The sequence below is a fragment of the Canis aureus genome, chromosome 1 (genome assembly GCF_053574225.1).
Source record: "Canis aureus isolate CA01 chromosome 1, VMU_Caureus_v.1.0, whole genome shotgun sequence".
NCBI classification, from domain to species: Eukaryota; Metazoa; Chordata; class Mammalia; order Carnivora; family Canidae; genus Canis; species Canis aureus.
Window position 1 is genome coordinate 19,148,311 of NC_135611.1, and position 550,720 is coordinate 19,699,030.

General features: G+C 39.5%; 3 protein-coding genes, 3 long non-coding RNA genes and 1 other non-coding gene across 16 annotated transcripts; 5 read left to right on the plus strand and 2 right to left on the minus strand.

Annotated features, from left to right (window-relative positions):
• Nucleotides 1-65,965: 65,965 nt before the first annotated feature.
• Nucleotides 65,966-420,090, minus strand: WDR7 (WD repeat domain 7). Of its 6 annotated transcripts, XM_077891949.1 has the most exons (30): nt 419,882-420,085; nt 406,161-406,240; nt 402,767-402,879; nt 398,837-399,008; nt 392,827-392,933; nt 391,217-391,295; nt 386,481-386,655; nt 384,137-384,213; nt 382,875-382,994; nt 379,205-379,350; nt 378,770-378,872; nt 372,454-372,586; nt 371,907-372,155; nt 370,906-371,126; nt 351,930-352,125; nt 342,733-342,947; nt 319,124-319,893; nt 317,341-317,429; nt 302,502-302,600; nt 299,992-300,110; nt 298,001-298,124; nt 263,218-263,331; nt 214,347-214,568; nt 174,341-174,527; nt 162,901-163,018; nt 160,335-160,484; nt 159,673-159,755; nt 136,403-136,502; nt 74,326-74,430; nt 65,966-68,705 (listed from the first exon to the last, which is right to left on the minus strand). In XM_077891949.1, the coding sequence occupies exons 3-30, from the start codon at nt 402,778-402,780 to the stop codon at nt 68,502-68,504; spliced, it is 4,491 nt and encodes a 1,496-aa protein (XP_077748075.1). In that variant the 5' UTR covers nt 402,781-402,879; nt 406,161-406,240; nt 419,882-420,085; the 3' UTR covers nt 65,966-68,501. The 6 variants fall into 6 exon arrangements, with proteins under 6 accessions (XP_077748075.1, XP_077748086.1, XP_077748096.1 ...); XM_077891960.1 differs by lacking the exon at nt 402,767-402,879; XM_077891970.1 differs by lacking the exon at nt 302,502-302,600.
• On the plus strand, nt 328,430-330,515 carry LOC144310690 (uncharacterized). The gene is made up of 3 exons (XR_013376353.1): nt 328,430-328,870; nt 329,717-329,887; nt 330,123-330,515. It is a non-coding gene; the product is annotated as an uncharacterized LOC144310690 (long non-coding RNA).
• Nucleotides 389,768-390,606, plus strand: LOC144280866 (histone H3.3A-like). The gene has a single exon (XM_077843350.1). It carries the CDS (start codon nt 389,864-389,866, stop codon nt 390,272-390,274), a length of 411 nt encoding a protein of 136 aa, XP_077699476.1. The 5' UTR covers nt 389,768-389,863; the 3' UTR covers nt 390,275-390,606.
• Nucleotides 420,091-433,251: 13,161 nt separating the features above from the next.
• Nucleotides 433,252-465,976, plus strand: TXNL1 (thioredoxin like 1). 3 transcript variants are annotated; one of them, XM_077892016.1, is made up of 10 exons: nt 433,259-433,507; nt 435,283-435,437; nt 445,113-445,209; nt 447,552-447,725; nt 453,346-453,468; nt 455,525-455,594; nt 457,044-457,216; nt 459,229-459,333; nt 464,325-464,367; nt 465,741-465,976. In XM_077892016.1, exons 2-9 carry the CDS (start codon nt 435,424-435,426, stop codon nt 464,361-464,363), a joined length of 795 nt encoding a protein of 264 aa, XP_077748142.1. In that variant the 5' UTR covers nt 433,259-433,507; nt 435,283-435,423; the 3' UTR covers nt 464,364-464,367; nt 465,741-465,976. The 3 variants fall into 3 exon arrangements, with proteins under 3 accessions (XP_077748131.1, XP_077748141.1, XP_077748142.1); XM_077892005.1 differs by lacking the exon at nt 435,283-435,437 and having other exon boundaries at nt 433,252-433,507; XM_077892015.1 differs by lacking the exons at nt 435,283-435,437; nt 464,325-464,367 and having other exon boundaries at nt 433,256-433,507.
• Nucleotides 436,012-436,115, minus strand: LOC144289226 (U6 spliceosomal RNA). Its single transcript, XR_013357222.1, has one exon. It is a non-coding gene; the product is annotated as a U6 spliceosomal RNA (small nuclear RNA).
• Nucleotides 465,977-524,311: 58,335 nt separating the features above from the next.
• Nucleotides 524,312-534,435, plus strand: LOC144310704 (uncharacterized). Of its 2 annotated transcripts, none has more exons than XR_013376378.1 (3): nt 524,312-524,757; nt 525,175-525,285; nt 534,390-534,435. It is a non-coding gene; the product is annotated as an uncharacterized LOC144310704 (long non-coding RNA). The 2 variants fall into 2 exon arrangements; XR_013376380.1 differs by having other exon boundaries at nt 524,315-524,650.
• A 503-nt stretch (nt 534,436-534,938) lies between these two features.
• LOC144310709 (uncharacterized) lies at nt 534,939-546,572 on the plus strand. 2 transcript variants are annotated; one of them, XR_013376381.1, is made up of 5 exons: nt 534,939-536,378; nt 542,211-542,255; nt 543,693-543,882; nt 544,164-544,232; nt 545,917-546,572. It is a non-coding gene; the product is annotated as an uncharacterized LOC144310709 (long non-coding RNA). The 2 variants fall into 2 exon arrangements; XR_013376382.1 differs by having other exon boundaries at nt 545,920-546,572.
• The last annotated feature ends 4,148 nt before the right edge of the window (nt 546,573-550,720 follow it).

Consider the following 550,720-nt stretch of genomic DNA (forward strand, 5'->3'; position numbering starts at 1 on the left):
ATAGTGTGGGACGCGTGTTGCACTAGATGAGCCAATGGTAATGTATTAACCGAGGCCCATAGTTTACATTAGGATTCACTCTCTGTTCATACAGAACACAGAGCACATAAGTTTTGACAAATGTATAAAAGATGGTATCACTTTTATAATATCATGCAGAACAGGTTTGCTGCCCTAAAAATCTCCTGTGTTCCACCCATTTATCCCTTCTTCCCTCTCCCCCACTCCAACCCACTCATCTTTTCAATGTTCCCATAGATTGGCCCTTTCCAGAATGTTCTATAATTTGTATCATACAGTATATAGCTTTTTCAGACTGGCTTATTTCACTTAGTATATGCATTTTAAGTTTTCTCCATGTCTTTTCATGGCTTGAGAGCTTGTTCCTTTTTAGCATCTACTGTCTGGATGGACCACAGCGTTTTCTATCCACTCATCTACTCATCATCATCTTGGTTGTGAAATTAACTTTAATAATATATTTTTATTGAACTGAATATCTCTAACTTGCCATTTCAACAAGTAATCAGAATTTTTTAAATGCTTAATGGATATTTTACATTTGTTTTCATACCAAGTCTTCAAAATCCAGTGTGTATTTTATATTTAGAGTAGATCTCAATCTGGTTAGCCACCTTTCAAGTGTTTGGTGGCCATGGGTGGCTACTTACCACTGTATTAGACAACAGAGATCTAAAGAAAGAAAAATATAGCCCCAACCATTGGAAGTTTATAATTTCATCAGAAGAGACAGACTATCCCTTCTTCTCACCGCTCCCCACCCACCCAATGACTGAAGAATTGCATGCATCCCTTTCACACAGATACAAATACGTTCAAAACTTTGCTAATTTATTGCTTAGATTTTGACCTTTTTCTATGAAAAAGAGTTTTTATGTGTTTTTTTATAGTTTTTTTATGATAGGTCCACCTCATCCCCCCACATTTGAACCATAATATGACATCTTACGTAGCCGCTTAAGTGCTATAAGAACAACCAAGCAAGTGCAAACAATATCTCCTGCAATTCACTAGAAGTTTCCACATTTGTCTTATAGATTTTCCACATTAAAACTTGTTTTATTCAACAAGTACTAACTGAATATCCAGTGCAGTGGTTTTCAAAGTATGGTCCTGGACCTGTGAATCCACAGGGGCAAAATTATTTACATAATATAACTAGACTTTATCTGCCTTTCCTATTCTCTTTCTCCCTTGAGTGCACAGTAGAGTTTTTCAGAGATGTCATGTTGGGGGTTAATGCAAGATTGAACACAATCTTAAGGCAATCTGGCTCTTCTCTATTATGCAACATACCACAGAGATTTACAAAAATGTAACTCACTACCAGTCTTCTCACTAAACTTAAACCAAATCACTCTTTTTCTATACCTCTCTGTATCAGTAAATATAGCTATTTTTTATTAAACATGTAATTTATGTTAACATTTAACACATTTATTATTGTTCTAAATAAATATATAGTTTAATTTTTCTTAGTTTTAAAGATTCTATTCATTCATTCATTCATTATTCATGAGAGACACAGAGATATCACAGCTTCTGCTTCCCTTTCGGAAAGTAAAACCACCTTGAATTAAGAAAGTATGTAACATCCTTTTTTAAAAAAAAGATTTTATTTATTTATTCCTGAGAGACACAGAGAGAGGCAGAGACCCAGGCAGAGGGAGAAGCAGGCTCCCTGCAAGGAGCCCAATGCAGGACTCAATCCCAGGACCCCAGGATCACATCCTGAGCCAAAGGCAGTCGCTCAATCACTGAGCCACCCAGGCATCCCAGATTTTTCATAGTTTTAGTTTCTAATGTATTAAATACTGTAACATAATCAACTTTACATTATTGGAGTCCTCAAAAAATTTTAAGACTAATAGTTTTTTGAGACCAACAAGTTTGAGAAGTACTGTTCTAGTGTGTGCTAAGCTTGAGGAAGCCAAGATAAATGAACTTGTAACTCAGTGAGGCAAGCCATCCAAGAGGCCTGTTTGACGGTGGTCTTCCCTCGTTCACGTGGTAGGCTATGACTTCATATGGGGGCCACTCACATACAGGTAACATGAATGAAAGTGTCTTGCCTCAAGAGACCTATTACTGGGACACCAGGTAATTTATTGTCCAAACCAGGATATTTGACTGGAGTCAAAAGGAACATGCAATTCATGATTATGCTGCCATAGTCATACTGTGACAGTCACAGGCAAACCAGTGCAAATGGTAAACCCACAGAAAAGTCTGTGCTTATGAAAATAACTGGAGATATGGGTTGGGAACATCTCCATGGGTAGGAGGAGGACATTTGTGGGTGAGGATCCTGAGGACGTAGGGGAAGGACAGCTGGGAGGAGGTTCTGAGAGGGGAGTTCAGGCCAAAGAGCTTGAGTGGAAGCAAGAAAGAAGTAGGACGTCCCCTTAGCTGGGCCTGGCATCCTTGGCCTCAGGCTCTTCCCAGCTAATTGTCCTTTACTAAAAATTGAAAAAAGAACAAACAAAAAATGCTTCTGGGTTATACAGTGAAGGATAATGTATAAAAAGGACTAATTTTAAGTTTTGGCAGGTACCAGGTGAAGAAAAAAGGACCCTGTTCGTGTAGACTCAACTGCCTCATCACCCTCCGAGGGGAAGAGCGTAAGTCTACCCCACCGAGTAGGGCTGTCATTTTATTTCATTTTTTTTTGCAAGTTTCTAAGTTAACCTCAAAGATGCCCTGGCAAGTGGAGTTTTAGAAATGTCACATATTTTTATTGTCCTGAAGTGAGCAGGAACAAGTGGTTGTCAAAAGGAGAAACAAGAAGCACCACTTTCAGATTTGTCCTAGGAAGTTGACAGCTTTTGACAAGGTATACAGATGATGCAACATCCCATCAGCTGAGTATCATATGCCCCAGCATCATCTGAACCAGGCTTCGAAATGAGCTCAAAGCCCAGCTGTTTGCAGCTGACCAACTGCATTTACTCTGTGCCCAGAGGTGGAATGCCTCGGAGGGGAGGGGGATGCCTAGGGACAGTTAGACATCGCATCCTAGGTCCTGGCCAGCTACGAACTGCTGCTCAGGACACCTGGGATCCAGGTCCGGCTCAGTCACAGCTTAGCTGTTGGTCTTGCTTTTTCATTCCTATTTTCTGAGTCAGACAATTGTAGGTACTAGTCTTCCTAGGATGTGGTGATGATTACAGGTGAGTTTGTCAAAGCGCTGGGAAGCTATCAATAATGTAAGGCAGCGCTGTGTGTATTGCATGCAAAAAAAAAGCCTGCAGCAGGGAGTTCCTAAAAGCCGGTGAGATGTAAAATAATGATTTGGTCACTGTTTAGGAAATGATTACCATTCTTTTAATGGCCACAGGAGATTAAAAAAGAAGGAGGAGAGGGAGGAAGGGAAGGCGGAGGAAGAGTGTGAAGATAAAAATAGGCAGACAAGATTGGTTCCCTCAACTCGGAATTCAATCCTGTCATCTCCTTGACAACTGGCCCTGCCGAGGGACAGGGGGCAGAGGTCAAGTCCCGGGGGTCCACCTGCCTCAGCAGAAATCCAGGCCTGGGGCCTGCCTCGGTCGGGCAAACTGGAAAACCTGAAGTGGGAAGCTCCTGACCAGCCTGCATGAGGCTGGCCGCCCCCCCTTCATCTGACCATGGGAGAAGGAGTCAAAGGCACAGAGCTGCTGCCGGGTGGGGGCCCCCCAGGCTGATGAGGGAGCATGCACACGATGGCCAGCACAGGCCCTGGCTAAGATTATCAGGAAATTCTGTCCTGGACTTGGAGTCCAGAAAACCTTCCTGAGCCCCAGAGACAATGGCATGTGTACCTCCTCCCCTTCCCCAACAGTGGGACAAATGAGGCCGTGCAGCCTCAGTAGTAATGACAACCAGTGGCGCCTTTGTGACCTCCCCACGCTAAGCCCAGTCTCAGGCAGGCAGGGCTGGATGTCGCAGTCACTGTCTAGCTCTGGTCTGGGCAGCTGTATGTAAGGTCCCTCAGTCTGGGGAGCAGAGTTTGGAACTACAGTGAGACCAGAGGGGAATCATTGTTCCCTTCCCTGCAGCACCTAATTTTTCTTTTTTTCTAATTAAATCATCTGGAGGATGCTTATGTTACAGAGTAGACTTCAGTTTGCTTGAACGTGCTCGCTCCCTGCTGCCATCGGTGTGCTTTGTGGGAAAATCTGACAATGGCAGGTCTGATGTGTTACCTTCCCATGAATACTCACTTTTTAAGAGGACCTCAGGGAGAAGGGCACGTAAACCTCTCTGGAATGAAATTCGACATAAATAAGTAAAATGATGATTGAACTGTAGGTATGCAGATCAGGCAATGCTGGGGAGCAGCAGGAATTTGGGGACCTTCCACTAAGGCCAGATAGACAAATAATAATGGAACAGCAGCTACCACTTATTGGGCACCTGCAGGCTGGGTACAGCATCTGGGGGACAGGTACCATCATCCCACCTGCTGCCATAAAGCCACTGACCACCCACCTGGCAGGTAAGATTTGCATTCAGGGAGCCAGGACCCTGTTCTTTCTCTACCACCAAGAGACCCTTCCAGGGTCCCCGAGAACCCCCAGGTGAGAAATGGCCCCGTGAGCCCAGAATCCAGAGCTCAATCAGGAAGGTCGGGCGTCCGAAGCCCACAGGAAGCTACTCTCCAGCAAGGGTAGGATCTGCACTGGCATCCTTGGGTGAATTCTCTTGCTTCTGTGGCTTTCCACTAACCAGCTTACTGTCATCGGAGTGGCCGCTTCTATTTGGTGAGGTCCAGAAATGGACCATGATTAGGTTTCTGGCCAGTCATCTCATTGTACCTGGATCATATTTGGGTCAATCGCCTAAAGCTTGGTAAATGTGCTTCCCGTGACAGGCCCTGCACCCCCTGAAAGCTGAATCCCTCTTTCTGGTGCATTTGGCCCATGTGAGTTGTGAGAGGCAGTGGGGCTTTTGTCAGATGCCTGGTTCATGGCACCAGAGGGAGCAAGGCAGTAATTGGTAGAGCAGCCCAGCAATTGCACCTTCCTAAAACAACTGCCTGGACAACTAGCCTTTTGGAAAAATAAATGGCCGGGAAAATAAAGAGGGTGATGTCGTGGCACCTGGTTCCCCTGAGTGGAAGCCCCCCGAGCCCCACTGGCCTGATTCTACCAAGGCCTGATGCACTGTCCCACCCTGTAACTCTGCCACGAGCCAGTTACAAACCTTCCAAACCTCTCTTGAGTCTCATTACTATGCAGACCAATTTTTCATTCATCTGGAATCCACTGTAGCATTTTAATGTGGAAAGCCTGCTACTCCATTTCTCTCCCCTGAAGAAAAATGGCTTAATTTCTCCAGCTGATAGATTTTTTTTTCTGATCACTCAGACAGTAGAAAAAGACCCTGGAAAATCAGCTGTTGGGCTATCCACAGACATTTTATGATGGCCATAAACAGGGCTGTGGCGGAGTGACACACCAGCCAGCATCTTGATCGGTGGCCTCAATACTGCTATTATCAACCTCCTGCAAAAATGATGGGTAGATAGATAAATAGGTGGATGGATGATAGATAGAGAAATAGATGATAGGTAGGTAGATGATAGATAGATGATAGAGATGATAGATGGACAAATGGATGGATGGATGGATGGATGGATGGATGGATGGATAAACCATAATGGAAGCTATGGCTTCTCCACCATATTTGAAAAATGTAATCCCTCCCTATATTGTTCCCTGCAGACATGTGAGATCTTCTGATACAAAATTGGTCCAGACTCCCCTACCTACCCACCCAACCCCAAATTGAGACAGATGTCATCAGCAGGGGAAAAATCTATTTAGGAAGGAAATTAGAGGCAAAATTGGGGTTAATCATTTTAGCTGTTTTCTACTGTTCAGCCCACGAGGCTCAGATGGATGAAATCAGTCCATCCTGTCTAGGGTTCTTCCTCTGAGGTTGAAGATGGCCTGGTCTGGCCTGGGGCAGAAGGGGGCCAACGGGAGAGGAAGGCCAGGCCCACTTCTGGATGAAAGGACTGGAATTTCATTAGAAGAACGTGGTTGTCTCAGGGTAGACCCTGGAGCCCAACCATTTGGGTTCAAATCTCAGATCTGCCACACACTGACTTTGTAACTTTGAGCAAGTTACTTAACCTCTTTGTGCATCAGTTTCCCCATTGATGAAATGGGGGATGACAATAGTACATACCTCATACGAATTAGTGAGTTAATATGCACAAAGTGCTTAAAGCAGAGCCTGGCACATGCAGGGGTTAAGTCAAACCTCCTGTCTAGACACCCTTGATAAAAAGCCAGTTCACTCCCCAAAAGATGAGACTTGAACCCCAAAGAAGATAATCAAATTTAATTAACTCAGCCTTAGGTTCAAGGCTGAAGGTTGTACTTAACTATTACCTCTTCCCTTATACTGTTTATTGATCTTCCCTAAAATCCAAAGCAACACTCATTCAAAGCAATAGCCCAATATGAGCCTGGACTCTGAACACAGAGGAAGTGAATGTTAGTGAACTCAGGACCCTAGGCCAAGCCCTCATTCCAAGGGCTTGCACCTCTAGGGCTGAATTCTCTATCTTCAGCTGCTGTGGCCTTGGAGGAGCCACTGGGCAGCTCAGTGACCCTCAGGAACCCCAGAGGAGTTGAACAGTCTGTATGCTACTACTGTGTAATTAAAATGCTTATATTCTTAGGCACGACTTAGAAGTCAGCCAATGCCTCCATGCATGTTAGCTGCCTCTTTGTTAAATATGCTTACTGATGTGTGGCTTCTTTTGGTGCCTGGCCTTAGAGGAGCTGATATTACAAGAGCAGGAGGCAGACAACTGTTAACCATACAAAACTTTGCATCATTGTCTCAGTGTCGCCCTCCCACCACCAACTCTGCACATGTCAAGTGACTGGTTAGAGATTCGGTGCTAAAACTGAAAGCACCGGGGTCCCTGGATAGCTCAGTCCTTTGAGTGTCCGACTCTTGATTTCAGCTCAAGGTATGATTTCAGGGTCGTGAGATCGAGCCCCACGTCAGGTTCTGTGCTTAGCAGGGAGTCTGCTTGGGATTCTCTCTCTCCTTCTGCCTCTCCCCCACCTCAGATAAATAAATCTTAAAAAAACAAAAAACTGAAAGCATCTATTACTGATAAACCTTGATTCCCTGCCCAAAGCTCACAGCTCCTCCTGCAGTGGGAGCCCACCAGAGCTCTCCCTACCGGGTGGCAGTCACAACAGTTTGAACGAAGCTGGGACATTTTGCCTCTGGAGAACAGGATATAAAACTAGCGTGGGTCAGCATGATGGAGTACTATGTTGCCATTAAAAATGATAAGCGTGTGCATTGTGTCAATATATGGAAATGAGTATATGAAATAATGTTAATGGAAACAAGCAGAAGAACACCCAGGAGTTGGCCTACACTGATTACAACTCCATCAATAATTACATCTGCACACTCAAGAGCAAGGACTAGAAGCACATTTAGAGTTGTGTAAATAGAGGCTTATTTACTGGATTTTTTCTCCCATTGAATCTTATATATTTTTAATCTTTTTAATGAGAAGAACAGGAAGTTTGGACTCAGACCAACAAGGGAAGCATTTAGCTGCTGACACAATTGCTTGGACGGAAAGGGACATTTGCAGTGGTTGAAAATATGCATTGAAGGAAGCTATAAGCTTGAAAATAGTTTTATGAGCAATGCAGACCCTGCCTCTGCCAGACTGGCTGCAGCCCCAAGCTGAGTGGGGACTCCAGCCCCATTCTCCCAGGTGGACAGAGAACCAAGCCCAGAGATGGAGAGTCCGGAGGAAGCTTCAAATGGACATGGGGCTTACTTTTTACTAAGTTCACACTTTGCTTTAAAAAAGAATAATCAGGGATCCCTGGGTTGCTCAGTGATTAGCACCTGCCTTTGGCCCAGGGCGTGATGCTGGAGACCCAGGATGGAGTCCCACATCGGGCTCCCTGCATGGAGCTTGCTTCTCTCACTGCCTGTGTCTCTGCCTCTCTCTCTCTCTCTTTGTGTGTGTCTCTCATGAATAAATAAATAAAATCTTAAAAAAAAAAACAAGAATAATCAGGGACACCTGGGGGGCTCAGTGGTTGAGTGTCTGCCTTGAGCTCAGGTCGTGATCCTAGGGTCCTGAGGTTAAGTCCTGCATCGAGTCCCCTGCAGGGAGCTTGCTTCTCCCTCTGGCTATGTCTCTGCCTCTCTCTCTCTCATGAATAAATAAATAAAATCTTTTATTAAAAAAATTAATAAAATAAAATAAATCACATTGTCCTCATTTTCCAGGCACAGCCCTAGTTGTGGCACTGTTGTCCTAGTATAATTTTTTTTAAAGATTTATTGATTTGAAAGAAATAGAAAAAGAGAAACTGGGGAGTTTGGGGAGAGGCAGAGGGAAGAATCTCCAGCAGACTCCCGGCTGAGCACCGAGCCCCACGCAGGGCTCTCATCCCACGACCCCAAGATCACGACCTGAGCCAAAATCAAGAGTCGGACACTTTACCAACTGAAACACCCAGGCGCCCCTTGTCCTAGTATAGTTATTAACAACATTTCTTTTTATCTCAAAAGTATCCTATTAAGATAATAAAATATAAGGTCACCCTACTTAATGAGGCCATACAGGCGTCAGCTTGCTACCTAGTGGATGAAGAATTTGTCTCTACAGATGCTTGAAATACTCGTTCACAGTAGCTCTCCTCACCTTGTATTGAGCAGGTAATCAGGACGGTGCTTCTGTCGCCTTTTTACAAGGACATCTAGCTGTGGGTACATGTTTGCATGGGTGGCAGTGCTCAGCTGGAGCCAGTTAGTAGCAGCCCAGGAGAGCCAACTCTGCATATTTTCCCATCACATTCAATGACGTCATGTTAGTAGCTTGAGATCAGTACCAGAGAAATCAGGAAATGCTATAAACCTGGGCTTTTCTTCCTTTCTACCCACACCCTTACCCCCCGGGGAGCTGGTTGTAAAATATTTAGTAGCACACCATAGATTGCTGAAGTCAATAAAGCCAGAATGTAAACCATCTTATTGGGCTATCTGATCAGACAGGTCCGCATTTAGCCCCCAGCCAAAGCTCACAGCCACATTTTACAAAGCCCCCCCAAAGTAACCAGAATATTATGGAATATGGTGGTCCCTTGCAGAAGGGAGAAATGGGAAAGCTTTTCTTTTTATTTTACACACACATTAGAAACAAAACAAGAATGCAAACACAAATCAATTCAGTTGTCTTGGAATATGACAGCTTGACTCACAGCCAGCTCATCCACCTGACAAGGTTGTCTGCATACTATTAAAGCGGATGACTTGTGTGCTATTGATACAGTATTGAGTTTTCTCATGATGACAGCTTTGGAATCATGACTCTTTCTCATCATACAAGTCCCTGAAAACCCCTGCCCCAATGGACACCATAATGTGAGTGTCACTATACAAAATGGCTGATTCTTTGGTACCAACAATGTCTTGTAGATTTTCCCCTCCTCACACCTCCTTCTCCTGTGGCTCCTTATTAGAAGCCCTTATGAAAGTCACATTTTATGGTCACAGACAATTCATTACTTCCTGCTATTTATTGTCAGAGCCCTTTTGTAACCATAACAAACATATGATGAGCTTCTACAAAATTTTAAGAAGTTTTTTTTTAAAGAAGTTTTTTAAGTAACTTACTGGCACCTGCACTTTGACACTTGGTCAGCTAAATCCAAAGGGCAGTGGAAGAATTGAAGGAGAAGATCCCTGGGTGGCTCAGCGGTTTAGCACCTGCCTTTGGCTCAAGGTGTGATCTTGGAGTCCCAGGATCAAGTCCCATGTGGGGCTCCCTGCATGGACCTTGCTTCTCCCTCTGCCTGTGTCTCTGTCTCTCTCTCTCTGTGTTTCTCATGAATAAATAAATAAAATCTTAAAAAAAAAAAGAATTGAAGGTAAAGGAAATTCTAGTCTCATCATGGAACCCAGGACACTAAAGAAAAGAGTGCACCGGGGAAGGGGGCCAGTGGTGATCTCCAGCACCAATTCCATAATAACCGTATCTGTTCAGCTGTGTGAGCTTTGGGAATGAAAGAAGCATTATGCTTGCATTGATCAAGCATCTCCTAGGTGCAAAGCACTCTGCACAGAATAATTAGAAAAATTAGGATATGTGTTCTTTGCTTTTATAAACTAGTGTAAGAGATAGGATGGAGGGAGAGGAAATAAAGAGGTGCCAGAGAAAGTGAGAGAGAACAAAAATCGCAACGCTTGATTTTCCATAGTGACGGTGGGAAGCTAAATTAATTCAGTGCTTATGGCTGGACTGGATTCATTAGGGCTATCTTCTGGAAGGGGGCTTTTGAGCAGGGCCCTTGACTGTAATCCACTAGCAGTCATGGGGGGGGGGGTTGTGCCTTCACAAGCTGAAGAAGAATCAAAAATTATGAAATCCTAGAAATTAGAAAAGGCTATAGCAAATTTTTCTTAACTCTCTGGTCATTCCAGAATGCTCCCTGACAAACTTGAAAAAATTTTTTGGATGACACTTTCACCATTCCAAAGTTTCCTCAGAGTTTAAGTGTGTCTAGGACCTGTGAGAAAGAACAAGAAGAGGTGGTAATATAACCTCTGAAGCAACAGCAAGGCTCCCATTGTTCTTTAGTTAGTTATTTACTTGTCAGTCCCTCCCACCACCCTGTGAGCTATCTAAGCGTGGGTACTGTGCCAGGCTCTGTGACCACTGCATGCGCAGTGCCAACTACGGTGATGGCAAAGAGCAGCCTCAGCCTTGTTGGAAGGCCTTGACGATGGTCATACTTAACATGGTGATCACCAGGATTGGCCATTTGTTAGTTACACCAACCATGGACAAATCCTTGCACCTACCTCAGGTAAACTCAGTTCTCCCAAGAGACATTTATCTAATCATGTCACCATCTAAGCAACAGCCAGAGCACATGCTTTTTCTAGGTTCATTCAAGTTCTAAGAATATAAAGTTTTATGGTCATTTAAAGATCAAATTATGGATGCCTGGATGGCTCAGTCAGTAAGCATCTGCTTTCAGCTCAGGTCATGATCTTGGGGTCCTGGGATTGAGCCTTGCATTGGGCTCCCTGCTCCATGGGGAGTCTGCTTCTCCCTTTGGCTCTGCCTGTGCTCTCTATCTCTCAAATAAATAAATAAAATATTTTTAAAAAATAAATAAAGGTCAGATTGTTAGGGCAAAAAAAAGTCTTTGAAACAAGAACATTTCTTATTAGTGGTTATATAATAAGAGTTGGATCTAATATCTCATCAAGCCGACCTGATACAACCTTTAAAAGAGGGGAAAGGAGAATAGAGAACAAAGTTTCCAGTTTTGAGCAATGACATGGATTTCCATGTCATCCCTAGATTTCTTCATGCGCATGCCAGTCCATTTTAAAGTAGATAAGCATTTGAGGAAAATCCTGTACACTTTGAATAAGATTGTGTTTCTATAAGCCTGTAGTCCACAACAAAAGACCTGGGATTATATTCTCCAGACATGTGTCCCTCTCCTTTGGCATAGTTGGAGTCTTATTTATCTGGGGCTGAAATAATTCTTTCTTTGTGTCTCTGTACTATAAATGGTGTCCTCAATGCCTCCACAGAAGCTCCTTAAATGTCTGCTTGTGTTTCAGAACAGCAGTTAGATCATATATCAATGCATGATCTTCTCATAACAGATCACCTGCCCTTGTATCCCAAACTTGACAAAATGTGGTATTTGATTCTAACACATCACTCACAGGTAGTGTGACAACTCTCCAAAGAAAGAGTTGAACTCTATATAGTTCCTTCTTACCTAAATGTTTTTTGTGGACATCAATAATATAAATGCAGGTGAAGTTTTCTGAAATTCAGCTTCATTTTTTCATTAATTCTGATAAATAATTGACCAATTTTCTTGGCTCGTGGTTCATTCATCTCTATAGTCAGCTCTGAGGATATTTCTCTTTACACATATTTTCTGAAATTTTCACTAGGGTGTGTGTTGTGGGGAAGGTTGTACTTAAGAATTCTCTTTTTTCCTCTATATCTAGATTAGCCTTAGATTTTAAAATTGGCACTTAAGTGATGCTCAATTCCAAATAATTGCAATGTAGAGCTGATTTCTGGATTATGACAATGCATTAAGGACCAGACAGTAAAATCACAGTGTGTCTCCACTTTAATTCATTTGATAAATAGTCGCTTGGGGACAGCCATGGGTTAGGAGGGTGAGTCTCCTTGGGATGTTAGTGGGGTTTTTTTTTTTTTCTATTTCTCTCCAAAAGCCTATCCCAATTTATTGTCTCAATGAAATGTGAAAGCCAAAATCTCAGTGGACTTCATTTTATTTTTTAAAGGTTTTATTTATTTATTCATGAGAGACACACACAGAGAGAGACAGAGAGAGAGGCAGAGACACAGGCAGAGGGAGAAGCAGGCTCCATGCAGGGAGCCTGACGCGGGACTCAATCCTGGGTCTCCAGGATCACACCCTGGGCTGGAGGCGGCACTAAACCGTTGAGCCACCGGGGCTGCCCTGGACTTCATTTTAATTCCTACTTCAGTCAAAGGATTCCACTTATTGGATTCCACTCCAATCCCTAAGAGGGCATATGAGACATTTCCTGATTTGGGCAAAATTCTCCACAAAGTCATAGAGCTAGTAGGAATCTCAGAGATCATATAGTTCAAAATCCTCATTTCACAGATGAGAAAAGCAGAGTTTAAAGAGGTCAAGTGATCTGACCAAGGTCACACAGCACATTAGTGGCAGAGCTAAGGCAAGTCTCATCCTCTGTTCTGTTCATCACACCACACTCTCTGCCTAGTATATCAACCACCTTGCTGCTACCATCTCCTACGTTTTACACTTACCCTCCCAGTTCCCATGATTTGGTTATTTCCTGACCACCTATTTTATATTTGGACAATCCATTTTACCATGAAACTTATCTTTTCACCTATTTCTTACTAACTGCCTTCACCAATTGCTTTATAAGGTTGATGCTTTCATTTTTGCTTACATCCGTGGTTTCTGGTTTCTGCTTTTACCCTGACACTTGAATCCAGGGCACGTTGCCTAGCAAATGCCCTGGATATTAGTAGATACTCTCCTTTCATCCTAGATTCCTTACTGTCTTCTAATTTTCAAACCACTGCCAATTCCAGACCCTTAACTTTGAGATATTTTTGGTTCTTCTAATCTCAGTCACTTTATGGATTTGCTGTCGCTGTCCGTGGTGCTGATATTAGCAACAGTAGCGACTGTGCAGCCTGATTAGGGAATGCAGTTAAGTGTTCTCTATAACACATCTGATTATTTTGGTGGACTATTTAGTCAACATAATTAAGTAAAATAATAATTAAAATCACAAATCTTCATGTATACTTAACCAGACATATCAAAATTGGTTCCCCTTTTTAATGACTTCAAGTCAAGTGGGTGGTAGCTTATGATATGTTGGTATATATTTAAATTTTTTAAGCATTTTTCAGGGAAAACAAAAATGACTTGTGTTTTCTACTTTCCATGATGTAAGTAGTTCTCCCATAATGGCTGACTTCAAGCTACTTAAGACATGGCACTGAATATGAAAGTAGGAAGACATATACACAATCAAATGTCATGAGCTACTGTAAGCTGGCTCTATCACACCATTGGCCATAGCCCAATATTGCATCTCAGGTTACCCAAACTGGATCATACCCAAGGTGTGGCATACCTAAGGTGGTTTGGGGCAAAACTATCTGGAAGGAAATGTCCCTAAGGTAAAGCTCTTTAATAAGATCTGAATGGAAAGCCAAAGGAAAATATACATCTAGAGCACAACAAGAAATGCACAGTTCCTCAAAAAGGACAAATATAGACATTATGAAGTATTTTAAGAAGAAAGAATGGATTAGAATAAACATGAGCTCAGTTCTGTAAAAAAAAAAATGTTGGAGGTCTGTCCTCATAGTCTGTGGATGAGTGGGGTGTGGGCACATCACATTGACTTAAAGGTACATGGGCAAGGAAATCACTCACAGTGTGTCCGGTGGCAAGATTCTCTCAGCTCTGGATCTGAAGAGTGATATGCAAGTTCCAGGAGGTCTGTTGAAGATCCTTTTGCAATCACAAATAAAATTCCATTTTTGTAAATTCTATTTTAATTTCCAGTTCATTTTTTTTCTTATTTTTAAAGATTTTATTTATTCATTTATTTTAGAAAGTGAGAACAAGCACTAGCAGGGGGAGGGGCAGAGGAGGAGGGAAAGAATCTCAAGCTGAGTAAGGTGCCGGTTGAGGGGGTCATCTCATGACCCTGAGATCATGACCTGAGCTGAAATCAAGAGTCAGTTGCTTAACAAACTCAGTTTCTTAACCAACTGAGCTATCAGGTGCCCCTTTAGAATTATTTTAATTTTTTTAATATTTTTTATTTTATTTATTTATTTATTTATTTATTTATTTATTTATTTATTTAGAAAAGAGAGAGGAAGGAGGGGCACACTAGCAGGAGGAAGGGGCAGAGGGAGAGAGAGAGTAATCTCATGTAGACTCTGCACTGAACAGGGAGCCTGACTTGGGGCTCAGTCTCATGGCCCTGAGGTCATGACTTGAGCCAATTCCAGGAGTCCAACACTTAACCAACTGAGCTACCTGGGTGCTCCCAGTTCACTTCTAAATTAAAAAGCTATTTTAACATTGTGGCAATGATAATTAGTTGGGACTATATTTTGGTTATAAATGACTGAGACCAACTCCACCTAGAAAAATGAGACATTAATTAGGAAGGAATTTGGCATACTTCACAGAGACACTAAAAGGACAAGAATTCACTTGAGGTTCAAGTACAGTTGGTACTAAGAATATGAAAATATCAAGACTGCCATTTGTCTCTTATCTCTTCTTCACTTGGGTATCAACTACCTTATTCCCTCCCTCTACAGACTCCATTTCTCCACATAGCAGAGAATAAGGTGTCTTTCAAACTTTGGACCTTGTAGTCACAGGGGGAAAAATGATTGAACCCTTTTAGTTCCAAATCCAAGAATCTCAAAGAAGAGATTCATTGTCTTAGAAAAAGTAACATCTTTCTCCTGGGACTAATCAACTGCTGTCAAGGTGGTAGGATAACATGAGAACCATGTAGGGTGAAGGTAAGTTCCAGGCAAGGGGTATTGTTGGGCTGGAAATCCAATAAGTGACTACTTCACTATTTCTACATGTCAGATGATTGGACCACAGTACTAGAGCTCTCCTAATGTGACTCTTAACAGATTATAATCAATAATGAGTAAAAGCTCTCATAAGACCAAATACTTGTAGCAAACCACTGATTTTTTTTTAAGTACTGCTCCTGAGTACCGGACCAGTTTTTCCAAACCAGTTTGGACAACAGATTCCTATGAGGGTCTTTAAAGATGTTCAAATTCTCAAGCCCATATCATTCTTACTTAATTAAAATCTCTGAATATAGGCCTAGAAATGTGTTTTTTTAAGTCCCCAGATGGTTCTGGTGCACCCAGACAATGAATACTTGGTGTTGACTGACATTTGGAAGTGCACACTCTGGGATCTAAATATATTTGTGCATCAGGATCTCAGAGGAAATGGAGATATAGGAGGAGGATGTGGCAAAGTTTAGATCAGGGAAAGCAGTTATTCCTTCACATGACAGATAGAATTCATTATAGGCATACCTTTCCTTAGTCAAAATCCTTAAGGCCAGATGTGTTTCAGAATTCAGAATTTTTTGATTTCCAAATGTCAGTTTCCATGTACATCTACTTCAAATTTTCAAAGGCATAATGGAAAATATTTACCGAGCACTTGCTTTGTACCTGTCATTCTCTCATTCCCACAATAACTGCACAAGGTGAGTACTATTCTTATAACTGTTTGTCAGATGAAGAACCTGACACATAAAGAGATTAAGAAATGTGCATCACATTGTACCACGAGGACATGGCCAAGCTGGAACTCCTGTACCATGCCAACTCCAGTCACGAGCAGCAAAACAATTTCTCCCATGGACTTTGTACTCAGTGGGTCTGTGCTTGGGGAGGCGGTGGCGGGGGGATTTGTTCTATGTTGTCAAGGTTTAGGGCTTTGGAGAAGGTCCATTGGCCAGATATTTTCCAACTAATATCAAAAATGTTGCTCTCAGTGATTTAATCCCTTGGAGGACAGACATAGTAAGTTCCTAAGACTTCACAGTATGAATGGCTTTACCAGATATATTCTCATTATGAAAGGAAGATAGTCACAGGAGGACTTTTGGGAGAGAGAGAGAGAAATGAAAGTAAAGATAGAAGAGGTATCACTGAAAATATGGGAGATGGGGGAGACAGTCTTAAAATAAGAGAGCTGGAAAGCAAAGACCAGCTTCGCTGATGTCACAATTTGGCTTCCAGACCACATAGATTTTGTCAGTTCCTGCAGGGAATTTCTCTGGTCACTACACATATTATATATAAAACTAGAAGCCCTTGCTAAGAATAAAACAATATGGGAGGGACGCCCGGGTGGCTCAGCGGTTGAGTGCCTGCCTTTGGCCCAGGGCATGATCCTGGGGTCCCGGGATTGAGTCCCGCATCGGGCTCCTGCAGGGCCTGCTTCTCTCTCTGCCTGTGTTTCTGCCTCTCTTTCTCTCTCTCTGTGTGTGTCTCTCATGAATAAATAAATAATAAATAAATATAATCAATAAGTAAATCTTAAAAACAAAACAAAACAAAACAAAAACAATATGGGAAAAGGACCGACTCCTGCCGAACCTGCTCTAACTGTTTTTATTATGTCCTAAGCAGTTCATTCACATTGTGGACTTTCTCCATTAGGAGCAAGGGCCTTCTTTCAGAACAAACCAGGCCCCAAATCCACCTAGAAGGGCTTGTCCAAAAGGTTGAAGCAGGTACCCACTCTTGACTCACACTGTCTTACAAAGTCATTTTTCTTTGACTTTACAAGCCTGTGTGTTTGCTTTTGTTCCTTCTCTTATCATGGCTCCAAGGCTGCCTCCCACCCCCACCCCCACCCCCAATGAATCACTCTCTCTTATTTTGCACTGTCTGACTTCTTAGCCTCAATATTTCTGCCTTCTCCCTTTGCTCTCTGCAGGAAACCAAAGTCTCAGATTTCACCTCTACCTGAAGCCTGACATCTTTTCAGCACATATCAGAACATCCAAGAATTCCTCAGACTCTAGTTTCCTCCAGCACATGTGCTTGTCAGCAGCCGTCGCAAAGGGCACCCAGCTCAGGGCAACACTCAGACACTGTTCCGAGAGGGCCAGAGCAGAACATGGAGGGGGAGGGGGTAACACGGGGGTCCCTCATAATAGGCTGCATTGCACCAAGTGCACATTTGCCTGTGTATAGGGCAGGTTTTATATCCATCCATAAGCTTTGTTTTGTCCAGTTGAGTGGGGGTCGCCACCCAGCGTTGCAGCTTCAACCCAACGTGCCTTATTTGTGAAGAAAATACCATTTTGCACTTTTAAAAAAAGATGCTCACAGTTGAATGTTGCAACATTTAACACTCTCCAGTGCCAAAATTAAAGAGGGGAAAAGAAATATAGAGAAGGGCTAATTGGTTTCCCCCAGGAAATGCAGCAGGTCAGCAAGTATCAAAATTGGACATTACTAAGCAAGCTTGCAGGGCTCTGCTGCTCTGCTGGATCCTAGATGTTGGAGCTGGCAGGAGCCTGGAGCTCCGGTTCCCCTCGTGTCCCAAAAAGGCTGCCCAAAGCTGCCCAGCCAGTTAGTGGCAGAGACCACGTTCAAGCCCTAGTCTGACTCCCAGACTGATCCCCTTTCAACCACAATACCAATTTTCTCATTTTGAAAATCAGAACAATAGGAGCCCTTTGTGGAATCATTCACCAGGGGCTTCGAGTGGAAAGAGCTAGAACCCTCTGGAAGGACTTTCTCCTCCGGACCCCAAAACCGTGCTGGCACGTGAAGGGATGGGAAGGGAGCACCTCCTCAAGGAGACTACACATGGGGTGGCCCCACTGACTACAATTCTGCAGCAGGGGTGAGGTGAGAGGCACGGCTCAGAGGGCCGGAGGGAGAGCTGGGGGCAGCTGGGGAGGATTGTGAAGTGTGGGTGGCGCTCAGGGGGCACGTGGGGACCGAGGGAGGTGGCTGGAGCAGTCAGGGGGAGATGGATGGCCTCTGAGGTGAGAGGGCCACTGAGGCAGGGCGCGGGGCAGGGGTACCGGACCGAGTGCAGAAATCCCTGATGCGCTTACAGTGGCCCCGGGCCCCGGAGCCTCTAGCCGAGGACAGGGCGCACGGGGGACCCAGCCTGGGCACTGCGGTCCAGTCCTCCTTGGACTGGGTGGAGCTGCTGGGACCACATTCCTGCTGGAGTTAAGGGGAGCAAAGCCAAGGGCTCCCCAGGGGCCGGAGTCTGAGAAGAGCCTGAGGCTTCGCAAAGGCCAGAGCGATCAATAGAGCATAATACGGGGTGGAGAAGAAAGGAGGCGAAGTGGGAGAGAAGGCAGGCTCAGTGCCACAAGAGCTGAAAACAGATGGCTAGACTTCCCTCTCTTCCCCCAGCCCCTTCCCTCAGGGCATCTGAGAGCAAGACAGCTGAACATCTGCATGCCCTCTTTCTTTCTCCCTCTCTCCCTCCCTCCCTGGCCTCTCCTCTCGCTCCCCCTCCGCCCTTCCCTCCTCCTCCCCCACTGATTACACCCTGGAGCAGCTGTGTTTTATTTTGCCGTCTCCAATTTTCTCATTATCAGCATTTAGTTGCATCTCCTCCCCATGCGAGGGGTTGTCCTCACTGACACAGGTACACAGGGACCCAGGCAGCCCCTCTTTCCCGAGGACATGCCTGGGACAATTTTGCAGAGTGTGGGTTTGGGGGCGGTCAGGGCAGGGGGGTGGCCTGGATATTGTTGATGTGCCCCAGAGAAGGCTTGGTTTTCCTGCCCCTTCTACCCGCCGGTCCTGCTCTAGATAGCCATATGCCCTTCCTCGGACATCTTCACCCTCCACTGCCCTGCCCTGCCCGGTCCTGAGCGCTTTGGGATTGTAACGCATGAAGGGAAGCGTCCAGGTTGGAGAATAAGGGCTCTTGCTCGGTTGCATCCTGGGATCTCTACAGACATCGTGGAGTCAACCGCTCTGCTTTCCTTGAGCTGTCTTTGCAAAATGCAAACTCATGAGCCAGGAGTGTCATTAAAACCTTTCAGCACTTACCTTTATGAAATTGTTAGCTTCAGCCCTCTAACCGGGTCCTAAGAGAATGTGACTTAGACTTCAAAAGAGAGAAACAGGGATCCCTGGGTGGCGCAGTGGTTTAGCGCCTGCCTTTGGCCCAGGGCGCGATCCTGGGGACCCGGGATCGAATCCCACATCGGGCTCCCGGTGCATGGAGCCTGCTTCTCCCTCTGCCTATGTCTCTGCCTCTCTCTCTCTGTGTGACTATCATAAATAAATAAAAATTAAAAAATAAAAAAAATAAAAAAGAGAGAAACACATGTAGGAACACAGGCTGGAGGAGCTCCCTGGCAGCACCTGGTTCACACCGCAGGCGAAGCTGGGGAAAAAGTATTAAGGAAACATTTTGTGCACTTTCTCACCTTGTCTGGGACCATCAGCCCAGCCCTGGCATCTGTCCCAAGACTTGGACAGTTTTGCCTGTGGCCACGTCCCTTCAAAAGGAATCACTGCTTCTTTTGCCAGTAATACCTCTTAGCACTGTCCCCCTTCTGCTGTGTGTCAGGGGCAAATGTTGGTGGCTCTGTCCCCCCCGTAAACTGAGCGGGAAGCAATATGGCTTTGTTGTAGGATGAGCTTGGATTCTAGAATGAAGCAGACTTGGCATCTAACTTTAGCTTTGCCCACTTAAGTAACCAAACCACCATTTGCTCATCTGTAAAATGAGAAGGAGATGCCTATCCCCAAGCGAGTGTGAGGAGGATAGGCACTTGCGCCATACCTGGCCCCCATTTGTGTCCTGAGATAGGGCTAGCATAGTATAGAGGCACTAAAGTACTGAGTCAACTGGCAAGACCATGGTAGGGCTTCAGAAAATGAAAATGGAATATTTAGCATAGGAAGTCTAATCAACACAGTGCCATCCACCCGTTCAAGGCTGTATGCGAACGATGTCGGGAAGCGGCCACAGGAGGAAGACCCCACTAGGCCCTTCTCCCCCACTAGGTATTGTGCTCACCTCCCTCCCCAGTGTCCAGGCCCAGCACCATCTCCTTGTAGCAATCTTGGCGTCCAGCAGGGACTAGCCTCACGCAGCATCTTTCCCCTTGTCACCGTGACCAGTTTAGTTAATGCAGCTTTATCTATCCAATGGCTGACATTACCCTGGCCAGGGGGGTTGATTTAGGGTAGTCCAGTTGGCCTGAACCCCAGACCTCTTGTTGACAGTTGTAGACAGCCAGTGGCTGGACCCCAACAAAGACAGCCCCAGTTGCTGCTAGCTACTGTGTGAGAAGCCAGCAGGGACAGTGAAAGAGGAGAAAAGAACCCAGGTCCCTGATAACAGGGTCCTGGATCTAACTGAACTGCTGGATCAAACATTCCTGAAGTCCACCCACCTCTGGCATTTTCAACTATGGAACCCTATATGTTCACTATTTTATAGTTAACTATGTTACTATTTATACCAAAGTCAATTAGAGTTTCTGTTATTTGCAACCAAAAACATCCTCCTGCATCTGAATCTGAACACTGATGCTCCCCCTACATTTTTGGCTCCGATTTTTGAGTGTCTCCACCGGGATAGACAGCTTGTCTCACTTCTGGTTCTTGGCCTTCCCACTTACTCGCCAAGCTTGCTTCTCACAGATCTAGGCCTCGCGTTATGAATTTCAACTTGGTGACATCAACCACACACACACACACACACACACACACACACACACACCTTCCTCATTCACTCAAAAACATTGTTATGAAATCTTTGTTATGTGCCAGGCACTGTGGTGGGCAATAGGGACAGGAAAGAAAGCCGGTCAAGAGCTTTCCCTAAACGGCCTGTGGAGACCTCGTGCAAGGTATCCACGGCAGGTGCGTACAGTCCATGAGCTCCTCCGGGGAGATGTTGCTTTGTGGTTCCATAGGACACGGCTATGGGACTTTTGCCTGAAGTTCTCAAAGACCCCTGCGAGTCACGAACTTCAGAGGGAGGGAATGTGGGTGAGACCCATCGTCCCTTCTCGGGAAGCTCACGTGCCATTGGGAAGGCCACGGGGAGCCCCGAACAGCAAGGACGGAGGCCAGCGAAGCTCTACCTGCCTACCCAGGCTGTAAATTAGGCCCAACTAAGCATCATCCTGTGTGATGGGCCCTGAGGTCCGGAGAGCCAGTCAAGAAGCCTCCGGTGCTCGGGTGGGTTTGTAAGGGAATCTCCCTTTGCATAAAAGGGAGCAATCTCCGAAGCCCGAGGAGGACTATAAAACTCCCACTCGGGAGTCACGGCTATTAGGAGCAGGCTTGAAAAACTGGAGGCCGAGGCAAAGCCCCAGAAGCCTAATACACATGGGGCTGCAGTTTTACAATTTAGTCAATATTCCATTTTTCTGGCTTGCTCTGCTCTGCTGTCACAGCGGTCTGCATCCGTGTCCCGGCCCCCGGCCCGTGCGGGGACCCTGTCACCATGTACCGCTCCTCCACTGGCCCTGCCAGCCCTGGTGACGGGAAGCCGCAGACCTTCTCGAGGCACCCAGGTGGGCACTGCCCGGCTGTGACCCTCGCAGCGCTAGGAAGGGGCAGAGGTGGGGTGGCAGGCGGGCGACCGGGCCCGGCGCATGGGCCCCCCATGGAAGCGGGGACTTCAGCTTAACGGGACAGGCCTTTCCAGCAGCTTGGACAGGGGATGCTCAGGCTCCTCTGGTGTCCGCCGGCCTCTCACTGCCCTGCAGATGCCGAACACCCGGAGTAGGGGCCGGTCAGGAGAGGACATTAGAAGTCAGTTGCCTAAAAGAGAACAGGTGGCCTTCTCATTGAACGTTTCTCTCAGACCTTTTCTTTTCTCTTTTTTTTTTTAAGATTTTATTTATTTATTCATCAGAGACACAGAGAGAGAGAGACACAGGCAGAGGGAGAAGCAGGCTCCATGCAGGAGCCCGACGTAGGACTCGATCCCAGGACCCAGGGTCACGCCCTGGACTGAAGGCAGGTGCTCAGCCGCTGAGCCACCCGGGCTGCCCTCTCAGGCCTCTTCGCTGCCTGTCACGGAAAGCCATGGTCCTCGAGGTGCCTTCGCTCTGATGTTCTTACACTCACTGCAAAACTTTGACCTTGGGCAGGTGACCTGACCTCTTCGGGCATCTTTTTCTGTAACGTGTTGTGATGGCTTTAAATCATGGTCACCACGTCTTTGACAGGCCTCCATGAAGTGGGGGCATCTGTGTCCCCTCGCACTGAACCTGCGTCTGGGGAGGAGGCTGTGCTACTTTGGCCAAAGCCCCAGGACAGAAGGACACGATGTGACTTCTGAAGCTAGATTAGAAGGTCATAGGGTTTCCCCGGTGGTTGCCAGGAGCACTCATCCTTGGAGGCTTCGACCTCCAGGCAAGAAGTCTGACTAGGCCCAGCCCACCGTGCTGGGAGGCCATGCGTCAGCACGCTGCTCCCTAGCCCCAGTCAAGCCCGTCCTCGACGCACACCAGCTCGGCCTTGCAGACGCGCCTGCCAGCCCTGGCTCCTGTAGCCACCAAAGTCACCCCAGCTGAGAGCCCAAAATCATGGTGCCAGCAGCCTCCTGGCTTCCAGAACCTGTGAACGTCATACAAGGTGGTTGCCTCGTGCCTCCAAGGTGTTTGGTTAGGCAACAGTAGGCAACTGGGACTTATGGGAACGTACCTATGAGATAATATGGGAACGCGCTTCACTTGGAGACTGACTAGCATGTAATTTTTAAAAAATGCTGTGTTTACCTAGTTCTGAAGCCCGGATGAGAGAGTAGCCTTATGAGTAGGGGATTAAATCCACAGCCCCACCCACCTCCCTCATTGGGGCTCTTATTCAAGGCCACTCTGCACCTGCTCTAATCATCCCCTCCACCCTCCCTAACCCCAGGCCAGGTGCCAAACAACCGGGACAGCCCCCATGCCTGGGGCCCCCTGAAGTCACTCAGGCTAGCCAATCCTGAGCCTGCTTACCCTGCTTCACCAATAACTTCTCTCAGAAACCACCATAAAGGCTCCTGCCAACACCCCCCAAATCTGTCTTGTGATCTCTTGGTGCTTCCCCTGCGTGACCCTATATGGCCTATATGGCAGCTCCCTGGGGAGCTGAGAATAACACACTGTAGAACTTTCCAGTTTCTCTAGCTTGCCCTGCATCTGGCTTCACCATATCTGACCCAAGGTAGGATGGTTAAAATGGTGCCATACGATGCATCATCGGTCTGGACTACCTTCTTTTCCTTGGCTCCTTCCCTTCCATTTCCTTATTCTAATAGGATTATGAAACAGCTGCATTTCTGGGAAGGCAAATGCAATCAACACGATTGGAAGACAAGGAGAAAAGTAGTGGTGCAGCAGAAGCCTAAGGAGCACGCATGGAAAGGAGTCTGGGCGGCGGGCTGGGTTGGGACTTTGGGAACCAGAGTGGCTTGGTCGGGGCAGGAAAGGTCACAAGCAGAGGACCCGTGGGTCCCCAGTGGATTAGGGACACTGAAGTGCATGCTGTGAGGGGTACACTCTCTGTAAAACTCCATGTCCTTCACGTTGGGAACGTCATCTAATCCTTGGGGCGTTTACCATAAGGAATGGAGTCCTTTCCCAGGGCACCTGCACACCCAGGGGCAGACAAACGCCCATGGTGAAAATCCAGAGGGCTTTTTATTGCTCTAAGAAAGTTAAGGTTTCTTCAGTTGCATTTTGCAAAGGCACCTGCAGGATTGTGTGCACATAGGTCACCTGTGTGTCTCACTGAAATGGAGACTCTGGGTCAGCGGATCTGTGGTGGGGTCCAGTGAGATGCTGTGTTGCCATCAAGCTCCCAAGGGATGCCGATGCTGCAGGTTCCAGAGCACCAGTGGCGCAGCGAGGGGCTCCAAATCTTCAGGACCCAGTGCACCAGAGCCAAAGGGCCTTGGAAGACCCGCTGTGGTTGTTCTCTCTGAAGCAGGACGGTTCCAGCTCCGAGGGACACTTCCCATCACCCTTGGAGAGCCCCACAGCTACTCCGACCACCTCTCCCTCTCCTCTTCCCCTGCCCCAGCCAGAAAGGACGAATGCGACCTCAGGTATTTGGCCCTGCTTCTCTAGGACCCTGGGTAGGGACACGGCTTCCTCCCCTCCGCCCGGCTAAGGCTTCCCTTCCAGGCCCTCATGCCCCTCCCTCCCCAGAGCTAGACTTTCCCACCCGAGTCACCCCTGCTCACCCTGTGTAAGGGGAAGGGATGCTGCCCGCGGTTCCCACTGCAGCCCTCGCCCACACCCAGTCCAGGGCCTCTAGCATACCTGGTCTGATATCATCTCCTGAGAAGTTCTTCCCTTGGAGGTTGCTTCTACCTCCACCACGGAGGCCTTTCTGGTGAAGAGAAGGCATCCTTGCTCTTTAAAATCCAAGGGGGAAAAATATTGGAGATAAACGAAGAATGAGGCAAAGGACTCCAGGTCCTCCCCCACAGGACTGGACCTAATCGCCTGATGCTTAGAAACCACGTGCCATTTCTTACAGGACGTAGAGTTGGGTCTTATTATGCAAATGCGAGGTGTCCAGCGCCGCCTCGGGCCTGCTGCCCCTGCTGCTGGGCAGATTCCGAGAAGATGAAGAATGTCCCAACCCGAGGGAAGGGGATTTGTCGGGGGATGACGAGGGCTCACTGGCGGGGCCTCCCACCATCCCCATAGAATCAAAGGCCAGTTCCAACCAAGATGAATCTCTACTGGTTCAGGGTGTCTACAGAGGTTTGGAGAAACCACTCAGAGAAGAGTCTTCGGAGAAGTCTATGGAATGTACTCTGGCCTCTGCCAAGGAGCTCTTCCTACAGGCTTTCTGCTTGCCCCGCTAGGGGACCGTCAGCGCCCTGGGCGGCTGCTGGATTGGTCTTGTGTCTCTTCACAGTCCCTGCCGCAGTGGCTTCCGAACGGGCTCATGACCCAGAGCTCCCGATGATGCAATAAAGGCCTGAGGAAGAAAAAAATTTTTATCGTAAATAAAAGTAAATTTTATTAAATCTGTATTGAACTAATTCAGATACCCGGCCCACGTAATCTCATGTGGCCACCCTATCACAGTGTCATGGCCCCCTCTTGTCTGTGGCCTCATGCGTCTTCTCTCCTTGTCTTTGCTGCCCCTGGTCTCCTCCCCCGGCTCTCTGAGCCTCCCCCGCGGCCGAGCGACAGGCACCACCCGCTGCTTTGCCTCTGACTCCCCTGATCACCCTTGACTTCATTTGCTTCGTTCTTAGAAGGCTGGAACCCCACTGCCCAGGCGATCGGGTGGCACGGGTGGCACGTGGGCAGCTTAGCCTTTGCTCAGAACGCAACTCTACCTGCCAAACTCTGTCCTCGGTTCCCACTGGCCCTTTAGCTGGAGCAAGGGGCGTCTGCTCACAGCAACAGCACGGTCCTTGGCCGCAGCTCAAGGCAGAGGAAGGACAGGCAAGTACCCTTCAAACCGAGAAGGTATTTTGAGGCTGAAAAATGAAGGAGGCCGCTTCATAGCAGTCACAGTTTGATTAAAGGTCACTTGCTGCCGGGGCTCCAGGCAGACACATGGTGGGGAACACTAGGCTGCGATTCTCCTCCCAATTCGGCCTTTAATCCCCAGCGACTAGAAAGCAAGGGCGTGGTGGCAAGGTCACAGGGTGGTTAGATAGAGGGGCCCACCTGTGCACCAGAGGATCTCTACCAGTTACCTAAAGGGGGGCCTACTGTGCACTAGTCACCTGTACTAGTTATCTAAAGTGGGGTCTACTGTGCGCTAGTCATCTGTACTAGTTATCTAAAGCGGGGCCTTCCGTGTGCTAGTAACCTGTACTAGTCGTCTAAAGTGGGGCCTACTGTGGGCCACTTCGAGGGAGATCAGAATAAGCCTTCCCTCATTCCAATCAGGGCATAAGTTAACTTCCACGGAACCTGGAACACGTAGCCCTGCGGGGGGCACGGAACAGGCATGAGCAAGATGAGGGCCAAAGAGGGAGGCAGTGTTGTCAGCACCCCTACACCTAACTCATTTTATTTTTACTAACTTGCCATGATATTTCCTTCTTCCAAGACAACCAAGTCCACTTCTGAGCAACACTGTCCACTGGACGGCAGGAGAAGTCAACCAGTGGCTGGTACAGTGTCGCCACCGGACACACAGGGTAGGTAGCAAAGCAGAAAAGGACAAAACAGGCCCAAGGAGTATTAGAGAAATTGCGAGAATTAGCACTGGGGAGAGAGGGATCTCCATGAATTAGAGCTGGAGATGAACGAAAAAGAGCCTAGGGAGAGAGTGAAAGAGAGAACCGGGCTGTGGATGGTTTCCCTAGTCCCATTTCAGCTCTTTGAGGTGTGACAGGAAACTCAAATGCTTGAGCACCGGCAAGTGGTAGTTATAAGAATACACGGTGTCTCTTGGACCCCAGGGGTGGAAACGGCCCTTCCTTGAGGGGCTAGAACAGAAAACAAGAACCCACGTAGGAGCCTCCCAGCCCTCATGCTCCCCACACTTCTCACCTCACATCCCCTCATCCCTACCCCCCCCATCCCCGGCCGTCTCTGCTCCCCTGCCTGAATGGGGCAGACAAGCAACCCCAAAGCTTCTAGCACCCCATGTATGCACAGCACCGGGGCTAACAGAGACTTCGGAGCCCTGATTCTAAGTTTCCAATTGTCCTGATTCACATCGGCCATGACTGGGTGAGATATCTCAGGGAGAGAGAGTGAGGCTGATGTGGTCACCTCTTCTTCAGAATTAGAGACCCTGATGGCAGTTTGCAGTTCTCCTTTCTCACACCTCCATCACAGCCACTTCCTTGCCTATCTTTAATTTTCTGTTTGTTGCATTCAGCCTCTTGTTTCTGTCTTCCTTTTCTTAACACAGGGCAAGGTTCCCTAGAAACAGGTGACCTCATTTGAGACAGCCATCATGGCTTAGTGACATTTGGTATTTGAGTGCAGATCCCCCGTATTTGCTGCTTCTTTTGCAAAAAAAACAAAAACAAAAACAAAAACAGTGGGGTGCACCCCAGCTGGCTGTGGCAGGAAGCTGCACTTCCTCCCTTCCTCTCCTTCTCTATTCCTCTATGCCCCACTCCAGCTTGTGCAGCTCATATTAATGCCCTTTAATGAAAGCAATCACTGAAAAGTTCTCCAAGTATAGTTAAGACAGGTTAATAATGGTCCTGCCACAATGTGAGGGCATTCTATGATGAACGTGGAGTGGATGAAAATGTAAAGCAATCAATGTTTTCCATTTTCTAGTTCATTCATTCATTCTATATCTCAATCTTCCAGTTGAAAAGTCAATTCACCAAAGTTCTGTCGTCTTCATTTCTTTTTTTTTTCTCTCTCTCTCTTGTTCACACTGTATAATGAAGGAATGAGAGACCATTACTATAATGAACCACTGGTGTATAACACAGGAGGTAGGAGCAGGAAACCCATACGTGGAAGGCATGCGTGAGGAACTAGAATATTGGGTGAGGTCTGAGAAAATCTGAAACCCAGGGATGAGATGCATGAGGCAAGAAGAATGTGGAAGTTATATTTACTACTAATAAAATAGGAGTTAGTGATTTTAAGAATGATTTTGTGAAGGGCTCGTATCAGTTACCCATCACTACCCTATGCCAGTAGCAAACCACCACAAAGCCTCAGCAACAAGCAACAGTAACACTTGCTCACACCCAAATGTCTGGAGTCAGCGTAGGGCCAGTTATGGAGCTCTGCCAAACTGGGAACGGCTCACATGTTCAGGGTTGGCTGTGTGTCGGCTGATCATGGCTGGGCTCCTTCAGACACTGCGATTCAGCTAGCTAGCTCGGGTGTCTGCTGATGTCCCATCAGCCAAAGTGGATCATGGCCGAGTTGAGTGTTAAAGAGTGGGGCAGGTCGCCCTGCTTGCCACACAGTGCTCAAATGCACATGGCAAAGGGTACAGCTACCGGGAAGGATGTAGGATTGATTCCATTGTTGCACAAGTACCATACTTAACAGAAGGTCAAGGGCAACTGCATCATCCGGAGCTGTCACTGCCCTGAGTCTAATCTCCTGGCCCAAGAACGTGGTTATTATATGCAGCCTTGATGGGCACAGACCTACTATGTGGTTGGAGGGTCTAGATGTCAGCAAGCAATATGCTAGTAGTGTGTGGAGAGTGGGAGCAGTACCATTTGTGCAGAGATTGTCGATGTGCCCTCACTTTGTAGCTTCAGGCATATGGTCTCACAAGCCCTGAAGACCTTTCCCTTCTGACCTTTTCTTCTACATGGGGGTATGTGTCTCATCTCCTGGGGGCTGGTGGGGTTACACTGTGTTCAACCAAGTGGTCCTAGGAAAATTTTCTACTAGCATATGTAGTAGAATGTATTTTCTACTTTTCAATACAAACAAATGTATTTTTCCTACTTTCCTTTCCAAATAGATAAACAACATTAAACATAATTTTAAAATACAGTATTCAAAAAATCTGTGCTTCCTTCTTACATGATCTTATCCCTGATCTTACCAATAAGACTGAACTAGATGCTTTTTAAAAATTAACATAATTCCCTTCTTGAGGCTATAATCCTTTCAGGCCAGTGTACCACTGGAGAACTTCAAGTTAGTATTAAAATATCTATAGGTTTCAGGGAACCTGGCTGGCTCAGTTATAGAGATGTGACTCTTGACCCTGGGGTCATGAATTCAAGCCCCATGTTGAGCATGGAGCTTACTTTTAAAAAAAATCTGTAGGTTTCATCTGCAGTTACCTCAAAATAAAAAGTTTAATTAAATTTTAAAAATACCTGTAGGTTTCTCTTCTTCACCTGTTGTGATAACCTTTACTCCTAAGTCATGTATGTAGGATTTTGAATGAATCTGAAAATGGCCTATCTCCATACAATGGAATATTATGTCTCAATAGAAACAATTGAGGCAGCTGATCCATGTTACAACATGGATGAGACTTGAAAACATCACACTACATAAAAGACATCAGTCACACAAAAACCACAGACTGTCCCAATTCTGCTTATATAAAATACCACAAAATAGAGAAATCTATTACAGAAAGATTAGTCACTTCCTGTAGCTGGAGGAAATGGGAAGATTGGGGAGTGGTGGCCAGAAAGTATGGGGTTTCTTTTGGGATAATGAAAATATCCTAAAATTGGTTGTGGCAATGGGGGCACAACTCTATGAAAATACTGAAAACCAGTTATTTGCATGAATTCTTCAGTATGTGGATTATATCTCAATACAGCTAGTTTTTTAAAGTTTGCTTTCTAACATCCCAGACCAACCAAGGCATCCATACTTCTCTGTGTGCCTTCCCAGTGCCTTTCCTGCCACATAGTTGAAGAAAAAAGGGAGCCACACAGAATGCATAGAATGGTTTTACAGTAAAAAACAAAACAAAACAAAACAAAATTCCCTATGAATGTTTTCATGGTGGGCAGGAGTAATGTTCCATTGTTAATTTTTATACCATGTATTGCCTACCAATGCATTGACACCCACACAAGTGTCCAGAAATCTGACATCATATGTGGAACTTCCTTCTGGCTGCATTTTGAAATGCTAAGTGGTTCAAGGCCATCAGAAGTCCATGAGGCCATAGATTCTGCAGCGGTTTTGTCCCACTAACAACTTAGAAAATGTGTTTGTCAAAAAAGACACATTTGTCTTGAATACGGTGCACATTTTTCATTTGTCTTCTCTAATGTCACTTCATCCATTAAAAGGTTCACCTGAAAGAAACTCGACCCAAAGCCTGTGGAGGCACACTTTTTTTTCTCTCTCTCTCTCATTTTATTTTTTTAATCTTTTCTGTTCCTTTCTCTCCCTCATCTTCTTTTCTCCTATTCAAAAGAGCATTGACAATTGTATTGGGTTCTAATACCTACAACTTACTGGTAATGGGCCATGAGCTATAGAGTAAATAATTTTTTATGCAGAATTACCTGAGACTTGAACATCACTTCCTCCAGGATAACAAGACTGAGAAACACTGTCGGGGTGAAGGGGAAGGCAAAGACAGAAGACTTTGAAAGTTTGGATGGAATCACCAAGTTCTAAATGACTGTTTTTGGAGAGTAAAGAGTGAGTTATGGCTGGAAAAACACTGCAGGCTTGCTAGAGTGGTGGGGAGTTGAAGCCTTATCTGAGATCGGAGTGTGTAAATTTATGGTGGTACCAATCTGCTCTATTGTGAGACTTCCCCACAGTCCTCAGCTACATGAATGGCAGCAGATAATTGGATTCATCCAAGGTTGGCATGCATTAAAAAGATAGAAGAGCCAAGGCATGAAAACAGCGTAAGTGTTTACAGATGGCTGAATGGATAAAGAATACATGGGGGGGGGGTATATAGTGAAATATTATTCATCCATGAGAAAGAAGGAAATCCTACCATTTGCAAGGATATGGTTGGATTTTGAGGGGCACCTGGATGGCTCAGTTGGTAAAGCATCTGACTCTTGGTTTTGGTTCAGGTTGTGACTTCAGGGTCATGGGACTAAGCTCTGCATCAGGCTTTGCCCAATGAGGGGTCTGCTTGAGATTCTCTCTCTCTCCCTCTGCTCTTCCTGTGCTTGTACATGTGCTATTTTTTTTTCTCTCTCTCTCTCTCTCAAATAAATAAATAAATAAATAAATAAATAAGTCTTTTTTTTTTCCAAAAAAAAAATGCGTAGAAACAAGAGATTGGTGATTACCAGAGGCAGGGGCAGGAGGTGAAAGGGGTTAAAAGGTACAAATTTGTAGTTATAAGATAAATAAATCCTGTAGATGTACTATATAGCATCATGACTTTGGTTAACAATACTATATTGTATATTTGAAAGTTGCTAAGAGAATAGATCTTCAAAGTTGTCATCATAAGAAAAGATTCTGTACATTAGGTAATATATGTTAATTAAATGTATTGTGGTAATCATTTTGCAATATATACATTTGTCAGATCACTAAGGTGTGTACCTTAAACTAATACAATGTGACGTGTGAATTATATCTCAATAAAACTGGGGGGAAAAACCCAATAGAAGAATCAGAGAGTTTGATCTATTGATAAGGGTATTACTGAAATCCTGTAGCAAGCCAGACATTTCTTTTTTAACAAAGAGAAAAAGAAGCCCCAAAGCCAAGTCTGATACTTAGAAGCACCCCATTTCTTCTTTGTGGTCTGAGCTCTGGAAGGCGGCTCTTGGACAGTAGGATCAGCATCAGGTCTCTGTGGCCCTAGGAGTCAGAGGAAGCGGGCACGAGGTCGGCAACCTTGGCCTCCTGTCTCTCCTTTGCTCTATAAGTACAGCAGCACCCTACGGCTGGGCTCTGGGCTGAAGATGGATGGGACAGAGTCTGGAGGGCAGGGTGGGAGGCTCTGCTGAACACACACACCCAGCGTGAACGATCCGGGTGCAGTCCCATGGCCCCGTGGCTGCCTCCTGGAGCTGCCAAGGCAGCTGTTGAGGGCAAAGATCCAGGGCTGCCTTCAGAGCAGGTCGGTGTGCAGGAGCCCAACCAGAACATCAGAAGATTAACTGGGTCTCCCAATAGGTTTGGCCTAATGACAGGGACAGAGACTCCCAGGGTCTTCACCCACAAGTGTTGACAGAGGTCAGACATACCTGCTCTTTCAGAAGACCTCTCATCTATGGGAGCCATTGTGCTATCTACCAAGTGCTCCTCATTTCTCTCTCTATCTCTGTCTCTCTCTCTCTCTCTCTCACACACACACACACACACACACACACAGCAGGATTGCTCTTCTTGTTCCATTGAAGTTAAGTGTGGCCATGTGATTGACTTGCTTGGCCCAGTGAAAAGTGATTGGGAGTATAGGTGTCACTTCCAGGTAGGAGATTTAAGAGATGTCGATCCACGATATGTTCTTTTGGTCTTCAACAGGCAATGTTAAAGGCGGCAACTCTTCCATCAGCCTGCATCATAAAGAAAAGTACAAAGCTCCCCTCAGCCATGGGCCACACATAGCATGAAGGAAAAATAAGCCTTAAGGCAGTATAATCTAGAAACAACCCTTATTTGTTACTGCAGCACGGCCTAGCTCATCCTGACTGCTCCATCATTGGAGTCACAGGTGCCCCAGCTTTATCGGGGGTGGGGATGAAAGGGAAGAGGAAGAAAATTAATGTTTATTTCTCTTTCCTTCTATTTCTCACAGCTATTTATTTCTGCTCTCGTCGCTCGATCATGGGTAGGCCTCATGGCCTAATCATGAAAGTTTGACCTGATCCCCTTGTTCCCATGTTCTTGGGGGATGAGGAGTGGCTCGTACCGTCACCAGAGGGAAGGCCCTACTGACTTTCAGGGAACACCAGCTCAGCAGCCGTCCTGCGCAGACGTTCCGTGTCGGGGTGCTCGCTGAAGGAGACGATCATGTGCGGGACAGGTGTCGAGTTTCTTGATTTAATGAGCAGCCCTGGGCCTGAAGAGAAGAGAGAAGACGAAGACGGGAGCATAGGTGGGGGAATGAGGCAGGGCTGAGCTGGAGAAGCACGCGGCGGCAGGCAGGTAAGGTCCTGGCGGGCTCGGTCCCCCAGTACAGAGCAGCAGGAAGAGGGACCCTGCCCTTCCTGGAGGTGGGGACACAAGTAGAAGAACCTCACACCTTGGGGATCTCCGTTCATTCATTCAAACAGGTGTTTATTATTCACCTACTACGTTCCAAGCACTTCACCAGGTGCTGGGGGGAGGGGAGGGAATACCCCCGCTCTCTTAGGGCTTACATCCTAGTAGGGAGACAGGTGTTAAAGCAGCAAACAAGTAAAATACAAAGTCTGAGTGTGACTGCGCACAGGGAGAAGCAAGTGGGCAGAGGGTGAGGAATGGGGGGTTGGGGCAGGATCAGCAGGAAATGGAATGATCAGAGGAGGTGCATGATCACGGGGAACGGCAGAGGCCAAGCTCACGCTCGAGCAGAACCTAGGGCCGTCAGGACTGCAGGGCTGGGCTCCCCTCGCCCTAGCACGGCTGCTCAATCAAGTGCAAGGGTCTGGCTGCGGCGAGGTGGTCTCTCTGTATCAGGAGGCATTTGCAGGCTTGGGTCTGGGCCTGGCGGGGCCGGGGTTGGGGATGTGGCTGTGGCTCGTGGCCATGGCTGCTTGTTGGTCAAAGTCCTGGCTGAATCCTTCCTGCACACCTACTGCCCCTTCCTCTGTGCAGCCTCCGCAGGGCCCCTTCTCATGCCTGCATGGAACCCCTGGCTCTGGGAGGTGGGGGAGGGAAGGCTGGGGTGCAGGGGTGTGCATCCTCAGGAGCGGCTGCCGGAGGGTGGATGGGCCGATCCAACCAACTGTCCATTCGGGCTCCAGATCCATTTTCCAGGTTTACATTCTCAATTCATAAAGGTTTAAAAACTATGGATTTTCATTTTGCTTGTTGCACCTGTAACCTCCCCGAGCGTCCTCTGGGCGCGGCGTGTCAGCCGGCAGCGGCCCGCGAGGTAATGTAGCGCGTCTGCGGCCGAGATGGGCGCCTGGGGACAGGGGACATTGAACAGACCAGCAGCTGCGGATCAATCAGGCCTCGCCTGGGGACCCGGCTGCCCTGTGCGCGGGAGCCAGAGGAAGGGATGGAAGATGCTGGAAGGCGCCAGGGCTCCCAGCCCCCGGGAAGGCAGGGGAACCCGGAGCCAGGCCCGCCGCGCCCCAGCCTCCCCGGCCTCGGGCGCAGCCCCCCGCGCTGCAGCTTGCAGGAGACCAAGGACTCGGAAGGCTGTGGGGAGGCCAGAGCGGGGGTTTATAGAATTTTAGAAAACTTGATTCCTTAAGTGTCCTTCACAGCAGGACCATCGCCAAGGCGAGCTCCGGGATCGATTCTCCAGGAAGGAGAAGGGACGCTAAGAGCCCTCCACGCTCCAGAGGCTCCACTTGCGGCGAGGGCACCCCGGCCCCCACCGGCCTGCGCCCCGGTCCCCCCCCCGCCCCCCGCCTGCGCCCCGGCCCCCTCAGCTCTGCCCCCGGCGGCGGGGGGGCCTGGCCTCTGACCCTCTGGCCCCTCAGGGCTTTCCGGGCAGCCTGCTGCTGCGGGAGGGGGCCCAGCTCAAGCCCAGCCGGACGCCTGCGGGGACCGGGGGGCTCGTCGGGGCCCTGGCCTTTGTCCTCGCCGCACCACCAGGCTGCAGCGTCCTGTTCTCCTGGGGCCTCTCCCGCCCCACACAGAGAGCTGTGCGGGACAGGTGTCGAGTTTGGGGTGTCCCAGGAGCCTCTGTCATCTGAAATGGCATCAGAATCAAGGGCGAGTGCCTGTCTGCGCCAGGGTCCTGGAAGATGCTCTCGCCCCTCCTGCTCACCCCAGGCGGGGTGGGGAACCCGAGAGAGTTTTAAAGCCTCCAGGGTACGAACCCCATTTCCCACGGCCACACCCCACCCGCGCTCTGCGACCCACAGACTCCGGAGGCGGGCTCTGGCTCTGCAGGAGGAGCAGGGCCTGTTGGCCAGTGTGTGCAGGAAGCCATCCCGTGCCCCCCCCCAGGCTCCAGAGGGCCCGAGCCCCCAGGCCGGCACGGGTGGTGGGTCCCCACGGTCCCCACGGTCCCCACGGTGGGCAGCCCTGGCCCTCAGCCCCCAGCCGTCCCTGCGGAGCACAGCCTTTCACGCGGGAGGGGTGTGGAAAAGACTCGGAGGACGTGAGCGGGGAAGGAGGGGGAAGGCCACCCTCGGGCCCCCCTCGGGCCACCGGACCTGAGCCGTCAGGCAGGGCCTGGGCGCTGCCAGGGAGGATCTGCGGGGGAAGGAGGGCCGGGGCCCAAAGGCACCGCCCCAACAACCATCCAAGGGGCTCACGGTCGGAGACCAATTAATTATCCAAACCTCCGGATTTGAAAGGGAGGATGTTTAATCTCCGTCTTCCCCAGGGTCTCAGCCCTTTGACCCTGCTTCTTGACCTTTGCCCTTCCACGCAGCAGCTCCCCGAGGCCCTGCCTCTCCGCTGCAGTTTTGTTTAGTAAACAAGACTCCCGAGGGGGGGTTGACGCAGGAGCCTGCGGTGACAGCCTGGGAGGAAGCCACCCCTGCTCCTTCTCGAAGGGCTCCCGGGAGGCCCAGAAGAGAGGAGCCGGGCCTGGCAGGGATTGACACCGAGCGGTGCTCCCACGACTCTGTCCTGCGACCGGGAGACGGTCTGGGTACCCCTGCTGGACAGAGGGCACACTTCCTGTCGCCGTGCCACTACGCAGGGTCATCCTTTGGGGTCTTCGAGCATGGAGCATCGTTATGCAAAGGGGTTGGGCAGCAGCTCGCCCCCCTGGGCACAGCTCTGGCCTGCTCAGTGCAAGGACCCCCAGGGAGCAAGCGGGGCCTCCGGTGGGAGCAGACTTCTCCAAGCTCTTAAACGATCCAGCGTCGAGAGAGAAGATGCCCGGGGGGCTCAGTGGTTAAGCGTCTGCCTTTGGCCCAGGGCCTGATCCTGGAGACCCGGGATCGAGTCCCACATTGGGCTCCCGGCAGGGAGCCCGCCTCTCCCTCTGCCTGTGGCTCTGCCTCTCTCTGTGTCTCTCATGAATAAATAAAATCTTAAAAAAAGAAGCAGAAGAGGAAGAAGGTGCCAAGTTGTCCTCAGTTCAAATCCCAGGTTTGCATCCAGGTAGCAGTCTGGCCCTGGGCAAAGTGCTTTTCTCGGCCTCAGCATCCTCATCTGCAAAAAGAAGAGGAAAAGAGGACGGCTCTTGAGGGTTTGTCGTGAGAAGTCGATTAGGTGGGTCACCGTGCAGTTGAGAAAAGGATCGACTGCTGTATTGTTTTGAACTGAAGTGTAGTCGTTTATTTTTTCTGGTGAGACTTTTCTCCCCAGCAGGTGACTCTGCGTCACCTCCATCCTCTGCCCCAGCCCCCACCCACCTTAGCGTCCCTGGGACCCCTACGTTCCAGGGATGACACCAGGGCTTGTAGCCAGTCTGGGTCTGCTGGAGTCTCTGGTTACCCTGAGCCAGTGGTTTTCCACGAGGGTGGATTTTGCCCTCTGGGGACAGTTAGGCAATGTCTGGAGACATTTTCGGGTATTGAAACTGGGCAAAGGGTTGCTACTGGCATCTAGTGGGTAAAGACCAGGCATGCTGCTAAGCACCCTCCAAGGCCCAGGAGAACCCACAAACAAAGAAGTATCCAGTCCACAGTGTCAATACTGCAGGGGTGGAGAAAGCCCGCCCTGAGCGTGGGCTCTCGGTGGGAGCGAGGACACCCCGGAAAATATGCAAGGTGCCTGCCTCCTGCCTGTCCGTGACCCACAGGCCTCTGGATGTTTCCCCACCCGCAACCCGTGGGACTCGCGGCAGGAAGGGAGCGCGCCCTCCCTGTGATAGTTCCATTCTCCCACATTCCCTAAAGAGTTCCATAAAACGAAAGCAACCCTGCGACACGAGTTATGTGTCCTGAGAAGCCAGGTACAATATGCATTCATGTAAATCAATGAACAAAAACCAATTGCTGTGGCTTCAATTGCTAGACAAAGCCTTGGAACTAATGCCTGTAATTTGATGTATTCACAAAAGTGATAAAATCTATCCACGGTGCTGGGTCCTCCTCAGTCTCCCAGTGGCACTTCCAGCCTTTCAGCTGTCACTCAGCCAGGGCAGCTCCGAGAAAGGAGCTACTGCTTCCTTGGCTGGCGGGGTCCCCTCCGAGTTTAATCCTGGCCCCCACGCCCATCCCTTCCCTGGAGATAAGAACCAAGAAGGTGTTCTTTTTGCTAGGCCCTGGTTACCTTGGTTACAGTCAGGGACAAACCAATCAACCTAATTAAAGGGGGGCAGGGGTGGGGTAGATCAGACGAGGGTGTGTGACAGGTCGCCCTGGAAATTTCTAGCACCTCCATAATTATTTCCTCAAAATGGAATCTGAATAAAACTCCCCAGCTTGTTAGAAGACCAGCTAACCTCTCCCTTTTGCTCTGTTTCCTGTAGCCAAATGCCATCAGTCCCAAAGACCTGGCCACAAACAGCCTGCCCGACGTCAAACCAGATCTGGATGTGAGGCTTCTTCAAATGCTACCATTGTGGGGGATGCTAAGTATACAAGAGTGCAATGCACGCATGTTCGTGTCTTGACCACTCCTGACCCAGAACAGATTCCATCACCAGAGAAGAAAGGAATCTGGTCATCCCCTTGAAACTGTACGCAAGGCGTAGGGCAGACAATTAGAATCTTAATTCATTTTTTATTTTTTAAAATGAAAAAAAAAATCAGTGCCAAAGTTGTTTTTCTTTCTCGGGGTTGAGGAAGGAATATTCCTCCAAACGCCAAGGTTCCAATAATTTTGCGTCCTGTGTTAATGTGTTACTGCCCAGGCTTAATTACAGCTCCTCTTGGCGCACGAGGCTTAAGATGCTGCCAACGCTTAATGAGACAGTGTTAGTCTCTAGAAATGTATGAGTCCAACCACCCAACCTTGGCTTTATAAAGGGGTGCGGGGACGTACTCTGTCTACATTAGCATCAGAATAGCCAATGCCTTTCAGCAGTGAATAAATGCCACGGAGTCAGCAGGAACCATAGAAGCGAACACACCTCAGGCTGAATTTTTTTACACTTGCCCCGCTCGAGTAGGTGTTCACACGCAGCTCCTGGCACCACTCACTCTGTGTGCTCTTGGGCGAGTCCTGCCACTCCTCTGAGCTGGAGCGTCCTGGCACGGACACCTTAATTAAGGGTAGTACTCCTGTCCCGATGCTACTCTGAGAACAAAGACAGGTGGTGGTATAGAACCCACACGAAGCAGCTGGATTTTGGTTATTGCTAAAGAGAATTAACTGTTGTAGAATCACTGTAATAAGGTAAGTGATACGTGAGTCTTCCCCAGCCCCCCAGGATGGGTTGAAGGGGTTTTGCTGGGGATCCCTGGGTGGGTCAGCAGTCTGGCGCCTGCCTTCGGCCCAGGGCGTGATCCTGGGCTCTCTGCATGGAGCCTGCTTCTCCTCTGTCTGTGTCTCTGTCTCTGTCTCTCTGTGTCTCTCATGAGTAAATAAATAAAAAATAAAAATAAATTAAAAAAAAAAAAGAGTTTTGCTGAGCTTCCTGGCTCTTGGAGATGATCACCCTGCCCGTTGGATAGAGCAAAAATCCTGATGGTGGCAAGGTCAAACTTCCACTGGGCCCACCAGCAACCTGAGAGTGGAGCCCGTGTGGTCCGGGGGGAGAGCCAGGGCTCTCCATCTGGTCTACAGCCACCAAGTGGAATTCAGGACCCCAGGACCCCAGCACGAGTCCGTCCAACTCCCAGAGGCTCTGTGTTCTCCATAAGGTAAGAGGGTGGGGGTTGGGGGGGAGAGCCTGTCCTAGTCTGAGGTTGTGTGATGTGGCGACGTCCAACCCCAGGAACCAGTGGAAACTGGCAACTGAGGCACACACTCTATAACTGGGGGGCAGGGAGGATTCTGTGAATCCTCCTTAGTGGCCAGCGCATGCTGTCCCGTGCTCGATAGATATCTGCTGGTCGATCCATCGGTCAGATCCTGGTCTCGTGGCTCCCAGCTCCTTGCTCTTTTAATTTCAAAAAGGTCAATCAATCAATCAATATATTTTCTACGATGCTGCATTGCCACTGTGCAGCTCAGAAGTAAGTCAGCATCGGACCAAGGGCTCCCCCCACCTGGACCTGACAGGCAGAGAAAGACCTCCGCACACGCATACACAAGCAGGCCCACACGGGCACACCTGTGAACACACACGTGTGCATAAGCTCGTAGGTGCACGTGCCACCGTGAGCCCGTACGCACGCACGCAGGAGGACATGGTGATGCCACAAGCAGGGCCTGGCGTCTCGGGGGCCACCTTGAGCACACACCCTTCCATGGACTCCTGGGGAGTTTGTCCCAAGAGGCTCTGCTAGGTGTAAAGATCTGGAGGAACGCAAGGCGACAAGAGCACGGCCACGGCAAAGTAGTGCCGAGAAGCACCCCAGGCCGGGCGAGCTGCAAGTGTGCAAGTGTAGATCCCTCTGCAGACGTGACTGTGTCCTCAGTGCATCAGGAAGGGGGAACCGGTGGGGTTGGAAGGACGAGCTCGGGGAAGGTCGGGCTCGGGGAAGATGTGCAACAAAGAAACCAAGATCCAAATAAGTCATGGGGTGGGGGGCGGTGTCTGGTCTCCTCCTGCAGCTTCCTCCCCTGGGAGCACATCCATCTGACCCCAAACTTTTCCCATTTTCCATGTCAGCGCATTTGATGGGGCCCATCGGGCTCCTGATTCTATTCCTTGTCACCGCTCAGCCAGGGACCTGGCGTCAATTTACAGCGGCTCGGCTGCATTTCTTTATATCCGCGGCCGATCTTATCGAAGGGGCCGCCGAGGGTGGAGGAGCTGGAGGTTTTCTCCCTCCAGCTCCCCTCCTCCCTCCCCTGGGAGCCTCCCCCCCAGCCCCCCACCCGGGCTGAGCCCAGATCCCCTCCTCTCTGAAGTTAATGACTGTAAGAAGATTTCATTTTATTATAGCTCCAACGGCTCCGATATTTTACATTTGCCTTTGACAAACTCGGAGCCCTGGACTCATCATTTAGGAAACAAAGCTTAACCCGGGAGCTTTAAGGAGGGCTTTTTTCCCTTCCCATTTTAGCAGGCTAGTAAAAATCAATAACGCCACGTTCCCATCTGTAGCCCACCTGACATCTCATGAATGGTCAATGGAGCCTGCTCCTGGCTGCCGAAGCTGCGAGAAGGGCCGTGGCCAGCCTGGCTGGGATCACGCCTCTGCTCTGCCGATTTAAAGTCCCCTCTCCCCGCAGAAGAGGCTCCTGGGTGACTGCCACAGGGACAAGGCCCGGTCTTTCCGCGGAGAGTCTAGGGTGACCACACTGAGGGCAGAAAACTCGTGGGGTGGGAAGGGGACAAGGGGAGGCATTATCTGAGCACAGAGATTATCCACCTCTTGGTCCCTCAAAGGATTCGTTAAATAGGACAAGCCGGGGATGGGGATTTGGAGGGTATTATTCCGGAGCAATTAGCCATGAGCTCCAGGATTCAAGAAGCTGCAAATTGGCCCTGGCTGCTGCCGAAAGGTTTGGGACCCGGAGCCCCGCCTGGGCGCTGGGCGAGCCCCGGGCGCCGGGTTGACGGAGGGCCGCGGCCAGGCCGGCCCGGGGCTGCAGGTGCCCTGCCCCTGCTGGGGGCGCCCCGCACGGCCGCGTGTCCCCAAGGGGAGGTTGGCCCAGGACGGGCAGCCGGGCCTCTGGGCAGCACGAGCCCCCGCCAAGGGCAGCTCCTGACCTCGACCTCGGAGCCGGCGCTGGGGAGCCCGCGGCCGCAGACACGCGGGGAGCAGGGTTCCGGAGCCAGCGCCCGCGCAGCCCGGGGAGCATGACCCCCCCGCCCCCCCGCCCCGAGGCCTTTTCAAAGCCACAGACTGAACCATATTGTCACTCCCAAGCCAAGTTTAACTTCTAAAGAAATCTTTTCAAGATGTTCAAAGCGCCCGCGTGCAGCTTAGCTCTAAGCGCTACCATCTGCTGCGGCCGGCGGCCCCGTAATCCCCGCGCCGCCCGCCCGCTGTGCCCGCTGCAGAGGGCCCGGCGGGCCGCGGGGACAAAGGCCGTGGGGCGGCGGGAGCAGGGCCTGGAAGGGGCAAGCCAGTGGGGACCTCTCTGCCCCCAATTGAAAACCCTCCTTGGCTGCTGTTGCTTCTCTTCTCCTTTTGGTTATTTTTCTCCCCTGCTCTAGACCATCAGGCGTCACAAGTCAGTGTGGGATTAAAGAGCCCCTCATTTTAACAAGGGGGCGATGCTGGTTTTTAGCTACGGGCGTCGAGCATCTCATCTCCACCTTGGTCATCCGGCCCCGGGACGATGCGGGCCGGGAGGTCTGCTATTGCAGGGCCGGGGCCGTCGTGGAGGCTCAGAGCCCGGAGGCCGGAGAGGAGGGTGCGGACCCACCGGCAGAGAGAGGTAGAGGGGCCCCGGGGTGGGCGCAGCCGTGGGGAGGTCAGGAGGCCCGAGGGCCCCGGGTGGAGCGGAAGGAGGACTCAGCCTGGGGAGGGATGGGCCGGGCGCTGGCCTCCTCTGACACCGCCCGACAGCTGGGACCGGTCTGGCTTAACAGGAGCCAGAGACCGGGGGGTCCAGTGGCAACGTGGGGCCCCGGCAGGCTGTGGGGAGACGCAGCACGAAGGCCACATCCCCAACAGGGGGCTCACCTCAAAGAGGGCTGTGGCCCTTGACCCAGGGCCGCCGCTGCCCGAAGGGGTGTCCCCTGCCCTGTGTGGCGGGGGAGCTGGGAGCCGGGCAGGAACAGAGCCCTGGGGCTGGGTCCTGTTCTGCGCTGCAGCAGAGGGGCAGGGGGGTGCAGTGGTTAGGAACCCATGTCGAGAGGCCTCTTACTGGATGCCACAACTGTGGGGAAATTACTTAAGCTCATTGTGCCTTAGTTTTGCCATCTGTGAAACGGGGGTAGTGGATGATGACAGCGTGGACGCACTGGGCTGATGCCACGGCCGATACACCTGCAGCGCTTAGCGCAACATGCAGGACACGGCAGGGGCCAGATGAGGCCTTGCCATAGCCGTTGTGACAGTTTATTTATCGGGGGGGGGGTGTGAGGGACAGGGTGACAGTCTCAGACGTCATCTCAACTGATAGGGGAAAGCAGGGATTTTTGGCCCCAGGATGCAGCCGGGCCCCTTTCCACCCGAGGGGGCCTCTCCCATCAGCTGTGGGGATCCCAGGGCCCGTTCACACCCTCCCCTCCAGCCCTCGCCCCCCTGTCCTGGGCGCCCCTTGCCTGGTGGCTTGGCAGATCTGAGACCACCCGCCGGGAGGCCGGGACTAGGCTTCCCGTGCAGATGCCTGTCAGGAGCTCTGCGGGGAGAAACCACCCCTTGGGGGCTGCGTGGCCATAATCACCAGACGTTTCTGGCAGCGGCTGTGTTTCAAAGCCGCTCTCAGAACTGAGGTTCAGATGGGATCCAACTGGCCCACCAGGGTCTCCACGGGGCTGGTGACCCCCCAGCTGGCTTTGGCCACAAAGAGCAATGCCTGAGTTGTAAGAAGACAAAAACAGAAGGTTGGATTGCTTTTGGGGTTTGGGTCTCTCTCTTTTTAATTTTTTCTCGTGCCCCACTGGAATCTGGGAGGCAGTAGCCCAAACTGAAAATCTTCAGCCACCACTTTGGGCAGAGGGCCAGCCCCGCTTACTATCTAGAAGTATAAAGAACTGGATTTCACGGGATGTGCCAGACTCTTCTCCCTTCTCCCATCCCTTTGCTCCAGGGCCACTGCATCCTTGGTCCCACCTGAGGCTGGGACACCAGGAGCTCGGAGCGGTGACCGGAGCAGGCCGGGTGTCGTGGACGGATGGTCAGGTGTGCGGGGAGCCTACTGCTCCCACGGGCCCGGGGTGGACGTGTCAGGCCTGCTTTGACTGTCACAGGGTAGGTGGGAGACGGCGCTGGTGTTTAGCTGACGAAGGCTGGGGCCTCTGGAGCTAAGGGCACCACCTCCAGAAGCTGACCGTTGGCTTCAAATCCCAGCCGGACCATTCCCTGGGTGTGGGAACTTCTCTGGCCTCCGTCTCTTCATCAGTAAAACACGGACAGTAGTTGCACCTTCCTCCTCGGGTCGTTGTGCGCATTCAGGGCTCACGTTTGGCACAAAACCCTGAGAACGACACCTGGAACGTACAGGTGTCAGCTGTCATTGTCCTCCGACTAAGGAACAGCCCCAGCCACAAGTAATCGTCCTCGGGTCTATGGGACGTTCAAAGTCTCCGCTGAACGTTTAAATAGGTTTTGTTAAAATGTCTTCATAGTGATCTGAGTTTAAAATGTATTTTTTTTTTAAAAAAATATTATTTATGTATTAATTTGAGAGAGAGAGAGAGCAAGCATGAGCAGGGGGAGAGGCAGAGAGAGAAGCAGACTCCCCGCTGAGCAGGGAGCCGAGGCAGGGCTCCGTCCCAGGTCCTGAGCCCAGGGCAGATGCTCAATCAACTAAGCCCCCCAGGGACCCCCCCCCGAAACGTAATTTTTTTTAAAAAAATACAAACACAAAATGATTTTTTAAAGGTTTAGACGTACGGTGAGTCTCCCAAGAATGCAAAGGGGATGTTGTACCCCACGGGGCCTAACGCACCTCCGCTCGTTTTCTGCCCGTTCCTGCCTCCCAGACCTTTGGCAGCCCGTCCCCCGACCCTCTTCAGGGCGTCATGGGGCCACCACCTGAGGCCAGCCCTGAGTCTCATCATTCTGACCACTTCTGGCATCAGACCGAAGACCACGCTGCAGAGGGTGCAGTGGCCTTGGGGACCAGAGGACATGACCCCGAGGGGCAGCAGGGCGAACTTCCCCGGGAACCAACTTCAGCCAAGTGTAGGAGGATTCCCAGGGGACTCTTAGACGCGTGATGTCCCCATCTGGTCTCTCCAGAGGTTTCCTACGGAGCTGAGCATGCTCACCCCCCCACCCCACCCCCAACCCTAAGCAATGTGTCCGGGAAGCGCGTCCCTGAGGAACGCCTCACCTGTAGGGCTTTCCATCCTCTGCTGCTGCCGTTCTGACTTTTCCTCTCACTCTCGCTGCCCTGGGATTGCACCTTCTAGAGAATTCTTCATCACGTCATCCCTGCCTCGTGCTGTTTTCCAGGGAACCTGGGCTTCCATGTCCTTAAAGAGTGGAGATCGGACCTTGTCTTGGGCATAACTTCTCTAAGAGTTGTTTACCATTTCAGAAAATCACATAATCAATAGCAACAATACTTAAGGTATTGAAGGCACCAATGCAACAAATCTCCATCAGCCGACATCGGGAGCGCGGGCGTCCGCGGTGATGGTCTTGAGCGGAGCTGTGCCTGCGTATTTACTTATTGAACTACTTCATTATGAATTACTTCCCTTTTATTTCTCCCTTATATTGCATGTAGGGCATTATATTGATTTTTTATTATGTATATGGGGAAGTTGTGTTATCTATAAGCTTAATACTGAGATAGTTAAAAGGTCATTATAAGAGGTTTGTCACGTAAAGTGGGCACCGGGGTTGACAGCGCCCAGCCGCCAGGGCCCCTAGGCCACTAGCCGGCGGTGTCATGCTGGACGAGACACCCGCGTCCACGGGCCTTGGTTTTCACGGCTGACGGGGAGGATCCCCAGAATCCTTTATAGTCCTAGTACTCTGAGGCTTAATTTGGGGGATGACATCTGCTTTTCTTCTGGGCTTTCACTAAGGTGCTTTCTCTGGTGGCTGAACCTATAGTCAGCCCGGCTCTCACGGGCAGGAGCGGGGTGCCATTCATTCCCCTCTCAGCCTGGCAGGAAGCGCCCGGGTGCCCACCTGAGCTGGATTTCACTCCACAGTCACATTCACACCATTGGGTCCAGATGGCTGCCATCCGGGCCCACCTGACCCATCTGCCCCCACCGGGGGTGTCCGGCCGGGCTTTGTAAGTTGACACACCTGTAACACCCAGCGTCAGTCCCGGCCTGGGTCTCCACGTGCTTCCCGAAGCTTGTCCTGCTTGCTGTGTCCTACCTCAGGGCTGGCCTGGGAACCTCACCCCGTCTCTGTCTCCGTCCCCCCAGGTGGCACCTCCTGATCCCACTCCCAGGCCCACCTGTCAGAGCCAAGGCCGCGTCCGTGGCATGGCGCTGCAAGTCCTTACCTGGAGGGCAGGAGGTTGGAGAGCTGGGCTGGGGTCCTTTGCACTTTTCTATGTGGACACAGCAGGGGAACTGAGTGTGGTTCAGAAGCGGGAAGCACTTTCTCAGAGGGACCCCCCCTCCCCCAGCTAGGCCACCCTGCTGCCCGAGTGTCAGCACCAAACCCAGCTGTTAAGCCCTCCAGCCCACACGGTGAGCCCGAAGCTTGGACGTCTGCACCTCCGTCCACATAAGGGGCACAAGTTGTTCGGCATCGAGTGGCTTCTGGGCCGCTGCAGCTCCGAGTCCCGCCGTCAGCTCACCTGGCACCAGCCCAGTGGTGCTTGAGCCCTAGGCGAGGCCTGGGACAGTCACTAACGGAGCTCCTGAGGAACACTGGTCAGCTTAACTGCGGCTTTTGAATAGGAAAAAAAAAAATCGTGGGGTTCTTCATTGATGTCACCCGCTGCGTTTCACGGAGCTCGCAGGCTCCTGTTAAGACCCCAGGAGGCCCTGCAGAGGCCTTGGGCCCTCTCCGAGTGTGGGGCTGCTTTCGAAGCTGCCAGAGTTGGCTCCTGGCAGGTGTACAGCTGCAGCGAGGGTGCCGGGAAGGAGGGAGGGGCTCGGGGGGAGCTTGGAGGGTGCTACAGACCTCCCGGCCTGCTTCACGGAGATGGTGGCGGCAGTGACAGCAGAGCCTGTGGGGCCAGCGGGACCCGGCTGGTGTCGGAGGCCTCTCTGCGGCATCCAAAGGCAGAGCCCCGGCTCCTGACCCCCTCGGACCCCGTCAGCTGTTTTTTCAAAAAAGCAAGACAACAAATGGAGCCAATCAGAAAGCGAATCCCAGGCCGGAAAGCCTCTAGGGTGGCCCTGGACGGGCCTGGGCTGGGCGCGTGGTGTCGGGGCGCCCTGCGGACCTGGGAGCGGCTGGGGGGCCTCGACGCGGACCCCTGCCCTGGAGAAGCCGGAGGGGGGGGGCCACGCCTGCTGGGAGGTCTGCTCATCCTACAGGGTGCCCCAGAGGCATCGGGGCGGCGCCCCCAACCGCAGCCGGAGGGCAGGGCGGGGACGCTGCCAGCTGCTCGCCAGGAGCTCCAGGGCCTCTGCCCACGGGCCAGCAAGGCCGCTGCTCCCCCGGGAGGGGCGATGGCCGGGGGCGGCGCAGGAGCCAGCTCACAAGGGGGACCCCCGTCGAAATGCGGGTTCCTGGTCCCCGGGGCCTCGGCAGCAGCACGGCCGGGCCGCTGGCTTCCGACAAGCCGTCAGTGGCTTTGTGCACACTCCGGTTTGAGAGCAACCTCCCGAGACGGCCCGCTGCGGGGTCAAAGGTCACGGATGAATCAATCCTATCGACTTTCATTGCCCAAGGAGTCGGAGGGCCCGGCCGCCTCCCGGGACCCCGGCAGCACCAGGAGCATTCGGTCTCATTCGGGGCCCATCCCGCGGGGCTCCCGGTGCCCGCTGTCTCGGGACCGAGCAGTAGAGAAGGAGGCAGACAAAGGTCTGTCCCCCGCGGCCTCCGCCCCAGGGTGACGCTGGCTGCCGTTCAGGTAACACGTGAATTACAAATACTGTCACCCTGTGACCACCTGTGATGGGAACACTATCAACCTGTTTTTACAGACAAGGGAACAGGCCCAGAGAAGGCGAAGGCCCGTCCCGGGTGTCGCAGCTTGCAGGGGAGCCTCCCGTCCCGTCCGGGGACACCCGGCCTCACCCGCAGGCGCAGGGCAGGGCGGACGCGGCCGGAGCATCGCAGGCCTCGCGGGACAGCCCGGCGACAGGGGGGAGGGCAGGGACCGCCGCGGTGGCTCCCGTAGTACTTCCCACAAGCACCACGGGAAATGGATGCCATACCGTGCATTTTAGGGGGCGGGGGGGGGGGAACCTAGGGTAACAGAGGGATCTGACGTCCAAGGTCACAATAAGCAGAAACAGGCGACGCTGGGGTTTGAACCAGTGTACAAATTGGAGCCAGCCTGACTCCGAGGGTCTGTGGTTTGGCTCCCGGGTCACCTGGTCCCCCGGGTCAGCAGAATAGGGCGTCATCCTGGAGTCACGGGAGGCGAGCTGTGCCAGGCAGCGGCTCGGGAGAGGCCGCACCCGCGTCCCCCAGCGACTCTGAGGCCCTTTGCTGCCATCTGCGGGGTCCCTGTGCAGTGCCAGGTGGCCCGGGCCCCCGGCTGCCAATCTGCCTACTCCCCACTAACAAAATTCCCTTGCAACTCGTTTTTTATCTTTCTCTTTCTCTTTCTCTTTTTTCTTTCTTTCCTCTTTTTTTTTTTTTTTCTTTTTGGTTTGTTTGTTTTCTGTTTTATTTTGTTTGTAGGAGCAGATCCCCTGGCGTCTGTCTTCAACCTGCCATCAGGTCAAAGGCTTACACAGAGGTGCTTCCCCCCAGTCTGGGGCTGGGCTCCAGGGTCCTGTGACCCCGGTGGGGCTCACCCTGCGGCCTCCCAGCCCCCCCCCAACCCAACTGGTCCAGATCAGGGCCCTGAGGGCTCCCCACCCCCACACAGGGACCCCACAGCAGTGGGGGGGGATCCTTCCAGAACCGTCTTGAGGCCTGCTTCCCCGCACTCACCCCACACAAATTTCCCCCCAAACAGGCAGGGAAGGGAATTATGGGAAACTGTGTTCAGCTTCCCCAGGTTGACACGTTGCAAAATCACCAGATGTGTTTTTTATTCCAGATATGTTTTGCTTTTTATTTTTCAAGCTCCGGGTTGTGTGTTTTCACAGGTTGGGGGGGGGGTTGTGCGGAGCCCCTGGGGGAACGTGCCTCTGCTTCTCTCCGCTGGATTCCTGAGGATCCCTTCACCTCTGACAGGAGGGGGCCCCAGGCCGGGAAACACGCGGGGCCTCCGTGGGCCGCCGTCCCGGGCACACTCCCCGGGAGCTGAGCCCGGCCGCTGCGCTGAGCCACGTCCTGTCCCCACGAGCCACATGGAGGTTTCAATCAATCCGGTCGATGGGCGATGTTTGCCGGCGTGAACACAGCCCGAGGCTGCTCGCGGGCCCCCAAGAAGGATGAGCGGCGGCCCCGGGGCCCCAAGGGTCACAGGTGACTGCCACCCTCAAACGTAAGCTGGGCCGGCAGGTGGCCCGGGCCGTGGGCTGTGCCCCCCTCGGTGCCTCGTCCCCAGCCGGGCCTGGCAACACAGCAGGCCCGTGGGGCAGCCCCGGGGGCTCAGCAGTTGAGCACCTGCCTTCGGCCCAGGGTGTGACCCCGGCGTCCTGGGATCGAGTCCCACGTCGGGCTCCCTGCATGGAGCCTGCTTCTCCCTCTGCCTGTGTCTCTGCCTCTCTCTCTCTGGGTCTCTCATGAATAAAAAAAAAAAAAAAAAAAAAAAAAAAAGGAGCAGGCCGCCAGGGCCGCACCCCACTGTCCCTTCCCCACTGTCCCTTCCCACGGCACAAGCTGTCACCTCCTCAGCTCAGAGCGCCCGCTCCTCTGGCTTCTCGGGTGCAAGGAGTAAAAGGTCACTGTGTCTCCGTCGTCGTCCTGAGAGACAAGGACGGTGGCAGCCCCCGCTCCCCAGCAGGTGGGGGGCCCTGGCCATCTCCCCCCCAAGGGGTCCCTGGCCTCGGGCCGTCCCCGCTCTGCACCCGGGCCTTCCCGCGCCTTCCGGGCCGGGTTGTCGCAGAGCCCCAGCAGCTCCCCTTCACATAGCTCTCTCCCCACCCCCCCCCCGCCCCGATGCCTGAGGAATGCCCTCTGCCCTCCCCGTCTTTGGTGCCTGGTCTCCTCTACTTCCACCATCGGCCCGTGGCACCCGGGGCGCGTGGGAGGCTGAGACCCCGCCGCGCGTTGTGCGGGACGCGGCCTCCTGGGGCGCTGCTTCCAGCCTCCCGCTGCCGCCCTGGTGGGTGCCGGGCGCCCCGGAGCAGGGCGTGTGCAGCACACAGCAGCCCCCTCTCACAAATCATCGGGGTTCGGCTACCCAAAGGTCGCTGTGTCACCCGAAGATGCAGTATTTCCCAAAAGTCAGGAAGCAAATAAGTTATTACAGTTTAAAAATGAATCCATTTATTGATCTCCTTCTTTTGCACTATTAATGCTAATTGTTTTTCATGGTGCATGCATTTGGGATTCATCAAAATGGATTCTTAACGAATTTCCAAACACAAAAATTACAGCAGGATAACAGATAGAACCAAATCACCCTATCATTTCTCAAAAGGCCTTGTGCTCTGCAGGGTGGAGGTGGAGGGAGGCGGAGTCACGTGTCTGTTAGCCTGGCCACACGGCTGGCTACGCGCTTTGAGCACGTCCTGTGAGCCAGGCCCTGGGCCAGGTCGTTTCCAAGCTCCGTGTCATCCACGACAGCCTCAAGGCGAGTTTTATTATTCCCACTTGATTTATTAAGAAACCGAGACCCAAAGGGGTTCGTGCATCTAAACCGTGGAAGAGCCCAAATCCTAGCCCGGTTCTATTTGACTGTAAGGTGCACACGCTTGGGGCGCCTGCGCGGCTCAGTTGGTTAGGGATCCGACCCTTGATTTCAGTTCAGGTCATGACCTCGGAGTCATGGTCTTGAGCTCTGCACCCGGTGCCACACACTGAGCCTGGAGCCTGCTTGGGATTCTCTCTCTCCCTCTCCCTTTGCCCCTCCCCCTGCTCATGCACTCTAAATAATTAATTAAATAAGAAAGATCTTAAGAAAAAAATTAAGCGCACCTGCTTTCCACGTTGCCACTGTCCATGCTGAGCTGCTGTCCACACCGGCTGCAGCAGGTCCGTTTCAGGGCACTTCATCACTGTTTCTACCCATCCCTCTGACTCGGAGTTAGCCTTGAGCCATCCACCCAAAGGAGCCCAAGCCACAAGCACACATCTCACACCCTGTATGGGTTGTCCCCACAATGGCCCATCATCACCACTGTGCCCTCTTGTCTCCCCTTATTCCTCAGTAATAACATTTTAGCCAGTTACAGCTCCTCTAAAGACTATATCTCCCAGAGTTCCTTGCAGCTAGGCATAGTCATGTGGCCAACAGGATGCAAACAGACTAAATGTGTGCCAAATATGGGCTCGGCCTTAAGGGAAGGAAAAGTGCGCCTTCCCATTTTCCAAGATAATTCCATCTTCCTGCTGTCTGGAACTCAGGCGTGAGGGCGGGAGCTGAAGCAGCCATTTCAGCCCACGAGACAGAAGCTGTGTGGGGAGGACAAGAGAGAAACGAGGTTGAAGGAACTGGTGTTCCTGATGCTACTGAGGGGCCCTCCCAGCCCTGGACTTGTCCGTGAGACAGAATCAAATGCCTCTCTGTGCATAAGCCACTACTGTTTTCATCTTGTTGCAATAGCAGACATTTGTCCTAACCAATGTAGGATAGATTGAACAATGAACTCCCAAAGATGTCCATGTGCTAATCTCTGAAACCTGTTTTCTGGGAGGCTGCAGGCAAGCAGCTTGACCTCCATCCCTATACTAGACCTTAAAAGACCAATAATGAAAGCAACTAGGTGGCTCAGGTCATGACCTCGAGGTCCTGAGATCGAGTCCCACATCGGGCTCCCTGCATTGAGCCTGCTTCTCCCTCTGCCTGTGTCTCTCCCGCTGTGTGTGTGTGTGTGTCTCATGAATAAATAAAGAAAATCTTAAAACAAAAAAGAAAGAAAACAACTTTACAAGTAAAAAAAATCAATGTGTGTCAAACAACCACCACTGTGATCATTATAGGCAGGAATCATCAACGGATGGTAAAGTTAGTAGGTAAAAATACAGGAACAGCAAATTTGCATAATCCCAAAGCATCTCCCCACAAAATACTTACTACTTACAAAATAATAGTTCCATAGATCACAGTGGAGAAGCCTGGCAGACATGCCTTATTCTGGTGACCCAAGTGGACAGACATCACCAGGGATGGCGCGGTGACTTCATGCATGTGCTGACACCAGGCGCTGAGAAGGACGCAACATCCTATTGGGATATTCTTGCAGAAAGGTACAGTATGAATCTAATTATGGGGAAACATCAGGCAAACCCAAATTTGGGACAGTCTAGGAGATACCTAGCCTGTACTTTTCAAAAGTATCAAGGTCATGGGGGCGTCTGGGTGACTCAGTCCGTTAAGCACCCAGCTCTCGGTTTTGGCTCAGGTCAGGATCTCAGGGTGGTGAGACCAAGCCCCTCATGGGCCTCCATGCCAGGTGTGCAGTCTGCCTGAGACCCTCCCTCTCCCCCTACCCTTCCCCCCTACTCACATGCTCTCTCTCTCAAATAAAAAAATAAATCTGAAAAAAAAAAGTGTCAAGGTCATGAAAGACAATGGAAAACCGAGGACCTATTACAGATTAGAAAAACAGAAAGAGGCAGGACGACCAAAGAAAACTGGACCAGATCCTGGACAAAAACAAAACAAAACAAAACAAAAAAACCCCACAAAACACCAGTTAGGACGTTTTGTGAAATTCAAGGTCTGTGGCTTAGTTTGATAGTGTTGCTCAGTGTTGACCTACTGATCCCAGTCGCCAGGCTGTGATTAGGTCAGATGTCAACATCTGGAGATGCTAAGGGCACATGGGAATTCTATTTTTGTAACTTGTTTGTAAGCCTGAAATTATTTCAAAGTAAAGAGGTAAAAAAAAAAAAAAAAAAAAAAAAAAAACCTTCATAGTTTGCTAAATACTTTCATACTATGGACTTGATTTGATCCTAATCATAGCCTCCAAGGATGGTAGTATCTAAATTTCCTGAGGAGGAAACTGGGGATTGAGAGGTAAGTGACTTGTCCAAGGTCACCAGCTGGTGAGTGGTGTGTGACCAGGAGATGATCCTCAATTTCCTATTCCTATTTCCAAATCCTGCTTGCTTTTCCCATTAAGATAAATTGCATTTTACTTAATATCAGACACTATCACTCCTTAATAACCAGCAGGCAGCTGTGGGGAGCCCTGGTCCTAACCAGGATGTAGTGGACAGTCATGCTCCAGGGGCTCTCTCGTTTCATCTCCCTCCCCCCCAGTCCTCCGCCCCCCTGCACACAGGGCATCATCAATGACCAGAGACAGACAGGCCTGCATTCGCCAGTGACCCCGGCCTTCCAAGGGCTGAAACGGCCTCCTCTGCCACCTGCAAATAGTGTCACACAAGCAGTGAGGGAAAACAAGAATGCACTGGGAGCACAATGAATGCCTGCAATGTTCTTAGTGAGCTGGGAGTTGAATTCCCTGGGTGCCTTGGATCCATGCCATCCTGGTTACAAATCAGTTGACTGTAGGTCCCAGGCCATATGGGAACTGTAGAGAGCTGGGCCACTGGACTGGGGGTGGGTCTGGAGCAGAGACTTCCAGGGATTTTAGTCCTGGTTGCCAAGACTGACTTGGTTTACTCCTGTTGTCCGGGTGGAATTCCTGGTTGTTCCTCCTTTCACTCTCAAGAGTGTCCTGGTTAGGACAATCACCTAGATGGTTCTCCCGTTTAGAGAATATCTGGTTGAAACTCTTCATCTTCAAGAAAAAAATGGAGGCCCAGAGAGGTGAGTGAAGTAGCTCGGGCCCACACAGCATTTAGTGGCAGTGTCTCATGAGGCTGCGGTATTACTCCCACGGGTGACCCAATTTCAGCCATTTGGGTTGAGGCTTTGGTGGTGGCACCTTCCGTAGAGTCAGTTCTCAGTCCACCTGTTCTCAGTCCACTTCCTCTGGGGCTCGGCCTCTTTTTTCCCACGGGGAAGGAGTGGCCTGATCTTGGTCGTCTGTCTCAGGATGCTGCGGTGGCCGTCGAGGTGGTCTTGCTATGCCCCTTCTCATCCTCCCCCATGTCACGTGCCAGCCAGTGGGCTCTTCAAGGTTGAAATCTGACCATGTCCTCAGCCTGCTAAGCACGGCCCCCCTGGCCACCCCAGCTAGCGCGAGGCCCTTGCTGAGCCGACCCCTCTCGCAGACCGCCCCCCAGCCTCCCCTCCACTCCCCACCCGCCACCTGGACCCTCAGCCATCCGGGCTTCTGGTTCTACATGTTCCTCAAAATAGCCGCGCTCCCTCCTGGCACAGGGGCTTCGCACATGCTTTTCTCCCAGCCTGGAACATTCTTCTGTCATTTCCCCTTTTGCCTAAAGGCCCGACTTTAGGGCCTGTATGTCTTGCTCAGTGGAGTGCAAGCTCCAGGAGGGCAGGGCTGGGCCTGTCGCGCTCCACACCACAGCTCCGGTGCCTCGGGACGCCAGCCACAGGAGGGTGCTCCAGAAGGTGACCTGCGCCAGTGCAGCCGGTGCACCTGACCAGCTCTCGCGGCGGAGTCGGTCAGGAGCCATCGGGGCCCGGGGCTGATCCCCTAGCATTTTCTTGTTCTGAGGAGAACTAGAAGAATGACCTCACGGAAAATGAAACACGAATCCAGCGGCTTAACCCACCGCTCTCGTCTGGAAGCTGCACGATCCTTTGTCCTTTTTCATTCTGACCAACCGTATTCGCAGAACCGATGACCTTGTCACCCACCCCCCCCAACAAAAAACAAGAAGAAATAAACAGAAAGAGACACAGAACAAGGCCATCTGGCAGAGCCGCCCCGGCCTTCTGCTGTCAGCTCTTCAAGTCCCTTCCCTATACAGATGGGAAGCTAGAGTCTCGGACAAGCTAGAGGCGGCCCTTGAGGACTGGGGCGTGGAGCCCCCGCCTCCTGCGTGCCAGGCCTTTGACCCTTTGACGCCCGGCCCTGGGACGTTTCCTGGGAGAGCAGCACCCCCAGCGTGGGACACTGGGCCTCGGCCGGGACACACACCGGGTGCAAGTGCCCATCCCCGCGCTGGGACCCACCGAAGCTATTAACACTGGTGACAGTCCCACGACGGCTAGGAATGCTTCTCAAACGGAACATGCACGCGTGCCAGGCGGGGGCTTGTCAAAACGCAGACTCCGGGGCGGGGGCTGGGGGGCCCGAGGCTCTGCATTCCCAGCTCGCTGCCGGGGACACCATTGCTGCTGCTGCCGAGCACCCCGAGGGGTACGGCTCCCGCTCCGCCGTCAGCCACCTTCCCCTGCAAAGGGCCAGACAGGAAATCTTTTAGGTTTTGTGGGCCAAGAAGCAAAATAGAGACTATCACCTGGGTACTTCTATAACAAAAGAGAAAACAAAATTCCACAGATTTTTCTTATTGATAGCATTCAAAATATAATTATGAAACGGAATACAATTTTGTTTCTGTTCTGGTTTTGGTTTTGGTTGGGTGGGTGGGTGGGAATACAGGTCTGCTAATGAAAAGACAGATTCTTTTTTGGGAAAGATAACACTTCATTTGAATGGGGCTCAGAGCCAGATGATGCTCCCTATCATCCTGTCCACTGCAGATGTTGATCTGTTAAAACCACTTTTAGCTCAAGGGCCACACACAAAAAAAACGGGTGGCAGGCTGGATTTGGCCCACAGGCCTTAGTTCACCAACCGTGGCTCCGGCCCAGTGGTCAAAACCATCCAGGGAGATTTTTTCATCTCTGTCCCCATCTTGGACAAAGAACAGAGATTCGGGGGCCTGGCTGCATGGGGAGTTGTATCAGCCTGTCAACAGTTCCGATGCCTTCTCATACCTCAGTTTACCTAAGGAAGCTCTGGGCAAGGTCACACACCTGAAACAAATATACTGCCTTTGCCTCTGAATTAACTTTTCTTTTTTTTTAAAGATTTTATTTATTTATTCATGAGAGACACACAGAGAGGCAGAGACACAGGCAAAGGGAGAAGCAGGCTCCATGCAGGGAGCCCGACGTGGAACTCGATCCCGGGTCTCCGGGATCACGCCCAGGGCCGAAGGCAGTGCTCAACCGCTGGGCCACCCATGCTGCCCTGAATTAACTTTTGCTTTGAAGTTTGCAGCCAGTCCATGAGAGCCCAGTTCCCTAGAGCTGGTCGTCCTCAAGGCCACCCGCATGTTCCCTGGGGTGATGCATGCTCACAGAAGGGGCGATGACGCTGCCATCTGACTTGTTCATCTTTCTGCCCCATCAACTGTGAGCTCTCAGACTGGAGTGATCCCGGGTCAGCCCGGAGGCCCGGTGCTCACAGGCCACGACAGGGCAGTAGAGGCGGTGGTGGTCGAGGCTCAGGTTTACACAGGTGTCTCTACCGTCTCATGCTCTGCCAGTGGTGCTTTTTCTGGTCGTTTCCAGCAGTGTCCCCTTAGTCTCTGTCCTCTTCCTTATGTGGGTCGGGGATGGGTAGAGGTCACCTCCTCTGGTCCAGCTTTGGCCCCAAGCGATGAGTTAGGGGAGATCCCGGCCCTCCCGGCCCACAGCTGACAAGTCAGACGGCCACCAGCTGGCTGTCCACTCCCTCCATCACTTACGCTTCTCATCATTCAGCACCAGCTCCCGGGGACGCGCGACTTGACCAGCCGGAGCCCCTCGCCCACCATCAAGCAAGACTCTTCAGCTGAATTCAAAATGCTGCCACGAGTGAGAGAACAGTCATGAGAGCTGCTGCCGAGCGGGAAAGCCACCGTAAGCAGGTTTCAGGGTGAGGCCCCTGCGCTCCACTCTCCCACGCCAGCCCCCTCCTCGCTATCTGATACTGTATTTTACGGAAAACAAGGACTATGAGCCTTGGGAGGTGAAACACAAGTGTTGTTCCAGGTGCACCTCGGAACTGGCGCTGAAGGTCAGGCGGCCTTTGTCTTCGAGAAATAGACCCAGCGGGAGCCGGTAGCTTTATATTCTTTGGCCAAGTGGATTCCCCCAGTGGGTTGAGGACGGGATGGCGGTGTTCGGAGCGTCTTCTGAATACGGTTTGTGTGGGTGGTTCTCCCTCCTGGGGCTTCTGCTCCGGATCCACGTCCTGCAAGCCCAGTGCTGTCAGTGCCATCGGATTCCCCTACAGCAGCAACGCTGTGGTGTGGGATCGTGCGAGTGGAAGGCCCCACGGGGGAGACAACAGTAGGAATAAAGGCATCGAGGTGTGAACATGGTGGTATTTTCCAGGAACGGTGAGTCGTCTGGGTGGGTGGAGCTGTTGGCCACTGTCTCTCCCTCATTCCTGACATTTAAGCTCATTAAATCCTCCAGCTTCTGCCTGGAAACATCCCTCAGACCTTCCTCTCCGTATCCCCTGAGCCGCTGGCTGTCGTTCCAGGTCTGAGTCTCCTGATCAGGCTCGCAGTCATCACCCCCCTGGGCTTCTGGTCTCAGTTCCCTCCTGTCTCTGATCTACTCACCACCGGCCACCAGGACCAGCCAAGAAACAGGACTGTGCCCTCCCTTAAGGTTAGAGATCTCGCCAGACCTCACGGCTAAGAGCTGAACCCCTTGGCACTGGCGTGAGGGTCTTCACGCTGGCCTCGGCCCGCAGGCCTGCTGTCATTCCCTGCCATGTCATGGGACATTGTGCGGTCTGTTTTCAAGCTTCAGGGGCAGATGGTGTGACCTGTGGGGGGAGGTCAGTTATATCAGACAGTGAGCGTCAGAGATGGACAACTACAGGATTGGCCACTTCTAGAAGCCCAGGGGTGTCTCCCAAGGCTCCGGTGTTCTCCAGCTTTCTGCTCTGCCGTCCCCAGTGGGTTGGCTTGGGCCTTCGTTGGGTTCCAGTGTAGACACAAGATGGTTCGTGTGGCCTCAAGTATCACAAACTCACCCATATATGCTCACACATGGGAACTTCTACTTGGATGTTTCCTTTCTGTCCAGGAGGAAAACCTTTCTCAAGAGCACCACCTCCCGAACATCCCCCTCACGTCTCGCTGTCCAGAACGGCATTAAGGGCTTTACCCAACCACCACTAGGAACTGAATTAGCATTATTGGCTTAAAATAATCAAGCATCAATCCCCAGGGCTGATGAGAGATTCCACCCTGAGCGCACGGTCACGTGGCTTGATGAACAGGATCAGATCCAGTCGTATTACCAGGGAAGAAGGGGGAGACTGGCTTTCGGGCGAGCTGTCGGCCGCACCTGCTGTTCTGGAAAACACCAGCTCTTCACACCTCCATGCCTTCACTCACCATCTCCCTTTGCCCACATGTTCCTCCACCACGGGCGACTCCGATTAATCTCTCAAGGTCTAGCCACGAAGCCCCCATCGGAGCAGGTGGCTGTTGGGAGATACCCCACCCCTCATGGCAGAGAACTAGACGAAGCCTGCCAGGGCCTCCAGCGACAGTGAGCAAGGAGACGGGGCCTCAGTCCTACAACCAGAAGGAATGGATTTCTGTCAACTGCATGAGCTTGGAAGTGATTCTTCCCTAGAAGGGCTCAGATGAGAGCACTGTCCCAGCCAACACCTGTGAGAGGCCCACGGCAGAGGTTCTGGGGAGGCCATGCCGGACGCGGGGCCCACAGGAACTAGGTAAGCTCCATGAACCTGCACGGCCTTGTACCGCTGAGACTACTGATATTGTTGAACAACTTAGATAATCCGCCATCTTGCTCCCTGACCTGCCCCAACCTATTCTCCACGTGGCAGCTGAATGTTCTCTAGCTAAATCACGTCAAACCTCCCCACTGAAACCCTTTAAATGGCTGCTGAGTCCCCGACAACACCTCTGACCATTGCCTGTGTGTTCTGGAACAATCCGGACTCCCTGCTCTTGCCACCACTGCCTGCAGAACCACTCCACGTGTGCTACTTCCTTACCTAGAACGTCTCCCCGTTCCCGAATGCCCCACAGTCCCCAGATCCTGCTCTTCCCTTAGAGCCCTCCTGTGGACCCTGCCACCACCACCACCCCCTCCCCGGGCTATTAGGTGTTAGGCCCTTCCTTCCCTAGCTCCTTCTGGAGTCTGTGCTTGGTTTACCCTCTTGCCCCATGGCCCCCATCCAGCCCCTGGACGGGCAGATACCAGGATTGCTCCACTTGCCACTATAATCCCAATACCCCATCCACTGCCTGACACACAGTAGATCTCCAAGATTCACCAACTGCATGAATGATTTTCAAACAAATATGCCAGAACGTATATATTCAAGTAGATGTTTATCTCAAGGGTTCACTATCACTAGTGTCATTCTATAGTCAAAGGACACACTAGCAGGGCCAGATGTGTTTCTCTTTTCCTTCTTCCTTTGAGCTCCCATCGGGTCACTGTATCCTGGGGATGAGGCTCTGGAGACATGGGCTGGAAGAGGAAAGGAAAAGAGATGAAGTCAGGGACCAGAGGGGCTTGGGTAGCTGGGATCCAGGGGAGCACAGTCTGAAGCATGTCAGAAAGCAGACGGAGTCCCGGTGGGAGAGGGGAGGCCACCCAGGACCCGGGGCCTGGGAATGTACACCCTGGGGACCCTGGCTGAGCAGTCAGGGAGGGCTGCTCTAAGTTAAATCACCCAAAGGAAGGGGCTGTGTGTGTGTGTGTGTGTGTGTGTGTGCGCGCACAGGCATGCAGGTGTGCAGGCATGCAGGTGTGTAGGCGCGCAGGCACACAGCATGTTGGGCTTCACAAATACACCACGTTAGCTACATAGCTTTTCAGATGCATAAGCGACATGAGTGCCTGGGCCGTATTCATTTAGCCTTCTCTAGAAATGCCTGGAAAATAATAGGCATTCGATGAGTCATTGTGGAATAAATGAAGATCAAATTTTGAGGTCCTTGGTTCTTTACTGAGGTCAGTATGAGAATGAAGCATGTCCCTTTAGCTACTGTAAGACTCGCCTTGAAGATACCATCCGTCCGTGGGGGGAAGAGCACTTGGATCTGAACCCTGGCTCCTCCTCTAACCGGCTGCGTGGGGCAGCCAGCTACTGCACCTGCCCGTAGGTGTTTCTAACCTATAGCCTAGAGACTAACTCTTCGGAGTTTTGAGAGCCTTAAATGAAATCATATATGTCAAATGCCTAACGTGGTCTCCATAAACATTACTTCTCCCTTCAAGTTCTTTTATCGAAAGATCCGGGCAATACATTTCACTCTGAGTCTGAGGGTAAGAAGCTGGTCTTTCCTTAGGCCCCGTAGGGGTCCTCCTTCTATCAGTTCGGATGATCTAATTCACCTCCCCTTTAGCTAAGAAATCTAGCCCTGGGCTGAATGGTGAGTTGTAGTTCATCATTTGTCGATGCTTTCTGGAAGCCTCACCTATCCCGGCCCCTGAAACGTTTGGAAGCAACAAGCAGAAAGAGAAACATGGGGAGAAAGCGGATGATACAGGAGCAGATGTTCCACCAGTAACGGGACAGGCGAAGCACATCTGGACCCTATTAGGAAAGACACCGAAGATTTGTGTGTCATGGAGTCAGGGTCTGGCATGTGCTCTAGGGCCAAGCTTGAGGCTCATGGATGTGTGAGCATGATGGTGGGTTCTGGTTTGCTCTAGAAAATTCTGATACATTCTAATATTTCCCGGAACAAGATCACCAGAGACAGGAGAGCCTAGGCTATGAACACCCAGTCTGTGGCAACAGAGGCCGGAATGGCCCCTTGTCCTGTCAGGGAGTCCTCTTTGGTGAGTGCTGGCCATGCGGTGTATTTAAGCTTTGTACTTCTGGTGTCTAGAAGGGAGTTCAAGTCACCCAGGAGGCGTGTCCTAAAAACTTGAGTTTTTGTTCCATTCTTATAACCTGAAGTTTGTGTAGCATGTTGTATATATGTCCGTGACTCTCAGCTTGTTAGAAAATGCTTGACGGGAGAAGAGGATCCTAAGGAAGAAAAAATGCCAGCAAATCAACGGGGAGCCGAGGTCAGAGAGACGTGGCCCCGAGGAGGCAAGGAGAGAGAGCAGATCACCGAGCATTCACCGTGGCACCAGGTGCTACGAAGTCATCAGTGGGAATGAGGACCCTTTTCCGTAAGTCCGAGTCTACTCTCCAAATATACCCACGTCACGGGAGAACACACTTGTACCCGGTTGTAACACAATCACTCCGTGGAACGAAGCACCTTATAAAGCTCACGCATCGCAGCCCAGCCTTTCCACGGTGGGAGTTGTCCCATTGTTCCCAGCCAAGAGTCGACGTGATTCCTGTCCTTTGCGAATTTGGCACAGTGGCCATAACTCCAAAGGGGAAAGGTAATGGCTTTAGTGGCTTCAATGAGCGAAAGCCGTTTTGCGATCTACTACGTTGCCTTTCAGGAGTGGCCGGTGGCCACCGACGGCTGCCTGCTCGTCTCGCCCCTCGAGGGACTGGAAGCGCAGAGACGCCTGGGCTTTGGTGACAGAGTCTGGGACTCAACTGCTAAATACGCCTTTTATTAGCTGTGTGATCTCGGTCATTTATCTCATGTGACCGGCAATTTTTTCATCTGGGAAAGGAAGGTAATAATCCGTGGCTTTTAGGATTAAGAATTAAGCAGAATAATGAACGGGGCTAGTAGAGTGCATGGCACAAACGAAGTAGTCAGAAATGCCCTCCCCCTTCCCCTTCCCTCCTTACTTTCTAAAAGCAAGCACTTTGATCTGGGTTGAGGGAAGGAATGAAACCCAGGAGAACAAGGACAAGTGGATCCTCCTGCAAGACGTGTGCAGGACATGAGGTAGGAGACCTGGACATCCCATACCTACCCCTGACGATGAGAACAGAGGCATCGTTACCATTTACTGAATAGTTACCTCGTGCCCGACCCCGTTCTAAGTGCTCTACGTGTGTTGGCTCTTCTTTTAACAAGCCCGTGAGGTCGGTCTGATCATTATTCCCATTTTGCATATGAGGAAATGGGGGCCCATAGAGAAGTATGGGGTTAATAAAGTGGCCGAGTCAGAGTTGGCCATAGGCAGGTTCATTTCTTGGGAAGGAGACCCTGAGATGGACGTCCGAGAAGGTTCTGGAGATACACCTAGGGGCAGGAGGCTCGAGGGGGCGGAAGGAGAAGCTGGGCCGCAATGCAGTGGCAACAGAGGTCTCGGCCAATTCCCGGGACCAGGAAGCTGGCCTGGCCCTTTGGAGATGTCCCAGTGGAGGCAGGAGGGTGGCGTCTTTGTACCCCTTGAGCGTTACTGGGTGCAGCTGCCTGCTGGGAGGAGAGCGGGGCCACGAGAAAAGCGGCTGGCTCAGGCCCGGGCGCTTCCTGGACATGGATGCCATTGACAGATGTCAACTGCCCGCGCCCCGGAGCCGGGCCCCTGGCATCCACGACGGTCCCCTGTGCCCCCCGAAGATGAACTTGCTTTGATTCAGCGCTGGGAGCAGCTCTCGCAGGATGTTGGAGGGAACTTATAAAGCAAGGAGCAGTGGGACAACCACGGCCGTGACGGCGCCGCTGGCCTCAAGGGCACCGCTGACACACGCTGGCCCCCTCCTCCCCCAGTGCCCCCGCCCCCCGCAAGAGCCCGTGCGAGTCTTGCCCGACTGGCTGCCTCGCTCCCCGGCCCGGGGGCACGAACCCCTCCTACCCGCACCCTCCAGGTGCCAACCAGGCCGGTGCCTCCAGCCTCCTGCTACGCCTCCCGAGTCCTGCGGCGTCGGTCGAGCCCTTGCTGGCTGCCTGGGGGATGACAGGCTCCATCGATCCCGACCGAAGACCCCCCAGGTCAGGCCCTCCGGCTCCCGGCCCCCCTGGGTCCCCAGCACCCTGCCCGGTTACCGGGCGCAGCTGTTACGGCCTCTCCCCTCGGCCCTGGACACAAGGTGCCCTGTGGCCTCTCTTGGTCTGGGGGCTTCTGACCTCACGCATCCGCTCCCCCACTGGGCTCTGTGGTTGTCTCCTCCGCCACCTGCCACGGCCGTCTGGCTTCCCTTCCTGGCTCAGGTCAGCCCCCAGTTCCCCCCGGCCGGGCCGCACCTGAATGCCTCGTCCCCGACTCCCGGCCGGGCCACAGCGGAGCAGCGGAGTGCCTCGTCCCCAATGCCCTGGCTGGGTCGCACCTGAGTGCCTCGTCCCCGATCCCCGGCCAGGCCGCAGCCGCGTGCCTCGTCCCCGATCCCCCGGCCACCCGTTCCAGCCTGGCCAATAGGCTCTTCTGGTCTCGCTTTCTCTTCCCTCTCCCTTGGCCCAGCCCCGGAATCTGCCCCAGTTCCTGCAGCCCCTTTGGGATTCGCTTCTTTTCCAGTCTTAGCGGAGCCAGAGTCCCGCGTGGTGGCGTCAAGGGAGAGGCCTGCATCATCCGCAGCGAAGGGGAAGCACTTGCTCCAAGCAGCGAGGGGCGGGACGCTTAGGCGGGTCTGGGGACAGTTGCCCAGAGTCTGAGGACTCAAGGCTGTTCAAGTGCCTCGACCCAGGTAGCCCCAACCATCCCGATTAGGGGTCTGCCCTTGGGGTAGCAGACCTTGGGAGGCCAGGCTCCCTTTGGATCCTGCCAAGGGGTTTCTCTGGCTTTCAGGCTTAGCCTTTAGTTGGTGATTAATCCCACTCGGCTTTTCATTGTGCCTCTCCCGCGTGTCCGGCACAGCCCCCCAAGTCCTCTGCCTTTATAGTTCTCTTTTCCCTTGTGGACTGGCGCCCACACTCCCGTCGGCAAGTGGTCCGGCCACCCCCGGGCCAAGTTGAACGGCTGCATTCCATGATCACCTGCTGCCCGGGACTTTCCTCCTTGGCAAGGCTCAGTGAGTGACCCGGCTCCCAAACTACGCCTCGGATTTCCAAGATCCTGTTTCTGGGGACCACCCCTGGGGGTGGGAAGCTGACCCGGGCTCCAGCCCATCATCCCAAGGGGAGGGCTGGAGCCCGATGGCCCTTCAAAGTTGTTCTCAAGTGGAGCCAGGGGGCTGGGCCTTTGCAGCTCCTCCTGGACCCATCTGGAGACGTGGTCGCCCCCAGGAAGGAGAGCAGGACCTTGGAAGAAAGGACTCCCTGACTGCAGGCAGTCCCCAGGGCTCCCTGGAGGCTGGAGGATAAAGGCTCCAGGACCGGTGTGGGGCGCCTGCGACAGGCCTCCCCTCCCCGTGCTCCCAGCAGAGCAGCACACACCATAAGGAGCATGGGTAGTAGATTTTTAAAACAAAAAAAATATATATTTTTTTTAACAGAAAATGAGATTTGGAGAACTAGTAAAAGAGAAATCTTTTATTAGGGTTTTGCAGACACTTTTTTTTTTTTTAAAGAATTTTTGCCTTCCAGCTCTCAAATGTCCTTTGGCTGAGAAATCTCGTTTCCTGTAGGTGCAGTAACAGTTGCAGGTGAAGGGCACTGCCCACCTGTGCCTGTCGGGTTGTACGTTTGAAGTACTTTATATCCATCAGATCACATAACAGCTTGGACTTCTGTAAATTCCTACCTTAAAACATCCCTTCATCATCCTAATTAATTTGTATTTATTCCTCAGGGCTCAGCCCAAGGCCTTCCTCTCTAACTAGGAGAATGAATCACTTCCAATGTTCTCATCGCTCTCTGCCACCTGTTTTTGGCACTTACTCCATCGGTGTTGTGGCCCTTGGCTCACCAGCCAGGATGCTAGAATACGGGACGTATGCTGGGCATATACTAAGGTTCAATAGATACTTGCAAACTGAATAAAAATGTTTCTTCGTATTATCTATTTGAATTAAAATTCAAAAATTTTCACTGAAACCTTACGTGCCACTGGGTGGGTCAAATGTTAGGCCAGACATTTCACATTTGGGTAAAGTGAGGCGCTACGTCATTTTGATACCAGTCAAGACAAGAAGAAGTTGGCAATAGAACCTCCAACATTCAATTTCCCGTGCTTTTGGGATTCCACGAAACCTCCTCTATGATACTTTGTATAGTTTGAAGACAGTCACTCATATTAGTAAGCCAAAACCAACCCTGATGCTACTGTGAGTCCTAAATTTAGTATGAACTACTCTCTTTCGGAAGAATCAGTTATAACTTCAATAGCTGTAAATCAAGCGGGCCCATCCGCCGGCATGTATTTTGGCATTTCTCAGGGTCCACAAGTTTTGACAAGAAGACAGTCGCACACAGCAATGTGGTGAATCCAGGGAGAACCACAGACTCCCCTTTGGTAAATGTCCAGACCTCTTACTGGAGTCTATTTTTTTTTTTTAAGATTTTATTTATTTATTCATGAGAGAGAGAGAGAGAGAGAGAGAGAGACAGAGACACAGGCAGAGGGAGAAGCAGGCTCCATGCTGGGAGCCCGACGCGGGACCCGATCCCACGACTCCAGGATCACGCCCTGGGCCCAAGGCAGGTGCTAAACCGCTGAGCCACCCCGGGATCCTCTTACTGGAGTCTAGATAGAGATAAAAACACAAAATGAAAATCCAACGTTTTCCAAAGAGCACAAATACACGACCTTGTTGACGCACGTTCAGTGAGGCCTTCTAAACATCTACTAAACACTCTCAGCTCACACGCACTGGATGCGTACTTTGTGCCACTCTTAACAAGCATTCTATAGGCGTCGTCTCACGGATTTAACAAATGCAGTACATATTTACTTGATACCTACTACAAACCGGCCATGTGTTAGGTTCTTGTCCTTCTCCGAGAGACTGAAGAATACAAAGGGGCTCTTGGTTTTTTGTGTCCTCCTTTTGAAACAAATACGATTTGAAATCCCCAGCCAGATCTATCTTCTCAGAGTAGAGTGTAATTTTTTAATGAGAAGGAAGGCATCCACATTAAGGTTCTATTTTTTTTTCCCACTGTTATCTTAATACTCACATAATTAGCCTATGTTGACAGCACGCCTGACGGGGCACGTCCGGGAGAAAACAGGGTCAGATACTTAGAGTTACTCCAGATTCCTTTGTCCTGAGCTTGGCTGCAAGGGATGGGCACCATCTGACTTCGTTTTCTTATCTGTGGAAAGAAAAGAATCTATATCCGTTTGACGGAGGAATCTGTCCCCAGAATGAATGGATCTAATCTTGCTGGTAAGAGTGGAGCGAATTGCTTACCTTCTTCCTAGAGATGCATCAGCCTCTCACTCAGCGGGGCACTAATTACAATACTTTTATGAGTAATTTGCTTAAAGGGACTCGGGAAACTAGAGACAATTCAAGTTCGGTAGGTACTGAACTCTCTTCTCCTGCAAATGAATGAACCAAATATGAAGGGGGCCTTAAGGCTTATGGAGCCTCCTGGCAGGACCAGCGTGAATCGAAAAACAAGATGCTGGGATGGGAGCACAAAACGATGTAACTGCTCAGAAAACAGTTCACGTCCTTAAAAAAGAAATGTACAGAACCACAAAGTCTAAACACCCTTTTAGGCATTCACTATTTATCGTGCTGCCTCCAGAAATGTAAGGTTTGATTAAAGGGGGATGATAACCTCCAAACACGCATTGTGGGCTTGGTTCATTTAAACAATTACAGGCACACACCTCTCTGAAGTCTTTTTTTTTTTTTTTTTTTTTTTTTTTTAGTTTGTAAACAGCAAAAAGAACCGAACATCTAATTTTTGAATTTCTTCTGGCTTTTCTTTTTGACCTTTGGTATTTGTATGTATTGACGATCTCTAAACCATCGTACAAAAACACCTTGAAGTGTCAAGCTTTAAAAATGAGTCTTCTTTTCTCTTTCTCCTGTGCAGCTTGGATTATCTTGGCCTTGTCAAAATACATTCTCTAGTTAGAGGTTGGAAATATTTCCCTCCTGGCTCCAAAGTATTGATTTTCTCCAACACTCAGCTCTGTCAGTCAGCTGAAGGGGTGAAAGGTGAAAGTTCACCCAGCACTGCTTGGCTTTACCTTCCTATTAATGTCATGCCCTTTCCACATTTGATCAGTTTATGTGATCACCAATCATACAGGACCGGAACGGCCCCTACTCTCCCTATAAGGACACACTGCAGTCACCAGGAGACGCTAAAGCAATTCCCCGGATGGACACTGGGCCTCTGAATAGGGCCGAAGATGTGGCCGGCAGTTCCTTTAATGTTTACCCTTTTTTGAAAGAAAATCACAGTTACATGACGGCTGGCTCGGTGTAGGCCGTTCTACATTCTTATGTGAAAATTAAAGACGCACATTCACCACTTAATGAGCCCTCAGCGATGACCTATTTTGTTCGTCTTGCTTCTCCTGGAAACCAATGGCACCCATTACCTCAGGGATTCACATTCAGCTCCAAACTGAGTCCTAAATGAAATGAATCTAATGATCTCCGCCCGGCACCCCCGCCCCCCGACTCCGGGGCAGCCAACCCACCTCAAGAAGTCTGACAGGATGGAATCCGGTACAACGAAGCCTATTTAGGAGCAAGTTTGGGCGGAGATGGAGCGACACGCGTGCAGTTCCCTTGCCCAAACCACAGAGGGTGCTGTTGAGTTGCTGGCAGGAGTCGGGTCACACTTGGGCTGCGTCTTCCGGGTCTTCTGTCCCGCTGTCCTTTGTGACAAGTTTGCCTTTCCTGAAGCTAGCTCTCCTCGGGGGAAATGAGGAATTGTGCACAGACAGAAGGCTTACTTTGGTACCGAAGGGAGGCGGGGGAGAAAGCATATGGATTTCAACTGAGAATGTTTACGAAGAGTGAACAATGTTTTTAATGAGAAAAACAATCTTCAGAACAATTCCGTTTTATTTAACACACGTATGTACACAGGGACATTCAGCACATATAGAATCTATTAAGTGGAAATGTCTTGAGAGGCAGACATTTTAATTCAGTCGCTGCACACAGCGAGCTCAATCATTACATTTTCATACAGGTGTCACGTCATGTCATCTTCTGCTTGTAAATCACCACGGAAGCCACATATGTCTCTACGTTTACAAGGATAGGTCCAAATACGGTGCCGACGAAATCAATAAGACACTAAAAGCATACACTGGGATGACAATACAAAGTTTACCTCAGTGCTGAGAAGTCTAAGCTGTGATCAAGTCTGGGACAGTAGTTGTCAAAAGAGCCAAGGGGAGATTTGTGGTAACAAGAAGGCAAATGCTCATTTAGCGGTTAGAGACGTCTAACCCTCAGGTATCATCCGCCCCAGGTGTATGGTAGGGCTATCCTACTGGCCAATGACAGCATGTGGGATGGGCTGGCCTGTGGCCACTGCCCCGATGTCTGGCCCCTGGGCCCCGCGCTTGTTCGAGGCCTCCGTGGTGCGGGCCACGGTGTGTCTGTGGTGGCCTGCCACTGTCTCACACCTTTTTCCTGATGCATCTTGTTTTAAAAAACTCTCTAAGGTATACTTTTGCATCATCATTCCGAAACAACTTTGTAGTCTAGAATAAATTAATCCCTATTTAAGTTCATAAAGTAAACATGTGCTGGGTATCGAGAAGACTCGGGAGCCCACTGGAAAAAACCAAGCGCGTCTTTTGTTAACCGCAAGTTTCTTTACCTATATTGAACACAACGGGCATGTTCACCAAATGAATACATCTACACTGTATAGTTCTTTGTTTCTTCCTTGGAAACTACATATATAATCTTTATAAATACAATGTACATGCATGTGGCATAAATTCACTTTTAAAAGAACACTCAAAGTCTTAAAACCAAGAAACAGTACAGGTTCGCCATCAATGCAAATAACATACTTCATATCAACAGGAAAGAGACGCTCCAGTGCTCTTAATTTCTTAACATGTTCTTTAAAAATCTGTTTCAATAAAATGACACATGTATTTGTTCCTGGACTGTGATCCTTTTTTTTTTTTTTTTTGTATATTACATGAACTCTGACAGTCTATGCTTTTCCAATTAAATGTTCCCGTTATCATTTTGGTTCCTCTGTAAACTTCATATTTGCTCTGAATTTAAGAAGTCATTTTGTTTTGGTATTTAATAAACCATTGTGCCTAGCCAACCAATCGACTAACCAAACCACCAAATCCCCAACTATGTACAGATCAAGATTTGTTAGGAGGAGCAATTCATACAAAATGTTATTTTATGGATTTTTTTTTCCATCACCATGAGCAAGAACCAGCATAATTTGACAGAAGGAGAAGAAAGCGACCTAGTTAAAGCTTCCTTTGAAGTATGATGAACACCCTCCTTGCAGTGTTGGCTCAAATAACTTGAGAGCCCTCACGTTTTATACGTACTCCTGAAGGCTTGTGCCGTAGTTACTAATTTTCTAGGATACTTGTGTAAAAGGGATGCTTTGTTTTTAATTGATCAGTTCGAAGGCTGAACTGTAGCTATTACATAACTGACGTAGGTCGTACATGTGGGGACTACAGGTCTGTGAGGTTTCTGGAGGGATGGGATAAGGTCTTTTTTAAAAGGACCTGTAGCAACAGACATAGAATCTTATTTAGTATATATGCTATGCTTCCAAACTCAGTTCTCTATTATAAAAGCCCATTTAAGAGATTATACTGACTGGATAATTACATTAACTAGATCATAAATAGTGATGATTTTTATTTCAAACTACTAAATATACTATTGAGCAGGATATGAGCATTTTAGAAGGCTAGGTGTCTGGGAAACTGTATTCTCTTGTGAGGAGGAACTTTTTTTTTTTTTTTTGGTCTATTTTCTCATTAATCTCAAATCTGTTAGGTGTTAATAAAGCAGTAGTGGCTAAACCCTAGGAAATTGTAGTGAGTAGTTTCCTAGCAATCATAGGGCGGGGGTGGGGGGGTGGGGACCAACCATGTAAACACCGAATCTTTTTGGTAAACAATAATGTATTTCAGGAAATCCAAAGGAAAATAACTTTGCTAATTAGGACTGCCACATGACCTCCAAACCCAATGTCAACACCACCAGGTTCAAGCAGCAGTTCAGGGGGGCGGGGGGGGGGGTAGCTCTATGAAAATGCTGATCCGGGCTGGGAATGCAATCACAGTGTTTACTGAATTTGAGGCTTCTGGTGCACCAAGCAACAGGGGTGCTCCTAGGGACCGGACACCCCCCCACCCCGGCCGGGGGAACAAAATGACCTAGTGTCACGGACAGGCCCCATCCTGCAGCGCGGCGTGTGCAGGCCTCGGCGTCAGACAGGGGACACGAGCGGGAGTGTGCCCCGAGAGCCATGCAGGGGTGACAGGGCCTCGGCCGCACCCCGGGTGACGCGGGCGGGCACTGAGGAACGATCCGCGTGGGGAAGGACAGAGCAACCCGGCAGGCGGCCGCGTCAGACCATGAAGCGATGCTCCCGCCCGTCGTGGGCCATGAGGATGACGTTGCGGTTGGAGGTCCAGATGAGCCGGGCCAGCCGGAGCGCGCCGTGGGAGCCGGGCGAGGCGGGCTGCACGGGCGGCACCTGGTACGTCTTGATGCAGCGCAGCTGCGGCGCCGAGTTGAGCATGCCGATGCTCCCCAGCAGCGAGGTGTTCATCTGCGGGGACAGGGGACGGGGGCACACGTGTCACTGGAAGGACGCTGCTGCGGCCGCGAGCTCTGCCCGGGCTTCCCCTGGGCAGCAGTCCGAGCCCGGCCCGGAGGGGCGCCCAGCGGGGCGGGAGGCCGCTCGGGGCTGTTACAAGGACGCAGCACCCATCCGGAGAATCCTACCCTGGGCAGGCCCTGCCACGCGGGAGGCACCCGTCTGTGGGAAGGGGGCTGAGATGCCAACGCCCCTTCGGCCGGACGGTGTCTGGCCGTGCCGGCTCCCGCGATCGGGGCGCCGTCGGGACACCCCTGGGCCCTTCCCGACCACCCAGGGAAGCAAAGCCACGCGGGGTCCGCCCCGGGTCGGGGCTCAAACCTCCCCCCTTCCCGCCTCACCTGCTTTTTACAGAATTCAGTCTCGGGAAAGCTCTGGTTCATTCTGAAGGGGAAAGCCAGAGCCAACCACATCTCAGCACGGTTATCTGTGGCTGTTTTGCTGCCTCGCTGAACAGAGAGCACCTGAGTGCTTTCCTGGCAGTGTATTTTTATCAGCTGATTTCTGCTTTTTTGGTGGCTTTTCGGGATTTGATTTGAATTTTAAGTTCTCTTAATCCATTCACGGTAGTGAAAAATAACGTGGAAACTATGGCTGGTGAACGACCATGCATTCGGCCCAAGGGCTACACACCAAGTGCAGGGCAGTTATCTCAGTGAACTGTTACCTGAGCAACGGGGTCGGAAGAATCCTGCAGATTCTAAATGTTACTCAACAATGTGTTTCAATAGATACCTTTTGTGCTATTGCAAATCACATGGAAAACATACTGAAAATCAGAAAAGAGGTCTCAGAAATACTATTTTTCTTTACGCTAATTTTCATTTCCAATTCTCTTCTTCAGTATAGCCCCCATCTAAATTCATATGACTCTAGGGTTTTGCGTAAAGCATGCAGATTATGATTCAATGTATACAAATGGTTGACACATAAAACCTTGGCAAATCCGAGGACCTGTAAGATGTGTTATTGCTGGTATCATGCTCTGCATTTGGATCAGTGCAAAATATAAGCCATTCTTTTTTCTGGCCCTTCTCAGCAGCACGATGGTGTCAGAGGGCGTAAATCATGGCATCTCTAGCAGGATGCGTGCAGGCTCCACTGACATTTTCACAATTTAAATCATCTTGAGTAATAACCCTTTTAAGATGACTAATGTTACTGATTTTCCTGCATTAATAATAGTGCCGAACACAACACAGAGGTGAAAAAAAATCACTAGTGTACGAGGTCACATTTTAAAACCAAATGTATGGTTATCATTAACTCTTTCTGTTAAAGTTAACATTTAAAACTAGACAGTACTTTACTGTCATCCTCCAAAAACTTCTTTCCCTGCTTCTTTCTCCCCTTTTTCCAAAAACGCCATAAAAGACAAAAATCAATGTCTTGTTGCTTTCTGAAGGTTCCCAAATAGCTTAAATATAAATAGTGGTGGTGAGCTTGATTTGATAGTTCTCACTTGAACAAAAAGTAACAGTACATAATAATTTAGTTCTCTAACAGAACAGATCCAAATGATCCAGAAAATTGGTGGTTAAAATTAACTGGCACCAACAGGCATACTGTGCTTTAAAACAACAACAACAACAACAACTCATTTCTCAGTTGATAAATAACTACAAAGTGTTTTTCATTCTTTATGGATTTTCTATGAAAATATGTATGAAGCCTGAGTTCTGCTGGTGGCTCCAAGTGCTAAGGGTATCCAACATGCTCAGCCACTTCCTTATTTTTAATTATTTCCTGCAAAATTTAGCCACATAAAAGACATGGGGTGAGGGCCAAGGGGAGACAGGGAGAGAGAGTACGTTACTGGAATGCTACAGATGGAAAAACGATACCAAGAAGCCCATCATTCCGTTTGGGTTCTCCATATAAGCTGAGCCAGCTCATGAATGATTGATACAACATTTGATGATCTGATAAATACCCCTGGAAGGGTTGCACAGCCTCTCCGCCTCAGAACAGGGCTAGTGAGGTTCTAGGCGGGACTGCACTGCTACACTTGCGTACAGCTGAAACGATGAAGACCCTCAGGTGACAATAACGTGATTCTCCTCAGACCATGCTTTCCCCGTGACCTCTTCAGTTTAGAGATAATCTGACATAGTAAGGGTGAGTATTCCTTTTCCCAAAAAGCTCAGCCAAAGAACACTCACCGAAACTACAAACCGCGCTGTTACTCGATATTCATGTTTTCTTGACCAGTGACCGACTTACAAACAACGTGAAAGGGCAGTCTGAGCTTTGAATGAGTACGAGCTACCTGGAGTTTGAGTATTTGGTAACCTTACATTTTTTTCTTGATAACAAAGATAATACTCATTATGGAACATTTAAATAATAAAGAGAAGTATAAAAGGAAGAGCAAAAGTCCCCTGAAATCTTACTTCCCAAGGACAATCACTAACATTTTGGTGAACTTCTTCCCAGACCTCCAAGTATAGGTCCGTATAAGGAGAAGCGAGTTTAAGGGTTTTTACATAAAACAGGCTCATATTAGAAGGCGGTTTTACAATCTGCCTTTTTCATTCGACAAAATGTTGAGAACCATCTTTTCATGTTAATGGCCACAGATTTACAGTATCCTTTCTAAAGGGCTGAATAGGATTCTATTTCGTGATGGAATACACAGCCATAAGCGATACCAGTGTCCATCTAATTTACTTTCAGCATTTCTGAGGAAGGATACTCACTAGTCGGACGGTAGTGGGTGAAATTTAGATGAAAGAATCATGGCTGTATTTGATTTCGTTGCTCAACTCCCCTCGTTCAAATACCAATGGCATGATACTCTGATGTGAAATATTCAACTAATAGGAATATGTTGTCAGAGGATCAAAGGGCTTGGAAGATTGCTGGGTGATGTCATTCCATAGCTGAATTTGTAAATAACTAAAAGGCAACTTTGGTTTTTCCCTTCCCTTTAAAAATAATGCTTCACAAAATCAGTTCTGTGAAGATTATTTTCTGAACACACAGAAACACATACAGATGTAATTCATCAAAACAGGAAGTGTTTTAATGCAATTCTCAGTGTAAGTAATGCTGCACACAAGCCTTTTACTAAGTCTCACTTGAGTAATTATCCAACCAATATTTCTCATTAACACTCATTTCTCAGCAAAGATTTTAATAGCTCATAGCTTTTGTAAGGTCCTGTATTAATAAGACTTCATTAAGTTTTCAAAATATATTACAGTACATTTACTGGAATAATATAAAAGTATTATCATACATCATTAGAACAAAACAATATGTATCTAAATAAATCAGCAAAGCCCATTTTGAGAGAGCAGCAGGAGATCCAGCATTGCTTTCTAGACTCTCTTTAATTCAAATCAACCTCCCACCCCCAACCTCTGGAAGAGGTTGTATTGTATTTTCTTGATGAAGCTGAAATGCTACTGTGCCTTCCACTTAAATTTCAACACCTAACAGGGTACAATTTAAGAAATGGGCTGTGTTTTACATCCTGACATTGGGTTTGGGGGCAAAAAGACTTGGTGTTGTCTGGGCTGCCCCTGTGCTCTGTGCACTGCCCACCCACAAGTGCGGATGGCACGAGGTGCCCTGGGAGCGGAGAGTGTGTGCGCCAAGGAAGCCTGCTGTGGCTCCAGTGTGCACGGACACACGTACAGGTGCACAGGTTCAAGTGTGCTTGGCAAAGCCCAGATGCAGCAGCAGGAGCCTGAAGAGGGGAACTGGAAGATGAGAAGTATCTCGAAAAGCTACCATCTATCTAATGAACGATCTTGAGCTCTGAGGTAAGAAAGGATGCTAACCGTAATTCCCTCAATGTGCTGTGCAGGAACTCTGATAAAGATAGAAAAAAAAATTCAAGGAAGGGATGAATATATCGAAACAGTACCCTGAACACCGAGGTAAGGGGAAAAAGCTTTATCACAGAAAACATCAGGAAACTACTGGAAACAGTTTCATATTAGGAGGCATTCCTTTATAAAACAAATTTTCTGAGAAAGTCAAATTGGACAAAAAACCAAAAAGATTTGTTTTTGCTTATTCCACAGAAGGAAGCATGGACCAAGCCAAGCTCTTGAAGCAGGGACTGTGGTTGCTGACTTGGGATCCTGAAGGCAGAGGCCAGCATCTGGCTCTTCAACGCCCAATGAGTACCAAATGAACGTGGAGCTTTATATAAACACTTCTCTGGGATTCCAAGAGCACAGGAAACAGCAAAAATCTGTATCAGAGTACATTTCGTGCAGAGAGGCCACTGTGTAGAAACACTAGTTGGCGGGAAAACCCTTTAGAGCAGCGCTGTTGCGAGGGTCTGCTTTGTGGACCCCTAACGGGCTGGTGGTGGGACTGTTGGGGGTGAGTGCAAACCTCAGGCCCCCGGTGGCCTGCTGTGGAAACGGGGACTGGTGAGACTTCCAAAGAAGAGAGTTTAATATAAGCCAATTAAGATGCTCAGAGATATATTCTGGGAGAAAAGATAATGAGAAAATAAACTGGAAAACTAAATTAGAGAAAGGGCAGGAAAAGTCTGTGACAGATTTGGAAGTTGTCATGCTTTAATAGCATGTTGTTAATTAAGCAATTTATTGTATCTGTTTTACATTTTATTAGCTATTGATTTTTTTTTAAAACCATCATCAAGTTGTGCTGAAGTCTTATTTAAATTTTCATTCTTTTTTTTTTAAGCTTTCAAGGCAATAAACTGAATCTCATAAAACATACTTGCATTCTAGGAAAGTAAAGGTAACAACCTAATTTTAAATTGGCTTTTCATGAGGGAGGGAGTTGATCATGTTTAATATTTTTTAATAATTATCAGGAGGAAGAGAATGAAAAAGATGGGATGGAGATTAATCACTGAGGATACAACAAGTTCTATTGTAAAAATTAGGCGCTCAAAGATAATATGCATTTTAATTAGAATTAAATACAGGCATTGTCATGAACTGCCATTCAATGATACTCGGGTTTTTGAAAAGGTTTTGATAGTTTGGGAAGGAAAAGCATTATATGGGGAATTCAGAATGCAAACAGAAGTGAGATAATATAAAAGGGGATCTGAGGGTGATATGTGGCTGCCTTTTCCCTGTGCCCTCTGCCGTGCTGGGGTCGCCTGCAGCCTTCGGCAGTGCCTCCCTGGCCAGGCCCTGAGGCATGCTGTGCCCTTGCTTACCACTGAAAGGCTGCTCCCTTTCCCTACACACCCGCTCGGCCCTACCCTTACCATCTGGCCCTTCCTCAGCATTACCCTGTCTCGGTTCAGACGTCACTTCCTCTTGTGAATCAGCCCCACCACCTTATTCTCAGGCTCCCCTTCTGTATCATGATTGCTTGCTTATTTACACGTGTCTCCCTCAGACTGCAAGCGCGGGGAGAGCAGACCCCACTCTCTCCAGATGGCTAAATACTCTCAGTGCACCCTGCATGCTAGCATGTGGCACACAATCAATCATAATAAATACCTGATATTTGTTGAAAGGAGAGAGGAGGGCAGGAGGAAGGGCTGGTGGGCAGGCATAACAGGAAGTCTTTCCAGCAACAGCAAATCATGCAGCATACTTCAAGACCCTGTAGCATCAACGCTTACCTGCCAGAAAGAAATGTGGCTGTCCGTATTTGAGTAGGTGGCAAGGTATCGTCCATCAGGAGCAAAGGCCACTGCAGTGATTGGTCCCTTGTGTCCATGGATTGTCTAAAATAAAATTCAGTCATTAATGGTCTGCATGCCACAGAACTATTACACACACACATGCTAATGCATTCAGTGCTGAACAAGTTATGCCATGGAGATTAGCAACCCTTATGTTCTTTACTTATAAAATCAGATTAGAAAGAGGGGAAAAGCAACCGAAGTTCTCTCAATGATATAGCCAAGGGCTTTATTTAATCTTGTTCTGAAGAATCTACCTGTATCTGAGTTGGGAGAACAGCATGAGTCCAAAGGGAAAAGCATAGATTACTGGGTAAACCAATGTGTTAATTCATTTATTTCCATTAGAAGGAAGAACTTTACAATTAATAAGGAAGGTAAGCAAGTGATCACCAAGTCTATGTAGGAGCCTCACTCACCTGAAATGAAAAACAAAGCTGTATCATAACATCCCTGTTCTGGAAAGAGTTAAAAACTATAATTTCAGCCCTTAATAATTATACATTTTTCATGTTTTATGCTTCATTTCCAACCAATAACACTGTGTTTAAATGCATATGGCTGCAATTAGTAAACACATAAGGGTACCTGCTGGAGGCTTGAGCACATATAAATCAAATACTATTAAAAACAAGTTAACGGGGATAATTTTGGACTTTTGCCAAATAGCTATCATTGATTTAACCATGAATTGAAAAAAGGGAGTTGTATTTTAGACTAGGTCTATGATAAAAGGTCTTTACTAATAAAAAATTATACTCCAGTTTAATCATATTAAGTTCTCAAAAATACTGGCACACTAAGCAAATTAGAATACTGTATTAATATCCTTTTACTCAACTATTTAAGATCATACCTCTATCACATTAGCCAACATGCAGGGTGCTTATAAGTTATGGGTTGGTCTCCTTCCTTTGTCTGAAAGGAGTGGAGAAATACGTTCTCTTAGACTAGGACACTAGGAAGGTTCATTTCCATCTGCTATTTTTTGATGAACAGTTGTGAACCTTGAGTCTTGGTGGGAACATCAGGCTCATTATGTGACTCAGCCCCATACACACCGTAAATTTCAGGAAGAATATTCTCATGATTCAGAGCTGAGTGATTAAAATGAGGTAGAGACGGAGGAGAGAGGGATGGGTATACAGCCTGTTTTCTCAGTGCTCTTTGGATTTTGTTCTTTTCTGTCATTAGACTCTCAGGGCACTGTGAGATCCAAAACAATGCCTACTTTTCCACACTCAGAGAAAACATGTTATACTGGTAAAAACACGAGGCCTTGGGCTGGCAGAGAACACTGCTCTGAGTCAGGCTGCCTGGCTTGCATTTGGGCTCTACTATTTGCTGAAGGACCGAGGGCAAATGATGGGAGTTATTTAACCTCAGAGCACCCATGTCTAGAAAGCAGGAATGATGAGGAGGGGGATATTGATAATACCTGCCTCAAAGAGCTTTGTGAAGATTAAATGAGCTACTATATACATATATGTAGCACTCTGCATGATGGCACATAAGAACCCAATAAGTAATATTAATGCTTGTATTTCTCCTCCTTTCTTAAAGATGGCCAGATATATATATATTTGAAAGGTGCTAAGAGAGTAGATCTTAAATGTTCTCAGCAACAAAAAAGAAATGTAATTATGTGACAAGATAGAAGTGATAGCTAATGCTATGGTGGTAATCATTTTTTAATATATAAGTTTATCAAACCATCACATGTATACCTTAAACATATATAATATGTCAACTGTATCTCAATAAAACTGGGAAAAAATGATCAAATGTAAACAATCACAAAATTCGATTACTTGAGTATACAATTTAAGGGGAAAAAATGCCCTAATCACATATCCCAGAATCAGTGTCAGCAAGCATACTAGGTAGTCTAAAAACAGATTTCATTAAACCCGTCATTAAACAGATATGGTAACTATCCATGGTGCTAGGCACTAATGTGCTAAATCAAGCAACAGGGTGAGTGTGGAGAATAATTATTCGGCCAACCACACTAAAGGGAAAATATTGTGGATGAGGGTAAAGAGCTTAACCAATTAAAAGGGGAAAACTGACAATTCCCACTTATTAGGTCAATTTAATGAGCTCATTGGAAAGTATCTTTAATTGTTTTTTAAAATCAAGATTCATTTCTGCTAAAAGTCTGAAAGCTTATGGGGCCAATTTAAAGCTATGTAATGGTTAAGACAGTTGATTGGTAAGGCCTTGCTTTAAAACAGAGGTTGCAAACTGAAGACCCATAAGCTGAAACCAGATTGTAGATGTGTTTGGTTTGGCCTGAAAAATGTTTTAAAAAATGTTTTCTGGGTCCATATTCTAATTCGTCAGATATCACGTAAAATTAAGATTTCTTGCCTCTCCTGAAAGACTGGAAGCTCTGGGCAATCCTGGACCTTTGTTTGTACATGGCCACAACAGCCAGGGATGAGCAGAGGCGGCCCCTTTGGGCTGGACACTTGCCCTCCAATTTCCCACACACGAGGGGGCCTGCACAACTAACACCCGCTGCCTGGCTCCCTTATTTTCTGCTGGTCTCTCCTGGCATTTAATGCAACCCTTCCATTAATAATACTTGATTCAAAATATTTTCTTCTGCAGGAAATAAAAAGTGTTAGTGAGGATGTGGAGAAAAAGGAACCCTCACTACAGTGTTGGTAGGAATACAAATTGGTGTAGCCATTGTGGAAAACAGAATGGTGGCTCCTCAAAAAATTAAAAACAGAAATACCATATGACCCAGTAATTCTACTACTGAGCATTTACCCAAAGAAAATGAAAATACTAATTTGAAAAGATATATGCACCCCTATGTTTACTGTAGCATTATTTACAATAGCCAAGATATGGAAGCAACCTAAGTCCTTCAGTAAATGAATGGATAAGATGTGGTGTACATGCACGTGCGCGCGTGCAAATGCACAAATATTACACAGCCATAAAAAAAAAGATGAGAACATGTCACCTGTGACAACATGGACAGACCTAGAGGGCATATGCTAAATGAATTAAGTTAGACTGAAAAAGACAAATATCATATGATTTCACTTATATGCGGAATCTAAAAAATATATGAACAATGAAAAAGCAGAATCAGACCTATAAACACGGAGAACAAACTGATGCCAGAAGACAGAGGGGCGGGGAGGCCTGAAGGGAGGAGGGAATGGGTAAAATGGGTAAAAGGGAATGGGACATCTAAGCTTCCAGTTACTGAATATGTCATGGGAATAAAAGGCATAGCATAAGAAATACAGTCAATGATGTTAAAATAGTGTTGTATGGTGACAGGTACTCACTTGTGGGGCGTACAGCATATGCATAAATTTGTGGAATCACTGTGGTACACCCAAAACTAATGTAACATTGTATGTCAACTGTACTCAGAAAATCCAAAAAAAAAAAAACCCCAAAATAGTTTCTTCCATGCTCTGGGGTCCTGGTGTGCATCTAAAAGTGTCAGTAGACTAAAAGCTCCCCTAAGAAAAGCTGGCCCTTCTTGCAAGCCCCCCGAAGCCCAACTCTGTGTAGAAGTGGATGATTCTGGTGTTTGGGCTCCTTAAATCTCAAAACAGAATGCTAAACCTGCCCTCTTTCACATTAGTATCCCTCCTTAATCAGCAGCCAGGATGTGCTTCCGACAATAAGAATGCAACAGTGAGTTGGCCGTAAACCAGCAGGTCCAGAAAAGTCTTCAAGAAATATTTTCATATTACGCCTTCATCTTTTACAGAGGGTGGGTATTTAAAACATCCACTTGACGATTACTTCTGGGTCGGCTGAGGACATCATCATTATGCTATCCAGTGCCTCTAACAATAGACCCTGTGAATTAGATGTCATCTTGGACTTTTCTGGCAATACTATGTTTACCTTTCCAGATAAATGTCGTTGCTTTATCATGTAACAATAATTTCATAATCTTAACATGTGCTTGCTTTACTGCTAGGAGACCCAGAACTAAATGCATGCTCCTTCTAGGTGTGCAGTGGTCAGTACTTTCTCACTTCACAATCATTGTTCTGCTTCCACTTGTTGTGACGTCCCTTTAGATACTGAACTTCATTTGTGAGTTTCTTTCAAGTCTGTTTTGGGCAAAGGGGGACTACTCTTAAGATCAGAACACACATGTGCACGTGCACACATGCTTAGATACTGCTAGGCACCCCACAGGGCATCTTAAAGCGGCCTAGAGAAAACCCTGGAACACTGACTGCAGTGTCCGCTCAGAGACCTGTTGTCTTGTAAGAAAGCAAGTACCACTCATGGTAGCTCAGGGAAGCTCACTGTTTTCAATGGTTTGCTACATCTGGTGAGTTCATTAAAATCTCAGCCTAAGAGGTGCTTCAGAACACAGTGTAATGGAAATGTGGCCATTGTCTTTTGTTCAGAATCTCTGAACTTCTCAGATCTGTGCAGGCACCACCTGAACAGACTTTAACCTCGCTTCGGCATTAGAGATGCAGCTGTGCACGGATCACAGCGAACCTGTAAGTGCTCTGGATGGGCGAACCCCATGGCTGGCATCTGCAATGCTGAACTGTAAAGAACAGTTCCCAGGACAACAGGTTTCAAAATAAAAGAAGGTGTGGTCTGATATTTATATGCGAGTAAGCATCATGTCTTGTTACAGTTGTCGTCAAAGTAATTGCTATCTTGGAAAGACAGAAATGGAATATAAAGAAATTATTCTAATTCAAGAAGTGCTATGAACAATAAAAAGAATCAAGCAATTACCCTTCGCAGAAGACAGAGTGTTGAACTGTTAAACATCCCTTCCTGTTTTTCTTACCAAAGAAAAGGAACTGAAAGGCAGGATTAATAATGAGCAATACTTGCACTTGCCAAGCAGTTTTTAACAGGCACTTTCCACGTGCTTGGCAAAGAAATAAAATTAACCTTCCTGTACAGAGAAGGAATTTCTGTACACGGATTTTCAACAATGATATGGCCGGTGCCGTTGGAAACTAGGACTGTTGAGGATATCGTCTTTATTTATTTATTTTTTTAAATTTATTTATTTATGATAGTCACAGAGAGAGAGAGAGAGAGAGAGAGAGACAGGCAGAGACACAGGCAGAGGGAGAAGCAGGCTCCATGCACCGGGAGCCTGATGTGGGACTCGATCCCAGGTCTCCAGGATCGCGCCCTGGGCCAAAGGCAGGCGCCAAACTGCTGCGCCACCCAGAGATCCCGGATATCGTCTTTAAAACAGCTCTTTACGTGGCCTCTCCCTTGATACTCGCCTTCCAAATGACAAGTCTGAGAACTGAAACCAAATCGTTGGACTCTATTACACCTACTTTATAAGACTGAATGAGATCAAAGAGAACATTTTATATTTACTTGTAGGTCTCACTACTTCTTGAAAGGGGAGGAAAAAAACCCCAACCAAACAAAATACTTTACCACTTTTGACAGAAATTATGAAGAAAAGGTTTCCTCAAGTAGGTAAGGTTTTACCATCCTGCGCACCATCCCAAGGGGAAGGTTTATAAACCATGGGCCTTGTATTTTATAGGACACGTGCTAAAACAACCTGGGAAATAAAAAGAGCTTGGACTGCACTGCCCTGGCCTCACCCGAGGTGTACAGGGGCTGAGAGAGAAGAAGGCCATGTCGACCGTAGGCCTTCTCAGGAAGCAGCATGGCTAGCTTAGGATTCAGACAGGCAGCTGTGATTTGGGGGTGCTTAAAAGGTCTGCTGAGCTGCAGATATGTCCCCACTCGGCTGCACATGGTCTCTGACATTTCTAGAAATACAATGAAGCTATTGGCTGAGCTCTGTTCTCTAGAATGTGTTCTGATGGAGACCACAAAGGGGATAAACATGCCTTCATGAAGCACAAGCATGGCCGGTGTCCTCAGTTCAAGGAGAGCCTGAATGAAGGGCGCCTACAGAGACAGCACACAGGTTGGAGGTGGGCCAGATAATCCGGGAAGCGAGTGCCTAGGTAGTTGGATGAGCCCGGAGGAGAAAAGGAGACTAATACCAAACGCCTACCAAGACCGACCTTTCCTAGTGCTGGTTCCTCTCAAAGATAACAGGCAACGCCATGGGAGGTTGAGGACATGCTCACCTCTGCCCCTTGGGCACCAACCATACATTCGACATCTCTCACAGATCGTGCCAAAGTCAGAGAAGGGCCGATGAGGACAGGGAGCCAGGCTGACGGGCATGCCTTCCTCACATCCCAGGAGCGAGGCCACTGATTTCATGGCTGGCTGGCAGGGAGGCAACCGCTCAGGGCAGAGACACGACAAAGACATCGCTCTGACAGCTCTGTTTGTCAGGCGATGCAGAGACTCATCAAAAAAGAGCCGTTTCAAAAGAGTTGAAAAGTTAAGAATTAATTACATTCCAGGAAAAAAAACCACCTCCTTTCTTTTCTTTGAAGCAACCGATTTGTGAAACTTTTATTATATATTCAAGGTTCAACTGCTCAAAAAACAATAATTTAGGCAGATAATGGTATTAAAAAAAAAAAAAAGTTTCACTTATGGGCGATTAGAAGACCCAAGTAAAATGTAATTACTGCTACGAACTAAGTCTTTTCCAGCCTTTTAGCATGTGGGCCCTTAAGGCCATATGACGTTGCTGAGAATGCTGAAAGGTCACCTATTCTCTTCTGTACGTGAACAGGGCTCCTTAAAGCAGGCCAGATGGATGAAAATCTATTCTGTTTTCAATATCTCTAGAGAGGATTCTAAAACCTCTCCTGAGAACCCTTTTCTGTGTTAAACAGTGTATGTTGTCGGGAAATATTTCCTTGTATCAAATCTAAATCCAAAATGCTACGGTGTAAGCCTGCTTCCTCTTGCTCTAGCCTCAGCAGAGATGGGGAGCACCCAGTCACCTATCAGCACCATAACCTTTTATAGACTGGAGGACTGTTAGCGCAACTTGCGCCCCCCCTCCCACTTTTTTTTAAACTTATTTTGTATTTTCAGGATTAAAAAAAAAAAATCTCAGTGACTAGAATATTTCAAGTCTTATTTTCCAACTTTTTAATCACATCTGTGGCTTTTCCTTAAACTCTCTCCAAGCTTTCCCGATCATGCCATCTTAGAGTTGGATGGTACCTGAAAGCCACCTTATTTAACCACGTCTGAAAATGTGGAAGTTCAAACTGACTGAGCTGGCACTAGCAACTGGGTGTCTTCGTAGTTTCTCAGGACACCATGCAGGAAGACCCACACTGGGCTTATTTTACCAGAGCACTGCAACTGTGGCTGGTGAAAGCTTTGGTAAAGTTGCTGGCGTGCAGATGGCTGCCATGCAGAGTACCCCCAGTCATCCCTAGGAAAGCGAGGTGGGGACACCTGCACCCAGTGGGTGGCCCTGGCTTGGGCCATATGCCTTGAGGGGGTTCCTCTGACAAGACCACATATTGCCAGTCCCTGTTTTCAATCCTTTTCCTCTCCCCTCTCCAAAAGTCATTTGTCCTAATTTTTGCATTCTGGCTCTTTATTTTCTTTCTTTCTTCTTTTTTCTTTTTCTGGCTCTTTATTTTCATTTAAAAATGTATTCCCACTCAATTATTGTCCAATTAGCCTATGCTGTTATTTGCTCTCTACAAATGTCTTGACACTTAAAACTATCTCTTTGGTGCTTAGAGAACACAGCTTCTAGCTTATGACTGTGATCACTGATAAAAATGATTTCTACAACTTGATACCTTAATTTAAAACAAAAAAAAGTTGGATTTATCAAAGGCCAACTGCAAAGCAGCTTTTGTCATCCTTCAAACAGATTCTAAAATTGTGCACCAAAAGGTACATACGTGTGCACTGCTGTGCTAGGCACTGCAGGGGATCCAAAAAGCATAAGGAGAAACGTTCACAGCACATGTCCCATACTTTTATATAAACTTCTTTGTCCTTACAGATTAACCCTATAAGAACACTACATTATCTCCCACCTTAAGAATGAAGAAACTGAGGTACAGAGAAGTGGAGTAACCAATTTTGCTTAGAATCCATGCAGTCTGGCTCAGCAGTCTGTTGCCTCACAGAATACCAGGTAAAAGAGAACTAACTATAAGCTGCCACGCTTCAATATCTATACACCTGATTTTCTTTTTTTTTTTTTTTTAAAGATTTTTTATTTTATTTATTCATAGAGACACAGAAAGAGAGAGGCAGAGACACAGGCAGAGGGAGAAGCAGGCTCCATGCAGGGAGCCTGACGTGGGACTCAATCCCAGGTCTCCAGGATCACGCCCCGGGCTGCAGGCGGCACTAAACCACTGCACCACCGGGGCTGCCCACCTGATTTTCATATAACTGGTATTAGGTACATTACATTATACACCAATATTTCTTTTTTTTTTTTTTTAAGACTATTTAGTTTGGGGGGGGAGGGAAGGAGGGAGAGAGAGAGAGAGACAGAGAGAGAGACAGAGAGAGAGACAGAGAGAGAACGCACAAACGAGGGCAAGGGGCAGAGGGAGAAGGGCAGAGGGAGAAGCAGGCTCCCCGCTGAGCAGGGACCCCCCCCCAGCCCGATGTGGGGCTTGATTCCAGGGCCCTGGGATCATGACCTGAGCCACCCAGGCGCCCGTATACACCAATATTTTGACATGACTTTCCTGGGCCTGGCAACACAGATTTGGGGGGCTGTGTGGTGGTAACAGCAGGCTGCCTGAGAGCAGGGGCCACAGTGGAGCTAGGCCTTGCCTGGAAAGTGCCCACCGTCCCCAACACCAGGGGACAGGTGGCTTCCATATCCAGGGGTCCGGAGGAACATCCCTGGACTGCTGCAATCTCCCCTGCCCTCCGAGGACTGTGGACTGACAGCACTGCCTGGCAGCAAAAGGCCAGGTCTCCCAAGGGACATCATTCACCCGGGTGGTCCTACACAAGTGGGAAGAAGCACGTTCCTTGGCCCCCATACCAGTGGTAGGTGAAGAGAAACTCGTTCCTTGACCCAGTTCCCAGCAGTTTAAACATCTGAAGCAGAGGCTGAAAGACTAGAAGCTGCCATCTTTCTTCACTGGCTGGGAAGGAAGAGGATGGCCCGTGCTGGCTCCCCCGGGACACGCAGGCCACAGAATTTGATGGTCTCATCTCTCTCATCAGCAGCCTCCCTCCCTGGCCCTGGGTCCCATTCGCTCGACTGTGCCCCAAGGAATCATTATAAAATTAGGGGCCTCTTTCTCACTTGGGACACAAACCACAGAAACTGAAAGTACTGACCAGTAGGAAAGTAGGTGGTAAATATATCCCTTAAACTCTCTAGTATAAGAGAAACCAGTGTTTCTTATTGGCCGTACTATCTCCTACAGTGTAAGCACATAAGCCTAGATGCTGCCCTTTGGCAATTTTATAATGATTTTGAACAGAGATTCGAGGGTTGAAAATGGGTTGTTTATCTCTATAATTTCTTTCCTTGATGGAGGGCTGAGGCAATACTTGTTATTCACATTATGCCAACTCTATGATACAGACTCAACCCGTAGTGGCGGCTTCCCAGCCAAAGGGTATTGAAGCTATTCGACGAATTGAGTTTTCTATCACTATCTAATTGAAAAGAATATACATTCAGGGTGAAAGACAAGTAGATTTGGTATCATTTTAACATCTAAATGGAAAATAGATTTAAGGATAAATGTAATAAAGCGAGCTACCTTAAGTCTGATTATAAGATATAGTGTCTTTATTCCTAAACAGAGCTGCAGCATATACTGTCCATCTTCACGGACTCAAAGCTCCTTAACAGCCATTTGGGGATAAGCTAACTGACATAGATGAATTAAAGGAGCTTTTCAATATCTACATATTGGTAATCCTTATGACACAAGCAATAGTTTTTGAAATTTCTTTTGTGGAGGATTATACACCAACAAGCACACGCGCACGCACACACACAAACACCTTATCCAAGAACAGTAAAAATCAACATAAATGCTCAAGATGGTTTTACTATTGTAATCTAGGCATTAGTAATAATTTCAGATTTTTATGATATGGAAGCTTCGATTTTCACCAATATCAATTATAAATGACCAAATTTGGGGATCCCTGGGTGGCTCAACAATTTAAGCACCTGCCTTCAGCCCAGGGCATGATCCTGGAGTTCTGGGATTGAGTTCCCACATCGGGCTCCCTGCATGGAGCCTGCTTCTCCCTCTGCCTATGTCTCTCTCTCTCTCTCTGTGTCTCATGAATAAATAACTAAAATCTTTAAAAATAAATAAATAAATGACCAAACTTGACTTCTATTTTTTAAGATTTTTTATTTATGAGACAGCGAGAGAGAGAAAGAGAGAGAGAGAGAGAGAGAGAGAGAATGCGTGAGCATAAGCAGGGATGAGGGGCAGAGGGAGACAGAGGGAGAAGCAGCCCCCCCTGGAGCAGGGAGCCTGATGTGAGGCTCCATCCCAGGACCCCAGGATCATGACCTGAGCTGAAGGCAGACGCTTAACCAACTAAACCACGCAGGCACCCCCAAAATTCACTTTAAAAAGGAATAAGCAGGGGGGCACTTGACGGGATGAGCACTGGGTGTTATTCTGTATGTTGGTAAATTGAACACCAATAAAAAATTAATTAAGAAATAAAAAAATAAAAAATGCTAAAAAAATAAAAAATAAAAAGGAATAAGCAAATAGAGAATAAACATTTAAGCTTTAGTTGCTTTCCAATCTTAAAATGTTATGGTCATCAAAACAACAGTCTTATAGTTAAATATATGTACTGGTTTTAGGGGTTTCACCCCCCCTTCTATTCAATTGAGGAACTTTTTCAGACTCAAAGAATAAATTTTCCATAATTCTCACTTATTAATATTTAGGCGCTTCTTCCATCTCACACATGTTCATATGCACGCATGCACACACCCACCCCTCTTCTGCTTTAGTAGACCAAATAGTTTCAGGATGAAGTAACTATAAAATTTCCAATTAAGCTATACATAACTGATATGTTCTTTCTCTGCATGCTGAAATGATCAATTTTATATAGTCATACTTTGAAATGACATTTGCCAAAAACCCCAGACATCACAAATTTCCAATTATTTTAAAACATAATTATCACTAATTTTGGCTGATGAAATGACAGTAGTGCATCAGTATTGTGAGACGCTCAAGCTCAATAATGATATATCACACTAAAAAGTCTAAAGATGTAACTCAAACCATAACATTTTCATCAACATTTAAAAATAATTAGTCATATTTAAAGATGATTCATGGATACTGAAATATGGAATGCTGATGTGATTTAGATTAATGTGGTTCAGTTTTAAATAAAAAGAGTGAATAAACTGTCAAATATTCACATTATTGGTATGAAATAATTATAAAATGATTAAAGTGTATGACTCACATATGCTTCAAAAGTTACAGAAAATGTTTTCTTCAGATTTGGACAGACCCAGAGCTAAATGTTTTTTAAATCAGTATTTCTAATATAAACCTATTCAAACACAAGCTAGAAATCTTCAAATGAACAAAGTTTTGTTTTTATATTCCCAGACTGAAAACTGTGTTGTTAAATATTCAAAGGATTCTTAAGAATTGAACATAAAATGGTTAGATGATTTTTCAAAGAAGCTTGGAGAAAGTATATTTTTTTAATAGATATTAATTTTTTAAAAGATTTTATTTATTTATCCATGAGAGACACAGAGAGAGGCAGAGACACAGGTGGAAGGAGAAGCAGACTCTGAGGGGAGCCCAATGTGGGACTCGATTCTGGGACCCTGAGATCATGACCTGAGCCAAAGGCATATGCTCAACCACAGAGCCACCCAGGTGCCCCTAGGAGAATGTATCGTTAAAGGTAATACTGGGCCACAAAAGGAAAACCCAGTTGCTTTCGCTTGGAGCTCCCTAGAACAGGCAACTGTGCTGTTCATCTCTATCTCCTCTCAAATCCCTGTTGGCCCTCACACAGCAGGCCTGAAGCAGACACGTGCCCACCGTTAACTGGCGAACTCAGCACTTTTTGTGGGTTCTGATCTGGGACAAGGTAAACAGAAGATGGCTTTTGGCCTGAGTAGCAGGACACGGCCTTCACACATGTGCTCTCTTACCTCTCTTGCCAGGTATATACTGCCTGGTGATGCAAAACTGTCTTACATAGATTGTACTAAAGCTACGGAATTTATATTATTCAAAAACACATTTCGTATAGATTGACTTTCTTACCATTCCAAAAAAAGAAATCACCTAAGAAGTGTTCTAGGTGGGTACCTGGTTGTCTCAGTCAGTTGAACGTTTGACTCTTTTTTTTTTTTTTTAATTTTTATTTATTTATGATAGTCACAGAGAGAGAGAGAGAGAGAGGCAGAGACACAGGCAGAGGGAGAAGCAGGTTCCATGCACCCGGAGCCCGATGTGGGATTCAATCCCGGGTCTCCAGGATCGCACCTTGGGCCAAAGGCAGGCGCCAAACCGCTGCGCCACCCAGGGATCCCGAACGTTTGACTCTTGATTTGGGCTCAGGTCATGATCTCGGGGGTCCCATGTCAGGTTCCACACTTACCATGAGGTCCGCCTGAAATTCTCTCTCCCCCTCTGTTCTATCCTCACAATTGAATAACATGAATATACTTAAAAATGTTTACTAGGAGTTTATGACATCCTAGGGCTGTGTCGGAGTATAAAGATGAGGAACAACACCTGCCAGTGAATCTGGGAGAGGAGAGAGACTGACAATAAGCAGCTAATGTATAGTGTAATTAATGGCATAACAGACATGTGCGTAGGGTGTCAGGGAGAGAGAGAGAGAAGCAGGCCCCCCCGGGGCAGGGAGCCTTATGTGAGGCTCCATCCCAGGATCCCAGGATCATGACACCCCAGTAGGGTGTCAGGCACTATTTGCTGTTCAGGGTAGGATTTGTCAGAACAAGGTACAGAGTTAAGGTGGTGCTTGAGTTGAGCTCTAGAGGAGAACAGAAATTGGCCAGAAACAGAAGGCCATCCTATGTGGAGAGATGAGTCTAGCAAACACGAAAGAGGTGTCCAGGAGAGCAGCGGGTGTTCCTGTGTCTCTCTGCCAACACAAGTGCAGGGGTCAGGGACACTAGGGAGAGACAGGGTTTGCAGATAAGACAAAAAGGCAGCTATGGCCAGGCTACATACCACCTTTTTGTTGTGCCAAGAAGTCTGGACTTAAGTTCACAGTCAACAGGGAGTTTCCTGAAGTTTTTAAAGAGAATGGTCAGATCAAATCTGTTCTAAGACAATGCTGGCAGAGGGAAAAGGGGAAAGGAACTAGGAGAGAAAACGACAAGGTAACAGTAGATGTAGTGGGTCAGTTAGGAATCGAATGAGGAACTGGATGCGGACACACACTGGGTACACAGGGATACCAGGACCTGGAAGGGAGGGTGTAAGAGAAAGAACATGTTTCTAGGTTGGGAGGACAAGAGAGAGCAGGTGGGAAACTGTAATGAGCTAGGTTTGGGATAGGCAGACAGTAGCTTGAGCAAGTAGTTGGAAATATGTCAGCAAGTTAGAAAGATGAATGTGGAACTCAGGAACAGGCTTAGGGAAGGAAAGACAGACTTGGGACTTACTAGCACACAGGGAGACGCTGTGGCACTGACCTGGCACTTGCCACTGGGCCTGGTGCCCAGCAGCCTCTCCGTGAGTATCTGTGAAATCACATATAAGTGACTAAGGGAACCCATGAGGAGCAGATGGCGAAAAGACAAAGATGAAAAGGACAAAGATGAAAAGGTAGAGGTCCCTACCACTGGAAGGGCCGGGCAGAGAAGAAAGAGCTAAATGAAACTGTTTTGAACTATGATAACATTTTATCTTTTAAATAACAATCCTTTATCAAGTAGTAATTATCCAAGTTGGAGATCAGGAAATAAATTAATAAACGGTCAAATTTCTAGAATCAAACACAGGTATGTGAATTAGAATTAAATTTGTAATTAACTACCAATACTAGTTAGTTGCCCAAACTGATAGTCTAATTTCTCTAATTTTAACTTTGCTTATTAATTTCATCAGTTCTCCACAGCTTTCAATATTTTAGAAAGATCATTAAATGAAAGATGTCTCCAATATAATTACAAAGAGACAAAAAAGATACATTATTAAAAAGCTAGGAAAGACACAGGAACTTGTCTGAAAAATGGAACTTGTACATATTGGTGTGTATGTGCCCATGTTTATGCACACATGTACTTTGGTTGCTCCTTTTGGTTTACAGATCTTTTTCAAAAGGAGAAATAGCTTAACCAAATTAGTGATTTTATAAAGACTAGTATTAATGATCACAATCACTAAGTTTGTTCTGATAGAAATTTCAATGATTCACTAGATTCATAAATCAATCTATGCAAGATATCAATGCAAGACATACTGTATACTTTATTACTAAGTATAGTCATACAATGCATACTAAACAAGCTTTCCCTACCTATAGTTTGGCTAAGAGCAGTTAACTTAAATGCAAAGGAAAATGAATTAAATATCTCACCGCCGAGATTAAATTCTATGGGAATACCTGTTTGACGTTCTTAGAGTAGATGATACGTTGGCTTAAACCTCTGCATCTTTTAATGCAGTCATACTGCCTAATGATAAGCAAAACTAAAAGTCCAATTCACTACAGGATTCAATATTGGGACCATCGAACTCTTTAGCACTTAAATAAGCAATTAATATTTGTCAATGAAAAATGTTTTAGTAACAGGTGAAAATCCATTAACACTGGCCCACTTGTTGCACTCCAGCACTGACAAGGTATCCAACAATCCTTAAGGGAAACTAACTGCTTTGATGTTTTAATTTACGTTCTTCCCAAGCAAACATGAATCCTTCTTGGAAAATATTTTTGTTTCTAACTCAGAATGCACATTGCTAGCATAATGTCTATAACTGCTATCATGTATGTAACACGCAGCGTGCCTTAAAATAACATTCTATGCCTTACTACAGGTACAGTTTTTATAAAAACATACTTAATACTATACATACTAATTTTATTCACTTTTAAGCAAAAGCCTTCTATTTAATATTTCCCTTTAGGAGTATGTATGTGTATTTAAAAAGACAGTTTGGACACATTTCTGAAGGCTTAAGAGATTTTGTTTTTAAAAGATTTTATTTATTAATTCATGAGACACACAGAGAAAGAGAGACAGAGACACAGACAGAACTTGATCCCAGAACCCTGGGATCACGACCTGAGCCAAAGGCATATGCTCAACCACTGAGCCACCCAGGTATCCCAGGCTTAATAGATTTTATAAGTGAACTTCATATTAGCAAAAATGATTTTTAACAGAAGCATGATTTTTATTTTGGAGGGTATTTTTTTAAAGTTTATTTATTTTTAAATTATTTTTTAGTAACTTCTACACCCAAGATGGGGCTTAAACTCACAATCCAGCAATCAAGAGTCACATGCTCTTCTGACTGAGCCAGCCAGGCACCCCTTTGTTTAATGTTACTATTATTTTAATATAGAGAACAACTCCAAAAAGGAAACTGAAAATTACCTAAAATCCCACAACTTTTTTTGAAGTACCTATAATAAAATTGGGATACCCAACTATTCTTACTCATCAAATCCCAAGCCTTATAGGAACCACCATAAATCTTTTGCCATTTACCTGTCCGGACTTTCTATTGATTTGTCTTTGAAATCATTACAGTTGATCAGTTTTTCCTAGTGTGAACAATCTGGTATGCCTCTGCATTATTTTCTTTTTTCATAAATATATTTTATTTGCTCAGAGAGGAGATTCACCATTATCAGATCATTTTATTTTATTACTTTATTTTTTTATCAGATTATTTTAAATGTTAAAATAAAAATTGTGCATTCCATAGTAAGTGCATATACCCCCCAAATTTGCTTCTACTTAAGAAAAAGAACCATTACTTAACAAAGAAAGATTTTTGCCACATATTTAGTTGCTGGTACAAACTGGAAATGATAGAGACTCACTAACCATTTCTGTAAAACAAAAGGCAGGTGTGCTCTTTTAAAGGGGAAGGTTCTTTCAAAAAGAATAATACAGCTGAGGAAATTTATCTTTTTAATAATATGATAAAAGCTTCATTGTAAACATTCTGCACGTTAGGATGGTCTTGCTAAGGCACTATGAACTACTTGCACTTACAGGCTTTAAATCTATAATTATCCAGGTGTCAGAGTTTATAAGTGCTTTAACAAGGGACCTAAACTAAAAAGCAAACAATTGGTAAACCTAAGAGTACTCCTTAAAACCCCTGCAAATCTTCACACTCAAGGTTTGAGTACAATTTAATATAGAACAGAAAATACCATTTCTGGATCTTTGGAAAGTTTAAAATTTAATGAGAACTCTGATTCATACTTCCTGTTATACCTATGACAAAGTCAGAGTCCAAAGTCAGAGCTCACAGAAAGGCAAGTGATGCATGTGAAGTTCAAACAAGATCAATGGTATAAGAACTTTTTTTGTTTTTTAAATTCTTTTTTTTTTAAAAAGGATTTATTTATTTATTCATGAGAGACACAGAGAGGGAGAGAGGAGAGACACAGGCAAAGGGAGGAGAAGCAGGGTCCCTGCCGGGAGCCTGCTGAGGGACTCGATCCCAGACCCTGGGATCAGGACCTGAGCCAAAGGCAGACGCTCAACCACTAAGCCACCCAGGCGTCCCTGTTTTTTAAATTCTTAATCATTTTTATTACATATAAAAAATATGAAATCATTCTATTTGTGGTTCTGTGTATTCACAACAGACAGTGTTCCGCAGGCACCCAGTAATGTCACAGGCACACACCAGTGACACTTTCCCGGTGGGATGATGAGGTGCTTCCACAGAGGCAGTCGTCAAATAAGAGGTCTGTCTGGAGTTCAGTTGCTTGGACCTCTGAACACATCTATTCAGTGAAACAATCCCACAAATAGCAGTTAGATTTTCAGGCCAGCTCTCAAAAGCCTCTAGAACTCTTAATGTTTCAGAATTTATAGTGCCAGTTCAATCTCCCAAGCACTATTTATAACAGTTTCTATGGGGAAAAGCATTTTGAGGTCCAAGTCAGGCCCTAGGAACCTAATTATCTGCTGTAGATGCCAGAAACTTCTCTGAGCCCTAGCATCTTTAGGTGTATGGGGGGCATATACATGTGTTACCACATCAGTGGGAATGTGTGTGGGATGTCGGAGGGAAGCATGCAATTACTGGTCTTGGACCCTTACACTATGGATTCACTAAAGTTCTAAGCTAAAGCGGGGGAAGACACTAATTTTCCTGCCTTTACATGTACACCTTCGGGTAGAAATTAAATTGTGGGAATACTGTAGGAATGCACAGCGATCTTTTGGGTAACAGTCACCAGTGGCCACATACGGCGCTGCGTGTGTGTGCACTGCAGTCAAGTGGGGAACCGCAAGACCTAAGGCGTGTCCCGTGTAGAGGCTGCATTATGATCAAAGGCCCAGAGAAAGAGAAAGTACCCCCTGAGCAGAAAAACTAACTTTCAAAATGACTGGATTTATGGTGAAGGGATGAAGTGGAGAAAAGTAAAGGTGGATGGAGAATTAGATGCAGGTAGATCACAAGAGCCTTGTGATTTTTCAGGGCATATATACTAACTGGAAACACATTTTGTGACGAGGACTTTAGGACCCAATAATATTTTTAAAAATATTTACTGAAAGACATTGTGCAACCCAAACCATCGCATTTTCCATATAATTTAACTTTTAAAATAACTTTTAAGATCAGATTCCTATCTAAATCTTTCACTCTATATGGCAATTTTAAAAGTTGGGTAACAGGGACGGCTCAGTGGATTAAGTGTCTGCCTTCAGCTCAGGTCATGATCCTGGGGTCCTGGGATTGAGCTCTGCAATGGGCTCCCCGCTCAGTGGGGAGTCTGCTTCTCTGTCTGCCTGTCACTCCCCCTGCCTGTGTTCACTCTCTGTGTCAAATGAATAAAAATTTAAAAAAGAAAGTTGGATAATAATAGTTTTGGTCATTTAATATTTAGATAAGTATGGTTCAGTTTTGAATAAAACCGGGTGAATAACCTGATCACTTTTTCTCCAAATAATTAGAGTCCATGTTCAAAAAGTTAGTAATTACATTTTCTTTGGATTGGGGTAGGTCTAAAAGCAAAATATTTATAGTATTTTTAATATGAAATCTACTTCAAACATACAGTACAAGTCTTAAAATGAAGGTAGTTTTGTTTTGGAATTCTAAAATTATAAGTTCTTTAAATTTTTAAAAACTGAAGAACCACAAAACAAAGAAGAACTGATTACTGGGGCTTCTCCACATTCAAGTTTGGCTTCTGTGAACACTATAATAAATCTATAGATATATACCTCACAACTACTCACAAATTTATGTATTCTTTGGTTTCTGGTCAACTTTCAACAAAAGCAAGATAAAACCACAGTGAAAATATAAAGATGTTTAATTTATCTAAGTGCTGTATAAAATTAATGGCTGATTTTTTTTTTTAAGTAAGGCATCTTGGCTCTGATGATCAGAACTGTTTAGAATGTGAATTGCATGATTTTTGGTGGCTGCACACTCAAGGATAACAGTGAATGACCTTGAACAGCAGTGTATAAAAATACATTTATCACTGAAATGGCATGCTGGCTGCCAGTCAATATATGCCTCTCATTTGTTAGGAGGTTCTCCTGCTGTGATTCCCTCATTACAATTTGCTTTTACTTCCTGGGCAAATGACAACTAGAAAATGAGGCAGCTTCTTTCTTGACCAAACTTAATCCAGAAGAAATGAGATGACAGCTGCAGCCACTGAAGTGTTACAGGACATTTTACACAGGTTTGTAAAAGGCGTGATGATATATTCTAAATATTACATCACCTATTGCCACAGCCAACAAGTCATCCCGCTTGCTTAGTCTATTTCATTTGTGGGAAGAGAGGTTTCATTTCTGCCTATAAAATAACTTCTTGCATCCTATCCAATCTATTTTTCTAAATAAATAATTTGAGGTGCAGGACGCAGATAAACGCTCAATTTAGAGGCACGCTATAGAAAACATTCTCAGATAACTTAAAAAAAAAAAAAGATCCAGTTGAAAAGTCTGACTGTGGGAATAACTAACTTCTGGGAAGCCATAAAGGGTACATTTGCTTAGATAATTCACTTGTACTAGAAAAATATTCCTAGCTGTAAAGAAAATTATAGTACAGTCACATATACGTTTAAGTTGTATTTAATTTAGTTTTTCATATAAGAATTTTCTGACCCACTGATTTCTAGTCATGAGTTGAGATACCTCAGGGCACACAGTACATTACTACAAGAGCTGTGAAATTATCACAAAATGCTGAAAACAAAAACAATTTTTCCTTTTAATTTAAAAATACAGATACCAGAAAGCACCCAAGGAGTCAGAAGACAGCGGCAATAAAAATCCCAATGACAAGTCAGAGGGACTAGAAAATCAACTTCAAAAATAAAGACTGCTCCAGGAATTGTTTTTGTTTTTTTTTCCTCTATTTAATGTGGCTGAACAATTTCTGTTCCCATACAGACGGACCCCTGGTCTTGTAGCTGGGGTTCATACTTGGCCTCTGTATCGAGAAGTTTAGCATTAGTGCTTAGTAAAGAAAAACAGACTAGAAGCACGGTGAGGTCAATGAAAATAAAAATGATGCTAAGTGAACTAGGCCAGACACAAAAACCACATACCGTATGAGATTCACCTTATGAAATTCTCAGTAAGGCAAAGCGACAGTGACAGAAAGAGCAGTGATGACGAGAAGGAAACTTCTTGGGGTGGTAGATATGTTCTCATCCTGATAACAGCGGTGGTGAGAAGACTGGACGCATTTGCTGTCACTCGTCGAACTGTGCATTTACCATGGGTACAGTCCCTACATGTAAACTGTACCTCATTAAATCAGCTACAGGTATGTGTATATAGGAAAATAGATCTATTACGAAAAGGTGTGTAGTGTAGTGACTGATGCTTTTGTCGCTGTTGTCTGGAAACCCCCAGGCCCGGACATGCAAAAAGCTAATTACTTACAGCACGAAGCTACAGCCGTTCCCTGGAATGCATTTCCTAGCTGTTCATCAGATCTCAGTGGAGGGTGCGCCCACACTCTCCCTTGGGGAACCTTAACCACAACCTATCATTTCTCAGTAAGGACACTTTTCCTGTAAATCCACAAGACGCGATCTTTAACTTGAATTCTTGTGCATCACTCTAGTACATCTTTGTATGCCAAAGGCAACATTTCTTCCTTTTGAATACCAGCTCTACCTTCTTTTTTTTTGGTTCACGATACTGGCGATTGATTCAGGATTTCTGGTCCAAACAATTCTTAAATTCTTTTTTTTAGAAAGTCCTAAACCCACATTTACATCTGTTATTGTTCATAAATATTTATATTACTTTCAAAAGATGAAGGATTTAGTAAAGTATTTTAGAAATTTTAGAATCTGCAAATACAGACTTTTATGCTAAATATTCTGTCAGAAATCTATTTATATTTAATAAATGGCATAATACTGAAACAGCCTAGCTTTTACATGAGGAAAACTTTTGAATGTTGTCTAGAAGTACCACCAATCTATAAAAAAAGAAAAAAAAAGCTGCACACATCACATGTGTGTCACGATGCAGTTCTAGAAGGGCTTTCCACTTTTCCATGGCTGTGTGAGAGTGACAGACCAAAGGACCTGCTGCTGGAGTTTATCAATTTTCAACACACAATCCTTTCCCAAAAAAGTTAGATTAAAAACACTAAAAAACAAAAATGCTTATGGTTTATTTGGTCAATTTGAAAAAAATCAATCTGTCTACAGAATACGGGGCATACAATTAAGATAACACTCAAGAAAGGGGTGTGGAAAACACAATATTCAATGAAAGAAGGAAAACAAATCAGTGTTTTTGAATCATTCTTCATTCACACTTTCTTAATTAAGAAACACAGGAAATGAAACAATACAGGATCTGTGAAATCAAATACGAAAAAGCTGGAATAATATTTTTAAGACTTTTCTTCTTGGCCACTGAAGAAATTCTGGTTTATGATAGGCTTTTAAAAATATAAATGTGATTCTGGCTAATTAAATAAAAACACAAATAAATCTCTTTAAAACTACTTTATAAACTACAGGATCATACTGTCAGGATTTTAGCTTACTGACATTTTTCTGTGTCCATACTATATTTGTTAATGTAGGGCTCTCTAAATAGTTTGGTACTCTCAGTTCTTCACGTCGAGATGGTTGCCAAACACAGGAAATGGTGGTCTGCCAACCAGCTGTAGCACTATTCCACGTCCTGATTACAGAAATCTGCTGCAGGGAATTCGGCCCCAAATGTAAAGCAGTACAAGGAATGCTGCCAAAGGACAAGAGAGAAGCTCATGGTGGCCAGAGGGAGACAGAGATCCCTTCTTTTTAGGAAATTGTTGTGGCAAAGCCAGGGAACGGTTCATGCTCTAGGAAGGGTTTCTGGAGTCCTACTTCTGCCCTAGTTAGGTAGTTGATTTGCGGTTTTCTATTTTTCTTTCCATCTTCTCTTCTATCTGTCTGTATTGTTAAATTTATTGGATAAGATCATAGCGCAAAAGCATTAAATTCTTCTCATTAGTCTTGGTCATTTTTTCTTGATTGTTTTCTCTGCCATAATGTATCTCTATCTCTTCTTGGCTGTCAACACAAAGAAAACCTTTGCTATTTTTTTTCCTGGCCTACATTTTTTCTGAACACTTTTTCTTCTTCTGAGCCCTTTGCCAGATATTTTTCAAGGACTCTGATGCCCCAAACTAATATAGGGGCTGATCTCATGGAAAAGGTTTAAAAGAATTCTTACTTTCCTTTCTCATTATTTTAGTCATCTCAGAACAACTGGTTTAAAAGAATTCTGTGGGTTACTCTTCCTGCCCAACTGAGGCCATATATATATTTAATATAAACATATTAAAAATATATAAATATAAAATTCATCACCATTTCATATGACTATTTCCTAATATTTATTATTGAAATATTTATCTCTATTATCTCCACTTATCTAATGGACTTAGCTTTTTTTTATATTTCTGGAATCACAAACATTCTCCCCACCCTAAATCCTTAATTGGGTTTCTTCCTACACAAAGACGGGTATTGTAGAATATGGGGAGATTTAGAACTCTGCTGTTATTTGTCATGAAGTCTTACATTAAACTAAAGGATTTCACTGTCAGGATTTTATTTCACTGACATTCTCTGTAAACTTTTTCATACTGTGTTTTCTAACAGAAGACTCTATAAGTATTCCCATAACTCTGATTGCTTCATGAACAGGCTATCCCCAGATATTTGAAAGTACAGAATAAATTATTATGCCTCCTATATGACACATTATCCACACTAGTATTGGGTGGGATATTGTTGCTAAAAGCTTATTTTTCTGGGCTGCTAAGTACTATCAAGAACTCAGAACAATTAAGAATAAGGCCTACAATTTCTCAACTACTCAATATTTATAAATTTTTTAAAGATATTTTCTTATTCTGTAACTAGAATATGCTAATTTATTGCTTCTGGGTAAACAGCCACTTAAACCACATTCATATCTACAAAATTTGCTCTTCTTTGGGTAAAAAAAATGATGATTTTCTATGTGCACAACTTACTGTATTTTTGTGTGTGTGTGTGTGAGACTTGCTTTTAATAATGACATTTTACAGCTGTATCATTTGATGATTAGCTCCCTGAAATGGACCTCCCAGCTTCAAATCATCCTTCCTTAATAGAATTCTATATGGGAGGAGTTACAAAGGCAAGCAGCATAATAAAGGAGTGTAGAAGTGATTAATTCAAAGCTGCTGAAGGCCATGCTGACTTCAAGTATGCTGACAACACAACCCTTTCCCTGTAGACCATTTTGTCCCATGAAATACGCCTGCCTCCATGTTCTAAGGGAGTCTACGCCAACCTGATTTTAGTAAGTAGGACCCATTAGAAGCCTGCATTATGCCTACAATGTAGCGTCAAACATACATGTTGAGAGATGGCACACTTGACCTCTGCCTCTCTGAGGCCCAGTGAAAGAGTTCCAGGAACATGCACAGCTCCTGAGAGGCGGGAGGTTTAAACCCAGTCTCTCGTAGGTCTGGGGTGGGGCAGGGAGGCCCACGAAATGCCAGAATAAGGGGGTTTTCACTACATAAACACTGGGGCTTTGGATATCAGACTGTTCTTTTCAGGAACACCCTGGGACCTTGGCACCCTCCTGCCCACCTCTTTGGACAGGTCCTTTGGTGCAGGATGCCCAAAGGTACACCTCATTTGCCTTCATTCCTTTGTTTTTGTTTTCCACAGAACATAAGAAAGCAACACCATAATGAGGAGGAGGACTTTCTCCCCTGCTCTTCGCTCTTCCTGTAAAGATCATCAGGAAAAGCAGCTTCTCTAAAACTAGAGTTAGAGGAAAGTGAGTTCTAAAACGCACATCATGCACACATTCATTATTTAATTAGTATTTATTCAGTGCAACTAAGAGAACACACTGAAAACCAGGCTGGTCTCCTTCCCCACTCACTTGGCTCCTGCTAGCAACACCGCACATCCCACTGGCACCAGCAGCTGTTTGGTCCTGTGCTTATAACCTACGTAATTTACTCATCTTCCTTCTGAAAAGGCTGGGCTCTAGGGACCAGCCCGAGAGCCAAAAAATATCCTAAGATGAATTAGGAAATATTTTTTTTACAAGGAGTGGAATGGGTTTTAAAGGCTTGATTGTATTTGTTTGTTTTTAAGAAGCCACAAAAGGCAACTTTCCCCTAGCTCCCTCTGGTTGCCAAGATCTGTGTTATCTGTCCATATGGAAATGAAACACCCTTTGGACAATTCAGCAAAGTTCCTTATTTCACTTTGCCAGGAAACACACAGATATTTATGATAAAAATGAATTGTTAGTTTAATTTCCGGTTTTAGTCATTAATACTCAGCCTTACAGATCTAACAGTAAATGCCCCCCAACCCCCGCCCAGATCTGACCCATGGGGAAATTCAAGAATGGATGTTGTCTTTTCAGTAAATACTTCAGCTTTGCCTCAGATGTTTACAAGTGTGATAAACATTTATTCTTTTCTATATCTGCCACTACTGTGAGGTTATTGATCAAATCATACTTGAAAACACTCTGCCAGAGACCATGGAGAAGGATGTATGTTGTTTCTGAAAAGTAATTGCTTCTTTTCCTCTGAACAATTCATTGTTTAATCCAGGTTTGTTTTAAATCTGATTTTTTTTAAAGGCCTCATGCAAGTCACAGTTTCTTATAAAATGCTCAAGCAATTAAGTATTTACATACATAACTTTCATTCATATTAATCTCATATGACAGCGCTTATGGTTTAGAAATGTGATTCTTTCTGTATTAGGTCTAGAAAAGATCCAGTTTTTTTTTAAGGCTATTTGCAGGCAATTTAAAAAAAAATATTATATGCTCTTTACCTCTCAGGTGAAATATTAAAGAAGCTTTTAAAAATAAGCTTAAATGCTTACATGGCCATTGTAGGGTGCAAAGAATAAAGAATATTATATAACAGTCTGCTGCTTCCTGAAGCCTCAGATTTTGAGCACCATTTTGTACTGGTTGACAAAGCAGAAGGAATAAATGAGGCTGTTTCCCCTGCCCTCTTCTAAATAGTTCTGGTCATTTCTAATTCCCTTGGGGTTCTCCCCTCTACTGGACCAACTGCCTCAAAAATGAAAGGAACACAAAATTTTTATCAGGGACCAACTAATTCTACAGAACTTTCTAACCTACCAAGTAGCCTAATTTTATTTATATACCAGCTTATACATTTTTGGTTGCATCTATCGGTCAAACTGCTATAATTTTCCATTTTCAGCTTAAGGTAAATTTGGTTATAAGAGCATTTTAACTTTTTTTCCTGAAAATTTAATTTTTAAATATTTTCAGTAATTTGTGAACTATTAAACTATCTCTTTCAAAGCCCCAGAATTTAAGAGAAGTAGCCATATATCTTCTCTAAAGTACATGTGCAAAGAAAATCCAAGCTTTCCTTTTAATTTAGATGCACCTGAAAAAGAGCAGTGACCAGCCCTTGTGCAGTGTGCAGAAGCTGGGGACCAGCTCCTTAAGAGAAGAAACAGATTCTCAATTGATTTGTATTAGAAAATAATATTTAATACATGGATGAATAAATGAGAATGGGAAGGGATTACAGTCAGCCTCTTATGAACTACTTGTGGACTCACTTTAAACAGCAGACATGCGGATGCTCCCACCCCTCTGGCAGTCCTCTCAATTTATTGCTCTATTCTTTGATTTGAAATTAGTAGGCCTCAAAGCAGTAAGTGGCCCAGTTACCGAATGTGTGTTAATTCCAACTGCCTCTATGTCTGTATGAGACAAAATATCTCGTTGGACAGAATATCCTTTCACTAGCAGACCAGGTTGTATCCCCATGACGATGTGCTGCGGAGGGAATCCCCAGATGTGTGCACATCACACCTGCTAAGGCAGCTGACACTGTGAACCCAGGGATCGGGAAGAAAGAGGACGTAGGGGGAGGAGGGGGTCAGAAATTCAAAGTATCCAGGTGGATTCTAGAAGTTCTCATGAACCCAAGTGAAGGAACTTTGTTATATTTTCTGGCAAAGAAGAATACATTTTAGGATTTTGAGGTGAATGCCTAGAGGCAGCAGGAGAGGAAAGAAGGACAAATCTGTGAATGCTGGAAGAACTGGGCATGGTGTACAAACAGACAACTTGGGCGTGATTTAGAAGAAAGCTGTAATTCATATAATCCCAGTGGCGTTTATTGTAGACAGAATGAGTTATGCTGGAATATACTTTTAGTATATGACAGAGCTAGTTCCAGGAGGATGCAGTCCTTATCCGTCAGGTTTTTTTCCCTTAAGAAATAAATGCTATAATTCAGTAATTACTTATACTATGCTTTAAAAAAAAATCACAAATTTTATACCTTTAAACTTGTTTTTGCCAGGAAATACCCATTTTGAAAAGGAACCCATCCTCTGAACTAAAATGTGGGTTTCTGAGGAAACTGGCAGGATTTTTGCAAAGGCAGTTTTCTCAAGGTCCTTTTCTATTCCCATTTATCCTACAACTACAGGCAGATGGTAGGCACACCAGCCATCACCTTCAGATTTTTATATCCTTAGCATTATACCAACTTTGAGAATTTAATTCATCTGAGTTATGTACCATTGTTTCTCAAAATAACTGTTTAATGAATTAATAAATGACTAGCTACCTCCTAGAGATTTAACACTGTCTAGCAGGTGATCAGTTTGGTAAAATTCCCTGCTTATGATCCTGAAGTCTAGAACTTTTTGGATGCTAGAATGAGGGGAGGCTACGCTATTATGAGACTTGAAAGTTTAAATATGTTCTAGAGTGGCATGCAATTGGATTTTTTTCTTTAATATAATGGGCACTATGGGGGTATGGCTGATAAATAGTCTATCAACAAAGGATACTGAAAATCTTGCTACTCTTTATTTTAAAATCACAGAGTCCATTAAACAATGCTCTTGCAAATGTAAACATACTTATCCAGTATCATGAGAGTTTATAATTATTCTGGGAAAACTTTAGAAAAACAACAACACAAAAGAGGTAAAAAAAAAAAAAAAATTCCCAGTATGGAACAAATTCTTATTCCCAGTAAGATGAGAAACTACATTTAGTCGTCAAAAATTAACAGAATAGTTGAGAAAGAAGGAACTCAGAAATGCCATAAGCATAACAAAAGTCATGGGTTTCCCAGGATTTCCATCCACTTACTTCAACAGAGGATAAAGACAGATGTAGAATGCAGTGAGATGCCCCTTAAATAGTAACGAATGAACAGTCTTACAGGTTCCATTGTAATCAACAAAAAATGTAAAGTAGGTGACATACTAGCAACAAGGTCTGTTTCCCTCGGCAATTGCCATATAATTGATTGACAGCAATTTACCTCCCCAATCACGGCCAAATATGTATCCAGTAATCAGAAGATTATCCTGGGAAATGACTGATCCCTTTACAGGAAAATGCCATTCCTGTGAAAGGGTTTCCTATAAATTATGGTGAACAGGAAAAACATACCCCACCCCCCCCATCCCACCAACATCCCTAGACAGAAGCTCCGTTTGACAGCCTCAACAAAAGTGCTTTGCTAACACTTTTAAAATGGAGCGTTTACAGAGTTAAGAGCTGAAAAGGCCTATCCAGGGAGACAGAGGTAAATTACATACATTTCTGCATTTCTTTTGATACAAATTCAATTTTTTAAGAGCCTTTACTCAGACACGACGTCACACTTTTTACAATAAAAATTTAAAATCATGGCATGGGGCTTCACAGAGTGGTCAGCAGGTTTACTATTTTTCCAGGCAGCCCCATCTCATTATAGCAAATGGCATTATTCCAAAAGAAATAAAAGAAAAAAATTAAATTGATTACTAGTCAAACTTGGCATCCATATGCCAAACTTGATAAGAGTTAAGCATTAGAAACTTGAGAAAAACTGTTTCCTTTACTGAATTCCAAATTCTTGTTATCAGATACAACTTCCGAAGCTCATGAATGTCTATTTAAACAATTTGAGTATTTCCAAAATAACTCCAGAGGTTTTTCTACTTTGCTTCTTAGGAAGTCAATTTATTAGCCTGCTAAGTATGTCTCCTTCCCTCTCCCCCCCAAATTACTCTATATCATTCAAACTATTTGACAAATATGTAAACATAGATATACTATGTAGTCAACTACCAGCAACATTACTATGATATAGATTTGAGTTTTGGAGGTACATAAAATTCCACAAAATACGAGGCAATTATTATAGTAGTGAGGGAGCTTGCAGTTTGGACCGGCATGAAGGAGAGGTGAGTCATAGCTGTAACACCAGCTGTGGTTTAGCTTTCTCTCATTCAAGCTCCAAATAAAGGACAAACAACTGTCCAGAGCTGGGACATGTCCCTTTAATGACAACTTTACCCAAGGGATGCTGCAGGTTCCCTTGACATACTATCCTTGAACTCCTGGTCCAGGGGAATATTTGGGGATAGGTTGGACTGGCTTTGAGAACTCACAGCAGGATTGGGGAATACAATGCAACCAGGAAAAGTCACTTGATTATGTTTACACATTAATTACATTGTTTTTCTTTTTTTAAAATATTTATTTTTTTAAATAAATTTATTTTTTATTGGTGTTCAATTTGCCAACATAGAGAATAACACCCAGTGCTCATCCCATCAAGTGCCCCCCTCAGTGCCCATCACCCAGTCACCCCCACCCAATTACACTGTTTTTCAAAAAAAATTACCACCTATTACTTGGAATAGTTCTCTGTTACCATCCTCTGCTCCATATGGCCCTAACCACAAAACTTTTCATTTCTACTCTTCAGACCTTTTCAGAGCTACTTATTACTTAATATGCTCAATATTGTTAGAAATATATTATTTTCTACTTTTAGATAAAACTCAATTTTAATTTTAAAATTTGCATAAGAAAATTCACTCCTTTGGGAATAATCTCTGTGTGTAAAGGCCCACTCAATCTCATATTTGTCTTGATCCTAGGTCTATCATTTTTGAGATACCTTAGTTTATTAAGAAACATTCCACACAGACTTCTCTTTATAAAGATATTCTATAATCTCTTCCAACAGATAGACTTTTTAAATTGAAGTATCATTGACACACAATATCCTATTAGTTTCAGATATACATCACAGTGATCTGATATTTTTATGCATTATGAATTGAACCCCATGATGAGTCTAGTTACCATCTATCACCCAAGTTATCACAATATTATTGACTATATTTCCTATGTGTACCTTATATCCCCATGACTTATTTATTTTGTAACAGGAAGTTTATACCTCTTAATGCCCTTCACCTACTTTGCCAATCCCCACCCCCACAAACTCTAATTTACAAGATGCTGAGCTGCTATGTAGTGTTGCTTGTTCCACAAAGAAGGCAAGCATCCCCATCTTCCTGGCTCTAAAGCAGTCATGTTAATGCACTTTTGCTACTGACGCATGTCTAGCTTGGAATGGATTCTCAGGCTGCAGGAATGATTCCAGAAGACCAGCTGCCTTAATCAAGATAGGTAAGGAGAAAGGAAGTTGTTATTTGATTAGCTGAATTATTCTTTTTCATTATGGGTGCTTTATAAAATTAAACAACATGGGCTTGAGGTTACTTTACACTGAGCAGGCCTCATGGCTTCAGTTTTAATTGATTAATATGATTAATTAGAAGAAGAAATGGAGAATGTTAAAAATCTGGCAAGATATATTTATAACATAAATAATAATATGTTTTGAAAGGCATGAATAGTCTGAACATTGCATTAAATTATACCTGAACTCATAAAGAGCAAGTGAACTAAAACGTGGGGGTCTTTTCTCTCATTAACATTTTATTCCTCTGAAAGTTTTGTGGAATCACATTTTAAAGCAGGGTACTGGTATTCATAGTTTAAATAATATTTTGGACTGCTATTAATAAACCATATTTTATTTTATTTTTTTAAGATTTTATTTATTTATTCATGGGAGAGAGAGGCAGAGACACAGGCAGAGGGAGAAGCAGGCTCCATGCAGGGAGCCCGATGCAGGACTTGATCCCGGGACTCCAGGATCATGCCCTGGGCCAAAGGCAGGTGCTAAACCGCTGAGCCACCCAGGGATCCCAATAAACCATATTTTAGATAGAGGTATAAGATACTGAGAGTTCTACAGAAACAGATTTTTCTTTTTTACCCCATAATTACTCATGCTTTTATCCACATCTGTAGATTGCCTGCAGGCCCAGGGTGGCCTGCAAACTTGCTATGTTTGGTCCATGTGATACCTAAAATTTTTAGAGTTCTTCACCCTTGCTCTTCCGGGAAGCTGGTATTTTTCCACTTTACCATGGTCTTTCGTCTCTCTCAAGATTAAGCCAAATCTCATTTGACCAGTTTCCCCCCGTTATTTATAAAACAGAGGAGGACGACTAGGGTAACAAGTGAGGAGAGGTACAATCTTCATATGTTGTATCCAAAGCTGAGAAAGGCATCTGTCCTGATTTTAATCACAAGATAACAGAAGGTGAGCAACTGGGCTTCTGGATGGGTACCGGGCTGAATGAGAATCCGTCTAGTCCCCAATAGTACAGTTGTTGTATCAGTGACCACTGGGTTTAGAAACAAGTGAGGACTTGTTTCTAAACCCATTGCTCATTTAGAGCCGTTAATTTAAGTGAGGGAGGGTGATGGGATATGTCAGCCAGAGAAGAGAGGAAAAATTATGTGCAAAGGTTCTGGGTGTGAGAGAGGAGGAGACACTGGAGTACTCCCTTTCCCCTCCCCACAAAAACAGTTTGGTCTAAGCAAAGAAATTGAAGGGTAGCCTTCAAGAAGGATGAGGGTGAGTAACAGCAAGAGTTTAAAGGAGAATGACTATGAAATGAGTATATATTACCTCACAAGTATTATTATCAGGGATATTAATATTTACACTAACCCAATATATAGTTGTTTATATTTAAAATTGTTATGGAAAATTTCAACATGCACAAAAGCAGACAGAAGAGTATAATGTACTCTATATACCCTTCACCAACCTTAACAATGATCAATTCATGGTTATTTTTGCTTCAATCAGACCTATCTTCTCTTCCCCTTCCCATGTAGTTTTCAAGAAAATCTTAGAAATCATAATATTTCATCAGTAGCATATTTTATTTTAAGATAACTTCCTACTGGGATGCCTGGATGACTAAGCATATGACTCTTGGTTTCAGCTCAGGTCATGATCTCAGGGTTCTGAGATCAAATCCCATTTACGGTTCTACTCATCGAGGAGTCCGCTTGAGATTCTTTCCCCTTCCTCTGCTCTCTCCTTAGCTCCACACCCCTGCTTGAGCTCTCTAAAAATAAATCTTTAAAAGAACTTCCTACCGCTATCTTAAAAACAAACACCCCCCCCCCCCAAAAAAAAAACAAAAACCTTGCTTAAAATTAGACATAAAGGTGGAGTATGGTGGTTCTTATTAGGAATCCAGAAATGCAAAAGGATTCCCAAATGTGCTTTTTGCGCACAGATCAGCCCCTCCAATCCTCTGACTGCCACATGTAAAAGGAGGAAACGCTTCCTTCCCTCTGGACTGTAATGGCAGCAGCTTCTACTGCTACTCACTGCTATTCACCCAAAGAACTATCTAGAACTTTGTTTCAAATATAGTTTTATTTGCCATGAATGGCAATGCAATTCATATAATGAAAGAGGGCTCCCTCCCTCACACACCCTTTGATTTCATGGATTTATACTAAATGCATTGGCAATTTTGTTTACAGTTGTCTCCCTGGCATGCTCTAATCATATTTTTAAAGACTAATGAATAAAAATACAAAATACCAACAAAAATAGTAATTATATCAGCCTATGCTTTAAGAAATGTTTATTTTCCACTTAAAGAAAGACACTAGTTTTACATGTTCCTGTTTGCTCATTTAGAGGACATTCACCTACAGACTGGGGCTTGGTAAATATTTTAGCTTAAAAGTCAAAGGTGGTTTTAGGAATGAACAAACTAAGCTATGGAAATGAGAAAGCCTGGACTCACCAACAGAGTTTTTGAGGTTTAAATAATATTCTTGACCTTTTCAAAATAGGAAACTGTACCTATAAGAAAAAAGGCAGGCTTGGACATTCGAATTCTAATTAAGAAAAAAAAAACATTTTCTTTCTACGTGATAAATAAATAAAACTACATGGTATGATCAAAGATTAGGTCTTTTAATAAAGAGGCACAAAAAGTCCCAGCATTTTGGTTGGCAGAAATTCTTCCTAAAGTGTTTCACTTTGCCAGGGAAGCTATTACTTTAATTTTGCAACTAGTTTAATTGTTTGAACATGCATCAAAAACTTAACTACTGGTCAGGAACTTCTTTCGTGTTTTTTTTTTTTGGAGGGTTTTTTTTTGTTTTGTTTTGAAGATTTTATTTATTCAGGAGAGAGAGAGAGAAAGAGAAAGAGGCAGAGAGAGAAGCAGGCTCCATGCAGGGAGCCTGATGTGGGACTCGATCCCAGGACCTAGGATCATGCCCTGGGCTGAAGGCAGGCGCTCAACTGCTGAGCCACCCAGGTGTCCCTGGACAGGAACTTCTGAAAAACTGAATATGAATTAGAATAGAAGTTCTGCTGAGGAGAATTTTAGGCCTTGTAAAACTTAGACATTTTCAGTTTTTACTTAAACATTATAATTTTAAAAATTATAAAACAGACTAATTCCTTGGAAAATACTCTTTTAGGCCACAAAGTCATTCATTTCTCAGTAATTTTCTAAGAGGAGCTCAAGAAAGACAAACTTTCAGGGATTTTCTTTTTTACTTGAGAACTAAGCTATTCAATATATTAGTCATCAGCCAAATGCACCTTTAAATTTAATTAAATATAATAAGAAATTCAGGTCTTCAGTATCATTAGCTATAGGTGCTTAATGTCTACTGTATTGGAAAACATTGATATAGATCATTTTCTTCATCACAAAAGAGTTCTAGCGAGTAGTTTTGTTTTAGAATGCATGATTAACTTAAATTCATACTGAAAATATTCCAAAGTTAGCCATGATATTTTCAATATTTCCCCTTTTTCAAACAAAAGTATGTATACACACACATTCCTGAGAAGGTAGATCATTTAAAAGGTGGTCTCTTTTTCCCTTTCACATGTCAATGCTACTGTCGATAATCCCATTTTTCCTTTTAGATACCAAATTAGGGCCTATGCAAGAAAATAAAAATTATTTTTCCCTGAAATATTACCAATTCACCAGACATCTGAACTAAAATAAAATTCTGAAACTGCTATTTTCTCTTCTCCCTGCACTGGTCTATTTTTAACTGTGACAGTTACAAGTGATAAGGTGAAAGAGATTTTCTAAACCAAAATTCCAATTAATATTTCCTAGAGAACTTTCAACTATTTAGTATCTTCATTTACATGAAAGCACATGCATGTCTAATCCTTAAGCGCTTCTTGGTATGGTGTCCACTAACTGCTCAAAATTACAACATCAAAAAATATCTTTGCTTTTCATGCAGCCTTTCTTCTGAAGAAACTTTACCTTTAAAAAAAAATCAATTTATATTTTATTCAAAGATGTACTTGCAAGTCAACTGAAACTACTTAAATAATAAAAGCTTATGGGCTCACATTTTTGGTTTATAAGTCTGAGATCTGAACCAATCATTTTATAAAATCAACAATTTGAATGGGTAAGAAGGTGGGCAAGAAAGTGTCAATTTTATCCCAACTCCAGCCATGCGTATATGCAACGATGGTATCAATGAGCAGCAACGTGGCATGTTTATCATGAGATAATCACACCCCTAGAGGTTTAGAAGCACTCAGCTGAACCTTGTGCCTCACAACACACTTGGGGTGTCATTATCTCATGATAACCATACTCGCTGTCAAGCCTTATTGCTTAATTAAGGGTTACGGAGGTGATAAGACTAAAAGAAATCGGATGAACAGTACCTAAGATGAATGATACCTTAATCAACTTAAACCTGGTGACGGAAGGGAGCACGATGAACATACTATGAGTTAGATTTTATTTTTAGAGAAATTTGTTAATAATAAATGAGAAGCCCAACCTGCATTCACAGATTTGAATTGTGTTTGCCATGAGACATGATGTTTACGATCAATAATTTAAATTGTGTTTTCATACAGCATGTAAAATGTTCACGAAATTAATGATAACATGAAATTTAACTTTGACCTATGATACCAGGTTTATGCATGACAGTGATTCATCATAATCCAAACACAGAATTTAGGTATTAAGTCTGCAAGGGAGCTGATCAATAACACCCATGCCATGTCAGATTTTTAACAATCTAACCTGAAACCCAAGAGGAAAAATAACATGATATGCCCCTTCCAGTACCCCTACCCAGTAAAACTTAAAATAATCAAACATGAAAAACAAAAGAATGAAAAAAAACCAGCACAAAATGCTCTACAAATGCCATGTCCAAATATTTAATTTTAGTTCTTTTGTTCTATTTTTATAAACAACTGCCATATTTGTGGATAGAATGTAGCTCCAAATATGGTGCACTTGAAGCTGCTTTCCAATTCACTGTGAAACATCAATTATCTTTATCAAATAACAGTATCTCATCTCAGTCCATTATCAAGATGGAGTCTTATTTTAGCTGGACTGCAGCCCTATCTGTATATCAGGGCTGGCCGCAGTGGCAGAGCGTGAGTGAAAGGCTGTGAAATAATCAATAATAATCATCAAATTGTGGTCGAAAGGTTGTGAGGATGGAAGTTTTTGATGAAACCTCACCTTTTTTTTTTTTGGTGCAGATGATAAGGCTTAACCTTTGCAGTACCTGATAACTATGACTTGGTTAGAGGAAGCCTTCAGTATACCTTAAAGTGCTCTGAATGCCCAAAGACACCCTGAAATACTTATGCTTAAGTGGAACACAAACCTCAAGCTATCAGAAATCATCAGGTGGGAGGGCTCAAAACCACTGTGACCAAGGTTTACTGTAAACTTGGTACTTGACTTCAACACAGGGAATTCAAACTTGACATACTGTGGGTGTAAAATCCACATAGGTTGGCTCTGGAAGAAAGCTGCTTGCATAACAAGGGGTCCCATGTACCTGGTTACTTCCTCCAGAGGTGAATGAAATGTTGCCCAAGCCTGGGTACCCAGATTTGAAAAAGGCCTCAAAGAGTTGAGAGATTTTGTCAGGTTCATCCTTATCACATGTCCCAAGCTTTCTGAGGTATGGCATGAAGAATCATGGGGAATTAATTTTAATTTTAAAGTACACCACTAATTTGGAGGGATGAGAAATGGGACACCCTTCCTCTGACTCTCTGTCATTGGCTCCTATTTACATCAATGGACGTAAACCCAAAATGAATTAATTGAGAAACAAACCAACTTGAATTAGAGACAACTTAGCTGCTTGGGGTTTTGTGTGAATCTGTTGGAGGCAGTCTACTAAGTCTATGCTATATCCCTCCACCAGCCCCAAACAATACTTGCTAAAAACTTTAGTTAAAAAGCTCTTAAAAAAAAAAAAGCTCTTATTTTATGACAATTTTATATTTTAAAAAAGCATATGTTTAGATTAGATAAAACAAGAAAATACACACTAAGTCCTCCAATGCAAATGAATTACGCTTTCAAAAATGTTCAAAAATTCATTGGCAAAGTTCACTGATAAAAATCGTCAAACAATTAACATGTTTCCAGTGGTGAGGTACTATTAATTTAAACATACTGCTAAGCAGTTTTATAGCAAACAGTTTTGAACCAGACCTTAGTTAGGGAATTTGTGAAATTTGACATGTACTAATAGAAATGAGCCTAATTATAATTCCCCAAATCTGAATTTATTAAAAATAGGCTATTAAAGAAATTTTAGTTTGCTCTTTCTAATGAAAACTCTCTTAAAACAACTTAAATAAAAAGTAACCAACAATATTAACCTAACCTATAACTCTTGCTTTTTGACTTATCTTTTCTATAAAAATATCCAGATACTTCTAGAAAGAATAATTACTTTCTTTTAAACTATTTTACCATTTATACTCATACCAGTACTTATAGTGGGTTAAAATATTTAAAGTATTTTTATGAAACACATTCATTTTTATCCTCTCCATACCAGCAGAATCAAAACCTATTTCTCAGGATCCCTGAGATTTTTTCTTTTTTTGGAAACCTACACTATGAATCAACACTAAGGATACAAAGGAATTACAAATGCTGATTGCAGATTAGGAAAAAAAATGGGAAATAAAAATTAAAATAATCTGATATTTCAAAAAATAAGAAGCCTCCAAAAGAACACACACAAAAAATATGCTCAAAGAAATCCACTGTCTACTAATTACAGCTTAAATTTTAAAAAGTCTTCCAACATAACTAAGAAAGGGTGTCAAGGTATAAGAAATGACATAATACCTATTAGAAGTCAAAATGTATTTTGGAGAACACATTGGAAATAGCAAACTAGAAGCATTTTATTCAAATACAATCAGAAATCTGAAAAAGCTATCATTTACTATACAGTACAAGTCATAGCATAATCCTCATATTTCAAAATTTAGCTTTGAAAATGAATATTCTAGCAACATGTCAAGCCTAATGTTAAAACATAATATTCCTTTTATTATCTCAATGCTCTAAAATTAATTTTGTACTAATAATATAAAACGTCACGTTAACAATATATGCAAAGCCGGTATTGGCTTTTTTAAAACAACAAAAATGTAATAGTGTGTGTGAAAATCTTGCTATAGAGGTAGCTATTAAAACTATACAACACGGAATCCTAAAATTGCTACAACACTTTATCCCATATACAATAAATGTTCTCCAGAAACACTGTGATCTTCTAAGGCTGAATCAGTAGGCTTCCGAGCTGAGTTGCAATAAGATAGTATGTTTTATTATGAGTGTCATGGAGACGGTGTGAAAAATCAAGAGCCACAGGCAGTCAGCGGCAATGGGTCAATAATGCTCCCAGAGACACTGTGTAGATAATCAACAACAAGGCCCGAGGTTCTCTCTGCATTGCACACAGCTGAAGGGCAAATCAATACAGCCAGGGGAAGGACACTGCCCTGCTCCACTTCCCACAATACACCATGGCTACTCTAGGAAAAACACCCCCAAAATGGAAATAAAGCAAACTTGCTGTGCAACTAACAATCAACTAACCTTTAATGTATTCACAAATTCGCCCTTCAAATAAGCTTCCAGAAAATCCAAACAGAATTCACTGTAAAGATTGCCTAAAAATGAAATCAGAGGAAGGGAAAAAAACACTACCCAAACAGGGGCTAGGGGGAACCACTTGGGTATAAAATGGGCAAACCTGATCTTAGGACTATCTCAGTTTATAATCCTAAAATTAAAGTTTAACCAAAATTTTTATGAGCAAACTATATATCAGGAGCTTTCATTTGCTTAACTCTAGACTCTAATATTGATGGTGTTTGAGCAGATCATGTCCATGGTTATGATGGAATAAAAACAAGGAATAAAAATACTCATTTCAGAAAATTGTAAATTATATTTGAATCACTTTAATTGTTATATAAAAAGAATGTAACATTTTAATGCAGTCTACTGGTTATAAGGGCAACATTCTGTCGACAGCTTTTGTATCTGACATCTCGTTAAATATATGCTGCTAATATTTCACATTTTTCAGTAAAAATTTATGGGTAGGAATATGTTGATTTATTATTTCTCAAGAAAAAGGTGATTCATCACATCCATCATTCTGTTAATCATTAGGTGTTATTTCTAAGTTACTATGTAAAGCCATCTTTCTTGAAACATGGAGAAAATATGCTGGAAGAAAAAAAGAACAGTGGAAAGCATTTTGAGGTTTATTTCTTATTTTATTATTACTTGGCAATTAATGCTTCTTTTTCCCCCCAACAGTTAAAATAACATCTTTAAGCATTAAAATGTGCACTAGATCAAGCGTGAAATACTGTAAGCATTCCTCCAACATATTGTCATAGGAAGGACCGCAATATGTTTCTACTGTTATAACATCAAAAGAATATTAAAAAAGAAAAACAACAATTGTGTAAAATGCCTTGTGAGTGAATTTAGGAAACAAAGCACTGATCTCTTACAGGATTTTCATCACACTTTAAAAGAATGTTATTTTTGCAGCCTATTGACATGAGACTTTCCTGTTGTCTTTTTCTTTATTCATGGGCAATTATTTATAGGTATTGAAGAAAACAGTACTATATTGTTCAGTAAGGCGATGCCATAATACTCCAAAATTATGATGATTCTGGGGACACATGATTTTTAACTAGAGAGAATATGAATTCAAAAACAACAATTCCTTTGTTGGTGCTTACTATGTTTTCCTATTAGGGGACTGACAGAGAGTTTACTCTGTGTGTGTGTGTGTGTGTGTGTGTGTGTAATTATTGAAATCCGATGTCTATCAATTAAATTTAGAGTTTAGGTAGGAGAATAAGCATAAATTGTCTACTCTAAACTCTACATTTATGACTACTTTGTTGGAAGACTATGGTTAAAAGCAGGTTTTCATTTTGGAAAAGTTATATTATATAGTCACCATGACAACAAAATTGAGGTACTACAGCAAGCCTTAGAAGAATACCTGCCTTAAGAAAAGTTGGATTCTTAAAGTAGTTGGAATCTTTATAAATATTTACTTTGTTAAAGCCCTAATCTTATAATCTAAAGAGTAATTAACAAAAAATAGGAAGTGTTTCATCCTCAAATAAGCAGGTTCAGACACAGATGCCACTGATGATGGGAAATCTGAAATGAAAAGCAGTAATATCAGCAGTCTTTAAAAAGCAGTTTTCCTATGGGATCCCTCTTTGTCCTTTCACATCTACCTATTATTAAAGAATTTGTGTTGACCTATTTAATTTTAGACCTTCCACCTCTTTGTCAAATCTGGTTGAGATCAGCTTGCCTAAGTCCTGCTGTTGTCCTGTGAACGAGGAGTGTGTGACATGACAGCTGGCTGGTTTGCATAGTGTCCTCTCATTGGCTGAGGAAACTGCCTAGGCAGTGAAACACTCCAAGAAGGCCGAGATCTTAGCTGCTTCCTCATTTTGAAAACTAGGAACATTTCTACGTGCTTAAGAGCATTTACAAAACCCCAGACACTATGCATTAGGACAGTGCTTTTTCCCACCTGACATGAGCAGAAGGTTCAAGATAATCTAAAATGTACTCCTATAGACATTATGCTGGCAGATTAAAAACCCCTCAATTCTAATTGTGTTCAGAGGCTTTGGTGTTTGGTGGGATTTTTTAAAGTCCCATAACCACATGATCAATCCAGGTGATTTAAAATCAATGCCAAAGCCAGACAAAGGCTGTTGTAAACAGCTCTCTATTTGCTTTATGGAAAAGGTGAAAAATCTGAGTTGCACTGAAGCTTTCTTCAGTAAGATGGCTAAACCATAAGAGAATAGCTCAAGCCTGTGAGGCCACTTGCATTCCCTTGGTGGAAATTCAGAAATGCAAACTGAACCCTGAGACTACCTCTCTCTTGTCCAGAGAAAATTAAGAGAAAACCTTTATAAATTGTGCTTATCAGAAGCTGTTTCTCTTCCTTGCTAATTTGAAAAGAATGCTTTGGCCATGCGTATTTATATTTATATATTTGAGAAGTCAAATACATAGCCAAATAGAGCTCTATCTGTGGAAAAAAAGATAAGCCCTTTAATCTTAGAAGCAGAGGATTATTTGTAATTTCACTTAAGAATACTCAGAAGTGGAGCGCTTTTGAAATCCACCAAATTTTAAAGTAACACATCTTTGAAATCCCTGGACACATGTCCCTCATTAAAGTTAGATATGAAGGTATTGCTCTTTATCTTGGTCTGTGATTTCAAAGGTCTCTTAGTGGTCTTTCATTACTTACTCTCCTTAGCATAGATATCATGCCATTTGTATTCTCTAGATTGGCATTAAATTGATATTAAAATGACTCAGAATAATAGTTTTAACATATATCAGGATATAGACAATGTACAGGAATGTTTTTTTCATAGCCCATCCAAAACAGTATCTTTCAAATCTGTTTAAAAATCTTTCCAACTGCAAAATGTTTTAGTTCTGTGAACCATGGGACAGGCGAATATTCCCCTTAAGCAGTCAAATATTCTATGGCATGGTAAGAGTGTGTGTGTGTGTGTGTGTATTCATTCACATATATCTTAAAAAGTGAAACTCTCATGATGCCACATTTACTCTTAGCTGTGTAAAGAGCTTATTTTATTTTTTATTTCTCTTATTTTTCCAACCAAGCTTCTTGAAGGAGTGGTCTACACAAGTCTGCCTGCCCATGGCTTCACTGCTGCGAGGCTTCCATCCCCACTACACCAAGACTGCTTTTTTTTTTTTTTTTTTTTTAGTCATCCACTGATGACTCCTTCTGTTGACAAATCCGATGGACTTCTTTTAATTTTTATCTTACTTGACCTTTCAGCAGCATTTCTCCATGAGACCCTCTCCTCTTTTGGAATCTAAGGCACCTGAGTCTTCTGATTTTCTTCATGCCCTCCAGCCATCCATTCTCACGCTTTTGCCAGATGCATCTCTTCCATCTCACCCTAAATGGTAAATTTTTTGTAGGGCTTTGTCCCAGCCCTTCTCACTCTATCTGACCTTCTCTTCTCGCTATATACTCATCCACAGCTATGGCTCTCAACACACCAACATGTCAATGACAATGACGTCTGTTTATCTCTAAAGCTATTCGATAGCACCACATGAACATTTACCACCAGGCTTATCAAAGTTAACACCAACAGCTAAGTGAGTAACTTTCTACCACTCCTTATTCCACGAATCTGCTTCTCTTCCAATGTTCCTCACTTACTGACTTGCTAAAACCAAAAACCTAGAAATCATCCTCAGTACCTCAGTCTCTCAATGACCATACCACCACATTCATCATGAGTTCACCTTCCAACTTATCTCAAATTGGTCCATTTCTTTCTATCTTCACTATTCTTGTTCCAGTTTAGACTGCAGTCATCTCTAGCCCGAAATACTTCTAGAATAGCCTTGTAAGTGGTCTTCCCATTTCCACTTTTGTCTTCTTTCAATCCATTCCCTGTACAGTAGTTAAGTCAGATCAAGTCACTTGCTTAGAATGCTTACTAGTTTCCCACTGCACGTAGGATAATATAAAATTTTTCATCAATGACTTTCATCAATGGCTTCTGTGACCTAGCTCCGGCCCATCTCTCCAGCCTTGTTGCTCTGCCATCAAATCTCCTTGGTGTATATTTTTTTGTATATTATTAAGGATGTATTGATACAGTACAGTGCTTAGTGTTTTTCCCAAATATGGAAGTGATTCATATCCTGGGGATTTCACCGGATTCACCATTTAGAAAAGCAAGGTAGCTAAGAATGCTCCTGCAGTTATGTTTCTGGAGGAGGCATTAGTTTCCTCATAACCATTAAATAGAAATATATTATTTTAGTAGTTTGTAGCACTAGCATAGTAGCTAGTACATAGTAAATACTTAATACTTGTTAAATTAATAAATTATTTGAATGGATGCTGCAGCAAGAGAAAAGATCCTACCATATTGTGAGAGATATTCAGAGATAGAAAAGTCTTGAATTGTGTGTTGTATCGGAGTAGCTGCAGAAATCTCCCAATTAGAGACAAAGCTCTAAGGAGTTAACAAGATATTGGTGACTTCTGTAAGCACATTTTCACTTAGTGATTTTATCTGGTAAGGCTCCCTCTTGTAATTTGAAGAACAGAAAATCATCAGAAAGGGGACTCTGGAGAGAAAAGGAGACTGACTATACATGCACCCAACAATAGCTGCTTAATGCTCTGTCAGGGTGGGCTGGCCTAACCCAATGGGAGAATTCTCAAATGCAATATGAAAATTGAGAATTCTGGTCTCAGCTCAGGACAGTAAGAGAAATTTCTGCACAGAAAGAAGTAACTAAAATCTCATAAACTGTTATGATTTTATGTAATATTTCAAAGCAAATGTAGGGATATGTAGGCCATGACTACAAAAACCTACAAGTAGCTATACCCATGAAATAGCAGCATATAAACATAAAATCTGTGTGGCGTGTGTGTAAGTGTGTGCGCGTGTGTGTGTGCGCATGCACACGGGGTGCAGGTGGAGGGACTGTGACGGATTTTTCTCCTCTAAACCTTTCTTCAATATTGCTACATTGCCTTCTCAATGGTGATACCTCCCCACCTAAATCAAATTCCACTAAGGCCATCCTAAAGTTCCATTTTAGTCTATAGGATTCTAGATCTAATGCAAGCTATTCTTCTTTATTTTTAAATGACTTGATTTTACAGAGCATGGGAACTTCAATATAAATTCACAGATTATTTGTGCTTCTTATTATCTGCCATTTTATTCAGTAAACCCAGAGTTTCTCAACTCCCGGCCGCCTTAGAATTACCTGGCAGCGCCCTATAAAAATGTAGATATCTGGGTCTCGGACTCAGAGATTCTTGTTCAGAGGTCTGAGGTACTAAAATTCCATTCTGAAATTTCCCACATGATTCTGACAGGTCACCTGGCTTAGAAAGAACAATGCTAAGTGGCAGCACCCGGTGAAGTTATACGAGAGGAAGGAACTCCTCCTAGTCCTAGGCAGGTGGAAGCACCAGGACTAAGCACATACACCATCATATAAAGGAAATGTTGGCTTTGTATTACAATCAAAATTATTTCCCCTTGTATGCACTTCACAATTTTCAAAAATCCTTTCACACACTCTGTAAAGTACCTCATCTTTCTGGCCTCACTTTGCTTTCTAGCAAAAATATGGATGTTATTAGCCTCAATTATTTCTTTCAGCCTGAAAAAATAATGTGTGCCTGACATACAGTAGGCACTCAATAAATATTTGTTCAACAAATGAATGAATGCATGGCTACCTCACAAAAACCACGCAGTGTGTGCCGAGGGTGGCATTAACAGGTTTTGGAAAATCCAGTCTGCAACCTAGTAAACTTATGCTTGGAAAAGTTCAGTGACAGAGTTAGTAACTGGAGGTAAGACTAAGTTTCAGCATTCTTGCTGAAATTTGCCGATTAGACTGTGTTGGGTGAAGGACGGTCCACCTGCTGTATTTCGTATTCCGCCCACTACTGATGAATGACAAACTGCTGTATATGTATAATAGCATGTAAGTTGTTACCTTCTTCTTTAACCTCTGTCTACCATAGAGGCAGTAATTCCAGAGGCTTGATATATGTATCTACAAGTGATAAATCTGTGTGAGTTACAGCTGTGTCCTTGTAGATTTACAACTGTACGTTTTAATTCATCTCTGACAACGCATTTACATAAATTACAGCAACACAGTAACAATGCCATATGCTGGGATGTTCGCCCAGAGAAATGCAGGAGGCTTATGGGAGCTGGCTTTCTTCTCTTACAAAGGGCCACTTTCGGTATATATGAGAAAGCAGCTTCTAGTTGGTGTGGTGGGCATTATATGGATGTCTTCTTGCTCCTGACATTCCTTTGAAAGTAAACTATGTTTCAACACTTTTCAACAGATTAAGGAATTTTCCACATTAAGTTGTTATTTTAGGGAATGGAAAATTACCTAAGTAGTTAAACATTCAAAGGAATGAATGTGAATCATTTCTGAGCATCTACTCTGTCTTCCAGTGTGGCTGCTCAGCAGTAGTCTGAAGCAGGTGCCCCTGTCAGCTGAGGTGGGACTGAAGAGGGACAGAGTGAGGTAATCTAGGGTGAACCTCTCCTTCTGGTGCAATGAAGGGAAAGGCTCTTGGATTCAGACAGGACAGAACAGAACCAGACCTCTGGAGGCTTATCCTGTACTATTCCATCCCAGCTCACTATTCCTACAGGTATAAAAGGACAAGTTGATTCTTTGAGTAACTTTATATTAGTCTACTTAGTTTTAAAATGTTTCCTTTAAGAGTTTTACTCCTTAATTTTTTTCCCAAAATTTTATTTATTTATTTATTTTTTTAATTTTATTTTTTTTTATTGGTGTTCAATTTACTAACATACAGAATAACCCCCAGTGCCCGTCACCCATTCACTCCCACCCCCCGCCCTCCTCCCCTTCCAACATCCCTAGTTCGTTTCCCAGAGTTAGCAGTCTTTACGTTCTGTCTCCCTTTCTGATATTTCCCACACATTTCTTCCCCCTTCCCTTATATTCCCTTTCACTATTATTTATATTCCCCAAATGAATGAGAACATATAATGTTTGTCCTTCTCCGACTGGCTTACTTCACTCAGCATAATACCCTCCAGTTCCATCCACGTTGAAGCAAATGGTGGGTATTTGTCATTTCTAATAGCTGAGTAATATTCCATTGTATACATAAACCACATCTTCTTTATCCATTCATCTTTCGTTGGACACCGAGGCTCCTTCCACAGTTTGGCTATCGTGGCCATTGCTGCTATAAACATCGGGGTGCAGGTGTCCCGGCGTTTCACTGCATCTGTATCTTTGGGGTAAATCCCCAGCAGTGCAATTGCTGGGTCGTAGGGCAGGTCTATTTTTAACTCTTTGAGGAACCTCCACACAGTTTTCCAGAGTGGCTGCACCAGTTCACATTCCCACCAACAGTGTATGAGGGTTCCCTTTTCTCCACATCCTCTCCAACATTTGTTGTTTCCTGCCTTGTTAATTTTCCCCATTCTCACTGGTGTGAGGTGGTATCTCATTGTGGTTTTGATTTGTATTTCCCTGATGGCAAGTGATGCAGAGCATTTTCTCATGTGCATGTTGGCCATGTCTATGTCTTCCTCTGTGAGATTTCTGTTCATGTCTTTTGCCCATTTCATGATTGGATTGTTTGTTTCTTTGGTGTTGAGTTTAATAAGTTCTTTATAGATCTTGGAAACTAGCCCTTTATCTGATATGTCATTTGCAAATATCTTCTCCCATTCTGTAAGTCTCCACCCCAAGATTGCTAGAACTCATACAGCAATTCGGTAGCGTGGCAGGATACAAAATCAATGTCCAGAAGTCAGTGGCATTTCTATACACTAACAATGAGACTGAAGAAAGAGAAATTAAGGAGTCAATCCCATTTACAATTGCACCCAAAAGCATAAGATACCTAGGAATAAACCTAACCAAAGAGGTAAAGGATCTATACCCTCAAAACTATAGAACACTTCTGAAAGAAATTGAGGAAGACACAAAGAGATGGAAAAATATTCCATGCTCATGGATTGGCAGAATTAATATTGTGAAAATGTCAATGTTACCCAGGGCAATATACACGTTTAATGCAATCCCTATCAAAATACCATGGACTTTCTTCAGAGAGTTAGAACAAATTATTTTAAGATTTGTGTGGAATCAGAAAAGACCCCGAATAGCCAGGGGAATTTTAAAAAAGAAAACCATATCTGGGGGCATCACAATGCCAGATTTCAGATTGTACTACAAAGCTGTGGTCATCAAGACAGTGTGGTACTGGCACAAAAACAGACACATAGATCAGTGGAACAGAATAGAGAATCCAGAAGTGGACCCTGAACTTTATGGGCAACTAATATTCGATAAAGGAGGAAAGACTATCCATTGGAAGAAAGACAGTCTCTTCAATAAATGGTGCTGGGAAAATTGGACATCCACATGCAGAAGAATGAAACTAGACCACTCTCTTTCACCATACACAAAGATAAACTCAAAATGGATGAAAGATCTAAATGTGAGACAAGATTCCATCAAAATCCTAGAGAAGAACACAGGCAACACCCTTTTTGAACTCGGCCATAGTAACTTCTTGCAAGATACATCCACGAAGGCAAAAGAAACAAAAGCAAAAATGAACTATTGGGACTTCATCAAGATAAGAAGCTTTTGCACAGCAAAGGATACAGTCAACAAAACTCAAAGACAACCTATTTATTTATTTTTTAAGTAAACTCTACGTCCAACATAGGGCTCAAACTCATGACTCCAAGATCAAGAAGAGTCACATGCCCTACTGACTGAGCCAGCCAGGTGACTCAAGAGTTCTATTCTTAAACCAAGACTAAAGTCTCTTTCAAGTTCAGAAACTCAAAACTTTAAAGATGACTATCAATCAACCTAACTACCATTTACTGAACACTTAAAATGTAATAGTCATGACAGTAAATATCTTATATATGTTAGCTCAACTAATCTTCAAGAAGACCTAAAATTACTCCCATTTTACAGGTGCTCAGGGAAGAGGACAGCTTTTGCTATTCTCAGGGATGAATTTCAATTAGTCACTCGTGATTATTCCATTCTTTTTGCCAACAATAGGTTGCAAAATGTGATGTAATTCTGGTCAACTGAGACACAGAGAACAAAGCTTTCTCAAATGGTGTATTTGCTTTAAAAACTTCTCCTTCCTGTCTCTGGATGGATCCTGTGCATCAGAGGCTATACATTATCATGGTGGTCCAGCCTGAGACCAACTACTAAAGGCAGCAAAACAGAGAGATGGACAGATGGCTCCTCAACCATACCACTGAGTCACTCACTTTACCATCTACCTCTGGATGTCTTGTTATACAAAATAATAAATTTCAACTTAAGACTCTTTTGTAGCCTCTATTACTTTGTAGATGAAATATCCTATTAAATCTTTCCATAGATTTCACAATTCTTTTCAAAATTCCTCTCTATGCCTAACCTAAATCGTTTGTTCTTTAAGATTTTAAAGTAATCTCCACACCCAACGTGAGACGTGAACCCATAACTCCAAGAGCAAGAGCTGCACACTCCACCAACTAAGCCAGCTAGATGCCCCCTAAATCTTTCTTTTTATGTGACTAACTTCTCTACTGGTTTATACATAGCCCGTCCCCGCTCCTCAATTTTTTTTCATAAAATATTGTTTTTACTTTTTCATTAAGGCATCACTTTACATTTTAATTTAGTATATACATCTGAGATACTAAGTTTTGAGGCTTATCAGAGTCTACTTGTTCTCTATTATGCTTTCTACCTCTTTTCTTCACTCAGCCACCACAGATTCCTTCTGAGCCACATCAACTGTTGCCTGGACCACCATCACCAAAGCCTCACAGAGCAACTTTCCTCAATTCATCCTCTGTAGCCCTGACCTTCTAAAATGGAAGATCTGATCCTGTTGCTTCCCTGCTTAAGACTCCTCAAATGGTCTCTGAATGTACCACTACACATTCAGCATAGTACTGATTTATGCACTTTAAAAAATTTTAAATCCATCACTAGCACTGAAAGACTAGGAAGCTTAAAAACAAAAACCCAGATTTTCAGCAATCTTGTAAAGTCAGATTAGGCAACACCAGGTCTGTAATTCCACGTGGCATCGGCTGGCAGGATCTGAGCTGTGATGACCCCACTACAAGGAGTGCATGCTGTCCAGTCGGCCACAGCTCCTTGGGCTCCCCAGTTCCATCCCTGCCGCTCCAGTCGGCCACAGCCCCCTGGGCTCCCCAGTTCCATCCCTGCCGCTCCAGTCGGCCACAACCCCCTGGACTCCCCAGGTCCATCCCTGCCTCTCCAGTTGGATACAAACCCCGCAGGCTTCCTAGTTCCATCCCTGACACTCAAGGACAGTAGCATGCTGCGTTTTACTAAAGGCTTAAGCTGCTGGTTTTTAGAGAGCAGTGTTAAAAAGATAAACATTTCTTGGAAGGTGTTACCAAAAATGGAAAAATGACAGATAAACCAAGAGGGTATACCTTGTTCTATTAATTAATTCATGCCACCTGCTTCATCCATGTAGGTGTCTGAGTTTGTCTCTGCTGACCTATGAGACAGACTATGAAACAATCCATCTAGGAAAGGCCTACCATGATCTTGCTCCTCCTAACCACTGGCTTTCTCTCTCTTCTTTTCTCACTTCCACACTCCTTTGCAACCTCTGCTCCCAGCAGAGCCAAACCCTAACAGTTTCTGGAATGCACTATAAGCTAAGTGATGCCTTTATGCCTTTGTGGATGCTTCATCCTCTCTCTGATGAGACTCAGCTCAAATGTAACCCTCTTTATGAACCTTTTCCTGTTCTTGTCTCTTACCTCCACAGGATTCACCCTTTCCTACCTTGTGGCTGTCACGCTCCGTTGTGGCACCGAAACACTTTATGGCACTCACTTGTTTCATCTTTGTTACCCCTGCTGGATTGCAAATACCTAGCCCACATAAGTGGTCATTCTCTTCTGTATTTCATAGTGTCATGTAAATACTTCTGGGCACCATGCAACACAATCTCTCTTAGCAGACTTTGATTTTACTGACACTGGGTGTTAACCAATGCTCTCTATTCCCTCTGTAAGGCATCCTGGCTGATGCCCACCACCTGAGGAATGCCAGTGGCTAACAGGCCCACTCACTACTGCCCCCACCAGGTAAGCACTCTGACCTAGACAGAGTTAACCAAAGCCATGCTGGCTGTGTTTGTCAATGTGAATATGTACTTGAATTAAATATCAAATGAAATTATTAAATAAGAGCAGGAAGATGGCTTTAGAAAGACATATATATATATACACACACACTCGTGGAATTAGGTGTGAAACTGGGCAAAATGTAAATATCTAGGATTATACTCTGAGCCTGCTTTGTATGTATCTTTAATTTCCCAATGCACTTAAACAGAAGATGGTGCAGTTTAGGAAGAAAAATGTTCTACAACTATAATCAATGGACCAATTATAGAAAGAAAGGCCCTGGTCTCACATCAAGAGATGAAAAATAAAATTATTTTGATAGGATTTAAATTAAAATGAAATGTTTAAGATACCTATCATCTTACATGATGCCACACTTGAGCAACATTTTTGAGTAACTGAGCAATTTCTGGGGCTGACTGTATCAGATCCAGGTGCTTTTATGATGCCTCCTTCCACCTCTTCCTCCACCAGATGTGAACTCCATGAGGAGTTCTATTTAGGATAGGAGTTACCAAATTTTAACAGCAAACTCATTTAAATCATCAACATCTCTTTAAAACCTATCATGAGCTATAGACTCACGTCCTCATTATATGTGTTTTAGAGTACTTATGAATCACATTTATTGAATGACTACTACATGCCAGCCCTGATTCGAAGTACCTTTTATATCAAGAGTGGATATAAAGACTACAAGGCAGTGAATCCAGAACAAATTCAATATACCGTGACTCTCCTAACATTTTCTAATTTTATAGACTAATATACATGGGATTTCTAAATATATGAACACACTCATACATATACACGTGTACTTTCATTTATTTTTAATGTGTAGAGAGGAAAAAGAGAATGGCTAGGAAGGAAACTGAATGGCATTTAGAAATGTATATAAAATGTGAATTTTGAAAATCAAAATAAATTTTAGTCTACCTAATGCTTTTGGCAAGGATGCTGAAATGCTTGTAGTAACTGATGGGTCTGTAAACAGTAGAGTCCTCTGACTCATGTATTTCCAATTACAGATATTGCCAAATATTTTAATTTTCTTTATTGGTGAAAAAATCTTGACTACCACCATTGCAAAGTAAAACACAAATGCAAGAAATATGCAATGAGTGATAGAGTAGATAAACAACAGAAAAATACGCAGTCAGTTCAAAATATTCTTTAAAAATGTTTAAACTTTCAGAATAAATGATGGTCTGATTTCAAGGACTGTTCTAGATATCTGTTTCTCTTCCTAGAAATTCCTTTCTAAAAAGCATTTCACTTTCAAAGCAGGAAGCTTGTTAGGTAATTCTTCAACACAGTGTCAGGAAGCCATTGTCTTCCCCAACCATTCATCTTATTATCACCCCCGATGCCATATTTCTGGTTGGTGCTCCAGAATGTCATAGGAAGCACCTGCCATAAAACCAGCTGCTGAAAAGAGCAGGAGGAAAATACCTAAAATGTCACAGTCTGACTAAGTACTGTAGTCAATTCTCACTGCAATTTTTGCAATCACCACATAAGTGCCCTTGATGTATAAGCGTTATAGACTTCTGCTCAGTGAAAACTGTGCCTGAAGCTTCAAAACTCTGCCTTAAAGAAACATCAATCTTACTGTCCACCAGATCCCTAAGGTCCATTGCTCCTTCTAACTACAAGTAAAACCTTTGTTATTTTTAGAGAGAAGAACACATTGTTTTCCAAACTTCTATTAATATAGGTGTGTTTGCTGACATTTCTGTTGAATCTTGAATATTAGCTTTCTTTTGATATATAGTAGCCTCAGAGTGCTTGCCAGAATTAAATGTATTATAGAAAATTAAATTGGTTTATGTTTATTAGAGTGCTTTAAATCTCATGCTGAAAACATTTTCATATCTTACCAAGCCAGTAGTATTTTTCCTAAAAATATTATTTATGGAAAATGCCAGCATTCAGTTGTTTAACACTCTAACACCCTGCAACTTTATTTACAAAATTAGTTACTTAGAATTTAATAAGTCACAGATAAGAGGTGTCTCTATGTCTCTATTGGAATAACTGTTTTTCATCTAAGATTTGTGCAATTCCAGGTGTTATGCTAATTTGAAAACTGCTATAAATGAACCATTCACGTATGCCCAGGAAAACAGCTGTTAGTTTTGGGTAAAGATTCTTCCCCTATGCTTTCTGGCTCCTCTGCCCTTTGCAGATGTTAAACCTTCTGCTTGGCATAACGTCCCTTGCCCTTCTCCTTCTTTGCCTAACTCTTAATTACTGATGGCTCAGTTCAGATGTCTTCCCTTAGAGAACCCTTCCAGACCATAGTCCCTGGACTCCTAGGCAAGTCTGGGCTAGTGCGTCTCCTGTGTTCTCTCACAGCGTTGTAGAACGCGCTGCTGGCAAAGGATGATCACAGTATTTCAGCCACCAGTTTATGTCTTGTCTTTCATACCCGATTATAAATTCCTTGAGTGTAGGAACAGTTCATATTTATTTTTTAATGTCCTGTATATAATATGATGTCTGAAACAGAGAAGACCCTTCATAAAATTTTTTAATTTTTATTTTTCTGTGTTTAAAAAAAGAAAATGATTACTCCTGAATAAATAAATAAACAGTCTGTTGCATAAGATGACAAATACAGGAGGCAAAATAGAGCAACTGTGGGGTTTTACTTTTTATGAGAATAATTGCAGTTCAAGAGTCATTCTGTTATTCACAGGAATGCTGGGGAGGGTTTGAAGAAACATAAACTGTGGGGAAATGGTCTCAGAGCATTCTGGCAATCAAATGCACAAATCTTCTGACCTACCACTGTACAACCAGGAATTTACCCCCCAAATCAGATAGGCATAACAAGTTACATAAAATCAGGCTATTCAACGTGACACTGTTTATTATGGTGAGAGGTGGCGGGGGGGGGGGGGGTCTTCAGTGTTGATTGATAGAAGACTGGTTAATGAATTGTCCTACTTCTGTGTTTCAGAATACTATGTAGTCTTCCAAACAGTTTAAAATAGCCCTTCGCATTTAATATGTACAAGGTGGTGGAGTCCTGAACTTTATCCCTACTCCTTGCCTGCTTTTCTCCCTGTTGTTAGGGCATCAAAATCCATCTGAATCACCCCTGAAATCTCTCTCTCACTACCGCCTCCCCCTTAACTGTCCCACACACTGCATCTACATCTGAACAATCATTAAGACCTGTTGGCTCTCCGTCATCTGTCTGCTTTTCTCTGTCTCTACTGCAACAATCCTAGTCGCAGTTCAGCAGCAAGCAGTTTTTAAAAAATAAAAACGGGTCAAACCAATTCTGATTTTTAGACTCTATCCTACAGAGAAAAAAAAGCACTGGTATATAAAGACATATATTCCAAGATGTTTACTGCAGCCTTGTTTGTAAGAAGGTAAAGCTGGATTCAACTTGAATATTTCATCAAGAGGAAAATAGTTTTATAAAGTAGCTTATGTGTTATAAGGAACATGCTAGATTAATGGTTTTCAACTGGGAGGTGGAGCTATGATACGCAATTAAGATTTTAACTCTTATGGTGGTGTGTTTGTTAGGATTCCAACATTGTGAAATAAAGAACAAAAGCCTTCCAAGACCGACAAATAAAAAATATGTTGAAAAACCAGACCATATAATTTCCCTACTGAAAATTCGTTAATGGCATCCCATCACACTCGAATAAAATCTGAGATCCCCACCCTGGCCTTCTGGATCAGACCCTTGCCTTCCTATCCAGCTCCACCTCAAACCTATCTTCTGCTTGCTCACAAAATCAGTGCCCTCTGCATTTACCTTTTTTTCTGTTTCCCAAACTTTTCTTTTCTTTTAAAGATTTTATTTATTTATTCATAGGCACAGAGAGAGAGAGGCAGAGACACAGGCAGAGGGAGAAGCAGGCTCCATGCAGGGAACCCGATGTGGGACTCGATCCCGGGTCTCCAGGATCACACCCCAGGCTGCAGGTGGCGCCAAACCGCTGTGCCACCAGGGCTGCCCTGTTTCCCAAACTTTTCAGGGACATTCCAATCTTACTCTTTGTACCACCAGCTCCCTATAGCATCCTTCTTCTAGATGGTGGCGCAGTCTGAGGTTAAGTGCCATGCCCTCAGTGTGTTCACCCCTGAGTGCTCAAAGCAGCTATCCAGTCATTCCCCTGTATTTTCCTACCACCACCTGACATTTCCTTGTTTAGTTTGTCTCCTCTCACTAGGACAGAAGCTCTTTGAGGACAAGATCCATGCCTGTTTTATTTGCAGCTCCTAGTAGGCATTCATCACATACCTGCCATTATTGAATGAGATAGATGGACTCACAGGAAGAGATAATACATTGCTAGTAAAAATACAAACATGTTGTAGAAGACAATTCTACTGAGGAAGAGGGAGGGGATAGTATTATTTGTATATTACAGAAACATGACTCAAAGGATTTGCAACAAACAGCTAAATAGGCATTAACTCTAAGGGACAGGTAACGGTGGACTTTAACTTTCCACTTTAAATATTTTGTTACCATTTGAGGTTATGTTTAAAATGAGCACGAATTACATTTATAATCAAAGGAAGCAATCAATATAATTCATTTTGGGAAAAAATGGAATGCCAAAGAAAGAAGCAGGTAGGCTTCCTCCTTCACCAGCTGCTCCATATTTTCCTCTTCTCTTATTCTCATGTAAATGCTAATCATTCAAACATTATATCTAGACTTCTCATGGGGAGGATGGAAATCACACAAATTACTCAATTCTGACTGGCTAGGCATCAGTAGATCATTACTGTCAAAGATGACAAAACACTTCTGTCAGAAAACAGTAACAACACAACTGTTACAGGAAGCTTCCTGTTGACAAGAAGAAGAAAATGAACTGGGCACTGGCCATAGCTGCCAGATGCAGAGATGAAACAGAATAAAAAATTTTAGACCAAATCCACACCTAATAAAAATCAAGTAACAACAAACCTTAAGATGCTAACTACAGTTTTCTTTGGATAATAAAAGTAGCCACCTACCTATGCAACATAAAAAGGGCTTCTAATTTACATAAAAAGTTCATAAATAGGGATCCCTGGGTAGCGCAGCAGTTTAGCGCCTGCCTTTGGCCCAGGGCGCGATCCTGGAGACGCTGGATCGAATCCCACGTCGGGCTCCCGGTGCATGGAGCCTGCTTCTCCCTCTGCCTATGTCTCTGCCTCTCTCTCTCTCACTGTGACTATCATAAATAAATAAAAATTAAAAAAAAAAAGTTCATAAATAAAGTAGACTGAATTTCAATAGATAAGTAATGAAGGGATAAGTAATACATGATATGCAAATGAGGGAGAATGAGAACACTCACAACTATTCCAGTTGAAATCAAGAGAAACTACAAAAAATTATGCTAATACATGCGAAACTGAAAATAAGAATAATAATAAAAGGGTTGAATTATTGATTTAATCTTTTATATTTTAAAAAGAAGAAAACAGATGTAGAAAATTACATAGTAATAAAGTGGTTTTTTTTTGTTTTGTTTTTTTTGTTTTTTTTTTTTACAATTTTATTTACTTATTCATGAGAGACACAGAGAGAGGCAGAGACACAGGCAGAGGGAGAAGCAGGCTCCCTGAGGGGAGCCCAATGCGAGACTCATCCTGGGACCCCACGACCACGACCTGAGCCGAAGGCAGACGCTCAACCACTGAGCCACCCAGGTGTTCCAGTAATAAAGTTCTTTAAAAAAAATCCAGTGGTAGTTAATATAAGACTAAATATATGCAAACAGGTGGGCCAAAAATCAGACATACTGGCAGCTTAGAATATGATATTACTTTACACAGAAAGATTCCAATATAGTAGCAACACTAAATGTAACATTTGTGATGATTTCAAAAAAAATCATTGAAGGGAAACCTATCAGGACAACAGATTAAAGGTATGAAAAATTAGGATAAAAAAATATAACTAGATGAGGACAGATCAGTATGTATAATCTTGAAATCTGCTAATTACTTGGTTTGATATTCTATTCATTCTACTTATAAGATTAATCAAGTAGTCTGGAAATAAGAGCAGCAAAGAAAATCGTAAGAAAGAAATTGTGATAGATCTACCTGGTATGAAGGTTAACATATAACAGCAAGAGTGAACAGAATAAGGTTGACTGATTTTGTCTAATTTAACCAGTGCCTAAATAATCACCATGATGTCTAAGAGTTTTCAACCCTTACTATAGGCTGACATTTGCTTTATATTTATTCTTTTAATCTTTACAACATAATGTTATGAGAGTTATTGAGCCTGTTTTATAGATGAATAAACTAAAGCATCAAGAATTTAAGGTCCTTGCTCAGGCCACAAGGCTAATAAGGGCTGAGCAAGGATTCAAAACCAAGTCATTTGGGTTCTGGAATCTGGTCTAATACTGCCTTTTCTAATAAGTAAGAGAAAATATATAACTTGGTAATTAATTTTAATATCAAATATGGTATGTTGCAAATACTATCAAAGAAATAAGCGTAATTTATCTGAGCCAGATACATGGGTCCAAGTGAAGAATTTGAGAGGGCCATAGAACTGACAGTGGATGTAAGGTAACCAAACGAAGGTCAAAGGAGAATTAATTCAAAGGAAAATAAGTTTCAATAGAACTGTTAATGAAAATAGGGCCAATTTTCATTATTTTAATGTGGATTATCCGCAGCATTTTTGTTAATCAGGAGTGCTTCCCCTACGAGTATAGCAACTGTATATATTCAGTGAAGTCAGACATTTCAATATAATCTAAAGACGAATGTAATTGGAAAGGGGCCTTTCTTGAAATCTTCACTGTGTTTGCAACAAATCATCCAACAGATATTTCTGAATGCTTCCTATGTGTACACTGGGAGAGGACCATGATAGGGACAAGAGAGGATAGTATTATTGAATAAAATGGAGCTCAGAGGAGGAGAGGATTATGTATGATGATCAAAGCCAGAATCTCAAAGTCCCTGAAGCACAGGTCCAGGGCCGAATTTAGGTTGTTAGTAGAGGACAAGGCAGATTTAGGTACATTGTTAAAGAAAGTTGACTGAACTGTGACTGGGTATAGATGGGTAAAGGACAAGGAGTAAGAATTGTGATATAAATAAATAAATAAATAAATAAATGAAAGAAAGAAAGAAAGAAAGAAAGAAAGAAAGAAAGAAAGAAAGAAAGAAAGAAAGAAAAGGAAGAAAGAATTGTGATGTCATTTTTGCACCATTAACTGAAAAAGGTAGGTTAGGAAAAAGACACTGGTAGAATGTAAGCTTAGATTTTCTAAATCATTGAATTTGAAATAATGACAGGATAGTGAAATGTAAATGTCTAGGAGATAAAAGCCTTAAGGCTGGAGTTTAGGCTGAGCCCAGGGCTATAGGCCTGATTTGTCTCACTGGCTAAGAGGAATAAACAGGATCAATTATAATGTATGGATTCTTAGTCAAAGTCAGGAAAAAGAACAGATGAGTGAAGGAACTTGTGCTCTGGACAGCACAGTAGTAAGAATTAACATTAGGATACCCCAAGAAATTAAGAAAACCATCAAAGGTTTCAGTAAAATGAGAAATCAAGACAAGTGATAGAACTATGGAAGTTAAGAGAAGACAAAATTTGAGAAGACCCCTTGCTAGTAGTGTGGCCAGAGAATTCTAGTGATGTCCGTATGTGGGATTTCAGTTGCTCTGTGAAAGTGGAAGCTAGAAGGTGTGGGGCAGAGGGGGGGCTACAGACCACTTGTTCAATACGTACAACAGTAAGAGAAAGAGGACAGGAGCAAAATGGTAGCAACAGAAAGGATTATGAAATGCATTTTTTAAAAGGAGCCAGTAAAGATGGATTTACCATGAAGGTGTGTGCATGTGCACGTGTGTGTCTCTCTACACACACAAACACACACACACACACAATCCCCCAGGCCTCTGATTTTTTTTCTTCAATAGAAGTTCCCCAAATTATATATGCTCCAAGCCCCAAGACCTGGAGGCCTAATGAATGAAGCAGAGATATATGCTCCCCACAAGCTAGTAAGTCTAGTTTTCAAAATTACTTTGCTCTTGAGGACAAATGGGAACAAGAAAGGAAGGGAGCTGGATAGGAAAACAATGAAGCAATTTTCCTTATATTCCATATTCGTTTTATTGCACTTATTCAGGCTTTCTCGTTAGTTTATTAGAGGCCTAGCAGATGTCAGTACCTAACACCACAGCGGAAGAATGAAGGGAAGCCAGGCTGGACCATGATAAAACAAATCAAGGTATAAAGACTGGTAAAAGTGGAACAAAGTTCACGGTTGTTTTCACTTCAATACCACTGAATTAGCAAAAGAGCAGAGTGTTTAGGAGATAAGGATAAAATAAGTGGATGAAGCACCCTGTGGCCTCCTTCCCTGAGTTTAGACGGGGCCCAGGCTGTAGACCTGATTTGTACCCCCTGCTCAGAGGGAATAGTTGGGGTATAATTATAAGGTGACATCTGAAGTTCAATGCATCTATCCCACATAGAGTAAGGACCAGAGTAAGGCCAGAGGAACTCAACATGCAGGCTCATTACTTCTTATAGCATTAAGCTAGATGATGGGTCACACATCGGCATTCCAGAATTTACCTTCTGCTCTAGAATGGATTACAGCTAGACTTCAGTTGTCACAGTACTATGAATACAATCAATCTTTGCTTCTATTTTTTCTTTCATTATCTGGCCTATGGCAGGCTTGGTCATGGTCCACTACAGAAATATAGGTACCTTTCATGACTCATAAGAAAGAGGTTCTCTATGCTATTTCTAAAAAGATATAAGATATCCCTTAGAAACAACAACTTGACAAGGTGTTTCTGGCAAATCAAAGTATAGCTATGCCCAAAATTACACATATATTTTTGATATAATTAAGGTAATACTTTGTTTTCATTTACCATGTTATATAATGTTCATTATATGTTTTACTCCAAAGACCTACAAAGAGGTGTTTTATTTGATCAACATGTATTGTATTATGCGTCCAACCATGTTCTAGGCACTAAAACAAAAATTTTTAAAGGAACTTACTTAAAATTTTCAATAATAAAGTCCTTTTAAATAATTTAAGACCTAGGCAAGACTTCTGCTACACTTTTTTGTCATACATCACTGTGTTTTTTGGAGCACTATGAAAAAGGAAGTAAGTATCCAGATTTACCAAAGTGGATCAGATACCTCCAAGGGACACAGTACAAACTTCAAGAAGAAAACTAGCGGGATCCCTGGGTGGCGCAGTGGTTTAGCACCTGCCTTTGGCCCAGGGCGCGATCCTGGAGACCCGGGATCGAATCCCACATCAGGCTCCCGGTGCATGGAGCCTGCTTCTCCCTCTGCCTGTGTCTCTGCCTCTCTCTCTCTCTCTGTGATCATAAAAAAATAAAAATTAAAAAAAAAAAGAAGAAGAAAACTAGCTAACATGAGCCCAAGAGAATCATGCACAGAGCTAGCAGTTAATCTATTACAAAGAATGTGTTTCAAAAAGATTGGAAAATCAGTGAGACATAATATCAAGTCTGCCAAACCAAAGGCAAATATTGCTAGAGGGAGGATTTTCATTGCTGATTGAACCACACACAAACCTGTAGCTATAAGGATTCATGGAACTTAATTAGCCTGCTTATCAAGAACACTGCCTACCAACAAAATTTAAGTACTTCACAGGGAGTTACTTTTCTTTTTTCTTTTTTTTTTTTTAATTAAGCAAAATGTGAGTTAGGTATATTCTTAAATTGTTGGCAGTTGCTGGGTAAAAGAGAAGTCAGAGGCACAGCTGGATTTTTAACTACTGAGCTGCATCAAAGTTCTGATTTCCATAATTAGAGTCAGCCCAATACCACGGGCAAGAGCTGCCTTTAGGAAGGAAATCTACATGGCCCAAGGCAGCCCTGCTTAACTTGTCCCCCAAAGTGCTCCCCACTAAGGACCCTGAACTAGCCCCAGAGGCTACAAACACCCTGGTGTCTCAAGTGTGACCTTTCACGTTCTCTAAAATTAATGTAACTCAATTGCAATGTGATGTTTTTCCAAGTTTGTTTGAACGAAACAACAACCAGGGCTTACTGAAGACTGTTCAGCAGGCACTGTGCTAAGAATTTCACATCAATTATCTTATTTACTTCACAAGCAAGAACTGGCATTAATTCTATCTCCATTTACAGTAGGGAAACCAGCTCAGACAGGTTGAGAAACTTCTCCAAGGTTATGAAATCCACAATCGGTGGAGAAGGGATGCAGGCACAGTTTCTAATTTGTCTTCTCAGATACATTACGCTGCAATGTTTTTTGTTTAAAGATTTTATTTGAGACAGAAAGAGAGCGCGTCATAGAGATGGCACAAGCAGGGTGGAGGGGCAGAGGGAGAGGGAGAAGCAGACTCCTCATTGAGCAGGGAGCCCAATGTGGGGCTCAATCCCAGGACCCTGAGATCATGACCTGAGCCGAAGGCAGATCAACTAACTCAGCCACTCAGGCGCCCTCACTGCAGTGTTTTAAGGGACTTTGCAGTTAAATTTGCTGACTCTTCCTCCTCGGTGAGGTAAGGCATGGGTCAGCAAACTTTTTCTGTAAAGGGACATAGTAAATATTTTTGCCTTTGCAGACCATGTACTGTCTGTGATAGCTACAACGACTCAATCCTGCTATATCAGTGTGACAGCACCACACGCAATTCCGCTATTGTAGTGTGACAGTACCACGCACAGCCCTCAAAGCAACGAGCATGGCTGTGTTCCAGTAGAACTTCATTTGCTGAAATGGGCAGCAGGCAGACCTGGGTAAGAGTTTGCAAATGCTCAAGTAAAATTCATGTTCTGGGCAGATACGCGTATTTTTCCTGTGGCTTTGTATAATCCCCCACTATGATTGGGAATAACAAGTAGAAAGAAAATGGATTTTAAAAAATTTTAAAAGCAGCAGCCAATGCCAAAAAGTAAGGGAAAGGGAATTAGTATTTATACTCTATCCTTTATCAACCAATCAGGTTAACAACAGCAGGGAATCTACATGCCCTCCCTCTACTCCTTCAGTCAAGGCAGTCTGCTTCCCCTGGGACCATGGATATTCTAAGCCTCTGGCATCCTGGAAAGGCCACAGCATATTTTCCCATCAGCTGTGGCTCTCTCTTATGGTGGTTATGCCTTATCTTTCCACCTAATTCGAACTCTAGCCCCTAGAGTCCAGTGAATTTACTAATTATCCTCTCTACATGTTTTATGTCCTGTCTCTGTGTCTTTGCTCATGCTAGGAAAACACTCTCTCTGTTAACTGATTCCAATAGCTGATTCAGGAAATGTATGACTGCATTCCCAGTTCAAAATTCCTAGTCCTTGGATTCACCTGTAACACATCATTTCTGTGCTCACTTCGGCAGCACATATAATAAGACATCATTCCTGAACATGCCAATTATACTTATGTATTCTGTTTCAGCTGTTGACTTACTTATTTCAAATACTACAACACTGACCCCCCCAAAAAGAGTTAAGAGAATCCCCGGAGTGTCATTGTCACTAAATATGACTGGAAACTGGCAAAAGTAGTTAAGACTGAGTTTAGAGATTTAGCTTCATTTTCTTGTTCTGAATGATTAGAATAAAAGGTAACCTTTACTTTCATATAGAGCTGGAAGGTCAAAGTTATTCAATCACATAACAATAACGGTAATTTGGGATATCAAAATCAAGAAGCTGAAGTAGAAAAAAAACATGGGGCACTAAAATGTCTAAATGTACTAAAATGATGTACAGAAAGTAAAACGGAATATGAATGACATTACAAATTCCTGTTAAGAAGGAATGCCTTTGATTAATAAGTGTCTCAATAATTTAATTAAAAAGAATAAAATATTCAAATTATTATGTTTTTTGCATGTTCCCAAGACCTTCATTGAGAACACTTAGGAGGAAGAAAACCGTCAAGAACATATAGTTCAGGACAGGTCCTTAATCCTTAACTGCTTTTCTTCCTTCACTCGGACTGCTTCACTGTACCCACAGGACATCACGTTTCTGTTTCTCTCTGCTGGTGGCAACTGTGTCTTGTCCAATAGCAGAGTCTTCTGATTCCTGTATTTCAGTTTTAAAGAAGCTTGAAAAAGTCCCTGTGTTTTTTTTTTTTTTAATGTGTTTACCTTGTAGATGTTTGTGATTTATTTCTCTTAAGTCTGCTAGTAATAATATACTCCAATTTTTTTGTATATATTTTTATTGGAGTTCGATATGCCAACATATAGCATAACACCCAGTGCTCATCCCGTCAAGTGCCCCCCTCAGTATAACTCCAATTTTTAAAAACAGCCTTACTAAAATAGATTCTGGAAATGCTATCTGAAGAATCTGTCTCTCTTAGGAGAGAATCTTATAAATAACATGGATCTTAGTTTTTAAACAAGTATTTAGAGTGATTTCACTGTTCCAAGTCAGAGTTCAGAGTAAAAAAACAAAAAATACAGCCACTGAGGAGTTATGTCTTAAAAAAATTCACAGAAACAAAATTCAACACTTACACAAGTAAGGCAAATGGTGATCCTCTACGCACACACAAGAAATGTGCATTTACACATTAGAGACAGAGTAGGTCTGCGTAAAGAAACGTGTTTAATATTACAACAGTACTTCCTAAGCTTGTCTGACCCCTGAGATTTTTACCCCCAACATCTGTTACTAGCTCTGAGAACTACTGTTTTCACAGAAAGCAGCCAGGGAAGCTTTTGGAGAATTAACAGCTTATTATATTTAAGGGGCTGTTTAAAATTTTAGCTATGTCCTTATGATTTCTTCATATTCTTTCTGATACAACTGAATATATACTTATCTAATACAGTCAAAACATAATTCCTAATGTGGTTGAATAGATCAGCATTGATAAATGCTGTAATGAAACCTAAGAAGTTATGGCTTGGAACTATTTATCAATGAACACCATAAATTCACCATGATCACAGGGGAGCTTAGCCCTGGTTTTGCCATTTGTTAACAGTATGACCTCTGGGATAAAGAGATTTCAGGTCTCGGAGTTTTGATTCACATATATCTAAAGTGGGGCCAGACTTGCCCTAACCAACCAACATTTTGAGAATCAAGTGGTCAATTTGAAAATCAAAATCAAGAACAATTCTTCATAAATAATAAAGTGTTAAAAAACATAAAAAGAGTTATAACAGTGGGATGCCTAGGTGGCTCAGTGAATTGAGCAGCTGCCTTCAGCTCAGGTCATGATCCCAGGGTGCCCAGATCGAGCCCCATGTTGGGCTCCCTGCTCAGCAGAGAGCCTGCTTCTCCCTCTGCCTCTCACCCTGCTCGTGGCTTTCTCTCTCAAATAAATTTTAAAAGAATCTTTAAAAAAAAAAAGTTATAAAAGTATAAAAATAATACATGATTTCATTAGCTTCTTTTTTATACAGCCATGCTAAATGCTCTTATTTTCTCCTCTTGAACTCTGGCTAGAATGCTTAGAATTGCCAAATCCCTCATTTTACTTAGAAAATTAATTTTTGATTAGTCATCAATCATAATAATGTATCATCAAACTTTTTTTCAGAAAATGTATGGCAGGGGTGCCTGAGTGGCTCAGTCAGTTAAGCATCTGCCTTGGGCTCAAGCCATGATCCCAGGGTCATGGGACTGAGCCCCATGTCGGGCTCCCTGCTCAGCGAGAAGCCTGCTTCTCTCTCTCCCTCTGCCCTCCCCCTGCTTGTGCGCTCTGTCTCAAATAAATAAAATCTCAAAAAAAAAAAAAAAAAAAAGAAAGAAAATACACAGCAAAAATAGGAGAATCAGAAAAAACTGTTTAAAAGAAGAAGAGATTTATTGCAAAGTAGTTGGTGAGCAGAACCACCTTTCTCTGGGCTCTATTATGAACCCATCTGTGGCTGCCCTTCGATGCCAGTGAATAAAGACAGTAGGGCTCTATATTCTTTGAGTCCTTCATTAAACTATTGATCCCTTTAGCATTATCCATAATGTTCCAGCAGCTCAGCATGTCAACTGGTGAAGTGCTAGTCTCTCACTCCTTTCAATAACTTCCACACTTTATGGAGAGGAAGTCACAATGATTTATTTACCTGACATTTTCCAGTCCGGATGTCGTACAGGGCCACTGAACCATGGCGAGCTCCAACTGCTATTCTGTGATTCCGCTCATAATAGCTGACCATGTAGAACCTGAATTGAACATTTTAACAACAACAAAAACAAAACAAAACAAAACAAAAAACCCAGGTGAGATGACCTGCACATGGAAGTGGATACAATATATTTCAAAGATGGAAGTCAGCTCTATATTTTTAAATAAATATTTCTAGAATTAATACATTGAGATTTTTCAAAACTGTTTCATTTTAGTAACTCTTAAAATCAACTGAAAGAAAAATGATGCAGAATACCACTTTGGCCTGTTAATAATTATTTTCAGTAGAAAACAACTTCATCATTACAAACACTTTTGAATTTTCAAGCAAGAAATACAGTCAAATACAAAAAAGATTTAATATGAAAACTCAGTTTTACTTAGTATTATGCAAATGCTTCTATTTGAACAGAATGGAAAAGATGAAAAGGCTTACGTATTTAACCTACTTATATTCTCACATTTTATTATAGTATTAAGGAGTGAAACATACTTTCTAGCAGAACAATCATAAAAAAGCTACATTAATGTTATGCTTAAGTTCATATCAATAATTTATCTAAAAGAAAAAAGTTATCTGGCAAATTCCATAGATTTTTCACATTCACCAGTTTAAACAATAGCTGTGACTATCAGTATAAGTAAGAACATTTGGTTTTTATTTGGCAATACATGTAAAGAAAACTTAGGATGATTCGAAGGTTTTAAGAGGTTGATTTCTTTTTTTCCTAAGGTAATTTACATGAATAGATTGTGTATCTGAATTCCTGATGTATATTTTGCCATAATGATTTCATGGTCACATGATTAAAGCCTGGGAAGATATGAATAAACATTATTAGAAGTGTAAATAAGGTATGATTTTATATCCCCAAAGAATTTTGAATATATCTTCCCATTATCTAGTGCTATTGTCTCTGTGTGAGTTGCCCAGATGCACAAGTGGCCTACCCTAAATATTTACAAGGATATTACATCAACTCTACCGCATGTTCCTTGCCTTTTTACTCTGAGGTGTGTTGTACTACCAACCTAACTTTTCTGTTGTTATCTTTATTTTTTTATTTTATCTTTTTACAGATGGAAAGGGGAGATGACAGCAAGAAAATATTTCTCTAATGCCGTCTTGAGTTGGCGTAAAAAAAACTACTAGGTCATATGACAACATTTCTGAAATTCTGGTAAGAGAGGCTGAGAGAGAAAGAGAGAGAGACAAGAGGTTTGAATGTGTGCATCTGGAACCCAGAGACACTGTGATAAAGCCATCTGGGCATGAGATGACATTATGACATTCATACACATTTCATAAATCTGGAAAATGAAATAATTCAGTTTCAAGACTTTTTGTTACTTATTAGCAAGTGGTGGATTCAATAATACTTCTATCCTGTCCCTAAGCCTTACCCATCAGTGCAATGCCTTTCCCTTCAGTGAAAGATTAATGCTTCATTGTTTAGTCACATGAGACACACTAACGTAGGATGTACTGCTAGTTTTGCTGTGCTCAGGCATGGGATATCCTCTTTGTATGCTGGTTTGAGGGCAGGAAAAGGTACTAAAGGCTCCTGACATGTATGAAACTTCTCCACTATTAAGTGGTTAGTAAAAGTTTGATTTCTTAAAGCTTTTCCTGTCTGAATCATCATATTACTCTATCTCAATAGAGAAGGTAGGGATTAGCATTCAAAATCCAATGTTCCTATAATTGAAAATAAAAAATGATCTAGAAGAGTTTAGAAACTTTTACTATTTTGTTATTCAATAATTATAGTGGTTTAACTATTGAGCATCACTATATATCTACACCTACATCTATATACACATATACACACACAATTTATTCCTAATTGTAGTTGCATGGAACATAATACTGAACAAATGCTTTAACAAATATTCTGTTCATATTAACAGGCACAGGAAAATAAAACTTCCAGAAGTATGTATTTTTAAAATCTGTTATTGAACTTTGCACAGGTGTAGCAGTGATGTTGCCTTAATCTTTCTGCAAAACCTATTATTATCTGTCAAAATAATCCTCTTCAAAACACATCTGTGGTAAAATATATTTAATGTGGACAAAATTTACTTAAACTAGAATCTTAAAATTTTTTTGTTATACTGGCCATATTCTATGCTCTAGATATCAACCTCATCCTTCTATATCATCTATAAACACTGTAATTTATGAAAGAAAAAAGATCGAATCTATTCTTGGTATCAAATCTTTAGTTTTCCTGAAAGGACCATAGGCCTGCATTTATCATTCTTTGCAATTTACTGCTAGAGTAATACTTCTAAACAAGATCTTAAACAATTCTGGGCAGTGAAGGTCTTATGGCGTATTTTTATCTTTGGATTTCTTGTTAGACTTTTTATTCCTTTAGCAGTGTCTCTTTCAACAGAAGAAATCCGTGGTATGAAAAAAAAAAATTAAAAAAAAAAAAAAAAAGAAAGAAAGAAATCCGTGGTATGTATGCAGTCACAAGTATCCACTCTGGGGAGACTGGCTGCAGTGAGCCTACCTCTGCCAAGGGTTTCCAGAACCCACCGTACCCCTAAACTACTCTTCTCCTAGAACTAGTTCTCCATTGAGGGATTGTCAAGACCAAAGATAGTGAGATATGCATTATTTGCCAATACCCCCAAAGGTATCAATGGATTGAAGAGGAAGATTCACTACAGTTTTAAAGATTTGGGGGGGGGGTTGTTCTCAGAGTAAAGACTGAGGTGCGCGGAGTCTTCCGAAATGCTATTTCAGTCCCCACCCAGTTCACTACGTTGATAACATGTCACTTGGGCAGCTTTCTTGGGTAACAACCTGACAAGAATCCTTTCATTATATTCAAATCAAAACAAGGATCTCCTCTACTTGGCATATCACAAGGAGACTCTGCTAAGTTAGAGAGAACACTACCACCCAAGTGTGTGGAAGAATAAACTGGAACTGAGTCATGTTACAAAATATATTTCTTACTGGGGTTGGGGTGGTCATCATCCAAGAAATTTAGTCAGATCCCACACTTTCATTACTACCCACATGCAGCCAGGATGATACTCTTCAACCATAAATCAAATCACCTTTCTCTTAGGTTCACAACCATCCTTCAAGACCCTACATGATGATGTAGCTCCATTTCTCACACTTCATATTCTTTCCTCCTGCTCACTCTGCTTTAGTCATATCGATCTCCTTGTACTTTCTCGAATATGCCAAGAATGTTTCTACTTTGGAGCTTCAACACTTGCTGTTTCCTCTGCCTAAAAACCTCATCTGCCAGCTATCTCCATGGCTCATACTCTCACTTCATTTAGGTCTCTGTTCCAAGGTGATTTTGACAAAGGAGATCTTTGTGGGCCATCTTATCCAATACAGCAGCCCTTCCTCATTATTCTGTAGCCTCTTATCCTTTTTTCCTTATTGTACTCAATCATCTCTGATATTAAACAATATTTTGTTTATAGCTTATTTCTCTCTACCAGAGACTCTTTTGTTGAATGTATGAGAACATAAATGTGGTCCAAGTGAGCAGTAAAAAGTAATGCAGTAAGAAGTTCAAACACTATGCCTATCCTTCAGTGGCTAGTGTATAAACCATGCTAAACATATTGATTTTTAAGACATATGAATATTTTATAGGATCTAAAATAATAATTGAGATGAGGAAAGGAAACAAAAACTGTCCAAAACAGGCAGAAGTCAAGAAACAAAGAACTGCTCATGATCTCTCTAAAAATTTATTTTTAATTGAGACAAACAACTGGAGATTTATATGAAATTCTCTGTAAAGGTCCTTGTGACCTGAGTATGTTAGTATGCGGGTGACAGTGGCTTAATGGAAACTACTGAATTATTCCCAAGATTACTTGAGCTGAAATTAAAAAAGGCAAATATAGTCTAAATAATGAAGTATACAAGAAATTATGTATTTTTGATAGATATTATTATGGAAATAAAAATGCTAAGAATTTGATAGATGTATCACCACACATAAACGTCCATGAATATAATACTATTACACAACACATAATTAAAAGAAATAACTATCAATCATCAGTAAACTGGAATAGGTTATTTCTCCAAAGCCCAATGTGTAACTTCATCTCTTTAGGACTAAGTCACAATGGGGTGTCATCCACCCCACAATGGGTGTGAAACATGAAACGTAAATGTGAATTGACTGGAGGATCCTGGAGCAAATCACTTTGCTTATGAGTCTGTCAAGCACCCAGTGCCCAAGTCTCTAAATAACTTTGGTACTCTCTATTTATAGTCTCCTTTGAATTGATGACCTTTTTATCTTTATTAAAAACGGCCTTCAAAAACAAACAAACAAAAAAACAGCCTTCAAATAAGAAAAAACTGATGTGAAATTTAAAAGTCAATTTGGAAACACACAGGAAAAGGAAACATCCAACTCTAGGCAAAAATATGATTTGGGAGGAAAACAGAAACCTGCAAAATCACTTTCTTAACTACGACTTCAGTAATCTCCAGTGACCTCAGGATGTTAAGTTACTACTGTCTATCATATCCTTGAGCATTAAAAACAACAGGAAACATTCTTCAATAATCTAAAATGAATCTCCAGCTTAACATGAAGCCCTCTAAAATCTAAGAATGTAGGACAGAATGTATGGAATAGAACCACTTACAATGTAGAACTATCTACAGTTCACTAACTACACGACCTCAGCTAACATTTACTGAGGACTGGCTGTGTATCAGGCATTGTCCCAAGTACTTGGCACATGTATTCTCACAAGCAGTTGAAGTATTAGGATTATTGAGTGGCTTTTAGACATTCTTGATATTGATTTACAATGGTTCACAAACTTTTGACTCTGTTTGTTAAAAAGGTATTAAGGCAATGTGTACTTGGAATAAACTCAAACACTGCCAATGTGTATATAGTAAAAAGTAAATCCTCCCCCTCACACCCTTCCCCCACCTCTCACCAAGGATTAACTACCGTTAACAACTTGGTAGACCTTCTGAGAGGTTTTTCAATTTTGATTACACAAATGTTATCATATTATACGTGTTATTCTGCAACTTTCTTTTCTTCTTTCAACCCTTCATGGAATATCCCTCCATGTCAGTAGACATGATCCCATGTCATTCTTTCTCATCCCTACATCGTACTCCTGTGTATGTATATTCCATTATTTATTCCCATTCTGACAGTTAAGTTATATTGCATATGGATCTTATATATATAGATGACCGTTTTTGTAGGATAGAATCCCCAAAGCAAGATTCTGGATTAAAGTATACACACATTTTTCATTTGATAGGCAATGTCAATTTACTTTCAATTCCCACTGTGCCCCCAGTTAGTACTACCAAACTTTCTACCTTTTTCACCAACACAAGGGAAAAAATTGTTATCACATTTTTACTTTAATTTGCATGAAATAACTTTTTAGATTGATTCATTCAGTTGCATTCTGCTGGATATGCATGAAGGTTTCTTTATTAATGTAAACAAAAATTATTTAAAAACTAATCAACACTGTGCTTCCCTGTACTCATCGTGCATTCTAAATGAGGGCTGAGACTCCTCAACATCCACAACATGTTCCCAACAACCAACAAAAAAGATTGGAGCCCAAAAAAGATTGGAGCAGGCAGACCTGCTCTGTGGGAAAGAGTAGGTGGGCCGCCTGCAGTGGAGCAAAGTACAGTCCCACTGACCACAGGAGGTCCCACTGCCAACACCTGTCCCAATCCCTTCTGTCCAGTATGAGATGCCAAAGAGCTCTTCTGAGGGGCACCATATGAGGGCTAAGGAAATAATACGGAGGAGGTTTTCAAAGCACAGGCTGAGGGCTCTGACAGATGCACAACTGCAATCAAAGGCAGGGGCCACTCTGTAAATCAGGAGGTATTTTATTTTTTTTTATTTTATTTATTTATTTTTTTTTTAGGAGGTATTTTAGAGAACATGTTCCTACACAGACCCCAGAACTCCAGGCTGCTAATGTGTTTGAAAAATCTACGGACGTGAAAAGTGACTGGCGAAGGCACCAGTTCAGGGGGACCTGTGTTAGTTTTGGCGGGGGGTGGGTGGGGGATGTCTTCTAGAAGTGGTTCTTTCCAGCACAAGGCACCAGTTCAAAAGACAAAAAGGAAAAATCCCTCATTCTGGGATGGTGATGGATACTGGTGAATTCCATCTAAAAGTCCCCAGAAGGGAGCCTGATGCAGACTCAATGCCAGGATCCTGGGATCACGCCCTGAGCCAAAGGCAGATGCTCAACCACTGAGCCACCCAGGCATCCCACATCAGCTGCCTGCATGGAGCCTGCTTCTCCCTCTCCCTGTGTCTCTCTGCCTCTTTCTGTGCACCTCTCATGAAAAAATGAAATCTTAAAAAAAAAAAAACTTCCTTATATCGTTTCAAACAGTCTGAAAAGTAAATATTCTTTCTTTTATACAGTGAAATGGAATACTCCTGGAAGCTTTAGAGTTTTGTTTTGTTTTATGAAGAAATTTAATATTGAAAGACTGTTGTAGAGTTTTCAGGAGTAGAGAAATGGACTAAAATGGTTTTAGAGTGACTTCTACTCACCTGAGTACAGGAGTAACATCTGTAATTATTTATTACCGAAAGTAGACTATAATATGGTAACCAATTTAAGAATCTTCCTGGAAGTTAGGATAGAAGCTGTTTTATATCCTATTACTGTTATCACCATATGGGATAAGAACAAACCACAGGTTTGAGGAGTTTTTTAAAAAATGAGCTCATGCACTGTTCTAAAGTAGACGGTGTTCATTTCCTTACTGGATTTTAAGTGCCCATTTAGGACGAACAGAGCTGATTCAGCTATTCACTTGAAAAGCAGAATCAATCAGTCTGTCTACATAATAACAAAGTTTAAGAAAAGGTAAACTGGCTCTGAAAATACAGACTTTTTAACTCTTCTTTCTAGATTTTTTTTATCCTATTCAGTTCAAAAGTTTACTTATTTTACCTTGAGTTTTTGTATCTTATCTATGTTATAGTGTTAATGTTTTCCCAGTGATCACTTTATTATTTATTTGACTTTTTAAATACATATCCAATTTAAAATAAATACATGCTTGTAAAAAAGCAACACAGAAAATATAGAAAAATAAAGTTAAGGAAGGAAAGTTACCCTTTACTACCAATCCCCTCCAACACCCCAGGTAATCATGAGAAATACTTTGTGGTATGTCCTCTCTAGATGTTTTTCCTCTTCATATATATGCACATACATGCATGAATATTGATTCTGACATATAGTTTTCTCCTTCAAAAATGATTTTATTTTACATGCTCTTCTGAAACTCTGCTAATTTCTCCTTAAGTTTCTTTTCTACTGCCATCTTCCCTTATCATTAGTAACAGAGTAACCTTAATCTTTTTAATGGCTGTATGGTGTACCGCAGTTCTAGTATCATTTAATGGAAATAACTGTTGGGAAACAGTAATTACCTTTAGAGGACATGAGTAAATCAAAGTGTTTTAATATAAAGTAAATTTTCTATATAAAATCATACTAAGAGATTCCCAACAAAGGTCAGCTGAGAGATAATCAGTTAAATCCAGCAAAACCATAAAATGTTTTAAATTTCTATGTCAATACTACTAAAATGCAGGTGACTTATCCATTTACAGTAAATTAGAGAAATTTATATCCTGAGCCCTTTAGTTTCCTCCATGCCACTACTACTATCTTTTTAGTATCTACCAAGAAGTCCAAGTATTGAGCCATTAAATATGTTTAGGCCTCTGCATAGACTGAGAACTTCATTCTTGGTAATGAAATATACAATGTAAAAGAATACAATTTACAATTTTTGCAAAGTGATTGTTGACTTATTAGTCAGAGATTCACAATTGCATTTGACATATTTCATTCAATGACAGCTAATTCTACATTTGGAAGTAGCTCAGATTTTGGGATCCCTGGGTGGCGCAGCGGTTTGGCGCCTGCCTTTGGCCCAGGGCGCGATCCTGGAGACCCAGGATCAAATCCCACATCGGGCTCCCGGCGCATGGAGCCTGCTTCTCCCTCTGCCTGTGTCTCTGCCTCTCTCTCTCTCTCTCTCTCTCTCTGTAACTATCATAAATAAATAAAAATTAAAAAAAAAAAAAAAAAGGAAGTAGCTCAGATTTTGGAGTCAGAAGGATCTGTCTGCCTGATAAACATTTATTCATCTTCTTAAATTCGGCTAAAACATCACCAATTCTCCTTTTTCCTCCTGTACAGTATTACCTGGTCCCTCCTTTGTGTCCTGGAGACCCCTTTATTGTTGCATTATGACATTTTTCTGATTTACCATTCTGTCTCTGCCAAACCAACTTTAATATTTTGGAGAATAGTGTGGTGCCTGATTGACCAGATGTAGCTGAGCAGCCCACACTGGCCAAGCACTGCACCATACACAGAGCAGACACACATTAAATGTCTGCTGAATAAGTGAATAAATTCTAAAACCACTTTCAGAAAATTTTAATCAAGAAAAACCACACAATTGCTTAAAAATTATTTTACTTTGTTAAATCACCTAAAATCCATTTATTGATTCTTATTTCTTCAATGACTTTTTTTCTTCTAATTTTGGAATTAGGTACTGTGATTTATCGTTATTTGGCAAAATCCAGTCAATTAAAATATTTTCTTTTCATATCAATTTTTAATTCTAACAATAAACACCATCTAGCATTATTTAAAATAATCGGATGATATAAACCATAATAGAGTGACTAATTAATTAAAATTTCTCATCACTGAGTGATTGAAAATGATATGCTGTCATCAAAAATAATTACTGAATGTTCACCATTACACATGACTTAAGTTCATATTGATTTCTTGACTTTTTATAATAGATTATATATTTTTTTAAAAATGGACTTTACGGGCAGCCCCGGTGGCTCAGCGGTTTAGCGCCGCCTTCAGCCCAGGCATGATCCTGGAGACCCGGGACGAGTCCCACGTTGGGCTCCCTGCATGGAGCCTGCTTCTCCCTCCGCCTGTGTCTCTGCCTCTCTCTCTTTCTCTCTCTCTCTCTCTGTCTCTCATGAATAAATAAATAAAATCTTAAATAAAATAAAAAAATAAAATTAGGTTCATAGTCTAAATTTATTAAAAAAAAAAAAAAAAGGACTTTGCAGAGTCCCCACTGAGCAGGGATCCTGATGCCCCACCCAACACAGGGCTTGATCATCCCAGGACACTGAGATCATGATCTGAGCCAAAATTGAGTCCAACAGTTAACTAAGCCATCCAGGCACCTCCAAAATGGACTTTACTTTTTAAAGCAGTTTAAGATTCACAGCAAAACTGAGCAAAAAGTACAGAGTTTTCCCAAATACTCGTGGGCCCCCAACATGCACAAACTCCTCAATTATCAACACCCTCCTCCCAAGAGTGGTGCATTTGTTACAGCTGATGAATTTACATTGACACACTACTATCACCCAGTGTCTGTAGATTACATTAGGATTTACTCTTAGTGTTGTACATTCTATGGATTTGGACAAACACACAAGGACACATTCACTGTTCTAGCATCATACAGAATAGTTTCTCTGCCCTAGAAATCCTCTGTACGCCACCTATTCATCCTCTCTTCCCCACTAATTCTGGTAACCACTGATCCTTTTATTGACTCCACAGCTTTGCCTTTTCCAGAATGTCATATGGCTGGAATCAAACAGTATGTTAGCCTTTTCAGATTGGCTTCTTTTACTTGGTAATAAGTATGTAAGGTTCCATCCTTCTCATGGCTTGATAGCTTATTTTTTTTTAGTGCTGAATAACACTTTATTATCTGGGTATAACACAAATAATATGCTTTTAAAAGCACAGTGGTGATACTATGTTAAAATTATGCTCTGATTTCTACCTAATTGACAGGTTAAAAAAACAGCATAATAAAATAGGTACTTCTTGTTTTTTCTTTTTACAACATTTAACTTACATTTCATATTGAGCATTTTGTTCATTAAATAATCTAGTGTCAGTTCAGCTTTACTAGTTAATTACTTCAAAGAATATTAGGGAAAGCACTAAAGAAGCTGTGGCATTCCTATATTGTGAGCCTATGTTATAACATGTTTCAGAACTTATGATGAGATAGAATGATTAGTAATCATATATCAATAAATTAGCAATGGGGAGAGGTTTTAACATCTTTGAGCTGTATCTTGCCCCAGGTTATCAGGGACTGGAAGCCCCTCATTTCGCAGAGGAGGAGACAGAAGCCTCCTCAATCTAGAATTCATCTGCCACTGCAGGTAGTCCCACAGTCATGCTTAGAGCAGGAGTTCATAAAGCATGCTCTGCATCAGATCCACTTTCATAGGAACACTAAAATGCTATGTTCTCTTTTCACTCTCATTTTCTCATGAGTGTGTAGCTGACGTCCAGATTCTACATGATGTGAGCTACCACAAGCAGAAACAGATAGGAGATTCTGGGGGACTTCTACTGCAGACATGGTAGATTGAAAAAAAACATAAAACAAAACAAAGGCATTCTTCTAATTTTCTCTGTTTTGGAAAATATAATTTTTCATTAAAATATTATTTATGTGAACAATTAATAGGCTACTTTTAAATTTCTTAATTCTAATTTCTAATATGGGGAGGGAGGAAGGAAAAAATAATTTCTAGTATGGCAAATATTGACAGTTATAATCCATATAAATATTCTTTGGGGTCCTTGGATGGCACAGTCCATTAAGTGTCCGACTCTGATTTGGCTCAGGTCATGATCTCAGGGTCATGGGATCAAGCCAAAACAGAGTCATGCTCAAAAGAGTCTGTTTTAGATTCTCTCTCCCTCTGCCCCCTCTCGCTCATGCTCTCTCTCAAATAAATAAATTAATTTAAAAAAATTCTTGTGGCCTTCAATAACTTTTAAGTATAAAGGGGTCCTGAGACCAAGAGGGTTGAGAATTGTTGACTCCTATTTCAAAAACAGGAGCTCAGTCTCTCATTCTCTCTCTCTATATATGGTACATATGTGTATGTGTGTGTTGGGGGGGTATATAAAATACGTATCTTAAAGATTTCATATACATTCTATACCTTTTGAGAATCTGGTTTCAATGAAATAAAAGCAAGCTAAACACTTAATAGTGCTCAGGCTTCCAAGAAGATGCTACATGATAACTCTGGAATCAATAGGATGAGATGAGATTTAGGATTAGGAAGAGGTAGCTGATGGGACGCCTGAGCAGTTTAGCATCTTCCTTCAGCCCAGGGTGTGATCCTGGAGTCCAGGGATCAAGTCCCACATCTGGCTCCCTGCATGGAGCCTGCTTCTCCCTTTGCCTGTGTCTCTGCACGCCCGCCCCCCACCCCCCGCCATCTCTCATGAATACATAAATAAAATCTTAAAAAAAAAAAAAAAGGGAAGAGGCAGCTGAGAAAGAGAGAAGGGGAGGCTCTGGCGGCAGAGGTGAGAGAGGGTGAAGGGCAGGCCTGAATGTGCCTGCCCTGTCAGATCCTCTGAAGCCTTGCTGCAGGCAGAGGGTCTCTGAGTGCATTTTTTCAACAGCTTGGGTTGCTGGAAACCTAACAGGAAAGCAACCAGACAGGGTCCCTGTTCTTAAGCACCTCATGAGGAAGTGCAAATATGAACAAGGTGACTTCAGATGACATACACGCTATGAAGATAAAATGGCAATGGGGTAGTGGTGGTGAGGGGGCTGTGTGAGACAGGGAAGTAGAGGGAGTGGACCTGAATGAGGAGACCAGATGGGCCATGTCAAGATCTAAAGGGAGTGTTCCTGGCAGAAGGAAGAGAGGGAACAAAAGTCCTAAGGAGAAATAAGTGTGGCTCTATTCAAGGAACAGAAAAAAGACCAGTGTCTTCAGCACAGTGAATGTTGAGATTGGGATTTGAAGAATGCAGGTCTAACCCATTTCATATAATACCATCTGTAACGTGAGTCCTAAACGATGGGCAGTTTTGCTGCCAGGTATGATATATTGCAGTGCATTGTATAACACGCAAAGTCCAAGGTTAAGTAGGCCCCCTTCCCGGAGCAGCAGCACCGGACTGTAGGGAGAGCCAGGAATCCCTAGAAAAGCAAAGGGTCCTTTAAAGTAAGTAGAATCGATTTCAGGATTTGTACTGAGCCTCAGAAAAACTAATCCCTGGTATTCCTGAAGTCTAGCCTACCTCCTCCCTGGGCACTGGATCCCAGGAATGGTTATGATGTAACCTATCTATCAATCTTTGGGATTTAAAGGGTGCAGAAAGCAGAAGAGCTTTAATTAAGAAGAAAAATGTTTCACATTTCATTGCAACCAAAAGCTCTGCTAAATGAGTGGTTCTCAAAGGGTGATCTGCAGACACCCTGGGGGCCTCAGGCTCCTGTTCGGAAGTTTGTGAGATCAAAACTACTTTTGTGAGATACTGAGACAGACATTGCTTGATCTGTTCTTTGTGTTGACCTTGCACTGATGGTGTAAAAGCAACGACAGGTAAAGCTGCCAGGGTGTCGGCCTGGAGCACAGCCGGGGCACCGCACTCTACCAGCAGTCATTATGTCTTCATGGCCATGCCCTGTGAGTAAACAGAACTAAATAAACCACAAGGCATTTTCACTTAAGAATCTCCCTGATGTGGCAATAAAAATTATTAACTTTACTTACATTTTGACCCTTGAGTACATGTCATTTTAACAATCAGTATGACAAAATGGGAAGTGCACATAAATAAAGCATTTCTACTGTACACTGAAATCTGATGGTTGTCTCAGGGAAAAAGAGTTGTGGGATCCAGGTGCAAGCTAAACCAGCTGGGTTTTTTGATTTTTGTTTTTTGTTTTTTCATATGATACCATTTGTACTTGAAAGTATAACCCAGAGACAAACTGCAGTTATGTGGACTTGGGTATCTGGCAGACGTTTTCTTGAAAATCAACTATTTTATTCCTCAGAACGTAACTGACAGAACTTGTTGACAATAATAAAATTCAAGCTTTCAGGTACAAATCAGAATTCTGGCCTCCCAATACTCACTGACTTTTTGATATCATCAGTAATATTAGCAAAAAGTGATTTTTTATATCATATGTTACAAAGTGACAATATATGGACAACCCACATAACTCAGTGACCAATATTTTCCAAAGATAAATGCATAATGTTACAAAGTTACACATGGGAAAAAGATCTACTCAAAGTGCAAACTATACCAAGGGATTAAATACGATAGTATGAAAATCAGTTCGTTATGATTACATACTCTACGTTGTGGCTAACCTTTAAAAAGGGCCACATGTTAATGTTTTGGTGAACTATTAAAGAAGATGCAACAGGATTTTAAAAGGCTATTGAAACACTCCTCCTATTTGCAACTCTAAGTGAGGCCAGATTTTTCACCACATACCCAATTAAAACAACATTCCAGGGCTGCCTGGGTGGCTCAGTCGGTTAAGTGTCTGCCTTTGGCTCAGGTCATGATCTCCTGGTCCTAGGGTTGAGCCTCACATCAGGCTTCCTGCACAGCAGGGAGTCTGCTTCTCTTTCTCTCCCTCTGCTTCTCCCCACTGCTCATTTTCTCTTTATCTCAAATAAATAAAATCTTAAAAAAAAAAAATACGGCAAAGATTAAAGACGGGCACAGATATGAAAAACCACCTGTCTCCTATTAAGTCAGACATTAAAGAAAAATCTGCAAAAAATGTTAAAGAATGCTACTTTCTCAGTATTTTTTTTTTTGTTTTGGCAAAGTAGTTATTTTTCATAAAAATATGTTTTTATATCAGGACACCTGGGTGGCTCAGCGGTTGGGTGTCTGCCTTTGGTTCAGGGTGTGATCCCAGATTCCCAGGATTGAGTCCTGCATCAGGGTCCTTGCGTGGAGCCTGCTTCTCCTCTCTCTGCCTGTGTCTCTGCCTCTCTTTGTCTTTCATGAGTAAATAAACAAAATCTTTAAAAAATATGTTTTAATATCAACATGAACTGTATTTAGTATTTCATTTTTTTAAAAGATTTTATTTATTTATTCATGAGAGACTCAGAGAGAGAGAGAGAGGCAGAGACACAGGCAGAGGGAGAAGCAGGCTCAATGCAGGGAGCCCAACATGGGTCTTGATCCTGGGACTCCAGGAACATGCTTTGGGCTGAAGACGGGCGCTAAACTGCTGAGCCACCCAGGGATCCCCTGTAGTTAGTATTTCAAATAACTCTTTGGGTCTTTAAGTTTTAAGGAGTTCTGAGACCAAAAAGTTTGAGAATCACTAAAGACTGAAAAACACTGGACAATCAAAAAAAATTGTAACCAGAGGGGGAGGGAGGGAAAGAGAGAGAAGGGGAGAGAGAGAGAGAGATGAGCAAAATAGTGGGAGAAAAGATCAAAGTAGGTCGAGAGGACACAAGAGGTGACAAAATGGACAGAGTGCTGACTCCTTCTCCTGTAGGAGAAGAGATGAGAGACCAGGAAATAGAGGAGATGTAGAGGTAAGGGAGGTTTGTCCAGTGAGACACAACAGAGCCCACTTTCAGGCTGAGGATGAGGTGCCAGAGAGAAGAGAGGATAATGGGATAGCAGGTCCTCTGGAGAGCAGAGTGCAACAGGAGGGGAGAGAGGATGGAAGGAAGAATGCAGCAGCAAGAGCCTGGGGCCTGGAACATAACAGGAGCCATCCTGTGCACTGACGGGATGACACAGCTGTGTGTGTTGCCTCGCACGTCCACGCCTGTGGACTCTTCCCGGGCAGCACACAGAGCAGGTGTGAGATCTGTTCAGCAGAGCTGGGCTTCATGGTCATCTATCAACATAAAAATGTTCTTAAGTTTGTCCATTTGGTAAATGAAGGACAGGAATACGTGATGCTTACACTGCTTAAGTGAAATAATTGGTGCCATTTATTTATTTTACAAAATAAGGCCTGAACATATGAAGTGGCATAGCTGGTATTATTATTAAACCTCAGTTCTGGGATCCCTGGGTGGCGCAGCGGTTTAGCGCCTGCCTTTGGCCCGGGGCGCGATCCTGGAGACCCGGGATCGAATCCCACATCGGGCTCCCGGTGCATGGAGCCTGCTTCTCCCTCTGCCTGTGTCTCTGCCTCTCTCTCTGTGTGTGACTATCATAAATAAATAAAAATTAAAAAAAAAAAGTTAAAAAAAAAAAAAAAAACCTCAGTTCTTGAGTGTCTATACCAAATGTTCATACCTTCTTAACTAAAAATTGGGACAGAGCCCACCAAAGGATTTCTTTTGAATCTGTGAGTTTAGTTGACAAGTCTTTAGAAGGCATAAAAATTAAATCACTCTTAGTGATATGTCAAATCAATTGCCTCAACTTAAAAGAATAAAAATGCATGAAATAAGGACCTATCTGGGAATTCTGGGGCATATGGTTTTTGGCCAGAGAAGCCCTCTCCTACTTGCTAAAGGGCACCATACAGGAAGTGGATATAAAAGCCCCTTCAAGCTACTGATAATCTGCATAACTGAGGAGTCATAAGTAACTAAAAATTGCATTTAGAGGCATATGTATCTAACTCTTGCTATAAAAAAATCCTGAAACCTTTATATCTCTAAATATAATCATATTTTCCTATCAACCTACAACTTCATTACTCAATCCCTAATCTTTCATTTGCTGTGCATTATGTCACTCCTAGTCCACAAGAACATAATAAAATAGCCTCAAATTTAAAAATTACATTATAATTTCATTCTACTTCTGGAGGTATTTAATCTTCCTTTCTAACTGAGTTTTGATAGGCGGTAGCTTACAAGAACTTAAATTTTTTATTCTGAGACTAGCAAAAGAATATTTTTACAAACTCATAAGAAACCTATATTCATTTTAGAACAAGTATATGACACATATATGTGTTCTATACTGCTTTTCCTTTAGTTCAGTAACATCTGTGTATTTCTACACTTTGATTTTTTTATGCTGCTGTAACAAATATAGTCATGTAAAGTGAGTCAGTGTTTACAAGGTGACCAAAAGAGGAAAATTATTCAAACCAAGTCAGGTACGGCATGTTCAGTGTTGACTGGTCTGTTGTTGGCGGGGGGGGGGGGGGGTTCACAAGGATATCCAAGTTCAGCAACACGGCACTTGGTAACCACGTATTAACAAGGAATTCTGAGAAAACTCCATTGAAGTTTATCTTCCACTCCTTGAAAAAAGTTAGTTCTACTCTCTTAATGTCTAGGGTACGTTTAACTAAGGACACTGTATTATTTATAAACTGGCAATTAAATGTGGAGTCTTCTGTACTTTGCCTCCAACAATTATCTATAGAGTGCCAGATGAGGCCTCTTTGAAGATCATTCCTCTGTGGAGGAATTCATTTCTTCAACAAGTTACCTGATTGTACCTCTGTAATTCAATGTTTCAAGAATCCTACTGCTAATGTATCTGTGCTTACTTCCTCTAACATAACAATATAGCCTTATTTGTTATAGTGATGAAAAAATCTGGCAGCAGAACTATTTTGTCAATTAGTTTTTTGAAGGATATATGTTCTACAGTCTCTTGAGGGCACTGAAATTTAAGGAATTTTCTTTTATTATTAATAGATGCTTCTATATTATTAATAATATCCCTGGACCTAAAATGTAAAGTATTAGGAAATATTTAAATCTATGACTATAGAGTTTATACAGCAGTTAAAATGACGTGATTTTTGTATCTTTCAGTAAATATATAAAGAAAAATATCTAGATATATAAACTACTCCGGGAACATCTAGGATACTTAAAAGAAGGACTTTTAAAAATAGTTTTTAGAAAATAATTATAGTTGGTATTCTGTGTACAATTATTTTTGTTTCCATAGCTTTTGAAATAAGTTTTAAAATATGTATCCATTTCACATACACACATACATAGATATATATTCACATATTACATAAAGGACTTAGAGAAACTTCTAGAACACAATACAGTAAAAAGATGGAAAAGAAAGAGTGGTCTGAGGTGTGATGGGGTAGGGGAAGGACAATGGGGGTCTAAGACATGACTTTCTGAGAGTCAGGCAGAGATCTGGCTTTGAGCTGCCTAAGATTTGGCTTTGAGCCACACCAAAATTTTTAGATTAACCCCCCGGTTATGTGGAAGAAAAAACAAACAAAAACCAAAACACATACTAGCTCCTTAAGACAAAATAAACAAAAAAATTCTTGTTATCTGTGTTCAAGAGAAATGTCTTGAGTCTTCACAGAAGGGACACTAAGCTAAGTGCTACATGGCATCAGCAACATGAGCCCTACAATAAATGCACTGGCAATATTCCCACGACACTCTCTCAGAAGATGCCTTAATGCAAATTGCAGGCGCAATCCTGACAAGGAGCTTCAGGGACAGAACTGCAAAGGAGACCAGGCACTGTGGTCCGAGCAAGGCAGCTCCCCTGATGTAATTCACTCTCGGGATAGAAACTCAAACATGTAGAGGAATAAATGGACCATGTGTTTTGGGTTGTTGGTTTTTTTTTTTTTTAAATCATGAATATTATATTCTCCCCCCCCCCTTTTTTTTTTATTGGTGTTGAATTTACCAACATACAGAATAACCCCCAGTGCCCATCACCCAATCACTCCCACCCCCCGCCCTCCTCCCCTTCTACCACCCCTAGTTCGTTTCCCAGAGTTAGGAGTCTCTCACGTTCTGTCTCCCTTTCTGATATTTCCTACCCATTTCTTCTCCCTTCCCTTATATTCCCTTTCACTATTATTTATATTCCCCACATGAATGAGAACATATAATGTTTGTCCTTCTCCGACTGACTTACTTCACTCAGCTGGGTTGTTGGTTTTATTTTTTGATGGACTATGTGTTTTTTATTTTTACTTATATATTTTTAAAGGCTTTGGACTTATTTATTTATTTTTAAAGACTCATTCATTCATTCATTCATTCATTCGAGAGGGAGCGAGAGAAGGCACAAGAACCAAGAAAGGGCAGAGGGAGAGGGAGAGACAGACTCCCTGCTGAGTGGGGAACCCGATTGGGGCTGGATCCCAGGATCCCAGGACCATGATGTGAGCTTTAGGACAGACCACATGTTTTTCAAACAAGCTCTTTAGTATTCTGTTTCTCCCAAATGAGTTTTAGACAAAAGCCAATCGATGACCAGTTTGAAGTTAAAATTAATGGTGCATCACTGGAACGGAGGCAGTGAAGCAATGTCTTCAGGTGTTTCCTTGGCCTTCCTCTGAGTTTAGTCCATATAGAAACATGTATTCAAGGATCCAAGGTTTTATATAACAGGACATGGTCACCAAGAACAATGACTCAGGTTTTGTGTTTCTCAGTTTTGGATTATTAGAGTATTCATTTTCATACTTCAGTGTACTTAAAAATCACCAGGGAAGGCTGCTAAATGCAGCTTCCCAGGCTTCGTAATCGTCTGAGGTAGAATCTCTGCAGGGGAGCCTATAAATCAGGTAATTCTCTTAAAGATGGTCTAGGAACTGCACTTAGAGATCATTATTCCTCATAGGGCCTACCTGGGAGAGAACGAACCCTCAATACCAGTTTTTAAACTTCACCTTCTTATCTGTGTCCTTAGTTCTCTCAACTGTCTGTGCTTTAATATTCAGTTGTGTGAGCATCCTTCTAACATGCCCTTGAGAGCCACAAAATCTCTAAAATTCTAGCGTCTACAAACTACGTACACATTTTATTATGTCTTTTATATGAGGACCCTCAATTACATGTTGATCTCAGGCTATGAACAGGAATGTTCTTCTGAACTACTGTTCTACCCTATGAACACTGTGACTTAGGTACTGATGGTCTGTGCCTCTTTGCATGCTAGCTGCTACATTTAGATTTGAACGGCCTACTTCTGGCAAATTATGCATTTATGCTTTGCTGTAACCTCATGTTTTACTATCAGTAAGTGAGCTTTGGTCAGTGATAAGAAAGAATGTCTATCAAATTTTACTGGCATGTGTTCTAATGCATCCCTACTTTCAAGCAGAAGATATTAAAAGAAGTTTTAACAGTTGAAAGAAAAGCTATTATATAAACCAAATTAGATAAATCAAACTTTTTGTATTATTCTTCGTTTCTTTCAATGAATTTACAATTTATAGCTTAAACTTTAAATATGTTTTGAATAAAGATGTCAGAGGACAAAAATTCAGTTAACAACATAGTAGATGAATCCACCACTCATTAAATTATTTATGGAGTCATATAATCATGAAATAAACCTGAATAGATAAATGAATAAATAAGCAAACCTGAATAAAATGGACTCTTGGTATATAACAACACACAGAGGTCAGACTAAGTTAAAACCCTTGACTTTCATTACAACAGTAAAATGGAAATTTTATTGTAATATGCAATCTGAGAAATAGCTGCCAAATTACCAACAATAAAGAAAATCTTAGAGAAACTACCAAATGAATATTTGTTAAAGCTTTAAAATCCTGAACTGAAAATTCAAAATGTAGATGCATATCAGAATCATTAAGCCCAGTGGTCAAGGTTAAAAAACTAAGCAAAACAAAACACCAAGAAAACCAATCTCAGGATTATTCAGCATTCAAGGATGCTACTTTGTCTTGGTACTCACAGAAAACTGAATTTTATGTATAACCCAACTCAAGAGTACTTTTGATTTTTAAATACTTGATGACTTCTGGATACCATATTAGCTCCTAATTGAATTAATACAACTTTAGATGTGAAGATCACCTTTATAACATTGACTAAAAATTAGTTAATATTTTGAGAAGTAAACCAACTTTTTCACATCTATGAAAATAATGCCATTTTGTAGTCTGTATGTATATAAAATACTTTCAAATTTTCATTAATTTCTTATATACATTTCCGTTTTCCACATTATTATTAAGATAGACCCACAGGAAACTAACATTCTCTGAACATCTAAATCATGAGCATTCTGCTGGGTGCTTTGACAAATATTTCCTTTAAAATCAATACTTAAAAAAAAAATAAAACGAATACTTAATGAAGTTTTTTTAAATATATTTTTATGATCTGATCTACCAACCGTAACAATTGAGTATTGGTATACAGCAACATTACACAGTTTCGCCTAAGTTAAAACCCACAGCATCTTTAAAATAGTATAAGGGAATAAATAAAAATAAAAGAAATAAAAAAATAGGGTAAAAAAAAAAAAAGAAAAATTAACAACAAGACTACAATATTATATAAAGATTGTAAAAACAAATGCCACATGACCAGACTGCAGATACGTACGTCCTGACTTTGACTAGAGTTTGATATCTAGTGAAAGGCATTTATAAGTAGAGAGCTCACAAGTGCTGTAAGGCACCCAGGACAATGGCACAGACATGGCAGATATTCAATAAAATAATTTTAGCTTCTGTTGATATGTTGGTATCCTTGTTGTTGTTCATTTATCAGCCTAGTACAAATCAGCTAATAGGTAGCATGGCATCGACCAGTAAAACTTCTGAGGCCCCATCTAAGTTTAATGTTCTCTGACATTCTCCATAACTTACTGCCTGTTCCAACTAACATTTAGCATAAGCAACAACCTTATAGTGCTAATCACCCTTCTATGCTTATGGACTAATTCTTACATAAATGGGCCTCTGTGACTTATATTCTCACAGTTGTATAACATCTAACCTAATCTCATAGTGAACTGTTATAAATCTGAAGTTTCATTAGATTAGGTCTTACCAACTATGTCCTGGCCAAAGAATTACATGCTTTTGCTTAAACACTGCTGATTCTCCATTGTTTACAGAATAATGGCCAAAATCCTTTGTATGGAATTCAAAGCCCTATCCCTCTGACACTGTATCAGATTCCCATCCTCAGCCTACATTCTAGCCACTACCACAGGAATTTGCCAAGCTCACCATATACTTTTGTGTCTCTAGACATTTGTTGATCTGGTTCTTTCTGTAATTTCAGATGTTACACACCGGTTCATTCTGCAAATCTCGCTCCATCAACTCTTCTGTGAGGCTCTTCTAGAATCCACCACCACCAACCCAAAATCTTGTGGGGGACAGATCCTTCACTCTGATTAGCGGTCACTTTTATTAAAACATGTTCCTCTTTGGGATCCCTGGGTGGCACAGCGGTTTGGCGCCTGCCTTTGGCCCAGGGCGCGATCCTGGAGACCCGGGATCGAATCCCACGTCGGGCTCCCCGTGCATGGAGCCTGCTTCTCCCTCTGCCTATGTTTCTGCCTCCCTCTCTCTCTCTGTGTGTGACTATCATAAATAAATAAAAATTAAAAAAAAAATGTTCTTCTTTTAATAAAAGGAGATTATTATTAGTCTGCCTTCTCTTCTGTGAAACTTTCTAAGAATCTATTATTACTATTATTATTATTATTATTATTATTACTTCTCCTTTATGAAGCTTTCTAAGCCTCCTCCACCCAGAGTTAAGCACCGCCATTTATTGCCCAACCTTGTCTCTGGTATGTTATTCTCCTCCAGCATAGAACATAGCACCCTGGAATTATTTATCTTAATAATCACCTACCCTATCAGACCCTGTGTGCTCCTCAAGGAAATCATCTTATCCCCATCATTGTTCCCTAAGGCCTAGCTAGTACTTGATGCACACAGTAGGTGTACAATAGGTGTTATTAAATTAATAAACAAAATACAATCGCTTTCGGTCAAATCAGAAAAATCTGGTAGTGAGCATGCCTCTTAGCATCCGAGCAGAATCCTTAGCCTCTGGCGAAGAAACAACAGCAAACAAAAGTGTACACCAGCAGACTAGGGTAACTTAAGGAACTGAGGGTGCCACTGGGTGGCAGGCAGGCTTCCAGCAAGGGCAAAGACAGGCCCTTGAAACACTCGACCATTTCCTCACATTAACTTCCAGGAAGCTTAGTTTATATTGCCAAGACTGGTGCTGTAAGGAATCCTTTGCTAACACTCAGCTCTGTGATAATCATCGCCTCTATAAAGTCACAACCCAATGTCCATTTTCACATAGGCATTTCCTTAGAGAAGGACTGACTAGGAATACAGCAGCTACATGTACTCTCATCAGTTAACTGCATAAAAAGATGTTATATGTACAAGTTTTAACAAAAAAGAACACAAACCAGACAATGTGGCATGATGTTAAAAAAAAAAAATGACTGGATTCTAACACACCTAATCTGTACCACAAGAAAATACATCTGTGCACATGTATATTTTAGCATAATCTTTTCCTTTTGGGTATTCAGGGTGGCATGACTCAGCAGCAGCAAAAACGAAGAGGTTACAATATGAAGCCTACTGTAAATATGGAAAAAGATACTGGAAGACTCATGGAGTACAAGTAATTCAGCAAACACCTGCTGAAATGCCAGGAGATACAGAAGACAACGATGCGTCATATACCATCACTGCTCTCGGGAAGCTTATAGTCTAAAATAAAGCTTTTTTCTACTGTATGTGCGTAGAACTGAGAAAACATAAGTAAGGAGGTCACGGAATTTGTCTTAAAAAGAAAACTGTTATGTAGCTATGACTAACTGGTTGTTCTGTTTTCTTAAAAACAATGATTTTCAATAGATTTAAGCACTATTTCCACTGACCGCTTGGAGGTAAAACATTTCCTAACAAAATGTTCCCCAAGCTATACACATTTTAAGAACCATAAACTACTTTAAAGGGAAAATAAACACTACTACATTTGACATTTAAAAAAAACCCTTCATTTCATAACAATTACATGCTATACATGTTTAAAATTATTGGTTATGCTTAACATATGCAACATTATTTATGTCAATTCTAACTGCTCTTGGCCAGCCTTCTCATAGGGAAAACACCTACACTTAGTAAGACAATATGAAAAATGCTTTTAAATTAAAAATAAAACTTAAAATGTGAAAATGTGGTAGGAAAGGTTCCTTTGACTGAATAGTATACTTTCTAAGTCAGAAGCTTCCTAAACTCTTCCTTTTATAATGTAAATGCTAATTTCAGTGATGAATATATGAACACACACATACTAAACAGATGCTATCTCTTACTCATTTTTTTAAGTTTTGAAAAAAATTTCATCAGTACCCAGTTTCAAATACTAGTTCTATTATACCTGTGCTTTTTACTATGATCTGCCTAAATTGTTTTCAGAAAGTAAGCAGATATTAATTTATAACCGGTTTTCTAACTAACAAAACTACTAACTCATCCTGCTAAAAATTTTTTCAAAATTGTTAGTAAAAATTATTTATTTTGCATGCTATTGAAGGCTTCTTTACCTGCAGATGGCTGGGAAACATTCTTGAAGACCTTTCTTTTTAACTAAAGATCCTTCAAGGCAGTACATAATGATGTCCATTACCTTTATAGAAAAGATGTAAATCCAAAATTAATTTCAAATACTTAATTTTCCAAAATACAAATTATTTAAGGCCTCAGCTGCATGAAAATTCTAGATGGTTTGATCACAATATTTACAACTATAGCATATTCATTGAAGTTACAATATAGTTACTCTGTAAGATATTCTCTCTCTTATCTGTGAAAATTATAAAAAAAGAGCAGTAACATACAGAAACAAAACTTGTTGACTTCAAAGCCAATGCATATTTATGTACAATATAGGTACCTTTTATTCACGCACACTACAAGTTTTTGTTTAGTTATAATGCAAGAACATACCCTTTAAAAAGTACTCCAATACAGACTACTTCCCTATGAATGATAAGTACACAGTTATCATTTTGACTTTTAATGAAATTTAAGTAAGGTCCCTAGAAATGGTACAAAAGTTAATTCATTTAATTATCTCCCTCTCTTTCTTTAGATAATTCTATTAAGGCTCTCTTTTTATTTCCTTGGAAATAAAAATGCTGATTTATATTACTACATGGACATTAAATATAGGCTGTGCTGTCACATTTAAAGCAGGATATCTTACCTCCACAAGAAGATCCACAACATCTGTGGGCATCTTTTCAATAAGAATCTCAATGACTCTCAGAATTTCCCCTTTAGCTCGTGCAAGAGTTGTCGTGTGCATGTTCTGTTGTGACTGGGTATTTGCTGCAAGAGCCGTATGTCTGTGTACCTGTGAAGACATAACCATGCTATAGACATGGCTGATACTTGATTCAGTTATGCATTTCTAGCCAGTGGTTTATTTTTCACTTGTTAATACAACTGGGGAAGAAAAAGAGAATCAACAAAAACAAATCTCTTGGGGTGGGTCAGGAAACACTTGATTGCAAAAAACAAAAAACAAAAACAAAAAAAACCTAAAATATAGTTTTTAGTAAAATAAAAACTAAGTATTCTCTAATAAAATCCTGTAAGTTCTTGGGTATAATAGGAGACTTTAATATAATACTATCATGACATTTTTCAAAAGACACACTGAAGGTTTGTGGATTTGGCATATCTGATGCTGAAGTCAAGACAGCAGTTAGAAGACACCAGCAAGTAAGAGACATGAGACTTGCTCTCAAGTAATAACAGTAAATGATGCTTACATAAGACTTCTGTGTCCCAGGTACCATTCTTGGTGCCATATAATTAAGTTGAGAAATTCAAATGAACATGCCTCCAAAAATAATAAGCATTGTAAATATAAGTTCACTGTGATTTTTCTTCCCTGTACAAATTGTAAGTCTTAATCATTCAGAGGAGAAAGAACACTGGTAGGTGCTGGGCTAGCCATGGAGGAATGGGCATGACAGGGGAGGGGTGGGGGGAGAAGAGGACAGAAACAGTGAGAAATAGAAATACTTTAGGATCTAAATCTAAAACTCTAAGTGGAAAATTTATTTTTACAAGATAATAAATGTGAACTATCACATTGAAATATTAGAACACTAAGAATGTGGAAATCAACTGGCAATTAGTAAAACATTAACATTAAAAAATATTTTTTAAAGATTTTATTTATTTATTCGTGAGAGACACAGAGAGAGAGAGGCAGACACATAGACAGAAGGAGAGGCAGGTTCCTCACTGGGAGCCGTATGTGAGACTCGATCCCGGGACTCCAGGATCATGCCCTGAGCCAAAGGCAGACGCTCAACCACTAAGCCACCCAGGCGTCCCTAAAATATTTTTAAAATACCTTACTAGCCAAATGTTGGAGTAGAATAAATCAAAAGCATGGCTATTCTAACAGTTCATTTAAAAATACTCATATTAGAGCCTGCTTCTCTCTCTACCTATGTCTCTGCCTCTTTCTCTCTGTGTCTCTCATGAATAAATTTAAAAAAAACTGATGTAGAAGGTGAAAATTAAGTTCAAAAACATAATCGACACAGATACTTGCTTACTCTTTAAAGAGGCAGTTTTATGCCTGGTACTTTTAGGACCTTGTATATGAGACCAGACTTATTCAATATATTCAATATTACTGTCTATGCATACTCAACTGATAAGAAAAACTGGTAAGAAATTCCAGGCTAATAAATCTGCTCATTTATAAATATATACTTCATATAAATATTAATATCTACAAATCATAGATCTATAACATACACATGCATATTTTAAACACAATGCAACCTTTCTGTAACACTATGCACTAACAGCAGAACACACCCCCTTTACTCTACAAATTTATTTTAGGTATGAATTCAAAGTCCCACCACCTCATATAAACCCATACAATCTGCTATTAACAAGACCTTCCTTCCTCCCTTCTAAAGCTACTTTCACGTCACAAATACTTGCTGCATGCCTATTAAGAATGGCTCTAGGTAGACACGGGCCCAGCAGGCTTCAGGTCATCAGGGTAGACTCAGAGGTATTTATTTAGTATTTTAAAAATTCATCATAGCTACAGGAAAAACAACTCGGACAGAGTTCATACCCCATGGACACCAAGTGTGCACATTATTTATGCTGAAATGGAACAAACCTTTAAGAAAAAATGTAGGGGCTTATCATCCTTTGCTTTCTCTCCCACTACTAAGACCTACAGGAAAGATTCTATAATTGGTTCATTGTTCTTTACTAGTTTTTCAGTTAGATGTGGGCAATTAGTTAGAACACTAAGAATGTGGGAATCAATTGGCATTCAAGTCTTTATCTGTGACATGTAATAGGAAAAACAATTAGCAAGTTTATGACTTACATTTTTGTTTACAGTTGAAGAGCCAATGTTAAATAAGTTCAGTGTTGATTACGGGAAGATATTTACACTTATAAAATGTGAATATCTTTAGTATATTTTAATTTGAATAAGCCTGTTATATTTCAGATTGAAAAATTGATTTCAAATATTTGCAAGAGAGTTAACTTTGAGAACAGAAATGAATACAAAAAGCACAAGTAAGGAATGCGTTGCTGTGGAATTCAGGGTACATGCATACAGGTACGCATGTATTCATTTTAGCACTAAATTATTAACTTGCACTGTTGTAGAACAAATTGGAAGGATTATTTGTGGATACGGACCCTCAGCTCACAGTACGTAATAATTCCTTTAAATGAGAAGATGGAGCACACAGAGAGGCTCTGCTCACCTCTTTGGCTATAGTTGTGATGAAGGCGGGTGGTCTGGCAGTGGCGATGAGCGAGAGGGCATGCCTTGCGGAGCGGGCGGAGTCAGCTGCAGGGCTAAGAGGCAGCCCCATTGTGATGCTAAACAGGGATCAGGAAAAAAAGGAAAAAAGAAAAGAAGCATTTGAAATATAGACTGAAAAGATTAGACACAGCTTATAATGTCAGTTCAAGGTCAATGGGAGCACTCAAACAGTTAGAATATAATGGACTTGCAACAATGAGCAGTGATTAGGAGTCAGGGTGTTCTGGCATCAAATACAAAATCGAATAATTAACCGTGAAGATTGAAAACAGTATGTGCATCTGTCCAAAGTGTTAAAAACGCCTTGTTAACAAATTATCAAGAACTAGTACTGAATGCATATCACAAAGCTCAGAATCAGGCAAGAAAGAAGACTGTGCTGGGTATTTTCAAATTTTTTGCCAAAAAAGAAAAAAAAATTAGAGGTAATAATTTGTTTATAAGGCCACAGAAAAAGGCTTCATTTAAGGACGTGTACCTGAAAGGAAGCAAAATTCACTTCCATCCATATAATTATCAAAAGAACTCAAAACTGCAAAATTATTTTTAGTTTTTAATATTATTTTTAGTTTAAAATATCCTCAGTACTGTTAATTTACCCCATGCTCAATACTTTTAGAACCAATCTACAATGTTCTGCCAATAGTTATTTTGTGTTGATGCAAAAATTATTAATGGACACTTATTTTCTCTCTATAAAGATCATGGGCAGGGCATTGTCCAGGTTATTTTTAAGAGTATGTACATGACAAAATAAATCTTTCCGAACTGTGAGAACATCCTGATCAGGATAGTGATGTTATATTCTTTTGCTACCTACCCCTAAAACATAAAAATGATATTCTGTTTGTAAGTTTCCTGTATATTTTATATAATAGACTCCTGTGAAAACTAGTAAGACTCTTCATTAAAATGTGGAATGTGATCTACTCGTCAACTATACACAAGGAGCGTTTTGCTACTCAGTACGTGATCCATTATAGTTTCTCCCTCTAGTCACATAATCTTCATTCTTAAATATCCATATGAAATTATATGAAGATCTGTACTGCTCTAATTATGTAAGTCTGTATACCTCATGTGTAAACTGGATTGTTTACTAAAAATTCTCAAAATGTTTACAAATGTTTTTACAGATTCGTCTAAGAATCATTATTTTAACTTTTAGATGAAAGTAAGTACGCATTACATGGACATTCTTATCACTGTTTAAAGAAGGTGAGTTGATTCTAGGAAATTCTGCCTATAATTTCTTAGTGACTGCTACATTGACTGATAATAACTGAGAGTAGATACAAAGCAGGAACTCAGGAGGATGGAGGGGGGTCCTCTGATATTCACCACTAAAAAGGAAGATGTTAGGTGACAAAACACACACATTCTGAACAAGAAACAGAAAGGATGCCGTCGGTGCCCACATCACCTCCACAGAAGATCTTGATGCTCGAGATCCAGTAGGGGACTGGAAGAGGGGCCTTCAGCAGTATAGCAGGGCGGAGTAGGTAGCCAGGTTCTTTTCAGGATTAAACATTACTACTGAGATCCCACAAAGGCATGAGCATGCTGACCTAGATTGCTTAATTATTATAGAGTTTAGATCATAGTTTAAGTTTTAAAAAATTCAAAAGCTAATTACATTTTTAAGATATTCTATGTTTCTTTCGTCAGCATGAAAAGGTGTTGGTAATACTGAAAGGCTGAAACTCAAATGGTATGTTAACTAAATTCTGAGCAAACCTAAATCAAATTTCCTAAGATCAATAAAATCACAGAATGCTGGGAGTTGGAAAAGATCCCCAGGCAACCTCCCTGCCCAACAGCCAGCCATCCAGCAGGAATGTCTACCTCCTGGGCAGCCTGACCTACGCGTGCAAGGTGTGACAGAGAAGAGAAAGAACTGGAGGTGGAACTGAGGGTCTAGGTTTGAAATTGAGCTTTCCTGTGCTGTTTCATGTCTTCCTGCACCTGCCCAGAACATCCCTAAAGAGGGCAATGGTACCAGCATTTTTATGAAGGAGAAAACTGGGTCCAGAGTTCATCGAGGTGCCAAGGTATGATGTCTTCTCGGACAGCTGAATGGTGGTATAAATAAAGGGGAGGGGGCTCGCCCACATTATGGTTAACTGGATTAATGAAATGGTAACATGACTAAACTCAGCGACTTTGGGTGAGTAGCTAGATGGCATCCCTGGGTGAGGTTTCCAGTGGTCCATTGTGACACGCGGACTTCATCTCTGTTCTTTCCAATGTCAATTGTGAATAACTGAAGATACAGTTGCACGGTTATCAATTGGTGTGGAAATAAAATTGTAATGGAAAGTAACTATACTAAGTGGCAGAACTGGGATTCAAAAGTCAGAAAGATCAAATTCAAATTGGGCTCAAGAAAGAAGTCTTTAAAGTATTTTTTTTAAAGATTTTATTTATTTATTCATGAGAGACACGCAGAGAGAGGCAGAGACACAGGCAGAGGGAGAAGCAGGGTCCTCACAGGGAGCCCGACGTGGGACTTGATCCCCAGGCTGGGACGATCCCCAGACTGCCTTTGGCTCACGCCCTAACCGTGGAGCCACCCAGGCGTCCCAAGAAAGAAGTCTTATTGTGTGGGTTCAAATGACCAATTTTAAGGGAATGGGGCAGGCAATATACTGCTTGACCAAGTTTAGGGAATGGCACTGAGGGCTGTAGCTGAACCACACCTATGTGTTAATAATGTGGCTTCCCTAAAGGGCTAGGTTGTAACAAGGGAAATAGGGTGAAAGACAACATGTTGACCCTGCTGAGCTTCATGGTTCTGGCTGCCTGTCCACACTCCCTATGGGTGGCTATACTATCTCCCGAGTTTCTAAGAGATGGGATCTCCCTTTTGCAGACCAAGTGTTAGAGCATCTCCTGGAGTCCAGAAAAGTCCCGTCCATTCCCTGCTGTGTGCTGTTGTGATGGCTTGCAGTTGGAAACCAGAGTTCTACTCACACAAACAGAATCCTACCAACTGCACCACCCACCTCTCTTCCAGACCTTCTTTGTTCCTTCAGGAGTAAAAAGTTTAATGGGAAGCCAAGAAGGGAGTGGAGGGAGAGAAAGAGAAGGAAAGAATGAGAATGAATGACTCTGCATGTATGTGTTCACCTAAGGATGACAAATGGATATTGTCCCCCGATCCTTATGCTGTGCCCTGTGGCCAACCTGGCCTGAGTAAAGCACAACATCTGTAAAATGGGTCTATTAAAATAACAACTTGAAATTGACGAGATGATTAAAAGGCTGACGAGATGATTAAATGAGCAGGCAAATGTAAAAACCTCAGTCCTATGTCTCACCTATATATATTATACAGACAATAGATGTTTGTTGTGCCCAAGATGACTCTCATAAATAGAAACAAAGTGAAAAGAAAATGAGATCAACTTGCAGCAGGTCACTGGTTTCAAGTTAAAGGCATCATACAATACCCTTAATCCATCTCAGCAAACAATCTTGTGAATTTGGGAAATAGGCACACTTCTTGTGGTAGGAAAAATGGCAAAAGTTTGGCGTCTGGAAGAGAAGCTGCAGCAAGTAACCAAAGACAGTAAAAGTATTGCTCATGAATTCAGTGGAAGTTGGAACATCCAACAATTTGTAAGAGGCATCAAGAGGGTACATTTGAGTGATTCTCTTGATCAGCGTCTGATGGCTGCAGTGCAGGACTTCAGGATGCAGACACATCTATTGCTCTGAGGTCAGTCGTCTGCACAGGTTCATTCAGCACATCCATGGTACACAGGCAGGGGGGCTGGGAGTGTGGGAACAGAGAGGATTTGCCAAGGCACAGGGGAAGACTCCCCTCTGTAGCCTATTTAATGCATCACATCAGAGTAATCTTCCAAAAGCACTAACTTTACTTCATGGTTAAAGTGCTTAAAAACCTCAGTGGGGACCAGTGCTTCTAAGAAAAATCTTAAAACCTTGGCTTGAGGTTCTAGGCCGTCCATAATCTAGTTTCACTAATTTATGACTCCGTCTTTGCAACACACCTCTGTTCCTGAGGCCAGGCTAAGTTCAAAGCTGGTCCCTAGAATTCCATTCCTCTTCTGACTAGAGTACACGGCTTACGCTCCTCCACTACCACTGCCCCCATTAGCATGCTCTCCTCACCCCTCTGTTCAGTTCTTGTGGAAGCCAAGAGTTGTTCTGCAATTGCTAGAGCATTCAATTACAATCTATTGAAACAAAACCAACCAACAACAAAACCCGTTTATCCTAGGCTCTTAGCACTAGATCTGCTTCTGCCAAGCATTATGAATTAGTTTTGTATCATGAACTCTATGCAGACTGGTACTATGCCTTCTAATCCTGTGATCCCCCCAAAGTGCCCAGCGCAGCCCCTTGGACGTAGTGGTAGCTTGAGAGTTATGCGCTAAATGAAGTTACCTGGAAAATCCAGCAGGAAAAAAAAAAATCGCTTAAGCCAGTTATTTGACTGAACTGACCAGGCAATGAAGTCAAAGTAATTGATCTAGTCGTCCCAACAGGCAAAGTCTAATTCTACACGTAGTTATCTTCAAAGTCAAAGGTGCGCTGTGTATGTGATATATTTTAATGTGGGATTCTAACTGAATGAAGGAGGATTCTACTATCAGAGGTGTGAAATTAAAGGGGTGTCTGTCTTATTCTGGGATCTTCATCGCATCCTGCTTATTTGGCTGTTATGCAATTCATTGGTTATATAGGGTTTTAAGATGGGTCTTTAGTTAAAAAAATAGGATAGGACATACTCTCTATTTTACTCAGCATTTCAGTATACCCGTCCCACATGAAACGCGAGTGATGACAGATACTGTAAATAAAAATCATGAATAGAGAAACAGTCCACTCAGGCTGAGCTCATTCCTCACGTGACTGCTCATTAATCTGCTCTAACCCTTACTCCATCGTGGTAAAAGCATTTTAGAAGTCACACGTCAGACCACTATAGTTAAATGTCACCATCTACAATTGTCAGACTTCCCCATCTGTCAAATTCAGGAATACTGTAAGAGAATATTCAGGGGGAAGAACCACTTAATCTTTCATAGAATAACCCACAAATCATGGCCAAACAGTATTACGAACTAAATGTTTGTGTCCCCTGAAAATTTGCTGTGACAGTATTTGGAGACGGAACCTCAGGGAGGTACTTAGGGTCAGAGGAGCCAGGTGGGTGAGGCCCTCATGATGGGATCCCTGCCGTATAACAGACCAGAAAACGTGCTCTGGCTCACTCCCAAAGGAGTTGCGTGAGCAGGCAGCGGCACAGCGGCCATCTACAGGCCCAGAGAAGAGGCCTCAGAATGAAACTCACCTTGTGAGCACCTCCTTCCCGGAATTCCCAGCTTCTAGAATTCTAACAAGTAAGATTCTGTTGTGGAAGTCCCTAGTCTGTGCTATTTTGTTACAGTCACCCAAACCAACGAAGATACACAGTAACAGGGCACGGAAAACATTCCTCATGGAAAACAGGGACCAGAATTATTTTGGAAATGCATACTTTGTTTCATAACTGAGAATTCCATCTTACCCCTTCCAGACACTTACTAGCAAGTGTCTTTAATGTATCAAGGAATCATCAATTCTTGTCTGTTATATTAAACCTTAATTTGATAACTCAAATGTAGCATTAGTCTCCTAAACACAAATGTGATTCCCCCAACAAGTGCCCAGCTTTTATATCTATTTCCTATATGTTGTATACATTTACAACTATGAGTTGTAAAAACTATGCTAACATAATTTAGTTAAGTGGTTTCCTCAGATTATACATTTTCTATTAAAAATAAATGTCTGGGGCACCTGGGTGGTTCAGGCAGTTAAGCGTCTGACTCTTAGTTTTGGCTCAGGTCATGATCTCAGGGTCCTGAGACTGAGCCCTGCATTGGGCTCTGCACTGGACATGGAGACTGCTTCAGATTCTCTTTCTCCTTCTTCCTCTCCCTCTGCTCCTCCCTCCCCCTCCACACACTCTGTTAAAAAAAAAAAAAATTAATAAAAAATTTAAATAAATAAAGGTGAATAGGAAACATAGTTTAAATATAAAATCCTAAAAATACCTTAGTGTTTATATGATATATTCTCTACCCCCTGTCTTATAGTTAAAAAGTATGGTTAAAATTTGAGTTAAAATGTCAATTCTTTTTCTCCAAGTATATGGTTCAAAAATAACATTTCTTTCTAACATATGGGGTTTATCTGTATGTTAATCAAAGCACGGGGTTTCTAGTTGACTATGTTTCTCTTTTAAAGTTTGGTAAAGGGATGCTTGGGTGGCTCAGTGGTTGAGCGTCTGCCTTCAGCCCAGTACGTGACCCCACAGTCCCGGGATCAAGTCCCCCATTGGGCTCAATGCAGGGAGCCTGCTTCTCCCTCTGCCTGTGTCTCTGCCTCTCTCTCTCTCTGTCTCTCAAGAATAAATAACATCTTAAAAAAAAAAAAAAAGTTTGGTAAACTGAATATTGCAGAAAAGCAGTGGGCTTTTGGTAATTCATTAATATTCTTCCATCATAGCCATAGGAGATGAGAGTTTGCCCCCCTCAGCAATGGTAGCCAGCACAGCTCTGCTGTTCTCTTTGAGAGCAAAGGCCCTGCAATATGAACTAGGAAAACAGAATCAGAATTAGACCACAACATGTACAGAAGGGAGTTAGTCTTTAAAAAGCACAAGGATTTTTCTGTTCTTTTACAGGGTAGGATTTTCTATTGTTTCTAACATTTTATCCATATGTACATAACCATGGTGACCAAAAAAAGGAAGGATTTATAAAATTCATAATACTGCATGTTTCTTTTTTTCTCACAATTAGCTAGGAATGGTTCTATCTAGGATTTCAATGAGAGCAGTCTGCATTCTCTATTAAACAGTCCATCAAAAAACAAAAACAAAAACAGTCCATCACAAATGAGCAGCCCATAATCATTAATTTAAAAAATTCCTCCGAGAGTCTCCCTGTGGATCACTTGTCACATAAAGGGTGGCATGACAATACAGGTATGGGAGAAGCAAAATGGGAGTCGGGAGACCTGGGTGATCGTTTTAGCTTTTCTAGTACTGGTGAGATCTCAGGTAAGTTGCATCATCTCTCTAAACCTTGTTTTTATTGGATAGCATACTGAAAGCACTGGATTGAATACTGTTGAAGATGCTCATCTCTAAAATTCTTTGACATTATTAAATGTTTATTAAATGCAAATCATGTGACAGGTGTTATGAATAAATATGAATAAATGCATAATACATGAACCAGGCACTCAAGGAGCTTAATGATATTTAAATAGGCTATTAATTTCTAGAAGGTACAAAATTTGTCATGGAAATGATTTCATTCAGTATACTTTTAAAATCTGAAAGTACACTGACAATTGAGTTGGCAGCTTTTATATCCTTTGAATAGGCTGTTTTATGCTTAATATTGTCTTGATCTGTAGCTGTGTGGGTGCAAGATGGCACAGGGGTAGGAGCAGAGCTCTTGGGGTCAGTGAGACCTAGGTCTGAAGCTCACCTTTTCCAATGACCAGTATTTCTGTGGACAAGAGACAGAACCTCTTTCAGATTCATTTTATAAACTTCTATTATCATTTTATAATCATTTTATAAGATAAAAGAGAAAATCCTCTCTTTAACCCTGATTCTATTCCCCTGAGATAACTGGGAAAGAACTTATGTTCAACTTTTAGATGGGCACTCCCCACAGTTTAAGTTCTGCAAGGAATGAATAAAATAAAATTGGTTAAAAACCATGTTTACAGTCATTTGCCATATGTTTTAAAGAGCTCTTCGGCATCTGTGGGGCATGCTCATACATTTCCACCTCTGTCCTTTTGCCTTTCCTCAAAATTATTCAAATGGGAGATGCAAATAAAACTCTTCCTGGCATCCTTTCTGAGCACCCAGCTGTGACTCACCTCCCCATCTTCTGAGTGTCCCTACCTTTTACTCTCCTTCTCTTTTTGCATCATCAGATCTTATCCTTCCTTCAGATTGCAAGTACCTTGGAGACAGAATCTTTGTCTGATGCAACTTTGTAACTAAATATAATACCCAATATTGTACCTTCCATATATTAACTACTGAATAAAAGCTTGCTTAGTTAATAAACATAGTTTAAAATCTGGTAAAATAGCTAAACACATTAGAAAACTGGCATTATTTTGATTTCAAAGATGTAAAATTCTCAGTCCTATTTCTAAAATAAAGGCATTTTAATTCTGGAAAAATGCCCTATCAATTAAGCCATCTATAGTTTCTCAGGAGACCTCTCAGGAATAATCTCTGACAGAGGTTGTCAATACATGGGAGAGAGAGGAAGAAAGAAACTCTCCTATCATATGTGTCTTACAGAACTAGGTAGCAGTCTGAGTTAGCTCCCCCTTCAATCCCCTTTTTCATAAACTCACAAGAACAGTATTAAAGAGGGAAGGACTCTGTACGTTTTTTCTTTTCCTTCCCTTTTTTTATTTTTTTAAGACTGGATTTATTTATTTGAGAGAGAGAACACAAAAGAGTGAGTGAGTGAGCGAGTGCATGGGGAGAGGAGGGGCAGAGAGAGAGCAAGAAGCAGACTCCCCACCCAGCAGGGAGCCTGACTCAGAACTCGATCCCAGGACCTTGGGATCATGACTTGAGCTGAGGGCAGATGCTTACTCAACTGAGCCACTCAGGTGCTCCTGTTTTTTCTTTTCCAGTTAACATGAACTGAAATTTTAAAAAGCACAAGCCTAACATAAAAGCTTCTTCATAAAGCGAGCCTAACGCAGCAGTTAGAGGCAAGGTGGCTGAGCACTGTCATCACATACAGAGTAAATCAGGCACAAAGGGGAGGCACAGTAGGCACCATCATGTGGGTAGGAGGCACACATCCCTGCTCTGTTTCACCCTGTCTCAGTCCTTCTACAGCCTGTACCAATGGTGTCACGGATGTAACAGGCCATTTTCAATCTACATCTTGTTATAGATTAATAAGCAAACATTTTCTTGCTTATTATGCAATTTATCATGATGAAAATTACATTGGACTCCTCAAGGCTACATGCTGATACATTCATTTATTTAGAGCTGTGTATAGAGTTATACTAATCTTCATGACAGAAAAGGATGTAATAGCAGGATTTAAATTATCTACTGAAGAACTAAAGTGTCTATGGACATACTACATGTAGATAAAGCACAGTATATCTTTATGTTTGCTGATATAAGCTTCATGTAAACTGATTTAAAAACAAAATAAAACAAAATATTAAATACTATGTCTAAAATAAAGCCTATCACTTCTCCTAGGCAACAAAACAAGACTGCATACTATTGAAATGGTGTTTAGATCAGCTTTGAAAATAGACTATAAAATTGGTCAAAACAAAATTGGAAGGTATACAGGCAGTTGCAGAAGAAGGCAGAGGGCTGAAAATATGTTCTGGGCTTTGCACAAAGGCCAGTTGCCTCTTACTATTGCTTCAAACTCGCAGGCTCAGTTTCCTCCGAATTCTTAAAGTCAATCAAGAACCTTCAGGCCTTCTGCATCCAAAAACTATCCTGGCTGCCATTATGTCAAACTATTCATTCTAGAACCAGGCAGCTCTTGATCTGCTGACTCTGAAACAATGACAATGGCATCACCACTTTTACTACCACCATACAGGGAATTCCCATTTAATCTTTTAGTATGTGCTAAGTATTCTTCCAAGTGCTTTGCAAACAGAAACACATTTAATATCAACTTTATGAGGTAGGTATTTAATTAGCCCCAACTTGTAGATGGAACTGAGGTAAGAGGTGAAATGACTTGCTGAAAAGCAAACAGCTAGGAAGACAGAGAGTAAATGTTTAGGAAATGTGGCAGTATGATAGGAGGTAGGGGGCGGGCAGCTGCCTAAATTGGAAATAAATACCACCTTCTACCAATCCATCTTGGGACTTTGGGCTGAGAATGTCCAATCTGTAGACAAAGCCACAGCATCCCAGTCTAGCCTTTTAATAACTTCTTTGATCTCTACTCCCTGAGCCTAGAGCCATGATGGATCATAAGAGAACTATGGGATATAAGAAAGACAACCATGAAGAAAAGGACAAAAAAAAAAAAAAAAAAAAAAAAAAAAAAGAAAAGAAAAGGGCAGAGAATTCTAGTTTTTTCCAAGGTCAACAAAGATAAGATGAAATGCCATTCAATGAGAAAATCAGAGGTGATAACATTTACATTTAGAGAGGCACCATGGGCCAGTTCAAAGATTCCTAACACTAGGATGGCGATACTGAAAAAACAAAAACAGGGGCACCTGAGTCATGAAAAAACAAAAACAGGGGCGCCTGAGTGACTCAGTTGGCTAGGTGTCTGACTCTTGATTTTGGTTCAGGTCATGATCTCACAGTAGGGGGACTGAGCACTGCATTGAGCCCCAGCCTCCGGCTCTATGCTCACCACAGAGTCTGCTTGTCTCTCTTTCTCTGTTTCTCCCCCTATTCTCTCTTTCTCTAAAATAAATAAAATCTTTTAAAAAATAAAATCGCTGGGATCCCTGGGTGGCGCAGTGGTTTAGCGCCTGCCTTTGGCCCAGGGCACGATCCTGGAGACCCGGGATCGAATCCCATGTCGGGCTCCCAGTGCATGGAGCCTGCTTCTCCCTCTGCCTATGTCTCTGCCTCTCTCTCTTTCTCTATCATAAATAAATAAAAATTAAAAAAAAATTTTAAAAATAAAATCGCAAAATTAAAATAAACAAAAACCTTCCTCCAAGAATTAGGAAGCTGAGTTCTCAAGTCAGCTAGAACCTCTATCATCACACCCCCAATTGCCTTCCCATCATTCTTGGCCACTTGGCTACCAAGGGCTTCCCACTTACTTCATTTCAGCAGCTCCCTCAGCTCATCTGCCTTTCCCTCTACTCTCATCACTGCTTCTCTGGATCTCTGCAACCTCCTACAGCTGGTCCTTGGCTGTGTGCAAGTGAAACCTCAATAAATTTAATTTAAAAATTACTATGAGTGTGAAGGAATAATTCCCCAAACTATCTGTCATGTATTCTATGAGTAAATGTTTGAGCAGGTATATACACAATTTTCCTTGTAAGTGATATGTTTACACTATTATTAGATAATAATATGTCAAGGCACAATAAGCACAATTTAGAAACTATGTCACAGATCAGCCATTCACTGGCTCAATGCTAAATCTTAAGTGTGCCCAAATTACATAAATAGATTTCCCTTTCCTTATCTATAACCAAAATTTCATATATTGAGATATTTGGGGTTTCATTATCTACTAAAAACACATAATCTATCAAGGGCAATCAATGACCTCAAACAAAAATAAAATACCAACTGACAGAACACAAACAAAATCTCCACAAATTAACTGGAATTGAGCACGTACTTGGCGAGCTGTTTCTCGGCATCAGCACAAAGTTCAAGAAGCCCCATGAGGACAGCAGACACATCCATGTAAGGCTCCCAGACCGTGAAACCACGTCCAATTAGATCAATGGCTGTTCTTCGGATCGTACTGTGTGGAGGAAGTTTGGGGCTGGGGGGCTGCAGCAGAAGAAATGTCAGTGCCTTACCTAAAATTACAAAATAAGAAGCAAAGCAATAAAGTAATTTTACTTTTGTGATTTTTTTCGAAGACATTTTCAAAGTATAAATCACTTTTGATTTTTTTTCTTTAACTAAAAGGGGTTTTTGAGCAGTAAGACTATAAAAGATCTCAAGTTTACAGTTCGCTCAGCCACATACTTTATTTTTTTTTTATTTTTTTTTTTAATTTTTATTTATTATTTATGATAGGCACACAGTGAGAGAGAGAGAGAGGCAGAGACACAGGCAGAGGGAGAAGCAGGCTCCATGCACCGGGAGCCTGACGTGGGATTCGATCCCGGGTCTCCAGGATCGCGCCCCGGGCCAAAGGCAGGCGCTAAACCGCTGCGCCACCCAGGGATCCCGCCACATACTTTAAAGAAGATAAGTTAGGTTACAATATTTTATACCATATTCTAAAATGCTTTAATTTCATAAGAATTATGTATAAATAAGTATATATAATTTCAAAATATATCAGTGATCCTAAATTCCAAACAAGGTCTCTTCCTACTCAGCATTCTGTAAAATGGAGATGGTTTCAAATAATGTTATATTTGTTATATCCCAACAGGGATCAGGGATGAAGGCACAGATATAGTTTTAAAAAGTTTCCCCCACAAGCATCTATGTTTCTCCATATTCTGCTATGCTGATCCAGTACAATGATGTGAAGTATGTGGTAAATTCTTCACACAAGTTTGGTAAAGAAATGAAAAGACAGTTTGATATTACTTTTAAATCTGATGAAATCATCTAGATTCTAATTAACATGTATTTCTTTATGTCGAAGATAATGCTAACAATTTGTATACATAAGCCTAATGGCCGTCAAGCTGTAAAAGCTCACCTATTTCAAAAGGCATTTTGACATTTAGAAAACAGGGACTGTGAAGAGCAAATATCAATTTAGAAGAGGCTGTTTGTTTCTTGAGGGGAAGAAACAAAACTGTTTACACATCATAGAACAGTATAGCGGACTGCTTAAGGGATACACAGGCTTCAGATTTAAGACAGGGAAGTAACCAGTTTCATAACTTAGTGGGGCAGGCCGAAGAAGGTATCATGAGCTTCAGTTTCCTTGTCTGTAAAATGAGAAAACAGCTCACTCTCACAGAGCAAGAGTGTTGGGCTGATCAGACAAAGTGCACTGCCATGTGCCTAGCACCCGGGAGGGCTCCTCAAACGGCAGTCACGAAAAGCATGTTGAACTTGCCTGTTTTCAAAATTGAGAACGTGGCATATAAACTTTAATGCAGTTAACAAATAAAGGCATTTACTCATTTTTATGTTCTAGCCAATTGTTAAACGAGAATGGATTGAACTGGAGGTGAAGAGACATGAAGGATGCTGTAAAGCCCAGACTCTTGTCTGCCAATGCACTGTTTGTTCGTGGTTCAGAATACCTGCTGCTGTAGAACCCTTGAAAAATCTGTTGAAAACCATTGGTCTTTTCCCCAGGAAACTACATATAATACATGTACATATCCATCAAATGACACACACACAAAAATTTCCAGGAGGCCACGGTTCTTGGGTTAACAAGTCTTGCAGGAAGCTGAAAAGGTACGTATACGTGGAAAGCCTCCTGGAGGAGACATGTTGATATTCATGACTTCATTCATACACGTATTTGAAAATTTTACTCTCCCACTTAGCCATGTCCTACATTAGCTTCAAGTTTTGTGGATCATAAAAATATAAACCCCTTTTAAAAATCGTGACCCACTGTTTTATATTTTCTGCCAGCACTTACTCATCCCTTACCACACGATATTTTTAAATATAAGCCTTTCTGTGAATTTCCCTTTTCCTCATCAAGTTTGTTGCTCCTGGAGGGTAGGAACTATGGTGCATGTAACTTTACATCTCCCAGATCACCAAGCACAGCACTCTGCACACATTACAGACCTAAGATGGAAATACATCTGCCTTTACTGCATGTACATCTCTAATGCAGTTCCCTGCTCCAGTTTGTCAGAATGGTATTTCAAAATGTCAAGAGATCCACCACTTTTCTGTCATTCTTTACTTCTAGGAAGTTTTAAGAGCTGCAGAGAAAACCCCAGTGCTGCTCTCTGCAGACATCCTGAAGCACAAGCAGCAATGGCTCCAGTCTAAGGGACAGGGCTTCCTGAAGCTGTGTCCTTGGGAAGCAGTTTTGTGAAGGGGCAAAGGTTTCCTAAGTACAATGTTTTATAGCATTTCAATCATCATTTCCCTTAACTGCACTCCACTATTCCTGTATTCATTACAGGCAGGAGCATTCTGGCAATCCCAGGGAGGGCTGATTTCTTGCAGCCTCTGTGTGGGAACTCTGGAGGCAGCTTCCTCACCACTCTGACAATTTTATCTTGAAAGCAAAAGTAAACCATTAAGTGGCCAGTTTCTTGATGTTTTCCATCATTTTTCTAACAAAGTAGGAAGGACAGCATAGGGGCTGTGATCACTCACCTTGCAACGAAATGACAGAAAAGGAAGACTCAGTAGGCAGACTTCAAAAGACCCCTGGCCTTGCAATGGTCCTCGGGGTATCTTCTGCTCCCCTGCAAAGTATGGTCTACCCTCACAGTGAGGATGCCACCCAGCTCAGCAGGAAATGCAGGTTCCCTCTGGCATGCCATCGCCTCTCTTAAATCACTATTTCATTCAGTGATCTTATAAGTAAAATTCTCCTATAGCACCTCTCCTTCTTTAGTTCAGATCACAGTCTCTGGGTAACATACAGTAAAAACCCCCACAGTTCTGGCAGGCGATGTAGGGGGCACCAAGAAAAGCCAAGAGAAGAATGGTCTGTTTAACACACACATTTTAAATCCACTAACTAGAGTCTGATTATTTTTCACTGGTCTGTTTTGGAATTATAAAGACAGAAGAATGCTATATAATTCCACACCTGACAACTTATTCCAAGCAAAATGTGTAAATAAGAGAAGATGAAGAGGCTTTTCAAGTAAACATTTTGATTTCTAGCCTTGTTGATTAATAAGATGCTTATGACTTTAATGCTACCAGGAATAATGACACTGATGTTCTGGAGGAGCACTCTCGGATGCCTAAGGGTTCAAACTTCCTAATCACAGATTCCTTCTGATGATATAAAGGAATGAGCCTTTAAGAAATAGTTGTTACAATAATAAAAAGGGATAGGTAAATTTAAGATTCCTTTTTTTGACTTATACTGTATTCTCTACTTCAGGGTTTATCTGACTTATGATTCCATAACAGATAGCAGCTCTGCAACATGGACCAAGGTGATAAAAAAAAAAAAAAAGCTAAAATTAAGATACCTACGTACTTCTCTTTTGCCAGAAAAAGTCTCATGACAATTTTATGAATTTTCTCTCTCAGAATTTTCCTTAAACCTTTGGTACCCAATAATAGTTATATTTTAATCTGTGCAAGAGGAAATCTAATTTTGTACCAAAATAAATAGTAAGCAAGGCACAGAATGATGCTCTCATCTGACACCATGACTGATTGTATCATAAAAGGCTCCCTAGTAGCAGTATGAAAAAGTTCAACAAACTGGACTGACATTCTTCAAAGTCTTCCACAATTTGGTTCCAACCTAGCCATCCAAAGATTCCTGTGATAACTATATATAAAATAAATATAATAAAAAGTTCAAGGACACGGATTCTAGTTCAGGAGATGGTTGAGCAAACAGGTCATTTCAATATATTCCGAGTATTGTTAGAGCATTTAAAAGCATAAGGTATCCAGAGAGAACTTAATAGGGGCACTTAACTCCACCAGAGAGTATGAGAAGGCTTCCAGGGAAAGGTGACTTCTATACCCAAACCTAAAGAGTACGTAGGAGTCAACTACTCAAAGGAGAGGACTATGGAAAGAAAGCATTCCAGACAGAGAAAAGAGTATGTCTCATGATGAGGAAATGAGAAAGAACAGGGTCAGATCAAGGGATTACACATAGCTCAACATGGCTGGCGATCTTGTTGGGGAAAAAAAGAAGAGGTTGAGGTGATGGGCAAGGGAGAAAAGAGGACAAGTTGGATGAACCAGAACAGTGAGAAATGAGGCAGGACAGGTTACTAGAGCCCAATCACAAAGGGCCTCATATGTCATGCCAGAAGTTTGTTTATTCTGGTGACAATGGGAAACTACTGAAAGTTTTAAGCAAAGGAGGTTTGATTAGATTTTCATTTAGAAAGATCAACACTTGGGTTGTCTTATGCTAGAAAGGGTAAGACCTATTACCTGTTTAATTCTGATCTGTTCATCCCCAGCCAAATGGATTAATTAGAATCCTAGAATTTTCAGACTGAAAGGACTTTAGAACAATAGCATCCCTTCCTGTGCTTCACATGAGATAACTGAGAACTGTAGAAGGCAAGGGGTGAGCTGCAGGCCTGGGAAAGGAGTCCAGGCCTCTGTGGCCCAGGCCATGTGTCATAGGGCCAGTACAGGTCTGAACACAACTTGCTTCTTTATTCATGACACTCTACCCAACTAGGGATTCAAAACTATAACCTTCCTCCTTCTGAATTAAGGCATGATTTCAACTGCAGTTACTAGTGTCTCCCGCAAACAGAAGATTAAATGAATTAAATGCTTCATCTTTTCTTGTATAATGAGAAAGTTGCTGTCACTGGATCGACATCTAAATATAACCATAGTAAGATCCTTGCAATCATCTTGGCTCTAACTTAGTTGCACCGTGGTCACAAAACAGTCTACTGCACATCTAGCACTGCACTCACCTTGCAGGCAGGAAGTGGTAGAAAGCTGACGGTATAGAATTCAGCATTATTCAAATAATTCTGGGGCCATATTCAAAGTCCATTTATCAAATTACTAGTGTTTCTCACCCATGAGATAAGTAATACATACTGTGGCAGCTTTATAGTGGGAATCTAGCATATAGCACACCACCATCACCATACGGATGTCTAGCCAAAAGTATAAATGAACTACCAAAAATGCACACATGCTCAGAACAGTCGAAAACAAATCAAAATACAACAAAATGCTTTGAAAAGCAGAAAGCACTAAAATCTAGCATTGGATAAATCACAATTAACTTAGGCCCTCTGGCTGTTTGAATTCTGTTGTCGGGCAGTCAAGAGTAATAACAAAAGCTCATATATTAGTGCCATCTTATCTCAAGCTTTTTAACTCAAGCAATTTTTTGAAAACGGTTCCAACTTTATTCTTACTGTTTTTTTAAAAGTGCTACATAAAAGCAAAGCGGCAAGAAAATATTTATGCTTTGCTGTAACAGCAAAACACTAAAAATGAGAAAGGATTGAGACAGAGCAAAATAAAGCCTACGAGAGCAATGATTAAAGAGCTGACGGTTTTCTACCATGACTAAGTTGTTGCTTTTGCAAAATAAATATTGTCCCATCATGAAATGACCAGTGAGGACCCCAATTCAAAACATTTTTGTTTTATCTGCCTGGTAATGATGACTAGCTCTTTCAAAAGATTAGCAAACAAGCCATCTCTTTCTCCCCCCCCCCCCCCCCCCCCCGCCACACACACACAATTACTTAGGTAATAACGAATTTGTCTTCTGGGGCATTTATTCATCCTTACCACAAAGTGTAGACTTACTTTATTAATGTACCCTAAGCATTATGGAATACTTATTCTACGAAAATATTAACCATAAAAAACTATAGTTATATATTTCTATAAGCACTGGGTATTATTTTAAGCACCATTTGATAACAGATAACTTTTATATTGTTATCTCACTTTTTTCCCCTTCTTGCCTTTCTAACGAAGGTAGGGACTGAGCCTGATAGGAGTACCTTGAGTTCTCTACAGCCTATTAGACTGTCTTTATTTACACACACACACACACACACACACACACACGATCAACGGCCAGTTACATACACCAATATTAACACTTGCAATACTAACTCAAACCTTTATTTTTATACAACCACAGATCCTACTAACATGACATGCTCATGACATGAACTTGAATCATGCAGTAGTAATTTTTACTCAGTTCCTAATTGTCCTGCAATAGCACTAAATAGGAAAGGATCACCTAAAAAGTTGTAAAATTGGTACTTTTTCCCAGCTTTCCATTTGTAATTTTTATTTCCTTTAGGGGAAGGCTGTTTCCTCTCATGCTTCCCTTGAAGCTTGAAGACCTCATAGGCAGATTCCAGAACGAGCTATTACAAGCCCTCTAGCAACCAGTACGCCCTGTACAAGGAAATAGCACTGGATAAATGAAAGCACTGGAACGACTGAGTGTGAGGGCAGAAATGGGGACCTACTTTATGGAGTGTCTCCTTGCTGCAGGCAGGGGAACTTGGATTTTATGGCAGCCAATGCTTTCAGAAAACTAGTGGCCATAGGAAGGAGTTTTAAGAACTGGAAACTAAAACAGAAGCTAGAGTCATACCATATTTATCAAAGGAGAATGAAATTTTCTTACTGGAATTACTACAAAACCATAGCATTTCAGAGAATTTTTCAGAGTCCTCGGAGGTCCTTCATAATTATTATGGCTATCCCATTGGTAGGTTATATATAAACTATTTTCTTGAGCTCTGTCTGGTCCTTCCTAGGCCAGTCATCGGGCCTAGTTAGACCTTTGTTCCTTTTACTTAAAAAATATCATAAATGAAGAAATGGCCACTAATCACCCTTAGCTCTGAATAGCACAGGAGGGGGAAAAAAGGTCATATTAAAAAAAATGCATTAATTAATAGTTCAATTACAAGGAAATTCCTATGGGAGAACACATTATATGCACTTTAAACCAAATGAATTTATGATGATTTATGCCATTACAATGAGTGCAAAATGAATTAATAATGATTGGCCACTTATTTCAAAGTGTAACCAAGTGAAGGAAGCCTTTTCCCACTTGTTAATGTCCATCAAAGAACAAGGATGGCAGAGTGCCATCTGGAATTCCACTCCTTTGCTTTATACAGAAACCTGACTTAATTAAAAATAATTCCAATGTTGTGTGCGTTATTCATGGATATGGACTAATTAACAAACACTTCTATAACTAAATGCCTTGTATTAATGCAGTTGTTAAAACTGCTTGTTAAACAGTTTACATCCTTCATTGCACAGAAGCTTAATTTTTTAAATAAAAAGTGTAAAGTAACTCTGAAATTAGGAAGCCAATTTAACAAAGATATTTAAAAACTCATTCATCTATCAGTTTTATCAAAACAGTCCTATTTCAGTGTAATTCACTGTTTCTTGTTCTAGAATCAGAAGACTCTAAAATGCAAACATTCTTTGATTCAAAGTATGTTTTTTGTCGGTTTTAGTGAACTTCAAATTATGTCATACAATGATATTTAAAGTCATTTTGGCTTTTTTAGTATTTTATATATTTTGGATGGCAAACTAAAATTAGGGAATCTTACCTTCCTATAAAGAAAGAGATATTACTTACTGCATATAGTCTTTTTCTGCCTCGTGAATGTAAAAAGTCCTGACTTTTGGACAGTTTGAGGGTCAGTAATAAAGAAGTAAAATAATAGAAGTCGGTGTTTATGATATCAAAGAAGTAAAATTTTAAAATCCATTAATCTAGGGAATCTTTAATTAAATCTTTAAATCTTTAATTAATAGAGGTCCAAATACCTCTATGTCCTGATCCTAAAAGGTGTAGGATGGTTAAACAGCATGAATCAGTGGGTTGGTGGCCATATGGGTGGGTGGCAAAAGTACTCTAGGGTTGAAGTTCTAGCTCTAGTGCCTACTAGCTAAGTGATTACCTATTCATTCAAAATTTACTAGTACTTGCTATGTTCCAGGCATTGTTTTTAAGCACAGGTCAGCAAAATCTGTGCTCTCACAGAACTTACATTCCAGTTGAGCCAGACAGACTAGAAGAACAAATAGATATGTCAAGCAGAACTAAGTCCTGTAAAGAAAAAGCAAGAGTAAAAGCCTAAAAACTGACAAGAGGAAAGGACTCTGCAGAAGGTAACATTTGAACAAAGGCCTGAGTGAAATGAAAGAGAGGCATGGGGGCACCAGTGGGAGAAGCATTCTAGGCTAAGAGAACAGCACCAAAGGCCCTGTGGTTGGACGGGATATCTTCGGGCCAGCAAAAGTCCAGAGTGGTTAGATGGCAGTGGACAAGGACAAAAGTGGAAGGATATACAATAAGAGAGGCAGCTGTGGGATGGATCACATGAGCATTTCTCCTGTGGGGTTTTAAGTATTATGAGAAATTCATGGAAGTTACACGGAGGAGAGTGACATGACCCGCTGTCAACCAGGAAGTATCAGGATGCTGTATACAGAATAGACGGTCACATCAGGAAGGCCAACTGGGAGGTTCTTAAAATGGTTCAAGCAAGAGATAATAAAGGCCTGGACTAAAACGGTAGTGACACAGTTCTCACACCCTGTAAATTCTGGATTTTTGAAGTAACTTCAGTAGAGCAGACAAGATTCATTTAGGGATTGGATGTGAATATATGATATAGAGAGAAGTAAAACGGATTCCAGGCATTTGGGCAGGAATGGCTATGTTAATGACGGTGGCACTCACTAAAATGAGTAGCAACAGGAGACAAGGAAGTTTTTTATTTGTTTTTGAAGTGGAAGCAATAATCTAAATTTTAGTTTTAGGCATTTCCAATTTGAGATACATCTGAAGGTAGAGTTCAAATAAGCAACTGGACATATGCGTCTGGAGATTGGCATGGAAACCAGGGTTGGAATCAGAAAGTTAAAAATCATCTGTATATGCTGCACTGAAGCCACGGGACTGGCAGTAATTGGTAAAGAATGAGGGTAGGTACAGAAGAAAGAGGGGGAACACCAAGTCTGGGTACAAGTGGCTAATGAGGTGGGAGAAACAGGAAAGAACAACGTCACAGAAACTAAGCAGAGTCGCAGGTTTCAACATAGCTGGAATTACTGGCTACCAAGAGAGAGAGACAAGAGCTGAGAATTACTTCCTGACTTGGGCAACACATGAAGTCCCTGGTTACCTTACTGAAAAGGTTTCAGGAGAGTGAAAGTCAGAAAAGCCTGACCGAAGCAGATTCAGGGAAAAAAAAAAAGGCTAAGAAAGCAAAGAATGTAAACATAATCAGAGTATTTAGTGCAGAATGTGTACAATTATGTAGACTAGAGTATTTATAATTTCCGGACTTCTGAATACCTACTGATAATAATGCAGCGTTCATGTAACCTTCTGTAGATACAGACAATGGAGGAAACAGATAGGAGTATCTGGTTTATGGGACATACTTCTCAACGTGTTCCATGCATAGCTTCTACAGCCTTCTCTGGATCTGATCACTTCCAGGAACCAACCAATGGTCTTTCCAGAGACGAACCCCCTCCCCCCATGACGGCAGCTTCATTCATGTCTGAACAGGAATGCATCGTAACCTTTCCCGGTCATCTGTACACCATTAAACATCCTGTGAGAGGGGCTCACCAGATGGATTACAGGGTTCTGAAGGTGCTGATGTACCTCTCCAAAGTAACTGACTTACTGCTCGATCAAAGACTCATGCTCAGTTATTTTACCCATTTGTCTAGGGCTTTTAGAATTTAATTATTAAAAAAAATACATGAAATCAAAAACAATGACATTTTCCCAAAAATACCATTAAAGTTAATCAAAACTATGGCAAAAACTGAAATGCTTCATGGTAATTTCATAATTGCATACTCTTTTTAAATAATTCACACAATTAACTTAATTAAGTTAGCATAATCTCAAAGTAATTTTATAAGTAGTCTAGTGGAGATGAAAATCACAGGCAGGATTAGTTAATTTCTTTTCTAATAACGACAGTAAAGCGTTCACCTGAACATGGAACTGCTGAATGTTTAACCCTTCACAGATAGATCATCAAAGATGAGAATCAGTTGTCCTTAGTGGACACTAAATATTAAGTAAACTGTGAGATGAAGACTAGAGTAACCCTAGGAGAAATTAATTCAGAATTGCTTTACATGCGAGCAAATAAACAAATGCCAACATTCTCACTGCGAGCACGCTAAATGCTTCCTTTCTACACATTTATTTTATTGAAGTTGAGTAAGGGAGGAAAAAAAAGATGAGCAAACAAAAGTCACTCTGCTGCCCGTTTCTCAGTCTGGACATCTTTGTTTAAGCTTTGACTTGGCTTAAATGAACGAATTAATATTGACAAAAACATCAACTAAGCTAATGAGTTGTTAGTTAAGGCAATAAACATGTCACATTAGAGTCAGCGCAGTAAAGAGGTAATTAGCCCTGGAAAAGCCCTGCTGATTGGAGCTGTTGAGATCCTCTGCTCTTAACCTTTGAGTCCATTATCCAGCCCAGGAGTGGTGGCTATGTTAATGGGAACTCGCTAGTAAACAGCAGCCAGGCTACAGCAGCTAGACCTGCGTCAGAGTTCTGGGATTCAAGGGGCGCCAGGAGGAGGGAGGCTTACAAAAGCCAACAACAGAGCCCTGGGAAAAGCGGAAACCGAGCTCTTTGAGGAATAGAAATTAATGTCCAACGGAGGAGGCAAATATATTTCCAAAGAAATATCTATTTCCAAATAAAATATTTTTTTAGCAACAACAAAAAACTTTGCAATATACTAAGTAACATACGATGAGACAAAGGAAAACTCACTCTAATCACAAAATATGCTCCCATCTGCAAAATAAGGATGCCCCGACCCTTTCAAGATAAAGCGCAAGACACTGTAATATGATGAGTTCCTAAGCTGTAGAGGCAATCGTGGTCACAATTAAAAATCATAGCAAATAATTTACATTAAGACAAAAAAAGAAGCACACATGCTATTACACTTCTAAAATATACATGTTTAGGGGCGCCTGGGTGGCTCAGTGGGTGAAGCATCTGCCTTTGGCTCTGGTCATGATCTCAGGGTCCCAGGATCAAGCTCCGCATCGGGCTCCATGCTGAGCAGGGAGTCTCCTTCTCCCTCTCCCTTTGCCCTTCCCCCTCGCTCGTGCTCTCTCGCGGATAAATAAAGTAAAATCTTAAATAAAATACATACATTTACATGAGTAATTATAAATTGTCCTTCAGAGGGCAGCCCGGGTGGCTCGGTGGTTTAGCGCCTGTATTTGGCCCAGGGCGTGATCCTGGAGACCCGGGATGGGGTCCCACGTCGGGCTCCCTGCATGGAGCCTGCTTCTCCCTCTGCCAGTGTCTCTGCCCATGCCGCCCCGCCCCCACCCCGTCTCTCATTAATAAGGAAAATCTTTAAAAAAAAAAAAAAGAAGGCCGTTTGCTCTGTAAGTTCTTCTGTGTGTGTTCTTTTTTAAACTTCTCACTAAAAAAAATAAAAAGAAAAAAAAAAAAGAAAAAAATAAACTTCTCACTAATTTACTGATTTGGCTTTGGGACAATCAACACTATCATTTCAAAGTCTATTCTGAAAAAGAAATCAGATTCTTATAGAAAAATCACAAATAGCAGGACAGAACCTACACAGGAGTTAAAACACAACATATATAAATAAAATGCCCATTCTCTCAATTAGTAGATCATTTCTGAAATAAAGCAAAAGACCATGTTGGAGAGTATAATGTGAATTTGTATAATCTTCATAATAACTTCCCAAAAAATTGTCAAATGGGCTAAGTTTTAACACTGCTTCTAAAACTCTACATGCCTATAAATGTATTAATTGGTACTAGTATTTGCACAGAAGTAGGTTAGACTGAGACCATATTACCAGAAAATACATTTTCCTTTGGAAACTTGCTTTCTTTTAAGCTTAAAAGCAAACACATTCAAGATAAATACTACACTGCCATTCATTTTACGTGCTTTAATAATTTTATGCTATTGTGTTTTACAAAGGAAGAAAATGTTCTATCCCAATTCTTCATTACGTAAGTTTGATGGTAGAGGTGGTTAGATATGCAGTTCCTTGCCACTCCTGTCGTGTGCATATGTGCAGTATGTGTCTGGGTGTTAGAGGAGGAGAGACATGGGGCATTTACTATACAGTAAATCAATATGTGCTCTCTTTTCTCAGGCTGAGTAATTTCGAAAGGGACAGGAAGCAATTAGCTTCCTCATACCTTATTGGGCAGTGTATGGTTTAATATTTTCCCCCCATACAGCTTTCTACTAAATTTGCAAAACAGCTGTATACGGCTTAATTTTCCTTAGTTAATTCTTCTACATAATTAGGTTTAGATCGAAAAGCACTATAAACCAGTTTTCATTTTCAATGAAAGATGAACCAAGAAGTAATGCTGCAAACTAAAATAAGAAATACATGTTTTTGTTATTTTATTGTCACTGACAGGTAAGTGTAACCTGAAAAAAATATACAGTATTTACTACTTCTTTTATACAGAGAACATATAAAGACGTCCAAATATTTCTAAATTGTCTAGAAGCAGTAAAGAAAAATAAGGTGGTCAGAATATTTTTAGGACTACATCCATACATTAAATCCATACTTGTAATTATGTATATAATTTCATATCTAGGCAGTGTATCACAAGACAATAGTGTTCAATCTTTTTTCTTTCATTTATCATTCATTCATTCATTCATTCATTCATGAGAGACACAGAGAGAGAGAGAAGCAGGCTCCATGCAGGGAGCCTGATATGGGACTCGATCCCGGGTCTCTAGGATCACGCCCTGGGCTGAAGGCAGGCACTAAACCGCTGAGCTATCTGGGCTGCCCCTCAATCTTTTTTCTACCCCAACATACTTGCAGAATGTGACATATTACCAAACCATTTCTTACTGTGATGGAATGGGGGTAGCAAAATTAGAGGGAAGCAGAGTGCCATAAGCATAATTTGAAGATGCCCTCCAGGTGATTCAGATGTGTTACCCCACTTCATACCTTGCCCTTGCCACTTCCAGGCAGGAGGCCAAAGTCAACCCTATCCCACCCCTCACACCGTCCCATGACTGAAAATCCATGGAAAGTAATACAGAGCTATGAAGTATGATCTGGATTCTAATCCTACACCTACAATCTCAAGTAACATGAACTGGGTATTAGTTTCCTCATCTGAGATCAAATGAGATGGAGAAAAGACCTATTTTTGAGTTGACAGGAATACTAAATGACAGAACATGCATCATGCCTGGAATGAGGGAAGTTCATGATAAATTCTTCCTCCATCTTCCTGAATATAATTACACAGAAATTAATTATTTTCCTTAATCACAGATATTTATTTCTATATTATCCTAAGACTACAAAAAATGGACTTTTTTAAAAGAGGAAAACTAGTGGGACTCTAGTCCTTTTAAAAATATGTAATATCAAGGGGCACCTAGGTGGCTCAGTCAGTAAAATGTCTGACTTTGGCTCAGGTCATGATCTCAGGGTCATAAGATCGAGCATGGCATTGGGCTCTAAGCTCAGCGTGGAGTATGCTTCAGAATCTCTCTCCTCCCTCTGTCCTTCTCCCCCATTTAAACTGTCTCTCAAATATGTAAAATCTTAAAAAAATTTTTAAATATATGTAATATCAAGCATTTTACCGAACAGAAAAACCAATAAAATGAATGAATGAATGAATGAATGAAAGCAAGGAAAGGGGTAAGAAGGGAAATTATATTCATGGTCTGGTGGGTGGCATGTACTGTTTTGAATGCTTTACCTACAGGACTTCATTTAATTCTGAAAATAACCCTGAGAGGAATATATTAGTTTCAGTTTTGAAGATGAGGCAAACCGTTTCTCAGAAACCTTAAATAACTTATTCTAGATCGTACTATGAATAATGCCAAAATAGGGTTTACCTGACATAAAATCCTCTATTCTGTCCATTATATTCCATACAATTATTACAAAAATAATAGGCTATACCATATTTCAGACTTAAGATGATATCTGCAAATGATTTTGTTTAATATTGCAAATGAAATACACCATATTATATCTTGCCTGGTAATCCCAGAAACCATAAATTGGCTTCATGATGATGCAGCAACCACTGAATCCTTTTAACATGTATGGAAAGTGAAAAGCCTAACTGGCAGAGCCACTTAAGGAATGCTGAAATTGTTTATCTGAGTAATCTGCATATATTAACACATAACAAGACGAGAAAGGCAAACAAGTATTATAACACTAGTTTTCTAACCTTTTCCCTGTTAACTCTGGGCTAGTTAAACTGGGCCAGCAATGCTATTTTTCTTCCTCTCAAAATCTATAGAGGGTGAATCAAATGTGAAAGCAAGATCAATTCTGTCCTAAGACAGTAAATGAGTTTAAGATCAGACCTGTTTCAGTTTATGGAGAGAATCTAATTATGCTAGCTTAACTATATGTTCACAGAACTATATTACAGAGTCAGGAAAAAGAGAAAATACCCTCACTCACCCCACTAACAAGCAAATTTCATGGGCACTAATAGGGTTAAAAAAAGAAAAAAGAGTCTCACAGACCTCACCATCTACACATAAAGTGAAAGCTACAGAGCAAAATACCTTCACCCATCACATTTTCATAAAAGTCACGAGCTGGAATGGTCCAACCTCATTATGATAGATCAGAAAAGAGAAGCTCAGAGAGGTTGTGTGGCTTCCTTTACATTACAGAGCAAGTGCTATGGCCTGTCCAGAAGCTAAAGTTCCAGCTTCAAAAACCAGTATTCCCTCTAGGGTAACAGAAGATCTCTACAACAAATGAGGTTCAAAATGATCATCATCATAACTGCATCAATCACAACCATATCTCAGCGCCTGGCATACTACATTGTCTGGCACTGAAGGAGCATTAAAAATATTTGTGGAATGAATGGACCTAATTCACACTCCACTATCCACATTTCAACTATTTTTCAAAGTCTCCTTTATTTACCAAGCTTTGCTGGTCACTCCTAACTACTGTGTCCCTGAGTTTCTTGAGTACATCTTATTGATACCATTCCAAGAAATACTAGACTTAGAAAGCTCAGAATTAGATGAGACTTCAAAGATAGTCTGGCCCTGAAGTGTCCAATCCTGATATTTAGGATCACTTGATGAACTTAAGGAAAACCCAAATTTGTGGCCTCATGGAGACCTACAAATTTAGAACGCAGAGTCAGATGGCATGGAATTCACTACTCTGTGGGGCAGTCAATTCCACTGTGACACATCTTGTTTATTACGTAAAATTTCAAACATATACAAGAAGAATATAGTAAACCTTGTTGTAACCATCATTCAGCTTCCAGAATTGTTAAGTCCTGGCCAATCTTGTTTGCATCTATACCCTCACTCACTCTCCCCAGCACCCTGAATGACTTTGTAGTAAATCTCATCTACAAATACTTCATATATATGTCTAAAAGATTGGCACTTATAATAAACATAATCACAATACTATTATCACAGATAAACAAAATTATCAATAATTCCATTATCATCAAATAGTCTATCAGCTTTCACATTTTATTGATTTTCTGATTTTCTCTTCCCTATTTCTCATCTTTTCCCCTTCCTTCACTTATCTACATTTCTCTCTCCAATCATAATCCAAATATGTCTCTTAAATCTCAATCTAGGGGCACCTCAGTGGCTGAGCTGGTTAAGTGTATGACTCTGGATTTAGACTCAGGTCTAAATCGGGGTCATGAGATGGAGCCCTGCATGCCCCTACCCACCCCTTTGCGTGCAGGCACACACCTTCTTTCTCCTCCTTTAAAAAAAAAAAATCTATAGGTTACCGCCCAACTCCTGCTTTTCTAGAAGAAATCAGTTCTTTTGTCCCACAGAGTTTTCTAAAATCTGGATCCTACACATTATTCCTTTAATTTCCATATTTGTCTAACCTCTGTATGTCCTATAAACTGGCTAAACAGATTCAGGTTTGAATTTTTATTTTTACTATTTCTTAGATGTTATGCACTTCCATCCAGAAGTATACAACATGTGACTGTCTCTTTTTGAGGGTCATTAGGAGTGATTGTTCAGGCCCATTAACTGATCAGGGTGGCAAAGTGGTGATATTCTATAACCCCTTTTTCATGTATTGGCTAGAACACTGTTCTCTCGTCAACCATTTAGATTATGCTGAGTTATATCTGCACAGAAAACATAGGATAAATATTTCTCTTTATTTACCAAAATTTTCAAAATTACAAGCTAATTCTCTAGCATCATTCAAAAGTGACACGGAAGTTTGCGTGATTCCTCCCCCTCAGGATCATTTTGAACTCTTGAATCAAAATAAATCTATGTGTTTCTCTGTTTCAATCCAATGCTGCTATTTTTGTTGCTTCTTAACTTTGTTTATGGTATCTTATACAAATACATAAATACAGAATATGTTTTTGGATTCTGAATCATTGTGTACAGAGGTATTTCCACATCAGATTAGTTTTCTGTGAGCACTTGTATGATTTCACAACAAATATAAATAAAATCTCAAGTAGTTAGCATTAACACTAAATAGAAAATAGCTTGCATGTCTTAAATTCTAAGTTCTTAGGGACTAACATCTGTATTTTTATATCCATCAGAATAAAAGTTGTTAGAAACAAAACAGAAATCCTAATACCACCTCCTAAAAATTATCTATAGTCAAAAAGGGAATTAATACATCATAAAAGTTTCTCAATTGTTTTAGATATTTCTTAGATTTTAGGCTTAATTTTAACTTTCAGTCTTTTTTCTGCACTCAGAATATTTGCCCTCTTCAACCTGTTTCATCCCTTCCAATCTTCTCAATGTTCTACAAAACAAGTTAAAAAAATTTTTAATGACCATACCACAAAGATTCTTGCATTTTGAGGGAAAAAGCCAAAGAAAAGGATACTTGAAAATGAAGTTTCCTCAGTATGATAATGCATTTAAACATGAATTTCCACAGTCATTTAAAAATTACAATTGAGAGAAAAAGATTCTGCATACTAGATTCCTTTCTCCTAGTAATGAACTTAACTTGATTTCCACATGGGGAAGCCAAGAATAACTGCCAATCTCTAATTTCCACATGGGCATGTTTTGTGAAAATTATGATAATGCTCCGTGTTAAATCATTTGAGTATCTTGGAATCAAAAGGCCATGAAACATACATAATTGCCAAAAAAGTTAGGCAAATGTCGTTACCAAGTCTGAAAGCGATTAAGGGCAAAACACTTCTAATTAATAGCTTCATTAACAGCTGAGGTTTTGAAATATAATACTGCATTAAAAGTTAGTCTTTGCATTTTCATACTCAAGATAAAAGTTCTACAAATTTATCAACCCATTAACTTACAAACATTGCATTAACTGCACATTAAATGGAAAACTGTGAATCATTACAAAGGAGTTCTCTGGATAGCTCACTGTAATTTAAATATATTGTGAACTATTGTAAGATTGAATCAGACTAGGTCCCAATAAAAATTTTTAAATAAATTACTTTCTGGACACTAAGAAAAAGTGACTGCTCATTGCCAGTGAGAGGGCAGTTGGGTCTAACGCTGTCTGTAGCACTTTTCTTGAAGTTGACAGAACCCCAAAGCCACCTTCTATAAAAAATGGCCAAAAAAAAAAAAGGCAAACCGCCCCCCCCCCACACACACACACAAAAAAAAACAAAAAAAGGCAAAACAAAGGGCATCTGGGTGGCTTAGTCTTCTGTCTTGGGCTCAAGTCATGATCCCAGGGTCATAGGATCTGCCTAGACCACATGGTCTGTGCTCGGGGCGGGGGTTGGGGGGTGCAGTGTCAGTCTTCTCCCTCTCCCCCTGCCCTTCCCCCTACTCTTGCATGCGCTCTCGTTCTCAAATAAAATTTTTTTTTTTAATGGAAAAACAAATATGTCAACTGGTCACTGTTTTACTACTGGCCATACCAGTATGGCCATTTACTATCCACAGTTCAATTCTCCAAATTCTACATCTCACCACAAGAATGAAGATTATTGAAAATTTCAAACTAATTTCGGTTTCATTCACATAACTAAAAGACCCCACTGACTCTCATCATTAGAAAATATCAGGAGATAAAATCAGACCATCAGAAAATCCACAGCCTCAAAAGTGGATGAGGTACTTTCCACTGGCATCTTTTCAGGTAAGACTGTCATTAACTACACAAGTACCACCTGAGGCACTAATATACAATACCACCAAAGGGCAATCACCTTGGTATATAAGTCAGAAAGACAACAAAGAGTACAGAAATAAATATCTGCTGGTAGGTATGTCAAGATGGCAGCCACGTAAGCAAATGTGAAATAACTTATGTGCAAGGATTTGCATAATCCTAGACATAAGACACATTGTTCAGAGACTGAAAAATCTGTTGACCAAAATATTTTCTGCCAATATAGTGATGAGGATCACACTTCAGTTCTGCACCGTGGTACAGGACTGTCATAAACTACTTGTTAGCTGTATTTTCCTTTATATCATTTCTGTCTCTTGTCCAGTTGTTAATTTGGGTTCCAGCTTATATAATTTGCTTTAATAACTTGGTGCTCTTCTATATCATAGCAGAGTTGATACTTTATTAGGATGAACCAGGTGAAATTGCCAATATCTTACCTCTTTGACTTCAGAGTCAATTTTAAGGAATGGCAACTTCATGTGATACAAGCTAACACTTGGTACTGTACAGTCCTCACTATCACTACACCAGCCAACACATACATTTAAAGAGAATAATCAAATGAAACTTCCTTTTGTTTGCATTTCAGTGACTATAAGATTTAAGGGTGCAGTAAGTCTGAAAGGCAGTAACTTTTAAAGCTTTTACATCCATGAAGAAAGCATATTATATAAACATACATACATATATATATATATATATATCCTATGTATAAATGTCCACAAAGGCAAATTCTACCTTGCAGTTCCCAAAATTAACTTGATTGACAACCTATAGGTTCAGCATAACGATTTCTGGGCAATGAAAACAGCTTGAATGACATACTGTATATAACCCATATAACACTGCTATACTTGCGGAGTGGTCACATCAATATTTTAGGACTCGCGCGGAACTCTTCCTTCCCAGAAGCAGAGTGGCCTGCTCTACTCAAGCTAGCTGCTGCAGGAAGCTCTGGGAGGTCACAGAAGCAACACTGGATATGTTCTGAACAGACTGTTCTGTAATGTGATGGCTGGTCAGACAAAGCAGAATTTTAAATGAGCTTGGGCTTAATACACTACTTTCTGTTGGCCCCAAATTATTTTCTAGTGTGAAAAAGTCCAAAGAATTCTCTCTTCATCTGTCCATAGAATTCCCCCTTTAGGCCACTTGACACGAAAACACTAGTAAATCCCCTGCTTGCCATTTTTATTTATTTATTTTTTGCAAGTCACAGAATGCTGTCCCAGTGAATAGACAACTGCTGCTAAAATGGATGGCACTGCAACATTTCACCACATATAATGGGACTGGGCTGCCTTTTCTGTTTTGGAGAAAATACACTGTAATGTCCACTGGGTCTGAGGATGAGAGATTATAGGAACCATGTCTTCAGTCTGATAAAGTAGCTAGCAGGAAGCCTGGAAATCCATAGCAATTAAAAGGCAAATAAAAGTTAAATATAGAATTTGTACATCTATTGTACATAATTATCAAAGATCTGATCTTGTTAGTAAATCATTAGTTATTCCTTATCACTAACATCCTGTGCCTTGGTTGGTAAGTGATGGGACATTACTGGGCCATTGAAATGCAAATCTGGGACAATAGTCACCAACCATCATTTATTTATCTGTAAATGCAAAATGGGGTTAGTCCAGTTACCCACCCACAGGCGGGGCTCAGGGTTCAGAGGCCTGGTCTAGTTCTCCGTTTTAAACCTGCTCCTTCCAGCTCTATGATATTGCCTAGAGATCTATACAGCAATGATAAGGGTCCCTCTCTGAAAGAAGAAAGGAGAACAATTCCTTTGTTGCTCTAACAGAACTTAAAATACTACAGTATTGAGGGGGGCTGCATTTTGCTATCTTAAAGTTTACATTTCTACAACTTAGAAGCTATGTGCTTTTCTGAACATAAAAATATATGAATAATGTTTGAGTGTAGGAAAGTATTAAATATATTTACAGAGGACATAATAACCTCGTTATAAAGAACCGAGCAGAGAATGGCATTTTAGAAATTTGACTGTCCTGACTTAGGAGACTATATCTTAGAATTATGATAAATGATTCCTTCTGGGTCAGTTTTCAATTTGTAGTAACAGCTAAAAACCCATTGTTTTCATCCACTGCTTCGTAATACTAGAGCTGGCCTCTGAAAACACCTCCTTTGTCAGTTAGTGCAAAATGTTAAGCTTTGGCAGTGGAGGTCAACAGTGATCCTGCAAGGGCACAGACACTTCCCTGTCTGTGAAAATGGCAGACTGCTCCTACAGGCTAACTTAGATCAGCTCCTGCCCTCCAGCTAGGCTGCCTCCGGGCCCCCATGCCTCCAGCAAGGTCAGGACCAGCTCTAAGCTGCTCCCTCCACTGCCCCTGAGGCAACAGTAGGCCATTCTCGACCAGGACCATTGGCAAGTTTCTCCACCTCCCGTAGGCCAGGTGCTTCCCTCTTTGAAGAAGTCTAATCTTGGAGAAGAGGCCTTAGTTCCTTTGTTATCTATTTTCACCTCTCCATAGACTAAGATAGTAGCTGCTGTTTCACATGTGCTACTCCCACCAGTTTACCACTTTCTACCAGGAAGCAATTCTTTATGATTTTCTTGTTCAGATAAATGACTGATGTATTTCTTCTTTGTCTTCAAGAGTTGTCAGGAAAGAACACCATACTATCCCAAAGTGTCTGCTTTTACTGCTGCATATGGAGACAATTATACAACTTCCCTGGTCTTCAAGATGGTTCTACTTCTTCCTTTCTTCACACAATCTAGAAGTAGCACATTTTAGACACTATGAAAATTCTCCAAAATGTCTAGCTCAATTTAACTTACAGATGACAAAACGAAATTTCTGGTAACAATGAAAATTTACTAAAATTTACTAGATGCCTAAATCACAGTCCCATTCACAAAACTGAATGATGTTCTTTTATACATACATATACACACACACACACATATATATACACACACACACATACATACATACAGGGATGAGTTTCACTATGTACATATATATGTATAAAAGAACATATAAAACATAATCTGTATATATAAATATATAAAACATCATATATATATGAGTCTGAATTCTCACCATTATTTCCCAATATATTTGTTTCTTAACATGTTAACACTTTGACAATGGAAATGAAACACTCCTTGTTTTTGGATATTATATGATGATTTAGAAACTTAACATAAAATCCATCTAGTTATTACACGTTAGGTATGGTTCAAGATCAGTTTCTCACCTGTATAATTTAGAATGGTCTTTTTTCCATTTTTAATAAGTTTTTAATTTTAATTCCAGTGTAGTTAACATAGAGTTTTACAGTAGTTTCATATGTACTAGAATAATTTTTTTAATAGTAAAATAAAAAGTGACAATAAAAGAGAAGCATACTGTACTGGGACCTATTTTCACAGGCAATCCTTCATGAAGGATTCAAGAAGCACAACAATTAATCGAACAGGCTCAAGTGGAAGAAAAACTTGTAAATATAAAACAAAAGGTGCCTTAAAATGTTCAGAAATTGGGATGCCTGGGTGGTTCAGCGGTTGAGTGTGTGCCTTTGGCTCAGGGCGTGATCCCTGGAGCCCAGGGATGAGTCCCACATCGGGCTCCTTTCAGAGAGCCTGCTTTTCTCTCTGCCTCTCTCTCTCTGCCCGCCCCCCTCCTCTGTCTCTCATGAATAAATAATCTTTTTAAAATTTTTTCAGAAATTTAGGGTCATATCTTAGAAGCACACCATTATAACTCTAATAAAAGACCCTAAAAACTTTATTGAGAATAGCATGAAAGATTTTTTGTTTTCCTTATGACTAGCTATAAACAAAATTCAGCTATGGAAATATTTATTCTGATACTTTCTTTCAAGTTAATTGCATATAATACTCCAGGGACAAACACATCTAGCTAAACAATGAGTTATAGGTAAGAAGCACTGAGATTTAATGAACATAGAATAAAACTGAATGTGAAAAAAAATCTGTTTTGCCTTCCAAAGCTTATCTATTAATATAATGATATATGCTAATAAGAATCTCTAATCCTTATGCTTTTATTTTTAAATCTATAAATAAAACCGTACTAAACTTTCTGCCCAAGAGCTGTATAACACTCGGAACCTGGGGAAGGAGGGATATTGAAAATGAAAGCCAGAAAAAATAAAATTGCGATTTCCAATTCTGAACATCCTCAGCTAATTTAAAATACTGTATTACTTATACCACTATAAAACATAAATCTATCTTTATACTACCTCCTAAGAACAGCTTCTTAAAAACTTCCTAGTTTGAAATAATATTTTTAGACCTATAGAAAAGATGCATACATAGGACAGAGAATTCATATAAATCCTTCACCCAGCTATTCTCTAAGGTCAACAATTTACATAAGCATCCAATGGAGGACAGTCTGAGGAAAGCAAGCAGGGACAATCCCTGCTTGGGGATTGTCCAAAGAGGAATCTACCCTTAAAAGGAAAAGGAACCTGTCCTGTTATTCTTCACCACCTCTAAAGGAAGGAGCCCTCTACCCTTTCCTATGTCAGCAACTACCTGGTAGGTAGATGAACACACAGACAAAAACTTGGAGGACAGGTGCAGGGAGGGTTAATCAAATTAAAACAGCCCGGCAACAATCTCATAAAAACCCTAGACTGAGAAACTCTGACACCAACCCTCTTGGGTCCCCTCCCTCTTCAGGAGCTTTGCACTATTGCCCAATAAACTTTGCTTTGCTGTCACCCCTCTTTGTCTGATCTACCTCTTCTTTCTTCGAAGCGGCTAAACAAAAACCACGAGCACGAAAGGAAAAGGAATCCTGAAACAATCATATGGTTATCAAAACTGGGAAATTCACACTGGTAGACTGACTACAGACCTTATCTGAATTTTGATCATGTCCTTTTTCTGTTCCAGGACCCACTTCAGGATCTTGCATGTATTTATTTAGCTGTCATGTCTGTAGCCTCCTCCAATCTGTGACTGGTCCTTCCACTTGTCTTTCATGACTTTGACACTTTTGATGAATGCTGGTCAGTTATTTTGTAGACTTGTCGCTTAACTGAGGTTCATCTGATCTTTTCTGATAATTACACCAAGGCTATGCATTTTTGGCCAGAAGACCACACAAGTGATGTTGAGTCCTTCTCAGTGTGTTATATCAGGATGAGCATCTTATTACTGATGTTAACTTTCATCACTTAGTGAAGGTAACCAATTACAGTGGAGTTCCAATTTCCCTTTCTAATTGATAAATATCTTGAGAGGAGATAGTTTAAGGCTGTGTTAATATAGTGATTTTAGCACCTACTAGTGGATCTGGTCTGCGACAATGATTACTATGGTCTTTGCCTAATGGAGATTTAGTATTTTCCTCATTACTTCTGTATTTCTTAATTAAAATTCTTCTGCAAGAGCTGTCTCTTCTTTCTTGATCAAGTTACATTAGTATGGATGCATTTATTTTGTTCTATGGGTTATAATCCCATAAAATATATCATTTATTTTATTGCCTAAATTATTCTAGTTTTGGCTACTGAAAGCACCTTCCAGTTGGCTCCCATGTCCTTATGACATGCCTCCATCTATTTTAAGCCCTTTCTTAATTTTTTTTTAAGATTATTTATTTATTTATTCACTCATGAGAGACACAGAGAGAAAGAGAGGCAGAGACACAGGCAGAGGGAGAAGCAGGCTCCACCACAGGGAGCCCGATGTGGGACTCGATGCCGGGACTCCAGAATCACGCCCTGAGCCAAAGGCAGATGCTCAACCGTTGAGCCACCCAGGCGTCCCCCTTTCTTAATTTTTGACATCATAGATGTTTCAGGGTCAATTTGTACCTTCCCTGTGCCAGCCCTGGAACCACCACTTCCCCAAGGAGTCCTGGGTCTTTTTATTCGAGAGTGGTATTTAAAAATCAATATCTGAGCTCTGGGTATACATACACTGTTACTGCTCCCAGGCCCTTTCAGTGACCAGAGCTAGGAAATCTATGTATACATAGTAACCAACATATACACACATATCTATATTTCTGTATTTATCTTCATGCATACCAAAATCCATGAGTTCAACTGCTATCGCAAGGTTTATTCTAGTATTTTCCCTTACTTGTAACTGGGAAAACCACTTTTATTACCTTGGTCGCTATTATCCCACACTTATATATAAGTAATATATATTACTTACTACCAAATTGAACAAAAATGTATATACTTATGTCCCTTATTTTTTTTGGTTCAATATAAAAGTAAAAATCCGGGTACATAAAAATTATAAATGTCTATACAAAGAATCAGAAAATGTAAATAACTGAAAAAATATTTGCAATATAGATAATACAAAAGTAAAGAATGATAAAAAACATGAGGGATGAAGGATGGGCAAATGGGTGAAGGGGGTCAAAATATTCAAAATTCAGCTATAAAATAAGTCATGGGGATGTGATGTATAGCATGGTGACTATTGTTAATAATACTGTATTGCAAATTTGGAAGTCGCTAAGAGAATAGATCTTAAAAGTTCACATCACAAGGAAAAATATAATTTAATAACTGTGTGTGATGGGATCCCTGGGTGGCGCAGCGGTTTGGCGCCTGCCTTTGGCCCAGGGCGCGATCCTGGAGACCCGGGATCGAATCCCACGTCAGGCTCCCGGTGCATGGAGCCTGCTTCTCCCTCTGCCTGTCTCTCTCTCTCTCTCTCTCTCTGTATGACTATCATAAAAAAAAATAAAAAAAATAACTGTGTGTGATGTGTTAATTAGGCTTACTGTGATGATCATTTAGCAATATATAAATATAAAATCATGTTATACACCTGAATCTAATATAATGTTGTATACCCATTATATCTCAGTTAAAAAAACAACAACAGAATAAGCAATTCACAACTAAAAAATGGTAAACACGAAACAAGAAAATCAACCTAAAAGGTCTAAAATGCAAATTAAAGTAAAAATAGATATCATTTCTTATCAATCATATTGGCAGACAAGGAAAATAATACCCTCAGAGTTAAAAAGGTATAGAGACACAGCAGAAGAGTAAACTGATACAACTCAATTGGAGGACAACCTGGCATAAGTATCCAGATTAGGGCAGGGTTAAACTTTCACATGGGGATTTACATCTAGGAAGTTATCACACCCACAAGCACAAACACAGAAGTGGCAATTGTAACAGGGCATCTCTAATTGTAAAAACTGGAAACAAGTTGCACATTATAACGTTTCCCAGTACGACTGTCTTAAAGTTTGCTTAACTTATTAAATCTCTAAATTTACATATTTCAGCAAATTTGGGAAAGTTTCAGCCATTACTTCTTCAAATGTATTTGGTGTACTAGCCATTTTTTTTTGACCATTCTGTTTTCTCTTCTACTGAGATTCCTAAAGGTCTCACAGAGAATTAACCACAGAATACTACTGAGAGGAATAAAAAAAGGTATAAATGGTGCAATACACCACATTCACACATTGGAAGATAATATTGTTAACATGTCAATTCTCCCCAGATTCATCTAAAGATTTAAGGCAATTCCAATCAAAATTCCCTATAGGCTTTTTGCTTTCTTAAACAAAAGTAACAAGTAGATTCCAAAATTGTTATCAAACCACAAATGACCTAGGCTGGCCAAACTAATTTAACAATAGAAGAACTCAATTGGAGAACCTATGCTACCTAATTTCAGTACTTAACTCTAAAGCTAAAGCCATCAAGACAGTGTAATAGTAATGAATAAACAAGGATTAATGAAAGCGGATAGAGGATCTAGAAATAGACCCAAACACCCAGGATTAAGTGATTCTCAAAAAAAAACTAATTTAATGGGAGCAAAAAAAAGAACAATGCTTTCAATAAATGTTCCTGGAACAACCGAATTTCCGTACATATGTTTAAAAAATATTTTAAAATATTAACTTCACATCACACTCAAAAATGAATTCAAACAGCATACACTTAAATGCCAAAGCTAAAACTGCCAGAAGAAAACACGGGGGAGTGGGAGGGAATCCTTGAGACTTTGGAGTACGCAAATACTTCTTAGAATACAAAAAGCACGAACTACAAAATAACTGATAAACTATACTTCATTGAAATCAGAGAACTGTGTTATTTGAAACACACTGGTAAGGTAACCAAAAGGCAATCCACAGGAGATTTCTTATTTCACAGGTGGAGAGGTTTCACACACTCTTTTCACAGGTAGAAAGGTTTCTCTACAAGAAGTAAAGAGCAGACCCACAGGGATAGTACACCAAATTGTTTTCCAAAGCTTAAGCCAATTTGCACTCCACGGTAGGTGTAAAAAAAAAAAAAAAAAAAACAAAACAAAAAACAAAAAAACCCTTCTATTTGCTTCAAATCCTCACCAAAATTTGGTAACATCAGACTAAGCTTTCAGTTTGGTAGATAAGAAATGATAGTTCATTTTGCTTTTAATTTGCATTTCCCTGATTACAAGGCTTGGCATCTTCTCATAGGTTTATTAGCCATTCTAATTTTGACTGTAAAGTGCTTTTCCAATCTTTATGCATTTTTCTTCTCTATATTTTTTTCCTAATATAAATGTATTTAAGAAGCTCTTGTCAGTTACCTGTGCTAAAAAAAGACCTTTCGACCTTTCCCTTTATGTGGCTTTACTTTTCACTTTTGTAAAGGTATTTTTGGTTATAGAAATTTGTAATTTTAATGTACTTCAATTAGTCACCTTTTCTGTTTGGTTACACTATCACCTGTTTACAGAATGATGCCCCATTCCGAGGTCATGTTTTCCTGTGCAATCATTTTAAAGTAGTATGGTTCTAGCACTCATATTTAACTCTTTTAATCCACATAGTTTTGTGGGGTTTTGCTGTTGTTTGTTTTTGGGAGGCTGGCTATAATGGGCATTAGGGATCCAATTTTATTATTCTTCCTAGGGTACCTCTACCATTTATCAAAAATTCTATTCTTTATTTCACTGATCTACAATGCTAGGTCTGTATGAAATCAAATTCCTATGTCGACTTAGAACCATTTCTGTGCTATTCTGTTTTATAGATTAAGTTTTTGGTCTGTTCTGCACCAAGATAATACCATATTAAGTACTATAAATTTATAATAACTTTTGATATAAAGTAAAGGAAATCTCTCCACCTTGCTCTTCTTTAGAAGTGTTCTGGTTTGGGGAGCCTAGGTGGTGTAGTCAGTTAGCTGTCTAACTCTTGGTTTCAGCTCAGGTTGTGATCTCCCAGTTCTGGGACTGAGTGCCGAGACAGGCTCCACACACTCAGCATGGAATCTATTTGGGATTCTCTCTCTCTCTGCCTCTGTCCCTCCTCTTTGCTGGCTCTCTCAAATAAATCTTAAAAAAAAAAAAAAAAAAGTGTCCTGGTTTTTATTAGCTCACTGCTCTATCCCATAAACTGGAGAGTCAGCTTGTCAAGTTCAATAATGAAAACAACAAAGATCCTGTTGGTGTTTTGTTTGGAATGGTACTGAATACATAAAAATTCCCATTCTGATTATACTCCAATCCATAAAACTGTCTATCTCCCTATTTATTTAGGTCTTTAAAAATGCTTTTAAATGTGCAGCCCCCATGGCTCAGCTGTTTACCACTGCCTTCAGCCTGAGGTGTGATCCTGGAGACCCGGGATCAGGTCCCACGTCAGCCTCCCTGCATGGACCCTGCTTCTCCCTTTGCCTGTGTCTCTGCCTCTCTCTCTCTTTCTCTGTCTCTCATGAATAAATAAAAATCTTTAAAAAAAAATGCTTTTAAACAAAATCAATTTTTTTCTATAACAGTCTTACATATTAAGTTAATGCCTAGTATTTTATATTTTTACAGTACTTCACTTTTTAAATATAATTTTAAACTTCAAAGGATTATAAATGAGATTTAAGAGTTAATTTATTTGTAAAGTCTAAAATAGTGACTGGTATACATGTGTTTATTGAATAAAACAAAATAAATCAAATAATTGCAATTATTTCTGGTATGTTAATTTTAGGATAATTTTGATTACTAAAAAAATGATGTTGAGATTTTTTACTGTGTTTGTGTAAGATTTACACATTAATTTGGGAATAGCTGAGATATTCACCACATGGATTCACCCATCAAAGAACTACATGCTTTCCTATTTACTCAAATTTTATTTCCCTCAGTAAATTATTATAATTTCTTCTATATTTCTTAAATTTATTCTTAGTTATGGGGCTTCTTTTAAAGGACATAATTATTGAGATTTTAATTTGAAATATAAGCATTTATCATCTTCATTATATCAATATCCACTTACTGTTAAAATTCTTTTAAACAAACAAGTGAAAAAAAATAAAAAAATAAACAAGTGTTTCTAGCAAATTCTTTCTATCCCCCAATTCCTTTAATTATTGGGTAAGTTGGCTATTTTTTTGGCATCTACATTCTTTCCATGCTAAATGCCTAACAGTAGTCTTACTCCAGTTTGTTTGTTTCTCTTGGTTTTAGGGTCTTATTAGTTCGACGTGTCTTTAAAAAAATCATTGTTTTCTACATTTTCTATTTTGTTCACTAGTAGATTAAAAACCTACTGATATTTGAGTATTTGTCTTGCTGATTAGTCATCTGGATACCCGTGAGTGAGAAGACCTACTTTTGGTTTTAAAAGCATTACTACTGGGTCACCACAGTGGCTCTGTCAGTTAAACGTCTGACTTTAGCTCAGGTCATGATCTCAGGGTCCTAGGATTGAGTCCTGTCCTGCCTGAGTCATGCTCAGCAGGGAGTATGCTTGTCCCTCTGCCCCTCCCTTCACTCCTGTTCTCCCCCTCTCTCTCTCAGATAAACAAATAAAATCTTTTTTAAAAAGTAAAGCATTACTACCATGTTTACTATGTTAAAAAGCTAGTACTATAAGGGAGATAAGGGTAGTTGCTGGAAGGCTTGGCAGTAATGGTGAAAAATGAAGTTAGCCAACCAGGGTGACAGCAGTGAAGGTAGTAAGCTGAATGTTTGCTGTATTTTGAAGATAGAGCCACTAACACTTACTGATGGATTTGATGTTTCTCTGTTTGGTAGAGTCTAACCCTGCCTTTGACAGTTTCTCTTTGCAGGTACAAACTTCAACTTCTAAATCACTGTACTTTAAGTAGTGTTAAAAGCCCAGACAGCCACCAAGCCTCCTCTGTGGAGCCCTAGGGCTCTGCAGAACATAATTTGAAAACCCAAAGTATCAGGAAAGAACTTTACATGTATCGATTTCATACAAGCATTCAGGTCTCCTCTAGTGGCCTGGGTGGCAGCAAGATGTTCACCAGCTCCTGTCATATGATCACAGAGGCCAGAGTGGAAAGCAGTAACATACATCTGTGCATCTTACCATTTACTAGAGTCCTAGAAATGGTGTCTTCTAAGGATATGGCAAATAAGTTCATAAAATGTTCCTGTTCACTTCTTACTGAAAGGCTTTTGTTTAAGGGGAGAGGGCAGAGGGGAGAGAAAGAATCTTAAGCAGGCTCTAACCCAGGCACAAGGCTCTATCTCGAGACCCTGAGATCATGACCTGAGGTGAAATCAAGAATCTGACACTTAACTGACAAACCTATCTGCCCCTTATAGAAAGGCTTTATACCAGAAAAAAAAAAAAAAAAAGAAAGGCTTTATAAGAGAACTATCAAAACTTCTACAGCTTGTGTGTATGTGCATGCATTCACTATTTTTTTTTTAAGTAATCTTTATGTCCAGTGTGGGGCTCAAACTCATGAACCTGAGATTAAGAGTCACATGCTCTGTTGACTGAGCTAGCCAGGCACCCCAAGTTCTACAACTTTTGAAGAGATTAGACTAGATGTTCTCCATTGTCCCTTTCTGATTTAAAATTGTTTGAACCTATAGAATTAAATATATTAATTACAGTGACACTGGAACACACATAGTAAGACACACAGATGTGAAAAAACCATTCTGCAGAGCTATCAGAAAACTTCAGATCAGGATTATTTAAAAACTACAATGTCCCGTGCAAAACTAAAAAAAAAGACAGGGGCTTGCCACTGGCAATAATGCTAAGACTTGTCACTGAATCTACAATTCAGCCAGTGCAGTGATAAGAAATCAAGAAAATTAAAAATTGAAATAAAATTGAAAACTCAATTCAGGTAACTAGTATATACATTAGATGGTTGGCAGAGTCTTATGCCAATGTCACATCACATTCTACCAAAAAATTATTGTAATGTCTTTGTACTATATTTCTATAAGGTTATAGATCTCAAACTACAACAGATGTTACATTTATCTACTGAAATAAATTCAACACAACACATGTCCAAAAAGCTGGATATGTGTAGAGAATGAATTTTACAGAAACACCTGTGGCCTGTAAGTTGATACGAGGCACCCATAAAGAAGGATGGTAGAAAAATACTCTAAAGATACTCAGCTTCAATGGTGTGGCTGTTGACTACTGGAGCCTAGATAAAAAACTGGTACAAAGCAATCAAAATAAGATAGTCAAATTCACATGTCAGCAATAAAAACAAGCACTCTATATAATAATAATGCAGTAATAATTTCATGGAACCCTATAATTTTGGTAGAAATAGGGGATACCCGGGTGGCTCAGTGGCTTAGCGCCTGCCTTTGGCCCAGGGCATGATCCTGGAGTCCCAGGATCGAGTCCGCGTCGGGCTCCCTGCATGGGGCCTGCTTCCCCCTCCTCCTGTGTCTCTGCCTCTCTCTCTCACTCTCTATCATGAATAAATAAATAAAATATTTTTAAAAATTAAAAAAAAAAAGAAATAACCTTGTCCAACTTCCTTGTTCTATGGTAGAGGAATCTAAAATAGTTAATTAACAACAACAAAAACAACTGCAAATTAAAGTTATTTTTGGGGGATCCCTGGGTGGCGCAGCGGTTTGGCGCCTGCCTTTGGCCCAGGGGCGTGATCCTGGAGACCGGGGATCGAATCCCACGTCGGGCTCCCGGTGCATGGAGCCTGCTTCTCTCTCTGCCTGTATCTCTGCCTCTCTCTCTCTCTCTGTGTGATTATCATAAATAAATAAATAATTTAAAAAAAATAAATAAAGTTATTTTTGGACAACAAGGATAGGATTACATCACTGACCAGAGTCTATAATTCAAGTGTCAGATCTCAATTAAAAAAATGATAAAGCTGTTATGCAACATAAATTATTTACAAGAAAAACAATGGAGAAATGAAAATTTCCATTTGATCTTAGTTCACTGATGTGGTTAAAATAGGAAACAAAGTGATAAGCATTAGGAAACTTATCCCATTACACATAAATAATTACAAAAATACTCAGTGTTTTATTTAAACATGTATATAATAATATGACCCCAAAAAATGTATTTTTACATAAATCCTCTAGGAACTAATAGGCTTTTACACCAACAGAATCAGCATGTGTTGTATAAAAGGATTTCCTGGACCCTTTGTGGGAAAAAAAAATGCATCTGGATTCAAATCCCTTACAAGACAGATAATTTAGAGGAATTTGCTAATTTTTTTTAACAGTTCATTCATATAGAAAATGTTGATAGTAATACCTTTACCAAAAGGTCCTTAGGAAGATTTTTTTAAAGTAGTATGAACACTATAAATGTCCTAGCAAAGAGCTGTTAAACAGAGTTATTTCCCTTCTTTATTCTTCGATAGGCATTTCTTTTAACATTAACATGTACTAATTTTTGGCTAAAGCTTAAATGCCAGGCACTTTAGGTGCTTTACATGCACTAATTTACCTGATCCTCACAATAAGTCTGTGAGGTAGGTGCTATTGTTATCACCATGTTTAGTTAAAGAAACTCAGCCATGAAGCAATTAAGGCAACACAGCTACTGAGTGGTGTTGAGATTCAACCCCAAGCAATCCAGAATAATAAAATTCCAATAAAAAAGCCGAACTACCTGAAGAATTAGCTTTGAGAGTGATATAAATGTCATTTATTCACTCAGATTAGTTCCCATTATCTCTTCCATTTTAAATATAAAGAAAATTACAATATATATTGTGCATTAAGGTAGTTTAATGACCAGAACTACCAGAGAACACTCAATTTAAAAGAACTAAAGGATTCCATATTCTCTGGGTGTCTCTACTCTGGCTATACATGAAAATTACATGTGAAATTTTAAAATCAAATAGATACCCAAACCTCATTTCTGACTTTTTGAATAAGAACTTCAGGGTAAGGCTCATTTTTAAAACACTGTACATAAGATTTTAGTGCACAGGCAAAGCGATGACTTACTTTTCCTAACAGAGAAGGTGTACTAGCAATGCAAGACAAGTGGCATCTGATGATTTCAAAGGTAAAATTCCAAATGAGAAGTGGTGGTGAGGAACAAGACACTAAGTTCATGCAATGAGAGGAATGAATGAATCAGGTGGATAGTGCAGTAAGAACACAGAAGGCAGGATTACTCCCCAGTGCTAGGAAGCCCAGTTTAACAACAGAACGGAAAGCAAACACAAAGACAGTCTCTGTGGCGCAGCAGCAGTTTAGGAACACAATCTGATGACTTGTTGGTGAACAGTGAAAATACCCATTTTTGTCACTGTTTTTCCTTGTAAATGGCATGATGCGTTCTTCATCTTTGTCGCTACTTTTATTCATTATGTGAAAATACCACTAGTTTTGCTCTTAATTGCATTCAGTGATTTTGTCCTAATCTTGACAAAACATCTGAGATTTGGCCTAACTTTCTTACCTTAAAATTTAGGAAATAAGTTCATTATAAAATCAACCTCAACCAGTATTAATATAGTCATTAAATAAAACATGCATGGTTAGAAAACATATGAAATACTGGAGACACATTTTCATGATGTAGATTATAACAAAGCAAAATCAAACATAGTAATAGTACTAGAGTATAAAAGTCTAAATATAAGTTTCATAGAATTAAAATATTCCTATGGTAGTGTCTGAGGCGTCCTTCCATTTGGTGGTATTATAAACTAATCAAGATGAATATAATTCTGTTGTTTAAAAGATTCATTTTCTCTAATTGAAATATTTCACACTATAGATGTAAGCCATTGCATTAAGTATAGAGATGAAAATTTTGTGCATTTTTATCTCCAGGATATCAGCACATCCCCAACGAATGAGTCAACAGATGTCCCTATTTACAAGTGACCTGGTACTTGCTGACTTCCCTCTCTTTTTAGCAGCACTGCTTCTGAGTCTTATTTGCTTATAACATAAGACAACTATGTGAAATGATGATAATGCTTTGATTTAAAGTTGCAAAATATGTGTTTAACTCCAGGTTCAGCAGGATTTTTTTTAAAGATTTTATTTATTTATTTATTCATGAGAGGGGGAGGGGCAGAGACATAGGCAGAGGGAGAAGCAGGCTCCATGCAGGGAGCCTGATACAGGACTCAATCCAGGAATTCCAGGATCATGCGCTGAGCTAAAAGCACATGCTTAACCAGGCTTCCCTCAGCAGTAGGATCTTAACATATTTAACCTACGCCCTCATTTAGTGTCTACATGAAGACAGTTTAATCCAATCTCACAAAGCTTTGGTGAGTACTGGGCAAAGGTTCAGGTTCCTCCTCTGCTAAATGTTAACAGTAACAGTATCCATTTGATAGGATTAGAAGATTAAATAAGATACTATATGTAAAGTGCATAACAAAATGCCTGGCACAGAGTAAATGTTCAATAATCAGCTATTATTAATGGGCCTCCTATTGTGCTAGGAGTTTAACAGCTGTCTTGCAGGGTTATAAGAGATACATTAAGAGTTAAAGTAAAAAGCATGTTCAAAGGTAGTCCCTCTTTCCATTTCTGATGATAGAAGAGAGAACTGGGATGCACATAAGTCAGTAACATGCTGAGTGGAAGTCTGGAGAGGCTGTTCATCTCCTCTCCTCCACAACTGAAGTACTCACTCTGTCCCCAAGTTCTTGGCAGTGTCAGTGGCTGGTAAGCTTCAGCTGAGTTCCCCCTGTAGGATTTGTGCTAAGATGAAGAAAGCTACCTCATCCAAGGTCACACTCCCTTCCCAGGACACCCCAGATCCACAGATTGAATATGGGGATATGAAGGCCAAGCCCTTTGCTCCAATTCAAGGACAACTTTGAAGGGCCATCTCAGTTCCAGAGTTCCCTGGGATGAGCTGAAGCTTTCTAAGTAACTGAAATACTATTCAATGTTTTCCTCTACCCAGTCCTTCTTCTACTTCCTAAAACTACTGATCCCGAGAGTATTCCTGCACACAAATCTGTCTCAGAATCCACTGCCTGGGGAAATGACTTATGCTACTTGTCCAAGGTCAAAAAGGTAATGAGGATTCAAAATGGGATTTACTACACATGTGCCAGCATAATTCCACAATTATAGAATAAAGAAGAAGAGGCCAAATGAAAGAATGAACCAGGGGTACTGGGTGGTGCAGTCGGTCAAGCAACCAACTCTTGGTTTCTGCTCAGGTCATGATCTCAGGATCATGAGATTGAGCCTCAAGTCGGATTCTGCACTCAGCACAGAGCCTGCTTAAGATTCTCTCTCCCTCTCCCCCTCTTGCTCTCTTTCCTCCAAAATAAGTAATTTCTTTTTTAAAGAATGAACTAAAAGACCTATAGGCAACATTTTAAGTGCTACCCTAAAATATCCCAACAGTGACTCATTTTTTGATCAAAATAAAAATGAAAAGTGATCTCTACTGAAGTTGAGTTGAAATAAGTGTGTCTATCCCTACAAGAAGGGGAAAATGAGAAGGTCATGAAGGTAAATTTCCTGAGATCCTCTCTATTTCACTTCAGAAGCAGAGACTAACTGGACCAAAAGGGGCTTTGAAGACAGAACAGTTCTGTCCTTTATTTTATACAAGAGGAAACTGCAACTCCCACCAAGGAAAGAGTGGCCTAGTTTAGGCTTTTCTTTTTCTTTTTTTAAGATTTTATTTATTTATTCATGAGAGACAGTGAGAGAGAGAGAGGCAGAGACACAGGCAGAGGGAGAAGCAAGCTCCATGCAGGGAGCCTGACGTGGGACTCGATCCTGGGTTTCCAGGATTACAACCCAGGCTGAAGGCAGTGCTAAAACGCTGAGCCACCCGGGCTGCCCTCTAATCTAGGCTGAAATTCCAGAGTCCTTCAGCTTGGGCTTCAATATGTGATTTTGATATTTTATACAAAGTGTAATTTTGCAGTGTGAAACTTCTGCAAAATATTTATATATATTCAGGGCAGCCCGGGTGGCTCATCGGTATAGCGCCACCTTCAGCCCAGGGCCTGATCCTGGAGACCTGGGATCAAGTCCCATGTTGGGGCTCCCTGCATGGAGCCTGCTTCTCCCTCTGCCTGTGTCTCTGCCTCTCTCTCTCTCTCTCTCTCTGTCTCTCATGAATAAATAAATAAAATCTTTTTTTTAAAAAAGACAAGATTTATATATATTCAAATATAAGTATGAGATGCATTATAAAACAAAGTATGACTTTTGAATTAGGCATCAGTGTAGTATCATCTTCCCTCCTATTAAGGTGGGTAATTGGGAATTGACTACATTAAAAGTATTCACAGAACAGAATAGTTTTACAAGGAAGGTTAGAATTCACTATCTATACACCTCTAGCTACATTAGCAATTAAAATTCATCAAATATTGTGTCTTAATGGCCTTATCTCAAAATGAGGATAATAATTATTATCTCATTCAATAGGATGCCATGAAGACTAAATATTTAATGGTTGCAATGCATTCTAAATGTCACATAAATAACATAGCAATACATATAGTGACTTCTATCAGGTGAACATTGTAACAAGTTAATATTATACATAACTGATCAAAAAGAGCCAAGAAGGCACAAGAATATTTAAGACCTCTGATTGCTTCCAATCATGAGAGCAAGATTTAAACTGATAAATATTTTATAATTATTAAAATAAAATAGAGCAGTCAGGCTCACTAATCAGTGGGGAATCTGCTTCTCCTTCTCCCTCTGCTCCTCCCCCACTGTTCATGTATTCTCTCTTTCAAAATAAATAAAATCTTTATAAATAAATAAATGAAAAAATAAATTAAATTAAAATTAGGGCAACTATAATAAGGACATTTTACACATTTTAAACTGGTTCTTTATAGGTATTCATTTGTTTTTAAATTAAAAAAAATTTTTTTTTCAAGCAGGCTCCATGACATGGGGCTCAAACTCATGATCCTGAGATCCATACCTGAGCGGAGATCAAGAGTCAGACATTTAACTGACTGAGCCACCTTGGTGCCCCATATCATTCACTTTTATTCTTATAATCTTTTTTAAAGATTTATTTATTTGAGAGAGAGAGAGAGAGCACATGTTGGGGGTGGTGGAGAGAGGGAGAGAAAGAATCCTCAAGCCAACTCCCTACAAAGCACAGAGCCTGATGATCCCAGGACCCCAAGATCACAACCCACACTGAAATTAAGAATCAGACACCCAACCGACTAAGCCATCCAGGCGCCCCTCATTCATTTTTATATACTGTTTCTCACTGGCTGGAAATCTCTCAGAATCTTTTATTTCAATAAAATAATTGTAAATAATATTTGCTAAAGAAGCATTACCATCTGCCCTTCCCACATCTAGTTCTTTGAATAAAGAGTTTTATTTTGAATAAAATACTCAAGAAACAAACGTGGCTTTAAAATACTTAAATATTTTCAATGTTTGGGTAAATTCTATTTATTTTGCTTGGGAAAGTTAAGATGTCATTATGCAAAATGACATAGACATTTTGTAGAAAATCCCAGGGTTTCCCTTCTGTCAGAAATAGCCTTTGGGATCTCCTTATATGTAGTTCAGCTCCCCGTCCCCTAACAAACCCAAAGAGTAGAACACTGACACCCTATCATTTTTTTAAAATCAATTTCCAAGGCTTCTTTGAAAAATCTCTATTTCTATGTTGCCACACCTTTTTAAATTCCTGCTTTTCTACTAACCTGTTTCCTCTTTTTGTAGTTACAGTAGACACAATTTGCAAGTGAAATTATTACAGTTAAAAGAAAACTCTGGGATGCCTGCGTTACTCAGCGGTTTAAAACCTGCCTTTGGCCCAGGGTGTGATCCTGGAATCCTGGGATCGAGTCCCACATGGGGCTCCCTGCTTCTCTCTCTGCCTGTGTCTCTGCCTCTCTCTCTCTCTGTGTCTCTCATGAATAAATAAAATCTTTAAAAATAAATAAATAAAAAGAAAATTCATGAATATCAGAATTTTGCATAAAGATGAATTGTAGTTAGAAAAGGATGGTAACAGTACTGGCCTAGATAACTAAGAGAAAGTGATGTAGACCAATCTGCCTAGCAACTAGCCAATGACTTAGGTGGAGTCAGTCAGCAATTTATTAATTTATGATGTTTCTATATTTATGTATAAGTACTTCTATTGAGTTATGTGAAAATTCCTGAGAAACAGCATTTATGCCCATTTTCCTTTTCCATTTATGTCCAGGAAAATACAAAACACACAAAAAAACCTCTTAAGATATTATACCACAAAGGTTGGACTAATTTGTAGTCTTCAAAATAAGGAATGTAAACCCTGAAATGAGGGCATTGTAAGATTTTTCAAGAATACATGGTTTTAAAAGCACAAATAGTTTTAAGATCTGTTAGTTTGAAGGAACTGATTTTTGGATGCTAAATATGCAAATAAATACCTTTCCTAAAACTGCGAGTGCGAGGGCAGAACTTTTCTAAGGAAAATAATCAAGGATGTAGGATTTGACTTTTTTGAGAGAGAGAGAGGGAGCAAGTGTGTGCACAGGTACATGCAAGAGCAGGGAATAGCAGAAAGAGAGGGAAAGAGAATCACAAATAGGCTTCACTCTCAGTGTGGAGCCAGATGTGGCACTTGATCTCATGCCCCTAAGATCATGGCCTGAGCCAAAATCAAGAGTCAGATGCTGACTGACTGAGCCACCCAGGCACTGGGATTTCTGACTTTTAAAGGTAAGTCTGTCACATTTTTTTTTTTAAACATGAATGATGATGGTTATCAAATAGTTATGGTAAATATTCTATTGAATATAAAAATAGTATTTTATTTTTAAATGTCAATATTCACACTACCCTCAAAATAACATCTTTTGCAAACGCTTAACTTTATTGTTGGAAAGTTTCAGCTGTCAACATAAAAACACGCATGGAATCAGACATTTCTTGATCCTCATTAGAGAGATGGTGAGTGGGGGGAAAAAAGTTTGAAAGCCACCAGACTAACTCGGGCCAAAGTTTCATTAACCTCTAATATTCTAGTGTCAATACTCCCAAGTAAGAAGCTATACACATAAATTCTATATACATAAATCCTGGAATGACATAGAGAGGTGAACCTTTTGTAGAGTGGGTGAGATTTGAGCAGGGTTTTATGAATTAAAAGCAGAGAACCTGCAGAACTTGAGAAAAGATAAAGATGCTAGAGCTGAGAGGGAGGGGCCCACAGCTGGCAGGACCACAGGAGAGAGGCAGAGCAGATGTGTGCAGGTGGAAAATGCAAAGGGCCTGGGTTTTTAAGTCCCAAGAAGCTTGAGTTAAATTGAGATTGTACCACCTTTTGGCTGAGCTACTTTGAAGAAGATTAAACGAGGGGATGGAAAACTCTTCTTGTATTTTGGAGTAACAGCACAGGTTGGTCATTAAGCCCTTCTCAACGAGGAGCCATTGAACAGCAGCAGTGTGCATAACAGTCAAAGCACCAGCTCTGGGCCCAACAGATTGTGCTGAAACAAAAAGTGCCATTTCCTAGAAGTATGTTCTCAGCCTGGGTGACTAACTCTCTCTGTGCCCAGTTAGCCTTATGTGTCAAGTAGAGGTAATTGAGGTGCCCACTTAACAGGGATATTATGAAGATTAAGTGAGTTAATGTATGTAAACGAGCTTAAAATCATGTTCAAAGCATTAGTTGCTTTATTGGTGGTGGTGGTGGTATTGTCATGATTACTCTCTGATTCTGAATATCAAACAGGGATCAGGAGAATACCAACCACTAATAAGTCTTTGTTGTATTAAGAATCTTAAAAAAAAAAAAAAAAAAGGAGGTGGGCAAGGACAGGCAGCTAAATCTATAGGAGGGTTTTAATAATAAAAGCTTAGTATGGCTCCATGATTTTGTGGCATAAGTACAGGACAACAATCCAGGGAAGTTTTCTGCTGTTGTAACTAACAAAGTAACAAATATCTTTTTCCTTTCCTTAAAGGGCCCAAACCCCAAAGCACACTGCAATTTGTTCTATAAAGAATACCTGCAATATATTCAGTAGGACTATATTTGGTTCTTACAATGACACAATTTGTTAGAAATAATTCTGCAATATGGTAGGAATATTTTGACTTTACCTAAAGGAGTTCCAACACTGAAGTACCAAAAGACATTTTAAAATATCTTTAACGTATTAAACACCCCAACCACAGAATACAAGGTAGCAGTACCATACAAGCTATTTGAGCTCTAACTGTAACTAATCCATCCCTACTCCTGACTTTTCAAACCTCATTAAGGACATATTGCATAGTTTTATAGAAATTATTTTAGAAATGAGAAGTTTAGTTTAAAATCTTAACCAAAATATGCAAACACAAAGATCAGAAATGTGTTTTTTAAGAAAAGCATTTTCAAGACCATGTTTTAAATTTTAAAAGGAAGCTTGGATAACTACAACCAAAGGGTAATGTGCCAAACAGATTGTACTGCTTTCTGATTTTGTCGGCATCCTATTGAAGTTAAAACTCAGAATATGCATTCTGAGGTTTTGTTAACAAAACATATATATTGAAACTAATAGATCAGCATTAGGAATTTTATAACTTACAAGTATGTCTGGCCAGTGAGTAGTTGGATCCACCACTAGTCAAGCCAAATCCCTCAGGAATTTGACTAGAGCTTCGAGGTCTGGTCAACAATTTAGGAGGTTCAATTTCAGCACCAAATTCAGCTCCTATTACTCCTAGTAAAACAATAGCAGTAGCCTGCTTCCGTCTTTCTTCATAAGATGTGGAAATCTTCTTCATTTGTGGAATACTTGACAAGCAACCTGAAAACAAAGTATAAGTTAAAAATATCAATACACAAAAGACATGTAATAATAAAAAAATTCAAGATTACTCTTTCAGGAAAGAATACCATTCGACAAAGGGTACTGAGATGACTTGTTATCCATCCGCAAAAGAATTAATTTGGGCTTCCACCTTTCACTACACAAAAAATCAACTCAAAATAGATGCACAGTACTAAATATAAGAGCCCAAACAAAATAAGTTGCAAAAGAAAACAGCTGTACCTTCATGATCTTCAATAATTTCTTTAAAAAAAAAAAAAAAAAGATTTTATTTATTTATTCCTGAGAGACACAGAGAGAGGGAGAGGGAGAGGGGGAGAGAGAGAGAGAGGCAGAGACACAGGCAGAGGGAGAAGCAGGACCCATGCAGGGAGCCTGACATGGGACTCAATCTCAGGATTCCAGGATCACACCTTGGGCCAAAGGCAGGTTTTAAACCGCTGAGTAACCCAGGGATTCCCGATCTCCAATAATTTCTTAGATATAATACAAAAAGCACAAGTAATTTTTAAAATTTCTTTAACTAGATTTCATCAATATGACAAATTTTTACACTTGAATGACAGAATCAAGAAAGTAAAAAGACAACACACAGACTGAGAGAAAGTACTGTCAATTAAGTATCTATAAGGGATTGTATCCAGAATATACAACAAACTCCTACAACTTTTAAAATGGGTAAACAATTTGAATAGATATTTGAAATACAATGATATATGAGTGGCCAATGTGCATATCAAAGATGCTTAACATCACTGGTCATTAGGAAAATGCAAATCAAAACCACGATGAGATACCATTTCACATCTACTAGAATAGCTGCAATAAAAAGGATTCTAAGAGGTGCTGTCAAGTATGAACAAAATGAATGGACTGCAGGTGAAAATGTAAAAAGGTACTTTAGAAAAGTTTGGCAGTTATTTATTCAGTTTGGCTTTCTATTTCTTCTTGAGTCATTTTTGATAGCTTGCACTTTTAAAGGAATTACTTATTTGATGTGAGATTATCTGTAGTATTCTCTATAATGAAAATATTTCAAATGTATCATTCCTATGGATCCCTTTAACTATTTTTTTTTAATTTTTATTTATTTATGGTAGTCACACAGAGAGAGAGAGAGAGGCAGAGACACAGGCAGAGGGAGAAGCAGGCTCCATGCACCGGGAACCCGACGTGGGATTCGATCCTGGGTCTCCAGGATCGCGCCCTGGGCCAAAGGCAGGCGCCAAACTGCTGCGCCACCCAGGGATCCCTCCCTTTAACTATTTATGCCTTCTCTAATACTTGTTATGCTTTCCTTGATCAGTTTTGCTAGAAATATATATTTTACTAGATTTTCAAAAAATACTTTGGTGGGGTGTCTGGTGGCTCAGACTGTTGATCATCCAGCTCTTAGATGATGCCTTCAGTTCAGATCATGATCTCAGGGTCATGAGATCAAGCCCCTGTGTTGGGCTCCTCGCTTAACAGGGAGTCTGCATGAGCTTCTCTCTCTCTCTCTCTCTCTCTCTCTCTTTCTGCCTATGCCCACCCACTCATATGCTCTTTCTTTCTCAAAAAATTTTACAAATATTCCAGTTTTGATCTTAATATTTCATTTCTTTTATTTCACCAATTTCTGTTGTTATTTTTATTATTCCTCCTTCATGTTTTCTCTGTCGGTTCTTTTTTTTAAGATTTATTTGACACACAGAGAGAAAGAGAGAGAGCACACACACAAGTGTGGGGTGGGAAGCAGAGGGAGAAGCAGACTCTCTGCTGAGCAGGGAGCCCAATGTAGGGTTTGACCCAGGATTCTGGGATCATGACCTGAGCTGAAGGCAGAGGCTTAACCAACTGAGCCATTCAGGAATCCCTCTAGGTTCTTTTTAAAAATCTACTTTTAAGTAAATTCTACACCCAACATGGGGCTTGAATTTACAACCCCGAGATCAAGAGTCACAAGCTCCACCCACTTAGCCAGCCAAGCACCCGTTTTGTTTCCGGGTTCTTAGGATAAACACAATTCACTTATTTTCATAACCTATTATGGTTAATGTTCCCAATCACAGTATCAACATTCATTTTCCTCTCCTTTAATAATACAACTTCAATTTTTACTGAGTAGTGATATGTTTACATCTTCTCAGGGTCCTTCCAAGAACTGGCAAATCTACAGCCTAGATCCTGGCTTTAAGCTTTACTCATGATATATCTTAAGTCTTTTTTAGCTCACAGGAGCCAAAAGCCTGCTTCTGGAAAGCAGCTAAGGGTTTCAGCCCAGATCATTTCTATTTTATTACTTGTCCACAGAGATATCTATCTTTCTGGAGACTAGTTATGTCTTTTTGATTTTCTGTTTGTATATCTTATCCATCATCGCTATATATTTGGTACAGAAAAATTTTAAAAAGTGAACTTCTGGAGACACCTTCACTGGAGGTCAGCTTTCTACTCTTTTCAGCCATCCATCCAGCTTTTCTGACCCCTTTCAAGTAGCCTGTCTCTATATTAATAAAATCAATATAACAAAGGGCCCTCAGAGCTCAGAATGCCAAATAGGAAATTAACAGCAGGAACCTCTGAATGCTTTTAGATGTTATTTTATTTTGTCTCTTCATTTACTTTTTCAATGTAAACTAACTGGAGGTAAGGCAAAGGAATGACAATATGAGAGGCTATAGGTAGACCAACCCAATCAAGAGAGACTTTTGCAGGGCAAGCTGAAGACTTTTAACTTTTGGTTAGTGGAAAGGTGTTGAATAATTTCATATAAGGTGGTGATATCAGATTTATTCATTGTTAGAAAGATCATGATAGTGGCAGGCGGGAGGCAGATTATGAGGTAAAATAAGACATGTCCAGTAGAACCAAAAGAAGACTCCTGCAACGATCAGGTTAAAAATAGTAAGTACCAGTAGTAGTAGGAATTCATTAATTCCATCAGTTACTCAGTCTCAATATAAGAACTGAAGATCTGGTGTATTCGTGGCATCATGCTTGCTGTGAAAAGACATGTGAAAAGCAAGTTCACTGTCGTCTTTGAACTTAAAGGCTACTAAATAAGAATCAGAAATAGGTTACAGAATCAATGAGAACATTATGAACTGAGAGAATAGTATGTTTAAGAACCTAAAAAAGGAAGCAATTTGTTGACTTCTATTTCAAGAAGCAGTAGTTGGGTTGCAAGCCTATGAGACAAGAGAAAGACAGAAAATGGGCAAGGGAGGCAGGCAAGGGCCAGACCACAGATGGCATCATAGATATTCACATTTTAATTCTTATTCTATAAACAACAGGAAGGAAGATACCCAAGGTAGGATTTAAGCCACAGAGTGATGTAATTAGATCTAGGGGTTCAGAGGATATTGTGGAAATCAAAGTGAGAGATTAAGAATAGTTTGGTCTTGGGATGTCAAATAATGCTAAGTAAATAGGAGATGCAGAGAAGTGGGTATCTTTAAGATCCACGGTGAGTCCTGAGTAAGTTGGTGAAAACACTGCAGATTTTAGATGTCATGCCTTAAGTTCTTTTAAAAATCTAAATTAAGACAATTAACAAAATTAATTAAAACAAAATTAGAACAAAAAGTAAAATATTTAGTAAGAATTTTGGCAAAAGTTAATTAAAACAAGAGTAAAAGCAAAGCAAAAGAAATCCTTTCAAGATAAGTAGGTATGGCCTTTCCAGAAGCTTAATAAAAAAACCACCTAGAGCACAAAGTTCTTTAATATAAACTTTAAATTGCATTTATTTAGCCGTGCTGAAAGGCAGAATGGGTGTGAGCGAGCAGACCTAGTTGAGCCTTAGAAAAGGAAGTGGCAGATATTACAAAGAATTTAATAGTTGGAAAAGAGTAATTGTGTAAGAAAGTGGCATTAAAGTACTTATAAAAAAACTAAGAAAATTAAGATGGTAACATCAAAGAGTGGTTACTGTTTATCTGGAAAATAAGAAGAGTTTGGTTCATCGGAGTACAAAGAAAGATTTGTTGTTCCTGTTGTAGTTTCTTAGCTTCTGCATGTCACTTTTGCTTAAAAAAAAGTTCTGAAAATTTGCCATTAGTTTTCACGCACTGTATTAGAAAGACAAAAGCCAAAATGAGTCCAGAGAATACACTGATCTTTAAAAATATTGTAATTCTTTCATGTAAAACCTTAGTTATTATTCATTACTCTAATTTGTTAAATTTTTTTGTAGTCTATTTCAAACCACTTGTAGGCTACAAGAATATTCCTTCCAGCCTTATAAAATTACTTTATCACTTCCAAGGTCATGATCACTCTTATTTCATGAATTCACATTTCTCATAAAAAAGGCTCAATTAACATTTCAAAAATATTTAAGTAATATTCAGAAATATCTTCTAAACAGATACCACTGATTCTCTCTCTTGATGGTTTTCTTCTAGTTTTTTAAAGGTAAAAAAGTGTTAGTAAGAGTGTTAGTTCGTATGGGCAATGACAGATTCCAAGTGTGCCACTGATCTGTCACAGTTCCAATAATGAAAGTAGGGGAGAAAGCTAAAAGCTTACCCATACTAAGAAGAAACAAAATCAATAACCACTGCCCCTGTGTTTAGGAGGGTGAAAACGAACCCAAATTCTAGAGAAAGGAATATCTAACAGATTGAGAATTTGTATCTCAGTACATGCATTTAAAACCAACTTTGTTTGAGTACAAGCACACACACACACACACACACACACACACACGAGTGAGAGCTCGGCGCAACTGCATCTAGCTTCATGTAGTAGATATTTCACTCTTTCCATAGTAGTCTTGAAACAGGAAGCAAATCGAGTTCCCCTCCCCCCATGTCTCAGCAAGAGCATGCTCCATAACAATAGTTCAAAGGAAAGCTCTATTCTGCAGTTGCACTGATTGTTCTGTCAGCTGACCTCTGCAGAAGGGAATTGCTAACCGCTGCCTTGCTCCTTAGCTGACAAATGAATGATCGCAGCTCCATCTATTTTCACTATGGCTGCCTCTAGCCCAGGTGCTCAGACAGAGAGCCCGGTGTGACATCTTAGATCAAGATGAATTGGCACAAACTCCTGATCCAAGATTGTTTTATACCATTTAATTTAGTTTCTTCCCCTGCTTGGATGAGCACAGCTCTGGTTATGGATTTCTATTCTAATGTACTGAAGCAGGCCCTGAAAGAAGCCAATGAAGCAGCTGCTGGAGCAAGGGACTGCAGGGATACTGATCAATAGGCAAGGCATTGACCCCAGCCGTTCAGCCTGTGCAACGGCCACTGCTTGAAGGGGGAGGGGGCCCCAGAAGCACACATGGGCTGCTTCCAGTAGGAAATTAAACAACAGGGGCATTTGGACAGCTCCGCCTCCACTCTGGTCTCCTACCTTCCCTATGTTCCTTTTGTTTAATTACCTCAATCTTGTCTTAACTCCCACTTCTCGGGAAGGAATTAAGACTTTAGGGAAGTTTAAACAATGTGCTTTAAAACAGCCATTTCTAAATTTTATCCTGAAGCTAATAGAAAGTACCATAACAGGTGCTCTCTGCTAAGTGGCCAAAATATGAAATCTTAATTAGCTGTCAAGCACATCACTTGGTGTAATTTAAAGTTTGGCATGCGCACAGGCTCAGAAGAACACTGTCCAACTGGCTATTAATACTACTGATGGTGAAATTCTCTGGTATGTAATTTTTATCAGTACTCAGATCTGAAAATATGATAGTTCTTTGTTAACAAGGAAAAAAGAGCAAGAAAAGGATCACCTAAAAAGAGACACTGACTGATTAGTGATTATATAAGGTACAGATGCCCATCCTACTACTATTCCAACAGCAACATATAGCAATTTCTGATTCTTTGATTTTTCAGATTTGGAAACATTTAAAATTATTGGCTTTGCCTGGGTTTGCTCTTAAATAATACAAGACACAGGCAATTAGCTGCAATGTTTTCCTATAAATAAATTGACACAACCAAATGGGAGATTTTGAGATATTAAAAATAAAATAATTCTGTAAAAGTAGACCTTTCTACAATTTCATTTGTCTCATGAAAATTTGGTATTTTTTCACAGAGACATGCCTCCATTTAATCATGCTAAAGGGTGACATGGAGATCCATTTTCTTGACAGGACGGTTGATCACCCTATCACAGTAAGAAAATTAATACCTTCGACTAGCCCTGTGTGGAAAACAGAAGCTGGATGCAGTGGTAAAGGACAAAAATGTTCTTCATTTTAAGTTGCAAATAGGATACCTGTTCCGTGTAAAAATAGCAGCTTTCTTCATTATTGGGTTTCTTTAAACAAAATATGAGCCTTTGATTTTTATTAAAACAACCATTTAATTCAGTGTTCCTCAAAAGTACTTAATTGTCTTTAGATTTAGCATAATTGACTCTAGATTTACACGAATAGGAGTAAACACTTTACTTACAGCTTAACTAGAACACAGGTAAAATATTTGAGAAGTTTAAGCTATTTAAAGGGCTGTGAGATATTGATTGCCTCATTTAAAAAGCAGTCAGAGAGTGCAACCAAGAGGTCAAGATAAATTTAACAGTTTGAAGCACTTTACTAAATAACTCTAAAGATCATGTTAATTGGCTTTGTGCAGTTCCAGGGTAAAATTAATTTTATCCTAGCTTACAATAAAAGGATTAAAAGACATATTAAGTTCTTCAGTTTTAACTGGAATAGGAATCAATGGATTTGAATTAAGGCTAACGGCGGTTTTATGAGAGATGGACTACCAGCAGATACTTTATATCTGCGATTAGCCATATATTGATGGAGCTCTGTTATTGTATTAGGTATTAAGCCTTAGATAAGAAGATACTACCAATTTACTACTCTGAGAATATAGTGTAAGAACGGTGAGGTTTGACCTGGAAAAACCATTATCAAAAATTTGATTCTTTGTTTAGATAGAGTATCAGAATGCTTTCCATAGACGACTTACATATGTTTGATATTTAAAACTCTAATAAACATTAATGAAATAATGTGTTTGAATTCAGGCATAATTCACTTCATGATCATGACTATACTTAAAACCGTATCACAAACACATCACTAGGGTTTTTAAAATCAAAACATTACATTCAGATTGGCTTAGCATACTAATTTTATGCCAGAAATTTCTGCTATATGATACAGTCCAAGTGACATTCACAATGATATCAACGTTTTCTAAATTTGGTATAAATTTTAATATACTCCAAAACACCCCTTTGGAATTTCAGTAATATCTATTTATTCATGATAAATGAGAATAAAAATTTAAATACTTTTCTTTACTCTTTCAGTATTTAATCTATTTTAGAATTTTATGTATAGAAAAACTGCTGTTACTATGTACTGCCTCAGAAAGCAAAAAAATTGTATTCAATAAGGTATATATCTTATATATTAATAACTGTGACTTTGTAGGATTCTATATGAATGATCAGAGAATATGTTGCAATATCTTACAGCAGAGAACTAAAGGGCAGCACGTAAAGACTATTTAAAATAGTAAGTTGGATTAAGCTAGATAATAGTCTCTATTATGATTCTTTATAACTTTGTTTTATTTGCCATAAAGCATATTTCCTAATATTAGGTTTTGATTATTAAAAAATAAATTTAATAAAGTGAACTTTGTTAATATTGGCAATCTTGAGTACAGAGAAACTCTTTTTTTTTTTTTTTTAAGATTTTATTTATTTATTCATGAGAGACACACAGAGAGAGAGGCAGAGACACAGGCAGAGGGAAAAGCAGACTCCGTGCAGAGAGCCCCACGTGGGACTCGATCCAGGGACTCCAGGATCACACCCTGGGCCGAAGGCAAGGCTAAACCGCTGAGCCACCCAGGGATCCCTGGAAACTTTCATAATTAGGACATGATTTACTATTTACAAAGATTGCATACAGCTAGAATAGTCAGCATATATATATTCAAAGCTCTTATAAATGTCAATAAAACTATAAAAATTTTTAAGACTGGTGAAATATTCTTCCAAATTTTTATTTTTATCTATTTCTCTTTTCCTAGCCCTAAGGATACTTTATGTGGCATTATAAAAATTTTTTTTTTTTTTTTTTTTTTTTTTTTTTTTTTATTTATTTATGATAGGCACACAGTGAGAGAGAGAGAGGCAGAGACACAGGCAGAGGGAGAAGCAGGCTCCATGCACCGGGAGCCCGATGTGGGATTCGATCCCGGGTCTCCAGGATCGCGCCCTGGGCCAAAGGCAGGCGCCAAACCGCTGCGCCACCCAGGGATCCCTATGTGGCATTATAAACTGATACTATGAAAAACATTAAGATGACTTTACAATAGTATGATGGTGAAATATGTCCAAAATATATTTTAATACATTACTGAACATAAACAGAAGTATCTAAAAGAAATTAGATCTTCAAAAGCAAACTGAGTTCAAATTGTTTTCTAGATGTACTTTAAACAAAATAACTTCAACTGTCTCCTGTTATTGAAATTGATAAATGTGGTTGCCTAATGGAATAGTATTTTTAAGATATGCCTTTTTAATAATCATTATATGGTGCTAACCAAATATGCTTTTACATATACAAGACATTAGAATTTAAATCTGAGTGAGCTACAACTGTATTTCTGAGATATTAAAATGTGTTATCCAAGTTTTAGAATCATAATGAGAAAAATGACCCTCAGTGGAGTTTCCACAGTGTAAACTGTTTCCACATATATTTGGCCTGAACATTTTCTATACCTACTTGATATTTTTTTAAGATTATTTATTTATTTATTCATAGAGACACAGAGAGAGAGAGAGGCAGAGACACAGGCAGAGGGAAAAGCAGGCTCCATGCACGGACCCTGACGTGGGACTCGATCCAGGGTCTCCAGGATCATGCCCTAGACTGCAGGTGGCGCTAAACCGCTGCGCCACCGGGGCTGCCCCCTACTTGATATTCTTAAGTATAAGACTGATAAAGTACAATGCCATAAAGATGTCAACTCTTAACCAAATAGGTAACAGTAATCTTCCAAGAAAGTATTAACAATAGGGTGTGAGGAGGAAGTCTTTAAGCAAAAATCTTTTCATATTAATATATTTTAGAAATAATTTTTAAAAGAATTTAAAATGCTACAGTATTCTAACCAAATTTCAGTTATCCATTATATCCCAATTCTTAGTCAAATACTTTAAAGAAGAATCTGTTAAATGGAAACATAAAAAGACATTGATTGGTACAATCTAATGGGTGAAAAAGGACTCAAAGACTTCAGTCTCTTGGTGGTGAATCTGGGTTTCATAAGCTCATAAGGAGAATCTATGGGTCAACACCATTGTAAACGTAATTAAGTTCCTTTTTTCTCCAGCCAAGTGCTTTTATATGAATATTGCATAGTATTTTCATTTGTTGACACAACTTAGAGCACTGCAAATCCTGCAATTTTTATACATAATAAGGTGTATAAATTCCAATGATATGTGGAAAAAAAACTGCAGATTGGTTATATGGCCAACATGTAAATTTCTGCTGCACCATTGAGTAAATAAAACGTGAAAGTTTTCTGAATCTTCCAACCTACCTCTTTGGGAAGAAAGATAAATTGATTAAAAATGACAATCACGAGGCACCTGAACATTTACTTCCAAACTTTCACATTACCACCAATGCAGGTGCATGTACATAGACTACTTTCAGAATTCACCTCTCTTACCAACATAGGTTTCCTCTGGTAGTTTAAAAACATTTTAGTTTACTTTTTGACCCATCTGTCAGTGTTTTCCTCATACCTACTGGGGTTAGGGATATGGAAGCTGCTCCCCCAAATCTATGAGGCTTTCCCTGTTTTTGCTGCTGCTGCTGCACTATGTCCTGCCCCCCTCCCTTGAAAGCTGAAGTAAACAAACAAGCTCTTCATTTGTATGTATGCACGATAGCCCCCTGCTGGAACACAACAGGTTCTGCAAACGCGTATCTCCTGTTGCTGCCGAATAAGCCATTTTAAAATAATGTCTCTTGCAAATATATATGTGCATGAGCACTTGACAAAATATATCAAATCCATTATTCACAAAATCAGATAAATAAACACTCCAAAATGATTTTCCTTTAAAAGGCAACTTAATCACGATACTGCTTGCAGGTTATGTTGATAATTTTGATAAGCAGAAACTTTAAACTTTGAAGGCAACTTGTATTTTCAAGTAATTCTTGTAACAGTTTCTTATTCTTCACACTGACAAGTTCTTTATCCTTTCCCCCCATGATCTGCATTATTTTGTCCCCCCCCCCATTCTCTACTTAAACATCTGCAAGTCAATTTGTTTTTACTTTTAGTGCAAATACTCTGAGAGAAAATTGCGATTCAAAAAATTCCAAAGATCTATCATATCCATGCACTCAGAAATCCTGTAATTAATAATTACCAAAAATAATGTTCAAGTTCACTTTACCTTTCAAAGCTGAATCTGAGATAACACGTCAAGTCTTAAAAACTATGAATTGTAACATTAAGACCATTTTAGCTTTTTCATGAAGAAAGAAATATTTCAAAAACAGTGGTTAGTGGCATATAAAGTCATAGAAATTTGAAAATATGACAAATAATTCTCATAAATTCTCATACAGGTAATGTGCAGAATAAAACACCTGCGGTGAGATTCACCTATAAAAATACCGGAGTAGATATGATGTGTTTCTTTAAGAGATCAAATGGGACACATGAGACTTAACATTTGGGGCACTGTTAGGGTGGATCCATGACAATTTCACACCCGGGCATTATGGACAGTGAGAAATAGACTGTTACATCTGAGGTCACTGTTATTCATAAAATGACAAACCATTTATTAGATTCTTAAACTTAAAAACTATTTTCACCTAAGTTATTATCTTTATCAACTTGTTAATACAAAACCAGATCAAAGGGGATCCTTGTTCTACTGAGAAGTAGAACATCAGCTCATTTATAAGAAGTATTTGTAGTATTCGTTTTTCTGAATTATTATACATTTGGTCACAATAATGAAACAATGCCATGTAACCCAAAGTTACCATTTTTAACAGGTTTGTTTGCAGTAAGTTAGAACCTGTATGGTATTTCTTGCTTTTATTTTCTTAGTAGATTATAATATTATCTCTGATTTTGAAAAATGATCACCTTATTTCACAGGTTATTTTTTCTTCTGCTTTCTTTCTATAGGGTAAGTTAAGTAAAAATAATGGAGCATGAGGGGCAACAGAATTCCAATATTGTGGAAATTAATGGCCAGGCCTTTGAAGTAGTAATAGATCTGGAAAAAAGTTGTGGTGGTTAATCCCAAAACGTTTTATAGCAAAGATTTTAATAAAACAGTTGACAACTAGCAGAAAAACATCAGATTTATCTCTTTTATGCATCCTGTGAGTTATTAAAACTTGATGTAGATTAACATATGGTACAGTTCTTAAAAACTAAAAAAAAATAATAAAAATTAAGGAAAATTGTTTAAATTTAAAGAAGAAAAAATGAGAAAAGAAATAAGGAGAAATAAATTTACAGGAGAAATAAAAAGGTCATTGACAACTCTGACTTAATTTACTAATCATATTAACAGATGAGCAAGAAAGTAAAACTTTGAAAAAGAAAAAGACAAATAAGCAAAGACAAACTGAGCACTTGCGCTAAAAGTCTAAAAGCCAATGACAAAATAAACCACAGCCTCAAACCATTAAAAGTACACTTGTTATTAGCCTAGAACCTATAGAAAAAGTAGTCCATTTATACAGCCTAAAATACACATGTGTAAAAGACATTTTAATTTTAGCTCATTTTCAAAGAGATTTCTAAATAGCTCCAGAGAGCTTAAAAACATAGAAAGCTTGAATTTATCAGATAGTTAAACAGGATTGCCATTTCTGATCTTGTTACACATTCAGGCTTTTATCATATTTTTTTTTTTTTTTTTTTTTTTTTTTTTGATAGAGAGAGAGAGAGAGAGGGGGGCAGAGACACAGGCAGAGGGAGAAGCAAGCTCCATGTATCGGGAGCCCGACGTGGGATTTGATCCCGGGTCTCCAGGATCACACCCTTGGGCCAAAGGCAGGCGCTAAACCGCTGCACCACCCAGGGATCCTCGGCTTTTATCATTTTTAAGCTCCATGTAGAGAGAACTATGTGCCTTTGAAATTATTATAGATTAGTTTATTATAGATGATTTTAAAATTTTTACATTTCCTCATTTTATGAAGAGGATAACTAGTCTATCAAATTGACTGCAGTTATTTAGCAAATTTATTTTTCTCAGACCTTTTTTTCTGGTTATATGACATCTTCTCAGGTATCAAATATATTGATATTAAAATTCCATGTAGTTATTTCATATGATTTCCTATTAACTAGTAAATTCCATTTATAACTTGGATCTGAGTTGCCTAACCTGTATGTATCAAATCGAAACAGTCCTTGAGCCTTGAATTTTTACATAATCCTTCCAGTGTTTAACCCAAGAAAGCTAAGTACATATGCCTACAGATCCTGAAAATCGGTCATTGATTTGTTACTACTGTGGATTTGGAAAAGCCACTACTCTTGAAATGAACACTAAGAGAAAAATTTCATATTTTAACCTCTTTATGCATGTAGTCAGATACTCTGGTTTGTAAGATGTCATACTATATGAAAAGACTGGTTTTCAAAAAATCTGTTTCTGCTCTAACACATAATCATCTCCTCAAAATTTTTCCCAATTAGCTAGTCATTAGGTTACTCAGGAGTTACAAAGAGATAGTTTTATAGTCTTATCTTATTCATCTTTATTAAGACTAGGGAGATACTGGGGTGCCTGGGTGGCTCAGTCGGTTAGGTGTCTGCCTTTGAGTCAGGTCATGATCTCAGGGTCCTGGGATCAAGCTTTATGTCATGCTTCCTACTCAGCAGGGAGTGCTTCTCTCTCTCCCTCTGCTCACTGCACCACTCATTGTCTCTCGCTCTTTCTCTCTCAAGTAAAATCTTAAAAAAAAAAAAAAAAAAAGACTAGAGAGATACTTTCACATGTAAAAACCTGGAAATACATGCAAATAAATAAAAGAGGGACACATATATCCAGGATGGCTCTTATTGTACTTAATTGCTCTGAGACTTTTTGGCAGAAGAAAAAAAGGAGAATAAAATCAAAAGACAGTAACATTTACTGAGAACTCCTCCCACCACCACTCCCACACCATGAGTACCGATATCAAGGTCATAACATAGCACAGAAGAGTTGAACACAGGCAGATGAAAACAATCCTAAGCAAGAATTATTATTATTATTATTATTTTAGATTTTATTTATTCATGAGAGACACAGAGAGAGAGACAGAGACACAGGCAGAGGGAGAAGCAGGCTCCCTGCAGGGATCCTGATGTGGGACTCGATCCAGGGACTCCAGGATCACACTCTGAGCCAAAGGCAGGCACTCAACCGCTGAGCCACCCAGGTGACCCCCTATGCAAGAATTTAACATGCTTATCATTTTTCTCAAGACAGTTTCTCTTACTAGCAAAAGAAAAAAACTGAATAATATCTCTAACACTTTATCCTCTGTTTTTGATTTTTACAAAATACTCAATAAGAAACAGCATTTACTCATGTATGAAAAAAAAATGTCCAAGGTAAAAGATTCCCCATTTAGAAAACATAAAGCAACAGAAAACCTGAAGCCTATCCTTAAATAATCAAAAGAATGTTAGATCCATACAAATTCCACCTGCTTACTTAGGGTGTTTCACATATCCACTGATACTCTTATTTGTTATAATGACATAGTTATGTGTCTACAACACTTTCTAAATTCTTTCACAAAAAAAGATATACCATTAAAAAGGAAAAGAAAACAAATCAGAAATGTGTAAAACATTTCCTAGGTCCAAGACTAGATAACTGTTAGGACATTTTGGAATTTTAGAGAAAAAGGGTATTACAGAACTCTTTTAACCAAACCAATATTTTTATTTTATAGATAAGGAAGGTCAGGTAGGCTACGTGTTCAAGTGACAAGGTGAAGGGCACGATGAGAGTGGGCACTCATAGCAACACCATCCCAGATCGATCTCTAGAATCTTCATTGGTCTCTAAGTCAGCATATGTTGCATAGAAACTAGCTACTATTTGACACCAACTCCAAGATGAATCTTTATTAGGTATCTCCAAATCTTGTATAATTAAAAATGTTTCTCAAAGAAGATAACAAACAAACAAAATTTATAATTAAAAAAAGTTTAAGTTTTGGTCTGTACTATCTAATAATATTACATATATTTCCTACTTGGGCAATCTAGAACAAATGTAAAAAACTAGGGGGAGATATTCTATCAAGCATATGAAGTTAACTAGTTTCAAGTGGGTTTTATGTGGGAAAAAATACATGAAATAAGCAAATAGACAAAAAAATACAAAGTACTAAGCATAAACATTATTACCATTCAGAGACCAAAAACTTAAATAATGTATTATCTAACAGGATAATAAAATTGGCATAATATCCACAGAAACATCAACGATTTCCAAAGAAAAACTCTTCAAATACTACAAAGGAAAACATTAATTGAAAATATAACTTTAGGTTTAGTTACCTCTCCATAAGTCTCAGTAAAAGTTAATACCTGCTATAAGCTCCCATGAACAAAGGTTTTCCAAACTCAGATACCAAACTCCAAATATTGCAAATAAATTCATGATCATTTCCGAAGTTCATGTTGTAATATCAGAGAATAGCTTAGAGTCACCATAAGGGTTAAGACAATCATTTTCTACTGCATACTAGTGCTATTCTAAGCCGATAGTGTGTTTAAATCCACACCAATGAAATCAATACAGCACTGTTCTATTCAAGGTGAGACCAAATAAACCTGTCTGAAGCTTTGAGAAATAGGCTTTGCAGTATACTTTGAGTGCTAAATGCCTTTCAGTCCAGAGATCTGTCATTAAATAATCATTAGCCATCATTCACTCTTCCTAAAAAGCTTAACATCTAAACTTGTTCAGCATCCACTAAAGCATTAGTATAGACTACCAAGTAAGTACTCATTAGCACTTAGGGATGTTTCAACCACTCTGTTTAACTGGGCACTGTCTTATCAAAAAAAAATACCCCCAAATATTAACCTATAATTTGCCACTAGATTAGAGGGCAGTTTATATAAATGATTAGTAAAAAGGACATTAACATAATGATCGGTCTCTTTTGGATAACATGGCATAATTCATAAAGTTACAATAAACTCTTTCCTGTTTGATCTACCCAAATAAAACCTGATGTCTTTCCTACCATTCAGCATCATATATAATTCAGCATCACATATAAGCCAAATAAAATCAAGTTAATCACAATAGAGAATTCATCAGGAAGTCATCTTGGCTTTGATCCTGAATGTATTTTAAAATAATGCTTCTTCTATCAATGCTATTCATGTTTCACTTTCAATATATGATCATCTCAGCTGCTGAATATCTACTATAATGCACCATGTATTATTTTAGATATCACTAAGTAGAGAGAGAAAATTCAGATACATTTATCTTCTATTACCTGGAAGATTAAGTAAATAATATAGAATGATCCATATTTAGTAATGTTATTGGGTCATATGCATAAATTTGATGGTCAAAGTAATTTTCTCTAAATTTATCAGAAGTTAATCCTTGTAGGCATTACAGTAATCCTCTCAATTTCAAGCTAATACTAATGAAGATGTCATTTCTGAAGACATTAATTCATTCTTCATTTTTAAAAGCTCAAATAAAAATATACGGCCAGATACTTAGGATCTCATCTCCAGTTTTACAACTTATCACTTTCAATTTTAATATAGATTTCAACCTAAATGAGAGTCATGATATTATATGGACATTTTATTTAACTGGATGACCTCTGATATTTTCCCAGAAGTATTTGGATAACTACATACAAAACAAAAATATTCTTTCAGCTATTAGGTACTTTAAAATACACTGAATACAACCTGTTATATTTAGAAACTTTATAGTATTCTAATTATCATTTTATTTGATCTATAATGTTATTTTTTATTTAATCAATACCCCAACATAAAATTTCAATCGCTAAGATCAAACAAGTACAATATTACTTGGATAGTTAGGTAAATGTAGTATCATACTATATCATACTATATTCTAATTATAAAACATTTCAAGACTCAGAAATTAAAGAAGGTAATATAAAACCAAATCTCAAAAAAAAAAAAAAAAATAAAATAAAACCAAATCTCACCACAGATGGTCAAATTTTCACTTACATGCTGCACTGAATTGAGACACATTTTCAATATACTCTCGAATATAAAATGGGACATTCCTTTTCACTGGTTAAAGTACAACAATAATTATACCAAACAATCAAATAGTTAACTAAAAACAAAGTAAGAGTTTACTAATTTTATAAAGGAGACAGTTTTTTTGGGAAAATGTAAGAAAAATAGTAAAACTAAAACTCACTTATATAAAAATATAATTGCAAATAACAAGAAAAACGGGGAATATCCAAAGTTAGCATGAATATCATGAATGCAAGTTAGTCACACGTTCCTAAGAAAGCCTTGAATTTCAAAAAATTGAAAATAGTGTTTTGGAATAAATAAAAATCCAAAGTTTTGCAATTATCATCATTTGCCAGAAAATGCAGTATTTTTTTTAAAAAAATGCATCATACACAAAATTCGCACCACTGTACTTGACACTGATCTAGTCCTCCTCAAAACTGGTAAACTCTTTCAGAACCTCAGGTAAATTCTCCCTTTTTCAGCTATAAAACAATGCTGGCAAAGTCAGTAAGGCCTGACAAAATGCTTTCATTCCCTGCAGAATCTGTACCAAGAATTTCTTACTGCTAATCTCTTACTGACTAAGGAATCAATATTTCAACATACCATACTATCTTTCTGAAATTTTAAGTAATAAGTTTTGCTTTATAATCATTACAATTACTTAAAACAAAGTAGACTTACTATCTTTATGATTAAATTTAGCCTCTTTTTTTTAAAGGTAAAAATAAGAAAAGGAATTTATTTGCTCTTCATAACAATTGTTTTGTATATACTAAACTGCATTATGAAAAAGAAACAAAATGTTTTCAAATAATTCATGCCTTTAAAGATATGTTAGATTAACTGTTAATACAAAAACATGATCAATAAAAGCGATTCATTCTTAACTGTCAAATCTCACTGGGTATAGGTAAAACTTCAATAAAACCAGTACTCTTCTGGATTTTATATTTTGAAGCATGATTACTATTTTATTGTAAAGTATACAGGAGTAACACACTATTTTAAATTATAGTCATTTTGAAACTAAGTTGCAACTTATCCTGATTGTTTATGAATAGACTAGATTCTTATTGGAAATCAATTGGAAGGCAGGTAAAATTAGATAGTCATGGTTACCAGAATATCAATAAGAGATACAGCAATATTCAATTCTAACTCTGATGCTAAAATAAAAAGATATTAAAATAAAAAAGACAATATTTCTGCAGGACAATATTTAAGACGCAGAATATATTTTAATGCCATTATATTGAACCTGAAACACAATGAAAAAAATTATTTTCATTATTTCCAACAATATTATTGAAATTGGATTTTATTTTATATTTGTCATTTGAATGTCCTAAAAACAAACAAAAACCTATACTAAATTGTAAGGATATAAAATAGGCAATTTAAGCTTTATCACATTTCAAATATTTATTAACATAGACATTTGGTAAATGAGAATATTTTGAAAAAAAAAATGTACCAAATTTGCTATGCTGAATTTAAGAGTTGACTGTAGAAAATTAAGAAAAAGTAGGGGAAAAAAGGAAGCAAAAAATAGAGTGCATCACAAACATAAATACATTGCACACAGATCCAGAAAAGTCAAACTTAAGCATAAGCATTACTTGTGAAATATCTTCAAACCACATTACATGGCAAACTTACATCTTTAAGTTATTAAATAAGTATCAGATCAAATGCCTCACATTAAAAAAAAAAAGCCTACAGAGTTCCAAGATATATAAACATAATAATAGATGACAATAGTAAAGTGCTTCTGAAAACTGTTTAAGCTCTGCTTCTAAATTTTTCATTATTGGTTAATGCATATTTACATGCAAACTGTCTTGTACTTTCTATACAACTGCATCTACAAACGCTTTTACAAAGGCATAACTATGGAAATTATAAAATATACTAATATATTAATAATCCATCTCATTTATTCCTTAAATATCAATTTTTTAAAAAGAAATGCAGCTACCTAAAAGATACAATAATCACTGAAATATTTTTGGTATGGAAGTATTGAAAGCATCTGACAGTGTAATTGTTGCTGTAATGTAATAGTTTACATTACACACTTGAGGCTATTAAGCATGCATTCCTTATCCTAATTAAATGCTCAAAATGGCTAGATTTAATTTTCATAAGAGAGACAAATCAATATCATACTTGTCTTTCTTAAAATATTTTTCAAAATGCCTAAACCTACATACCCTGCTCTTTCCTAAAATGACAAATACAGAAAATCAGTAGCTTCTAGAAATATGCTACAAACAGTCCTGTTCAGAAATGAAAGGCCAATACTATATTAAAGGGAAAAAAATGAAACCACAAATAAGTAACAGAATTACAGCAAGCCCCACTGTATTGTAGAAGCTCAATACTGGACTGCTCTGCTGCTGGAGGAACTCCAGAGAGAGTTAACCTGGTGTGATAAAAGACTTGACAAAGCAATTCTGACTGTGTAGCAATGCTAAGTTGTGGACTAATACAAGAACAGGGGGCCCAATCGCTGTCTTTCACCACGCGCAATTTACACATGGCTTTATCAATAGCCCTAGTGCTGAATACAGAACACACTCTATTTGGCTTTCAGTCAATTAAGCTTTAAGCTGTCAGCAAACAAGACTTTTAAGTTAATTTTGAATCACCACGAATCAAGTTGAAGGTTGTGAAAGGGCGGCACACATGCCGGCATGAAAAAAGGCAGTTTAATTGCCTCTGAATAGCTATTATATGCTGCAATTGGCCTATTGAATCTTAGATGATCTATTTATTTATCCAAGTGCAACCATCAAAGATTAGTGAAAGAGTGAATAATAAAAAAGTGTATATTCCCTATTTTGCATAAGCAATTGATGTGTTTGCAAAGGTATAAAGAATTCAAATTTGAAACATTTTTTTTTATTTTTTTTTTTTTATTCCCTACCTCCCGCCACCTATATTTTATTTTCTAATGTAAAAAGTTCATGAAATAGAAAATTACTAACTCTAAGTAGGCAGCAGCAAAATAGAGCAAGTATATTTCTAGGAAAATAAAGATAAACTTTTCTAAAAAAAAATATGCTGTCACCATAAAATATTTTCATTTATTATTTGAAATGAAAGTGATAATTTAGAATGCAAATATTCCTTTATAAATTCATCAAATACAGAAAGCCAGAAAAACAATTATAAAACTGAATTGCATCAGAAATTTTAAAACATCTTAATTTAGAATTCTTTAGATTAACTGCATTATCAATTGTATGAAGGGAAAGAACACCATACATCATTTTAATAAAGATTTTAATTAGGATTAGGAGTTTCTCAAAATGGTATAATCAAATTAAGAGGATTATTATAGGGATCCCTGGGTGGCGCAGCGGTTTGGCGCCTGCCTTTGGCCCAGGGCGCGATCCTGGAGACCCGGGATCGAATTCCACATCAGGCTCCCAGTGCATGGAGCCTGCTTCTCCCTCTGCCTGTGTCTCTGCCTCTCTCTCTCTCTCTCTCTCTGTGACTATCATAAATAAATAAAAAAAATTAAAAAAAAAGAGGATTATTATATTCCTAACACTGCATAACCTCTATTTTTAAGAAGACTGTGGTTGAACACAATCCTAATCAGTTTTTTCCTGAAATTACTTTTTTTCAATTGCATGTACTCTGTTTATTATTATAGGGTTACTCATGAGTGCTGGATGCATATATTGATTTTTTTATTAGAAGAGAGCACTGAAGCATTAGGTCGAGGGGGGAAATGCTCAGATTTTATAAACAGATGTAAACATAGATCAAATTTAGGGATAGTAAAACTGAACCATTTTGTTTTGGCCAGAATGACCTATGACTCTTTTTACATGTTAGTCTTTCAATAGTAAATGTACTGAACTATGCATCCATGGTTGATTTACATAGAGGAATCATATGGAGATTAGTGGTTATAAAGTATTAATGGTTTATAAGAATTTGGATAGAATACAAGCTAATTTTAGTATTCCCTCAAGGACAGTCACATATTCTTGGAAGCCTGGACCCATCACTCTGTATTTCCAGTCAGCAAGGGCAATGGGCTTGGGGAGGAGTCCTGACTAACCATCATTCCAGGAATTACCACATAGTCAAGGGGCTGAAATTCAATGCAAGTATGGAAACTCTTTCTCTTTCTCTCTTCTCCATTCCATTATTATAAATTACATTTTTGCCTTTATAATCACAAAATACCTTATAATCATTTACTAGTTACTTCTAACAAAAATCAATGTAACTAACACCATGAAGACATTAATGTAGAGAATGCCTCTATGACTTTTATGAGCAATAGGAGAAGGAAAAAGATTAAGTGGAAGAACCAAGACTTCCCAACATAAAACAAAGTAGAAGTTATGTGAAGAAGGGATATTATTTTTCTTCATTACTGAGTATTGTAAAAGACTTCTTTGTGTTCAATGGTCCCGAATGCTCACTGCACATCTCCTACCATATCTGTGGGTTTTATATATTGATGTAAAATACACAGTGTTCCAACACTTTCATATTACTCCTGCAAACATGCACGGCTTCCCAGTGAGACGGCAACATAACAGAGAACAAGACAGCCAGCGTTCTCTCCGTTTTGCCGCAGCTTACATTCAGGGAACGGAGGCAAACACATGGACAGGTGACTACAAATTGCAAAGTGTGATAATGTAAGAGACAAACAAGAGACCGAGCTAGGAAATCAGGCAGACAACAATCAACCTGAGACAGAGGGCTCAGAGATAAGGAAGCCGAGGCAACGAGCTGGAATAAGCTGCCCGGGTCTCACTAGTAAGCGATGGAGCCAGGATGCAAACTGGTGTTTTTAACCCTACCTTAAAGAAACAATAAAAGCTAGGTATCAGATCCCCTTTCTTCAGAGACTTCCGCACTTAATAGGGAAACAAAGATAAACTAACAAAAAACGCAAGCAGAAGGAAGAAAACAATACTTGTCATTAAGCAAGGGCAATCGCAATATGAAGTTATGGACCTTCAGAGGAAGTTGACCTCTGCTGGAAGGACAGTATGCCTCCCAGAGGAGGTGCCATTAAAACAGGTACCCAAATCCATTTGGATTTGCTAAGAAGAAACGGGCGGCACAGTAAAAGAATAAGAAACTATACAGAAGTAGGCCTGGCCCAACCACTGCTCCATCTCACCCCCTCTTGCTAATGGCCTCCCACTTATTCCCCTTTATTTATTCTGCTCTATTTTCTCCATAGTACCTACTATCTTCTAGCATACTATAAAACATACTCATTTCTTATGTTTATTGCATCCTGCCCTCTGCAACCCCCACTCCCTGTTAAAATGTAAGCTGCCTGCAGACAGGAATTGAGATTTCTGTCATTTTATTTATGGATGTTACTCAAGGGCCTAGCACAATGCCCAGCATATAGATGCTTAAAAAATATTTGTTGAATTAACAAAGAGCACAAGCAGAACAGTTCTAGTCACACATGGGAAACAGGAACCAGTTTGCTTTTGGCCCAAGATCATAAAAGTAGTAAGTGGGACCTAAGCCTAGAATGTTAAATAGTTTTAGAATAGAGGCTATGAATCTAGGCTAAGACAATTAAATTATATCCTAAAAGCAATGAAAAGCCAGTGAAAATTTTCACATTGTGATTATTAGGAAGATCCACTGACAAATGCACATTTAAGAGATCTGAGGTATGTGAGACAATAGATAGTAAAGGCTACAAAGTAGGATAGTGGCAGTGAAAATGTAAAAGAAAAGATACTAATTAATGCAGTAATAGATAAAAACTTTATATTGTATCTCTGTGTTTAATAGAATTAAGAGGCACAAGTGGGTAGAGAGTCAAACAATTTTAAGGTTTCAACTCTGATTGAATGGTGTCATTAATAAAAATATGCTCATTTTAAACACAATGAAGTTTAAAATATCTTATGGGTATTTAGGGAAGCACCCAAAAATAACAGCCTAGATGGAACTCAGCAAAGATGAGTTGTGGAGAGAGAACACTGCACACCACTCCTGGGCAGGTAGTAAGTAATGTGGTGAGGCGAGTGGAGCTTACTGGAAATAAGGACAGAGATGTGGACTGAGCAGAGAGAACTCTGGGAAAAACCTAATTACTATTACACTTTAGAAGACAGAAAAGGAACATAGAGAATGTGGGAGAGGAAGATCCCTTTCCTACTCTCTTATTCTGACAAATCTTTACATAGCCTTTCTTTTTTTATTTTTTTATTTTTTTATTTTTATTTTTTTTTTTACTTTTTTTTTACTTTTTTTTTTTTTTTACATAGCCTTTCAAGCTGCACCTGAAAAGTCAGGTCTGGTAGCTGGCCCGACCTCTGCGCTCCCACACTGCTTAGTGCAAAGCCCCATGGTAATATTAAAAGGCCTTTCTGTGATTTGCCAGAGCCTACTGCAGAAGCCCCCAAGGTGTGTGCATGTGCACACACATCTGTGTGTGTGTGTGTGTGTGTGTAAATGAGTATAGAAATGTCTGAGTGTGTGTAAAAGATCTGGTGTTGCCAATATGTATTTATTTTTGTATGTGTGTCTGAATATGTGCACAAGAGTTTTCTGCTGCCAATATGTCTCTAGTTTCCATGGAGGACCATGTTCCAAGGGAAATACATATCAGAAAGCACTATTTAATACTTCCTTTTCTCTCTAGTATAAAAGAACCAAGAGGGCAGCCCGGGTGGCTCAGCAGTTTAGCGCCTGCCTTCAGCACAGGGCCTGATCCTGGAGTTCCGGGATTGAGTCCCACATCAGGCTCCCTGAATGGAGCCTGCTTCTCCCTCTGCCTGTGTGTGTGTGTGTGTGTGTGTGTGTGTGTGTGTGTGTGTGTCTCATAAATAAACAAATAAAATCTTTAAAAAAAAAAAAAAAAAAAAAGGAACCAAGAAGCTCTACATATTGCCTGAAAGGAAGATAATTATTCTTGAATGTTGGTAATGAACCAGTAGAGGATTTTACAATTATAAAGCCAACACTACCCACAGATTTTGTCTCCTTCCCGGGAGATTCTAGACACATTTTCATAGGGTCCTCAGTGCTAACTTAAGCTGACAAAGAAGTACTTACAAGGTATAAAGGCAGACATCTCCTTCATATGACATAACTTTCTCCTTCTAGGTTACAAAAAGAATTACATGATGGGGAAAGACAGCCATAAGCAAAATTCTAGAATAGCTCTGGTCTCAGCTAATAATCTCTACTTCTCAAAAATGTACCAGGGAAGCGTGAGGAAGAACAGTAAAATGCCATTAACCTCTGGCTTTAAAGTAGTGTTTGTTTGTTTTTTTTCTTAAATTTTAGGAAGTACAGAACGCTATTCAGTACTTTGTTATATGTCATAGGTATCAATATGGAAAGCCTTAGTAATTATAGGTTAACAGTCTAGAAATATAAACTAACAATAAATCTTCTACTTAAGTAAAATGTGGATATTCCTATTTAAATCAAGGAAGATGTTATAGAAGTTACAAGATCCTCACCAAAATGGAAGTTCATTTCTTCAGTATAACAAATACACATAACGGGCCAATAGCTATAAGCCAGAGAGGTCAGAATATGTCAGGGCACAGTGATTATTTCCACAGAGTCAGTCTTAGAAATGTTAGGAAATTATTAGAAATTAGGGGGAAGTCTTACCCACCACTTCTCTAGTTTCATTCAAGAGATTTTCCCTAAGCTCCTCACAGCTTGCTGGCCCATCCTTAACTCAGTGCTCCCAGGTACTAAGATGACTTTTCTGGGATGCCTGGGTGGCTCAACAGTTGAGTGTCTGCCTCTGGCTCAGGGTGTGATCCTGGAGTCCTGAGATGGAATCCCACATTGGGCTCCCCGCATGAAACCTGCTGCTCCCTCTGCCTGTGTCTCTGCCTCTCTCTCTCTCTCATGAATAAATAAAATCTTTAAAAAAATAAAAAATAAAAATAAAATTATTTTTCTGATGGATGAGTCTAGGACATGGAATTTGTCTTAAGGAGTTTAGCTCCTTCCACTCTCTTTGGGATATCTTGTAAAGAGAGGGCATTCGGCTCTGTTCTCCAACTTATGAGTTTTACAGAAGCAGGTGCACAAAGGCAAAAGGCAGAGGTTTTTCAGCATAGGCTGTGATGAATAATTAATTTCACTGTAAAATGTACTATGAAAGAACAAAGGGCCAAGAATAACGAAGACACTTCTGAAGAAGAAATTGAAGGAAGATATGTCCTATTGGATATAAAGACTAGTTATAAAATTAGAGTAACTAAAACAGCATGGTATTAGTGCAAGGATAAATTTACAAACAGAATAAAATAAGGAGCCAAAAAGCAGAATCCGAAAAAAAAAAGCAGAATCTGGATAACATACACAAATATCACGTGAAAGAAAGGGTTATTTATATGAGTAAAAATAAAAGTGGAACTCTACCTAAACCAGACACAAAAATCAACTACAGGTGGATTAAAAATTTACATGTCAGTAGCAAAAGTTTAAAACTTTTGGACAAAAACACAGATGATGATATAGGGAAGAATTTATTAAGTTTCTAAAAACACTAGTCAAAAAAGGAAAGAAGGATGAATTTTATTACATAAAATTAAGAATTTTTCATCAAAGCACCTTATAGAAGTGAAAATATAATACACAAGCCAAAGGAAGATACATGCCATGAATAAAGTTACAAAAGATTAGTATTCTAACCATATAAAGACCTCTATTAATTGAAAGACAATGACCAATTAAAAGAAATGGGCAAAAGACTTGAACAGGCATTTCATGGAAAAGGAAACATATGCTTAAACTCATTAGTAAGCAAGGACACCAAGGCCATGGTAAGATACCATTTCATAAAGTTGATCATTTACATAACTTAAGACATAGCAATTATAGCCCTAGGAATACACTCAAGAGAAAATCGTATGAATGTGTATAAAATACATGGATAAGGATGTTCATAACAGCACTGTTTATAATACTAAAACCAAACATAAAACCCTAATACCTCAAATGCCCACTCACAGAAAACTATTATTTTTTTCCAATTTACTATTAGTAAGTAGCAAAGATGACTGAACTGCAGCTGCATACAACATAAATGACTCTTTGTAACACAATGTTAAGTGAAAAAAAGCAAGTACCAAAGATTATATATACTGAAACAGCTTTCTATAACATTTAAAACAAGTGAAACTAAATATATTGAGGCAACTCTGCATGAGACAAACAGAAAGCAAGGAAACAATAGATATGAAATTCTAAAGAATGGTTACCTCTAAAAGCAGGCAGGAGGATGGGACAGGGCAAGAACACACATGTAGGTATAATTGATTGGTAATATTTTGAGTGGTGTGGTGGGTTCAGGTGTGACAGAGTGATTAAAATTAGCTAATTGATAAATAGAAAACTATATTTTAAGTTAGATCAATGAAACAGGCCCTTTAATTTAATGGACCAATGATGATGGTTTCTGTTGCATTTGGGTGTCTGAGTTAAATAGGGAAAACATCCTGAAAGAAAACAGGAAATGAAAGGCAAATTATTTACATACACCATATACAACCTTTTAAAAACATTAAAATCAAAGTTAAGAATAATGCTTATGATACAAAGTTAAGTAGGGGATAAAACATTAGGACACAGAATTATAAATTCCCTATAATAACTTTAAAAATACATAGGAAAGAAGACGGGGAAATTTATCACTATGTTAACAGTTATTGTGTTGAGACAATAGTATTCCATATTTCTTTATCTTTTCTGTTTTCTAAAATTTCTGCAAGGTAATTTACATTCCTTTTGTAATTTTAAGAAGTATTTAAAACTTCATACACACAAAGGGAAAACTTTTTAAGGAAATTTCATATTTTGCCCAAGTCCTTCATTTTCCCATAAACCAGTAACTAACATCTACAACTTCACTAATAATTCAATGAATTTAAATCTACTTGCATATTTAAGGAGCAAACAAACTGCGTGACCATGATAACTTAATGTTAGAACCTGCCAACACGTATAATCCAAAGTGCAGAATGTTAACTGGAACTAAAATTTTAAAAAACCCACACACAATAAAGTATAGAAAACTTTTTGAAAAATACAATCATACTAAGGTACTTATTAGTTGAAGCCTTAAGATCATCCGCAAACGTGTTTACACTTTTATTTCAAATGAATGTAAATATCCACAGATATTCAGTAAGCTAAATACTCTAGTACAAATGTACATATATGAATATGTACATATGTATTTTTCATAAACTACATGAACTACATTTATACTTGCAATATACTTGTTTAAGCCACTACATCAATGTGCCCCCAGAATGGCCTAAAAATTTAAGGATTATTCTGGTAATAGTAAAAGCAATGCTAACTTCTTGATATTTAGGTGAATATTAAAATGTAGTAAATATCTAAGATGGCACTAAAACAGACAGTAATTGTTATTTACTATAAAGGAGGTACCCTGGACGCCTTCTTACAGGATACAATGAATGAACCAACAGGATAAGAAACTTCTAATCTGGGCAGCCCGGGGTGGGGGCTCAATGGTTTAGCGCCACCTTCAGCCCAGGGTATGATCCTGGAGACTCCCTCTGCCTGTGTCTCTGCCCCCACTCTGTGTCTCTCATGAATAAATAAATAAAATCTTAAAAAGAAAAGAAAAGAAAAACTTCTAATCCAAGCTCTCTTGCCAGCTGAGGCCCCAACTGTCTAGAAAGAGGCTACAAGTATTTCTGTGCCATTCCAGGGTTACTTAAGTGAACATGAGTCTGTTTGTATGAGAACTTAGATCAGTTTCTCCACCATTGGTGGAGAAAGAAAAGTCTTTTTTGACTAGCTACCATGTCCTAGGCTCTATATCAGGTATTTTACACATATTAGCTGCTATGGCATAGAGTCCAAGCCCTGGCATTGCCAGCCCGAATCTGAATTACAGCCTTGCTGCATACAAGCTCAGTGAACTTGAGTAACATACTTAAACCCTCTGACCTTGAGATTCCTCATCACTCAAATGTGGACAACATATATCTGATTAGTTTGTTAGGATTAAAGAGACAAGCAACTAGTTCATCATACTGAAGATATAATAAATGGTAACCATTATTATTTTATCAGCAAATCAAAAAGACTGCCCCCTATATTCAGAGTTTTTAGAACATTAACAAAATCAAACAAACAAAAAGATTACTGGCAGAATTAAGTTCTATTTAAATCTTTAAAAGTGGGCAGCCCGGGTGTCTCAGTGGTTTAGCGCTGCCTTCAGCCCAGGGTGTGATCCTGGAGACCCGGGATTGAGTCCCATGTCGGGCTCCCTGCATGGAGCCTGCTTCTCCCTCTGCCTGTATCTCTGTCTCTGTGTGTGTGTGTGTGTGTGTGTGTGTGTGTGTGTGTGTGTGTGTGTGTCTCATGAATAAATAAATAAAATCTTAAAAAAAAATTAAATCGTTAAAAGTGATAAGCTTCATTTAGTTTAAGTATAGGTAAAGATTTGTTTTTCCCCAAATGAGAAGAGCAACACTGCTTATAATCCTAAAAGGTTTAAGCTGGTGTTTTGTCAGCATAGAGTTTCCTAATGCACACATTACAGTTATGCTGTCATGCAGTCAGACACAACAATTGTTTTCCAGCAAACTCAAATATCAAAATGAAGACAAAAATTCCTTTTCTGCCCTGTTTAGGAATGACATAGTTTTGTTTTTTTTTTTTCTAATACCATCATATGGCAGGACTTCACAGTCATAATTCTGATGAAAGCAGAAACTAATGCCAAATTTTGAAGTAATGACCAAGTTTCCTTTGGCTTGGACCTTCCTCAACTTTTGAGCCCCAGTGAACTTAGAGACATTGAGTAGTTAAGTCATGAAGTTCGATTGTTGAGGTACCCATCTGGTGATTACCTGGAGGTAGAACTCCTGTTTGTAGTCTTACAAAAAATGTTTTCCTGTGGTGCCTGGGTGGTTCAGTCAGTTAAGCGTCCAACTCCTGGTTTCAGCTCAGGTCATGATCTCAGGGTCCTGAGCATCCTCACATTGGGCTCTGCAGTCACCAGGGAGTCGGCCTGAGATTCTCCCACCACCCCTTGACCTTCCTCCACTTACTTTCACACACTCTCTCTCAAATAAATAATTTAGAAAGATGTTTTCTCTGTGAAGATGACTGGCAATAACAGGAACTAAAGTCATAGCCTGGAGCCCTTCAGTAGGTCCACTTTTAGAGCATTGGTTTAAAAGATTTTTTTTCTCCTTTCCACCTTTCTCTCTCTTGATCATTGTGGTTCACTCATTATTTTCTATACTTCTCCACTGCACTTCCATTTTAGAATTATTCATTTCTCCAGAGAAACCCACTAATCCAGTGTCACAGACACTTCTCTTTTCACAATCCCTCATTGTCCTCTTTGTCTCTGTCTTGGGCTAACCCCCTTCTCCTCTTGGCTCCTGACCTGGTAGCAATGGTACACAGCTTCCTTTCTTGCCATCACAAATTCTTTTGTTGTTGTTCTTTTTTTTTTTTTTCTTTTAGTCTTCTATTTCCATATGTTCACCTCATCATTTAAAAATACTTCATATGGAGAAAACCGTATCATACCAGGGGCATCCAATCATATGTCATAAACAGTTTGTCAACCTCAAAAGTAAGTGGCTAATTATCATAGCTTTAGCTTTTTGCTTTTTATTGTTATTTTCTTCTCTAATGAGGTTTTTCAGGTACAGAAGAATCTAGATTACTACAGTTTGACTTATTCTGCAAAATTTGGCCAACTCTATGACTAGGTTTTAGATAATATTAAAGAAAGAATAATTCTAAATAACCCCATTGTGAGTGAGGGTTATTATGAGCAGGAGGTACATACAGAAGTATTAATGATAAAACAGTATGACGTCTGAAGTTTGTATTAAAATAGTCCAGTGGTAGAAAGAATAAATAAAACTGGCTACAGGTTGACAATCATCGAAGTAGGTAATCAGTAAAAGGACATTCATTACACTATTCCAATTTTATATGCTTAAAGATTTATATAATAAAAATACTTTATGCTGAATTAAACTGGGTTTCTGTGTGTTTAGCTTCATTAAATAAGCATAAACAAGATAGGGAATAAATATATGCCAATTACAGAGAAACCTTATAACCTTTAAAAATAAGTGTATACAGTCTTTGCATGAAAATAATAAAAGTCTGACTTTAATATATTCCAAATTTTAGATATTGCTAGATTTTTTACTTAATCTGGGTATCTCACTATAAAATAAAAATTTAAAGCTGATGAAATAAAATTTCAAACCATTAAAGTGATGTTTATGGTTAACATGTGGTTCTACATATCGAATATGCAAAATAATGAGAATTTGTGCATCTGACCTTAAAACAAAGCCTATATCTCATCTTTTTCCAATTTTGAGTACATGCACCAAAACGGAAATTAGCACCAAATAATTTAATCAGTGAAAACTTTTAAAAGATTTCTGCGATGGGGACAATTTTGTTGTTCAAAATGATGAGTATGCACTGGAATCAAAATAAATAAATAAATATAAATTATAAACTCAGAAGCAGATACATATTTAGTCATTAAAATTCTTGTATTCATACCCCACCAGTAGATATCCAAAACTGTCAAAAGAAAATCTACACTTACCTTCCTCATGTCATTTAATTATTCAAAGGTGGTAGGTCCAGTATGGTACAACCACCATATACTATTCAATAAACATCAGAGAATCTTAACTCTGAGCAGTACACTCATGCTTAAGAATAAAGTGCCTAACGATCAAAGAACATGCTTTTGGGTATAAAAAAGTAAAAGGCAGGCAAAATAAAGCTGTGTTGATACAGAAATTTTAACATATACTCCCCACACTGTTTGCTGAGTTCCTTAAAATTCATGCAAACCTAGATTTTCTTTTGTACATCATCATCATTGCACAGTGTTTTGAAATAACCTTATTTTTGTTTGTAACATTGGTAATTAGGATGCAAATGCTTAAATATCTTTCTCTAAATTTTGCCTGAATAGAAATGTTCTAGTTTTTTCATTTTACAGATATACATCCATATCAGTATGCCAGCTTGTCTTTCTATTCTTAAAAATGAATCATATTTTTCACTTTAAAATGGTTAATTTGTGTTACATGAATTTCACCTATTTAAAAAATTAAAATCTTCCAATATCTAAACTTATTCCCAAGTTATTTTTTTTCACTTATTTTTCCCATATGTTTTTCTTAAGTCTATTAGTAATGATCTGATAAAGGTAGAATTTTTAATATACTAATCAAAATTAGAGGTTATAAAACTTGTTTAAAATTTTACAATAGTAAATTGTTAAACAGATTCAGTTTGTGACATTTTTACTTAAATTTGTTGGTGATTACAGCTGATGAGAAACATTAATAAATCCAATAACATTTTTCTACACGGCCATTTTGAAATGTCAGCCATTGCTAATCGATAGACTTCTTTTCTCACTGGTCACAATGGCTCACAAAATGGTCACAATGACTAACTCTGAGATCCCTTTATAGGCCATACCCACAAAAGGCTTGACCCAGATAGTTACTAGTGTTGTGTGTTTATGCTTCTTTACTAAGGAATCAATTACATTAACGGCAATAGCTGCATGTTTTTAAGATGCAAATGACTAAAATGTGAGCCTCTTTTAGATTAATGCCTCCAAATTAAACTGCATCTTAACTGCTCTGACATCTGTCATTCAAGCAGATGTCAACTCATAAACCTGACAAAGTACAAGCTGCTTATATAAGTTTGTGATGTGACAGATGTTTATCAGTCACAGCTCTGAGCAGTCACCTCTGATTAGAAGATACTTTGTAATTTTTATTAAGCTGTAAAAATTCACAAAAGAATACACAAAGAAAAATTATAACCCTATTAAAATTCCAATGAATAGTCTCATGAAAATGTTATTAATTTTTTCTAATTTGAAATTATATGTTGGTATAAAAATTCCCTTTGACAAACAGGTGAGGCTAAACTATCTTCTTAGAGGTTTTATTTGAAAGATCTTTTTCAAAGAAATGAAAATTATTACAAAGCATTAATCACCTAAAATTAATCCTTTCTCTTCATATTATCTTACTATTTTCTTTTATTTATAATTTTATTAAGATTAAGAAAGATGCAAGGAAGAATATATTCATATTTCATATTTTTAGAGGTTAAGTCTATTTCAGATATCAATAAAAGTACATATTTGTGTGGTTTTTTATACCATAGCTATTGCTGGATATGATGGATAGTTTCTCAAGGAGTAGACGCAAATTAAAAGCTTCTTTGAGGTCTAACTGGCTGGTGAGGGAATCACGTCCCGAAATGTGTGCTGACAGGATCTGCCCTAACCCCCTGAAATAAGGCCCAGCAGGAGCCTGTCCATGGGCTGACTCATGTGGCACCAGCATTGTCCCCAACAGTGGGCTAGGGTCTAGTTGGCTGGGAGAGGCAGATGGTTTCATTTGTTCTATATTTTCACTCTTCACTAAAGTTTAGGTGAATACTGGCCAGTGAGAAGAGGAAAATACTGTTACTGCACCTGTCACTTTTATTTCAAAAACAACCAACGCCAGTTGGAAGAGAATAAGGAAAAATCTGCTAAGTTCGGCTTTACTGTGTCAATAAAATGTAAGTTATCTGACGACTTTATAAATGACTATATAAAGCTTTCTATTAGTCTTCATGCTTTTCTTTCCAGTTAAACTCATAAAGCTTTAAAAATATAGCTCATATTTAAAGAAAATATTCTCAACCAGTATATGGTATATTTACAAATATATAAGCTCCTTTACATATTTCATGAATCATATGCCGTCAACTGCAAATATTTAAATATTAAAAAGAAACAACATATTAACACCAAAGGGTCTGGATTCTTTTTTTTTTTTTTTTAAGATTTTATTTATTTATTCATGAGAGACACAGAGAGAGAGACACACACAGGCAGAGAGAGAAGCAGGATCCATGCAGGGAGCCTGACGTGGGACTTGATCCTGGAGCTCCAGGATCACACCCAGGGCTGAAGGCGGCGCTAAACCTCTGAGCCACCCGGGCTGCCCAGGCTTGGATTCTTTTCTTCCTTTCCCAAACCAAGTTTTCTTAAAGTGGTATTTTAATACAGTACATGAATAACCTTACAACTATTTGAATTACTGGGGATCCCTGGGTGGCTCAGTGGTTTAGCACCAGCCTTTGGCCCAGGGCACGATCCTGGAGTCCCGGGATCGAGTCCTGCATCGGGCTCCCGGCATGGAGCTTGCTTCTCCCTCCTCCTGTGTCTCTGCCTCTCTCTCTGTGTCTCTATCTCTATCATGAATAAATAAATAAATCTTAAAAAAAAAAAAAAAACAACTATCTGAATTACTAAGCCTTTTTGCTAACTTTAAAAACAGTAAGATCTAAGCTTTAAATCGAGCAAATCAAGCATTTGCACATTCTTATACATACCCCATCAATAAATATTTGTCATGACAATCACAACATATGCAAAGTCAGAAATACTTTTTACATATTGTTGAGATATATATAAAATTTCTTGATATCTATGAAAGATCGCTATCTCTGCTCTGTCCATGACAATCATCCAGTCAATAATGCTTGAGATGACTCTTAAAGATCTAGAGGATGGTCATGCTGTTGGTTGCTAATTAAATAATTATATAACTCCAATGTCATTGCAACTCAGTGCATTTCAAGAATGATTTAAAATCACTTTAAATGCTTCTAAGTTGACTCACTACCACATTACTTAAAACCGATTCTGTCCATAAAAGCAAGTACTCTGACATCAGCAGGGCATATGAAGAAACTCTTGGAGTATTCTCTTTTTTTAAGGATTTTATTTATTTATTCATGAGAGACACAGAGAGAGGCAGAGAAATAGGCAGAGAGACATAGCATAGATGCCCTCTTGGAGTATTCTCAAGAACAAGATGGAGAGGAGCACTTGGGTGGCTCAGTCAGTTAAGTGCTTGCCTTTGGCTCTCATCATGATCTCAGGGTCCTGGGATCAAGCCCCATGTCAGGTTTCCTGCTTAGCAGAGAATGTGCTTCTCCCTCTGTACCCCATCCCCTGCTCATACCTTCTGTCTCTCAAATAAATAAAATTAAAAAATAAAAATCTTTTTTAAAAAAGGAGCAAGAGGGAGAAATCTGAGTTAGGTGATACCACAAAAGGCATGTATTGAGTTAAAAAAACTGAAGCTATATAGTAATGTTAGGGTTGGTAATTAGGTAGACTAGCTCCTAGCCATGTGCAGCAGCAGTCTCACTAGGGTGTGGTGCACAATGAATTACTTGGCATTATGACAACACAGAAGTTTGTTCAGCACAGTTATGGAGGATATAAAGCTGGAGTAATAATTAATCCACTGGACAGCAAAGAATCTTTGTTGGGACGATGGCTGAAGCCAACAAGAAACAAATCAAAAAGGATAAACATCAATTCCTGTTTTTACATTGTAAAGACTTGAATTAACATCACTTTATGTAAGAAGAGTTTAGGTGATTTCCTACTTAGTAGAAGCCAAAAATGTGGACATTTTCTGAAGAAAACCAACTTACTTTCAGAATTACAGGACCCAGATAAAGGAAAGCAACAGTCCCATAATACTTATACTAGTCTGCTAGTACCAAGATCTAAGGAGTATCACTGATAAACCAGAGAAGGTACAGACAACTAGAAGAGGGAAGGGTCTAGAAATTGTATCATCTGAGAAGTTGCTGAAGGAAAAAGACGACACAGGAGGAGAAATGCTTTCCCACATACATGTACACACACAAACAAAACAAGTGAAAGATGGGAGGAATGAAAGTGTAAGCAGTAAGTCCCACAACTGCAAAAGTGTGTGTGGTGGGAGCAACCAAAGGTGACTCACACCCTTGTATCATTCCCACCCTCTGAGTGTGGGTGGGATCTGGGACGTGCTTCTAACCAATAGAATACAGCAAAGTGATGGGATGTTAATCTCATTAATTTGGTTATGTTGTATGAGCACTCTCATAATTAGGTTACGATAAGCATGCACAAACTCACCTGGTGACTTTGAGGAAGTAAGCTGCTATGATAGGAAATGCCCATGGAGGGCCATGTGGCAGGGAACCATGACAGCCTCTAGAAACTGAACGCCTCAGCCCTACACCTGCAAGTAACTGAATTCTCCCAATAGACTGAGAGACTGGAAGAGGACCCCAAGCCTCATATTAGACCCAGCCGCAGCCAACACCTTGACCGCAGCCTTGTGAGACCCAGAGCAGCAGATATAGCTAAACTGTGCCTGGACCCCCTGACCTTTGGAAACAGTGAGATTATTTTAAACCATTGTATTGGTGGTAATTTATCATGTAGCAATTGAAAAGCAATACAGGGTATAAGCAGAGGTTGGATACCCTTTGTGACCAGTGATGTAGTACGAGGAATTCCTTGCACTAGGCAAAAGACTGGTCTAGAATCTAGCTACTAGATTATAAATTAGGTCTTTCCAATCCTGTGAAAATGTAGCAAAAATGAGGCAGGGGGAGATTTTTATATGGCACATGGAGGACACTAATATCTCTATACTAAATTCATAATAAGCACTTACACAACAACAGGAATCCCTTTACTTCAGCTGACATTTGTAAATATTAGCATTCTTTTTATTGGACTGTGTTAATATTAAGGAACAATTAACTTATTTTAATTATAAACCTAGAGGAATTTAAATAACCAGAATGTCTTAAATAAATTTAAATACCATTGCAAGAAAAGCAGCTTAGAGTGTTCAGTTTAGATCTTCATATTCTATATACGCATCTATTGAGCTGCTGCTGCACTGCCTTAGCTCAGGCCCACATCAGCTGGCTGGAGGACGACTGCAACATTCTCCTCCTAACTGGTCTCCCTGTTCTCATTAAGAGTATACCCCCCCTCGCTGCAGCACTGATCTTCAATATATTCAGCACTACAGCCATAGTGCTTTGACTAATGGAAAATCAAATTACACCTTTACCTGGCTTAAAACTCCTCAATGGTTTCTAATTGTCCCCTGAACAAAGAGAAAGCAGCTCAGCATGATGCACAAAGCCTTTCATCATCTAGCCTCCCATTCAGTCCTTCATGAAGTCCCTTTAGTCTTTGGTCAGTCCTGGCCCTGCCCCACTCTACAGGCATTCAGACTGAACCACTGACACTTCCACCAAAATGCTACACCACCTCTGGCTCTCTCCCTCCCAAGTCCTGGCTCCAGCTTGGAAAATCTCCCTGCCCATGCTTTCTGCCTGTTTCAAACTGAAGGTCAAAGATGCTCAACTAGTGTGTCATGAAGCCCTCGTGGGGACTGACTCCGCCAGACCTATGGGGCCACCCTGAAGACCACCTGCTTCTTCAGGTGCAGACATTGGCCAGACACGCCACAATGCTGCAAAGAATAAATGCCACTTTCTGCACCTTTTAGAGTAAAAACTCTGCTTTGACATCAAACTAGCTCCTTTTAAATAACATGTGTTTACTGGAATGTGCCAAGATTTCCACATGAATACAAGTCAGACATACATCTTGGTATCACAAGTATCAAAGATGCCAAGTCCAGAGGTGACGATCTGGATGTGACACTGGCAGTGATTCCTACTACTGATATGGATGTCTACTGTGCTGCTGTTTCTTGGGCTGTAATCCTAGGACCTCCTTTATAGATTATTTTTTATTTTGCAGAAGTTCTCTTCCCTATCCCTAAGTCAGTCAATAATTTCTCATTTCATGAGAAAATAATGAGTAAAGCATTAATAGCAGAAATACTTGTGCAAATAGTAACAAATAATATCAAACCAAATTCTAAAAATCCCAAATTTATCATGAGAAATAGCTTCCCATGAACAGGAAAATGACTCATTTCATTGTGGTGTATGCAGTGAAAACCCACAGAAGAGTATAAATGTCATTGTACGATGAATTGTTTACATCTTACTCCAAAACATCAAAATTGTTTTAGGTGATAGATGGTAACAAAACTACTACAACAGAAACACGGGGATAAAATTCAAGGGTGTGGGGAAGCTCGGGGCATCTGTACAGATTCTCACTTTTTCTTCTAAGTGTCCCCAAATTGTATTTAAAATCCATCACATTCAAAATAAATAAAATAAAATAAAATAAAATAATAAAATAAAATAAAATAAATAAAATAAAACAAAACAAAACAAAACAAAATAAAATAAAATAAAATAAAATAAAATAAAATAAAATAAAATAAAATAAAATAAAATCCATCGCAGATTTTTGGTATATCTGAACAGTACACTAACCTGCTCAGAGTTTCTTAGATGTTTATTTATCTTCATTTTTAATTTTTATTTATTTAAAGATTATTTAAATAAAGATTATTTAAAAATTCTATTTATTTATTTTATTTATTTATTCGTGAGAGACCCAAAGAGAGAGAGGCAGAGACCCAGGCAGAGGGAGAAGCAGGCTCCATGCAGGGAGCCTGACGTCGGACTAGATCTCCGGGACCCTGGGGTCATGACCTGAGTCACCTAGTTGCTTTCATTATCTGATGTCCTCCTAGCAATGGACCGATTAACTATAGGAGCAGGGCCAATACCGAAGTCCTACACTGTGCCCCCCACCCCCACCCTGGGCGGACAGGAAGATCCAGTCTTTCATCCCTGTATCCCACAGTCCTAACACTCAAGCTGCCACCCCTTCTCAGCCCTTTTGCTGCCTTCCCAGATAGGACATCTAACAATCCCTGGATGTTTTGGGGGGCATCCCTGAACTCACACACTGGACTGAAATGCTCAAAATACCTGCCCAAGTCACCTCACCCCTTCTATCACCTTTTGTTATATGCTTCCTTGTTCTATTTTTTAGAAATTTAGTGCTTTTAAATTTAGTTTTATGAAACTACACACTGTTTAAAGAGTCAAACAGTTCGGGATCCCTGGGTGGCACAGCGGTTTGGCGCCTGCCTTTGGCCCAGGGCGTGATCCTGGAGATCCGGGATCGAATCCCACATCGGGCTCCCGGTGCATGGAGCCTGCTTCTCCCTCTGCCTATGTCTCTGCCTCTCTCTCTCTCTCTCTCTGTGACTATCATAAATAAATAAATTAATTTAAAAAAAAATAGTTAAGAGTCAAACAGTTCTATAAGTTAGTACAAAAGCAGTAGTTCCCTCAACCTCATCCCCATTTTCCACTCTGCAAAAACAACCACTTTTGGCTCACTGAGAAAATCCTACATTGCCACTTTCTTTCTTTTCTTTTCTTTTTTTTTTTTTTTTTTACATTGCTACTTTCTAATTTTTTTTTCCTTTTTAGGCTTATCTTTAAGCTTAAAATTCCTTATTACAGTCAATGAAAATTGAGTTCTCCCTCACATATATGCAACTTACTTGCACACATCACACACACACCCATATCCACTCACACACATTCATGTACATAGTCTGCCTTCTTTCTCTGCTTATTCACCACAGTTATTATATAATAAACATTTAGTATATTTTCACCATAATGTGCATGCTACTCAGAGCTCAACCATGTGACTTATCATGGTTAAGTTTTTCAATACTACTTTCCCCCCCGCCCTATATATAGATAATAATTATCTCTTGTTGGTGATGGTTTTCTGTATTTTTCAATAATTTACCTAATTGTATAAATCTGGAACACAGGGAAGGAAGTAAGCTACAGAGCAGAAGAGAGCCCAGAGCCCAGCCTGGGAAGTGAAACAGTCAGATGTTGCAAAACATCTGGAACATGGTTTGATACATTCAAAGAAACCTTAGTGAATTTAATCCAGTCACTGATTAAGATGCTTCTCATAAAGGAAGGGCTACCACACCTTGAAACACAAAAGCCAGTCTCCCAGAATTCTCTTCTCCATGCAATCCACAGGGTGGCTAGGTCCCTGAGGTTACATTCCTAAGAGGTACCAGCTCATGAAAAAGTGGGACAGGGTTTGTAAGCATCGATCAGGGACCAAACCTTATAAGGCATGTTATCTGGATCCCTGGATCCCAGTCTGCCTTCTTCTTAGTTTACCCCCTTATTTTAGGGGAACACATCTAGAGGAAGCTCTGGTTCCTGATAAAAGAGAATGGAAGGTACATTTTTTGGAGATCTTGAATCTCTGAAAATGTCTTTATTATACTCTCATAGTGAATTTATATTTTTGTGTGGTATACCTTATTCTATTTTTGAACACGGTCTTTTAAAAACTGAACTAATGAGTAAGCATCCCTTGCAAGTCTGAGGGCTGTGAATTTTTCTCCTCCTTGGGGCACCTCGATGGCTCAGTCAGGCATCTGCCTTCAGCTCAGGTCATGATCTCAGAGTCCTGGGATCAAGACCCACATCACGCTCCCTGTTCAACAGGGCCTACTTCTCCCTCTCCCGCTGCCCCTCCCCCCAAACTTGTGTAATGTCACTCAAGTAAATTAAAAAAAAAATTCTCCTCTTCTTCCTTGGCAAGACTTTTAATGACACTGCAATGGAAGTTTTCTTTTATTCTTTAGATTCATTTTTAAAATATGCTTTTCTAAGTCTAGTAGTGACTCTCAACTGAATGGCTATATCAGAGTCTTCAGACAGCTTTTTTTTTTTTTTTCAGACAGCTTTTTTATATCATTATATCCTTCCCATGATACACTGATCACCATTGGCCAAACATAGGTATAATGTGCAAATTAACTCTCCTTCAGCTACTATAAGCATAAATTAGTATTTTCTTTTAAGGCTGTCCTTTCCTATTCATTAAATGATTCACTCTTCTTGGTAAGATTCAATTCAGACAATAAATGTGGTAAAAAAAAAATAAGTCAAATATAAAAGCGCTTAAGAAATTAGAATAATTTGAGATGCCTAGGTGGTTGTGGTTGAGCATGCCTTCAGCCCAGGGCATGATCCCGGGATCGAGTCCCACATCGGGCTTCCTGCATGGAGCCTGCTTCTCCCTCTGCCTGTGTCTCTGCCTCTCTCTCTCTGTGTTTCTCATGAATAAATAAAATCTTAAAAGAAAAAAAAAAAGAAATTAGAATAATTCATCAATATTTCCTGAGGCAGCTTTTAGAAACTTCTGAAAACTTGCATGGAAGTTTGGATGTATCTTTTATCTATACATAGAGTATAAATTTGTCTAGTAAATTTATATCTCTTGGAGTGTTCAACTACACAGAATAATTATTAAGTCATCTAAAAGAACTGATTTATAAATGATTTCTAAGTTAGTTTCAGATCGTTTATTCTACTTACTAAAGCAAATCACTTAGTGGTGGCAATGAGGGGTCAGGAAGCAAGGAAGGGGGACATACAATACTTCTCAAGCACTTAATATGGGCCAGTTCCTCTGCTAAGATGGTTGGAAGCATTATCCCATTTAAACTTCACAACAATCTTACTATCCTCATATTTCAGGCGAAAAAACAGGCTTCTCACCATAAAGTATCTCTCACAGACACACAGTTGAATAAGCAGGGAAGCTGAGATTTGAACACAGACAATGAGACATGAAAGCCTGTGCCACAACCGTATTTCTTCTAAAATATTCTAAATATATACTTATTATTGCAGACCAACTTGTCAATTCAATTGACTCGACTGTGTTCCATTTTATTTTTCTGATTGCATGAAATCAATAGATTCGCTCGTAGACAAACATGAAGTGTTAAGTTCTACATCATGGTAACATGGATTTATGAAACCTTCAATGATTAAGAGTGTTCTTCAGGGAAAATTTTCCCAACAAAGATAACATAGCCTGTCATCAGTCTTGCCCTCTGGAGCATGAACTTCACTCTACCCCCCGTGTCTGCTAAGTGCTCAATGCCTAGTAGGTGCTCAAAAATACCAGCCGAACTGTTCTCAGCCTCACTCTCAAGAGTCTTCATTTTGAAGTCTCTACACTGCCTATCCACCCCTGGCACGACTGCCATGATCTACCTCATACGTAAATCCTAACCCTAACTCATCCCTGGTGCCTGGAATTCTCCTACCTAAAGTCTATCTCATGTACATGTATGGAGTGTGTGTGTGTGTGTGTGTGTGTGTGTGTGTGTGTGTGTACCATGCATATATATACAGCCTCTCTTTCAACTAAAGTCATCAGCTTCTCAACTAGCTGCTTACTTTATCAAATCTTCCCTAGAATGTGACAGAAAAATACAAGGTGCATATTAATGTTTTTGTGGAGTAAAACTGAGTATTCCTTATACTTCTTTTAGGTTGTATCAGCGACACTGAAAAAAAAATGTATATAAAGGGCAAACAGAGTAGCTGGTTTAGTTTCCCAGAATCCTTTTAAATTACGTTTACTCCATTTTGTAAACAAAAATACATAGTTGTTGCTACTGTTTTTTTTAAGATGAAATATTCTCATTCGATTTTTATCCTATCTATCTATGAGTGAGGACTCCTCTTTCTATATATCTACATGAGGACAAATATATACAGGTTCATGACTGTCTTCACCTCAAATACTTACATTTGTGATTAAAAATTTCAAAGTAAGAGTAAAAAGCCTTTATGCTTCACAATTTTAATCTCAGAAATCATGGGGAAACTCAAGAATGCTAGTCAATTTAATTATCCTTTTGTGTAGTAAAAATGATTATAAAGTATCATGAAGAACTCTTCCAAACTCCACATCCATTTTAAAACCTGTTTTCCCCCTTTAACGTGGTTTGCACAGTAAAAGTAATCATTCACAGGTATGACATAAAGTCTGTGAATTATGAGACATTGTTGTCATTACTTTTGTGAATTACAACTTTTGGTCATATGGGTTTGATATCAATTATAAGGGCAATTTATGTAATATACAGATATATAATAATGTGCCACAATCTAATGCAATTCATTATCTGAGAGGTATTATTACATAGCTCACAAAAAAGGCCAAACTGGAAGTTCATCCTGAAGGTTATTCACTCATACGGAAGGCTTAAAACAACAACAAACAACAGTTCCTACATTCTTATCCAACTAAGTATGTCTCCTTTTTCCTATTCAGTATAAATTTATCAAAAAGAATATATAATATTAAATTGAAATGTGTATATGTACTGGTGTATTAATGTGTGTGGATTTATATGACTGTAAAATAATTTTTACTTTATCTAGAAAATATGTAAAATTGCCTTCCTATACTAATTGTCTATGGGTGGGTTTTTTTTTAAGATTTTATTTATTTATTTATTTACTTATTTATTTATTTGAGAGAGACAGATAGGGCACAGGGAGGAGGGCAGAGGGAGAAGCAGACTTCCTGCTGAGCACAGAGCCAGCCAGCCATGGGGCCAACTCCAGGACCCTGATATGATGACCTGAGTAGAAGTCAGATGCTTAATTGACTGAGCTACCCAAGCACCTCTTATGTTTATTTTTTTAAGAAAACAGGAAGTCTTTTCTTCACATATTAAATATTTATTTGCACTATATAAAATAAACTATATCACAAATTAAAATAGAAGTATCTATATTTCAAAGAGAAAATGATGTTTCACAATAAATATATGTTTCCTTTTTTTCTTATGAGATTTTTTTTTTCAGTGACTTGGTTTTACATAAATTACTTCTATTTAAGAGCACAAGATATAGAGGCAAACCGCCTGGATTCAAATCCTAACTCTGCCATTTCCTATGAGCTTTATGTGGAAGGTTACTTACTTTCCTCTCTCATAAAATGGAATTGATAATGAGGATTTATTACAATTAGTTGTGAGGATTAAAAAGAGCCTAGAGCACAGCCTGACATATCAGGTACTCAATAAATACTAGTGAGGTGTGATACTTACTACTTTAAGTCCCTGATTTTTCTTTTTTTTAAGATTTTAAGTACTCTCTACACCTAACATGGGGCTCAAACTCACAATCTCGAGATTGAGAGTCACAGGCCCTACTGACTGAGCCAGCCAAGCACCCTAGTCTGATTTTTTACATGTATTCTTTTAGATGAGTTTGTTAAAATGATGTCATGGAACAGCAGGGTACTCTGGGGAAACAAAGTTCAGTGTTACCATAGCAGCCAGGCAAGCTCGAGATAGGAGTGTCTTTGTGCCCTTTGTAGGGCCTTAGACACCTCGTTAAGGTGTTTGGATTTTGTGCTATAATAAATGGGAGGCTATTAAACAGCACTTAATGAGGGTGAAGGTTGATGGCTTCCAACACTGAGCAATGGAAGGCATAAACTAAAAAGGAAAGCAAGGGAATGAAGATAGGGAGATGGTTGCAGGAGAAAATAATAATCAGACATAGAAAAAATGAAAGTCTGGATCTATGCATTCTTTATGGAAATGGAGAACAAGGAAATCACCAGAAGATATTTAAGAGATGCATTTTACAAGAACTGGCACTAACTACATGTGGACATTGTTGGAAAATGGGAAAGCCAGGATTATCTCTTAATTTGTAGTTTAGGATGGTGGGTGGTTGATGGTACCCATAGTGACACCTTTAAATGAGATATTAATATAAAATGAGATAAAAATGTAAAAGGAGATGAGTTTTAGTAAAAAGTAGGGCTCATCTGAGACCATACCTAGTATGTATACCTTCTAAGCTCAGCAGGTATGTCAAGTATAACAAAATAGGAGTTTAGTATAATAAAGACTTTGGATAATTGTAAATTAATATACAATAGGTATCTATAGGACAGTCCAGCAGGTGATATGTTAATATGATATGTAGAAGAAAAGCCTCGGTTGGAGACACAGATTTGATAGTTATTAACATAAGTGGTAGTTAAAAAACAAAGAAAAGGGAAATCCAATCATCCAGAAGGGAAGTATGAGAAAAGAAAACAAATGACTAAAGGCTATAATTTGGCTGTATTTTAATATTCTTATCAGAAACTCTCAAATACTATATTTAGGAATGTTCTATTTAACACCCTAACAACATACAACTAAAGCCAAGTGTTAAATACCATACAAAATTTTAATTCACATTTTCTTCCCCCTGATTAAAGGTACAGAAATGTAAATTATTTGGAGTGGTGTATTTCACTCAGAAATCTACACTTTTGTTTTTCTTGATATCTGTTTTCATGAGAACAGCATGGTAAATAAACCTGAGTGTTACTAATTTACACTCATTCAAAGACCTTAATATAGTAAACTGATTTTGTAGCAGGTAACATTCTGAAGTCAAAAGCAAGGGCAGTGGTAACAATTTAGAATAAATGACTTAAAATTCACATAGATCTAGTACTGTTTTTCAGACCATAAATTATAAATTAAAGAATGAGAAAGGAAAAGGGTGCAATGCAGAAGGTTATTCTAGTTTAATAATCATAAGGCCTCTGGCTCTGTGTTGGAAAGTACTTCGGATTTCTAAATTCATAATGCCCCAAATTTTGTTCTTTGGAACTTTTGTGTATTTTAACAGGATGAATTTCCCATCTTTCAGTCAAAATAAATGTAGAGATATTTTATGAATAAGACCCTTAGTAAAATGCACAAACCAATATTTAGTCTCAGACTAGATGTCCTTTTCAGCTCTATTTCAATATACTAGAGATGTTGACTTTAGTGTATGAAGACGTGTTAATGTGTCAGCTTTATATTGATGACTTCAAAAAGCTAGACAGAACAATAAATATCGCATTTTACATGTATGCAATGTTTAGTTATAAACACTACTTATATTTAAGTAGTAAGTAGTTAATATATAAATATAAGTATTACTTATATTTACTTATAAATACTTAATTATACTTATTATACTTATAAATAATTATTATAAGTAATACTTAAGCACTTATATTTAAGTAGCCTTATGTTGCAGTAGTCCTACATAATTTAAAGAACAAATTTAAAAAGAACATTTAAAGAATATGTGATGATTTTTCCTAAAGGAGATAATCTTTTGGTCTAAAATTAGAATAACACATTTATATTTTAAATAATAAGGGCAGCCCCAGTGGCACAGCGGTTTAGTGCCGCCTGCAGCCCGGGGTGTGATCCTGGAGACCCGGGATCGAGTCCCACATCGGGCTTCCTGCAAGGAGCCTGCTTCTCCCTCTGCCTGTGTCTCTGCCTCTCAGACTCTGGCTCTGTGTCTCTCATGAATAAATAAAAAATAAAATCTATAAAAAATAAATATAAATATAAATATAAATAGACATCCAGCAATTATCAGGCTTATGTCTGATATCAAAAGCTTTATAAAAGGTAGACTGTGACATCATCTCACATTTGAAAAGAAAGAGATGCTGAAGTTCAATGAGTTTAAGAACAGGGCAGCCCGGGTGGCTCAGCGGTTTAGCACTGCCTTTGGCCCAGGGTGTGATCCTGGAGACCGGGGATCGAGCCCCACGACGGGCTCCCTGCATGGAGCCCTCTGCCTATGTCTCTGCCTCACTCTCTGTTTCTCATGAATAAAAAATAAATAAAAATTTAAAAACCTTTAAAAGAACAGTAAGCAGTGTGGATTGGAGTTTTGAAGTCAGGCAGGACTCATTTTACATCCCAGATCTACCATTTCTTAAAAATGTGATGCTGCACAAGTGACCTCTCTGACTTTGTTTCCTCATCTATATATCTGGAAAAGTATCAGTATCCACTTCAAAGACGGTTGTTAGGGTCAAGTGTAAAATGCTTGGTACGTAGTAAATTTCCAATGAATGTTATTTTCCATTTCCTTTACCTTCTCTATTTTGTCTTTTTTCCATGGCATTTCTCATTCCTTTTTTTTTTTTTTTTACAAATGTCATTTATTTTTTATGAGAAATATAACAAATACAGTCAACGCACCCATTCAAATCCACATATCATTGCTGTTTTTGTTGTAAGCGGCTGAATGTGTCAACTGTCCTGCTGATCTACTATCAAGCAATCTCTTTTTGACAATGTCAGTGACTTCTGACCCTTTATCACTGGTATATGGACAGTGTGTCCTGCTGTATTGAACAAGGCATGGGATACTGCAGTTTGACCCTCAGAAGAATTTAGCGACTTTCTTAAAGGGATTCATGCAGGTTTGTGAATACAATCTTTCCAAAATTCTTTTCAACTACAATGAGGGGTAGGTTTTAAACCGCAATATTTAAGGGACACACAGCTTCACTGTCACTCAGAATGCCACCTTTTAAAACCGTTTTTAAAACGCAATATTTAAGGGACACACAGCTTCACTGTCACTCAGAATGCCACCTTTTACCATGATAAAAACTACATAAAGATAATTAAGTCCACTAAAAGGTCTATCTTAAAAAAAGATTATAACTTATGTAAAATTTTTTCTATATGTCATTTTTTAGTGAGATTTACTCTATTAATATAATTATGACCTATTTAAATATTGTAAGGAAAACAAGAACATATCATTTACAAATGACCATATATCTAAATAAACATTTAAGCTATACTACTAAAAATAAAATTATACTGTACAAACAAAACAATCACACATATACAGCATATTTGTGTGATGCTGAAATTATAAGCTAAAAAAAATCAATGCCATTCTTTTTTGCTGTAAAAAAATACCATTATTGTTGTTAAAACAGATTTTTATAGAGTATTGCAAAACCTGAAGCAATTCCAATGAAAAAGAATGAAAAAGTACATTTCCCATGCATACTATAATATATAAAAAATTACACGAAATAGGTTTTAATATTTTTTCTTCATAAAAATAATATTAATCTATGAAAATGGCTCATATAGGCTTTGATCTGTAATTGAAAATATTTGGTTAAAGGAAAGAATCTGATGAACCTTAAGATAGAATGCTGAGTAAAACTGAGTGTGTGTGTTGACCAAGGCACACTGCCTTACTTTGTAGAGCCGATCAATAGATATTAGCTTTAAAAAGAAAGATATAGAAAGAAGCTGCCGCATATTTTTTAAATGACAAGGTGAAGGTTTAAATTGTCTCAATCAAGATTCAATTTTTTCTTCCCAGTTTTTCCAGCTGTTCTCTTCCAGTTAAGACACTTCATTTCAAATAAATTTAATTAGTTCCAATTGATCATAGCTAACACTTACATAGCTTTATCCATGCTTCTCTACTTTTATAAAGCAAACACTAACAAAGCCTGCTAGGCTCAGATCCCTGTCATAAGACAACGTTCATACCTCATTCTTTCTTACTCAAACAGAAAAATTTCAAAAATAATTATTCTGTCTAAAGCACTAAATTATATTTCATATTTAATTGGTATCTTGGTCAGTTGTTTAATTAAGGTAATTGAAGAACTAAGCCCCAGACTGCTACAAATATAAAATTAATATAACTATGTATATTAGCCTACCTAGAGATTCCAAATAAGAATGCATTCAAAATATAGGCAAATATGTTGCCATGATATGATTTCTATTTATTTAAGAGAAGATATTAGTGGAGCAATTTCTTTTAAGTAACCAAAGAAACCCCAAATTTTTCAAAGTGAATGGCTAACTAACCTGCCCAGATCTCCCTTCTGTAGTACACTTGTGCTCTACAATGGTGGAGATCCCAAAATAGGATTATTGTGCCTGAAACAGGCTTCTCTCAAAGCACCTACCATATTTTTCATAATGTAATTTATATAGAATTCTAGTCAATAAAAAGAAATATGGTTTTCTTCTAAACCCTCACAAAAATCTATACCACATCTTAATCAAGTCACACAATTCAAAGGTAACCTAAACGATCTACAGACTGCATGCTAGTTGCTTTGACAACATGTTAAGGAAGGCTTTTTTAGTTATCTAAATTCTTTGAACATTCTTGCCTCTAGTAGCCATGGCATGAAATGAATAAATCAACTGATCAAAGCCATTCACCACATATGTTTAACTTAAGTTCGTACAAATTAAAATACAGTTTATGTAGCATTGATTCTCCAAACTAGATTTTCATTTTTAAGCTTCTTGATTTTTTTAACAATAAAATAAAAGCACAGTCCTGTGCTATTTGCAGTCTTATGACTTTGGTAGTGCATAATTCAAAATTCCAATGTACTGACTTAAAAGTGCTTGAGGACTCAAAAATTTAGCTTTTATTCCAGAATGCAAATTGAGTTATTCTACTGTTTCAAAGGCAACTTTGTTTCCCCTGTGAATAAACCAGTCTTTATTAGAGGGCCTTAAAATTAACAGGGAATTAAAAGATATCTACAACATTTAAAAAAGCAATGAAAAAAAAAAAAAGACAAAAGCAATGAAAACAGAATAAAGAACTAGTTTTAAAAGATCCACAAGTGAAATAATTTCCTCTAATAGCTACTGATGCAATTCCATAATTGCGAAGTGATAAATGACTTTCAGAAAAGTTGGAAATTTCTGGAATCATTTCTATTTATACTGAAGTTAAATTTTTTTAAATCAATGAACTGACACATTAAAAGGATTAAAAAGTAGCAAGTAATAAGCACCACCATTTTTACTGAAAACCAGATGCTCCCCACTTTAGTCAACAAGTTATTTGCAGCAGTAGCACAAGGCTCCAGGTTTTTTATTACATGCTTTGTAAATTTTCAAGGGAGATCATTAGGCTCCCTCAACTTCCTTCCAGTGAAAAAAACAGTAAAGAACCTGCCACACAGAGCTTTAGAAGAAAAAAAATCAACAAATTGTACTGATGTTTTCTAGGCATGCTTCTTTTCAAATTATTGATTAAGTTACTATTTGTTGCTTCACAATAATTATAGATTTATATGGCCAGATTTTATATAATAACCATCCATACAAAAAAGTGTATCTTTCTTAATACCAATAAAAATATTTATAGTGGGTTGTTTTTAATCCTCTGTACATTAAAAGAAATTGAGCTGAATACATTTGGAGATCTGGTAACTGAAACTGATGTAGGTCTACAAAAAGATAGGCCGAGCATATATGAACATAAAACATATGGAATATGGAACATATTTGGTATATGGCTAAATTTCATTTTATGTCTTTATTTACGTAATAAATAATACAGGTAAGAATGGTCAATATCTACACAACATAAATAACTTTAAAAAGCAGCAGTCACCTGTATACCTAAGCTATAGGTAAAGAGAGTATCTGTAAGTTTCCCTACACAGCCTATATTGCATATATTGCCATTAGGACTGCAGTATTCTGCAGCTTACCCTATAATTGCAAAACCTTTCATAACATAATAGGTGTATTCCTCTACACGTTTCAAGGCTTTAGTAATGATCCTAGCCTCTGAATTAGAAGGTCTTCAGGAAATCAAATGCACAGCTAGCAGGTTCATTGTTATAGCAACAATGAGCAAACCTAGACCAAATAAACAGTTCTGCTTTTTTCCACTTCAAGATCAAAAAGGACATTAAGGAGTCTCATAAAACTAAACACTCCATCAATACAAGTTTCCATCTTTCCCATCAACATATTAAATTCCCTTATAAATGATCTAAAAGCATTTTCCAACATTGGACAAAGCTTGTCTATGTTAAAGATGTCCCTACTTACCAGTTGTGATGTCATCATCTGCAAGGTCATGCTCTTCCTCCTGGACTTTGGCTTCTGGCCCCAGGGCATCAGGAGCAGTGCTGATAGTCTGCATGGCTTCTGCTGAGACTCCAGCTAGAACAAATGGAATCACAAGGTTTAGTCTGAAAAAACTAAAAGGAAGGTGGACCAAAACTCTTAAAGCTTTTTAATTACTTAATGGGTACAAATGCAATACATTAAAAAAAAAAAAAAAAAAAACCTATGTTCACTGCAATCAGGTGGAGATCTAAATTAACAAAATATTCATGTGTACTCTATTTCTTTATATGTATATATGTATATGGGTACAAACTTTACCAACTTACCCGCGATCTAGGAAAAACAGAAGAAGGATGCTTCAGTAAATTACATTTTACTTAATTCCTTTCAACATCTTTGCTTCAGTTACTTTAGGTGATCTAGACATGATTATGCTGCACAGAGAAAAGAAAACCTAAAAAGTGCAAGACCATTTTAAAAGTTTACTTCTTTGGGGGTGCCTGGGTGGCTCAGCTGGTTAGGCACCTGCCTTCAGCTCAAGTCATGATCCCAGGGTCCTGGGATCTGGCCCCAGCATCAGGCTTCCTGCTGAGCGTGGAGCCTGCTTCTCCCTCTGCCTGCCACTCTCCCTGCTTGTACTCTCTCTTTCTCTCTGTCAAATAAATAAATAAAATCTTCTAAAAAATAAAAAATTTTTAAAAATAAAGGTTTACTTCTTTTTAAAATGTTTGTTTATAATTGGGGGGCCAGAAGGAGGGATGATGACAAGTGCTCTGGGTCTCTGTAAGAGTCCTAAAATGCACTGTCCAACTATATCTCTGTCTATGGAGGAATTAAATACAAGATTTGATAATTATCACACTGAAAGAATCTTATTGAAGCAGATGGCTGCACCAGATCAGGGGCCAGAAGCTTCCATTCTGTAAATCACCTGAGAACTTGCCAACTGATACAAGTATCTGTTCATATACTATTTTCTGCCCTTGAAGGTGTACTTTGTTGTCTACTACATTATTTCTAATTTGGTAATGGATAGTAGAATGTTTTTATATTTTTCATACAGTTATCAACAGGTATTACTAAAACACAAAATACAGAAATTTCACCATTGGAAGTTACTTTAGAAATTAAGCCTTCTAATCAATCTTTTAAATAAGTACTTCAATAACTGCATACACAGTACCTGTCAAAATATTTTAAAAATCAAAAGCTATAAATATTCAAGGACTTCTTTTTTCCCCAAGGTGTATTAACTTAAACATTTCTATGTGAAATTCAGTCTTGCTGCCTCAGGTTTACCAAAGACATCAAGAGAGGAAAATCTTCATCTTGAACCATTTGAAAAACCCAGAACTAGATCTACCAGTAGATAGTTCCAAGGCCTATTGACCTCAATTTGGGGAGGAGGACACACTATGCTAGTATCACCACTTTCTTCAGATTTCCTCTGACAAAAAAATGAACAGTGCTAAATCAATAGTCGCTGATGAATGCTAAATGGCAAAGCCATCCCTCTGCAGTATCATCTTGTTGGGTTTTCAGGATAAAACTTCTAAAAAAGGAGGGAGATTACTAAAACTATATTATAAAGTTAATTACTTAATTAAAGATGGCTTTCAGTAAAATAACCGCAAGGGGCAGAAAATTAGGTAAATGCCACATTTCTAAAGATTTATTGTTTAAACACAAAATCAAAGATTATGTCATATTAAAATACAAATCTCTGAAACCTCTCAGTCTTGTTTCTTAATACTTGATAATTTTGAAAATGATCAGAGAAATGGGGAAAAGCTGTTAAGGAACAGTTTAGATAGTACCAATCTTTTATTAGTATTTTCCTTTCCTAAAAAATTAAAGGATTCAATAAAAAGAAAGCTAGTATGTATGTAGCAACAAGTTTATGAATCCATTTTTTAAAAATTTTTATATTTTTTTAAGAAATTTTTTTTAAAAGATTTATTTACTTGACAGAGAGAGAGACACCATAACCAGGGGGAGCAGCAGGTAGAGGGAGAAGGAGAAGAAGGCTCCCTCCTCATCCTGGGCCATGACCTGAGCCCAAAGCAGACGCTTAACTGACTGAGCCACCTAGGTGCCCCTGTAAATCCATTTATATTAATCTCATTTAATCAGAGAGGTTAAGTATTCGACATAACACAGCTACTGAATTTGGGAACCGGTACTGACACATAGGTCTTTCGATTTCAAACCCCCAAATCCTTTCACCATGAAGTTCTTCCAAGGACTGAGTTGCCCAGGGCAGGGTAGGAGGCATGACACAATATCACAGCATAGCATGAAAATTCACGGACTCACACAATACTGAGTACCAACGTTGTCAAAGCCCTGGACGAAGTTCTTGTGCTGCACCTGGTGACTAGTCAGCTGTGGGTAGTCAACACTTGGGACAGAGCTTTTTTTTTTTTTTTTTTTTTTTTTTTTTTTTTTTTTTTTTGGGACAGAGCTTTAAGAACAAACATGTACTTCTCAAAGTAACCAAGGTTTAAGGAAAATGCAAAAAAAAAAAAAAGAAAACTACAGATCAATATTGCTTAGTCCCAAAAGTCCCAGCAAAAAGTTAAGGAAATCATATTCAACAACATAGACAAGGAATTATACACTGTGACCAACTGAGATTTATTCCAGGGATGCAAGTGTGGTTCTATGTTCAAAGATCAATCACCCTAACCCAAAATATTAACATGCTAAAGAAGAAAAAGACCATATGATCATGTCCATTATTTGACAAAATTCAACACCAGCCCATAATTAAAAAAAGAAAACTCTCAGAAAAGTAGAAATAGAAGGGAACTTCCTCACTTAATAAAGAGCACCTGTTAAAAATCTATAACATTGTACTTAATGGTGATAGATTGCCTTCCTCCTATTATTAGAAATGAAGCAAAGATGTCCATATTCACCACTCTTATTTAACACAGTACTGGAACTTCTAGCCAGTGTAATAAAGTATGAAAAGAAAATGGATACTGTTTGGAATGGGTAAGATAAACTGACCCTATTTAAGGATAAAACATCTACACAGAAAATCCAAAGGAATATACAAACCCCCTCAAAAAACAAAACAAAACAACCCAAACCTGAATAGGTGAGTTCAGTAAGTTTGCAGAATACAAGAAAATATGTTTTATCAATTATATTTTATATGCTGGCAATGACACTACATTAAAAAATACTAATAATAAAGGTTCAAAAAGCTGAAATAAATGTAAATCTAAAAGGAACACATATAGGAGTGCCTGAGTGGCTGGCATTAAGCCTCCAATTTTGACTGTGGATCCGGTCTTGATCTCAGGTTGTGAGATCAAGCCCCACATTGGGCTTTGTGTTCAGCGAGAAGTCTACTTGAAATTCTCTCTCTTCCTCTCCCCCTACCCCTTTCTCCCTGCATACTTGTTCTCTCTCTTTCAAATAAATAAATCTGAAACAAAATAACAAAACAGGAATTGTATGCTGAGACTTACAAAATACTGATGAAAAAAAAATCAAAGACGACCTGAATAAATGAAATGGAAAGACATAACACGTTTATATACTGGAAGATTCAATAAACAGTAAAGATGTCAATTCTCCACAAGCTGATATATAGGTTTAATGCAACCTGTATCAAAATCCTTGCACAATTTTTTTGTGGATACAGGCAAAATTATTCTAAAATTATATGGAAAGACAAACTAGAATAGCTAGGAGAACTTAGCGGGAGGGGGAGGGTAGTAGGAAAAAAACCCATCTACTCTATTTCCAGACTGATTATATAAGTTTATTAAAACTATGTGTTTTCAGGTAAATGGAACAAAAGAGAGAACCAAGAAAAAGATACATGCAAATATGTGCAATTGATTTTTGACAGAGGTGCAAAAACAATTCAATGGAGGAAGGACAATCTCTTCAACAAGTGGCCTATTATAACTGGACATCCATAGACAAAAATATGAACCTCGACCTAAGACTCACACCTTACATAAAAATTAAAATGGATCATGGACTTAAATGTAGAACATAAAATTATAAACTTTTAGGAAAAAAAAAGAAAAGTCTTTGAGATCTAAAGCTGGACATGACATCAAAAGTACAATCTATAAAAGAAAAAAATAGCAAAGTGGACTTCATTGAAATTAAAAATTCTTGCCCAACAAAAGACCCCATATTAAGAGGATTAAAAAGCAAGCTACAGACTAGTACAAAAGATACATAAATCACATATCCAACAAGGTAGTAGTAAACTATATAAAAGGAACTTTTTATTTTTTTTTAATTGTTAAAGATTTTTAAGTAATCTCCACACCCAATGTGGGGCTTGAACTCACAAGCCCAAGATCAAGATTCACATGCTCTATGGACTAAGCCAGCAAGGCATCCCTCTATAAGGAATTCTGAAAACTCTACAGTAAACAGGCTGGCAGTTCTTCAAAAGGTTAAACAGTGTTATCATATAACCTAGCAATTGTACTCCCAGGGAATGAAAACTATGTTCAGAGACTTGTACATGATTGTTCACAGCAGCACTATTCATAAAAGCCAAAGAGTTTAACAATCTGAATTGTTCATCAAATGGTAAATGTATGAATGTGATATATTCATACAATAGAATATTTAATAGCAATACAAGGAAATGAAGTATTAATACAAGAAGCCAGTCACAAAACAACACATGTTGTATGATTTCGTTTACATGAAATGTCCCAAATAGGCAAATCTACGGAAATAAAGTACCTCTGTGGTTGTTTAGGGCTGAGAGGACTGGGGTAAATGAGGAATGATATAGTATGGGGTATAGAATTTCTTTTGGGGGTAATGAAAATGTTTAAAAATGAATTGTGGTGAGGGTTACACAATGTGAATATACTAAAAAACCCCGAATTACAAACTTTCAAGGGTAAATTTAATGACATGTGAATTATGCTCAAGAAAGTTATTTTTAAAAAGTCTGCCTTCTAACATTCTAGATGAACCACAGAAACCAAGCTACTTCTGTGTACTCTCTTGGTACATTTTCCACCACACAGCTGAAGAAAAAAGGAGGGAAAAAGAGTCACAGAGAACATTTATGCAGTAAGAAAACAAAATTTGCCATGAATATTTTGTGTGAGGAAGCAGTAATGTTCCATTCTTAATTTTTAAAAGATTTTATTTATTTATTTGACACAGAAAGTACACAACAGGGAGAGCGGCAGGCAGTGGGAGAGGGAGAAGCAGTCTCCCTGCTGAACAGGGAATCCAAGCAGGGGCTTAATCCCAGGACTCTGAGCCAAAGGCAGACACTTAACCAACTGAGCCACTCAGGCACCTCCCATTTTTAATTTTTTAAAAAATTAGATCATATTCTTAATTTTGACCATTTGTATACCTCAGTCTATTAGTCTTCACAGTCAAAATACTGAGCTATTTTGGTACCAATCAATAAGAGATATTGATTTGGTTATTTCAAAATTATACAGATTTCACTTTTTAAAGATCAGATAACTATCCTAACTTCAAACTGGGCACTGGGTTGGTAACAAAATACCTAAGATCCCTAACTTGTTAGGAGATCACAAGGGAAGAGATGATGGGAATGGGGGGAGGGGAACCACAATACTACCATCAACTCTCAAATCCAAATGTTACAGATCACTAAAAACTAAGTTTAACAGTTCACTTTGAGGGAATGATAGAAGTGCCTTCTGAACTTTCAGACCACACAGCTACGGCAAAAGACAAGCAAAACTATTATTTAATTCCTCTAAGCATGGTAATCATCATCTGCAAAAAAAGGAATAACATTAAAAAAAAAAGTCCCAGTCATATCTTCTCTATTTCTAATCTCCACAGTGTTTAATTACATACTATATTACCATCTTATGTTAGCAGACTGGCATTAGAGCAGACATTCTGTAAAAGGCAAAACTGCAGGACTGAAATCAACCCAATGACTGCTGGAGGCTAGGGGTATGGGTAAGAGACTGACTACAAAGTGGTATTAGCAAATATTTTAGAGTAATGAAAACAATCTATATGGGTTCTTTTTTTATTGGAGTTCAATTTGCCAGCATATAGCATAACACCCAGTGCTCATCCCGTCAAGTGCCCTCCTTAGTACCCGTCACCCAGTCACCCCAACGCCCCTCCTACCTCCCTTCCCACCATCCCTTGTTTGTTTCCCAGAGTTAGGAGTCTCTCATGCTCTGTCACCCTCACTGATATTTCCCACTCATTTTCTCTTTCCCCTTTATTCCCTTTCACTATTTTTTATATTCCCCAAATGAATGAGACCATATGTTTGTCCCTCTCCAATTGACTTACTTCACTCAGCATCATACCCTCCAGTTCTATCCACATTGAAGCAAATGGTGGGTATCCATCGTTTCTAATGGCTGAGTAATATTCCGCTGTATACAAAGACCACATCTTCTTTATCCATCATCTGTCGATGGACACCAAGACTCCTCCCACAGTTTGGATGGTGTGGCCATTGCTGCTATAAACATTGGGGTGCAGGTGTCCTGCTGTTTCACTGCATCTGTATCTTTGGGGTAAATCCCCAGCAGTGCAATTGCTGGGTCGTAGGGCAGGTCTAGTTTTAACTCTTTGAGGAACCTCCAGGCAGTTTTCCAGAGTAGCTGCACCAGTTCACACTCCCACCAACAGTGCAAGAGGGTTCCCCTTTCTCCACATCCTCTCCAACATTTGTGGTTTCCTGTCTTGTTAATTTTCCCCATTCTCGCTGGGGTGAGGTGGGATCTCATTGTGGTTTTGATGTGTATTTCCCTGATGGCAAGCGATGCGGAGCATTTTCTCATGTGCTTGTTGGTCATGTCTATGTCTTCCTCTGTGAGATCTCTGTTCATGTCTTCTGCCCATTTCATGATTGGATTGTTTGTTTCTTTGCTGTTGAGTTTAATACGTTCTTTATAGATCTTGGTTATTAGCCCTTTATCTGATAGGTTATTTGCAAGTATCTTCTCCCATTCTGTAGGGTGTCTTTTAGTTTTGTTGACTGTTTCTTTTGCTGTGCAGAAGCTTTTTATCCTGATTAAGTCCCAATAGTTCATTTTTGCTTTTGTTTCCCTTGCCTTCATAGATGTGTCTTGCAAGAAGTTGCTGTGGCCAAGTTCAAAAAGGGTATTGCCTGTGTTCTCCTCTAGGATTTTGATGGAATCTTGTCTCACATTTAGATCTTTCATCCATTTTGAGTTTATCTTTATGTATGGTGTAAGAGAATGGTTCTAGTTTCATTCTTCTGCACCATTGGCTGTCCAATTTTCCCAGCACCATTTAGTGAAGAGACTGTCCTTTTTCCAATGGATAGTCTTTCCTGCTTTGTTGAATATTAGTTGACCATAGAGTTGAGGGCCCATTTCTGGGTTCTCTATTCTGTTCCACTGATCTATGTGTCTGTTTTTGTACCAGTACCACACTGTCTTGATGATCACATCTTTGTAGTACAACCTGAAATCTGGCATTGTGATGCCCCCAACTCTGGTTTTCTTTGTTTAGGTTTTTTTTTTAAGATTTTATTTTTTAAGTAATCTCTCCACCCAATGTAGGGCTTGAACTCACAATCAAGAATTGCACACTCCACCAACTGAGCCAGCCAGGTGCCCCGAAATAATCTATATGTTGATTGTGAAAGTGAGGACAAGACTATTCACATTTGCTTAAAACCCAAAGAACAATAAAATTCCCGAAAAAGGGTAAATTTTACTATATATACTTTAAACCTCAATATACCTCCCCTAAAAAAGAAACAGATACAATAGAAAGTACTACATCACTGTCACTAAAGAGAACAGAGGATTAAGCCAGAATATAATGCTGCTTTCCATGAAACACAAGGACTAGAGAAAATTGTTTTACTTTCTTCTTGGTATAGAAAACTAAATTTTTGAAGCATAAAAGTCAGTTCATCACTGTCCACTGTCAAATAAGATGATGAACTATTCCTGAGAAATATGAAGTCCACTTAGAAAATACTTATACAGGGATGTGTGGGTAGCTCAGTGGTTGAGTATCTGCTGTCAGCTCAGAGTGTGATCCCAGGTCCAGGGATCAAGTCCCACATCAGGCTCCCAGCGAGCAGCCTACTTCTCCCTCTGTCCATGTCTCTGCCTCTCTCTCTGTGTCTCTTATGAATAAATAAAATATTTTTAAAAATACTCATATGGAAAGCCTCAGTTTCTTGCATATTAATAAGAAAGATTACAAAGGTTGTCAATTAATTATATGGTGGTATTTTGCTATTTTCTTATACATGTGATGTAAGTGAGCTTATTTGTCAAACCACACCATAAAATTTAAGACTTAGTTACTTCCCAAATATCCCCAAAATATGCGGCAATAATGAACATAAATACATCTTGAATAGAACTGAATACTTTCAGTCCCATGACACAAATTGTGTTATTTAAATATACTAAGAAAATAGGAGTTAAGTAGTAAGCTTTGGGGGAAGATATACAGTAAAAAGGTACAATAAAGAGATGATGATGATGAAATAAAGTAAAGAGATACCATAACAAAGGAGATAGAATAGAAAGACACGAGATACTTAAAAAACCAACTAGTCCCTAAATCCAGATTTCACAAAATAAAATACATGAATGTATATTATTGCTGGACAATAGGTGCCTATAAATGGATCCTATGCTGTGAATTGGCAGGAAAACAAGGGAAGAATGGGATGGAACAGAAAACAGGTCTGAGTAAGTTTGGACCCACAGTGAAAGGGGCAGAGTAGCGCTGAACCTGGGAGCAAGAAGTAAGAAACAGAGGATAGAGAAGACCTCCATATCTTCTGGATTCTAAACACTGAGATCACTTTCACTGTGAGATCATATATACATGTGAACACACATGCTCCCACACACACACACTCTTTCATATTTGTAAGCAGTATTTTTAATCACTTTAGAAAAAACAATTTTTAAAATGTAAATATGGAATACAGTTTTCAAAATCAATGGAATAAAACACTTGTCTCTCCACATCAGCAAAATCAGGTACCTTATTCTAAAATTTCTCTTTCAAAGGCTTATAAATTACCTTCAAAATATTTTTCATCCTCCTGGCTAATGCCATCTGAGTAGGGGGTAAATAATACGAACCCACAAGATCTGTGTCATGTGATTAACTTAATAATCAAAGATTAAATACTAAATTTTAATTGAGTAACATTTAAAATACAGCACCTTAATCCATATTGGGATATAAAACCATTTGAGTTCATTATAATTTTATTATTTTATTGAAGACTGGATGGATGAAAGTGATAAATAACATTGTTAGGATTCAAGAAAATATATACCACAATATTTATAAATATTAACAAAAATGCAATTTCTCATTCCCGTAGTGATATAGATTTGCACTGAGGGTGAAAAACAGATCTAAAAGAATAGCAGGTATATTTAGTTCATCACTTTCTCACAACTGTGGCTTTCCAGTGGTCCAATTAAAGTATACCAGAGGCGATAATCTGATAGGAGCATTTACTTTGAATAAAGTACAATTTAACAATAAGGAAAGGAGTATGTGTGCACCTAGAGTTTCTTTTCAGGCAGAAGGCTCGAATTTATTGGAAGCAGATCTCTGCAGTGACTGACCACACTGCCCCACATTCCCCACAATCCTTATGACAGACAGACGGCCTGCCTCGCATTAATTCACTTCACACCACTTCTATCGATCCACAGCGGGTTCCCTAGTCTCTCTGCACACATTGCCTGTCTGGCTGCCTACATCCACATCAGCACATACACACAAAGGCCAGAGAAAGATAACCTTTTGCTTTCCATTAAAGACACAGTATCCACTTTTCCTTCTGCAATAACATCAAAAATATAAAATATAACAGCACAGATGTCTCAAAGAAAAGTCTTCCTATAAGAAATTTTGAGAGTATTTACCCCTTATTCTAAATAGAGATCATTTCAATTTATCAAAAACAAGCTAGTTTATTAAAGGCCAGAAAGTAATTAGATGAAAAAATATAGATAAAATAAGCAAAATGTCTTCAAGCCTGAATAAGAATATAATAATCATTTGGTAACATGAGTTTTGATAGTTATTTCTGAGGAAATGAAATACATTCTTCCTATTGGCATTTTGATTTTTTTTTTTTTTTTTTTTTTAGAAAATTGTTCTTACACGAAATGTAATTATAAACAATTCTGGAAGCAACAAAAGAAACACTTACTGAAATATACACAAGGAATAGAAAACACAGGAATTGTATCAGCAGAATAATGATATGAGTATAAAGCTTTATTGTTCCTCTTTCCCAACAAGAACCTGAAAATGATCCACAGTAAAAATCACACCTAATACTTTTAATTCATTGCATGTACTTTTTCAAAGATTTCTGTTTGATTTGCAGGCTATGAGCTGACTCAACACCAATTTTGGTTTCAGAAGACACAATAAAACAAAGATTTATTGTTCAACCTACAACGTATTGAGAAACAAAGGCAAATCTGTCTTGACACACAACTGTACTAAAGTATAAACTTAAAATTACGACCTTGAATGATTTAGAAACCTAAATTATAAGCAGAATTCTGTATATTAGAACTGGGCAAGATATATTCTTGTGGAGAAGAAACTATCTTTGAAACCTTTTATGAATTTTCACTCTTCTGCTAGGATTACCCAGGCAGAGAGGTTATACCACCAAGTGGTAATAACACAGTGTACTAAATACAGTACAATAAATATGCTGTTCTTTTTAATAACAGCATGCTGCTTTAGAAACCAAAGAATGGGAAACTGATGAATGCTGCAAAAGCTAAGGAGAGCTTTAAAATAAGGAAGATTTGCCTGGCCCTGAATACTGGGAAAGATCTGAATGAGAGAACTGGTGGTACTGCCAGTATGAGTAAAGCAAAGCCATTAGAATGATGAAGATAGGTAACTATGCAAAGTTCCTTCCATTCTTTTAAATAATGATGGAGCACCCAGGCTACAGGGTACCTAATCCAGAGTAGGCACTGAGACATGGAGGTGAGAGAGACATAGCATTCGCTCCCAAGCACCTCACATGTTAGGTGAGCCTATGGGACTCATTAAAGAAATATAAGCATTAGAAATAATTTTATTTGTGTTTTAGAAAGATCCCTCTTAAAGCAATGTGAACAACGATTTGGAAGAACTCAAAAGCAGAGGCCAATAATTTAAAAACTATACTGCTTGGAGCTCCATGAGTTCTCTAGCCCCCCATCTTTGCCTTTTAATATGTGGGTATATGTGTACAAGCACATACATATACATATTTTATAAAAGTTTCATTTGTAGAATGACCACCACTGGAAAAAAAAAAAAAAAAAAAAGAAAACCACTGATGTAGATTTTTTTTAAAAAATACAGTATAAATGGGGAGAAAATCAAGGTTGTTTCACATAAAACATATTGGAAGGAGAAGGGGCTCTGAATATAGGGAAGGACCGACCAGGAAGATTCACTCATCAACTTTTTTTTTGAATGATGGTTCTGCTGGACAAAGGGAATAAAATGAAGGTGGGGGGACAAAGGACTTCACACTAGAGAAACTTATAGTCATGTGGAAAATAAAGATTTATAAGTGCGTAGTGAAAACCGTGTCCATCTTAAAAAAAAAAAATCAATTAACTCTGTTTGGGAAGAAGTGAGGAAAAGACTACACGTCAAAAACAACCTTATGGGGAGGAAGCATTTGAGTGGAGTCTTGAAGTATGTATGAGAATTTATCATGGAATGATACTAAGTGAAGAAAACTCCAGGGTAGACAGGACAATGTTAGAGGACCCTGATGTTTCTACAGAACTGGGCAGCAGAAGTGTAGGAAGTGTGAGGAGATGCAAAAATTAGGCAAAAAGGACATTTAAGGTCAGGCCTAAAGGCAGTGAGAAATAGGGTGCCATGAGAAAATATCAAGCAGGAAAGAAGTATGTTTTTATTCTTTAAAGCTTCATCGTGCTATGTAGAAAGAACAGGTCACCAGGTAGTAAACATAATCACAAGATTGCCAGGATTGGTAGCTATGTAATGACAATAAAAGAAACTTTCATATTTGAGATTTTAGGATAGGTAAGGATAACCCTGTAACTTCTGTTTCTTATCATCAGAGTAGACTATGAATTCAGTTGGTGCAGAGCCAGAAGTAGCTGTTTGAAGAAATTATGAAGGCAGAGAGTTTGATCTATACTGGCAGACAGTCTCAGAGAGGCAACCAATGAAAAGCAGTAACTTCTGCAACCTAGCCAAGATGCTTTGTATCCTTGTTTACAAGCCAATGAATACAGGATAAAACACCATGGTGTGTTATCTACTAAATTCAATGACAAATATTAAGGGGCATAAGTTAGCCCAACACCTAGGATATAGAAGTGCTCAATAATAGCACCATAATTAATATTACTATTACTTTGTTATTTTTATTTAATTTTTATCTAGAAGTACTTTAATACCATCAGTATTCAATATTCAACCTTTTTTCTCTTTGATGAACCCATTTATTTATATCTATTTTTAACTTGATTAAGGATCACTTTCCAGCTTTTAGAGATATATTTCCAGACCTCATATGACATCTGTTTAAATATAAGCCATTTGTAGCCAAGAACAGAATATTTACATTTCAAAGAACCAACTTATCTTATGATTACTTGTTACCGCCAAATCGTTATTTTCAAGTATCTACATACACATAGGAGTAGGAAAGCTTTTGACCTCTTAATGTCTTAACACACAATGATTAATGGATTTGAAAATAAAGACATAGGTATCTTGTTTTAATATCCTAGTGGGTGACACACTTAATTGGCAGCAATATGCTATAAGATCATACTGTAAGGCTTTTGTGAAATGTCAATACTTACTCAAAATAATAACTAAACATTGTGATGTGCTGGTCTGACTTCATTATTTGAGAATATTAAGTTCTCCTTAGATAACAAGAAAAACATTCAGGTGGATGAAACCTGTAAGACCTATTAAGTCTAGAAAATAAATAAATAAGTAGCTTGTAAGACTAGGCTAACTCTTAAGATGTGTTAAGTACAGATAGTAAGTCAATGACCTAAAAGATACATTGTGTGTTTAAAAGGATGAAGAAAGAATGCTACTTACAGAGAGAAATCAATATAAAAACCAAGTCATAAATAAATATAAAGCTATGTATCGCTTCTACAAGAAAATCTGCATGGCCTTGGGTTTGCCAATGAATTTTTAGATACCAAAAACATGAATTATGAAAGAAACTGATAAATTGGACTTTACAAAAAACTTTTGTTCTGTAAATGACAAGTCACAGACTGAAAGAAAATATTTGAAAATTACACATCTGTCAAAGGACTTGTACCTAGTATATATAAAGATCTCCTAAGACTCAACTGTAAGAAAAAAAGCAACCTAATAAAAAAAATAAGGTAGGCAAAAGGCATAATCAGATATTTTACCAAAGAGGATATAAAGATGGAAAATAGGGGAGTTTGGGTAGCTCAGTCAGGTAAGCGTCCAACTCTTGATTTCGGCTCAGGTCATGATCACAGGGTCCAGAGGTCAGGCAGGGGCAGTTGTCCCTCCTCCCACTCACTCACTAAGATAATATGTGTTTTAAAAAAAGATGGAAAATAATCATGTGAAAACTTGCTCGACATCATTACTAAGGAAATGCAAATTAAAATCACAGTTGAGATATCACTACACACAACATAAAATGGCTAAAGAAAAAGAAACCTGACAACATCAAATTCTGGTAAGGATACAGAGCATCAGGAAATACCTACTGCTCGCTGCTAGTGGGAATGTAAAATGTTTCAGCTGCTTTGGAAAAACAGTAAGGCAGGGTTTTTTTTGTTTTGTTTTTTCTTTTAGAATTACACTCACATTTACCATATGATCTAACAATTCCAATCCTAGATATTTGTTGACCTGAAAGAAAATCTCACGATAATGAAAAATCCTGAACATGAAAACTATTGCAGTTTATTCATAATTACCAAAATCTGGAAACAACCCAGAAGTCCAGAAACAGGTGAGTAAACTGGTGCATCCATATAACAGTACACTATTTAGCAATAAAAAGAAATGAACTACTGATCCATGCAACAGTATGCATGAATCTTAAACATATGTTGCTAAGTGAAAGAAAACAAACCCAAAAGGCTACATGCTGTATGATTTCATTTATGCAGTATTTTGGAAAAGGCAAAACCATAAGGATCGAAAACAGATTAGTGGTTGCCAAGGGTGGGTGGGTGGGACTGATTGCACAGGGGCTACAAAAGGTAATTTCCAAGGTGTTAAGAATGTTCTGTATGGTACTGTGATGGTAGATACCTGACTTTACTCATTTGTCAAAATCCAAAAACCTATACACCCAAAGAGTAAACTTCACTGCATGCATATGAAAAAATAATAATAATAATGGATTAACCAGAATACCAGAGAACTCAGAAAGAACTGCAGGATGAATATAACTATATTATAGATGTATGACATAACCTCACTGAAGGCTATAAAGGAAAAAGGAGTTGACCTGGGTAGCTGGAAAATAGGCCAAAACACTGCTTACAGTGAAGCTAACTAAAGACAAAAAGAATTGTACAAAAATCCTGTGTTCCAGTTGGTAAACTGGTTTTTCACAGAGGTACAGGTTAGCAATTCTAAATTATTCTTCATATCCACCAGGGTTGAAAAAACAAGGAAGTCTATTGTAAATAATGAGAGTCCGGTTTTCTCACGTTCAGAGAATAAAATTATCCATAAGCTAAATGGAAGAGGACTGAATCCAGTGTCACTGGATTAAAACGGAAGATACAAGGGTGAATTCATATCAGTTTGAGTATATAGACAAATACAGAAATCATTACAGATGTGGGTATACATGTGTGGGTATACATGTGTTAGTAGTCTGCACATATACATCTTCCAGTTCTGTCCTGTGAGAGGACCTGGCAGCAGCGAAAGTAAAACAAGCACACCCAGCACCAGGATCTTAGTTTCTAATACTTCTATTACAGGGAACCAGGGTGCCCTCAGGGAAGGAGCTGAGTCTAGGATTTGGGCAGGGAAAATACAAGTTGAATGAGGTGCTCTAAGCCAGAAAATAAGGAAGTACTTTTAAAAAGACAAGACCGTATCATATCGACACTTAAGCCAACTTAAGAGAGCTCCCTTCGGCCAATGATGGAATAATCTGAGCAACCACTGGTATTATAAAGTCTATTCCTCAGGGAAGTGTCTGCCAAGGGCTTGGTGCTGGGTCATGTGGAGACCAAAAATAAGGCTGTGGACCTTGACCCCAAGATCTTAGCAAAGTACATACTACTGTATAGAGTACAGTATGTAGATTCATTTTTTGAAGGTTGTGTAGCTTCATGATCACAATGAAATACAAATTATGTCTCAAAATATAAATATATATTCATATGTGGAATATAAAGAAGTAGAATGGTAATGCTCAAAGAAAACTAAGTAAGCAGGTACATGAAATATAGTACTTATTTCAGCCTGGAAACATGACAAAATGGTATCAAATTGCGGAAGATATACGTATTCATACACTGTAATGAGCATAATGCATCTATAGAAGCACATCATTATTCCACTACATTACGCTGATTAAATCTCACAATTCATTTTAAAGACTATTCATATCTAACCAATGATTTAGAAGTGGATGGAAAGTTGAATTAACTAAAAGAGCACCAATCATTGCCTCTGGCAGAGCTTTTAAAGAATTAATTTGCAAACAAAGTTATAAAAAGAATGAAAAATGAGTCAGAGGAAGACTAAGATAGTGGAGAAATTAATTACATTGTGCAGAGAATAAAAATTTTCATTTTCTAACCTAATCCCACAAATAGAAACAAAATTTTAACTATGTTTTTAAATTAGGCAGTCACTCCTGGATTAGACCTTGAAAATTTTCCCCTTGGTTTGGTGGTGGGAGGTGGCCAGGAATGGGGAAGCACCAGGAAAAGTAACCCAGAATCACTGAAAATAAACCTATCATTAAAGAAACTTGAGAGGATTAACAAAAATAGATCAACTACTCTTACAGAGAATGCCAACAAAAAATAACCATGCTCCAGACAGGTTAAAGGAATGATTCAAATCCACTTGGCTTTCATGAGAATGCAGGATATCTGATTTTGCAACCACTCCACCTCCCAACACTTAATTTCCCTTGGAGGGTTTCACAGCACATCTTAAAAATAAGTTTAATTCTTTCAGCATAAATACATATATAGCGACATGTTATCAGGCTGGCATTCTTTTCAAATGTTCTTCAGTCATGGGCCAAATTTCGTCATCTTTGATCCATCAATCACCATGTAATAGGTTATAGAAACATTTCCAAAATTGTGTATATTTATTTCCCTGGGACATATAAATAATAAAAGTGATGGCAGTGCCAGGAAGTGGTAGAAGAAAAACAGAGAAAAGAATTTATTGGTAAAGATGATAGGTTTGAAGTGCCTATAAACATCCAAGTGGAGATGGAGACTACTGAATTAAATGGGATGTTAAAAAAATTTTTTTTCCCAGTATCTGGAACAATGCCATACTCTGAGTATGTGCACATTGCAATTTGGTCAAATGACCTAACGCTGTTTTATGTTTTAGCTGACATGTTTTTTAGATAAATTAATAAAACTTTATTCTGATGAATCCACAAGATGGGATAGTTTCTTTGGAAATGGGGAAGTCTATTACTCTAATCAAGAGATACAGTACTCTGAGAATAATCACCAACCTGGTAAAGAAATTTGAAATGAGAACATTTTAATGAATTTGGTCTTCAATCAGAATTCCTTCTTCTCATTTCCTATATGTCCTGTTTATATCTGCTTTACGGCAATTATGTTTTTAAAACTATGTGGAACTAATTCCAATCAGAAAATGAACCTCTACGTTTTCCACTTATCTTCAATAAAACCAGTAGAGAACAATTTTTTTTCTCCCTGTAAGATTCTATTTAGGTTCAAGCAAAGTGAAGACTATATAATCTTTGGGGGTTCAGTTGCAGTTTTCTTTCTTTCCTCTTTTTATAATTAAAAACAAAATAACAAAACATTTGAAACAAACAATTCTAATAGAAAATTTGAAGATGATGTTCACTTTTTACCTTTTAATTTGCATTCCATGTATTTTCTTCTAGATCACTCATTAGCACACTTTACTTATATGAGAGAGACAGCATGCATGTGCATGTGGGCAGGGATAAGGAGAGGGAGAGAGAGAGAGGATCCTAAGCAGTTTCCACACCTAGCATAGAGCCAGATGCAGGGCTTGAACTCCTGACTAGAGACCATGACCTGAGTCAAAATCAAGAGTCAGACATTTAACTGACTAAGCCACCCAGTGACCCTAGATGACTCATTAGGACACTTTTATCTAAAAAAATTAATGAGAATGTATAAAGCATCTGCCACATTGCATGGATTTAGTAAGTATTCTTTTTTTTCTCTCCTTTTATATTATTCAATCTAATTACTGAGACAAAGCTATCCTCCAGCAAGAGGACATACCAGATAAATTCTATCAAATTTTTAGTAGTAAAACACTATAAAGTATTTTAGTAGAGAATAAAATCTTAGAAAGATTAGCATACTTTGAGTAAAATCCCACCATATTATCAGTGTAGAAATCTCTCTATATCAGCTGAGTCTTTGTTGAATTTTCTAAAAAAGATGAGTTTAAAATCAGTAGTTTTGAGTAACCATGTATAGTCAATAGATCTGTGGTTCCAGGTACTCTGTTTTTAAATAAAAATAACAATATTTACACTTCCCCAAAGTCATGAGACCATTTGAGTAGAGGGAAATGGGTTAAATGGTGAGGTAATAAAGAAATTTTCAAGTGGAGATCAAATTAGATACTCTCCCAGTAAAGTCCCTAAGTAGAGACGACTTTTTTAGTTGTACTGTGTGTATTGGTGTCTTATGAACCCCACCAACTGGGAAAACTATAGATAACAAATTATAATTACATTTAATTTTAATTAAATTTACAATGTAAATGTAAATTTACATTGTAAATTTACATTGTAAATGTTAATTCTATATCTACAAAGTACATTGTTATATAGTATATCCTATAATCTGTATGATTCTTGTTATAAATATACTCAATGAGTTAGCCAAATGGTAGTTTTAACTTCAAACTGAAAAATTTTACCTTCAAAATACATTCATAAGTATTACATGATAAAGTTTTTGTTATATTCATAGTTTCTATTTAACACTGTGTTGGAGGTATTAGCTAATCCAATTGCATACAAGAAAGCAGCCAGATGCATAGTAATTGAAAAAGAAAAGGTAAGATTGTCTCTATTTCCAAATAATATGATTACGTATATCTGAGAAACCCCAAAGAATCAATGGAAAAACGCAATTAATATATATATATATCTTATATATATATATATATATATAAGAAAATATAATAATTTTCTTATTATATACATCAGGCTATATAATTAACAAACATCAATGGCATTCTATACAAATAAAAACCAGTTAAAGGGTGTAATGGAAGAACAATAAAATTAACAACTTAAACAGAAATATAACAGATGTCCAAAATTATATGAGGGAAATTTAAAATCTCCTAAATAACAAAAGAGTAGACCTGAACAAATGAAAAGACATTACTATGTTCCTGGATGGGATCCAACTTAAAGATGCCAGTTCTCCCTAAGTTGGTTTCTAAATTAAATAGAATTCCAATAAAAACACCATCACATTTTTCTGTTCCTGGAACTAAACAAGTTGATTATAAAGGTCATTTGGAAAAACAAGCAATAGTCAAGAGAACTTTCAAAAAGGGGGCTAGAACCTTCATGACTATGAAAATGTAAATTAGCCACAGGCCAAAGGAACAAAATAGAAGATAGACAAAACTACAGAAACTTAGTGTATAGTAAGTGCTCTGGAGAAGTATATAGCTATCTAGGGAAAGATAATATCCATTCTTCACACCATTGAGCAGGACCAATTTCAACTGACATGTATGAGGAACAATACTGGAAATGATGGAAAATATGGAGAATTCCTACAGCAAGGTAAACTCCCAAAATTTTGTCATAAAATCATGAAACTATAAGACAAAAAGGGTCAGTAATTGGGTTGTGAGAAAAATAAGAAACACATAAGCATAATAAGAAGAAAAATAACCAAAAAACATCTGAACCTTATAGATAGATAAAGGTTTAATCAAACCATCCCATATAAAAGTAAGCCAGAGATATGAACTGTTAGTTTCAAAGAATTACAAAAGATACTTAGGTGAAAAGATGCAAAACCCATTCCTAACAAGAAAAATACAAAATAAGACAATTTCATTTCTTATTTATCTGAGTGACAAAATTCCAAAAGTATGACATATGCTCTATTGGAAATGATGTAAAGAAACAGGTCATCATATACATAGTTGCTAAGAATGCAAAATGGTACAATTCCTATGGCAAATAACTTGGCAATCTCTGACAAAACTAGACATACATTTATACTTGGACTCAGCAATCCCACCTTTTGAAATGTATCCAAGATATACTGTCAACAAATGAAAAGACATATACACAAGTCTATTCACAGCAGCCCTATCCATAATATAAAAAAATTGGAAACAACCTAAATATCCATCAGTAGGAAACTTGTTGGAAAAAACATGATCTGCCCACAAAATGGAATACCACACAACCAATAAGAGGAAGAGGAGATGTCCCTAGTACATGATCTCCACGATATGTTCTTAAGTGAGAAAACACAGGTGAAGATATGTGTAAGTACGTCATCATTTAGGAAAGGGGGTATATGGATAAATATATGTATTTGCTTATGTTAAAAAAGTGAAGAAGAAGAGTCTTTTCAATAAAAGCTGATGGGAGATCTGAATATCTACGTGCAAAAGAATGAAACTGACCCTTACCCCACATAAAAAAGTAACTCGAAACGGTTCGATGGCCTAAATATAATACCCAAAACTACGAAATTTTTAGAGAAAACCTACAAGGAAAGCTTCATGATATTGGATTTGATAGTAATTTCTTAGGACACACAAAAAAACAGGCAAGTAAAAATAAATTGGACTATATCAAACTTAAAAACTTCTATGTGTCAAAGAACACAATCAACACAGTAAAAAGGCAACCGATAAAATGGGAGATAATAATTATAAACCATTTATCTAATAAGGGGTTAATGTTCAGGCTACGTAAGGACCTCCCACAACTCAACAACAGTAAACACAAATAATCTAATCAAAAATTGACAAAGGACTTAAACAGATATTTCTCCAAAGAAGACATACAAATGGTCAGCAAGCATATGAAAAGATAGTCAACATCACTAATTATCAGGAAAATGCAAACCAAAACCACAAAGAGACAGTATTTCACACCTCTCAAGATGGCTCCTATCAGTAAAACAAAAAACTACAAGTGTTGGTGAGGATGTGGACAAATTGGAACCCTGTGTACTGTGATAGGAATGTAAAAGGATGCAGCTGCTGTGAAAAACAGCATGGTAGTTTCTCAAAAAAAATTAAAAACTGAATTACCATATGATTCAGGAATTCCATTTCTGGGTATATATCCCAGAAAAAAATGAAAACAAGGTCTTGAAAAAGTACCTGTGCTCTCATGTTTATAACAGGATCATTTGTAAACAGGTGGAAGAAGTGACCTAAGTGACCACTGACAGATAAGTGGATAAACAAAATGTGGTCTGTACATAAAATGGAGTATTATTCAGCCTTAAAATGGAAAGCAATTCTGACAATTGCTATAACATGGTTGAACCTGGAGGATACTATGCTAAGTGAAATAGGACAGGCACAAATACTGTATGATTCAGGCCGTATGATGTATCAGAGTGGTCAACCTCAGAGACAGAAAGAGAATGGGGTGGGGGAGAGATGGGGAGTTTCCGTTTCACTCTCACAAGATGTAGATGTTCTAGCAATTGGTTTCACAACAATGTAAACATATTAAACACTACTGAATTGCACACTTGGAAATGGTCAAGATGGTAAATTTATGTCCTATTTATTTTATCATAATTATAAATACTACAAATGGGAGGTAAGGAGAATAACCCCTACACTAAAATGAAATGACTATCTTCAGAAAGAAAGGAAATAGAATAAAGGGCAAAGGAAAGAAAAGAAGCTAAATTTCTCTGAATGTATTTTGTTCTTTGACTTGGGAATTAAGAAAATGTTTCATATCGCCATAAAAAATACATTTTTTTAAAAAGTCAACCTAAAAATTGACCTATATAATTAAGACTAGAAAACATTCTTGAAAGACATAAATATTTGAAAAACCAAAATAAAATAAAATTGAAAGTAAAAAATAAATAATTGAAAATGAAATGAAACAAATGAACCTAAATGTGTATCACATGGATAGTATAATCAGCATAATTCATCTATTCATCTTTAATGAATTACACACTAGGGAAAAGAACTGCAAAATAAATATAAAAACACCACACAATGTTTATGGTAACCATATTGTGGTAGTGCTGACAATATTCTGAACTGCTGTGTGCTTACTGTGGAGGAAAAGCAGATTAATGATTACACAGACGTCATCTAGAGACTATATTGTAAAAACTGGGTAAGTAGACACAGGTGTAACCTTAAGAAATTAAGTAAAAAATCTGTAATACTAAATTTAATAGGAAGTATCAATATACACTCATGATATTATATACATTTTAAATCCAAACAGAAATACGTAGATATGTCCACCAGAATGACCAAATAGCAAAGAGCACCTCTAGCACTCAGTTTGTGAGTTAAAATACCATTTCCCACTAAAAGGATGAGGGCTCCTACATGCTGACTCAAGTATGAGTCAGGAAATGCACACAGTGAATCTAGAAATCCTATCAGCAAGTCACCCATAAAGAGTACTGTGGTCAACTCAAAAGGATTCGGAAGTTAACTACAGAGGCTCCCAATGACCAAAGACAGAAAAATTCGAATACTCGTTAAAAAAATAACTAAATGGATCACAACATAAATATGTTTCACTCCATGAATTCATAATACTGCTAAAAAATAAAACAAATCACCTCAAGCATTTATCCTGTCATTCCTGAAGGGAAGCTCGGGGTATCAACCAGTTAAGGGCGTAAAATTCTCCTTACAGAAGTACTCTGGCTAACAAATGAAAAAGGCATGTTAGAATTCAGAAAATCGGGATTCATCACTCTAATGAAAACAAAGTACAAACTTTAATGAAAATAATACAAACTTCCAATTTATACCACAAACATATCACGAGGACGAGCACAGGAAAGAGGTGGCCAGAGACAAGTAGATAGATGGATTGTTTGTTAGGAATCCAATGAATTAAAAGAAATATAAACGACATATAAACCAACTACTGCAATATATGGACTTTTATTTGACCCTAAAACAAATGAATTGTAAAAAAGCAATTATGAGACTACGAGGGAAGTACAAATACTGAGTTATCAGATAATATTAAGAAATATGTTTTAATTATTTTTGGCATTCTAATGGTATTGCATTCGTGTGTGTGTGTGTATACACATATATAAAAAGAGCCCTTGCTTTTATTTTTATTTTTTTTAAGATTTTCTTTATTTATTCATGAGAGACACAGAGAGAGAGAGAGAGAGAGAGAGAGAGAGAGAGAAAGGCAGAGACACAGGCAGAGGGAGAAGCAGGCTCCATATGCAGGGAGCCCGATGTGGGACTCGATCCCGGCCGGGACTGCAGGATCAGGCCCTGGACTGAAGGCGGCACTAAATGGCTGAGCCACCTGGGCTGCCCTAGCCCTTACTTTTAAGATACAAACTGAGATATTTACAGATAAGGGGATATTGTATCTGAGAACTGTTTAAAATGGGGGGACAAGTGTTTGGAGGGGTACAGATAAAAGAAGACTGTCCATGAGTTAGTAACTGTTGAAGCTAGGCACCAGGTATACGGAGGTTCATTATATTACTCTCAACTTTTATGCATGTTTGAAATATTCCAAACTACAAAGTTTTTAATACTGAATAGGAAAACACATATATATTTTATCCAAAACTAATCAATAAAGTTATGCTTGGCATTCAAACAGATCATTTCACAACCCATCATGACATCTCTAGGCAGCGATTCCAAGAGGAATTAAGAAAAAAAGATTTACTGATTAGTGGTAAAGGTTAATACAATTCCTTTAAAACAATCCCTATTTGATGTATTTTCTCCCCTCTACCACTCAACTAAAGATTCTAGGCACATAATTAAAAAAAAAAGGAAAATGGTAAGCCTGCTTTTAAGAAGCATTTAAATATGCTTTGGCTAAAAGCGAACAAAAAACTCATCTCTGTTATCCTGCTCATATGACTGAATGGTTAACTTCAAGAATGAATATTCCTGTTGTGCATCATGATCATCCCATGCAAGTCACAGGGCCACAGGCCATGTGGAGCCAATGTTTTTTAAAAAATAAAATTAAATTAAAAAGGCAAGAATGTAAAGAATTACATAAGAATTCCTTAACCAAAAATTCAATCTAAAACAAAATCTCTTGTAAATGGGTCTTTAAATATTCAGCATGAATGAAAAAAAATCAAAACTCAAATAACATGCTTAAGAAGGTATACAAGTAAATTTACTGATTACATACACTCATATAGAAACATTACTGCATTTATGCCTGGGGGAGGGGAAAAAGGCTATCTAAATTAACATACTGAGCCTCATCCAATGACTATTCATTAAGGGACATGGGCAAAAAGTGATTACCATAGAGGTTTGTCAAGCAGATCACGGCTATTAAAAGATGACTGAAAAAAAAAAAAAAGATGACTGAATATATATAAATCCATACTCACATTATACAGATACGTTCTAAAACCAGACAGTTGGCCAATCATATCTGAAAGATTAGCACATTTTAAATCAAAATAATAAAGTACGAATCAAACATTAATGTAGTATATTCAAAATTATTTCTGTGCTTCCAGGAGACAACTATTTCAGGCAATATGTTGAAAGCACATACTATGCTAGCACTCCCCTAGGTACAAGTGCAATGAAGCTCCGTGAAACCCCAAGCATTTGCTGGAGAAGCAGCAAGACTATTCTTCACAGGTTGCCATACAGAATCCTAAGAGTTCTATAGAAACTAAAGGTTGTCCCGCATAATAACAAATTTTAGGAATTGCCAATATATGAGGGAAAGTTTGTAACCCCGCCCTGTATCACTGTGTATGGTGGGGGGGGGGGGGAGTACGATGGGGGTGTCATTTGTTAGAAGCGTTTAGAGAACAGATAGTGAACCAGTGTTTGGCTGTGCTAGGGAGAACCTCAGCAGTCAAGAGAACAACACGAAGGTTTCCATGTACAAATTACTTCTTTTTCACTTAAACCATCCCCCACCGAAGATTTAAACTGCCTAAAGAAACTATTTATCTGTTTTATAGACTGTGACTGTGGTTAAGATTTCATATATAAATTTACTATCTGAAAAGCTTGAGAAACATAGATTTGTTCAATCCCCTCCTTTTGCATAAAAAGTGACTGAATTAGGTAAGGATGTACAGAAGCTTATGATCTCTCTGGCCCTCATACAGCTCTCACAGGGTGAAGCAGGACAGTGGGCCAGATCTTCTGATACCCCTTTCCATTGGACTTCCCAGCTAGTAATCTGATTCAGTAAATTATTTGCTTATCTGTCATTAGAAAAATCATCTGAAAAAACAGTATTTTTCTCCCTAATTATTGTCATCTGACTGAGAAACTATGAAATGAATGCATACAGATCCTCAGTTGAGGAGAGAGTAATGTTTGGGATAATCACCTTTTGAATTTCACCTCTCCTGTCTCTCACCCTTCCATCTGAGAATCACTACGCTGGAATCTCTTCTCTACAGCAGTGGCAGGTGATGAAAGGAATGGGAAAGGCTTCCAGCTTCCAAGTGCTCAACCAACTTCTATACAGGGAAATCTTGAGATGGTCTTGGAATCCTGAACACATCTTAAAATAGGTCACATCTGAGATTATGTGGTCACTTAAAACCCTACATAGATATGTTTTAAGAAGCACCACAATGCTTCAGGTTAAGACTACAAATGCTCAATCTTCTACCTCTCACCCAGAATTCAGGTGAGAGAATTCATTTCTAGTTCACTTCCTCTGACTTTGATATTATTTGTTCTGAAGACTAAGCTTTGCTTTAGGGGAAAGAGCAAACAAGCAAAAATCAAAACCAAGCCAAACCGGAGTAAGACCAGCCAGCCACCCTCTAGCAGAGAATAAAGAAAAAGCCTTCTTCACTTCACATGTGAGATAGAAAAATGTCTCAAGAATAAGCTAATTTATGTCTCTGCCCCCATGAGCTATGCCAGAATTTAATATTGTTTAACTATTAGAGGGATATTATTTAATTAGACATCTTAAAATCAGCAGGAATACTTGTGTAGTACGAACAATGCCCATCCCTTCCATTTCCATTCCCTACAGCTGAGTGTTCTTTAGTACAAGTACATACTTCAGACAGAAGTCTCATCATCATTTCTCAGTAAAATGTAAAGTCCTTTCATAAGGCTTCGAGAAACAGAACTGTGATTACAGCGCAGACACTAACTATAAGCAACAATTTTTTAAAACAACAAGCAATAAAATTGGTGGTTGCAGCTGTTTTCATCTCTAAATCAAGCAAGGCAAACCTTTTCAAGTGATGGGTAAGTTGTATAGAACAAACACAGAAAATATGTACAGAAAAATTACAAAAATACTAAGTATTGTTACAGATGACTGGATTGGCATTTAACAGGCTGAAAGAAACCAGATCAATCTCAATCTTGCTGGGGTCAATTCGGGTGCTCAAACCAATAAAACAAAAATTTTTTTCTTTATGTTTGTGTACTAGAAGTGCTAAAATATTAACCAAGTCTGCAAATGTCATGCACAATAAAACCATTTATAAATATTAAAACACTTACTTGTATCAAAATCTGCTTAACAAAAAATAGATAGCAAAAATAATAAATCATTAGGACAATATTAAAAAAAAAATAAAATATAAAATACCATACTTCCCCCCCAAAAAAAGCAGGAAAAGGAAGGGAAGAATGGATTTAGCAGACATTTTAATATACTTTGATCATTTTAATCCCAGAACTTAAAGGCAACACTTCTAATCTAACAAAATCTACAATTAGCTATTAAAATCAAAATATCACAGGTAAAATAAGTTCACATAATTTTCTTGCAATACCTAAATTAGTTTCCTTCCAAACTATAAACTATTCTGTTACATGCAGATCACAACAAAGCTTCGAACTAAAATATTAAAACAACGCGCTTACATATAATATTCAGTCAATATAAAGAGATAATAAAATTAGAAATACGGCATAAAATTATAAATGTCTCACAATCCAATCAAAATTGGATTTGTGCATGCACATTAGGTGACTGGAATTTAAAACATCATAGGGTAATCAACTCTGCTTTTTGTTCTGTAAAAACAAATTGAACAGGACTCTGAGCTCCTCTACAGGCATAATCTGTACTAGAATAAGGAAAATTTATATTTGAAAGCTTACTAGACACTAGTTCTATTACAAAGACATGTTCCGGTATTCATGGGCAGTGTTTTGTAAAGTACTTTATTTCCATTAGCATTATAAATTTTTTGTTCCTCAGCAAATCAGCAAGAGACTAATGGCACAAATCAATATCATACTCTTCACAGCAACTAATATTAGGTCATTTATTATAGCAAAGGCCACTAGAAACTCAGCTAAAGGTATATCAGGCATTTCAATTTGAACACCATCTTTTTTTTAACAGTGTGTCACAGGTTCAATGAGTTTCTCTTTTATAAAGTAGTCTTCATAGGCTTAAGAGCCTTTGACTCCTTAAAGCAGGTAGTGAGTGCACAAATACCCCAAAGAAAGTCAGCCATGCCTCCTAGGGGTCTTGCTACCAACTGCAACTCCAGGAGAGGTAACCAATTTCCGCACTGAAGGGAGGAGGAGGAGGAGACAGACTCGTGAGAGAGAAAAAGAAAGAAAGGGGTGTGAGAAAATGACTAAAACTTATTGCAAATCCTTTGGGCTCCAGAAGCTTTTCTACAGCGGCCAGTGGGATGAGACAAAGAAGAGGGCAAGGAGTGCCACACTTAATGCAAACCCCCAATTCCTGTTATTTATGCAAGGAAGAAATTAACTCAATTTCCTTACACTCACTCTGGCTTTGTTCCACAGGCTGGAGGCTGTCCTGGGGCTCCCAGTTAACTGGAAACCAGGTTGCTGGCTACATTAGCATACAGAGGACTTTCCTAGCAGCATAAAGTTCCTGTGGAGTTCCTAACCTACAGCATTACCTGATAACAGAGTTCTGTTTACTTAGAGGTAAAGTCCAAATAGCCAATTGATCCAGTAATGCTTTCATTTTTAATTTGCCATTTTACTACCCTAATTTCCAAGACTTGTAAAGGATTTAAGGAAAATTGTAAGGATATTACATATCACCTCCAAGAACTCAAGTCACATGGAACTAAAGGATTTTCCTTGAAATAGTTGTTACTAAGAGGAAATTTTGTTTTCTATTAGGTTAGTAGCCAAATACAGATAAGTACAGACAGTTTTGTGCTGTTAAATACATGATGAGTTTAGAGTGCTTACACTTAAGCCCCATAGCTCTGACACTCTAGAAGAAAAAAGAGAAACAAATCCCTTAGGTCCCGACTTAACACTGCAAACAGATACGCATAGATATAGCGCACTTTGCATAATAGTTTGTCTTAGGACAAACCCTTCTGCCTCTCAATACAAAAATTTCCACAGAACATCAAGTACTTTTTCGATAGATCACTTAGTCATAATTTAATACTTTCCCTTCTTAATGACAATGCACAATCACTTCCAACCGGCTCTGTGAACATGACAAGGTAACAACCACAGATATTTCTGAGGAAACATCATCCTTTCGTTTCAGCGGATGCGCAAAGTAGGCATTAATTACACAAGGACTATTTTAGAATTCTTTGTTCTTTGTGAGCAACCAAATGATTTTCCCTTTCTTTCCCCAAATTTAATTAGAATATTTCTTCTGAAAAAGAAAGATACACTCAGAATGCAACAAAAGACCTGAGAAAGTAGTCAAGTAAGCACAATGTGAGGAGCCAAGAGAAACACCACAAAGTGCTTACACTAAAGCTCAGGGATTTGTTTCCCATCAGAGAGCTCTTATTCTTAGCCAATTTACTCTTATTTTATATTTAACTCCAATAAGTTTGGCTGCCTGGCGTCCACACTCCCGAAACACTGATAACAATAAATTAGAAACCAGGGGCAGAAGCTCCTAGGGGTGAGACACAACAGCCCACCAGCAAAAACTGGTAACAATTCCTAGACAATAAAAAGAGGAAGAAGGAAAGTTATCTTTTAAAAATAAGAAACGTGAGAGGCATTTCAGTCTGGGCCCTTTTATGTTTAGATAAACAGGTCTGCACTCTTCAATAAGCAAATGATGGTAATTTTACAGCATGGACCAAAACAGCAACTGGCTATCGAGGAGATGTTTAAAAAGCCAGAGATATTTTGAAATATTTCAACAGGAAGGGTTAACATTTTTCAGAAATCCAAGCATTTAGTAACTTTTAAACACTCAGTTATCTAGAAAATCATCCCTGAGAAAGCTGTTAGAGAGTTCCAAATAACTGAAGCATATATACAAAAGAAAGAAGGAAGGAATTCTGTGTTGATTAAGGCCTTTTGGGGGGTGGGGGGGGGACTCACTTAAATCATATTTAGCAAACCCCGTTCCTAGCCTTTCCCCATCCTTTGCCCAGCAAACCCTGAAAATATCTGCCTAACACAGAAGGCATTAATATTTAAATTTTTCTAGCTACAAGAGACTTATCCACTACCTCTATAATATATAGTTCCATCTTACCTTCTTGTATATTGTTGGTCCGTCCATATTTGTGCTCAGAATGACCACTACCTTATAATCATCAGAAAGTGACTTCAATTCCAGGTTAAAATAGGTACTACAGTGTGGCTTGTTGAAAGTCAAACCCAAAACATTTACTAGGAGTGTCTTTCACTGAACAAAGAAATCCTATTCTGTTTCCAAGGGGGATAAAAAAGAGGAGCCTAACCCTGGTAACCTTAGCACAAAAGGAAGCTAAAAAGGCAGGGACTCGATAAGAACAAAGGATTGTTCTTTCTGATGACATCAATACATATTAAACACGATGTGTTATACATCCTTCTATCAATATCTGAGATGATAAATTTGCAAATTAATACTACATTGGTCATAACTGCATAAAATTACAATAGCACCCTCTTTAGAAGAGATTTTGATTTATACAATGGTAGTAACTTTTATGTGTTTAATGTTTCTGAAATTAAAGGAGAAGATGAGCCACAGTGCGCAAGCAGAATACAACGTTCGAGAAATAATTACGCTTGTGACCTTATGCCCTGTAAGGTCACTCTGCATCACAGGCCAAACGAAATCAGGAACCATCAGCATTTACCTCCGAGTAGTCACTGCCTGGAATGAAGGGCAAGCGCGGGTATATTTCATAAACTAGCAGGAGCCTGACCTCATAAAAAAGTCAATTATCAAAATGCTACATGTAGAATGTCACAAAAAGAAATATATAAGTCGGTTCTACAAAACATCTTCCCTTCAAAATAAATCTGAGACAACTTAAACATTTCATTTTCATCTGAATTATAACACATTTCACAAAATAAAATTAACCCTTCCTTGGTAAAAATAGTCCAAAGAATTTCTAAAAAGTATTTTGTAACATAAAAGTGATTATAAATACATGAGAAAGACGGTGACTCAGAAAACATTTACACTATTTATATAAGTCACTATCATAAGAATGTATGCAATATTTATAATTCTAGTCCTGTTACCATTACAGTAAGAATCACAATGCATCTATCCTCAAATTTTCTATCAGAAATTAGGCATCAAAAGTTTACATACGACCTGCATTTGTAAGGAATAAAATGTTTTCCTAACATGTTCTGGGATAGAACTCCATTACCTGAAGCAAAATTCTCATATCACTCCAAGAGGACTTGGTTTTTAAGAAAATTTGTGAACCGGCTTTTCAGTTAAGGCAGACTATTGCTCCTTTTTCCTCCCTAGTGATTTCTGGTCTACTGCCAGAATCTCTGAGCAATATAAATTTAAGTGAACTCTGAGGCAGTGACAATAAGGAGAACAGAACTGCAGATACCAGCACAGCAAAGGCAAGGGGACAGTTAGCCAACATTCACTACGCGTATAATACGCCGTGCCGGATGCTGTACAGGAAGCTTCTCCTTTATTTTACTCAGGACTGCTCTTTACAGTCCTAAGAAAAGCAACCTGGCTTCTGGCCCATTGTTTTCCTTAGGCTCTCAGACAAACCCACAAAAGGCTTTTATTACATAATGTATCTAAATAAAATTCCAGAAGACCCCAGTCAGTAGGATCAGTTGACTTGAGTCATCATCCTAGCCCCAGCTCACCTACTGGCTGTGAAGTCAGAGGAAGGTACTTTAAACCTCAGGTTCCAGATGCCTACGATGAAGGGCTATCACACCCCATCAGCCTAGGAGGGCATTCTGCTCCTCAAGCAAAAGCATTTTCTGAGTCTCAAATATCTAACAAAGGGACTCTTAGATCAAGCTCAGTCGTAACTTAGGAGCTGTCAATATTGCTTAGGCAATTACTGCACATGTTTAAATGCTTAGGCGGATTAAATTGTTAGAAAATATCTGATGAATGGTGTATTTAACATAGTGCTTAATATTTTACCTAATTTACTAAGAAGATTCCTATGCTGAAAATGAGTTTTAAGTTCCTAAGAGAATGTTTTATGCTGTTAACTTGCTACGATAATCATCTCTTCAAACATTTAATGACCATGGTAGAAGCGATTCCACTACAAGCACGTTATGGCAGGTGTGGGCTGTCCACCAGCTGGCTCCATAACCTTTTGATCCCTTTGGACAGCAAATCTGTTCAATAGCCCTATGTGGTCATTTCTTATTTGTTGTATGCTTTCTTCTCCTTTCACACATTCAGAATCCTTACTCCTTCAGTTTGACATTCTTTTATTAAAGTAGAAAGCTCTCAGTAAAGCAAACTAAAACTAATTTTACTCAGGCAATGTAAAAGTTCCAGGATAGATTAACATACTATAGAAAGAGTTCTTAGTGTAAACTCTTTTAGTTATGTGTAGATGGATGTTTATTCTTTCACTAAAATACAGTAACAGGAAATGATAAGATTAAAATTTTAAGTAAGCCAACATCCAGTTAATTTATAAGGTACTCCAAGATACTATAACTAAATGCCAGGGACATTATGTTATACAAATAGAAAGGTTTAAATCTGACCCAAGAACAACCTAGTTCATGTTTACTTAAACAATGACAAGAGGGGATGCCTGGGTGGCTCAGAGGTTGAGCCTCTGCCTTTGCCCCAGAGCGGGATCTTGGAGTCCCAGGATTGAGTCCCACATCGGGCTCCCTGAATGGAGCCTGCTTCTCTCTGCACGTATGTCTCTGCCCCTCTCTCTGTCTCTCATGAATAAATAAATAAAATATTTTTAAAAAAATAAACAATGACAAGAACCATTTTCTTACAAGAGTAATTTTCTTACAGTTACACATTTCTGCTCCAACGTGTTGCTGTTAAATTTAATACGGCGAAGAAATGACATTGTGTGAAAACAGGATTAGCTCAAATATCTACTCATTCCTCTACCCCCAACACCATTTTAAGATCTAAGTATGCTGGAGGAAGCAAGACGGAATAAATGGTGGTTAAGAAAATAAGTGTTGTAGTCTGACAGTCACTTAGTAATTGAGGGGACCTTAAGAAAGTTCTTTAATCTCTCTTGGCCTCAACTAACTCATCTGGGGGGGAAAGGGGAGAGGGTAGTGACACTAGTGCCTACTTTACAGGCTTATTGCAGTGGCTTAATGAAATAACACAGACCAGGCACTTAGCAAAAGCCTGACAGAGAGAGTGTTCAATTAATGGTAGGTATTGTCATTATTTTACTTATACTGTATCCTCTCTGGGCCCTCTAATAGACCTCTCATCTAGCAACATATACATTTTCATCATTGCTTCAGGGAGTAATCTGAGACCACATTACACCTTTAACTTGTAGCTAACTCATTCCCTTCTTTCCAGGAAGAAATCAAATAAAACGGCATTCACCACCATTGCTGATGATTCCTTTCTTTCCAAACTGTCAAGAATACAATGCTGTACACATCTTTGGTGTTTTCCTAAAGCTTTTACATGTAATCTATAATCAAGCCTGAGAAATACCTTTCATTCCACTCTATCTACATTCAGGCCTGGGTCCTACATCCCCTCTGTAGTAACTTCCCAGCTACTTATTCTACTTCAGTCCACTTTCCCACTGTGGTCCATTTTAAGTAACAGTGTCCTGAAACAGTTTCTTATACTTTCATAGCAGTGTTGTCCTTTCAAAAGGATCTCTAATGATTTGCTATTGTTTCACCTTCAATCTAGTCTTCAATATTTTACTCATAGTTTGTCCTTAAATTGAGAGTATCCTTTATTCAATAAGGTTATGATGAACTGATGAGCTAATTCTGTTTTTCAGAATATGATGAAGCTAAGAGCCACAAGTGACTAAACAAATAGCACTGTTCAAAGTTCTTCAAATACTCAAAAGCAAAGCTTTCTTCATCCTAGTCTTATGCCTTCAAGCATTTTTTTTACATTGTAGAAGATATTAAAACCTATGCACATTTAAGAACTTTAAGCCTAATACCTTTCAGAGTCCATGTTTAAAGACTCTGGTTTTTAAATTTCCTTTTATTAAAATGGAAAAACTCCCAGTAAGCAAACAAAAATCAGTATTATCTCAGGAAATTCTGTAACCTACACAGACTAAAGAATTTTAATTAGAGTTGTTAATGTGTGATGCTATGGTTATATGTAAAACCCATATTTGCATTTTTACAGATTATGAATGTATTTAACATAAAGTGCTTACCACAGCCTAGGCATTGTTCCATGTGCTTACCAAAAATTACCTTATTCCAAAGTCAGAATAACCCTACAGTCTACCATATTTATTTCATCTGTGATAAAGTGAAGCTGAGAAACATTGAGTGTCCAAGGTCATATACACCTATAAACAACCACTAGAGTCACCAATGACAAACACTTGGGAGACTGCTACCAGGTATAACAATTATAGTCCTTTCTGAATCTTGTTTTCATATCCTTATTGTATAATCATGTATTGTCTTGACATGTATAGTATCTTCTTACCAAGAATTTGCTATTGGCAAAAATCATTTAAAACAAATCCATCTAGGGCAGCCCGGTGGCGCAGCGGTTTAGCGCCGCCTGCAGCCTGGGGTGTGATCCTGGAGACCTGGGATCAAGTCCCATGTCGGGCTCCCTGCATGGAGCCTGCTTCTTCCTCTGCCTGTGTCTCTGCCTCTCTCTCTCTCTCTCTCTCTCTGAATAAATAAATAAACAAATAAATAAATAAATCTTTAAAAAAATAAATAAAATAAAATGAATCCATCTAAAATCTAGACCAAATTTTCAATAGTAAAAAGTTTTAAGTTTCATTGAGAATTTAACTTAAAAAGTAAAATTGATTTTACCATATACTCAATAAAACAGTTTAAAACTTTAATTCTGAATTCTTTGTTAGAAGAATAATCAAACGAATTGGGATGAAGTATATTTTTCTAAAAAGAAAAAACTACAATAGCATAATACAACTTTTTTTTAATGACCATCTAACCTAGCAGCAGGATCACTAAGGTTTGATTCTGCAAAAAAGCCTCAAGCACTTCAACAAATTTTCTCAAGCCTTTCCCAATCCATTCAAATTATATTCTTTTGAAAGATCTGTCCATCAAAACCTTGCTAATTTTCTTTTCCAATAGTACATTGTTCTAACTCTACCCAATATTTACCACTTAAGGATCCAGAATTCCAACTTCAACATGGAAATTATCTGCTTTATACTACACTTGCCCATCATCAGATCACGGTCTACAAGTTGGCATCCACAAGCATAATCATGCCAAAAAGACAAATGCTACTGTTAAACATGGTAAGATTTTCTTATTGAGGATTAATTTTATAAGGGGTCAGTCCATCAGAGTATTTAGATATATTTTTTTATTTTTTATTTTCTTTAAGATTATTATTTATGTATTTATTCACAAGACACACAGAAGGACAGAGAGGCAGAGACACAGGCAGAGGGAGAAGCAGGCTCCATGCAGGGAACCTGACATGGGACCCGTTCCCAGGTCTCCAGGATCACCCCCCCGGGCTGAAGGCGGCACTAAACCGCTGAGCCACCAGGGCTGCCCTAGATATATTTTTTTAAACCAAATTCCAAACCATATAGATTTGGAAATGAATGCAAAGAATTCAAGGATTCCCTTATTTTCACTTTAATTTTTTTTTTTTTTTTAAGATTTTATTTATTTACTTGACAGAGCATGAGACAAGTGAGGGCAGGGGCAGCAGGAGAGGGAGAAGCAGACTCCCCACTGAGCAGGGAGCCCCAGTAAGGGCTCTATCCCAGAACCCTGAGATCATGACCTGAATCAAAGGCAGACACTTAAATGAATGAGCCACCCAGGCATCCTTTATCTTCACTTCAAGTGACTCACTTTTGTTGAGAGGTAGTAGCAAGCATATCTGGGAGTTTTAAAACTTTTGTATGTAAGCATGGAAAGCTCTGTAGAGAACACTTACGTGATATGACGTGGTCCATATACTGTGGTAAATAAGGGGCCCAGGCATCGATGGCTTCTTTCCTCCCAGCCTGCTCAATTCTTCTCAATTCAGCTAGAAGCAGGGCCTGTGCAGCTTCCCTGACCTGAGAAGGAAACGGATCCAAACCAAAAAAACAGAAAGCAGATCAGTTGGTGAGGTGTTTAAAAACTAGAAAGTTCATCATAAAATAAAATTAGAAAATATACAAGCCACATTTATTTACAGGAGAAATACTACAAACCAAGTAATGAATTAAGTACCGAATAAACCGGCTGTGAGCAAAATCAAAGACATTTAATGAATGATTGCACTGAAAATTTTAACACTAACAGACAAAATTATGTTTGTAGATTTATGCAGTGTTGGGTTTAAAACTTTATTTTCCAAAGCTTTTAATATTCTTGCACTTTAATTTTCACTTTAAAATTTTCACATATGGGACGCCTGGGTGGCTCAGCAGTTGAGCGTCTGCCTTTGGCTCAGGGTGTGATCCCAGAGTCCCAGGATGGAGTCCCACATCAGGCTCCCCCCATGGAGCCTGCTTCTCCCTCACCTGTGCCTCTGCCTCTGCCTCTCTCTCATGAATAAATAAAATCTTAAAAATAAATAAAAATAAAATTTCCATATAATTGTTACTGTTAGAAGTCACTGTTAGAACTGTTATATTTGTCTTCTCTTTTAGCCTGAAAAAACCTTATCCAGTGAATTTCTTTATATACTAAATAGGTATTTGCACAAACATTATGTATAAATCTGCACGATACCTAAGACACATTTAAACAATTTGTTTGAAAACAAATAGGCAAAATACATTCCTCTGTAATGGCATTAATTCTATAGAAAGAAAACAGTTTTCAAAGTTACATCACTTCAGTTTGTCTTTCAATGCAGCACATGTTTATTTTGCAGTTTTTGTGGAATTTTATTTTAGCAAATTACCACAAGCATGGGGTCAAAGAAGTTAGTTAATTGTCAAGTGGTGTTATCAATTTATTAACTCTTTATCATTGAAAAGGATATGATAAGCAATGCCTGATATGAGTTTGAATGAAAATTGTTTTTAATTATAACTGACTTTTGAAGTGAATTCAAATACAATTCAATGCAAAACCATGAAAATTTTAGTATGCTACAATTCCATTTATAGTTGAGGGAAGGGAAACGGGATGAGGGAAATATTTATATTTGATAAATTTAAAATCTTGAATAATACAAACTGCTATAGCTAGACAGGTCAAATGCCATAATAAAGGAAATCTCTATCTATAAAACATTTCCAGTCCCTGGTGATATTATACTCCAAGCAACGTCTAATACAGCATAAGTCCATTAACACAAAATAATAGCTACCATTTATTGAGCTCCTACCATGTGTCAGGCTCTGTACTCTTTTACTTGCATTATCTGATTTGATCCTGACAGCAATCCCATGAGGAATATATTATTATCCTCACTTTACAAATGAGCTTCAAACAGGTTAAGTAAATTGCCCAGGGTCACAAAGTTAATAATTGGCAGAAATGATATTTAAACCCGAGTCTCTTTGAATTCTAAAGACTTTCTCTTATTATAACACAGTATCTTCCATTGGACAATGGCTATTCACTTAGAATTTGATTGATGTGATTATACCTCAGTGTGTTATTTTGGAGAAAGTGGGTGTATGTATGTGAACATGCATGTATGTTAATCTATATAGAACAATCTATACAGAAACCAATACTCAAAGAAATAGTCCCATAAGTATATGAAACCTTGGGTCAGATACTCACCAGATTAAAAAGTAAGCAAATATGCAGCTGGAACATTACTGTTCAGTATATAAAGTGAAAAAAAATCATGAATCCATATTTTCTATGACATACAAACAGGTGAAAAAAATTAGATAAACATTAACTATTTCGTTTCAAATTTACACTTGCCTATTGCTTTCATGTTTTTGTTTTTTATCCATATCACATTAATATTACCTCCAAGCATCGATCTTGCCATCTCCGAGCCAGCATCTCTAGAAGTGGAGGCCTAAATTTGTCTAATCCCAGCAGGTCTGGCAGCATAACACAATGCATAGCAGCTAACTGACTCCATCCTGTTGAAATGTAATATATTACAAATACTTTAAACATTTTGGCATTTCCTAATTCAAAGATTTTTCTTTAAATATATTAAAAACCAAAGGATTTCCATTAGATATTTTATACAAATAACTCTATCAGATGTATTTCATCTCTAAATCATGTAACTGGTACTCATAAAGAACTCTTTTAAAGTCTTAAATAAACTTTCACATGAAGTATATACAAAGTCTATAGGGAAAACATATTTCTAAATAATCCCTCTAAAATAAAACATACTCAGGGATGAGAACACAGAAATAAACATGCATTAGAGTTATAGACTTGAAACCAGTTAAAAGGGCATTCACACAGATATCCAAAGATAAGCTCCTGTCACTTCAGGTCTGGCCATCTGTGTATGACCATCTTTGTCAGTCAACAGACAGGTCTTCCCTTGTCTGTCACAGAGCCTTTCATTAATACTTATTGATCTCTTTTCTTACAAAATGAATCAGATATTTAATCGCAATCATAACTAAGTAACATAACATCACCTTTGAGAGGAAAAATAAATGCAGACATTTCATAAAATAAAAACCAGATAATCCAAAATTTACAAAATCTTCAGTACCATTAACTTTAAATCTATGGGAATAAAAGTTATTTTTTTCCAAAATTCTAATCCATAGTTTGGAATTTGATTATGTAAAGAAAACAAACTGCAAGCCACTGCAATATCTAAAAGTAACTGTATTCAGATAATAATTATTTCAACCCTGTTTTAAAGGTGTCAGAAAAATATAAGCATAATAAATGCCTCACTCTTTCCAAATCATGTATGAAGCCACTATTAATCCACAATAACTACCATTACCTTCTGGGGACAACACTTAAAGACAAATAATCAGGATGAATGCAAAAAAATATCCCAATTATCTACTATTATATACAAGATTGAGTTATCTGTGATCACAGAATTTTAACAAATCACTGTCCTGAAATAATCTAAACTGCAATCTTCTAAAACAACAAAAACCCTATCATAAAATTCAAAATAATTACTGAGATCAAAAGAAAAAAAAGAGAGAATGAGTGAAAGACAAGCCACCTATCTAAAGATTCATCCTTTCAGTAAGGAAATTCTCATCAAATGAGAATATATAATTAAATAATTAAGGTATGAGCAAACACATTTTAGATTTCAATTTATTTTCAATAGAGGATATATATACTTATATAGAGGATATATATACATATATACTTATACACACACAAATATATATATAAATGAAAATTACAACCTAGGAATTTCTTAAAGTGCTTTAACATCTCTTAAAAGTTTGAAATGTATTTATGAGCTGAATTTTAATAGGATGATGATTCTCACCATGGGCCAAAGTCAACAGCCTTTTTTTAACTAACAAATTCCTATCTTTCACAGTAGCTTAACAAATTTGTCCCTAATTATAATGTTCAGTCTTAGTATATTAACCTTAGTATCTGTCTATGACAGGGAAACCAAACAAAAAATGAGCTATACTTTCGTGCTCCCACATTTTCTTTCCAAACATGGTTTCTGTACTTTACAGATACTGTACCATTCTTTCTTTTTGAATGGACTGGTAATACTGCTTTTTAGTGAAGAGTCAGAATCAATCTGATTACATTTTAGATTCTGTAAATTTCTTCCTTTTTTATATTATACATACTGGTGAAGACGGAACCCACAATGAAGACAGTGGATATAATGCAGAGCTCACGTTAGGCTTCCAGGCAGAATAAATAATCATATAATGGCTCTTGGGGAAAAAAGATTTGTGGATTCCATTCACATTTTCAGAGTTCCAAAAATACTTTCAACTAGTGTAACTCCATAGGGATAATATGATAGCCTAACTACATCTTAAAAACCGAAAAAATAGATTTTTGCCTCATCCAAAAACAGAAATAGTAAGGAGAATAAACAGGTGAATTCCTCTCATTCTATAATCACTGGTGCTAATCAACATTCTGAAGACTTTTCAAATGATTATGTCAAGGGACCCCTCACATCTCCCTCTAATCTCAGAGTAATGATACATATAAAACAGATTCATTAGTTCTAACACCAGAGATCACATGGCAAATATCATTATGAAAACCAATCCACCTTTTAATACCTACTTCACATCAAAGAGTATCCTCTTTGCACTTCTTTAATGACATTCTAGATTACAAGGAACAGTTTATACCAGCTAGGAGTAGCATTCCATTTTCATAACTGGCCCTTATCATTGATATTAGCAGAAAAAGTTTAAAAATGGAAAATTTAGGATCTCATATATAACAAAGCAGATAAATGTATAAATTGGATAAAAAGAACATGTCATACCAGAATAAAGCACAGATTGAAAGGGAGTTGTTAGAAAGTTGAGAGAGAATACCTTCATTTACTAAGAAACAGGTATGTAAAGCAGGAGTAGAAGCAGAGTCAGAGCCAGAGTGATCAGCATCAGACCGAGCGGAAATGACAGGAGCAGGAACTTGCAGAGAAAACAGAAGAAATAAAGAGAAGAGAATTGAGGTACAGCAGCTTCTGAAAAAAAGCTCAGTATTAGTGAAGAATGAAAAACAAAGTTGGCAAAATATAGTAAATGGAGAACTGAAAAATGATGTTTTAATCAAAAGGGCATGATCATTGAGGATTACAGCAAAGAAATGATAAATTTTACTGAACAGCAATCACCGTGTAGTTCAAATTCCTCTTAAAACCAAAATATATTTAATAATCTAATTTATCGATGTACCAATTAATACAGAAAACAGTTCTAAAACAAGGAAGGCTATAAGGAAAGAATGACATATTCAGAATTAGCAAAATGTAATTCAATTTTTAAAATGTATCATATACTAAAAACTTTATATTGGTCTTCATATTGCCAATTACGTTTTTCTAATAATTTATTTCCTAATCTTATGTGTAAATTATTTTTTAATATCTCAGACCAACATCCACTGAGATCATTTCAATTTTCCATACTTGTTTTATAAAAACACAATTTAAAATCTGTCAACTTATATGGAGGTTCCTCAAACAGTTAAAAATATACCTGCCCTACGACCCAGCAATTGCACTGTTGGGGATTTACCCCAAAGATACAAATGCAATGAAACGCCGGGACACCTGCACCCCGATGTTTCTAGCAGCAATGGCCACTATAGCCAAACTGTGGAAGGAGCCTCGGTGTCCAACGAAAGATGAATGGATAAAGAAGATGTGGTTTATGTATACAATGGAATATTACTCAGCTATTAGAAATGACCAATACCCACCATTTGCTTCAACGTGGATGGAACTGGAGGGTATTATGCTGAGTGAAGTAAGTCAGTCGGAGGACAAACATTATATGTTATCATTCATTTGGGGAATATAAATAATAGTGAAAGGGAAAATAAGGGAAGGGAGAAGAAATGTGTGGGAAATATCAGAAAGGGAGACAGAACGTAAAGACTGCTAACTCTGGGAAACGAACTAGGGGTGGTAGAAGGGGAGGAGGGCGGGGGGTGGGAGTGAATGGGTGACGGGCACTGGGTGTTATTCTGTATGTTAGTAAATTGAACACCAATAAAAAAAAATAAAATAAAATAAAATAAAATAAAATAAAATCTGTCAACTTATAAAGTATATACTAAACTTATGTGAGAAGAACCTTAACATAGCTTCTTTCTTAGAACTTTAAAAAAGTACTTTTATGATACCAGTGTTTTATATTATAAAATTATTGTGAATGTTCTAATCCTCATAAAATATATGCAACAACTCCACCCCACCCCCAAAAAAGTTACGTTACCAGGAAAATGTTTCGGCTTAAATTATCATATGAAAAGCCAAAAAGACCGTATGGCACACACATTCTACAACTGGAGGTCAATGTTAAGATTTAGAGGTCACCATTTGACACTTCCTTCCTATGGAGAAATTACCATATGTCATGCACAAGCATCTTCAAATTAATCCCTCTCCTTTCTTCTGTCATTGAACAGCAATAGGTTTGGGCTCCTGAACAGATTAAGCATTGTCCACTGAATGATATGTTTGTTTTTCATGCAGTGAAGTTCCTTTGTAACTACAGGACAGCTGCATGAAAACAACTTTTCATAATTTCCACACGAATGCATCATAATGTCAATCAGGCACGTGTGAGGCAGTAAACAGTAGAACTAAAAGAAGTACATGAACAGCAATAAAAAATAGAAAATCCAACTCCATAAACTCTAAGAAGCACATCTTTGCACACATGAAAGTCTCATCTGGGAAATTATAATTGCTTTTATTATCACAGATCTGCTTTTTGTTCCTTATAAAATTACAATGATTTTATAATAATATGTTTATGAAAGAAACAGAGCTTTTCTTAACTGCACATTTCCTAAGATACAGGAATTCTACTGTAATCTTGGAAAGAAATCTCAAATATTTTTAAGTTCCACTAAATAAATTTATTTTAAAAATCATCTTTAATTACAAATTCAGTTATTATGGCCTATAAAATATTCACTTCCTCATGCAAAAAAAGTTGGTAAGCCTGGATGTCACAGAGTAAATTTTCAGGTTTTAGCTTTCATGCCAACAAAATTGTTCATAAAGTTCCTCTGGTGGTTTCCAAGAACTGGAACTTTTCTATAATTTCACTTTAAAAAAAAAAGGAGAAATTACTATTATTGAAATTACCGAAAAGGCTGTGGTACCTGTATCTGATTTTACTCTTCGATGAGAGAACAGTAGAGTGAAAGGTGAGGAAATTCAATACAAATGAATAAAAGTTCAGGACTGAGTAATCATTACCCTACAGGTCAAGTAAGTAGTGGGATTAAACTCCATCTTCTGTGAGTCACAAGCACAAAAGAAACTAGAAATGCTACTAAAAGAACTGCTAGAATAAGCGTAATAGGTCTTAATAGAATAATGTTCAAAATATGTAAACTAATATTTAATGAGAGAAATAAACAGTCTCTGTTTTGGAGTCCTGTTTAAATAAGAAAAAAAGCTATTTAGGGATCCCTGGGTGGCTCAGCAGTTTGGTGCCTGCCTTCAACCCAGGGCGTGATCCTGGAGTCCCGGGATCGAGTCCTGAATCAGGCTCCCTACATGGAGCCTGCTTCTCTCTCTGCCTGTCTCTCTCTCTCTCTCTCTCTCTCTACCTCATGAATAAATAAAATCTTAAAAAAAAATTTTACATTTTCCTTTAATAAGTCCTGCGAGAAAAAAAATCAAGACTACTATAAGATCAAGGAATCAGATTTACTATGCTTTAAAAATCTTGGAATCACCACCAAAAAATACTTCATTCAGACTACCTCATAGCTGAGATGGGAGAATCTGGAACTACTTTTTTTTTTTTTTTTTTTAAAGATTTTATTTATTTATTCATGAGAGAGACAAAGAGAGAGGCAGAGACACAGGCAGAGGGAGAAGCAGGCTCCATGCAAGGGAGCCTGACATGGGACTGGATCCCAGGTCTCCAGGTCGATCCCGGGTCTCCAGGATCACGCCCTGGGCCGAAGGCAGGCGCTAAACCGCTGAGCCCCCCAGGCGTCCCTAGAACTACTTTTATAATTAACTGAGAATATTCAAATTAAACTCTCATTGAGCTTTTAAAACTTTCCACATATAGAGAAATCAGCAAAAGAAATTTAAAAAGTACTACTTCCAAATCAAAAAGCTCAAGACTTAATGACAATAAACCTGAAAGAAGCCACACGTAGCACTGAATATTAAAAAATTTACATCATAAAGCATAAGTGAGCATTTGGTTTTTAAAACAGAAAAGCTGCAATGTCAATTATCAATTGGCTTATCTTATTAAGGATTAGTAAAACATAAGTGCAAAAGTCTCAGCATAGCTTCAAGTGATGACAAACGTGGCACAAGTTCTATTATTTAACCTAGAAAAGTAAACTTTGCAGCTAAGAGTCTCTTCAACTACTTACTATCACATGAAAAGACAAAGACAAACGAACCTGTGTGACAACATATACCTGCACATATCTGCTCTGGCCTCCCCCTTAATAGCATATATTTAGCATTCAATGTTACAACATCCATGGTTTTCAGTTTTTTAATAGGTCTCTTTCAGTCTTCATTTGAAATGTGATTCTGAACTCCTTTGTTCCCTACTGCCATTTTGACATGAAAAATATATAAAGCACAAAAAGTGAACGTACTTTAGGTAGCAAGTTATTGGTCTAAACCTCATTAGCCTCCTGGTACATGAACACAAACAGCCTTTTCAATACATTTTTCAGAAAGGAATAATGAAAATCTAGAAAACTTTCTGTAAAACCAAATGTAACGCTTAAAGAAGTTTTTCCAAAGCTTAACACTAGTAAATAAATAAAACTATTTAATAATGAATCATTTTATCTGAAGCATTACAGGATAATCACAAAGCTTCAAGAGGGGAAGACAGAGGAGGCATTCCACACTAGGTCTGCCATTCAGTATAGAGATCTTAGAGAGCAACGTCTGCCTTTTTATAAACTTTATGTCTATACTATCATGTCTTGGGGAGATGAGCATTCTCGTCATCTTTTAAGTCAACATTAAGCATTAGGATAAATCATTAATCAAACATTCTAAGGAAAAAGGATATCCTTAAAATGCTATGAAGGAAGAGCACAAAATGTCGAAGGGCAATAGGGAAGTAATAAGGTTCCAGGAAATAGAAAGGATAAGGACTTACTGTGAAGCAGAATGAATTAACAGCCCAAGATGGCATTCTGATAGACATACATTAAGGCAAAATACAAAAATGCTAATAATGTTTGAAAAATACAGTAACTATTTACCCTCCAGATCAGAATTGGAATAAGTTGAGATGCAATGAGAATTTTATCTTGGCCTATAACTCTAGCTAGAATCCAAATATTAAAATTTAAAAATTTTTAAATCTTGCTTCTGTAAAAGGTCTCCTTCATTACTAACATCTAAAATAAATAAATGAGCCAAGACCAAGTACCATGGGGGAAGAGTTTATTATAGTGAAAGATAAAGTGATAACATACTAACTTGAATTAGACATTTGAAGGCTATTACAATTTTTTATTTCATTTAATTAACAATAAGCACCTACTATGTGCCAGATGTTGGGCTAAGTATATAAAACGTAGTAAAGACCAAAGATGCTGCTTTCAGTTACTGAGTCTGGTAGGAAAAACAAAGAATTAATTAAAATATTATAAACTGCACTCCTCTGGATCTATTCCACTAGACATAAACTCCTTGAAGGCAGAGAACTGTTTTGTCAGCCTTATAGTCTCAGCACCTACTTACTGACATATTAACACTAGAAGCATAAAAAGAAGGTATCTACAGATTCATTCAACCAAATATTTACTGAGTGTATTCTATAGATCAGCTACTGTTCTAAGAACTTGTGCTAAATCAGTGAATAAAACAGAATAGAACAAATGCTTGCCCTTTGAGCTTCCAAAGACCAAAGTCATAAGCCAATTTTTTAAAAGGCATAAAAGTTCAAACACAAAATTTTAAGGAGTTTTGAGGTCCATCCATTGACCTGATATATGTACTCCATATTTCTTGCTATAGACTCTGGAAAAGGATGGTGAGAAACTACTGATTAGTTAATTGATTAAACTCTTAATTTAATAATGACTACCTCCTACTTCTAAATCCATTTCTGAAAAATAAAATAGCAAATACTGTAACATAACCTTATATATTTAAATTGCTGAGACTGGTTTCCAAACCTACCACTGAGTAAAGATGCTACTAACATAGATAGAGGGTCAAGAGAACACTAAAGACATAGACCAAAGGCTTATGCCATAACATTACTGAATTGATCAAGAAAAGTATGGTATGTCAGAATGTAAAAAAGCCTACAGCTATGGGCGGATTTAGGGCTGTATAACCATGAACAAAAACTCAGTTTGATATTTCTGATCTCTTTCTCAAGTGAGATGTTTTATAAAGTACACAATCATGTATTTAATAAGTAAAAACTATCTCTATCAAAAAGTACATGACTGTCATAAATGTTAATTATTGGCAAACACTGCATTAACAAGCCCACTGCTAGACAAAATTAAGCTCTTGTGAAGAAATTATTTTCCAATGAAATACCCTGATAATGTGTATGAGAAATTATGTTATCTGAACTATCTATATTATCTTTATTCTTAGACCCAAATGTCTATGAAAGGTCCAATCCCCAGCTAAAGTCTTTACTCCATATAGATTATTTTGCAGCTGAACGAGTATTAGCCAACATATAAGTGACAGTTTATCGAAAAGGAGCATATTCATGTTTGCAGTCCAGCTTGAAAAATGGATTGTGAGTCAATGTGCACTGCAGTGGGAGTCAGGAAAAGAAAGCATAAGAGGAAAATGTTTACAAGGCAAGGAAACCAATATAAGAGAAGTCAGAGCAGAAGGACAAAAATATAATATCCTAACCACTGAAGTGTAATCAGAGAACTCAGAGCTTTTGTCCATTCTCTTACCCATTTCTTACCCTAAACCAGTTGTTTATGTTCATGAGTTATCTGCTAGATATAAGTAAACTACTCAAGAAAGTATACATCAGACTAATCTTTCTAACCTCCTAACTAGAGTTGTTTAGAGGGGAAAAAAGGCTTAACAAATATTTGTTAAAGAGGTAATTATTCCATATTTTCAATATTCAAATACAAAGTGGGTTTCATGATGCCATCCTATAGTATTTTACCACGTAACTCTCACTACAGACTGCTAACTTCTACTTACTTTAAAAGATAAGCAGCTGTGCTATTTCAAATGAAAATTCCTAACTCTACTGCCTTAAATAAATGCACTGGAAAAGACTCAATCCTCAGTGCCTTCTTCACTGCTCTCAAAACATGATGTTTTAGGAGAGGAGCAATGTTAAAGCATTCTAACTGTAACATCCTCAGACTTGACCAGGTGAGTATATTCAATATCATAATGGTGGTGAAGTACACAGTGCATCATGGCAATGTCACCAATTAAAGTGGATCACTTCTATCTGCTAAGAGGGAGAAAAATGTAATCCGAGAAGAAACATCAACTATACAGAATGATAATGAAGATGGTAATGATGATGACAACAAATAATATCTCTAACAAGAACTGATCTTTTTTTTTTTTAAGATTTTATTTTATTTATTCATGAGAGACACAGAAAGAGAGAGAAAGAGAGGTAGAGACACAGGCAGAGGGAGAAGCAGGCTCCACGCAGGGAGGCTGATGCGGGACTCGATCCCAGGACCCTGGGATCATGCCCTGAGCTGAAGGCAGATGCTCAACCGCTGAGCCACCCAGGCATCCCAGGAACTGATCTTAAATGAAACTTTGAACTAACTAAATGGAGGAGAGTATGCCCTGCCACTGATTTTGTATTATATAAGCTGGAAGGTATTTTCAGCAGATTTAGGATATATATACATCTTATTGTAGAAAAAGCACAGATCTAGAGTTAAAAGGTGCTGTTGTAGCCTAATCATACCACCACAACTAACCATATTTTAAACAAGTCTCTTACTCTTGTGAAGCTGTTTGTTTCTCTCTTTAGTAATGGCTCTAAAAATACTAAAACTCTATACAACATAAAGAATTTTTAATTTATGAAGTAATAGTATATTTAGAACATTTTTTAAAAGTAAAGAGAGAGGAACTTCCACTTCTGGCCAAGATGGAGTAACACGAAACAGATTCATAATCCCATCTAAAACAACTCGCCCACTACCATCTAAGCACATAAAACAATGGTCTCAAGCCACTGGACATCAAATGATGCTGAACTGAGAGTCAGGAGTTGGCACACAAACAGCAATATGATTGCCCCAGTTTATTGTTGGTGGGAGTTTCTAGACCAAAATACAGCAAGAGGGATTAAGGAAGAGCCCCCACAGTTTCCCTGAGTTGAGAAGACAGAGCTGAGAGTTTTAGGAAGCAGAGCAGAAAGAATCCATAGGACAGAAAAAAGATCAAAGTTCTTCAGACATTCCCCTTGAATATTCAGAGCACTGATCAGTTCAGGTGTGTGAGGAAACTATTAAGGGCCAGAGACCGTGTTGCTCCTACCAGCCAGACTGGAAAATTCATAATTCATGGGACACTAGACAGAGTACTCAGGAAGGTCTGGCTCAGTAATGGGAAATTAGCCTTAGACAGAGCATGACTCCAAACTCACCGAACAAATCATAGAAGCAAGACCAGAAAAAGATCAAACTGTTTCCAAGCATCTTAACTGCATCCAGAATATAGCTTTAAAGAAAAGAAAAAAAAGATTTACAATAATATAAAAATCTTCAGATCTTTAGTACCCAACCAGGTAAAATTCAAATATCTGCCATTTAACAATGATCACCAGGCATGCAAAGAAGTAGGAAAGCACAGTCCATAATGAGGGGGAAGAAATCAACTAAAAATCAACCCCAAACTGACAGATGTCAAAATTATCAAATAAGGGTATTAAAACAGTTTGTTTTTTTAAAGATTTTAGTTATTTATTCATGAGAGACAGAGAGAGAGAGAGAGAGAAAGGCAGAGACATAGGCAGAGAGAGAAGCAGGTTCCATGCAGGGAGCCCAATGTGGTACTTGATCCCGAGACTCCGGGACCACGCCTTGGGCCAAAGGCAGGCACTAAACCACTGAGCCATCCAGGGATCCCCTAAAACAGCTTTTATAACTGTAACTCATATATTGAAAAAAGTTACATAGAGACAATGAGGAAATAAAAAAGACCCAAATCAAAATTGTAGACATGTAAATCATTATGTGTGAGATGAAAGATACACTGGTTGGGCTTAATAGCAGATTGGATATTTCCAGGAAAAGATGAATGAACTTGAAGACATGGCAACATAAACTACCTAATGAAAACACAGAGAGGGAAAAAAATTCCAAAAATAAAGCACCAGTGTTCTATGAAACAACTTCAAGTGGCAAATATGTATAATTTGAGTTCACTAAAGAGAGAAGAGAGGAAAAGAGAATATTGGGAGACTGACAGATTCAAACCTAACCATGTCAACAACCACATTAAATGTAAATGGTTTAAATACTACAGTAAAAAAGCAGGCCATATTACCTATAAGAAACACACTTAAAATATAAAACCCAAAATGGGTAAAAAGAAAACAGGAAAATATATATCATGCTAATAACAATAACCAAAAATGCTGAAATGGCTATATTATTATAAACAAAATAGATTTTTTTTCTAAAAAATATTTATTTATTCATGAGACACACAGAGAGAGAGAGGCAGACACAGGCAGAGGGAGAACCAGGCTCCCCATAAAAAGCCTGATGTGAGACTCGATCCCAGGACCCTGGGACTATGACCCAAGCCAAAGGCAGATTCTCAACCACTGAGCTACCCAGATGCCCCAACAAAGTAGATTTTCAAAGCAAAAGATATTATCAAATATAAGAAGTCATTTCATATGACAAAAATTTTTAAAAATCAGTAAGAAATAACAATTCTAAAGGTTTATGTACCTAGTAGGAGAATTTTATAACACATGAAGCAAAAACTAATAAAAAGGGCAGCCCCCGTGGCCCAGCGGTTTAGTGCTGCCTTCATCCTAGGGCATGATCCTGGAGACCTAGGATCGAATCCCACATCAGGCTTCCTGCATGGAGCCTTCTTGTGTCTCTGCCTCTCTCTCTCTCTCTCTGTCTCTCATGAATAAATAAAATCTTTAATAAAAAAAACTAATAAAAATGCAAGGAGGAATAATTACATCCACAATCATTGGCAGACTACTCAGGAGAAAAGAAAAATCACAAACTAAGTAACAGAAATGAGAGAAGGGATACCATTTCAAATCCTACAGACATGATATTAAAAGAAAAGAGAATATTAAATTTTGCCAATAACTTTGACACAAACTTCCAAAATTCACCCAAGATGTAATAATAAAACATCTAAATAACCCTGTATCTATTAAAACATCTAAATTTGTAGTTAAAACCCTTCCCATAAAGAAAATTCCATACCCATATACTTTCACTAGTGAATTAGATCAATAAGGAATAATATCAATTCTACACAAACCTTTCCAGAAAATATTAAAAAAAAACAAAAAACAAAAACAAAAACAGGATAACATCCTAACTCCTGTGAGACCAGCATTATTCTGTTACCAAAACTGAACAAAAAACATTAACAGATATGAAAACTGTAGACCAAAATCCTTCATAAACAAAACATAAACTCTTAACAAATTTTAGCAAATTACATTCAACAATCTATAAGAATAAATTCAACATGATGAAGTGTGGTCTACTCTAGGATCTCAAGATTGTTTTAAAATTCAAAAGTTCACAAAAAAATAAAATAAAATAAAATTCAAAAGTTCATGTATTTTGTCTTAAGAAAATAAAGGAGAAAAATCTTCAACTAATTTCAACAGATACAGAAAAATTATCTGACGAAATCTAACATCCATTCATAGTAAAAAAAAAAAAAAAAAAAAAACTCAGCAAACTAGGAATACAGGAGAACTCTCTTAACATCCATCTCCTAAGAAAAACCTACAGCTAACATCAAACTTAAATAAAGACTGGATGCTTTATCCCATGGATTGAGAATGAAGCAAGGATGTCTGCTCTAACTTCTTCAATTCAACATTATTCTCTAACTCCTTACCTGTGCAATAAGGTAAGAAAAATAAAATGGAAACTGACTGAAAAGAAGAAAAACTGTCTTTATTCACAGATAACATATTTTGGACATATACTCCAAAGGAAGAAGGGCTAAAAACTGGCAAGCAACCATCCATCTTAGAAAGTTAAAAATAAATAGCTTATTAACTCCAAAAAAACACAGGAGGAGACTTCAGTGAAATAGGAAAAAATATGCACTAGAAAGGATAAAAAGCCACAAAGGATTCATTAAAATAACTAATAATATTCATAAGTCACTGATGAGACTGATCAAGAAAATATAAACAGAAGACACAAATCACAAATGATTAACATAAGGAATAAAAATGGTGGTACCAATACAGATATTAAATAAATTTAAAAGATAATATATTTTCAAATGACAAATTTAAAAGAATAAAATTGCTAAATATGTACTATGTAGTGAAATTGACACAAGAAGAAACAGAAAAACTGAAGTGTCAGATGACAGTGAAAGAGATTAAACCTATAATTTAAAAACTTTCTACAAAGAAACCTCTAGATCTAAATCCAGCAAATTCCACTGCACATTTATGGAAGAAATAATGCCAATCTTGTATAAATTCTACCTGAAACAGAAAAAGAGAAAAGATTCCTTAATCCTAACACTTTATACATTAGAAGAAAGGAAAACTAGGGCATTTGGGTGGTTCAGTTAGGCATCTAACTCTTGATCTCAGGGTTATGAGCTCAAGCCCTGCACTGGGTTCCATGTCAGGCATGGAGCCAAAGGAAAAGACAAAAAAAAAAAAAAAAAGGAACAGGAAGAGGAAGAAGAGAAAACTTTTTCCTGAATAAAAAATATTAAACCAAATTCAACAACATATAAGGTGATAATACATCACAACAGAGTAAAAGGAAAAATTACATTATCATCTTGATGCAGAAAAAGCATGCTAAAACTCAACAGACTTTGATAATAAACATTTAGCAAAGGAATAATGGAGAGTTAATTTCTTAAAATTCAGAGAAAGACAATTATCTTATGATCTAAGTCATCTATGGAATTTCAAAAGCAGAACAGAGGATGATAGGGGAAGATAGGGAAAAAATAAAAAGACGAAATCTGAGAGAGAGACAAACCAAAGAGGCTTTTTTTTTTTTTAATTTTTATTTATTTATGATAGTCACACGGGGGGGGGGGGGGGCAGAGACATAGGCAGAGGGAGAAGCAGGCTCCATGCACCAGGAGCCCGACATGGGATTCGATCCCGGGTCTCCAGGATCGCGCCCTGGGCCAGAGGCAGGCGCTAAACCCCTGCGCCACCCAGGGATCCCCCAAAGAGGCTTTTAATCATAGGAAACAAACCAAGGGTCATTGGAGGGGAGAGGGGTGGGGGGATGAGGGGATAGGATAACTGGGTGATGGACATCAAGGAGGCCACATGATTTAATGAGCACTGAGTATTATATAAGATTGATGAATCACTGACCTCTACTTCTGAAACCAATAATACATTATATGTTAATTAACTGAATTTAAATAAAATTTAAAAATTATCTGCAAAAAGCATACAGGAAAATATAATAATTATGAAAGCTTTCCCTTTCCAAAGGGAAAATGTTGGGAATATAAAAAGTAGCCTACATGATTGTCCATATAGTCAAAGTAATCCACAAATAAAGTATTACAAATAATGGGTGAATTTTAGCATGACTGCTAAAGGTCACCATACAAAAATCATCTGCATTTCTTTGCCAGAGGCACAGAAAACAAAATCCAATACCAGTTACAAGAATATTTTTTAAATCTCTAAGAAAAAAATCTAAATAAAACGTATATAAGGCATCTTAACAGAAAACTATAAAGGAGTTACAACAGCTAAATAAGATCTAAATAAAGGAATATACTGAGTTGAATACATTGAGTATATTGAATGAATGAATGCCACAAAGATATTAATTCTCCCCAAACTCACCTATAAATTCAATAAAACTGCAGTTGAAATCACAATAGGTTCTTCTAACAATTGAGAAACTGGTTCTAAACTGATGATTGAGAAATTCAAAGAAACAAGAATAGCCATGACATTTTTTTTTAAGAATAAAGTGGGAAGACTTGATCTACCGAATACCAAGTCTTACCATTAAGCTACAGTAATTAAGGCACATGGAAACACAAGCAAATCAATGGGCTCAAACAGCCCCAGAAACAGATCACGTAGAAGAACATTTTATTTATGACAAGGATAGCACTGCAAAGCAGTGGGGAATGACTCATCTTTTTAATAAATCATGCTGGACCAATCTGGTATTGTGTGGAGGGGAAAAAAAAAAAGTAAACAGGACCCCTGCTTCCCATTATACCCAAAAATGAATTCTAGGCAGATTATAGATCTAAATAAAAAGGGCAAAACAATAAAGCTTCTAAAATAGAAGACTATCCCCATGATATCAGGGTAGGGATATCAGGGTAATTTCTTAAACAGGACACAAAAATATTAATCATAAATGAAAAATTGATATATTAGATTCCATTGAAATTGAAAGATGCTGAATTTCAAAGATAGTGAAAGGCAAATAAATATTTGCAATACATAAGACAAAAGGTTCATTCATATCAAGGACAGTCACAGATCAACCCTTAGAAGTCATTTTTTTTTAAAAGACAACCTAATAGACAGAAGAGTTGAATACGCACGTCACAGAAGAACATAGAGAAAAGAACAATAAACATACCAAAAAAGCATTCAACCGTAATGGGAAATGGGGAATGTAAATTAAGCACATGAGAGAAAACTACATATACATCAAAATGGCTAAAGTGAAAGAGATGGTAAATATTCAGGGTTGGCTGGCCCATCTCATCAGTGGTGTATCAGAGTTCTTCCCATTCTATATCCCAGCCAACCCAGTATTTTCCATCTTTTTTACTTTAGCCATTTTGATAAATATTAAGTCACTCAGGAAAATATGATAGTATTATCTGCTTAGGTTTAAGATAAACATATGCAGAAATTCCCCTTTTAGTTAAAGACACAACAGAAATACTTATAATGTACACAAAGATTCAAATGCAAGAACATTTGCAGAATTATGAAAAACACTGGAAATAATTCAAATGTCTACTGATAGGAAAATGGATGAAGAAACTGTGGTCTCCTCATTCCACAGAATACTATACAGCAATAAATGAACAATGAAAATGAGTAAACTTCAGTCAAATGCAACATCGTCAATAAATCTCACAAGAGAAGCCAAACACAAAAGAACACATACTCCATGACTGACTGAATTCATATAAAATTCAAAGCACAGAAAAACTAAACTATAGTATTTAGGAATTTAAACTTAGATGGTGTAACTATAAAGTAAAGAAAGGAAGTGATTTTCCAAAAGTCAAGAGAGTAGTTACCTTTGGAAGGAGGCATACAATGATTGGGAAGAACACACTGGCAACTTCCGGCAGGATAACAATGTTCGAATTCTTATCCAAGGACATAGTTACAAGGAAGGTAGGCATGTAAAAGTCACTGAGCTACATTTTTGTTTTGCGCCCTTTTCTATAAATATATTTCACACGTACACAAGTATAAAAAGTTATCTAACCAAACCTTTTCTATAACATACAATCATTTCATAATAGTTTATATAAATTTCAATCAGAGGAAGGGTGAGCATGTGGGGTTAGATGAATGATGGGAGTGGGGTAGAGAATGTGGGAGCTTATCTTCCATAATGAGAAGCCAAAAGACAGTGCCTAAAACTGAAAATCAGGCATATATTTAAAGATATTAAAGTAAATACCAAATAATAAGCTAAGAAAGAGAAAAGGACTTGTTCTAGGGAAGAGATAAATTGTAAAAAGCAAAACAATTTTAAAACTTAAAACAAAAACAAAAACCTATGGAAAAAAGAAGACCCTAAAGTCATCACCTACAAGCAAAACCTTCAGCATCCCTTCTCTTGCTCATTTCTTCATTTCTATCACATTCTGAGAGAGTCAGCATTAACTCTCCACCTGAAGGAAAGCTCTCTAAGCAGAAATGACCCCCCACCCTCCAACTCTGGTTGCTTCATTTGCCACTCTTGTAATGAATATAAAAGATAATAATGGAAGAAAAAATCAACTTTCTCTTATATCCGCTAATGAAAAAGAAAGCTGTAAACAAAAATTAAGGTATATAATGATGTAAATAAAGGAAAGATTTCCACTTGTGGATTACAAGGCATGAACTACTGGCAAACAGTAGAATAGCTACAGTATGAAAATATGAATTTAAACATTTCTAAATGTAGTTTAAAACAGGTATAACTTTTAGACTCAAGATACACACAATTAACGCACTAGTGTTGTCGAGTTAAGGTGCCCTAATGCATAAAAATTAGGTCAAAGACAGTACAATAAAATTATGTGAAATATGTTCATTTATCAATTTCTAAATAAATCTGATTTATTTTTAACTGACATCTTAATTATCCATATTTACATCTGGAATATAACAACTTTTCTCTCTTTTAACAATCTGAGACAAACAAATGTTATGATTATACATTAGCTAAGCCTCTTCAGTTTCTACAGCTGAAATGTCAGGTCAATTACTTAATAAGATTTAATTTTACCTTGTTTAATCTGTCCTTGTACAACATTACTGGATGTTGGAGGGGAACCCCTTGCCTTAGAAAGGTCTGGGGTGCTTGGTCGAGGTGGCCTTTAAAAAGAAGAAAATACACGTATATATACATTCATACTTTCAAGAACCATTTAAAATATTAAACTTTCTAGTTCCAAATGAACTGCAAAAGAAACACGTATGGAACATTTTCAATTTACTATTCCAAAAAGATCTTTTTTTCCCTCTTTTTCATCTATTAACATTTTCCTTTCCTATTTTTAATATATTAAATGATTAGCAAACATCAAGTAAAAATTTTACATCTATAATTTGTGCTTTATACTAATTTAAGAAATATTTCTGAGCAGTTTAATATACTACCACTTGACAAATATCATAATTAGTCCTTCATTCTTCAATATTAGCATGCTGAGATTTCGGCCCTCCCTATATCATTAGTCCAAATGAATTCATGAATACACTGAGCCTAAAAGAATTCATCCTTAAAATCTGAAAAAGGTAATAAGGCAGCAGGAATCTTGGACTCCAGAGGCAATGTGCCTCATTTTGAATTCTACTGATACCACTTAACTACACCTGTGTGATCTTGGGCACATTACTTAATCTCTGTGTCTCAATTTTCTAATCTGTAGTAAAAAGATAATAACAGTATCTATCTCATAGGGTTAAGAGCATTAATGAAATACTATCTATAAAGTACTTACAAACAGAACCAGATACAAGGTAAGTACTACTTAAGTATTTGATTATTTAAAATTTCTCAAAATGACCAACTCTCAATAAAGTATAATAAAATCACAGTTTAAAAAGTTGTCTTGGGATCCCTGGGTGGCGCAGCGGTTTGGCGCCGGCCTTTGGCCCAGGGCACGATCCTGGAGACCCAGTATCGAATCCCACATCGGGCTCCCGGTGCATGGAGCCTGCTTCTCCCTCTGCCTGTGTCTCTGCCTCTCTCTCTCTCTCTCTCTCTCTCTCTCTGTGACTATCATAAATAAATAAATAAATTAATTTAAAAAAATTAAAAAAAATAAAAAAGTTGTCTTCATGACTTCTGAAAATAGGTAATAACAAATCAGGTTAGATATTCCTGAAATATTAAAATGTACTCTCCTACAATTAAAAAAGTTGTTTTCTCTCTTCCAATTGAAATTTTCTGATCACACTTTTCACAAAATTCTAATCACTGAACACCTATCATTCATTACATATAAACCATAAAGTATTTCAACCAAATATACATTTTGAATGAAATGTCAATGCAAACTTTAAGTATACAATTCTAAGATTATATTTACTGAAGAGTTAGTCTATAATTCACTTATTTTTCTTAAGATTTTTAATTTATTTATTCATGAGACACAGAGAAAGAAAGGCAGAGACAGAGGGAAAAGTAGGCTCTATGCCGGGAGCCTGACGTGGGACTCGATCCCAGAACTCCAGGATCTTGCCCTGGGCAGAAGGCAGGCACTCAACCATTGAGCCACCCAGGCATCTCTATTAATTCACTTGTTAAGCTTAACTGGTATCTATGCCCTCATTCCAAAATTGTTTCTAAATAGCTAAGTAGTATGTTTGAGTAAAGATTAAACTATATAATTTTATCATGCTTTAAATCATGCACGTTGTGTTTTAAAATTTCAAGGGGAAACACTGAGATGACACAAAAACGCTAAGGTGGGCAGAGCCAAAAAAAAAAAAACAGTGAGAAAAATAAAACAGGTTTTATTCTTTTAAAAAAAAAAAAATGTGAGAATAAAATCAAATCACACCTGGTAGGACCCTTCTTCATATGATCACCAATAAAAGTTGCATTGGTCATGCTCATTAACGTATTTGCCAAAGATATGATAGACAGGAGATGTTGTGTGGTGACAGCTCGGGATACTCCGTAAGTTCCCTTTCCTACGCTCTCAGTTGCTGGCAGCTTCCTTCCTATTTCTGCTTTCTCATGTGACAGTTTACAAGTGGGCTGATTATAGCCAGGAAGCATCAGGGACATATGACCTCCTCTTGATAGGAGACCAAAAGATACTGTACAATGCGGTTTCAGCATGCCAAGGCGATCAAGACAAACTTCATCCAGAACTTCATTTAAACCCCAGGCATGAAGACAGGACATGAACAATTTTGCCGTGTCCATCGTTAAATTATATTCTAATAGGGTTAATGGTTTAGATTTGCTGGCCCGATACTCTGGATCACTCTCTTCTCTTCTCTGCCTCATCATCTCCTCGTCCTCCTCTTCATCATCAAGGAGATGTTCCTTTATGTTCTCTTTGATAGTTTCTTTCACTTGTTGGAAGAGAACTGCTGCTCGTTTTCCAGTTAGAAAAGAGCCCCCTTTGTCTGAACTGCCAGATGCTTTTTGCAAATTCTCTGGGGAAATAAGCGCAGTATTCGGCCTAGAGGCTTCTTCAGTCAGGAGTTGAATAATCAACGCTTCCACATCAAAGAAAAGCACATGTATGTCCGGGTCTGTTAGGTTTGTCTTTATTGCTTGAACCATCAGGGAGTTATGAGAATATTTAGGCAAATTTCCCTGTAATAAACATTTTTAAAAAATGGTTATAATATGAAGTGTTTAATTGCATACATTCATTAATGAGTAATAGAGGAATTTGAATGCTTATTAGACTGTCTTTTTAGGTACCTCTATCTTTAAAAGTAACACGTGAACTTTGCCACGTAGCAGCACATAAAAGATATGAATTTATACAAGAACTTTATACTGAAACAATTATAAAATGGTCAATTTTTAAAAAACAAGAAAAATGTTTTATTGAAGCAGGTAGTCTTTTTTACTCATAGAAGAGATTAAAGTGTGTTTCAAACACCTGTAAGCAAATTCTCTTTCTGCGAATGAACTACTGGTCCATCTGAAAGAATCCACTTATCATGGCTACTCACCCCTTTAAGTTACTGTACCATCAAATTCCTCCTTTTTCTACTTTACCTTCACTCTCTGTTGACAGATTCTTTTCCCTCAATAGAGAACATGCTCAAGTTTACATAAATTCTAACAAGAAGTGTTATCCTTTAACCATGCTCCCTCTTCTACTGACCTCTCTCCCCCCACCTCTACTGCCCCTTTTAACCAAATGTACAGAAAGTAGTAAGCTAATCCGAGGAAACACTCTTTGCAGTATCTGACATTCTTATTTTTGTTGGGTGAGTGAGAGAAAACCCTAAGTGGAAAAAAAAGTTAAAAGCCACCTCTCTGGGCTTCCCTTCCCGGTGAACCTTCTAATTCTGACCATTCTACTCAGCAGTCAGCAAACCTGAAAAGTCATCCTACTCCCACATTAAGACTAACACCTGTGGCTCCCTAATTTCCATCATCAGAAGGACCAACCTCCTGGAGTTTCAATCCTCTACTTAAAACAGCTTGTATCTAGATGTCCCATAGCACCTCACAGTCTAAATGTCCTTATGTCCACGATGCCACTGAACCCGCTGTGCCTCCCAGACCATCAGTGGAGAATCATTCCTCTTCCATTCTATCCCCACTATCACTGTACCACATTTGGACACTTATTTTCTCCTCTCACTAGTGTTCACTGCCTCTAGTCTCTACTCCAACACAACTCCACAGAGCCACAAAAGCACAAATCCAACCACATCACTCTTCTGCCAAAAAGCTGCCGTTCTCACGGGTTATGAAGAGAAATGGAGAATACAAATTAAAAGCTAAATCAAAATATAGGTGAATATATCTGATCTCAAGATGAGAAAGAGCTTTTGAAACTCTTAAATTTAAAATTCACTACTATAAAAATATTAAAAAGAAATCAGAAAATGTCCCAGAAATAAGACTGAAAGAGTTACAATCTATATAAATATTTCTTAAAATCGGCAAGAAAAATACTAATGCCCAAGTAAGAGGGAGAATACCATAAAGATCAAGGACAATTCACAGTAAAAGAAACAGAGAGTCAATAAATATAGGGAAAAACCAGCTCAAACTAGTTGTCAAGGAAATAACTGTTAAAATAACTACAAGATATCATTTATAAAATTAGCACACAGTAACACTAAAAACTACTTAGATCAGGAGTACAATGAAAATCAAACCCACACACTGCTGGCGTGAATTTAAATAGCAGCCTTTTAGAAGAGCAGTGTGGCAAAATACATTGCAAGGCTTTAGTCAGTTTGATCCAGTGCATTTATTTCTAGAACTCTCTCCTAAATAATCAGAAATACTGACATGGATTTATGTACAAAGATGTTCAGTGAAATGGTAGCCATTATTTTAAATTGAAGCCTAAATAATCTAACAATAAGGAAAGATAAATAATTTAAGTGTAGCCATATAGTAGAATAAATACTGCAATCACTACAAATCATGCTTTCTGGGCACATTTAACCACATGGCAAAATTTCCTGTTCCAATTTTTTATATATATATTTTATTTATTTGAAAGAGAGGGAGAGAATGTGTGCACAAATACGTGCACAAGGAGGGGAGCAGAGAGGAGCAGAGGGAGAGAAAGAGGCACACTCCTCACTGAGCAGGGACCCAACTCGAGGCTGGATCCCAGGACCCTGAGCTGAAGCAAATGCTTAACCGACTGAGCGAATGAGGAACCCCTCCTGTTCGAATTTTAAGTGAGATAAAATTACACACACACACACACACACACACACACACACAGTGTGGCTCTGATTTCATTTATTTAATGCTTAAGTATGTATCTGACCATGGTGAGAAACACTGGGAAGAAATACATGAATATATTTGTAATTATATTTTGTGATGGAATTATAGAATATTTTTTCTTTATATTTCCCTATATTTCTTATGGTATACAGTCAATATATATTATTTTCATAATCAGAAAATATGACTCCAGGATAAAATACAAAATCCTTCAGCACAACATTCAAGGCCCTTTACAGTCTGATACCAAATATTTTTCCAGCTTTAACAAACAAGCTCTCATACCATAACCACAGTCCCCTATCCATTAATCGTTTTACATATTCCTTTGCGCAAAATATTCTTCTTTGTTCTGTTCTCATCCCTTCTCTTCCACCAAGACCCTAATTCTCCCAAGGAAAATTAGTCCACAATGAATCCAGCTCCCATAACATTTTATATCTACTATACATCACAAACACATATGCCTTGGCTGTGTTGATATAGTTAGGTATTTTATATATTTACATTTTCCTGTACTCTATGGGAACTAACTATGTAACTAACTATGTCTTACTCGTCTTATGTAAGACAGAATACCTGGCAGAATGAACAAAGGACATTATTAAAAATTCATAAAATTATTTTAAATTGTTAATCAACTCTTCCACCATAAAATTATAACAAATTCCCGTAACTGGTTTTTCTTCTGTCTCAATCTTCGTCCCATCTGACTATGTTTCTTCCTAGCTGAAGAGGCTTCAATAGCACTTTCTAATCCAAGGATACAATCTCTGCAAAGCAAACACTTCTCTGCAAAGCCCAAAATATCCTCTAAAATATATTGCTGCCTACTCCTCCAATTTCATCTCTACCCACAACACCTATATCTTCTACTACAGCCCAATTAAATCACTTGTATCTTTTTTCTTTTGGATTTTTTAAAATTTATTTGAGAGAGTGCAAGCATGAGGAAGAGGAGGAAGAGGAGGAGGAGGAAAGGGAGAAGCAGACTCCCGGCTGAGCAGAGAGTTCGATGTAGGGCTTGATCCCAAGACCCCAGGATAATGTCCTAAGTCAATGGCAGATGTCTAAATGACTGAGCCACCCAGGCGCCCCTAAACCACTTGTATCTTCCAGAACCATGCAGTGTCACATGTTTATGCTTTTGCTTATGCCAGGATGATGCTCCTTTCTCATTCTCCTTACAACCGCTTAAGTCAAATTTTACCCATCCTTCAAGAGGCATTTCCCAAATGTTAACTAGATTTCCCATGGTGATCATTCTACAATATATACAAATACCGAATCATCACGTTGTAAACCTGAAACTAATGTAATGTTGTACGTCAATTATATCTCAATTAAAGAAAAATGTAAAAAAAGTCTCAAGTGGCTGCTCTTTCAAAAATTATTTCCATAATTATTATTAATTCTGCCTCCTTTGCTTAAACCTCTGCTCTGAACTAAATCAGTTTAAAGGAAAGTGGGAAATAATTTCTATACCACAGCTGAAGAATCTAAAGAGTATAATATAAATTTATAGTATATAAAATATGACTTAAAAAAAACCCAAGACCTGCATTTTATTCCCATATTTAATTCATTTGTTAGGCATTCGCCTGTGTTTGTGCAAGATACTGGAGATACAAAGGCAAATAAGATGACTTTCTAGTCATGGAATTCAAACCTCACAAATAATGAATGACATGTAAAGACACTATGACAACACAGTAGGAATGGTCCTCTAAAGAGAGGAGGATTGCAAGGTACAATAAGGGACACAACAGAGAAAGCACCAACTCCACCTTGGGTGACCAGGGAGAGCTTCTCTGAAGGGGTAACTATGAAAGGGCAGAAAGATAGCAAAACGTAAAAAAGGATTAAGGCAGGAGACATGACAGGATGGATGTTGATGAAGCCACAGATGACCAAGAGAAAGAATGCTGATGAAGGGTCGGTTCACTGAGAGCACAGAGGTTCACACAAAGGCTTCTGAACTTCATCTTGGAGGCTCGGGAGCCATTAAAGCAGTGCTTCTCTCAGAATCATCAGGGCTATTTGTTAAAATACAGGTTCCTGGGCCTGATACCAAGCCTGGATCAGTACGAATAGACCTGGATGGATCAGAATCTGCCTAATGAGAACTCAAACAATGTCATGCAGTAAAGTTTGAGAACTATCACCTAAAAGCCTTAAGAGAGTGGAAGGACATGATCAAATTTAATTTAATAGATGTTTATCCACCAGCAATGTTGGCTGAAAAGAAGATCAGAGTCATGAATATGAATTGGGAGGAAACAGAAGCCATCCAGATGAGGGAAGATAAAAGTATGCAACAGTACTGAGAATGTAGAAGATGGGAAGGGGTGAAGAATGCGTACATTACTCTTTTATTTCTAACACCACTGTGCTTCGTATCTGTTTTTTCAAACGCTGAAGGTGTAATACAAAAATTGACGTTAATCTGAATGATAAAAGTTATTTATAATACATTATATCTAAAATATTATTGATATAAAAATTATTAATATTGATAGCTAAGTTGCTGCTATAGCCCCAGCACTATGCTGGGGAATACAGTTCATTATATCACAGAAAAAGATAAAACATTCTCTTACATCAACTTTAGGTAGACAGACATGTCACTATGTATGAGGGAACATCACATAAAATTGAGAGCCCACCACAGTACATTAGTAAATACTGTCTTTCCAGTAAAGATCTACAAAATTCTATTAGGAGAAAGGGAGATCATTACTACCAAAAAATGTAAGATCAAACATGTTTGGTAAGGAACTTATTGAGGCAGCAAGTGTGGCCTGAAGAAAAAAGAATGCAAGAGTGAGGATACAAGGTCGGCTTTTAATCTCTCTCCTCTGATGTCAACCACATCTGGGCCCCTTTCAGCACCCCGAGATCTGCTCTGGTACTGTCTCTTTCCGGAGGTGCACCAGAAGAAAGCCCATGTGTGTGGACAACTGAAAGGTTATCTAGTGTCTGGTACCAAGATATCTGGATGTGATTGTGTGCAACTCCTCTTATCACAACCTCTCCGTGCTGATTGTGTCACTGTGGCAAAAATTACCTACAATTTACTAATTCTGCCTCCTTTGCTTAAACCTCTGCTCTGAACTGAATCAGTTTAAAGGAAAGTGGGAAATCATTTCTATACCACAGCTGAAGAATCTAAAGAGTATAATATAAATTTATAGTATAGCAAGCCACAGTCTGAAAAAGAGAATGAAAACAGAAAGCAATAATAAAAGCAGGTGAAAATAGAGGGAGACTGAAGGGAAAAAGGAGAAAATGACTCATCCCCCCAAGCCCTGCATATGACCTCAAGTACCGGACAATGGATTTTACTGACTTACAGGCTTATTACAATAAAATGTAGATAACCAGCAAAGTTGTAAGGCAAGACTTTAGCTAAATGCATGGAGATGGCAGTTGATCACAGATACACTTGATATTCTAATATTTCACACTAAGATTAGCTACAGGCAAATGAGCAGAAATATCTATCAAACTGCAAGGATCTCTTAGCTTAATCATAAGATACACAAATCCAGAGCAAATGAATTTATTCAAATCATCTTACAGTTAACAATTTCACATATAGGCTACCTAATCCTGGAAAGTCTTTAAAAGGAATGTTAATACGCTTGTTAATATGTTTCAAATGTTAAGAACATTTGAAATGTATGCTTGCAAATTCCCTTTTACATCATCACAGCAGAAGACTAAATTCAACGAATATTTGTGGAGTGTCTATTATATGTAAGATGCTTGTAAGAAAATAAAGCCTTTGTACTTACTTGAGAAAGGGCAACAAGAAAAGCTAAATTATAAAATATATACAAATGAAACAGTCTCATTTGCTAGTAAATTTGCTAGTAAAATTCAATAGTAAGTGCAAAAGACATACAACGTACTTAAAAAGCTAGTAAGACAGATGTATCTGACATTTTCATTTTAAGGGCTAAGCCCATTACAGCGTTATATTTTCTGTATAGAGGAAAATACAGATTTAGCCATTTCAAATACTAAATAAAGAACTTGACTTAAAATATTACATAAATGCAACAATAGAAAAAAAATTGTTGGATTGCTTGTTCAGCACTGCAAGTGAACCTGTAGCAATCACATTAAGAGTAGCAAGTAAAATTGTACTGCAAGTGAAAAACCCAAGGAAAATGACAGAACTATGAACAGGAGATGAATCTTTATTCAAGCCCAGCATTTTTCAGCATATCCACACACATGCATACCATAAACAGCACCCCAGCAACAAGAAAACAACAACTTACAATCTGCAGAGGAGAAAATGATGCATCCTTGTTATAACATTTATTATTATTATGTATGTGAATATATGCTAGGTTAAATCATGTCTGCTGAAACACCTGGTAGCTTTGTCCCCTAAAACCAACATTAAAATTATATTTTAAGCATATGTCATTTTATCTGATGATTTAGAAAAATTTAGAATGTTGGCAATAATTTTACTCTTGCATCATTCACTTCAGCGATTCTGATTTTTAAACTTATTTATTTCTGAATCATTTTCTAAAGTCACAGTTTTCAGGACTATTTCTAAAGTTACCTAGTAAGATAATTACTTTTTCTGAAAAAGTGTGGAGTCCAACCTATAGTACCAAATAGTACAGATTTCTACCTAAAGTTGATTTATACCAGTGAGCATTAAGCATCAGCTGATTTTGATGCTGTGTGAAGCAGATGAGTAAATAATTAAAAAAAAAAAAAAAAAAAAAACTAATTCTAAATCTGCTTTGAAACCAGAGATCAAGGATACTAAGACTAGGAAATGTTATATATATAATCTAACACACAGAGGTACATGCGTCTATAAATAGCAACCAAGCCCTAAAATAGAATATAGGAAAAATATGTACTTGACAAATAATAATATAGCGTTTTATAAAGTAATGATTGAGGTGTCATATTTCTAATGCATGGTCTAAATAATTTTTGATTTCTTAAGTATAGTATAAAGAACTGGTTTATCACCTAAGAATATTTTGGTAGGAAAAATTAAAAATTTTATTCTTGATTATAGATAGGATATTCTACTGAATAAAGATCTTTAAAAGAATTTGATACATAATGTTAAATGCAAAAGGTTTGAATAAAAAAACACACTGATATCTTAATGTGCTTTTAAAATGTTCTAAAATTAGCCAAGGGAAAAATCCCACCATTTACTACAAAAATATATGGTTTAAATATTAATAATTTTAAGTACAGTTGACACTTGAACAATATGAAGGTGAGGGGCACAGAGTCCCCTTTTCTCCTCATGTAGCAGAAAATCTCAGTATACTTCTGATCCCCAAGAACTTAACAATTAACAAATATATTGTATGCTATATGTATTACTGTATTCTTGCAATAAAGCTAGAAAAAAATCATAAAGAAGAAAAAACATTTATAATACTGTACCATACTGGAAAAAAAACACATATAAATTGACACAAACAGTTCAAACTCTTGCAGTTCAAGGGTCCGTTGTATTAGAAAAACGGAAGGGAGGGAGGAAGAAAGGGAAGCGATCAAGAAAATGTGTTAAGACTGAAATGGATATTTGGTGCCCTCTGCTGTTGTACTGCTGTTACTTAATACTCACAGGTTAATAAGAGTTCTTTCTCAGAAAGTTAAAATTAGACCCCATTAAAACAAAATTAGACCACATATTTATCTTAAATATTTGATTTGGAATAGGAGATTTTATGAATTGGCATGGATGACAATATATTCATTGATGTTATTTCACTTTCATGTGTTTTCATTAAAAAGCATAAACCAAAAAGGGATATTTAACCTGTTGAGAGGTTTTAAGATTTGATACTATACAATAATTTATGTCACATGACATAAATAAAATGTAAATTACCCAAAAGTTAAATATATGTATTAATATAAACACTTAGATCGTATCTTTTATAAAGATAATATCTTCTAAAGGTATTTGTATAGGTCATCGCTTACTAAATAATGTTTGAATAACAATAATATCCAAATGGTATTAATATATTAACAGATTAGAAGATTAATATATTAAAGTTCCATAACACCAGCACAAGAGAGTAAGCCGCAACTCGTCCCAAATGGCCAAGTCACCAAAGTCACAAGACCAGGAGCCATGGGGGCTGGGGCACCCCCCTCCTTCATTAGAGAAGTCTTTGTATGATTCACGTAACATCCCCTACACCAATTCTTCTGTCTCCTAAACAGAGGAGAGAGGCTACAAACAGAGAACAGGTAACACAACAGTATTCCCTTCATTGGTAAACAGGGACAATAAAACCCAGCTCATTTTATCTCAAATGGATGTTAAAGACACATGTGAAAGTAACTGGAGTAAAGAAACTGTAAAAAAAAAAAAAAAAAAAAAAAAAAGAAAGAAAGAAAAAAACAAGCAAGCAAGCTGTCAAAATAAAAAAATGCTCCTAGGCTAATTATCCTCCTGGGTATTCCAAATCCTTAACACATTTGTGAATGACTGAAACGAGAGGATATTCTGGAAAGCCAACTTGCTAAGAAAAAAGCTAAGACTAATAACGGCAAAATGTACAGGAGAAAAAGAAAACAGCTTTAATCCACCCACAGTCACGGTGGTGAGCAATCTCAAATTTCAAAAATACACCCAAGCAGATTCTTACCTGTTTTTCACCCTCTTCTCTCATGGCTGCCAGCCTGGCATACATCTCCCCATGCTCTCTCTGGGCACTCACTGCTCCCACCCACAGGGCACAGCGTCTTCTCTGCCTGGGATGCTCTTCTACACTTTGCCTTTTGAAACCAAGCCTCTACACAAATGACTCTCTTCAGAGAAGCCTTCCCAACATCTCATCAGGTCAGTCTTCTCCCAAGGGCTCTCTCCCACTTGGCTCATACCTTAGGTAATATAAAGCTCATCACAATTCTGCTCATGAGAGCAGGAACTCCTCAACACCAGGACCTGCTGGGTGTGGAAGTGATTCATGCCTCTCCAGCTGTTCCAGCTCAGGGACCAGCTTATACTACACACTCAAGTTGTGCAGAATGAATGAAACAATCACTCAATCAAAAGTATTAAACTAGTGCGTGCTGAATACATATTGTGCTAAATGTGTGAAAACATGTTGCCCATTTGACTTCATTACAACCTTCTTGCCTCCACTTTAATGGAAGCCAAGAGGCAAGCCAGTCCATCACACAGGTTGCAGAGCTAGTAGAGGGTTAGGATGTAGGAAGTCAGGATCCTCTGGTATCTGCCAGAAATGTATTTCTAGGTATCAAGGGCTTCTCAGCATTAGTTCTGCAGAGATTTTAGTGATGGAGGTGAGGAGAGATGAATCCACTCCATATTAATCAACCTTCAAATTCTGGGTTATTCACAGTGATTGAATGAACAGTTTGTGCCAGGCACTGGAAATAAAAGGAACAATATCAAACAGTCCTCCGAGATCTCAGCCAGAGATGACTTACCCCTCGTCCTCAAGGGACATCTGGCAACGTCTGGAAACATCACTGTCAGTCACAACTGGGAGAGGGTGCTAGAGGCATCTAGTGGGTAGAGGCTGGGGATGCTGCTCAACATGCCACAGGGTACAAGACAGCTCCCAGAACAAAGAATTATCCAGCCACAAACGCCAACAGTGTTGAACTTAAGAAACCCTGACGCAGAAACAGATGTGTAAACAAACTGATCTTGTTTCAGGTACTGGTAAAAAGAATTAATACTGGGACAGAGATGTAAAGCACATGCCAGATGATCAGAGAAGATCCGAATGACTGCTAGACATGGTGGCATTACCTGAAAACTTCAGGCCTCTTTACAGAGACAGTGGTCACAGAACTGAGGCCTGTGGGAGCACAAGGAGGTAGCCAGGTGAGTGGGAGCTAGCCAGGGGAAGCTTCCCAGGTGAAGGTGGTGGAGGAGGCACCGATATTCCAGGCCCAGCAATTGGCAAGTACTACATTTATCAAAATACAGACCAAATTACAGGGAACCAAATTACAGGGCACTGTGGAAAACTGAAATCCCAATTTATGCTGACAAATCCCCTCCTTTCTTCTTTTTCCTACCTCTTTCTTCACACCCATCCACTGCCATGAGAAAACAGCACTCTCACCCAAGGCTGACTACTTCCGAGTATGAGTGTAATTATGAAAAAATGGGCATCTTCATACAAACTCAGAGAAAGATGTGTGGAAGATCACAGAAAGACCCCTGGATACATTGCCAATTCCAGGCTACTGAGAGCACAGTATGGAATTTCAACCACAACCACTACAACTAACCATACTTCCTATCCTTGGACACTGCAATGAACCGCCTCCCTGAGATGACTGTCTGATTAATATATTTCTATCCAAGGTTAACTGTAGGGCCTGCAACCCCAAGTCAGTGATTTTCAACTTAGGGTCTGGATCCATGGGTGGGCAAGGGGCTTCCTAATGGATTTAAGGAGAATTCCAAGTCCAAGGGCAAATGACACAATGTTAAACATGGAAGAACCACTTAGTAAAAAAAAAGTGACTTACTACAGTTACGTGTGCTAATTATGCTACAGGTGCTATTTTTATAGTTTACTATTTATAATTTGAAATTAGTAGAGGACTACAGCTTTCTAGACTTTCAGTACTAAATTCAGATGTCACACAGTCACAAGATGCAGAGCATTGGTACAAAGATTCTACTGCATATGAACATACGAAGTGCCCATAAAGGGACATTTTGATATCAGCACATCATAAGTGCTGGTTTTCGACTGCTGTTATTCTTGCTTCTAGATAAGTTCTCATTAGCTTCATTACTTTGTGGGGTTTTTTTATTTGCATCAAAGATGTTTTGCACTATTAATTTCTAAAAACAAGAATAAGACATGTTTGTCTTATTATTAAATCAGATCCTCAATCCCTGTTCCCCAATCAGCAGGCCAGAGGGCACTGCCCTCTCTTCTCACAGAGTCCTCACCCACTGAAAAGCAAGTAGTACTGGGAAAGTGGGCTTCAGGGTCTTCCAGGCTGAAGACGGAGACCATACTTGCCCTCCCAACTCCATGGCTGTCTCAACTCCAGTCCACTTCAGCTGAATGTGTCCTCACCTCAGAAATCTTGAGTGTTAGTATCTCCACACTGAGCACAATCTTCTCTCGTTCCAGATCTTCCACCTTACCTGCTCTTCCACCTTCCAGAGCAGTGGTTCACATACTGCTGCATGTTAGAGTCACATTCCCAATGTGCAGGCTGCATGAACACCAATTCAATTACAAAGCTCGTAAGGAAGAGCCAGGCACCAGTAGTTTTTAAAGATCCTCAGATGATTGCAATTTGCAACAGTTTGGGAACATTATCATAGTGGCATTCAGTCCTCGGATTCCACAATTTTTTCAAAAACTATCATCAGCTTCATCCTCTTTCACTAACAGTCCCAGAACCTCTGGTTAATCATACCAATCTCTTACAACTACCCTCAATGCCCTTTAACCTCTGAATTACAGAACTGCAATTCAGGAGCAGTAAAATTACCTTCGACTTTTTCCTGTATCTTTTGCTATAGCTAATTACAGCCCGTTACAACTACAAATTCACAGTCAATCCTCCTACTCATCCCTAGCTTCCCCTCTCCTTTCCTCATCTCCTCCTCTCTTGTCAAGTCCCTACTTGGGTTCTTACTTCCTCCCCACAAACAATCTTACCTATAACTTCTTGGAGAAATGTGAAGGTTTTAGGAATGTTCTCTCTTCAACTCCCAACCCCTATGCACAGAAATATATACCCACAGAAATATATACCCACTCAGACATCCAGTCTGCCCTCCCTCTCTTCATTTCAGAAAATAAAGTTTTTCTTTCCCTCAGCCTTTGCAATCTGCCACTCTCTCATCCCCTGAGAAGCTATCGTCATCAATTACCTCCTCTCCTTCCTAATCTAGATGTTCCTCTCTCTACTGTCTCTTTAACCCGAATCCACAAATATTCTCACCCCTTCCAAACTGCATTTTCCTCTAGCTATTCTTTCTCCTTTCCTGATCAAACTTTTCAAAAGTATCCTACATGTGCTATTTCTATTTCCACACTTCCCATTCACTCCCAAACCCACCACACTCAAGTTTCTGCCCCCAACACCCTGAAGAGATGTTCCTGGAAAAGAGTAATGATGACCCCATTGACAAACACATTTCAGTCCTTCCAATACTGAACATTTATTGCATTTGATACAGTAATCACTCTCTACCCTTCTCAAAACTCTGGATCCCCTCAGTCTGCAAGTCAGCACCTTCTCTCGACTCTTCTCAAACTCTTCACCCTTCTCCAAATCGTTTCCACTTTCTCCCCTTAAGGTTAGTATCCCAAGAGTCTACCTCAGCCCATTTGCTACCTCTGAATAATCTCATGGGCTTCCACGGTCTTAAGTACCAAGTGTCCATTGGAGATTCCAACACCACATCCTTCCATCATATACAAAGTAACTCATCATCATACCCCACAAAACCTGTTTTTACATTCAATATTACACTCAATAGACTCAAATCCTATTTAATCACCCAGTCAGAAAACCTGTGAGTCAACCTTATCACCTGTACCTACTCACCAGGTGCTGTCAAATATCACTCCCAAACAATTCTTGAATTTATATTATTCTACATTCTCTACTATCTGTTGCACATACTTGCTCTCATTTAAATTTTGAAGGAAGGATTCTAATGCTCTTTTGTTTTTTTAAAGTATGAAAGCCAGTGAGGTAAAAAATAAAGTTTAAGCACCTTCGCATGGTAAGCATGGATCGGCCTCATTTCACACCACTTCCTGTCTCTCCTCTCTTCAATCCTCCAGCATTGCTGAACATACATGATATTCTCCACTTCTCTCTTTGCATCTGCCATCCCAGAACATATTGCAAACCTACCTCCATCCATCACCTGACTACATTCTACTCATTCTTCAACGTCCCCTCCTCCAAGAAGCCAATCCTGATCACCTCAGCAAGTCCAGGTCTCTGCAATATTTTCTGCATTTCTCACAGCTATCTCACTTACTCCACTGCATTGTATTCATCTATTTATATTTCCTGAGGGTAAGTATCATGTCTTATTCATTTTGGCTCTCCAGGGCCAAACACAGTACCTAGTAGTCAATAAATGTTTACTGAACTAGACTGATTCAATTATTTTCTAACAGAGGCTATAAAAGTCAAGAAGTTTGAAAATCTTTTATATAGTCTAATAAAGAACAGATATTTCAAGTATATTAGAAGAAATTATCTCTTACCCAAGGTACTAACACATTAATATGTAGCTACAAATATTTATATTTCTAACAAATTACTTCAAAATACCTTCAAGTTCCCAAATAAGAGTTAAATATAAAGTATCATACACAAGGGCTGGAAAGATCTGGCTATTGAAAAGGTCATAGGGTTAAATCTATCTAGTGTTCCTATTCTCTCAGCAGTCTGCCATTTGATTTATTATGTGAGATGGTAAAAGGAATTTCTCCTTCGCTGTATCTCACATACATTGCACAACAATCTAAATTTCTTCTCGAGTACAGTGTGGTTTGTTAATGTACTTCCAAGGAGAAACAAAAGTGTTCTGAAATTAAAACCATCATAGAAAAGATCATTTATTTCTTGGTTCAGAATAATATGATGAATTACACTTAATATGAACTATGAATTCCACCCATAAATCCATTGAACACCTATCACGCACAAGGCAGAGGGCCAACAAGGCACTAGAGCCACAGGGCTTGTTAAGTTTCAGTAAACGGGGGTTCCCTTATATATGTCATATTTGATGGTATTATGCAATGGTCACAGTAAATTTGGTCCTAATATATGGATCCTTAAAAAAAGGGAAGAGAACTAAAAATCCTATAATCACCAAAAAGTAAGTTCAATTAAATATGTAGTTAGTTTTGAAAGTTTACTTTTATTCCTTAAGGTATTCATAGTAACAAACTTTGTTACCACTCAACTGGAGAAAAAGTTGGAAAAATAACCTGAGTTGGAAATCTTCAAAGCATTCATTCCAAACTCTAGGAAATATCCACACAAGATGCAAGTGCACATGGGTGCGTGCGTGTGCGCGCACGCGCGCACACACACACACAACCTACATGTAGCATACATTCTACACATGAGAGTCCCATGAATGTGGGGTAAATATGGAGAGAGAATAAGGGACAACAGAATCAGGACAGAAATACGTGAACCACCTGTACAGAGACGAGGAGAGGGAGGAAGGATTAACGTAATATGATGGATGGATTGTGGAAGGAGGATAGAGAAGGAAGAAAAGAAAGGAGGAGATAGAGCCAGGACAGCTGGATTTTGCTAACTTTCTTGACTTACTGGTGCCTGTGATAACAGCAATGTAATAACACATGTTCAGAAACTGATCCTAATTACCTTACCTATATGCCTGTGCCTAATCAATAGCCTTAAATCTTTTATATCTGTGGTTCCAAAAAAATTTTTAAGCTTATTATTCCTTAAGGAATCTCTTTCCCAAAAGCCTCACATTAAATTCTAAAATTTCATTCTAGAAATGTTTAGATACCAACTGACAACACAGAGGGAAGAAGTGGGGGAAAAAAAGTCACTAACTGTTCACTGTAAAGTCTGAAGTCCTTCTCCCTAACTACTATGTTGTGAGACTGTGGGCACAGGCAGTAGGTGAGGCAATAATGAGGAAATCTCTAGGCTAGAGTGTGTCACCTGCTGGCAGGCTAAGGATGTTCTCACATATACACTCCCTTAAATTCAAACCCACAACTGATCCAGATGGGAGAAAACATATTCACAGATATGCCTCATCTAGTTCAATTATAAATACACAATTAAAATTTAAAAATGAATGCTTAATATAATTTCTCCTTAACTAATTTATTACTGAATTTTACAATTAACATCAAGAATATAGAAGGTCTAAGGGATTCTGGAAAGATCATGACGCTGATGGCAACACGGTTACTGTATTTTTCCAAATCCTCACATAGAAAAAAGCAATTATAATAATTCAAACATATGGAGAATATTTTCAATCAAATGAGGTGACAAAACGTATCCACCAATCCCAAAATTCAAGCAGATGGAAAACAGCTACAAGACCTATCTGGTGGGCAGCCCAGGGGGCTCAGCGGTTTAGCGCCGCCTTCAACCCAGGGTGGAATCCTGGAGACCCAGGATCAAGTCCCCCATTGGGCTCCCTGCTCAGCAGGAAGCCTGCTTCAGCCTCTCCCTCTTCCTCTCCCCTTCTCCCCTGCTCGTGCTCGCTCGCTCTCCCTCTGTCAAATAAATAATCTTTAAAAAAAATATTCAGCAACAGAAAAGTACTGAGGTCAAATTATTATAATTAAAAAGATTAAGAATGAGAAGGAAAACAACAGACTTGCTAAAAGAGCATGAATATGCTGATTTCAAAACAAGCTGAAGAACATTTTTTAAAATGATAGTCAACATGAAAGAACAGCATAAACGAGCATTAGAAAATTCAGAAATAAAATGACAACTCAAAAAGAATTAGAAATAAAATATCACATTAGCAATGAAGCCTCAACTGAAAGAAACACAAGAATGAATCCACACAAGCAATAATATCTCAAGAGAAGCAGAAGGTGAAAAGAAGAACAATGTTAAGGATACAAAAGAAATGGTGCTCTTTCCCTTTGAAAAAAAGGTGCTAGCACACCTAAGGGGGCTTGAGGTGTGTAGGAAATTATTTACATAAAGGGTGAATTGAGCAAATACAATGGCCCCTGTCTTACGATTCTTTGACTTTATGATAGAGTGAAAGTGATACTACTCAGTGGAAACTACTTGGAAGTTTGACTTGTGATCTCGCCCTGGGCCAGCGACATGGGGTGGGACTCTCTCTGGTGACGGGAGAGACGACCTGGCTCCCACTCAGCCAGTGGGCATGAGGGTCAGTGGCTGACATGCTGCCAACGACCTGTGCCTATCAGCACTCTGTTTTTCATGTTCAGTGCAATATTCAATATGTTACATGAGATAAATTTAATAGTTATAAATAACCTTTGTGTGAGATGATTTTGTCCAACTGCAGGTGAATTTAAGTGTTCTGAGCACAGGTAAGGGTGGCTAAGCTAAGCTACGATGGATGTCTGGTGGGCCACATTAAATGCATTTTCAATTTAAGAGGTTTTCAATTTACAGTGGGTTTATTGGAATGTAACCCCATTGTGAGTCAAGGGACAGTAAACACTCTGAAACAATGAGAATGAGGTTTCTCACAGCTGGAGAAGAGAGTAACAGTGTATCAAGAAGGGAAGCTAGAACAAACACTGTGGTGTCTGATTAGACGTGGAAGTAACAGTGTTAACTGATGGTATTTAATATATCTAGGAAAACAGAGGAACACAGATGTGTGCAGATAAACAGACATATTATCTAGCTCCGTCTCCTAAGATGGCTTGGATGCAATGTCATCCCGGGAGCAATGAATGCATGCGGCATCCAGATTTGGTTTCTAATTATTATTCCCATTAAAAGAGAATCACCCATCACATAGGCACTCAATGAAGTTTATTCTCCTCTTACAGAGACATTTACCACTTTGTTTTCTTTTTTGTTGTTGTTTTTAAGATTTTACTAATTTATTTGAAAGAGACAGTGAGAGAAAGAGAGAGAGAGAGCATGAGCAGGGGGAAGGGGAGGGGCAGAGAGAGAGAGGGAGAAGTAGACTCCCCACTGAGCAGGGAACCTGATGTGGGACATCATCCCAGGACCCTAGCTAGAATCATGACCTGAGCCGAAGGCAGACACTTAACCAACTGAAATACCCAGGCACCCTTATCCCTTTGTTTTCTTAAGACTAGACAGCTCACTAAGGTTCCTTTATTTATTAAAGACTTGACAACAATTAGTATAATGTGAAATTTTTATTCTAATAACCACTTAAAACAACCAAAAACTAAGTCTATATATACTTCTAAAATAAATAAACAATCAACATATTCTTATTTCCTATTAAAATATTCTTTAAAGTTTTGGAGTAGAATGTTAAGCAAGTTTAATTGATTCTTCAAAGGTCAGACATATCATAAGAATTTTTCTAAGGCCATAAATGGTTCAACAGACAAGGCCTGGTATCCTGTATATAACGTCATATGGCTTGTCCCTGTCCGTACCTTACAGTGCCCTTTTCACAATGAATCATAAAGTCAATTCAATCAGTATAAAATTTTTTTAGAGTGAATTTTGTAAGCAAAAAACACGGAGCATGTTCTCAGTAGTTTAGATTTGACTTCTAAATTCCATTCTCTCACCTAGTTACACAGAATACAAAGCTACTGACCTTTGCAAATATAGCCCATGCATTTTTTTTTTCAGGCTTTTGACTAATTAGACAACAGAGAAAAATGTAACGTAAAAGATAAATCATCCTGGTCATTTTTCAATTTCTTCAACCTCGTAATTTTTCAATGTAAATAGGGTGACTCTGATTGGTACACAATGCCTAAGATACAAAGGCACCATATAGAAAATTGTACACACTAGGCCTAAGAAATGAATTTCATGGCAGTAAAGGCTTTCTAGCTTCACTAGTAAAATTCCATTGACCCAAGGCATCCTTCAAGATCTCCCCACCAAATACCAGTGTTTGTGGCAAATGCTTGATGAGAAAGTTCATCAAAAAGATCACCTGATGTGCTCAAACCATCTCTTTAACGTATTTCTTTATGTGTTCATCAAATATTACCACGTGCTATCTATGATTTACTAGTTATTCATAGTTTACAAATCTTGTAACTCCCAGTACAGGACATGACTTATATTGGGTGTTACAGGGCATTAAAATAAAGATGACTCTGCCTTCAAGGGATTAAAAACTACTTACTTCCTTTTAGTAGATACTACAGCCCACTTTTCTCCTCTTCCACTGAATATCACTTGGTTATAATTCACCTCCATCTCTTTCATCAATACCAATTAAAAGGAAGCAATATCTAGTCAAGAGTAAATTCTTCAGTTAACTCTATCATCAACACATGTCCTTCTGATATGGCTCTACCAACTACCTCCTCCACTAACGTAAATGTTCAGTGAGCTCCTAACAAAGTAAAACTCAGCTCTTACCCTGTAGCCAATGAAGCTACTACTCTTTTTTTTCCCCTCCAAAAGAAACATCTTCCACCTCTCCACTTCTACTTTAGCTCATCCTCACTCTTACCTCATTGTACCATGATTTCTGACCTAACTAAATCTGCCAAAGCAGCTCTTCTAATGATCACCAATGACATCCCTAACTACTAACCACTCTTTTTTTATTCCCCAAGTCTTAATGATATTTCACATCTCTGATCAACTGATAACCCTTTGCTTCCTTTACAAAGATTCATTTTCAGTTATATGTGTGACCTTGGCTATTGCAGGTTACTTGCCCAAGGTCACCCACAGGCAGCAAGTTACAGAGATGTAATTTAAACACAGATATGCCTATCACTGGAACCCAGGTTCTTAACCACTCCTTTGAACTGGTTTTCAAAAATGAAGCAAAGGCTATTCCATGGAAGAACTTATCCACAGCCTTGTGGATAAGACAATCTCTGATGCAGGGTTCAGCAAGCTATGACCCAGAAGCCAATCCAGCCCATTGCCTATTTATGTAAACAAAGTTTTACTGGAAGTCAGTTATACTCATTCTTTTACCTATTGTCTGTAGCTGCTATCACACTCTAATGGCAGAGTTGAATCTGTGGTTCAGAGATTGTGTGTTCACAAAGCCTAACATTTTTATTATCTAGTGCTTTACAGAAAAAGTTTGCAATGCCTGTTCTATCTGTTTTTTTAGGTTTATCATCTGAAGATGATAATAACTAACTCACCTATCGGTAGTAAGAATTAAGGAAGACCCCATATCTGGAATATCCTAATGAAAGCACACACACCCAAAAGGTTACCTATTGTGTAACCCATGCTCTATAATCCAGCATTTATTTTTTTTTTTGGGGGGGTAGAAATCCCACCCCGCCTCTATCTCATTATCATGCCCCTTCTTTACTGGAGGAATTTTGCTCTCCTTGTACTCCATCTCCCAACACTATAAGAGGCAGATGTCTCCTATTACAAACAATCACAAAGCCTATTCTGTGAGTTGTTTGTATCTGTTAACATCTCTGCCATTCTCCCTTCAACCAGGGAAATCATCTTGTCTCAACTCTTCTCTTGCTCATCAGTCCTATTTATTCAACCCACAAAATAGCTTCGAAGCCATTCCCTCTTCAACATTTCCTCTCCCTACTCCTACCCTGGGCCCCACTGATTCCATCAACCCAACAGCCTCACAATTCATTTCCCAAACAATATATGTATGTGTCCTGCATACAAATGTCAGATGTGGCAAAATATTTCTTGAACAAATATCTCCTTTTAGGACTCTTCAATATCATATTGCTGCCCACTGAGGTAAGTCCTTAGCTTTGCATTCTAACAGACTCCACAACATGATTCCAAGCTACACCTCCTCACTAACTTCACACTACATTTCCTGGGTATTTTCTATGCTTCATGTACTACGTAAAGCACTGAAAATAAAAATATGAGAAACTCAGCTCCTGTCCTCAAAAAACTCAAAATCCAATAGGGAAGACAGTCCTTAAACCTAATGAAAGGGAAAAAAATTACCCATACAAAGTAAAGTGATTTAAGGAGCACAAAGAGAATGCAAGAACTAATTCTGCCACAGGAGGCAGAGAGGCTAAGGTTTAGGGGTGGCTTCCTTAACCTCAGAGGAGAGGGATTAAAGAAGAAAAGGTAACGACAGGAAAGAAAACATAGGATATGGGATGTAGGATCTCTACCATTTCTGTCTACCATTTCTCAACCTTTTTTTTCTAGAACAGTGGTTTTAAACCAGAGGCACTTCTTCCCCACACAGGGCATTTGGCCATTACTGAGAGCCTATTTGATGGTCATGCCTGGGCAAGAGAGGCAACTACTGATATACAGCGGGTAAAGGAAAAATGATTCTCAACATCCTACAATACACAGGACAGCCCCTCACAACAAAGAATTATCCAGCCCAAAATGTCAGTAGAGCTGAAGCCGAGCAACCCTGCTCTACAGCCTAAAGGAGAGGGCCTCGCGGACATAATTGCAAGATGTGTTGGACTGCTGACAATACAGAGATAGCAAAGGAGGATGAGTTATGCCTGGACAACCTCGCTCACCAAAACCAAAGGGGAGAATGCAAAGCTGAATGGAGGGCAAAAGGTGATTAATAAATGTTCCACATCTAAGGCCTCGTGAACAGGAATAGATCTGATCAAGGCCAAGACAATCAACTGTGAAGGAAGGGAAAAGACCCGGGCAAAGAGGCTGAAGCAGAGGCCATCAGCGCTTTCTGTTACACATCATCCAATTCAATGCATATTTATTGCACAGCTGCTACTAGATGTCATGAGGGAAACAGCAATAAATAAGTCACAATCCCTGCCTGCAAGAAGGCTGAATTTCAGTAGGAAGACTCAGAAAAGTATGTAAGTTAATACAGTACAAGAGAAATTAACATACTTGTCCTAAGAGAAACACACAGGGGTTCAGATACACACATCTTGCAAGGATTCAGTGCAGTTGTAAAGAATAATTCCACTGAACATCCTCTAGATCTTCCAGTGAAAGAGAAAAATCAGAGGAAAGTAAATCCCCTATCTTTGTTTGCAAGGCTCTACATGCCTGGCATAATTAACAAAATTAGCAATATACAATATGTGTTACTCCCAAATAGTCCAACTGTTAACATTAGTCTAACAAAGAAAAGGTAGGATTCTTTCTATAAAGTACTCCCATGGAGATTTTACTTTTTATTGAGAAACCCATGAAAAAACTTAGTTCCAATATCCTAGAGGCAATCCTACAGCACTGAGAGGCTCTTAGTTATGTTTTGTTTTGTTTGTTTTAACTTTGGGTGGGTTTTATTTCTGAGGTTAAAAAGCCGTCCAGAGGACAGCTCTTTAAATATTCCCCTCAAAAGGAGTCTCAAATCCAACATGAGAAAATAGAGAAATCCCTAATGGTCCAGCCAACATACATTTTTCATAAAGTGATTACCCTCTGCAGCCTCAGCTTCCTAAGCCTTCCCCCTTCTATAATTGTTTTCCTTGTAGGCCAGGCAACAATTACCACTGCTACAAGACTGAGGAGGTTCACAGACAATATATTTTACAATACATAAGTGTAGTGTCTCTGATATCTGGTGCTTTTATCACTAATTGCACTATAAAATGCGCTATTAAAACAGGGACAAACAAGATTGTAAAAATCACATAATGGACCATGACCACTTACAAAAGCCATTCATAAACGTTACTGTACCACTTATTTTTCTTTAATTTTTCAGTTGTATAATTATTTTTCCAAATTTCTATTTCTAGGGGATACCAGCAAGAAAAAACATATATTTGAAAATTATATAACATACATACTTGCCCTTGCATATATTATTTTATAAATGGGCAAATAATTAAAAATTTTGGAATATCAGACAATGTGCTATGAATAGTGAATTCCTAGGGATAACTATGCGATCTCTTGAAAGAAATTATAAGCACAGCAAATGCATTTAAGCCATGGTTTCTATTCAAACTTCAGAACATAGGACAGAAAATATGAAAGAAAATGCAGAAGGATTTCATAATTCTAATCTATGAAACATATAATACAGCAAAGCCAATAATGCATTTAATATCTTGGGGAAAGATAGAATGATCAAATATTACTGCCAATTACTAGAAGACATGGGTCACTGGAACCACCAAGAGCATTTTATGTCATCAGCTCTCAGCATTAATTCGCAAGCAAATTTTCAAGTTTGTAGATAAGCCTTTCAAGTTGTTCGTTATGTAGCCACATGTCTAACCATTTAAAAAAAAGGGGGGGCCGATTCCGGAATAAGAGAATGAAAATAACAGTATTTGTGTTACCCACTAATAAATTCTAATGAATACTTGGATGCACCTGGGAATTTTAAGGTGTGACTCAGATGAAATGTTGGGACTCTCTGTAAGTTTCATGTAGCCATTACCAGAGACAAGCGAGTTCTAACCACAGAACATAAATGCCACAAACCAAATAGTGGCTAGCCTCTATAAAACTAACGGCAAGTAACCCATTAATGAATTGAGATTGTTCTTCTTTTCATAGGATAATCTTCTGTTAACTGAAGAGATAACTGCTGCCATAATGTGAATATCAGAGGGAAAGTGTGATTGATCTCAGGTCCCAGAGCACTTGCACAAGTCTACCGTACCTCAAATATCCTCCCTAAATCCTTATAATGGCCTAAACTTACTAAAATCAGAATCTTTTGCTTTTAAAACAAATGAGCAGTCACAATTAGAAACATCTTAATTGTACTTAAATTATTGTTTTCTTTCTAGAAATAAAAGTTAGTGCTCAATCTTTCAACGGGAAAACAGCAAAAGGACAGATAAGAGAAATATTTGCTCTCATTTAAGAAATGGAAGTCACCTGACTCCATAAGAATCATTTTTAAATATTTTAAGTGGTAAGTATACTTACTTTTTCAAAAAAAAAAAAGAAAAAAGTCAAATACTTGAAATAGCAAAAACGATGTTGAATAGATAAAAATCAGAAGCTTGTTTTTCAATGTCCTCTCCCAAAAGGTATTCCTTAAGACATGCCAAACTGTGTTATAAAATGGAGTGGAATGGGGACTATACACATGAACCTACATACAAAACTTACTTTGTCAGACGCCTCAGAAGCCAAGAGGTTAGTTGCAAGAGTCTGCAGCTTATGATGGGCCATGTTTTTAAGAGCAGCGAGGCTACGCCGTGTCATGGCTTGCTTTAGGTTGACCGCCGGATGACTGAGAGAGTCCACTGCAGCAGGAACGGCTTCATCGCAAGCATTCAGTATCTCCACTGCTGTGATCCCCATCACACAGCGATCCAAAGCACCTGGAAGACGTATACATTCACAGTCAGTGCACATAACACTATAACTGCTTCTGGCCATTTTTTAGGAAAAGAAAATGCTTTGTCTTTTTTTATGTGTCAATACTTTCCTCAGGGCTTCCCTCCTCTGATGACCTTCTATGCAGCATTATCTTAATCATTTCTCCTGTAATGCCCCAACCACAACTTCACAAGAAAGCCAAGTTTATTTTTTTAAAGATTTATTTATTTATTTATTTATTTATTTATTCATGATAGACAGAGAGAGAGAGAGAGAGAGAGAGAGAGAGAGAGAGAGGCAGAGACACAGGAGGAGGGAGAAGCAGGCCCCATGCCGGGAGCCCGACATGGGACTCGATCCTGGGGCTCCAGGATCATGCCCAGGGCCAAAGGCAGGCACCAAACCGAAGAAAGCCAAGTTTAAAGCCGAGACCTCAACAACTTCCCCTAAATTTTCCCACTGTCAACTTCCAAGACGGTCTTCTTGATACTCCACATCATTACTCTACTATATCAATTTCTATGACTTCAACTTCCCCTAAGTTGTCTATCAATCCCAAACAAAAGAGCTAAATTTTGCTATTCTCATTTTTTCTACCTTAATAATTCCCGGAGCTTCTCTTTCTCTAGGAAATCTCTGTAAAACAAGGAAAAATTATAATTTCTCATTCTGTCTGCAAATGTCTTGACTTTTATTGTTTATACCCATTCAAATGTTTCTCTGTATATTTGTGAAAATAACTACTATTCCAACTTATAACCACTTCACAGCTTCTTCATTTGGCCATTGTTTCCATTGATCTCTATGCATTTCATGTCTAAGTTAGGCACAACTCCTTCCTATAACGCAGACAGCTTTTCTGTACACTTTGTTTTCTACAGTACACAGCCATCACACCAGGCAGCTGGGTCTATTCTATGGATTTGTACATAATCTTCTGAAGATTATAATAAGAACAGTGAAATAATGATTAAGTTTACTTTAATTCACTGGGCATTCCTCCAGAGTCATTCTAAAAGAGGACAAATCAATTTTGAAAAATAACCATAGAGAACACCAGAAACTTAAATGTCAACAAAATACAAGAGTTTTATTGTGTCTTTGAGCTAGTATCCAAACATATATTATTCCCGATGCTGAGTATTTATATACATGCCACTCAAGTTTGCCCTTCCACTTCCTTAAAGGGCTTAACTTTGGACTCACTGTCCCCTTTCCAATAGTAGTCCTGGAATTAATTCATGGTGATTTTAGTATTAACACAAATCACTGTTTTACTAACCAGTTCATTGAATCTTGACCAATATATTTTGGAAGGCAAAGCACAGAAAGGACTTGTGACCTGAAACTTTTTGTGTATGTATGAAAAGGAGAGTATGTATACTCTAACAGGATTTATAAGTTCAAAAGTGTTCAAAAATCACCAGCACATATGATTCTTCCACACATCCTGATCTCTTGGCTCTTTGAGTTCCTCTACTCCAATAAATTTTGCCCTACACTTGACCCCAGCCAATGGCCACATTATAATCTTCTTGTTACCAATAACTAAATCCCATTATGATCCCAACTTCAAAAATGCCACTCTCTGATAGTGGCTTCCATTCTTTACTTCAATCCTCTGATACAATAATTCCTCATTCAGCCCTGACTCCTTAACAGTTCATTAGCCTATCATGCTTGCCCTGTCCCTCACTTCCCTATGTCCCATAAACTAAAATTCCATCATCCATCCTCATAACTGCAGCTCTGTTCTTATCTCGCTTCCTTGCACCAGCCAAGCAAATTCCAACCTTGTTTTTTTTTTTTTTTTTTTTTTCCAACCTTGGTTAAATCCAACTTTCCACCTATGCCAAACCTGTACAATGAAGATGAATATGAATGAAGAACATGCTAAAAGATCCACTTGAAATTCATGACCACTGATCTCAAGGGGTCCTTAATAGTGACCACATTTCCACAGATCTTTCATTTTCCTACTCTCCTAATTATTTTATACCTTTTCTCTCCTCCAATCTCCAACACTCCATTTTCCACCCTCACCTGGCTGAAAAGTTGTTTCCTAGCTCATTTAGAAAGAAGCAATTAAAAAGAAGTCCTACCAGCTCCCACTACCATATCTCCACTCATATTACTCTATAATTACACGTGAACTATCCAAACACCTAATCTAACACACTTGTAGCTTAAACCTGATCCCTCTCATCTGCCCACAGATGTCATTTCAGCAATTCTCCCCTTTTTCATCATCTATTTCCCATACCTACTTGATCATTCCCACCAGCACATGATCATTTCCATCAGCATATAAACATGCAATTATTTCACCTGTTAAAAAAAACAACACAGTGCTCGCTTCGGCAGCACATATACTAAAAAAAAAAAAAACAAACAACACAGACCAATAACAACACACTTTACCCAATATCTCTTTCCAGCTGGTATCCCATTTTTTATATCATCCTCTGTATTTGCTACCTACAAATTTTTCTCCTCCCATTTTTCCTTAAACTTACTCAAATCAGATTTCACCCAAATATGCAGAGAACCTCCTCTCCATGTTGCTAAATCCAATGTTTAGTTCCCAGTCCTCATTTTACTATCATTCAGAATCAGCAATACTTGTTCTTCCTCTCTACTCCTTGAAACACTTTTTTTTTTTTTTTCACTTGGTTTCTAGGCAATCACACTCTTCATTTTCTTTCTCCTGGCAAGTCCATTTTAGTCTCCTTTGCTGATTTCTTTCACATCACAGAAATATATCTAAGCCCTGGAGTGCCCCAATTATTATCTACTTGTATCCTCTTTATAATGCATCTAATGTCATGACTTTGAGTATCTTCTCTGTGCTAAGAATTCCCATATTTACATCACCTGCTCTGATATCCCCAACTCAACCCCTGACTTCTATATACAATTCACTAATCAACACCTCTACTTGAATGTCTAATACTCAACTCAATATAAAAAAAATTTAATTCTTCTTTCCAAAATCTACTCTTCCCATTGTCTTCTCAATGTCCAGAAATGAATTCCATCCTTTGAGTTGCTCATGATTAAAACCTTGGATCATCTTTAACCCATCTCATTCTTTTATGCCCCTTATCCAACTATCAGCAAATCCTGTTCACTCTCCCTTCAAAATATACTGAGTTCAATCACTTTTCACCAGCTCCACAGCTACCACTCTGGTGTAACAATCCATCATCTCTTATTGGCTAGAGGAAATAGCATAAAAGCTAATCTCAATGCCCTTACTCTTTAACCACTTTCAGGCTATTCTGGAAAAAAGCAGGAAAATAATAATTGATAGGACAAAATTCAAATCAATAAAAATCAAACCAGAACTGCCACAGAATTTTTAAATAGCAAACGAGGACACCGAAACTTATTATAATTGTATTCCAGATGTTCAAAAGTTTGAATAAAGAGACATGGAAGATACCAAATGACCAAAATCACACTTAAGGAGATGAAAACTACAATGTCTGAGATGAAAAATACACTAAATGGGAACAATGGCAGATTACACATTGTTAAAAAAAAATAAATAAAAGGCTAATAAACTTGAAGACTGAGAATAGCAACTATATAAAATAAAACACAGAGGAAAAATAACTTTAAAATGAAAAGACAATCTGGAATCTGCGGGCAATTTTAAATAGCTTAGTAAACACATAACTATAGCCTCTCAAGAGAGGAAAGACAGGGAAGGATTGAAAACATATTTGAATAGAGAATGGCGAAAAAGTTTCCAAATTTGTTGAAAACCAGACACCCACATATCCAAGAAGTATGACAAACCCTTGGCAAAAATGATATGAAAAAAACTATATTCAACTTCTCAAAATAAATAATAAAGAATAAAAGAAAAAGCCTAAAACTGTTGGGAAAAAACAGACATAGCACATACAGAGGAACAAAGCTAAGAGTGACAGCAGATATCTCATTGGAAATAATGTTAGCAAGAAGACAGTGGAGTATTAAAAGGAAAAGAAAAAAAAAAAAAACTATCAATCTAGAATTTTCCAACCAGAAAAAAAAATCTTAAAAATGAAGATGAAACAAAGAGTTTTATAGACACAAAGAAGTTGAAAGAATTCACCATGCCTAGACCTGCACTACAAGAGATATTATATATTAGGCAAAAAGAAAATCATTCCAGATAGAAATTTGGATCTATGCAAAGCAACAAAGAGCAATAGAATGGTAACTACACAGCTAAATATACAAGATTTTGTTATTATTATTCAAATTTTCTTAAAGAGACTATTTAAACAAATAAGCAAATAAAAAGAAATAACATTCCAGGGCATTGTCTGGCTCAGTTATGGGACTATGCAACTCTTGATCTCAGGGTTGTGACTTTGAGCCCCATTCTGGGTATGATTACTTAAAAATAAAATCTTAAAAAAAAAAAAAAAAAAAAAAAGGAAAGAAAAAATAATCAAAGGATGTTCCAAATGAGTGAAAACCCCGAGCAACATAGGGATGATATAAAAGATAAGAGGTAGTAGAGAACAGCCCAATTATTCTTGAATAGAATTATTCTTTGCAAAAAAAAAAAAAAAAAAAGAACTGTTCTTCACACAGAGCAACTGGTCTATGTAAAAGAAACAAAGACAAAGGTAGGAAGATACCACACTGCTAAGGGCCTTGTCATAAAAGCTATAGGGAAGAATTTTTTTTCTTTAATTAAAACAGTACATGAACCAAAGGTTGTTGCTGTTGTTGTTACACTTCCTAAGATTAATTTGCCAGCACAGTACAGGATGGATTAGAAGGTAGATAAAGAAGACAGGAAAACCAATAAAGATAGCCTACATGTGAAAAAATAAAGTCCTGAGTTAGGATAATACTATGGAAACCAAAAAGGAAACTGATGGGTACCTAACTGGAGGGACAATTCTATAGGGAGCTCCTGGTGGGGAGACAGTCATATTTCCACTATAAGAACCTCTTCCTTCAAAATTCCAGAGTGAATCATCCATAGGGAAAAAAGAAACTGATTATACTGGTTTTACCATGATTTTGGAAAGGTATCATTTTTTCTTAATCATTTCATCCTCTGTGCCTTTGCCTGTCCAATGGTATATTTTTGTAATAAAATACAAAACAAAAATGTAGGAGATATAGAAAAGCTGATGATAATGCCATACAATGTGAAACAGAAACATAAAATCAAATCTCCACTGTATTAATACTGCAGGCAAAGGGTCAAAATGTGAAGAAAATACTTGCTACTAAACTCTTCCTCTAATACCAAAAGATTGGGCTGAAGTGCCACTTCCTGATTCTCTTTGGTAATTTTAGTAACAAGACAAAATTATCAGTTTAAATAAGTAAAAATGTTTAAAAAGGAAAATATTTATAAAACTTACAGACTAAACTACACAAATTGCACTTATAAATCCATTAAAGATACCATCAATTGACTAACAGGCAAATGTTTTGCATAGGATTGAAGTATACATTACCAAGGACTTTCAGAAAATTTATGCCATCTTATATAATCAATAAAATGAATTGACAATTTCAAATAAATAAAGTATTAAGCAAGAATAACACATACTAAGGCTTTACTTGCGTGAAAAATCCAATTGACACTTATGCTTTTGATTATCCAATTTTACTTGTTTTTAGCAGACATGAATACCCTTTGATTCACAATTCTCTGCTACCTTTTATTAGATAATTAAGTTTTTACAAAATGACTTTAATGCATATTTCATAAAGTAAACGTAAAAACAAGAGTATTTCAGAAAACTCAGAGACAGAAAACAAACAACCAAACAAAAAAGATAACACAGCAAAGTGACAGGACTTCCTACACTAATTTCTAATATATATGGCAAGCACTATTGGCATTTGCATCTGTATGAGAACACCTAGTGACTGACTCTGCATGATGTCTTTGATGTGAGAATCACTTTTGTTCTGTAACAAACATGATAAAAATAGACACATGAAAATGCTATTTTAGCTTGGTAATGGTGAGATAAGAGCATCTTATATAATCAGTCATTACTAACAGCATGCCACTGTTTCCCAAACAGACCGGATTTTGACCTTGTCAAAGGCCTATGGGAAGGACTCTACTCTCCTACTGGGAATGTCAAATATGAAGGAGAGGAGAGAGCTGGTCCCTGAAGCACATCAACAGCTCCATGCAAAAGCAGCCACCACCTAGGTCAGTGGGCCACCTGTAATAAGTTCCTAAGTAAAAGTCAAGAGGTCCAGCCGGCCAATCTTTGTTGCTAGTTATTTGACTAATTTTCTAAGTACCCAAGAAGTGAAAGAATAAGAATTTTCCTGGCCTCCACATCACTATTAATTGTTATTACATATAATAAAGACGACATAAGTAAAGAGCAAAAGATTCTGGACTTCTGTCTTTCTAATGAAATTTTGTTTTACTAGCTTCATCTTCATTTTGTTGGAAAATAAATACTGGAAATAAAAACTACCCATTTGAAGGGGAAAATAACTAAACGAAAATGCTGCATAAAAGTATAAAGACATTTTTAAGTGTTTATAAGCTAGAAACATCAGTAAAATTCAAAATAGCAAACAGAAAATTGCACACCATGCATGAGTTGTTTTAGTGTATCATTTGTAAAAATACATCCCCAAAATGTTAAGAAGAGAGATAAAGTGTCTCCTCAGAGTTTAAATACATTTCATACATCAAACCTTGGCTGAATCTGATTTATTTGGCTTCATTTTTTATTTATTTAATAAATAAATAAATTTAATAAATAAATAATGTCAATACCTTCAGGATGTGCCTTACTCACTCCCCAGGGGCCTTTATATCACTAGCTAAAGCCTGAGCAGCAAGGAGGAAAAAGGAATGTACACCTCCTATTATGGTTAAATCCAAAACAAATTCTGCTTCTTTATCTTTTGATTTAAGAATACCACACTGACTGATTGTTTACCTAAATCCTCTTGAAGGTAAGATAATTGTGAAATTTCAATATATATATTGTGTTTAATAAGAACGGGCTTAATTACACTAAACTGGTTATAAGAGTAATATCCTCCAGTACACCTATAGTTAAGAGGTATTTGTCATCTCCTACTAGGGAAATTACTGGAAAAGTAACTTTGCCTTTCAGTAACAGCTCATTTGTAAAGAATTTCACATTCATATTCTTTACAAATGTATTTAAAGTACCTGAAGTATTCAAATAACAATTATTTAAGTACTGAAACATTCAGAAAAAATGATATTCTCTTTTACAATATTTTAATTTTTAAAAGTCCTAGACAAGTTTACCATATTCTAGTATCTGTGCTACATCAACGGTTAATATTTATAGTATTTTAAAATAGTGCTTTCTGAACATTACTGCTGTAAAAACTTATTTTAATATTAATCAGTGTAAATATTTCTAAATGTAAGATCACATTCCCAAGTTCAACAAAGTAACAAGGAAAGCAGGATTCTTGTTATTACTGTTATTAATAACATTATTAGCCAATATGAACACGCACAAATTTCAATTTCACATACACACATTTACATATGTCTACTATACAGCAGGTAAGTATCTCATTTTATTCTCCCAGCACTACCATAAGATAGGAACTATTATAATCTCCATTTTACAGAGGAGTAAGTTGAGAGACAAAAGTCCAGTAAGTTACAGCAGATCTCATTACGAGCAAATAAATGGTCAATCCTAAATCAAAACCAAGTAGTCTGACTCCAGAGCCCAACACAAACTCAGTATATTTAGTTCATGGGGCAGACAAAACCACCAAATATGAAACAGTGCTGCCCACCAGAGGGAATACCACAAAAATGAACAAAAGATACAAAGTTACATATGTAGGTGACAGCAATTTTGTTTCTAAAAATGCACAGAAACAAGACCAGAAATAAATATACTAAAATGTTAATATTTATCACTGAGTAATGAGATTTCAGTTCATCTCTCTTTTCTAATACACTTGTGATTTAAATTTTGACAGAAAGTATGACCCTCAATCAGACAACAAAAAGAAAAATTAAATATAAAAGTAAAGAAGTCTGACACTCTCCAAGATGTTCCCTCTTGGCAAGATTGCCTATGCACTACCAGCTAAAACAAGGACCATTAATAACATCCCTGAAGAAGACTGTGACTATTTTTACAGAAGGACTTAGCAGAACTCCCTATTGCACCACAGTCCAGGCAGAAATATGTTTATAGCCTGATTTGGAAAAGGACTATTTAAAACAAAGAAAGATGAAGAAAAGAAAATTTGGTAGAAGTATTCTATAGTACAACTAGGTATATAAAGGCTTTAATCACTGATAGAAGATGACTTAAAAGAGTAAAAGTAGAATAAAATGTGTTTTTAAAAGTCTAAAGCAGAAAATGTTTAGTTACACACTTAAAAATTTCCCACGGAAAATCTTAAGATTCTGTGTATAAACATTACACATAATTGCGTGTGTACTTCTGAGCTACACATGACTTGTTCTATATTATGCCCCATATGTAAAATTTCTGAAACTTGAAATTTTAAATGTTCTCTCTAGATCTTGAAACGTTTGTTTCAATTACCTCCTCTAATTAACTACTTCATACTGCTTTCCTGCTGTTTAAATAAAAGAATTTTTTCTTCTTCCACTGTTTCTGAACTTGATACAAAATGGGTTCCTTAATCTCGCTCACATTTTCCATCTTGAATTCTATAGAAATCACTTATTTTTTAGTCTGTTGCCTTTGTCTTGTTGTAGTCTGTATATTGTCTTCAACTGCATTCCTTTGAAGATCAGTGAGCTACCCTAAAGTATTTGGCATAGTACAACAAATGAGAGGAAAATTTAAATAGTTCTTTGTTGACAATGATAACACTCAGAAGTAAATGCAGCAACCATTTTTACATCTTAAGGCTATTTTCCTCACATAAAAGACTTTTTAATTTCCAGGAAATCAAATTAATTTTCCATTTAATTTTCTAGTCTATCTCTTAACACTTGTTCTTACCAGTGTCCATTTGCCAGACGTATACAGAGCCATCTGAACATCCCACTACTAGGTAATCATCAGAAGGCCTCCACTTGATTACTTGAATAGGGAAAAGATGACGAGATGCCAGCATAATGCATTTCTTCTCTCGCAGACTTAGGAGTCCCACTGAGTGGTCACTGGCTACAGAGCAGATGCAGTGCTGCACTCTTGCCTAAAAAGAAGAATGATTATATTTTAGATTAAATTCAGAATAAAATGGATCTGGCCCTCAATAACATAAACCAAAATTAATTATACATTCATCACTGCTGAAAACCCACCACAGTATTACGTTGTGTCAAGAAATGTGCTCCTTCACATTATACATGAAACACCCAGTTCAATCATGACAACACTTTAAAAAATGCTAAATTAATCCCAGATTAAAGATGGAAAAGATGCCTTGGAAAATCTGCTGTTCAAATCGGAAGATGACCTTACTAAAACGATCGCCATACAGGGGGCAGGCGAAGCTGGAAAAAAATTGATCTGTTATTATGCGTTCTGCTTCCACGGTACGAACTTTCCTTTGTTAGCTGCTAGAGCTGGCTTTCTGCAGTGCTTCCTTCTGTTTGTGACTGTCATTTTGGACCTATGTTCTTCCCTGCTTCTTGGCTCAAAAACAATACCCTCCTGGTCCCTCAGCTACAATCATGCCTTTCAAGAGCCACAGATATTTTGTATTATGTGTAGATGTGCTTCACAGCTTCTGTAATGTCAGCAGGTGCACCCCCTCAATGAACACACAATAGCCAATTAAACATTCTGCTGTGTATTCTCTGCTCATCTCTAGTTTTCTGCCTTTCAATTCCTTTTAAAACAAGATGGAATATAAATAACCAAAGAACGTAAAGATGTTCACTAGCAACAGAAAACTGAATTCACGATCTGGACAATTAAAAAATTAAGGTATTTAAATTTTTAAGACAATTTATAAGCTATTTAAAACAGAACCTTATAGTGATTTAATAGACTATGCTTTCAGTTAGTTCTGAGGTGAAACCATATGAAAACAGCCACACATCGCTATATATATATTGTGAATAATATTGAGGATGAGGCCCATTGCACTACATATATATGGCTCATCCCTTCAGTGGTATCCAAAGGAGAAACTTTTCAAATCTCATTGGGCTGGGCTTCACCAAAGCAAACATTTTTAGCTAAAGAACAATGCCACGTTGATTGCTACATCTCAACGCCGCACTGAATGGGAAATGTTGACAGGTATCAAATCAAAAGAGGTAGGGGTGGCCAAATGTGCTGAGAAAACTCAAGTTACAGTTGTTGATTTTACCACAGAACTTCAAAGAACCTGTAACAGGCTGATGTGAATAGAATTATCTCTATGAGGGGAACACAGTTATCACTCATCTCAAAGTTTATTTTCCACGGTAGTCTTAGAAGACTGAGTTTTGGAGGAACACACTTTGGAGAAAACTGCTGTAGCTGATTCCTTTCACATTCTGGCTACTAAGACACCTAGGCCTGAATTTTCTACTCATCACAGTGGGGGTGAGGCGGACACGCACTTCTGCAGGAGGACTCTTGGCCTCCTCTTCCTTCTCCTCTCAGTTTCTCTTCATCATTTAGCTTCATTTTTATCTTACTGAATAATGTTTATTTTTGTAAACAACATAAAATCAATTTTTGAATGAAGCAGAGCATGAATAAAGCAAAGACAGTAAGATTTAACTATCTACTTTGTTCTCAAATTCAGGTATGTTAATCTTTTATTCCGTGTTAGCTTTATTTGTATTTTTTGTTATACAATGATTTAAATACTATAACCAGCAACCAGCATAGCAGGTATTTACTAATTTTAAGTTAAAAAACCAACTTCAGAAAAATCATGTTATAAACCTTTATTAAAACATCATATAGAATTTTCCTAAACAAGCATTTTTTAAGCTTAATCTCGTTCTCTGATAAGCATTCAACTGTAACATAAAACATGATTTCTTCCTTTAAAAAGACATAAGGACTGAGGGGTAGCTGACTATGGCATACAAAAATTAGCTTTATAATTAAATAATAAATCAAAATAAAGTGGCAAACTACAAAAAAATAATTTAAATATGGCAAAGTTAGGATAAAACAGGGCAAAGATATTTCAGACCACATAAAATGAGTTCCACCAGATATACATTGCTAACCAAAGATAACAGTTTGATACATGGATTCTTTTGCATTTCTACAGATTACCGTTAGTAACAACTTTGTATTTATCAAATATATCCATCCTTCAATTCACAAAAAGGGATGGTTGCCACATTAATGGTTAACTACTATTACTATTTAGCAACATCAAATTGCCAAAAAGGAATCATTTTATTTCTCTCATATAGGAAATAAATGTTTGCAGGGATCTTTTCCTCTATGTATGATTTACTAAAAAGAATGCCTTCTGGAGAACATTTCTTTTCATCTGTCCACGCCCTTTAATCAGTTACCGATCTGCCACAGTGCACACAACACCGGCCACTGCTTGTGACTCTGCTACTTTGACTCACAAGCTCCTCATCTTTAAATGAACTACTGTGGGCCCCTGGGTGGCTCAGTGGGTGAAGCGTCTGCCTTCAGCTCCAGTCATGATCTCGGGGTCCTGGAATCAGCCCCCACTGGGGCTTCTGCCTCTCCCTCTGCCCCTCCCCCTGCTCGTGTGCTCTCACCCCTTCCCTCTAAGATGAATAAAATCTTTTTAAAAAATAAAAAATGTTTAAAAATGAGCTAATGCTTCACTGATGCCATATACCTCACTAGCTGACTCGCTGGCCCCCAAGTCCACAGTCATCTCATCTGAGTCCAGGTGCACTCTTGGCATTCCATTTCAAACAGAGGCAGCAGTTGGGGTGAAGTTTCCAACAACAGGTGAATTTTCACCAAGATTCTTTACTATGTTTTGTGCTCCTCAAGCTATGATCTACGGGTAGATCTTAACATCCAAGGAGATACAGAAGTACTGGCAACTATTGACCAACACATTCTCTCTGCCAAATGTCTTATGGTAGGATGGTTTATAACTTAGCAGAGAGAGGACTGCAGACACTTAGTAAACAAACAAAAAAACGCTTCCCCATTCCTATGAGGAACTTAATCTCCAGGCATCAACTCCCCAAGAGAAGTTTCAATTTTCACCCTCCCCATTTATATACAAGTGGGAAAATTTAAAAATTCAAGAAAATGTAATCCACCCTCAAGAAAAGACTTAAAAACTCTACATCATCTTATCACTGTTATTAGTAAAAATAAAGGACAAAAGAAATACTAAATAACAGCAAAGGATCTTCTTTTAAAAAGTAGCACTGGGTGTTATTCTATATGTTGACAAATTGAACACCAAAAAAAAATAAATTTATAACAAAAAAAGTAGATTAAATCATATTCTGAAGGGGAAAAAATAAACTTAATTCAAAAAACTCTAGCTTTTCATTACCACACGAAAAACTAGTACCTCAGTACCACATATACACTTACACAAACATGCTTTGAAGAACAGTTCTGTTCCTCTTTCACACAGTGCAATAATGATGAAAATAGGAAAATGACATGCCCCACCCCCCACACACAAAAAAATGTGTGGTCCAAACTAAAAATGACATATCATCCCTGTAAATGAAAATAAGCATCTGAAGAGTTAACTCTAGCTTTACTGTAATAAGCAACAGTCTGGAAATAGCCAAAATAATCAAGACTGAAAACAAAACAAAACAAAAAAATCAATACTGCTAAGCCCAAGAAAGCATAGTTATTAGAGGTACTTAACTCACAAGAAAAGATGGTTCTCTGCTTTTTAAATATGGATTAAAATAAATCTAATTTTTCTTCTTTCAAAAAAATGCTAGTCCAACTCGTGTGAAGAAAACTGGCCTATAGTGGAAATAGCCCAATACAGTAAAACCTCATTAATTTTGATTCCACTAATTAATTGTGGGTTGATGGTTACCTTCACAGGCTGTGTGAAAACAAATTAATGGTATAAACAAAGCAAATGTCTAGCCTATTTAAATGTAAAAGGAAAAAAGTCCATTCTCAAGCACCACTTTGGTATTAATTTTAATTCAAACAATGAACAGAGTAATGATAAATAATTTTCAGCTATCTGTTAAATGAAAGCACTTAAAAGATTTGCTAAAATGCAATTAACTTGGTTTCTTATCTGTCCTCAAAATTACTAAAGAAGCACTTCTTAAATAATATTTAGTAACTCCTATCTCTGATTTAGACCCAGCTTCCCCACAAATGAACTGAATTACCACAATTCTTTTATTATTAAATTATTAAATTCCAGAGATCTTGGTTCTTGAACATCTACTTCACCTACAATGACTCATTCCATAATTCAATTAATTTCATTCTACTTAACTTTGTTCCACTTTAACCTGGAAAAGTCACCTAAATGTGACTTAACGTCAAGGACACTGTATGGGGATTATGCATAAGACATTTAAATTGTGTAATTAAAATAATACAACTAAAAAATGTGAACCTCATGCATCTATGCTACTTTTTTGGTCACATTTCCATTCATTAAAAAAACTTTGTAATGTATTCCCATTGTATGTATATTTAAAAATTATATATGTGCTCCTGTGCCAATATACCATGTACATTGTAAACCACACACAAAAAATATGTTTTAAAAGAATGACTCAGAGGTACACCTGGGTGGCTCAGCTGGTTAAGGGTCAGTCTGCCTTTAGCTCAGATCATGATCTCAGATCCTGGGATCCAGCTCCCATGTTAGGCTTCAGCTCAACGGGGAGCCTGCTTCTCCCTCTCCTGCTACCACTCCCCACTGCTCATGCTCTCTCAAATAAATAGGATCTTTAAAATATATATAACAAAAAATGACTCGGGGCACCTGGGTGGCTCAGTTAAGCACCTGACTTCAGCTCAGGTCATGATCTCCGAGTCCTGGGATGGAGCCCCACTACCCCGTCCCTGTCTGGCTCCTTGCTCCATGGGAGTCTGCTTGTCCCTCCCTGCTCATGTGCTCACTCTCTCTCTCTCAAAAAAATAAAATTTAAAAAATAAAAAATAAAACATTTTTATTATAAAAACATAAAAAATAAAACATAAATATAAACATAAATTGTAAAAACATAAATAAAATATTTAAATAAACAAATCTGAGATGAAAGGAGACACCTTCTTGAGTGTCTAAGGTTAATTATGTCAGCACTAACCAACACCTCAAAATATAATATACAGCTTTAGAAGGATTTCATTGCTAATGATTGTTGGATGTAAACACAAACATTATATAAATACACATTTTCTGGCCACCCTCCCACCAAACTGACCAAATGATCGCTGCCTTAAACCATAAAGTTGCTGATGAAAAGATACTGAAGTTTCATCGGAAATATGTTCCATCATTTTCTGTGCCCATTTTGTGGTAGCCGGGTGAGGAACCAGACAAGCACACCTTGCAAGAGCAATGCTGTTGCCTCCTCTCAGTAGCAGGTCTGCTCTTCCCCCAGGTAATATGTGCCCACAGAATGTAAGAAGTAAGTGAGATACCAGTTTCCTTCCATCTACTAAATGTTCAGAAGCTCAATTTCTTAAAGTTAAAAAAAAAAGGATATAAGCAAGAGCTTTAGTATTTTATTCCCTTACGCCAGTTAAATGTCTCACAAAAGACACTCCACAACCACTGCTAGGACAGACTTACAGAGTGTGACTCATGAGCACCATGTACATTTTTTCACTGTTTTGACACTCAAAACTTGTATAGCATGGACTGAGCATTCTATCAACTTGGCCAGTACTTTATAGGTGATTGCATCAACATGATTATTCATGTTGAATCTGAATAATTCTGCACTATACTATTTTTTGCCCAAATACTATTAATTCTGCCCTAGAAGCAATACATACCAATGACATCAAAAGCTAATTAAAAGCAAAGGCTAACAATAATAAACAGAATGTTTAATGAAAACTGTATTTTTATTTGATGAAAAAAATTAAGATAACTGGACAAGGAAATGGAGGGAGATACTGGACCAAAACATATATATTGCAGGGCTAATTTTTCTTTCTAGATAATTTTGATCCTCAACCAAGGTCTCATTGAGTTTGCCAGTAAATAATCCTCACAATACATTAGTGCTGAGCAGCAGAATGCCACAAACTATCACAGAATCTGATAGAGTCAGAATATACCACCTAGGTCATCCAACCTGACCTTATGCATTTTACAAGACTTCATTTTAAACCATTCCCAGAAACCTCTTATGTAACCAGTTCCTAAACATCTGCCGTGAATTACAGAAATTAGAGACAGCTAGTTTATCCCTTCCACTAGCTCTCTGGGGAGATGATTCTGCATTCTAACAGTTCCCAATATAAATTACATACATATATTTTTCCTACTTTTACTAATTTATTTTCTAAATTATTCTTTTTCATTTTGTGAGCAATCACTTAACTCCTCCCCAATTTTACTGAGTATTCTCTAAATATATGATAGCTACTGTCTTTCCTTTTAAATATGCCCATCATTAGACAAGCTATAAATGACCAGCTTCTTTTAGTCATAAATCAATCTCGCTATTCTCTTAATCATTATTTCTCATACTTCCCAGAACTCTTTATATGGAACATAAATGTGCAGTTAAGATGCATCATTTATCACTTTTAAATATTCTACCTGAAGGAAAAAAAGGGCCTAGAAGTATTCATCTCATTTCCATATTTTCATGAAACTAGTTTAAAAATTTTTTTTTAGAAATCCATAGCTCATCCTTTTTTTTTTTTTTTTTTTTTTTTTTTTTTTTAAGGAAAAAGAAAGGTAGAGAGCTTTTTCTTTGATAGCTGTTGTGGAAAATAAAGACCAGTAATCCAACCAAAACAGTGACTAACCATCTAATGTTTATGTTCTATATGAAAATAAGACTTCAATATTTTTTAAAGATTTGTGAGAGAGAGGAGTGCATGAGAGATCATGAGCAGGGGGAGGAGCAGAAGGCAAAGCAGACAATCCGCTGAGCAGGGAGGCCAACACAGGGCTTGATCTCAAGACCCTGGGATCACGACCTGAGCTGAAGACAGATACTTAACTGAGCCACCTAGGAGCCCCCAAAATAAAGCTTTTAGAAACAAGTTTTAATTTCCTCATTCACTATATACAATTGGTAATAGTGGGCTAATCTGAATTCCATCTTTCTTCAACTGCTTCCTTATTAATTAAACAGCCAAAAAAAAATGAATTTAATGTAAGATGGGGCACCTAGGTGGTCCAGTGGGTTAAACATCTGACTCTTGACTTCGGCTCAGATCAAGATCTGAGAGTCATGAGATTCAGCTCTGTACTGGACTCCACGCTAGGTATGGAGCCTGCTGAAGATTCTCTCTTTCCCTCTGCCTCTCACTTTGGCCCTTCCCTCATCTCTCTCCCTCCCTCTCTTAAAAAAAAAAAAAAAGTCCATCAGCCTTCTTTTCTCACCCCATAATTTCTGATAAAGTATTTGATGTTTGTTCTTAGTCCAGTCATTGTTTTTAAATCAAATTTCATCACATTTCTGGAAGGGAAAGATTCCAAGCTTCAAAAATATGCAAGAAGCTACACAGAAAAAGGATAGATTATGTAAGAACAGGAGAAAATTTGAATAGAAAGCACATATGCTTAACATTTCAATTAAGTTAAGCATTCATACAAGCACTAAAATCCCCAAGAAAAACAAATAAGCAAAGGACAAAAAATGTCTCAAAAAATCATTAAAATCTTCATAGAGAAATTTCAATATCTCAAGTAACCAAAAGAATGCAAATTGAAACAAGATATTCTTTCCACCTATCCATTTAGCCAAAGATTTTAGAAATTATAATAGCAAACAACCAGCATTTATTGGGTTCTTACTTTGTACTGGGTATTATTCTAAATAGTTGGCTAAATTCCAAATGTTATAATTCATCAGTCTCACTACAACCCTCTGAGGTAGGTATAATTATTATTTCCACTTTACAGGTATGGCAACTGAAGCATCGAAGTAAATACAAACATTTTATGCTGGTAAGAGACAATGAAGTGGGCAATGGGGGTAGAAAATAATTTGCTACTATACCTCAGTCACCTTAAAAACACGAAAATTCTGAGGTTCTAATCTTAAAAAAATTCATGGAATCTATCCAAGGGAACAACCATAATTTTAATTTAAAAAGATGGTATAATACATATGTTCAAGTTAGGAACAATCTACATATCGAAAGTTGGAGAACTGCTAAGTAAATATGGTATCCTCACATAAATATGGTAGGTTATACAATCATTAAAAATTACTTTCATGAATAAGTATAACTTGGAAAAGTTAACATTAAATGAAGATGCAATGTGCTCAGATAACTATATCTACAATATAATCACAAGTATACAGTAGGCAGATTTCAAAAGGCCACAGGGAAAGCTATCAAAATGTTCATTGTGATTCTCTTATATGTACAAGGATAATAGGTGACCTTTTACCTTCTTAGCTATTTCTTCTGTGTCAAACATTTTCAGTGTTGTGTTAAACATGTAAAATTGCAGTTAAAACATGTTTTTTTTTTTTTTTAAAGATTTTATTTATTTATGAAAGACACAGAGAGAGAGAGGCAGAGACACAGGCTAAGGGAGGAGCAGGTTCCATGCAGGGAGCCTGATGTGGAACTTGATCCCGGGTCTCCAGGATCAGGCCCTGGACCGAAGGTGGCACTAAACCGCTGAGCCACCGGGCTGCCCCTAAAACATGTTTTTAAAAAGCAAATAATGTATTATAAATAATAGGAGGCAAAAGGAGTTTAAAAAACTCCAAAGCTGAATGATCAAAGATGAAAACTAAAGGGTAAATACAAGAGAAGTGGGCAATCCACAGTTCTCTAAAAGAAAAGTAGGATATAGGAATTTGAAAGAACGGCTGTTTATTTTTATTTATTTATTTTATTATTATGGAATTTTATTATTTACTTATTTTATTTATTTATTTATGTTTATTATTATTTATTATTTATTTTCTGAAGGAGTTGCCAATGTTTAGGCATCTACCAGGAAACAGAAAGATATTTATAATTCTTCAATATATTAGTTTTCCTCTTCTGTATTTTCTCTTCATATTAGTATCTCTGCTTTAATCTAATCTGTATAGTTCTACCTGCATAATCATCACTGTCACTCAAATACTACCTTAAAATTACATTAACAAAGTTTTTAGCACTTTTAACAATGTAAGTCAATATAAGTATTCAATCCAACAACTCAATGATCACCTTCCACTGTTCCTGAATGTTTCCTCACACTGTTTTGAATTTACTTTATAACTTTTCACTTCATGTCTTTAAAATGTTAACAAGCTTCCTTTAACTTCACTTACATATTGTTGGGTCTTAAGAGACTGAGAAAGTCAACACTGCAGACTGAAAATAATCAAAATTCCTTTTTTTTTTTTTAAGATTTATTTATTTGAGAGAGTGAGCAAAAGAGCACACATACAAGCAGGGAGAGAAGCCAACTCCCTGCTGAGCTGGAGCCCAACCCCTTGGCTGGATCCCAGGACCCTGAGATCATGACCTAAGCCAAAGACAGACGCATCACCCACTAAGCCACCCACGAGCCCAAACTTTGGGTTACACACATTCAAGAGTTAAAGTCTCCTGTCACAAAGGGCTCTCCTTCTCAGAGGTCAGGGACTTTCGACTCCTAGTGGCTGTTGGTCCTGGCCTTCCATTTTCTGATGTCTCATTCAGAAAGGTGAAAGGCACTAATCTATCTCACCTAGTGACTGTGAATCTGTTGGCTCAGCCTCAACCTATTTACCCCAATTACACCTGCATCCTTACAAGAAATAAACACTGAATTTATGCCTCTGATGTAATTATGGAATATCTTTTTACCTTCTCATGAAAATAAGTGGGTTCATAGATACTGACTCCATTTTTAAAACTGGAGATACTAAAAGAATATGTGTACCTCCTACCAGTAAACTACTAAAAATATATATACTAAAAATACTTTTTTGTTTCTGGCTTGCTTTTTAAGTCTCTATCAAAGAACACTAGAGAAACCTGACCTTCAGTGTCCACAATTAAGCAAGAAATTTGTGCCTCGCCGATAATTTATGCCTAAGTAAAGCAGTAAATTAGGGTCAAACGTCCCCCTTGAACATCTGGGGTCAAGCTGCCAAAGGCTTCGCAAGGGTAATAGTCAAGCTCTTCTGTAATCTGCCCACAAATTTCCATTAGAAATGAGACAGTTGGGGCCACTCAGACAAGAACACTAATGTTCGGGTAGTGAGCAGGCAAAGCACAATACTCGAGTGCAATTTCTAGGAAATTAATTGCTAATCTCCTGAAAGTTCTGTCTCATGCAACAAAAAGATGCAGTTACACTGAGAGAGAAAGGGAACTCATCCCTCATTTGGGCAGATCCTAAAACCACCTGGCCATCAAGGAAACGAGGAAATGAAAAGCCGTTCCTGATACAGGAACAAAGTGTATCTATAATGAAGTCATTATAAAGCTGGAAATGAATGAATACATTCCCCAGATTTAGACCTTTATCATCCAAATGAGAATGTAGGTAACTGCAAATAGAAATAATAAAATGGGGTGTCTGGGTGGCTCAGTCCATAAGTGTCTGCCTTTGCTCTAGCAACACTTTCTGTAAAGTGTTTGGAATTAATGCCCAGCCTATGATAGGAACTCATTAAATTATTATTATTCTGTTATTATTATTATTATTTTTAAAGATTTTATTTGGGCAGCCCGGGTGGCTCAGTGGTTTGGTGCCTGCCTTCAACCCAGGGCATGATCCTGGAGACCCAGGATCGAGTCCCACTTCGGGCTCCCTGCAGGGAGCCTGCTTCTCTCTCTGCCTGTGTCTCTGCCTCTCTCTCTCTGTATGTCTCTCATGAATAAATTTTTTAAAAAAGATTTTATTTACTAGAGAGAGAGTGTGTACATGAGCCGGGGGGAGGGGCAGAGGCAGAGGGAGAAGCAGACTAGCCACTGAGCAGGGAGCCTCATGCAGGCTCAATCCTAGGACCCCAGGATCATGCCTTGGGCTGAAAGCAGGCACTAAACCGCTGAGCCACCCAGGGATCTCCAATTTCTGCCATTTTAAGATAGATTTTAACTCATTTTAAAATTACGTTATGATTAAGTTACTCAAGAAAAATTAGTCTTTATGTCATACTGTATCTTCAGCTCAAAATAAAAATTCAAATTAATCAACCACTTCATTCACAAAGCTTAGCATCAAATGACTTCTATTATTAAAACTAATCATGCCCGATACAATCTTCTCTACTCCAAAAAAATATGACTTAAAAGCTAAAAAAAGCCTTTCTAAGATCAAGGGAAACTAAATTTCTAGAGTGTTTAGCACAATATAAGCATAGCCTGAATAGAAGCATGCAATTTTTGTCATTACTATCAAAAAGACCACACACTAACAGTCTCTTACTAATTTTCTCAGCTTCCTACATAACAGGGTGTATTATATCTGAATACATAAATATTATAATATGAAAAATTATTTATCTTGAATAAAATAATACGCTAGCAGTAAAAATCTGGAAAACATGAAGTTATAAAGAATAATAAGCTAATCAGAATGGATAGCCAAATAGTACTGATATATACATTACTGCATTTGTGTCTTCAAAATGAGAATTGGTGCTATTCATGTATACATACTCTGCATACATCCACTTAAAAGCCTGAATATTAGCAAGGCTTAAAAGATAACAAGGATGATGGAAAGTAAGGAGGGTTAATAGGTGGTAAAAACCTATCCCTAAGATTTTAAGGGATAATTTAGCAATACCTATTTAAAAGACTTTAAAAAATCAATATGCCCTTTTATACAGAAATTCCACATCTACAAATGTATCTTAAGAAATCATCTCAGATGTGCAAAAATATTTAGGTATACTATTTTGTATTCTCACTGTTGACCAGAGAAAAATTTTTTCAAGCAGCATTCTAAAATTTCTGATAAACTTAATTAACCAAATATTAAATATGATGTTGGAATACACTTTGTGACACAGAAAGATGAACAGAACATCTCTTGAAAACATTTGTATTCTAACATTTAATTTAAAAAAATAAAAATTAATTTCAAAAAGACAGGTTGCATGCATAAAAATGTGAAAAATGGTATCAAAATCTAAGAGAAGTAAATGTTAAAGGAAAAAAGATTGTTACAGCACATTATGTGCCTTGCGATATATTTCAGAAAAAATGTTATTTCGGCCTCTTCATTTTGTTTAATTTGTACTACCAAAGTTTACTCTGCTTGGCTTTAGAGACCATGTCATAAACACTGCTTTTTAAATGTAACACTCAAATTAATGACAAAAGCCTAAATTCAAAAAGGTGATAAGAGCTAATTCAGGCAAAAGCTTTTTAAAAAGGACAATATATTAAAAAGAAACCTAATTTGTTCATTGTTAATGGCTGTGAACATCAGCTATGCTAGCATACGTATAGTCACATACACCATTCATGTTATCATATCTCTGTCTCTAAAAGCGGGGGATTTTAACGTTGCCAAACAGAGGCACAAACAGGTTAGATGCCTGACATTCCAGTTTTCACAAACCCATGCTGCCCCCTTCTGGATACTTTTGGAGATTATGGGACAATACAAATTTATTAAGATAAATGAAATGTAATCATTTTTAAGTAATCTATTAAAGAAGTTAGCCTATATATTCATATAAAGAAACATATATATATATATATATATATATATATATATTTTACCGGTACAATATTTATTTGGAAACATTTTCCAAAAATTCCATTTTGGATAAAGTTCTGCTAGAAGCACACAGCTTATAATCCAATCATCCATGCCAATGACGTAAATAAGTATTATATATTAAAAGTAAATAAAATATAATACTTAACAAAGTCACTTTTTTTGTTCTCTTCCATATGCATTCCTCTCACACCCAAAGCAAAGCAGAATGTGAATTTGGAACTTACTTTTTCAGTTCAATTTGATAATTTTATTGCCTATGCATGTAACCATAAGTACATAGTTTGGACTTGTGTGGTTTTTAAATGTAAATAGTATCTCACTGTATCACACACACAGATGTTCCATGTCACAGGGTGTACTTCGAAATGCAGCCACTCCCTCTAAGTACAGATTAATGAGGAAATATGGAGAGCTCCATGCAAAGATGTTGGTACCATTCTACAGGTAAGAAATATTCTACTGGGTCACTAGTGTTATTTTTTAATTTCTGCGTTTTCATGCCTATCAATAATCTTGGCCTGGCTTACTAGGGAAAATGTTTTTTAAAGCTTTCCTGACATCTTAAAATTATTTTCTTAGTACTTTATTTTTATTTTTTTAAGTACTTTTTTTTTTTAAAGTCTAGTTCCTTTCTCTGAAATTAAAATATGTGGAAATAAAATATACCTGGATCTTGGAGAGTAGAATCCTTTATACTAGAAGCTATAGTGTAAAAAAAAAAAAAAAAAAAAACAACAACAACAAAGGATGAATAAGAGGGGAAGCTGGTTGGCAGGGAGGTGAAGGAAAGAGGTCAAATCATGCTTACCTAGGTTACTAATCCTAAAGCCAGAGACTTGGAAGGAGTTTCCTGCTGCAGCATACCAGAATCCTTAAGAAAGCTGCCCTCCCTTTCAAGAGCTCTCCTCCTCAAACTCCCTGGGAATTTGATGTATTCTTTGGCCTCCTCTAGCCTACAGTTCAGATATTGGAAATTCACCCAAGCCTACCTCTGACAACTACCCAAACCTGGAAAGCATTCTATCTCTAACCACTCTATGTTGCTTAAATTTCTCAGTTATTAGAATAAATTGATCTAAAGTGCTACATTTCTAAAGCATTAAAACATTCTAGCATTGAAAACCTCTGAAGGGTTGTAAGATACTACACTCCAAGTTAAGGGAATCACACAGTTGGAGAACGGGTGGGGGGAGGGGAGAGACTTGCATTTCATTAATAAGCTTTAATACATTTTGTATTCTATATAGCTATTTATAAAATATTTTAAGATACTACAATAAGTAATATTCTCAGTGCAAATGAAAAGTCAAAATTAAAACCTCAAAATTTTAGCAAGCCTATTTTTAAAAGATTTTCCTAAAAAGTCTTCTATATGAGTAAAGTTGCAATCTAATTTTTTAATAATTTAAGAGTTCCACTTTAAATTTGAATCCTATTAAAACTGCCTCAGAGCTTTAACTTCTGAACAGCAACATACAAGGTGAAAACCACTCTTTTAAAAACAATAAACACTGGGCAGCCCAGGTGGCTCAGTGGTTTAGCACCGCCTTCCGCCCAGGGCGTGATCCTGGAGACCCGGGATCGAGTCCCACATCGGGCTCCCTGCATGGAGCCTGCTCTTCCCTTTGCCTGTGTCTCTGCCTCTCTCTCTCTCTGTCATAAATAAATAAATTAAAAATCTTAAAAAAAAAAAAAACAATAAACACAACTTGGAATGACTAACAAAAATGGTGTAAGATCATATGCTATGTTATAGAATTCAGATACTAGTTAAGTCATTTCAGTTTCCTTCCAGATGTATCTTTCATATGCATAAATAGCACACATGTTATCTTTCAAATATACACAGTGCATGTACATGTACCTTTCCTGTGTACTCACAGCACATGTATATATACCTTTCTTGTATACTCACAGCATGTGCATATGTATCTTGCACATGTACACACAGCACATGTGTATGTACCATTCATGTGTTCTCAAAGCACATGCATATGGACCTTTTGCATGTAGATACAGCATGTGTACATGTATCTTTTGTATGAACAGCAAATGTGTATATATCTTTCTTATGTACATATAGCACATGTATATGTTTCATTCACATGCATATACAGTACAGGTACATGTATTGTTCATCTGTATATATGATACATTTTGTTTCATTAAGAAACCAAACCACCAAAAAGAAAAACCACCTCAAACTGAAGTTTTTCCCTTTATATTCAATAACCTTAAAAAGAAATAGAAGTGATAACCTAATATTAAAGATCTCAAAACTACCAATTCCATCATCACTCCCAAAGTTGAAACAGTCAAAGCTCACAGCATTGAGTAGTTTCCCAAAGCTACCCATTTCTCTGAGTACCTAAAATACTCCCCTCACCTTACCCTTCACTGCACTTTGTTAGTATCTCCCCTTTACCATTTATATAGTAGACCTTGTAGGAGACTTAAAATGCAAAGTTATATTTCTGGGAACACTTAAATACATTACATGGCAGATAGTAACACTGCCCCCAGAAGCTTTATGAATTGTTCTCAGTAACCCTTTAACACTATACAATCCTAAAGTATTTCAATATTTCATGTCTCAAAGGATACCTTCAGTAAAATTTTAACTTTCTTACTATATTATAATTATTTAAAATAATCTATATCATATACAGAAGTTAAATCTCAGTTATCTGGACTATCTGATGAATCAAACTCAATTTCAAAGCACTCCACCTACCAAACAAATTTTTACTATTTTGGGAAAAAATATAAATCCCTTTAAAAAATGAAAAACAAAAAATCTTCAAAGTAAAATAAAAAAAAAAAAAATCTATTCAATTTAAGTACTCCGCATAATCAATACTTGTAATTAGGCCATATTTATCACCTATGAACATGTCAAATTTTTAAATAAACTCCCATCATCATTAAAAAATAGAGAAATCACTTATTAAAAATAAAGTATACACAGGCACTGAGCCTGGCATCAAATTAACGCTAATTTAAAACAAGAATATGGAAAGGTTTTTTGGTTAAAAAGATGCTCAATGGGACAAAAATGATGATGGGGAACAGGGGAAGAAAGGATGATAAAGAAATAGCTAGAGAGTAGGAAAGAAAGTACATGTCATTGGTCTGCTAAGGCATGTATGTAGAGTTATGAAGGAGCATACAGTCCACCTCAGAGCAGCCTGCAGCTTTTTCTACCTGGTAGACAGGATCTCATTCCTTCTTCACCATCTTCCTAAACTAAGAAATGATGATTTGCTTCTATATATTGGTAAACACGAAATGACTATAAAATAAAGGAAAAATCATCAACTTTATATATTCTTGATTATAATTTAAGTAAATTTTAAAACACAGTTAATATTCCTCTGTTTTAGGACAGCTTTTCCTGGGAAAAAAAAATTGCAAGAAAAAAAAAAATTGCAAGAAGTCAAAACTCAACTTTCTGATTCTACCTACGGTAAAAAAAAAAAAAAAAAAATACAGCTCTATTCTAATCTAAAAAGCAGATGACAAACTTTTTATCTTTAGTCATTATGTTTGTCTCCCAAGGACCAGACACAACTCTAAAATAAAAATATTTTCTGCTAAAAGAAAATGACACGAGATCAATTTTTGCAAGGGACAACTCAAGCACTGACCCCTCATTATGTCATCAACTCTAACTTCAGCGAGATAGTCATTTGCTAAATATGTAGCAAATATCAAATTCTTAGTTTATTAATCATTTAGGCTCTTTGACCTGCAGACATATTACTTCACGTCCTAAAGCCATCAGCTAATTGAAAAAATTATTAACCAGGTAGTCACTACTTGTTAAATTATCACAAAGCTAAAAGCAAAGTCTGTCTTAATTGGTACTTTTGAATGCCAATTAAAAATAAGAGAATTTCTGTTAAGTCTATAAACAAATTATGAGTCATACGTTATCTTCCCAGTACCAAATTTCCTGGTCTGTGTCCTTCTTCCTCCAATTAGTGAGGCACCTGGGCCAGCCTCTTGTCTAGTAAGGAGCCCATTTCCTATGTAGTTTGCATGTGTCTACTAGGTACCGTTCTACTCACTGACAATTATTTCTAAAAGCAACTGGTCAAAAACAATTTCTTTTTTAAATATCCACTTGGAGTTTTTTTAAAACAAAACAATGCTCTCATACAAAATACAACCTAAAAATAGTTATATATTAATATAGGTTCAAACAGAAAATGTGATCTTATATAAACCACTCCAAATTCTTTTAATTATATTTGTAATTTAAAATATATATTTCTCTTATATTTTAAATGTTTTATTCTTATAACAACAGAAGTCCTCCAAATCAGAACTGATTGTTCTAACCTGGTATAATATAAATAATCAACTTCAGCATCAAAAAATTAGTTTAACAGATTTGCAGTCAGGGATGAAAATTCTCATGTTTCACTATAGGGCCTAATTACTGCAAAATGAAGTTTAGGACAGGGGTAACAGTGCTACAACTCACAGTGCAATTATGATGATATCTTTTTTACTAAAATAGACATAAGATTAGTCATTTAAATAAACACATAGCAACTGTTTACAGTGATGGAGATAAGAAACTAACAACCGGGACACTTGGGTAGTTCAGTGGTTGAGCAGCTGCCTTCGGCTCAGGGAGTGATCCAGGGGGTCCTGGGATCGAGTCCCGCATCAGGCTCCCATGTTTCTCCCTCTGTCTTCTCCCTCTGTCTATGTCTCTGCCTCTCTCTCTGTGTGTCTATCATGAATAAATAAATAAAATCTATTTAAAAAAAAAAAAAGAAACTAACAACCAATTTGAAAAGAAAGAAAAAGGCAGGAAGAAGAAAGAAGGAAAAAAATGATTAAGAACCTGAATTTGAGGGTGTCTAGGTAGCTCAGTTGGTTAAGTGGCCAGCTCTCGATTTTGGCTCTGGTCATGATCTCAGGGGTCCTGGGATTGAGCCCCACGTCCAACTCCACATTCAGCTGGGAAGTCAGCTTGAGGATTCTCTAATAAATTAATAAATCTTTAAAAAAAGAACCTGAATCTCCAAGTCTGACAGAAAAAAAAAGAAAAAAAAAAAAAAAGACAACTGGCAATAGGACTTCCTACATCACCAATATCAAATCAAAACAAATCTAGCTCTGGCGGGCGGGGGTGGACGTGAGTGGGTGACGGGCACTGAGGGGGACACTTGATGGGATGAGCACTGGGTGTTATTCTGTATGTTGGTAAATTGAACACCAATAAAAATTATTTTATTAAAAAAAAAATCTAGCTCTGGCAAAAAAAGAGGAGATAAAATATATTATTGGGAAGATTAAGTAAGCAGAAAGGCCATGGAAAATTTCTTGGGTTTTGAAATGAAACATCTGGGGAACTCTGCGTCAGATACGCAAGTAAAATGCTTTTCCATCTCAGTAAAAGCATAACTTGTGAGGCTGAATGGTTTTGATAAACATGAAGCCCGTGTGTAAGACAACAGCATGTGTGCATGCACACATATGTGGATGCTGGGGAATGGTGAGTGCACACACAAAGGGAGCTAATCACAAGAAAAAGTTCACAATTAACAAAAAGTAAAATTATGAAGAAAAATTATGAGTCTGTTATTTATCAGTCCTAAAGTCTCCTCAGACCTCATTACTAAAATTATTAGGTTTTTTGATATCACTACACACCCAGCAGTAAGAAAGCAATCTGCTTTCACAAAAATGGGTACAAAATCTTCCAAAATCATTATCAGTGACTTTCTCTTGTCACAATAAGTGTTTTTTTAAACAAATGCTATTAATAAGTGTTGATAAATATTTACCTCTACAAAGTATGCACTCACCATCCTTTTGCTCAGATAGAGCTGAAAATAAGAAGAATCCAGAACATCTTTATGAATATTTAAATTACTTTAAAATGGAAAATTGAAACTTCAATAAACATATTCTAAACTGCTACTATGTTCCAGAGATAAGCCATCCTATTTAGAAGAGAGTAACACAAAAAAACACTAATGTGCATCTTCTATTTCTGTACCCAACAGCAAATAATTATAATTTTGTTTAAATATTATATATTAACATTATCTAGTTTTAAAATTGAAAGGGTTTTAATATTTTCATCATATTTTAAATTACTCTAAATTCCATTTATATCATGCCTGGTAGCAATATAACTCAGGGCTACCACAATAAAATAATCTTTTATGATCAACTTACACTACAGTTTTCGGGTGGAACTAGAAGTTGAGTAATCTCGCCACCATGCACACAGAAGATATGTTTCATTTCTCCAGAAAATATGTCCCAAATTATGACTGAAAAATCCACACCTCCAGAAATCAGATATCTTTGATCATAACGAGCTGAGACCTGATGAGGATATAGCAAACATGTGACTTTGTTCCGATGACCGCGGAGTGTTCTGTGAGGTGGCCAACCTGTGAATGAGGTTTTGGATTTAAAATGGGAAAACAAAAGTCTTACAAGGCTTCAACAAATAAATGTAAACATGAATTATCAGAAGAGATATAAATTTTATCATAGAAAAAACTTCTAATTTTATCTTGTAGAATAACTGTAATACACTAGCTACTAGCCACATGAGATCACTGAGCATTTGATGTAGCTAGTCCAGACTCATACGTGCTATAAAATATACAGGAGATTTCAGAAATTTAGCACAAAAAAGTAATGTAAAATATCTCCTTTGTAATATTTTATAGTGATTGCAACTGATTTTATATTATAAAATTGAAATTTTATTCAATTTTTATGAGTTGAAAATAGTTTTGCTATATTAGGTTAAAACATTATTAAAATTAATTTCATCTGCTCCATTTTTACTTTATTAACATGAATATAGAAAATCATGCATTGTTACATATACATATTTCTACTGAACAGCACTATTCTAAAAGATTGGCAGTATTGTTAATATAGTTACTTAGTAAGCTATAGAGATAACTAGTGATAAATGAAGCTGTTAACATATACCAAGAGGTAAACTCAGACTCTTTTACATGTAGTCATCACATGGTATATATCCCAATAGGTACTAACTGTGTCTTACCCACACATCAAAAAATTCTACCAACTTCTAGCAGGCTAACAACTAAGCTGATGCATTGTACTTGTTACAAACAAAAAGGGCAAATACTAGCAGTATCACAATTATAGGTTACAGAGTTCTCTAAACACTTTAGACATCTTCAGCATACCTCTTCGGAGCATGTGTTCCCCCTGCAGCAGCTGTACTATGGCTGTCTGTGTGGCAGGTACAATAATGATGCTTCCGTCCTCACGGCCACAGACAAGTCGTCCATGTGCTGGTATGTACACACTTGCAGTTACTTTAAGAGGCTCATTACTATTGGGAATCACACTCAGCTGATCTATAATTCCAGCAGGACAAGGATTCAGTTTATCAAATGCTTCTTGCAAACTAATAGAAGTTGTCATTTTCAGTTCTGTGGAGGTTTTGTTTTGTATTAGAAAAAAAAAATTGTTCATGTTAGAAAAAAATTAAACATTTAATGTTTAATTAAATACATTATTATACATTAAAATTTTAATGTATTAACACATTAAAATAAATGTACTTATGGTTGATTCAGTCATACTAGAGAATAACTGTCACAAACTATAATTCTAAGAATAAAATGACATATGTACATTATGGATTTATTATGCAGTGGTTAGTATTTAGGTTGCTAAATTAAAAGAATTAAGAAATTGCTGCACATGATTTATTACTATCTTCTTTACCTTCCTGTTTATCAGGTGTGTCTGACAGGTTCCAAATATTCAATCTTCCTGAAGAATCACCTTGAATTAATAGTTTATGGAGGTGTTCCTTGCATCCATAGAAGAACCGAGTAACAGGAGGACAAATAAGCAACTGCAAAAAAAAAAAAAAAAAAAAGGTTCAAATATTTTTAGCTGTCCTATTTGGTTTTTTTTTTTTTTTTTGTAGGTAATCTCTACACCCAACATGGAGCTTGAACACATGATCCCAAAATCAAGAATCACATGCTCTACCAATTGAGCCAGCCAGGAGCCCCCATGCTGTCTTTTTAATCAAAATATTTCACATATTAACATTTTTTTCAGATAAGGATGTTAAGTACTTTGTCTCAGTATCAGAATAAAAAACAGTATTTTAATGTAATTGTATAGCATTAATTACATTAATGTCAACTAACATTCAAATCCAGTAAAATACAAACATGCAACAAAATGAAAACTATATTATATAGTCCTTCTCTGGAATTAGTATTTATATTCTTTTTTCTCTACTTCAGAAAAACTGACTATTCATCACAACCATTCTTTACCAAAAAGAAGTCTCCACTTTAAAGGTCAAAAGTATCCTTTGCTGTGCAAAAGCTTCTTATCTTGATGAAGTCCCAATAGTTCATTTTTGCTTTTGTTTCTTTTGCCTTTGTGGATGTATCTTGCAAGAAGTTACTATGGCCGAGTTCAAAAAGGGTGTTGCCTGTGTTCTTCTCTAGGATTTTGATGGAATCTTGTCTCACATTTAGATCTTTCATCCATTTTGAGTTTATCTTTGTGTATGGTGAAAGAGAGTGGTCTAGTTTCATTCTTCTGCATGTGGATGTCCAATTTTCCCAGCACCATTTATTGAAGAGACTGTCTTTCTTCCAATGGATAGTCTTTCCTCCTTTATTGAATATTAGTTGCCCATAAAGTTCAGGGTCCACTTCTGGATTCTCTATTCTGTTCCACTGATCTATGTGTCTGTTTTTGTGCCAGTACCACACTGTCTTGATGACCACAGCTTTGTAGTACAACCTGAAATCTGGCATTGTGATGCCCCCAGATATGGTTTTCTTTTTTAAAATTCCCCTGGCTATTCGGGGTCTTTTCTGATTCCACACAAATCTTAAAATAATTTGTTCTAACTCTCTGAAGAAAGTCCATGGTATTTTGATAGGGATTGCATTAAACGTGTATATTGCCCTGGGTAACATTGACATTTTCACAATATTAATTCTGCCAATCCATGAGCATGGAATATTTTTCCATCTCTTTGTGTCTTCCTCAATTTCTTTCAGAAGTGTTCTATAGTTTTGAGGGTATAGATCCTTTACATCTTTGCACAGCAAAGGATACAGTCAACAAAACTCAAAGACAACCTACAGAATGGGAGAAGATATTTGCAAATGACATATCAGATAAAGGGCTAGTTTCCAAGATCTATAAAGAACTTATTAAACTCAACACCAAAGAAACAAACAATCCAATCATGAAATGGGCAAAAGACATGAACAGAAATCTCACAGAGGAAGACATAGACATGGCCAACATGCATATGAGAAAATGCTCTGCATCACTTGCCATCAGGGAAATACAAATCAAAACTACAATGAGATACCACCTCACACCAGTGAGAATGGGGAAAATTAACAAGGCAGGAAACAACAAATGTTGGAGAGGATGCGGAGAAAAGGGAACCCTCTTACACTGTTGGTGGGAATGTGAACTGGTGCAGCCACTCTGGAAAACTGTGTGGAGGTTCCTCAAACAGTTAAAAATATACCTGCCCTACGACCCAGCAATTGCACTGTTGGGGATTTACCCCAAAGATACAAATGCAATGAAACGCTGGGACACCTGCACCCCGATGTTTCTAGCAGCAATGGCCACTATAGCCAAACTGTGGAAGGAGCCTCGGTGTCCAACGAAAGATGAATGGATAAAGAGGATGTGGTTTATGTATACAATGGAATATTACTCAGCTATTAGAAATGACAAATACCCACCATTTGCTTCAACGTGGATGGAACTGGAGGGTATTATGCTGAGTGAAGTAAGTCAGTCGGAGAAGGACAAACATTATATGTTCTCATTCATTTGGGGAATATAAATAATAGTGAAAGGGAAAATAAGGGAAGGGAGAAGAAATGTGTGGGAAATATCAGAAAGGGAGACAGAACGTAAAGACTGCTAACTCTGGGAAACGAACTAGGGGTGGTAGAAGGGGAGGAGGGCGGGGGGTGGGAGTGAATGGGTGACGGGCACTGGGTATTATTCTGCATGTTAGTAAATTGAACACCAATAAAAAAAAAAAATAAAAAAAAAATAAAGGTCAAAAGTAGAGAACTCACTAATCCTAGTTTTTTGCCCATTCCTGCTTAGTCACTAAGAGTAGCAGCAAATTAAACTACCAAGATTGTCCAAGACTCCATTTTTTTAAGTAGTATATTTTCAACTAATAGCATATTTTACTTGGTCACATTTACATAATCAATTTGAACCTAGCCTGATATGTTAACTATAAACCACTAGGAACAAAAAACCATTCATTAGCCTCTTGTGTATACTTTTTTTAAAACAAATGATTTTTCTGCTTAAGATCTTATGCCTTCAATATCACTTATTTGAAAATACTGAATAGGGGTGGGCTCATAAAATTAAAGGTTTTTTTTTTCTTTTTTAAAAATTTCTTTATTTATTTATGACAGACACAGAGAGAAAGAGAGGCAGAGATACAGGAGGAGGGAGAAGCAGGCTCCATGCCAGGAGCCTGACGCGGGACTCGATCCCGGGACTCCAGGATCGCGCCCTGGGCCAAAGGCAGGCGCTAAACCGCTGCGCCACCCAGGGATCCCCAAAATTAAAGTTTAGATTATCAATTCACAAATACTTGAATATTAAAGCATAGAATCTTATCCTGAAAAGTAATAAAAAATAATATCAGTTTTGACAATTATAATTAACAAGTAATTGGGACACCTGGGTGGCTCAGCGTTTGGGTGCCTGCCTTTGGCTCAGGACATGATCCTGGGGTCTAGAATCGAGTCCCACATCGGGCTCCTTGTGGGAAGTCTGCTTCTTGCTCTGCCTGTGTCTCTGCCTCTGTGTCTCTCATGATTAAATAAATAAAATCTTTAAAAAATAATAATAATCTAATTACTGTATTTGGTGGTGTTTCTGAAAAATCACTCGCCTATAGAAACTATATACATTATGCATAATCAATTTTGTGATTTAACTGAAGTCAGAATATTACTGAATATTGTAACTGATAACCAATATGCTTAACATGAAAAAGTTGCTACAGCAGCTATAATAGCCAATATTCCATATTCCAAAGTGTATCTCACACCACATAATACATGTATGTATCTTAACTTAAAACATAGTGGGGAACTGGTATTTTAAAAACATAATATGTACTTTGTTTTATCTAAGATTTTTTTTTTAAGATTTTTAAAATTTAATTATTCATGAGAGACACAGAGAGAGAGAGAGAGAGGCAGAGACACAGCCAGAGGGAGAAGCAGGCTCCATCCATGGAGCCTGACGTGGGACTCGATCCTGGGTCTCCAGGATCGTGCCCTGGGCTGAAGGCAGGCACTAAACCGCTGAGCCACCCGGGCTGCCCCTTATCTATGTTTTTTATACCAGTCATCACCCTTTAGTTTACCTGGAAATGACTGGTTGGAGAGAAGTATATGTTCAAGTTAGGAAAATAAAGGACAGGTTACAGAGCATCTTAACCATACATAAATGTATAAATTCTGTAAATTCAAAATATTAAAAAAAAAAACTCTCTTTCCCTCATCATCCCTTCACATAAAGATGGAACAAAATGTTCAAAATGAAAAAGCTGTGCAAACCCAGAATATAAGTAAAGGAAATTTAGTCCTTAATGTTCAAAAAATATAGAGGTAAAAACCTAGTACTCACAGTGCCATTATATTTCAACTCTAAATTGATATTAAGTAGGTTTTTAGAAGTCATAATAAACTTTGGTTTTTATATAGGAAATATTTTTTATTATTTTTAATGCCTAAACATTTAAAATACTGTATGATCTTGAGGAGATACTGTAATGCCTTATCCAAGTAATGAACTACTATCATTCAGCAGTATTCTATGATTATCTTTGTCCTCCTAAAATTATACCATGTCACTAGGAATAAACCTAACCAAAGATGTAAAGGATCTATACCCTCAAAACTATAGAACACTTCTGAAAGAAATTGAGGAAGACACAAAGAGATGGAAAAATATTCCATGCTCATGGATTGGCAGAATTAATATTGTGAAAATGTCAATGTTACCCAGGGCAATATACACGTTTAATGCAATCCCTATCAAAATACCATGGACTTTCTTCAGAGAGTTAGAACAAATTATTTTAAGATTTGTGTGGAATCAGAAAAGACCCCGAATAGCCAGGGGAATTTTAAAAAAGAAAACCATATCTGGGGGCATCACAATGCCAGATTTCAGGTTGTACTACAAAGCTGTGGTCATCAAGACAGTGTGGTACTGGCACAAAAACAGACACATAGATCAGTGGAACAGAATAGAGAATCCAGAAGTGGACCCTGAACTTTATGGGCAACTAATATTCGATAAAGGAGGAAAGACTATCCATTGGAAGAAAGACAGTCTCTTCAATAAATGGTGCTGGGAAAATTGGACATCCACATGCAGAAGAATGAAACTAGACCACTCTCTTTCACCATACACAAAGATAAACTCAAAATGGATGAAAGATCTAAATGTGAGACAAGATTCCATCAAAATCCTAGAGAAGAACACAGGCAACACCCTTTTTGAACTCGGCCATAGTAACTTCTTGCAAGATACATCCACAAAGGCAAAAGAAACAAAAGCAAAAATGAACTATTGGGACTTCATCAAGATAAGAAGCTTTTGCACAGCAAAGGATACAGTCAACAAAACTAAAAGACAACCTACAGAATGGGAGAAGATATTTGCAAATGACGTATCAGATAAAGGGCTAGTTTCCAAGATCTATAAAGAACTTCTTAAACTCAACACCAAAGAAACAAACAATCCAATCATGAAATGGGCAAAAGACATGAACAGAAATCTCACAGAGGAAGACATAGACATGGCCAACATGCATATGAGAAAATGCTCTGCATCACTTGCCATCAGGGAAATACAAATCAAAACCACAATGAGATACCACCTCACACCAGTGAGAATGGGGCAAATTAACAAGGCAGGAAACAACAAATGTTGGAGAGGATGCGGAGAAAAGGGAACCCTCTTACACTGTTGGTGGGAATGTGAACTGGTGCAGCCACTCTGGAAAACTGTGTGGAGGTTCCTCAGTTAAAAATATACCTGCCCTACGACCCAGCAATTGAACTGTTGGGGATTTACCCCAAAGATACAAATGCAATGAAACGCTGGGACACCTGCACCCCGATGTTTATAGCAGCAATGGCCACGATAGCCAAACTGTGGAAGGAGCCTCGGTGTCCAACGAAAGATGAATGGATAAAGAAGATGTGGTTTATGTATACAATGGAATATTACTCAGCTATTAGAAATGACAAATACCCACCATTTGCTTCAACGTGGATGGAACTGGAGGGTATTATGCTGAGTGAAGTAAGTCAGTCGGAGAAGGACAAACATTATATGTTCTCATTCATTTGGGGAATATAAATAATAGTGAAAGGGAATATAAGGGAAGGGAGAAGAAATGTGTGGGAAATATCAGAAAGGGAGACAGAACATAAAGACTGCTAACTCTGGGAAACGAACTAGGGGTGGTAGAAGGGGAGGAGGGCGGGGGGTGGGAGTGAATGGGTGACGGGCACTGGGGGTTATTCTGTATGTTAGTAAATTGAACACCAATAAAAAATAAATTCAAAAAAAAAAAGAACAATGGGAGAAAAATGAGATTTTAATAAATGCAAGCGCTAAAAAAATAAAAAAAAAAAACTAAAATTATACCATGTCACTATGTTTATAATCACATGATAGCATAAATCAATACCATTAAATTATACCATCAATATGAATTCTATCAAAAAGTCATTCCCACTATGTAATCAGTAAAAGATCATCTATATCCTCAGAGAAACGAGAACACTCAAAGTATATGATTAAGATATGTACATTTTACAATTGTGCTTATAACTAACCATGTCAAATTATTTTATGACATTTAACAGAGCAACCTGAATCTTTCAAATTCTTAGCTAAGAAGAGCCACCGATAAATGTAGTTGTGAAAAAATTTTCAATGTCACTATCAATTATAAATAATACCTGAAGAAGTTTACCTCTTTATCTGTTCGATCCAAGAGGCTATGTTGTACAGGAGGAATTAAATTTTCAACCGCTTTCCCTACATCACTGCGGAATGAATCACTAGCTGGGAGGCAACTGAAAATGAGAAAAATATAACATTCAATTAAAATACTGGCATTAAATATTTTACCTGATGAGGATTTTTAGACAATGGACAAAATATGGATTTTCAAATTACAGTTAATTTAATTTAGGCATTAATGTCATAAAAATGCCCCACTTCAAATAAAGATCCACCTAATTTTTGTACTTGGTAGTTAAAATGGAATTATAAATCTAACTTAAGAAATTCTAAAGTTTTTTTTATGTAAATCATTTATAGTTCAAACATCATCATACATTCAAGTCATACTCTGAATTCAGACTCTTGCTTTATTTAAAGTCTTAACTTATTATTGACTGAATACCTGGCAGGTAGTTTGTAAATATAACTTTGCCCATTTTCAGTCCAAATGATTACTTTATCTGCTGATACAAAGTCACCTCCAGTCCACGTCTGTCCATTTTCACTAGGACCTGAACACAGCAAGGAATAGTCTCCAGCATCAAATACCTACAAGGAACAAGAAATTCACAATCTAATCCATGCTGGTGTCATTTAAATAAGATACAGTGACATTTAAACTAAAAACAAGGGGACCCTGGGTGGCTCAGTCAGTTAAGCATCTACCTTTGGCTCAGGTCATGATTCCAGGGTCCTGAGAGCGAGTCCCACATCAGGCTCTCTGCTCTGCAGGGAGTCTGCTTCTCCCCCTCCCCCCTGCTCGTGCTCCCTCTCTTGCTCTCTCTCTCTGAAATAAATAAAATCTTAAAAAAAAATAAACTAAAAACAATACAAAACTCTGGGAATATATTTAACAAACTCAGGCCTTTAAAATTCACTACGTCAAGTTAAAGGCATTGTGTCAGTGAGCCTTGGGGCACAGTCACTTTCACCAGGGAAAACACAACTAGGTCCCCAGCTGTGTGCCTCTCAACAGTCAGACATATGACAAGCGGAGCAGGCGTACTGCCTTGCATAGAGCCAGGGAATCTTTAGCCTTTCTTATCTAAAGGTAGGAATGTTCCATTATGGAATTCCAAGTAATAGGGAACCAGCCTCTAGAATGCATGGTTAGGACTCCTGTTTTATTTCTGTGTTCAGTAACAATATTTCTAATACACTAAGATATCAGAGTATCTCTCTATTAATACAGGAGTTACCTTACTTTATTTCATCTAGGGGATGAAGTAGCATAAATAGGAAGTTAAAAGACTCAGCTTTATTATTTAATAATTCTCACATATAAAAGTCAAGTCCTTCACCACACACACACACACACACACACACACACACACACAAGTCCCTAAAATTTCATCAGCAACCCAGGCCATCTGGAACTTTGCATTTGTAAGGCACACTAAAGTTTACAAAGTGCCTTTACATCATTATCTCATATAAGTCTCAGAAGGACTGCAGGAGGCAGGCATTGCTGTTCCATTTTACAGACAGCAAACTGACACAAATACAGGTTACACCACCAGCTCAAGGTTGTATGTCCAGCAAGCACTAGAGCTAGGACTAAAAACCCTGACCTAATAATTCCTATAAGAATTTCAACCATTTTCAATAATTGGTAAAAGTATATTCTACAGTGCTAAAAAATTTCCCCAGGAGGAATGAGTAAATCAGTGGCCCAGATTTTTTATTTCAGTTTTTTTTTTAAAGATTTTATTTATTTATTCATAGAGATGCAGAGAGAGAGAGGCAGAGACACAGGCAGAGGGAGAAGCAGGCTCCATGCAGAGAGCCTGATGTGGGACTCAATCCCGGGACTCCAGGATCACGCCCTGGGCCGAAGGCAGGCGCTAAACCTCTGAGCCAGCTGAGCTGTCCAATTATTCATAGTTTTGAATAATAATATTCAATAGATAATAAGTCTGGAGGGTGGTCTCCATTCTTTCTTAGACTTGTCTTGACTATTCTTGTAGTGTTAATGTTGTAAATAATAAATATAGCAATCATGGTAAATTCGACTAGGATTTGTTTTAATTTCAGAAAGGCTTTGTATAAGCAATTTGATTGCCTTTTATTTAAAAAAAAAAAAAACAGATTCCAGTAATTATAGGAACACAACATATGATAAAGGCACAACAATAAAAAAAAGGAATTATTCAACAAATGGCATCAGGAACTGGGGTCCTTCTGGAATAAAAATAACACTGGATCTACATCTTGCAATTTATACAAAATAAATTCCAGAGTAAATATTCAAAGGTATATAAAGCACAATTATACAAATATTAGGAAAAATGAAATTTTTTAAAAATCTCAGCTTGTGATGAGCCCTTTACAACATGTCACAAACTGTCAGAAACCATAAAAGATAACCACATTAGAATAAAAAACTTTTCAGCAGTATTTGGAGAAATCATTCTATTGAGTTACTATCTTAGTGTTGTTTTACGATGCATTTCCATGATGATTAATGAAGCTGAGCACCTTTCTATACATTTATCAGCCACTGGCTTTCTTCTTTCGTGAAACATTTTTGTCCATTTCCCTACTAGACAGACTTATTGTTCTGTTCTCACATGAATACCAAATGCTTGTTATGAACACACAAGAAACTGGTATTAAATAGTGCCCCTGGAGAGGGGAAGAAAAAAACCAGGGGGAAAAAAAGATGCATACTTTTCACTGTGTCCTCTTGCACTCTGATTTTATTACTATTTTCATGTACTTCAAATTTTAAGACAAAGGAAGGATCGTACATGGCTCACTGTTAACAGGAGCTGCTAGCGTCTCCTCTCTAATCTTATTCCAAAACAGCAACAGTGGCAAGGATAAGGTTTAAGGTGTCCCCCGGTCCACCTGTCACTACAAAGCCCATCCCCTTTGAGGTGGTATCAGGTGGAAGTACAGAGCATAGCTGCTGCAGTCAGGATGCCAGAGCTGTAGCCCAGCAACTCCACTACACCCTGGAGAACTTCAGTCGAGCTTTCCGTGTCCCCTATAGTACAGATGTCTCATCTGCAAAATGAGGAAAGTAATAGCTCCTACTTCGGCCGGCAGCTTCAAAGACTATTCCTTCTTTAACCCTGTCCCCTGAATATGGTGGGATGTTGTGACTTTCTAGACTAAGAAATACGGGAGAAGTGATGAGATTGCAGTCCCAAGAGTAGGTGGGCCTTGGCTACAACTTCTCTTGCTCACTTACTACTCTAAGGGAACACAGTTTCCATGCTGTGAGAGGCCCACATGACAAGGAACTAATTCTCCAGCCAAGAGTCACCTGCCAACCACCGACCGAGTGAGCCTGCACGCAGAAACACCCTAGGTGACCCCAACCAGAGTCCTGGCTCACATCTTGACAGTAACCTGTGGGAGACCTTGGGCCAGAGGTGCCCCACTAGGCCATGCCCGGATGCCCCACAGCTGAGCTTGTGGTACAGGAACCAGAGAGGAACTGATTCATGTTTATTGTTTTAAACTGCTCAATTTTGGAGTAATCTATTATGCAGGATTAGGTAACTAATATATCTCCCCTCAGAGAGTGGTGAGGATTAAAAGAAATAATACATAGAAAGCTTTGAAATATATTCTAAGAACAAGTGGTAAAAACATGCTGGTTCTTTTTTGTGTTATGGAAACACTGAAGTCTGGCAATGTGGAAGTAATATACTCCTTCCGTCATTAGCTTTAAAATGATGTAGGAAGACCTTCCCAAATCCAAGAACTCAGAACAGAATGGCAATTGGGAATAACAACAAGCTACAAGGACAATCAGCCTGCAGAAAACTCACCATCTCTGCTTATGTTGTACTGAGGAAATGATGACTGAAACAGCAGCAAAGGGAGAAATTAAGATAATGGACTAATATTCATTAACTAAATCATTCCATAACCCAGAACAGAAAAGGATAACTATACAGCCAAATCCCAATACCTAAAAATTTGATATCAAAATCACACATGAATTCCAAAGTGTTAAATATTCTTGCACCAAGCTCTTCCTTACAATTATCTTTGGAAGTCTGATAAACCACCACCTTAAAGGGTAAAAATACAACTTCTTACTTAGGTAGTTATCTTACCCTCCAATATTTGGAGCACACAACCAAAAGTGACCTTTGTGTGAATGCACAAAAAGAAATGCTTTGGCAATTCTGACAATAAATTGGTTTGGACTCCTCCTCAAATATTGGCTCAGTATCCTGAAAAGAGAAAGATTTATGAAATTTTAGGAATGGCTTGGTTGTTGATTAAAATTATCATACAATGATTAAAAAAATAAAATGAAAAACATCACTTGATACATTCATCCTTTTAGCATATCATATGAGAACCAAGGTAATAAAAAGCAGCAAAAAAAAAAAAAAATTCTAAAAACAGGGCAGCCCCGGTGGCGCAGCAGTTTGGCGCCGCCTGCAGCCAGGGGCATGATCCTGGAGACCTGGGATTGAGTCCCACATCGGGCTCCCTGCATGGAGCCTGCTTCTCCCTCTGCCTGTGTCTCTGCCTCTCTCTCTGTCTCTCTCTCTGTGTGGCTCATGAATAAATAAATAAAATATTTAAAAAATAAAAATTAAAAATAAAAATTAAAGATAAAAATGAAATAAATAAATTAAATAAAATAAATAAAATAAAATAAAATAAAATAAAATAAAATAAAATAAAATAAAATAAAATAAAATCATCCTGGCACAATGTCTTTGCTACAAAGCTACTCAATAGTAAAATGCTGATGAGAATCAGTGTCAACACTGTGGCAGTAACAGATGATAAAAGTTTGAGTCAATCCTAAATTCTGTATCTGTATGTTCTTTTAGGTAAAAAAAAAAAAAAAAAAAAAAACCTGATCAATTCCTCCAGGTCCTCCCAAATTCAGTATGTAAAAATTCACTAGCTGAAGAGATTAGCATCAATACTGTCAGAATATTGATCTGCTGTTCCTATCGACAGAGTTACAAGGAATTCGAGCACAAAGAAAAGAGAGAGAACTAAAATTGGCTTTATATACTTTTTGTGTTGGTCTGTGTTGGTTTTCTTTTCCCTCAAGCAAACTATCTTTTAACTTTAATAGAGGCAACTGAGGAAAATCCCAGCTCTTCTGTTTCTCTACTTTACATCCTGTACAGCATGTTTCTCTATTTCCTATCCTCGACAGAGCAGATGTCTGCTATCAAAAGTGAAAAACATAATGCACTTACAGAGACAACATACCAGGGGATGTTCTAATACTATGTCAGTAAGGCTCTCGAAAAAGAAGAGATTTCTCCAGATCTTTAGGAAAAAAGAGGAGGGGGGGCTATCATCACTAAAATTTAAGACTCTAAGAACAGAACATTTGTCTCACCTGCATTCCACTTATTTCAGAGGTAACAATCCACACCTTCAAGATGCCCGTCACTGAGAGTGCTACCACAGTGTCCTCTAAGTCGAAAGGGACCAAGAAGCCAAGGTTACAAACATAATACTTTCTTTCTAAATAGTAACATGGCTTGCATTAGTGAAATTAATAGTTTTTCAACTGGCATAAAAGCATAATTCTAAATTTCATGAAATAATAGAAACCAGGTTTTGAAAAGTAATAGGCCACAAATTTGAAATTCAAGGAAAAGTTGTTTGCAGCTACTTGAATTTATTGCTAATCAACGAGTTTTTAATAATTTCAAATGTTCCTGGATCACTATGATTACATGATGATTTAACAAAGAATTTTTATTCTTCAAAATTCACAACTTTTATTATCATGGATGAGCACACTCTATCTCTCGAAGACACTCATTTCCCCACTGTTCCACCTACCCTGCCAGCCTTCTAGACATTTTATGGCACATTACACCTTCTATAGACTGATCAAGAGAAAACATGATATAAAAACTGAATTCATTAGCCCACTTCGGGGAGCTACCAAAAAAAAAAAAAAAAAATGAATTCATAAGCTTCAGGTAAGGAAGCAGTCACAGCTCCATGGCAACATACATGAAACTTTGGGAGGCGAGACATTGGAAACAGTCTAATGCAGGCTCCAGAGTGAGGGTAATACATGTGAAAATTGCAATTTCTTTACTAAGCAGGAAACAGTGGATACCTGCCTTAAATTCAATTTTCTTATCTGTACACAAATACAAAAGAGTAAGAACAGTACCTAGCCCAATGGGTTGCTATGATAATTAAGACACACCACAAGGATAGCACTCAGCATGTCAATCAAGATGGGTTATTACTATTATTAAAAAGAACCATTTGCTGTAAGTAAAAACCTCATCATGTTATCTACTTCTCTAGGCAACGAAGGCACTGGAATGCAGGAATTACAAGTCATGACCCTGTATGGAGACACTAACGACTGTTCACAAATCTGTTAATTTATAATAAAAGTGGAACATACCAATATATCCAAAATTCTCAAATACCCCAAAGACCAGAATATGGTAACTGCAGATTAAAAGTTACATACGTTTACAACATTATAAACTGATAACATTTAGAACTGCATGCACAGCACAAAAGGTTCCATCAGTGACAATCTACCCTGTTTATTAGACCAGAGTGAGTACTGGTATATTTCATATGGAAATAGTGTAAAAGTTCAAAATGTGCACACTACTTGTTACAAATATATTTTAAAGAAAACATTAACTATAACTACAATTACAGGTGAACAAACTAATAATGAGTTCCCGCCCGGAAAATGAATCTCATTTTCACTGCTATGCTCTGGAATAAAGCAGTAATTCTCGAATAGGCATTAAAAAGCCTCTACTTAAAGATTAAAGAAGCCTGCTCAATTTTATTTGACTGAACATCTCCCAAATATATTTGACCAAAGACCCCTCCTTTTGCACTAATATCTATCAACAAACTTCAGAACCAATACTTTGAAGATGGGCCCTTGGGAAGTACTGCAAACCCATCCACTCTGTTTCCACAGCGAGTGCTGGACTTCAGACCTGCACCACTCTTACCTGGAGTATTAAAATCATCTCCCATCTAAACCATTCTCAACAAAGCCACCAAAGTGATGCTTAAAACCTAAGTCCCAGGGTGCCTGGGTGGCTCAGGTCAGGATCTCAGGGTCCTGGGATCGAGCCCCACATCAGACTCCTTGTTCAGTAGGAAGTCTGCTTCTCCCTCTCCCTCTGCCCGCCTCCGTCCCCCTGGCTCATGGTCACTGTCTGTCTCTCTCAAATAAATAAATACAATCTTTAAAAAATAAAATAAAACAGAAGTCCTTTCAAGCATTCTTACCAGAGACTGTCCAACATCTATAGGAAGGGCCAGAAAGCTACAGCTCACAGATCAAATCCAGCCCATTGCTTGGTTTTTGTAAATACCGTTTTATTAGAACAGACAAATTCACTTCCGCGCTATGTGCTTTTGTGCCGCACTGACAGAACTGAGTAGTTGAAACACGTATCACATGGACTACAAAACCTAAAATATTTAGTATGTGGTCCTTTACAATACAAGTCTACCAACCCCTGATCTACAGGATGAAACCCAAGTTCCGTAGCTACTACTCAGGCCCTTCCTGATATGCCTCCCACCAATGGTGCCAACCTCAGAGGTCCCCACTCCTTCCCTCAAACTTCTGTTTTATGTTTATGAAATATGTCATATATGATACAGAACTCTACAGTAAACTACCCATCACATTAGGGCGCCAAAGTCCTTAAAGGGCATCACACACTGACCTTGTGTTCGGTGAGATCGGATAATACTCATGGAGCTAATCCAGTCTGGAGAGATCTTTGATACTAAGGAGTATAACACCTCAAGGCTGGTGGCATCCACAACGAGGATTTCAGGATAGTGGCCATGGCATAAAAGCCTTCCTTCTCTCTGATTTCCAACAGAAAATTGGTAGAACTAAAAGGAAAAAGAGTTTTAAATGTTCTCCCTGTGAGACTTGATTCAAAGGCACTCATCACGCTTACTGCACTCAATTTCTTCGGTAGTATTTCCAGACAGGTTCTATATGGTACCTATTAGAGGTGTCTATGTATGTATATATAGTTTATGTCTGTATAGACATCCAACAAGTTACATTAAAATTTCAAAATATCTAACAAAACTTATTCTTTTCCTAACATCCTCCCTTTTGAATAATTTTGGAGAAGTTATAATAATTCTTCCTTAATTTTCCATAGATCTAAAACAGATTGTTGACTGAATTCATAAAACACCTCAGTAAAATCAGCTTCACAAATCAGCTTCACAAATCAAAGCAAAAGTAATCTTTTCGCAAAACATATCAATTTTAGATGAATGGGAATAGGTGGGTAGAAGTTTATAATTACTAGTTATGACGAAATAAAATTTAGAAGATGACTGCTGTTCAAGCATATTATAATTAGTGGTAAATTCTGATTAATCCAAGTGTGTTATTTCAGACTGAAGTGTGAGACAACTATGTAAATCATCCTCATAATGCACATTTATACTTTGCGGAAGAAACACAGAAGAACCAATACAATCATGATCTACATGTTACTCATCCCAAGAGCAGCTCAAAAGGAAATGATGGGTTTCCACCAACCAAAGAGCAAAGGAAAAATACTATCAAAACAAAACTAACAAAACTTCTAAAAGGACCTGTCTCTCATCAGCCTCAAAAAAAAGTGACTCTCCTAGTAGAATGATTCTCTGAGGGGATTACAAGAAGGTGAAGACATCTCATCTCCAGACTACTACTTCCCAAAAAACTGGACTCTATATGAATATGAGGGCAATATGAGGGCAAGCTAGACAGTGCAAAGCATATTGTAAGCACTCCACAGCTGGGGGAAAAAACTAAGGAATCTTGATCCAGTCTGTCTGCTCCCACACTCCTCAGTCCTGCCCTCAGGCTCAACATCGTGTGTGAAGGAATATGATCTTCTCTCAACTACGGAGTACCCTGGATATGAAGGATTACAACTTCCTAAACACGGATCACAGAGCACATTAACTATGGGCAAGGTAACACCACTAAGATTCCAAGGGGAGAGGGTGTCTAATAAAACGCAGGCAACCACAGAGGAGGGCATCTCTAGATCTTAGACGGTTGATCCAAAAAATATGACACACAACCTAGAGGTCCCAGGGACTGTTAGGCACTCTCATGATAATGTGACCATAAGCAACTGTAAGCCATCAAGGAGGAGGAGGGTCAAGGAGGAAAAAATGGGTGCAGAGAAGCCAACTTTGTCAGTATCCACCAACACCAGCCAGGAGACACACGTACACTGTAGTCACTGGAGTAGAGCTCTCCTGGGGACAGGGATATTTTATTAGCCTTGCCTGACTAGCTGCCTCCCACCTTTTACTTTATACTCCCAAATTACCTTCTGACCACGAAATTTAGTCTCCTAGACACCTTCATACTAGCAAAGAAAGTATCCTGAATGGCTGGGACGCCTGAGTGGTTCAGCAGTTGAGCATCTGTGTTTGGCTCAGGGCATGATCCTGGAGTCCCAGGACCGAGTCCTATTACAGGCCTCCTGCCTGTGTCTCTGCCTCTCTGCGTATCTCTCATGAATAATAAAAAAGAAAAAAGGAGAGGAGAGGAGAGGAGAGGAGAGGAGGGGAGGGGAGGGGAGGGGAGGGGAGGGGAGGGGAGGGGAGGGGAGGGGAGGGGAGGGGAGGGGAGGGGAGGGGAGAGGGGAGGGGAGGGGAGAGGGGAGGGGAGGGGAGGGGAGGGGAGGGGAGGGGAGGGGAGGGGAGGGGAGGGGAGGGGAGGGGAGGGGAGGGGAGGGGAGGGGAGGGGAGGGGAGGGGAGAAAGGAAAGGAAAGGAAAGGAAAGAAAATGAAGGAAAGAAAAGAAAGAAAGAAAAGAAGAAAGAAAAGAAAAAGAAAAGAAAAGAAAAAAAAGAAAAGAAAAGAAAAGAAAAAAAAGAAAAGAAAAGAAAAGAAAGAATGAATCTTGAATGGAGAAACAAGTTTTCCAAATATTAAAAAGGGATCTCCCACATGATAATTCAGTAAGTTGGCATCTCCTTGTAATTTCTGTAAGTACCAGTCTTATCAAGGTTTATCATTTCTGCTTATATAAACAACTTGCTCTTGGACCTGAGAGAGTGAAGATCACACAGGAAACAACTGTCACACACTAGTGCATCTGTCAAAAAGCATCTTCTACTTAGAGATCGCTGTCAATTTAAATGCAAGACCTAATACAGGATCTGAGAAAGAACAGGCACTAAAAATATGTTGAATAAACAAAGATAATTTTTCCTAAAATTTTAACCAAAAGTTTTTAAATCATGGAATTAAACAATCAAGATATGTTTACATCTAAGGAGTCCAAGACATTTATATGTAATTTTTCAATAAAAATAATCTACAAAGTCACTGTCTACCATTTATTATCTCTTTCTCTCTATAAACCCTGATTCTTCATGTGACAAAAAATATATAATATATACCCCTTAAATAAAAAGCATATACCCTAACAACACTAAAGAAGCAATTTTTAAAAGGCCCTCACCAGGGCAAGAAATAGTAAAAACAACAACAACAAAAAACCTTTATTACACAAACCACTACCTCACTCCCATTTTCCACTGCTTTTCTAATTTGTGTTGCCACAAGATTTCTTTCCCAACAAATGACTCCATTTGCTTAAGCGAGGCAGTATGATGTAACCGAAAGAATAGAAAGATAAACCTGATTTGGATCCTGGCGCCAGGAATGACTCACTGTGAGCCTGGGACAAGTCATTTAATCATTCCTGGTCTCAGCTTCTTTCTGAGTATACTAAAATAGTATACTCCTACTTAATTTGTAAGGATGTGGGGAAGACTAGATGAGATGCCTATACAATATGTGCTCAGTAAAAGCTAGTTTTCTTCTCTTCCCTCTCCTGCCCCATCAAGAACATAAATCATATTTTCTATATAGACTTGTGATTTTCCCAATACTCAATAGAGTAAATGATGCATAAATTGAAGCACAAAGAAACTATTATGAGAGAATAAGAACACCAGGGTGTTCGCAACCGCCGCTGCGCCACCATTGCTCGCCAACGCCAGCGCCGCCTCTAGCTCACCGAGCTCCAGCCAAGGAGAAGGGGGGTAAGTAAGGAGGTCTCTGTACCATGGCTCGTACAAAGCAGACTGCCCACAAATCGACAGGTGGTAAAGCACCGAGGAAGCAACTGGCTACAAAAGCCGCTCGCAAGAGTGCACCCTCTACTGGAGGGGTGAAGAAACCTCATCGTTACAGGCCTGGTACTGTGGCACTCCATGAAATTAGACACTATCAGAAGTCCACTGAACTTCTGATCCGCAAATTTCCTTTCCAGCGTCTGGTGCGAGAAATTGCTCAGGACTTCAAAACAGATCTGCGCTTCCAGAGTGCAGCTACTGGTGCTTTGCAGGAGGCAAGTGAGGCCTATCTGGTGGGCCTCTTTGAAGACACCAACCTGTGTGCTATCCATGTCAAACGTGTCACAATTATGCCAAAAGACATCCAGCTAGCACGCCACATACGTGGAGAACGTGCTTAAGAATCCACTATGATGGAAAACATTTCATTCTTTAAAAAAAAAAAAAAAATTTTTTTTCTTTTCTCTTCTTCCTGTTATTGGTGGTAGTTCTCTGAACGTTAGATATTTTTTTTCCATGGGGTCAAAAGGTACCTAAGTATATGATTGCAAGTGGAAAAATAGGGGACAGAAATTAGGTATTGGCGGTTTTTCCATTTTCATTTGTGTGTGAATTTTTAATATAAATGCGGGGACATAAAGTATTAATGCAAGTCAAAATGTTTCAGTGAACACGTTTCAGCAGTTCAACTTTATAACAATTATAAATAAACCTGTTAAATTTTTCTGGACAATGCCAGCATTTGATTTTTTAAAAACAAGTAAATTTCTTATTGATGGCAAAAAAAAAAAAAAAAAAGAAAAAAAGAAAAGAAAGAACACCAGGAATATCAGTCAGAAACTATACATTCCTATGTAAATTCTTGTATAAGGCAGGCATATGAAATAGGCATTTCTTCAACAGTTAGAAAGTCAAAAAAGTGTAACCAAGGACCAATTGCACAAGTAATAAACAGGATATGATCTACAAAGTGGATCCATTTGTGTTAATCATGAATGGAATCATAAAGGCTTTAGCATGAAAGATTCCATTATTTAGGATCTAGAGGACTGACCCAACTAGTAAAGGGGCTCTCGCCTGGTTAATCAAAGTGGCCAGAAAAAGAAGTGGCACGGGCAACTGGCTTACCTTTCACCTTTCCTCATTAGTCCCTTCTACTTAATAAGTCCCCCACTATACCATCTGATGAGGAACACTTTTACTATCCCAATTGTACTCTTCTTGTCCTATTACTTCCACCCCATTTTTCATATAAAAATATGGGCTCAATGTTTAAAAAACATTTAATTGTACACCTGTAGTAAGTTATGCTGACTTGAACTGTTATGGAAATAGATACCAACCTGTATGCCTGTATGTGTGCAGGCTAACTTTGTAAACTCAATACATCTGCCATCATTCACATCCCAGAGACACATCTCTCTATAAAACAAAAATAATATCTAACTTTAAATCTGATTTTTAAAAGCATTGTTCAATTTTGTCACAGTGCTTTAAAGTGAATCTTCCATTAAAACTGATATATTTCAGGAAAAGTAGTGTATAGTCATTACTGTGTCTGTGAAAAATTCTGGTCCTCACTCACCATCCCAATCTCCCCTTCAACCTACACCCCCACCTGGATGCACATTCTTTCTGGGCACAGGGTAGGACTGCACTTCCCAGCTTCCTTTTGGTTCTGAAGTCTCACGAGTAGTTCTGGCCACAACTGATGCAAGGACCTCAAGAACTTTCTTTCTTCTCTGCCTCCATTCCAGACAGTGGCTACTCCTGTTAGTAGTGCTCCCTCCCCCTCAACCTCAAAATAAGGATGGTAATGAAGCAAAGTCCCAAATGATATACCAGGGCCAACTGACAAAACCAAGAAATAAACTTTTAATTTAAACCACTGGGATTTTCCATTAGTTACCGGCATAGCTAGAAAATTTAGCACAAAATAAAAATTAAAGTCAACTTAATTCTAAATTTTGCAAATTATATGTAATATTCCAATTATAATTCTGTTTATTACATAAGTTTATCAAGTGCATAACATAAAAAGCTTCTTTCTCAAACTACAGACATGACATACAAAATTAGAAATATCAGCATGTCTTTGTCTCTTAAAGAAATAAGTTCTATTTAATGAAAGACATTAATAAAATGCAGTGACACTAATATTCTCAAGGCTTTCTTCAAGGTGCCCTTTCTTATACCTCACATGGTATGAAACAATTTTTCAAAGAATGTTCAGTCTTATTTAGAATATGCATGCTAATACGAATTATCCTTTAATTGACCAAAAGGGACTATACTTTTACCTGGTACTGCCTCTACTTGTTACAAACAGTTACATAAGGTTCTTTTCAAATTCATAAATTATGGGAGGGGAAAGGGGAGAGAAGACCTTTTTAAATAATTCTTTCCAAGTCCCCAACTCTCTTTAATAACATATTATTTTCTATGCATCAAAAAAGTTTAAAAGTTTAAAAACTCCTCACTCTGAAACCTATGACTACTACCTAATGATCTAAAAACAAATTATATTCTAAGACTCAAGAATATATACAATTACATTAGTGTATTAACAAATATGAATACAACATCATGACATCTGCATGGCTTCATCTTCCAAATTTATGCTAGCCTAGCCATCATTCAGGTTTTTTTAAAACTCTCAAAATGGTCTGCCAACTTAAAAAAATAGAGATTAATGATCAGGCTTTAACCTGTAAGGTCTTTTGAGTTTCTCAAAAGCAAGGCAAAAACATAATCATAAATTACGATAAAAGTATTACAAAAAATCATTAACAAAAATTCACATTTAGAAAACCATATTTCAAGTATCTTTAAGTTTAGATAACTGAAGCATTTACTTAAAAGATACTTCAAAAGAAAAAAATTCCCTACTTACTAATACACTGGTACTATTTGCAATAAAGACGAGGAAAAAAGTAAATAAGAAAATACTTACCCACTTTCAGATGCACTCACAATATACTGTTTGTCACTAGAAGCACAAGCTTTAGACAAACAGGTGATTGAGGCTGTGTGACCAAACAACAGTGCTCGAGGATTAACCTAGAAATACACATATATGTTGATATAAGTACCAAATTTTTAAAAACTAATTTTTAGGAATCCTGTTAATTTTCAATATAAATATATAGACAGATTTGAGAAGAACTGCTCAGAACACCAAAAACTGAGCAACACAACAGCGATCCCCATCCATTTAATGTTCATAATCACATACCAGATAGATAGTTCTGAAGTCAAAATTGGAAAAGCAACAGGTAACACTATTTGCCCAACACATACAGAGAGTCACAGAAGTCAAACGAGGGCAGTCTTCAGCACTAAACTACAGTGTACAGAAGAATCAGATTAAGAACGACAGTTACAAAACAATTTAACACCACTTATTTTTTAAATAACATGTTCATTGACCTGAAAACATATCTAGAGTCTAGATTAACACACTCAAAACTCAAAAAAAAGAGAGGACGGGCACCCTCCCAAATGCTGATAGCAACATTAACTATCAAGAATGAAGAATGAGGGCAGCCCCAGTGGCGCAGCGGTTTAGCGCCGCCTGCAGCCCAGGGTGTGATCCTGGAGACCCGGGATCGAGTCCCACGTCAGGCTCTCTGCATGGTGCCCGCTTCTCCCTCTGCCTGTGTCTTGCCTCTCTCTCTAGCTGTGTCTCTATGAATAACTAAATAAAATCTTTAAAAAAAAAAAAAAAAAGAATGAAGAATGACCTTCACAGATTAATGATTTAGTAACACAGTGCCTTAAAGAATGGCAATATACCCACTATTCTAAAATAGTCTGGCAATCAGCCCCCAAATTTATCTACTTTGTACCAAATGGCATGTTATTACTTCAGGCTTCAGGGTCTTAGGTTATTTCAGGATATATTTTTCAATTAAAAATTTAATACACACAAATAAAATTTATAATATATGTATAAGATATAAAGAATATATTAAATAGCCACATACTCAATATCCAGTTAAGAGAATAGAATATGACAAAGTCCCCTTATACCTATCCTGGTGCCCATTTTGCAAACAATTTATCCCAATTTATTAGTAAAGCTAAACTGCTCAAAATTAAATGTTCCATGAAAGAGTACTACTGGTATTGTTCTACAGTTCTGGTATGTAACAACTGAAAAGATTTTCCAAATAAAATGCATTTTAGTAATCTTTTACGTAATCACAATTAAGAAAATTTCAATCTTTTTTTTTTTTTTTTTTGCTTAGTTACATAATATGCATTTTTTCCCTCAAAGGCTAAATTTTTATTCTAATTATTTAAGAATCAATCAGTTTATAGTTAGAATGGGCTTGGAAAGTTTTCCCATGCAGCCAAAATTTTCTCATACACCTAACTCCACCTCCATATAGAGATTCAATAATCTTCCACTTAAAACTATGCTCTTGGTCAGTTATGTAATTTCTTCCAAGAAAATCAACTTTACCAATAGTTTTACTTCAAATGTATATAACTTTGTTGGAAAATTCCACTTTCAGCCATTACAACTAGAACTAGACTTTACTTCCACCATAATCTAGAAAAATAAAAATATTTGAATGAAGTATAAACAGCACATGATCATCTTAATAGAGGCAATAAAACTTTTGACAAAATTCAGTATCCTTTCATAATTAAAAACTCTCAACAAAATGAATATAGAAGGAATATATCCCAACTTTATAAAGACTATATATGACAAGCTCACAGCTAAAATCATACTCAACAGGGAAAAGCTAAAAGCCTTTCCTCTAAGATCAGGAATAAGACAGGAATATTCACTCCTGCTACTGCTATTCAACATAGTATTGAAAGTCTAAGCCAGAGCAATTAGGCAAGAAAAATAAAAGGCATCCAAATCAGAAAGGCAAAAGTAAAATTTTCTCTGTTTACAGATGACATGATCCTATATATCTATATATCCTAAAGATTCCACCGAGAGACTGCTAGAACTAATAACAAATTCAGTAAAGTTGCAGGATGTAAAATAAACATACAAAATTCAATTGCATTTCTATACACTAACAACAAAATACACTAACAACAAAATATCCACACAAAATACGCTAAACAACAAAATGTCTAAAGGAGAAATTGAGAAAATCACACAATAGAATCAAAAAGAATAAAATACAGTTGACCCTTGAACACAAGAAATCTAGAAAAATCTAGAAAAAGACTCTACTGGAGCCAAAAGTAAATACAGCACAGTCACAGTAAACAAGTCAAAATACTAAAAGCAATTGTTTTTCTAAGTATGTTTTTTATTGTTTTTTTTTTAAACAATCCTTTAATAAACAAAATTAGTCCATCTGAAACTCCTCAATCTGTAGGGTCCTAGTCTTGGATGGGGATAGCTGCAAAATTCCAGTTCCGAAGCTGTCGGAGGCTCAGTGCAGATGGGGACTGCACTGAACATGTTTCAAAGAACATTTGTAAAATAAAACTAGAATATATGGCTTTGCCACCCACCGTCAGATAAAAGAAAAAATTATGTAAATGAAACTGTATTTTTTACCGTATCTTCATAAGTACAAAGTTAGCTAAAAAGAAAAGTTTAAGATATTTTCATAAATCAACATGTTCCTTTAATGAACAGAAACTTATTCATTAAATAGAAGTTTTCTAGAGTTTAAAGAAAGAAAAAGATGGCTTTAAGAAATTGTTCTGAATGACCACTAAATGCCAAGCAGAGCAACCAAAAATATATCTATGCCTATTATCAATGCTAAATCACAACTATAAAGACTTAGCATCAGGAAACTACAAAAGAAAATAAGTATTAATATAATCAAAGAGAAAATATATGGTAAATTATATTTATATTTCTTTATATCTCTTTATATTTCACCATATTCCACAAAAATTTGTTACATCACAGTTATTAACTAGACATTTTACACATAATCAGTACAAAGAAATAATCATAAAATAATCTGTTCAAGGCAGCCCGGGTGGCTCAGCGGTTTAGCGCCACCTTCAGCCCAGGGCCTGATCCTGGAGACCCAGGATCAAGTCTGACATCAGGCTCCCCACAGGGAGCCTGCTTCTCCCTCTGCCTGTGTCTCTGCCTCTCTCTTTCTCTCTGTGTCTCTCATGAATAAATAATCTTTAAAAAAAATAAATAAAACAAAAATAATCTGTTCAACCAATTCATGAAGACCATCCCTCTCCTCAAGACCACAGAGTTCAAAAGTGACAATTACCAAGTTATCAGAGGCAAGGCAAGATGATCATAATGAAAATATGTGATGTGTCAGTTCTAAAGTGTAAATAGTAACACCCACATTCTAACCTGGGACCTTGAGACTAGTTCATTCTATAGTCAGCCATCATTCAACACTTTTTTTTTTTTTAATCTCCTTGTACCTTTTTTTCCCTTTCTACACCAGAGATTTGTTCATTAAATAAATCATTATGTGCAAGCACTGTGATAACTGCTTAATATGCATTCCTTCACAGAATCCTTACCACAAGCTTGGGTGGTACACCATATTTTAAATGTGGCAGGACCTAGACACAAAATGGTTAAGTAAACTGCCCAAAGTCACACAGCTGGATACTAGAACAGCCAAGATTCAAGCCAAGTTTTGCCCATCTCCAAAGGTCAAGCTCTTATTTTTACTTCTTTCTTCAATAGCATGGCTGATACTATTCTCTGCATAGATCTGTTTCCCTGATAGAAGGAAAGTTTCAAGAAGATAGGAACCAGTCTCATTATATCCTGTAAATTTGTGGGTAATGGAAGCTTTTTACAAACATTGCTTGTAAGAGATGGTGTCTGCATCGATAAGTTCCTCCTCTACTCTTATCACCATCTAAGTGCTCACTAGGTTGTATACATTACCTCTGCAATTTCCTCTGGACATTTTACTACCATGTTAGACCAGGGTGCCCTTTTGCATAGAATAAAGAAAATCAAGATATGGATGGCAAAAATTTTAGCTACAGTTTTTAATCCTTTTCTAACAAAGGAAAAGAAGATACCAGAACTTCAGAAAAAGGTCTTATTGGTCCTTCATAGGCATAAATAGCTACTACAAAGTATAATACTAAAGACACTCCACATATTCCAAAGACAATAACCAAGCCAACTTTTATTTAGCTTTCTTTCCCAATGGATAAATAGTCCAATTCTCTTAATATCTTTCAAAAGATATATTTCTCTCCTAGCCCCACTACCACCTCCCCAATACTTCTCACTCTCCCCAGTTTTATCCCTCTTACTTGAACTTAAATAAATATAACACTCTAGTAAAATCTATGCAACATAGTGAAAAAATTGTTTCTAAGCTCTCCTGAGTCTTATTGTTTATAATCACTTGTGATATTTTATATAATATATTTGATATAACAACATGTGATTTTTTTTTTTTTTTCTCGTCATGGTTACACTGCTGATTTACATTTAGTTCGCTATCAATCCTCAGGGTGTATCACATTCTATGGCACTTCTTTCCAGCCACTTTCCAACATGTATACCCAGGCCTTACATGTCATTCAAGTGTCATTTTTCCCATTCTAGCTGTTCCATGCCTAGGTGTATACCAAAGAGCAACAAACACAGATGTCCACACTAAAACTCAAACACAAATATGCGTAGCAGCATGATTCTGTATGGCCAAAGTACAAACAACCAAATGCCCATTAATTGATAAATTTAGTACACCCATATAAAGGAATAGTATTTGGCCATGTAAAAAAATGAAGTATTGTTACATGCTACAATACAGATGAACTTTGAAAATATTATAATAAGTAAAAAGAGCCAGCCACAAAAAACCAACATATCATTCCATAAATATGAAATGCCCAGAACAGCCCAACCTATAGAGGAGTTATATTTGGGATATTAATTTGATATATTTATCATATCAAATTAACATCCACACATATATTGCACATTGTAAAAAGAAATAGAAAACAGATTAGTGGTTGCCTTGGGAGGAAATGGGGGTATTGGGAATGATAGCTTAAGAGTACAGGGGGTATTTCTGATGTAATGAAAATGTTATAAATTTGACTATGGTAATGTACACTTTATTTTTTAAATTCAACTAACTTAAACTAAAAACAAAAAACAAAAACAGCTCAACCATTTCTCCCAATCCCACCCCCACCTCTGGCAACACCAATCTGTTCACTATGAGCTTCATTTTTTAAAAATATATGTACATATTTTTAGATTCAATATATATGGATATATATACATGCGTATATATATAGTCGCACACAATTTCTTTAAATGAGCAAATCATATAGTATGTGAATTTTATCTCAATAAGGCTGTAACAACAAAAAAAATACTTAAAAAATCAATTTGCTTGTCCTATATTCTAGCTACCACCCCATTTTCTGTTACCCTTTACAGAATAATCCCTGGGGAAAATATCAGAGAGGAAGATTAAAAATATGGGGGGAAAAGGAGAATAAACCCTGAGGTGTTGTGTTAGAATTGGAGGTCTTAGTGTGTAGTGCGTGTATGTGTGTATGTGTGTCTGTGTGTATTCCCAATTCCTATTTCCCTAGTTTGTCCACTGAGAAGGCCTAACAGCACAACACACTGTGCACTCCACATTCGGCAATAAACACAATCAAATTTATGCTTTATAAAAAGTTTTGCCCTCTTCAAGACATTCACATTAGCAGGTATAAATATTCAAAACTATTTTTAATACCTTTGGAAACTTCCTTCAGTCTGGATAAACTTCTTTTGAAAAACCTTAAGTGTAAGGGTAGATATAACCACTGAAAATAGCCAAAAACCAGCAGAAGATAATCCTGATGAATAATACAAATTATCAACCTGCGTAATAGTAATTTGACTCAAAACAGATTTCACAGAAAATATATTATGACGCCAAGTGTTACTCTGGGACTACTGTTTTCTATTAAGAAGCTCTTTGTAGCTAAAAAATACAATAGGCATTTCAGATACTCACTTCCAATTCTACTGAAAGATCCCAGAGGCATATTTGTCCATCATGACATCCAGTTACAATCGTGGTCCCATCATCTGTTAAAAGTACTGTTGAGATGCAGTGTGTTGGTGCTTTGCGACCCCAAAGAACAATGGGTAGGACAAGGCTATTTCCTGCCATTGTGTTTTCAAACCTGGAAATGTTATAAGAATAAGGTCAAATATTACATTTCCTTCTAAAACATACATTTGTATTATGAATCCAACTTAAACTTCCTGAGTACCAAGAATTCTCCCGAACATTATATATGACACCCATATATGTAAATACCTAAAATCTCATTTTATATATGTAAAATCTAATTAAAATCTTAATTCTCATAATAAATCACGCAGTAAGTACTATGGTCACACCTCTCTCACAGATAAAGACTGTGAGTCAGAAAGTCACAAGGTGAAAAGTGAAATAATGGAATCCAATCAAACCCGGGCAGCCTGACTACAGAACCTATTTTATTCACTCTGCTATGCTACCAATGACAAGTAAGGTCTATAAATTTGTTAGGTCTCCAAAACAATAACAGATGGCAATGTCCAAGAAAAACTCAGCATAGTGTGCTAAACATTAAAAAGAGTATGTTCAGTGGGAAACTCATTCAACTATATTTACCACAACCTATAATGTCTCAAGATCATGAATGTCTTTTATTGTAAATTCTGAAACTTGAGGGGAAAAGGATTTCTCTTTAAGTGTATATGGGAGTACACCTTTTGCAGGAGAGAACAAATACAAGGAATTATTCCTTCATATGACAAAAGCAAGATCTAGTTGGTGAAACAACCAGATTTAAGTGTTATAAACTGTGTGGCTAAAAACTAAATATAGGTTCAGAGAAGTCAGAGAGAAATGAAGACTGGAATAATCAAAGGGTTCCACAGAGACTGCCAGAACTTTTTGGTTTTTAAAGATTTTATTTATTTAATCATGAGAGACACAGAGAGAGAAGCAGAGACACAGACAGAGGGAGAAGCAGGCTCCATGCAGGGAGCCCAATGTGGGACTCAATCCTGGGACCCTATGATCATGCCCCGAGCCAAAGGCAGATGCTCAACCATTGAGCCATCCATTGTCCCGAGACTACCAGATCTTATGCGACACTACAGGGTCACCTATAGGCTTGACATGGTCAATCAGTAATGGTCACTGTAGTGATTTTTTTCTGCCCCAAATTTTTAAGTGACAACAAATGATATGTGTATACCTATAGACTCTTTAGGATGCTAAGACTGTCCCATAAAGTTTCCAGAAACACTTAAAGAAAAAACCATTTTCTATGAAGGAAACTAGTCTAATAGCCATGGTCTTATTGCTAGCTGCTTCCAGCAAGACTCTTCTTTAAACTATTACCTACACTTAAAAAAAAAAAAAAAAAACAACAAAAACCACTAAAATCGCTTTTAAAGAATAGTCACTGAATGGGGTGCCTGGGTGGCTCAGCCAGTTAAACGTCCCACTCTTCGTTTTGGCTCAGGTCATGATCTCAGGGTCCTGAGATGGAGCCTTGCTCTGCCATGGAGCCTGCTTAGGATTCTCTCTCTCCCTCCTCCTCAGCTCCTTCCCTCCCTCATGGATGTGTGCTCTCTCTTGCTTAAAAACAAACAAACAAAAAGTCACTGGAAAGAAAATGAGGCAAGTAAAAAAATCTAAAAATCTATACTACTTAAATTTTTTTATAAGACTACATGACTTTCATCAGTTTATATCCCCCAAAACTTCATCTTTTGCCTACTAGTATAAAGTATGCATTTAAAGAAAAAAATTCCAAGTTCACTTTCTATTTATCATGTTCACTATTTTATAGGCTACCATGACACAATTATTTCCATATTTCTTTTCTGCATATTTCTATTTGATATTAGGAAATGAAGCAAAACACTAAAGCAATTTTAATAAATCTGGTAGAGCATGTTCCTGGCTAAAAAAAGATACCCAACAATGACTTTTTCTAAAAAGCAATCTGGAAGTAGTTCATTTTTTCATGGTGACAACATTCAGTATTAAATTAGGGATGCGTGGGTGGCTCAGTGGTTCAGCATCACCCTTTGGCTCAGGGTGTGATCCCAGTCCCAGGATCGAGTCCCACATCGGGCTACCTGCGAGGAGCCTGCTTCTCTCTCTGCCTCTCTCTCTCTCTGTGTCTCTCATGAATAAATACATAAAATATTTAAATAAATAAATCATATCACCCCAAGACTTCTCTCAATTAAGTAAGATCACAGCATTGAAGACAGTATGATGAAATCTGGAAAGAACACTATTTCTCTAGATATTTGAGGACTCATATTCAATGCATACTGGATTTGCTTAAAGAAAATGCAAATATAGAGATTCAGTACTAAGGAATATGCGTGCTATGTGGAGATGAGCCAACTCTGGTGCAACACGAAAAAACATTCTGATATTCGAGTGACAAGGCTACTCAAGAAAACCTAGAAAAAGAATGCATTTTACGGCCCTTAAAACATGAGAAAATAATCATCCATAACATGATAAAGGTATATACTACATCATTAGAAAACACATCATCAGTCTCTAATTCAACTTCTCCAGAAGCTAAAATAATTACAAAGATTTAGATAAAAAACAAATCCCCAGCATCCTCCCCAAAATCAAGAACAGTCAACCAGAACCTGAGAGGAATTCTCATTAAGGGCAATGAAGGATTTTCATAAAGAACTGTATTAGTTTCCTAGGGTTGCAGTGCACACAAACTGAAGAGCTTAAACAACAGAATATATTGTCTCACAGTTCTTGAAGCTAAAAATCGGAAGTCAGGTATAGGTAGGATTGGCTATGAAGGGAAGGATCTATTCCAGGCCCCTCTCCTTGACTGTAGAAGGCCATCTCCATCCATGCTCACATGGCATTCCCCCGTGTGCACATCTGTCTCTGCACATCCGTCTCCAAGTTTCCCCTTTTTAATAAGGACATCAGTTATACTGGATTAGAACCTACCCTGATGACCTCATTTTAACTTGAATACCTCCATAAAAAACCCTATTTCCAAATGAGGTCACATTCTGAGGTCCTGAAAATCAAAATTTCAACATACGATTTTTAGGGGAATACAATTCAATCCATAACAGGAACGTATGCTTTTAAAAGAACATAACCTGGGGCACCTGGGTGGCTCAGGTCATGATCCTGAGACCCTGGGATCAAGGCCTGCGTGGGCTCCCTGATCGGCATGGAGTTTGTTTCTCCTCCTTCTGCTCCCTCCCCCACTCACTCACACTCACTCTCTCAAATAAGTAAATAAAATCTTTACAAAAAATAAAAAATAAAAGAACATAACCTAAAATTAACTCATTACCCAAAAAGCAATTCTCCCTTAGGAAATAATGGTAAAGTGGGGGTCCCCAGGTGGCTCAGCAGTTTAGCACCTGCCTTTGGCCCAGGGCGTGATCCTGGGGACCCGGGATTGAGTCCCACGTTGGGCTCCCTGCATGGAGCCTACTTCTCTCTCTGCCTCTTTATCTCTCTCTCTCTCTCTCTCTCTGTCTCATGAATAAATAAATAAAATCTTAAAAAAAAAAAAGGAAATAATGGTAAAGAACTTCACTATATCTTTTCCAGGAGACATTACATCAGCTAGTTAACTGCTTATCTAAGGAATATGTGAGAAGTCAGTCTAACCAAGGTAAGAAGTCACCATCTTATGTCTTATGTTGGGGGCGGGGGTGGCAGAAACCAGATTCCAAAATTCACTGCTGTATTTCAAAGGAAAGTAGATGGTAAAAACTAATCTGTCCTGACCTATAGATATACATACCCTTGTCAATGGTCTTTAAATTATTCACAGTGCTACTTCTTGATTGGTATATAAAAAAATCTAAATAGAAAGTATTTGTTAAGTGAAATATTTCAAAGATAAATAATCATAAAGAATACCTGAAATGAAACATGAAACTGTAGTGAGAATCACAATCAGTAGTTGTTATTGATGTGTCTTGCTGCTGGGATTAGGGTAGTTCCATCAAATGCAGAATAAGCAGAATCAATTTCTAAATAAACAATAATTAATCAAAATGGCTTGGTGACCAACAGGAAGATGGTATCGAAAAAAAAAAAGGAAAATATACTTTCAGATCATGGCTGGGGCAACTGGAGTGGAGGGAGGCAGTCTTATTTATAGGATTCAGGCGAAGAAGTAGATTTGTACTCCTGGGTCTCAGAACACACTTGATATTAAAACCTCCTAGATAGGAGAGTATTAAATCAAAGTTGGGGGAAGACTGTGGAGAAATGGGCTTGGGGAAATGTTCAAAAGTTGGAGGCAGAAAAGACTGTCAAGGACATTTTGACAGTGGCTCTGCTATCTCTTGCCAGGAGACATCCTTACTGTGTGAGTTCAAAAATAGGAGAGCTAAGCCTTTCCAACACTTCTCTAACTCTACACTAGACATTTTGTTATGTAGGGAAAATAAACTTCTACAACTTTAAGGCCACAATTTCTAAGTTTTATTACACATAAATATATGATCTTCCTCACTGCACACTCAGGTAACTACTCCCCCAAGTTTGTAAGAATAACTCCCTGGAATACATGACGTAGTAAGAAGAATGACAAACAATTACATAAAGGAAAAATGTTAAGACTCCTAGAAAGGAAGGGGGGCTTTGTTGGAGGTGAGATGAAGACAAGGAAATAAATACAACCATCATCTATGGCCAGACTCCTTCCAACACCAGCAGAAGATAATTAAAATTCATCTTAGCTAAACAACATGTGAAAGATGAACCTAGATGGTTTAGATAGCTCACTGTACAATGTATGTATAGTTCAGTTTTATATAAATCCAATATATAAAAACTAGTCTTGCTTAATTTATGAGAATTCAAGAAATTTCCTCACCAGAAGAAAATACCAGTATTTCTTTTCAGCACTGAAATATGCTTCTTCTTACTCTGAAGATTCCTTTGGATATTCTAGGTTCTCTTAACTTCCATACAAATTTAAAAATCAGCTTGTAAATGTCTGCAAAAAAGCCTGATGAGATTGTGACTAGAGCTGCATCAAATTCATTTATCAATTTGGGGATCACTGAGCTATCTAGTTTCAATGAAATATTACTAATGCAAAAGTGTACTCTAAAAGCAATCTTACTTGGGGCACCTGGGCGGCTCAGTCAGTTAAGCATCTGCCTTCAGCTCAGGTTATGACTCTGGGGGTCTTGGGATCAAACCCCACACTCAGCAGGGAGCCTGCTTCTCCCTCTCCCTCTGCCTCTGCCTCTCCCCCCACTTGTGCTCTCTTGCTATCTCTCAAATAAAATCTTTTAAAAAAGTAAATAAAAGTAATCTTACTTCTTAAAAGTATCTGAGGTCAAAATAGCACACGTAGCTTCTTAATGAGATGTCACACTCTTATTTCATAAAATAAATCAATGTAACCTGGTCCAACAAAGTTAACCAACAGAGAAAAATCAAATCAAAATCAAATAATTTTGTGGCTCTCTCCAGAAAGGTTCTGAATTCTTCCTATCACTTTTCTAAGAGAGTAACACTTTTCTTCTAGAAAACAAAAAGTTTAATAGAGAACAAACTGATGGTTATCAGACAGGGGCAGGTGGAGAGATGGGTGAAATAGCTGATGGGAACTAAGGACCATATTTGTGATGAGCACTGGGTGATACTGGGAAGTGTTGGATCACTATATTGTATATCTGAAACTAACATTACACTGTATGTTAACTGACATTTAAATAAAAACTTTTTTTTAAAAAGTGAATTACTAGGAAAACAAAAAAAAGTAGTTTATGTTAAAAATACTAACATATCTACTCATGCAAGGAGGAAGAAACACTGTAAGGTGTATTATATACATATATATATAAATAAAACTAAAAGCCATATATGCTAAAGTGGACATGTGCCTAATGTATGAACATCTTTAACTTTGAAAAACTTTTTTAGGGGATAGTAACATATTCTCTATTGAAACAAATTATTATAAGATCATATTAATTTTTCTTAAGAGCTTACAATCGCCTGTAGCATACACAACAAACACATTCTATTCATGATAGTTTGAGACTATAAAATCCTAACTTGAATTTCAGAATTAAAAAAAAAAAAAAAAAAAAAAGATGTAGGGGTGCCTGGGTTGCTCAGCGGTTGAGCATCTATCTTCGGCTCTGGTCTTGGTCCCAGGTGTCCACCTTCAGCTCAGGGTGTGATCCCAGGCCAGGGATCCAGTCCCAGATCTGGGTCCCTTAGAGGAGCCTGCTTTTCCCTCTATGTCTCTGCCTCTCTCTGTCTCTCATGAATAAATAAATAAAATCTTTAAAAAAACAAAATCTGGCTTAAAATTACATGTAGAGGGGATCCCCAGGTGGCTCAGCGGTTTAGCGCCTGCCTTTGGCCCAGGGCGTGATCCTGGAGACCCGGGATCGACTCCCACATCAGGCTCTCAGCATGGAGCCTGCTTCTCCATCTGCTTCTCTCTCTCTGTGTGTGCCTCTCATGAATAAATAAATAAAACCTTTAAAAAAAAAATTACATTTAGAGACTGGCTATTAAATTAAAAAAAGAATTTTTAAGATTTTATTTATCCATGAGACACACACACACACACAGAGGCAGAGACACAGACAGAGGGACAGAGGGAGAAGCAGGCTCCCTGCAGGGAGCCAGATGTGGGACTCGATCCGGGAACTCCAGGATCACATCCTAAGCTGAAGGCAGGCACTCAACCACTGAGTCCACCCAGCCGTCCCTAAATAAAAATTTTTAACTGATCAAGCTTTACAGTCAAATATCAGGAGTTCTAGATTCTACTTCTCATTTTGCCAATAATCATGTCTTTGATCATATCATTTTTAAGGCTTAGTTTTCACCCCAAGAGTTATTTATAAAATTAATTCTGAATCCTTCTGAAGTCAAAAAATAAAAATAAAAATAAAATCGTAAGAGCAGAGCTCTTGGGGCACCTGGGAGGCTCAGTGGTTGAGCGTCTGTCTGCTTTGGCTCAGGGTACGATCCTGGGGTCCTGGGATCGAGTCCCACATCGGGCTCCCTGCATGGAGCCTGCTTCTCCCTCTGCCTGTGTCTCTGCCTCTCTCTCTGTGTCTCTCATGGATAAATAAGTAAAATCTTTAAAAATAAATTTAAAAGGGCAGGGTTCTTATTTTTTACCTCTAAGTCATCTCTTTTGGTTGCTTTAATTTCATGTATTTCTCTATTTCACTGAACTTCCCGTATTTCTCAGTTCTGTAGAGAAATACAATTATACTTCAGTCAACAACAATAAAAATAATCATAATTGAAAGAACACTGAACTCACAATCAGAAGAACTGTATTCAAATCCTGGCTCTTCTATGGAATCTTGACAAAGTTGCCCCTCTGGGTCTCGGCTTCCCCATCTGTAAATGATGGACAATAATATCCTCTTTTAAGAAAGCTGTGCTAATGACAGAGAGAAACCATACATGTAATACAACTAGTGCAATACCTGCACATGACAGATGCTTGTAAATATTTTTTAAAAACACAGACTTTGCTACTTCTTCACATTCTGCTTCCACATTCACTGGCTTCTTCCAGCACTGCCATTTCATATTTAATAAACTTGGATTTTTAATAAGGTTATGATCTTTCAATGACTTTCTGCTATAACATAAAAAAACTATTGTATATGCTTGTCAGACACAATTCTATTATCTGCAAATATGATAATTCAGTTCTGCACGACTTTATTAGAAGTAATGCTACAAATTCCTACATGATACTAAAATAGCTTTCAAATTAAATTCTGTCTCATAATAACAATTATTAGTATACATTTTAAACAGCATTTCCCAAGTTTTCATTCTGTGCTCATAGCATTACAGCAGTAGATAAAATAGACACAACTCAACTACCTAGTGGGACTTACACACATGGAAGCAAACAATTAATTACTACAGAGTGTGATAGAGGAAAAATCTCAAGACCTGTGGAGACACAAACGATAGATATCCTAACCTGTACTTTCACAGATCCAGGAAGGATTCTTAGAAGAAATAATGGTGAGACTCAGTAGGAATTAACCCAGGAAGAGGTTCAGGAAATCACATGTTTTAAATCCCATAGGTAAGGGAGCTCAATTCTTTCTCGACAGTGAAAATAGTAGAGTTGGCATTCAGAGCACAAAGGTTGAATGAAGAGACAAGAAATAACAGGTAAATATGCACCAAATCATAAAGGACTTGATAAGCCGTATGAAGGAATTTGGAGTTAAATTGACAGAAATAGGAAAAAGGTCAAGTGTTTTAAAGCTGTATTTGTTTTTCAGATCACTGTAGCTGCAATACAATGGCTAGGGATAAAACTCTGGGTTTGATGACCAGCAGGGCTACCACAGTATTGCTGGTAAGCAATGATGGTACTGAGGAGCACCTGGGTAGGCTCAGTAGGTTAAATGCCTGCTTTCGGCTCAGGTCACAATCCCAGGGTCCTCTGCCCCTTGCCCCTACTCATGCTCTCTCTCTCTCTCAAATAAATAAATCTTAAAAAAAAAAAAAAGAGAGAGAGAGAGAAAGAGAGAGAGAGAGAGAGAAGGAAGGAAACGATAGTACTAAAATTTATCACAATCTCTCATCACTTAATTTCTGTGCTTTTTTGTTTAATGAACAAACAACTACTACTCTGCCCTGCTACTCTATATGCTCGTGTTCCCTAAGATCAAGAGCCACAACTGTGTATTCACCACATAATGTTTATTAGCATAATGTCTGCCATATAGGATATCTTTAATAAATATATAATACAAGGTAGTAGTGGTGAAAATGGCAATAATGAGATGAGTATGAGAGTTCTTTTAGAGATACGATAGATAGGTTTCGGTGTTCAGCACACAAAGTTGATAAAGATGCAATATGGATTTTGATATAGGTTTTACACAAAGTTACTATAAGGACAATAGAAAAAAGGCATTTTGAAATATTAAAAGCCCTCTATAAAGGATTAGCACTATTATGATACAGATACCCAGTGAAGTCATCAATTCAGATTCTAATAAATGAGACAAATTATTTCACACTTAACTAGAATTTACTAACTATAGGTTTTGAGAAGGGAGAAGATACTACAAGGTTTCACATTAGTCTTGAGCAGGATCAGACTAAAGAGACTTAGTGGTCTCATAAGTAGATCTCTAAATAGAGAAGTGACATGCTAAAACTGTGGCATTGTATAAAGTTCGGATTAACATGGACAACACACTGCAGACAGGGAAACAAATATGATGCTACCACAATTAGCCTGGGTGCACAGAGATAAGAAGCTTAACTAAAATTATGAGTTTTAAAAGAAAAAGAAAATACAAGACAATGAAGAAAAATAGTAAATCATGGAGTTTAACGCAATGTGTAAGGGCAGAGGCAAGAAAAAGACATGTGACTATTACTTTCTAAAACAGTGAGAAGAGGGAGGAAACAAGCATAAGAGGAGGAAGGGAAGTGATAGCATAAATGAAGCAAAAGGGGAACAGATGCATCATCTGGTCTCAGAGAAATTAGAACTCAGAAAACATTTTCATAAAATGGCAGCAGAGAATTCAACAGAACGTGTCCACAGGAGCGGTAAAAATGAAATCACCCTTTGCCTGTATCAGTAAACCAAGTCACTGAAAGTTCATGAAATGGGGGTCTATCTCCTGGCTTTGCTTGTTTTTGATGTTGAAGCTACCGTAAAAGAAAGGCTTTTATAGTTGACAAAAAAAAAAAAAAAAGAAGAAGAAGAAAAAGGCTTCCTAACTTAAAAATGGAGAGGATATAGCCGATTTACCATCTAACAGTTTGTATTTTGGTGGTATTTAGGTCATTGGTAATTCTCTCAAAATCACATGGCAAACTGATCTCAAAGCTCAAAGGCATATACAGACCTCCTGATTCCTAATAAAATACTCTTCACTTTTTTTTTATAGATTTTATTTATTTATTCACGAGACACAGAGAGAAAGAGGCAGAGACACAGGCAGTGGGAAAAGCAGGCTCCATGCAGGGAGCCCGATGTGGGACTCGATCCCAGGACTCCAGGATCACGCCCTGGGCAGAAGGCAGGCTCTAAACCACTGAGCCACCCAGGGATCCTACATTTGTTTAAGTAGGCTCTATGCCCAACATAGGCTTGAACTCAACTCTGAGATCAAGAGTTGCATGCTCTATCTACTTAGCCAACCAAGCGCCCCTACTCTTTCTTCCCTATTCTCTATGATCTTCATTTACTGCAAACTTCCCTATACCAGAAAACATCATTCTCCAGTAGCCTGGTTAATCAACGTGTTTTACTAAATCAGGTTACTCAAAGAGAACTGTGGTATTCATAAAATGATATGATGTCTGGGCCCAGCAGAACACAGGGGAGAGAGAAAGGAAATGGGGCATATAAGTAAGATGTTTAAAGGGATGAAGATGAAACAGGATCATAAGTGTGAGGGATGGGTTTGTGGGGTTGCTTTCACTTTTTGTGTGTAGTTTTTGGGTTTGTTTTTGAGGGAGGGAGAAAGCACAAATGTGAGCTGGAGTAGCATGGGGTGGCTGGGGAGGGGGGAGGAATCCCAAGCTGACTCCCTACTGAGCATGTAGCCTGAGATCATGACCTGAGCCGAAATTGACTTGGAATCTTAACCATCTGAGCAACCCAGGCACCCCTCCTGGGTTGTTGATACCAAAGTACTCCCTAATAAACCGGAGTACTTATCTCCATCTCCAAGTCTGCTCATCAGAGAACTCAGGCTATAAAAATAAGGGCTGAAGCTCTTTTTAGCATTAAGACGATTCATTACATTATTCTACTTGTGTGTGTTTACAATTTTCTATAATTTTTAAAGGATACATAGAAAAAACTTTAATATTCATCAATTAGAGATTAAATATGATAGAGCCTTACAATGAAACACTGCTGTATGAGATATAAAATAATCTCCAAAATACATAGTGGAGAAAAAGGTGTGGTGCAGTGTATAAAATACACTCCAATTGTGGGCTTCACAAGGAGGCTATATATGTATCTATATATACATTTTGAAACCTATGGTCTTTGACTATTTCCATTTCCTTACTACAAAAGCCCTCGTGTAATTGAGTCTCTATCCTCAAACAAGATCTAAGAATCTTAAGATCTCCCTCTGCAGGAAGAGATCAACAATTTCTCTAATGTGACACTCCAGGGCAGAACTCTTCAGCACTAGAGAGAAGCGATGCCCTGGAAAGACCTGAGGAAAGAGAGAATGCTTTGACATTAATGGACTGTTGACACCTATTCTTTCCATTCTCTCTAAATCCAACCATCTTATTCAGTCCTTACAGTCTAATAAGGCTGCTAGTTTGACATGGCTGATCACTTGCTAATCGATTACTCAACCCTCTCCCTTCAGCTTCTGGCTCAGTTCTCTTGCAATTATTCTCTTCCTTTTTTTTCAGCTTTCCGCTGCTTAATATATATAAGATCCTAGAAAGCCAAAGAAGAATTCAAGGAACAAGGGAAGATCTTACATCCCTGTGTTTAATTAGATCTGGACTATTTAATTTGTTCTTTTAATAAAAAATTTAGGACAAAATTTATTTTCGTCCTCTTATGACTCCCAACTTTTTATTATGAAAAATTTCAAATGTATAAAAGGTTCAAAAATAGTATAAAGATCACTCAACAAATGCCATACTTCCCTTGTTATTTGTATATACATATACATATATACATACTATTTTGCTAATCCACTTGAAAATAACCTATGCACATCATGACAATTTGCCACTGAATAAAATATAGAGCTGAAAAATAAAGAGCATTTTTCTTCATAAACACAATACCATTATCACAATCACCATTATCAACACCATAATAATTCTCTAATAGCACCTACTATCCAGTCCACATTCAAATTACTTCAACTGTCTAAAAATGTCTTTTGTAACTTGATACCAAGTTACTGTTTTAAACCAGTAAACATTCAAGTTGTATGCATCAACTGTGGTTATGTCTCTTTAGTCTTTAGTTCTAGAGTAGTCCCAACTTTTTTTTTTTCATTTTAACTTTAAAAAACAAAACAAAATCAATTACTTATAAAATGTTACACGTTTTAGATTTATGTGATTTTTTTATGATATCATTTACCTTGTTTCTCTATCTCTAATGTGCCAGTAAACTGGTATTTGGATCTAAAGGCATCATTAGGCTCACATAAAACTTTTGGTGAGAATACCTCATAAGTGATCTTGTATGCCTCACACTACATCACCACAGGAGGAATGTACATCACACTGTCCTATACCATTTGATTAAGGTACTGACTGCCAGATATTTCCACTCTATTTTTTCCCCGTTTAAGCTATCAATAACCTATGTAGTGATTCTGATAAGACCATCCTATTCTACAATATCCCAGGTGACATTAGTATCATATCCCATGTGGTTTCTAAAAGCTATAAAACAGGATAATGCATGAAAACCTAGTATGAGATCACTGTTAATTTCCCAGCATCACTTTTTAAACTCTCAAATGCAAAAGGCAAGATGTATTTCTATCCCAGGAATACAGGCATTTTCATAAGAGTCAATGTCATCTCACTATGTGTACTTCCTGTGCCCCTGAGACTTAAAGACAACAACAAACTCAAATCCTCTCTCAAGAGAATGGGCACACATAAACAAGAGTAGGGCTACACTACCCACCTTCCCACGGGGAATGTGAGTAACAGAGACTACATGCTAAGTAGTCCCTTGTCACAGTTACAATAAAAGAAAGAAGAGTCTGTAAAGATTCTCAGAATATTCCTCCATCATTTGTCAGAAGAGGGTGTGTTCAAGTCAAATTCACAATATAACATGACAAAGGAAGTGATCATTAAGATTATGAATTTTCGTTGTGCTATGCTTTGTTACCAATTTACTAAAGACTGGAAAAAACTGAATCCGATCATAAAGACTATTTACTGTAATGCAGTAAGATAGCGAGGCCATAAAATGTACTGAAGAAATCACTGAGCTGCTCACTCAGAACAAAAGGTCTCCGGAATTAAAGAGTTGTGAGGGACATGACCTTCTGACATTAAGCTTGTCCCTCACTTGACAAGATCACACGTTATTATCTGAGTGGCAAGAAAATCCCCAATGAACAGGACACTTAAGGACCGCTTTTTTAAGGGGAATTCCAATATACTCTTTCAAAAGGACATGTGCAATGAGCAGATGGCAACAGAAGACTACACTTATTTCTTATTGCAAAACAGCCCTGAGCACATGAGAGTCAGGTTTTGAAGAACTGTAAAGCTATCTGGTCAAAAAATATATCACAATTTTTTAAATGATTCATAGACTTTGAGGCATGAGTCATGTTCTAAATTTCTACAGCTGCCATCAGGATGTCTGAATTCAACTTATGCTCTATCACCAACCGGCCTCAGTTTCAAGTGTTAATGATTAAGCTGAAAGCAAACAATGCCCAAGGAGCCCATACATTTCAGGGAAAACAGGCCCCATTTGGTAGAATCAACTTCGACCTACACACCTCGAATCTCATCTGCATCTCCCATTATTCCGACTTGTTTCCCTCACTTTGCTGTCAAAACTAAATTGAGCACTGAAGTTTCTCATTGCTCATAAATTAACTACCCAGAAATAGAAACAAACATGTTTTCCTGTACTGGAAGTTGGAATGTCACAGTATTCTGGGGATCCGTAAGGTAGGCTGGGTAAGTACAAAGATTCAACAGTCCTACTGCGTAGGGACTAACCCAGCCCCTCCATTTACTGGTTGCAAAGCTCAAGGAAGTATGTAACCTCCTTCCAAGTCAGAATGTCCTCCTCTGTAACATCCCCCTTCTCGAGAGGCTACAGCAAAGTGTTGTGCCTGTCAAAAAATGCTCCTGACAAGGTCACCAGGACTTCCCCATTACCAAATCCAGTGTCAAGTCCTAACCCTCATCTTTCTACCAGCAGCATTTGGCACAGTTCATACTTCTTCCCGGAGATACTTCTCTTGCCCCCCAGATCTTCACGCTTTCCTGATATATCTGTAGCTTCAGTCTCCATCTTTAGCTTTAGCCTTCCTCGTTTTCAACCTTTAAATGTTGGCAAACCAAGAGCTTTGTCCTTAGGCTTCTTTCCTGGCAACTCTCCTTCCCTTCCTTTTACCAAGCCTCATAGCTTAAATACCAACTAGATGTTAACAATCCCCAATTTTTTTTAAAGATTTTATTTATTCATGAGAGACTCAGAGAGACACAGGCAAGGGAGAAGCAGGCTCCGCGCAGAAGTCCGATGCAGGATTCGATCCTGGGACCCCAGGATCACACCCCGAGCCAAAGGCAGACATTCAACCGCTGAGCCACCCAGGCGTCCCAACAATTCCCAATTTATAGCTTGGGGCTCTCTTCTGACTTCAAACTCACCAATCCAGCTTCCTACTCAACACGTCCCTCCAGATAGCTAATCAGCTTCTCAAACTTGACCTGTTCAAGGGCGAGTCCCTGGTCTTCTTCCCCAAACCTGCCTCTCCATCTTCACAATCTCAGTTAACAGTGACTCCATTCTTCACCAATCTTCACCATCTCAGTTAACAGTGACTCCATTCTTACAGCTTCACAGGCCAAAATCCTAGAATCATTTTTGATTCTTCTCTCACACACATCCCATATCCCAGTCTATCAGAAAACTCTACTGACAATAATACCTCTGAAGAATATTATATCCAGAACCCAAAGACTCCTCCACACCTCGACAATAACCACCCCATTCCAAATCGCCAGCAACTCCCAGCATGGACAATACAACAGCCTCTTAACTGGTCTCCGTTTCTAACCTCGCCCCCTTACAACCTCAACGAAGCATGCAAAATGACACTATTTTAAAAGAATAATAATAACATCATAACACAAAGCTACTCAGAATTCTTCCTGTGACTTACTGTCTCACCCATTGTAAAAGCCAAACTACACAACTGCCTAGCCAACACAAGTGAGGCTGCTGTTCTCGCCCTTGCTTTCTTTTCCTCCACTATGGTTCTTGGTTTTCTTCATCAGGCAGTCTTATCTCAGTGTCCCACAGGTCTTCATTGTGCACTCCCTCACCCCCTTCAGATTTCTGCTATAATTTCTTCTTCGTCTCAGGGAGGCCTTTCCTGACCACCATAAATCGCAAAATCGACCACCCCCACCATATTCTATTGCATTTCTCCAGAGTACTTAAAACCCTTTAACACACCAACTGTTTTGCTTATTTCTCATCTGGTTTTCCCACTATTAACACAAGCTCCATGAAGGTGATGATTTAGCTTTATTTTGTTCTAAACTGTATTTCCAGTGCCTAGAATTTCTCCCACAGAGCAGGCACCCAACTATTAGTTGAATAAGTGAACAAAGTACTGAATAATGTACGTTTATTTTGGTTGTTTAAAAAGCTGCAAATTAAAATCCATCTTGATTTTACATGCTTTGGATTTCACAAAAGAGCTGCTTATAAATTACTTTTTCTATAATAATGTCGACAAGTCTCCCTAAGCAAATCCCTAACACAGTTTTTTGCCAGCTTCAAATTGTTCCTATGCTGTAGCCTCTTTTATCCTATCTGTGATATATACGAAGCCAGACATACCATAGAACCTATGCAGCTAATTAGCTGACATGGTTTACTTTAATCATTACTACACTCACAAAGGCCTGTTAATGAGTCACAAAACTGTTTCTTAAACTAAGTAAAGTGATATTTTATTAGTGTGAACTTTTCACTCCCCCTAATGGTGATTTTTATTGTTTGTTTGTATTTGAAATGTTTAGAGAAAAGAAGAGCCCTTAAGGAAGACAGCCAAATAAATAACTTGAATGTGAGAACAGAAGGTAACTGGCACACTCTTATCAATCTGTTATCACTGACATATATTAACTACCAACATTTAGGGAGAAATATGAATGTGCAAAACACTAGTAAAATACCTTCGGTAAGCTTGAAAGGTCATAAGTTACAACTGCTAAGCTGAATGAAAGACTGGTTTAAAAAGCCACGTATTTCCAGTAATTTTCTATTTTAAAAGAGCCTACAAAAAAAAACCCTTGGCACTTCAGAAATTTCTTCTGCCCTCAACTACTCACTACTGCCCTAACATTTTGTCCTTCCATCATTTTCTGACTCCCACCAACCTAAGAAACTTTAGCGGGGGCGAGAGGACCCTACCTGTTCATTAAACATCACCAACACATTTTGGAAAAGATGCCTAATTTTATTTAAAGTATTTAATATTTCATCAATATAGTATATATGTTAGTAGAAAAATTCCACTTGGACAGGACTTTCTAAATGCAGTCATGATGTAGGGCTTTTCCTTCCAACAAAATGTTTTGTGCTCTCACCAGCAAAGTAGCTTTAAGTAATTAGATGAACCACATGCACAGAGTTCAGATTCTAAATTGACATCATAATCATAGTATCTGTAAGTAGGAACATAAGGTGTCCTCTTATTGATGACAGGATTTCTCTGGGCCATAAGAAAACTCTCAGTAGGTTCTGTCTACGATCACTGGCATACATATAGCTAAGACTATAAACTCTGTATAAAGTGAAATAATGAAGGGGACAAAATGGAAACAGAACCTATGAACCTCACTAACCCCATACTTTAATCATTTGTCCCAAAAAAGAGACAAGTGTCACAGAGAAACGTAACAGATAAACCAGGAATAAAGGTGCTATCTAGTTCCAAGCCTAATGCTACAAATACTAAAATTATTTCCAGATTTATACTATGAATTTTATCTCTGTCTAGCAGAACAAAACAAAGATAAAATCAATATATGGAAATCGGTTGCACTTTCTTTTATCTACAATAATTTACTTTAAAATATCTAGTCACCGTATTTTTTCAAAGATTTTATTTATTTATTCATGATAGAGAGAGAGAGGCAGAGACACAGGCAGAGGGAGAAGCAGGCTCTATGCAGGAAACCCGATGTGGGACTCGATTCTGGGACTCTGGGATCACGCCATGGCCGAAGGCAGATGTTAACCGCCAAGCCACACAGGTGTCCCCGTCACAGTATTTTTTTAAATGACAAAAAAATTCTGCTCAATCATAAACAGAGGACCATTTAATGTTCTTGGATAAGATCACCTAGTATTATATGGATGTCAATTCTCCCCAAAATAAATCTATATATTCAATGCATCCTCTATCGAAATTCTAGTTGTGTTGTTTTTAGAAACTCTAGCTCTAAAACATATAGAAAAGAGTAAAAATCTACAAATAGCTAAACCAATTATACTACAGTTTGGCAAACTGAATTTAATTAAAAAAAAAAAAAAAGGAAACAAATAGCTAAACCAACTTTGAAAATGGGCAAAGAATGGAGAACTTGCCCTACCAGATACTTAACATTAGTAGCCTTTGGGGGAGTGGGGGGCAAATTAAGACCACAATGAGATATCACTACACACCTAAACAGCTAAAATAAAAATACAGTGATAATACCAAATGCTGGCAAGGATACAAAGAAACTCAATCTCTCATTGCTGGTGGGAATGTAAAATGATGCAGCCACTCTAGAAAACAGTTTGGCAGTTTCTTCACAAAGTAAACCTACACTTATCATACCACCCAGCAATCCCGTTCCAAGGCATTTATCCCAGAAAATGTGAAACTTTGTATCCACACATACACAAAAATTATACAAGAATGTTCATTGCAGCTTTACTTGTAATAGCCAAAAACTAGAAAGAGCCTAGCCTCAATGTCCCAGTGAATGGTTACACAAACTGCAGTATACATATACCATGGAATACTACCCAAATTATGCAACAATTTGGATGAATCTCAAAAATCATCTCATGCAACAATTTGGATGAATCTCAATCTCAAAAAAGTCATATGTTGTGTAATTCCATTTATATAGCACTCCTGTACAGATAGAATTCTAGAGATGGAAAACTGATTAGTGAGCAGAGGTTAGGGATTGAAGGGAGATGGATGTGACTAAAAAGGTATAGTAGGAAGGAGATCTTCGCAATGATGTAACAGTTCTCTATCTTGACTGCAGTGATGATTACAGGTATCTATCTACACAGATGCTAAAATGCCATGGAGCCACACTCAGGCATTGTACCAAAAGTCAATTTCTGGGTTTAGCTATTGCACTGCACGTAATTGGATAAAACGTAACCATTGGAGGAAACTGGGTGACGTTATTAAAAATGTACCCCTTGTACCTCTTGGGGGAAACCAGGCCTCTCTGCAGATCTTTGCGACTTCCTGTGATCTATAATTATTTCAAACTCCGGCTAAAATAAAATGGGGAACACCAATAAAAAATAAATTTATTTAAAAAAAAAAGAAAAAATAAATAAAATAAAATGGGAAGAATTAGTCACACAGGGAAAAAATTAATACAAAGCCATTGTGTGAAAACCACATGGTATTAAAGCAAGAGCAAACAAATAAACCAAAGGAACAGAATACAGTCCTCAGAGTATGAGAACTTGATACACAATAAGTGTAGCATCTTACCTAAGGGGAAAGGAGAGAATGCCACTAGGAAAACGGGAACGCTACATGGAAAATAAACTGAATCTCTTCCCTGTGACATATAAAAAGACTCTGGATACACTAAAGCCCTATACATTTCAAGGAAAACCATGAAATTAGTAAAACACAAAAGTAACGTTATGACATAGAATTTGAGGAAAGACTTCTGACAACCCCCAAAGCACAAACCATATGGCAATTTTTTTAATCTGACTGCATCAAAATTGAAGATCTCTGTTCAATGAAGCACATCATGAAAAATGTTACAGACAAATGACAGAATAGAAACAGGGATACTTACATATTTAAAAGACTAGTATCTAGGAAATACAGACTGACTGCAGATCAAGCAGAAATGAAACCTCAAAAATGGGCAAAGGATGAACAGTTTTACAAGAGGGAAAACCAAAAAGATAAAATGTACACGAAGAAATGCTCAAACTCCTAATAGTGAAATGCCATTTAAAAAGAGATTTTACTTTGTATCAATTAGTGTGGAAAAACTAGGACACTAGATAATACGAAATAACAATGAAGATGCAAGGACATAGAAACCCCCCAAGAATTGCCTGCAGGAGTACAGACCATAGCAATTTGTTCTAGAACACAATCTAGCAGTTCTTCAATAAAATATATGAACGCCCTATGATCCAGAAGTCACATTTCTGGATATATATCTCAAAGAAAGCATCACAGAGGTCTTGGAGGTGTATTTGTTATACCATCATCTGTAGCAGTAGGAAAATAAAGGTAAAATAGGCATCCGCAAATAGGAGAGTAGATGGAAACCCATAACAGATATACTCTCTGAAACACTGTGCAGCAGTCAGATCTTTAAAACATGGTAGGGAGAGAAACAAAATTCAATATACAATATTATATAACATAGGTAGTATATAATATACAACATATAAAATACAGCCTATCTCTAAAAATAAAAAACGTGGGTACCCAAAACAACATACATTTAATAACACACAACACACACATAAAGGCTACACATCACACATGTTAAACTGTTTTTTTCCCATGTATTGATCAAAGGAATGGAGTGGGAATTGGAAATAAAACACAATGAATACAAAACAAAAAACAACAAAAACCAGGAGACACACCCTGAATGGCCAATAATGACCACTGAACTGAGGAAAAATTAATCCTCTTCACCTGAGGTCCAAAACAAACTTTAAGGACTCCCACCTAACACAGAGCACACTACTGAAGCTAAATGTCATCCTATCCTTATCGTGACAAAGGCACAAAAATTAGCTCAGTGCTTTTAAGGTTTTCAATGCTAAGCCTGTTACGTAGATAAACCACCCCCACTTACTTTGCTTCAAAATAGAACTTATATCCAAGATCAAAACAGAAGGAAATCATAAGATAAAAAACTTAACCATTTGAAATGTCAAGTGCCCACAATGATACTCAAGATAAAGCAGAGCCCAGTCCCTCTGATGTACGGAATCATCAACATCTTTTGAGGTCGAGCTGCATACAGGTGGCAATAAGAAAAACTAACAGGCATGGCCTAGTTTTGTTGAGTAGAGCTCTGCAGTATTTAAAAAAAAAAAAATAAAGACAGATCTCTAAGCAAATAAATTCCCAATAATAATCGCGGGTCAAAAATAAACGAGGCATTGTGCTATCTTTTTGTATTTGTTGGGTTTCCCGGTTGGAAATGACTAAGATCTGTGCACGTCGATGCAAAAATCCAGGCGGCTTGGGCTTCGTCGAAAAAGGCATTTCAATTTTTTTTTGAATCTTTAAACTGCTCTCCACGTCCACTGTCACCGGTAGCTCATTTTTGGCCAGACCAAAAATGTCAAAGACCCCGATTTCTCTTATGTCCCCTGCGATCCTTGCCCATCTTATGCACAACGACCTGAGTAATAATAAGCATCCGAAAGGGTCGGACAGAGCCCGTGGCAAAGGGTCACCAGGTGAGCAGGCGGCCCCTGCCCCTGGATCCCCAAGCCCGCAGCATCCACGCTGCCCAGGCTGAGATGCAACCGTACCTGCCAATAATTTCAGAATGTTGGGAACCAACAGATAATGCCTAGGACCTGCGGAAAAAAAAAAAAAAAAAGAAAAAAAGAAAGAAAAAGAAAAAAAAAGTGACAAGGCGAGTGAATGAAAACATAGAAGGAAATTGTTAAATCGCGGGCAGGGCAGTGCGGGCTCCAAGCGGGCGCTTCCCGGGCGCGGGGGCCGCGAGGCGGGGGAGGAGCAGGTGTCCTTACCCAAGTGCTAGGGCGGCGGGGCGGCGGGGGCACCGCGCAGGTGAGGCTCCACACCTTAAGCAAGGGCGCACAGGTAAGGAGAGGCCCCCCCGCCCCGCCCCCAGCGCTGCCCCAACCACCCACTCATCACACACCACCTCGCTCCTTGGGCGAGCCCGTCTCCAGCCCAAAGCCGGGGTCACCCGAACCGAGGACCCGCGAGCACCCCCAGGGCTGAACCCCGTGACCCCTGACCCCCGACCCCCGACCCCCGCCGCGGGAGCCCCGCTCACCTGTCACAGCTTCATCTCAAGCCGCGATGCTGTCCGCGCCACCACCCGCGGGCGCCCCGCCGAAGACCAGCAGGCGAGGACGCACGGCGCGGACGACCCGCGGTGCTCCAATCCCCGGCGGGCGAACCCCTGGGGCGACCGCCCCCCCGCGAGCCGGGCCGGCGGCGTCTCCCCCGCGAGCCTGCTTCAAGGTGCCGTTGCCGCCGCGGCAGTAAATCAGCTGACACCCGACTGCCGTGACTTCCGCGGCAACTGTCGCAAAAACGAGGGGGCGGGAAATGAGCCCCGTGGCCAGACTCGCCGGGCCTCGGCTAGGAGCCGGGGAAGCCAGCCGCGTTACCAAGGAGACCGATCGCAGGCGAGGGTGTCGACTGTGGGCAAAGGGCGCGCGGTCGCCATCTTTGTTGTGGGAAACGCGGTCTAGGCTCGCGTCCCGCCTCCAATGCCCAGGCTGGGAGGACCAAGATGGAGGGAAGAGCGAAAGGGCAAGTGGAGGAGGTGTCCCCAGGATGTTGCAGGTTCACGCTTCTGCCCCGGGACTCGGTCCAGACCCTTGCAAAGTGTGAGCTCTGGAACTTGGTGGCTGTTTGCTTCTGACCTCGACGGAGACAGCCAGAAGAGGAACTCGGCTTGTAGGCTGCAGGACGCCTGACCTTGTGCAACATTCCTGCAGAGGAGAGGGGATGAAAGTACGCTCAGTGTGGGCGGCAGAGCCCGGTGCAGCCGGAGACCCGCCTTCAGAGAGGCCTGTGTTGGGATGCCAGCGCCTCCCCTGCGCCCTGTCATTGCCATCTGGGGCCTGATGCTTCTTCTCTTCATTCTCCCCAACTCCCCGTGTAAAAAAAATAATGACCTCGTGAGTATCTAGGAGGCTGAACGAGCTCAATAAACAGCAATCGCTCATTATGCTTGCCCATCTTCCTCCCAAATATTTGTCGAGTGAATGCATAGCAGCCAAGGGAGAAACTTGGGGCGATGCTGGTGGCCAATGGTCAGTTCTGCTAACAAGATAGGAAGGACAAGCATTCCAGAGCTTTGTCTTTCCTTCATAAGCTCCCTAACAGACTCCCAGGGCAAGGACTCTAAGAGTAAACTATGTATTGAGGTCACCCGGCAGAGCTTGTCAAAATGAAGTTTCTGACCCAGTAGGTCTGCAGAGGGCTTCGGAAAAACCCTCCATTTCTAACAAGCTCCCTTTGCTGCTGGCTCTTAGACCTGAGTCTTGGGTAGCAAAATCCTATTGGATGGGTCTGAAGCAGGAGATTAAGGGATTAGAACAGGGCACAAACAAGTCCTTGAGACAGGATCACTTCCTTACTAATATGTCAAAAGAGACCTAAGAATTGGTTAGGTCAAAGGGTTTCTTGGCAATTTATGATTCCTGCAAATGATAAACTTCTCCTTCCTCTCCTTTCCAGTTTAGACAGTCCTCCTCCCTCTAACACCGTGCAGACCCATCAGTGTCCTGGGGGGCACACCCCCTTTTCCCTCACTAGGCCATTTAGCATTCTTTATGTCTCAGGTCTTGTTTCCTCTAGGCTATTTATTTGTAGAGACCAGTTCTGCTCTGCTGCCACCATGAGAATAATTAATCATAATGTTGACCAAGGAAGTCAATACAACAACCTGAAAGTCAGCAATTCTAAAGTTGTCTTACACTGTAAATTGGGATTCTATGATTTTCTTCAACTTTTGACTAACAGCCTTGTAGTCACATGGGGCAGAGAAAAGCAGGAAAATGATGTTAAATAGAAGAAATTAATTCCTTGGACAGCTGGGTTCAATATACTCATTCACTCCGTTATAATGATGAACACATTTAAATTGTTAAGTTCATAATCCCCTTTACAATCTACAAGAACTTTTTGGAAATATGGGAAGTGCAGAGTGGTTACCATGGGATAGTCTTAGGCTTCATTAAAGCTTGTTTGGTTTGTAAAGGTAATCTATAAAATATCCCTCCTAGGTAAAGTTGACTTTTATTAAACAAATATGAATTGAACTTACTACGTTTCAAATACTTTCCTAGGAATACAAGGTTAATAGGAAGATTAATGAGAAACCTTCAGACTGCTAGCACTCTGGCCCCTCTCTACCAAGTTCACAAAACATATTGCCAAAGCCTACCTATAAATGCATGTAATTTCCTGAGCTACAGGACTAAAATAAATATTCAAATATGAATGAATAACATGTTTCCATTTCAGAAATATTCACACATTTTTATATGTACATATATATGTTTTACATGTTAACCTTCCTGAAAATTAAAATTTATAACTTCAGTAAGCTAATCCTAAGTATATTTTTTTAGTAAATCATTTATTTATTCCTGTTATCTAGAGGAATTATACAAAAATCTTAGAGATTTACAGAACCAAAAAAAAATCAGTTCAACATATATTTATGGAACCTTAACAGAAAACAAAGCCGAGGAAGAAGAGGAAGAAGAAGAAGAAGGAGAAGGAGAATAAGAATAAGAATTTGGTATGTTCAGTTCTATAGAGGAAAGCTGGCTCTGCTTCCCACCAAGGCTCAGAAAATGAGGACTTCTGTAAACATTGGAAGGTATTTGGGCAGCTAAAAAGAATGGCAAATTTCCCCAAGGTATATGGCTATAATGTAGCACAGTGTGAGAAAAAAAAAGCATACTAAGGAGTAATGGAGAAGAGATGACTTACTTGTAGACTGAGATGAGGAAGGATATTCACGTTAAATTTCATGAAGGTCTACAAAAATGGATAGGATTTGGAATAGGAAGAACTGGGAAAGGAGAACAATATTGTTGCTAGTTTTGAAATGTAGTACACAAGTATGTATATACACATAACATATGACATAAAACATGAATATATAAACACATATATAATAAAGTTAAATTGGAAGTGAAGTACAGGGGACATAAAGCAGATGAATAGGGAAACTGTGATATTAAGACTTAGTTATTTCTTCCCCCTGAGAGACTCCTTCAATGGGCAATCTTTGCCCTGGAACTCTCTCTTAGGTTGATAGAGTCTCAGATTGGGCCTAAACCCAGTAATAAAAAATAACATGGGGATCCCTGGGTGGCGCAGCGGTTTGGCGCCTGCCTTTGGCCCAGGGCACGATCCTGGAGACCCCGGATCAAATCCCACGTCGGGCTCCCGGTGCATGGAGCCTGCTTCTCCCTCTGCCTATGTCTCTGCACCCACCCCTCTCTCTCTCTCTGTGTGTGACTATCATAAAATAAAAAAATAAAAAATAAAAAAATAAAAAATAAAAAAATAAAAATAACATGGGAAAAAGGGAATAAGGCCAGATAAGAAGAGGCCTTGAATGCCCTTCTAAGTTTTCAGAACTTGATTCCAAAGGAAGTGAAAAGCCATTGTAGACTTTTGACCAATACGTAGAGTGGTGTTTTCCTAATTACATTGTTTTTATTGCCTTATAACAAATTACCATGAGTTTAGTGGCTTTGAGCAATGCACATCCATTGCCTCATAGTTTCCATGGAAAAGGAGCTCAGGCACAGCTTCTGATCACACCAGGTGACAGTTGAGATGTCAGACTACAATCTCATCTGGAGACTCAACCAGGGAAGAATCTGAATCCAATTCATGTCCTTGTGGATAAATGACTAAGGACCCTCTGGTCCTACAACCACCTGCAGTTCCTCCTCACCTACGCTTTACCAAAAGGCCTATCATATGGAAGCTTACTTCTTCAAAGCCAGCAAAGAGCACCTCTCTAGTGGGTGCAAGAAAGATCGAGTTATATAGCTGGAGATACAGATAGAATAGATCAATCTGTAACCTAACGAAGCGAGTGACAGCCCATCATCATTGCCATGTTCTACTGGTTAGAAGCAAGTCACAGGTTTCACATGCATTCAAGGAGAGAGACTTGTACAGAGTGTGGCTCGCTGGGCAATCACTGTAGGGTGTGTCAGCCACAAAAAAAAAAAAAAAAAAAAAAAATCAGCCAAGCAATGCATCAGATACACTAGGTGGAAAAGACAGAGAGGCACAGAGACAAATGAGAAGTTTTCATCATCATTGTCTTAGCCAAAAATGTATAATTATTACCAGAAAAGAACCATAAATGGAACCCATGGGGTAAGGGTAAAAAATGTGAACCTGCTATGTTTTAATGATCCGAGCATTAAACAAAAGTTAAGTATTATCCTGTCTTTAGGATTTAGTAGCAATTACCCTGCAACACACCAATTCTTCCTGGAATTCGTAGGTTCCAAGTTAGTTCTCCAAAAGGCAAGGAGGTTTGTTCCTCCATTTTACAAATCTCTGCCTGGTGGTCTCCCTGGCCTCATTACTACTGTCATTTCCAGAAGATTTCACATGTGCTATTATTTTTTTCCTATGGATTGTTAATTTGTGGTTTGGTGTTCCCCACAAGGGCCTAATATTTTGCTAATTCTGCCCTTTCCTTAGTGGACCCTATTCGCCTAAAAGTCATGTCATGGTAGGAGGCTTCGTGTTAGTACTGGGGGTCTTCACACTTTATCATGTCATAGCAGAGTAGTAAGTGATCTCGGCATCGTTTTGTGTAATTATAACTGTGTATGAGTTTCCGTTTGTACTTTCTCACGTGATTTGAAAGTCAACTCGGGTGATACTTCTCTTGTTTTCCTATCTCACGACTTCCACTTAATCAAATTATTTCTTCTAAGTAACAGAATGTCTTTATCTTTTTTTTTTAAAGATTTTAGTTAGTTAGTTATTTTGAGAGAGAGAGAAAGCAAGTGAGCACACAGAAGGAGAGGGAGAGGGGGAAGCAGACTCCTTGCCAAGCGGGGAGCCTGTTGTGTGGCTCTATCTTAGGACCCTGGGGTCATGACCGAGTTGAAGGAAGACACCCAACCAACTGAGCCACCCGGGCACCCCCAGAATGTCTTTTTCTAGAAATATCTCTATTTGTTCCATACTTACACCTTTTAGGAAGGAGTAAAGATGTTAAAGTTGGGAGTGCTTGAGCTCCTTACGTGTAAGGATGTGGGGGCCCCTCACCAAGCTACTAAGATCAGCAAGAGGATATTAGGATAATAAAGAAGGAAGACAGGGGCACCTGGGTGGTGCAGTTGGCTGAACAGCTGACTCTTTGTTTTAGCTCAGGTTGTGATCTCAGGGTCCTGGGACTGAGTCCCGCATCAAGCTCAGCACTCAGCACAGAGTCTGCTTGAAACTCTTTCTCTCTCTCACTCTGAGACTCTCCCCTGCTCTCTCTCTCAAATAAATTAATAAAATATCTAAAAGAGGAAGAAGAAGAACAACAACAACAACGTGATGAGTGACTTACAGCCATGTCACCAGCTGCAGCAACAAGGGTTATAGTTTGTCCTACTAATCTCTCTCTTCTTTCTCCTGGCAGGATGACAGGCCCACCAGAGACTTGGGAGAGCTGGTCCTCAATCCTGTGCCAAGAAGAGGATCCATGTGTCACAAAATGGGCCATGGAAGACACAAAGATGCACTGCCCAGATTTTCCTTCCAGGAGAATGTACTTCTTAGCTCTATGGAGAGGACTTGCTTACTGTTTCTGTTATATGCTTCTTTGGGGTCCCTTCAGCTTTCCAGCTGGGATTACCTATTCTTGGGGCAGCCCTGCAAATATCTGAGCATAGCAAAGTTATTCATGAGCACACTCTTCTCAGGGAGTCCCCAGTGAATGGCTAGTAAGAAAGGGTACCCTCCTTCTCACTGTCCCACCTTCTTCTCCCTCCTTCCACTTCTACTTCCGTTGCTGCTGCTGTGACTTTTCTGTCCATTTGAATAATTTCAAATAAAATTTCAGAAAAAAAGAAAGTTTTAATAAAAATGAGATGAAGCCGATATCAACCAATGCAATGTATATACCTTACCTTGATATTGATTCAAATAAGTCATAAATAAATTAGGAGAAAATAGAGAATTTTAACATTAGGTGGAGAGTTGATGATACTAAGGAAGCATTGTTAACATTTTAGGTGTGATAATGGCATTTTGGTTATGAAGGTTATTTTTAAAGGAATCCTTATCTTCTAGACATGAAGACTAAAATACTACAGATGAAATTGTGTCATGGCCTGGCATTTGCTCCACAATAATCTGGGTTGGGTGAGGGGTAGTGGCGATGAGTACTTTATTTCTATTTTCATGAAATAGTACTTTCTTTTACTTGTCCTAAATATAATTTGGCAAAGTGGAAAGCATCATTCTTCAGCATCTAGTGGTATTGGGCGCTCTGCTGAGCTGGACATTCAGATAGTGCAAAAACCTGTTTTTGTGGTCAAATTGCTCACAGTCTGGCAGGGAGACAGATACATCTACTATGAGTGCAATGCAGTGTGAGAAGTGGTTTGCTTTGGTACTTTCTACCAGGTAGGTCTGATTCTCCTAATTTTCTTCTGATTCTAATATTCTGAATGTTGGTGGGAAATACTGTTTTTAACATTGTGTAAGTAACCACTTCCTTACTGTATAGGAGCTAACATACATTTTATCGATATTGAATGTGTTCAGTGCCTGGCCCTCCGGGGTACGGAGAGTATGTACATACTGCTCCTCAGGAACGTGATGACTGATGAGCTTGTGTATGTTTGGCGAATGTGTTTGCTCAAGAGCATGCCTGAGAGAGAGCTTTGGACACAGCAAAGTCTTTATTGGGAGGCATTTCTTCCCTACCTGTACATTCTAGTCAGGCAGTATCTACTACACTACCATGGACAACAAAGAGCTCTCTTTACGAATGAAAATATAGTTAGGTGTAGGCATGTGTAGTTTTCGGTTTCAAAGGGTTAATTGTAACCCCCAACACACTCTTTAAAAAATTATAATATGAATTTTTATCTCAGAGACTGAAGTGATAGAATTATTTATCTATCTGGCCTTCTTAACAGCAGCTCTCGGCAGTTTAATGACTTCTGAACCTCAGATATAAATTTCAGAATAAAAACCTATTTTACATTTCTGGGAAACACCCAACACTGACTCAGAATTGCTAGCAGGTTTCTTCAGCATGTTCTAGGAGGAGGAGTTTTATGACAGAGATGGGTCACTCCGTGAATTCCTAGAAAACTCTCTTCAAAGACACTGCCTAGCATCCAAAGCTAAGGAATATGGTGTTAGTGGGACAAATGGTCCGTCTGGGGACCCTTGACAGCATTATTTAAGGAACCATTTAATACCCAACTGGGAATCCTACTCCTTGGACTGAAAGACATTGCACCACCTAGGGACAGCCATGGGAAATGGTATTTAATTTTCAAACTCCATATGACCTACAACTAGAAAAGGTTTGCGAATTATGAAGCGGGATGTCCTTTCTATTTAATATTTATATTACATGAATTACATATTTTCCCCTCAAGATTTTAAGAATAAAACAAACCTTTTCTAAAATTATTTTTTATATAAATTACCCAGTTGATGGAAAAATTAAACGAATACACAATACTACAAGTTTTCTATTCTGGAATAAGGTAACAATAAGCTATTAAGGAGAAGTTTTTTTTTAAAGATTTATTTATTTATTTGAGAGAGAGAGTGCGTAGGAGCGGGGGTAGGGGGGTGGGGGGTCGGGGAAGGGACAGGGGAGGAGATTGAGGGAGAGAAGACTCCTTCCTGAGCCCAGAGACCTGCATGGGGCTCTGTCTCACAGCCCTGAGATCATGACCTGAATTGAAATCAAGACTCGGACACTTTACCGACCAGACCACCCAGATGCCCCAAGCAGAAGTTATTTTTATGTAAATTTTGGGGTGGTTGTAATTTTGATAAGTTAGTGGGGGGATTTCATACGGTTTATGGAATTCATCAATAAATCCATATCCTTGGTCTTCTGCAAGCACAAATCCAGTTATTTAAAGAGGTATTTTATATCTCAGAGAAATTTATGAGGATTTTTGTTGCAGAATAAACGTCTTTTCTTCATTATATTCTTGCTATTGCTCTTCAAAAACTCCAAGTGGCATTTGCTCCACTTTTTACAAGAGGAGTACATTTAAAGAAAAACTTACAGCAAAACTTTATGTACTGGACACTGCCTCCCCAAATACTCAAATATATATGAAATTGGAAAATCGTGCCTTTCTTTTCTATCATGGGAATATTTTTAAATGATTAGAATCATATTGACTCAAAAAAGGTGGATGTGGATCAAATAAACTTAAAGGCTGAAACTATACAACTCTTAATGAAAATGAGGAAAAATCTTTATGGAGGGAGAAGGGAAGAAGCAAACACTTGGGGAGAAATGGCAGCCTGGTGTGTCTAGGCAAAGGGTCCACAGGCAGCTTGAATCAAGGGGTCCCAATTCCTGAGTCACATGAAGCAGAAAGGGCTAGATTTCAAGATGGTGTGTAGGAAGAGACAGTGCTCCTAGACATCTACACTCCAATGCCCCACTTCTACTTTAAACTCAGAAATTTGGTATAATTTCTGAAGCAGGCAGAGGAGGAGAACAAGGTTGTTTTTGTTCTAGTTGGATACAGGAGAAGGGTGAGGGTTCAGAGTCAAAATGAAATTGAGTTATACAACAATTCTTGTACCCCTACATTTTGTGAACTGAGAGTCATACTCATTATGCCTCCCAGCCATTCATTTATTCAACCTATACTTATTTTGTATCTACCATATGCAAAGGGCTATGAGAGAGATAAAGCCATGGATGACGTGTCTCTAACATATCTGTTTGTAAAGTCAGCAAAGTGAACCCATGGCGGCTACAAGTCATGATAGAAAGCATTCCTCCAGTGACTGGCTGAGCTTGATAAAAATGGGTGAATCTAAAGCGAACTATATTCTTGGTGAGTTAAGAGGAAAGTCAGGAGTCATTTCTTATTTTTATCTAGGCCTGAATTTTAGAACATATTCCTTCATAAAGCATTCTCTGCTCATTCTAGCTGGAAACATTCTCTTCTTTTTCTCAACCACTAGGGTATGTTATTTACAGCTCTATTATGGCACTTACCACATTTTACCTTGTATTATTAGCTTTTGTAGAAGTATCTTATCTCCCTTTTGATGTCCCTGGAGGAAAGGTGTTTTGAAGCATTATCATAGCACCTTGTGCATAGTAAATGCTACATGAGAGTAGACAAGTAGCATCAAATAATGTCTCTCAAAATATGGACTCCTTGCATCAGCTAACCCTGGATGCTTATTAAAGTTCAGACTTTTTTTTTTTAATTTTATTTATTTATTCATGAGAGACACAGAGAGAGAGAGAGAGGCAAAGATACAGGCAGAGGGAGAAGCAGGCTCCATGCAGGGAGCCCGACGTGAGACTCGATCCGGGATCTCCAGGATCATACCTGGCACTAAGCCGCTGAGCTACCGGAGCTGCCCTAAAGTTCAGATTCTTGAGCCATGTACCAACACTACTGAATTAGAATTTCTGGGTGTGAAACTGGAAACTCACATTTTAATGAGCTCACTACAGCTTGAGACCTATGGATTTCAGAATATAACAAGTTATAGTAAGACGTGAGGGATGGGGTGGAGCTGGGGTTTATGTGCAGTGTATTTTGCGTTTCTGAATATGTTCATCTCAGGAATGGGGAAGGTGTATCATCCTCTTAAGAATAACCACAAGTCATCTCTGCAGAAGCTTAATGGTAAGTTTTTTTCTAAAATTTTCATGGAAAATTCTAGTAAATGGGTTTTTTAGGGTGGTATATACAAATTAAGAAAAAAAATAACATTTTGGGGGGAAATTGCACCCACCAAAAGCTTACTTTACTTAATGATATAAAGTTCACAGGAGACCAATTAACTGTGAATATTATATTTGTTCTAGTTACTACTAATAGGGTAAGGAAGAAACTTGGGCCTTCTTTGTAGAATTGTTGTGCAGTACTTTTCCCCCAGCTGCACCTTTTTTCTTTCTTCTCCTTCTCCTTCTCCTTCTTCTTCTTCATATATATATATATATATATATATACACACACACACACACATGATATAGAACATATTCTTTTTTTTGAACATATTCTATATACATATAAAATATAGCTATATATAGAATATTAAATATATACAATATAGAACATCTATATATATGTATATACTATTTATAATTTTTGAAGATATTTGTAATATATATAGAAAAATACTCTGTAGAGCATCACCTTGCAATAACGTCTGCGAGAAGGTTCTATGCACATACATAAAGTCTGTTTCAATATAATGTTGGGTGCAATGATGAGGTATAAGCAGCTGTACTACTGTATAACTGAATGAGTTACATGCTTGTCTGAAAGTCAACCTTGTCATCAGTAGAACAGGGACAATTGTCATGACCTCCAAATTGTGTAATTGTGTTCTTGGGCTTCAGTTTTCACCCTTAAAACTAATAAATCTCAAATCTGCAACTTTAGCTTACTCTTTTTTCTTTAGTTCCAGACTCAACCTTCCAACTACCTGCTATACTCATTACCTAGGTATCCTACTGGCATCTTAACAAAGAGCCACAAGACTGAGATATTTGCACCATCCCCTCCTTCTTCCATCATTGCAGTAAATTGGTCACTAAATCTTGTGATTTTTATCTAATGGTTTCTCAAATATATCTTGTCCTCTTCATTACCACTTCAGCTACTCCCATAACTCACTTCCTGGATTACTTTAGTAACCTCAATTTGTCTCACTACCTTCTATCCTCCTCACTGCCACCTGAGGGCTTTTGCTAAAGGCACTTTTTTTTTTTGTAATTAAAAAAAAATTGCCCTGCAGTGATTACTCCATTGCATTCCTGTTAAAATACAAAAATTCCTTAGCTAGTCCTGATCATACCTGCACTTTCCTCCTCAGTTTCATCACCTCAGCTAAATCCAAAAGCAAATCATACATCACCTAGCCTGACACTTAAAAGAACACGCTGATGTTAGATTACCTCAACTCGATTGCTGATTTGACATCGTACTAGGAGTGCGAACTAGGGAGAACCAGTCTATGGGCGAAATAATAATAGAACCTACTTCCCAGGGTGGTTGTGAGAATTACATGAGCTAATATACACAAAGAGCACATATCTTATCTAATGCACACATTGTTAGCTATTTATTATCATTATTTATCATCAGCTCTCCCAAACCACAAATTGGTACTGTTGGTTCTTTTTCCTGTAATACCTTTGTCACCTCTCACCATCTGGCTACCTTCTTTTTTTTTTTTTGGCTACCTTCTTCTATCAAAATTCAGCTCAAGCCCCACAATTTCTAGCAAGTTTACCTGCTCCATTTGTCCCCTGTGTCATTCATCCCCACCGTTTCCTTTGCAAACTTGTTAGGGTAACTATTGTGGGCCCCTATCACGAGACTGTGATCATCTAGAGGAAGATGTGATCATTCTATTTTTTATTATTTTTTTTTATTGGAGTTCAATTTGCCAACATACAGCATAACACCCAGTGCTCATCCCGTCAAGGGCCCCCCTCAGTGCCCATCACCCAGTCACCCCCACCCCCCACCCACCTCCCCTTCTACCATTCCTAGTGCATTTCCCAGAGTTATGAGTCTCTCATGTTCTGTCTCCCTGATATTTCCCACTCATTTTTCTCTCCTTTCCCCTTTATTCCCTTTCACTATTTTTTATATTCCCCAAATGAATGAGACCATATGATGATTGTCCTTCTTGGACTTATTTCACTCAGCATAATTCCCTCCAGTTCCATCCACGTCGAAGCAAATGGTGGGTATTTGTCATTTCCAATGGCTGAGGAATATTCCATTGTGTACATAGACCACATCTTCTCTATCCATCATCTGTCGATGGACACTGAGGCTCCTTCCACGGTTTGGCTATTGTGGACATTGCTGCTGTGAACATCGGGGTGCAGGTGTCCTGCCGTTTCACTGCATCTGTATCTTTGGGGTAAATCCCCAGCAGTGCAATTGCTGGGTCGTACGGGAGCTCTATTTTAAACTCTTATTTTATTTTATTTTTTTATTTTATTTATTTTTTTTGTATTTTTTAATTGGAGTTCGACTTGCCAACATATAGTATAACACCCAGTGCTCATCCCATCAAGTGCCCCCCTCAGTGCCCATCACCCAGTCACCCCATCCTCCCGCCCTCCTCCCCTTCCACTACCCCTTGTTCATTTCCCAGAGTTAGGAGCCTCTCATGGTCTGTCTCCCTTTGGTATTTCCCATTCATTTTCTTTCCTTTCCCCTTTATTCCTTTTCACTATTTCTTACATACCCCGTATGAGTGAAACCATATAACTGATTGTCCTCCTCCGATTGACTTACTTCACTCAGCATCATGCCCTCCACTTCCACCCACGTCGAAGCAAATGGTGGGTATTTGTCGTTTCTTTTCTTTTTGTATTTGTCGTTTCCAATGGCTGAGGAATATCCCACTGTACACATAGACCACATCTTCTTCATTCATCATCTGTCGATGGACACCGAGGCTCCCCCCACAGTTTGGCTATTGTGGACATTGCTGCTGTGAACATCGGGGTGCAGGTGTCCCGGCGTTTCACTGCATCTGTATCTTTGGGGTAAATCCCCAACAGTGCAATTGCGGGTCGTAGGGCAGGTCTATTTTTTAACTCTTTTATTTTATTTTATTTTTTATTTATTTCATTTTATTATTTATTTTGTTTTATTTATTTTATTTTTTATTATTTTATTTTATTTATTTTTTCTTTGCATTTTTTTATTGGAGTTCCATTTGCCAACACACAGTAGGACACCCAGTGCTCTCCCCCCCCTCCCGCCCCCTGCCCCTTTCCCAGTTAGGACCCTCTCCTGCTCCGCGTCCCTCTGCTATTTCCCACTCGTTTTCTCAAGGCAGACGGGGTCCTAAAGGAAGGACGATGCTTTCGTTTCTTTAAGGCACAACTTAAAGGCAGGTGCGTGGCAGCTTGTGGATGACAGCACAAGGCCCGTGAGCCACGGGATCCCTAAATCAAGGTGCCTAAAGTCCCTTTATGTCTAGTGGGCGGCTTGCAGCCCCAACAGGAGACCAAAGTACTTCTTCCAGCACTTCGGGGGTTCAGATCTTCGCCCCGAACCAACCTGGGGCGCGGGGCGGGATACGGGGTTCCCTTTTTACTCCCCCACCGAGCGGACCCGCTGGAAGCCCACGGTCCCGGCCGCGCGGAGGACCCCACGGGCCCCTCTCCCCCTCCTTTCCCCCTTCCTTTCCCCTCCCCCACTGCCGCTCTTCTGCGCCTGCGCCGCTCCAGCCGGCGCGGGGCTCCTCCCCCGGGGGCGGGGCCAGCGGCGCGTCATAGGATTGGGCGGCGGGAAGCAAACCGAACGACGCGGAAGTGACGTCGCGGCGCGCAGGCGCCGAGGGCTCCGCCGCGCGGTGGCTGCCGGGCGCCGCAGGCCTCCCCTTCCCCCGCCTCCCGCGCCCGCGCCCGCCCCCTCGGCCGCCCCGCTCCCGGGCGTGACTCGGCACTGAGAGCCCCGGAGACGCCGCCGCGGTCGCCGCCGCCTGCGCCCGGGCCTCGGCCTTCCGGAGCGTCGCCCCCGCCCCCGCCCGGCCTTCGCCTTCACTTCGGAAGCCGGTGGCGTCGCGGCCGCCCTGCCGGGCCGAGAATGGTGGGCGTGAAGCCGGTCGGGAGCGACCCGGACTTCCAGCCGGAGCTGAGCGGCGCGGGCTCCAGACTCGCCGTGGTCAAGTTCACCATGCGCGGGTGAGGCCGGGCGCGAGCTGCGGGCCCTGCGTGGCGCCGCCTGCTGCCCCACCTGCCCCGGGCCCCGGGCCCCGCTCCCCGCTCCCTAGCGGCCGCGGCCCCAGCCCCAGCCCCAGGCCGCCGCCCGGGGAGGCCTCGGCTCCCGCGCCGGAGCCCGCGGGGTGCACCGGGGACGCCCGGACGGTGCGGGGCCTGGCCCTGCGGCTCCCCGGCCCGGGAGGCCCCAGCGGCCCTCGTGCACCCGCGGACCGGCTCGGGCCGTGGAGCTCCCCGCCCCCCCCCCCGGGTCCCCCCGGGCCGCCCCCGCTTTCGCCCGTCCGCTCCGCTCCTGGGAGCCAGCTGTCACTTGCATCTTAGCAATCCTAAAACCTTGATTCGCCCAACACCTTGGCTTTCTTCCCTACCTGCAATTCTTTACAAAAAAAAAATTCAGCTGGGGCTGTATCCAACTTACACTGCGTAGCGCTTAGTCGTGAGGCTTCCTGGATGCATCTTAAACCCACCTGGGCCCGCGTGCTCTTTACTTTTCTTAATGGTTTGGCGACTGGCTTGGCCGGTACCTTAGTGACTTCGGCTCCCCGGTGTGCGCGGCTGCATCTGGTCACCGAAGTTGCTGGAGTGAGTGAGTGGATGCACCGTGTATGCAGGTCTCCAGACACCCGGATTTGAGCTTGATGGTGTGTGGACTCCCATTGTTGATCCGATGGTTTAAAGAGGACAGAGATCTCGAAAGTAGCCCAACCGGCTTTGGTGACCCCCAGCGTAGTTTAATATAGGTCGCAGACAGAGCTGGAGTTGCTGGAGTTTCCGTTCTGAGTGCGCAGTGCACCTGTGTGAGCGTGACGTGTTGGCAGCAGGCCTGCAGAGCCAGGGTTTCAGAGGGCGTGTTTACCGACCTCCGCTTGTGCAGGCCACTACCTCCTAACTCCAGAAGGATCAAACTCCGTTTATCTTGATCCCTCGGGTTAGTCACGCTTACACCAAGCTGGAGAAATCCACGACAGCTATCACTGCTCAGGTGGCACATCTCATTGTCCAGGTAACTATAGACACCTAAGGCAGGATTTTTTTCTTTAAGATTTTATTTATTCATTCATGAGAGACACACAGAGAGAGAGAGAGAGGCAGAGACACAGGCGGAGGGAGAAGCAGGCTCCACGCAAGGAGCCCGATGCGGGACTCGATCCGGGGACTCCGGGGTCACGCCCTGGTCCGAAGGCAGATGCTCAACCACTGAGCCACCAGGGCTACCCAAGGATTTTTGAATCAGGGTAAAAGGTGATTCGTGGCTGCTGAATTTAAGTGTTGCGTGTGTAAGCGGTGGCATTAGGATTAGGTAGTTTTAGCGCTGGGGGAGGGGTGCAGATAGGAAGACAATTAAGGACTTATTCCTGTGCCAGTCTCTCTCCTACAGAATTGAAAGGGGACATTATACTGCATTTCATAGGGCAGCATGGAGTCCCAGTTTGACATGCGGACTTTCGCATTTACCAAATTGAGGAAGATAAAGATTTCATTATAAAGACGTGGATAAAAGGAGTGTCCGAATTGTATGAATGTGTCTTCCCAGCGTTAAGTGAGTTTTGTAGTGTCTGTGTTGTGGAGTATGGAGGGACCCCCGTACGATTGTGAAGTGCCTAGGACCAAGTTGGAACAGGGAAGAGATGACTTTTAATGATGAATCTCCTTTTTAGTTTACTTTTCTAATTCTCATCCACAGGAGTGAATAATTTTCATCCCCCAATAATTAATCCTCTCTTTTTCCTTTACCGTAGCGGAAAAAATGACAGTGATAATTTATTAATCGAAGTGAGGAAAGTTGGGAAACTTGCTATTAAGGAAACACTTCCATTAACAATGAGGCAACATTTAACCATAAACAACTGCAGACATTGATTGGCAAAGGACTGTGTGATATGCTTTTAAAAAGGTATTTTGATGCAATGAAAATTTACTTTATTAAAAAAAAAACTGAGCACAAAGAAAATGCTTGGATTTAGAGAACTTCTCTATTTATAGGTGATATTTATAAATCTAGTAAGATTGTTTTTGCCTTAAAGTTCTATAACATTTGGCCATTAGTATTCTTACACAAACTGTGTGTCAGTGTGACACAACTGAGGTAACTGTCCATCCAGTATTAGACCCTCCAACGACTCTATCCAGTAGATCGTGTAAAAAGCCTCTTAGATCAAAGTTAATGTCCCATTTTAGACCAAGAACATAGTTTTCTTCAGCACCTATTTATTTCTTTTCCTACCCTACTTTAAGCCTTATTCCTTTTTCTCCACTTTCACGTTGTATCTAACCTAGTAATTTCATAAAATATTACGCAGATTGTCGCTCTTCTGTTGAAGAATCTTCAAGGGGTATCCAGTATTTTATTTTATTTTATTTTATTTTATTTTATTTTATTTTATTTTATTTTATTTTATTTTATTTTCTTCTTTCTTTCTTTCTTTCTTTCTTTCTTTCTTTCTTTCTTTCTTTCTTTTTTTCTTTCTTTCAATATGGAATGCTTCATGAATTTGCATGTCATCTTTGTTCAGGGGCCATGCTAATCTCCATATCATTCCAATTTTAATATATATGCTGCCAAAGTGAGCACTCAAGTTTTTTAATTGTAAAATATATGTAACATGACATTTACCATTTAGCCATTTTTAAATGTACAAATCAATGGCATTAACATTCACAATGTTGTACCAACATCATCATTGTTTCCTAGAATTTTTTCATTATCTTGGATAAAAGCATTAACTGATGACTGTACCCATTACCCCCAACCTCCCACCCCTAGTAACTTCTTTTTGTATTTATGAATTTGCCTATTCTTGTATACCTCATATAAGTGGAATTATATAATATTTGTCCTTTGGTTTCTGGCTTACTTCACGTAACATGTTTTCAAGGTTCTGACACATGTTGCAGCATGTGTCAGAACTTCCTTTTTGAAGCTAAATATTAATCATTGTATTTTTATATCATATATTGCTTATTCATTTTTTGATAGACGTTTCGGTTGTTTGCACCTTTTGGCTATTGTGAGTAATACTGCTTTCAACATTGGTGTGCAAGGATTTCTTTGAGTCCCTGCTTTCAGTTCTTTTTCTTTTTCTACCTGGAGTAGAATGTGGTTGCACCGTTTTTGCATTCCCGCCAGCAGTGCAGGAGAGTTCCAATTTTCTACATACCTGCAAACATTTTTTATATTTTAATAGGCATCCTAAATGTGTGTGAAGTGGTCTGGTGGTTTTGGTTTGCATTTCTTTAATGACTAATGAAGTTGAGCATATTTCCTAGTGTTTATTGGTCATTTATCTTCCTTGGAGAAATGTCTTTTCAAATCCTTTGCTCATTTTGAATGAAATGAAAAAAACTTTGGTTTTTTTGTTACTGAATTGTAGGAGCTCTTTACATATTTTGGTTGTTAGTTCTTACATATGATTTATAAATATTTTCTCCTACTAGTTACCTTTCACTTCCTTGGTAGTGTCCTTTGATGCACAAGTCTTTAAATTTTGGTGAAGTCCAATTTATCTTTTGTTGCTTGTGCTTTTAGTGTCATATTCCAGAAATCATTGTCAAGTCCAGTGTCATGAAGATTTAACCCCTATGTTTTCATCAAAGGATTTTGTAATTTTAGCTCTCAAGTTTAGATCTTTTACCCATTTTGAGTTAATTTTTGTATATGGTATAAAGATCCGGGATGCCTGGGTGGCTCAGTGGTTAAGTGTCTCTGCCTTCGGCTCAGGGTGTGATCCAGGATCTGGGATTGAGTCCCACATCGGGCTCCTTGCAGGGAACCTGCTTCTCTCTCTGCCTATATCTCTGCTTTTCTCTCTCTGTCTCTCTCATGAAAAAATAAATAAATTTTTTTAAAAAACGACCAAAGATCTACCTTCATTCTTTTATATGTTGATATCCAGGTTTCTGATATCCAGGTTTCCCAGAACTGTTTGTTGAAAAAACTCTTTTCCCCAGTGAATGGTCTTGGCACCCTTCTCCAGTATTTTTTTTTTTAGACGACAAGTCATATATGTGTATTATTTTACATATTTACATATTATTTACTTTCACAAGAGACTTGTTTAAATATTTATATGGACTCACTGAATCCTTAAAATGATCTTTGAAATTATTCCCCATTTTACAAAGGAGGATTTGAGTCACAGGTTAAATAACCTAAGGTTCCATTGCTGAATGCAGTTTGGATTGTAAAGTGTTGTCCTTGTTCTTCTAGCCTAAGTAGAAATGAAATGCAGATTCATCTCTGTATTGCACAGAGCCTGATGTATTTTAGTAAATATTGCCTCGAATTATTTAGTTACAGTTCTGCTTGCAAACTAGTCTTATGACTTCAGGACATTTCATTTCACTCTCTGATGTTCTACTTTCTACTCTAGCTGTAGAATGGGAATAGTAACGTGTAACCTAACAGTATTGTTTTAGAGGATAAAATTATATATGTGAATCATATACTGTGGTAACATGTTTTTGTAACTTTTATTTCCAAACTGTTACTCATTTTGAATATACTTGGATACATTTGGTGATTTTAAGCAGTGCCAGTTTTGTTATGACTGATGGGTAAGCCCCAGTGCTAAAAGAAAATACATTTTCTTTGCATAAAACTTAGTATGAATGATTTTTTTTTTTTTTTTTATTGAAGTCTACTTGGCATACGGTATTACATTAGTTTCGGGTGTACAACATAGTGATTTAACATATACTTTACAAAACGCTTACCATAAGCATAGTTACTATCTCTTACCATACAAAGTTATTACAGTATTATTGATCATATTCCCTATGCTGTACTTTTCATCCCCATGACTACATAACTGGAAGTTTGTACTCCTTGATCCCTTCACCAATCCCCTCCCACCACCACCAGTGTGTTTTCTGTATTTCTGAATCTGTTTCCGATTTTTTTCATTTGTTTATTTGTTTTCTAGATTCCACAGATAAAGTGAAATGATATGGAGTATGAATGATTCTTATCTTGAATTTGTGAATGTATCATTTTTATAGATGTATTTACCATATATTGAGTTTTGCTAAATCAGGTCATACTTTGTAGTTGGTTAGGTGTTACTGTTACCATTTGGGAAGAATGTTAATGTGTATTAGGATGTTGAGTTCTAATGGTTATGGTATCTTGTCCATAATACATCTTTCACACACACATACACAGGCACACACGATATTAATTATATGTTGCAAAATTGCTGCAGACTGAATTACAGAGATAGCAGCCTCAGTAGTCCATAGGGACCAGGCAGATAATGAGGTAGGTAGCTTTAAGATAACTAGGGCATGGTGAAGCCTCAGAGAAGAGAATTTTTCTTAAAAGTATACTTTTTAATTGAAGTATAACATGCATGCAAAAATGTACACAAATCATCTATACTTTGATAAGTTTTAACTAACGTGTACATGAAAAACCTCCGCCCCATGCCCCTCCCATCACCATACTTTCTTCTCATTCTTGAATTCTAACACTACAAATTAGTTTTGCCTGGATTTGAACTTTGCAAAATGGTATCTGTCTGGATTTTTGTAAAGAGTGTATAGTTTTAATCTTGGCGGTTAATTTAGAAATCACAAAAAGCAGTGTGTAGGCCACTGTTTGGGGCTTGGGAAATACCTCCTTAGAGTTGGATTTTGTGATCACATTCTAGCACAGTATTTAATTGTTCTTGACTTTGAAATGAGGAATTGTAGAGCTTAAATGAATTTAAAGCTTTTGTAAATTGTATAGCATACGGTAAATGCTCCATGAATGCTAACCATTTTGTGTTATTAATAGGACCAATTATGATTATGCCTGCCCTAATTAAAATATAATTAATCTAGATATTACCTACTTTAAAGTTGTGCCCTACAGAAAAATACTTTTAAAATTTCTCTTCAGAAAGCACATACGTTTTCCTTACCATTTATCAGCAGTGTGTTTACACATGTTATTGCTCAAGGCAGAGCACTGACTACTTTAACAAATAGTGAAGTGTCAAATTCATGAAGTAGAATTATTTGATTATTTGTATTATGACTATAAACAAAAATCTTGCTTATGAAACTAACTTGGTGCTTTCAAAGAAAACTGATTTTGGATTGGATTAGGAGTTAACTGTTCCGTTGTGGCCCTGCCGTTGACTAGCGTGTCTGATCTTGGGCAAGTCGTTTAACTTTTCTGATCTTCAGTTCTTACTTCTCCGATAATTGTGTTAGGTTAGGCAGTTTTAAGGTTTTAGCTTTGTGGCTTTGGTTTTTTTTTTGTTTTGGAGAAAGAGTTGTCTGCTGTGTTCTTTTTCCCCCAAAAAACGTGTGGCGCAGCGGTTTAGCGCCTGCCTTTGGCCCAGGGCGCGATCCTGGAGACCCGGGATCGAATCCCACGTCGGGCTCCTGGTGCATGGAGCCTGCTTCCCCTCTGCCTATGTCTCTGCCTCTCTCTCGCTCTCTGTGACTATCATAAATAAATAAAAATTAAAAAAAAAAAGTAAGTCAAAATTCTTCTTCTTATTCTTTTTTTTTTTTTTAAAGATTTTATTTATTTATTTGAGAGAGAGAGAGGGGCAAAGACACAGGAAGAGGGAGAAGCAGGCTTCATGCACATCAAGCCTGATGTGAGACTCAATCCCCGGACTCCAGGATCACACCCTGGGCTGAAGGTGGCGCTAAACCGCTGAGCCACCAGGGCTACCCCCAGAATCCTTCTTACATACCCATTTTACTTACTATTTTTTATTTTTTTAAGATCTTATTTATTCACGAGAGAGACACAAAGAGGCAGAGACACAGGCAGAGGGAAAAGCAGGCTCCACGCAGGGAGCCCGACATGGGACTTGATCCTGGATCTCCAGGATCACGTCCTGGGCTGAAGGTGTTGCTAAACCGCTGAGCCACTGAGGCTGCCCCCATTTTACATATTAGATTTAACAGATAATCTTTCTGTCAAAGAGAGGTTCAGAGGTAGAAAAGGAACTTTTTTTTTTCTGTTTTAAACCCCTGGATTAGATGATCTCTAGTCACTTTTAGAAGTTCAGAGGCTCTGTGACTATATATTATTTAAGGCTGTGAATTAATGGCTACACAAGAGAAGAAAGTATGAGCCTGAAATTCAGGCATATTTGGGGCATAATATTTTAAAGATTGATTGATTTTAGGGGAGGCGAAGGGGCAGAAGGAGAGAGAGTCTCAAGCAAACTCCTTGCTGAATGTGGAGCCCGACATGGAGCTCAGTCTGACAACCCTGAAATCACGACCTAAGTCAAAAACCAAGAGTTGGACACTTAACTGACTGTACCACCCAGGTGCCCCGGGACATAATATTTTAGATATGAGAAAGGTCCTAGACAATCTAGTTCCTTCTCATTTTACATGGAGAAATTGAGTGACTTGCTCATGAGTTCAGGTAATAATGGAAATTTGAGTTTATTCTTAAATGCTAATATTAAGCAGGCTAACATCTTGCTTAAAATAAGCAGTCAATTCACTTGAATGATTATAGTGTGAAAGTATGCCATTGTATTTATTTCTGCTTCTGTGTTCTATGACTTATTTTGATTTTTGACTGAAGTTACAACCTGTGATGGCTAACTAAAACAGAGGATTTAGATATGGTTAAACTTTGAAAAGGAAAAGTTATCTTAGTACAGTTATTTTACCTACAAGAAGTGTAGATAGAAGTGGGGTTGTTTTGTTTCATTTTGTTATTTTAACACTAGTTAGCTCATACATGCCGAGTGAATAGAGTGATGATGTCAGTATAATGTGGAAATTGTGGTGGTTTGTATTTTATTTTTCCTAGGTAGCGAGGAATAGAACTAGAACCTTAGATAGGAAGGAGGCAAGCCCTCAGCTATACAGGTAAGCTTCCTGAAAGGTTTATTTTAAGAAACTTAATAAAATGAACATGAACATGAACACTTGTACTCAGCACTTACTCCCTCAAGGGGTTATTTCTCAGTATTGCACTTCCTCCTGCAGCCCCACTGGCTTAGAGCTCCACTTCCACCTGGAGGACTGTTATAGCCCCTGAAACGGGTACATTGTTTTTGTTTATTTAAAAAAAAATTATTTTTTTTTAGATTTTATTTATTCATGAGAGACACACACACAGAGAGGGAGAGAGGCAGAGACACAGGCAGAGGGAGAAGCAGGCTCCATGCAGGGAGCCCAATGTGGGACTCGATCCCGGTGGTACTCCAGGATCATGCCCTGTGTGGAAGGCAGATGCAGATGCACTTAACCGCTGAGCCACCCAGGCGTCCTGTTTTTGTTTATTTTAAATATTCTCTGGGGTAGCCTCTAGGTCTGAGCCACCTACCTAACTGTCCCAAGTATCTCTTGAGTACAGTACTATTTTTTGTTAGGGATGTTTTTACAAAGTTGAGTGGGTTAAATGGTTTGCCTCAGTCCTATTTTTCCCATACATTTCCTTACTTTGAATACATGCATTTGCAGAAGGGAGATTTTTTTTCAGGAATGATATATTGTGGTGTAGCATAAATAGGTGTGCTTCATTTGGGACACTTGTTTAAATGCAGTTAATGTTAAATCCTCTAGTCTCAGGTTGTTTAATATTTTAAAATAAAGGTACCAGTCATCCTAAAATAACAAAGGATACAGAAGGATGAATAATTAAAAAAATCTCCACTAAACTATCTTCCTTTTCCAGTCATACTTTGCAGAAGTAATTAACTGATTATTGGGGGATGAACCTAATGTGTGTGTATACACACATCTTTATAATGTGGTAATAGAGAATTTTATTATGAGACTTAGTTTCCTTTTAAGCAGTACAGATTTACAAATTATCCTTATCTCCTGGTATTAATGTGTCGTAACATTTTAAATTATTTTGCTGTTGATTGTCATTTAGATTATTTCTAATTTTTTGTTGTTATAAACATTGCATTGAACTTTGTTACTCATACTGTGAGAATGAGTGTTAGGGTAGGATATGATGTATAGAAATGAGATTGTTGAATCTTGAGTTGTGTTCATTTAAGATTGACAGATAATGATTAATGGCAAAAAGGATCTAACTGTTGGTACTCCTATCCGTAATGTTTAAGACTTACTGATAACTGGAAGTATTTTGCTAAACTAAACATAGATATAGTTACTGTAAATGTTTATTTCTTTATAATTTGGTCTCAGGACCTATTTGAGGTTTGTTAGATCTAAAAATCTACTTTCAGAAGCACAAGGTTTAATATTTAAGAATTTAATTGGTTATTTTCTTAGCTTTTTTGGTGTGAGGCTTAACGATGGCACGGGATGAAAATACTGATTAAAATTTTAAGACTAGAGAGATAATCACAGCTTGAGGATGAACATTTGTGAGTTTGAACATTTTGTGCTTCAGAATTTGCTTCTCCTTGTGTTCTTATCTGCTCTTCCCAAGATTTTTTCTCTAAACTTTTATTGAGATGCAACATAGTACACAATTATAAATGTTTAGCTTAATGAATTTTCATAAATTGAACACACATGCCCATGTAATCAGCTTCTGGACAGAGCATCACTAGCCTTTTGAAATCTCTCTCATGACCTAATCCTGTCATTAACTCTCAGAAAGGTAACCTTTGTCCTGATTTATAGTACCATTGATTTGTTTTGCCTGTATTTGAACTGGTGCATAAGTGGAATCATACAATGTACTACTTTTCTCAGTATTATTTGTGAGGTTGATCCATGTTTCTGCATGACATTTTACATCACTCATTTTCATTGTTGCTTAGTATTCAACTGTATGAGTAACTGAAATTAATTTACACATTCTATGTTGATAGGAATTTGAGTATCTTCCACTTTGGGCTATTAGAAATATTAATACTATCAATATTTTTTCAAATGCCCCGAGACAAACATATCTAGACAGTTCTGTTGTTTATATACCTCAGAAATGCTCAGTAGGGAGGCATAAATCTTGGTGTAGCAGATACTGCCAGTTTTCTTTACCCCTTTGTTATACCAGTTTTCACAGTCACTAACAGTTCAGTTGCTCCACATTCTTGGTAATACTTTATTCTTTTTTGTGTTAGCTATTTTGGTGGGAGTAGTTTTAATTTGCATTTCCTTGGTTTCCCTAGTGACTAATGAAATGAGGTGTCTTTTCATATTTATTGACTGTTATGATAACCTCATTTGTCAAGTACTGGTTTAAGAGTTTACCCATTTTCCTTTTGGGTGTCAGTCTTGTTCTTACTGATTTGTAGGAATTCTTTACATATTAGCAGTGTAAGCCTTTTGATATGTTTTACAGATTTTTTTAAACCACTCTGTGGGGTCTTTTCACTCTCTAAATGGTATCTTGATAAAGGTAGGTCTTCTATTTTCCAGTTTATCAAGTATATTCCAGTTTATCAGTTATTTCCTTTTTTCTTTGGTGCTTTTTGCGTTTTAAGATATCTTTGCTTATTCCAAAGTTTTGAAAGTATCATTTGTATTTTTTCTTAAAACTTATGTTTTTTTTTTTTGTTTTTGTTTTTTTATTTATTTATGATAGTCACAGAGAGAGAGAGAGAGGCGCAGAGACACAGGCAGAGGGAGAAGCAGGCTCCATGCACCGGGAGCCCGACGTGGGATTCGATCCCGGGTCTCCAGGATCGCGCCCTGGGCCAAAGGCAGGCACCAAACCGCTGTGCCACCCAGGGATCCCCCCTTTTTTTTTTTTTTTTAAACTTATGTTTTACCTTTCACATTTAGATCTGTAATCCATCTGGAATTGGTTTTGTGTGTGGTGTGAGGTATAGGGGCCAATATTCATTTATTTTTCCCATATGAGTATCCAGTTGACCCAGCACTGCTTATTGAAAAGACCATTCTTTCCCTACTGCAGTGCTGTGTCATATTTTTGATAAATCAGGTTACTCTGTGTAGGATGAGTTTGTTTCTCTACCTCTTCTTTTACATTGGTCAGTTTGTTCTTGTGTCAATACCGTACATCCTTAATATATTAAACTTTGTGATGGTTCTTAATATCCAGTAATGTAATTTTCTCAGCTTTGGACCTCTGCAGAAAAACCTACTGGGATTTTACATTGACTGTAAAGATCGAATTTAGGAGAATTGACATCTTGACACTATTGAGTTTTCCAATTTATAAGCGTAGTATATTCCTCCTTTTATTTCCATCTTTAATTTCTTTCGGTGAGAACAAAGCTATAAGACAACATCATTAGACTTTAAAACTATATCTGGGGGTAGTTCGGGGGGCTCAGTGGTTTAGCGCTGCCTTTGGCCCAGGGCTTGATCCTAGAGACCCGGGATCAAGTCCCGTGTGGGGCTCCCTGCAGGAAGCCTGCTTCTCCCTCTGCCTGTCTCTCTCTCTCTCTCTCTCTCTCTCATGAATAAATAAAATCTTAAAAAAAAAAAACTGTATCTGTAGTCATTAAGACAATGTGGTATTGATGCCAGTGTATCCAAATAATCTAGTGGAAAAGACTGGAAAGACTAAAGCCAGGATGATCAGATTTTGTTTGATTTCATATTTTAATAACAAACTCTTTAGAGCAGAAATTAATACAGTCTTTGGTGGGGTTTTTGTTTTGTTTTGTTCTTTTACCAAGCATGTATTTTACCTTTCTCACAGGTGTGGACCATGTTTAAGGATTGCCCCAGCATTCAGTTCTATGAGTAATAAGTATCCACAGGCAGTTTTCTTGGAAGTAGATGTACATCAGTGTCAGGTAAGGGAAAGGAGTCCTTTAAAAAAAATTTTACATTGGTTTGAAATTCAACATTGTTATCGTCCTTTGTTTCTCTCTGCACATAGTACTTATTTGAATATATTCAAATCTTATACAGACATGAATTATTACAATGTCATTTTGGTGTATTAAGAAGGATAGTCCAATATTAATTGTTTCTGGGTTTATATTAATATCTTTCTGATATAAAACTAGTAAGCTGTTCAACTAATCAGTCATCTCGAAGTCCTTTGTTTTACATTTTTTATCTTTTGCAAATCGAGAATAGTAACTTTTATTCCTGAGGCATTGCTTGATTCCAAAGCCATGGCAGAGAATTCTTGGTTATAGTTTGATTTGAATTGATCAATTTGGAAGTTTCAAAGCTGCATACTCAGCAGAAACTGTGAAAGTGTTAATTACTGTTGATTGAGCCACAGTGTTACGGGGAGATTGCCCTGATTACTTAGTTGGAATGGCTCTGTGACAATTCTCTGTTTGCAAATGTGGAAATATGGAGGAGGAGTTATGGGAAAAAATTTTGAAGTTTCCTTCCAACACTAAAAATGTAGTCTTTAGTTCTAAGGAATAGTTGTGTAGCTCCTCTTTTTGGTGAGGTTTTGTCTTTAATACATTTCTGAGTATGAAAATATTTTTAAATATTGTAATAGTATAAAATATTTTTAAATATTATAATAGCTTAAATATAAAATAATATATATAATTATATAATATTAAATATAATATAATATATAATACATTAAATATAAAAATTAAGTTTAAATATAATAGCTTAAATAATATTCAATTATAATATAAATATAATAAAATATGGTTAATATGATATATTTATAATAAAAATATTTTTAAATATTATAATATATAAATATAATATATAATATGTAATATATTAAAATGTAATAGTTTATAATATAAATATTATAATAGAGGTTTTGTCTTTAATACATTTCTGAGTATGAAAATATTTTTAAATACTGTAATAGTTTTTAAGTATATTTTAAAATATTATAATTATATAATTATATAATCTTAAAAATTATAATAGTTTATATATAGTTTAAAAGATAGAAAATATTTTAAATATATATTTATGTTATAAGTAATTTTATAATTAAATATTATAATAAATGTATAATATATAATATAATTATAATAATATAATTAAAAATTATAATAGTAGTTTGGGGTTTGGTTTAAACCCTATAATACTGCTGTCAGCACTGGCCCTTATTTCAGTATTCACTCTCTCTACTCTGGAAGTGCTGTGTTCTGGAGCTTTGTTGTCCAGTATGGTAGCCACTAGCTACATGTGCTTATTGCGCACTTGAAGTGTGGCAAATCCAAAAGTGCTGTTAAGTGTAAAATACACAGAGGATTTTGAAGGCTTAATTTGAAAAACATGTAAAATATGTCATTAATTTTTTACATTGACCACGTTGAAAATGCAGATATTGGATTCATTAAAAATATTATTAAAATTGATTTCGTTTCCCAGTACTTTTTTCTTGTGGATACTGGCAACTTATAATTTGGTGTATAGCCCACATTTGTGTCTTACATTTCTTTTGGACAATACTGTTTTAAAATGTCAGTCATGTTTTTTGTTTTTCAATTTTTGAGGTTTAGAGAAGACATCTCTATGTAAATTTTGTGCTTTTTTTCTTTAAACAATGTAGTAGTACCTCTTCATAGTTTTTGAATATGCAAGATGACAAATTTGCTTTACTATTTCCTTTATACTTATGAAAAGTAAGTCATAAGTTAGGGGTTAATTAGCTAATTTCCACTCAGTTTTATAATATTGTGGAGTTAGAGCAGAATTTTAAAAGATAGATGTTGCATTGCATTTGATGGGAGGCCAAAAGTCATTTCTGTAAGTAGAGTTGAGTGAGGATGTTACTTCATTTTCATGGAGAGATGGGCTACTGGTCTTTAGTCTGTACTTTTTCCTAGTAACAGTGGTTTGTGTTGACATATCAATACTCTTTTTGGCTTCTCCATTTAAGAGACAGCACGTAGTTATAAAAGAGCTAGCTGATGTGTGAAGCATAATTTCTGTACTGGAAGCTAATTGTTCTACTGGAGGATGAAGTGTTTAACACTAAAACTGATAAAAATGCATGTTCTTCATTGGGAACGTAAGGGTAATATAGCTATGCCCTCAGTAATAGGTCTACTTTTTCTTAAACAATTGGGAATAAATTATTTTATGTGGTTTTTGTTCATGCTTGTGATAACTTCCATAGGGATGTAGAATGAAAAATTAAAGTGGTTTAAGATAAATTTTAATTCATTAATGGCATCTCACTTGCCAATTCTAGGGAACAGCTGCCACCAACAATATATCAGCAACACCTACATTTCTGTTTTTTCGAAACAAAGTGAGAATTGATCAATATCAAGGAGCAGATGCTGTTGGATTAGAAGAAAAAATCAAGCAGCACTTAGAAAATGACCCTGGAAGCAATGAGGACACAGATATTCCCAAAGGCTATGTAGGTAGACTTAAAAGTGAAATCATGATATATCTCTTGTCATTATTTGGTTAAAATGAAATTGACTTATCTTTTGCTAGTTAAGAATACTTTTAAAGAAGATCTTTAAAAGTAATTCCATTAGCTTACTATTGGGGTTTTTGTTTCTCTTGTATGTATTACAATCTTAAGCCCTCATCACAAACTATTTTTCCTAAATAATTTTCTTTGCGACTTTTTAAGAAAATCTTTCTGCATTGTCTTAATAGCCAGTTTTAAACACTTAATCATTTTATATATATACACACACACATTTAATTTTCATCTTATTATTATATATAATATGGATGTTTTACTTATGTGTAATTTAAAAACTGTATCTATGTATTTTTTCCCCAAAAATGTGAAGAAATGTACATTGGAAAATTTTTCAGTTTTAGACAATTGTGTAAAATAATATGTAAATTTTAATGTGTGACTTTTATATGCTGAACTCCCATTTCCTGCCACTTCCTATAGTTTTCTCTCTCTTTTTAATTTTTTTTCTCTTTTTTAATGTATCCTCTCTTGCTCCTCTTTTTTTCTGCTTAAGAAAAAAATCTACTTACTTTGTTGTAGGGTCCTATCCTTTGCTATTGGATATGTTTTTCTGAGTTTTAAGAATAAGTTGTTGCTCAAATGATAACCTGAAGACTTAGGAACTTAAAAATGTTTGAAAATTACATAATACAAATAGTTATAATTCAGTATCTTTATTATTTGAAAACTATTCAGGAAGGAACCAAATTCAGAAGTAGCCCTTCATGGTAACCGACTCATTTATGCAAATTAGTTAATCCTCCATACCAAAATATATATTTGCGTATATCTTTCCTATTTTTATTGTTGTAAAAATGTTTTAGAATATTGTTTTATTGTTCTAAAGTTAATGGTGATAACAGATCAAAAATGAACTTTTAAAAAAATGTTACCTCAAGTTAAAGCTAATATATGAAAGAATGTGTATCAAGTATAATACAGCAGATCTGTGTCATGGGCTACAAGTCCTTTCTGTAAAGTCCCTTAAATTCATACTGAATAAAGAGACTCTCTAGTCAGATAAATATGAGAGATTTGTGTGTTGGGGACTGAGTGCTCTGTCTTCAAAAAGTGTCTTTAACATGTGGTACTAGCATTAATTAAGTTAGGCACAATTAACATGTTTAAAACAAAAGTGTTAGGTAAAAATTTGAAATTGTAATACCCAGTTAGAAAGTATGAACATGTTGTATAAGTTAGAGTTGTGACACCGTTTGGAAAATTTTGGAAATTATTTGACTTACATAAGTCAATTATTTGACTTATGTAACTGTTGCGGTTACATCTTTGTGAATTTTTTTCCTTTACTTACTAAGGGTTTTTGCGTGAAAAGGTCTTATGAGCACAGCAGTCCTGCTGCTTTTAGCTGGAGGGATACTTCTTTACACATCAGTTAAGTGTGATTATTAGTGTTTTGGCTGCAGGTAGGAAATAAGCAGGAAAAAATGAAGTTTTAAGAAAGTTAAAAAATTTAGTTTTCATGCAAATGTTATGAATATGGTGTGAAAACCTATTAAAAGCACTTTCAAAAAAATAAATTAATTAAAATACTTTCATTTTTTCCATCAGGTGTCAATCCAGACATTAAAAATTTTGAACTATACATCTATAAGATTATTAAATATTTAAGATTGGTAATGTGTTTCTAAGAATGTCATTCTCACAACACAGATAGAAACTTAATGGGAGTAAGAGTCAATGAGTGAAAGCCTGTATCTTAAGTAAATTTAAGTATAAGCATTGCAAAAATGTATTGACAATTTTAAAATAAAATTTTGGTTTTAAAGACTTTCAGTTATGTTGTAACACTGAGAGGCTATACAGTTATCGATTTTATACATCTGTAGTTTTAGAACTCCTAATTTGAAGCCAGAGTAAGAGGGATAAGCTTATCTTTTTTAGAGGGGTTTGAAATACTGCCATAGATGTAAGCATGATATAACATTAAGAATCATGACAGTTCTTATTCAGAAGTAAGAGTGTTTCTGTGAATATAATGACTTTGAGTTTTTAAAACATTGATTAAAGCATTGGGAAAATTGAAAACATTCTTTTCTCCCATATTTGTTAAGTGTACCCAGTGTGACTTCAGATGCAACGAGAGGGCCTCAATATCAAGTCTCCTACCCCGCCCAGAAGTTTGAGTTCTGAGTGCTCTGGAATTGAACTTGCTTGGATTTGCATATGTTCTGAATCTTGAGGCTTACTCCTCTATTTTAGTATTCTGATCTCTGAACTATAGATTTTAGACTACAAATTTTTTCATCGTTCATCAAAATGAAATGAAACCTTAAGTGACTCTAATTTGTATAGTAAGACAGATCTTTCATTAACCCAAACTGGAAGCATGGAAAGGTTTTTCTGACTTCCTGTGTGTGTCTTATGTTAGATTTTCCCCCTCCAAAAAAGAACAATGAAATTTATTAAAACACACTTGACAGAGCAGTAGTACAACAAACACATATGCCATTCACCTGTGTTTCATCAGTTGTGAATATTTTGCTATTTTTGCTTTCTTAATATTTACTTATACACTTTTACCTTCTGCAGAATCATTTAAAAGAAACTGTGGACAAAATATGTTGGTTCATCTCTAAATATTTTATTAGCCTGTAGCTTCTAAGAACAAGAACATTCATTTACATGACCATGATAGCATTGTCACTCCTAAGGAATTTAACAGTGGTACAGAATACTTATAGCCTATGTTTACATTTTCTTAATTATCTCTGGAATATTCTTTTTTTTATTTTAAGATTTTATTTATTTGAGAGGGAGAGAGAGAGAGAGCGAGAACACAAGTGGAGAGAGGGGCAGAGGGAGAGGGAGAAGCAGACTCACCGCTGAGCAGGGAGCCCCTATAAGTGATCCAGGACCCCTGGATCATGACCTGAGCTGAAGGCAAGAGCTTAACTGACTGAGGCACCGAGGTGCTCCTCCAGAATATTTTTTATACCTCTTTTTCCTCCATCTAGGATCAAGTCAAGGATCATTCATTGCACTTAAGTTGTTCTCTTTAGTGTTCTGGAAACTTCTGTCTCCTTTTTTTTTTCTTTTGTTCATGACTGCCTTTTTTTGAAAGTTTAAACCAATACCACTCTAATAGAGTAGCCACTAGGTACATGTCTCTATTATGCATTTGTTACATGCCTAGTGCAACTGAGACCCCAAATTTTAACTTTTATCTATTTTTAATTAATTTAATTTTAAATTGCCACATGTGGCTAATGGCTATCTTATTGTACAGCGCAGGTTGAGACCATCTGTCTTCTAGAATGTCCCACAATCTGGATTTTTCTGATTGTTTTCTCATTATTTTCTCATTGGCAAGCTGATTCCATAGGTAGTGTATTTATTTATTTCCAATGGCATATTTCTAGAATATGTCAATTTGCAGTTAGGTCAGATATAATGCCAGTTTGTCCCAGAGAGTGTTGTATAACAAAGCACTTTAATGCATGTGTTGGTGATACTTGTTTTGTGTGTCCCACGATAAGTAAATGTTAAAACAACTTTAAGTCACCTAGTTTATTTTTCATCATTAAGATACTATGACTGCAATGTTGTCTTCATGCTTGGGGTCTTAATCCTAGATATAATATTGAAGAGGTATCTTGGTAGAATGGAAAATGTGTTTAAAAGATTTGTCTAAACTACCCTTTCAAGGCAAATGTTCTTAAAGTTTAGAGTAATTCTAGAATGGCACTTTGCTTTACAGTGCTACTTTATCCCTCCACTGCTCCTCCACCCCGCTGCTTTTAAATTGGCTACAGTGCGTTACCCTGAGCAATAGGGTTAACATCTACAGCGTAACATTTAATAAATTCAAAATAACATTTTGGCTTTAAAAGCATTTAGGTCACTCCATGAATAATTAAGGATCTATACTAATGGATTCTTACCATATTGATAATAATGACCTGACATAATTATTTGACATTAAAAAGCTTTCCTTAGAATGGTATACACTCTTTCAGAATGATATACATATGCATTAGTATCTGTATAAAAAAATAGAGCACTCGTTGTGATAGGTGAATGTGTAAATGATAATCTGTAGTACTTGGTAAACTTCAAAATTCGTCCTTGTTTAGTAGATGAAATGGATACTTTTCTAGAAAAAAGGGTTTATCAAAATCAGTTCCATTATAAGCAGAACTCCTAAATAGACCAATCACCATAGAGGAAATAGAGAAAGTAGTTAGAGACCTCTACCATCAGGGTCAAGGGAACTTCATAGGGAAATTTTACCAAATCTTTAAAGATCAGATAGTCTAGTGTTATTCCAACTTTCGAAGACTATATATAAAGAGGGAAAACTTTTAAATTTTTTTAAATAAATATGACATTGATCCCAGAATTTGACGTTTGCACCAAAAAAAGCTACCGATGAGTTACAATTAGGAACAGTTGTTTTGAAGTTCTGAAAATATTAGTAAACAAAATTCAGTGATCTAGAGAAAGATTCTGATCTCCTAATATGCAGAAAAAGCATTTGACAGAATTCATTACCCATTTATTCCAAAAGCAATCAATAAAATCTTCATGAGAGAGCACCAGAGGCACACTCATTAAAGCCAGGAGAAGGGATGACCACTGTCAGAACTCCGGTGTGGTGTAGGACTACCCACCAACACATACGCGGGAGATAGGAAAATGTTAAATGATGCCATGGGGAAGCAGTCAGCACAATCCAGAATATTAGAAATCTATAGATGCTAAATGACCATAGATGAAAGGAGATTTGAGAGACATTAACCAAATACAGTGTACGTTTTTTGAACTCTTATTTCCAACTGTAAAACATTTATGAGACAACTGAAGAAATGTGAACATGGAAATCTGTTAATGACTAAAGTATTAACTCGGTTTAGTTATAATAATATTGAGGATTTGTTTTAGAGTCCTTATCTCTTAGAAATGTTCATGAATACACTGAAATGTTCATGAATGAAATGAAGACATGTCTAAGATTTATTTGAAAATGGGAGGAGGGGATAGGGCCTGCTTGCGGTGTAAAGATGAAATATGAGTGGCCATGAGTTGATTATTGTAACTGGGAGGTGAGTACGAGAGGTTCACTGTGTTATTTATTTATATATGTTTGAAATTTTCCATAATAACAAGTGTTCTAATCCTTATTTGTTATTTATCTTAAATGTAAACTGTTTATGGATATAGGTTTAAGGAGTACATGACCACTAGAAGAGGGAGGTCGGCTTTCTTTGGATCTTATGGATATTTTAATTTGCATATTTTGCACAGCAAATCACTGTTAATAAAAAAGTACAAGCCAACATTTTATAATCTTCATGTTAAAAACTTAGTTTTTGATACTTTATCAAGTGGGCTAAACCTAGATTTGGCTTTAATAGTGATAGAAATGAATAATCCCTTCATTTCAGAATTTGAAATGATTATTGTAAAAATTTTAGTAACTATTTTAAAAGAGAAATTTTCTTTAAAATTGCCTACTCTAGAGAGAATCGTGTATTTACATTTTGGTTAGATTGTTAGACCAAATCCAAGTGCTTTGCCTAAAGTCTTGGTTTACTTTTTTCAGATGGATTTAATGCCTTTTATTAACAAAGCTGGCTGTGAATGCCTTAATGAAAGTGATGAGCATGGATTTGACAACTGTTTACGAAAAGATATGACCTTCTTGGAATCTGATTGTGATGAACAGGTAATTGAATACTTAAATTAAAGCTTGTAGGGATCATCAATATTTATGCCTGCTCTGGGTTCTTTATTATGTTTCCATCTCATTGTTTTGTGTTTCTCCTCAGATGACCACTTCTTTTCCTTTTTGTAAGTTTCCGTTTCTTTGATGGTGTAGACCCACCTCCTTTCTCTATTCTATGCAAACTGCCAGGTGCATTACACAGAATCTCAGAATTTTGGAATGGCCCCACTAATGAATTGAGCGTTCACCACCTTAAGTCCTTATATTCATTCTTGACCTGTCTTCCATATTTTGTTTTTTACCCCACCCAAATGAATTTGTACCTGAGAAATAGAGACTAATTAGAGGAGCACTCCCTGTGTATCTGGTCCTCGCTCCTAGATGTAAATCTCTGTGTACTTCCCAGTACTTCCCTGTGTTGTCACAGAGGAAGTAGCGTAGTACTACCTTGATCAAGCCATCATTATCTTCATCTTGAGTGTTACTTTCCTTAATTTACTTTCTAATCCACTGTCTCTGCTTTGTCTCCATTTCAGTTTATCTTCCACATGCTCATGAAAGTTATTCCTCTGAAACATAAATCTGGGGGCACCTGGGTGGCTCAGTTGGTTAAGTTTCTGACTTTGGCTTAGGTTGCGATCTCAGGGTCCTGGATCAAGCTTTTCGTCAGGCTCCCTGCTCAGCAGGGAGTCTGCTTCTCCCTCTCCATCTCGCCTGTCCCACAGCTTGTGTGCGCTCTCTTTCTCTCAAATAAATAAGTAAAATCTTAAAAAAAAAAAAAAAAAGAAACATGAATCTGATCATGCTTCTCTTAAAAGAGTTAAATGATTCTTGTTCACAAACTTCAGGAAGAGGATATCAGATTCTTGCTGACTTGATCTATTTCTAGCTTTCCATTCTCTTTTCTTCACCTATAGTTCAAATTTCTATATGTGTCATGCTTATTATTTTTTGACACACTATTATAGGTAAGTATAAAAAGCATTTATATAACCAAAGGAAGTAGTCTGGGTATTTTCTTAGGCAAACAGACCACAATGATCCTGAAATCATAAATTCAGATTCCATGTTTGCTCTAACCATAGCTACCTTACTGAACAGCTTTAGGAATGTTGTTTACACTTGTGTTCCTTGTCAGTGGTGCCCTGAATATAATGTGATGATGCATATCAGAACTGACCACAGCCTCCCTGAGATCTTCCTGCCAGGAAAATCTTCCTTCTAGTGTAGAAGCATAGATATGTACATCAGGCACAATTTCAGCTAGAAAGAAGATTGAGCAAATGACTCACGGTTTCTGAGAGAGGCATCCTGACAGTGTTTCATTATCCCAGCTCCCTTGTGTGGCCTTCTACATTCAGTTAGTCTGTAGAGCTATTAAAGGTCTTATTGTCTTGAGTTTTGGATAATAGAATGCATCTAAGGGGTAGTTTCTTCTCATAACCTGTGCATTGTCTCCAAATTTTCAAGTGATGTGGGTAGATGCTTGACAAACCATCCTATAAAACGTTAAACTTATACACTAAAATACATAGTTTAAATTTTATTTTAATTTGAAATTGTTTGATTTTTTTTTTTGAAGATTGCTTATCAGTTTACAGGTCACAAGACCTTAGGTTCTTATGCATATTCTGACCCCTCCCCCCACCTTTTTTTAGTGGGCTCTACCGCCAATGATGGGCTCAAACTCAACCCCTAGGTTAGGTGTTGCATGCTCTACTGACTAAGCTAGCAGGTGCCTCCCCTTATGCATATTTTTAATTTAATTTATTCCATTAAATTTTGTTGTCATTCCCTTATGTGAATAATAGATGATTGTATTTCTCAAATGTCAGTCTAATCAAGTTACTTTAAACTTTGATTTTTTTGTATTATGTTGGTTTTATGAAATGAATTAAATATTTTCTGTCATTGAATTAGAAGTCCAATGTGCTATCCATTGCGCTACGGAGCCACCTTCTGCCATTGAATTAATAAATCTAAGTACTTAGATGTTGTATGTATTCAGGGTGTTCCAAGAGTCCTTTTAAAATGAAACTTTTTATTTTCTTTACAGCTACTTATTACTGTGGCATTTAATCAGCCTGTTAAGCTTTATTCAATGAAATTTCAAGGGCCTGATAATGGTGAGTAATGGACAGCTTTTCTTTTAATTTTCTGCTCTGTGGACCTGTTAGCACATATGTAAAACTTTTTATTAAATAATAGAGGTAGGGGCGTCAAGATGGCTCACTCAGTTAGGCATCTGCTTTGGGCTCAGGTTGTGATCCCAGGGTCCTGGGATCAAATCCTGTAGGTGGTGGTGGTGGGGTCCTTGCTTAATGCGGAGTCTGCTTCTCCCTCTCCTCTCTCTCCTATTCCCCCTGCTTGTGCTCTCTCTCTCAGATAGATGGTTAAAGTAGATTGATATTCCTTGTTTGAGGAAAGATGAAATTTGCTTTGTTTCTAGAACAAAGCAAAGAGATTAATGAATGCAAATAATGTGAGGTTATTAGGAACTAAAATGAAAATTAAAAAAAAATTTATTTTAATCTAAAAACAAAGCACCTCTTTCTTCCAACTGTTGTTCTAAATCAGGATCAGAACTGGGAGAGATTTATATTTCACACTCCTTCTATCATTATATATAATATGTGGGGTTCTAGATCTTCCTATTTATGCTGTTAGTAGTTTCATCTTCTTTATGTATATTATATGTAAACAGGATTGTACAGGTAGTGGGGAGGTGGGGACTAGGATTTTGTTTTGTTTTGTTTTCTTCATAATTGGGAGAAATAGCAAACATCCTATTTACCAGATAGCATTCCCTTCTCATTTGTTATTTTAAATTTTTATAAATGTTTCTCATTAATAAATTGTATCTTTAGTCTGAAAATACAAAGTATTTGTAAAAGCAGTTGCTTTAGAGATGAGTAAGCAATATGGATATCTCAAGATTCCTTAATCAGCCACAAAATACGGGTTTTGGATTGTACCCTGAAGTTAAAGTGACTAAGGCATTCTCTAAATGTGATCTAACCACTTAACATATCTTAATCCCTAAGATGAAATTTGGCAATTGTATAGTTAATTTCCTTTTAGCTAAATGTTGTCACTGGTACTGCTTTTCTCCTAAATAACAAATAGACAGTTGTTGCCAACTGCAAGACCCAGCGCAAATGTTAATTTCTTTTATGAAACTTTTTGTTAACCTGCATACATTGTCAGACTATGTTTCCACCTTCCCTCTACCTCCTCTCTACCTCCTCGCTAGTAGTATTACATGTATCATAGTATATTTTTTATAGCTGAGGACAAGGAGTCTGTGTTCGTATATTTGTATGCATATGTACATATGTGTTTCAATGTAGTATTCCTAGGACTTAGTATATACTACTAGCAGGCATTTAAAAAATGTCTATAAAAAAAAGAATGGCTATGAAAATACTCAGAATTTCTTAAAGTTGCTAAAGATTTAAGTAGATATGTGCATATGTTTGGATGTGTGTCTGGTTGTATAGTGTGAATGTAATGGTGAAGGAAGGAAAGTATTGCAAGTTTGGTTTAACATTTAATTTTATTCTACCATTTTATAGGTCAGGGTCCTAAATATGTAAAAATTTTTATCAATCTGCCCCGATCTATGGATTTTGAAGAAGCGGAAAGAAGTGAACCAACTCAAGCTCTGGAACTAACAGAGGATGATATTAAAGAAGATGGCATTGTCCCACTTCGTTATGTTAAGTTTCAGAATGTTAACAGTGTAACTGTGAGTATTTTAACTATATTTAATGCGTTTCTGGGTGACAGTTCATGCTATTATCTTCAGTATCCTAGGTGATTCTAAATGGTCCTTTACAGTAGGTTTTTGTCCACTTGATTTGAAATGAGTAAAAGTATATAATTAACTAATTAAATTTTCTTTTTTTTAATTGATATGCCCTAAAGAGGAAGGATAGGTTGATTTTTTGAAAAATTTGTGAATTTGTCAGTTTACTTACTTTATACATATTAGGCAGCTTCTATGAACAATTTAATCTAGAACATTCTTTATACTTAAACTGAAGGTATTTGTAGATTATCCTTCATACCGGGTGATGAGTGATAATTGTAAAATCCAATTTATTTTTCTAGAATGTACAGTTTTTAATAGTGTAGTGGTTATGAGCTCAATAAAAATGACTTTTTAAAAGAATACGTTTACATTATCTTAATTTGCATTAAGAAGTCAGCTGCTTCTTAGCAGTTATTAATTGCTTTTGTGAGTTTTAGTAATGAAACCCAGCATATGCTCTCCAAACCACCACCTCCTCCCTTCCATCCCTCCCATTCCAGTCCTTCAGAGGAGGGCATAGGAGATAGTGGAACACCTAGAAAAAATGTGAGAACGAGCACAGAGACCTTGAGAACAGTCCTTCCAAACTAATGAAATGATTCTGGTTTTTGTAAATTAGAGGGTGCTATGTGTTTACTTTAGGAGATTTTCACTGTAATTTCACAGGATACATTTAGTAGGAAGATGAAGGATTATAATTGAGATTTCAGTATTTGAAATATTCTACCCAAATGAAATGGATGAAAATGGTTAGATTAAACTAGATATTGGTTATCAGATATTTTCCTGACTTTTGTTTGTACCTTATCCTCAATTGATGCCAGTTGATATATTTAGTGATGGAAGGAAGGCATTTATGGGGAAAAAAAGCCCTTTCAACCCAAACATCTTGATATAATCTCCATCACTGAGAATCACTGTACATGGTTATCTTGAGATAGGCCCAAGTCTATGTGTACTGTGTCCTATCTCAAACTATTTTATTTTAGTCCGTGACCTAGTCACAGGAAGTATGATTATCAGTTTTTTGGTGATAAAATTGAAATCAAAATGACAGTTTTGATCAGAAAGTCTAATCAAAGTAAGTAGATGAATTTTAAAAGCTGTAAATATAAACTTGTGTTAATTTTCAAAGAGCATTACAAATAAATGGAGAGCTGGTTCTACCTATTACAGACTCGGAAATTTTAGTAAGCTTAGTTTGAGGTGAATCTGTGCTTACCTATAAAAACACCAAAAACTGATTTAATGCAATCAGAGAACAAAAAGAAGTATGTCTTCTAAATCAAGAGAGGCAGTATTCTTAAATTAACAGCATCTAGAGTATTGCATTGTTGTTTTTTAAAGCATATAAAAAATCCAGTATATTGAAAAAGGATCTGTAAGTAAGCTGTTGTCTACTAACATGTGAGCAGAGTTTCTACCTAGAAAGTATAGAGTCAAGCTTAAAGAAATATGCCGGCTATGATATAGTTTTAGGAGCTGATTTCCAATACTATTTTTTCTTTTAGTATTTTAGGAAATTGAATGAATGAATGATTATCAGAAACAAAGAAGTGCAGAGGCTTTCTTCTGTCAAAAACCAATTATAATAAAATTTCAGCAGTGGTCTGCCCACTGTAATGAATTTCATACTTGTTCAGCATTCTTTGTAAGGAATTTAGTTGTGACCCCTCCACACCCTCACACTGAATTATCCTGAACTTGTGTTGGTGGGTGTCTTGCCATGACATCCTGGAGAATGTGAAGACAGCAGGGCCCACAGTGGAATTAATAGTCCTATAGCAGTGGTAGACTAAATGTAGTTTGGGTTAATCCTTACAAAGAATGGAAGACATTTTTATTAATAATCTAACAAAATCAGTTTATGAAAAAAAGAACAATCATTAATGTAAAAATTCTTTCTTTCTTTTTTTTTTTTTCTTTTGATTGGGGGGGGGGTATAGATATTTGTTCAGTCCAATCAAGGTGAAGAAGAAACAACAAGAATTTCATATTTTACTTTTATTGGTACTCCAGTCCAGGCAACCAATATGAATGACTTCAAACGAGTAAGTTTGTTTTAAATGGTATTTAGGGAAAGTAAAAATATAATTTTAAAGAAATAATTTCTTAAAAATCAAAATCATACCATGTCATGAAATTTTAGGTTCAACTAGGGCAATAGTTCTCCTAATAATATTTTTAGATGTCCAACGAAAGACAGTTTCTAATAAAAATAAGTACTGGTACAGTGTCTATTAATAAATGGTATCCAAATAACAGGGTAAAAATATTTACTTGGTGAGCACAGTATAATGCCCAGAATTGTTGAATCACTATGTTGTACAACTGGAACTAATATAACATTGTATGTCAGTTGTACTTCAATTAAAAAAAAAAAAAATCCTTGCCTATAGTGAAGTAAAAGATAGATAAAAGGAAAGTAATTTAACTAAATAATTGTTTGGTTATAGAAAGCAGTTAGGAATAATGTCAAAATAGGAATAAGTTAAAATCATTACTATTAATGAATTTTAAGAATTTTGCTGATATTAAGATTTTGATTGTTTCCAAGGAAAACATTTAAAATCACACGAATAATTTTAAATCAAAATGAATGGGTTCAGTTTTACTGCACTGAGATGCCTTTAAACCATGTCTGTGTGCTTAAGGACCACGTTGCACATTTTCAGTGAACAGGTGGATTATGTATATGTATGTATATGTACGTTTTTGTTTTGTTTTGTAGACACAGTCCTAAGGGTTGCAGAGAATTTATAAGATCAAAGAGAACCTTAGAAATGAGGACATTTTGTACCTTCATGGAACAGCTGCTCCTTGGTCACAGTTCCTTAGGGAGACTTGTAAAGTAGTGCAACCACAGATCATGGAAATGTTAGCAGGAGCTTCCCCCATGCAGAACCCAGTTGCTGTACCCAGGTTAAACATGCAGCAGCACGGGGAATGTAGGTGTGGCTGTGTTTCTGATGGCTGCCTTTGGCAGTCAGTCTAAAACTGGAGATGATTATTTGGGAGAAAGTTTCCTTAGGGTCTGGAGGAAGAGGCACCCAGCTGAACAGTTAGACCCCTGCTTGGTAGGAAACTGAAGCCATGGAGCATCCTGAAAACTCTTTATTCTTTTTGGTAGTATCTACAGATCTCATTATAATTCAGTTACAAAAAAATTCATAAAATTGCATAACTGTGGATGAGCTTATAAAATTGTATGCTGGCTTTTAGCAGAATTGATAACCTTGACTATAGGTATTTTAACTGCTCATTTTTGAACTACAGTGACTTCCTGTCTCATTCTTAACTTTTGGGAACTGTAGGACAATTACGTATTTAGATTTGTTTTGTCAAATATCTGACATGTATAATGACAGGTCAGAAGAAACAGAGATTAAACATCTACATTTTTATGTAATGGGATATGCTGTACCGGGCAACTGTGTGAGCACCAAAGAAGTTTGGGCTGCCTGCTTTGTTATATTACCTGTTTGAATTAAATGTCATTGGATTTGGCTTCAACTGCCTTGCATAGTTTGTTTTTAGCTGAATTCCTTCATAGGATCTACTCTAAGCTCTATACCATTCATTAATTTCAGCTCAGGTTCCCTGCTTCTCACCTCTGCTCGTGCTATTTGGTTTCCATTTTTCTCTATGATCACTGCTCCATCTTGGCCATTTTCTTACCAGCCTGCCATTCAGTCAGCTTTTCTAATATGCATTAATGATCATCCATCGAAGAATCTGTCTCCACCTTTTTGGTTTTAACATCCTCCCTTTCCTATGCCTTCTGGCCTAGTTTCTCTCTCTTTTACTTACCAAACTACCTTTCCTGGACTATCTTTAGGTTAGCAGAGATGTTAGACTTTTCTTGCTTGGGAATATTTGTGTTTGTTTAGTACATTGGCTATGTATCATTTAACTAAATACTTTTTAAATTTTAGTTAACACTGCTATAGAGCAATAGTTCTCAAACTTTTTAGTTTTAGGACCCTTTTACACTATTTAATATTATTGAGGGCAAAAAAGAGATTTTGTTAATGTAGGGTATATTTATTTAATATTTACCCTTTAAGAAATTGAAACCGAAAAATTTCAAATTATTTATAAATAATAAACTCATTATATGTTAACATAGATAATATTTTTAAATTAAAATACATATTTCCCCCACATCAAGACCAATTTATCAAGAAGAGCATTGTTTTTGCTTTACAAATTGTTATGCTCTCTAACTTAATAGAACCCTCTCATTCTCATGCCTGCTTCTACATTCAGTCAAATTTGCTATCACAGATCATGTAGCCTCTGGAAAACTCCATTGAACACCTGTGAGATAGTGAGAGTTAAGAAATAGCAATTTAGCATTATTATGAAAAGAGTTTTGAATACTCCCAGAAAGGACCTCAAGGACCCCTGGCCTAGACCACACTGAGAAGCGCTTTGGGAATAATTTAATACTATCATGGACTCCTTTCTTGGTGCTAGTCCCTTGCTTTTAATGTTTGATAAATTTGAATGGGTTCAATGATTTTTTTTGGGGGGGGGGTTTCAGAGATTTTATGTATGTTAATATTACATTGCATTTCTTTTTAATTTACATTTAATTTCTTTTTAATGAGACTTATGTCATTCATTGATTGAATTGTTCCTCAAAAGTAAGCTAAAAACAAAAAAACCCCTAATACTTCAGTGCTTTTTGCATTCAGCTAAGTCAACAACATCAGTGTAGGCAAATTGCAATAAAAAATTTTTTATGTTTAACTGAAATTGGCCAGTTTAGATTTTGTATAGATAGAGTCGCTTATTAAAAATTATAAATGAATTTGGTTTCTAAAAAAGGAAATAATAGTTACATGGTGTGGTACTTGTTGTCTCTGTAGTATTATGCTAGATGTATAATCCCTTTGTATAGCAAGTTTATATTCTTAAAAGATAATATATAAACATTTGGAAAGTTGATCAAAGTTTAGTTAAAGTCTCTTCCTCTAGAGGGTATTTTCATGCTTTCCTAGCCCAGCAATAGATACTTAATTCTTCCCAAAAATGGCTAGGAGAGGACGAGAATGTTTTGGGGAGGGTCTTGAACTAAACTTTGGGAGTCGAAATGGATAGCAGTGAAGGAAAAGATAGCAGTGGGCACTCCAGGTAGAAGGGAAAATAGGAATTTTCCATAGGCATGAAATGGGAAGGTGCAGGACTTTATTTAATCAGTCTGAATTTCAAAGGAATTAGAATTTAAAATTTCAAAATAGATTTGGCATGTATTTTATCAGCTCAGAGGGGAATGCTTTGATACCTCGTTGTGTAATGAAGAAAGCTGTAAAAAATGGTTTAAAGAATGATAAAATAGAATTGTTTTGCATTTTCAGTTCACATTTTTATATTGTGTGAGTTGTTTCTAGATAATTTTAGTTTTCAGAGTATCATTGATCTTCTCCTTATGTCACTAAGATGACAGAAGCTAAGGTAATGCTAATGAACCTTGGATGTGGATAGAAATCTTAGACCTCCGTGCATGCTATTCTAACTTTAAAGGTTATACTTTTAAGACCTCGTAGACCAGAACACACCTCCCACTTGTCTGTTCTTGCCTATTATAGGTGTTGTGCACAGATTATAATATACATTTAGGCTCTTTGTTGTTGTAAATGGAGTCTTTGTGTTGCAGCATGAAAAGCTTGCCATCTTAATTGGAAGTCGATATTTTCTTTGCTAAAATGTGCTCTTTATATGGATTGCTTTATTTTAATAAAAAAGTAATAACCTACAAGTATACACATATGAGCCAAATTGAAGAGGCTCTTGCTTCTTGGGGAATGAGGTGCATGTGAAAAGCAGAGCAGATTTTCATCACTGTAATAAAAACAGACTTTTCTAAACTGGCCATTCACCGTATCAGCTATTTTTGTAACATTTCTGTCTGTTTATTTTTCAGCTTTTTTAATGCAACTCAAATGAACTAAAAACAGAAGATTTTTTAAAATGAAGTAATATAAAGATTGACCTTATCTCACTCTACTCCCCTCCTTGCTTCTCTGCTCATCTAGCACCTGTCTGCTCTCACCCTTCCCATGTTCTCGCCATTGTTGGTGCAAGATGTCTCCAGCTTCTATCATCTGGATCAGCCTTGTTACCTAGATTTCCTCAACCATCTCTTTCTTCAGATCTTATTCTAGCTGTGTGTCTCGGTTGGCATTTTGTTTTGGTTTGCTTTTTATTTTGGGCTTGCAACTAGGTGCTTTAATTTCATTATCAGACCATGTTGCTCCCTGACTTTTATTTTCTCACTTTCTCCTATCTCATGTTTCATTTTTGGTACTATATTTTGAGAAATCATATTGCAATAAAATGTTGTTGTAAATGCTTTTAAAATGCTTTTAACTAGTTGGATGTTTTAATCCAATCTAAAGTTTAAATTTTATTTTTTGGGAATTACAGAATCATTTTGGAAATCATATATGAACAATTTCATCAACGTCTTTTATACTAGAACTAGTATGGTATATTGATTAGGCCGCAGTTAAGAGACATGGATTTTCTTTTCTCAATGGAACTGCAGCCCCAGAGTCTTTTTTTTTTTTTTTTTAAGATTTTATTTATTTGAGAGCACGAAAGAGTGTGTACGAGCAGGGGGGAGGGGTGGAGGGAGAAGCAGACTCCCTGCTGAGCTGGGAGCCTGATGCAGGACTCCATCCCAGAACCCTGAGATCATGACCTGAACCGAAGGCAGATGTTTAACCAACTGAGCCACCCAGGTGCCCACCCCAAAGTCTTTTTGCTGATTAATTATGGGCACGTCCTCTGCTTTGCCTACCCAAGTGAGCTCAAGGCATTGAAAGACGGACTGAATGTTAGGTTGGGTTAAACTCTTAACATGGAAGATCAATGGACTCTTTACTGAATAAATATTTTTGACACCTAATTTTGATGTACCTAGACTATTGTTTGAGGTGTAATATAAACACTTAAAAATGAATAAAATAGTTTCTTTAAAATGTTTGGGATGAGAACATCCATATTGGAATGCTGAATTTCTTCTTTTTTACAGAGAGTACACATTGGAAAGTTGAGAGTTATCAACCTGTGAAACAGTATGCAGACTTGTGTCTTCTGTATCACATCTGCTAAAATTTTAATTTTTAATATTAGTTTTTGTTTTTTGCTTTATCTAATAGCTCTGTGTTTTGTGTGTTCCCAAGTGATAATAATGATCAATAATGCTTTCAATCTGTATCTGCTTAAATTCATTAGTGATACAAATACTACTGCCTCCCCTTCTTTCTTAAGAAGGCTCTTAAGCCCTGAATATTTTACTCTTATTTGTATATTTTTATGAAACTATCTCTTTAGCAACTTTCTGGCTTTTGGGGCTTTCTAACACATAGTTTCTGTAGAGTAGAGAGGAGATCTTTTAAAGTAATGAAACTGGTTTTCCTCAAGGTTGGGAAAACAGCATGCCTGACATGTGATTGGGAATTAAGTGGAAGGGTTTTTATAATCTTCTCTCATGAATGATGTTGACCCGGCCATGTTCTGTTTTAGACCCGACATGTACTGAAGACCTTTATGAGTTTTGTTTGATTCAGACTACCATTTGGAACAGAATCTGTTAAAATATGAAAGTTACATTTACAAATGTACATAGAAGTCTTTTTGTATACAAATATATATTCTATAGCTTGCAGGTAGATTTCTTTAGAGGCATTTCTGCTGTGAGAATATATTGTCTAATGATAAACGTCAGGTTTTAGTAAATTATTTGCTTAAAACATAGTTGTAGAACCTTCCTACAGAGGATTTGTTTTCTAGCACTGTTGGTAGAAACCAAGTGTATTCTTACATTTTTATGCTGCCACGTTTATACCAAGTAGGACATTTTTAAAGCCCTCCAATGGAGAATATTTCTAATCGTTGACAGAAACAAGATTTATTCTTTATGTTTTTTTAAAAAAGAAAATACGCAAAATTAGTCATTTTTAATCTCTTTTCATTACATATCTGCATATTGAGAGAAAAGTCTAGAAACCTGTCATCTTGGGCATTTAGACATAAGTTTAGCATTCTCTTTTAATTCTAGGGTATTTTGTGATCGACATTTGATTTCTAATTGCCTAAAAATAGTTTGCCAAATATATTTCACTCATATAGCATCATCCTTTTATTAACTTCTCTAAACTGTCAACCTTGTTTTGAAAAATTGCATTACTTTTCCTTTAAACAGTGTGGGAAACCAAAAATAGCCTGCATGTGTTTTATTTTTAATTCCTTGAGGCTGGGAGGAAAGGGAAGGTCACAGTTAGTTTCAACAGTGAAAATATATACTGCATGCCCAAAAAAAAGGGGGGGGGGATAAAAATTAATGCCAGGCTTTAAAGATGATTACCAATTAATAATATTATTTTGAAAGTAACACATATTTCTAAATAAATAAGATGTACATGTAAAGTTATTTTTGTTTTTCTAGGTAGTTGGCAAAAAAGGAGAAAGCCACTAAGGTACAAAAGACACTGGAAGACCATAATGCAATCAGATCTACAGCTCCTGGATAATTGCTTGATTCTCATCAGAGACTGTCAATATTCCATTCATTGCCATTACCAATAAATCATTGCTTTTGTTCGGATGGTATCACTAGTGTTTTTATTGTAATCTTGATACATGCAGTTGTAAATAAAAGTCACTACTTTTGCCAAGCTTAAATTTTGTCATTCTAATAACTATTTTCTCTTCTTCATTTATTTGAAAATTGGCCCACTTCTGATTTTAGAAGAGACTTATGTGTCTGGTAGCATATTAAAAGCCAGTTTTTCTCTTTAGGGGAGCAAGACTGTTTTAGGGAATTAAGAAGTGCGTGTGTGCTCTATACACACACAGAAATGGACTTGGAACAGCTAAGTATGTTAAGATGAGTGCTAACCCATATGTTTATTAAACATTTGGGTATCTGGGCTATAGAAATTACTCAAATTATAATCTACCAGAAATAAACAAGTTTAATGAGAATTTAACTGTTCTCACTTAAAACTGTTAATGGAACCACAGATTTTAATTCCTTCTGGATGACCTTTAAAAAATTGAGTCTGCTGTTTTCTTTACTGTTGAAATCTGACCATGGGGGAAAAGACAGTATTGTGAATTAATGCAGCAATAGTAATTAACATTTTTTAATCAAGTATTTATTAACTACCAAAAGATGCAACGTTAATATTACAGAGAACATGATTTAAGGTTAAAAATGAATTGGCCAAATTATATGATGAAAGGTATTTCACAAAAGTCTAGCAAAACAAAATATTCATTATTAGTTTTTTAAATATTAAAAGTAATCTAGAAAGTATTGGTAAATTTAATTTTTTCATTTTTCTATTTTTAAAATTTAATTTTAATTTCTCTGAATATTAGAAATTCAGTGTTTGAAAAGAGTACACAGACTATTAGTTTTGATTCACTTAACACCTTTGAGGGCATTTTTGTCTAGGAATATGGTTGAGATAGCATTTTTGCCTTTGAGAGACCAATACATTTGTACATGTTTATGGGAAAAAATTATGCAGAAGTATTTGTGTTAAAATAGTCACTTTCTAAAACCCTTAGTGTCAATACATGGTGTTTAGTTCCTTTCTATGTGAGCACATTAACTAGCCTGTGATGATGTCTATATACTTATGTATTTCATAGTTACTTGCCTTGGGTCAAATGGAGGGGGAAGGGCAAGAAATAAGAGTTCATAACATTCCTTAATATAGACCATCTCAGATTAATCACGTCTGAAGTTAGGGGTATGATTAATATCAAGAGTTTTGTTTTACACTTTTGTACACTTAACCTTTTTGGGTAATTGTTAAAGTGCCTCATCTTAAGTATTGCTGACCTTATCCTATTTATACTTGACAGTTTGAAAACCAAGTGAAAGTAATTTCGTATGTATAAAGGATTGGGTATCAGATTTATATTGTTTATGTGACTTTTCTATAACAACTGGTTGCATTATACAAACATTCCATGATTACTCAAAATTGTAAATAGTGAAAGTGAATGTTTATAGGTAACTATAACATGTTTCACTATGGGAAATTTTACAAATAAACATACATAGTTGATATTACTTAAATCATCAAGCTGAAATGCTGTTTTCTCCTAAAACAGTGTATGTGTGTGTAGGTATACACACACACACACACACACACACACACGGAATATATATATATGTATGCTGAATTTTCCAGGTGAATAAAAAAGAACATTTGAAAACACCCAGTTATTTTAACCAAAACCATTCCTGAGATAGTGTTTTCTAGAAAACTAATACTATGTTATTTGTTTTGTCAGACATAGCAGGGAAAAAAAAAAGCACCCCACAAAACTTTTCCCTCAATTTACATATTTTGTCATATTTCACATCAGGATGCATTATCTGATTTGAAACAATAATGAAATAACCCATAGTAGAAACAAGAGTATTTGAGTACAGAGCTTTGCAAGAGAAGGCTGAGGTCAAGGGTAACACATGCTCTTTTGCCCATGGCAGACCTTTATGATCTATTTTGGCCAAATTATCCCCCAGTCTCATAATGGAGGTAGCTACATCATCTATTGGAGTTGACATGTGAGTTGAAACCTGTGTGCCACTTGGAGATGTATATTGTATTTTTTTGCAGCTTTTGCAGGGCAGTGCAGGTATTGCACACTTGGCCCCAGCGTTTTATGAATGGCTGCTATTAATTCAATGAAAAAAACATATACTTAATGTTGAGGGTGGAGGGCTTTTACACCTAAATAGTTCAGATCTTCCTGTGCCCCTCTTAATGTCTACAATAAATCTTTAATTCTGAAGTAAGAAAGCACTGGAATTGAGTTAGGCAACTTAAACCATCTCCTTTGTCATACATTAGAGAACAAAAGAACTTTGGGGCTTCCATGTTGCTTGTATTAATATTCAGATACTTCAAATTGGTAGATTGGGTTTTGTGTGATATACATGGAATTGGTCTTTTCTAACCTTAGATAATTTTCTTTGAAAGAAAAGTAACTTAGAATAAGAAATCCATTCACTGATCACTGAAGGGAAACCTTGAAGGAACATTGCATTATGTTCTCTTAGCTTAACACCATTATTAGATGTATTATTCTGCATGTTTAAAAGTTTTCCAAACACGTCTGTTTTTTAACATATAGCATGTTAAAATGAACAGGCAAATGAAATTTAAAATAATGTTTATTTCCCAATGAAGCCTATATTGCTTAAGAATAGTGATGTCATTTAAAACATACTTTATTTTTAGATCAATACTTTTTTTACATGCCCAGCACTATTAGCTGGCAGAGTGGAGATTTTACAGGCTAGTAAGATTACTTTTAGACTTTGTGGCCCATGCAAAATTATTACTTGGGAGAATGTAACCAAATTTGTCCATAAAGTAACTTTGGAATTTGGATATACTACTAAAATTACAGAGAGCCTAGAATACTATTAAAAGCTTACCATCTATAACCCTAAACCTGCTAAGGTCTTTCTCCTTCCTCTACACTTGCGAGGCTTATAGATGGGAAAAAAAAGTTTATTTAGGAATTAATTCTGGTAAGTCGAACAGACCAGAATTAGTTGTGAAAACATGATTTGTTGATTTATACTTGGACATGCATTTGAGATATTGGCACATTATGTTACTTGAGCATGATCTTTGAAGTTTGAATCTGCTCTTCCTGCTTGTAAGCTGTGTTATCTTGAGCACGTAACATACTAGGAGTTTGAGTCCACTTGTGTAAAAATAGAAACATTACCTTTTAGGTTTAATGAAGGTTAAATGTGTTACTTTGTATCTGCAAGAAGGGTGCTTCTCCTGTACCCTTAGTCCCATCTCACTGCTGTTTTAAAAGGCTACGGTTTCTGCCGGACATAATGCAGTAGCCTCCAAACTGTCTCCTTCCTTCTGACCTCGCCTCTATAATGTGCCCTCCATATGGCTGCTAGTCATCTTGCCTTTCTGAGGTCTTCATAATGCCATTCCCTCCAGGCCTCTACCTTACTCCTTCACTGTCAGCACTAGCAGTTCTCAGAATGTACCTTGGTATCTAAGGCCTTCCTCTGACCTAACTGGTCTACCTGACAAATTCCTACTTACCTACCCGTCTCAGTCCAAGCAAAACCAGTAATGCTAACACACAATGATTGTATGCCTCTTGCTGCCGTAGCGCCTGTGGTTGTTTCATCCTGGCATTTAGCAAACAGTACCATAATTATTTGTAGTTTTATTTGCTTTACTAGTTTATGAGGAGTAATGCAAGGATTTTCCCCTACTACCAAACCAAAGTTGCTTATAACTCTATCATCAATATTGAACAAATTGTCAGGTTCCGAGAAGAGAGATACTTAAGGCCTAAGAGATGTAGAATTTGCAGTTTAGGAAGGTGAGGAAGATAACTTAGCAGTAGTAAAGGAAAAGTGCATGTTGTGTTCATAGAATGACAAATAGAGGGTTTCTTAGGTGAAGGAGCTGGAGCTGGAGCTGGAAGAGCAAGTAGACACTGACTGGAAGCTGCTATTGCCACGTGAAAGAGATCAGACTATTCTTAGTTTTTGGGAGGGGGAAAGTAGTAGAAGAGCCCACACTGACTCACAAGTGTGTCACTTTTACAATTGGATGTAGAAATCTTGGTTCCAAGGAAAAGCAGCAAGTCCAGAGGGGACAATGAGTATGGTTTTGTCTTGAGCGGTATATCTGAAACGCTTTTTTGGCTTTCTGGTGGGGATGTGTCATAGGTACATAGGCAGGAATGTGGTTTTAGAGCCTAGGGCTAGCCATAGGGAACTAGGAGTCATTTAGGTGATGAAAATAAAAATAGATACATGAATGGGAGTCTCTAGAGGGAATGTAAAGGGGAAGAAGGAAACTAAGGAACAAATGCTAGGGAATATGAATAAATACCAAGGAATTAGAAGACGAGCCTAAAAAGAATGTTCACCAGGAATGGTTAGAAGGGAAAACAGGAGGATTGGTATCGTGAATGTTAAAAAGAGAGTAGTCATCATCATGTGTAGAAATATTGAAATTAGTAGACATATCCAATTGTCAACCCATTAAGTTGTGGAAACAATTTTGTAGCGCTTAATTATTAGAATCATTGATTATATTAATAATCCTATGGTTGAAGGGGGCGTCAGCAGACAGAATGATTCTGAAACCCTTCTGGCAAAGAAATTTAGAAGCTTCATAGTCTACCATTGAACACAGTTTTACATGACAATTAGCAAGGCGTGGAGATGATGGCAACATTCCATAAGAATATGAAACACTGCTTTGAAGTTGTCATTAAAGGCTTTAGTACTTCCTTATAATCAGGTGCCTTTTTTCCTGTGTTTTGTTTGTAATTATAAATTTTGTCCCATCTGTCATTCTAGAACATTCTTTCATGACTGCTTTTATTCTCTTAAAAGTTGCTTATTTCACAAAGATAATTCCTCAGTCAGATAATTCCTGGATGGGTCATTTAAGTTTCTTAGTAATTAAGGTTTGTATTTTTATAGGGTAGTATTGAATGCGTAAGTCATTTTATCGCTGTTTTGAGTTTCTGAGTAACAGTCTCTTCACTAGATCCCTATAGTCTTCCTGTGACCAAGGATAGTAAAATTAGTGTAACAGTTTCGTTTCCCTGGCCACATAATTCTCTCAGGAATCAGCGCACTGACAGCATTAGGAATGCTTATGCATTGGTTCAGCTTTAACTGCAGAGGACTTTTTCAATGTAAAGATGGGCATTATTAACTCAAAAAGGACAATGGCAGGGAGCCTGGATATAAGTGGATAGGCCAACTCAAATCCCTGGGATAGCCTTGTACGGAAGTAAATAGGAGTGACCTCATCTGATTTTTTTGACTGAATCTAGCAACTGCAAAGGAAAGGTGTTTGGATCTTCACATTTTGGCTTACTTAATATTTTTTTCTGGAAGTTAGAATTCTTTTTTAAGAAATTATTTGATTAAAAAAAAAAAAGAAATTATTTGAGACCGTGAGAGAGAGAAAGAGCACAAGCAGAGGAGTGGCAGAGAGAGAGGGAGAAGCAGGTTCCCTGCTGAACAGGGAGCCCCATGCTGCGCTCCATCCCAGGACCCTGAGATCATGACCTGGGCTGAAGGCAGATGCTTAACCGACTGAGCCATTCAGGTGCCCCTAGAAGTTAAAAATTCTTAATCCAGAATTTAACAGGAAGCTTTGTTGCTTACTCATCAAAATATGGAACCCACTGAATTTGGGAAATGCTGAAAACTTTGGTCCAACATACTTGGTGTAAGAGCACCCTAATGCAATTGTCACTGGGACTCTAATATATGTATGCCACTTCAGGAATTAGCTGTTTTTACGGTTATAAAGCTCTGTCATTCTTTAAATTTTTTTTTCTTTTATTTATTATTTATGATAGTCACAGAGAGAGAGAGAGAGAGGCAGAGACACAGGCAGAGGGAGAAGCAGGCTCCAAGCACCGGGAGCCCGATGTGAGATTCGATCCCGGGTTTCCAGGATCACGCCCTGGGGCAAAGGCAGGCGCCAAACCGCTGCGCCACCCAGGGATCCCATGCTCTGTCATTCTTGTTGAGAAGAATGAACCTATTTCTGGACTCTCCATTCTATTCCATAGATCTGTTTGTCTGCTATTATGTGAATAGTATTGTCTTGATTACTTGAGCTTTGTAGTATGTCTCCAAGTCAGGTAGTATAATTTCTCCAACTTTCTTCTTAACTAAGATTTTTTGTTGTTATTCTGGATCCTTTGCATTTTCACTTTAGAATCAGCTCATCAATTTCTAAACAAACCAATGCTTTATGGTTGGATTGCCTAGAATATAATGTCTTAATATTGAGTCTTCCAATTTATGAACAGTATATATATGTTATACATAATATATACATGCATATATACACATATACACACAATCTCCGTGTACTTAGATCTTCTTTACTTTCTCAAGCCAATGATTTATAGTTCTCTGTGTAGTGGCGCTTCTTTCATTAGATTTACTCTCAGCTATTTGATGTTTGTTGACATTATTGCAAATGGAATTTTAAACATTTCATTTTCCTGGGTATTCAGAATGATTTGATATTTATCTAGCTGGGTTAGAGAGACAATGCAAGCTTAGGGTTCCCCTATTCCTCTGCCATCTTAGCTCCTCCTCTTAAACATCTTATTTTCTAATTGTTTGTTATTACTGTATAGTAGAACAGTTAATTTTTGTATATTGACCCTGTAATCTTGGCACTTTCCCAAACTCCTTATCAGTTTTAGTAATTTTTAAATGGATTTTTTATGACTTCCTATGTAAATGATCATTATGTGCAAATTGAGTCTGTTTAAACTATTCCTTTCCAGACTGTATCTTTTATTTATTTATTTATTTATTCTTTCTTTCTTTCTTTTTTTTTTTTCTTTTGCCTTATTGAATGGCCTAGGGATTTTAGTACAATGTTGAATAGAGGTAGTGAGAATAAACATCTTTGCTTAGTTCTTGGTCTTAGAAGGATAACATTTAGTGTTCACTATTAATTATTAGTTGTAGATTTTTGAACAATGTCCATTATTAAATTGATGAAGTTGCTATTTCTAATTTGCTTGAATTAAAAAAAAATTAAGTGGTGATAAATCTTGCCAAATACTTTTTCTGCATCTATTGAGATGATTATGTGTATTGCCTTCTTTATTCTGTTAATATGGTGAATAATATAGATTTTCAAATGTTAAACCAACCTTGTTTTCTTTGGATTAACTGCATGTGGTCTTGAGGTATTATTATTTTCATGTATTGCTGGATTAAATTAGCTAAATTAGTTTGCTGAGGATTTTTTGTGTCTATACTTATGAAGGATATTATTCTATGCTCTTTTTTTTTTTTAAAGGTCTATTTCTTTTCTTTTTTTTTATTTTTTTTTATGATAGTCACAGAGAGAGAGAGAGAGGCAGAGACACAGGCAGGGGGAGAAGCAGGCTCCATGCACCGGGAGCCCGATGTGGGATTCGATCCCCGGTCTCCAGGATCGCGCCCTGGGCCAAAGGCAGGCGCTAAACTGCTGCGCCACCCAGGGATCCCTATTATTCTATACTCTTATGTTGTCATTTCTTTGTTAGGTTTTAATATCAGGATTATACTGTCTATTGTTTAAATGTGACAACTCACCAGTTTTTTTGTGGAATATTTTTTTTGAAGATTTTTAATTTATTTTTGAGAGAGAGAGAGACGTGCAGGAGCACCGACGAGAGTTGGGGGGAGGGGCAGGGGAAAAGGGAGAAGCAGACTCCCTCCTGAGCTGAGACCCAGATGCAGCGCTCCATCCCAGGACCCCAAGATCATGACTGGAGCAGAAGGCAGATGCTTAACCCACTGAGCCACCCAGGCGTCCCTTGGTGGAATATTCTTAAATATGTATTTGATAGATATTAGAATTATTGAGATTTTCTATATCACTGTGTCCACTGTGGTGAATTTTATTCCAAGGAATTTGTCTTTCATTTAAGTTGTGAAATTTAGCAGCATAAAAATGTTCATTATATCCCCTTATTACCCTATAATGACTGAAAGATCATTTCATTTCCATTATTGGTAATTTTCTCTTTTGTAAATCAATGTTGCATAGAGGTGATATATTTTATTATTCTTACCAAGAATGGACATCTAGCTTTGTTATTTTTTTATTTTATTAATATATTCATTTCTCTTTTTTTTCTTGTTTCTACTTAATTTGTGTTTAATTTGTTCTTTTTCTACCTTATTAATATAAAACTTGGATCATAAACTCCTATAAAATAGGAGTTTTTCTTCTTTTCTAATATAAGCATTTAAAATTATAAACTTCCTTCTGAGCTATGCTTCAGGTAAATACCAAAATTTTTGACAAATTGTTTTTAATTTAAGTCATTCAATTAAAAATATTTGAAAGTTCTCTAATAATTTATTATTTGATTCACTTAGAGTAATTTAGAAATATATTGCTTAATTTCCAAATATTTGGGGATTTTCTAAATATCTTTAAAATTTTTTTAATTTAATTTTATTTTTGTAAGAGAATATACTCTAAGATTTCAATCATTTGGAGTTTTCTGAGATCTGTTTTTTGTCCCAGCATAATTATCTTGATTAATATTCCATGTACACTTAAAAATATATATATTCTTCAGTTGTGAGTTTGGTATTTTTTAGAAATATCAATGAAATCAAGATGCTTGGCAATCTTGTTCATCTACATCCTTACAATTTTATTGTTTGTTATTTTATTAATTACTGAGGAAATAGTGTTGCAAACTCCAACTATGATTGTATATTTGTCTTAAGCACATATATATAATGTCTTTCTGATGAATTGACCCTTTAATCATAAATGTTTCTGTATATCTCTGGTTATACTCCCTGTCTTGAGGTTTATTTATTTTGTCTGAAGATCTAGTCACTCCGGTTTTCCTCTTATTGTTTGAATAGCATAGCTTTTTAACTTTCACTATATCTATTTCTGTATTCAAAATATTTTTCTTCTAGAAAGCATTGAGTTGGGTCTTTTAAAATCCAGTCTGACAATCTCTGCCTTTTAATTGGAATTATTCTATTTACATTTAGATTGATGATTGATATGATTTATTTAGTCTGCCATTTTGTTGTTTTCTAGTTGTCCCGTCTATGTTTAGTTCTTTTGTGTTTCTTTGTTTTTTTTGTTTTTTGTTTTTACTTGCCTCTTTATGTGTCAATCAAAATTTCATAATTCAATTTAAATTTCTCTTTCTTGGGCAGCCCAGGTGGCTCAAGGTTTAGCACCGCCTTCGGCCCAGGACCTGAGCCTAGAGACTCGGGATCGAGTCCCACATCAGGCTTCCTGCATGGAGCCTGCTTCTCCCTCTCTCTTTGTGTGTGTCTCTCATACATAAATAAGTAAATAAGTAAAAAAGTAAGTAAGTAAGTAAATAAATAAATAAATAAATATTTTTAAAAAATAATAAATTTCTCTTTCTTTAGTGGCTACTCTAGGGAATGCATTATATATGCCTAATGTATCACTTAGATTTAACATACTATTTCACAAAACACAGGAAAGTTGAATCACGAAGGTTCTCTTTAGCTTCCATCATGTGTGGTAGTGTTGTCACATTGTATTTACAAGTTATAAACCCCATAATATGCTACTACAACTTCTACTTAACTTCTACTTAATGTCTTTTAACAGTTGTAAACATTATTTGCCATTATCTCTTCAAATATTACTTCTCTCCCATTTTTTCTCTCCTGTTCTTGAATTCCAGTTCCAGGCATACCAATCCTTGCCATTTCTTCTGCATTTACTTTCTGTATGCATATTTTCTACTGATAACCTCTTCTAGTTATCTTATCCTTTCTTCTGCTATCTTACATTAAGCCTACCCAGGTCTTAATTTCAGTATGTATATTTTTCATCCTTGGAATTTTTATTGGATTTTTCTCAAAAGATACTAAATTGTTGGTGATATTGTCTGTTTTTTCCATCTCATTAAAAACATTTTCCTTTTTCCCTCCAACATAAAAATTGTATTTATTTTAAAGTCCTTTTCTGCTAACTCCAATACCTGAATCATTTGTCAGTTTCTTTCTATTTATCTTTTTTCTCTTGGATTTCAGTCATTTGGTCCTATCTCTTGAGAAACTTGATACTATTTTATTGATGATTATTTAACACCTAATGCATATGAGACATTTTGTATGAACAGTTAGGAAAGCCTCTGGCTTATACTGTCATCCTTCAGAGTGAGTTTACAATTTCCTCCGTTAGGCAGACACAGTGAGGCCGATTACTCTAACCATGGGCTTATCCAATAAGCTGAATGCAGGCAGCCGGATGTATTCACTGAGACCTCTCCCCTTGGAAGATTTGAACCTTAATTCTTACCTCCTTAACACCATGAGACTAATGAGCACTCTGCTTTCAGAAATTCTCTCACTTCTTATCTCTAGTTCCATGTAGCTTCATACTTTGGCTAAAGTCTTAAGGGAAATATCAGCTGTATGTCAGATTGGCTTTCTGTTCTTCCCTTCTCGATGGGATCCTGGGTCCTTAAATCTTCAGTTTTTGCCTGTCTGGTTCTGGGAGATGGCTAAAGCTATTCTGGTTTCTCTGCTTCCCAGCAAGAACCTTTGCCTGTAGCCTGTTCGGACTTGTAGGCTCATGAAGCAATTAAAAATGTGACTATAGGATGTTGACACTCTTTTCAGTAGTTCCTCCCTCTGTGACCTTAACCTCTCAAGTCTTATATGTGTATTATAATATATACATTTTAATACAATTATTCATTGTGTCTTTTATGGTTCCTGCTCAGGTCTATGGATGGTTTCTTATCGTTATCCCTGATATGCCCCAAACTTGGTTTCTACTTCCCCAGGAGGGTGCAAAAATGCAGCTAAGTTACATAGCTTCTTCCCCACGGTTGAGAAATAACCTCAGGGAAAATTAGCCTTGTTGATTTTGGCTAAACTCTTTGATGTTTGGCTACACTCTTTGATGTTTTCAAGAAGATTCTAAACATCTTGTGCAGCATATTTAGTTGTCACCAGTGGATGGTTAATCTGAATCACCTATGGAGTCATTATAAGAAGTAGAAGTTTCAGATGAATGCAATTTTATTTGTATATTGTGCCTGAGATTGTTCAATCCATAGTAAAAAATAATTTTGTGTCTAAAGTCAGGTCCCGCTATGCTAGCTATTTTAGCCATCATTTAGGTTGATAAAAATATATGTTCATGAAAAATAAGGTTTTAAAATATTACAGGGGTGCCTGAATGGCTCAGTCGGTTAAGCAGCCGACTCTTGATTTCTCCTTGGGTCATGAACTCAGGCTCCTGGGATCAAGCCATGCATCAACACCCGCCTCTCCCTATGGGCTCTGTGCTCAAGGGGGAGTCGACTTCAGGATTCTCTCTTCCTCTGCCCCCTTCCTCCCCACCCCATCTAAAATAAATACATCTTTAAAAAATATTTCAAGAAAATGTAAATATTCAAATAAGAAAGCTACATATTAGTGATAGAATGGATTAGGATAGGAGAATTTTTTAAAAAGATTTTATTTATTTATTTGACAGAATGAGAGCATAAGTAGGTGGAGTGGCAGACAGAGGGAAAGAGAGAAGCAGGCTCCCCACCGCTGATTGAAGAGCTTGACTTGGGGCTTGATCCCAAGAGCCCAGGATCATGACCTGAGCCAAAGGCAGATGCTTAATCAACTAAGCTACCCAGGCACCCCCAGATAGGAGGAATTTTTAGAGATCCTCCCATTCCCTTTGGCTATCAGCCTCCTATCCCTCCATTACCCCCACACCTACATAACTATTAATTCACATTCTGTCTCTGTAGATTCTATTCTGGATATTTCATATAAGTGAAATCACATGATATGTGCTCTTTGTGACAGACTTCTTTCACTTAACATCTTTTGAAGGTGCATCCATATATATCGTTTTTTTTATTCTTTTTTCCCTATTATTATTATTATTTTTCATCATGATAAGTATACTCTTTAATCTCCATTACCTATTTTACTCATCCTCCCACCCACCTTCCCTCTGGTAACCATCAGCTTATTCTCTATAGTTAAGAGTCTGTTCCTTGGCTTGTCTCTCTCTTTTTTTCATTTTGCTCATTTGTTTTGTTTCTTAAATTTATACATAGGAATGAGATCATATAGTGTTTGTTTTTCTCCAACTGACTTATTTTGCTTAGCATTATTCTCTCTAGCCCCATCTGTGTTGTTGCAAATGAATGATTTCATTCTTTTTTTATGGATGAATAATATTCCATTCCATTACATACACACACACACAGACACACACACACACACACACACACACACACACCCCATATCTTCTTTATCCATTCTATTGATGGACATTTGGGGCTGCTTCCATACTTTGGCTGTTGTAAATTATGCTGCCATAAACATAGGGGTGCATGTATCCCTTTGAATCAGTGTTTTTATATTTTTTTGGGTAAATATTCAGTAGTATGATTACTGGATCATATGGTATTTCTATTTTTAATTTTTGAGGAACTTCCATACTGTCTTCCACAGACTGTGGGTTTTTCATATAAGGCCTTTGTTATGTTGAGGTATGTTCTCATTGGACCTGCTGCACAGAGAGGATTTTTTTTTTATCATGAATGGATATCGTACTTTGATGAATGCTTTTTCTGCATCTATTGAAATGATCATGTGATCTTTAGCCTTTCTCTTATTGATGTGACATATCACAATGATTGTTTTGCAGATACTGAACCACACTTGCATCCTGGGAATATCTCACTTGATTGTGGTATATGATTTTTTAAAAACGTATTCTTGAATTTGGCTTGCTAATATTTTGTTGAGGATTTTTACTTTGATATCCGTGAGAGATATTGGCTTGTAGTTCTCTCTTCTGTGGTGTGTTTATCTGGTTTTGGTATCAGGGTGATATTGGCCTCATAGAACGAATTTGGAAGTTTTTTTTCTTCTTCTAAGTTTTGGAATAGTTTGAGAAGGATAAATCAACTCTTCTTTAAATGTTTGGTAGAATTTGCCTGTGAAGCCATCTTGTCCTAGAAACTTCTTTTTTGGGAGTTTTTTGATTACTGATTCAATTCCATTGCTGGTAATTGGTCTGACAGATTTTCTATTTCTTCCTGTTTTAGCTTTGGTAGGTTACATATTCCTAGGAATTTATTCATTTCTAAGTCGTCCAGTTCGTTAGCATATAGGTTCTTGTAACATTCTGTCACAGTGTATTTCTGTGGTGCTGGTTGTTATTTCTTCTCTTTCATTAGTGATTTTGTTTATTTGAATCTTCCCTATCTCTCTCTTATTTATTTATCTATATTTTTTAAAGATTTTATTTATTCATGTGAGACACACACAGAGAGAGAGAGAGAGAGAGAGAGAGAAGCAGAGACACAGGCAGAGGGAGAAGCAGGCTCTATGCAGGGAGCCTGACTTGGGACTTGATCCTGGGACTCCAGGATCAGGCCCTGGGCCGAAGGCAGGCACTAAACCGCTGAGCCACCCAGGCATCCCTATTTATCTGTTTTTGATGAATTTTTATGTATTTATCCATTTTTGATAGGCGTCCCTATTTCTTATCAATTTTGTTGATTTTTTTTAAAGAAACAGGTCCAGGGGCACCTGGGTGGCTCGGTAGGTTAAACCTCCAACTCTTGATTTTGGGTCAGGTCATGATCCCAGGGGTGTGAAATCAAGCCCCACATCAGGTTCTGCATTCTGTGTGGCATCTGCTTGAGATTCTCCCTCTCTCTTTCTCTCTTTCTCTCCCTCTGTCCCTCCCCTTGGTCATCCTCTCTCTAAATTAATTTTTAAAATATCTTTAAAGAACCAAATCCTGGTTTCATTGATCTGTTCTAATTCTTAAAAATATTTTATTTCATTTATTTCTACTCTAATCTTTATTGTTTCCTTCCTTTTGAGGGGTTTGAGTTTTGTTTGTTCTTTTTCTAGCTCCTTTAGATGTAAGATTAAGATGTTTATCTGAGATTTTTCTTGCCTTTTGAGGTAGGCCTGTATTGCTATAACTTCCCACTTAGAACCACTTTTGCTGTCCAAAGACTTTGGACCATTGTGTTTTCATTTTCATTTGTTTCCATGTAATTTTTTATTTCTTCTTTGATTTCTTGGTTGACGCATTCACTGTTCAGTAGTATGTTTTTTAACCTCCATGTATTGGTGCTCTTTCCAGTTTTTCCTGTGATTCATTTCTAGTTTCATAGTGTCGTGATCAAAAAAGACGTATGATATGACAGTGGCTACATCATTTTACAACCCTACAAGCAGTGTATGAGGGTTCTTGTTTCTCCATTTCCTCACCAAAACTTGTTTTTATATGACTTTTTGATTCTAGTTATCCTAGTAGTTATGAAGTGATGTCTCATTGTGGTTTTGATTTGCATTTTTTGATGACTAATGAGGTTTAGCATCTTTTTATGTGCTTATCAGCCAGTTCACGGAAGAAATGTCTTTAGTATAAGATCCTTTGTCCATTTAAAAAATTAGGTTATTTGCATTTTTATTATTGAGTTGTAAGTGTTCTATATGGGAGCTAGAGTGACATTAGCAAAATGATGGCATAGAGATTCCTAGTATTCATCATCCCCCAGAAATGTCAGTCTGAACAAGCATCCACATTCAAAAATACTTTCACAAGAGCCAAGGGTTATAGGTGAGGGATTATAGCACCTGGGTGAAGTACAGACATAAGAAAACATCCACTGAGGAGTGTAGGAAAAATTGATGCTACTTCATCCTGCCTCCCTCAGGCCTGGGCAGCCCAGTGTAGAGAGAGACACCCTCCTTGTGGGAGAAAGAGAATGAAGTGAGTATGGGAGCCCCAGAGCCGGCCTGTCCTAGCCCCAGGTCCACTCCGGTGACTCACATCTCCAGCCCACTCCAGTGCCAATCTTGCTCCATGGACCCAAGCTATAGACCTATGCTCCAGCACCAGCCAGCACCCACAGACGCAGGCTCTTGGGCCATGCCAGTACCAAAACAGCCCATGCAGGCCCAAATCCAGGCTGGCCTCTGAGGCCCAGGTTATAGAGGCCAATGCCCGAAGCCCCAGGCTCTGGGGTCACCCTGGCAGCAGGCTGGCCCCTGTGGACTCAGCCTCCAGCACTGAGTGAAACCATTCCAGTATCAGGCTGCCCCCACACCCCCCAGATGCTGGCCTATCCCAGTGGCCCCAGTGCCTGGTTGGCTCTGTGGACTGAGGATCCAAGTTTACCCCCATATACCCAGGCTCCAGGCTCTTCATCATCAGCTCAAGCACCAGGCCTGACCTAGTGAACCCAGCTGTAGGCCTGACCTGTGGACTCAGGCACTGGACCTCCTACCTGCTGAGCCAGGCACCAGCCCTGTCTACCCAAGTGCTCTAGCGGTAAGTCCCTAACAGAACAACTACAGACAGCCCACCCGGAATGTCTGGAAGAGCTGACTGAGAAAAGGCTTTGTTATTGACTTAAATACTTATGTTTAATTTAAAAAATATTAAATATTTATTTAAATTCAACAGAAACCAGAATAAGTAAATCCTCTGTGATATTGAGGTAGTGACTAGATATACTTTGTCGTGATTACTTTCCTGTTTATCAGAACCAAGAGGTGAGTACAGTCAGTTGGAATTTTGCCTTTCTTGCCAGGGTGAGGATGTATTTCCATCTTACAGGGGGTCTTGTAGGTAAAGAGCCACAGTCCTGATGCTAACGGTGCTTACGTCAAAGCCTCAGGCTGCCAGTGTGTTGTCGCCGGCATGACCCGGCCCCCATGGCCGGGAAGCCAGCACTGAGCTGGGATTAGAATGCCAGCATCTGATGCACAGGGCTGCTTCCTGCTCCCCCTTGGAGTGCTCACAAGAAATGACCTTGTTCAATCCTGCTGAGCTTCCTAGATTTACTGGGCTTATAGCAACACATGGGAAGGAGATTATGTTTATTTTTAAAACGTAAAAAAATGCAACCTTCCCAAGGCCTTTGTAGTGTCTGTGGGCAACAACACACACACACACATGCAATGTATGTATAATCACTTCTAATTAACTTCAACTCTTCCTGCAAAACTAAGTGTGAAGTCTTAAAGACTTGTCAGCTTCTCTGCCTGTGAAATTTATCTACTTCTAATTGTGAATAACAATACATTCAAGGTTAGCTATAAATGACTCAGATTTCACAGGAATCCAAAGTCTTAAAACCACATTTGAAGATGAATACATTTACACAAAACATTTTTGTAGTATGCTTCTAGATCAAAATTTAATTATTTATGCTGATCCAAAATGCCTTCTTTTTCTAAAGGAGGATGGTGTGTTTTTTACTATCTGTGAAGAGACTGGATTGATTTCACAGTAAGCTCAGATGTAAAAGGTATAAAGCAGTAAAGATGCCCAAAATAAGGAATGAGGATATCATTACAGTGGGTTGAAAAATGAATTCAGTTTACAATTTCACAAAATAAAATATCCAAAGGGCAAATATCAAATAAGATTAATATTTTTCCCCCATAGTAGCTTTGAGTACTGTAGACTCTTCCAGCCTTTACCACTAGATGTCATGAAGAGCCCAGAGAAATATAATAGACAGTCTTCCTGAGTACGGTCTGTCACAGAAGCTTTACAAGGTTCCCTCAATTTTATACTTAATTTGGATAGGAAGTAATTTCCTTTGGGGTTGTGTGTCAAAATATTCATAGTGGATTAATCTTAAGTAAGATGTTAGAAATTATTACAAAATGTGATCTGTTATCAGATGCTGGGAAGCACACCTATTAAAGCATTGGGAGCACCTCCAGGGAGAATGTTGTCTGCCCTGTGGAGTATCCGAGCTGTGCTCAAGGTCTGCTCTGGGCCACCGTTCACTTAGGATTCCCAGCTTTCCCTTCCTTTTGAAATAGGCATGGGCTTGTCACATGTGCCATCACTAAGACTTCATAGGATTTTTGGTAAAATCAGGTCAGTTAAAGGAACAATAAATGATGATCAGGTGAGATGTTTGAATTCTTTTTTTAAAGTTTTTTTTAAAAAGATTTTTTTATTTATTCAGGAGAGACACACAGAGAGAGGCAGAGACACAGGCAGAGGGAGAAGCAGGCTCCCTGTGGGGAGCCTGACGCGGGACTCGATTCCAGGACCCGGGATCACGATCTGAGCCAAAGGAAGATGCTCAACCACTGAGCCACCCAGTGCCCCAGGATGTTTGAATTTAGACTTTGAGATCCACGAATCAGCGTGATTCTGGAGGATGACAAGTGGGCGGGTGGAAGTTTAGAGAGAGAGAGAGAATTTGACTCAATATAAAGGAGAACTTTCTAAATATAAAATAGCCCGTCATTTAAACCCAGTGCTCCATGAAGCAGTGGTGTCTCTTGTCACTGGAAAGATTTCAGCACCAAGAGAGTGGCACTCAGTGGGCCAGAAAGAATATTTGTTTGGGTAGAAAGTTGGACGCAGTGACCTGTAAGATTCTCTAGGAGCCACAGTTCTATCCTCAGCGATGTTCATCATTTAACAACCAAGAAGGCAGCAGGGAAATGGCTGAACATGTGCCCTTAGGTAAATACAAATATATATTTGAGTTTACTTAACCAGGGAAAATTGGGGCCTCGAAACCACACAGGGGAATTGCAATGGGGCTGCCTGGGAAAAACTGCAAGAAGGCTCCGTTGGACTTGGCTGTTTGCAGCCTCCGCTTCCTGAGCCTCTCTGTCCCTAAGGCCCATCTCTTCTCTCCCAAGAAAACATGCTCTACTTGCTCTTCTTCTAGGCCAAAGCTGATCTGACTTGGTCTTCAAGAAGTAAATCTGGGAGTAACTTCAGTGACAATCTTTTTAATGTGTTTCGTTTTCTTAGGGACCAATGCCTCAAGGCTAAGCTCAAGGAATAAAAGTCAGTCTGGAAACGGAAGGTGTCTGCTGGCCTGCAGGGGGGGAAATGGGCCCTGGTTTGACCTCCTAACAGTTGCCTTTTCTGCCAAGACCATAAGCCCCAGAGTATGGCTGGCCCTGGAAGTTATATCACGTGAGCTCCAGAGATTGATAAAAAACAAAACAAAACAAAATATTTCCATATATTCTTTGCTCTAAAAAACAAAACAAATTACAGCTGAGCTATGACTTAAGCCCACCCAAGGCCTCGAGGTCTAGCATATGACCACAATGTATTTCAGGAGTATGACTTGACTGTCTATCAAATTCATTCAATAAAAGGCAGGTTTTATGACATCTTTCTGGACTGAGAGTTTGGTCAAACATCACATGGCTAGCCTGTAAGACAGATTTAAAATATGCTTCTGCGAAAGATTTACACATGCTCACATTTTCTTAGGTGCACAAAAGAGTTAAGTGCTGCACTGTTTACCTGGATTCCAGACCAGATGTTAAATGAAATCCTTTCTCTTCCACTCCCCATGGACAGAGACCACCCACAGGATCACAGACCCTTAGAATGGAGGTGGGCCACAGAGATCATTTAGCTTAATTCTTAATTCCACAGATGAGGAAACTGAGGCCCAGAAGTCTCTTGCCCTGACTGGCAGCATGCTGTGCCTCCATCACCCTGTCTCCTTCGCAGAGGGTGTGTGCTAGACACGCAGACCCACATGCTGCCCTAGGCACGCGCCTTCGTCTGCCCCAGACCCCCTGAGCCCTGGGGAATCAAGAACAGGGAAGCCGAGATAGCTGGGGGGATGCGGGGTGGAAATGGGATCCACTGCCATCAGTACCCTAATGGTTCTTCCCGTTTTATCACCAAGAAATGAACGTATTAACTGCCACCTACAGTGGGCCCCACGCTTTGAAAAAGTATGTCTACAAAACAAACCCCGTTTGTTAAATATTCACTTACTCTCCTACTAAAAAGAAGCATTACAGGCTGGCACAGCGTCCTGCTCAGCGTAGAGCCAGGGCGCTGCAGACCCAGCTTGCTGCGAAGAGCCCCGCCGTGCCAGCCGCAGCAACCCCCCAGGCCACCTCCTTTCGGAGCCCTGGAACACAGGGGCCAGTGGGGACCCCCAAAGTCGGGGAGCTCGGGCTGGTAACACCGGCCCAAAGACACTGCCCCGATTCCTCGGCCTCTTAGCTGGGGTGCCCCTGGTTGGCGCACAGCGAGCCACCGTCCTCCTGCACCCGGATTATTGGCCGGCCCCTCACCTGTCCCTGCCGGCACCCTGCCCGCTCCCTCCCGGCTGTGCTCGGCTGGGGCACGGCTTAACCCTCCACCGTGCGCACCCCGCGTGGCCCTGAGGTCCTGGAGCCCGAGCCAAGGCTCGACAGGGACCCGCTGGGTGGCACCTGCCCCTGCCCGCCCCTTGTCCCTCTGCCGCTGCCTCCCACTCCTGTCCCCCTCCACAGCCTGCTGTTCTGCAGTTGCCCCAGCGGGAGCCCCGGCTCTGGGCCTGCTGCGCGGGCCCTTGGCACTTCCAGAACTCTCTTCTCCTACAGAGCTGCAGGCCAGCCTCACCTGCCCCGTGTCCACTAGAGCACCCCCAGGTCCTGGTGCTCCTGGCCGCCCCCCTCACCTCCCCCCTCCTGCTTGCCCTCTCTCCTTCTCAGCTAGCGAGCCGGTTCCCGGCCTGCGGGCCGCCTCTCCCAGAACAGGGTAGACGTGGCCAGAGCAGAGGGTCAGGTCCACTTCCTGCGGGCCTGGCACCTGAGCCTGTGCCCGGCACATGCTGGCACTCGGGAGCCCTCGCGGGGGGCCCGGCTGGGAGCTCTGCGGCAGTGGTGTGGGGCCTGGGGGTCCCCGTGGGCCTCAAGGCCGCTTGTCGGGGCCACCTGGACCTCACTGTTCCTCCTTCGCCCCTGAGAAAGCGAGCACCCCTCTCGACTCTGTCACACCAATAAAGCGAGACCAGGCCCACAAGCACTTGGAAAAGGCAGGCAGCCCACTCAGCGGTAAGAGATTATTTTTTAAAGATCTTATTTATTTATTCGTGAGACACAGAGAGAAAGAGAGGCAGAGACACAGGCTGAGGGAGATTTAGGCTCCGTGCAGGGAGCCCGACGCGAGACTCGATCCCAGGACTCTGGGGTCACGACCTGGGCCGAAGGCAGGCGCTCAACCGCTGCGCCACCGGGGGAGCCCAAGAGATCACTTTTCTTTCAAAGATTCCTGCATGTTCAAGAGGGAAAGCTTGACCAGAGCTTCCGGATCTGGTGTTGGGGGGGGGATCTGAAAAGTGGCGAGGACAGGGGCAGGGGATGCTCAGTAGTGTGACATCCCGCACAGAAATAATCTGGGGGAAGAGGGTGCTGGAGGCCTGGCCTCTGATCCCGGCCGGGGGTGGGCAGCAGGGCCGGGGCCAGGGTGCCCCCAGGCCAGAGCACCCTGGGCCACGCGATGACATGGGTCCGTTCGGGCTGTGACAGGGGCCAGTCACTGCACCTTCCCTGTGCGCCCCAGGCCTCTTTAAACGGCTTGGAATTGCCCACGGCACCGACACACATGGGTCCCTAATTCCACGGGACCTGACATTTCCCGTAGCACCCACCATGCTCGACTGCTTGTTGGCGTAAGTGAATTCGGCTTTCTGAATGCGAGTGAACAACCACATGGCCATTTCTGGGAGTCTTCTTAGTCCCCATCCCTCAGCCCCCCAAAAGGAAATGGATCTTCAATTAGAGAAGTCGGTGAGGTAGAGACGGTTCCATTTAAGGATTTCTATAAGCGTCAGTTGATGGTGGTGGTCTTGACTTTTACCTGTACATCTAGACAGACTCAGGAAACGTAGACATTTTCACCCAAAACACACTGATGTATCAATTCATTCTTGCACTTTCCAGCTTAGAAAGGGGAAGTGATTCATTTTCCAAAATATGAACAATATATAAAAAAAGAAGTTGATCTAATTTTCCACCCAATTGTTTAATTTTGGGATCTTCATGGTTTAAGGCACCGAAAATGCACTTGAGCTCTGGAAAAAGAGAAGCCAACTTTCAGAGAACTGATGTGTTTTCTTTTCTTCCGCAGGATTGTGTTGGGAAACCACCGCAGACTATTATAGTCTGAATTACTGCTTAACCTAAAGACTTTTTTAACTGACTTACAAAAAGACTGCCCACAACTTGGCAATCAGAAGCCCGAAACCACAGCGGACGTAGCTAAAAAAAAAAAAAAAAAAAAAAAAAAAAAAAGAAAGAGGAAAACACATGTAATGAAGATGTTTATATTCATTCAAAAGTCTACATATATATTTAAACAGAAGTTTTAAGCCAAGCCTGCCTTTCAAGAGGTCCTGAGGAAGTTTTTTTTTTTTTTTTTTGAAGGGAGAGGAGCAGGGACAAACTATGTTTTTCTAGACCTAAAACAACCTCTGGTGTATTCTCCAACTCCACGGGAGACAGAAATTTAATTTAGATGTATTTTATACCAAAGGACATACTATAGACATTGCAAATCAATCTCACATTTCTTCCTGATTTTTTTTTTTTTTTGCTATACACAATGGAAACAACATGTTCTTTATTTTTCTACAGGTGGAGAGGAAGGAAGCTGTCTGTAGATGTATGTATACATGGAGATATAGATATATTCTCTTTCTTTCTCGTTTTAACTTCCTTATAATATGGACATTGGGTGACATCACTAACACTCATGTTGAAGACCAGTTGGATTTTTTTTTTTTTAAGATTTTGTTTATTTACTTGACAGAGAGAGAGCACACGAGAGTGAGCACAAGCAGAGGGAGCAGCAGAGGGAGAGGGAGAAGCAGACTCCCCACTGAGCAGGGAGCCCAACGCGGAGCTCGGTCCCAGGATTCCGGGATCATGACCAGACCAGTTGGATTTTAGTAACTGTTTTCTTTTTTTTTTTTTTTAGGTCTTGCAGACCTAACTTAACTAACACACATTCTATGTGGTAATAGGTTCCAATTGTGTAAATTAATAAAAGTTCAGGAGTTTAGGTGGTCAGTGTTGCACCATCCCCCTCATCGACATCTGGGATATCTGGACGAAAAATAAAATCACTAGCAAGCTAGATGGAACACAAGGGGAAAAAAAGCAAGAGACATTTCCTACTGCCTCCAATTAAAAATTTTTGCAAATCATTGCCTGCACCTTGGGCTGTGCACTGTGCCGTCCACACCACCGGCTTTTATTTTGCTTTCAAGTGCAGTTCGAGGTGTGGATATTGATCTATAAACCCCTGATGGTTGATCCCTGGGTACCCAGCTACATCTCTTTGTTTACCATTGTGACAGCTGAGGTCAATTAGAGTGCTGGCTAACAACCCTCATTCCCAAATACCCTGAAAAGCCGTCCTTGATAAAGCCCCCTCCACCCCAGCTCGCGAATCTCCTTTCCTGGATTTGAAAGAATCGCAGTCAAGTCCATCTAGCCAAAGTCTCCTTTCCACCTACTCACCTCCACTTGGGTCATTTTACCTACAGGTCGGGGTACGAACCCTTTCTTTAAAAGCTTGATGATTTAAAAAAAAAAAAAAAAAAGCTTGATGATTTTGATTCTGGGCATCGTTAACAGTTCTTGCTGAGCCTGCCTCCTGGTGTCCGTGGAGCACACAGGGTCCAAGCCTGTGCAACTCAAAGTGTGATTCACCGACCAGCAGCAGCACCTGGGGCTGTCGAGCATGCCAATTCTTGGGTCCCGTCCCACATCTAATGAATCAGGGACTCCGGGGATGGGGCCAGCAGTCCGTGGAGTAGCAGGCCCGCCAGGGAATGCTGATCCACGCTCAAGATTAAGAACCACTGGTGTAGGTGATGATTTCAGGAGCTACAGTAACCTCCTCCCTCCCTCCCGCCCGCCTTCCACACTATTCAGATTCCCTCCACCTGTTACACACCTGAACTTTCACTGGACTATCATCTTCTCCGTAGTTTAAAGCTTTGGCTCTTGCAAGACACACATGGCTACGAGCATCTGAAGCTGCCATCAGGTATTTATATCTTAGTATGAACAGTTTCGTATTTTTCTATTTTTGCAGAAAACCAGACTCAAGATGCTGACCTTCAGGTGGGAAGGGATCTCTCCAGCCTTTGAGAGAAAAACAGCACGACCAGGAGGGAGCAGGGGCCTGAGGAAAACTCTCTTTGAGTTGCGATTTCACTCCGCGTGGAGCTTTATGTCTTGATCCTCCGAGACAATTTGCAGAGGAAGCTGAATTCTCCTGGGCAGACAGCAAAACTAGTGAAGGGCCCAACACAGTAAACAGAGAAGAGTCTTTGCTTAGAGGCGAAAGAGGGAAAATCAGCCAGGGTGTGCCCAAAATACTAATGAGGATGAGGGCCTAACGTGGCGAACGGAATGGGACAGATGTCGTTGGGGGAACGATCCTTGCCTAGATGTTCTTGGGAGCCTTCGAAGGCCTCCTCTCCACCGTAGAGCAAATGAGCAAGAGGTCCTAATCGAATTTCACCCAGGACCTCTGCAGCTGGTGTCCGGCACGGAGGCAGAGGGCATTTCTGTCCTCCCCACTGACTGTCCCCGCGCGCCGAGGCGTCCCCGAAGGCCTTGGCTGCCTGGCGGGCTCAGCGCAGAGGCCAGAGGCCGGGAACCCAGACTCCTGGGCCCTAACTCAGGCTGGCCTCCTAACTTCTCCGTAAACCAGGAATGAAATCATCCACCTGCCCCTCAGGGCGGCTCAGGGGGACTGACTCGCAGATGACAGGCTGCCCTTTGTGTCCTCAGCGCCACATGAAAGCCGTTGTGCTGGTTGGGGCGCGCTTTTGTCTGGTTCCTCACAGAGCCACCTTTAATGATGCTTTAGAAAATCAATTGCGTTTGTAGCCTCTCTCAAGCCATCCCGGGAAACTTGGAGCTTTAACTTCTGAAGCTCGAATTGCACAATAGGAAATTGCCAAACGTGCATATTATAGGAATTTGAGCCCGCTGAAGGCGGCCTTGCACTGGATAAGGGTGGTATTGAGGAATGTGCAGCTGCTTGTATGGGAGTGAGGAGTCCCGGTCCTCGGAGAGCCGGGATGGCAGGAACTGCCTCTAACTATTGTCATCTACAAGATTATCCCATTAATCATATTCGTCTCTGGGAGTCCCTTCGTTCGAACTCCAAGTGTTGTTTTTCCCTTGGTACGTCACATGCAAGAAAGCTTCTAATTGAAAACATTACAGGGACAAATTTCAAAACGTTCTTAAATACGCGATGAGTTTTAGTTGCCGGTAAAAGTGAACTGCACACATCCAAACCTGGTCTGATTACATTTTGGGGTTTTTCTGTGTCTTTTTTCCCTTTTTTTTTTTTTAAACCTACAACATGTTATCGTTTGTTACAATCTGGAACACTCCAGAGTTTTCCTTAGGCAGCTCGAATGCCTGCTAAGTGCTCCGGGCCTATGGGCCGGCATTGGGGCGGGTGGGGGGGGTGGCATGTGACCCATGTCTTGTCTCCTTTGCACCCAGAACTCAACAAAGCCTGGGAGATGCAGATTAGTCTGGGGACGAAAATTAAAAGCACGTTGAAAAAAATGAGATTCAGATGCACAAGAATGGGGTGATAAGACTTTTATTAATGGCACGGTATCGGAGCTGTTGGGCCAATTGCAGCAGTTTCAAAACTCCGGCAGCTTCCTCTTGGGCAGCGGGTGTGACTTCGTGTGCTTTGCACGAGCTTTCCCTCCTGAGAAGCTGTGCAGATTTGAGGGCGTGTGTGCTTCGTCTCACAAGCTGTGTAAGAACGGCGGTGCCGACCCCAGGAGTCACACACAGGCCGTGTGCGTTTGCATGTGTCTGTGCAGTGAATGCGGGCGCTGTGCTATACGGTCACACACAGACACACGTGTGCACACACACACGTGCATGGGCCATTCACACAATAGATTTTCCTATAGGTCAGAGCTAAAGACCGAATGCTGACGGCAAGGGAGAACAAATAATAACTTGATTTGTTAGCCGCCGCTTAAGCTTCAAGCCAGGGAGGTGACTTTTTATTTATCTAACAAGGTCCGCATTGATCACAGGCCCACGATGACCTCTAATGTGTACATGCACGTTAGTAAGTGGGGGGAATATTTAATTTCTTGGGTCATAGACGACTGGGAAACGTGGCTCTGCTGGTTCGTTCAAACTTGAACTCTGCTAGGAGAAAGGACGGAGTGGAGTAGAAGGACACTATTTGTGAACTGAGCTCCAAGCGCAGAAGTAGTTACCTCATGGGGCTGTGGGCTGTTTTTCTTGCTGTCACCATTACCTAATAGTCAAGCCTCAACCGGAATATCTGACTGCTGACTCTACTATCTGCGGCGTGTGTTTAATGGATTTATTCATTCAGCAAATATTTATTGAGTGTCAGTGATGTGTCAAGCACGCGGAGGGCACAGCTCCCCCTGAGGATCAAACGAATGTTGAATTTTCTTTACCATTCCATATTCATTTGTCTGTCTTTACCCCACCCCCCGAACTCCTAAGGATTCGAAAAAATGTAATTGCTCTTAGGGCCGAATATGTGTGTGCGTGACACGTGTCTTTTGTTTGACAAACCACAGCCTTTTAGAGTTTCCTCCTTTCAAATGGACCGCCAAGCTCTGGCCCTCCAGTTGGGCGGCAGCTGTACACGCTGCCTGGACCCAGGCGAGGTGGAGCCAGGTCCCAGGCCAGACCATCTCTTTCCTGCTGTGAGATCTTTGCAGTTGGCTTCATGCCCTCAAGGACCCCAGCTCTCAGACCACAAGGGAGCAAGGGCCATCCGTGCCTTGGAAATGGTAAAGCGCTGTGAAGAGTTGCGAGGACTCGGACCCCAAGGGACGCAGGCAGCCGCGGTCCTGAGCTGTCCCATGAGGTGTGGGGCCCGTTGGTTCCAATCCACCTCCTCGCGCCACAGCCTAAAATAGAGCAGCAACATCTGCAGCTCCTGTGGGAGATGTGGGTCTGTCTGGCCAGGGGCCTCGCGGGGGCGGACTGGCTGTGAGGGGCACAGGTAACCACATGGTGGCAATAAGGGGAACTGAGCCTTATCAGGCTGCCTTCCTACTGAAGTCCAGTGGGCTTTGTCAGGTTACCCTGTTTCTTCTTGGTGCACGTGCAACAGACAGTCATGGGTTAGAAATAAGCCCTGGGCCCACTCTCTGCTCTCAGCCGGGAGATGCTGCTGCTTTGCCTTTAGGAGGGGAAGGAGAATGCTGGAGCCTTGAGGGGGCCGGGTAGGCCGTTCCTTGGGCCCTCCTTCCCCTACTGAAATTCCCTCTTGCTGTCACTGTCCCCAGCCACTTCTCCGCTCAAATATGAGAGGGGGTAAGGGTGTGCAAAAAGCCAGAGGGGACGGACAGAGAGTGATGGGCTGGCTAGTTCTGTGTGCTTTTTTTGTTTGTTTGTTTAAAGATTTTATTTATTTATTCATGAGAGACAGAGAGAGAGAGAGAGAGAGAGAGACAGACAGACAGAGAGACAGAGACACAGGCAGAGGGAGAAGCAGGCTCCATGCAGGGAGCCTGACGCAGGACTTGTTCCCGGGACTCCAGGATCACACCCTGGGCTGAAGGCAGTGCTAAACCGCTGAGCCATCCCGGCTGCCCCTGAATTTTATTTTATTTTTTAAGATTTTATTCATTCGTTAGAGACACAGTGACAGAGACAGAGACACAGGCAGAGGGAGAAGCAGGCTCCATGCAGAGAGCCCGATGCAGGACTGGATCCCGGGTCTCTAGGATCGCGCCGTGGGCTGAAGGCGCTAAACTGCTGAGCCGCCCGGGCTGCCCTGTGTGCTGCTTTCAATCCCAGTTTAGTGATCACCTCCCCCTGGAAGCCTTCCCTGAGCTCCCGAGCCGCCCCCAGATGGCTGTGGCACTTAGGACGAGTCACCGTACTTGCCTGCTTACTCATCTCATCTCTACGCCGAACTAGATTGTAAGTTCCAGATGGGCACGCGCTGGGCCTCTCTTGTTGATCCCAGGATCCTCTACATAACATGTGTGAGTGACCCCAGGCATGAGGAGTCCATGGAGGCTAGAATGCACTAGAAACATGCCGGGAAAGACCTTCCCGCTGCCTCTAGGCCTCTCTTCCCTAGGGTGGGCCGGGGGAACTGAGCGGCGTAGACCCAGCGGGTGCTCTGGCACGGTTGATGGGGTAGCAGCAACAGCAGCGTGCGGGACGGTGTGCCTCAGCAGACAGAGGAGGGCGTCAGGTGAGGAGCATGTGCAAGGAGGGCAAGTGGTGTTGGTGTTAGGGATCGACAGCTTTGTACAAGTTTCTTTAAAAGCACCGTGGTTAACGTGTCCCCCCAGCAGCCTGCCAGCGGTCCAGGGAGCAGGCCCAAGCAGTCCCACACACGGCGAGGAGTGGCATGAGGTGGGTGGCTCGTCTTTGCCAAAAGGAATCGGGACTCGCCATCCACCCCACAGGTATGTTGTTTTACGTGGAGAATGCTGCAACTCATTGTTCAGTGCCATTGCTCAGTACAACCGCGTCGTGGTTATAACTTTGCCGAGTCACTCAATCCAACTCCAGTTTAAGAACTGTAAATGGTTGTTTTATTCTTTAAAGAGTCATTTATCTATTTTAGAGCGAGAGGGAGCGAGATCGTGCACGTGGGCAGGTGTGCACACACCTGTGAGGTGGGAGGGGGAGGGTCAGAGGGAGACCTCCTCAAGTAGACTCCTCACTGAGCACTGGGCCCAACGTGGGACTTGGTCCCAGGACCCTGACATCACGACCTGAGCCAAAATCAAGAGTCAGATGCTCAACCAAGTGAGGCACCCAGGTGCCCCTAGTTACTGTTAGAGCAGAAATGCTCAGGCCTGGGCAACAACTAATCATGGTAGCTCCCATTGATGGGGTATTTTCTGCATGGCCCTGTTGTCAGTGCTTCACACACAGTCACTGGAAAAATCTCTCGTTCCAACTGCATGATGTAGACAATACCATTATTTTTATTTCATAGTGGAGGAAACTGAGGCAATTTGCCTCAAGTCACGCAGCTTACGTGCAGGGCTGGGGCTAGCCCATGGGAGCCTGTGCTTGAGCTGCTTCTCATGGGAGGCCCTAGAGATGCTACGGTCACCCCCGAGGTACTCAAGGAAGCCAGGGAGGGGTCTGCTCTCTTCCCACTGCTGGGGCCAGCAGGCAGGAGGGTCGTGACCCAAGTCGGTGGTGTCCTGTCGCTCCGTTCTTTTCTCCTCTCAGTTTCACTGATGGCACTAAATGTACCGGAACTTCCAGGGTACCTTCGAGTGTCTGACCAGCTTCTCTGTTTCTCTGGTTTCCATGGTGGTGACCACAATTTGCCCAAAGTGCGTCATAAATGACCGGCAGCAGGCGAGAAAATCCGAGTTCCAGCCTTCTAACGCTGAAATTTGTTGTCTCATATTTTTAAGTGCAGTGGTGGCATTGTAATAGAAAGAATGCTGCTTTTTCCTCCCTACTGCCAAAAAGCTTTCCATAAACGCTCCTGTTTTTCATCTAAGTGATTTTTTAGAGGCCTCCATGATTTAAAACTTTTCTTTAGTCATCTACTGTACAATTTGTATGGCTCTATTCATAGTTTGGAGAATTCATTCTCTCTCTCTTTTTAAAGATTTTATTTAATCATCATCATCATTATTATTTTTTTTTTTTGAGAGAAAGTGCGTGTGCATGAAGGGGTGGGGGACAGAGAGAGAGAGAGAGAATCTCAAGCAGACTCCACACCTAGCATGAGCCCAACAGGGGGCTCCTTCCCACGACCCTGGGATCTTGACCTGAGCCGAAATCAAGAGTCAGATGCTTGGGACGCCCGGGGGGCTCAGCGGTTGAGCATCTGCCTTCGGCCCAGGTCGTGATCCTGGGGTCCTGGGATCGAGTCCTGCATCGGGTTCCCTGCAGGGAGCCTGCTTCTCCCTCTGCCTCTGTCTCTGCCTCTCTCTGTCTCTCATGAATAAATAAATAATGTCTTAAAAAAAAAAAAAAGCCCGATGCTTAATAGACTGAGCCGCCCAGGTGCTCCTGAAGATTTTACTTTTTAGTATTCTCCCCACCCAACGTGGGGCTTGAACTTAACAACCCTGAGATCAAGAATCGCATGCTCTACCGACTGAGCCAGCTGGGAGCCCCTGTGCTCTCTCTCTCTCTTTTTAAAAAAACTTCAAAATAACTGCCTTTTTGGGTTAGGCAAAATCCTAGCTCAGCAGCGCACAATGAAATGACAGCCATCTCTCTAGAAGCAGGACGCTTTTTTTTTTTTGCATTTTGGGGAGAAGATGCCCGAGAGTCAGGAGAACTGGAGGGAATTCCGGCCCGGGGCCTGCAACCACTCTGCCGGGTGAGTCCCTGGAGTCTTCAGGTCTCCGGTTTCCTCATCTATTGAGTGAGAGGGTTGGAATGTGTCAGCAGGTAAACCGTGTTCCAGCTCTGCGAGCTCCTATGAGATGGCAGGGGGTGTGGAAACGCCTGGCGCGCTCCTGCTTTAGCTCTCTTCTCCTTCCCCTGATCTGTGCGCCCAGCCGGGACTCCTCGCTCTCTCCTCCGTCCTCAGGGCCAGGAAAATTTCCCGTGGTCTCCACCGATTCTCTGCCAGGGTCACATGCACTCCCTTGCTCCCCGAGTCTGTCCCTCATGCCTGCAGATTGCACAGAGCGACCTGGACACATTAAGGGTCAAAATATTTCACGATCACGACAGCACCTTTTCTGAGTGCTGTCACGGACCCTTTATAGACCCTGTGCCACCCACTAATGCAGAGCTTTGTTCTTACTAAGTGTGGGGTGAATAATCAGCAACAATAAGACGCATACGGTGACCCCTCTGATCTGACACGTAGGGAAGCTAAGGCAGGAAGGCGTCCTGACTCCTGTGCCAGCCTCCTGGCTCTTCCCAAGTCCGTGCTCGTTCCACTGACCCGCCCCTGGCCTTCCAGCTGCTGCCTTCTAGGTCTTGGTCTCCCATGAGGTGTGTGTGTGTGTGTGTGTGTGTGTGTGTGTGTATGAGTTTTGGTAGAGAGTTGTCCGCCTACCTCTTGTGTTCAAGGAGGACCCCAGGATTCTGGGCTCTTCTGAGATATTTCTCTGACTTGATCCCAGGACCTTGACATCACGACCTGTTGGGTACGGGGCTGCGGGCACACTGTCTGGCACACCTGCTTGCTTGAGAAAGACAGTGGGAGCCGGACGAGCGAATGCGCGCTCTACCCGCAGACGTAGAGTGGAGTCTGGTTGCGAGTCAGGGACGCATCTGTACAACTACTCGTTTGGCTCGGTTCCCTCAGCTCTGCTTCTGATTCACACGCGTTCTGGACTGTCCATGTGTTTTCAAATACCTGCCGCTTCTGGGAACTGATGTCTCTACAGGCTGCCTTCAAGACGAGGCGTCAAACCCACACCCATCTCGTGAAGCGCCCTGATGCAGGAGGCTGTGGGATCGATCCCGATGTCGTAGTCACCGTTTGCCATACGGAGTCTGGGCTGACGGTAGCAAGAGCAGCATAGGTACCTAAATTCTCCAGCCATCTGCAAATCCTTGTATATTTAGATCTTTCAACTGCTTTTTTCTTCCCCTTCTTCTTAAATATTTTCTCACAACTCCTAACAAGAAGCAACATTAATCAATGTGGTTTTCGATTTCTTTCTTTTCCCTCTTCTTGCTGTACCGTGACAGTAGTTCCAAGTAGTTCAAGCAGGGGCTGCGGAAGAGAAAGGGGCGGGCGGAGAGCCGTGTACAGACCACAGGCCGGATTCCCTGCCTTGCTGTGGTCCTGGGATCGAGGAATCCGGCCCTCTCCCGGCAGCCTCTTAACCTGCCCCCTCGCCAGGTTTCTGTATTCTAGTCACTGCCCTGGGCAAGTACAACCCCCTAGTGCCTTTCAAGTGGATCCAGAAGCTATTTTTGAGCATTTTCTATGTTTAGCCAATTCACCCAAGCACAAAGTATGAAATACAAGAAGCTGTGAATTTTGCTTACACCAGAGCGCTGAGGGGTGTGAGATATATGTATATGTGTGTGTGTGTGTGCGTGTGTGTGCGTGTGTATGTATATATGAATGATGCATATCTAATAAATAGGGAAAATGCATATGTAGTATATGAATATTTGTTTTAAAGGGTCCTCACTTTTGCTCACCTATGCACCATGTTTTGCATCTGAGTCATCAGAGCGAGCGTGCCAGCCACCTCACCAACATCCTATTCTAGGGAAACTCCATTACTCCTGCATACATTTTATCCAGGTGAGCAGTGGCTGGGGGCCCTGGGCCGCCTTCCACTGTGCTCTGCTGTGGACGATGGTTCCCACGATGGGACCACTAGAGATGCACATGAGAAAAGAAGCATATGGATGCCTGCAAACAACCCTGAAATTTTAATTCATCCCGTGTTCACAGATGGGTAGCACGAGCTTCAGGGATGCACCCGAATTCATGGAGTTAACTGTGGTAGATAGAGGCAGAAAGGGCCCTGCTGTTTTGATTTCCAAACCCTGGCTGGGCTGTTGAAAATAAACTACATCGATAACATATCTGGTGCTTTCCTCTCTGTCCTGATTGATGCTACCAACCATTTTCCTATCAAAGTGGGACATAAGCAAAACATACCTACGCCACTCCGCCACTCCCAATACTCCTTAGTGTCTTCTATCCATTTGGATTTGAGCTTTTTTCATACAGTATCTGTTGTTCCTACACACACAATATCTCTGCTTCAAGTCTGTAAGTCAAGTAGTGGATGTGTTCCCCAAAGACGGTGGGCCATCATTTCTTTAAGTTGACTATCTTCTCCCTGAATCATATTTTCTGATGCTATTCTTATTTCTTTTCTTTTTTTTTTTTTTTGCTATTCTTATTTCTGATTGGACTTCAATAAGTAAGGCCTTCTTACCCTCGTCAAATTGATCACCTTTGTTATTCATTTTTCTAGCATGTCCTTATACCAAGCTTCTCTAGTAAGTGATCAAGAATTAGCAAATGCTCAGTAAATGTTCATTAAATCCTTTTTTTTTTTTTTTTTTTTTATAAGGGAGACACAGAATAGTGCAAGGGTCGCAGAATGGGATCTGGAGGCATAAAAGACTTGTTTCAATCCTAGCTCTTACTAGACTACTTGTTTCACCTTATATCAGTTAACTAGTCGCTCTGTAAAATTTGGATGATAATGCTCTTAGGGTTGCTGACGTATAACGTGAGATAATGTACAAGCTCCCAGGACAGTGCCTGACACACAGTAAGGACACACTAAGCTTTGGGTGTCATTATTGAGCTGCGGTGGGCACTGTGCTATGCTCTTGAGGACAAAAAGGAAAACGTGGGAGTAACAGACATGTAGACAAACAATTATAAAACAGTAGGACACATGGCACAGTGGAAAGCTCCAGGTGCTCTGAGGACATGGCAATGCATACCATGCAGTGGTATTTAGTTTTCACAAGTCAGATCAAGCATGGTCTACTTTCTCTCCCTTAAATTTCTTATACAGTCTATCATATACTTACATATTTTATAAATTTATGTCTGTGTCTTATAAAAAGTGAGCTTTACTCACAAAACTCTGCTTACTAAACTTCATGGGACATCTGGGAGATTTTGAGGCATGATTTTAACTACTCGTGATTCCAGCCTTATGAATCTGACCCTTTCCTTCCTTCTGATGCCCCTCACCTGTAACCAGGTTTGCTCTGGGGAGCCGAGAAAGGTCTGCTAGATGGGTTCATGAGTCTAGTGCATTTATTTAGCCAACGGGTCCTGAGCTGATGTCCCAGCCACCCAGTATACCACTTGTTCTCAAGGGGCTTGTATTTGAATGGGGGAGGCAGTCTGGTAAGTCATGCTCTGCAGGTCCCTGGAGGTGGGAGGTGGGTGCGGACGAGGCTGATGAAGCCCAGGGGGGCAGTGGGTGCAGCCGCAAAGGGCTGAGAAAGCCTGCACCTTGCAGGGTGAGTAAGCAATCCCTGGCGATGAGAGCCAGAAAGACCCTGGGAAACCAACAAGGGGTAGTGGAAGGGGAGGTGGACGGGGGTTAGGGTGACTGGGTGACGGGCACGGAGGGGGGCACTTGACAGGATGAGCACTGGGTGTTATGCTCTATGTTGGCAAATTGAATTCCAATAAAAAAAAAAAAAAGACTTTTCCTTCTTCAGAGAAAAGCACTGTGGGTAACAGCCTGCAGGCAGAGCACATGAAATGATTATGTCAGACAAATACATCACCAAGTTTCATTTTAAAGGACTTGAGAAGAAGGTGCTGTTCTCAGTGGCAGGGTTTTATCGCAGAGTTCGTGACACCGGTGGGCTCCCAGAGGTCTTCCGTGTGCAGAACTCATCCTTCCAAACTGACTTTCAGGAGAAGTGAATAAGAGGGAGGTGGCGTGAAACATGCTTTAGGGATTCCTTTTTGTGTTTATTTAAAACAGAAATAGATTTAATGATGTGAGTAATTGAACAATATGCACAACTTTATCAGAAATAAGGGGAGAAACCCTTTGTCATCTTGCCCTTCTAGAAATAACTACCACTGGCATCCTAATGACCAATCTTTCAGATTTTCCAATGTGCAAAAAAGAATGAATATGAGGTCAAAGGATACATGTTATTTTGTTGACTCTTCACTCAGGACCATAGTATAAATATCTTCCTATATAAAAATATGCAGCTTATTTTCAAAATATTTTACTATAAATATTCACAAGACAGGATATGTGTTGTGTTATAACATTAGACTTTAACACAAGTCTGTAAGTCTAAGAATGAAAAAATAGCAATAATAGAAAAGTGTTATAATGACTAGTAAGTATAACTTTGGAGTATCTGCTAGACCCTGCAAGTCTATTTAAAAAACAAAGAAACAAAATCACCAAAGAGAGACTAAAAGATAAGGATAGAGCCTGATTCTATAATTGCTATTCTATAAAAGTAGTGAGAATCCTCATACAAGACACTGACTGCATCAACCAGCGTGGAAGATGCTTGTCCGTGTGTGTGAAAGACAACCGAGTGGGCTGTCCCTGAGCCCAAATCACCGACCCCAAGGGAATCCCATCCCACAGCCTGAATCCCCTCATCTCTACAAAGAAGGTCACAGGAGGTCTTCTCCAGCACGTATTTTGGCTCTGTCAATCTACGGCACTGTCTTCTGGGAAGATGGTTTATTTTAGAAGCCTGAAATAACAGTTTAGAAGAAACCTTGCTCTGGAAGGGGCTGCAAGATGCATATTTTTTTGTAAAGTCTGAAAGGAGAACTCATATTCTAGTCCAATTCAAAAATGCCTATTTAGGAGCTCTTGTCTACGAAGAGCAAGCAAATAAGGTCATGTGGCTGGTGGGGCTGATGGCGTTGCCAGCCCCAGTCCAAGGACCCGAGATGAGGCTGGAGAAGCAAAGGGCAGAGGGGGGCTGCGGAGGGAGAGCGGGCCCAGCTTCCCTTGCTTCTCCCCTGGGTGCTGACAGCCGCTCGGGTGTTCCCGGGCAGCTCGAGGCCCTCCCTGATTCACTGTCCACGTCTCCAGGGAGGTGAGATGGCCCATGCACGGTTGGCGGGCCCCCTGGCACCCCTGCTGCCACCTACTCAATGGGAGACCGCCTGGCAAAGATGCCCCCGAGGGACTGGAATGGGCAAAGCCTGGAGAGCTGGGTGCCAGAGAGGGGTCTAAGCACGAACCAGCTCTGCTGCTGCGATACTTAGAATTTCCTGGGTCCTTTCTCTGTCAGGGACTGTGATCTGCACGTCTGTTTACAATGATCCTAGGAGGTAGACGGTGTCCTAATCTCCACAAGACAGTGGAGACTTTCAAGTTTATATAACTTGAGCGAGGTCGCACAGTACAAGGCAGGGATCGTGTCAGAGTTCCTCCCATTTGGGCACACAGGAGAGGGTGGGAGGACAGGTGGGAGGACACACCCCAGGGGAATGTGGGGGCAGCGGGTGGGCAGGGACAGGTGTAAATCCACCGACAGAAAGGTCAAGGTCCAGAAAGGAATCCGTTTTGAATAAAGCAATCATTTATTCATAGTCTTCTGATTTCTCAAATGGGTTTGAAGTCATTTAGATCTGATACCCTAATTTCTCAAAATTTTCCTTATGGCCAAAGACCAAATGTCACTAATTTTTACAACCTGGCCCAGTCACAAATTGCATTCCAGTACCTATGACTTTTTTTTTTTTAAAGCATATGACTATTTTTAAGGCTTATTAGGAATCTATTTTATTACTTGGCGATAGGTTCATTTAAGAGTGATTATCATTCCTGATCATATTCAAGTTTCACAAATTTTGCATTTATGCTAAGGGTTCTGAGGTAGGAGACTTGATTAAGCAAATGAGTACTAATGAGAGCAGAAATAAACACAAGTCTGGTTAAGAATAACTAGCAAATGTATCATCTGCTTGGACATCGATTGGTTTTAGCATGAAATTTATGCATTAAAATACACGAACCAAAAATATGGCTTTGTCTTATCATAAGTAGTTAATTATACTGTGACTATTTGAACTTTATTTTTATGCTTTTGCATGTGAAGATGGTCCGTTAACTGGAGTCTCCAGCTGCTAAGCCATAAAATCAGGAATAGTCAAAGAAAGGCTGTGGGGTGCGACTTGCATTTATAAAATAAATAAGTCCTAGGGACGTCGGGTACAGCACGGTGACTATAGTTAACAACACTGTACTGTGTACTTAAAAGTTGCTAGGAGAGTAGATCTAAAAAGTCCTCAACACATGAAAAAAAATTGTAACTATGTGAAGTGGTGGACATTAAACTTATTGTGGTGATCATGGCATACACACATCAAATCACTATCTTGTACATCTAAAATAAATACAAAGTTATATGTCAATTGCATCTCAATAATGATAAAAAAAAAGAATAGCTCTGGGATACTGCCTAAGGTTGTGTGCTTTGCCCTCTGGCCATTTTTGTGAGATAGAGAAGAGAAAACAGAATGCCAATCTTAAAGCTGAACAAAGCGGAGCAAGAAGGTGGTGCTCAACCAACCTTGTAGAACCACGATTGAACTGGGTCCAGCGACTCCTGAGCCAGTGCTCTTTCCAGGAGACCCATTCTTCTTTCTTCTCTCATTTTAATAAAATTCGAAGTCTTCTATGAAAGACAGATATTTGAATGGCCAGAATGTACCTGGACAGAACCTCTGGAAACATTGCAAATATGTTATATGGAGAAGGGAGAGCAGGATTACTGGGGGTGCCCACTCACGAGGTCAGGAGTCCAGACTCTTATCTCAGCATGGTCGCTAACTAGCTGGGTGACCCTGAGTGTTTAGTATTTCATGACTCTAAGAATGACTAGCTTTAGGTAGTTAGAAAAACACACTGTGACTATAAGTTCGAGCAATTTTTTTTTTTTTTTTAGGGAAAAATTTCTCCCCTCAGTAGTGAATTTTCCTTCCAGTGGCATAGAAGCTTTTTGGCTTGCTGGTGGCTTCTCTCTAGGTCTGTATGTATGGCTTTTTTGGGCTAAGTTCAGCTGGGTCAACTGTCTGGAAACCAGTTTTTCATTTTGGAGACAGCAGATTATCCGAGGCGATAGTCACAACTACTTCATTCTTTCTTTCCTGGTCTTTGCTTCTAGGTGTCATCTCTTCCTCATGACCTGAAGGGGCCTTAAGTAGAGGGGGAAAACCCAATGTCAGTAAATTTGGCTACTCCTAGATATTACTTTTTTTTTTTTTTTTTTCATGAGTAGAGGTTAAAACAGACAGGCAAGGTGAGGTGGATTGGTGAATCTTATTTGTTCAGCCTCTTTCCATTCCTAATTACCAGAGATTACAGCAAGGCTGGCTGAACTTCCCACAGGATTTATGATATTTTTAATGAAAGTGAAGAGAGAATAAATTTGGCCAAAATTTCCTCAGTTCTCGAGGATTCACTTTGCTTTATGTTTTGTCATTTGGTTTTTATTTCAGGGCTTTGGGGGAAATCAAACCCACACTACAGTTTTAAATCATGGTAACAAATTAGAGGACACACACGTATATTCCGCAGTTCCCTTCTATGGAAAGACTTGCTGTTAGTCTTCAAATGATGGGGATTTTGATTAAAGTTATGGACTGCATGATGGAAAACTAGCATCTGAGATAGGGAATTAAGGCATTTTGTCATAATTTAATTTTTATTCATTTCTAGAAAAAAATCGCTCAACATAACATAAGCTGGGCCCACTCAAATGGGGGCATGCATATGTTACCCATTCTGCTAGACTCACAACCAATTGGAGTGTTAGCTATTTATAAATTCAAGGTTGAGTGAAACCATCTCGCCACCACACAGAGCTCCCTCCTTAATAGAAGAAGATCCACTGGTAGGTGTTGGGAGCAAATGTTTAACAAGCATTTTCCGGCCCTGAAATATGGAGGAGGAGAGGAAACGTATGGCAGTAGCAACTGGGGCCATAGACAGCTCTATGAAAGACTGCATGGGAAGGACGGTGTTAGAATCCGTGCACCCATATGGGGACCTTCATTGACTGGGAAGCCACCGGGGGAGGGATGCAGTGTAGAAAGAGGAAAGAAGGAGAAATGTGCCTACCCCCCCACCCCCCAAGATGGTGAACAGAAAAGCAGGTGGTTATTCTTGACTCTAGGTGGACTTGTTTCCGACGTGACCTACAGGTGCTCCTCCGGGAAGGGAAGTCTGAGCCATTTGGCAAGCTATTTCTTTGTGTTGCTCTATTGCCGGGAAGGGGGAAGGCAACGAGAAATACTTCTCTTTTCCCACAGAGGAACTTCTATTTGGGAGCCTGCCGTTATTGAAGAGCAGGAGATGGGAAAGAAGACATGCCAGTTAGTGCGCATGGAGTTGCAAGTGCCAGGAAACCTAATCCAAACTGGCATAAAAAAATGGAATTTGTAGGCTCCCTTATGGAAAAGTCCACGGGCAGTCTGGCCACAGGAATAGCTTCAACCAGGCCCCCAGTAATGGGTATGGATCTTTCTTTTATCTCTTCTTCTGTCCTCCTCCATGACTACTTCATTCTTGAACTTGACATGTTGGTACAATGGCTATCTGTACCTCCAGGCTAATCTAGGTTTTCTTTCCCTCTTTCTTCTTTTCCTTCCTTCCTTCCTTCCTTCCTTCCTTCCTTCCTTCCTTCCTTCCTTTTTCTTTCTTTCTTTCTTTCTTTCTTTCTTTCTTTCTTTCTTTCTTTCTTTCTTTCTTTCTTTCTTCTTTCTTTCTTCCTTTCTTTCTTTCTTTCTTTCTTTCTTTCTTTCTTTCTTTCTTTCTTTCTTTCTTTCTTTCTTTCTTTCTTTCTCTTTCTTCTCTTCTTTCCCTCTCCTTCTCACCCTTCCTCTCTCCCTTTCTTTGTGATTTTAATTATTTGTCTTCAAGAGAGAGAGCACAGAGGAGAGGGAGAGGCAGACTCCCTGCTGAGCAAGGAGCCCTAAGTGGGGCTCCATCACAAGACCCTGAGATCATGGCCTAAGCCCAAGACAGATGCTTAACCCACTGAGCCCCCCAGGCACTCTTCATTCCAGATTTCTATCTGTAAAATACTTGAGCTTCTTTCCCTCCACAAATTGAACACAGAAGTCTTGGGTCTAATTTTCCTTACCCTGAATTAGGTCACATGCTCATCCTTGAACCAATCAGGGCACCCAGGAGAATGAAATTTGCTAATTGGCTTAGGTCTGGGTCAGTGGCTGTGGTGGCGTAGCCAGAAGAGTCAGAGCCAGTGAAACAGAAGGAGTGAGAGCAGACGGGGAATGGTACTGGACAGCAATGCACACCAGCGTGGGGAACCTACAGTTTTGTAGGTGCCCCATTCTAGGTGCTTTGTTCATGTTCTCATGCATCTTTCCTATGAGAAAGTCATCAATCTCGCCATCCTGTAAATAAGTCAACTTAGACAAGCTAAGTAACATGTGTGAGAATAAACACTAGTGAGTGGCGGAGCTAGGATCTGAACCTGTGCCTACTGACTGTTGGTTTTCTTCATGCATAGCCAACCTCAAAAACCAGGCCCTACTGATCAGCTAACTAAATCGTCCTTCGCTCTTTCCCATTTCTATTTTTTCCCCCTGACCAGGAGGACGCTGAAGCATTTGTCTGTAGGAAGGATGGGGAATATCACTTTTGCTGGCATTAAAACTCTTGCAATTTAGCTCTCTCAAAATAATCTGGGCTGTCTTCCAGGGGTTACTGATGCCAGGGTCAGAGAGTAAAGGGAAGTGTCTCCATGTGCTCTCCTTCTCCCTTTTATTAGATCATCATCACCTACTTCCACGTGCACCCTGGACTCTCCTCTCTCATTGGAAACATCCCCACCACACTGTTAGACCAGCTTCCCTCTGCCATCAGGTACCTCAGCAACTCACTACCTATCCTACTCCACCAAACCTTAGTCCTCTGAGCTTGAGAGACCTCTATAATCTGCTCCCTCCTGGCTTTCCCAGGCCACTCTGTCAATCTTGTTTTCTAGTCACACCCTCTGCCGTACTCAGGTTTGACTACTCACTGTCCCATAAGCATGTACGGCCCATTCCCTTCTTTGCACCGCCGCTTCCTGCCTGGACTAACCGTCCTCCCCTCTCCTTCCCTGTCTGGTCAGTGATGTCCCCCTGGACTGCTCCCAGACTCTGGGTCTCTTCTCCTCCAAACAATGTTCCACTTCAGTTCTCATCTGTAGTCCTGAGCACATATGTGTGTATATATGCATAGATGTATGTGCACATACATGTATGTGTGTTCACCTGTGTTCAAATATTGACCCTATGAGAATGTAGCCTTCTTTAAATTAACTTTATTTCTCTATTTCAGGAGTATCTTTATGCTCCACTTAGTTGTATGCTTGTAATAGATTTTATGTGAGTAAAAACATATGGACTGCTTCCAACAATTTATTAAAGAAAAACATGGGTATGAGGATACATCAAATCATGAAAAAGAGCTAATGGCAGAAAGGAACAGTGTCTTGCTCTACTTCTCTTCCTAGTTTCAGCCGTTGGTTCCATTGGTCATTCTCTCAGTAACTGTAGTCTCGAGAGTCTACTTGCACTGCTATTTCTTGATTTCTCATCTTAGGCATTAATACTGACTCTCTATGTGAAAATTGAGAATTTACCTCATTTCTACTAATTCCTTCTTCCCAGTGTTTTATATTTATATGGTTATTTGGTTATTTTTATTCTTTCGTTGTCCTTGTAATTTTGAATGTTATACTTATTTTTCTTCTTGCTCCATTAATTTTTAAAAAAGATTTTATTTATTTATTTTAGAGAGAGAGAGGGTGTGTGCAAGCAAGGGGGAGGAGCAGAGGGAGAGGGGGATAGTCTTCAGCAGACTCTGCACTGAGTGCAGAGCCTGATGAGGGACTTGAGCCCACCACCCTGAGACCATGACCTGAGCTGAAACCAGCATTTGGACGCTTAACTAACTGAGCCACCCGGGCTTCCCTGCCCTGTTAATTTTAAAATATAAATTAGTATATAAATGATTATTGGATGGGAACGAGTTTGAGCTGATAACAACTTGGCTGGGTATTAACAATTCCCTTCCATAATATTATGAAAGAATCAAAGAATGTAATATATATGTGAATATAAAGCCTAGCTCTCGCGTGGCCTCTAGAATAATTGGAAAGCAATCAACATCATTACTACAGATTCTTGTGACAGAATTAAAGATGAAATAGTTTTAAACCATATAATGTTTTTCCATTATAGAGACTTATAATTTAGTGTATATTCTTTTATCCCATTATGCAGTTAAAGAATTATAACACAATATGTTAAACTGAAAGGCGAGTCTTTCGCATGACCCGTTATTATTGTGTGCAGAATTTAAGTCATTTCACTGAAAGGACTGACCTTATTCTGGAGAGGAGCAGAAGGGATGGGACAGGTCAAGAGCTGAGACTTGGTGGGACAGGATTGTGTCGGTGAGGGACCGGGCCGGAGGACAGGTAGGGGGTTGGAAAGGAAGGCAGGCGGGCAGGCAAAGGGGACGACTTCTGATGGCAAAATTTTTCTTAGGATTAAGGTATTGGGGGCCCGATGTTTTAGTAGGACACAGATTCAAAATACAGGATAGAAAACTAAAGGGGCACAGAAAATTCTAATGAAAAGTGTATGTCCTTTTGATTCCTGTACTCCAGGCATTTGGTTGTCAGTTTGTTGAATTTCTTGCTAGACACGTGTGTGTATACAAAGGTGCAACTATATCTTTATTTCCTCCTGCGTATTGTAGCATTCTGTGAACACCTGCCTGCATCGTGCTGTTTGCCTTCTTACAATTTAATTGGGATAATTTCATAAAAACTCATATAGAGCTACTATTTTTTTCGTTTAACATTCTATAGATATACCCTCGTTTATATAAATTATTATGGAATGATTTCAAAGATATGTTATTTAAATACATTTTCTGAATTTGTTGTTTAAAAGCCCTAAGGATGACTTCTTCCGTGGTTCCCAGTCTTTTGCTATGTTAAGCAATGTTGCAGTGAATATCCTCTTAGATGCCTAATTTTGTACATATGTGAATATATTTGTATTTTCAATTTCTGTAAGATGTTGAGTCAAAGGGTATGTGAATTTAAAATTTTTGTAGGTGTTATACATTTATAAATAGATATCTATATATATAGGTATAAATAGATATTTGCTCAATTTTTCTTCACAGAAGTGGTATCAGTTTACACTCCTACCCTTTTTTAAAAAAAATTCTGTAAAAATGTTATTGTGGTAAAAAAAAAAAGCCCATAAAACTTAATGATCTTAGTCATTTTGAAGTGTACAATACATTATTGTTAAGTATATTCACATTGCTGTGCGGTGACTCTCCAGAACTTCATCTTGCAAAACCAAAACTCTTGATCCATTCAATGTCTCCCCATTGCCCCAGTCCTAAAGAACTACCATCCTTTTTTTTTTTTTTTTTTCCATTTTTAAAAAAAGACTGTATTTATTTGAGAGAGAGTGAGCATGAGAGAGAAAGCACAAGCAGGGGTGGGGGGAAGAGAGAAGCCGACTCCTCCCTAGGCAGGGAGTCGGATCCCAGGACCCTGAGGTCCTGACCAGAGCTGAAGGCAGACGCTTAATCGGCTCAGCCACCCTGGTGCCCAACAGCTGCCATTCTACTTTCTGTTTCTATGAATTTGAATATTCTAGATACTTGGTAGAAGAGTCACCCAGTATTTGTCCTTCTGTGGCTGGCCTGTTCCACTTAGCATAATGTCCTCAAGGTTCATCCATGTTCGAACTCCTTTCTAATGCTCAGTCGTACTCCACGGTACATATAGGCCGCACTGTGTTTACCCATTCATCTGCCAACAAACTGCAGAGTTGCTTGCACCTCTCGGCTGTTGTGAATAATGGTGCTAGGAGTGTAGGTGTGCCAACATCTGTTTGAGATCTTGCTTTCAGTCCTTTTGGATATAGAGGAATTGTTGCATCACGTGGTAATGCTGTTCTTCATTTTGTGAGGAACCACCATCCGGTTTTCCATACCCACCATCGGTGCACATGCCTGCGTCATGAGTGAGAGTGCCTGTGCCCTGACCCCCCCCCCCAACCATAGTATGTGACCAGGGCTTCACTGTACTGGGCGTTAAACTTTCACCCTTTTCCCTTTTTCTGTTTTTCCCTCTTCATAAGTGCCTTTGAGCACCTTTCCCTCCATCAGTAGGCCTTGCGCATTTCCTCCGTCGTGAACTGTGACAACGTCCTTTGTTCATTTTCTATTGAATTTTTAGCCTTTATATTTATAAAGATTTTTTTCTATATGAAACAAATAAACCTGTTTTCTGTGAAATGTGATTCGAATATTATTTTCCTCCTTATTGTTGTCTTTTGCTTTTTGATCACGGCGATTTTGTTTTCCCCTAGACATGTTCCATCTTGTTCTAGTCGAATTGATCTATTACACTTTATGGCTTCTGTTCTATGCTTTCTTTAGAAAGTCCTTCTCCTGCTTCCAGATTATAACAAATTTTCCCATATTTTCTTCAGGTATTTTTATGGTCTCTTTTTAAATGCTTGATTTTTGAGATGTGTGGAATTCATTTCATTCTAGGTGTGAGCTAAGGATCCACCTTTATTTTCTTCCAGATGCCATTCATTGTCTCAGTGACTTTCCAATATCTTTGCATGTGGGAATTATTAAATTTGGAAACCTCCTGCATTTCGGAAACTCACTCTTGAATAAATACTCTTTTCAAATCCATTAGTAATTCTTCCTCTCCCGTACTTTAGTTCCTCCGTAAACTAGAAGATAACCTGCTCTGCTGAGAAATAGAAAAATGAAGAGTTTTATTTCTGCTTAGGCTGGGATTTTCAGGAAAGAGGAGCATACATCTGGAAGTTGTATCAACGGGAGGACTCAAAGGGGGAAAATCCAGAGAATGATGAGGTTATGGAAAGACTTGCTGGACCACTTGCACAGGCTCTCTTTACCCCAAATATTGGGGAACATGGGGCTCCCCCATGTTACTAATCACTGTTACTTTATTGATTATATGATTAGTGCTTTAGTACCTTTTTCTTTCGATAGACTGTAAACTCCGGGAGGGCAGGGACATGCTATGTCACTTCTTATCGTATCCATAGCACCCAGGAGAACACCTGCCTCAGCAAGTACATCATGAATGACTGAATTTCTGGAATCCCCAAACGTATCCCTCCCCACCTGCCCCAGCAATCTGTGCACTCTTTAGGGAGAGAAACTACATCTTGATTTTCATCTTTAGGAGCCTTGCTATGGTGAATGTTCATTCTATGCTTTCAGAGCAAGTGAATTCCTGCTGATACCGGTGACAACAGTGTGCCAGTAGCAACGGGTGAAGTTCGTGGACTTGGGAGGTGGAGACGTTAGCCCTTCGAGGTTGCAAAGCTCTTGGGAAATCAGGAAGTTGAGGGAAATCTCAAAGTCTCACAGCAGAGCAATTGGAAATGCTTTCATTAATCCTTGCATGCTTCAGAATTTTGACTCTATTTTCTCATTGACAAAGGAAAGGGCAGGATGACAATAACTGGAACATTCCTACTGCTGATTTCCTCGCAGGGCTCTTATGTTGAAAAGACCAGCTTGGAAACATTGACATTTCCACTTGAGTAAGAATGAATTCTATATTATGTATAGTTATAAGTTTATAAAGATAAAAGCAAATAAAAATAAAATTTATTACATGCTACCTTTAAGCATGTAATACTTTTTATTTAGAAAAGATTTATTCCCTTCCCAATGAAATAACAGTAGGGTTCCTATCTAGGTTGCTTAAAGATTTTAAAATGCAGCCAGACTGATGCCCACTTTTCAAAAAAACGTGCATTTTGTGAAGTGAAGAATGCAGATTGCTCTTTCATTTCCTTCAAAGACAAAAGGGGAACGGAATTGTTTTCAAGCTTATAAAGAATTTGTTTTTAAGGTAAAGCCTGTGTCATCTCACCCTGGTGAGTTGACAAGAATGCTCAATTTGCAAGGAATTAACTTCCAGGCTGAGAGATCAACAAGAACGTAGTTCCAAAGTTGTCCAATTATGTGATACCACTGAAGGGAGAAGGGGTGCTTTCAAGAGCAAGATTAAAAAAAAAAAACAAAAACAATCACAGAACTAAAACGTTCTAAAGAACCCACAGTCAGAAGACCACCAAAATAGAGCAGTTGAGAAAGAAACTCATTTGAGACAGAAACACAGAGTAGCTTTTGCTTGGAGAATGTTGTAAAAACGCTGATGATAAATGCACCCTAATTAGGTGGCAAATCAACCTTACAGAAAATGTCTGAGTTACATAACACTCTTAAAATAATTTTGAATCTTTATTGTAGGTTGTACCTGATTGATGAAAAAAATTCCATTAAATGAAAGTACCCAGTATTTGCATCACTTTGTGTACGGTTGCATTTAGCACTATTTTATATTCTGCTCTTTTCACTGGACATGATTTTGTATCCATATTTGCTTGTAGCTACATGGTCCAACACTCATATTCTTTTAGGAGATACATAGTTTATAGAACTTTTAAAAAATTTATTTAGGGAAAGGAGTTTTATGACTTTCAAATGCATGCATAAGTGCTGACAGGACGAGGGGAAGTGGGGAAGTGGGAAGTTGCCTATGCATTTAAGAGAATCCTTTAAGGGCTTTAACAAACAGATAAGATGTGCTTCGAATGAGCTCATCCATCCTTTGAATAAAAACTGCTGGGAAGGTGGCGCTTAAGCAGTTTGTGGTCTTTGATGCAAATGGGGTTGACATTCCTGTTGCTTACCACAATGTTCAAGTTCCCTTTCAAAGCCAGTACCCAAACCTCAGCCCCACCAGTTCAAAGGACTTTGCAGAGCGCGGGTCCACAGCCCCATCTGCACATTAGAATTCCTGGTCAGAATTCCAGACGCCCAGGCCTTATCTCTGACCAGCTACTAAAAGAAGGGGTCTGGACATTGGTATTTTTTCCAAAGCTCCCCAAGTGATTATAATTTGCAGCCAGGCCCAAGCACTACTGGCCAAGAGAAAATATTAACAATTCCATTATCTGGATCCTTTGATTTCTATAATCAAGTACATGTAGGTCACCAGAAAGTAAAAGGTTTATCTTGATTCCCTACGTAGCATATTTGTCAACACATCCCACCCGCTACAGTGCAAATGGCCCTGCCGGAAATGCAGGTGTTAAGATAGAGAGATTCATTTAACAAATGTTTATTAAGCTTGTAGTATATGCTCTGTTTTAGGCAATATGAGTGATTTAAAAATGGATAAGACCTCTTTCCCCCTGTTTTCATAGCATGATTGTTAAGACAAAAAATGTAAAATAAATAACACTACTATACGGTAAACTCTGCTTGATTCCCCAGAGATGCACAAGCCATCACAGCCAGAGTTTGGCCCTTCTTCCAGTCGGGAGGCCTTGAGGAGGAAGGGATGTTTGAGCTGCTCCGACTGCTGAGATGTAAAAGGAGAAGTAGGGGAAGCCAAACCTGAGAGCCCAGTAGGAGCAGGCAATGGGGGGAGTCCGGTGGAAGCAAGCATTCCTGGGCCCCAGCTTTACGTGCATGGAGCAAAGGGTTAAAGGATCAGCTAACACAGGTCTTGCATTTCATTACAAGGGTCCTACAGTTTGAGTTAATCATGCAAAAGGGGCCTCATGACAGACACATTGCCCCCGGAAAACTTGGGAATGTGCTGATGTAAAAGTCCAAGATTGAAAAATGTTCTATTTTGATAGAAGCCCATAGAGGCAAGGCTGTCTAAATCCATCCCTGTCTGGCCTAAGGTTTCTTAGAATTGTTCATTCTCACAGCGTGGCCTCTGAGAAGTCTGGGGAAAGGCTCTGTGTTTCCCCCCCTGCCACATTCAATAATGGTTAAGGACTTAATTATCTTTTTATGAGTCCAACAGTCCCGGTTTCTGTTGCTCAAACACAAAGATATCATCTGTCTTCCGTAGATATTCGGCTGTTGCATAGGAGCGAAGGAACGGTGGCGGCAGGGGTAGAGGTGTGCAGGGGTAGAGGTGTGCAGTGTGCAGGTGAAGGGGAGTGTGCTCTGGAGACAGGAATCCTGGACGAACTGGCCACGGATGAAATGAGGTAAGGCACACAAGTGTGCCCGGCACTGTGCCCAGCACCTGGTCAGTGTAGAGTAACTGCCGAAGAACCCTTAAAGGATCACTTGAGAAACAGTGACCCCAATGAAGTATGAATCCTGTGCTTTTTTTTTTTATTTTTTTTTTGCTGTTGTCATTTTAAGGAATCCTTTCCTTTTATTTCTTACAATATTATCATGAACTATTACAAAGATGAGTATAGAATATTAATGCTAAGCTTTTATGAGAATTGCAGCATTTGGCCACATTTTTTTTAAAGGAATAAGACAAATACAGATGTACCTACAAAAATCTATGCTGCTTATAGTTTTACATGTGGACACAAATAGTGTTTTACTACATACATTGTGTGGCAACTTCCTTTTTTTTTTTTTCCCAACATTTTCCTTTGACATTTTTTCATATTGATTCTTATAGTTTATTCCCTTCCGTGGCTGTTTAAGTGTATCAGGTTGTATGAATGTGCTACAACTTGTTTGTCCATTCACATTGATGGACGTTTGGGTTGTTTCTAAATGTCTACTTTACAAGTCATGCTATAGTGAATCCTTCTGTACGTGATTCCCAGTGCAGCAGTGAGGGAGTCTCCAGGACATGTATCTAACAGGGGAAGTCTTGGGTTATTGGATATAACTGTTTTCAAGTTTATATGGTTGAATTGCTCTTAAAAGTGGTGGCACCAATTTAAATGTCCACCAGCAGTCTAGAAGAGCTCCCAGTTGCTTCAACTAACATTTTCTACTCTGTGATATCTCTGATTGAGCTGTGAGTTTAGTGGTTGAGTGACTAAGATGTCGGCACTGCATAGGAGATCTTTTTGGGATGATAAAAATGTTTTTTTTTTTAAAGATTTTATTTATTTATTCATAAGAGACACAGAGAGAGGTAGAGACACAGGCAGAGGGAGAAGCAGGCTCCCTGCAGGGAAGCCCGACGTGGGACTCGATCCCAGGACCCCAGGATCATGCCCTGAGCTGAAGGCAGATGCTCAACTGCTGAGCCACCCAGGCGTCCCGATAAAAATGTTCTTAAATTGGATTGTTGTGATCATTGCACATCTATACAAATTTACTTGAAAGATCAGTGAACTGTATGTTTAAAACTGGTGCCTGGGAGTTGGGATCCCTGGGTGGCGCAGCGGTTTGGCGCCTGCCTTTGGCCCAGGGCGCGATCCTGGAGACCCGGGATCGAATCCCACGTCAGGCTCCCGGTGCATGGAGCCTGCTTCTCCCTCTGCCTATGTCTCTGCCTCTCTCTCTCTCTCTGTGACTATCATAAATAAATAAAATTAAAAAAAAAAAACTTTAAAAAAAAAAAAAACTGGTGCCTGGGGCACCTGGGTGCTCAGTCAGTTAAGTGTCCTACTCCTGGTTTTGGCTCAGGTCATGATCTTGGGGTCCTGGGATCAAGCCCTGAGTCAGCTTGTCCCTCTCCTTCCTTCTACCTCACTACTACCTTCTCTCTTCTTTTACCCAAATGGAATCAGATCTCCCACTGGAAAAGTTTAGACAGATTAATGCCCAAAGAGTTATTCATGATTGATAATGTTTTGTTTTGTGGGGTTTTTTTTTTTTTTTTTTTTTTTGCACTTCAAACAGAATCATTGAAAAATAACTGGAGTTAGGAAGGTTGGAAAGATCTTGTATAGTCTGCTAGGGCCTCCCTGACAAAATGCCACAAGCAGGGCGCTCAAACAACAGAAATTTCTTTCTTTTTTCTTCACAGTCCTAGAGGCTAAAAGTCCAAGAACAAGGTGCTGGTGTGGCTGGTTTCTGGTGAGATCTCTCTCCCTGGCTTGCAGATGGCAAACTTCTCCCTGTGTCTTCACATGGCCTTTTCCCTGTGCACCTGCACACTTAGTGTCTCTTCCTCTTCATACAGGGAAACAGTCCTTTTGGATTAGGGCCCCACATTTATGATTTTTATTTAACCTTAATTACCTTCTTAAAGGCCCTATTTCCAAACACAGTTATGTTGGGAGTTAGGGCTTCAAGACATGAATTTTTGGGAACAAAACTCAATCTATAACAGATTTTTCCAATAGGTCATTTGACCTTGTCATTCACAGATGTAGAAGATGCTGATTTAAAAAAATCTATAGACATATCAAAAGGAAATGATCATTTTACTCATTTGGACTAATCTTTGGAAGAAGCAAAGTCTATTCAGTTCGTCAGAATATTTTTTGTTCTGGTTATTTATTGCTGTGCAACAATTTACCCCAAACATTGTGGTTTAAAACAAGAAAGATCATTTTATTATGCTCATGGATTCTCTGGTCAAGAATTTGAGGGGCACCTGGCTGAGTGGTTTGGGTGCTGGGTTGAAAATGTTGCAGATAGGTATGTCTGAGCTGAAGCTGGCAGCAATGCGGTAGTTCTGTCTTCATATAATCTCAGGGCCCCTCCTGTGGCTTCAGGGTAGTCAGACTGCTACATGAGAGCTTCACTCTCCAAAGGCATGGGTCCTAAAGAATAATGTATTACCTTCTGTGACCTAACCTGAGGTCACATAACCTCTCTTCCCCCCAGAGATTCAAGGGGAGGGAACACAGACCCCATCTCTCAATGGGAAGGGGGTCCAAATCACTTGGTAAGTAGAGTACAGGTGATGGAAAATATCATTCTGGCGACCTTTGGAAAATGCAATTGGCTATAATTTTAGAAAGATTTATTTTTATAATTTTATAATTAACTTATAAATAATATTTTATTGGTATAAAATTTTCTTAGAAGTTTGAAATTTTGCCTTATAATAAAGGTTCTCAATGGGAACAATGAAGTGGCTTTGAGGACACAAGTACTCAGAAACCTATGGCATTTGGTCCAAAGGGGGCCGCCAACCCAACCTGCTGCCTTGTTCACCTGAGAGAGTCTCTTCTTACTACATCACACTCCATTTCTCTTGCTCACAAAATCAGCATCATGTATTAGAACAGCACTTCTACCCCCCTCAGGCCAGAAGAATGGAGGTGGACACTTAGCCTGCAGCTCTTCGAAGGCTGATCATCTTCCTCCAAACTACTCATGTCGTCTATGCAAAAGGCCTAGAGGAAGTCCCATCAGAACTGAGCAAGACTGCACAGTAGCAAAGCAGAGAGATCTGACACGATCTGCTGACTGTTCATGGCCCAGGGACATAGCTGTGGGCTTTGGAGCCTAATGACCCAACTGTTCATCTTGCCTTGACCATTACTAGCCACGGACATGCTGGACATGTCACCTCTCCGAGTCTCAGTTTCCTCATCTGTAATAAGGGGGATTTGAACACCGGCCTTGTGAGTTCTTGTTCAGATTGAATGAAGGAAAATGTGTGTTTACTCAGTGTGGTGCTTTGCATATGGTTCATTAAATATTCATTGTCCTTATCCTCGGAAGAGTAACTGAGGGCTCAGATGAGATCATGTAGACGGAGGTAGTAGAGTAGAAGAGTCACCTCTGTGCCAGTTGGAGTGGTGGTATGGTTTGACAGTGACTCATTCCTGGCTGGATGGGTCTGAAGTCGAGGGATAACTACTTTCTCTTGGGGGACGTGGGTGTGCTGGCCACCGCCACTCATGCAGGCTGCAAAAGCTGATGGGCAGAATGAGTTTTGAAAAGGTTTCTATGAGGCTGTGCGAACTCTTTTGAGTCACCGAATGACCAATTTTATGAAGGATTCTGAAATATAATGGGAAGCTCAAGAGTTCATGCTCTACCCCAAGAGCGATTTATGTCGGAATCTCACCAAATAATTTCCCAGGTCATTAAATTTGCCATTTCGACACCGATGTATTAAATGTTATCAAATAAACTTAGACTATAGTTAAGAGTCTGTTTTATGGATTGGTCACATTAAAAAATTTTTTTTTTGTATTGGAAATTGTGTTTAAACCTGCAATGAGTATCGTCGTTGAGATGTAAAGAACAGATGGGTCCGAACGTGGCGGTTTTCCTTGAGCAACCCTGAATTAGCATCCTAGATATTGAAGATGGCATACGCTAATGCTGCCCTCTGCCAAGAGGGACAGCTGTGTCCTCAAGAGCTTTCCGTACCCACCTGGGGACCCCCTCTGCTGTGGGTTGGGCTCCAGTAGTTCATCTTCGCCTCCCCTTTTGCTGATTCTCCCAGTGACGTACCTTCTGGAGTTTGGCTGCGCTTCATGATACACCCCACCCCACACCCCAAATCTGTGAAATCGTTCTTTTCTTTAGAGGCACAGTTTTCTCCCCAGTTTCACAATTCATTCTTGCTCTGCCTTCTGAGAAGATTATTCTCTTTCTCCTGTCTGTTAGTTCGTTGGCCCTGAAGTAGTCCCTATCTCTGGGGTATCTGGATAGGAATGAGCTAGTAGAATCAACAGCTGCCTTAAGTAGCTAACTGCTTTTTTGACTTCTATTTATGGGGCTTCGTAGATTTTTCATTCTTTAGCTTTCTCTTATCATGAAACTCCCTTGAGAGCCGATCACCTCACCAACAAATCGTGTCGTAGCCAGCAGCTGCCACGGTAGTGGGCCAGCAAAGCAGAGCAAGCTCCTGGAGGGAACTGGATGGGAATGGAGCTTCTTTAAGCAAAAGGGGGTGGCTGATAGATTCCGAAACATCCTCAGTTTTTCCTAAGTTTTCAGACTGAATCAGAGAGAAGGATTTATAAGTACTCTTTTTTTTTTTTTAAGATTTTATTTATTTACTTGAGAAAGAGAGAGAACGAGAGAGTTAGAGAGAGAGCATGAGCAAGGGGAGGGGGCAGAGGGAGAAGCAGACTCCCAGCTGAGCAGGGAGCCTGATGAGGGGCTCATCCCAGGACCCCGGGATCATGACCTGAGCCCAAGGCAGATGCTTACCTGACTGGGCCACCCAGCACCCCAGCAAGTGCCTTCTCACGTTTTAAAGGACAAATTGGATCTAACTGGCTCAGAGTGAGAACTAAGAGGGGCGAAAGGCATATCGTTGATTGCCCTTTCAGCTGAAGTGTGTGTGTGTGTGTGTGTGTGTGTGTGTGTTTCTGTGCGTGTCCCACGATTACTGATGACAGCTGACATTAGTGATCTGAGAAAGGAGAGGCTGATAAAGGATAGCAAACTGCTTCTGCTTGGTAGCGGGCCAGTGCTTGTCATGGTGGGAGTTGTAGAGATAGGAGACATGATCCCCGCTCTCTAAAAAACTTCCACCTAGTGGAGGATCCAAGACGTTGAAGGAGAAAGGTGACTGCAATAGGAGGCCATGTGCGTTTAGAGCCAAATGAGACACGCCAAGTAGTTTGGAATTCAGAGGCGGCTGGGCAGGTCAGGGGAGGCTTCACAGAGTGGGGGGGCCCTTGAAATGTGCCTTGAGGGATGGGGGGGATCCTGAGGACAGAGCATTCCAGAGAGGGGAGGGCAGAGGTTTCCAAGCTCTGTCTGGAGGGCAGGAAGGGAGCAGCTTGCTGGCACCCAGGGTTTGTCAAGGAGGAGAGGCTGGGAGAGACAGAAATTCACTGAGGTAGTTTTTGGGGAGACTCTGGAGGAGGAGGCCTGTGAATGTGCAGGGTTGGAATTCAGGGGGAAGGAGGAAGATGTGCCCAGTGGTCACCGGGAGAAGGTGGCATGACTTTGCATGAGGGCCAAGCCTCCGAATCAGACCCCTGATTGAGCTGTAGCTCTGGGGGCAGTGGCGGGGCCAGGGATGCCAGGCAGGGGTGGTGAGGCAGGGGGACTTCACGGACAGTTCATGGAGCTGTCAGGCCAGCACTTGGCTCGGACACCTTAGGGATCAGCACCCACATGACGGTGCTGGAGAGACAAGCAGACTCAGAGACTCTCACGGGTCAGCTTCTTCTCAGCCTCTTCCTTTTCTTTTTCCTTCTCCTTCTTCTTAATATTATCACTTTCAATTTTTTTCTATTTTCTTTACAATAATTTTCACCTTATAAATTGCATGAATAGCATAAAGAGCTTTTTTATTCTGACCCTCTGAGAGCAAGATGCCTGCCCACTTGGCGTCCTATCACTTCTACTTCCGTGTGCAATTCCCACGGACCAGGACGTTCTCCAATGTCGTAGGATACAGCCCCCCCCCCCAATCAGGGATCTAGCATTGATTCATTACTAGTATCGCATCCTCAGACCTTTTTCAATTTTTTCCAATTGTCCCATCAATGTCCTTGACAGCAAGAGGATCCAGTTCAGAACCACACACGGCGTGTATTTGCCAGGTCTTGTTGGTAAGGGGGAAACAAAGGGGGGCAGGGAAGATAGTAGAAGGAAGCAAGCTCGTTTTAGATTTCACAAACCATCAGCCCTGGGAGGGAGTAGCAGCAGAGGGTATTTGATATTTTATGTTCCTTTTACAACCCAGTCAACTTTCAATGATCAGCCCAAATGTGCGGGAGCTTGGACACCTTTTGAATAATTGTGGATTTTTTTTAAAGATCTTTTTTATTTATTCATGAGACACAGAGAGAGAGAGGCAGAGACACAGGCAGAGGGAGAAGCAGGCCCCATGCAGGGATGGTGGGGGACTCGATCCCGGGACCCCAGGTTCACACCCTGGACCAAAGGCAGATGCTCAACTGCTGAGCCACCCAGGTGGCCCTAATTGTGGATTTTTGAATGCATTCTGCAATAGTCATGTAGCTTTTTTTTTTTTTTTTGGTTTCAGGAGACTCACCCAAGCACATGTGCAAGTCAGAGATGGGCCTGCCGGGTGAGGAGTGGACGCTGATCTGTTAGTACGCCACGAACTGAGTGAAAAACTGAGATTCTTTCATAACTGTGGTTTTTCCTAAAGTGGGTCAGCTGAACCTAAGTGCAGCCCCTGAAGGAAGAGACCCTGCTCCAGGCTTGGCCTGAGTAGCTGTGTTTGTCAGGCCCGGCAGATGTTTCTCTAGTCTCATCTTACAGCCCAGAGACTCAGGCCGCCGTAATTGTCTATTTTGTGCGGCTTTCATCTTTCATTTGGCAAAATGATTCATGTGGAGTACAACATGCATTTCTGATTACTTATCCAGAAATGTGTCTTCCTCTGGTAAGACTGCTCCTTCCCTGAACAGACGTGGGGGTTTTCGGATAAGCTACTGAGGTGACCCTTTGCTTCCTTTCCGTTTGAGTTCTTTGGCATCGGCCGTGCATTTCTTCGTTGGGCTTACCCTCAGTGAGCCCCTACTACTGCCGTTCGTGGGTACACACGCCAGAGTCTGAGCATCTCTGCTCTCAAGGAGATCGTTGTGTGACCCGGGGAGAAGGGCAGGCGTGAAAATGGCCTTTGTGGCCGGGCCTGACCGAGGCCAAGGAGAGGCCCTGGGTGGAGATCTCTGGGTCTTGATGATCAGGATAGAATGTCACGGGGGAGGGGGCCGGCTGGGAACGGGTGGGGGCAGCAGGACTCGGATGCCAAGTCTGGGAGGCTGGTTCACTGCTTGCTCGCAGGGGGCCGGATTCGTTCCTCCAGGGCTGCGTGTTTGCTACTCGCCTTGGCTCTCCAGTGTTAGGTGGGGTACGCCAGGTCATGCTCAAAAGCATGGAACTCATGACATCCTGGCCTCTCAGGGTGGGCCCAGGCCTTCAGGAGTTGTTGAACACCTTCCTTTACAGGCAACGAGACAGACGGCCCAAGAGGTGAGGTTCTCTAGAACCTCAAGAGGTGAGGGACCCCGCTGAGCTGAGAGTAGAGCTCCGCCCGCCCACCCCCCCTCTGCTCCTCCCACCAGCTGCTGAGTCCTCCACAAGGCCTGGGGGCCTGTGGGGCTCGGAGGCTCAGTCAGGGACCTTGGCTCATGAACTAGGAGAAGGCCTGAGACAACTCTCGGAGGTGGCCCTCTGCTGTTCATGGCAACTGACGCATGAAGAGAAGACCCAGAACACTCCGGCCCTACAGCGGTTCACTCTAGACCTGTGCTGGGGCCCTGAAGGCCGTGGCTAGCCCTGTAGGGCCTAGGGAGGGAGGAGACGGTGAGGCCCGCAGCTGGACACCTAGGGGACAGGGGATGTCTCCAGAAGAGTTGGAGAAAGATTTGCCTGGGCCTCTGACCTGGAGGTCGGCTCCTCTGAGCTTTTTACCCTGCCAGTCTCCCCACCTCCCCCCTTCACATCCCCCCTCTTTGACATCTAAACATGCTTTTCTTTTTTTAAACTTTTATTTTTGAATAAGTACTGATTCACAGAATGTTGTGAAAAGAGTACAGAGAGGTCCCCTGGACCCTTTATCTATTTTCCCCAATGGTTATATTTTACACAGCTCTTGTGCATTGCCTACCTGGTCTTCAAAATCTTAAACCCCCATCCCTCTGCGCCCTTGCCCCCAGCGTCCTCAGTCCACCTAGTGTGGTCCTTAGGCTCTTCCTCAGGCAAATGTCTCATATCTGCAACGTGAGAGCAATTCAGTTTTCTGGACCCCAAAGTCCCTCCCTCAGGGAGAAGAGGGGAGGTTATAACTGTCTTAGCCAATTCTAAAGAAAAATACAAGTGCAGACTGTCTGATCCTGAGCCTGTGGAGACACATGGCTGCCATATTTAGTGAGGACTAATGGGCCCCAGGGTTTGGGGGCCGAGATTTGATTTCAGCTTTGGTACCCTGGGGATGTGGTGTGGGGGGTGGCACTTCGGGAAGCCTCTGGACTGTTGAACCGTCCCTGAGTCTGGGGGCCACCCCGTGAAAGGAATAAAGAGGAGGAGCTCCTCAGCTCCTATCCCTTCCTGGCTCTCCACCCTGGTGGTTTCCCCTCAAGCCAGTCCTGCCTATAGCAGCTCCTTCTTCGTGTCTTCAGCATGTCACTGGCATCTAGAACTGGGGCCCCTGTTCCACAGAGAATCTGAGTCGGGAGCTCTTCTTCCCGAAGCACAAGCCCTGTCCCTGCACCCTTAAATTCATGTTGCCTGACGCTGCTCCGTCTTTTGAAATCACTGCTCCCCTCTACGTTGTCCCTGGCTGAATGGCCTTCAGTGGCACCCCCATGGGCATGGGCTTTTCTACCCTGGTGCTGAACCTCTGATTGGCCCTCCCAGGGTCATTCCTGTTCAAAGCAGAGCCCTGGAGCATCCCACGCTCATCCTCATGTGGGCTTCCTGTGATCAGTATAGACCTTGCCTCTCCGAATCCAACATTCACTCCAAGGTGTGATGAAGCCCCAACTTCTTCATCGGGTTCTCCCTGGCTGTTCTAACTCATACAGGGAGTTCTACTTTAGAATTCCCACTACCGATTGCTTCTAGTGCCTTCTTGGGATTCAATCATACACAGTGTTTATTGTTAACTTTTGTGCCATCGAATTTTCAGTGCTGCCGTTTAACCAGGCTTCCCACGCTGCCATGGACGCGACTCTACCGCATATGGTGTGAGAACTTCTTCCCTCATTTTACTTTCATATTCCCACTGGGCGACCTTTGCATCTTACACTCAGGCGGCAAGTCCTAGAGTTTCCAAACCGACCTGCCACACTCCTGTGCCCTGTGCACCAGTGAGACGAGGAGGAGTATCTGCCTCCGTTGCTTTAATAGGAGCATCAGGAACCACTCGGGGAGGGTCTCTCAGATAGTCCCAAGGCTTGTTTGCCAGGGAGCCAAAAAAGGACAAATGCTCAGCAAATGTTCACAGGACTTATATATGACATATTAAATATTACACTTAATATTTTCCAAATCCCAGTATTCCTGTGAACCGAGAATAGTAATATTTACCAAATAAGGCTGTTTTAAGGATTAAATAAGGTGATCTGTGTAGTCACATACTGCCTGACATAAGCTAGCACTTAACAAATGTTGAGCTCCTCTCTCCTACTATTAGTTTCTGAGTCATTTACTGGGACGATTATTTCCCATAATCCTCTAGAGCTACTCATCTGTTATAGCAACCTTAAAGGAAATCTCTAATAATTTCCTCCTCTTTTTTTTTTTCTTGTCTATTGAACAATTCCCAACGTTTTTTTTTTTTTTTTTTTTTTTTTTTCTGCAACAAAAGATTGTGACAGGCTGTTTTTGTTTTATATTATGATATGCCTTCCTTACATAAGAATCACCACTTAAGAAATTTGCTGATTTTTATTTTATTTTATTTCTTCTTGGTGATTCTGAAATGTCTGAGTGGATTTGGCTTTGAGGTTTGGGGCGGCTACTGTCTCACTGCCTCTGGTAATTGGCAGCACCAAAAGGACCCGGGGAACCCTAGCAGGCTCACGATCGATTTGACAGGAGGTGTGGGTGTCATTACGATTGGCCAAGTCATGCGCAGAGTTGAGTTTGTGGTCTCGACTGAGTAACTAGCAGTAAACCAAGAATTGATTCTGTTTTAAGGGTCAAATTCCTCCAAAGGGCGGATTGGAAGTATTCAATTGAGTATCACCTCAGGTCACAAACACTTCTGTGACCCAAGAGTAGCTTCTCCCTTCTATGGTCCCCTATTATCTTGACTCACTTTTGACAAATACCCACTGCGGAGTTGGGGCCCTGCTCCTGTTGTTGTAACCTTTACAATCCAGTCATGCTAAGGAGATGAGTCATTTAATCGTGGTCTGCATGGATCCCACAGCCCAGTCCCAGCCTGTGGGGTCGAGGTGAGATGGGGATGCCAAGGGAGGAACTAGGGAGCGACTTCCCTCACTCCTCAAGAAAGCTACTTTTTGGGCCGCCATCTGGCAGAAGAAATGACTTCTGCAAAATTGCTAGTATAAGTTAATGGGGCCTAGAGTACAAATAAGGGGCACGTCAGTCACAACCTGGACTGATTTTCTCCTGCCTGTCATGCATCAAGACATGGATCTACTGGATATGGTGTGAGCTCTTCTTCCCCCATTTTTCTTTAATATTCCCATTGGGCGAGTACATAAAAAGTTCGTACGTTCTATAACATGATGGCTCTTTGATGCTTAACTCTTTACATATGACTCCATCAAAGAGGGGTGGGTAGCGCTGCCAAATTCAAAGAGGGGCCACACAGAGAGGAGAGGCTAGAAGACAGCCTGGCTTTATGGGTGTTCCTGTAAAAGCACATCTCCCTTGGGATTTATGGCTCTCATTTTATTCATTTGATTCCTTATTTCTCTCCCTCCTCAGATAATTACTCTACATGCTTCAGCTGTTGGTGCATCAATAAATATTTGCTGAATGAATGAACGAAAAGTACTACTGGCAATATGTATCAACTCTCAGGAGGTGCATGGGTGACAGAAAAGCAGTAGATGTAACTGCCCTTCACCAAGGCATTGGCTCACTCCCTTGGTCAGGCAGACAGGAGGGGTGGCAAAGAAAGAAAAGAAAATGATGAAGACGCTCAGTTTTATCCCATCTGGGGTATTGGGCTTCCTTTGAAAAGAAAGTTCAGGAAATGGAAGCATCGGCGGGTAGGCATGCAAAGAAGAAAATGTGCTTTAGAGCCAAACCTAGTCCCCCGGCTTAGGATGGTGATAAATAAAGGACTGATGTAGATGAATGATCCACAGTGAAGTACTAGATGATTCAGAGTTGGGAGCCAGCCACCTGAAGTCCTAGGGGGTTCTCGAGGTAGCTTGCTGTTCTAGAGACTTAATTACCACTGTAACTCATGACACATAATTGCATGTCAGGTAGGCTAGTTTTCATGCTGAACTGCAGCCTTGTGGAAATAAACGATGCTTCTTTCTCCTTCCCCTGCAAACTGACCCACCAGCTTGCTGGTACACATCCTGTTATTTCTGTTTCTTATAGTTCTTAAACGCAAATAGGAGCAGGGACATGATTTCATGTAAAACACATAATGCTCGTGGAATCATAGAATCTAAACACTTTTAGAGTATATATACTTGATTAAAATCAGGACAGAAGTAATTCAAGTTCCAGGGAATTTGGGGTTTAAAATACATTAAATTGAATTTTAATTCAGGAACTTTGAAATCTCTCTCTCTCTCTCTTTTTTTTTCTATCAATAGATACACCCTCCTCCCCTGCCATGTTGAATCCAAATCTCACTACACTGCGAGGATGTGCTAATAGGAAACGGATAGTTTCCTTTGGAATAGAAAGTCAAAGGTAGAACCCAAAACCATGTAGAGAAATCTAGAGGAATTTTATTATCTAATCATGTAATTGTTTGACTGAACAGAGCATGAGTAGTCCTTACATTTTTTTACATGTTTTTTCCAGAGCCAACCTTAACTATCCTGTAGCCATTAATTTAAACGTAAAACCAGAAAATGCTCATGATTGTAAAACTCCTGAATATGAGACTAGATGTTTAGAAACTTATTTCTAATATAGAACTTTCTCACTTTTTCTTGGAGATATTTCTTTTGGTCTCCCACGAACCTGAGAACATCTAAGAGGACCTAAGCAAGGGAGAAGTCTGTAGTTGAAGATTTATATTTATAGCCCTTGATGAACTGAATACATTTACAAGCTGCATTTTGAAATCATAATGATCTAATGTGAAGCAATCAAAATTCCAAAATCATCTAATCAAGAATGACATCAGAAGCAAACAATCTCTAGATGGAGAAGGTATAATTCCCTCTGTAAATCTTCGATTTGGAGCAGATGTTCTAATTCTGTGGATTAAGTTAAGAAGTGTTGAGCTAAGATGTCCAGAAGACGGTTATTTAGAAAAGGTGAATCAATATGAAACAGGTTTTGTTTTTGTTTTTACAGAGGAAGTCATTCATACCTCATGCGTCCAGCGCCTAGCTCCTAAGCATCCTTCCTCCATCCATTGAGGAGGGTCGGGTTGCCAGGCAAAACAGGGAGGTCATTGCCCAGGGAAAAGGGGTGCTTTCAAAGAATAGCCTCAGGGTGGCCCAAGTCCCCGCAGAACTGTGAATATTCTTTCATCTTTGCGAGATTCCCTTCCCATTCTCGTTTCCCAGTCCTTTCCTATAGGACTGAAAACAAAAAAGAACAGCAGCAAGTTCTTACAGCTTTTCAATTCCAAAGAGTAGCTATTTTGGTTCATTGATCAAGTAAGACATATGGATTCAGAAACACAAGATCTATACGTTTTACATCTCATCTTTTGGCATCTTGATTAGGTGGACCTCCTAGCATGGGAGGGCGGCTACGGAATGCATTGATGTGGTCCCATTTACTGCAACATTCGAGCCCTGGCCCCTGATCTAGAAACAGAACTGCCGGCTCCAAAGGTCTGTTGTTAACAGCTTATGCAGTGTTGTCAGAAACTGCATTCATTCTTTACTGTTTTCTTATTGCTTTTATAATAAATATTTACAGATTTATTGCATACTTATTTTCCAAATGGATAGACATTTTTAGAAGTGACATTTCTGAAAGTGCAGAAGCTATCTGGCACATATACAGTGTATCGTACCATGTGTTTTCTGACAAGAGCATCATCGAAACTGTCTCCGTAGTTTATCTGATGAAACTCTATTGCAATACGTTGTATCAAGTTTATGGCCCCATTCTTCTCCTCTATGCTTTTTATTTTTACATCTGACATAGGGAAAATGGCAAGATTTTCTTTATTCCCTAGCAAAAGAATCCATAAAAGCTGCAGGAACTTCTCTCTTCTCACCGGTGTAGTGGGAGATCCTGCATTCTGCAGCTTGTCCCCTCTATTGGAGAATCTATTTCTAGTCATAGGTCAATACATCAAGTCTTTCCTTTTAAGGAGAGAGATGGATGAAAGGAGAAAGTCATGGAGTAAACTGTAAGATGTCTTCATGTTTAAACTCCGCATTATTTTTAATATGCCTTGACATTGGATGAAGGGTGCCACAACAAAGCAATTCTCTGGACCACTTTGGTATCATGGTGTCACTTGAAGCAGTAGACTGGCTATTTCTCTGACAAACTATGGAAGTATTCTAAAATATCTGCATAAAAAAAGGTTCTATGACATTGTTAGAATGATCGGATAATAGGGCGGAATTGGGCAAAGGCTTAATTTGTTGTTAGTTGCCTTGGTTTCAAAAGAATCAGGTGTTTTGGCTGTGGGGCACTTTTTCATTTTCAGTCAAAGGTTCTGGGTTTAACAGAGTACCTATAGAAATACCATGAACGCTAAAGAGTAGCACTATATAGTTTTTATGTGATTTAGACTCTACATTTAAAGAGTAGTTGATTTGAATAGTTTGTGAGAGTAGCCAAGGCGTCTGTGCTTGCAATTATTAGCTCTTGACTTTGAGATGATATAGGAGACCTAGTTTATGGTAATTCTTCTTGACCTGTTTTGTCCCCAAAAGAGTCCCCAATGGCAGGTAATTTGTGTCATTAGAGGAAAAAGAAGATAAAGGACAGGTTACGTGTCTGTTTAAATTGAAACTGCACCTAGGACCGATGGGTGGATGTTTCAAGGAGGGAGGTTTTGATGAACTACAAGGAAAACTTTCAAACCATAGAAGCTTTTAAGAATGTGATGGCCTTCGAAAGAGTGAGCTTCCTGTTAATAGATGTGTTCAGGCAGAGGCTGGCTGATTACCCATCGAGATCAATTTAGGAGGGAGTCCTGCATTGTGGTTTATCTGATGTTTTAGGTGTCAATCTCATCAATTGCAAGCATTCTAAGAATCAGTGTTCTATCAATTTACATATGTAAAATTTCATTAAAGTAAGATTTCACTAATTTGTAATTTGGAATAATTGGGCTGAAGTCTTTCATTACATAGCACATATTTTTTCTTTTTAAAGAGAGTATAAATAAAATTAGAGGAAGATTTTAAAATCACTTAAAATACGCTGCTGTGTTTAAATGCTCTAGAAACACCAATTTATTTAGAAAAATTATATGCTCATTTTAGTCATTTATTAAATATTGATTTCTATTAGATATCTCTTAATATAAACTTGAATGTATTAAAAGCATTACAATTTTCTTTGTACATACTCTAATAAGAAAGATTTTTTTTCCTTCTAGGATAAGTCCAAGTTAATGAAACTTTACATATGTTTATCTACATGTATTAAAAGATTTTCTTTCTTTTTTTTTTTAAGATTATTTATTTATTTATTCATGAGACACACAGAGAGAGAGGCAGAGACACAGGCAGAGGGAGAAGCAGGCTCCATGCAGAGATCCTGACGTGGGACTCCATCCTGGGTCTCCAGGATCACGCCCTGGGCTGAAGGCGGCGCTAAACCACTGAGCTACCTGGGCTGCCCAAAGATTTTCTTAAAAGTAAAATCATGACTCATATGAATATAAATGAACACTTGTCAAGGATTTTATTTAACTTTTTAATTAATGAGAGAAGGAGAAAAGTATTATCACTGGTTCAAAATAGACTCCAAAGACCGGATACATTTATAGGTCATTGGGAATGCCAAAATGATTTTGTGTAAATAAATTCAAAACTGACTTCTTTGACAGTGGGAGAGGAGTGTCAATTAAACCTCCACTGGACAGATTTTTGCATATTTTAAAAATATTTTATTTTTAACTAATTTCTACACCCAACATGGGGCTGGAACTCACAACCCCAAGATCAAGAGTCATATATGCTCTGCTTTATGAGTCAGACAGGTGCCCTCAAATTTTTGCATTTTTATGCATAGGTGTTAGTTGCGTTACTACCAGGTTTCTACAATTTGACTTATATCTTTTCAGAATTGTTAAATAGCCTAATCAAAGACAATGAGAGGCAGAGAAAACCTGAATGAATGAACGAGTCAGGAAAATCCAATTTCAAACTCTCAATTTTTACACACACATAATTTATAGTGATGTTGTTTGGGGCAGAGTATTCTTATCTATTGATATTGAATCAACTATTTCTATGTTCAAGACTCAAGTGAATTCCAGAAATTCAGTTCATCACATTTTCTATTCCCAATAATGGGAGGTGATTATTATATCAAAGAGCACAAGATTTATTAACAAGATGAGTAAGATGGCTGCACGGAGCATGTGAGGTTTACTCATTGTTCTCAGGTGGATGCGTCCAGGTGGTGCTGAACTCCTTCAGCAGTGATGCAGCACCTTTTTGTTTTTTACAGTTTCAGATAAAAGATGCAGGAAAGGTGTCCCAGGAAAAATGATGTCATTGTCAGATAAAAGATGATAAAAATAAGTTGGGAAAAAAAAATCCATCTAGATCACACAATAGTCAAATGACATTCTTCTTTTCAAGAGTATCATGTTAGGGGGCTGAGCAGTTAGTGGTCTTAAGAGCTTGGGTACATTTTTTTTGATTATCCTCAAAGATATGATCATCTTTGTGGCAAAGGTGTTGAACTTTCCCTGAGTCCTGTGTTCCCAGAATACAGGGCACTGGTTAAGAAATCTCCCCATCCTTTCGAGTTCCAGGGAGTGGGTAACCACAAAGGACAAGCTTGCTTGATCTATTCTAGAGATACGATCCATTTCCATCCTTCCTTATGACTCCTGTAACTCCTGACATTAAAGCATAGATGATGATTTTCTTATTTAAGCAAGCCATGAAAAGCAAAAAGTTCAAAAACACAATCCAACAGTGATAGCAATGCTAGCAGAGTATAGCCTCTGAGGTAAATATATTGAGAGGATACCACTAATTATTTTTTTGAAACCACTAGTTATTAAGTATAATTTCTGGTATGTTAGAGGAACCAGAGACATGTACTGCCCTGTGCCTCAGTTTCCTCATTGTAAAACAGAGAGGTTGAGCTAAATGATTGCTAATATTCCCTACCTCTTTAATACTGTGAACTCTGGTCATTTCTGGATTCAGCTTTTTTAGTACAATAGGATCTGTTGTTTCAGAGTTTCCAGGTAGTTAAGCAGTGAAAAAAGTTAAAGAATCGGTCTTCTCTGTAATTCATCTCTGACCTGAAGTCTGGAATGAAACCTATTCTATTATGCACTGTAGTGGCCAGAGTTTTCTAAGAAAAAGTGGGCTTCTATTTATTTTAAGCAATCTAATTTCCTCAGTGAGGATCATGAAATGCTAGAATAAGGGCAGGCTGCAGGAGGCCCTGACATCTACTGTCTTTAAACAGTGAAGAGAAATAGTTTGATTCATTTGACTCAAGCTATAGAGTATTAAAGCCAAAGGCTATTTTATAGCACTTTGGGTGTGCCAGGTATTGTTCCAAATGGTTTAAGTCATTAATACACTTAATCCTTTATACCCTATGCAGTAGGACAATTGTTAAATCTTTGCCATTCTACTGTTGCAGACACCGAGATGCAGCAAGTTGGAATGGCCTGTCCAAGGTCATAGAGTTGCATGGGAGAAAGCCAGGCTGTGAGTGGAGCCCTATCATCTGGGGCTGAGCCCGTGCTCTTGACCACTCTGCTGTAGTGCTTTGGCAGAGTAGCGGTAGTCTTTGGTGGACACTGACAGCCCTATAATCCTACAAAAGTAAAAAGACTCTCTCATGCAGCTGCGCAAACTCACCATTCACAAAGGGAATAAGCCGCCAGTCCCAGCATAGAGACCTTAGATGAATGAAATGCCCTACCCAAGGTTACAAAATGACTTGGCCATGAAACTGAGGAACCCATAGTCTTTCTGTTTCTAACTCTCAACCCCTTGTTCACTGCTAGTTTATTCTTGAGTCTGACATTGTGGAGAAAAATGAGTCTCTTTTCAGAGTTTCTTTCTTAGAGCTTGTCATGCCCCAGAATTCTTTAATGTTTGCAGCTCATGATAATATGTGGTCTTTGCTAGAACTCCTGTGGTTTGACACCAGCCTATACTAGAGATTATGGAAGCTTTTGTTTTCTTAAAAAGCTGGCCGCTCTTCGAATTTAGGCTTGAGAGAACAGAAGTGAGGTTGGTTTGCCTCCAACAAAGCAGTCAAGTGTAACTAATACTGTGTTATTAGCACGGGGTGAAATTTTCAACTTTCAGTATCTTGATGAAACATAGACAATAAAAATTGCTCGGTGACTTTTTCTAACCTTTCTAACCTGTATTTTACTCCCCAAGACCACGATCCACTTTGCATTCTTAGACAATAAGCTAGGAGGGTTCAAAGTGTGCCACTCATGGCGAAGGACGGCTTCCCCCTAAACTAAACAGCTACATTTGGCAAATGTAAGTCTCAAGAAGTCTTAAAATTTTCCAGGTACTGAAATGTTCTTCCTAATGACAGATTGAAATAGTTGTCAAGGCTCCGATGGAGTGAGAATCCTTCATTAAGAGGTTCTGAAGAAATCTAAGGAGCTGAGCTGGTCAAGTCCCCAAGTGTGATAAGAAAACATTTCCTGCATCCCCGTGGATATTTAATTAATCTAATTGTTTTGAGATGTTCTATTTAAAAATACAGTAGGAATCAAACAATACAATGTATTAAAATCACAGTGGTCTTAGTCAAGGCCCATTAACGCTGCAAGTATAGAAATCTATACACATATCTTTGTTGGGGGTTGTCTAGCATTTCTCTCCTTTAGGCACTTTGGAAGGCTTGGAATGTGGTGTATGACTTTGAAATGTATTTTCTAGCTGTCAGGAATTAAATGATCAGGGACCGTGTGTTTTTGCATTATATAAGAAAAAAGGCTGTTTATTGCTCCTTTGAATTCATTCATTGGTAAAAAAAGAAAGCTGTAGGAAGAATCAAGGTTCACCGTCCACTAATGAGACCAATGTGGAGCTAGCCTCTTCCATGGGCTCCTTGGAGTTCTCCTATTCTTCCATTCCATGTCCCACTCTTGTGCTCAGCCCAGGCTGCTCTCCCCCTGGATTTATCCTAAATTCCTGACTCATCAACTGGCTGCTTCCTGATGACAGACACTTGTGGCTTGGCAGGAAAATGTGCATTGGAGTTTGGGGAGGGCACACTCTGGTGTCTGAGAAGATAGTAGAGTTGGTCCTTGGTGGTGGTGGGGAGTGAGTAGTGTGTTGATTAGAAAACTTACAGAAAGAGATTTCAGGAAATACAAATTACAGTTCTGGTCTAGCTCTGGCTCCAGACTTTGAGAAAAATATTTAAAGCCACTGAACACCATTTTTTAATTCCTTGGAAAATAAGAGCATTGGGCTTGTTAGTGATTTGCAAACTTCTAGCCTCAGGATTCATTCTTCAACGGGAAATGTATATGTAAGTATAAGACCAAGTGGAAGGTAGAGTTGCTCTGTTTGAATGGGGCCAGCCTAACCCTGCTCATCCCCTGGGTTCTCCCTGGAGGCATACTCTTCCTTGGCCTCATTTAGCTCTGAAAGGATCCTGAGGGAACATGATTTGAGATCCAGATCAGATACACATGGAAGACTCTAAAGGATTCTGCCCAGTGGGGGATGCAAGCAGAAGTGAAGACCTTTCCTTTCGCATATGAAGACGGAGTGTATATTGGGGGCAAACCTAAGTGAAAGGTGTTAGATAATCAGAGGACAGTTAAGTGTTGCATTGTGAAGTACTCACCAAAGAAAACTGTTAAGTTTGCCTTTTCCTTGGTGAGACTTATTGGGGACCTTGTCCTTAGAATAGGGAGTCTTAACCTTTTTGGTATTTACCCCATTTGAGAAACTGATGAAAAATGCTCATAACAACCACAACATTTTGAAAGTGATTTCAAGGTCTTTTAGATGCCCAAAGCCCAACCATGGATTGTGGACTAAGAACTCTACCTCAAAGGTCTCTTCCTCACTTTGTTGCAAATTTCTGATTCTCTTGAAGACCTTAGTGGTTTACACTACATCAGTGACAGAGGTGTTTGCATTTGGGGGCAGGGCTTCTGAAGATGATGTAACTCAAAGGCTCTAACACTGGGGATTTGGGGGCTCGCTGGCAGGCCAGTAAGGGGTTCTTGTTAACAGTCGTAGAAAAATGGACAATATTGTTTGCAAGGAAGCAAGCATTATTATTATTATTATTTTCTAATTATGAATGTTATCAAGATCTGTTAAAATCACCCTGTTTTAAATGGGGCATAGTATAGGAGAAGTAGTCTGCTTTCTATCCTGCTCACCTGGGGTAAATTGTCCCCAAAGATGGCCCCAAACTCCATCTATGAACATGTATGTTCCTCCTTCCATCAAGAGGTAGAAGCACTTTCCTCTCCATTCTGATCTGGTCTGGCCTGGATTTGCTTTGACCAACAGACTGTGGCAAAACTGACACTGGGCCAGTTATGGGCCTCATTTTTAAGAGGTCTCTCAGCCTCTACCTTGGCTGCAGCCTCTCTGTGATGCTCTAACTGCTAGATAAAGAAGTTGAGCTCAACCACTAAATGATGAAGAGTCACAGGAGAGGGATTCTGGAAGGTGAGATGCCATCTTGGATGATCCAGCGCCAGCTGAGCTCCCAGGTGAATACCACCATGTGAGTGACCTCAGCTTCTACCTCATGGAGCAGAAGAGCTGAGTGCAGCCAACTCAGAATTGTGAACAATAATGAATTGTTTCAAGCCATTAGGTCTGTTATACAACAATAAATTACAGAAATGTTATCTCTTGGGCATTTATAGGCAAAACAAATTTCTATGCTTTCCCACATGCAACTTGAAATCTTGAAGTTATCTAATTGTTGAGCTATTTTATCACTATCTCTCATTTAATTTGTTGCTCCCACAATGGGTTCTCAGAATCTCACAGAAACACATATGCACTAGTTGACCAGTGAGGGCAGTCCGTGGCCCAAGCACTCATTTTGAGGACTGACTTTCTTGAGGAGACTCCAGGTCTGGAAAGATGTAGACATTTGATTTTTAACTTTATGGTGACCACGTAAATCATTAATTCATTGCCTTTCTCTTACCTCAGATAAATAATGCAGGTTTCTTTTCCAAGGAAAGTGATCCAGAGCGAAAAACACAAATGGCTTTATTGTAAAGGGGTGGTCTAGGTCTTACATTTAAGAAGTTTCAGTGATTTATAGGTTATTTTGTTTTCTAAATGGTCCTATTTGGACTATGTCGTCACAGTGACCATAAAATGGTTGAGTGAAAAATAAAGTAAAACAATGAAACAGTGATTGCATGCCTAACAGGGTATACTAAAAACCAGAGATTCTTTTTTTCCCCCCTTTTTGCTTTTGTCCTGTTTCTGTTACCAATGACTAGGCGAGAGACCTGGTACTAATGGTCAGGGGCAGCAGTAAAATCACGTCGGTAGCTTTCCCTAATGGAAATGGTGTTATTTATGTGACTGGAGCTCTTACACGACCCATCCCTGAGCCTCTCCTTTCCCCTACAAGTTATATATTTTTTAGATCCCAGAACACAGGAGAATATAGGTTGGGGCAGAGAGGTAGAGATTATAGTACAAGATGATCATCATTTTTTGATCTTACATAAAAATAAATTTGCTGCTTCTGCTGCTAATGTGTGCATGTGTCTGTAATTCTAACTAAAATGTGTGGCGTAATCCTTGGTAAGAAACAAACAAACAAACAAAAACCCCTTGAAGTTTAACACAAGGAAGGTCCGGGTAAGACACAAAGAAAAAAAGGGGTCTCTAGAAAGGAGAAGGGAGATGAATATGGGGCAGGTGGTCGGAAAGATATGTGTCTTCATCAACCCTTTCTGGCCCAAGTCCCAGAGTAGAAAAGTGTCCTAGAGCACAGAAGGGCTTGTCATATATAATTCAAAAGAAAAAAAAAACAGTTCTATTTATGGAATTTTGTAGAGTTTAAACTATCTACTTAAGAGCAAAATAGTTTCCTCTCTAGCTAGGCCTATGTGTGGCTGAGTTCTGGATTAGATACCTGTGGAGAAGGAAATTCCAAATACAAGAGAGAGAAAGCTGTAGCCGAGCAGGGGCACCTGAGCTGGAGAGGAAGCAGGGCCCAGGTCTGGGACGACAGGACAAGCAATGAGTCAGTGGAGAACTTTAAGCTGAGGGTGAAGTGGAGGAAATAAAGATATAAGAAGGAAGGGAAATGAGCAGGCCAGTAAGAGTTGGAGAAAAGGCAAGATGGCAAATTAGAAGTGGGCATGAGAATCTGGGTAAGCATGTCAAGAACCAGAGGTCTTACAAAAAGGTGGTTTCTCCTACTCATAGAATGTGGCCTTTTGGTCTCTCAAAATCAAATGTGAGTGTTTGACTGGACAAGCAGAAAAAGCAATGAGACCAAGGTCACGAGTTTTATATCTATGTGGGTCGCATACTAGCTCTAAACTATATTCCGTACCTTAATTTTGGTTAGACGTTTAATAGTTCATGTCATTGTACCCAAGGGACATGGATGAGGGAGTCTACATGACCTCCAGACAAGCCAGATTTATGACCAGAGAGTGGCGCTTCAATAATTTTATCTTTGTACACCCAACGAGCATAGTGCTGCTTTAATGTTAATTGTATCATCCATCCATTATATCCTTGGTGAAGTACCCATAATTTCCTTTCTCTCATCTTTTGAATAGGTTGATGAAGACATAAAGAGGCTATGACTCCTTTCTTGACTAAAGCTAAGTAATCTATTGTGTGTGTGTGTCTGTATATATATAAAATTTTATTTTAATATTGGGGCTTAAATCTGTTAGGATTACTATAATCTTCAAATTTATCTTTCAAAAGATCCGTATTTTCCTTCATGTCTTTATACAGATTGAATTTGTTTTATTGTAATAGGAGTCATATTTTTATTTATTTTTTATTTTTAAAAGATTTTATTCATTTATTCATGAGACACAGAGAGAGGAAGAGACACAGGCAGAGAGAGAAGCAGGTTCCCTACAGGGAGCCTGATGTGGGACTTGATCTCAGGACTCCAGGCTTACACCCTGGGCTGAAGGCAGGTGCTCAACCATGGTGCCACCCAGGCGTCCCAGGAGTTACATTTTTTCATTAAACTGTTTATTCTGAGACACAGATTTACATGGAGTTATAAGAAATAACACAGAGAAGTCCAATGTACCCTTTACCCAGTTACCCCGAATGGTAACATCTTGCAAATACGATTTCACAGGCGGGATATTGACATGGATGCAGTCAAGATCCGGAACATTTCCATCACCACCAGGATCTCTCCTGTTGCCCCCTTTCAGCCACCCCCACCTCCCTTCATAGTGTTTAACTACAGTTTGCATACTTTGGACATCTGGTTGTTCCCAGGTTTGGGCTATTACTAATAAAGCTGCTATAAACATTCGTGTACAGGTTTTTGTGTGAACATAAGTTTTCATTTCTCTGGGATAAATGCCTAGGAGTATAATTGCCGGGTTGTATAGAAGTTGCTAGTTCAGTTTTTACAGAAACTGCCAAGCCGTTTTCCAAAGTTCCAAACTGTTTCCATTTTATATTCCCAGCAGCAATGGAGGAGCCATCCAGTTTCTCCATATCCACGCCAGAATTGGGTATTATCACTATTTTTTGTTTTAGACATTCTGATAGTTGTATAGTGGGATCTCACCGTGGATTTAATTTGCATCTCCCTAATGGCTAATGATGTTAAATATCTATTCATGTGCTTATTTGTGTGTGTGTGTGTGTGTGTGAGTGTGTGGTTGTATCTGGGGAAAAAAGCATTTACTTGTTCTTTAATGTTCTCTTCACATACTTTGTTCTCATGTCACACTAGCCTTAGTGTGTGGAGAAAGTCAATGCCAGCCTCAGAGAAGCAGCTCAGGAGAGAGTTCCAGCACACTGGACAAGGAAGAGAAGTAGGAATGTTATTTTGAGCTGAATGTCATTCTCGGCTAAGAGGGGAAAAATTTGTTTTGTGTAAGCGTCGATGTAACACAGTATAACAATAATACCGAGTATTGTAGTATACCCCCTGGCAGGTCCAGGCCTTTTACCTCCAGGAATGTTAGGAGTTTTTGTAGCCACCTTAAAGACGTTGTTATCTTTGGCAGAAGCACGGTGGCTTGGCTCGGGAAGCAGGCAGTAACAATGATATCAGTTCCTTTTTATTTTTTTTTCTTCTCCTGGAACACGATGTTACCTAGAATACATGAGAATCTGGCAGAGGGCTGTATTTTCTTCCCCTGTATTCCTTTCACACCATCTGTTTGGGTGTGCTAGAATCCACTGGAATGTCTTTACAAGGTGTCAAAACTCCGGGAACTCCACTCCATTTGGCAGCAGCGCGAGAAAGGATAAAGTGATCATGGGAGTCATATGGAAGGGAGAACCTGGGGGAGCGTCTGCCACAATTACAAAAGAGACAATTTACGGTGTGATAGAGTCCAAGGTTGGTGTCACTCCTCTCGGATCTATTTCTGATCAAGGTCTCAGGAAGGGATGCCATGTAGGCTCCCTCATCCTTCAATGAGGGAAGTATCACATGAGGCTGCAGACTCTTCCAGAACCATCCCCGTGCTTGCCTGGAATGCCCTCAAAGAGGAAGACGCAGGATGAGCATCCGATGGCTGGAGAAATCCCCACTTTGGTGCAAGTCCATTTTTGTGGTGGGTTAGAAATCCAGCTCGTTTCTTAAGTCATTCCAAAGGCAGGATTTTAATTCTGTTTATCAAAAATATAGAAAAACTAAACAAGACAAAAGCCATCCCTCTGTCCCTGAAATTTGTTTGTAAACTGTTTCATGTGAAAATACAATTTGGAAAGAATCCTACTTCGACTAGAACCCGTTTGTTCACAAGCTCATGGAATAACGTGGTTCTTGGATTCATTAACTCTTATTTATAAACTTCAGGTTGTTTTGGAACAGGAAGCATAACATTTACTGAAAAGAACATTGAAACGTATTTGTCTTTTTAATTAAAAAAATACTAAGAAATGAAGTCTGCAAAACACAAAATCTTAATATTGCAGTAGGATTTTCCCTCATTAAAAATATATATCAAACCATTGTCTGATTGAAACTAAACACAGTTAAACGTATATAGATATAAATTATATAATTTACATTTATTATACTTAATCCAGGTACACATGCAAACACATTTGTATATATAAATTATGTATGAAATACTCATAGCTAAAATTTATGTGGCTATATTTGAAACTCTGACATCAGAGATAGGCTTAAAACACGTTTAATTACATTACCAGCGTGTATAATCAGAGTTAGAACTACTGATAGATTTTGCTGACAAGAATTATGGAAAGTAGCAGCTAATTCAGGATTGTTCTATTACAGATATTACAGGGGAAGCGAGTCTGGAAAGTGGATTTAGAGTCCCACATTGTTCACTTTTTGTGGGAATTTTATTATTTAAAAAAGCAGATTTCTTGAGTAATTTAGGCAAGTAAACTCTAGAACAGTCATCATTTTTTGATAACTTTTTGTGATTTTCTTCTTATATTCCCGGGGCTGAAATTCACTGCAGGCCACATAAAAATGCAAGAAATGTATCATTGGAAATATATAAATACACAATACACCCAATTTCTTGTCTTTCACAGAAAGCTTACAAAAATATGGTATTTTCAACTGATATAAGAAAATGCTAAAAGGTATTCAGTGCAGAGCACTGCAGAGCCCTTTCTCCTTAAAAATCCCCCAGGGCTCTGTGGCCAATATATGTAAGGCCCTGAAATATCCATGTTCATATTTTCTCCAAACTATGCTTTGAAAGTATGGAAAGCAACTTCTTTGAGGTGCCTTAAGTGTCCTTTTAAAAAGTTCACTTCGTTTACAACTTGGAAATATCTTCTGATGAAAACGGGTAGTTTTTTTTACAACCAGAGCAAAAAAGTGACCTTCTTTGACTAGAATCTTTAAAACTTCTCTGACCCAAACCACCTTGCTGAAATACATGTACCTTTTTGGGTTGCATGATCACTCCAAAAAAAAAAAAAAAAAAAAAAAAAGAGTGAGCACAGTGTTTGAAATGACATTTAGTACATTAACATCATTATCAGCGACTAATAGAAATATCGCATCGGTTGCTTTGAAATGTTCCAAACAATGTAGTATTTTTGACTCACTCATACCCATTTGCACCTTTGAAATTCCCACCGTATAGGCCATCAACACATCTCATCTATCATTAGGGTTTCTGGATCCTTGCGAACGTAAGCCAGAATATGGAGGGATCCTGTTGCTGATCCCAATGCGTGTCTCACGTGGCCTTGGGGTTTCTGGGAAGATCCTGTGTCAGAACCCTGTGGGCATCGCGGACAGCCCATGTTGACGTTGACTAGACGTTGACCCTGGCTCAGGGAAATTTCCCTGCGGGTGGGACTTCTCTGATCCTGGAAGATGAGCTAAGCCAGCCAGACTTTGCAGAAAAAGAGCAAGTGGATTTTCGTGCCCAGGGCTCCTCGGCCTGCATTTCTAGAGTTTAGGTTGGGCTTAGGTTTGCTGTGGGATATACTGCAGTCTGGAGTATGGTCTGGTTTGGGGTTACTCTCAGGGGGTAAGCCCCAGAGAACACATGAAAAGCAGTAGCCGGAAATGAGGAAAACGTTCGAGTTCAGAATCCGTAGTGGCAGTGAAACGTGACTGTTTTGGAAGTCATGGGGAAATGTGAGAGCCCAGTGAGTACAGGAAGTCTCTGCAAATGTGAGCGAATGCATTCCAGTTCTCATGTTATAATCATTGGGGTCTACTTGTAAGCGATTAGTCAAAGGTGGATAACATCATCAAATACATTAACATATTGTAAACAGATCTGGTGGACAGAATGAGAGAGAACAGATGGCCAGAGATCACTTCCAAGCTAACTCCAAAGGCTGGTGGTCCAAGAGGGAAAGATTCTGGGGCTGTCACAGCTGAGCACAACTCATTCATTCATTCGTCGCACCATTTATGGTGAGATACCACGGACCCTGTGCCAGACCCTTGTCCAGGCTCTAGGGATTCCGAGGAAACTATAACACAAGCAGACAAAAATCCCCACCTCGTTGAAATGGTTACTTGAGAACCCAAGCACATTATTAGAACATTTAATACTCATAAGTAAACAAGAAGTTATTTTCAAATTATTAAAATAGTTAATAATAAAAATCAGAAAAATTTCTGTTCAAATATCAAAGCATTTCATTCCTTAATATGTGAGCATAATACTGCTTAATGTATAAAGAGAAAAAGATTTAAAAATAAAGTTTGGCTTTCTGCCTTCAAAAAGGAGCTTAGAAGTGGGGGTTGCAGGTAAGCAACTTTTTAAAACAAATAAATCGAAAAAGCAACTTCCAATAACTTTACTACCAACCTCTTAACTAGGCTTTAATCTCCATGTTTTGCTTTGTTTTTTAATATGCAAGTTAGAGTTTCTTTTTAAATGGGATTGGCAATTTTTGTCTAGTATTTTATTTCTGAGACTCTCATGAACTGGTCAAAACGACACGCAGTGATGGCACATTCAAATACGTAGGATGTCGATTCTTCAGGCAGTTTAAGCGGAAAAACAGCAAAGGAAATCAGAAACAAGTTTATAAATAGCATAGAGATATTATTTGAACTTTTTGCTTTTTTACCTCATAATATTTGTTCCTTCATTTTACCATAAAGGAAGAGAACAGCAGGTTAAGCAATTTCCTCTGAGACAATCTAAGCGCGTAAGTAACGTAGGGAGTTGAGAGCATTCAACTTCATATTATATGAACAAACGTGTGTGTTTTATCCAGTTTGACTCTAATGAAGGAACAGATTTTGCTCACTTTGGCTCCTTTCCTCCGTAACCTCATCTGCTGCTCAGAAAGCCTTAATTGGTGTGCAGTTCAACTAGCACAGAGCAAGGACTCGGTGAGCTGGTGGTTGATACCGCGGCAGAGGTGTTGCAAATGCCAGCTTGTTTTTCACACGTAGACTCCCTCTTTCCTGGATGAATCTGAGGTCATTCCATAAGGGAATCAATCAACACACGACTAAATGAGTGGAGAATAAATAGGGACCGAGGTGCCCCATGTCCTTGCCAGCTCAGGTTCCCAGCCAGCCAGCCTGGCTTCATCTAGCAGCTGGCCACCCACCCTTGCAAAGAGGGGGTCCAGCCCCCAGGTGTCCCCATCTGGTGGGGACAACAGGCAGAGAGGCTGCCCCCCCATCATTCAGAGATGGGAGAGCTCTGCCCCCAGGACCGGTGGCCTTCCAGACACAGCCGAGCTCGCAGGGACAAGAGGGAGTCACAGGCATCTCTGGGCCTCTTCATTCATTTGTGCCGATTCAGCTTTCCACCCGGCATCCCTCTGGTCCCCTCCTGGTTCTGCCTAAAGAGCTTTCTTGAACATCCACGTAATGTAGGGATGCTTGTGGTGAATTCTCTCGGCTTCGGTCTAGCTGAAAAAGTCTGATTTTCACCTTCAGATTTTGAAATGTAGTTTGGGGGTATTGACATTTTTTTCTCCTTTCTTTCAGTCCTTTAAATATGTTTATCCGTTGCCTCGTGGCTTGCATGGATTTTCACAGGAAAATTCTTCTTTGTTTTCTTGGGTATATAATGCATCTACTTCATTTGGCTTCATCTGAAGGTTTTCTTTTTAGCCTCAGCTTGCTGTAATTTAAAAAAAAAAAAAAAGCTTTGGGGTAGTTTCCTTCATGCTCATTTTGCTTGGGGTTTATCGAGCTTCTTGGATCTGTAAGTCTATTGCTTTCATCAAGTCTGAAAAAACTTTGCTCTTTGTTTCTTCAAATATTTTTTAATTCCCCTCATTTCCCATCCTGATTTCCAAAGTATGTTGGACCCACAGATCGCTAGTACCCTGTTCATTGTCTTTTAACTTTTCTCTCCGTGGTTTATTTTGGATAGTTTCCAAGTCACTGACCGCCTCTTCGGTGCTTTTTTCAACCTCGTGAATTTAAAGTTTTTTTCTGACATTGTAGTTTCCATCTCTATAAGTTTCATTTAATTCCCTTTGTATCTCCCATTTCTCTCCTCCTCATGTTCATGTTTTCTTCTTACCTTGTTGAACATTTATTTTTTATTTTTTCCTTCTTGAACATTTAGAGCATATTTAGGGTACCTGTTTGGACATGCTTATCTCTTAATTGCATCATCTCTGCCACTTCTTGCTCTGTCTCTATTGATTGATCTTTCCCCTGGGTATGGATCATAGTTTCCTGCTTCTTCACATGCCTGGTCATTTCAGATTGGATGATGACATTGTTGCGTGTTAGCTTTTGCTGTGTTTCTTTAAATGTGTTGGGCTTTGTTCTGGCATGCAGTTAAATTACTTGGAATCCGTTTGATTCTTTCAATGGTTGTTTTTAAGATTTCTTCAATCAGTTCCAAATCTGTCTTTGGTCAAGGTTATTTGATCTCTATTACTAAATATCCTCTATTACTAACCCTTCTGAGGACACCACCTTATGTCCTATGTGTTACTCGGTTTTTCTCTTGTGGTTTATGGAAACGTTCAGCTGATTGTTTTCCAGTGTTTTCTTCACTGACCCTGGATAGTTTCGTCTCAAGCATGCGATGGGACTCCTTTCCAGATTTCTGGAGCTCTTTCCCATCCTGTCTCTCTTTCTTCCTCCGGCACTTCCTTCTCTGCTCTGCATATATTCTATGGAAAAAGAACTAAAAGAACTCCAACTTTTGTCCTCTCCATTCCAGTGAGGATTCTGGGCTTCATTTGGGTTCTCCCTTTCTGTACTGTCACATGGGAACCAGGCAATACGATGGGGCAATGGTAGGTCCCACTTAGTTTCTTTTCCGTCGTGCATTGCCTATTATTCAATGGCTGAAAACAATTGTGTCGTATATATATATTTTTTCCCCTAATTTTTCTAAAGCAAGAGGATAAATCCAGTTTCTGTCTTCCACGTGGTTGGAAACATTATTTTTTTTAAAACTCTTTTTTTTTTATTATGGAAAATTTCAAACATACATAGAAGTAGATAGAATGACATAATGAATCCCTGTGTACCCATCATCCAGCCTTAACAAATTATCAACTCATGCCCAAGCTTCTTTCATCTCTACATTGTCCTTCTTCTTTTGGGGCAGATTACTGAGATTTCTTTGAAGCAAATTCTATGTATTTGATAATTTTCTTCATAAATATGTCAGTATGCATTTCTAAAAGATAAGAGCTCTTTTTTTTCCAAAGATTTTATTTATTCATGAGAGACACAGAGAAAGAGAGAGGCAGAGACACGGGCAGAGAGAGAAGCAGGCTCCATGCAGGGAGCCTGATGTGGGACTCGATCCCGGGTCTCCAGGATCACACCCTGGGCCGAAGGTGGTGCCAAACTGCTGAGCCACCCAGGCTACCCCAATAATAGCTCTTTCAAAAGGCATAACCACACCAGCATTATCATGCTTACAAAAAACTAATAAGAATTCCTTAATGCTGTCAATTACTTAGACAACATAACATTTCATGTTTTCCTACAGGAGGAGGATGCTTCAGTGAAATATTCCCAATGATGATATCCTAAGGTATGGATAAGTTCATATCTGAACTTGATCTCCCTCCTCTATTTCTAAATCCCTTTCTGCTCAAATTTATCCTTCCCCCAGAAAAGACCCATCCTTCTCTTCCTCCTCATTTCCCTACCCAATTCAAGCCCTCTCTCCCCCTCTTGTCTCCTCAACCCCAGGTCCTAGTGCATGGATGACAGATGAATTTCTTTAAAGATAAAGGGAATGTCGTAAAGTTGCTTCCAGCTCTGACATAATACGAGAGAAAGTTACAGGCAGTTTTAGAAACAAAATGTAATGCTCACTCTGTATCACGATTCCAAGTGAGAGAAGAGGGTGCAGAAGTATCTCCAATTGCTTCGCTTTGCCCGTAATCTTAATATTTAATTTATTTTGAAATTTCAAATTGCTCAAAGGAAGTCAAGAGACCTTATGTCAAAAACAGGTATGGGTTTGAAAAGTTTGAGCAACACCAGTTCACATCAAGCAAGAATCCCTGCCCCCTTTCTAATACCATTATCAAGACTGGCCTTATTAAGTGTGATTTCAGGGGAACAAAACGGTCCCACTTTTCCCCCATCTACTCTCCACTCCAAACCTTCCTCATCTGTTCTTGGACACTTGACATGTTCTGCATTGGGGAAAAGGACCACGGATAAAAAGAAGTGATTTTTATTTTTTAAAATATTTTATTTATTTACTCACAAGAGACACAGAAAGAGAGATAGGCAGAGACACAGGCAGAGGGAGAAGCAGGCTCCATGCAGGGAGCCCGATGTGGGACTCGATCCCAGGTCTCCAGGATCAGGGCCTGGGCCAAAGGCAGGTGCTAAACCGCTGAACCACCTGGGCTGCCCAAGAAGTGATTCTTTAAAACAGCGTTATCGATAGACAATCCATATGCTGTACAACTCACCGGTTGGAAGTATACAATCGGGTGGTTTTTAGCATATTTGCAGATATGTGCAACCATCTCCACAGTCGATTTTGGAACGCTCTCATCATCCAGAAAGGAATCTGTGCCCATTAGCAGCGTCCCCCTATTTCCCTCCAGTCCTCCCAGCTCAAGGCAACCACTGGTCTACTTTCTGTTTGTAAGATTTGCAGACTCTGGACATTTCATATAAACGTAATCATACAACATGTGATCTTTTTTTAACTAGAAAGGGACGTGATTGGAAGTGATTTAAATTCATATTAAGGTGGAAAAGAATCCTATCATCTATCTATCTATCTATCTATCATCTATTTATCATCTATGATTTTATTTATTTGAGAGAGAGAGAGAGAGAGAGAGAGAGAGCATGAGCCACAGGGGGAGGGAGAAGCAGACTCCCCATTGATCTGGAAGCCCGACCTGGGGCTGGATCCCAGGACCCTGGGATCATGACCTGAGCCAAAGACAGATGCTTAACTACCCGAGCCACCCAGGCACCCCTCGATCTCTTTAAATAGGCCATCGATGGGGTGAGAAATAGACCCATTTGGTCCCAGGAGCTGGTGAGAAGCAGCAAGGCGGAGTGGCCCAGGGGAGTGGCCCTCACCTGTCGCTGCCAGCACTGAACGTCAAAGCTCCCAGGTGATAACTCAGATGTTGGCACAAAGAGAGAAAACCTTGCTGAGGCGGCTCCACGTCTGGATGCAGGTAAGCCCCGGTTACCGTCTGTCACCATCATAAATACGGGAACTGAGACTTGTAATTAGACCTCACTTAGCTGACAGCTCACCTTGAGGTTGCGCTGAGCCACTCGGGGCCCAGGTGCCTCCTTCCTGGGCCGCCCGGGATGCCAAGCGCTGGAGCGGGTTGCGCCGGCTACTTGCCCGATCGGGCCAGGTAACGGGGCACCAGGCTGTCATTTTCATCATGAGGAAATAGGTCTTTTGGTGTAATTTTCCTAGAGTAATTAGTCTCTCTGTGATTTTTAGACTTTGTGTCATGGTGTGAAGGCAACATGTTCGACAGCATTCCTGCCGAGGAAATATCTTCTCTGATGGGTAAGCAAATATCATCTTTCATTAAAAACATCAGAAAAATTTCATCTGAAACCTCTGAACAGCCAGGGGGAGGGAACATCTTAATGACAACAAAAAGGCGGCTGCTGCCAAAATCCACGTGCGAGTGACCCCTGGTGCAGGCCGGGGAGGTGGCCTTCGCGGTGGCTCTGCTGGCCCGCCGGCTTCTGTGTGGGCCAGGACACCTCCTGAGCTCCTGCTTGCCCGTCCCCGATGGTGTTCCTGAACCATGGTATGTAGCAAATTAGAACCCTCTCCTAAGCCAGCAGTTTTAGGCCTCAGGCCTGTGCTCTCCACGGCCTTATTTCTCTCTGTTCCCGTGGAGGCGCACACCTCTTCGGAAGCATCTCAAGGTCTTTGCAGGATGAAGCAGTGAAAAAAAAAAAATCATCACCTCCTTCTCATTGGTGGGTGAGATAGAATCTTTATATTTTCCTTCTAGAAGACAGATGATATTTGAAAGAAAACCTTGATCCTGAAAAATCTTAGCAAGAATCAACTCAAATTGAACTCCAATTAAAAAAAAAAACTTAGCAAGAAAACCATATACTCTTCTGCTGTAAATGAAATGAAGGTATAGAGGGGATTAAGCCCAAATAACGATGGGTATGCGGATGGGTATGCGGATGGCGAGCATCCTCCAGCAGGGCCGGGGGGAGAATAGACAGGTTTGGCTGCTTTGGAAGGCTCTTCAGCTGTCTCTTACAATGTCACACATGTGCATCCCCTATGACACAGAAATTCTAGTCTCAGATACACACACACACACACACACACACACGAGAAACAAGTGCATACCGACTAAAGACATGCGTGAGAACGTTCTCACTAGCTTTCTCACAATGGCAAAAAACTGGAAGCAGACCAAATGTCCATCAACGGGAGAATGGATGAATAAATTGTGGCATTTGTACAATGGAATACAACACAGCAATAAGGAGAACAAACCAACGAGACACACGATATGAATGAAAAATGAATCTGGCATGATATTGAGTAAGAAAAAAGCTAGAGACAACCGAGTGAGTCCACACTAGATGGTTCAATTTAGGCGATTGTGGGTGGGCAACAGTAATCATTGATGGTAGAAGTCAGAGTGGCATTTACTTCGGGGCAGGCTCGGGGGGAGGGTACAATATTGACTGGGGAAGGGCCCATGGGAACCTTCTGGGGGCTGGAATTATTCCATGGTCTTGGTTTGTGTGGTGGCCACACAGTGGATTCACATGTAGAAACCTACCAGTCCGTATCTGTAAGATTAGTGTCCTTTACTGTAAATAAACACGCAGAGCCTGGCCCTAGGAGGCTGTATCACAAAGCCTGGGCTCTAAGAGAGCTGAGGGCTGCGTCACTGGTGAGATCGGCTTCTTTGGTTTGGTTCCCCTGCCCATGCAATCCAGCCGTCAGGGATCACTGCCGACTCTCCTCTCCTTTTTGGGGTTGCATGAAGTTCACCTTATGTAGAAAGGAAGAAAATATGCAAAGCCTAAGCCAATACACCATCTGAAGTTTGCATTTAAAGTTCGGTTGGCTGTTCGCTACATTTGAAAATAGAGCAACATGCAGGAAAGCACGTCTGCTGTTGCTTCGCCGTGTAGGTCGCTCTGAAAGACCATTTTGGATTTGACGTTACTGACCACCTGCCTCTCCTTTCACTGCTTTTCAGCAGATGCGGAGGACGAGTTCCAGGTAGCTGGTGGGCTTCCCGGCCAGCGACCTCGGGGTGAAGTTGGACACTGGGGTGAAATATCAGACAGCGATGTGGGTGTCGTCTGTGATGATGTCACAGAGGAAGCCAGAAAAGTGTCGAGAGTGAGGAGGAGAGAGCCAAGGACAGCACATCGGGGATGAGGCTCCCTGTAAGGGAGTGGAGGAGCCAGGACCTCAGGGAGAATCCTGCCTTCCCATGCAGGTCCCTCGATTCCTGGCGCACGTTTCCAAACTTCCATTCCAGGCTTTTGCTCCTCTCTCTTCAGAGAGCTCATTCGTTTTAATGATCGCAATTTTCTGCTGTCACCTTCCACATCCACACTGCCCCCGTGCCCGCCTTCACCTCCAGACTCGAGCCCGAAACCTTCTTCTCTCGATTGGCAGTTGCTACAAAACGTGTATGGAAGGTGTTGGGCTCCACTGGGTCAGGTGAAATGGAACATCTAAGGGAAAGCCAAGGATCGAAAATGCAAGGGGAGAAGATCCTAGAAGACTTGGAGGGGCTTGGTTTTGTGAAAGTCAAAGAGAAAAGTGATAAATACGGAGACATTTGGAAATAGAAATATGCCTGCCTGTTTTCACTCTCATTTGCTGAGTTCTGCCTAAAACACAACGTTTACCTCGAACTGTGCTGTATGCTTGTGTATATTATCTCATTTAATTCTCCTTAACAGCCCTAAGAGTAGGGTGCTGTCAGTAGCCTAGCTTTTTAGATGGGAAACTGAAGCATAAAATGGTTAAGTAACTTATTTCAGGCATCACAGCTGAGGCATGCTGGGTCCAGGCTGTGGATGCAGTTTACTTGACTCCAGAGTTCACAACCACTCGGCTGCACTGCCTCCTTCTGCACACACGCACACCTGTTCGCATGCCCTCTCGGTACTTCCTGGGGCCCTTCCTCGCCCCACCGTTTGCACAGACTGTATCTACCTCCATGGTCTCTCTGTTTCCTACTTGGTTTTGCAGCCAGGAGGACCACTCCTCAGGCAGACCATCTTGCATATGGTCAAGCAGGTGGAGCTGGGAAGTGCCCCTTGTCTAATCCGTCCTGACTGCGGTCTGAAGACATAGGGTCAAAGGTGGGAAAAGTAAGTTGAGGCTGGAGCTCAGATGGCCTTAAATTCAAGAGGGAGGAGTTGAAATATAATTTAATTGGCGGCGAGGAGCCACTGTCTGGGCTTCTGATGAGAGGTGAGCTGTAGGGAGATGAGCCTCACAGCTGGTGTGGGGCGGATCCCAGTGGACAGAAGTGAGAGGCCTTTTGCCACAGGCCAGGCGAGGCACCAGCCTGATGGAATGAGCACAAGGAGAGCCGAAGGTGGGGGGGAGGGGAGCAGTTTTGAGAGATACTTCCCCCAGAGGTCCTGGTGGGGAATGTATTTATCCAGCTTCCCAGAGAGCTTGTAAGAAAAGAACATCTCGTTCATTTAGTGCTTAATCAAATCTGCATTCCTGAGCTGAGCTTCAGAGGCCCTTCATCTTTTCCTCCCACTACTTCATTCTCCACGCGGTGGGGGTGGCTGGTCCTGCGGTTCCACAGGCATGCTGTGACGCTGTGACCGAGGCTGGATTTTATTTTATTTTTATTTTATTTTATTTTATTTTATTTTATTTTATTTTATTTTATTTTATTTTATTTTATTTTATTTTATTATTTTATTATTTTATTTTATTTTTAACTTATTTATGATAGTCACACAAACACACACAGAGAGAGAGAGAGAGAGAGAGGCAGAGACACAGGCAGAGGGAGAAGCAGGCTCCATGTACTGGGAGCCTGATGTGGGATTCAATCCCAGGTCTCCAGGATCACGCCCTGGGCCAAAGGCAGGCGCCAAACCGCTGCGCCACCCAGGGATCCCTTTTTTTTTTTTTTTAAATTTATTCCGAGGCTGGATTATAGATTCTGTCCCTAACTCCCCATGCCGTCTGTTTTCCCCAGCTATTCCAAATAAATTGTAAACTCCATCCTGCCCATCCCCTCCTCCCCTGTCCCTGCCCCACTGTCGCGCTGATTATCCTGCACTTGCGTGTTTCCCTCTCTTCTGAATTCCCTGAGACCCTCAAGGCTGTTCAACAGAGTTGGGCCTTGTGCTTTGCCGCCCTCCTTGGAGAACGGCTGGTGGCCTCCCCAAGGCCTGGAGCAGAGGACCTGCCTTCAGACTCATCGGCTGGGTGTGCACGTGTAGGGAATCGAGCTTGCATGTGGAGTTTTGATGCCGCCCTTAGTTCTGTCTCACAGCTCAGCTTTCAGCCAAAGGTCTTGTGTGAAAGGCAAGGAGAGGTGATTGGAGGTGAGGTGGTGTGGAGCGGGGCAGGTTGGGGAGGACACTGGCTGTGAGGGTGTGCACGCGCTTTGCCGCACCCTGCTTTCCCTTGTTCCCTCAAACCCGGGAGCACACCTGTCCTAGGTGACTAACTGGCCTCTTCATTGGCTTTGGGGGAAGAGTGGGCCCAAGGTCAGCCGGCTCTCCCCAGGGAGAGCAGTAGCAGTGAATGCCTAGGGCCGGAGCAGGGGAACAATGTGCATGAGGGCCCGGGACCAGGACGCTGATGGCAGTGAGGAAAGTTGCCATCCTTAGACATGCTAGTGTTAGAGCTCCACCCTGGGCATGAGCCCACGCTGCGTCAACACCGCCAGTCCAGTGCGTCGGGGACAGCGCCTGTTCCCCATGAAGCGACTTCAGGGGCTGGCTAAGTGCTTCTTGATTGGTAACACGTGCTGCTATTTGTTCATCGAGCACTTACCTAGTGCTCACTGCTCCTGTTTAAAAACGTCAGCCCCTCTCGTCCACGAAACACTGAGGTGGATCCTACTACTATCATTGTCCCCCTTCTAATATGGGACAATGGAGGCCTGGAGATTTTGGTAGATTGCCCAAGTCCACATGGCCCGAGGGTAGAGAGGCATTCGAGCCCCATGGGCTCTGCTCTTCACCACCACTCTGTGCTCTTTGAGCCACTGCTTGTGCTGAGTATGTTTGAGCTGCTTGGAGACAAGAGGGGTGTCGGGGTCACTGGGGCCCTTGGGCAAGGGAGCAGGCAAGGGAAGAGGTGGGGAATGATGGCCGCCAGAGGAGAGTCCGAGGCCAAGACATCTGTCCTTACTTGACGATTAGCCCAGGGTCTGGCTGGGTGGTAGTATTATCCTTCCCCACTTTTGACTGGGGAATCCTCAGAGCCAAGCCCAGATATTAAAAAGCAGCAATTAGACATTATTGTCCTTGGTAGTTCATCATCCCTGTTCGCTGACAGGAAGGAACAGATGCTGCGTGAAGATCACGCTGTCATGGAGTTTGTGGGACGATTTGGGCTTGATGGATGTCACTCCCTCACGGCTGCTCCAGGCAGACAACCCGGGGTGAGGCAGGCCCGGGGTGGCCTCTTATCAGTTGCCTCTTCAATCTCGACGACTTGAGCTTTCCAGGAGTGGAGCCGCCTGTGAGGAAAGTCTTTCAGCTGTGGCGCTGCGTTTGGGATGCTTTTTTGGAGCAGATTTTCCGTCAAAATTAACGCCACAGTTGTGGAAACACAGCGACATTATCTGTCTATTAATGGGACGAAGCTCTTTGCAGACTAGCATTTTCTGTTTGTCTTGGAGAGGAAGAGCTGTTCCTTTGATGAAGACACTTCGCAACTCCCCTCCTCCCTCTGAGGCGGTTCAAGAGGGGGCCATTTTGTGTGGCAAATGGTCGATACCTAAAGTAGTTGTTCCTGGTAGGGCAGAGAGCCCGGAGCCCTTCGTGGAGCTTCTCTGAAATTCGGGAGCTTCAGGTTGGTGTATTCCCTGGAAGACAGGGTGGCCTCCTTTTTTTTTTTTTTTTTTTTTTTTTAAATATAATTTGAAGGGTGTGGAGATCTCTGTCCCTAGTCTCTACCCGTCTAGGCTGACGGGTATTTCATGTTTCTCTCATTGGAGCTCTGACCCTTTGGGTTAAGACATCACCACTTCAGGGGTCCCCTCCTTTAAAATGAGGCTCAGGTGGGAGTCTGGGGTGTGTGTGCACGTGTGTGTGTGTGTGTGTGTGTGTGTGTGTTGTATACCATACAGAATCTATGGCTACGTCACTATTACTGCGTAGTCCTAAAGAGAAATCAGAGTTCCATCCAAGGACCCTGAGAAGGTTCTTGTGTCATATGCATAACTGACCTGTGAAGTAGCCGGGGTAATTCTAGGACCCACAGTCCCTTAAGGGGATGTGGGAATTGAAAACAATCACTGGGAGGGAAGGGGGGGGTGTCTATGTGCATGAAAGAGAGTTGACCCAAGAAGAAAGACTTTTTGCCGTGGCATCTCCGCTGACTGGAAATGCAGTTGAAAGAGGCAGATCTATGGGAATAAAGTGAGAGAAAGAAAATCCCCGTCACATTTGAATCAAAACTCCCTTTGGAAGACTCGACGTCTGTCAACGCCATATAAACTCTGCGTTTGGGTGTGTGGAGGGGGCATATATTTTATCTGTGCGGGCGTGATAACTTGCTTATTCACGGGTGTGATGAACTACTTTGGTTGTTTCCCTGGTGAAAATGTTTTACATGAACATAAATGAATTTAAGTTACGACGGAGGGGAAGCTGCCACACGTTCGTCATGACGATCGCGGTGCCGCCTCTGAGCTGGAAAACTTGTCAGCCCCTGGAGCTCGCGGCTTTCAGGTGTGGCCCCTCCGCATCTCCGTGGCTCCCTGTAGGCCCAGGTAGGTCCAAGCTGGGGAGCCAGGCCGACTACCTGCCGTCCCCCTGCCTCTGCTCCAGGGGCCA

Excerpts from the sequence above, each read along its gene's own strand:
- LOC144280866 (XM_077843350.1), top strand. The coding sequence starts at position 389,864 with ATGGCTCGTACAAAGCAGACTGCCCACAAATCGACAGGTGGTAAAGCA.
- WDR7 (XM_077891949.1), bottom strand. Across the intron at positions 263,332-298,000 it reads TATGGACCACGTCATATCAC|CTGGAGTCTCAGCAGAAGCC; the intron begins GTAAGTGTTCTC and ends CATTTGTTCTAG. Across the intron at positions 163,019-174,340 it reads GCCGAGAAACAGCTCGCCAA|CATCACAATGGGGCTGCCTC; the intron begins GTACGTGCTCAA and ends ATCCCTGTTTAG.
- TXNL1 (XM_077892005.1), top strand. The coding sequence starts at position 433,410 with ATGGTGGGCGTGAAGCCGGTCGGGAGCGACCCGGACTTCCAGCCGGAG. Across the intron at positions 433,508-445,112 it reads GTCAAGTTCACCATGCGCGG|GTGTGGACCATGTTTAAGGA; the intron begins GTGAGGCCGGGC and ends CCTTTCTCACAG. Across the intron at positions 457,217-459,228 it reads AGAATGTTAACAGTGTAACT|ATATTTGTTCAGTCCAATCA; the intron begins GTGAGTATTTTA and ends GGGGGGGTATAG.